This window comes from Pipistrellus kuhlii, unplaced genomic scaffold, assembly GCF_014108245.1.
Source record: "Pipistrellus kuhlii isolate mPipKuh1 unplaced genomic scaffold, mPipKuh1.p scaffold_m20_p_3, whole genome shotgun sequence".
Classification (NCBI taxonomy): Eukaryota; Metazoa; Chordata; class Mammalia; order Chiroptera; family Vespertilionidae; genus Pipistrellus; species Pipistrellus kuhlii.
The window spans coordinates 98,422,799-98,951,108 of record NW_023425529.1 but is presented as its reverse complement, the minus strand read 5'-3'; the positions used below and the strand labels follow the sequence as shown (position 1 = coordinate 98,951,108).

Sequence of the window (528,310 nt, the reverse complement as noted above, 5' to 3'; positions counted from 1 at the left end):
AGTGAACTTGGGTGAGTTATTTATTTTTACTGCTTCAGTCAGTGAAAGGGAAACTACTGAGGGCCCAGGGCCATAGGATTCAGGCAGGAGGCCACTCTCTGGTAGAAGAGGTGGTAGAAGGGCCTTGTTTTACCTTCTTGGGTTACTGTTTGTTGGTGTGGCCACACCTTGCAGCAGTTGACAGCATGGATATAGGAGGGCATAACACTTGTGGCAGATCATCCTGTCACAATTGAGTTGGCAAAGAGATGATGTCCCTGCAGACAAAGTGCCAAGTGTAGGGTGAACACTTTCTGGAATATTGTAGGGAAGGCAGCCATCTTCCAAATGTTTACCAGCAAAACTCAGATGCTAATGGTCAGGCAGGAAGTCCTTGTCTTAGATTTTCACTCTGACCTGAATGGTGTCACTGGGCTCAACCTCAAGGGTAATGGTCTTGCCCATCAGTGTCTTTTATAGACACTGCATCTGCCAGGGAGGCTGCAAGCCTGGGTTGTTGAAAAAGAGGATGAGTTATTAAAGAATTCAGGACCTCCCCTTTGCTTGTGGTAGAGGGTCTGACTTTATTTGAACTGTTCTTAGAAAATGCAAAGTGGCACTATAGGATAGAAGTTGAAATAGGCAGTTGGTTTTAATTTTGGCTTTCAACCTGATCTACCTACTATGAGTCTGAGCAAAAACGTTTTGCTCTATAAATGAGTCTGAATTTAATCAACTACAAATATAAGGGGCATTTATCCCCTCCAGCTTGGATTTTGTGTATTCTCAGGTAGCTAAGAATCTTTGTGGAGGAATTTGAAAGTATCCCTTAAAACGAGCAGTGGCCCCATAGAGAATCCCAACAACTATAATTAAACAATTGTCCGTTCTGGGGCATGCACTTAAAGACACAGTGGAATTGGCTGGGGAGAGAAACCAAGACATTAAGAAGGTTGAAGTGACTAGAGGTGACAGCAGTATACTTTATCACACAATATCCCTAGAAGTTTGTTCAGACTGTAGATCTTCATAGAAAACTGAAATTAACATGGGAAGTTGTATCTCTATGATTAATGAATTCCAAGAACCCCAGCTCTCCTGCAGCCAATAGTGTATAATTTGTATGAAACGTCTATATTCTTTGCTTTCTGAGTTTCCTTGTTCAGATTTGCCCTTCCCTTTCTCCACCTTCATTTTTCTTCAACACCACTCCATGCTTACCTAGGGGAAACAATTAAAAGCCAGACCAAGATACACTAGAAAACTCAGAAATTCTGGCAGCTTCCTTTAATGAAAAGCCAGTTTTCAGCAAAGGGAAAGCAGTAATTGTATACATTCCTTGGACTAGAACAGAATTAAGGAATCTAAGGTTTTCTATTACAGTGTTCATGACCCTGATGGCTTTGCCACCTCATATTACTGTTAGAACATATAATCCTGACAATTCTGACCCATCCATATTAATACACTAGTTTCTGAGAACATGGCAACAGAATAGCTAAATAAGGTTCACTGGGAAACTTCTGTAGAAGACAGCCCAGGAAAAATGCAGGAAATTAGCCTACTGGTTTTACCAAGCCATACCTGAGATTTTTACCAAGAAAAGTGGACTGGACCAAGATCCAGTAATGTAAAAGAAACCCAATGAACCAATGCTTGGTGGAGAACAACTTTTAAATAATACTCAAATCTGTCTTTAGACCGTTTTAAAGATTATCAAAATGACCCATTACTAAACTTGGCATTTTTTTGAAAAGAACTAAGTGTAAAGCTTGTAACTGATTAAACAACATAAATTAAGTTGGCCAACCGACTTACTAAGCATACAAATTATGTAGATCTGAGAATGTTCCTTGCTCCTTTTTAAATAAATGAAGGACTTATTAAGTTAAAAAGATTGATAAGTTAGTAACTGATTTATTTTTATAGTGCATCCCCCAGAAATAAAGATTTCAAAGACTTTGGCTTACAACCAGAAGGTTTTTGTCTATTGGAAGATATCAATTAAAAGATTATCTTTAACCTCATTGAAAGAAAGCTTATTAGGTATTACCAACTTATCAAACAAAGTGCAGGCAAATTTTGTAGAATTCAAAATGGATTCAGATTTCTCATTTTAAAAAGGTGCCTAACCAGAAATGGACATCTATCCCTGCCTCTGACATGTGCCTTTGCCTGCAGCAGACTAGGAAGACTTAAAGGATGAAAAGCCACAGGCATCAAAGGCAGACCTCTATCACAAACCATTAACAAGGACTATATGCCCATAAATTGATGTTGAACTAAGGAAAATTTGTTTAGTCTTTTTTTTTTTTTTGTCTGTTAATAACAGTAATAAATTTGTTCTTTGATTTTTCTCAAAATGTACTTATAGCATCTAATTGTTAATGATTGATAAAAATATATAAAATAATTTTTATATTATAATTCTTATAGTTTTTTTTTAATGGAAACAATATCTGTCTCCCCGGACCCTCTCCCTTATTGGTATAAAAAATTTAATGTGTTCCTTCTAATCTTTCCCATCTATTAGACAATGGATATTTTGATAATCAGTTATTATAATGAAACTAATGCCTTGTTAGCCACACATTGGTTTTCTTATATTACTAGTTTAATTACATTTTTCTCCACATATACTTATTATAAAGAACCCATCTTGGGCAAATACTTTCAAGAACACCTCTCTGGTAATTCTCCTGGTAAAGTTACATATAAATCTAATTTAGATGAACATTGTATTGATATATAAATGGATGATAAAAATTTTAAGAAAAATACCTGGATATGATGGGAAAAGGCAGCCTGCTTCATCTGTCATGGTACGTCTTGTCCTCAGACTCCTCAGCCATTTTCATGTGGTTGTAAGTCTCTAAAAGTGGGGGAAAATGGGTACCCATCTCAGAAATTACTATGATTACTTGGTGAGTAAATAGGTCTGCAGCTACCTCAGCCTCCTTGTTTCAGACATTTGTGTAATACTATGAAATACTCAAACTCTAGCTCATTGTGTGGTTACCTCTCTACCTTTATTCCATGAGAAACTCAAAATTTTGTGGTCCATTTGGTTTACCCCAATCACTTTCTGACCATAGCTATTCAATAGCAAGAAAATTTCTGGTGGCTTCGATATTGGCCCTCATTAATAAGAGAGGAATACTTGAAGAATTAGGGTCTGGCCTTGGTATTTTGAAATAAGTTGAATTTGAAGTTAATAAATCATTTGTTAGAAAGGAAATGTTATTTTAAAAACAAGGGAAATAATTCCAAGTCAAAGAATGGGGGTAGGGGAGGTGAAACATTAGTTTGGAGGGTTGTAGTAAAAATTTTAAGAAATTTAGAAAAATCCAGGATCCAGTTCAGTTTAGTTCATACGTGAAAAATAAAAACCTTGGTGAACTAGAGTCTAATATCCACAAAAAGTAATCAATTAGTATTGTTTAGATTGGCAAATACATTTTATAACTTCTAAAAGCAGGAACTTATACCGGCAAACACACTCTTTTATGGACATACTTCTAATAAAATGTAAGACATTCATTAACAACTCCAAATTTATTTTTCTAGCTTCTCTGTATTCAAAGGTGAACCAAATTAGGTGATATTTTCTTATCCATTTAGTTATTTTGTCTTTTGATTGGATAATTTAATCTAAATACATTTAAGGTTATTAATGATAGGCACTTGTTTGTTACCATTTTTGTTCTTTATGCCTGTGTTCCTCTTTTTCCATTTCCTCTTCTTATAATAGTCCCTTTAGCCTTTCTTGCATTGCTGGTTTGGTGGTAATAAGCTCCTTTAACATTTTTTGTTTGTTTTGTTTTTGTTTGTGAAGCTCCTAATTTCACCTTCATTTTGAATGATAGTCTTGCTGGATAGAACAGTTTTGGATTCAGTCCCTTACTTTTCATTACTTTGTATACTTCGTGCCACTCACTTCTGCCCTAAAATGTTTCTATTGAGTCTAATGGGAGTTCCCTTGTAGGTAACTTTCTGTCTGTCTGTCTGTCTGTCTGTCTGTCTGTCTCTCTCTCTCTCTCTCTCTCTCTCTCTCTCTCTCTCTCTCTCTCTCTCTCTCGCAGTTAAGATTCTTTCTTTGTCCTTAACATCTGACATTTTAATTATGATGGGTCTTGGTGTGGGTCTTCTTGGGTTCATCTTGATTGGGACTCCCTATGCTTCCCGGACACGTGTGACTTTTATCTTCATCAGGTCAGGAAAGTTTTCTGTCATTATTTCTTCAGACTCTCTATTCCTTGTTCACCTTCTCCTGGCACCCCTATTATCTTGATGTTTCGTTTCATGTTGTCCCAAAGCTCCCATAAGCTCTCCTGCTTGTTAGCTTTTTTTTTTTAAATCCAATTGCTGCTCTGCTTGGGTGTTTTTATCTACCTTGTCTTCTAACTCAAAGATTCTGTCCTAAGCTCCCTGTCTTCTGTTGAATCCCTCCAAGTTGTTCTTTATTATAGCTATGTCACACTTCCTTTCCTCTTGATTCTTTTTTTTTAATTGATTGCAAAGAAGGAATGGAAGAGTGATAGAGACATTAATAATTAGAGAGAATTATTGATTTGCTGCCTCCTGTACAAGCCCCCGCTGGGGATGGAGCATGCAACCCAGGCATGTTCCCTGACTAGGAATCTAATCATGACCTCCTGGTTCATAGGTCAATGCTCAACCACTAAGTCATGCTGGCCAGGCTCCTCTTGATTCTTATTCATGTTAGTGTTTTTCTCATTCAACTCCTTATAATTTTCATTAAGTTGCCTGTAATTCTCACTGAGATGTTTGAGCATCTTTATAAACATTACTTAAATTCTTTATCCAAAAAATTATTTGCTTCCATTTCATTGAGCTCCTTTTCTGAGAATTCCTCCTTTTCTTTCATTTTTGAGTTTCTTTGTCTTCCATTTTAGCAGCCTGGTAATCTGAGAGCCTGGTGAGGTGGGCGGGTTTGTAGTGGAGGGTCTGTGTGTTCAGAAATTACTGACTGGTCACACCAGGTCACAGTGGTGATGCTGATCTGGTAGCTGATCTGACTGGTTAGGTGCATTCAGTCTCTATGGCAGGTCTTTGAGTCCAGGTAGTGTCAGGTCATATCTCAGCTGAGGGGCTGTGAGCATCTGTTAGTGGCCTATGGGAGCTGGGGCAGGGTTGCTCTCCACAGCTTCCTCCCCAAGAGGACCCAGTGGCTCCCTCAAAATGGTGTGCTCTTCCCTGAAGTGGAGAGAAATACCTGGTCAAGTAGCAATCCACAGTGGCAGTTCCTCTATTTGGAGCACCCCAGCAATCCCCCTAAGCTTCCTCTCCCACAGATGTCCTCCCCCTCTCCCTCTCATACTCTCACTCACTCACTCACTCACTCACACAACCTCACTCCCAACCTGCCCATACCATGTTCTGCTTTCTGCCCATTTTAAAAATTGGATTGCTTATTTAGTGTTGAATCGTTTGAGTTTTTTGTATGTTTTGGATACTGTTGTTTGGAGCTGTTGTTTGCAAATATATTCTCCCAGTCAGATAGTTGCCTTATTTTGTTATTGGTTTCTTTTGCTATTCAGAAGTCATCAAAATTCCAATGACATCTTTTAAATATGAAGAAAAAAATCATTAGATTTGTATGGAATCATAAAAAAACCTTGAATAGCTAAAGCAACCCTGAGAAAAATAGAATAAAGCTGGAGATATCACAGTCCCTGACTTCAAATTATACCACAAAGAGACCGTAATCAAAACAACATGGTATTGGCAGAAAAACAGACACACACCAATGGACATAATTGAAAGTCTAGAGATAAACACACATTTTTATGGGTAAATAAAAGCCTCTTCAGTAAATGGTGCTGATGACAAGGGAAAGCCACATGCAAGAGGATGAAACTAGAATATAGTTTGTCCCCCATGTACAAAAATTAATTCAAATGGATCAAATATCCTATATAATAAAAGCCTAATATGCTAAGTGTCCAGTCGACCAGTTGGCTGTTCAACCAAAGCGTAATAATCTAATGACATGCTAATGCAACTGCTCGCTATGATGTGCATTGACCACCCGGGGGCAGAAAGTCGACTGGTTGACCAGCCGCTATGCTGTGCACTGACCACCACGGGGCAGACACTCCAACTGGTATGTTAGCTTGCTGCTGGGTTCTGGCTGATCAGGACTGAGTGAGATGGGCCGGACATGCCCTGGAGCCCTCCCACAGTCCCTCTCCAGCTGGCCAACCTCCTGCATCTCTCCCTGGCCCTAATCATGCACCACAATCCGGGACCCCTCGGGGGATGTCAGAGAGCCGGTTTCAGCCCAATCCCACAGGCCAGGCTGAGGAACCCCACTGGTGCACGAATTTGTGCACTTGGGCTCTAGAATAAATATAAAACCTGAAACAATAAATTACATAGAAGAAAATATAGGCACTAAATTTATGGGCCTTGATCTTAAGAGAAGATTTTATTAATTTGACTCTAAAGGCAAGGGAAGTAAAAAAAAAAATAAAAATAAGTAAATGGAACTATATAATAGGGATTGATTCACTATTTTTAAATATATTTGCCTTTACAAATGATATTTTGAAATATATTTTCTTATTTCTGAGTATAACATTTTTTTCTGCATAAAAAAAGACCCTTTAACATTTCTTATAAAGCCAGTTTAGTAGAGGTGAACTCCTTTAGTATGTTTTTCTGAGAAGTTTCATTTCTCCTTTAATTCTGAATAATAATCTTACCAGGTATAGTATTATAAGTTGTGGGTTCCTTCATTTCAGTACTTAAGTATTTTCTTCCACTTTCTTTTGACCAATAAAACTGCTGCTGGGAAGTACTGTAATCTGATATCCTTACGAGGTGTCCATTCTATGTGACTTTTTGTTTCCTTCTTACTATTTTCAGTATTTCTCTTTAACTGTTACCATTTAATTATGAAATGCCTTAATGTAGTATTCTTTGGTTTTACTGGGTTTCCCCGAAAATAAAACATCCTTCGAAAATAAGACCTACTTACGGGTTTCCTTCTGAGTGAAATATAAGGCATCCTCCCCCCCCCCCCCCCCCCCCGAAAATAAGGGCCCCCCTAGGCTCTGTCTCAGAATGAAAATTAATTTACCGTAAACTGGTCGCTAGGGCCGCCCTGACTGGTGTCTAGCAACCAGTAACGTTACTCGGAGTCCTGACATCACTGCTGTGTGTAGGCGGAGTGGAGGTCGGAGTGAGCAGTGAGTGCGGAGCGGGAGAGAGGAGGAGACTTTCGCAGATGCCTGTAGAAGAACAGGAGGATTAGAGTGGACAGGACATGGTGAAGGTGGTGAGTGCTGGTCTGTCTCTGGTGACACTACCTGATGCTCACGGCCACCCTCATGATGACTGAAGGTTCTCAGTCAGTGGCAGACCCTGCTTCAGCCCAGATCCAGGCCCCAGCAAGCCCAGTGACAGTCCCCAGGCAGGCCCCAAGGGGTAAATGTCTGATAAAGGGGTAGGAGGGATGTCTGGTGAAGGTGTTCAGTGGCACAGGGGTAGGGGGAGGGGGATCACTTAAAATGACACAGGAGGATCAGAGGGGGCAATCAAAATGACACAGGAGGATCAAAAGGGGTTACTATTGTAAAATGGTAATCCTCCCTCTGATTCTCTTGTGCCATTTTGATTCCCACCTCTGATCCCCCCTGTGTCATTTTAAGTGATCCTTTTCCCCTCACCTTGATATCGCAATTCCCTTTTTTTATCCCTAGAAATGAGCCAAAAAGAAAAAGCTACTCTGTGGAGTACAAGAAAGGAATCGTGGAAGACTCTTGGGGCCAAAATCTTACTGCTTTCTGCAAAGAGAAGATGTTGAGTATCCGATTGGTCTGAAAATGGCGAGCAGAGTATGGTAACCTCATTGAACAAGTGGACAAGGGAAATGCTAAAAAGCGCAAGTGTGGATCAGGTCGGCAACCATTATTTTCTGAGCTGGAAGACCTGATCTGTGAATGGGTTGTTGACATGAGAGCAAAGGCTTTGGTTGTGAACAGGGCTCAGATTCAAGAATTTGCCCTTGCAATGGCACCACAGTTTGACACAGCCCCTGAAGACTTCAAAGCATCACAACACTGGCTGGATAATTTCCTTCAGTGAAGTGAACTGTCTTTAAGAAGATCTACAACATTGTTTAGGTTGGAAGATACTCAAGTTATTAAGCGAGCACTTGCATTCAAGTCCTTTATTGATGATGCTGACTTCTCTAAATACAATCTTTCCAACATGATTGCTATGGATGAAACTGCAGTGTTTATGGGCCAATCATCTCAAACAACAATTGAACAGCAGGGTGCCTCCTTAGTGTACATTCCCTCCACTGCTTACGAAAGTACACGTGTTTCCTGTATTTTGGCAATTCATATGGATGGCACTAAAATCCAACCTTTAATCATTTCTAAGGGCAAGAAGGAAAAGATTGAACATATTTTTGGCGTTTTTATTCTTGAAACTGAAAAAGCCTGGGCCACTCAAGCAGTTATAAGGAAGTGGGTCGATTTAATGCTGCCGCTTGTTATGCGAGGGAGCCAAAGAGGTCTGCTAGTCTGGGATGCAGCCAGCACTCACCGCACTAAAGACATGAAGACATTTCTTCACGAAAGAAAAATAGATCAGATAATGATTTCCACAGGAATGACAGCCTATCTCCAGACTCTTGATATTGCAATAAGCAAGCCATTCAAAGACAATTTGCGCATGGAAATTAATGACTACATTGAAAATAGAATGGAGAGAAATCAGTGTGGAAACTTTGTGAAACCTAAACTGCAAGAAGTTGTGACTTGGGTGAAGAATTCATGGGAGAAAAATTGCAAATGCACTGCGAGCAGGCTACCTTGACAAGAAATACTCATTTAAAGACAGTGCTATTACTAAACATGAGAGATTTGGTCCACTGATTCTGAAAGAAATGGAGTCACAAGAAATTCACTGGGAAATTCAGAAATTGGATTGTTATGATGATGTTCCAGAAGATGATGACATGATTGTCATTGAATAAATGAGTAAATTCTTGATACTATAGGATTCAGTTTGTCTGGTTTGTGTTGACAACTACCGTACTTCCGTACCATATATAGGTAATAAATTTCCTTTATTTTCATTTAACAATAAATGTGTACCGTATTCTTCTTCATGGAAAAATAAGGCATCCCCTGAAAATAACACCTAGAAATAAGACCTAGAGCATCTTTGGGAGCAAAAATTAATATAAGACACTGTCTTATTTTCGGGGAAACAGGGTATCTTCTATGGAATTCTCTGTCCTTTCTGGACCTGGATGTCTGTTTCCTTTCCCAGCTTACAAAGGTTTCCAGCCATTATTTATTCAACTACCTGTTTTACCCATTTCACTCTTTCTCATTTTCTTCTGGAATCCCTATAAGTTTGTTTTCTCAGAAGTCCCTTATATAATATTATCTTCATTCCTAAAAATTATTATTTTCATTTTATTTTGCTCTTCTGAAACAGTAATTTTTTACTATATTGTCTTTGAGTTGGTTAATTGGTTGTACTAATCTTCTGTCAATTACTTGTAATATAGACTACATTTTAGTTATTGTACTTTTATCTCTGGTTAGTTCTTTAGTATATGTTCTCTTTCTTGAAATATTCTCTGAATTTCTCTATTTATTCTAAAATTTGATGAGCATCCTTATGACCATTTATTTTATCTCTGTTTCATTGGGGTTTTTCTTTAGGATGTCTTCTCTTTCCTTCCTTTGGGGCGTATTCTTCTGCACTCCCATTTTGTTTGATTTTCTGTGTGTGTTTCCATGACATATTAGATAGCTATCTCTCTCAATGTTAAAATCACTGTGGTCTTGTGAAGCAGTGGCCTTTGTTTGAATTGTGTGTCAGGTGGTTTGGGGAGGCAGATTGGTGGTGGGGTTGGCCTAGGGTTCCACCTGGAAAGAAGGAATGGGTTGGAACAGGGAAGCCTGATGTGTAAGAGCTTCTATGAACTCTGGTGGAGGGTGGACAGCCCTCTGGGTGTCCATATTAGATCCCTGATGATTCTTCTCTTGATTATGTGCTAAGGGAGAGATATGCTCTGCTGTTTAAATAGACAGCTACCAGTACAGGCTGGGAAACCTGTAAATTCATGTGCCTCAGCACTATTTCATCTCCCTCTTACTCTGGGCAAGGCTTTCTTTTGTGTGAATGAATCTCCAAACTGTTTTCCTCAGAGGATGCAAGGTACCAGCATTCCATTTTCTCCATGTCCTCACCAACACTTGTTTGTTGATGATAGCCATGGTAGCAAGTGTGAGGTGGTACCTCATTGTTGTTTTAATTTGCATCTCTCGAATGATGAGTGACTTTGAGCATTTTTTTCATATCCTTTTGGCTTTCTGTATGTCCATATTGGAGAAGTGTCTATTTAAGTTATTTGCCCATTTTTAAATTGGACTATCTTCCTTTTGTTAAGTTGTATGAGTTCCCTATAGATTTTGAAGGTTAACCCCTTATTAGATATTTCATTGGCAAATATGTTCTCCCATGGAGTGGGCTCTCCTATTATTTTATTGATGGTTTCTTTTGCTGTGTAGAAGCTTTTTATTTTATTTTAATTGTCCTAGGAGATGTAGCCATAAACATATTGCTAGGAGAGATGTCTGAGAGTTTGCAGCCAATGGTTTCTTCTAGGATTTTTATGGTTTCACAACTTACATTTAAGTCTTTTATCCATTTTGAGTTTATTTTTGTGTGTGGTGTAATTTGGTAGTATAATTTCATTTTTTTGCATATTTCTGTCCTATTTTTCCAATACCATTTATTGAATAGCCTGTCTTGACACCATTGTGTGCTCTTGCCTCCTTTGTCAAATATTAATTGAGCATAGTGGTTTGGGTTGATTTCTGTGTTCTGTGTTCTGTTCCATTGGTCTATATGCCTGTTCTTGTGCCACTGCCTGAATGTTTTGAGTACAGTGGCTTTTTAGTATAACTTGGCATCTGTTATTATGATCTCTCTATCTTTGTTCTTCTTTCTTAAGATTGCTGCAGTTATTCCAGGTCTTTTTTGATTCCATACAAATTTTTGATATATTTGTTCTAAGACTGTGAAATAAGCCATGGTATTTTGATAGGGATTGAATTGAATCTATAGATTGCTTTGGGTACTATGGCAATTTAATGATGTGAGTCTACCAATCCATAAACACAGTATATTCTTCCACTTGCATATATCTATCTCCATCTCTTTTTCCAATGTCCTGTAGCTTTCCAAGTACAAGTGTTTACCTTCTTAAGTTTATTCCTAAGTATCTAAATTTTTTATTGTAATGGTAAATGGGGTCATTGGTTTCCCTTTCTGAGAGTTCAGTATTGGTGTATAAATATGCCATAGATTTGCCCTGACCGGTTTGGCTCAGTGGATAGAGCATCAGCTTTCGGACTCAAGGGTCCCAGGTTCTATTCCGATCAAGGGAACATACCTTAGTTGCAGGCACCCTAGTAGTGCATGTGCAGGAGGTAGCTAATCAATGTTTCTCTCTCATGGGTGTTTCTAACTCGCTATCCCTCTACCTTTCTTTCTGTAAAAAAAAAAAAAAAAAAAAAAAAAAAAAAAAAAAAAAAATCAATAAAAAATATATTTTTTAAAATGTCATAGATTTCAGGATATTAATTTTATTATTTATTTATTTTTATTGTTTAAAATATTACATATATTAGTTTATATATCTCCTTTCCCTCCCCCCTGACTTTCCCCAGCCTCCTCTACCCCATGTCACATGTGCTCATCCCATCTCCCCACCCCAGTGTCTTGTGTCCATTTGTGTGCTTATATACATGCATACAAGTCCTTTGGTTGATCTATTTCTCTCCCTTTTTGACATTCCTCAGCCTTCCTGCTGTAATTTGACAGTCTTTTTGGTGCTTTATTGCCTCTGTATCTATCTTTTTATACATCAGGTTATAATTTCTTTATCCTATCTAATAAAAGAGTAATATGCAGATTGACCATCACTCCAACACACAAGATGGCTGTCCCCATGTGGTCAAAGATCCTGCCCCCATGTGGACACTGGATGGCCACCACAGATGGCCAGCAGGGGAGGGAAGTTGGGAGGGAACAGGCATGCAAGGGAGGGCAGTTGAAGGCAATCAACCCTGCAGGAAGGGCAGTTAGGGGTGACCAGGCCAGCAGAGGAGGGAAGTTGGGGGCAAACGGGCTGTCAGGGGAACAGTTAGACATCAATCAGACTGGCATGGGAGTGGTTAGGGGTGATCAAGTTGGCAGGCAGAAGCGGTTAGGGGAAATCAGGAAGGCAGGCAGGCAAGAGTTGGGAGCCAACAGGCCTGGATTGTGAGAGGGATGTCCCAGATTGGAGAGGGTGCAGGCTGAGCTGAGGGACAACCCCCTCTCCCCTGCCCTCGTTCACGAATTTCATGTACCAGGCCTCTAGTTTTCTATAAATGAGTGAGATAATGTGGTATTTTTCTTTCACTGACTGGCTTATTTCACTTAGCATAATGTTCTCCAGTTCCATCCATGCTGCTACAAATGTTAAGAATTCCTTCTTTTTTTATAGCAGCATAGTATTCCACTGTGTAGATGTACCATAGTTTTCTAATCCACTCATCTGCTGATGGGCATTTAGCCTGTTTCCAAATCTTAGCTATGGTGAATTGTGATGCTATGAACATAGGGGTGCATATATCCTTTCTGATTGGTATTTCTAGTTTCTTGGGATATAATCCTAGAAGTGGGATTACTGAGTCAAATGGGAGCTCCATTTTTAGTTTTTTGAAGAAACTTCATCCTGTTCTCCACAGTGGCTACACTAGTCTGCATTCCCACCAGAAATGCACGAGGGTTCCTTTTTCTCCACAAACTTGTCATTTCTTGATTTGTTGATGATAGCCATTCTAACAGGTGTGAGATGGTACCATATTGCCATATTGATTTGCATCTCTTGGATGATTAGTGACTTTGAGCATGTTTTCATAGGTCTCTTGGTCTTCCTTCTGTCCAATTTCAAAAAAATCTATTTATATCCCTTGTCCATTTTTTTTATTGGGTCATTTATTTTCCTATTATTAAGTTGTATAAGGTGCCTGTAGATGTTGGAGATTAAATCTTTTTCAGTGATAGCATTTGCAAATATATTCTCCCATACAAAGGGCTTCCTTGTTGTTTTGTTAATGGGGTTTTTTTTGTTTTTTTTTGTTTGTTTTTGTTTTTGTTTTTTTTTTGCTGTCCAAAATCTTTTTATTTTGATGTAGGCCCTTTTGTTTATTTTTTCTTTAGCTTCCATTGCCTTAGGAGCGGTATTAATGAAGAAGTTCTTTTGGCATATGTCTGAGATTTTGCTGCCTGTGGATTCCTCTAGTATTTTTATGGTTTCCCATCATATGTTTAAGTCCTGTATCCATTTTGAGTTAATTTTTGTGTATGATGTAAGTTGGTGATCTAGTTTCATACTTTTGTGTGTATGTGTCCAATTTTCCCAACACCATTTATTGAAGAGACTGTCTTGACTCCATTGTATGTTCATGCCTCCTTTGTCAATGACTAATTGAACATCGTGGTTTCAGTCGATATCTGGATTCTCTATTCTATTCCATTGATCTATATGTCTGTTCTTGTGCCAGTACTAGGCAGTTTTGAGAATCAGTGGCTTTGTAATATAGCTTGAAATTTGATGTTGAGATCCCTCCTACTTTATTCTTTTTTCTCAGGATTGCTGTGGCTATTTGGGGTCTTTTTTTATTCCAGACTAGAAGCCTGATGCACAAAATTTGTGCATGGAGTTGGGGCATCCCTCAGCCCAGCCTGCACCCTTTCCAATCTGGGATATCCCTCCCACAATCCAGGCCTGCTGGCTCCCAACTGCTCGCCTGCCTGCTGTCCTGATTGCTCCTAATCACTTTTTCCGGCCAGACTGATCACCCCTTAACAACTCTGCTGCCAGCCTGATTGATGCCTAACTGCTCCCCTGCCAGCCTGTTTGCCCCTAACTACCTTCCCCTTCAGTCCTGATCATCCCTTACTTCCCTCCCTTGCAGGGGTTGATCACTCCCAACTTCCTTCCCTTGCAGGCATGGTGCCTCCCAACTGCCCTCCCTTGCTTGCCTGATCACCCACAACTGCCCTCCCTTGCAGGCCTGGTGACTCCCAACTGCCATCCCCTGTTGGCCATCTTGTAGTGGCCATCTTGTGTCCACATAGTTACAGGATCTTTGACCACATGGGGGCAGCCATCTTGTGTGTTGGAGTGATGGTCAATCTGAATATTACTCTTTTATTAGATAAGATAGAGGCCTGGTGCATAGGTGGGGGCCAGCTGGTTTGTCCTGAAGGGTGTCCCGGATCAGGGTGGGGTTCCCTTGGGGCATAGGGTGCCCTGAATGTGGGGCCTGTGGTGGTTTGCAGGCCAGCCAGGTCCCCAGTGACCCAAGCAGAGGCCCTGGTATCTGGAATTTATTTACTTTCTACAATACAATTGAAACTTTGTAGCCTGGAGCAGAGCCTCCCTCCATGGCTGCCACCATTTCTGTTTGTATTTGTTTACCTTCTATAATGGAAACTTTGTAGCCCTGAGAGGAGGCTTAGGCTAGCAAGGGCAGGCAGAAAGTGTAGGCAGAAAACTTGTTTTTTTTCCATTGCCTGGGAAACCCAAGCCTCCCTCCTGCTCTCTGTGGCTGCAGCCATTTTGGTTGGGATTAATTTTCATACTCACTGATTGGCTGGTGGGTGTGAGTTGTGTATATTCTTTAGCTTTGGGGCGGAATGTTCTGAAGATGATAAGTCCAACTGATCTAGTGAGCCATTTAAGATTGCTATTTCTTTGGTGATTTTTTTGTCTAGAGATTTATCCAGTGTTATCAGTGGGGTATTAAAATCTCCTACTATGATTGTATTGCTGTCGATCTCTTCTTTAATATCACCCAGAAGATTTTTTTATGTATTTGGGTGCTCCTGCACTCGGTGCATATATGTTTACTAGAGTTTTCTCCTCTTGGTGTATTGATCCCTTTAGAATCATGAAGTAGCGTTCCTGGTCTCTTGTTATGGCCTTCACTTTGAAGTCTATTTTGTCAGATATGAATATTACTTTGTTTTTCATTTCCATTTGCCTGAAAGTTATTTTTTCTTTTTTAGTCTGTTTGAGTCCCTTGTTCTGAGGTGTGTCTTTTATAGACAGCATATATATGGGTCATGTTTACTTATCCATTTAGTCGATCATTGTCTTTTTATTGGGACATTTAGGTCATTTATGTTTAATATTATTATTGATAGGTACTTGTTTGTAACCATTTATATTCTTTATGCCTGTCTTCCTTCTTCCCTTTCTATTATTTATTTATTTATTTATTTATTTATTTATTTATTTATTTATTTATTATTCTTTTACAGCATTCCCTTTAGCATTTCTTGCTTCACTGGCTTGGTAGTGATAAACTCCCTTATCCTTCTTTCTTTCTTTCTTTCTTTCTTTCTTTCTTTCTTTCTTTCTTTCTTTCTTTCTTTTTTTTTTTTTTTGTTGTTGTCTGTGAAGCTCCTGATTTTCCCTTCAATTTTGATTTATAGCCTTGCAGGATAGTGTATTCTTGGATTTAGTTCTTTGCTTTGCATCACTTAGTATACTTCATTCCATTCCCTTTTGTCTACATTGCCGAATTAATTCATTGCCAAGGGAGACAATACCAGCCTGATTCTAAGGACAATGGGAGGTGAATTTTGGAAGTCCATGTAGCTATAAGGCTCTGTGGTTATGTTTCTTTGTCTGATGTGTTTCTGTTGAGAATTCATTTGATAATCTGATGGGAGATCCTTTGTAGGTAACTCTTTGTGTCTCTCTTGCAGCCTTTAAGAGTCTTTGTTGTTAACATTTGCCATTGTAATTAAGACATATCCCGGTGTGGTTCTTTTAGGTTCATCTTGTTTGGGACTCTCTGTACTTGGAGAAGGATAAGTTTTAAATTTTTAAACATTTTGTAGAATTCACTGGTGAAGCCATCTGGTACTGAGAGGTTTTTGACGATTGTTTTAATTTCCTTACTGCTGATCAGTCTATTTAGGTTTTTTAATCCTTCAAGATTTAGTCTAGGAAGGTTATATATTTCTAGGAACTTATTTTCTTCTATGATATTAAATTTGGTGGCATATATTCTTTCATTATATTTTAGTATAATCCTTTGTATATCTGTGATGTCTGTGGTGACTTTTCCTCTCTCATTTTTAATTGTGTTAATGTGGATCTTCTCCTTTTATTCTTTAGTGAGTCTAGCCAGGGTTTGTCAACTGTATTAATCTTTTCAACAAACCAGCTCTTTGTTTTATTTTTTGTATAGACTTTTTGTTCTCTATTACGTTCAAATGTACTCTAATTTTTATTCTTTCCTTTCTTCTGCTGACTTTGGGCTGCTTTTATTTTTCTTTCTGTAGCTCTTTAAAATGTGACATTAGGTAGTTTACCTGAGCTTTCTCTTATTTCTTGAGATAGGCCTGTAATGTTATAAACTTCCCTTTTATTGCTGCTTGTGCTGCATCCCAGAAGTTTGATATGTTATATTGTCATTCTCATTTGCTTTTTTTATGTCATCTCTTATTGTTTCTTTGATGCAGTTATTTTTAAATACTACGTTGTTGAGTATTCATGTATTTGTGGGTTTCTTTACTTCCTTTTTGCAGTTGATTTCTAATTTCAAGGCATTATGGTCAGAATATAATTGGAATAATTTCAGTCCTATTGAATTTGTTGATGCTAGTTTTGTGATCCAACATATAAACTATCTGTGAGAATGGTTTATGTACACTGGAGAAGAATGCATAATCTGATGTTCAATTAATGTGTCAATTATGTCTATTTGGTCTAGTGTTTCATTTAAGGTCAATATTTGTTTATTGATTTTCTGTTTGTTTGAGCTGTCTGGACCTCTCAGTGGAGTATTAAGATCCCAACTATGATTGTGTTTTGATGTTTCTCCCTTTATTTCTGTGAGTAGTTGTTTTATATATTTTAGTGCTCCCTGGTTGGGTGCGTATACATAAGGAATAATGTATAGTTTAACATTATTAAGTGTTTATAGTTGTCTCTTGTTATCTTTAGATCTATTTTGTCAGATATAGGTATAGTCACACCTGCTTTTCTATGGATGTTATTTGCTTGTAGAATCATTTATCATCATTTTAGTTTGAATTTACATTTGTCTTTGCAGCTTAGGTGTATCTCTTGTAGGCAGCATATGGGTGGATTTTTTGTTTTGTTTGTTTTTTATCTACTCTGTTACTTATGCCTATAACCATTTTATCTTTTGTCTTGTGGTAGCTCTGGGTCTCCATTGGTTCTTTTACCTTGTGTTCCTGTCTGTTGTTTTTGTTTGGTGCTATGCCATACTTCTTTCCCCTTTTTTAAAAACTATGAGTCTGGTTAATGTTTTTTTTTTTTTGCTAAAAAGAACCTTTATTATACATCTGTAGTAGCCCCTCATGTTCTCATGCTTTCTTGCCAGATGCCTTGGGAGCAGCGGGTGCTTTCTGGCCTTGGGCTTTCGGACCCTTTTGAGCTTTTGGAGGCGCTGTCTTCTGGCCTGCGGGTTTCTGAGCGGGAACCTTCTGGGCTGGAGCCTTCTTGCCTGCAGCAGACACCTTTTTTGCTGGAACTTTTGCGGCAGCTGCTGCAGCTGCAGCGGCACCTTTAGCAGCAGCAGGTGCTTTTTTGGTTGAAGCTTTCAGGAGAGCTGCCTTTTGAAGCTTCTTAACTTCAAGCTTGATTATTTGATTCCTCATTTTCTTTGCCTTCATTACTTTGTAACAATCAAAATCTGTCATCTTGGCTTTCTTTTCTCTGGCTTCGATCTTCTTGGCCCATCTTGTGGCTGCCCACTTTGTATTGATATCGGCCTTCTCCCAGGCTTGTCGGACATACTTCTGGCGGGCACTGTGTGGGAACTTCAGGATGAAGTCAGTGAGCTGCATGCATTTGAAAGGCAGAGCCTGTCTCCTTACTTGAGTGCAAGGTCCATCAACCAAAGCCCTGTTCTGATCGATGACATCTACGATCGCGACCAGCTTCCCCGCATGAGGCCCAAAGGAGACGTAGGCCACCCGGCCAACCTCCACGAAGCGCCTGAACACCATGTTGGCGGCGCTCGGCGAGAAGGAAAATGGTTAATGTTTTTTTTTGTGTGTGTGTGTTTACTATTAGATTTATCCTATCTGATAAAAGAGTAATATGCAAATTGACCATACCTCCACTACACCCACAAGCCATGCCCACCAGCCAATCAGGAGAAAGTATGCAAATTAACCCAACCAAGATGGCTGTGGCCACGAAGTGAGCAGGAGGCTTGGGTTTCCCCATAAATGGAGGAAGCCACGCTTTCCTTCTGCCCCTGCCTTCCTTGGCCTCTGCTTAAGACTACAAAGTTTCAATTATAGAAGATAAATAAATCTTAACAAAAATGGCTCTGGCCATGGAGCAAGCAGGAGGCTTGGCTCTGCTCAAAGCTACAAAGTTTCAATTATAAAAGATAAATAAATACCATATACCAGGGCCTTTGCTTGGATCGCTGGGGGGTGTGGCCAACCTGAAAACTATCACAGGCCCCTCACCCAGGCTGCCCAATGCCCCAAGGGAACCCCCACCTGATTCAGGACACTCATCATGGCAAACCACCCAGCTCTATCCTATAACTCCAGGTTTCTATCCTATCTAATTCTCCTATCTAATAAGAGAATAATATGCAAATTGACCATCACTGTAACACCCAAGATGGCTGCCCCCATGTGCTCAAAGATTACTGACTCCTTGCCGGGACTGGTTTGGCTCAGTGGATAGAGCGTTGGCCTGCAGACTGAAAGGTCCCTGGTTCGATTCCGGTCAAGGGCATGTACCTTGGTTGCGGGCACATCCCCAGTAGGGGGTGTCCAAGAGGCAGCTGGTCGATGTTTCTCTCTCATCGACGTTTCTAACTCTCTGTCCCTCTCAATTCCTCTCTGTGTAAAATCAATAAAAAAAAAAAAAAAAAAAAAAAAAAAAAAAGATGACTGACTCCATATGGACATAGATGGCCACCACAAGGTGGCCAGGAGGGAAAGGTAGTTGGGAAGGACCAGGTCTGCAAGGGAAGACAGTTGTGGGTGATCAGGTCAGCAGGGGCGGGCAGTTGGGAGGGACCAGGCCTGCAAGGGAAGGCAGTTGGGGTGAACAAGCCTGCAGGGGAGAGCAGTTAGGGGTGACCAGTCCGGCAGGGGAGGGAAGTTGGGGGTGACTGGGCCTGCAGAGAAGGGCAGTTGGGGGGGGGGGGACCAGGCCTGCAGTGAAGAGCAGTTGAGGAACCAGGCCTGCAGGGCAGGGAAGTTAGGGGTGACCAGGCCTGCAGAGGAGGGCAGTTAGGAACAATTGGTCTGGCAGGGGAGCAGTTAGGCATCAACCAGGCTGGCAAGGGAGTGGTTAGGGGGTGATCAGGCTGATAGGCAGAAGCAGTTAGGAGCAATCAAGAAGGCAAGTAAGTGAGCAGTTGGGAGCCAGCAGGCCTGGATTGTGAGAAGGATGTCCAACTGCCTGTTTAGGACTGATCCTACCTGGGCTTAAATGGGCAGTCAGATATCCTTGAGGGGTCCCTAATTTGAGAGGGTTCAGGCTGAGCTGAGGGACACACCGCCCATGCATGAATTTTGTGCACTGGGCCTCTGGTAAAAAAATAAATAAATAAAGTCACATATACACAGGGTTTTTTTGTTTGTTTGTTTGTTTGTTTGTTTTTTGAATGCATCTGATCTTCATCTTTTTTGCCAGTTCAAAACTTTACCTCCTCTCCTTTTATGTCTTATGTCTTTATTGTCCCAAACATTTATGCTGTAAGTTTTTTTGTGATCTTATTTGTAGTGTTGTGACCTTGTGTTATTTGTTTCAGGTAGAATATTACTCTTTTGAGTATTTCCTGCAAGAGTTTTTCTGGTGATAAAATCCCTCAGTTTCTGTATGTCTGGAGACATCTTTGTTTCTCCTTCATATTTCAAGGATAATTTTGCTTGATATATTATTCATGGTTGGTATTGTCTCCTTTCAGATATTAGAATATTTAGTTTCAATTTCTTCTGGCTTCTGGAGTTTCTGCTGCGTTTTCCTCTGTAGGTAACTTCTGTCCTTTTCCTTTGCAGGTAACTACTGTCCTTTTCCTGGTTGCTTTGAGAATTTTTTCTTTGTCATTAATTTTGACAGTATTAATACAAAGTGCCTTGAAAGGGCCTATTTGGATTGAGGTTATTAGGTGTTCTGTTTGTTTCTTGGGTTTGTAGATCTCGTTCTTTCCATAGGTTTGGGAAATTCTCATCCACTACTGGTTTGAATAGGCTCTCCATTTCCTGTTCTATTTCTTCCTCTTCTACACTGTCTATATTTCTAATATTGCTTTTTCTGAGGGAGTCAGATGGTTTTCTTAGAATCCTTTCAGTGTTGTTGTGTATGTTTTTATGCTCAGGTCTCACTCTTCTCTCTGCTTTATTTCTACATTCCTATTGTTACTATCACTAATTATTTCATCCATTTGGTTGGCTCTATTGTCTATGCTAGTAGTTCCCTCTTTTTTAAAAAATATATTTTATTGATTTTGTACAGAGAGGAAGGGAGAGAGATAGAGAGTTAGAAACATCGATGAGAGAGAGTCATCGATCAGCTGCCTCTTGCACACCCCCTATTGGGGATATGCCCACAACCAAGGTACATATCCTTGACCGGAATCGAACATAGGTCCCTTCAGTCCCCAAGCCGATGCTCTATCCATTGAGCCAAACTGGTTTTGGCAGTAGTTCCCTCTTAACCTACTCAATTGCATGATTCATTTCCAGAATTTCTGAGTGTTTTTTTTTTTTAAAGGTTTCAATATTTTTTATAAAGTACTCATTTTGTTCATTGATTTATTTTCTGAGTGCATTGAATTACCTGTTTGTGTTTTCTTGCATTTTGTTGAGTATTTTCAGAATGGCAATGTTGAAATCTCTGTCATTTATATCACATATTTCCATGTGTTCTTTTTCTAGCTTGCTTTCGGGGGATTTTTCATTTTCTTCATGATCATCCTCATTACTGTGGTTATTCATGGTACGTGCTCTTGTCCTTTGCCTAGGCATTTATATCTGTCTATATAAATGCTAATATAACCTTTCTTTGAAGAAATCTTTCTACTAATTTTCAATAGATAGTGATGAATTTCAAGAGTTCTTCTGTAATTCAATACAGTCATGCTGTTTGGGAGTAGGGTTTCTTTTGCCCTCACAGTAATGATGACCCCGGACCTCAATGGAGTCCCACTCCAAGCATCCAACCTGGGGATCAGTCCCAGAGGAAAACAATGGTTCTATTTTTTTTTTTAAGATTTTTTAAATTTAATAAATCTTTATTGTTCAAATTATTACAATTGTTCCTCTTTTTCCCCCCATATCTCCCCTTTACCAGATTCCTACTCCACCCTTTGCCCTTACCTCCCCCCCACTGTCCTCATCCATAGGTGTACACTTTTTGTCCAGTCTCTTCCCACACCCTCCTCTCCCCTTTTCCACCTGAGAATTGTCAGTCCACTCTCTTTTGTATTCCCCTGATTCTATTATATTCACCAGTTTATTCTGTTCATCAGATTTTTTATTCCCTTGATTTTTAAATTCACTTGTTGATAGATACGTATTTGTTGTTCATAATTTTTATCTTTATCTTCTTATTCTTCCTCTTCTTCTTAAAGAATACCTTTCAGCATTTCATATAATTCTGTTTGGCAGTAATGAACTCCTTTTGCTTTTTCTTATCTGTGAAGCTCTTTATCTGACCTTCAATTCTGAATGATAGCTTTGCTGGGTAGAGTAATCTTGGTTGTAGGTTCTTGCTATTCATCACTTTGAATATATCTTGCTACTGCAATCTGGCCTGCATAGTTTCTGTTGAAAAATCAGATGACAATCATATGGGTGCTTCCTTGTAGATAACTAACTGTTTTTCTCTTGCTGCTTTTAAGATTCTCTCTTTGTCTTTTGCTGTTGATGTTTCTTGGCGTGGTCCTCTTTGGATTCCTTTTGTTTGGGGTTCTATGCATCCTGGACTTGTAAGTCTATTACTTTCACCAGATGGGGGAAATTTTCAGTAACTATTTCTTCAAATAGGTTTTCAGTATCTTGCTCTCTCTCTTCTTCTGGGACCCTTATAATTCTGATGTTGGTATGCTTGAAGTTGCCCTTGAGACTTTTTACATTGTCTTCAACATTTTGGATTCTTTTTTCTTCTTGCTTTTCTGGTTGAGTGTTTTTTGCTTCTTTGTATTTCAAACCTTTGACTTGGTTCTTACAACCCTCTAGTCTGCTTTTATGTCTCTGTATAATATTTTTATCAGTCAGTGTATGCTTAATTTCTAGTTGATTCTTTTGAGGGTCTCATCTGCCTGCCCTTTTCATGCATGGGTCTCCGCAACTCTGTCCTCCACAGCTCCTTTGAGTCTCGGTGTCCTTTTCTCTTTCCTTCTAGTTGTAGAGTTTCCACTCAGCCAGCTTTCCAGTGGTTCTGGATGATGTATGCTCTGTCTTCCAGTTGCAGTTTTGAAATTGTTGTGCAAGGCTGCAGTATAGGTATTTACCTATGCCACCATCTTGGTTTCTCCCTACAACAATGGTTCTATTGCAATACATCCTGGTTTACAGATAACATGCTCCTTGACCTGACTCCAAGGGCAATTGGAAGTGACTTTTAGGAGTCCATGTAGCTGCATGGCTCTGTGGTTATGATTCTTTGTCTGAAATATCACTGCCTTCTCTGACAGTTGAAAGCCCACATGGCAGAACCTCATGCGCTCTCAGGCTTCTGTTGGCTCAGTCTCTGTTTTCTTTGCTCACCCTGCTGGATTGCCCCACATAGTGCTCTGTTCCTCCTGGCTGAAGGAAATACCTGCTACCTCCAGCTTTCTCTGCTGTCCAGGCCAAGCCACAAACTTCAGGTTGCAGGGTTGTGTCTGAGAACCATTTGCTTTTTCCTTTCTTCCTGTATCCCTGTTTGTTCCCTGTTGCCTACCTTAGTTGTTTAAATGCATGGATCTTTCACACATGTCTCTGTATTGAGCAGGGATTTTTAAAATATATATATTTTTACTAGAGGCCCAGGATAGGAAATTTGTGGATGAAGGAGAAGGTATCCTTTAGCCTTTCCTGTACCTTTTCCAATTCGGGACTACTAGAGAGAGATCAGACTTCCGGTTTAGGCCTGATTTGGGAAGGGCTAAGCAGGGATGCTTTATTGAATTATAGTTAGGGTTAAGTTGTAATTTCAGGGAGAGAGATCAAGGAGACCTCTCACACAACCATTCCTCCATCCAAGCTCTTTTTATGAGGCAAATATTATACTAATTCAAAAAACAAATAAAGACACTACAAAGAAAGAGAATTATAGGACAATATCCCCAAAGAACAAAGATGCTAAAGTCCTCAATTAAATATTAGCAAATGAGATCTAACAATATGTTAAAAAGTTCATATGCTATGAACAAGTGGTATTTATGTGAGGGATACAACATTTGCATAATATTTACAAATCAATAAATGTGAAATATCACATAAACAAATCAAAAGACAAAAATCACATATTCATATCAATAGGTGCAAAAAGCATTTGACAAAATTCAACACCCCTTTTTGATAAAAATTCTCAGCAAAGTTGGAATAGAAGGAGCATATCTCCACATAATAAAAACCATATATGACAAATCTTCAGGCAACATTATAGTCAATGTAGAAAAAATAAAACCATTTCCTGTAAGAAGTGGAATAACACAGGACTGTCCACTTGCACCATTTTTATTTAACATTGTACTGGAAGTCTTAGCCATACTGATCAATAAACAAAATATTCAAGGCATTCAAATTGGAAAGGAGAAAGAAAAACTGTCATTAATCATAGATTACATGATGTTGTATATAGAAAACCCTAAACTCTCCATCAAAACACTGCTAGATTTAATCAATGAATTTGAGAATGTAGCAGGATACAAAATTAATACCAGAAAGCCATGACATTTCTATACCAAAATAATAAACTCTGTGAAAGAGAAAATAATAAAAAAAAATATTCCATTTACCATTGCAACACAAAATTAAGATACTTTGGAATAAATTTAATCAAGGAGGTAAAACTCTTGTATTAAAAAATGTATAGAATGTTGAAAAAAAGAGATAGAGGAATATATGAATAAGCAGAAGTATATATGGTACTCATGGATTGGCAGAATTAACACCATTAAAATGTCCATACTACCCAAAGCATTCTAAATATTCAATGCAATCTCTGTTAAAATATCAATGGCATATTTTACATGTCTAGAAAAAAATACTCCAAAATTTACGTGGAACAAAACAAAACAAAAAACAAACAAACAAATAAATCAATAGCCACAGTAATCTTGAAAAAAAAAAAAAGAACAAAGTTAGACGGATCACAAGACCTGATATCAAGTTATACCACAAAGCCACAGTAATCAAAACAGCTTGGTATTTGCACAAGAAGAGACATATTGATCAATGGAACAGAATAGAGAACCATGAAATCAACATAAGCCAATACGCTCAATTAATTTTTTACAAAGGTAGAGCATAAAATGGAATAAAGACAGTCTCTTCAATAAATGGTGTTGGGACAATTGAACAGATAACATGCAAAAAAGTGAAACTAGATCACTTACACCATACACAAGAATAAAATCAAAATGGATAAAAATACTTAAATGTAAATTGTGAAACTATTAAAATCCTAGAAGAAAACGGACAGTAAAATATCAGACATCTGGAGGATCCAAGATGGCTGCACAGGTAAACATCTATCCGCAGCCGCACACAACAATTTCAATAAAATATAACTAAAATACATAATGGACATTACCCAGAACTACAGGAAAGTCTACTGACTGGAAATTCTACAATAAGAAGGAAAAAGAAAACCAGAAGGAAAAGCAGAGGAGCTGTAAAAGCCTAAGGTATGGAAACATGTTGCGCGTGGAGAGGACGGAGCCAGAGAGGAGGGGGAGGCTGAGTGCCTGGCTGGCGTTCCCTAGCGGGAAGGAGATAAAAGCTCCGGACTGTGCTGAACTCCAGATCTGACAGCACTGAAACCCAGTTCTAGGCCAGACCCTGGGGACCCAGGCTCATACAGAGGGAGCCTGGGCTGTAAGGCGGAATCTCAGGGGAGCGACAAAAGGCAGTCCCAGAGGTGCTCACATTGTGCGCAGAGAACAGACAGTTAACTGTGCTGCTGATTGTCCTGGCGGGAAGGAGACAAAAGCTCCAGACTGCACTGAATGCCACCTTCAACTTCACTTCCAACTGAACTAAACCCCAGTTCCGGGCTCATTGGGGGAGAGCCTAGACTGTTTGGTAGCCGGCGATACTCAAGGGCACCTTTCTCTCAGAGGTGCTTGTAGTGAGTACCGAAGGACTCTGAGGAATACTAAGACTCAGGAACCTCATAGGGCATGGCTGACAGAGGCCAAGTTTGTAGGCTCCAACCTGAAACTCTGCCCCATCCAAGCTGAACACAGAGACTTTTAAGGCTACCAACTCAGGGAAGTTGCAAAAATTCTGAGACAAGGAAACAGATCACAAACGAAAGAAATAAAGGACAAAAAGTGACTGGATGTAGAGTTCAAAACCACACTTATAATGTTTTTCAAGAATTTCCTAGAAAAGGCCAATAAGACTTATGAGGATATGAAAAGGGATCAACTAGAAATAATAAGGGATCAACAAGAAATAATAAGGGATCAACAAGAAATAAAGAATACATTGTCTGAAATAAAAAATATTACACAGAGTCCTAAAAACAGAATGGAAGATCACAAGAATCAAGTCAAAGATTTGGAAAAGAAAGAGCCAGAAGACACTCCTCCGCAGAAAAAAGAAGGCAAGAGAATCCAGAAAGTTGAAGATAATGTAAGAAACCTCTGGGACAACTTCAAGTGAACAAATATCAGAATTATGGGGGTCCCCGAAGATGAGAGAGAGCAAGATATCAAAAACATACTGAAAGAAATAGTGACAGAAAACTTCCCCCTCCTGGTGAAAGAATTAGACTTACAAGTCCAGGAAGCACACAGAACCCCAAACAAAAGGAATCCAAAGAAGACCACACCAAGACAAATCATAATTAAAATTCCAAGAGCAAAAGACAAAGAGAGAATATTAAAAGCAGCAAGAGCAAAGCAGGTAGTTACATATAAAGGAACACCCATACGATTGTCAACTGATTTCTCAACAGAAACCATGCAGGCCAGACAGGGATGGCAAGAAATATTCAAGGTGATGAATAGCAAGAACCTACAGCCAAAGATAATCTATCCAGCAAAGCTATCACTCAGAATTGAAGGCCAGAAAAAGAGCTTCACTAATAAAAAAAAGCTAACGGAGTTCATCACCACCAAACCAGAATTATATGAATTGCTGAAGGGGGTTCTTTCGGAAGAGAAAGTAAATAAAGATAAAAAACTATGAACAACAAATACGTAACTATCAACAAGTGAATCTAAAAACCAAGGGAATTAAAAAAAAAATCTGATGAGCAATATTAACTGTTGAATATAATAGAATCAGAGGTATGGAAGGGGAGTGAACTGACGATTCTCGGGGAAAAGGGGAGAGGGGGATGTGGGAAGAGACTGAACATAAACTGTGAACCTATGGATGAGGACGATGGGAGGTGGGGAAGGGCAGAGGGTGGGGTGGGAACCTGCTGGAGGGGAGCAATGGAGGGGGGAAAAATGAGGAACATTTGTAATAATATGAACAATAAAGATTAAAAAAAATATCAGACATCTCACACAGCAAAATTTTCACAGTTAAATATCCCAGGGAAAGGGAAACCAAGAAAAAAATAAACAAATGGGATTACATCAAACAGTCTCTTCAATAAAAACCTTCTGCATAGGAAAATAAACCACATCAAAATGAAAAGGGAATGTACTGTATAGAACACATTTGCCAATTATACATCTGATAAGGGGTTGATTTCCAAAACATATAGTAAACTCATTCAACTCAAGAAAACAAAGAAAAACATTTAATTAAAAAATGGGTAAAACACCTTAATAGATACTTCTCCAAAGAGGATTCACAAATGGCCAAGAGACATTAAAAAAAAAAGGCTCAACATCACTAATCATCAGAGAGATACAAATTAAAATGACCTTATACCTGCCAAAATAGCTACCATCAATAAATCAATAAAAAGTTCTGGCAAGGATGTAGATAAAAAGGAACCCTAGAATACTGTTGGTAGGAATGCACACTCCTTTAGTAACTATAGAAAACTGTGGAGATTCCTAAAAAAATAATAATAATAATAACTGCCTTCTGACTCAGTGATCCAACTTTTAGTAATATATACCAAGAAGCCTGAAACACCAATCAGAAAGAATATATGCACTCCTATGTTCATAGCAAGGTTATTTACAATAACTAAGATCTGATTACAGCTCAAGTGCTCATCAGTAGATGAGTGGATAAAAAAGAAGCGGTACATTTATGTAATGGAGATCTATGCAGCTGTAAAAAAGAAGCATCTCTAATACTTTGAGAGAACATGGAGGGACCTGGAGAGTATTATACTAAAAGAAAGGAGCCAGTTTGAGAAAGAAAATATCAAATGATCTCACTCATATGTAGAATCTAATGAACAAAATAATCTGACAAACAAAATATATCCAGAGAAATGGAAGCATGCAACAGTCTTATGATTCTCAGAGGGAAGTGTTGGGGAGTGGGGACAGGAAGAGATTTGATAGATCCTCCCTTTCTCAGTTGATGGACAGACATAAACCCACCTGCGGCCAGACATTCCTGAGCTCTGAACCACCAATCAGCACCTGCCAAATACCTTAAGCCCCCATTCCAGAGTCCCTAGGTCCCTAATCAATCAGCGTGTGCTGAGTGCCCTAAGCCCTGCCCCCTATCCTTAAAGGTGCTTGTAAGCCCCTCGCTCGCTCTCTTCCGCTCCTCTCCGTGGAAGCAGCTGGCAGGGGTACCCTTCCCTCCAATAAAGCCTGTGTCCTGCCAGCCCGGTCTCCGGTCTACCTTCTCTATTTAATCTATCAAGATTAACCAAAGAATGGTTATGCATATATGCATAGTCACAGACAATAGTGCAGTTAAGGCATAGGGAGGGGGAGGGAGTGAAGAGGAGTAGGTCAATGAGGAAATAAGGAGTATCAGTAAGACTTTTAACAATAAAGATAAATTTAAAATATAAAAGATAACCTGTTAATTTACTAGAAAATTTGACAAGAGAACCTCCCTTGTGTATTGATCTGTAGACTGACCAGCAGACCCTGAGGAATACATGAATGATTACTCTGACATACAATTGCTGTGAAAGGGAGGGCTAAGGAACTGCCTAGCTATAGGAACCAGACAGCCTCATTTGCCTGTCTCTTCAGGGTTTTATTGTTACAGCAGTTTGGGATAAAGTTTATCTTTTAGATACAATCAGGATAAGTAATCTTGGGAGGACATATGTGTCTGCAGTGTCCTTTAAGCAATGACATATAAAGATTAAACATAAAGATACAGGTAAACACCCAAGGGTCTGCACATACACAGACTTGTTTGGAAAGTCAAGGAACAATTAGGGGTAGCTGAGCTTCAGCCAACTCACCTAGGTCGGAATTTCCTTCTTACAAACTTTACAACCAAATCCTGTGCTTACCTACATTTTCCCCTTTTTCTTTTGCTGGGTATAGATGACAGAGGGCTGTGGTGGACTTGTGGCCTGCGAATGTTGGGTTCACTGCTTGAGTTCCTATTTTACAGATTATAAGAAAAACAAAAGAATTACAATGATAGCAATAGTCTGATTAGGCGCCAGTTGATTCTAGGAAACCACTTGGTGGGGTCTATCCAGTTTAAATGTTTTTGGCACATGTGTCAAACACAAGGCCCGCGGGCCAAATCTGTCCCGCCAGGCCTTGCAATGTGGCCCGCACCGTGCTGTCATCACTGCACTCCGCTGCGTTTCCATCACAATGACAGTTTATGACTGTTCAGTAAACCATTCGGCCCGCGATTTAAGCTGGATTTTAGATTTTGGCCCCTTCTCTGATTGAGTTCGACACTCCTATGTAGAGCATTTACTTCTTCAGTAAGATTGTCATGAAGTACGCCCCACAAGTGCTTCTTAACATCAGTCCATTGATGGTGACTACTGTTCCAACACATATGTGTGATAAATCCTTCCTTGCTCCAACTGATGGACAGATGTAAACTCCACCTGCAGCCAGACATTCCTGAGCACTGAACCACCAATCAGCACCTGCCAAATACCCTAAGCCCCCAATTCCTAAGTCCCTAAGTCCCTAATCATAGGCCTTACATGAAACAACCAATCAGCATGTGCTGAGTGCCCTAAGCCCTGTCCCTTCTCTTTCCTCCCCTTAAAGGTGCTTGTACCCCGGCCCTTGCTCTCTTCCTCTCTCTGAAAGCAGCTGGCAGTACTCTTCTCTTCAATAAAGCCTATGTCCTGGCATCCCAATCTCCAGCCCACTCTATTTCATCTTTCAATGTGGTCATGTTCCCAATCACAATTAAACTTTGTTTGCATGCTATGGCATTCTGTCTTTCTTCCAAATATCTCATGGCTGCTTCTTCAGCCAGTAACCTAGCCAAAATTTTTTTTTTTAATCTATGTGCTATTGCATGGTAAATTCCTTAGTTACATTTTTGGCCATACTGTCTATAAATATGGCAGTCTGCACAAACTCAGAAAGGTTTGCCATGGCTACGCTGGCAGTAGTAAGAATAGTAATAGCTGAGATTATGGTTATAATGAGCATCCTCCCAAAATCTTTTAGATCACAATTTACTCAATGCTCTTTTTCACATTTCAGTGGCTGATTATCCTTGCTACTGCCTCATAAGGTTAACAGGTATTAAGACATCAGCCTATGAGAGAATGGTATAATCAAGGATCTGGGCAGGAGAGTCTGCCAGACCTCTGAGCCCAGAGGGTCAGAGGGAAACCGCAAAGCACAGAGCCATGTCTCTTGGGACAGGCACAGTATATGACTGTGGAAAGAAGGTCTGCAGGACTGGTGGTGGCAGGGGATTCTAGATTTGGGCCCACAGTCACAAAAGACAGCCCACAGGAGGCAGCCTAAAGGGTTGACCAGACTTCACAGTGCTGGTAGGAGAGGATCTCGCAGAGGGACAGTATTTCCCCTCTCTGTGGCCTGTGCTTTTCTTCACTGAACCTAGTTCATAGGACCTTTTGGATATAGAAACATACCTGTGGCTGAGGTGCAGGAGAAGGTGTGGACTTGTGGAGTCTGGAGAGGCTGGGGAGAGGAAGGGGTCCAGGAGAAGTGACAGTGAGTCTGATGCTGAGTCATACCTGAGCCTGGGACCTGGGCAGCCATTTTCTCCTGAAGAGATAGCCCCTCCCTCTAGTCTCCAGGCAACCAATACACCCACACCCAGATCCCACCCTAAATGGTAGAAAGGATTAAAAAAAATATGAATATCCCTGAGAGTCCACAGTAGTGGCCAAAAGAGAGGTCTTCAGTCCCAGCAACTTGAAACTGAGAAACTACAAACAGTACAGAATATTGGGATCTTAAGCCAGCAAAGGAATGACACTGCACTTTTTCATTTTTAAATGAAATCTTTAAATCAGTTTTTAAATAAAATTATTATTATTATTATTATTGTTATTATATTGTTACTTTCTTCTTGTTCTCTTTCTTTTTATCCACTCATCCCCTTTTTACTTCCTCTATACTGAATTGAGGTCCTCCCCATCCAATTCTTAATCTTATTTTCTGTATTTAAGCTCAGCCTTTACAGATTCTGCCCCCACCTTCTTTGCTGGGTGTTTGGTGTTTGTATTTTGTTGGTTCTGAGGTATTTTCTCCTTTTTCTTCCTTTTCCTTTTCTCTCTTATTTTTTTCCCCCCTCTCTTCGATATCCTTTGTGCTCTCTTTTGTCTCTCCTAATTTTCTTTTCTCAGGTGGTCACTTATATTGGGGTTATGGGTGTTGTGAGTACATTCATGCTTTATTCCTTAGTGTTTTGTTTTATCAAGATGAATTTTATCCTGTATGGCCAATGTGGTAGAGAGCGAGCCTCATAGCCAGACACCTGGAGAGGAAACTACATCCACGAATGGATCAATAACACCCCAGGACCAACTAAAAAGGCAGGAAGAAGGTGGCAGTGAGGGAGAGAGTGTGAGTGAGGGAGGGAGCAAAAGAGAGGAGTTTGTGGTTTGTTGTGTGTGTATGTGTGAGAGAGAGAGAGAGAGACAGAGAGAGAGAGAGAGAGAGAGAGAGAGAGAGAGAGAGAGAGAGAGAGAGAGAGAGAGAGAGAGAGAGAGAGAGAGAGAGGATTGAGAGAGAGGATTGAGAGAGATCCCACAGGACCTTTGGGGGCAGGCTAACTGGGCGCGCCGTACCTGGAGGTCGGCTCGCATTTTTGAAGGGGAGAGCTGCTGTAACTGGGAGCCCAGCCTCATCCAGGGTGCCCTCAGATAACGTTTGGGACTCTACAGCCACCCCTGCCAGGGACCTGCTACTGTGGTTGTAGTCCCATGGCCACTGAGTCTCCAGCCACCCCAGCAACAGGCTCCTGTGAGTTCTGAAGTGAGCTCCCCTCTGTCTGGCCCAATGCTTTAGCCCAGGGCACTGTGATAACATGAGCAGCAGAGATGTCAGCAGCCATTCCTATTCAAGGAGCAGCAGCCATGCAAGCATCCTGCCCCAGGCCTAAGAGCAGCAGCCTCATAGGACCTATCCTGTCCAAGGAACAGCAGCTGTGTGAGTGGGCTGCTCCCCTATTTGAGGAGCAGCAGCCACATGCAGACTGCAACCTGCACCTGTCCAAGGAGCAGCAACTGCATGAGCAACCTGCCCCCATTCGAGGAGCAGCAGCTATTCAAGCAGCTCACCCCTGTCTGAGGAGCAGCAGCCACATGAGCAGACCTCCCACATCCGAGGAGCAGCAGCCCTGCACAAACCACACTAGTCCAAGGAGCAGCAGCAACACGCAGCCTGCACCCACTGATGAGTGGCAGCAGGGTGAGAAGCCCATCCCTGTCCAAGGAGCAACAGCTGCACATGCAGCTCACTCTGTCCAAGGAGCAGTAGCTGCACAAGCAGCCTGCCCCCATATGAGGAGGAGCAGCTTTGCAAGCAACCTGCACCTGTCCAAGAAGCAGCAGCCTCAAGAGCAGCCCATGCCATCTGAGGAATAGCAGCAGCACAAGGCCACCCCCCATTCAAGGAGCAGCAGCCATGTGAGCAATCTGCCCCCATCCAAAGATCAGCAGCAGTGTACAGCTTACTCCCATCCAAGGAGCATGATCAGCTGCATGAAAAGCCTCCCTCCACTAGCCACAGGAGCCACCACTGCTGTGAACAGCACCTACCATAGGAGCCACTACCAATGGAGTAGCAGCTGCTTCTGTGACTGCCCAAGGAGCAACTGCAAGCTGAGGATCAGTGGCATCTGTGTGACTTGACATCTAAATCCATTGGTGAGATGAAAAATGGGTAGACAAAGAAACCCCAAAGGAAGGAAAAGGAGGAATTGCCTGAAGAGCAGCTAAGTGAAACAGAGGCATGCAATATGTTAGAAAAATAATTCAGAATAAAGGTCATACGTTTCATACACTGTATGGATGAAAAAAATCAACAACCTATGCAAGAATCAAGAAGAAATGAAGAATGATATAGTTGCAAAACACCATGGAAAGGTTCAACAGTAGACTAGGAGAGGTGGAAGACTAAATTAGTGAATTATTATAGAAGACAGGGAAACAAAACACACCCAAACTGAACTGCAAATTGGAGAAAAAAATTAAAAGACAGGAAGAGAGCCTAAGGGAGCTATGGGACAACATGAAATGAAGCAACATATGACTAATAGGGGTCCCGGAAAACAAGAAGAGGAACAAGAGTTAGAAACCCTATTTGAAGAAATAATGTCAGGAAACTTCCCTGATGTGGGGAAGAAAAAAGTCACACAAGCACAGAGAGTCCGAAAAAAGATGAATCCAAAAAGACCCACACCAAGATGCATCATAATTATGATGGCAAATGTTCAGGACAAAGAGGGAATTTTAAAGGCTGCAAGAGAGAGTGAGAGAAAGTTACATACAAGGGATCTCCCATTAGATTATCAAATGATTTCTCAACAGAAACACATCAGGCCAGGAAAGAATGGGAGGAAATTTACAAAGTGATTCAAAGCAAGGGACTGAATCCAAGAATACTTTATCCAACAAGGCTATCATTGAAAATTGAAGGGAAAATAAGGATCTTCACAGAAAAAAAAAGGCTAAGGAGGTGTATCACTACCAAGCCAGCAATGCAGTAAATGATAAATGGACTGGTGTAAAAAGAAGAAATAAAAAGGTAAGAAGAACACAGGCACAAAAAATAAAAATGGCTACAAACAAGTACCTTTCAAAAAAAACTTGAAATGTAAATGGACTAAATGCTCCAATCAAAAGTCATCGAGTGGCTGAATAGATAAAAAACAAAAAACAAACAAAAACAAACAAACAAACAAACAAACAAAAAACTTGACTGATATATGTGCTGTTTACAAGAGAGCCACCTCAGCACAAGGAACTCACACAGACTGAAAGTGAATGGATGGAAAAATATATTTCAGGCAAATGGAAATGAAAAAAAAAAGATGGGGTAGTAATACTCATATTTGATAAAATAGACCTCAAAGTGAAGGTCATAATAAGAGATAAGGGAAGCCACTTATAATACTAAAGGGATTGATACAACAAGAGGATATAACCCTGATAAACATGTATGTACCCATTGCAGGAGCACCCAAATACATTTTTTAAAATTCCTGGAAGATATCAAGGGAGAAATTGACAATGATACAGTCATAATAGGGGACTTTAATACACCACTGACATCACTGGATAAATCCTCTAGACAAGAAATCAGTTAAGAAATAGAAATCCTACGAAACACACTAGATCAGATCGACTTAATCGACATCTTCAGAACATTTCATCCCAAAACCACAAAATATACGTTATTCTCAAGTTCACATAGGACATTTTCAAAAATAAACAACATATTGGGTCACAATCAAAGTCTCCCTAAGTTCAAGAAGATTGAAACCATATCAAGCATCTTCTCAGACCACAATGGCATAATATGAGAAATATACTACAATAAAAACAATCCAAAAAATTCTAACACTTGGAAGCTGAATAGCATGCTGTGAAGGAACACAGGCACAAAAAAATTAAAATGGCTACAAACAAGTAGAAATAAAAAACAAAGATATCAAAGCAGAAATTAAAAAAAAACACCTGAAAATTAATGACAATGAAAATACAAAAATACAAAATCTATGTGGTACAATGAAGACAATTCTGAGAGGGATGTTTTTAGCTCTTCAGGCCTACCTCAAAAACAAAAAAACAAAAACAAACAAACAAACAAAAACAAGAAACAAATGATAATAAATTATCTAACTCTACAACTTTAAGAATTAGAAAAAATGCCAAAACCGGTTTGGCTCAGTGGATAGAGTGTTGGTCTGTGGACTGGAAGGTCCCAGGTTCGATTCTGGTCAAGGGCATGTACATTGGTTGCAGGCACATCCCCTGTAGGGGGCGTGCAGGAGGCAGCTGATCGATGTTTCTCTCTCATCAATTTTTCTAGCTCTCTATCCCTCTCCCTTCCTCAATAAAATAAAATAAAATAAAGAATTAGAAAAAGAGCAACAAAAAAGCCCAGAGTGTGCAGAAGGAAGGAGATTATAAAGATAAGAGCAGAAATAAATGACATAGATACCATAAAAATAATACAAAAAAATCAATGAAATCAAGAGCTGGCTCTTTGAAGGGATAAACAAGATTGATGAACCTCTAGCCAGGCTCACCAAGAAGCAAAGAGATGACCCAAAAAAACAGAATCAGAAATTAAAGATGTTAAATAACAACAGACCCCAGAGAAATACAAAGTATTGTTTAAAAACACTATGAACAGCTCTATTCCAACAAACTAGACGACCTGTAGGAAATAAACATATTCCTAGAAAAATACAACCTTTCAAAGCTCAATCAGGAAGAATCTAAAAATCTCAATAGGCCTATAACTATGGAAGAAATTGAAGCAGTCATCAAAAAGCCCCCAGCAGAGAGAGAAACCAAGATGGCTACATAGGTAAACACCTGAACTTGCTGCCTCACACCACTATTTCAAACTACTACTAAAGGACAAATCGAGTATCATCCAGAACCATGGGAAGGCTGGCTAAGTAGAAATTGTACAACTATAAGGAAAGAGAAAAGCACACTGAGACTCTGAGGAGGAGCAGAGGTGTAGAAGTGAAGTGCAGAGATATGGAGGCACATGCAGAAAGGACTAGCAGCTGAGTACGCTATTGACTTTTTCAATTGGGAGGGAGACACAAGCTCCTGACTGCTCTGAATTCCAGTTCTGAGCAGGACTCTGGGGACCAAGACTCATACAGGGAGAACCTGAACTGTCTGGCAATGGGCAGAACTCAAGGGCGGCTATCCCTCAGATGTGCTTGTAGCTATCATTGTTCCTACATGGTGCCATGGGACACACAGACATGGAACATCTTCCAGGTAGGGCTGACAGTCAGCCCTTGCTGTTTGCTTCCTGAGACCCTGCCCCACCCATTTTGTGCACAGAGGCTTTTGCATATGAAAGGCCTGGCAATCTGAAAACCTATGTACTTCAGATGGGTCAAAGAGCCAAGAGCCTCCAAAAGAAGACCCAAAGCTCAGCAGCAGCTTGCATTGCTTCACAGCTGGGCCTCATCTGGGGCTTCCAAACTCCAAACAAATAGAAGGAATCTGCACATCTCTCTGTATTTCCTGGGTGGCCTCTCTTTTTGGAGATCCAAGAAGCAATATACCCAGTGGTCAGAGAGAGACCATCCAGACTACAATCCTTCAGATTCATAACAGATACACTCAAGGGGAAGACTCAGTGAGTGCCAAAACCCCACTGAAGCAAGTCTTGCCCAAAAGGGTGTCTCCAGCACAGAAGTTCTCCCATCATAGACACAACTGATCCTCACAGCCAATTGGCTTGAAGGTCAGTTCCTCCCAGTGATATCAACAACAATGAAGGCTTAACTACAACAAGACTATGCACGCAGCCCACAAAAATGAGAACTAAGAGTTTCCACCTCAGGTAATTAGCGAGACTGAGCCACTAGGTCCTATAGGACACCTACCACACAAAGCCAAGTTATCAACACAGGGAAGCAGCCAAAATGCAGGAAAAAAGAAACAGGTCACAAATGAAAGAAATGAAGGAAAGCAAATAACTGGGTATAGAGTTTAAAACCACAGTTATAAGGTTACTCAAGAATCTTCTAGGAACCACCAATAAATTTAGTGAGACCCTCATGGATATGAAAAAGGACCAATTAGAAATTAAGCATACACTGACTGAAGTAAAAAATAATAATATACAGAGATCCAACAGCAGACTAGAGGATCCCAAAAATCAAGTCAAATATTTGAAATACCAAGAAGCAAAAAACACCCAAATGGAAAAGCAAAAAGAAAAAGCAAACCAAAAATATGAATATAGTGTTAGGAGCCTTTGAAACAATTTCAAGGAACCAACATCCAAATTATGGGGGTACCAGAATAAGAAAGAGAGCAAGATACTGAAAACCTATTAGGAGAAATAATGACAGAAATTTCCCCTACCTGGTGAAAGAAATAGATTTACAGGTCCAGGAAGTGCAAAGAACCTCAAACAAAAGGAATCCGGAGGACCACATCAAGATACATAATTAAAACGCCCAGGGCAAAAGACAAAAAGATAATATTAAAAGCAACAAGAGAAAAACAGTTACTTGCAAGGGAGCACCCATATGACTGTCAGCTTATTTCTCAACAGGAACTATGCAGGCCAGAAGGAGTGGCAAGAAATATTCAAAGTCATGAATAGCAAGAGCCTCCAACCAAGATTACTCTACCCAGCAAAGCTATCATTCAGAATTGAAGGCCAGATAAAGAGCTTCTCAGATAAGAAAAAGCTAAAGAAGTTCATCACTGCCAAACCAGTATTATATGAAATGCTGAAAGGTACTCTTTAAGAAGAGGAAGAAGAAGAAAAAGGTAAAGATAAAAATTATAAAGAGACTGGACAAAAATTGTACACCTATGGGTGGTAAGGGCAGAGGGTGGGGTGGGAACTGGGTGGAGGGGAGCTGTGGGGGGAAGAGGAACAATTGTAATAATCTACACTAATAAAAGAGAAACATGCAAATTAACATCATTCCACTATGCCCACCAGCCAATCAGAGCAAGTATGCAAATTAACCCAACAAAGATGTTGGTTAATTTGCGTATGAAGACAGGGACTGAAGACTAAAGATAGCATAGCAGGAAGAGGAAGGGAAAATGGAAAGTGCAGCAGCAGTGGTGGTGGGAGGGAAAGTGCATGCAGGGGCGGCAGTTGTGGGAGAGAAAACGGGGTGGGGGAGTGGGAAGCACAGGGCAGCAGCAACAGCAGCAGCAGGAGGGAAAGCATGGGGTGAGGGGCAGTTGTGGTGGGAGGGAAGGGGAAGCAGCATGGGTAGTTGGGAGGGAAAGTGGGGGAGGAGGAGGATGGCGGGAGGAAAGGGAAAGAAGGGGGGGGAGGTCAGGAAGGGTGGTGATGGTGAGAGGGAAGCTTGCAGGAAGCCCTTTTCTTGCAGGAATCTTCCTTCAATGGTCCTCTACTCTGAACAGTAAAGATTTATTTTAAAAAACAAAAATGAATTGCCATTTATTAAGAACTAGAGGCCTGGTGCATGAAAATTCATGCACTCAGAGGTCCCACAGCCTGGCCTGCCTGGGAGCCCTCAGGGGAGGTTCTACTTCCTAAGCCATGGTCTGGCCTCCCTCGTGGGAGGTAACAAGGCCGTCTGATCAGGAGTTGGTGCTGTACCCATCACCCCACTGCTGCTGTTGCTGGTGGTCTCTTTCTGCAGAAAGCGACTGGGGGAACTGCACTGGCCAGCAAGTGGCCAGCACTTCCCCCTTCCCATTGCCCCTCCACTCCAGGTGGTCACCACTGCCCCCCATTGCCATCTACTCTGTCTGTCTGCTGGCATGTGCCTTAGCTTGCATGGTGCCACCTGCTCGCTGGCCTGGCCCCCTCACCAACTGGTCATTCTGCTGTTTGGTTGATTTGCATATTACACTTCTATTATATAGGATTATTATATAGGATTGCTAAATTCTGAAGGGGCAGGTAGTGAGAGAAATATATAATTTACTAAATTGCTTTAAAAATGCTTCCTTATATCTGAAAAACAAAAAGTTTAAGAATCAGCAGTACCTTCAACAAAAGTTATAAAAATTATATAATTATTTCCCATTCATTCATCCCCATAATAAAATTTTTGCTTCTCCTGATTTTTCCTGCCAGTACTTCTATAAATCCAGATAGTTTATAAAGTAATGTAAATTACATGGAATCTTGTCTTTTCTGCAAAACACAATATTCCAGAAAAACAATTAGATTTATAAATGAAAGCATAATTTAGTTATTATTTTTTGACAAAGTTTCCCATGCACCTTAAGCAGAAAATTTTCTTTCATGAGAGAGAATACAAACACTTGAGGCATTCCAGAGCCTATTTGGATGACCTAAAGCCAATTCTAGGTCAAGAAAAAGTTTCTTAAAATTCAAACCCTTGAAGGACTCTCAAATTTATTTTACCAAAAGATCATAGATCAAAGTGTATTAGACACAAACACAGGCTAGCAAACTTCAGTTCCCATGATTAAAATATGGCTTAAAAAAACAAAAAACACCTGATTAATATAACATATTAATAATTAATATAACATTTTAATAATTTGTAGAATGTTTGTTCCTGAGTAGAAAAACAGGAAAGATCTTTTTTCTATTTAATAGACTAGAAAAGCACTAATCAAAATAAATTTTATTCTCTAAATTCATTTGTCCTTGGTTGTGGTCAGCAAATGACACTAACTGGATTTCTGCTGTCTGTCTCCCTGAGTAGGTTGATATCAGCTATTTATCCTCTGGTTAGGAAGGTAAAATGCAAATCATTTACTCCTAAGTGTCTTTGGTTTAGGAGAGATAGGATTTACTAGATGGCTCCAAATTGCTATTTAACCATATCAATTTCTCTATTCTACTTATCCTGGCTTACTGGCCTGTGTCATTTATATAACTTCCTTTCAACATTTCTCTTTACAAATATTCTACAACTTTCACAAACCTTCTTCAGAACCAGCTTTAGAATCCACTTTCTTTTTCCTTCAAAATGCATCTCTATGCCTCATGCCTTCTATTACACCAGAACCATAATTTCTTTCCAATTAGTTAGAATTCTTAACCCTCAGAAACCTTAATTTTTAGGTGACATGTAACCAATTAACATTTCTCAGATTGGCAGTATATTCACATCTTAAGAGATATTTCAAATAAAATACAAGACTTTTTCATCAACAGATTCAAATCCATCCTCTAGATTCTCCATATGGGTCACATTCAGATTAATATATTTCAGTATCCTGTTATTTAAAAATACCTATATATTTAACAATTTTTTATTATTTAATTCAGCAAACTCCAAAGTTTTAAGTTATCAAAGACTTTGGAAAACTATGTTTAGGCATATATAGTTACCACTGAAAAGGCTTTATCATATATCCTTCATTTTAGTTATATTTATTTTGCCTTAACAATTTTGAGGTTTTTAAATCCAATTATTATTACCCAAGGCATTTTTCTTGCAAATTTTTGTAACAGGAATATCTCACCAGCCTTCGGTGGCTTTAATGTGAAAGCACTATTTTATTTTATTTTCCTTGCAAAAGTGGAGTGGCCCCCACTGGTATTTCTGCAGTCTGCTGGAGGGCACTTCCATAGGTCTGATTCTCCTAGGAAAATACTTGAGGTGGGGAGTAGAAAATTTTATTTCCCATATTTTTCTCTCTGAGTAGACTAACAATATGAAATTTTGTATATAAGAACAAATCTTAAAAACAGAAACAAACAAAAAAAACCCTATAGTAAATAAATGAGTACTCGTAAAAGGGTGGTCTGGGACATTAGCTTTAAAATCTTTTCTCACACTAACCCAGCACAGCAAATGGGTTCTGAGTGTCATGAAGCTCATACAGCAGAGCCTAAGGCCTCACCACTAAAGAACCCTTTCCCAATCCTCTGCCTCTGGTGTGGATTCATCAACTAGATCCTCAGTTATGGGATCATGTCTTAGGCAAGCTATGTTAGAAGGAGAGCTTTTGGCTTGCCCAGTTATGCAAGGCCAGCAAGATAATTGGATACATGAACTACTCTCCTTTAATACCTTTAAAGAAATAAGGAAAAGTATTAGAGAAAATGAGGCTAACAGTTTGTTTACAAAAGGACTCCTTAATGCCTTGTCTGAAAATTACCATTTGATGCCTTGGGACTGGCATATTTTGGCTACAATGACTTTAGATGCCAGTCAATATTTGCTATGGAGTGCAGAATATGATGAGATCTATGAACAACAGACTATTAGTGAATGTTTATTGGTGACCCCACCTAGCAGCCCTCTGGACTGCATTCTGGCTGTAAGTCCTGGGCATTATAAGACATCTTCTGAAAGATACATGAAAAGGACTCTGATTTATGTCTTGTCTGTAGGTTATGTGTGCCTGTAAATATAATATATGAGTGTCTGTTGATTTTTGTTTTATGTCTCTTTGTTGTTTTGTTTCTAGTGAGAGTTTTTGTTTATCTGTAATGTAACTTGATCACTGATGTTCTTTGCTTGCTTTCTTATGTTTGGAGGACTTTGCTCTTCACTGTTTTATGACCTGTGGCCTTGTCATACCCGAATAAAACCTACATTTAAAAACGTCAAGCCCTGGTTTCTGCTCTCCACATAGGGAATGCTTTTTTTCTAATTCACTTACACAGAGCCTACACCTATTTTAATGTGCACAAAGTGCCCTTGGAAATCATATACTATGTGGGCCACACCAACAGAATATATATTATTCATCATACACAAAGCTTTGAGGTTGTCTTTTATGATACTTGGGTATGACCATTGCTATTTTTACAATTCAATTCAAATGGTAGTGATGCTTTGGAGGGGATTGGTTTTGTCATCATCAAAAATGACAGAAGCACATCAGGCTGCAGCTATTGTGTGTTCTAATGTAGTTTATGTGTTTCTGATTTATTGTGTCCTAAATTATTTAAGCTCTAAGGACAGCCTTGGGAAATATATTGACCTCTTTTTGCATATACCCTTCTCCAAATATTCTCTTCCTGATTTGCACCCTGCCTGCATCTCTGACCGGCCCCACATCCTTTGGATATAATGTTGCTCATTCAATAGCCTTCTCTACAACCTTTTCCACATTGCAAATAGTCACATTTAAGTTCTAAGTATGCAATCTTAACACCCTGCAATGCTCTTTGGCCTGTTGGGAATATAATTTTCAAAGATTACTGTCAAACTTCTTTGGGACAGTAGAGAGGTACCAGTACAGTGTAGTCCCAGATTGCCCTTACACTGTTACTGATTATTTTTCTTCCCTTAGGCAGGTGCACCTTGACTAATTTGATTTGGATGGGATTTTTTTCCTATTTGGGTACTTTGGGAGTGACTGATTTTATGTAAGGGAGATTTTGTCTTCCACTATCAATATCTTGGTGGGGCTGGATCATGAATCAAACAAGATTACTGTATCCAACAAGGATATCCTTCAAAATAGCTTCCCAGACAAAAAAGGCTAAAGGAGTATACCATCACCAAGCCAGCATTGCAAGAAATGCTAAAGAGACTGCTGTAATGAGAAGAAGAAAAAGAGAGAGAAACCTAGGAATGCAGAAAAAGATGGCAATAAATAACTACCTATCAATAATAACCATAAATGTAAATGGATTAAATGCTCCAATCAAAAGGCATAGGGTAGCTGAATAGATACAAAAGCATGACTCAACTATATGCTGTCTACAAGAGACCCATCTTAGAACAAAAGATGCACACAGGATGAGAGTGAAGGGATGGAGAAAAAATTCCATGCAAATGAAAAGAGAAAAAAATGTTGGGTAGAATACTCATCTGAAAAAAGAGAGTTCAAAATGAAGTCCATCACAAGATACAAAAAAGGTCACTACGCAATACCAAAGTGATCGATATGACAAGAGGATATAACCTTGGTAAACATAACATATATGCACCTAATATAGGAACACCTAAAGAAAAAACAAACAAACAAACAAAAAAACTTCTAGAGGACTTCAAGGGAGAGCTCAACAACAATATAATCATACTAGGGAACTTTAACAACCTGCTAAGTTCACTGAATAGATCTTTCAGATAAAAACTTAACAAGGAAACAGTGACTCTAAAGGTCACACTGGATCAGATGGATTTATTTGACATTTATAGAACATTTCACCCCAAAGCTTCAGAATACACATTCTTCTCAAGTGCACATGGATCACTCACAAAGACAGATCACATGTTAGCACACAAACCAAGTCTCTACAAGTTCAAGAAGGTTGAAATAATATCAAGCATCTTCTCAGATCACAATGTAATGAAATTATAACTCAACTACAGTAAAACACCCCAAAACATTCGAATAAATGGAGACTAAATAGCTTGTTCTTTAAATAGTGAATGGGTTACCATTGAGATCAAGAAAGAAAAAAACTTCCTGAAAACAAATGAAAATGAACACAAAACAACACAAAATCTATGGGACACAGCAAAAGCAATTCTGAGAGGGAAGTTCATAGCACTACAGGCATTACTAAAAAAAAAAATAAATAAATAAAAAAAATAAATCAGCAATAAACTATTTAACAGTACAACTTAAAAGACTAGAAAGAGAACAACAAGGATTACCCAGAGTAAGTATAAGGAAGGAAATAATAAAAATTAGAGCAGAAATAAATAACTTAGAGACTAAAAAAATAGAAGAAAATAAAACCAAGAGCTGCTTCATTGAAAGGATAAAAATGGTTGAAGAACTGTTAGCCAGATTCATCAAGACACAAATAGAAAGGACCCAAATAAATAAAATTAGAAACAAAAGTGCAGAAGTAACCAGGGACACCACAGAAATACAAAGGATTGTAAGAAAATACTATGAACAAGTATATACCAACAAGCTGGATAATATGAATGAAATGGAAAAATTCTTAGAATAATACAACCTAACACAGATCAGGAAAAAATCAGAAAACCTGAATAGATCCATAACAAATGATGAAATAGGAGCAATAATAGTGATAATAATCCTATTTAATAAAAGGGCAATATGCAAATGAACCATCACTGTATCACAAAGATAGTGGTGCCCATAGCCACAAGATGGCGGTGCTCAGTCTTCTCAGCTCCACCAGAGTCTCCCAGTTGTATTCCACCCTGTGCCCGCTGTGTTCCCAGTTGTACTCCTCTCTGTGTCTACTGCTCAGAGGAGGGCCTCTGAGCAGCGGGCACAGAGAGGCTGGGAAGGGGGTGGAACACTTGCGTTGTCACCCTTGTGATGAGGCAAGCATTCCGCGCCTCTTGGTGGATGGGCCTATGGGCCTCAAAGCAGCTAAGCCCCACAGAGAGCTACTGGCACATGGATTCATGTGCAGGACTACTAGTAATAATCATAATCAAAATCATAATAATAACTTCCAATAAAAGCCCTGGTCTGGACAGCTTCACAGGGGAGTTTTAGCAAACATTCAAAGAACTAACACCTATATTTCTCAAACTATTTCAGAAAACATAAGAGGAAGGAACACTTTCAAGCTCTTTTTATGAGGCCAGCATTATCCTAATTCCAAAACCAGATAAAGACACTACAAAGAAAGAATTGCAGGACAATATCCCTGATGAACATAGATGCTAAAATCCACAACAAACATTAGCCAATCGAATTCAGCAATATATTAAAAAGATCATACACCATGATCAAGTAGGATTTATTCCAGGGGTGCAAGTCTGGCACACTATTTGCATATCAATAAACATAATACATTACATTAATAAATTAAAAGACAATGATCATATCATATGATCAAAATGACATGATCATATCAATAGATGTAGAAAAAACATTCAACAAAATCCAACTCCCATTTTTTTTTTAAGGTAAACCATCCAAGCAGTTTTTATTCATTAATATTCATAAATACACACAGCAGCTTCATTAGAGATTTCAATTTTCCTCTTCAGTTTGAATGTGGAGTATTAGGAGAGCCTTTTGCATGTCAAGGTACAGGAAGCAGAGGTCGCCCCTGCACTGCTACCTACATTTACCTGCTAGAAGTAAAAATTAGTTAAGTGGAAATGATTATCATATATATTTTCTCTCTTTCTTTTGAATGTACACAATGTAACAAGAGTGACAGACCTGAAATTACAATCACCAAACAAACCCAAGATAGTTGTTGTCCACTTTCATTGGCAAATACAGCACAGAGGACATTGTCTGGGAATTGGGATGTCATCAAAGAGGAGGTGGTGGAGGCTCATTTCCTTTATTACTCTCTTTTAAATTTAGGTTTTCTAAAGCAACATCTAAAGGCATAATATCTACACAGCCCATAGCACCAAAATCTGCCATCTCCCCCGGTCATTCTCTTCCGAGGAGGAGCTCTCCTCCTACACTAAGGTGGACAGAAGGAGCTCTTGTCTACGGGCTCACTTTCCATGGACTGGCACTCTGCTTCAGACATTTTAGGATCATTCAATCTGCACATGATCCGCCATTTTGCTCCATTCATGATCCTCTCCGGCCCCTCCCGCGCAACCGCACCTCGGCCGGGCTGCCGCCGTCCCCAACTCCCATTTTTGATAAAAACTCTCAGCAAAGTAGGAATAGAGGGAGTATATTTCAACATAATAAAGGTCATATGTGACAAATCTAGAGCCAATAACGGAGTCACTGGACAAAAACTAAAACCATTTCTGCTAAGAATAGGAACAAGACTGGGATGTCCACTTTCACCACTCTCCCCCCCCCCCCATTTTTTTATTGTCTAAAGTTCTATATATGTCAACTCCCCCCCCCCCCCCCCAATTGACTTTTTTCCATATCCCTTCCCAGCCTGGGCAAGACTCCAGTGTCTGTATCCGTTAGTTATGCTAATATGCATGAAGTCCTTTGGCTGCTCTCTAACCCCCACTCCCCTACCATTTGTTTCTAGATTGATCTATTCTTGTTCATCAAATTATATTGATCATTAAACCTGACATATGAGTGAGATCATGTGATATTTATCTTTCTCCGACTGGCTTCTTTCTCTTAGCATAATGGTGTCCAATTCCATCCATGCTGTAGCAAATAGTAAAAGTGCCTTTTTAATAGCTGTGTAGTATTCCATTATGTATATTTACCACAATTTTTTAATCCACTCATCTGCTGATGGGCATTTAGGCTGTTTCCAAATCTTGGCTTTTGTAAATTGTGCTGCTATGAACATAGAGGTGCAAAAACCCTTTTTGATTGGTGTTTCTGGTTTCTTAGGATATAGTCTTAGAAGTGGAATTACTGGGTCAAATGGCAGTTCATTTTTAACTTTTTGAGGGAATTCCATACTGTTCTTCACAGTGGCTGCACCAGTCTGAATTTCCACCAGCAGTGCAAGAAGGTTCTGTTTTTTCCACAGCCATGCCAGCACTTGTTAATGATAGCCATTCTGACAGGTGTGAGATATTACCTCATTGTCGTTTTGATTTGCATCTCTTGGATGATTAGTGACTTTGAATATGTTTTCTTTGTCTCTAGGCCTTCTGTATGTTCTCTTTCGAAAAGGGTCTATTTGGTTCCTTTGACCATTTTTTGATTGGATCATTTATCTTCCTTTTATTAAGTTATATGAGTTTCTGTAAATTTTGGAGATTAAACCCTTATCGGAAATATTATGGCAAATACGTTCTCCCTTTTTTGTTGTTCTATTGATGGTTTCCTTTCCTGTGCAGAAGATTTTTATTTTGATGTAGTCCCATTTGTTTATTTTCTCTTTAGTCTCTCTTACCCTAGGATCTGTATCTGTAAAGATATTGCTATGACATATGTTTGCTATTTTGCTGCCTAGGACTCTTATAGAGTTTTTATGGTTTTCTATTTTACATTCAAGTCCGTTAGCCATTTTGAGTTTGTTTTGTGTATGGTGTAAGTTGGTGATCTAGTTTCATTTTTTTTTTTTTGCCTGAATCTGACCAAATTTCCCAGAACCATTCATTAAAGAGGCTGTTTTGACTCCATGGTAGCTCTTGCCTCTTTTGTCAAATATTAATTGAGTATAATGGGTTGGGTCGATATCTGGGTTCTTTATTCTGCTCCATTGATATATATGTCTGTTCTTTTGCCAGTACCAGGCAGTTTTGAGAACCATGACTTGGTAATATAGCTTGATGTCTAGTATTGTGATCCCTCCAATTTTGTTCTTCTTTCTCAGGATAACTGTGGCTATTCGGGGTCTTTTTTTTTATTCCAGATGAATTTTTGAAGAGTGTGTTCTAGATCTTTAAAATATGCCATTGGTATTTTAATAGGTATTACATTAAATCTATAGAAGGCTTTAGGTAGTATGGAAATTTTAATGATGTTGATTCTATCAATCCATGAACATGGTATATTCTTCCATTTGTTTATGTCTTCCTCTATCTCTTTTTTCAATGTCTTGTAGTTTTCCAAGTACAGGTCTTTTATGTCCTTTGTTAAGTTTATTTCTAGGTATCTTAATTTTTGTGTGTGTGTGCAATGGTAAATGCAATTGTTTTTTTCATTCTCATTCTGTGAGTTCATTATTGGTATATAAAAAGGTCATGGATTTCTGGGTGAAATTTTGTATCCTGCTATATTGCCAAATTCATTTAATAGATTTAGTAGTTTTGTGATGGAGTCTTTGGGGTTTTCTATGCATAGTATCATGTCATCTACTAATAAGGATAATTTTACTTCTTCTTTTCCAATTTGGATGCTTTTTATTTCTTCTTGTTGTCTGATTGCTATGGCTAGTACTTCTAGTACTATGTCAAACAGGAGTGGTGAAAGTGGGCATCCTTGTCTTGTTCCTGTTCTTAGGGGAAATTAATTTAGTTTTTGCCCATTGATGTCAGTGTAGGTTTGTGATATAGGGATTTTATTATGTTGAGGTATGATCCCTATTTTCCCACTTTTCTTTGAGTTTTTATCAAGAAAGGGTGTTGTATTTTGTCCAATGCTTTTTCTGCATCAGCTGGTATAATTATGTGATTTTTGTCTCTCAGTTTGTTTGTGATGTACACATTTATTGATTTACGGATATTGTACCATCCTTGTATCCTGGAATAAATTCCACTTGGTCATGGTGTATGATCTTTGTAATGCATTACTGAATTCAATTTGCTAGAATTTTGTTAAGGATTTTGGCATCTATATTCATCAAGGATAATGCCCTATAGTTCTCTTTTTTTGTGGTGTCTTTTTGGGTTTAGGGTAATGCAGTCCTCATAGAAAAAGTTTGAAAGTGTGCCTTCCTCTTGAATTTTTTGGAATAGTCTGAGGGGAGGATATGTTTTAGTTCCTCTTTGAATGCTGGGTATAACTCCCCTGTAAAGTCATCTGGACCAGTGATGTCCTTTTGTATTGTCCCAAAGTTCTTTTAGGCTCTCCATTTGTTTTATAAGCTTTTTTTTTTTTTCTTTTTTTTTTCTAGATGCTGCTCTGCTTGGGTACTTTTTCCTGCCTTGTCTTCTAGCTCACTGAGGTAGTCCTTTGCTTCTTTTAGTCTACTGTTGATGTTTTCTATTGAGTTCTTTATGTCAGTGATGTCATTTTTAATTTCTTTTTGGTTCTTCATTTCTTCTTGTTTCTTCATTTCCTCTTGGTTCTTACACATATTGTTGAATTTGTCTTCCAACCTTTGTAGTGACCTTATGAGCATTTCTCTGAATTCTTTCTCTAATTGCTTGACTCCATTTTATTTACTTCCTTTTCTGGTGATGCCTCCTTTTCTTTTGTATGTGGGCTGTTTTCTTTGACTCCCCATGATCTCTCCTCTCTGGGTGTCTGATTTTGTAATTCTCTCTCTCCTGCATTGACTTAAAGATACAAAATACAACACAACAAGGCACCGTGTAGAAGGCATCTGAACACGTATGTATTCATGATACTAATAACCATAAATAAAGGTGACCATCAGAGAAAAGAGAATTAGGGATTTAAAAAAAGAGTGCAAAAATGATTCTGAGAAAAGGAAAAAAATCAAGAGAGTAAAGGAAGAATAAAAAAGAAGGGGAAAAACTATTTATATGGGTATAAATCTCCAATAGAACAACTAATCCAAAAAGATGCAAACAACTAATACCAACATATGAATGCAAAGCACAAACAACAACTAATGACAAGTGAAGATAGGAAAAACAGAACCAAAATAATGAGAAACAATCATACAAACAAACAAAAATTGAATCTAATCAGCAAACTAACAACAATAGGATAGAGAGAAAGAAGTGCCAAATAAAACAAATAACAAATTAAAAAAATAAACAACAACAAAAAAAGAAAACAGGGAAGAGAGAAAATTTGGATAATGAAGAAAGAGAAGAGAGAGAAGTGTGTACAGACTTGGAGCAGGGGATTGAAAATTAGATATATGAGTAGGATGAATTTTTAATAGGGGGTAAAAGAAGTAATAGGGAAAATCTAAAGCAGGAATAGGATAAGAAAAACAGGACAATAAAGGGAAAAATGAGCAAGATAGTGTTGGCATAAATGTAATATTGAGATAGAGTAAAATGATGTTAAGGGAAAAATGAAAATAGAATGTAGAACATAAAATAAAATAAAGAGAAAATAAAATGAAACTTTTCAAAAAGGTAAAATAGTAGTAATAATATTGATTAAAAATAAAAATATAATAATTAAAAATGTAAAATCAAGTGAGAAAAAAAGAAAAATATTTAATTCCTTAGGTAAAAATAAAAATGTGCAGTAGTGAAGGTCATTCACTTCCCCTACTTTTTTCTGTTTGGCACACCTGTTTCTTTTCAGGTAATCAGGACAGTATTGAAGTTCTCTGCATTCGTCAGCTCCTCTGTGTCATACACCATAATCTTGTTTTCAAGCAGGCAGTATTTCTTTGTTATTCAGCCTGCCTGAGGTTATATTTATATAAGAGTCAATTTGCGATTCAATTCCTGGGTGGCAGTGTTTCTGTATTGACATCCAGAGCTATAAGTCCTCTTAATCCACTATTTAGAATTTATTTTCCCTGCTGCACTTAATACTGGTTTGGGGATATGGACTGCCCCAGAGCTAGTTTTCTGATTGTTTCTCCCACTCTGATCCCCAGGTTCCACAAAAACAACTTTCCCCTGCAGTCTCTGAGAGTGTTTATAATTGGGTGATTCTATGTATTGTGCTCAGTAATCAAAAGGAAGGATTTAAAGAGAGAGAAAAAAGAGCCAGAGTAAGTACTCTCATGACTTTTTCTCCCAGGCATGACTCTGGTCACGTCATTTTCCCCTGGCACAGCGCAGCCAGTTTACTGGTAAAGTTTCAGACTGCCTTTTTGTGCCCAGCCCAGCTATGGGTTGATTTCTAAGATTTCCCTACAGTCAGAAGCTATGTGGACCCCCTTCCACATTTACAGGCTCTGCTGGCCCCAACATCCACGGATTTTGTGGGGTGCAGACTTCCTCCATACTTCTAGATCCCTCTGTGCACATTTCTCCCTTCAGACTGATCGCAGACCTCACCTTTTTCCAGGCGAAATCTGACCTTTTCATGAGAAGGTACAGAGCTGCTTGAGACCCATTGTTTGGGGGTTTGCTGCCATTCCCTGGGTGTCGTAGTTGTAGGGTTCCATTAGGTATCTGATTCTTCTTGGTTGAAAGTAAGGCTAGGCTCTCGATCACAGCCACTCTCCCCTTCAAGATGGTGTGGTCTCTGTGGCAGAACCGGTCACTCCAGGAGAGATTTCAGAAGCAGTGGAGGCTGCCTATCAGGGGAGCCTGGTCTGACAGTCCCCAACAGTCCCTTGGAATATAGCTGTCCCTCACTCACAAATAGACACTCCCTTGTATACTACCCTTTCATTCTCTCACTCACACACTATCTTGCAGCCTGACTTTCCATCAGCAGCCATCTTCCTATCTCCCATCTGGAGTTATTTTAACACTTAGCATTGACTTCTATGAGGAAATGCTCACTGTGATTTTCAAATAGTTACATTTCAATTTTTAAAGTTGACCTTAGAGTTGGTATTGTGGAAAAGAAATGATAGATAAGAGAACTTTATAAAGAAGCTCTTTTGCTGCTGAAAGAACTATTGGGAGTAAATATCTTTGCATTGAGCTTTTTTATTTTTATTTTTTGTTTAAATTTCTTTATTGATTAAGGTATATATATTTGTCCTCATCACCCCATTCCCATCCCACACCCCTCCCCACGCATGCCCCCACCCTCCTCTTGTTCTTGACCACTGGTTGGGCTCATATGCATGCACACAGTCCTTTGGTTGATCTCTCCCCTTTATTCCCACCCTCTCCCACCCTCCCTCTGAGGTCCGCGACAGTCTGATCATCGCCTCCTTGTCTCTGGGTCTGTTCTTGTTCATCAGTCAATGTTGTTCACCATTTCCCCTAGATGAGTGAACTCATATTATACTAATAATACACTTATAAGAACCAAAAACGAGACAAGCAAAGCAATAATGGTTATGCTGAAAGGCAAATGAACCAGTCTGTAGTGAGTTTCTTTCTGGGCCAACAGTTCTTTTCAGACATAATTTCAATGTCAAACAGATCATTATGTGTACATGTCTGCAATGATATTGATATTTCAGTTTTGGATGGTAGACAAATGGTGGTAATGCAGGTCTGACCATCTCTGGTTTGGTCCTGGGCAACCTGCAGTGATGCACAGATACAAAGATATTGACTGCTAGTATGGCAAGGTGACATCAGAGTCTTCCAACTCTGGACTGCTTCTCTTCTGTCTTCATGGCTGGGGCAGTCCTGTCAATTCATCTCTGCTGCAGGAATCCACATGGCCTCAGAGTTGTTTTCTGAGAATATACAAACATATTCTCAACCAAAAGTTAATAAAGGAATATTTTCTATAAATTTGACTTGGGATCCTTTTTCATTTTTTGTCCAAATGATTTTCTTCTGGCTTGTTTTGACATGTGTGTTTTTCATGGGTGTCATGCTGATAGCATTACAATTAATTTTCTAAAGTACAAATTTTCTAGATGTAATTTACTTACAGGATATTTTTCCTTACATGATATTCTTCTATTATCCCACCTTTTTTATTTAAATATTAGGAGGCTTTTGATAATTTCATAATGCAGTCTTAATAGCTTTTAAATTTTATTTTTTTGCACTAAAATATGACCGCTTTATGTTATTACATGTTATGCAATTTTATCATGAAATGAACTACCAATAAAAATTTTAGTTAACACTTTAGGAATTGTTTTTTGTCCAGTACAATTAATTTTTTAAAGAATATTTGCTTATTTCAATTAGTCAATTTAAATTAGCCTGAATACTTGATTACTATTTTACTGTCAAATGTATTACTCTAACAACAATCTTATTTTACCCTGTAAATATTAGTGGAAAGGATCATTTGCCTTCTTGACTAGGCCCTGAGAATTCCTGGTGATAGACTGGATTTAGATATCAAAAACCCACTTCTCCACACCATGGGTACAAGACAACTCAAACAAGTCTTGTTGCAGTGAGAAGGCAACTGCTGTCGGCCAAGTCTCTGTTATCTGGGTCCCGAGTTGAGCTGGGCATGGGAAGCTAAGCAGCCATGGTGGCAGGAGACTTCCCTCAGAAGGGGTGAGGGTTCAGGCCCCTGAAAAGTTGGGGAGGTGAGGGTCTGTGCCACCCAAGTTCTCTCCTGCTGGCCCCTCTGCAACCGTGCCTGTCTTAGGTTGTTCCTTCCCTGAGGAATCTTCCCATCTCTGGCTAACCAGCCATCCTCCAGGGCCAAGCAAGGTGATGTGAGATTCAATTATGTCTCCTTGGTAGCTTATGACTCCATGACCTCCACGCCCAGCACCTTCCTTTGCATCCCCTTTCCTACTGATGGGGCCCCAGCACTGATCATATATCTTGGGGAACCCAGGTTTATTCTCAAGGGAGGGCCCATCTCACCACACTGGGCGAGAGACAGATCCATGGTACCAGCCATCATGAGGCTTCAACCTCTGCATGAACAGAAAGGTCAGGCAACAGCTGTGGGCAATTGGATTGTGAGAAGAGGGTCCCTCTTGGCTAAAAGGGTCCAATATAGAATGATCTTGTGCCTTCCCAGGAGGCTTTCTACACAATGGAAGGGATTAAATCCTTTCATATCCTTTTTAAATTTCTTCCAGACATTGAAAGAGTTAGTTTGTAAGTTTGCTTGGGATAATTGTATATTATGCTGTTGTAATTCTAAAATATCAAGAGATGTGTTACCTTTGTTTCCAAACACCAAAAAGATGATTTTTTATTGATCCCCAAGGGTTCGAGGTACTATTATAAGTAATGGGGACTGTGGTTGGGACCTCTCCCCGAGCTATGGGTTCAGAGGGAAAACTGCTCCATCTTGCAAGGGAAAGTGAATCTTATCGGAGTCCTGGATACCCATGACCACTGAACAGCTGTGAGTCTCTATTTGGCACAAACATTTGGATTCAAGAGAGCTCTTCACTCCACTACAGAAAAGTCAGATTTCGCTAGGGACAAAGTGAGATATCTGGGTCCTGGTGGCAGTGGCAGAGAGAAGTGTGTGTGCTACGGGACCTGGAGGACCAGGACAGTCATTGCCTAAAAAAGTCCTTTGCTGTTGGGTCTGGTGTCATCTGTGAATGTGAAAGGGGGTTCTCAAAGCTGCTCACAGAGGGATCTCTAACAAGCAACCCATCCTGATCTGACACAGAGGAAGAGCATAAGAATTTGAAAGGTATACAAGCTCCTTTCAAAGACCCATCATTAGCACTCCTGGGCTTTTCCCTCTTCATTTTCTTGCTTCTGATTACTAAGCAAGGGCCACCCACTTTGGCATACCCTGGGATACTGCAGGGGGAAGTTGGTTTTCTGGAAACTGAGGATTGAAGCGGGAAGAGAACATCGGAGAGCCAGCTCTGAGTCAGCCCATCTCCACAAAGCAGTAGTGAGGGCCACAGAAAAAGAAGGCTAGCGCAGCCAAAGAGACTTGGAAGTCAATCCAGAAACACTGCCACCTAAGGGCTGAATTACAAATGGACTTTTTAAATTGTTTTTTTTATTTAATAAAAAATATGAATACAAGAAATTAAGACACCACCTACTTAAAAATAAGGACTAGCTTATAACACTGAGGAGCAGTGGAACGCAGGGAACTACAATACTGTCCGGACTGAGAAACAGGTGTGCCAAACAGAATAATAGAGGAAGTGAATGACCTTCACTACTGCACATTTTTTAAAAATTATATTTATTTATTTATTTGTTTGTTTATTTATTTATTTATTTTCATTTTTTGCATCTTTTACTTAAGAAACACTTCTTTCTCCTCATTTGATTTTACCTTTTTAGTTATTACATTTTTATTTTTAATCAGCATTATTACTACTGCTATTTACCTGTTTTCTTTTTCTTTCTTTTTCTTTTAAACTGTCATTTTATTTTTTCTTTATTTTACATTGGGATTAGTGTTCTACATTCTATTTTCATCTTTTCTTTAGCATAGTTATACCCTATCTCAACACGAGCAAGGCAACAGAATTACTAAATGAGGTCTGCTGTGAAACTTTAGAGGAATCTTTTGCTGTAAAAATCCAGGATATCAAAAGAAAGACTAGTGACTCAGTGCACAGATTCATGCTCATTGAAAGAAAATTAATTATAAGGAGGACAGTGGGGCAGGACCAGGTGAGATGGACTGAACATACCCTGGAGTCAAACTCCTGTGGTCCTTCCTTGGCATCTGCAGAGTGAGTGGGGTCCCTCAACCTAGCCTGCGTGGATTGGCTTGAAACCATCTCTATGACATTCCCTGAGAGGTCCCGGAGTGCAAGAGGGCACTCTGAAAAGTTGCTATTGTACAGGGTGTAGAACACAAACTCAATTGTGCAGTAAATGAGATTCGGGGCCTACAGTGCCCCAGCAACAACATAACCAATGGCCAAAGGTGGAATCATGCAGTCCTGCAAGTAATCAGGTTCTTTTCTCTATGGTTTCAGGGTGTGTTACCCAAGAACCACTGCTGCCAAGTTACTGTAGCTCTCAGAAGCTCCTGTATTGAGCATCTGCTTTCTGTTGGTCAGTGTGCAACATAGCAACTGGTTGGAAGGTCAGACACTTAGCATATTAGCCTTTTATATACTAGAGACCCAGTGCCCAAAAATTCCTGCACTTGGGGGCATTCCTCAGTTTGGCCTGCACCTTCTGGCAGTCCAAAAGGCCTTGGGGGATGTTCACCTGCTAGCTTAGGCACACTTCCTAGGGTATAGGTCCTAAACTGGCAGTCAGACATCCCTCTGGTAGCCCAGGAACTCTTAGAGGATGTCTGACACACAGGGAACAGGCCTAAGCCATTAGTCAAACATCCTTAGTGCTGCTGTAGAAGCTGGAGAGGTTCCCTCCACCACTGCTATGCTGGCCAGCCATGAGCCAGCTTCTGACTGAGCAGCATTACTCTGTGGAAGCACACTGACCACCAGGGGGCAGCTCCTGGATTGAATGTCTGACCCCTGAGGGTCAGAGTACATCATAGCAACTGGTGGTTCCAGGTTGTTCTGCTATTAGGGTCAATTTGCATATTATCCTTTTATTATATGGAATACTAGAGGCCTAGTGCATGAAATTTGTGCACGGGGGGCAGGTGTCCCTCACTCTGGCCTGAACCCTCTCTAATCTGGGACCTCTCAGGGGATGTCCAACTGCCGCTTTAGGGTGCAGCACCCTAAACTGGCAGTCATACATCCCTCTCACAATCTGGAACCACTGGCTCCTAACCATTTGCCTGCCTGCCTGCTTGATTGCCCCTAACGGCTTCTGCCTGCTAGCATGATTGCCACCCAACCCTCCCCTTTCAGCCAATCTCCCCCAACTGCCATCCCCTGACAGCCCGATCACCCACAACTAACCTCCCCTACAGTCCTGATTGTCCACAACTGCCCTCCTCCGCTGGGACTCCCTCCTCCATGCCACAAGGAGCAGCAGGACCCCCGGGCCTCATGGTGTGGAGTGGCCACTGGGCCCCACCTTTGTTGTGCTTGCAGCCATCTTGTGTCGGCCATCTTGTAGCGAAGTCTTTAGGCCACCTAGACTTTTATTAGTATAGATAAATTGTTTAAAAATAAAACCTAAAGTGTGATTTACAAAGAGAAAACATAAGCAAACATAGTGCTACTCAAGGACTATGGAAGGTTATTTCCCCTTTTCCTTACTAATACTTTAGGAGAAATTGAAATTATCATAAAAGGGAAAGTTACTAAGGTCCTTATAGATACTGGGGCTACTTTATTAATCCTACCCATCTAAGCTTCCCTCTCCCTCAGAGTAAAGCTTCTGTACAAACAGGAGAGGTGTCTAAGCAACCAATGGCTGTATTAAAATCAGTACCTGTTCCCTTTTAGTCAGGGCATGTTAAGGGGCAACATATTTTACTGGTCAGTTCAGTCTCAATTCACCTGATAAAGATTTTTAAAATTAGTGCTATCCATTATAATATGGACAATGAGGAAATTTAGCCAATTAATGGCACCAGTAAGAGCAGTGCTACCTTGCAGCTAAACTTGTTTTCACATTCAAAGGGAAGTAAATGAAAATGAGGCTTTCTTAGATCAAGGTATCTTTTCCATATATGTAAGCCATTATGAGCCAGTAATGGCACTCAGCTATATGCTAAATATAAACTAATCTCTCTGTAATTGCTACAGAGCCTAAGAGAAAAATATACTCAAATAGAAACATTTCAAAATGGATTATTTACTTAGTCCTTTTGCCAACATTTGCCAATACTTGAGGAATTAAAGTACTTTCCTTGTTTTACTATACAGTCTTTGCAAGGTCAGAGGTGTAGCTACATAACATCAAAGCCCAGTAAATCCTTTTACATTCCCCCAAACCTCCCCTATTCAGCTTAAAATGCTATAATTGGCTTTCCAAAACCAAAGTCCAAGGACCTCTGAAATGCAAATACCAGGAACTCTGATCTGGGACATTTTATAAATATAAATCTCTGGATGATAGCCACTTAAAAAATCACCTTAAACTTATTTCAACTATTCCTTTATAAATTAGTAAATTTATTTAAGGTTACTGAATTTCTAGATATTTTGAAATAACATGAAATACTGAAACATTCACTGCTAAATAAGGCTTTAAATTTGCCTGCTTTTCTCTTTATAGCCGAAAATCTGTAAAATGGATTTAAATTTTGATAGAACGTCTGGTACTTGAAGGTGTGTTTCTTAAAAGTGAGTGTGTGTTTAAAATGTGTTCATAAGGAATCAATATAAGGAATACTGGTCACTCATTTTATTTAGGTTATTATTGGAAATTGAGGCTTCTGAGAGTTAAAAGTTCAAATTAAATTGGGAGACATTATATGGTTGTGATAATAGAATGCATCAGGTATGAAAACTAATTTTTGAGGGAAAAATTCTATGTTTTCTTTGCAAAAATTAGCAGTTCAAATTATGTTAAGGTCTTTATGTGTATGGTCTTTATGTGGTATTCGTTTGTCTGTGTACTACATGTGATAAATTTTTAGACTCCAAGTGGCATCACTAGGATATAATCTCTTTTTTTATTGTTTAAAGCATTACATATAGTAATACATATATATCCTTCCCCCCCCCCATTGACCTTCTCTCAGCCTCCCCTACCCTGTTGTATGCCCGCATCCCAGCCCCTCAGTGTCTTGTGTCCATTGGTTGTATTTATATGCATTCATACAAGTCCTTCAGTTGATCTCTTTCCTCTGCTCCCCAACACTCCCAAGCCTTCCTGCTGTAATTTGATAGTCTGTTTGATGCTTTACTGCCTCTGTATTTATCTTTTTGTTCATCAGGTTAAAATGTTCCTTATTTTCCATAAATGAGTGAGATCATGTAGTTAGGATATAATCTCTTATTGGCCTAATTTAAAAAATGAGTAAATACTTATATAAATTAAGCAGAATTCTATGATCTGATAAAATTTTTAATATTAAGCCTGATTTAAGTTTGATTTATGTCTTTTAGAGTTATTACCATAAATTATATGTTTTTTCCTAGATTTACAAAGAGTTTATAATATAATCTTTTGGTTAATCATATTTGACAATCTTTCCAAAGTTTAAATTTTAAGACTAATGGAGAGATGACTTTGTCATTCCAATGGGCCCTGGAATAACTCAAAGATTTATTCTCTATTCTTACAAGATATATTTTTGAACTAAATTAGGCCAATTTAAGAAATTACATGGGAAGCTTTGTCAAATAAAATTAATAATAACTGCCGAAACCAGTTTGGTTCAGTGGACAGAGCATTGGTCTGCGGACTGAAAGGTCCCAAGTTCAATTCTTGTGAAGGGCATGTACATTGGTAGGGGGGTGTGCAGAGGTAGCTGGTCAATGTTTCTCTCTCATTGATGTTTCTAGCTCTCTATCCCTCTGCTTTCCTCTCTGTAAAAAAAAAACACCAATAAAATATATTTAAAAAATTAATAATAACTATGTTCTATTTATATACATACTAAACGCCCTATGCACAAAGATTTGTGCAGAATAGGCCTTCCTTACCCTTGCTGCCGGCACAGCCTTTGCTCCGGCCTTGAGCAGCCTTTCTGCCTTTGCTCTACCTGGAGCCGCTTTTCTGCCTTCCCATGCTGCCCAGAGGCCCGGAGCAGCTGGGACAGTGCAGGAGTCCCACCCCTCCAGCCACTGGGCACCTGTGTATGAAAATTAACTGGCCATCTTTATTGGATTAATTTGCATACTCACTCCTGTTTGGCTGGTGGGCATTAAGGTATGGTCAATTGGCATCTTTCTCTTTTGTTACTGTAGATATTTTGATAAAATTAATGTTATAGAAATTTTAGTCTGCTTCAGAAAGGAACTTGCAAAGATTCAGAGCCAAGTTCAAACAGGAAACTCTCATGGGTAGCATGTTTCCAGTCAGGGACACCAGGCAAGCCAAAAGTGATGTTTCCCTGTGATACTCTGGATATTTATGTCTCACATATTGGGAGTTTATAAAATATTTTCAATGCTCAATACACCACTTGCAATAAGCCATGCCCCACGTTTTAAAATCTTATATATGATTTATTCTTTTTATGCTGAAATTACCTATTGCATCTAAAAGTATACAAATTTTATATTATTCTCTATGTCATTTTACAGTAATTAGTATTTAGCAAGAAATTGTTGTTTTGGAATTTTATATCTTATAGAAAAGCATCATTTTTTAAAATCAATTGCATTATAATTAAATTTATAACAATGCAAGTTTTAAATTTTGTCATTCATGGACAGCTGCTACTTTACTCTGTTGCATTTGTAGGTATATTATGTCTTTAGAAAAATACTTGAAAAGGACTCTGACCTACTCTAACTTGCAGGCTTCTAAGCAGGTAATATCTTTGAACTGGATGAAGATTTATAGACTTCAAGGAATAACTGCCAAAACTGGTTTGGCTCAGTGGTAGAGCGTCAGTCTGTGGACTGAGAGGCTTCAGGTTCGATTCCGGTCAAGGGCATGTACATTGGTTGCGGGCACATCCCCGGTAAGGGGTGTGCAAGAGGCAGCTGGTCGATGTTTCTCTCTCATCGACATTTCTAGCTCTCTATCTCTCTCCCTTCCTTTCTGTAAAAAAATCAATAAAATATATTTTTTTAAAAAGGAATAACTGAATTAAAAAAAACTACTGGAAAATAATCAGGATGAACAAAAATAACTATGGGACTAAATGAATTGAGAATAATTATACTTATGATTCTGTTTAAAATCTTGTTGATTTTTAAATCTTTAGTTTCCCAAATATAAGGAAAACTAAAAAGCAGACATTCTGCATTGTAGGAACTAACAAATCAGTAATATTCATTCACACAAGACAAAGACTCAAAGACTACGAAAACCTGGAGACTTTTGGGAAATAAATAAGGAAAGACTCTCTCCAAGAATGTTAAAGGAATCTTACCTTATCAGGTACAAATGGACATTTTCCCTGTCTATGACACTCACCTTCATCCCAAGGATGAGAAGTCGCCAACTACAGAGGAGGCAGGCAGCCATCCCAAGATATCAACAATACCTAATAAATTGATGCTGCTCAAACATTATTCTTATATCACCTGTTATTGATTTAATGAATGTAAAATGATTTTTATATTGTTGCTAGAGGCCCGGTGAACAAAATTCATGCACTGGGTCCCTTAGCCCAGCCTGCACCCTGTCCAATCTGGAACCCTCACAGGATTGGACCTAAACCAGAAGTTGGACATCCCTCTCAAAATCTGGGACTGCTGGCTCCTAACCACTTACTTGCCTGCCTTCCTGATTGCCCCTAACTGCTTCTGCCTGCCAGTTTGATCACCCCATAACCACTCCCCTGCCAGCCTGATAGATGCTCCCCTGCCAGGCTGATCACCCACAACTGCCCTCCCCTGCAAGCCTGGTCACTCCAACTGCCCTTCCCTGCTAGCCTGGTTGCCCCTAACTGGCCTCCCCTACCTGACGTCTTGTGACAATGTGGGGCAACCATCTTGTGATGCCCTGGGGGTGACCATCTTGTGATGACATGAGGGTGGGAGGGCCACCTAGGTTTTTATTAGTATAGATTATATTCCTCATGGCTTCATAGTGGAAACAATATCTGTCTCTCTAGATCCCTTTCCCTATTAAAAATGAAAATTTTAACTTCGGTACCTGCTAATCTTTTCCACCTACTAGGCAACGATATTCTGATTATCAGCTATAATCATGAAGTTGATGTTTTGTTGGCTACACTGATGGTCTTCTACTATCAATATAAGCTTTGGTACATTTTGTTCAGGCTATCCTATCTAATGAAAGAATAATTTACTGTCACTCTAAGACACAAGATGGCCACCCTCATGTGGTCAAAGATGGCTGCCCCCGGTGGACACAAGATGGCTGCCACAGATTGGCTGGCAGGGAAAGGCAGTTGCGGGCAGTTGGGGGGACCCAGGCCTGCAGTGGAGGACAGTTGGGGGGAGACCCAGGCCTGCAGGGGAGGGCAGTTTGTGGGGGGACCAGGCCTTCAGGGGAGGGCAGATGGGGGGACCAGGCCTGCAGGGGAAGGCAGTTGTGGGCAATCAGGCCAGTAAGGATGACAGTTAGAGGTGACCAGGCCTGCAGAGGAGGAGACCAGGTCTACAGGAAGGGCAGTTGAAGGGGAGGGGGGACCAGGCCTGCAGGGGAGGACAGTTGGGGGGACCCAGGCCTGCAGAGGAGGGCGGTTGGAGAAGACGGGGAAGGGCAGTTGGGGGGGATCAGACCTGCAGGGAAGGACAGTTGGGGGCAATCAGGCCATCAGTGAGGGCAGTTAGGGGTGACCAGGCAGTAGAGGAAGGCAGTTGAGGGAGACTAGATCTGCAGAGGAGGGCAATTGTGGATTATCAGGCCAACAGAAAGGGCAGTTGGGGATGACCAAGCCAGCAGGGAAGGTCAATTAGGGGTGACCAGACTAGCAGGGGAGGGCAGTTAGGGGCAATTAGGCCAGCTGGGGAGCAGTTAGGCATTGATCAGGCTGGCATAGGAGTGCTTAGGGGGTAATCAGGCTTGCAGGAAGCAATTAGGCAGAAGCAGGTGAGCGGTTGGTAGCCAGCAGTCCTAAACAGGTGGTCACACATTCCTCAAAGAGTTCCAGATTGAAGAGGTTGCAGGCTGGGCTGAGGGACACCCTCCCCCATGCACAAATTTTATGCACTGGACTATAATAGCCTAAGCAACCGTTCCAATGGAATGACCAGAAAGACCAGTCCCTGTGATGCACACTGGCCACCAGAGGGTAGATATTTGACACAAGAGCTTCCCCCAGCCCATAGGCCCCATTTGCCTATGGTGCCTGCCAGTTAACCTCTCAGTCTCTTCCCCTTCCTGCCCCTGGCTGGCAGGCCGGCCCTGATTGCTTGATCAGGGCTGGCCCCCCCAGGCTGGGACAGAGAAATGGGGGTGTTGGCAGCTGAAATGGCCCATTTCCCAGGGGGCTGATGGCTGACTCCCTCTTTAGGGCCAGCAGGCCAACCTCCCGGGTCCCTCCCTCAGTCCTTCCCCCTAGCCAGCAGGTCCTGATTGCCCAATGGACCCAGGCTGGGACAGAGAACCAGGTGGATAGCAAGGGAAGGACGATGTGGGGAGGCAGGGTCTAGTCTCTGCAGATCTAGTCTCCCTCAACTGCCTTTCTCTACTGCCTGGTCACCCCTAACTGCCCTCACTGATTGCCTGCCAGGGTAGGAAACCCAACTGCCTTCCTCTACTGCCTGGTCACCCCTAACTGCCCTCACTGATTGCCTGCCAGGGTAGGAAACCCACCCTTGTATGAATTTTGTGCACTGGGCCTCTAGTATTTCTTATAAAGGACCTACTTTGAACAAATATTTCCAAGAACATCACCTTAATAATTCCCCTGATAGAATTATATATAGATCTAATCTAGGTGAGTATTTTAGATAAATATTGTGTAAACATAGGAATAGATGAAATTAACTGTCCAGAAGAAAAATGAGAACTTCTGTATAATAATAGATATTTGTTACCCCTCAGATCCTTCCTTGTCTAATATTAAACATTTTCTGTTCCAAATCAGTGTTACCAGTTTAATGTTGTTACTGTTGTTTATGATACGTAAATGTCATATTAGATGCAACAAACAAATAAACAAATAACACAAAACTTAAGACAAACAGCAAAAAAGACTCGGATCATGATGGCTCAAAAATTAGGAATGATCTAGAGTACCTTTTAACAAGGGCATATAGGATCTGACTGCCTCCCATTTACCTGTGTTTTATTTTGAATAATAATTAGACTTTGAATGCCATCTAAGCTTATGGTCTTGCCCCATCCACAGTGGTCTACCCTGTTCAGTAAGATAAATGCTGACATTGAGACATCCTAGGAATTTCAAGCTTTCCTAGCACTGTGGATTCCAGACTCCATTATCCAATCAAAAGGTTGGTCATCTATGCATCCTTTGGATTAATTTATGATCAAAGGGGATGTGTAGACAAAAGGAACCACATGCTAATCTGACAATCTCAGGGAAGGCCTGCATAGCAATTTTCAAACTCAAAGAGCTTATGTAACCACAAAGGATGGTCTGAAATTAAACTTTAACTAAAAGTATTTATGGTGGGCAGTCATCTCCAAGGATGGTATTTTCCCTGGCAAGGTCAATTTTTACCTTAACCAATCTTACTGTCTTTTTACATCTATAATAATGCATCATTGAAATATCAGGATAACTGATATTTCAATGATACAATGTAACTTCCCTTTTGCTGGACCTCTCAGGGAACAACCAAATGCCCCTGGGCACCAGGATAGATACCATAAATTCCTTCCTTTTTATTGTTATCATGTTATTGTTGACTGTTAACTATTTTATACCACCTAAGTAAAAGAAGTATGTGTCTACCATTTTACTTTTCATCCAATCCCAGAGGTTTCCCCACTTTGCTTTCTCCCACCTTGTAACCCATTTATGTCTTCTCCTTTGATTATCCTATCTAATAAAGATAAAATATGCTAATTGACCCTCATGCCATTGCAAAGATGGTGGCACCCATAGCCAATAAGGAGGGAATATGCTAATTAACTGCCAAACCCTCAAAGATGATGGTACCCAGTTCCCTCAGCCCTGCTGGGGCAGCAGGCATCCAGCAAGGCCAGGCTTGCTCCTAGCTGCTTCATGCACCTGCTTCCAGAGTCCCCAGTTGCTCAGGGCCAGCCCAAGGCACAGGCAAGCCTTGGATTGTGGCTGTCCAGCCACCCAGGGCTGCCCGAGGCTCAGGTAACCGGGTCTGGCTGAAGCTTGTGCTGACAGCAGTGGTAGCAGCAGAGGTGTGATGGGGGTGTCACCTTCCCCTGATCGCTGGGTCACCTCCTAACCCTGAGGGCTCCAGACTGTGAGAGGAGGCAGGCCAAGCTGAGAACCTTCCCTCCAGTGCATGAATTTTGTACTGGGCCTCTAGTAATGTATAAAAATAGATGAAAAACCACCATTCTCTGGAGCATTATCCTAATCCATTGATATTCTGCTTCCTGGCAATTGTTGACAGTTTGGCTCAAATAAACTCACAAAAATTATTTACAGGTTTGAATGTTTTTATGTTAACAGTTCATATACTAGGAGAGTCACTGAAGTTTAATATTTAATTTTGAGTTTACTGTGCACTATCAATAATACCTAGTTTTAACTAGGGTCAGAAGCTACTGAGTATCTAAGAATCTGTTATTGTTTAAATCCTGTTCTCTATGAGAAATTATTCTTTGTGTATGTTGTGATAATGTCACAATAATTAAAAATAAGGGTCTGTGTATATAAATACAGCATATATAGTTAACTAGAGGTCTAGTGCATGACCTCTAGTTAACTATATATGCTGTATTTATATACACAGCTCAGCCTGCCACCCTCTCCTCCCTCAGCTCAGCCTGCCACCCTCTCCAATCTGGGACTTTTCAGGGGATGTCTGACTGCCGGTTTTGGCCTGATACCACAGGGCATCCCTCTCACAATCTGGGTCTGCTGGCTCCCAACTGCTTGCCTGCCTAATAGCCTGATCACCCTCTAACCCCTCCCCTGCCAATTGATCAATAATGCCTAACTGCTCCCCTGCTGGCCCGAATATCCCCTACTGCCCTTCCCTGCTATCCTGGTTACCCCTAACTGCCCTCCCCTGAAAGCCTGGTTGCCCCCAACTGTCCTACCCTGCAGGCCTGGACCCCCTCCCCCCAAGTGCCCTTCTTCCCCTGAAGGCCCAGTCACCCCTAACTGCCCTCCCCTCCAGGCCTGGTCACCCCTAACTTCCCTTCCTGCCAGCCTGGTCATCCCCAACTGCCCTCCCCTGCTGGCCATCTTGTGGCGGCCATCTTTGACCACGTGGGGGTGGCCATCTTGTGCTATGGCATGAGGGTCAATTTACATATTACATCTTTATTATATAGGACTAGAGGCCTGGTGCATGAAATTCATGCACTGGGGAGGGTGTCCCTCAGCCCAGCCTGCACCCTCTTCAATCTGGGACCCCTTGAAGGATGTCCAATTGCAGGTTTAGGCCTGATCCCTGTGGGGCAGCAGGCACATGGCAAGGCTGGGCTTGCCCCTAGCCCCTCCATGCGCCTGCTTCAGCCCAGCCTGCCTAGTGTAAGGGTCAATCGGAGAGCCCTCTCACAATCTGGAACTATTGGCTCCTAACCACTAGCCTACCTGCCTGATTGCCCCCTAACTGCTCCTCTGCTGGCCTGATTGCTCCCAACTACCCTCCCCTGCTGGCCTGTTCTCCCCCCAAGGCCTTTATTTGTATATGACCCTTCACAGAAAATTTTACTAACTCTGCTTTACAATAGGGTTTGATGATTGAATCATTGGGACCAGACACCAAGATTTCCTTTCTTTTAATAGTGGAGGGAACAATTATCTTGTCTTTAGGTTGCCCTGAAATTAAAATAATTACTTAGAAAAGTATAAAAGCACCATATAAAGACAACTGTCTTTTTCATGTACTGAAAAGATAATGAAATGGTAAAACGAAAAACACTATTTTTATTCTTTTCCCTCCTTCCTTTACAGCCTTTATTTAAACTTTGAAATTTATAAAAATTTCACTCCAATTTTCATTTCTTTACTTTCATATTATTTTGTATAGGTTTCAGGTTTTATTATACATTAGTTACAGAATAGTGGTTAGACAATCATATACTTTACAAAGTGTTCCCGGATATTTCCAATACCCACCTGGCATCATACCATCATTACAACACATTGACTATATTCCCTATTTAAGTGACAATGGGTTTACAGGTTCCTCCCAGTCTTTCTTTTGTGTTTTTCACCTTTCCTTTTCTTTTTCACTTCTTCCCTCATTTTCTTTATATAGTATCTCAATTGGCCATCAAAACTCAATGAAGGCACTGGAATTTGACTCAGTGCACAGGGAGCCCGCAGAGCCTTGCTCTCTGTCCTTCCTAAGGGGCAGCCGCGGGGCAAACAGAACAAACCTTCCAGTCAGGCTTCCGAGCCTCTTTCTCAAGCACCTCTTCATTGCGGACACTCCACATTCTTTTCTCTTCCCGGTGTCCTGCCCCCATTCTTTACTCCCTTTTCCTCCCTCCCCCCTCCCCCTGTCTCCGGAGCAGGTGGATGGCTAAGCACTCACCGCCTGGGCGTGCTCTGCCCTGGGGCAGGGCACCACGGGCTTGCTTTTGGGTCAAGGCAGGAATAGGAGTCACCGCCTCTGAAGTGTGAAGGCCGCCTGGGAGAGGCTGGTTAGCACTGGGAGCTTCTCTGAATCATGTCAGTTAGTCTGGTACCCTGCAGTGCAGCACCCCTCCACTGAGGTGGCACCACCTCTCAACCTCTGCCTCAGGGCTGTGGTCCTTGCCCCTCCGCCCGGTGTCCTTCCATGCCCCTTGATCCCTGGCCCAGCTCACCCGAATCTTAGGGCCTCTGCAGAACCTCTCTCTGCAGGCGAGGCAGATCCCTGTCTGCTGGTCCCCTGCCCCAGCCCGAGCCCCCTCTGGTGCACCCTGCTTGATCTATGGCATTGGTGACAGCACACTCCTAGCAAGCCTGGTACCCAGAAGGGCACAGGGTCAGTTCTTTGCCCAGAATGTTAGAGGTTGCAGTAGCATTTGCAGATATTGCTCAGAACCTGCTGGCGAAGGCAGCACCTGTGTGGAGTGTCCTCATAGAGGGATAGTGAGGTGCTGCTCATCGCTCCTTGGAATGCCCCCCTCTTGGCAAGGCGCTTTGCACTCGCCCTGGAGAGGCCCTCAGGCAGCCCCGCAGTTGGACTTCGGGCCTCTTCCACATTCATCCATCCCTCTCTCCTGCAGTGCTTGGGCTCCGAAAGAAAAGGACCAAGACCAAGAAGGACAAAGCCCAAAGGAAATGAGTCTTGAACCCCCACATCTAATTCTTTGGATTTCCTCCTGCACCTCCTCTCTGTGTCACTTCTTGAACGGGCACCCTGTGGCCCAGCCACATGGCCTCTGTGCGAGCTGGTATAGTTGGTCTCCATGAAGCTGTGAATCTATGTCCAGAGGCCCGGTCTGGGTCTCAGCAACCCCATGCCTGTGATATTTCCAGAGCCCATCGATATGGCTAAGCAGGCCCAGCCCTGCCTCCCTGGGGCAACAATGTTCCCGATGTTCCAGGTGCCCCACAGGAGTGGCTAAGCATGTTCCTCCCAGGGCCTGCAATGTGGGTGGTGTCTGGCACTGCCCACCCCCGATGGACTGGTACCTTGCTGGTGGTTTCTGGTTCTGCCTGCCTGTAGAGAGCCGCCTGAGAAGGCACATGGACATTCTTTAATTCTTATCAGCTGAGCCCAAGGGCACTGGCAGAATCCTGTTATCAGTACTGATTTCTTAATCCATGTGCTTGGAATGAGGAACAAATAGGACCTTGACTCACCCAGGTCTTGATATGCTAAATCTTGTACCAAAAAATAAGGAGCTTACCCAGATCTTGATGAATAAGATCTGGGCACACCCGAAACTCCTTTTCACCTTAAACTGCCCTTTGGAAGCCAATAAATATGCTGTGTTGTCTGTGGTGAGTGTGACTGTCTCTCCATCAGAGAGATGGCACCCACCTAGCTCCCAGCTTTATGAATCTATTTCTGCCTCTTGTCTCTTTCTTTCTCTTTCTCTTATTTCTTAATCCCCAGCTCCTCCCCTCAGGAACCTGTAATTTTTCCGTGTGAGACACGGAAAAAAGAGAAACACCACACCTGCCTGGCCTCCTCTGGCCCCTGATGGAATTAGACCCCCATATTTGATGGGTTAATGTGCATATTCACTCTGATTGACTGGTGGATGTAGCAGAGTGATGGTTAATTTGCATGTTTCTCTTTTATTAGTGTAGAGAATCTATATAAAAGCCTAAGTGACCATTACGACTGAACAACCAGAATGACCAGAATGATTACTATGACATGCACTGATCACCAGGGGACAAAAGCTCAATGCAGGAGCTGCCCCCTGATTGTCAGTGCGCCCCCACAGCAGAAGTGCTGCTCAGCCAGAAGCCAGGCTCATGGCTGGAGAGTGCAGCTGTGGCAGGGGAAGCCTCTCCCACCTTCAGAGCAGTGTTACCAGATGGCTGTGGCAGGTGCAGTGGGGCCAGGATGAGTGGCAGCAGAGTTATGTCTGGCTCGGCTAGGGTTCCTCCCAAAGCCGTCTGTGCTTCAGCACTGCTATATCCCTCAGGGGTTGGCCTGCAAGGATCGGGCCAAAACTGGCAGTCCAGTATCCCCCTGAGGGGTCCCTGATTGCAATAGTGTGCAGGCCAGGTTGAGGGACCCCACCCAAGCATAAATTCATGCACTGGGTCTCTAGTATTGTAATGACTAAGTATGGTGCCAGGTGTGTGTACTGGAAATGTCTGAGAAACACTTTGTAAAGATTGTCTAATCACTATGCTATAGTTTAAAACTCATATAAAATATTGAGTGTATACTGTAATTGAAAAATAAAGTTTAAAAAAGAAAAGTCTGATTTATTGAGTCATGAAGCATTTTGTCTGATACTTTTTTCCACTAAAAAGAGCTTTTTATGATTAATGTATGTTAAGTCACACATTAAGTAAATAGATATTAAGAAAATAATGCAGAGAAACAGGTTCTCTTTGTAAAGCATAGACACATTCTGTATTTTATAAGCTCTCCAATTCATATACAGTAGTCTCATTAGAACAACTCGTTGTAGAGTGAAATTTGGTATAAAAGTAACCTGGCCCAAAAGTTCAAAATCGACTTCTTTTAGTGATGCTTCACTGATTACTATATTTAGTGACAGAGACCCCTCTCCCCCAGGATTGCATGGTAGTCAGATCCTGACCATCTTAATTACTAAAATAACAAGTTAATTGAGAGCACTTGCCCTAACAGTCTACATAAATTGAACCCAGTGCTAAGTAGTACCAAGTCCATGAACTATTGTATTTGAAACTGCTTAACCCAAACATTCCTATACAAGCTATAATATAACCAAAGTGGTAGATAATCATCTGTCAAAAGGCAAAGCAAAAAAAAAAAATGGATAATAAAGAAATTATTAATATTTGATGAGTGAGCTCCTGAGCTGTATAGTACTTTCTATTTACCAAAGTCCTTCAGGAGATAGTTGAGTGGTAGATGATATTTGTAAATTACCCAATGGAAGGAGACTATACACTACTCAAGCAATTATCAAGCTTTTTCATTTCATGGCACATATAAACTAATACTAAAATTCTTTAGCACACTAAAAAATATACTTTTTCTATTTTGACAAAAAATAAGTATATAATTTAGATTTATTTCCACTGGATGGCTATTGTTGTGTTAGCTGTTGTTATTTTTCTATTTGATAATCTAAGGGGAAAGAGGTCAGTGCCCATGACTAAATGGTCAGATATTTAATGCTTTTAAAATTCGTGCAATCCACAAGTGTGCTTGCTGTAGCACACTGGTTGAAAATCTATTTTTTAAAAAGACTTTGAATGTGAAGGTTAGAACTTCCCAAAAGAAGATAGGCAAGTATTAGATACTTTTTACCTCTCTCCCAGTACCACTGTAGCTTCTTTCTCTTTCAAGCAAGAGATGTTTGATGCGTTCACAGACATCAGACAAATGCACCTCTATAACCTAAAGAAAGGTTGGTCTTCTAATAATCTTCCTTCCACTAGGATGTCCACTGTGGCCAGGTTATGGCTGCAAGTGGAAAGGTATTCCAGACAAAACCTAAAGGTTAGTTTTTAGGTATGGTTCTTCCCCCCCACACCCGGGCCTTACTTTTGCTTGCAATACATTTACTAGCTTATCAAAGATTAGTGATAAAACTACTGACATTTTTCATTTAAAACCAAGATTTTTGCCATTTGGTGAAAGCACATTTCCTAGGAAGGCAATGGGAGGCTTGCCAAGTAAGCTCATTTAATCAAGTTCTCTGGTTTTTAACACTCTAAGTAGTGCTACAAGTTATATTTTTAGGTACAGAGAGAGACCACTATGTGATTATTCAACTAGAGATATTAAAGAATGATACTTTCCTTTTGGATATAAGAAGAATATGATGGATGATGCTGGCCACCACCAAGACTTCTGGAGTGACAATTGCAGAGATTCCCATGGTTTAGAGCAGATGTTGATTAGAAGCTAATACAATATCCTATGGCCAATTCAAGTTCTGGACATGGTTATGTGATTATGCTACTCTGAGGTTTAAACTAATGTACTATTATCATCTATTACATTTTTTTAATTCTATTAAGTATGTATAAGAAGCACTTTTGTTAAACATATGATGTTAAAAAACACCACTTTCTTCCTCTAGATAACGATGTTCCTCATCACTTGTGGGTTCAATACTGAAAACATCTAGGCTCAGTTCTTAGAGAATATTGTCTTGTTAATGTGAATGTAACTCTATGGCACTTCTTTGCTGTCAAAATGTCACCAAACCTCTCATTTTCTACAAATATTGAGCACCAATAAGGTATATGATCATGCAAGAACTCTACTATTTCTCACTTTCTACCAAAACAGAGCAGTCTCTCTTCAACAATTCCTTTTAGACTCAACATATTCTTCAGTTTAACTGAAAATTAAATAAGCAAATTAAACAAGGGGAGGTCTGATGAGGATGAGAAACAATTCAAATACAAATTAGTGATTTACTTTCCTTTTATTTTTCCTTTTATTCCCTCCCAAGTAGTAGAAAAGATGATTTGTGGGTTGAGTTACCCCTGGTCATAATTCTATGCTGTCTTCACCTACTAGAAAACTTGTCATAATAAACAATGTGCATTATCTTCTCAGACTACCAATTACAATCTAGTGATAAAATGTTATACAAATAAGAAACAATGTGATACTTGCACCTAGAAAGTTAATACAATACAATAGATGCCTCTGAAACTTCTCAGAGAGTCTATTAGCACCTTTGAATAAGTTCATCTCCATTGCGTAGCGAAAATGCCTAAAATGAGAAGTACATTCTTTGCTGTCCATTGATAGCTCTGTGTTTGTGTGAAAACATTGTTGCTGCTTTCTGGGAAAGAGGAAAGAGGTGGTATATGGTCTGATTTTTTCCTTTTATGCATGACAGAGTAGACAAATTCAAATCAAAGTTTATTAGTCAGGTCCTCTAAGCAGCTTCATCACAGAAGTTCCCATTTCTCTGCCATTTATAGAAGCATTTGGATTTCTGTTAAGTCTGAGGCACTTGAAGGAAATGTTGAATTTCACCCATGGTCCTCAAACCTCCGAGCTATCGGTGTGGTAGCTATGTGGGGACATCATGGGCTCACTGCTGCCTGAGCCCTTGGGGGCATCCTTCCTCCTGGCACTCCTCTTGCTCTTGCATATCACTGCCACAAGGGCAACGAGGCCAAGGGTGAGTAATCCCACGGTGACGCCTCCCATGACCATGACCAGACTGACCTCAAAGATGGGGCTGTTGTGCTCCCAGGGGAGGATGCTGTCAAGAGGAACTCTTTCTTTGGGGTCCTGCTTCTTTTTGGTTCGGTCCAGGGAAATGTGCTGGATGTTTGTTCCCCGGCTGTTTTTAGCCCCAATAGCCCATACCAGTGGGGGTGTGCTCCTGACCTTCCTTTTCTTCCTGCTCTTGATAGTTGGCTGCGGCTTTTGTGGACTCACTACAGAGTGGTACTGGTACTCCACACTTCTTTTACCAATGCCTCTGTTGGTGTTGTCTTTTGATTTTACTGTGTAGATCGTGTGTATGTACCATTCTCGGCCCAGAGCGACCTAAAAAACACAACACTGTTAGAAAATGGTAACTATGTCAACATAATTCATGACTATTTGCAAGAGAAATTATGGCTGTGATAATAAATGCTAATTTAATTTAGGGTGCAAAATTAATATACTTAATATTGTTGCATGTGTAGTATGTGTAAGGCTTTCTGTAACACTCTAAATTATTTGTTTAAACAATTAAGGGAGCATGTGTTGGTAAATATTTGGTAATCTATAACTTGTAGTCATAGGATGTCAGAACTATAAAGAACTTTAGATATCAGTCTAACTTACTAAAAATACATGGCAGTTAAGTAACTTGCCCAATGTTATTCAACTAGTAAGTAGAAGAGGCAGGACTAGGATTCAGATCTTTTGGACCTCTTCTCTAGTATGTCCTGCTACATATCCTATATAATAAAAAGGTAATATGCAAATTGACTGTCACTCCACTCCAACACACAAGATGGCTGCCCTCATGTGGTCAAAGATGGCCACCCCCATGTGAACACAAGATGATCACCACAAGATGGCGAGCAGGGGAGGGCAGTTGTGGGAGATCAGGCCATCAGGATAGGGCAGGTGGGAGTGATCAGGCCTCATGGGGAGGGAAGTTGTAGGGGATCAGGCCTGCAGGGAAGGGTAAATGGGAGGGAAAAAGTCTGCAGGGAAAGGCAGTTGGGGGAGACCCAGGCCAGCAAGGGAGGACAGTTAGGGACAACAAGGCCTGCAGGGGAGGACAGTTGAGGGGACCAGGCTGCAGGGGAGGACAATTGGGGGTGACTGGGCTTTCAAGGGAGTGAGGGTAGTTGGAGGGGATGAGGCCAGCAGGGGAGGGCAGTTGGGGGTGACCTGGCCATCAGGAAATGGCAGTTGGGGGCAACCAGGTTGGCAGAGGAGGGCAGTTAGGGGCAACCAGGATGGCAGAGGAGGGCAGTTAGGGGTGACTGGGCCATCAGGGGAAGGCAGATGGAGATGACCAAGCCTGCAGGGGAGGACAGTTAGAGGAAATTGTGCTGGCAGGGGAGCATTTATATGTCAATCAAGCTAGCAGGGGAGTGGTTAGGGGGTGATCAGGCATACAGGCAGGTGAGCAGTTGGAAGTCAGCAGTCCTGGATACTGAGAGGGATGTCTGAATACCTGATTAGGCCTGATCCCACTGGGACATCCCTCGAGGGGTCCCAGATTGGGGAGGGTGCAAGCTGGGCTGAGGGAACTCCCCATGCATAAATTTCATGCACTGGGCCTCTAGTTTATATATAAAACTATAGAAAAGTTTTCTGCTTTTTCAGAGCTTGAAAAGAAGAGATTTTTTGAAGGTCCATTGGAGCCTTTAGGATTTAGAAGTGTTCAAATGCTTCCAGAGTTAACAGTAATAACAGAAACCAAAATATATACTTCTACTTCAGAATAACAAAATGTGTTTCCTTAAGATTCTCTCTTTAGTTTGAATAAGGATAACACATTTCTCTGACCCATTCTGTCTGAACAATTTTTAGTAAATATCCTAAAAGTCCTAAGGATTCAAAATGTGAACACATCTCTGAATTTGTCTTACTTATTTGCTTGATATAGTTATGGTCACCTGTGTCTGTTTTTACTGTCTATCTGTAGGTTACAATTCTCGATCTTGATTTATTAAGTCTTTGAGAGTAGAGATTTATGTGCTGTGTACATTGTTTGTCTGAGTCCAGCAGTTCACACAAAAATGGTCATGAAAAGTCAACAGGAAGAAAATTTTGCATAAGGAAAGCAGAGTTCCCACCCATCAGATTTAGATTTCTTTTGGGCTGAATAAGAATCTTTATTAAATATTGACTTAAAAATGATACATTAATAAAATAATAATAGCTAGTGTTAATTAAATGCTCACCATGTGTGCAGTATGGTTGGTTGTGGTTTACATGCATTACTCAATGTTCATATAAACCAAATGACATATTATTATTACTGTATTACAAATGAGACATCTGAGGCATTTAAATATTAAGTAACTTGCATGTGGTTACATAGCTATTATAAGAGAGCTTGGTATTGGCCCACCTGAAAGAGTGGTGTTGAGTCCACTTTAAATCCATCAGATCCAGGCTGATTTACTAAAGGAGTAGCTTCAGGGTCATCTGCTGCCAGTTTGGCATTAAACAGAATATTTCCAAAACTGGTGGCTTGTGTCTCTGGCTGAGCTTTGTCCTTTAAGAAATAATAAAAATAAGAATTGCTGTAGAAAATGCCAAATCATGAAAGCTTAGAATGTTTTCCTATTAATTTTGTACAAGTACAAATTACCATAAAATGTCACATTTTAGTTTCATTTGAAACTATGCTATTATATTAAAACATAAGACAAAAATGCTTAACTTTTAATATGTACCTAGTTCATTTGGGATCAAAGCACTTACCCTAAGTAAGAAAATGTAGTTTTGGCAGAGACTGTGCCCTTTTGAAGGGGAGAGCAGCTGTGTTCAGAAGCCCAGCCTTACCTCCAACCAGGGCGACTTCGGATATATCCTGAGACCCTATAACACAATGCTACAAGACCAGTGCCTTCTCACAGAGCAGATAGAAGGAACAGCTGAATCAAACAACACCCACCTGGAATTGGTGAATTAAACACAGCTGGTGAGGCAATCCATGGACAGAAAGTCAGATATCGCTTAGAGCAGTGGTTCTCAACCTTTTTAATGCTGCAACCCTTTAATACAGTTCCTCATGTTGTGATGACCCCCAACTATAAAATAGTTTTCATTACCACTTCATAACTATAATTTTGCTACTGTTAATGAATCATAATGTAAATATCAGTTTTTCCCCGATGGTCTTAGGTGACCTTGCTAGCACATAACACCATCAGAAAACACAGATATTTACGTTACAATTCATAACAGTAGCAAAATTACAGTTATGAAGTAGCAAAATAATTTTATGGTTGGGGGCACCACAATATAAGGAATTGTATTAAAGGGTTGCAGCATTAAAAAGGTTGAGAAACACTGCTGTAGAGCTATGAATTTCCCTCTCAGAACTGCTTTCACTGTTTGCCATAGTTTTTGGATTGTTGTGTCATTTGCTGCCATATGCTTTTTATTTCTTCTTAGATCTCTCTGGTAGTCCAGTCACCCTATCGAGTAAAGAGGGAATATGCTAATTGACCTTTATGCTATCTCAAAGATGGTGGCACCACAGCCAATAAGGAGGGAATATGCTAACTGTCTGCCCTGACCACAAAGATATCCTCGCCCACAGCCAATGAGGGAATATGCTAATTGGCAGCCACATCCTCAAAGATGGTGGCTCACACAGCCACAAGATGGCAGTGCCCAGTTTCCTCAGCTCTGCCCCAGGGGATGGGTAGGGGACAGGCACATGGTAAGACCCCTGGAGCCCCCAGGCATCTTAGCCCCCCAGATGCCCAGAGACGGTCCAAGGTACAGAAAAGCCTCAGATGGTGGCTCCCCAAGCTGCCCAGGGCCACCCGTGGCTCAAATAACCATGGCCGGCCAAGGATTGTGCTGCCAGCAGTGGTAGCAGCAGAGGTGTGATGGGGCATCCACTTCCTCTGATTGCTGGGTCACTTCCAACTCTTGAGGCCTCCTGGACTGTGAGAGGGGGCAGGCCAGGCTGAGGGAGTCCCCCTCCAGTGCATGAATTTTCATGCACCAGGCCTCTAGTTGTTTAATATCATGGTATTTAGTATCCAGATGTTTGATTTTTAATTGTTTTTTATTGTAGTTGATTTCTAGCTTATGCCACTGTGATCTAAGAAGATACTTAATACAATTTCAATCTTTTTGAATTTGAGGAGACTTTGCCTGTGTCCCAACATATGGTTTATCTTTGAAAATGATCTATGTGCATTTGAGAAGAATGTATATTCTGTGTCTTTGGGGTGAAATGTTCTGAAGATGTCAATTAATTCCATCTGATCTAATGTGTCATTTAGGATTGATATTTCTTGTGTTTTTTTTGTTGTTGTTTGTTTTTGTGTGTTTTTTTTGTTTGTTTTTTTAGAGGATTTGTCCAGGGGTGTTAGTGAGGTATTAAAGTCCCCTACTATGACTGTATTGCTGTCAATCTCTCCCTTGATATCCTCCAGAAGTTTATTTGCATATTTGGTTGCTTCTGTATTGGATACATATATAATTACCAGAGTTATATCATCTTGTTGGGTTGCTCCCTTTAGTATTATGAAGTGACCTTCCTTATCTCTTGTTATGTCCTTCACTTTGAGATCTAATCTTTTATTTTTTAATTTATTTTTTCATTTTTTTATTGTTCATATTATTACAAATGTTCCTTTCCCCCCTCCCCCCCCCCCCCCACCATTGCTCTCCTCCACCAGGTTCCCCCCCCACCCTCTGCCCTTTCCCCACCCCCCATTGTCCTCATCCATAGGTGCACAGTTTATGTTCAGTCTCTTCCCACATCCCCCTCTCCCCTTTTTCCCAAGAATCGACAGTTCACTCCCCTTCCATACCTCTGATTCTATTATATTCAACAGTTAATATTGTTCATCAGATTTTTTTTTAATTCCCTTGGTTTTTAGATTCACTTGTTGATAGTTACCTATTTGTTGTTAATAATTTTTATCTTTATTTACTTTCTCTTCTGAAAGAACCCCCTTCAGCAATTCATATAATTCTGGTTTGGCGGTGATGAACTCCTTTAGCTTTTTTTTTATTAGTGAAGCTCTTTATCTGACCTTTGATTCTGAGTGATAGCTTTGCTGGATAGATTATCTTTGGCTGTAGGTTCTTGCTATTCATCACCTTGAATATTTCTTGCCATTCCCATCTGGCCTGCATGGTTTCTGTTGAGAAATCAGCTGACAATCGTATAGGTGCTCCTTTATAGGTAACTACCTTCTTTGCTCTTGCTGCTTTTAATATTCTCTCTTTGTCTTTTGCTCTTGGAATTTTAATTATGATGTGTCTAGGTGTGGTCCTCTTTGGATTTCTTTTGTTTGGAGTTCTGTGCGCTTCCTGGACTTGTAAGTCTAATTCTTTCACCAGGTGGGGGAAGTTTTCTGTCACTATTTCTTTCAGTATGTTTTCGATATCTTGCTCTCTCTCATCTTCTGGGACCCCCATAATTCTGATGTTGGTTCACTTGAAGTTGTCCCAGAGGTTTCTTACATGATCTTCAATTTTCTGGATTCTCTTGCCTTCTAGCTTCTACGGAGGAGTGTCTTATGGCTCTTTATGTTCCAACTCTTTGACTTGATTCTTGCGATCTTTCATTCTGTTTTTAGGACTCTGTATAATATTTTTTATTTCAGTCAATGTATTCTTTATTTCTTGTTGATCCCTTATTATTTCTTGTTGATCCCTTATCATTTCTTATTGATTCCTTATTAATTCCAGTTGATCCCTTTTCATATCCTCATAGGTCTTATCCATCTTTTCTAGGAAATTCTTGAAAAACCTTAGAAGCGTAGATTTGAACTCTATATCCAGTCGCTTTTTGTCCTCCATTTCTTTCGTTTGTGATCTATTTCATCTCCATATTTTCACAGCTTTCCTGAGTTGGTAGCCTTAAAAGTCTCTGTGTTCTGCTTGGATGGGGCAGGGTTTCAGGGTGGAGTCTGCAGCTTTGGCTTCCGTCAGCCCCGCCCTATGCAGCTCCTGGGTCTCAGGGTCCTTCAGTACTAGTTGCAAGCGCCTCTGAGAGAAAGGTGCCCTTGATTTTCGCCTGCTGCCAAACAGTCTATGCTCTCCCCCAATGAGCCAGGTATTGGGGTTCAGTTCAGTTGGAAGTGGAGTTGGAGGTGGCGTTCAGAGCAGTCTGGAGCCCCTGTCTCCTTCCTGCCACGGCAATCCCGCGGCACAGCCAACCCTCCCTTCTCTGCTTTCAATGTGCCACCGGGACCTCCTTTCACTGGTTCCCCGGGGTTCCGCCTTGCAGCCCAGCACCCTCTGTGTGAGCCTGGGTCCCCAGGGTCTGGCCTAGAACTGGGGTTCAGAGCAGTCAGAACTGGGGCTCAGCACAGTCGGAGTTTTATCTCCTTCCCACTTGGGAAAGCTAGCCAGGCACTCAGCCTCCCTCCTCTCTGGCTCCGTCCTCTCCGCGTGCGCCGTGCGTCTCCGTACCTTAGGCCAGGGGTGTCGAACTCAATCAGAGAAGGGGCCAAAATCTAAAATCCAGCCTAAATCGTGGGCTGAATGGTTTACTGAACAGTCATAAACTGACAATGTTAACCAGAAATGTGAATTTAAAATGAGTGGAACAATCTTTTCCTTAACAGTGCTGTTAACCAACTCACATGCTATCAAGCAAAATAGTAATATTGGTATCAAGCAAAACAGTAATATTGGAATGTACCTAAAATGCTCATTGTTTTGTTTTCTGGCTAGATGTCTGACACTGTTTTCCCCGGATCAATGAGTCAATGTTCGGTTTTATTTCTTGGGCTGTAGCAACCCGCAAAACAGCATGGAGGTTGTCATCGGTAATGCGTGATCTGTGCTTGTTTTTGTTCAGATTCATTATTGAAAACATCTGTTCACAAAGATAGGTGCTCCTGAACATGGATAGAATACGGGCAGCATGAAGTCGGAGCTCTGGCATTGAATCAGGGGGCAGTAGAGGGTAGAAGTCCTCAATTTCAACATCCTGAAACCTTGATTTCAGGCCACTGTCAGACTGAAGCTCGATTATCTCCATCTGAAGGTGATGGGGCACATTGTTGACATCAACTGTAAAAGGATTGGCAAAGATGTCAAAGCCTGAGTGCTGTGTTCTAAAGTCAGAGAAGCGCCGCTCAAATTCACTTAGTAAACGGCTAACTTTGGTAGCCAGCCGACTGCAAGGAAAAGTACCAGAAATAGTGGTTGAGAAACTCAAACAAACGGGAAAGTGGGCAAGATTGTCCTGTTCCAGTTGGGACTTCCATAGTTGAAGTTTACGCTGGAATGCTGTGATCATGTCAGACACCTTCGTGATGACTTGTTTGCGTCCCTGCAGCTTCAGATTCAGTTGGGTGAGATGCTCGCATATGTCACACATCATAGCAAAATCACATAGCCAGGCAGGATCCAACAGTTCAGGCAAGGGCTTTCCTTTACTTTCCATGAAAAGAGCAATTTGTTCTCTGAGCTCAAAAAATCTTTTGAGGACTGCGCTCTTGCTCAGCCATCTTACTTCTGTGTGGTATGGCACGTCTCCATGCTCTGCACCCACCTCCTGTAAAAACTGCTGAAACTGGCGATGATTCAGGCCACGTGCCCATATAAAGTTAATAGTTTTAATGACTGTGGTCATTATGTCATTCATGTCCAGAACTTTTCCACACATAGCCTCTTGGTGGATAATGCAATGATAAGTAATCAAGGGTGTGTGGCAGTGACTTTTTTGCATTCTTTCCTTCATTAGTCTAACCAAGCCTTTCTTTTCTCTGCACATTGAAGGTGCGCCATCGGTAGTTAGCCCCACCAACTTTTCCCAGGGTAATTTAAAATTATTTATAGATTTCTCCACAGCCTCAAATATATCTCTACCAGTCATTGTCCCATGCATGGAAGCTACATCCAAAAGTTCCTCAGTGACAGAGAGGTCGGTCTTCGTAGCACGTATAAAGATGGACAGCTGCGCTGTATCAGTGTTGTCTGTGCTTTCATCGATAGCAAGTGAAAAAGCGGGATAACTGCATGCCTGTTCGGCCAGCTGTGATGATAGATTTCCTGAGAGTTCTTGAACTCTATCTGCAATGGTGTTTCTTGACAAACTGACATTTTGAAAACTCTGTATCTGGTCTGGGCATACTTGCTCACACACTTTTAGCATGCATTGCTTCAAAAAGGCACCCTCTGAAAAATACCTTGAAGTACGGGCAATTTCTTCAGCCACTATAAAGCTTGCTTTCACTGCAGCATCATTTTTCGCTGTAGCCTTTGTAAACATTTGCTGCTGTGATTGTAGTTTGCCTTTTAGTTCTTTAACAATTTTATGCTTTTCTTCCAAAGTATATTTGCCATACTTAACATTATGTTTGGTGTCAAAATGACGACGTATATTGTACTCTTTCATCACCGACACTGTCTCATAACACAATATACACACTGGTTTGCCCTCTCTAAGCACAAACATGTATTCATTTTCCCATTTGTCATTAAATTGTCTGCCTTCACCGTCAACTTTTCTTTTCCTGGACATTTTGGGATCAATATTGGCAGTAAAAGATGTAGTTTATTGGAAATCTGCGTTAGAAGGAAAAAGTTGAAAACTGCACAGGGATAGCTTGATTTGGCAGATGGAGTGGAGAAAAAAAAAGTCAGTCAATAAATGCCTGGCTGGGTACAGATAGCAGATTCTGTTGCGATTTTTATGCCTGCACTTTATGCCAGGAACTGGCAGCTTCTGCTGTGTATTTTTTATGCCCGCACACTCACTCTCTCCTCTGCTCTGCCACCGGCACAACCACATCGGATGCCGGACTATAGGTCACGCCTCCTGAATCTCGTGTGACTTGTTATCTATGCGCATGCGTAATAGATAGCAAGTACTGCGGCCGGCAAGGCGGCCGGCGAGATCACAAGCCTCCTATGTCACCACGCGTCATTGTGATGGAACGCAGCGGAGTGCAGTGATGACAGCGCGGTGCAGGCCACATTGCAAGGCCTGGTGGGCCGGATTTGGCCCGCGGGCCTTGTGTTTGACATGTGTGCCTTAGGCTTTTACAACTCCTCTGTGCTTCCTTCTGGTTTTCTCCTTGCTTCTTGTTGTAGAATTTCCAGTCAGTCGACTTTCCTATAGTTCTGGGTAAAGTCCATTTTATATTTTAGTCGTATTTTATTGAAATGTTGTGTGCTGCTGCGGCTAGGTATTTACCTGTCAGCTATCTTGGAACACTCAAGATCTAATTTTTTAGATATAAGTATTGCTACCCCAGCTTTTTTTTCATTTCCATTCACCTGAAATACCTTTTTGCATTCCTTCACCACCAGTCTCTTTGAATCCTTTGTTTGAGGTGAGTTTCCTGTAGACATCAGATAGATGGGTCATGATTTCTTATCCACTCAGCTCCACTATGTCTTTTGATTGTGGCATTTAATCCATTTACATTTATAGTTATTATTGAATGGTGACTTGATAGTCACCATTATTCTTTATGCCTGTGTTCCTTCTCTTCCTATTTCTTCTAGTTCATGAAGGATATTGGCCTGTAATTCTCTTTTTATTGTGTTGTCTTTATCTGGTTTTAGTATTAAGTTGATGTTGGCTTCATAGAATGAGATTGGAAGTGTTCCTTCCTCTTGAATTTTTTGGAATAGTCTGAGGAAGATAGGTTTTCATTTCCCTTGATTGTTTGGTAAAATTCCCCTGTAAAGCCATCTGGCCCTGTGCTTTTGTTTGCTGGAATCTTCACATGACTTCTTCAATTTCTCCCATAGTTATTGCATATTGAGATTTTTGAATCTTCCTGATTGAGTTTTGGAAGGTTGTATTTTCCTAGGAATATGTCCATTTCCTCCAGGTTGTTTAGTATGTTGGAATAGAGTTGTTCATAGTATTTTTTTTTAAACAATCCTTTGTATTTCTGTGGGGTCTATTGTTATTTCGCCTCTTTCATTTCTGATTTGTTTATTTTGGTCTTCTCTCTTTGCTTCTTGGTGAGCCTGGCTAAAGGTTCATCAATCTTGTTTATCCTTTCAAAGAACCAGCTCTTGGTTTCATTATCTTTTGTATAGTTGTTTTTTTAATTTTTATTTTATTATTATTATTTTTAATCTTTATGTCATTTATTTCTGCTCTGATCTCTATATCTCCTTCCTTCTGCTCAGTCTGGGCTTTTCTTGTTGCTCTCTTTCTAGTTCTTTGAGTTTTTGAGTTAGATGATTTCTTACCATTTTTCTAGTTTTTTGAGGTAGGCCTGTAAGCGCTATAAACTTCCTTCTCAAGACTGCTTTCATTGTGTCCCATAGATTTTGGATTTTTTTTTTGTCATTAGTTTCCAGGATGTTTTAAATTTCTTCTTTGATCTCTTTGGTGACTCAATCACTGTTTAATAGCATGATATTTAGCTTCCAAGTGTTTGAGTCTTTTGGATTGTTTTTATTGTAGTTTATTTTTAATATTATGCCATTGTGGTCTGAGAAGATGCTTGATATGATTTCAATCTTCTTGAATTTGGGGAGACTTTGCTTGTGACCCAATATGTTGTCTATTTTAAAAAATGTCCCATGTACACTTGAGAAGAACTTATATTCCATGACTTTGGGGTAAACTGTTCTGAAGATGTCAATTAAGTCCATCTGATCTCATCTTTAATATTTTTTGAATAATTTGAGAGGAATGTGTGCTAATTGTACATGATCTTCCTACTTTTCCTTTTAACCTTTGGAATAGCTTTATGGTGGATCAATTCACTGCTTTTATTATGATATGCTTTTATCAGTGAAAATATTTTTTTTTGGCTCTATTTTCTTCCTCATATTTTTAATTTTTTTCTTCTTAAAGAAGTCCCTTAACATCCCATCTAATAAAGAGGGAATATGCTAATTGACCCTCACGCCATCACAAAAGATGGTGGTGCCCACAGCCAATAAGGTGGGAATATGCTAATTGACTGCCGCACTTTCAAAGATGGTGGCGCCCATATCCAATGAGGAGTGAATATGATAATGGGCTGGCCGCCCTCAAATATGATGGTGCAAATAGCCACAAGATGGCAGCACCCATTCCCCTTAGCCCTGCCAAAGTGGCAAGCATGTAGCAAGCCTCCCTCAGCCCCCCAGCCACCCAAGGCCAGCTGGAGGCACTGCAAGCCTTGGATGGCAGCTGCCCAGGCTCAGGGCCAACTGAAGCTTGTGCTGCTGGCAGTGGCAGCAACAGTGGTGTGATGGAGCATCGCCTTCCCCTGATTGCTGGGTCACCTCTTGCCTGAGGGCTCCCAGACTCTAAGAGGGGGCAGCCTGGGCTGAGGAACCCCCCTCTAGTACGTGAATTTTCATGCATGAGGCCTCTGCTTGTGGTGAAAAACTCTTAACAACAACAACAACAAAAAAAAAATAGAAAAAGAAAAAGAAAAACTCTTTTAGCCTTTATGGGTAATCTTGATATAGATCTTTGCTTTTCATCACACTGAATATTTTTGGCTCTTCCTTCTGGCCTGTAAAGTTTCTTTTAAAAATTCAGTTGATGGTCGTATGGGAGTTACTTTTCTCTTGCTGCTTTTAAGACTCTTTTTGCCTTTAGTCTTTGCATATTAATTATGATGTATCTTGGTTTTCCTATGTAGGTTATTTTGTTTGGAACTCTCTGCTCTTTCTGAACTTGTATGCCTATTTAATTTGCTAGATTAGAATTTTCGATCTTTATTTCTTCAAGTATTTTTTTCAATCCCTTGCTTTTCTAGTTCTTCTCTAATTACTTTTGGCACATCAGTGGGTTAGTACACTTTATGTTGTTCCTGAGGCTCATAAAACTATCCTGTTTTTTGATTATTATTTTCTTTTTCTGTTCCAATTGAGTGTTTTCCACTATTTTTTCCCTCAGATTGCTAATTCAATCCTCTGCTTCTTCTGTTTTGCTGTTGATTCTATCTACTGTATTCTTCATTTCAGTTATTATATTCTTTATTTCTGACTGGTTCCATCTTATATAAGTTTTCACTGAGTTCATTATTCTTTCCTAAGTTCATTGAGCATTCTTATAATTGGTGTTTTGAATTTTCTATCTAGTCTCCATTTTCTTGTCTCCATTTTCTTTCTTTCTCTCTCTCTCTCTCTCTCTCTCTCTCTCTCTCTCTCTCTCTCTCTCTTTCTTTCTTTGTGTGGAATTTTCCCCTATTCTTTCATTTGGGAAATGTTTCTTTTTCTTTTTCCAGCTGCTTTACCTGTGTTTGTTTCTCTGTATTAGGTAAATCTGCTATATCTCCCATTTTTGGCCGAGTGCCCTTATGCAGTAGGTATCCTGTGGCACAATCAGTCTGGTCACCTGAGCTGGGTGCATCAGGATCTCTCTTTGTGAGTTGTGTATGCTCTCCTATTGTAATTGAGTTTTTATTCCTATTGGCATATCAGTAGGTTAGATAGACCCTTAGGCTGACTGACTGTAAGACTACCCATGAATACAGTGGATGATTTGTTGTGCAGGGGTTTGCCCCACATAATGATATTTGCATTAGCAGGGCTCTGGTACCGGTGTAGTTCACCCTTTCTGTATGTCATTTGTGAAGTTAATTGTATTGTGCTCTGATATGACATGAAGCAAGCTATTGTGTTGCTTCTGCGAACCCTGTTGATTTTCATAGCCATATGTCATGGGGACTTCAACTGTCAAAATTGGGGGTCTGGGCTGGTGACCCCAGTGTGGGGTTAGCATCTCTTGCTCCTCTGGAGGAACCTATACAACCAAGATATCCTTCCCTATTCTTAACAGCCACACATGAGTGTGGGATTATGCCATTTTGCTTTTCCATCCTTCCTACCAGTCTCAATGTGACTTATTTACAATATGTTCTTGGTTATAGTAATTTCATTAAGCTAGTCTCCAGGTGGTTCTCAAGAGTGGTTGTTCTGTAATTTAAGTTTAATTTTGATGTGGTTATGGGAGGAGGTAAGTACAGCATTCATTTACTTCATCTTGACTGAAGTCCACACTTACCACAATTTTAAATCTATGTAAGAGTGAAGTAGAATCAGCTAAGCAGCCATATTCTGCATTCTTTGGACTGTACTTGGGAACATAGCCATCAGCTCCAGTGCACAGAAACACCTTCTCAATACTGCAGTAAAAGGAATCACCTAGATTCTGGACAGGATCTACCATAACACGACCATAAATAATATCACCTGAAACAGAGATGCAGAAATGTTATTTCTATTATGTAACACTGCAAACAATTTGTGACAATAATGACACCAGAGAGAATTTCTTTCTCAATATGGCATCAAATGCAGAAGACCTTTTTGTATTAGCTTCAGGATCTGTTTTACTCCTATGCCTTATATATGACCACTTTGCAGAATGACTACAAATGACTGAATATGTATTGGCCTTCAAATAGTCAGCCAGTAGTGGAATAGCCTCAAGTCTTGGCCTATAATTTAGCCTCCATAATATCACATGTGGTTAAAATCCAGATTACATAAATTAGTTGATACGATGCAGAATAATACTTTAGGGAACAGCACTAAAAACATCAATAAAAAGCTGAATTAACTTTATATGATTGTGAAAGAGGGCTTAAGGAAATTCCCTGGTATTCACATCAATACTAAACTCTTACTACATGTTCTAGATATTTGGCAAGAAAATCACAATGCTGGCCCATGAAGCATTTACAATCCCATGAAGCTATAGTATTTGAGTTTGTAAAACTTGAAAAAACATTCAAGAAAAAATAATTCACTTAGGTAAGGAAAAATACCCTTAACAGGTTAAATATCCAAAAATGAAATCATTCAGTAACATAAACCCAATTCCAGTGACACCTCCTCTCCCAGCCCTACCATACAAAGATCCCATTATATTCTCAAAACCATAGAAGAGGTTATAATTTTTCCCTTAAACACAATTCTAATAAAATAGATACAAAAACAGGCTCCTCATTTGTAAAGTGGTACCTTCTGCAAAAGCAACATCACTCTCATGCCCAAATCCCATGGATCCATCAGACAACCAAAGACTCTTCTTGGAGAGTAGGTACATTTGGGTGTTCAAGCTAAACTCAGTCGCCACTGGATCACTGACCTAAAACCGAGTGTAAAACTTCTGTTATATGTTGTTGATTATTCTGATGGTACACAAACACAATCTTCACAGATATACACATTTACTGTACACTGATATGTAAAATATTAAACATAGTATTGTAATTTTCAGGTCCAACCAAATAAATTTAGGGAATTTTAATATTGGTTTTGTCCTTTTGGAGAAGGCTAAACTTGTAAGGTTAAATCATTTTTTTGAATGAGACTAAATAGCTTTGTTTGGCCCATTTCCATTAGTTTATTGAGATATATAAGGGACTTGTAAACATCATGGTCAGTGGCAGGCAAACATTTAGCATCAATTCATATTTCTTCTAATATATGGCAAATAGGTACTTTGAAGTGGCATGAACTACAGAATATTTATTCTTAAAGGTCAAAAACAAGATGAAGAAATGCAGAAGAATGAGGGAAACTTCTCAAATCTCTAATCTAAGGCAGCAAACTCCAGGAAGAGATAATTAAAAATAACCCTTGCATACTCTTAGATTATGGATTTTATATACTGAACTAACAACTTGTAAATGGCAATTCTCTCCCTAATTTCTATATGTTTGACTTCCTTTTTTCCACCTAGGAGACAAGAATTAAAGTCACTGTGTGAATTTTTTAATTGGTTAAAGTAAACCAAACAAATAACAAAGTAGGATTCTAAAAGCCATATGAAAATAATCCTATGAGACATACCTGCTGGAATCGGATGTCAAGGTCAAAGGTGACAGGTTCTCTGGGGTTGCAAGTGACAGGCAGGTGATACTTCTGATGCAATAGGGTGGTGCATGGCAGCAGTTTTACAGTATAGGTTCCTGAGTAATCACGTACCTTTGAGGAAAAGAGAAGGTACTTAAAAATCTGAGGTGCAATCAGAGGTAACAGAAAAGAAAAATTAAGTAAGAGCCTTAGTCACTTACTGCAAAGTCAGAGACAAAGCTCCATTGCTGGACTGGCTGGTTATAGGTTGGTTCACTCCTTATTAGGTGCAGGGAAAAAGTCAGTCCTGGATGATCAGCTGACATGATCATTGATCTTGTGAAGGATCCTAGAAAAGTGCCAATAACAAAAATGCCATGGTGGTTTAAAGGGTACATAACAGTTTAGAGTTTTCAAGCATTTTATAATACATTGTGTGCTTTTGTTCTTATAACAAGCCTACAAAATAGCAGGATTCATATTCTCAGTTTTCAGATAGAAAAACTGTGTGATTCTCCCAAGATCACACAGCTAGGTTTTATACCTTCTGATTCTTAATTCAGTGTTTTTCCCACTGTATAATTCTGTCAAAAGATACTTGTGCAGAAATGCTCAAATAGTTCAAGGATACTTTCAAGGGAGCAACACAGTACAACAAAGCCTCATGTGAATGCATTTATTGTGCACCCAAACTATTAGCTGAACTTCTCAGTCTACTAGCATCTGCATAGCTGGGCAAACCCAACTTATATATGGAATAAAATTGTAATTAGATTGGCTGCAATAATGTCTAAACAAAGATTCAGTTTATTAGAAAGGTAGACATGTGGATGGAAATTGTAAAGGCTAGGAAATCCTTATTTTCCAGAACTGTCAATTACAATAAGATAAATTATTTTGTTGTTCTGTACTTCTGGTAGTTCAATATTATAAAAATAAATGAACACGTTTTCTATTACTGAATTTTCAGGCCTACTTTCTCTTTTGTTTAGAGCTCCCACCTAGAAAAAGAAGGACATAGAAGAAAGTGAGTGGATTCTTTTCCATTACCAACCTAGCATCACTTGGCATAACATTAAAATATGCAATCCATTTTAGTAATATGAAGAGTCAAATAAAAAATGTTTAATGAAATGTCCTTTGTATTAAAAAAGCTTTGACATAGGACTTTAGTGACTGCTGCCTTCTTGATATTCAAATCATAGTCCATCAATTAGTAAAATTACATAGCCAATAATTAAAGGTAACATGTCTAAAACTTAAGTACAACAGTGAAGTGATACTTCTGGCTCAATATAAAGGTTTCTGACTATACCTATAAAACAGTTATGAACAGAGAAATCCTTTCTGAACAAATAAATTATAATTCAATTATTTTTGTACAATGGAATTGAAGTAAAATGGAGGTTGTTGTTATTATGCTCTTTAAGGAAAGTTTCATTTAAATAAACTCAATAGAGTTTTACATTTATTTAATCATTTTGTATTTTCTCTAAAAGTCTACATAGATAATGATGATTTTGTAGATTATGATATGTAGCCAAAAAATTATCAAGCCTTCATGTAGATAATTGCATCCATGCAATTCATTTGAAATTAAGGACTTAAAATCCCACAAGGAAGTATGGAAATATGTGTGAATATGGAAAAGTCCACCCTTGTGATATTGAGAGTGGCTATTAATAACTTACCAGGATGTGACAGCACAAACAAGCCATGGAATTTAGCTTCTGTCTTGAAGTTTACAACCAAGCACCCCTCTTCACCAATGCGCATGCTAGCTGGATACAGAGAACCTACAATGGGATAGCATACAAGAGTAGCAATATTAATGATCAGGCATGCTAATGTACAGGATTTCTTCCAAAAATGAATTAAGATTCACTTCATCTTTTTAAAAAATATGTTTTTATTTATTTCAGAGAGAGGGAGAGAGAGAAACACTGATGAAGGAAGAACATCAATCTGCTGCCTCCTGCATATCCCATATTGAGGATCAAGCCTACAACTTGGGCATGTGCCCCAACCAGGAAATGAACTGGAGACTTCCTGGTGCATGGAATGAGACTCAACCAAATGAGTTACACTGGCCAGATAGATTCCCTCATCTTTAAGCATTCTAGCCAAAGTGTAAACACCTTTTGAGTGGTAAGAGAGGCAGGAGAAAAAAACATGAAATTAAAATATATCAAATAACCTAGAATAATTGTTTAGGATGAACATATTACCTTACACATGGCTTTTAGGCAATTTTAATTTATTTAAGACAGAAGATTTTGAGATGTATTATCAACAGTATTTTCCCTTTGACTCATAAAAAGTAATTCAGGCACGAGACTCAGACACATATGAAACTAGAACAGTGGCATATGTTTAAAGAGAAACAACACTAATTCTACTAATGGATTAATTAGCTTTATGCTTATGGATTTTGAATTATGATTCTGACATGGAGATTGAAATAAAATTTTGTAGTTGTTTATGGGCCCAATAATTATTGGCACTTACCACCATTATTCCAAATATTCTGCTAAGGTATCAAAGAATAATAGAATCTATAATAATAAAAGCACAATATGCAAATTGACTGAACGACCATCCGGATGTCCTTCCAGATGACCTTCCAAATGAAGCTGGGGCTGCAGCGTCAAGATTGAGGCAGCTGCTGCAGCTGGGATGGAGGAATTGAGGCAGCTGCAGCTGTGAAGGCCTACTCTTGCACAGATTTTGTGCATCAGGACTCTAGTTTTAAAATAAAAAGAATATTAGAAGTCTAGTCTATCTTTGAGAAGAAACTGAGTGCCATAAAGGTTAAACAATATGTTCAAGATCACACCATTAATTAGCTATAGAGACAAAATTAGAACCCAGGACTTTAAAACGTACCATAACTCCAATTTTCATGTAACTCTTTTTCTATTGGGTTAATTCTTTATTTTCAATTGATACTACTCTTTTTTGATACATACATTTTTCTGGAATCTAGGGACATATACAGATTGTGTGTGTAACATATAAATAATTCATCACCTAGAATGGACTATGGGAGTTAAATATCCATGAAATATAGATACTACATTTAATAGTTACATATTACACAAAACTTGAGGCACTGATAAGATTTATTTAAAATAAACCTTTTTCATGATAAAAATAAAATTATCAGAAAATGTTGAATATAAAAATAAATTTACTAAAAGTTGGCTTTTATTACTTTTAGCTACTATAAAAAGTCCTCTTAAGTAATTCAAATCGGTACATTTCCCAAGTCTTTATTGACCTACCTTGGAGTTCAGCTTCTGGTGGGCTGCCAATTCCATCATTCCACAAGATGGCAGTGTCATACACAAAAGTTAGTCGAAGTTCTGACTTCAAGTCAAAATGCTGCCAACCTCCTACTCCAACAGGGGAATGGTACACGTAGGAAACATACAGAGGGACTCGAAGAGTCACATATGACTGCACTAGGTTTAAGACCTAAAACAATGAAATTATATTTATCAACACAATTCAGCATTGTTAACTAAATGAGTTTAATTTTGTACAAAGTCATTTTCTTCTTTTACTAACTGAACATTTTGAATAATTATTGAGGAAAAGAAATAACAGCATTTACAACACTTAATTTTAAAGCAATTAAATAGTTGTTACTATACTACCTTCCTTTGCAACAAAGGATATGTAGCAGAAATCCTTAAGCATACTATATCTTTAGCATACTATACTTACACAGTCCTTTTAGTTTTATAGCATCTTTAAGATACAGTTCACATACCATATAATTCACCAGCTTAAAGTGGACAAATCAATGGTATTTAATATATTCATGGAGTTATGCAAATTTCACCATAGTCAATTTTAGAATATTTTCATCACCTTCAATAGGAATTCCATACCCATTTAGCAGCCAATCCCTTAATTCCTCCTTTCCCCCCCACAGTCCCTGGTAACCCTTAGCTTAGTTTTAATCTATATGTATTTGCCTATTTTGGACATTTTACATAAATGGAATCATATAATATGTGGTCTTTTGTGATAGCTTCTGTCACTTAGCATACTGTTTTTAATGTGCATCCATGTTGTAGTATGTTTCAGTACTTTTATTACTGAATAGCATCCCACCGAATGAATATACCATATTTTATTAAACCATTCATCAGTTAATGAGTATTTGGACATTTTCCAGTATTTGAATAATACTCTTATAAGATACTTTAAAAAAATGTTTTTTATTATTGTCTAAAGTTTTACATATGTCTTCTTTTTTCCCAATTGACTCCCCAGCCTTCAGCCATTCCCACCCCAGGCAAGCCCCACCGCCCCAGTGTCTGTGTCCATTGCTTATGTAATATGCATGCATACAAGTCCTTTGGTTGCTCTCTAACCTCCCCCCACATTTGTCTAAGATACTTTTTAATTATTCTCTAGATAAAGAGGAAATAAAGCAGGAAAGATCTGAAAACAAATATAATTAGTTGAAATGAAGTATCTTGCTTAACATTTATACTTTCCCCTTTTAGGTATTTTGCAGATGGATTGGGGGTCAGGTAGAATAAAACAGTATTTGTTTACTGAGCACAACATTTTAGACATTGTGTTATGCTCACAATGAAAGTTATTCAATATTTTAACTCTTTCTTATAACTATATTTATATGTATATGTGATTGGGTGGATAGATGATGAATAGAAAAAGAGAGAGTGGAAACTTAGGACAGAGAAATAAAGCCAATTTTCCAAAAAATTCTCTAAGCCTATAAATGACGTTGCCAATATTAAAACCCAGCATTTAGCCCATCCATTTTCTCTCTACCATACTTCATTGCATTCCAAACAAAGCTGACAGCAGTCTTAAGATCACCTAACATATTCGCAGATGACATGTTATTGTACATTGAAAACGCTAAGGACTCCATAAAAACAAACTACTAGATTTAATAAATGAATTCAGTAATGTAGCAGAATACAAAATTAACATCTGGAAATACATCGCTTTTTTTAATATACACTGAGAAAGAGAAAGAACAAAAACACTCCCATTTACCATTTCAACAACAACACCAAAAATTAAGATAACTAGGAAAAAAAGCTTTTGTTATTAGTTGATTTATTGATGATAAATTTTTACAGGTGTGAGGTGATATTTCATTGTAGTTTTAATTACTTTTTCATGTCTATTGACCATACATATCCTATTTGAAAAATTTTCTATTCAAATCCATTGTCTATTTTTACGCTATATTGTGTTTATTTTTTTTTATGTCAAATTGTATAAATTCTTGTTGTAGTTAAGTCTTGATTGTTGTTGGTGTCACTGAGAGGAACTGACCTCCAGGCCAATTGTCTGTGGGGACCTCTTCCATTATTGTCTATAATGGAAGAATTGCTGTGCTGGAGACACGTTTATGGGGGAGGACTTATTCCAGTGGGGCTTTGGTGCTCACTGAGTCTGTCTCTTGAACATGTCCCTTATGAGAGTAGTTGAAATCCGGTGTTGTCTCACACCAACCACTAGATACACTAGTTTCTGGATCTCCAATGGGGTGCAGTTCAGCTACTGTCTGAGGCCACCCAGCAGTAGCTACCGAAAGAATACAGTTTTCTCCCCTTTGCTTGGGATTTGGCAGTTTTGTTGCTGGAGCTGCAATTTCTTTCCTTAAGCTGCCACAATATAGGCCATTTATATGCAAAAGCATCTGTGTGGTGCCTGGGCAGGTCTGTAGAATGTGCCGGGCAGATCTTCAGGGCAGGGTGGGGTCTCAGGACTAGGCTAGGCTGGGGCGTGGCAAACAGCGATGGCTGCTGTCAGCCTTCTCTGCCCTTCTGTGCAACCCAGCGCAGTAAACAATGATTGCTGCGTGCACCTCTGCAAGAGAGTCACCCTCACTTTCGGATCCAATGGCTGACAGACCCAGATGCCCCCCGTGTGACCCCAGAAACTGGATTTCAAAGTGATCGGGAACTTGTTTCCCTTCAGGTTGAGAAAAAGCCTTGCGCCCAGTTGCCCACCACCAGCTCAATTCGTGTTCCTCTATACCTAGGCTCTTTAGTTTTTCAGTGCTTGTGCTCCTTTCTCTTTCAGTCAGCCTTCCCGGGTTTTTGGGTGATAGATGTTCTGTATATTAGTTGTAGTTTTGAAATTGTTGTACGAGTTGGCAGACCACTTGTTTACCTACACCACCATCTTGGTTTCTCCAAGTTGTATAAATTCTTTATAAAATTTGGATATTAGCCCCTTATCAGATATATCATTGGCAAATATATTCTTCCTATATGTGTTTTTTAGTTTTGTTGTGTAAAAAGTTTTTACTTTGTTGTAGTCTCATTTGTCTATTTTTTCTTTTGTTTCCCTTGCCTGAGGAGAAATATCTTAAAATATATTTCTAAGAGTAATGTCAAAGAATTTATGGCCCATGTTTTCTTCTAGAAGTTTTATGGTTTTAGGTCTTACATTTAAATCTTTAATGCATTTTGAGTTTATTCTATATGGCGTAAGAATGTGGTCTAGTTTCTTTTTCTTTCACATATATCTGTCCAGGTTTCCCAACACTTTATTTAAGAGATCCTTTTTACACCATTGTATATTCTTGCCTTCGTTGTCATAGATTAATTGACCATATAAGCATGGGTTTATTTCTAGATTCTTTATTCTAGGTTCTTTATTCTGATATATTTTTTAATTTTATTACAGGACCATGCTGTTTTGATTTCTCTAGACCACATGTGTCAAACACAAGGCCCGCGGGCCAAATCCGTCCCGCCAGGCCTTGCAATGTGGCCCGCACCGCGCTGTCATCACTGCACTCCGCTGCGTTTCCATCACAATGACAGTTTATGACTGTTCAGTAAACCATTCGGCCCGCGATTTAGGCTGGATTTTAGATTTTGGCCCCTTCTCTGATTGAGTTCGACACCCCTACTCTAGACTTTTGATTTTGGTAGCATGGTTAGATATCAGGTAGCATACTATAACTCTAATTTTCTTCTCTTTTTTTAAATCTTTATTGTAGAGAGTATTATAGATGCCACCCCCCTTTTCCTCTCATTGCCCCCCTTCACCCCAGGAAATCACCACCATATTTGTCTATGTCCATAGGTAATGCATATAAAATTATTGGTTAATTTCTCCCACTCTTCCCTCTGAGATTTGTCAGTCTGCTCCATGTTTCCATGCCTCAGATCTTATTTTATTCATCAGTTTATTTGGATTTACTGTTTGTTTATTTTAATTTTTAGACTAAATTTTTGATAGATATGTATTTATTGCCATTTTATTGTTCATACTAGAGGCCCTGTGCACAAAATTTGTGCACCTGGGGGAGGGGGCTCAGCCTGTCCTGCATGCTTTCACAGTCTGGGAGCCTTTGGGGGATGTCCAACTGACAGTCTGTTCTCCATTGGGGAGGATCCTAAGCCATCAGTCAGACATCCTTAGTGTTACTGTGAAGTGTGGGAGAGGCTTCTGCCACCACCACTGGGCTTGCCAGCTGTGAGCTTGACTTCTGGCTGAGCGGAGCTCCTTCTATGGGATCAGGCTGAAACCAGCTCTCTGACATTCCCCAAGGGATCCAGGATTGCGAGAGGATGCAGGTCAAGCCGAGGGAGCCCACTGGTGCACAGTTGGGGCTGGGGAGAGATGTAGGAGGTTGGACAGTTGGGGAGGGACTTTGGGAGGGCTCCAGGGTGTATCCAACCCTTCTCACTCAGTCCCGATTGGCCAGACCCCAGCACCAAGGTAACCTACTGGTCAGAGCATCTACCCCCTGGTGGACAGTGCACATCATAGCAACGGGTCAACTGTATGCCCCCTGATGGTCAGTGCATGCTATAGTGACTGGTTGACTAGTCATCTGTCCCCGGGTGGTTAGTGCACGCCATAGAGAGCGTTGAACAGCCTTAACATATCATTAGCATATTACATTTTGATTGGTTGAATGGCCAACTGGTCCAGGGGGCACTTAGCAAATTAGGCTTTTATTATATAGAATTTTTATCTGTCTTTTCTTCTTCCTCTTCTTTAAGAATACCCTTCAATATTTCATATAATCCTGGTTTGGTGGTGATGAGCTCCTTTAGCTTTTTCTTTATCTGACCTTCAATTCTAAATGATAGCTTTGCTGTATAGAGTAATCTTGGTTTTAGGTCCTTGCTATTCATCACTTTGAATATTTCTTGCCATTCTCTTCTGGCCTGCAAACTTTTTGTTGAGAAATCAGCTGACAGTGAAGCTTACCAACATTTTTATTATGGAGGTTCCAGAAGAACAAGAGAGAGAGACCCAGAAAGGCTATCAGCCAAAATGGAGGGTAAAATCAGGAGCTTCACAGACAAAAAAAGGACTAAGGGAGTTTCTTACCATCAAACCAGCAATGCAAGAAATGCTAAAGGGTCTGCTGTAAAAAGAAGAAATAGGAAGCGAAGAAGGAACACCGGGGTAAAGAATAAAAATGTTTTTTTTTTTTCTTTTTAGTCTTGTCTTCATTTTTTTTTATTTTTTATTTTTTTTATTAAATTATTATCTGTGTACATATTTTACCATTGCCCCCCATCATACATACCCTCCCTCCCCAGAGTTTTGTGTCCATTGGTTGTACTTATATGCATGTATATAAGTCCTTTGGTTGATCTCTTATCTCCCCCAGATCTCCCTACCTTTTCTGCTATTATTTGACAGTCTACTTGTTGCTTTATTGTCTCTGTATCTATCTTTTGGTTCATCAGTTTATAATGTTCTTTATTATTCATAAATGAGTGAGGTCATATGGTGTTTCTCTTTCATTGACTGGCTTATTTCACTTAGTGTGATGTTCTCCAATTCCATCCAGGTTGCTGCAAATGATGAGAATTCCTTCTTTTTTTTTATGGCAGCATAGTATTCAATTGTGTAGATATACCATATTTTTTTTTATCCAATCATCTGCTGACGGGCACCTAGGCTGTTTCCAGATTCTAGCTATTGTAGATTGTGCTGCTAAGAACATAGGGTTGCATATATTGTTTCTGATTAGTGTTTCTAGTTTCTTGGGATATAATCCTAGGAGTGGGATTACTGGGTCAAATGGGAGTTCTATTTTCAGTTTTTTGAGGAAACTCCATACAAGAATAAAAATGTTGACAAACAAGTACCTATCAATAATTTTAAATGTAAATGGATTAAATGCCCCAATCAAAAGGCATAGGGTAACAGAACAGATAACTAAACATGATTCATATATCTGCGGTCTACAGAAAACCCACCTTAAAACAAAGGACTCACACAGATTGATGTCAAAGGGATGGAAAAAGGTATTATAGGCAAATGGAAATGAAAAAAAAAAAAAAAAGCTGGGGTAGCAATAATCATATCTGGAAAATTAGATCTCAAAGTGAAGGACATAATAAGATATAAGGAAGGCCACTTCATAATACTAAAGGGAGCAATCCAACAAGAAGAAAGAACTTTGGTAAACATATAAACATCCAATACAGGAGTACCCAAATACATAAGAAAAATCCTGGAGAATACCAAGGTCAGAGACTTTAATACCCCATTATCACCATTGGACGAATGCTCTAAACAAAAAATCAGCAAAGAAACATCAATCTTAAATGAGTCACTAGATCAGATGGAATTAATTGACATCTTCAGAACATTTCATCCCAAAGCCATGGAATATACATTATTCTTAAGTGCACATGGATTATTTTCAAAGATAGACCATATATTGGGTCACAGGCAAAGTCTCTTCAAATTCAAGAAAATAGAAATCATATCAAGCATCTTCTCAGATCACAATGACATAAAACTGGAAATCAACTACAGTAAAAACAATCCAAAAAAGTCAAACTCCTGGAGACTAAATAGCATACTATTAAACAATGACTGGGTTATCAGAGAGATCAAAGAAGAAATAAAAAAACATCATGACAATAAATGACAATGAAAACACAACAATCCAAAATCTATGGTACACAGTGAAAGCAGCCTTGAGAGGGAAGTTCATAGCTCTACAAGTCTACTGCAAAAAACAAGAAACAATGGTAATAAATTACCTAACCCTACAGCTCAAATAGTTAGAAAGAGAGCAAAAAGAAAAGCTCAGTGTAAGCAGAAGGAAGGAAATAATAAAGATCAGAATGAAGATAAACAACATAGAGACAAGACAAGATAAAAAAAAAAAAAAAAAAAGGATACCAATATAAATGATCAAAAAATCCAAGAGCTGGTACTTTGAAAGGATAAACAAGATTGATGAACCTGTAGCCAAGCTTACCGAGAAGCAAAGGAATAGGACCCAAATGAACAAAATCAGAAATGAAATAGGAGAAATCACAACAGACCCCATAGAAATACAAAGAATTGTTAAAAAATGCGATGAACAACTCTATTCCAACAAACTGGACAGCCTGGAGGAAATGGACATATTCCTAGAAAAATACAACCTTCCAAAACTCCATCTGGAAGAATCTAAAAATCTCAATAGGCTGATAACTATGGAAGAAATTGAAGCAGTCTTCAAAAAGCTTCCAGCAAACAAAAGCTTGGGGCCAGATGGCTTCACAGGAGAGTTTTACCAAACATTCAAGGAAGAACAAAAACCTATCCTCCTTAAGCTATTTCAAAAAATTCAAGAAGGAATGAACACTTCCAATCTCATTCTATGAAGCCAGAATCACCCTAATACCAAAACCAGATAAAGACAACCCAATGAAAGAGAATTATAGGCTAATATCCTCATGAACATAGATGCCAAAATCCTCAACAAAATTCTAGCAAATTGGATCCAGCAGTACATCAGAAAGATCATACATCATGACCAAGTAGGATTTATCTCAGGGATGCAAGGATGGTACAATATCTGCAAATCAATAAATTTGATACATCACACAAACAAATTGAAAGATAAAAATTACATAGTCATACCAATTGATGCAGAAAAAGCATTTGATAAATCCAACACCCATTTTTGATAAAAACTCTCAGCAAGGTGGGAATAGAAACATCATACCTCATCAGAAAAAAAGCCATATATAACAAAGACACAGCAACATCATACTAAACGAGCAAAATAAAACAATTTCCCCGAAGAACAGGAGCAAAATAAGGATGCTCACTCTCACCACTCCTGTTCGACATAGTACTAGAAGTATTAGCCATTGAGATCAGACAAGAAGTAAAAGGCATCCAAATTGGAAAAGAAAACGTAAAACTGTCCTTATTTGCAGATGACATGGTATTGTACATAAAAAACCTAAAAGACTTCATCAAAAAACTATTAGACTTGCCGAAACCGGTTTGGCTCAGTGGTAGAGCGTCGGTCTGCGGACTGAAAGGTTTGATTCCGGTCAGGGGCATGTACGTTGACTGCGGGCACATCCCGGTAGGGGGTGTGCAAGAGGCAGCTGGTCGATGTTTCTCTCTCATTAATGTTTCTAGCTCTCTATCTCTCTCTCTTCCTCTCTGTAAAAAATCAATAAAATATATTTAAAAAAATAAAATATATTTAAAAACACACACAAACTATTAGACTTAATAAATGAATTCAGGAATGTAGTAGGATACAAAACTAATGCCAAAAAATCTATGGCATTTCTATACACCAATAATGAACTTACAGAAAGAGAGACTAAAAAAGCAATCCCATTTACCATCACATCAAAAAAAATTAAGATACCTAAGAATAAACTTAACTAAGGAGGTAGAAGACTTATACGAGGAAAACTACAGGACACTGAAAAAAGAGATAGATTCTACAGCAGTAGTTCTCAACCCGTGGGTCATGACCCACGGGTTGAGAATCACTAGCAGCATCACCTAAGACCATCAGAAAACACAGATATTTACATTATTATTCATAACAGTAGCAAAATTACAGTTATGAAGTAGCAACAAAAATAATTTTATGGTTGGGAGGTCACCACAACATGAGGAACTGTATTAAAGGGTCGAGGCATTAGAAGGGTTGAGAATCACTTAGATAGAGGAAGACATAAACAGATGGAAGAACATAGCATGTTTATGGATTGGTAGAATCAACATTGTTAAAATGTCCACACTACCCAAAGCAATCTATAGATTCCATGCACTCCCCATTAAAATACTAAGGCTACATTTCTCAAATCTGGTATAAACTTTCCAAAAATGCATCTAGATTTAAAAATACCCCAAAATAGCTGCAGCATTCCTGAGAAAGAACAAAGTAGGTGGGACCTCAATACCAGAAATCAAGCTGTACTACAAGCCACTGTTCTCAAAACAGCCAGACATATAAATCAATGGAATAGAATAGAAAACCCAGAAATGGACTCAAGCCACTATGCACAATTAATATTTGACATAGGAGGCATGAACATACAATGGAGTCAAGACTGTCCCTTCATTAAAAGGTGTTGGGAAAATTGGACAGATACATGCAAAAAAAAATAAAAATAAATAAATAAATAAAGCCACCAGCTTAGACCATACACAAAAATAAACTCAAAATAGATAAAGGACTTCAACATATTATAAGACAAGAAACCATAACAATACTATAGGAATCCACAGGCAGCGAAATCTCAGACATGCTGAAGTAATTTCTTCACTGATACTGCTCCTAAGGCAATGGAAACTAAAGAGAAAATAAACAAATGGGATTACATCAAAATAAAAAGCTTTTTTACAGCAACAAACAAACAAACAAACAAAAAACCATCAATAAAACAACATGAATGCCCACTGTAGGGGAGAACATATTTACAAATGTTATCACTGATAAAAGTTTATTCTCCAATATTTAGAGGGAACTCATACAACTTAATAAAATGAAGATAAATGATCCAATAAAAAAAAAAGGGCAATGGACCTATTAATAAATAGATATTTTTTAAAAGAACACAGAAGGAAGGCCAAGAGACATATGAAAACATCCTCAAAGTCACTAATTATTGAGAGATGCAAATCAAAATTATATTGCAGTATCATCTCACAGCTGTCAGAATGGCAATCATCAACAAATCAACAAATGACAAGTGGTGGAGAGGATGTGGAGAAAAAGGAACCCTCATGTACTGATGGTGGGAATGCAGACTGGTTCAACCACTGTGGAGAACAGTATGGAGTTTCTTCAAAAAAGTAAAACTGAGACTCCCTTTTGACCCAGTAGTCCCAATTCTAGGAATATATCCCAAGAAACTAGAAACACCAATCAGAAAGTATGTTTGCACCCCTATGTTCAGAGCAGCACGATTCACTATAGCTAAGATTTGGAAACAGTCTAAGTGCCCATCAGCAGATGAGTGGATTAGAAAACTATGGTTTAGCTATACAATGGAATACATAATGATATAAAAAAGAAGGAATTCTTACCATTTGCAGCAGCATGGATGGAACTGGAGAGCATTATGCTAAGTGAAATAAGCCAGGCAATAAAAGTAAGATACCACATGATCTCACTCATTTATGAAAAATAAAGAACATTATAACCTGATGAACAAAAAGATAGATACAGAGACAGTAAAGCATCGAACAGACTGTCAAATTACAGTGGGAAAGCTGGGGTGTGTGTGGGAGAAGAGATCAACTGAAGGACTTGTATATGTGCATATAAGCACAACCAATGGACTCAAAACACTGGGGTGGGATGAGGGCATATGACAGGGTTTAGGCGAGGCTGGGGAAACTCAATGGGGGAGAAAAAGGAGATATATGTACTACTATGTATAATCCTTTAAACAATAAAATAAATTAAAAAAATAAAATACAACAGTTATGTTAATCAGGAACTGGATAACTTTAATAGATTTTAAAATACCATTTAATAATAATAATAATAATAATGACATATAATCTTTTAGTGTAATGTATTTGAGTACCTCCCAGGGTTTGAGTTCTAAGAAACTTTTCTTGACCTATAATTGGCTTTAGGTCATTCCAATGGGCCCTGGAATGCTTCAAGGATTTGCTTTCTCTCCTTATGAAGGAAAATGTTATACTTAAGGTGAATGGGAAGCTATGTCTAATAAGAAAATAATAATTATATTCTATTTATATATGCATATTAAATTCTGATATGCTTTAATTTATACCTAGTTGTTATTTATATATCTATATAAAAGGTCAAGTGACCCTCTGATCATCTGACCAATATCTATGATGCACAATGACCACCAGGGGGCAGATGCTCCAACTGGTAGCTATGATGTGTACTGACCACCAGGGGGAGAAGCTCAATGCAGGACTTGGTTACACATCCCAGAACCAAAGAGGGGGGAGCCAGATTCCAGGATGCGTCACCCAAGAACAGCCCTCTCACAGCCCTCTCACAATCCAGGACCCCCATAGGTGATGTCAGAGAGCTGGTTTTGGCCCAATCCTCACAGGCCAGCCCGAGGGACCACACCTATCAGAGGAACCCCACTCACTCTGCAGATGTCCCAGGTGCAGGGCCAGCTGGGGAGGGACCACGGGAGATTGGTTCCAGGGTGTGTCTGGCCCATCTCACCCAGTCCCACCCTGCTGGCCAACGTTTAATTAATTTCCTTTCAATGTGCACAAATTCGTGCATAGGAGCACTAATTAGTTATAATATTGTGGAATATTGTGTTTTGCAGGACAAGATTCCATGTCATTTGCATTATAATCAAGTCAATAATGGTTACATTTTAAATTTCTTGTCATTTGGAAATAATCACTGTTTTGTTATAATACATTTGGAAAATGTTACCGCATCTGAGGGACCCATAGAAAGGACTCTAATTTATTTTAAGCTACATATCTCTGCGAATAAACTTTTAGATCATCCCCTTGAATTGCATGAAAATTATTAGAACTCTTTAGAATTCTGGATTTATAGAAAAACTAGCAAGAAAAAACAGAATTTGATTATAGAACTGAATGAGCTAAAAATAACAGTATAGTTTTTGCAACTTTTATTGAAAGTACTGCTGATTTTTTTTTCCAGACAGAGGAAACTTAAATTTTAAAGCAGCCTAGTAAATTGTACCTTGATAAGCAATGTTACAGCATTTATATTTTTCTCTGTATCTAATCCTTTCAGAATCTATAAACTTTTAATGAGTTAGTATTGTTGTTCTCATAGCAATGTGTTTGTGTGTTTGCATAAATCCAATAAGAATCTGTTTTCTTCAGGACACAGGCCAGTTTACAATTGTGATTTTATTAACCAAAACTTTATTGGAATGTCATGTTTAAAAGAGACATGCCAGGACTCTAGATGTTACCAGAAAGCTCTAAGGAATGAAGACTGAGTTTGAAGCCAATAAGCCCCATTGGATAAAAAGCCTGATACCTTGCTTGGTCACATGGTTCATGGCAGGCTTTCCAGGTAAAGAACGAAGGTTACTTTCTGAAAGATAGCATAAAAGGAACCTCAAGACACCTGTGGAGACTTCAAGTTGAGGAATGCACCCCAATTCTATAGGCATTGCAGGCAAAGCTTAATGTCAACTGTGTGGCCTGGCTTCTTTGTCCTGGGGGTAAACTTTCTCATGAGATTCCAGCAAAGCATTTTTTTTTTTAATAGCCTATGGCAGTGGTCGGCAACCTCATTAGTCAACAGAGCCAAATATTAGCAGTACAATGATTGAAATTTATTTTGAGAGTCAAATTTTTTAAACTTAAACTTCTAATGCCAATTCTTCAAAATATACTCTCTCAGGCCAGGTATTTTGTGGAAGAGTCACAGTCAAGGGGCCAAAGAGCTGCAAGTGGCTAGCGAGCCGCAGTTTGCTGACCATGGGCCTATGTGATCAACTGTTACTCTTGTTGTATTTATGCAAATAATCAGGCCAAACTGGAACTTTACTTAATACAGTAAATAAGTTGGTCTTAATTGGGCTTTTTGATGAAAATGAGGGTGATTTTAGGGAAAGAAATCAACAGGAAATTATTAGAACTATTTTTTTCCCCTTCCACCAGATGATTTGTCATAATTCTTAGTGTTCTAACTTATGCCCAATAATACTAAATTTTTAATACACAGTCTGTCTCCACCAGGTTACAAGCCCTACTTGCACCTAAGGAATACTACTTCTAGGCATCATTGCCACTTCCATGTCCAGATCTCATTGTCCCTCTGACAGAAAGCAAGGATCTCTTGGCTCAGAAAGAAACATTTGACCTCTCATCGGCAGGAAGCAGTTTCAGAAAAAACCTGCATATCCTTTCCCTGAAAGAATTCAGAGCCAAGATCCTTGAGGGGAATGTAGTAGGCAGTTAGACATACATAAGCAGAGCAAGGACAATGGGCCAACTGGAGGAGAAATGGAACCTGAGACATTCTTCTCACCACTCCAACTATTCTAAAGCTGGCAGTAGAAGAGCCTGGGTAGAAGTGACCTTTAATTCTAAGTAATTAGAAATAATATATAATTTTAGTATAACAGAAAGCATGAGGCATAGAAATACATTTTTAAAGAAAAGAAAGTAGGTTCTAAAGCTAGTTGTTTCTAAAAGTTGCAGTTTGTAAAAAAATGTTTGTAAAAGTTATAGAAGGGTGATAAAGAGAAATCTTAAAAGGAAAGTATAGATATACTAAATAATAAATCTAATTAGATAAATAAATCTAAAGTGAACTAATACAGATTTTTTTTTGGTTCTTTTCCAGTCTGTTAAAAGGGAAAACTTCTTTACAAAAGAATTTATTATTATAGTAATAAATTATTATAGGTTAATAGATATCAAGTAATTTACCTAATCAAAAGGGGGAACAATTGGGGAAACCTATAGCCTAATAGATAGAACACCTAAATTAATTTAAAATAATATTTAAATCTTAGACTACATATACTTATCTGTATAGGGGGTTAAGTTTCTTATATGTGAAATGGAGGCATGATGCATGAAATCTGTGCAAGAGTAGGCTTTCCTTTGCCTGGCTATTGGTACTGGCTTCCCTCCAACAGCCCTGGGAGACCTGGGCTGGCTTCCCTAGGGCCACTCGCAGGTACCCAGGACCCAGGCTGGCTTCCCTCCAGTCCTGGCTTTGTCTGGAAGAATGTCTGGAATGATGTTTGGAAGGACGTCTGGTCTAATTACCATACTACCTTTTTATTATTATAGACAGAGGGTTAAGTTTTTCATAAAGTTTCCTTTTCAAGGCATGTACAAAATGATTAAGGAGGTGATCTAGCAAGCAGAATCAATAAGTATGGTCAGACTAATCCAGCAGAAGTAAAAACATCATCTCATCAATATCATCTCATTGCCTGATGACTAATTACAATAGCTGATGTCTGCAGACCCCTACACCTACACATAGTTGCATTCCTTCCCCTAGTTCCTTCCCCTTTATAATTCTGCCCCCTAAACTTTATTAGAAGGTAGGACTTGATACTTGTAAGCACCTATCTTCTTGATTGGACTAACCATTGCTGTCATTGTAATTCTTTTTATTTTTCTTATAATCTATAAAATCAGAACTTGAGCAGTAAATGCACTTCGTGGACCCCAACATTCCAAAGCAGAATGTTTTCTGCAGCCAGCAAAACAAAATATGGGGAGGTGTGGGGAAGCACAAGACATGGTTGGAAAGTTTGTAAGGAGGAAATTCCAAAAGGTCAGAACTTCCAGAGGAAGCTGGCTACCCCTGCCTTGACTTTTCCAAACAAGTCTGAATCCCTGGTGTTTGCTGGAATCTTTATGCTCAGTATTTATATGTCCTTGCTTAAATGACACTGAAGATGCATGTATCTTTTCAAGGATGCTTACCCTGCTGACAGTATCTAAAAGTTAATTTAGTTTAAACTGTTATTAAAATAAAAGCCTAAGAAGGTAGGCTAATGAAGCTATTTAGTTCCTATAGCCAAGCAGTCCCTAGTCCTCTCTTTCACAGAAATGTGTGTCAGAATAATCATTCATCCAATACTCACGTTTTTCTGGTCAGCCTTGGCAGAAACTATATTCAGGAGTATGTTTAGAAGTTCATATACCACTAGAGCCCGGTGCATGAAAATTCATGCATTGGAGCAGGGGTTTCCTTCAGCCTGGCCTGCCCCCTCTCACAGTCCAGGAGCCCTCAGGGGTGGGAGGGGACCCAGCAATCAGGAAAAGGTGATGCCCCATCACACCTCCGCTGCTGCCACTGCTGGCAGAGCAAGCCTTGGCTGGTCCTGATTACCTGAGCCTTGGGCAGCCTTGGGCAGCCTTGGGCAGCCTTGGGCAGCCTTGGGCAGCCTTGGGCAGCCTTGGGCAGCCTTGGGCAGCTTGGCAACTGCTATATGAGTCTTGCCTTCACTTTTGCATTAGCTTGGCAGCCACCATCAAAGGCTTGCCTGCACCTTGGGGGCTGAGGGAACTGGGTGCTGCCATCTTGTGGCTGTGGGCACTGCCATCATTGAGGGCGTGACAGTCAATTAGCATATTCCCTCCTTATTGGCTGTCTACCACCATCTTTGCAATGGCATGAGGGTCAATTAGCATGCTCTTCTCTATTAGAATGATTAAATAAAAATTATTTGTGAGATGAAAGGTTGGTTCAATTTCTGCAAATCAATTAATGGTATATACCACATAAACAAATGGGAAGGTAAAATTCATATGACCATATCAATAGCTGTAAAAATAGCATCTGACAAAAAAATATAATTTATTTGTAAAAAAAACTCCCGGTAAGAAGAGACAAAATGGTGGAAGAATAGATAGGTGGATTCTGAGCCTTGTCCCGAAGCAGAGAGAGAAGCTGAGGGTCGTGCTGGGAGTGTTTAGTAGCAAGCCAAGAAATAGCTGAACACCAGGAGAAACTGGGGGTCTGCTGATCAGGGTGCCCCTGACAGGGAAGCACCTCCAGGAGCTACCTATGGGCTTAAACGGGGAAATCTCACCATCTTGAAAGGAAGATTGGATCATGTCAGAGACCTGAATTTCCATAACTGCAGCAACCACCAAGCAGCTGTGAGCCCCAGAATGCTGATCCCAGGCAGCGCAAACACTTGGACTCAAAGGAGGGCCCCACTGCATGGTGAAAAGGTCAGATTTTGTGGGAGAGGGCGGTGTTTACAAGTAGAAGCCCCAGGCTGTTGGGTGGGTGTCACCCTTGAATGTGGACAGGGCTCCTATGGTAATAGGGGAGATATCTAAAGAGCAACATGTTTGAATCTGACTCGGAGGGATATCGGATAATTACAGGGGAGAGCAGTTGGCTCGGACCCCTCCCCCCCCCCCCCCACACACATAGTTCAGTGCCACAGAGAGTGGGAAAAAGAAAAACAAACTAGAGAGGCTTTAGAGCCCTGGAAGTCAACCCAGACACTGCCAACCAGAGGCTAAATCACAAATTGACACTAGTGTAATAAAAAATCAAAGCAAGACCTGCTTAAAAACCAGAACCAGATTACAACCCTGAGGAGCAGTGAAACACAGGGAATTGCAATACTGCCTGAACTGGGAAACAGGCGTGCCAAACAGAACAATAGAGGAAGTGAATGACCTTCATTACTGCAAATTTTATTTAATTTTTTAATTTTTTTAATTGTTTAATTTTTGTTTTTTATTTTTTTCATTATTTGCAACATTTATTCAAGAAATTATTTTTTTCTTTTTTCCTCACTTGATTTTACCTTATTAATTATTACATTTTATATGTAATCAACATTATTACTACTACTATTTTACCTTTTTTTAAATCATATTTTATTTTGTTTATTTTTATTATTTTTTTAAGTGTCATATTATTTGCTTTCTCCCCTCCTCCCCCTTCGGGATTAGTGTTCTACAGTCTATATTTATCTTTCCTTCTCCAACACTTTATTCTATCTCAAACCTACCTTTATACCATCACTCTCTTCCTAACCTTTTCCCTTTGGTGCACCTCCTGTTTATCTTAACCCCTTCCTGCTCTAGATTTTCCCTATTTTTTCTGTTTACCCTCTCCTAAAATTTCACCCTACTTGTATATATCTAATTTCCAACCCCGTGCTCCAAGCCCATTCACATCTCCCTTGTCGCTGTCAAAAAACACACACAAACAAACAAAAAAAACCCACAAAAAAAAAAACACAGTTTTTCTCTCTATCCCTTTGTAGCTGTATGTTGAATGTTAACTATATGAAGTTTTATGCTTTTTTGTAAGATTGGTTTGCTTATTCTTTTTGTGTGATTGTATGTTTTTGTTAGCGGGATCTAGTCACCTTTATTGGAGGTTATTAATATCGCAAACACATTTCTGTTCAGTGCCTTGTGTGTTGTACCTGGTTGTGTTGTATTTTGTGCCTTTAAATCAAAGCAGGAGAGAGAGAACAACATAACCAGACATCCTGAAAAGAGAGATCATGGGGAGACAAAGAAACAGCCGGCATATGAAAGAAAAGCAGGCATCACCAGAAAAGGAAGTAAACGAGTAAGAGGCAAGCAACCTACCAGAGCAAGAATTCAGAGTAATGATCATAAAATGGCTAAAAAGAATGAAAGACAAATTGGACAAGAGGAAATGAAGAAGAACCAAGAAGAAATGAAAAATGACATCACAACTGTAAAGAACTCAATAGAAAGCATCAAGAGTAGACTAGAAGAAGCAGAGGATTGCATCAGTGAGCTAGAAGACAAGATGGAAAAAAATACCCAACTAGAGCAGCTTCTGAAAAAAATAAATAAATAAAAAGCAGGAGGAGAGCCTATCCTCCTCAGACTATTACAAAATATTCAAGAGGAAGGAACACTTCCAAACTCTTTCTATGAAGCCAGCATTACCCTAATACCAAAACCAGATAAAGACAACTCAATGAAAGAGAATTACAGGCCAATATCCCTCATGAACATAGATGCCAAAATCCTCAACAAAATTCTAGCAAATCGACTCCAGCAGAACATCAGAAAGTTCATACACCATGAACAAGTAGGATTTATTCCAGGAATGCAAGGATGATACAATATCCTCAAATCAACAAATGTTATACATCACATAAACAAATTGAAAGATAAAAATCATATAGTCATATCAATTGATACAGAAAAAGCATTTGATAAAATCCAACACCCTTTCCTGATAAAAACTCTCAACAAGGTGGGAGTACAAGGATCATACCTCAACAAAATAAAAGCTATATATGATAAACTCACAGCCAACATCATATTCAATGGGCAAAAACTAAAACCATTCCCTCTAAGAACAGGAACAAGACAGGGATGCACACTCTCACCACTCCTGTTTGACACAGTACTGGAAGTACTAGCCATTGCAATCAGAGAAGAAGAGGAAATAAAAGGCATCCAAATTGGAAAAGAAGAAGTAAAGTTATCCTTATTTGCAGATGACATGATATTGTACATAAAAAAACCAAAAGACTCCATTGAAAAACTAATAGACTTAATAAATTAATTTGGCAATGTATCAGGATACAAAATTAATCCCAAGAAATCTATGGCATTTCTATACACCAACAGTGAACTTACAGAAACAGAGACTAAAATATCAATCCCATTTACCATCGCACCAAAAAAACTAAGATACCTAGGAATAAACTTAAGTAAGGAGATAAAAGACCTATATGCGGAAAACTTCATGACACCGAAAAAAGAGATAGAGGAAGATGTAAGGAGATGGAAGAACATACCATGTTCATGGATTGGTAGAATCAATATCATCAAAATGTCCATACTTCCCAAAGCAATCTATTGTTCAATGCACTCCCCATTAAATTACCAACAGCATATTTCACTGACCTAGAAAGAATTCTCCAAAAGTTCATTTGGAACAACAAAAGACCCCAAATATCACAGCAATCCTCAGAAAGAAGAGTAAAGTAGGAGGGATCTCAATACCAGACTTCAAGCTGTATTATAAAGCCACTGTTCTCAAAACAGCCTGGTACTGGCACAAGAACAGACATATAGACCAATGGAATAGAAGAGAGAATCTGGATATCGACCAAACCACTATACTCAATTAATATTTGATAAAGGAAGTATGAACATACAATGGAGTCAAGACAGTCTTCAATAAATGGTGTTGGAAAAATTGGACTGATACATGCAAAAAAATGAAACTAGACCACCAACTTACACTATATACACAAAATAAACTTAAAATGGATAAAGTACTTAAACATAAGATGGGAAACCATAAAAATACTAGAGGAATCCACAGGCAGCAAAATCTCAGATGTACACTGAAGTAAATTCTTCATGGATATTGCTCCTAGGGCAATGGAAACTGAGGAGAAAATAAACAAATTGGAACTACATCAAAATAAAAAGAAACCATCAACAAAACAATGCGGAAAGCCCACAGCATGGGAGAATATATTTGCCAACGTTATCAATGATCAGAGTTTAATCTCCAACATTTACAGGGAACTCATACAACTTAACAAAAGGAAGATAAACAATCCAACCAAATGGGCAACCAACCTAAATAGATTCTTTTTGAAAGAAGACAGAAGGAAGGCCAGGAGACATATGAAAACATGTTCAAAGTCACTAATTATGTGAGAGATGCAAATCAAAACGACAATGAGGTACCATCTCACACCTGTCAGAATGGCTATCATCAACAAATCAACAAACAAGTGTTGGTAAGGATATGGAGAAAAAGGAACCTTATGCACTGCTGGTGGGAATGCAGACTGGTGCAGCCACTGTGGAGAACAGTATGGAGTTTCCTTAAAAAACTAAAAATGGAACTCTACGAATATATACCAAGAAGCTGAAAACACCAATTGGAAAGTATATATGAGCAGCACAATTCACCATAGCTAAGGTTTGGAAACAGCCTAAGTACCCATCAGCAGATGAGTGGATTAAAAAACTGTGTTACATCTATATAATAGAATACTATGCTAGGGTAGAAAAGAAGGAATTCTTACCATTTGCAATAGCATGGATGGAACTGAAGAGCATTATGCTAAGTGAAATAAGTCAGTCAGAGAAAGATAAACATCACATGATCTCACTCATTTATGGAATATAATGAACAACATAAACTGATAAAAAAAAGAAAAAGAAAAAAAAAACAGATCCAGAGACAGAGAAGCTTTGATCCCATCTTTGGGACGAAGTCAAACCTCAGAGGGAAGGTAGGGGAGGGTGGGGATAAGGGGGAGAGATTAACCAAAAGACTTGTATGCATGCTTATAAGCCTAACCAAATGGACACAGACAACAGGGGAATGAGGGCATGAGTTGGTTGGGGGAGGGGGGAGTGTTAAGGGTGTAATAGAGGGATGAGGACACATATGTAATACCTTAATCAATCAAGAAACTTAAAATAAATAAAAGAAAAAAGAGAGGACCCAAATAAATCAGAAGTGAAAGAGGAGAACAACTGTCACTAATCATCAAAGATATGTAAATTAAAGCCACAATGAGATATCACCTCACACCTGTCAGAATGGCTATCATCAACAAATCAACAAACAACTATTAGTGAGGATGTGGATAAAAGGCAACCCTTACGCACTGTTGGTGGGGATGCAGATTGTTGCAGCCACTGTGAAGAGAAGTATGTAAATACTTCAAAACTAAAGAATGGAACTCCTTATGACTCAGTGAATCTACTTTGGGCAATTTATCCAAAGAAACATGAAACACTAATTTCAAATAATATATACACCCCTATATTCATTAGCGTTATTTACAAAAACCAAGATTTGGAATAGCCCAAGTGCCAATCAATAGATGAGCGGACAAAAAAGCTGTTGTACATTTACACAATGAAATACTACTCAGACTTAAAAAGGTAGAAAATATTACGCTTTAGGGACAGCATGGATGGACCTGGAAAACATTATGATAAATGAAATAAGCCAGTCAGAGAAAGCCAAATACCATATGGTTCCACTCATATGAAGAATTTAATGAACAAACTGAACTACCCAGCAAAATAGAGACAGACTCATAGAGAGCAGGCCAAAAGCTCTGGTAAGGGGAGTGGAGTTTGTGAGGTGAAAGGACTGTACAAAAACAAAACAAAACAGAGAGATAACTCATGGACATGGACAACAGTATGGTGATTGTGATGGGGGTGGGGGTGGAGGTGGAAGAGGGCATAGATGGGACAAATAATGATGGGGCAAAAAAGAAAATAAGAAGAAATATGAGAGATCAACCAAAGGACTTGTGTGCATACATATGAGCCTAACCAGTAATCAAGGACAATAGGGGGGTGGGGGCATGAGTGGGGCGGGGTGGAGGATTGGAATGGGGGATTGAGAACAAATATGTGATACCTTAATCAATAAAGAAAATAAAAAAAGAAGTACAAATTGGTGGTTAGAAAATAGTAATACCCTGTTTCCCTGAAAATAAGACAGTGTCTTATATTAATTTTTTCTCCGAAAGTTGCGCTACATCTTATTTTCAGGGGATGTCTTATCTTTCCATGCGCTAGGTCTTATTTTCAGAGGATGTCTTATTTTCGGGGAAACATGGTAGTCATGGGATATAAAGTACAGCATAGCAAATATAATCAATAATATTATGATATGTATGATACTTGGTGGGTACAAGAATTTTGGGGAGATGACTGTAAATTATATAAATGTCTAACTACTGCTCTGTAAAAATGAAATTAATAAAAAATATTGAATATCAACTATAATTGAAAAATGAAGAAATCAAACAGCTAAATAAAAAGGAAATATAACTACAATTTTTTTAATTTTTAATTTTATTGATTTTTTACAGAGAGGAAGAGAGAGGGATAGAGAGTTAGAAACATCGATGAGAGAGAATCATTGATCAGCTGCCTCCTGCACACCCCCCGCTGGGGATGTGCCCACAACCAAGGTACATGCCCTTGACTAAATCGAACCTGGGACCTTTCAGTCCACAGACCGATGCTCTATCCATTGAGCCAAACCGGTTTCAGCTACAAAAATTATTTTAATATTAAATATTATTAGAGAGTTCCACATTTCTTTTTTTCTTTGCAAGTAAAATCCTGAAGTTTTGTAAGAGTAATGCTTTGAGTCTACTGGGTCAAATGGGAGTTTCATTTTCAACTTTTGTGAGGAAGCTTCACACTGTTCTCCACAGTGGATGCACCAGTCTTCATTCTCACCAGCAGTGCACGAGGGTTCCTTTTTCTCCTCATCCTCTCCAGCACTTGTTGTTTGTTGATTTGTGGATGATAGCCATTTTGACAGGTGTGAGGTGGTACCTCATTGTCACTTTTAAAATAAATCTTTATTGTTCAGTTTATTACAGATGTTCCTCCCCCCCTCCATATCTCGCCTCTACCCGATTCCCACTCCACCCCATACCCTTACCTCCCCTCCCCCACTGTCCTCATCCATGGTTGTAAGATCTTTGTCCAATCATTCCCATGCTCTCACATCTCTTTTCCCACCTGAGAATTGTCACTCTACTCCATTTCTATGCCCCTGATTCTATTATATTCATCAGTTTATTCTGTTCATCAGATTTCTTATTCACTTGATTTTTAGATTCACTTGTTGATAGATATGTATTTGTTGTCACTTTGTGATTCATAACTTTTGTGTTTACCATTTTCTTCTTCTTCCTCTTTTTAAAGAATACCCTTTAGCAATTCATATAATTCTGGTTTGGCAGTGATGAACTCCTTTAGCTTTTTCTTATCTGTGAAGCTCTTTATCTGCCCTTCAATTCTAAATGATAGTTTTGCTGGGTAGAGTAATCTTGGTTGTAGGTACTTGCTATTTATAACTTTGAGTATTTCTTGCCACTCCCATCTGGCCTGCATAGTTTCTGTTGAGAAATCAGCTGACAGTCGTATGGGTACTCCTTTGTAGGTAACTGTTTTTCTCTTGCTGCTTTTAATATTCTCTCTTTGTCTTTTGCCCTGGGCATTTTAATTATGATGTGTCTTGGTGTGGTCCTTTTGGGATTCCTCTTGTTTGGGATCTCTGCACTTCCTGGACTTGTAAGTCTATTTCTTTCACCAGGTAAGGGAAGTTTTCTGTTATTATTTCTTTAAATATGTTTTTAATATCTTGCTCTCTCTCTTCTGGCATCCCCATAATTTGAATGTTGCTATGCTTGAAGTTGTCCCAGAGGCTCCTTACACCATCTTCATATTTTTGGATTCTTTTTTCATTTTGCTTTACTGGTTGGGTGTTTTTTGCTTCTTTGTAATTCAAATCTTTGATTTGATTCTTGGGATCCTCTAATCTGCTGTTGGATCTTTGTATATTATCCTTTATTTCAGTCAGTGTATGCTCAATTTCTGATTTGTCCTTTTCATATTCCTGAGGGTTTCACTATATTTCTCAGAGGTTTCTAGAAGATTCTTGAGTAACCTTATAACCATTATTTTGAATTCTATATCTAGTGGTTTGCCTTCCTCCATTTCTTTCATTTGTGACATGTTTCTTTATCTACACGTTTTGGCTGCTTTTCTGTGTTGATAAGAGTGGCTTTGTATGCTAGGTGTTTTATAGGGCCCAGAGGCTCAGCCTCCCCAATTACCTGAGGTGGACACTCTTGGTGCACCCCTTTGTGGGCTGTGTACACAGTCTTGTTGTAGTTAAGCCTTGATTGCTGTTGGTATCACTGGGAGAACTGACCTCCAGGCCAATCGCTGTGAGGACCAGCTGTGTCTACAATGGGAGAACTGCTGTGCTGGAGACACCCTTATGGGTCCAGACTTGCTTCATTGGAACTTTGATTCTCACTGAATCTGCCCTTTGAGTATGTCCCTTATGGATGTGAAGAGTTGTAATCTGGCATGGCCTCACACTGACCACTGGGTACACTGGCTCTTGGATCTCCAGTAGGAACTATGGAAAGATTCCTCTTCTTTGTTTGGGGTTTGGAAGTGCCCAGATGAGGCCCAGCTGTGAAGCAATGCAGGCTGCTGATGTAGGGCCTAAGGCCTTCTTTTGGAAGCTTTGGAGCTCTCTGACCCAGCTGTAGTTTGTTAGGTTTTAGGTTGCAAGAGAACAGGCCATTCATATGCAAAAGCCTCTGTGGACAGCTTGGGTAGGGTTGTAAATTAGGTCAGGCATGGTCTCAGGGAATCACCAGGGCAGAGCAAAAAGCAATGGCTGCCATTTGGCCCTGACCTGGAGAGTTCTTCGGGTCTGTGTGTCCCGTAGCCCCATGTAGGAACAATGATCACCATGAGCACCTCTGAGAGAAAGCTACCTTCGCATTCTAGCTCAATGCCAGACAGTGCAGTTTCTCCCCAGAGTCTTGCCCAGAACTAGAGTTCAGAGCAATCAGGAGCTTGTATCTCCCTCCCAGTAGAAAAAAAACAACAGCACACCCAGTTGCCAGCACGGTTCAACACACCTCCATACCCCTGCACCTCCGCACCTCCTACCAGTCTCAATGTGCTCTTTTCTTTCCTTCTAGTTGTAGAACTTTCACTCAGCCAGTTTTCCCATGGTTCTGGATAATATTTGTTTTATCTCTTACTTGTAGTTTAGATGTGGTTGTGAGAGGCAGCAAGTACAGGTGTTTACCTATACTGCCATCTTGGTTGTTCTCATTGTCATTTTGATTTGCATCTCTCAGATGATTAGTGATTTTGAGAATATTTTTTATATATGTCTTGGCTTTCTTTATGTCCTCTTTCAAAAAGTGTCTAGGTCCTCTGCCCACTTTTTGATTGGACTATTTTCCTTTTGTTAAGTTGTGAGTTCCCTGTAAATTTTGGAGATTAAACCCTAGGATTATATCCCATGAAATAAGGAACACCAATCAGAAAGGACATATGCACCCCTATGTACATAGCAACACAATTTACAATAGCTAAGATTTGGAAACAGCCTAAGTGACCATCAGCAGATGAGTGGATTACATTGACACAATGGACTATGCTACTAAAAAAAGAAGGAACTGTTACCATTTGCAACAGTTTGGATGGAACGGAGAGCATTATGCTAAGTGAAATAAGCCAGTCAGAGAAAGATAAATATCACATGATCTAACTCATTTATGGAGTATAATGAACAACATAAACTGATGAACAAAAACAGATTCAGAGAAAGATAAGCATCGATGAGACCATCAAACATCAGAGGGAAGATAGGGGATGGTGGGGGTAAGGGGAAGAGATCAGCCAAAAGACTTGTATGCATGTATAGAAGCCTAATCAAATGGACAGAGACACAAGAGGGGTGAGGGCATGAGTGGGGGGGTATGGGGTAATAGAAGAATAAGAACACATATGCAATATCTTAATCAATTAAAAAATAAAACATATCACATAGTCTAGCCAAAAAACAAAACAAAATCTCTGGTACAGCTACACAATGCACTACTATGCTACTATAAAAAAGAAGGAACTTTTATCATTTGCAACAGCATGGATCGACCTGGAGAACATTATGCTAAGTGAAATAAGCCAGTCAGAAAAAGATAAATATCACATGATCTCAATTATTTGTGGAATATAGAAAACAATATAAACTGATGAACAAAAATAGATCCAGAGATAGAGAAACATCAAAGGGTCTGTCAAATCTCAGAGGGAAGGCAGGGGAGACTAGGAGGGGGGTGTAAGAGGTCAACCAAAGGACTTGATTGCATTCATATTAGCATAACCATTGGACAGGGACACTGGGGCAGTGGAGGCCTGTCCTGGGGTGTGGGAGTGGCTGGGGAAGGGTCAATGGGGGAAAAAGGAGACATATATAATACTTTAAACAAAAACAACAACAACAGCAAAAGAATAACAATTTGACTTTTAAAAAAACTCTATATTGTTTAAATGTAAGCTTTGTATTTGATGTCCTCAATAGGTACTTCTTATGATCTCAGGCATAGAGTAGGTTTTCAGGGAATATAGCTTTAATTTATGAATTTACAGTAAATCAGATGGCTAAAACAGAAATAGTCAGTTAAAACTAGCTATAGCCAAATTGCATAAAACTTAATATTTCATTTGTTGTTAACAGATAATCATCCTGGACATTTCAGGAGATTCCTTCAGTTTGCTAACTCTTCTAAGTTAAAAAAATCTGAATGTGGGCAATTGGGTAAGTCAGGAAACCCTTTCAAAGGATTTTAGAAACAGCTTTTAATAACAAAGAAAAACACAGGAACTTGGCAACATGACATGGCAGTAGCTTTAACTACAAATAACACATTTAAAAAAATCAGTTTTACATCCTGTTGTCCCTGGCAGAAGTAATTACCAGTTAGTAAAATTTGTGTGCACAGTGATTACCTTGATCCAAGTGCCAAGTCTAATGAAGGACTAGAAGAAGTAAATTAACATCTACTAGATGCTTGGCCAGGGCTCTGTGGAATTGTTAGAGAAAAATAAGCCCGAGTCAGCATTGGCTTCTTTAAGGTGTTGTCCAATGGAGTGGGCAAAAATTTAAAGCTACTATGAAGCACATTTACCTATGTTAAAGACTGACTTTTATTTTTGTCCATTTTCCCCATTCTAAATGCAGAAATGTAAAAGTTTGTAAAAGTCATAAAATTCTAAAGTAAAATGTGTTCACCAAGTAATTAGTCTGTCCTCTTTCAGATGTGTTCCAATCTGATTGGCCAGTGCTCAAATGAAACTATAGTCTATGTTATAAAGACATGTATTTGCATAATTTTACCAACAGTGGGTGTGGATATAATCTTGCACATGTTTATATGACTGTTATTGGGCAGCATTCTTGTACTCAGCACAGAAGGTACAAGTACCTGTGACCATAGCAGTTCCTCACATCCACCCAATTAAATGAGCTTTTAATTTACTCAATTAAATGCTTGATAAGTACCAAAATATGGTTAAGAGCACAGGCTTACAAGTGACTTGCCCAAGAAGCCATTTGAAATCTCTTTGTTTCAACTTTCTCATTTCTAAACAAGAGACAAAATAGCCCCAGCTGTTTGGCTCAGTGTATAGAGCATTGGCCTGTGGACTGAATGGTTCCAGGTAAAATTTCGGTCAAGGGCATGTACCTTGGCTGCAGGCTCAATACCTTCCTTGGCTGGGTTACATGCAGAAGGCAACCAATCAATGTATCTCTCTCACATTGATGTTTTTCTCTCTCTGTTTCTCACCCTCCTTTCACTCTCTCTAAAAAAAAAAAAAAAGCAATAAAAAACAAAACAAAACAAAACAAAAACAATGAAAAATATCCTTGGGTGAGGATTAACAAACAAAACAAAAATCTATATTAATAAAAGCCTAGGTGACACTCACGGGAGACATTGTCAGAAGATGGCTACCACAAGATGGCAGCATGCACAGAGGAGGTAGGGCCTGGTGGCTGCTCTGCACATTACATTGAGGCCTGGGGGTCCCGCAGCTCCACGTGGCATGAAGGAGGCGGGTCCCAGCATCTCCACTGTCTCATGCAGAGGAGAGTGGTCTGGTCAGAGGAGGCAGGTCGAGGCAGGGGAGGGCAGTTGGGGACAATCAGGCTGGCAGGAGAGGGAAATTGGGGGCAATCTGGCTGGCAGGCAGAAGCAGTTAGGGGAATCAGGTAGACAGGCAGGCAAGCGGTTAGGAACCAGCGGTCCCAGATTGAGAGAGGGATGTCTGATTGCTGAGTAAGACCTGATCCCTGTGGGGTCCCAGATTAGAGAGGGTTCAGGCCAGGCTGAGGGACCCACTCCCCCACATGAATTTTGTGCACTGGGCCACTAGTAAATAAACAAAAAGACAAAATTGGTATTTGTTGAAAGAGTGTTGTTGTGAGGACAGATTTAGTGAAAATATGTAAAATGCTTAGAAGAATGTCAGGCACATAGTAAACATTAAGTAAATGTTATTACCATCATTATTGTTATTGCTAGTACAATTATTAGGTATTTTTTTCTCTCTAAACACCCAAACTAATGGAAACAATTAGACAAATATTTCAAAGGGTTAGATATCTTCTTCCTTAATTTATATTTTCTTCTCCCTCACCTCTATTTAAAAATGAGTGTTGGTGGGTGGTGGGGACCAGAGGGTGGGATGTATAAAAACATCAATAGCTGGGGTATAAGTTTAAGCCCAAGGAAGAAAGTAGGGGGAAATGAGATGGTGTTTTCTCTAGAGACATGGTTTCACTCTAAGAGAGTAAGCAATATGTTTTATTAGGTTGTTTTGCCATTCAGCTGAGGCTTTTAGAATTTTATAATAAGGTCCTAACATTTTAGTGATTTACACTGAATCTAGTCTTTTCTATGACGGTTATGCTTCTCTATCATGGTTATGCTATTTTAAATTTTTATTTTAAACTATAGGGCCTGTGCATGAAATTTGTGCACAGATGGAGAGAGTGTCCTTCAGCCCTGCCTGCACCCTTTCGCAATCTGGGACTGCTGGCTCCTAACTGCTTACATGCCTGCTTTCCTGATCTCCACTAACCACTCTGCTTGCCTTCCTGCTCACCCCTAACCATTTACCTGCCTTCTTGATCACCCCTAACACCTATGGCTGCCTGCCTGATCACCCCTAACTGATCACCTAACTGCCTGATCACCTTTAACCACTCTGCATGCCTGTCTGATCTCTTCTAATCACTCTCATGCCTGCCTGATAGCCCCTAACCCCTCTGGCTGCCTGCCTGATTACTCCTAACCACTCTCCTGCCTGCCCCATTGCCCCTAACACTTCTGCCTGCTGGCCAAATCTCCCCTAACTGTTTTTCTTCCTGCCCGATCACCCATAACCTTTTGCCTGCCTGCCTCATTGCCCTTTACTGCTCACCTGCCTTCCTAGTCACCCCTAACAATTCATCTGACTGCCTGGTTGCCCCTAACCACTCTGCCTGCCTACCTAATCGCCCTTAACCACTTGCCTGTCTGCCTGATTGTCTCTAACCACTCTGCTTGCCTGCCTGCCTGATTGCCCCATACCACTTCTGCCTTGGCACCCACTGCTGCAGCTTCATCCAGAAAGACATTGGAATGATGTCCAGAAAGTCGTTTTGCTATCTGGTATAATTAGCATGTTACACTTTTATTACTGTAGACTAGAGGCCCAGAGCACGAAATTCATGTACAAGAGGTGGGCAGGGTTTATTCAGCCCAGCCTGCACCCTCTCCAATCTGTGACATTCCTGTCACAATCATGGACCACTGGCTCCTAACTGCTCACCAGCTGCCTGCCTGATCACCCCTAAATGCCCTCCCCTGCTGGCCTGATCTTGTTCCTAACTGCCCTCCCTTCCTGGCCTGGTTTTCCCCAACTGTCCTCCCCTTCTGGCCTTGTCTCCTCAAACTTCCCTCCTCTGCTGGCCAATTTGGTTTTGATTGGTCAGTTTCTATATCAGTCAGTGTCACAAGCTCTGCCTCCTAGGCAGCCATTGGTTCCCCACAGCACACAGATTCTGTTCTGATTGGTCAGTTCTTGTGCCAATCAACATAAAAAACTCTGCCTCCTAGGCATCCATTGGTTCTTCACAGCACCCACATTTGGTTCTGATTAGTCAGTTCCTATGCCAGTCAGTGTGTCTCAGCCAATCAATGGGACCTGATCAGAAAGATGGGGCTGATCAGCAGACCCAGTGGAGGCCTGGAGAGAAATGGAGGTGCAGCTGTTGGCCAGACTGGGAGAACTGCCTGCAGTGGAAGCAGTCAGCTGCTGGCCAGACTGGGAGAACTGCCTGCAGTGAAATGCAGTTAGGGGCATCAAGCAGGCAGGCAGGCAGAGTGGTTAGGGACAATCAGGCAGACAGGCAAGTGGTTAGGGGCGATTAGGCAGGCAGGAAGAGTAGTTAGGGTCACCTATGCAGTCAGATGAATGGTTAGGGGTGAATAGGAAGGCAGGTGAGCGGTAAAGGGCAATGAGGCAGCCAGACAACCCAGTGCTGACTGCTTCCACTGCAGGACTGACTTCCGGTTAGTCAAGCCTTGGTCTTACTGGTCCTCATGACACAAGGTTTTTATATATTAGGATTATATAACTTAATCATCTCAGACAGACAAAACTTAACTGAAACCTGCAAGTTGCCAGTTTTCACCTAATTCAGAGTAGAACCTTAGGGAACTTAACTTCAAATCATAACAATGAGTTTTCTAGCTTGTAGTGGTAATAAAAAGAAAAAAATACTGAACTTAAAAATTAAATAGTGAAATTATGATTTTTAAAAAAGACGCCAGCAAGGGATAGTAAATTTAGTTGATCCTTTTATGGTAAGATTTAGCTGGAAGATGAATATAGTAGAGGGCAACATTTGCATTAAAAATGTCCTTGATACATTGGAGAAGTGGCCAGATATAGGATAAGGCTTAAGCAGGTAAGTGCAGGACTTCACTAGAGAAATTATCTGGGTTGTATATATAAAACATAGAAAAGTGTGTCAGAGAATATATATTTTAAAAACTAATTAATATTTGGATTTTTATTGTATCATAGCAGGTTTAGAATGTTGTTAAAAATAGATATATTTTGACATATTGTTCCAGAAATAGACATGGCTTTTCACATCATTCATGCCAATTATTTGGTCCCTCTTATACTTAATGAATTATATCACCAAGATGGAAAACTGGATTTGGGATTTAGTCCAAATCTATGTAACTGAACAAGCCAACTGGTTTATAGTGTCCAAAATTTAGATGTTAAAAATTTGTACCTGTCCATCTGTTCCAACAGCGCCTCCACAGTCGGTGAGTAGTTCTGACATGTCATAGTAGCTAACAAACTCCCACAAACAGGCCTCAAGGTTCAGATTTCGGTAGAAGCGTAAGGTACTGGAACCTCTGATAGATGAGCTGTACTGGTAAGGATATATCTCTCCAACTATTTCTGGATTTTTTCTAGCATCAGTCAAAAAGCCGTGATGAGTCTTTACTTCCGTGTAATCCAGGAGATTCGAGCACTTGTGGTTTCCAATTCTTGTGCCATCAGGGCTGAGAGTGAGCTCGAAGTTGGAAAGTTCTTTAGTGGAGATCACAGGGAGCATGCCTATGAGGAATTGTAATCATTGTTACCATTCTTTTTAAAAATAATGGTCTTTATATTTGAAAGTATTACAGATGTCCTCTTTCTTTCTCCTACGATTACCTCCTCTTCCCTCCTCTCCTCCCTTCCCTTGCCCCTGCCCGCCCAGGCCTTCACCGCACTATTGTTAAGTGTTTATGGCTATGCATTATATGCATATAAATTCTTTGGTCAATCTGTTCCTGCCTCTCCCCCGGCCCTCTCTACTTTCATCCCTTTCCCTCTGTCTGAGACTCTCCAGTCTGTTGCATGTGTCCATGTCTCTGGATCTATTTTGTTTGCTAACAGCAAAGGGCTTAGAACACTTTCTAATTTCTTTATTGTTTGAGAAGACAAGTCATGAAATACTATAGAGCAGTGATTATCTAAGTAGTTTCTCAATACTCCTTGGGGTCCTGGGAATTTTTTTCAGGAGATTTATAACATAAAAGCTATTTTTGTAATAATACTAAAATATTATTGGACTCTTCCACTTTATTCTCTCACTGTGGTAGGTCCGTTTTTGCCTGATAGGTTTCTCCTCCATCCTTTGCACCCCTGAGTCACATATCCAAAATGAACCTATGGAGAGAGTGATCCAATGTGGGACCAATGTTATGTTGTAAAGAGATACAGATTCCTGTAAATCTAATCTGCCTGCTTAAAACAAATTTGGGTTTGTAAAAAAAAAAAGACAAAACATTTTATAAGGATGGGAGAGTTTACTTTATAGCTTCTGATAGTACCTAACATTTCACCTCTCATAGCTACTTAAAATATAACTAGCAACCGAGTAATAACAAATAATTTACTTCAGGTATAAAATGAATTGAGTGGAATTCAACTTGAAAATGTCTTCTGTATATAGAAAAATATTCATAAAGTATAAGTAAAATTATTGACTCACAAATTCTGGCCATACTTCCCTACCAAGAGAAAATGAAAAAAAAAAACCCCACAATAATCCTAGTTGCATTCTTAATTTTATTTCAGTACCTAAGAAATGTCTTAGTTATTGCAATAAATATTGGGAGGGATTTCTAAAACTACAGCTATGAAATAGCAAATACATTTTGAAGGCAAACATTTGAGATATCAAAATGCTTTACTATAAGTCCAAGATAAAAAGTTTTGAAGATGTAATTTGTGCTATTTCATAATAGCTAGCATGTTAACCAACATTTTACTCCATTGTGTTTTGACATGTGTTAAATTTATCTAATGTTAGAGAATGCTTAAAATGCCAGAATGTTAAATGGGTGGGGGGAGCAGAAACATTTGAAAGAAACAGAAAAAACTTGAAGCTCAAGTTGCAAATTGAGCACTTATTGTCTGCTTAGTTAAATAGAGTATTCAGTAAAATAAACATGGAAGTAAACTTTTTACAACTTTGTTTACCCAAGTCACCTACCATCTGTGTGTGGCATCATCACCGTGAGCCTGATAAGGTTTGTGTACTCTGGGTCCTCGGGGCCCATGTAACGCAACTTAGCTGAAAATGGCTCTGCTCCCACAATCCCCGGCACTCGAGGCTGACAAAGTCCTAAAAATGAACACATTTATGCTAAAAGTAGGTAACAATGTCTAAAGTATATATTAAAAATAGGCACTATGATTTTTCCATGTATTTTAATATTCTCTTTGAACTCAAGGCATTGCTGAGAATAGAAAGCAGAAGACCATAGTGTGAGAAGTAATTACAACAAAAAGCTTACTGGCTACTTTCTAACATTTGGGGTATTTTTATAGAGTTTGAGAAAAATATAGTTGTTCATTGCGATTAAATATGTGCTGAATATTCTAGATTATGAGAATATAGTCACAAAATTATCCATAATAATAAAAGTGTAATATGCTAATTACACTGGACAGCCAAATGACCTTCTGGACGTCATTCTGGATGTCTTTCTGGACAAAGCCACTGTGGCAGGGGTTGAGGCAGAGGTGGTTAGGAGCAATTAGGCAGACAGGCAGAAGGGTTAGGGGCAATTAGGTAGGCAGGCAAGCAGTTAGGGGTAATCAGGCAGGGAAGTGGTTAGGGTAAATGAGGCAGGCAGGCAGGCAGAATGGTTAATGGTGATCAGTCAGGCATGCAGGTGAGTGGTTAGGAGCCAGCAGTCCCAGATTGTGAGAGGGATGTCCAAGTGCTGGTTTAGGCCGAATACTTCTGCCTAAACAGTCAGTCGGACATCCCAGAGGGATCCTGGATTGTGAGAGGGTACAGGCTGGGGCTGGGATTATCCCTCCTCTCTCATGCATGAATTTCATGCACCAGACCTCTAATCCTGTATAATAAAAGCCTAATATGCAAATCAACCAAACAGCAGAACAACAGTCGCTATGATGTGCACTGACCACCAATGGGCAGATGCTCAATGCAGGAGCTGCTCCTAGCCTGCAGGCTCCAGGCCAGCCAAAGTGGGTGCCAGTGGGGGATCCCTGACTGCCCCACTGGTCACCCCACATATTGGCCCTGCTTGTTGGCCAGGCTTAGAGACCCTACCTGTGCACAAATTTCATTCACCAGGCCTCTAGTCCTAATATATAAAAACCCTGGGTCCATCACATCCAGAGCAACTGGGAGGCTCAACTGTTTTGTTCTTCAGGCTGCATGCGTAACAGGTGAGTGGGCTGAACTGCTGACCTCCCGGGGAGAGAGAGAGAGAGGCAGGGCTGATCAGCAGTGGCAGCCTCACCAGCAGCCAAGCCTTTCTCTCCCAGAGATCAGTTCAGCTGCTTACCAGCAGCCTGGGGTGGCTGCTGATCAGCCCCACCTCTATGCTCAGGCCTGGAGATAGGCCTGGAGATGCCGACTGGCATAGAAACCGACTTATCAGAACCAAATCTGGGTGAATTGTAAGGAGCCAATGGCTGCCTAGGAGCAGAGATTTGATACTGACTGCCATAGAAACCAGCCAATCAGAACCAAATCTGGGTGAATTGTGAAGAGCCAATGGCTGCCTAGGAGGTGGGGCTTTTCACATTGACTGGCATAGAAACTGACCAATCAGAACCAAATTGGCCAGTAGAGAGGGCAGTTGGGGTCAAGATCAGGCCAGCAGGAGAGGGCAGTTAGGGGTGATTAGGCAGGCAGAGAAGCAGTTAGTTGTTAATCAGGCTGGCAGGGGAGTGGTTAAGGGGTGATCAGGCCGGCAGGCAGAAGCAGTAGGGGCAATCAGGCAGGCAGAAAGGCAAGTGGTTAGGAGCCAGCAGTCCGGGATTGTGATAGGGATGTCTGACTGCCTGTGGGATTGAATATCCAGCAGTTGGACATCCCCCGAGGGGGTCTCAGATTGGAGCGGGTGAAGGCTGGGCTGAAGGACACCCCCAAGCCCCAGTGCATGAAATTCATGCACAGGGCCTTTAGTTTTAATATAAAGTATGAACAGACACAGTATGAATAATTGAAAAACCAATGGGAAAAAAGTAAGTGTAATTTAATTAAGTGATTTGATGTTTACTGTAGAATAATATACCATATTTTTCGGACCATAAGACGCACTTTTTTTCCCCCAGAAGTGGGGGGAAAAAGTCCCTGCGTCTTATGGTCCAAATATAGCCTACACATATACTTTAAAAAAAAAGTTTTTTTACTTGCCCGGCTCTGTGTGGTCTCTGTGTGCTTGCCCGGCTCTAAAATGGTTCTAAATGCTGCTGTTTACTTTGCAGGGTTGATTACATGTGTTTATGACTGTGATGTTGGGTTTTAATGCACATAAAATATTTTAGGACACTATTTGTTTCAGAATCTTTTTTTCTTCATTTCCCTTCTCTAAAAACTGGTGTGTCTTATGGTCCGGAGCGTCTTATGGTCCGAAAAATACGGTACTTATTGCTAGTTATAAAATATACATTATTTATAAGCTAATAAAACTAAAAAATACACTTATTTTTAAAACAAAAACTATGTGTCTTTGAAATAAGAGAATGAAATGTTTAGTTTTCTTTATATATGTAATTTCTTACAGAATGTGTATTATAAATGATAGCTCATTATTTTTCTTCTCTCTCTCTGCCTTTCTCCCTCCCTCCCTCTCTCTGACATTCATAAGTTTTGACATAAAAATCTTTCTCCAATATTTGCTTTAAGGTAATTTTGATGTTTTCATTTTAATATAATGAAACAAAATTACAATTTGAAGATATCTAGGAAATAAGATTTCCTACTTGTACAAACTGGGGTATTTATTAGGGCAGGAATAAAATCAGCAGGCAGGCCTCAGTACCTGGGTTGTCTGTTTTATTAGTAGGACATTTTAAGGTATTTCTTATTTTTTCTATTTTTGGTACCAACTCAAAATTTTGGTTTTAAGAGAAACTTAAACACCATATGTTTTAATCCCAATAAAAGAGCATATTTACTATACATTATATTAAAAAATATTGATCCTTACTATATAATGGGGAAGTGGTACATATTCATTTCTTTATGCAGCAAGTATACTTCTAAAGTCTTGTATGCAAATACAAGTTTTAGAAATAGAATCTTATAAATAAACAGGTATTTTGAAATCTAATTTAAATGGTTTCTAAAGAGTGAAGGATTGGTTTATAAAGTGGATTTCCTGTCTTTTAATTATTATCTTTAACCATATCCTATTCTCCACCAAAGTGTCAAGCTCCAGTTCTGAACACAGTCTCCCTTGTATTAACAAGGTCAGGGCACTAGTACATACTTCTCTACCTGGACGACACTTCCTCTTCTGACCCCAGCAAACTCCTACTCATGCAACAACGAACTTGGAGTCTTTTAACATATATGAGCCAAATTTTCTAGGCCTGAACCTTGTATTTCATCTGCTTCATTTCCTGATTCTCTCACATGTCTTCCATTTCTCTACTTTTAGTTCCCAGAATATTCCATGTTTTTTCATGTTTCTTTGAGTCATTACTGATGCCTTTTCCCCTCTGTTTTCAAGATTCAGATTGAGAATCTCCTGCTGAAACCGGTTTGGCTCAGTGGATAGAGCGTCGGTCTGCGGACTGAAAGGTCCCAAGTTCGATTTCGGTTAAGGGAATGTATAATATATTGGTTGTGGGCACATCCCCAGTAGGGGGTGTGCAAGAGGCAGCTGGTCGATGTTTTTCTCTCATTGATGTTTCTAGCTCTGTATCCCTCTCCCTTCCTCTCTGTAAAAAAAATCAATAAAATATATTTAAAAAAAAAGAATCTCCTGACCCATTCTGGGTAGAACTAATAAAACCTTTCCTGACCCATTCTGGGTAAAACTAATCACTACCACTTTTTCACTTCTGTGCCCTGTCCAGATTAAACTTTGTGTCCTCAATTTGAGTTTAAATTCCTTGAGGACAATAATCTTGTTGTATTTATTTATTTTTTAAATTATGAGCATAAAGCACTTATATGCCAACAAAAAGTCTGGTTTATGATAGGTGATTTTAAAATGTGAAATGAACCAATATTTTTTAAAATAAATATTTTAAAACGGATTCTCATTTTTAAGTACTTATTAGTATAGCATATTATAAAATACATGGGGCATTTGTAAATTTAATAACCAGAAATTAAACATTTCCAAAATGCCATGGTATCCCAGTGATCTTCATATGAAAATAACAATATGTTACCTTCTTTACTGATGGTTACAACAGGGCTCATCAGCTCCAAGCCTTCATTGCCATTAGTATTGACAGCACGAGCTGCACACTGTACCCTGGAGCCAGGTTGAAAGTATATGGAGTCTAAAGTGATCATCTTCGATGATGTAAAATAGGTGTCAAAGTCCACTTCTTTCATGGGGCTGGTCACACCATCAGTGCCTGTGGGTGCACTAATCAGCCATCGGTACAGAGTCAAAGTGTCATTGATGTTCTCACTTGTACAAATAGAACCTGTTTTGTCATAGTTTGAATATTTAGGATTGCAAGCCTATGGGGAACACAGAACTATGTTAGGGTCACAGTATAGAATAATGTGTTAACTATTAATCTCAAGTTCCATCATAGTGCTTTCACTAATGCTTTTCCTCCCCTTCCTACATGCTAATTGCACAACCCTCAAATTTTTATTCCTAGCCATGATAGCTTTTATGAACTCTCTTCTTGCATTTTAAACAGTTATTGGATGTTTCTACTTCTAACTGATACAAGTAAAAGTGTTATTCATTTCCTCATCTCTTGAATCCTCACAGTTGTCCATTTAATAGTGGGATAGAGAAACTTTGTTCCTTCTCTGTTCTCCTTCCCTTTTCCCTTCTTTTCTCTCTTCTTGCCCCCCACATCCAGTGGGTCAGTGAACTTGGTTGATTCTTTTTTTGTAGTATTTCTTAAATTGTTCCCTTCCCATTCTCAGCACCACCTCCCTAACTGAGGGCCACACTGTTGCCATGGTAACACTCAAACAACTTTTCCTCTCATGAAATTCTAGCAAGAACTCCCTGCTACCCAACAAATGAAATTCACATTCTTTTAATGTAACATTTAAAGACCTTTATAACTTGACACCAAATAATTATTTTTGCCTTATTAATTCAATAAATATTTATTGTGAACCAATTTTATGTAGGTCAGGGCTGTTTTGATATAAAAATAGGCCCCAGTTTTTACTCACAATGAGCTTATAATTTAGATTCAAGAGTAAGCAAATAAAAGTGTAATAATAACAATATACCATTCTTTGACCTGGTTGGTATGGCTCAGTTGGTTGGAGCATTGTCCCATACACCAAAAGGTCACCAGTTCATTTCCAGGTCATGGCACTTATCCCAATTGTGGGTTCGACCCCGGGTTGGGTTACATGCAGGAAGCAACTGATTGATGTTTCTCTCTCATATTGATGTTTCTCCCCCTCTCCTTCTCTTTTCCTCTCTCTTTAAAAGCAGTAAAAGATAATATGCCACTTTTTTTTTTCTATTCTTCTAGATGTAGCTTATGTTGCAATTACTTCTTCCTGAAATGATTTCTCCTTATCTGACTCCTCTTTTAAACTGAAATTCCTAAGGCTTTCGTTATACATAGAACTGCATTATTCTTGTGAATATGTTCATATTTTGTCCCGTAGGAACTAATTTTCACATGTTTTTCTCTTTTATTTTTTTTTTAATTTCCTTGAGTTCAGAATTCAACCTTTATTTATTTTCCTATTAGTGATAGACAATGAGATAACATGAAATAACAATCTATGTACACTTCATTTAATTAAGTTTTGTTGGATAAAGGAAGAAAAATGAGAATTTTATTTGATTAATGCTATATTTTTCTTTCCAAAGTTCAAAGTTTAAACCTTGTAGTATTTTCCCACTTTTATTTCTTCACGTCAAAGATAATACCATATTAATTAAGCTAGAATTATTTTAAGGAATTATTTTACAATTTTCCTCAATTTCCTACTCACTGTGATACAGATGACAGGATAGCCAGCCACAGGTCCAGCATTCTCTTTAACTCTAGAAATATCATCATACATCAATAAGGACACAATTTGAGGGACAGAAGGAAAAGTGACATCTGCCATGCTGTTCATTTCTTCTATATACACAATGGCTTTTGTCGCCTAGTAGGAAAAGATAATTATCTGTGATTATTAAAATATTTGACTCTTAGCAGTTCTATTGCACATAATAATGCCATGATGTTTGGCAAGTCCCTGGCTTCATCATGATAAAATTGTCACATGCAGATACCTTTCAGAGTGACAGATCCTGTATGGTTTATTCTACGTGACTCTGGCACCTTGGCCACATCTTAAGGTATTAGGGGAGGTTACCTGAGTCCAGGGCAGTTTGTGTTGGCCAAAGGCCCATGAGGCATTTGGGCTCTAATTTTTTTCTATAAATTTTGATGAAAGTAGCTAAATCTGTCTTGGAGTTGTAATGTAGAAGATAAAAAAAAAAAAAAAAGGCAATTAGTTGATAGTGGGAGAAAAGCTAAAAAAACATCCTGAGAGAAGGTAGATCCTAGGGTTATGCTGAAGTGAGTGACAGTAATAAAGCAAAGCCTTAAATGGTCAGAGGTTGAAGGAGCCTGAAGCACAGGCAGAGGGGGAAGTTGAGTCATGACAGGAGAGGAACCTGTGAAATGTACTGCGGGTAAGGTAATCAGAACACCTTGCTGATAAGCTTGCTTTAGCTCCTGAATAATCTTCCAATATCTAACTACCATAGTTTCCAAATCTATATTTATAAGTGTATTCTTTATAAAAGCCTTTATAGCCGAAACCGGTTTGGCTCAATGGATAGAGCGTTGGCTTGGGGACTGAAGGGTCCCGGGTTCGATTCCGGTCAAGGGCATGTACCTTGGTTGCGGGCATATCCCCAGTGGGGGGTGTGCAAGAGGCAGCTGATCAATGACTCTCTCTCATCGATGTTTCTAACTTTATATCTCTCTCCCTTCCTCTCTGTACAAAATCAATAAAATATATTTTAAAAAATAAAAATAAGCTTTTATAACTTGAAGTGAATCTCTGTTTCTTTCACTTAAAAAGTTTAATATTATGCTCCATAAAAATAACAAAAGACTAATTTTTATGTGATCAAGGCTTAAAAAAAGATTTTTTGCCCATACTTCTTCAATTTTAAAATACATTTTTTTGTTGATTTTTTTTACAGAGAGGAAAGGAGAGAGATAGAGAGTTAGAAACATTGATCAGCTGCCTCCTGCACACCTCCTACAGGGGATGTGCCCACAACCAAGGAACATACCCTTGACAGGTATCAAACCTGGGACCCTTCAGTCCGCAGGCCAATGTGCTATCCACTGAGCCAAACTGGTTAGGGCACTTCTTCAATTTTAAATATGCCTTTAAGAAAAGCAAGGCACTGTAGCAGAAATATCACCAAGAAGTAAAAATTATAAAATGGTAACCCATACTTAAGGAAGAAAATATCTTAATTTGATCTTATACAAATAGTAAAACAAATAATAAAAGAAATAAAGTACATTTAAGTATAGATATTATAAATATTGATGTATCTCTAAATCATTTAGCTTTAAAAAACTGTTTTAGGCCCTGGCCGGTGTGGCTCAGTTAGTTAAGCATTGTCCCATGCACCGAGAGATCACTGGTTTGATTCCCAATTCAGGACACTTACAGGAGGTAACTGATCAATGTTTCTCTCTCTCTTCCTCTCACTTTCTCTTTCTCTCTTTTTAAAACCAATAAAAAATTATTAAAACATTGTTTTAGGTTTAAAGGTAAAAAATGTGTAAATTTGTTCATCTTAAAAAAATTGGTTGCTTATGAAACATAAATTAAATAAAAAGAAAAGAAGTATTAAAACTAACATTTTGGGCTATGTTATATTTACTCTAGACATCAATTTAATTAGCAAACTATTTTGTGAATTAAAATGTGTGTTTTAATGAGTTGTGCACTGAATTAATGGTCTCATCTTTGTGCTGAGATGATGCTTTCTCTCTGGAGATTAATTCTAAATTCAGTTGTTACTATACATGGGCAGATGTAGGGCTCAATGACTCTAGTCCTTGAGTTTGTACAAACATGATTTTTCAAACAAAGACACAAATCTCTTGATTATAATCTAACAAGTGGCCTGGTGCATGGATTCATGCACATTGAAAGGAAACTAATTTGAAGAAATATTTTAATATCACTATTCACTCTTTCTCTTTAATAGAAGTGTCAACCAAATTCACAATTGACAATGACAGATCAAAACATATTGGTGCTAGCAAGAGCTTTATGTGTATCACACATGTGCAAGTCAACATTTATTTTTAAATTGCCAGCACCCATCATATGTACCAGATGGCTGGTTGGTCAGATGGTCAGACAGATGGATGGTTGGTCACTTAGCCTTTTATATATGTAGACAGGAACAAAATTTATTTAGGAGTTGAAAGGGATAATGTACATCTCTTTTAAATAAGGCTTGTACAGAGTCCTATTACTTTATTGTACCTTATGAGATGCTTATATGCAATTTCCCTCATAAAACGCTGGTTATAATTTTGTATCTGTATTTATTACTTACCTGTGTCTCTGCTATCATATTTTCATCAGGTTTTAGGTGAACAGTGAAGGCTTCTCTCATTTCTCTAACCCCATCTTGGATTACTTCAATTTCAACAATGTGCTGGGTTTCTCCCTCCTTAAATTCAATTTCTATAAGTACAAAACCACAGATTTAAATCTTTTACATATGAATATGAGTTTTGTTAAGCTTTTTTTTGTGAACAATTCACAATGTGAAATACATTTTACAATATGTGCGTGTTTGTGTGTGTGTGAATGAAATGGAATAAAAATTATTTTAAAATTACCTATTTCTACTATATTCATTACACTCTAATATTTTCTATTCTATTCGATTCCATCCTGAAAAAAAAATAATCAAAAGCTATTAAATTTATTTGTTGGACCTGAGTTTGAAAAAAATGCTGAATTATGGAAAGGATAACCAACAGTTCTAATACCAGGACATAACCTGACAAACTTGCATCTTATTTCCAAAAATTTCTAAACCAACATGACATAAGTCAAATGAAAATGATCACAGTTATTATTGAATGTGAACAGTATTTACCTTATGTATATACGTGGAAAAGATGAATGCAAAATTAAGATTTTATCAACATATCAAATTATATCTTAAACTAGAGGTCTGGTGCACGAAATTTGTGTATGGGTGGGGGTGGGGGGGTGTGTCCTTCAGCCCAGCCTGCACCCTCTCCAATCTGGGACCCCTTGAAGGATGCCCTACTGCCCGTTTAGGCCCAATCCTGGTGGGATCGGGCCTAAATGGGCAGTTAGGCATCCCTCTCACAATCAAGGACTGCTGGCTCCCAACTGCTCACCTGCCTGCCTTTCTGATTACCCCTAACCGCTTCTGTCTACCAGCCTGATCACCCCCTAACCACAACCCTGCCAGCCTGATTGATGCCTAACTTTCCTCTCCTGCAGGCCAAGTCCTACCCCCCCAACTGCCCTCCTCTGCAGACCCAGTCCCCCCAACTTCCCTCCTCTGCCCTGCTTGCTTGCCCCCAACTGCCCTCCCTTATAGACCTGGTCCCTCCCAACTGCCCTCCCCGCTGGCCTGATCACCCATAATTGCTCTCCATTGCAGGACTGGCCCCTCTCAACTTCCCTTCCCTGCTGGCCATCTTGTGTCCACATGGGGCAGCCATCTTTGACCACATGGGGGCAGCCATCTTGTGTGTTGGAGTAATGGTCAATCTGCATATTACTCTTTTATTTGATAAGATAAAGGCCTGGTGCATGGGTGGGGTCCAGCTGGTTTGCCCTGAAGGGTGTCCCGGATCAGGGTGGGAATTCCTTGGGGCATGGGGCGGCCTGGGCAAAGGGTCTGTGATGGTTTGCAGGTCAGCCACACCCTCTGGAGACCCAAGCCGAAGCCCTGGTATCTGGGATTTATTTATCTTCTACAATTGAAACATTGTAGCCTTGAGTGGAGACCAAGGCAGGCCAGACTGCAGAAATTTGGCTTCCTCCATCGCCGAGGAAACCCTAGCCTCCTGCTCTTTGTAGCTCTGTGGCTGCTGCCATTTCTGTTGGAATTTATTTATCTTCTATAATTGACACTTTGTATCCTTGAATGGAGGCCTGGACTGAGAGACCCACAGCCTGGCCTGTGCCCTCTTGAAGTCCCGGACCCTTCAGGGGATGTCTGCCTGATGACATAGGCCCACTCTTTAAGGGGAGTGGGCCTACCCTGGCAGACAGACATGCCTCTCACAGTCCAGGACCCTCAGTCCTTACTGCCTGCCTGCTTGCTGCTTTCTACCACTCATCTCATTGCTCCTTAGTGCTGCTGCAGAGGCCCCACCAGCACTGATGTGCTCTCTAGCCATGAGCCCAGCTTCTTGCTGAGTGGCACTCTTCCTGTGGGAGCATACTGACCACCAGGAAGCAGCTCCTATATTGAGCGTCTGCCCCCTGGTGGTCAGTTTAGAGCAACCGGTAACTCCACTGTTCTGTCAATTTGCATGTTAGGGCTTTATTATATATAATAGGAAATTGAATATAAATTTTAAATGAAAAATAAAATTTTAAAAAGAATCAAATAAAATTTTAGATCTGAAAATTTTTTAATATATATATATATATATGTATTTTTATTCTCACCTGAGGATGTTTTTTAAGTTGCTTTTTAGAGAGAGAAACATCCATGTGATAAAGAAATACTGGTAGGCTACCTCTGTACCTACTGACCCACTGGGATCTAACCTAAACCTAAGTATGTCCCCTACCCTAAAATACAACAGGAAATCCTTTTGGTGTACAGGTTGAGACTCCAACCAATTGAGCCACCTGGGCAGATCTGAAAAAATTTTTTTTAAATGTACCTCCAGGGCCTGGTTGGTGTGGGTCAATAGTTAGAGTGTCCTCCATGCACCAAAGGGTCATAAGTTTGATTCCAGATGAAGGCACATACTCAAAATATGGGTTCCATCCCTGTCAGATTGCTTGGGCAACTGATCAATGTTTCTCTTTCTCTTTTCCTCTCCCTTCCTCTATCTCTAGAATGAATTAAAAACTATACGTCCTTAGAGGAGGACTTAAAGAAATGCTGGTTTGGTTGAGAGGATAGTGCTTCCTCGGGTGGACTGAGGGTACTCGGCTGGATTCCAATCAAGGGCATGTACTTGGGTTGCAGGCTCAATTGGGGGCCCTGGTTGGGGATTCAGCAAGAGACAATCAATTGATGTATCTCACATTAGTTTCTGACTTTCTCCCTCCCTTCCACTCTCTCAAAAAAAAAAAAAAAAAAAAAATCAATGGAAAAATGTCCTCAGGTGAGGATTCACTAAAACAAACAAACAAACACCCAGTGTGATTATTGAAGGAACATATGAAGTATTTGTTGAATGAATGGGAAGGGATGGGACTTTGCTTTCTAACTGTTTTAGCAACTCTTCGAGGTAGGGGGTTTATCTTTTATTTTAATTTTTATTGATTGATTATTTTAGAGAGAGGAAGGGAGCGAGAGAAACACCAGTGCGTTGTCCACTTATTATGCTCTTTTTGGTTGTTTCTTGTCTGTACCCTGACGAGGGATCCAACCCTCAAGCTTGCTGTATCTAACCCACTGCGCTTCGGGCTGCCTGTCAGGGCCCCTCAACAAACCCCCTGGCTGCCCTGGCCCTGCTGTGGGCTGAAGCTCCTCTGCCACAGCAAAGGTTTGGTTCCATTCTGTCAGGGCACCTGCTTAGGTTTTGAGTTTGATCCCGGTCGGGGACTGCTGCTCAGAAGTGACCGAGGACCATTGAGGTCTGTGTGCTCTAGTCATTGGCGGGGAGCTGGGGTTCCATTGCGGACATGGCTGACCCTGATTCCCGCTACCCCCGGTCCTCCACCGGGGGCGACTTCAACTATGGCAGCTGCGTGGCCGCTATCAGCTGCACATCCTCATGGGTGGGTCGCCCTCTCTGCGGCTCGCCAGGCCCGGCTACTGCACAGTCGCCCCGGGAGGCGGGTTTCCAGGTTCCCAGGTTCCCAGGGAGAGCGGTCCGGAGGGAAAGCACTTCACTCCGCCTCCCCTCCGGGCTCCTGGGCCGGAGCCCGTCCTGTGCGGGCTCAGCGGGGAGAGCCGCCCAGGGAGGCCGCCGAGCTGGGTGCTGAGAAAACGAAGCTGGAGCCCTTCCTCCTAGAACCGTCATCTTCTGTATAGAAAGGGATAGATGAAAGCCTCAGCAGCCTTACGGGGGCATCTTTAAATGAAAAGATACCAGAGGTGGTGGTGCTGGTTGTTGTTGTTGTTGTTATTATTATTATTATTTTGGTGAAATTAAATTTATTGTGCAATTAATATTGTGTAATCATTGTGGTTTATTGTGTAATCATTGTGATTACACAATAACCTGCATTGAATTATCTGCTGGGATGTTTGTGCTTTAGGGCATGTGAATGAATTTTATTTCATTTGATGCAGCCTGCTGGGCACCAACAGCCTCCTGCTGACCAGTCATTACTGTGACAGTGTCCTGACCAATTTGAATATTACCCTATTATAAGTATACATTATTGTATCATTTTCCACATGAACTGTAAACCTACTTGTTGGAGTACTTACTGCTGAACCTTGCTCCCTGCTCACTATGGAGCTTGTGGGAGCAAGTTCCTCCTTGATCCTACTCGACTACACCAACTGTGGGGCCTTAGTTCCCCTACTAGGAACAAGACTTCCATGGATGCCAGGTACTAGATGGAGAAGACTGGAGAAGTCATAAGCATAGAAGAGAGACCTTATTGCAGACAAAGTAGCCATGGCTACCACGTAGCCATTAGAGATAACGGTTCTTCAAGTAGCATTACAAAGTAGCCACATAAAGCAGCCCTTGCTAATACAGTGGCAAACACAGGAGCCATATCCAGCAGCTGCGCACCTGCTGGTCAACAATGCATCTTTATACCAACTTAGACAAAAGAGGCTTCTTGCCAAATAGTGACATCAGTATTTGGGTTATAAAAAAGTACACCAGTGCAGTGCATACAGTATAATCTCTGTATCCTTGCTTTTGCACCTGTGTAAGGCAATTTGGCTTGCACATCTGGCATAATCTGGACAGGGCCCTTACACTCAAATTAGCCTTGAACATCCAGCATACTTTTATTAGGTTCCCACACTACTTTTGTCCCAAATTATATGCATAAAAAGTAACAAATTCCTCTCCAGAAAATGCTTTTTTTTTTCTTTCTCTTTTCTATTCTACCATTACCTTTATAACTGATTTGGTAATAACAGTCTTTTTCTAAATTGTGCATGCAAGTTAGGAGATAAAGATGAATGCTTTGGAGAACTAAGATGGCTCCATAGGTATTTACCTGTACTTGCTGCCTCCCACAACCACATCAAAATTACAATCAAAATACAGAACCACCATCGTTCAGAACTGCCTGAAAGCTGGCTGAATAGAAGTCCTACAACTAGAGAAGTAAAGAAGAAAGCACATTGAGACTGGTAAGAGGGGTAGAGGTGCGGAATGGTCCAACACCCATTTGTGACTTTTTTTTTTTTTAATTGGGAGGGAGATCATCTCTGTGGAGGCTACCCCTGAGGAGCAAGGGGTCCCAGCCCACAGCTCAGGGACTCATAACTGGGAAGAGAAGTCCCCATAACTATGGGCTATAAAAAACCAGCAGGGATTGGGGCTGAGAGTCAGGGAGGCTGCTGAAGACCCAGGTGTTCTTTTTAAAAGGCTGGCACACGAACTTACATGGTCCTCTTCATCTGAGATTCAGCACTGGGCACAGGGCAGCTGCTTTGGGGGACCTAAACACATTCTGGGAGGAACTGGATTGTCTGGCATTGGGTCAGGAATTTGAGGGCAGTTTTCTCCCAGTCAAGAGTACTCACAGGGGTAGCTGTTCCTGTGTGGGGACCTCCCCTGTGGCAGAGCTGACTGGCAGCCATATCTGTTGGCTCCATCCTGATGATTCCCTGAAACCCTACTCCATTCAGTTTGCAGCCCCACCAAACCTGTTTGCAGCAGCTTACCCATATGTCCTTGTTCAAACTTCAGATTTTGCTAAAATCTCTCAAACAAGCTGAAGGTAGTGATAGCATGCCCGAAACCTATTAATAAAAGGTGGGGATCTTACCAATCCCCACCCCACCCACTCTCAAACATGCCCTCCCTCCCTCCCTAGAGTTTTTCGTCCATTGGTTATGTTTATATGCATGTATACAAGTCCTTCGGTTGATCTCTTATCTCCCCCATATCTCCTTACCCTCCCCGCTGTAATTTGACAGTCTGTTTGTTTCTTTACTTTTTGATTGGAGCATTTAATCCATTTACATTTAAAGTTATTATTGATAGATACTTACTTGTTACCATTTTTATTCTATACACCTATGTTCCTTCTTCTCTTCCTATTTCTTTATTTTTACAGCAGACCCTTTAGCATTTCTTGCATTGCTGGTTTGGTGGTGATAAATTCCCTTAGTCTGTTTTTGTCTTTGAAGCTTCTGATTTCACCTTCAATTTTGATTGATAGCCTTGGGTACAGTATTCTTGAATTCAGACCCTTCCTTTGCATGACTTTGTATATTTCATTCCATTCCCTTCTGGCCTAATGAGTTTTTGTTAAGAAATCAGTTGCTAGTCTGAAGGGGGTTCCTTTATATATAACTTTCTGTCTCTCTCTGGCTGCTTTTAAGATTCTTATTTTGTCGTTGGTGTTTGCCAGCTTAATTACCGTATTTTCCGGCATATAAGACGACCCCCTAATTTTACAATTAAAACATAGGTTTGGGCCTATATTCGCTGTATAAGACTACCCCCCACTTCAAAGAAAAGACTTACTTTGCTGTCAAGATCTGCAGGTAATTTTTGTGCAATTTTGGTCTTTTGCCCCCAATTTTCGGTTGACTTTTTTTCTTTTCAAAAGTCGTCTTATATGCCGGAAAATACGGTATAATGTGCCCTGGTGTCAGTCTTTTGGGATTCATTTTGCTTGGGACTCTGAAAGCTTCTTGGATTTGTGTGGGTTTTTTCTGCTCTATCTCGGGAAAGTTTTCTGACATTATTTCTTCAAACATTTTTTCTATGCCTTCCTCAGTTTCCTTTCCTTGTGGAACCCCAATTATTCTAATATTGTTTTGTTTTGTATTGTCCCAAAATTCCCTTAGGCTCTCCTCCTGCTTTTTAATTTTTTTTTCCAGAAGCTGCTCTAATTGGGTATTTTTTTCCATCTTGTCTTCTAGCTCACTGATGCGGTCCTCTGCTTCTTCTAGTCTACTCTTGATGCTTTCTATTGAGTTCTTTACAGTTGCGATGTCATTTTCATTTCTTCTTGGTTCTTCTTCATTTCCTCTTGTCCAATTTGTCTTTCATTCTTTTTAGCCATTTTATGATCATTACTCTGAATTCTTGCTCTGGTAGGTTGCTTGCCTCTTACTCATTTACTTCCTTTTCTGGTGATGCCTGCTTTTCTTTCATATGCGGGCTGTTTCTTTGTTTCCCCAGGATCTCCCTTTTCAGGATGTCTGGTTATGTAGTTCTCTCTCTCCTGGGTTGATTTAAAGGCACAAAATACACCACAACCAGGTACAACACACAAGGCACTGAACAGAAATGTGTTTGCGATATTAATAACCTCCAATAAAGCTGACCATTAGAGAAAGGCAAATTAGGGGGTAGGAGAGATAGAAGAGAAAGAAAAAAGAGTGGCAAGTGAAATTGGGAGAAGGAGAAAGAAGAAAAAAAAAGAGGGAGAAACTAGAACGATACTAAGAAAGAAACAAGGAACTAACTATATATATATATATATATATATATATATATATTGGAGGAAACTCCAATAGAGCAACCCTTAATCACAGCAAATGTCAGCAACAAGTATCTGGAGATTAATACAACTTACAATACCAACTAATATCAAGTGAGGAAAGGGAAAGCAGAAGTAAAAACTAACTAAAACACAGCTAACCAAAACATACAATCAAACAAAAAGAATATGCAAAACGATCTCACAACAAAGCATAAAACTTTGAAATAGTTAACATTCAACATACAAGTACAAAAGGATAGAGAGAAAGACTTTCTTTTTTTGACAGTGAAAAGGGAGGTGTGTATGGGCTTGGAGCAGGGGGTTGGAAATTAGATATACACAAGTAGGGTGAAATTTTAGCAGGGGGTAAACAGAAAGAATAGGGAAAATTTAGAGCAGGAAAGGGTTAAAATAATCAGGACACCAAAGTGGGAAAGGTTAGGAAGAGAGTGATGGCATACAGGTAGGGTTGAGCTAGAATAAAGCATTGATGAAGGAGGGGTAAAAATAGACTGTAGAACGCTAATCCCAAAGTAAAATAAAGAGCAAATAATATGACAATTAAAAAATATAATAAAAATAAACAAAAGTAAATAAGATAAAAAGGTAAAATAGTGGTAGTAATAATGCTGATTACAAATATATATATATATATATTAATTAAAAAGGTAAAATCAAGTGAGGAAAAAAAATAATTTCTTGAGTAAATGTTGCAAATAATGAAAATAAAAACAAAAATTAAAAAAATAAAAAATAAAAATTAAAAAATTAAATAAAATGTGCAGTAGTAAAGCTCATTCACTTTATCTATCATTCTGTTTGGCACACCTGTTTCCCAGTCCGGACAGTATTGCAGTTCCCTGCCTTTCACTGCTCCTCAGTGTTGTAATCCATCCTGAGTTTTAAGCGGGCCTTGCTTTGATTTTATTACACTAGGGTCAATTTGTGATTTAGCCTCTGGTTGGCAGTGTTTCTGAGTTGACTTCTAGGGCTCTAAAGCCTCTCTAACTTTTTTTTTTTTTTCTCTATGACACTCCACTGATCTGTGGGAGTTGGTGGGCAAGTCCGAGTGGATGCACTGCCCTGAAGCTCCTGGCTATCCTTCCGCGTCAGATCAAAACGGGTTGATATCTTTAGATATCCCCCCCTATTAGAAGTCCTGTCCACAATCATGGGTAACACCAGCCCTACAGCCCAGGGCTAATCCTTGTAAACACCGCCCGGGTCCTTCTTTCTTCCACGTGGACTCACCCTATCTCCTCGAAATCTGACCTTTTCGTCCTGCGGTGTAGTGCTCCTTTGGACTGCCTGGGACCAGTGTTCTGGGGCTCACAGCTGCTTGGTGGTTGCTGCGGCTGTAGATATTCCCCCTTTCCTTTAAAGATGGTGAGATCTCCCGGTCGAAGCCCATAGGTAGCTCTGGGAGGGGACCCAGCCCTGCCGTGGGTGCTTCCTTGTCAGGGCTCCCTAATTAGTAGCCCCCCCACCTTCTCCTAGAGTTTGCCTGTCTCTTAGCTTGCTAACAAACTCTCCTAGCATGACCCTTAGCTGCTCTCTCTTTCTGCTTTGGGACAAGGCTCAGAACCCATCCATCTATTCTTCCACCATTTTGTCAATATCTCAAGGGTCTTCATGAGAGTCTCTAGGCTCCCTAAATTTTAATTTAATTTTAATGAGACTTTCAAGGATCTTAGTGAGAATTTCAAAGACATGGAAAAGAACCCATCAGAAATTAAGTGTACACTAACTGAAATAAAGAATAATTTATAGGGATTCAACAGTAGAGAATTCCAAGAATCAAATCAATGATTTAGAATATGAAGAAGCAAAAAACACCAAATCAAAATAAAAAAAAAGCAAAAAGAATCCAAAAATATGAAGATTTTTTTAAGGAGCAACTTCAAGTGTACTAACATTTATATTTTGGGGGTGCCAGAAGAAGAAGATAGAGAGCAAGATATTGAATATCTATTTGAAGAAATAATGACAGAAAACTACCTGGTGAAAGAAATAGACTTATAGGTCCAGGAAGCATTGATAGTCCCAAACAAGAGGAACTAAAAGAGGCTCACACCAAAACACATCATAGTCAAAGTGCCAAGTGTTAATGACAAACAGAGAACCCTAAAAGCAGCAAAAGAAAAGTAGTTAGTTACCCACAAGGGAGCACCATACTATTGTCAGCTGATTTCTCAACAGAAACTTTACAGGCCAGAAGGGAGTGGAAGGAAATATTTAAAGTGATGAATAGCAAGTTTGAGAGTGGGAAGTTTGTAGCATACTTCCTCCTAGTCAACTTGGCCTTGAATCCAAGCTGAAGACTATCCCCATTCTAGAGAGGCCGTGAACTATGCCCCAGATAGAGTTGTCAGTGCTGACACAAGGCCAGGCCTTGGTCTCATGGCCCCTTTCCAGCATGCACGCCTTCTTTCATAGACAACTGTCAGCTTTCTTGGGAACAGGATGACCCTGTAAATAACATGGCCATCAATAACAGGACCATGACATTACTTGAGAAAAACTGTTTTGTCTTAAATTACTTATTCTGCAAAAACAAGATGTGGTAAATGGGTTTAAAAGCAGTCCTGCACAAAGGTTTGGGGCTGCTCTCTGGACTCCCTGTGTGGAGAAAGGCAGAGCAGTTGCCAGCAGGCTAATAAAGGCTCCCTAAATTTTAATTTGGTTTGGACTCCAGTGGTCATTCACTAGCCTTGGCTCCACAACATTTGGAGGCCCCTGCAAGATAATCAGCCTTTGGCTGGTCCTGTGACCAGAGTCCACCGGGGTCCCTGGACTCTCAGACCCAGGGGGGGATCTCTGAGAGACTTTCCTCAGCCCTGGGACTGGTAGAAGTCATCAACCCTGCCTGCTAAATTTCCTGATTGACTCTGATCAGAGTCACCTGGATCTGGTTCTTACTAGTAAGAAACTTATTTTTGGTTCTGTTGGTACCCATCTAGGGTCTCTGGAAGGCTGGACACAGCGCTACTTCCGAGACCAGATCCCGGTGCATGACTGTGCCTGGTTATCCTGTTTGGTTGTCATCGTCTTCATTATTCTGTGTTATTGTGGTTTAATTGTCTCTATCATTAGAATGGGTCAGTCAGCTCCATATTCTGTCTGAATTCCCCTGCAATGTTTTTTTAAAATATATTTTATTGATTTTTTTACAGAGAGGAAAGGAGAGGGATAGAGAGCTAGAAACATCGATGAGAGAGAAACACTGACCAGCTGCCTCCTGCACACCCCCACCGGGGATATGCCCACAACCAAGGTACATGCCCTTGACCAGAATCGAACCTGGGACCCTTGAGTCCACAGGCTGACGCTCTATTCACTGAGCCACGCTGGTTTCGGCTGTTTTTTGAAAAATTTTCAGGAATTCAAGTGGTGAGCAGATGACTATGAAGCCTCTGTTAATACTTTGGTTTTATATAAATTTTATGAGTGGGAATGGCCAACTTTTCCATATCCCAGTGAGTGGAAAGGGGAACTTGATCACCTCCCCAGAAGTAAAAACTCAGATTGTCTGGTGTATAAATATAAGTGTGAAAGTCTGTGTGAAGTGAAAGCTACTTTGTGCTATCTGGTTATACACATGAGAGTATTTGTTATCTCTTTCTGTTGTTTAATTTGTTTAAAGATAGTGCAAACCCTGCTTTAGAGGGAAAACAGTATAGAACCTTTAATTGCTTTTTCTTGATTTATAATTTTGCTATGTTAGTTTAAAATTTTGGAATTCTAGGGTTAATTTAATGGTATAAAATTTGTGAAGGTTGCAAATCCAGAGAAGTTTAAACAAAGGCTTGTTGGGTTACGATTAGTCATAATTAACTACTTTGTAGGCTGCCTTTTCCAGCCCTGCTAGAAAACAGAGAATCATGTGGACCTGCGACCTGCCTGCCCTTCCTGATAGATTTACAGTGGGTCTCTGGGGAAGGAAGAGAGCAAAAAACTGCTCTGGAGCATATGTGAGAAAGGGTAAAGGCAGGGAAATTCACTCTCAGTTCGCTGAGATAGAGGAGCCCTAGGGTGGAGGACAGGGGAATGGTTGGAGATAGCAAAAATGGTGAAGATTGAAATCTTCTGAGGCCTTGGAGTAAATAAGGAAAATCTGGGAGGAAGAGCAGCTGTTCCTTAAGTGTAAAAAGCCTGGATCTCAGACGACTTGCCTTATTTCCCCTGCTAAGGACAGAGTAAATGGTTAATATGGAAAGGGCTGGGGGGCATTGGCGGAGAGAGCAGGGAGAGATAGGTTTTTGTTGCTTTTACTGGCTACAACCCGTCTGCTGGTTTCAAGGCTTTCTGCAAAATTCAGTGGATCTTCCTCTGCCCCGTTTTTTTTGTTTTTGTTTTTTGTTTGTTTGTTTGTTTTTTTACCCTTCCAATACACATAAAAAAAAATCTCATTGTCTGAGCCTGGCAGGGGGGAGTTACTGGGTACTTCTTGGATGGTGGTAGAATATTCAGCAAAGGAACTTTAAGATATATCTTTAATGTTACAACTAGTTTAAGTTTTAAAAATCTCTGTCTCTAAGAAAGAAATGTTTTTACCTATTCTTAGTTTTATCACAGAAGGTCTAAGTCATAAATGTTAATCTAAGAAATTCTGGCTGTTTACTTTTTAGGAATCATTAAAGAATAAGGAATACCGAGTAGAAGGTCTGAGGTTATGTATTTTTAAAGGACATAGAAAGAAGGTTTGAAGGCTAATTTGGAAGTGTAAAATTTATAAAGGTTGTGTACGTAATAATAATAACAAAATCAAATAATACAGGCCAATAAGCCAGAAATAGTAAATAATTTATATTCTGCATCCATAAACAGAGGGTAAATAGTTATTACAAAGTACTTAGGGAGGTACTAATAAAAGAAATCTAACAGTTACTGTTTGTTATAATACATTCAGAAAATATTACTTTATAAAGCCATACAAAAGACTGGCAAGGAAAATTCTATCTTAAAGCAGGTCAGTATATTTTTCTCCTTATACAATTCCTCCTAAATTTGGCAATACTTAATAAATAAATCATGGTAATACATTTATTTGCATAAATTCAATAAGACCAGTTTCCAATAGTGGTTTTATTAACCAGAAACTTTGGCTCGAGTATCATGTTTAAAGAGCCCTGCCTGAACTCTGAAGACTTGAAGCCAATAAGAGTGCTATGGAGAAAGCATGGTATCCTGCTTGGTAGTCCCTGAACACAGCTGGTGCTGGAGCATCAAGCCTATGCCCTATCATCACTGGTGGTTGGTCAGAGTAGAAGAGGAGCAATAAGGGCGCCTCTGTGTCCCTGCAGAACTCCCACTCACTCTGAGCTGCAACGAGTAGGAGGGCTGAGATGGGCCTTGAAGCCTAGGGCATAGGCCCAGGTAGAGCCACTACAGGTGAGGAATTCACCTAACTCAGCAGGTACTACAGATAGGTCTGATGGCAGCTGGATGGCTTGGCTTCCTGGCTCTACAGTGCACATTAAGATTCAATCATGAAATTCCGGCAAAGGTAGTCAATTAACATTTTTATTATGTTTATGCAAACAATCAGTTCAAATTGAATACAATAGACAAATTAGTCTTGATTTGGCTCTTTTGATAAACTGAGGGTAATTTTGAGGAGAAAAATTCCATTTCAATAGAACTTATTAAAACTGAAAAGTATTCTTTCCCTTCCACTAGAAGGAAAAGAAAACAGTTTGTCTCTGTCAGGTCAGAAGCCCATCTCCTTCTGTGCCCAGGCCTCATTGTCCATCTGACAGACAGCAAGGTTCTCTTGGCTCTGAGAGAAACCTCTGAAACCTCCTCAGAAGGAAGTAGCTAGAAGAATCCACCTACATCCATTTTCCCTAAAAGAATTCAGAGGCAGGATTCTTAAGGTAATATCAGGCAGTTAGACAGATATGAGCAGAGCAAGGACAATGGGCCAACTAGCACTACCAGATGTAATTAAGTCTTTCCATTTCTATGTATGTGAGACAAGGGGACTCCCCAGAAGCAAGAGAAAACGAAGCAGATGAAGCTGCCCTAAAACCAGTGGGATCTCTACAGATTCTAGTAACTCTTCCAAACTCTGACCTACCCACCTCACCAGCTTACATGGAAACACAATCTAGAAAAGCTGGAATCCATAACTAATCTTTACTCAAGTTCTTATAGGCTTTACAGTTCACCCAGAAAGCAGTCCATATCTATGTCCAAGGTATTCTGCCTATACCAATTCTGATGCAGTCCACCAGTCCGCCCTGGTGACTCTGTTTGGATAAAGAAATTTGCCACACAAGGACTGACCACCTCCACAGCAGTCAAGATTGATGGGATCCCATTGTGGCTCCATTACCCCTGGCTAAAGATAGCACAGGCAAAATAGAGTGTCCAGGATTCTACGGACCCTCTAAAGATTAGTCCTGGCCCTCATTCCAGGCCTTATAAACAGGCCCACTGACTTTATTCAGCAGAGAATTAATTCTATCAGGCTTATAGTCCTCAGGGGTCAATATAACTCCCTAGCCAACAATGATCCAAAAGAGTCAATGATTTGACTCATGTACATAAAACTAGTGGGGAATGTCAACAGTGGGAATTTTTGAGTATGCTTCCTCCTAGTCAACTTGGCCTTGAATCCAAGCTGAAGACTATCCCCATTCTAGAGAGGCCGTGAACTATGCCCCAGATAGAGTTGTCAGTGCTGACACAAGGCCAGGCCTTGGTCTCATGGCCCCTTTCCAGCATGCACGCCTTCTTTCATAGACAACTGTCAGCTTTCTTGGGAACAGGATGACCCTGTAAATAACATGGCCATCAATAACAGGACCATGACATTACTTGAGAAAAACTGTTTTGTCTTAAATTACTTATTCTGCAAAAACAAGATGTGGTAAATGGGTTTAAAAGCAGTCCTGCACAAAGGTTTGGGGCTGCTCTCTGGACTCCCTGTGTGGAGAAAGGCAGAGCAGTTGCCAGCAGGCTAATAAAGGCTCCCTAAATTTAAATTTGGTTTGGACTCCAGTGGTCATTCACTAGCCTTCACTCCACAACACTATAACTAAGATTATTCTACCCAGCAAAGCTGTCATTTAGAATTGAAGGTCAGATAAAGAGCTTCACAGATAAGGAAAAGCTAAAGAAGTTCATCACCATGAGCCCAGAATTACATGACATGTTGAAGGGTATTCTTTAAAAGTGGAAGAAGAAGAATAAAAAGAAAAAAATATAAACACTAAAATGGAAATAAATACATATCTATCAACAATTGAATCTAAAAATCAAAATAAATCAACAAAAAATCTAATGAACAAAATAAACTGATGAATAAAATAGAATCAGAGGCATGGAAACATTGAACAGACTGATCAGTTTCAGAGGGAAGGGGTCTGGGTAGTGTGAAGAGATTAACCAAAGATCTTACCTATAGACACAGACAATTGGGTGGTGAAGGTCTGTGGTGGGGTGATAACTGGATGGAGGGGAGCATTAGGAGGGAAAAGGAGGATATCTATAATACTCTCAAGAATAAAGATTTAAAAAAAAATATTTTATTGATTTTTTACAGAGAGGAAAGAAGAGGGATAGAGAATTAGAAATGTTGATGAGAGGGAATCATTGACCAGCTGCCTCCTGCACACCCACCACTGGGGATGTGCCTGTAACCAATGTACATGCCCTTGACCGGAATCGAACCTGAGACCCCTCAGTCTGCAGACCAACACTCTATCCATTGAGCCAAACCGGTTTCGGCAATAAAGATTTTTTAAAAGGCAAATGCCTAAAGCTCTATGATCATTAGGAACTAGTGATTGTTTGTAGTAAGAGATAGGAAACTAGAAACAAAATGGATAAAAAGAATTCTAAATAATTAATATACTAAATTTGGGACATCAATTTATATTTATTTTGTTAGCAAACAAATCTGAGAGACAAAAAGGGAGAGGCAGAAGTATGTACTGAATGATTTGTCTTAATTATTTAAAAAAGTAAATGGTGAAATGATCCATAAATTTGAAGAAATAGAGAGGCAGATGAAAAGCACCAATAATGGGTCTTTGAGGCCCAAAGACTTTATAGTCTCGTGTAGTTGATATTTTATCACTTTTTAAAAAAAAAAAAATATATTTTTATTGATTTTTACAGAGAGGAAGAGAGAGAGATAGAGAGCCAGAAACGTCGATGAGAGAGAAACATCGACCAACTGCCTCCTGCACACCCCCTACCAGGGATGTGCCCGCAACCAACGTACATGCTCCCAACCGGAATCGAACCCGGGACCCTTCAGTCCACAGATCAACACTCTACCACCACCAAACCGGTTTCGGCTATTTTATCACTTTTTTTTTGCCCTTCATAAACACAAAATTTTATAGCTTGAAGTTTTAGATTGTGGGTGTTCTATAAATTAAAATAAATGACTATCTCTGCTATTATTCATGTTCAATGCAATAGAATACTTCAGAAGAATTATTATTTAATATCTGATTACCATTGTGAAGGTGAATGTAGACTCAAAACAGAAAGTCGTCTAGCATGTCTACTCAAAATTTTCCTAAGTCCTAACACATAAACTCTCTAAGTCAAAAGACAAAATCCTGGAAATAAATTCCATTGTTTTTATTTTTCTGAATATTAATTTACAGGTATATGTATATTTTTATTTCAATTGGATATTTTCTTACTTTTTTCATAGTCACTTGAGTACACCTCCCATGGACACAGAGCTGGGAGCACCCTTACCTTCTGACACAGGATGGTAGTCTTCTCCAGAGGTGGCAGAGCCGTCTTTGGTGTGCACTCTCACGATGGAAACCTTTGAAGTGTCTCCTTGGCGAATCACTGGAATCTTTATAACCACTGATTGTCCTGGTTCTTTAGGTTCATTTACGCTAAATTTGGTTTCTCCAAATTTAATAATAGTCTCTAAAATTGTGGGAAACAGGAATAATTTAAATTGTAAAAGGAATTTTTCTCCATTTCTAATGTTTCTTTCCCCGTGTGAAGAGCTTATCCTGGCTTCTTTCTGTTTCCTTACCTAATATTATTATTGAGTGTGTTAGAAACAACTGAGCACACATAACATAGTCTAGCCCCTTCCTTGGGAATTAACCAGTCCCCAAAGAGCATATGCTCTAGGCAGTCTATATGTGACAAAAATTTATGGGAGCAGACCACTGAGAGTGGGAAGAAAGGAGGAAATTGTTGGCCCAGAACTACCTGCACCCAAAGATATATCAGTGAAAGAGGCTCCCCTTTCACTGAATGTTAGGGATTTAGTATTTAGATATAAGTCATATTCTTCAACACCGTCATATTTTTCAATACCAACTTTCAGTTTTAATGGTTTATTTTATTCCTTATTTTACTCTCTCTCTCTTTTTAAATTTATCATTTATTTTAAAAGCCTAGTAAAAAACTGTGGGTTGGTTTCTAATCTACCTGAAACTTTAACATAGATGAATTTCAGTTCCCAATTGAAAGTTGTGCATAATAAATGACTTCTTACTATCAGCATCATCTCGGATTCTTATCAGAGTTTCATTTTGTTCACCAATTGCAGCCCCAAAGGGAGAGTTGCTTTGTGGAGTACCAAGAACTAGACGGAGCTCCTCTATTTCCTCATAGAGTCTGTCATCCATGAGCTCAAGGATACAAGGCTTCTCAGCCTCACCTAGAAATATAATAACAGCAGGTCAATCACATACGATAGGCCCCCCAAAATACATCTGAAACTAAAATATAAGCACCACAATGGCAAGCATATTGCCTTTTCTTTGCTTTATCAACAGTGCAAATAATAGTGTCTGGCATATATTAAGCCTTCAATAAATATTTGTTGAATGAACAAGTAATTGTTCACTCACTGCAATGACAAGCCACTATTTGAACAGGGGATTTCTTTAACATCTTTAAGTCTTTAAGTCCTATCACTCATTTTAGAAAACAAGGAAAAAGAGAAAATGCCAATTTTTGTTTATAAATTGCTAACATTATAACCAAGAAGCAAATTTAGCAGCCTAGTTCAGGTTGATCATTATTAATTTGACCACAGTACCAGTTTCTATAACAATTACTAGATCAAACTGATTAAATATTTTAAGGATCTGGATACATATTAAAAATCAGACATCAATTCCTTTTAATTTCTGTCATTTGAACATCAAGTATCTCCTAGCATTGTGAAATCTACATATATGTTCCTATCACTGAATAAATTTTGAATAAACAATATAATAAATAACTGAAAATTAATCAATAAATTGATACAGAAATCAAAAAGGGCATTCACTCAACCTGTTACAATCTACCTCACTGTATTATCATTTAGTGTACATGTTATTATGTCATAAGATTGTTGAAATCAAGAACTTATATGTTCCCGATATATATTACTCACAAAAATTCCAAATAAACATTTCAAGCTTAAACTTACCTGGCAGGAATGAAACGATGGAGAGATCAGTGTTTGGGCGTTCTTCAAAGTCCATCATCACTTGTGCAGATCCCTGTCGTGTGTAGCATCTTACTGTGGACCTGTACTGGAGATCTCCACTCCTGTGGATTATTGCAACTATCTGCCTGTCATTTTCATTGACAGTATATATTCGTTCTTTGAATTGCATTTTAGGTACTGCAGAAACAGATAAACATATAGGTGAAACTGGACAAAAATTTTCTTAATGAAGTGACATTTCAGAAAACATGGTTTTAGTGGAAAGGAAAGTGAAACAGTTGTGAGAAAACAGTTGTGACCCATTCTCCAGTCATTTGTCATTGTTCTGGCCTTGAGAAAATGACTAAACTTTAAATGTTCTGAATTCCTTATCTTTGCAATTTGCTCTGCCAACTGGTGGACTAGGGAGATACAATGAAATGGTAAAAAGTGAATAAACTATATCCCTGTATGTGTTACTTACTCATGAGCTAATCAGAATTTCTTGATATGAATACCACTAAATATTGTGCACTTTATTACAAACATATTTACTTATATCATGTTGGAAAAGTTGACAATCCTATCTAATAAAGAGGTAATATGCAAATTGACCATCACTCCACCACACAAGGTGGCCACCCCTATGTGGTCAAAGATGGCCACCCCCAAGTGAACATAGATGGCTGTCACAAGATGGCTAGCAGTGGAGGGCAGTTGTGGGAGATCAGGCCAGCAGGGAAGGGCAGTTGGGAGGAACCAGGTCTGAAATGGAGGGTAGTTGGGGATGACCAGGCCTGAAGGGGAGGGCAGTTAGGGGCAATCAGGCTGTCAGTGGAGCAGTTAGGCATCAATCAGGCTGACAGGGGAGTGGTTAGGAGGTGATCAAGGTGGTGGGCAGAAGCAGTTAGGGATAATCAGGTAGGCAGGCAGGCAAGTGGTTGGGAGCCAGCAGTCCTGGATTGTGAGAGGGATGTCCAACTGCCTGTTTAGGCTCAATCCTGGTAATGGGCAGTCAGACATCCCTTAAGGGTTCCCAGATTGGAGAGGATGCAGGCTGGGTTGAGGGACATACACCCCCTGTGCATGAATTTTATGCACCGGGCTTCTAGTTTATTTGTCTATATGTACAACTTTTTTTTTTTTAAATCCAATTGTCTATCAATTAAGACATAGATGGTTTTCATATCATGGCTATACTGCTGTTAATGAGCATAGGAATGCATATAAATTTTCAAATTAGTGTTTTAAATTTCTATACTCAGATGTGGAATTGCTAAGTCATAAGGTAGTTCTATTTTTATTTCACTGAAGAACCTCCATTCTGTTTTCCATAGTAGCTATACCAATTTCAATCCCATTAATAGTGCATGGGTATTTTCTTTTTTCTAATAATTAAACATGTTATTAATTGATTTATTGATGATGGACAATATGACAGGTGTGAGATATCTCATTTTTTATTTAATTTGCACTTCTCTAATAATTAGTCACATTGTTCATCTTTTCATATCTATGGGGCATCTGTATGTATTCTTTGGATAAATGTCTATTCAGGTACCCTTCCCATTTTTCAATTGGATTTTTTGTTTTTTGGTGTAAAGTTGTATGTATTCTCTATGTATTTTGAACATTAACCCCTTACAGGTGTATCGTTGGTGAATATATTCTCCCATTCAATAGGTTGTTTTTATTTTTTAGATGTTTTTCTCCATTTTAGTTTGATATACTCCCATTTATTTCTTTTATCTTTTTACTAGAGGCCTGTTGCAGGAAGATTCTTGCAATAGGGCTTCCTGCTGTAGTCTTTGCTGCCCCGCCTGCTTCTTTCCCTTCTCTCTGCCCTGTCTGCTTCTCTCCCTTCTCCCGCACCCTGCTTGCTTGCTTCTCCAAAGCTTTGCTTCCTTCTGCAGTGCTTGTCATCTTTCTATGCTGTGAGCCTTGCAAATTAACCGCCATCTTGGTTGGGTTTATTTGCATACTCTCCCTGATTGGCTGGTGGGTATGGCTTATGGGCATAGTGAAGGTATGGTCAATTTGCATGTTTTTCTTTTATTAAATAGGATTCTCTTGCCACAGGAAACATATTCAAAAAATATTACTAAGAATGACGACGTCAAAGAGTTTACTACCAATATTTTCTCTTAGCAGTTTTATGGTTTCAAGTCTTACATTTAAGTCTTAAATCAATTTCGAGTTTCTTTTTGTATATGTGTAAGAAGATGGTCTAGTTTCATTTCTTTTAAATGCATTTATCTAATTTTTACAACATCATTTATTGAATAGACTTTTTTTACCCCACTGTATGTACTTGCCTCCTTTGTCATGTTTGAATTAAACATATAGGTGTGAGTTTATTTCTGGACTCTCCATACTATTCCATTAATTTTTGTGTCTGTTTTTATGCCAGTACCATGCTGTTTTGATTACTATAGTACAGTTTTACACAAGGCGGTGTAATACACCAACTTTGTTCTTCTTTCTCAAGATGACCGTGGCTCTTTGGAATTTTTCGTGGTTCCATATAAATTTTTGGATTATTTGCTCTATTTCTGTGGAAGTACTCCATTGTATTTTAATAGAAATTACATTGAATCTATAGATTGTTTTGAGTATTATGGACATTTTTAATAATGTCAAGCCTTCCTATTCAGAAGCACAGTATATGCCTTCATTAATTTGTGTTTTCAACTTCTTTCTTTTGTGTTTTATAATTTTGCAAGTATAGGTTTTTACCTCCTTTGTTATAATTATTCCTAAGTACTTTTTTGAGGCAATTCTAAATGGAAATGTTTTCTTAGTTTCTCTTTCTGATGTTTCCCTATTGGTGTATAAAACTGCAACCAATTTCTGAATATTTATTTTATATCCTCCTATTTTACTGAATTCATTGATCAGTTCTAGTAATTTTTGGATGAAATCCTTAGGGTTTTCTATTTATAGGGTCTGAAAATAGTGAGAGTTTTATTTTTTCTTTCGATTTGGAAGCCTATTATTTCTTCTTGTCTGAGTGCTGTGGGTAAGAATTCGAGTACTATGTTGAATAAGAAGGGAGAGAGTGGATATCCCTGTTTTATTCCTCATTTTAAGGGAAATTATTTTAGTTTTTTTTTTTGTTGAGTATATTAGTTGTGGGTTTGGCATGTGGCTCTTATTATGTTGAGATATGGTCCCCCTGTTCCCACTTCGGGTGTGTTATTTAGGGAGCTAATTGGGTGGTGCTCTGATATGATTTGAAGCCAACCACAAGCATATTGGTTGTGGTCCTCTTTGGAAAAGCTTGGTTTAGGCCAGATCAACAATATCACTTTTTTTTTTTTTTTGAATGTGAGAGGAAGACTAAATTTTGTGTGTGACAGTATGCTTCTATTCTAATAATTGGTAGAAGAAAGGGTATTAGTATGTGTTGAACTCTGTTCCCCCAAAATTCATTGTTTTAAGTCCTAATCTCTAGTACCTGAGAATGTGACTATATGGAGTCAGGGTCTTTACAAAGGTAAGCAAGTAACACTGAAGTAATTAGGGTAAATCCTATTCAGTATAACTTGTGTCCTTATGAAAAGGAAAAAAAAATCCTCACTGTAGGACATGCTTAGAGAAAAGAAAAATGGGGGGGAGGGGGGAGGAGAAAGAGAGAGAGGAGAGAGAGAGAGAGAGAGAGAGAGAGAGAGAGAGAGAGAGAGAGAGAAAGAGAGAGAGAGAGAGAGAGAGAGAGAGAGAGAAAGAGAGAGAGAGAGAGAGAGAGAGAAAGAGAGAGAGAGAGAGAGAGAGAGAGAGAGAGAGAGAGAGAGAGAGAGAGAGAGAGAGATGTGAGAGAGGAACACTGATTGTACAGCCACTCTGTCTGGGCCCTAACAAAGGAAAATTTTGACACAGAGACACACATAGAAGGTGATATGAAGACACATAAGAAGAAGATGGTCATCTACAAGCCAAGGAGGAAGGCCTGGAACAGATATTTCCCTTACAGCCCTCTGAATAAATCAATCCTGTCAACACCTTGATCTTGGACTTCTAATCACAAGAATTGTGACATAAGATATACTTATGAGTCTACTAGAGGCCCAGTGTATAAAATTCATGCACAGGGTGTGTGTCTCTCAGCCCAGCTGCACCCTCTTCAATCTGGGAACCCTTGAGGGATGTCCAACTGCCCATTTAGACCCAATACTGGAATCGGGCCTAAATGGGCAGTTGGGCATCCCTTTCACAATCCAGGACTGCTGGCTCCCAACTGCTCACCTGCCTGCCTTCCTGATTACCCCTAACCACTTCTGTTTGCTAGCCTGATCACCCTCTAACCTCTCCCCTGCCAGCCTGATTGATACCTAACTGCTCCCTTGCCATCTGTTTGTCCCTAACTGCCCTCCCCTGCAGGCTTGGTCACCCACAACTACTTTCCTCTGTAGGCCCAGTTGCCCCCAACTTCCCTCCACTGCTGGTCACTCCTGACTGCCCTCCCCTGCAGACCTGGGCCCTCCCAACTGCCCTCCCTTGCTGGCCATCTTGTGTTCACATGAGGCAGCCATCTTTGACCACATAAAAGCAGCCATCTTGTATGTTGGAGTGATGATCAATCTGCATATTACTCTTTTATTAGATAGGATAGAGGCCTGGTGCACAGGTGGGGTCCAGCTGATTTGCCCTGAAGGATGTCTCGAATCAGGGTGGGGGTTCCCTTGGGGCATGCGGTTGCCTGGGTGAGGGGCTTGTGGTGGTTTGCAGGCTGGCCATGCCCCCCAGTGACCCAAGTGGAGGCACTGGTATATGGGATTTATTTATCTTCTATCATTGAAACTTTGTAGCCTTGAGCAGAGGCCCGGGTGGGCCAGGGTGTGCAGGAAGCTTGGCTTCCTCCATCGCCAGGGAAACCCAAGCCTCATGTTCACTCAGTAGCTGCAGTCATTTTTCTTGGTATTTATTTAACTTCTATAATTGAAACTTTGTAGCCTTGAGTGGAGGCCTGAGCCAGCCAAAGTGTTTGGGAAGTTTGGCTTCCTCCATTGTCTGGGAAACTCAAGCCTCCTGCTTGCTCTGTGGCTGTAGCCATCTTGGTTGAGTTTATTTGCATACTCACTCCTGATTGGGCATGGCTTGTGGGTGTAGTATAGGTACAGTCAATTTGCATATTACTCTTTTATTTGATATATGAAATAAAAGAGTACTTTGTTATGGCAGCTCTAGCAAATGAATACAGGTATATAAACCTTAGATTATTCTTTATTTAATATTTATATAAACTCTAGCTTATTATTTCACTTATAAATTAATAAACACTCACAATCTGAGATAGAGTCGTTTATTGTCACTGTAGCTTTGCTGGGCTCCCCAACGGCAGCATTCATAGGCATACGAAGCACCAGTTCAAGTTTCTCAATTCCCTCCAACACTGGTTGTCCAAGATCATCCAGAATAATGACACGGACAGTCTGCATGTTGACTCCAGGTGCAAAATCTAAATTACGACTAATTCCCACGTAGTCTGTTCCAGCTAGGATAGTAACAAAAGAATTATTCAGTTGGGTACTGACTACATTTAAACAAAATTATGATAAGTAAACCATGTAGTATATTTACAATTGTTTTAAAATGTAGATTAGCATAACATTACAGAAAAGTACATTTAATGAAATATAAAAGATTAGTATCTACATTGGTTAAGATGATAAATCAAATATCAGATTCTGAACTTTGTTAAATCTAAATCTAATGTGTTATTTTAACTTTAGTTATTTTAGCTTCATGTCTTATAGTTAGTTTTTCAATTTTTATTTTGGAATTCTAAAATGGAGCCAATAAAAATAAGGTCTAAAATCAGTATATTGATCAAACATGATTATTATTAATTATATATGAAATAAATATAATCATTTAAATTTTGTTACTTAAGTATATATATTTATTTTTGTGAGATACTAGAGAACATCTTATTTAGGTGTGTGGATGCCAGCTGGTCAAAGCAACACATTTCAGATATAAACTTTGGAGAATGTCTCCACTCACATTCACCCCATTTAAGTAGAACAATCCATAATTTTCAAGATATATTTGGTCCATGATTTTCGTTTATTATATTTCAGATAATTGGATACATATCTAGTGTGGACATCTCCATTTATGTCTAATGTAGTTAAAAATAAAACTTTTTTATTTTTTAAAAAATTCTTTATTGTTTAAAGTTTTACATAAGTCTCCCTTTTCTCACATTGACCTCTTCCCAGCCACTTCCATGGCCCCCCAACATATGTCCCCAAACCCCCATCTTTGTCCATTGTTTATGCTCATATGCATGCATACCTGTCCTTTGGTTAATCTCTTATCCTCTCACCCCCTACCTTCCCTCATAGGTTGGACAGTCTGCTTGATGCTTCTATGACTCTGGTTCTATTTTTGTTCATCAGTTTATGTTGTTCATTATATTACACAAATGAGTGAGATCATGTGATATTTATCTTTCTTTGACTGGCTTATTTTGCTTAGCATAATGCTATTCAGTTCTATCCATGCTGTTGCAAATGGTTAAGAATTCCTTTTTTTTTTTTCCAACAGGTAGTATTCCATTGTGTAGATGTACCACAGTTTTCTAAAATAAAACTTTCATTGAATGTCTATAAAGACTAAGAGTGGGGGGTTGATATTAAATGTCATTGCTTTTCTGTTTTTATAACTTCTCTTACTTTGTATCTACTTTACCTCTGAATATGCCATCATATTTGAATGTTATGTCTATAATTCATTTAAAATATTTGTATCTGAATCCATTTGTATTTTTTTCTCTGTTTCTTTACATTTATTATAATTTATATCTCTTCTTTTATTTGAATTTTCTCTTACAAAATAACTAATTGGGCTAAACAAATTTTTATTGGACATTGACTATATGAAAAGCACTATGCTGGTTCTACTACATTAAAATAGTTAAAACTTAAAGGTGGTTTTTGTAATTGTATGGCCCTTGCTTGCTTTGTGTGATGAATGTGTAATGTATGTATGATGCACATGTACACATGTATGTGTGTGCATGTGAGTAAAAATGAGTTCATATTTTTGGTAATTTAGAAGGAAAACAAAAAGGAAATTTCTAATCCTATGCTTGCCATAAACTCTATGATCAACTTTTTGGGTATGTAGATTCCAGGATAAATGTACCAGCAAGGGCAGCTCAAATAATAAAGTGGGGAGAGCCTTTTGAATCTGAAGTATATATGGGGACATTTGTTTAAACTGAGGCAGAAGCCAATTGGAGATGCATGCTTGTATGACACTTACCTGTCATTAGATTTTTGCGAAGGTGGTCAGCATGATTATTCTTGTCCATATGAAGTCATACTATTCAATAATGTTAGATTTGCCAAGTGTAGAGAACAAATTCATGCAAATATAGGCATAAGACTTTAGTCTTTTACAAATGTGTTTTAACTTAGCCTCTGATCCATGGCTCTTAAGTGCATTTTCTCACAGTAGTACATCAAGGTTTGATTTACCTACCATATAGTAATAATTTCAGAAAAAAATCCATTTAGATGACATTAATAGTGCTTAAATAGGAGTAAATATATTAGCTTTAAAGTCTTTTGTGTCATGGTAAGTTGAAAATTGTAGAACATAGTTATCATAGAAAACTGCTCACCATTGGCAGATGGAGGATTTGTTTTTTGAGACCTCAAGGTGACACTAGAAGACCTGGACAGGTCAGTGCCTGTTCTCCATACCTGCACTTCCACATAGCCAGCACTCTCATCCACAGAGTATTCAACATCACCAAAGTAAAGGATGGGTTCTGTTAAATTCAAAACAAAAACCACTTCTGTTACTTTTATTTTTGTACACCAAACTCTACTGATGTAATTCCAAAGAAGAGTTAACTTCATTATCTTGACTTCTTTATATCATTATAAGATTTCCTTTTAGCCGAGACCAGTTTGGCTCAATGGATAGAGCGTCGGCTTGAGGACTGAAGGGTCCCGGGTTCGATTCCGATCAAGGGCATGTACCTTAGTTGCGGGCACATCCCCAGTAGGGGGTGTGCAAGAGGCAGCTGATCGATGACTCTCTCTCATCGACGTTTCTAACTCTCTATCTCTCTCCCTTCCTCTCTGTACAAAAAAAAAAAAAAAAAAAAAAAGAAAAAAAAAAAAAAGATAACAATTAAGGACCTTAAATTAAAAAAAAAAGATTTTCTTTTAGTAAGATAACATCTCTAATCTGTAAATTTATATAGTTTTCAGGTCAAAATGCTTCTGTTGAAAAGCAAAATACTTATTGTAAAATGCCTAATGGAACTTTCTCATCTTGAATTACTTTGTCTTTCATATAGATTGCTTCACAATGAACTTCCTGGAAGTTTAGCTGGTAAAATAGCACCAAAATGAAACAAAACACATAAGGCTAAAATTTTGAGTTTAGTCCTACTGTTGTTCATTTTACCATCTCCTACCAAGTTTTTACAATGGAGACTATTTGCATTGTGACATATTCTATTTCATTAGATTTGGCCTTAATTTAATGTATTTGGATCTTTTATAACTAATCCAGAGCTAGCAACTATTAGTGTGAGTAGACTGAATATACTATACGACAGAGGCCCATTACATAAAATGTGGGCATGGGTAGGGTCCATAGGCCTGGCTGGTGAACATGGCTGATCAGGGCCTTCCAGCTGCCAGCCAGGGCCTTCCTTCCCCAACTTCTGGTTGCCAGCAGAGTCTTCCTTCTCTGGCTGCCAGATGCTGGGCAGGGTCTTCCTTCCCCAGCTGTCAGCTGCCAGCCAGGGCTTTCCTTTATTCCACACCACCCCCTAGTGGTCAGCGCATGTCAGAGTGAGCAATCGAACTCCCAGTCTCTCAGTCGAACTCCCAAGAGGACACTTTGCATATTAGCCTTTTATATATATAAACTAGGGGCCCAGTGCATGAATCTGTGCACCTTGAAAGAAACTGTGGGCTGAATGGCTTCAGTGGGCTCAGAGACAGGTCTCAGCCCATCCTCCATGCCCCTGCCTGGCCCCTCCCTCCACAGCCCAGAGTCCCCTGTCTGCCAGCAGCCCCACTCCACTCCCAACACCGCCACTCCCACGTGCTGACAGCACTGGCCCCACTCGCACCTGCTTATGACATGGAGCAATTGGAGCCAGTGCCAGCAGTGGGTGCAAGCAGGGATGCACATAGGGGCAATTGGAGCTGGCAACCACTGCTTGCAGCCACTGATGGTGCCAAGAGATCAGGACTAGCGCTGGGCACCAGCAGTGGGTACAAGCGGTGGCTCCAGCACCAGCAGTAGGTGTGAGCAGTGGCTCCGAAACTAGCAGTGGGTGTGAGCAGGGCCGGTGCAGCAGTTGTAAGCACTAGGCAGGACCATGGAGTGCAGGAGCAAAGAATTTTCAGTAACCTTTAGAGGCTTTCCCCGATGACAGCAATCGGTGCCCTGCCTTGGTCTGATGCCCCTGCTCATCTGCTCCACCATCCTGGCAAGACCACCATGTTTCCTGCGCACTCTCCCTGGTGGTCAGCGTATGCTATAGCGACTGGTTGGTTGGTTGTTCTGTTGTTCAATCTATTTGCCAATTAGCCTTTTATTATATAGAGTGATTACCAGGCTGAGATATTTTAGGGAGATCAGGACATAACTGTAGGCTACCTACAGAATTTCGGGGGTGTCCTATACCAGCTGAGGTTCCAATAGATGAATAATCTCACACCAAGGGTTTTACATTTATCTTAAAAATTAATGAAAATAATTTACTTAGGTCATTAAAGTAAAACACCTGTTTCAGAGACTTCATTCTCCCCCCCCCCCCCACACACACACACAATTTTGGTGACGAATTGATCTAATAATCATTTTCTGTCTGATTCCACTGGTGACCAACAGTTTACCTAATGAGACAGCTGCCAGAAATCTGGGGTAAAGCAGCCAGCTAACTAATAAAGAAAACTGAGAGATTATTTGTGAGATCACTTGAAAAAACATACTTTGAAATATTTATAGCCTCATAGGAAATCACAAAAATAGTTCATCATATACACTCCATTAGGAGCTTAATTTATAAGTAACTATTAAAGAAGATAAATTAATTGAGTATATATCGGGTCTAGTAATAATTAATGTCGTTTTTAAACATTCGTTTAAAATCTTGCTTGGCGTTGACTTGTATTGACATAACCTTCAAACACGTGGTATCTACAGAACGTGTGAAGTGCAATTAACAAGTTTTGCCTGAAAAAGTTTGTGTTTGGTTTGGTTTTTGTTGCAAAACTAGGGCTAAGAAGATGGCGGATGAAGAGCATATTCGGCACTGCATGCTTTACGAATTCCAATTAGGAAGAAAAGCAAGTGAGGCTGCAAAAACATCTGTAGTGCTCTTGGTCAAGATGCAGTTAGCGCCAGAAAATGCCAGCATTGGTTTGAGAAATTTCGTGAGGGAAATTTTTCGTTAGATGACAAGCGTGGTCGAGGCCGTGTGTCCAATTTTGATCAAGAAGCTCTTCAAGCTCTTTTGGTGCAAAATCCTCAAATTACCCAACAAGATCTTGTGACAACTTTAAATTGTTCACAAAAAACAATTTCCAATCAATTGCGTGCACTTGGCAAAGCCCAAAAGTTTGGAAAATGGGTTCCTCATGAGTTGACCGACAACAACCGTAATCAAAGAGTCACAATTTGCAGTTCACTCCTCTCTCGTCAAAACCGTTTGCCGCTTTTAGAGCAAATTGTTACTGGAGATGAAAAATGGGTGCTGTATGTTAATTTGAAAAGGCGGCCTCAATGGTTGGACAAAAATGAGGCTCTGCAGCCCACGCCAAAACCTGACTTGCATGAGAAAAAAGTGATGTTGTGTGTTTGGTGGAATTTTAAAGGAATTCTTCATTATGAACTTTTACCATCTAACCAAACCATTACAAGTGCAGTGTATAGTGCCCAATTGGAAAGGTTAGCCCAAGCTTTAAGAGAAAAAGAACCCGCGCTAATTAATCGGAAGGGCGTAATTCTTCACCACGATAACGCACGACTGCATACTGCAAGAATCACTGCTGAAAAACTGTGCCAGTTGGAATGGGAAGTTCTCCCTCAACCTGCATATTCTCCTGATATTGCCGCTTCCAATTACCATTTGTTTCGTTCTTTGCAAAACTTTCTTCTTGGAAAAAAATTTAATAATGAAGAATGCCTCAAAAATGCATTGACCGAATTTTTTGCATCAAAATCACAAGAATTTTACAACAGAGGGATTAAAATGCTTCCTGATCGTTGGGCACAAGTAGTAGAAAACAACGCCAACTATATTGTTGATTAAATTTTGTTGTATTGTTTAAATAAATTCAATTTAAAAAAGTATTAGAAAACGACATTAATTATTACTAGACCTAATACACAATGTGGTGAACAGCTCTTTGTCTTGAGACATTTTATTCATCTGTGTCTTGTTTTAAAAGACTCAAAAAGACTGAGTTTAAAAGGCTACACAACTCACATCAATGTTCTTTGAAACACAAAGCCATTAAGGAGATTTACCAAACACACAAAATCTTACAATCATGGCCCACAATTAAAGGAAATCCATTTTGTGCACTGTTCAAGTTGAGTAAGAATTCTTTACTTTCCTGTCCCAAATAAATTACCTTCATTAAAACTGGAAAATTGTATTTTCTTTCTTTCTTTTTTTTTTTTATATATGAGGGGCATAATAAAAAGCATATAACTCCCCTAGACACTTGAATAATACAAAACACAGCTTGGAAATTTTGCTTGTTATATATTGTTCACAGGGTGATAAATTTGCCTATAGCTATTTTACCTTCTCATCCCTCATTTTTTGAACTTGGATGGTGCTAGGACATGTGACTCTATTTAGGTAGATTAAGATGCTATTCTATCAAACTCAGTCAATGCACACCTTAAACACAAGCCAATAAATGGTGTACATTTCTCACTCCTAAGAGAGGGCAAAGGTGAAGATAGGGCTCTGAAAATTCTTGTTGTGACCAGATGGCCAAACCAGGCACATCTGTATGTCTGTTAAAAGGCTCTTATAATTATTACTGAAGCCTGATTATCTGCATACAATATATGTTCTCTTTGTTTCTTCACATTCCTGGCAAAATATATAATCATATAAATTAGATTTCTGAGTTTATGGGAGAGAGCTGTGAAATGCAGTAAGGGGGCACCTTCTGACTAATAATGATACCTCCCATCTTCTCACCTTTCTACTCCTTCAGATACATTCTAGAAGTGGGACAGAAAACATTATGTAGTGAATACGATCCATTAAACACCAAGTTGGACTACATATCAGAGCAAAATTGAGTTCTGCGTGTATGTGTGTTCAGACTCATTCTGCCAAATATAGATAAAGTGTTTTTATGTTATAGCTTAATAAAGGCTAATGATAATAATTTCCATGTAGAGAACATTCACTATCTGACTTACACATGTTCTCTGTATGTGCGTGCACGTGCCTGTGCTTGTGTATGTGTGTGTCTAAGATAGAGACTGGGAGAGATGGAGAGAGAGGTGGGGGTAATGGCACAGGTAACAATGCAACAAATAATAGGAGTAAACAATATTATTATATTACCAAATTAATTAATATATTTTATAAGAAAAACAATTTTTCTAACTGCCTAGTTTCTTTGCCATAAATAAAAGAAATGGCTAGAAATTAGCATCTTTATATCTTCTCAGGGTAGTTGAATGAGAATGGAAAAACATAATTATTGCTATTTAAATTTCAACACATTTTCCAAAAATCCCTATAGTTTAAATATTGTTCATAATTGTTACCTTTTGTACAGAATCTTTTGTATATGAATGTTAAAAATCCTTCAAGCAGTGAATGGAGTTACATATATCTTTCAAGATAAATGGTAGGCTATTTTGGAACCTTTTCATTAGTACTAAGCAAATACTGGGCAAAAAAGAATACTGATGCAAAAGCCATAAGAATCACTTGTTCTGGCAAATTATTATAAGAAAAAGGAATCCTCTTGCACTGCTGGTGGGAATGCAGACTGGTGCAGCCACTGTGGAAAACAGTATGCAGTTTCCTCAAAAAATTAAAAATGGAACTTCCATTTGACCCAGTCATCCCACTTCTAAGAATATATCTCACGAAACCAAAAACACCAATCAATAAATATATTGCACCCTTCTGTTCATAGCAGCACAATTTGCAATAGCTAAGGTGTGGAAACAGCCTAAAAACCATCAGCAGATAAATGGATTATAAAACTGTGGTACCTCTATACAATGGAATAATACGCTACTATAAAAAATATATTATTACCATTTGCAACAGCATGATGGAACTGGAGAGCATTATGCTAAGTGAAATAAGTCAGTCAGAGAAAAATAAATATCACATGATCTCATTCATTTGTGGAAAATAATGAACATCATACACTGATGAAGAAAAATAGATACAGAGACAAAGAAGCATTGAACAGACTGTCAAACTTCAGCATAATGGCAGGAGAGATTTGGGGGTTGGGGATTTAGTAACCAATCAAAGGAATTGTATGCCTGCATATAAGCATAACCAAAGGACAAAGACACTATGGGGATGAGGGTGTATACCTGAAGGCAAGGGAGGCCATGGGGAGGTCATTGGGGGGAAAAGGAGACTCATGTATTACTATTTGTAAATACTTTAAACAATAAAAACAAACAAACATAAAATGAAGCCATATCACCACTAAGAGTGAAAGAAGCAGCTGTGAGATAAGGCTGAGAGATGGTTGTGGTTGAGCTAAGTGGTTAAAAAGTAGCTCAGAGAGAAGATTGGTAACCAAATTGGCTTGTATGAGAAGACTTAAAAGCCAATTCAAGGCTAGTACTGTTAAGGTAGCTACAATGTCACAAAGAAGCTGTTTAGTATCTACATCTCATAGCTGAATCTAGTATCTAATAAGCTAGACCTAGGAAAATTCAAGTAGGCTAAAAGGCACATATTTTATTCTTAAAAGTTTTAGCATTTTGTAAACACACTAAATATATTTTCTAAATAAAGTGAGCTTTATATTTTTATCTAAAAATTTTTGTATTATAAAATTAGAAAGTAATATAAAGACTATTAAGAAAGGTACTCCTGGACAACCTGGCCATTTTCATGCATTAGTCCATCCACTATTACATATATTTATTGAACATTTGTTATGAGCCAAACACTATGCTCCATGTTGGACACACTGATAAGAACATAACCCCTGTCTTTGAAGAGTTTCTAGTCTAGTTGAAATATAGAGTAATCCTACAATTGCACTGTTGTTTTAGCAATAATAACAATGGTAGCAAAACTTTTGTGCTCTAAGTGCTTTACATATATTAACTTATTTATTCTTCATAACAACCCTATGAGGTGAGTGCTATTACCCAAATCTTATAAGATGAAGTCAATAATAGACACCAGGTAATATGGCTTCCTAAGCATGTCCTGTCTCTGAAAGCTTAAAGTAATTCCAATTTTCTGGATTGTGCTATCCAATTTAATTACATTATTGATGTTACAGAATTGTATCTATCCATTCTTTCTTCTCAACTTAAAATCATCATAACATTTCTTTAAATACTACCACATGTTAGGCCAGTACCACAAGCACCACTATTTAATCTTAAAATTTCTCAGTTTTTCCTTTTTCTTGAATAAAAACTTGAAAGGTTATTCATTATCTTCACTATTTTTATTTTATTTTTATTTTTTAAGCTCCCATTAACTCTGAAAATTATTGGTACATAGCTTCATCCTCCAAAACACTCTACAAATATTCTCTCTAAGTTTACTGGTGCCCGTCTTTTTGCAATATATATATCTAATAAAAGAGTAATATGCAAATTGTCTGCATATCACTCTAACACACAAGATGGCTGCCCCCATGTGGTCAAAGATCCTGCCCCCATGTGGACACAAGATGGCCACTAGAAGATGGCCGGCAGGGGAGGGCAGTTGGGAGGGACCAGGCCTGCAGGGGAGGACAGTTGGAGGCAACCAGGCCAGCAGGGGAGGGCAATTACGGATGACCAGGCTGACAAGGAAGGGCAGTTAGGGGTTACAGGGCCAGCAGGGGAGCAGTTAGGTGTTGATCAGGCTGGCAGGGGAGTAATTAGGGGGCAATCAGGCAGGCAGACAGGTGAGCGATTGGAACCCAACAGTTCTGGATTGTGAGAGATATTTCTGACTGCCTGTTTAACTGACAGTCAGACATCCCCCAAGGGGTTCCAGATTGGAGAGGGTACAGGCTGGGCTGAGGGACACCCCTCCAGTGCACAAGTTTCATGCACTAGGTCTCTAGTGTGTGTGTGTGTGTGTGTGTGTACTTCAGAATTCAATACTGTGAACTGCATCTCTTATCCTAAATCTCTTTTTCCTTTTCTTTCTGTGAGACTACTCTCTTATGGTTATTCTCTTTCCTGTTTCATAATTATAGGTGTGTTTTTTTTTTTAAGGACAAAATAAGAAGGTGTCCATACCTAGCACATTACCAGTAAATAGTAAGTGCTCAGTTTGTATAAGTTATTAACTTTTGGATTTTGAGACCCTCATATGAATTAACCAGGATAAGTATGAGAAGGAGGAGTGGGAGAACTTCCCAAACAGAAGAAGCAGCATAGAACTAGAACAGAGGATAGATGTACAGCATTACATGTTTGTGGACTATAGAGAATTTGGCATGGTGTTAAAGGGGGAACAAGAAAAACAGAAGCCAAATGACCAGGTCATGCAGGACTTTGTGTGCTAAGCATTGGAACCTTATACTAGAATTATCAGGTGAGAGGTGTGCATAGTTTTAAGAAAGGAAGAAATGTGATAAAATGTGCATTTGAGAGGTCTGGAAGATGAATGGGCTGTAGGATAGGCAAACTGGGATTAGAGAGACTGGTTAAACAGCAACTGTAGGAATCTAGAGAAAATATGAAGCTGATTTGGTCAAGGTGGTGGCAGCTCAGAAGGGAAGACAGTAAGGACATAATATTTAGAGATATAAAGGAGATAGAATCAAGGATTTGGGGTGGGAGTGAGAGAGAAAAAGTCTAGTACTGGTAGAACAACTATTCACCAATATTAGAAATACATGAGAAAAGCCAAGTTAGAGCAAGAACCCACCACTCTCCTCAATTTTGTTTGTTTTTTCCTGATTTCCTTTTATTTCTTCCAAAAGCTAGGGCACTAGGCTCATGGTAAGTTGTATGCCTATTTTATTTTTCTTTTACTGTTTAAAAAGGAAAAAGAAGAAACAAACTCTCTATATAAGTAAATATTGGCTCTTACATAATTATAACATAGTTTCATGGAGTTTGTCTCTTCACAGCAATGTCAAAGAATGCAATGTTTTGAACAAGGCAATGAAGTTTTCCTCAGAAACTCATCAAATATCTTCTGCTAATATGTTATTTGTCCCCTTGGTATACTGGATCAGATCTAATACACATTATTATTTACATATATGGATGTCTTAAAGAACTTCAAAATAATTATTTTGGACAAATGTCAGTTAAAACATGCAAGGTAGTGTCACTGGGAGGATAGTGATCCTCTGGAAAGTGGGTATAAAACTCTGCACATTGATCAACCCTGTTGTGTAGTATGTGTAGAGTATATGTTATTTTATTTTACCAGTTTGCTGGTATTTATAGGATCAATTGCAGCAAGAAGAATGCAAAAAATCCCATGGCTTTGACTTTTTAAAGCTTTCCCTGGCAGTCACTGTGGCCCTGAAAATTATCCCTGTGAATAAGTATGATTCTGAAAAGGAAGAAGAGGACGAGGAGAAGACGAAAGAAGAAGAGGAAGAGGGAGGAGGTGGAGGAGGAGGAGGTAAAGGAATATTCCTGCAAGACTTCCGGCGGGGCTTCCCTCCCACCACCCTCCCCATCTCTCCCGCTGCAGCTGGCGAGGCAGGGCGGGGCGGGCAGGATGGGCGTCCCACCTGCCCCACTGCGCCCATGGCCACTTCCACCAGTGTCTCTGTGGCTGCAAGGCGAGTGCTGCTGCCCCCCCCCCGCCCCCCCCGCCCCCCCCGCCCCCCCCCGCCCCCCCCGCCCCCCCCCGCCCCCCCCCCCCCCCCCCCCCCCCGCTGCTGCTGCCTCCATGGCCGTGCGGCCTCTACACACCTCACCCCACCCAGCCTTGCACACACTGCTAGTGCTTTCCCTCCAGCAGCACAGCCGCCTTGCTTTCCGCTTTCCCTTCCTCTTCTTTCTATGCTATCTTCAGTCTTCACTCTTCCTTCCCTCTGTGTATGCAAATTAGCTCCCATCTTTGTTGGGTTAATTTGCATACTCATTCTGATTGGCCGGTGGGCGTGGTTTGTGTAGCAGAGTGATGGTTAATTTGCACATTACTCTATTATTAGGTTAGGTGTTCTTTGGGTAATCCCTTCACTTTCTTTCATCTGTTCTTCCACTTCCCCCCTGTGAGAGCTGTCGGTCTGTTCCATGTATCCATGTTTCTATTTTATCAGTTTATTTTTGTTCATTAGATTTCACATATACCAATAAGTCACAGCACATAGTATTTGTCTTTCTCTGACTGGCTTATTTCACTTAGCATAATAATCTCTTGGTCCATCCAGGCTATTGCAAAAGGTAAGATGTCCTTCTTTTTATGTCCACATAGTATTCCATTGTGTATATGTATCACATCTTATTTATCCATTCATCTACTGATGGTCACTTGGACTGTTTCCAGGTCTTGGCTCTTATAAATAACACAGCAATGAACTTATGTGTGTGCTTTATGATTTCAATAAAATATATATGGAGGAGAACAAAGATAATAGCATACATAAACACCAGTATTCCCCACTTTCCACAGCCATATCAAAATTTCAATTAAATACAGAACAATCATCATTCTGAACCACTGAAATCTAGCTGAATGGGAGTTCTACAAATAAAGAAGTAAAGAAAAAAGCACAAATATAATGGCATATTTTACAGACCAAGAACAGACTCTCCAAAAATTTATATGGAACAACAACAACATCAAAAGACCCCAATTACACCACACACAAATAAACTCAAAATGGATAAGTGACTTAAACATAAGATGGAAAACTATAAAAATCTTAGAAGAATCCATAGGAAGGAAAGTATTAGACAGATCTTGTAGCAATGTGTTAACTGATATGTCTCCTAGGACAATGGAAACTAAGGAGAAAATAAATAAATGGGACTACATCAAAATACACATGAAAGGAAACCATCAACAGAACAGCAAGAGAGCCCATTGCATGGGAGAACGTATTTGTCAATGTTACATCTGATAAGGGTTTAATCTTCAAAATTTATAGGAAACTCATTAAACTTAACAAAAGGAAGATAAATAATCCAATTTAAATATGGGCAAAGGATCTAAATAGACACTTCTCAAAAGTGGACATACAGAAGGAGCAAGAGGCTTATGAAAATATGCTCAAAGTCACTAGTCATTGGAGAGATGCAAATCAAAATGACAATGAGCTACCACCTCTCACCTTTCAGAATGGTTAGCATCAAAAATCAACCACAAGTGCTGTTGAAGATGTGGAGAAAAAGGAACCTCATACACTGCTGATGAAATGCAGACTGGTGCAGCCACTGTGGAAGACAGTATGGAGTTTCCTCAAAAAATTAAATATGGAACTCCCATTTGACCTAGTCATCCCAGTTCTAGAAATATATCCCAAGAAATCAGAAACACCAATCAGAAAGAATATATGCATCTTTATATTCATAGCAGCATAATTTACCATAGCTGAGATTTGGAAACCGCCTAAGTGCCCATCAGCAGATGAATAGATTAAAAAAAACCTGGTACATCTAAATACTATGCTTCTGTAAAATAAAAATCAAACAAACAAACAAAACTGTTACCATTTGAAACATCATGGATGGATCTAGAGGGCATTATGCTAAGTGAAATAAGCCAGTTGGAGAAATGTAAGTATCACATAATACCACTCATTTGTGAAATATAATGAACAACATAAACTGATGAACAAATATACATTTAGAGACATAGAAGCATAGAACAGACCATCGAATCTCAGAGGTAAGGCAGGAGCAGATGGATTAAAAAATCAACCAAAGGATTTGTATGCATGCATATAGGCACAACCAATGGACACAGATAATAGGGGGATGAAGGCCTGTGCTGGAGGTGTGAGGGCAGGCTGGTAGAGGTCAATAGGGGGAAAGGGAGCATATGTAATACTTTTAATAAAGAATTAAAAACATTTTTTTTTTAATAAGAAAGCGCATTGAAACTGGCAAGAGGACCAGAGGCATGGAACACTCTGGTCTGACACTCAAATGTTGTGTTTCCTAATCCAGAGGGATATCTCCACTGCAGAAGCCTCCCATGAGGAGTAAGGGGCCGAACCCCAGAACCGAAGCCCAGGGTTTCAGAGCTAAGAAGAGGTGGTCCCATAACTTCAATCTTGGTGATTGTGGTTGAGTGATATGGAGATGCAGGAGTCCCAGACAGTTCCTCTTAAAGAGCTGGTACATGAATTACATGATTCCACTCCCTCTGAGCTCCAGTGCTGGGTGGTGGCCCTAGGGGACCCAAGGATATATGGGGAGGAACTGGATTGTCTGTCATCAGGGCAGGAACTGGGAAAGGCTTTCTCCCATACTAGGATGCTTGCTGGGGGTCATTGTTCTGTTCTGGGACCTCCCCTGTCACAGAGCTGACTGGCTACCATATCTGAGTTTCCATTATCATGGTTCACATTGTCTGCTCCACTCTTGTGATTCCCTTAGACCCTACCCCATTCAATTTGCAGTTGCACCCAAACTGTTTGCAGCAGTTTTCCCATATAAATGATCTGTCTTGGCTCAGGCTTCAGACTTCTGACTATCCTAAAATCTCTCAAGCAAGCAGCAGCTGGTGTCAGCATGTCGCCTACCTATCAATAAGAGGCACAAGACCTGATATTAGCACCAACATGCTTTGCTTCAGAGCTTAGCCTCACCTGGGCACTTCCAAGCCCAAATGCAAGTAGCAGCAATCTGTAGATTTCTCTGTAGCTCCTGCCAGGTGGCCCAAGGCAGTAGATAACTGCAGCTCTTAAGAGGCCCAGAGTCATTGCACCTGGTGGACAGCTTCAGACCATACCAGATTACAACTCTACATATCCACAAGTAACACATTCAAGGAGCACTCTCACTGAGTACCCAAGCACCACTGATACAAGTCCTGCTCCCTAGAGGTATCTCCTGCATAGCAGCTCTTCCCCTGCAGTTGCACCTGGTCCTCACAGCCAATTTATCTGGAGGTTAATTCTCCCAATGACACCAACAGAAATCAAGGATCAACTACAACAAGACTGTACACACAGCCCACAAAGGCTCATCTAGAGTGCCCAGCTTGGGTGAAAGGGGAGGCAGAGCCATTGGGCCCTACAGTATACTTACTACACAAGGCCAGTCTACCAATTTCAGAGGATCTAACAACTATACATAATATATACTATAGAAACAAATACAGGGAAGCAGCCAGAATTCGGAGACAAAGAAACATGTTACAAATGAAAGAACAGAAGAAATCTCCAGAAAATGAAGTGAATAAGATGGAAGAAAGCAAACAAATGGATACAGAGTTCAAAGCAATGGTTATAAGGTTGCTCACGGGTCTTATCGAAAGCTTCAACAAACTTAGTGAGATTTTCAAGAATCTTAGAATTTCAAAGACATGAAAAAGGACATCAAAATTAGGCATACACTAATTAAAATAAAGAATAATTTATAGGCATTAAACAGTAGAGTATTCAGAGAATCAAATCAATTATTTGGAATATGAAAAAAAAAAATCAGAAAAGCAAAAATAAAAAAAGCATCCAAAAATCTGAAGATAGTGTAAGAAGCCTCTGGGACAACTTCAATAGTACCAACATTCACCTCATGATAGTGCTTGAAAGATAAAAGAGAGAGTAATATATTGAAAACCTATTTGAAGACATAATGAAGAAAACTTCCAATACCCTGTGAAAGAAATAGACTTACAAGTCCAGAAAGCAGAGTCCCAAACAAGAGGAATCCACAGAGTCTCAAACAAAGGAACCCAAAGAGGCTCATACCAAGACACATCATATTTAAAATGCTAATGATTAAAGACAAAGAGAGAATCTTTAAAGCAGCAAGGGAAAAGCAGTTAGTTACCTATAAGGTAGCAACCATATGACTATCAACTGATTTTTCAACAGAGACTTTTCAGGCCTGAAGGGAGTTGCAAAAAAAAAAAAATATTCAAAGTGATGAATAGCAAGGGCCTACAACCAAGATTACTCTACCCAGAAAAGCTATCATTTAGAATTGAAGATTAGGTAGAGCTTCACAGATAAGAAAAAGTTAAAGGAGTTTATCACCTCCAAACTAATATCACATGAAATGTTGAAGGGTATTCTTTAAGAAGAGGGAGAGAGAAGAAAAGGAAGAAAAAGAGGGACAACAACAAGAAGAAACAATAAAATGGCAATAACTATATATCTATTAATAATCAAATAAAAATCAAAATAAATGAAAAAGGAATCTAGTAAACAACAACAAAAACCTGATGAATAAAAGAGGACCAGAGGCATGGAAACATGGAACAGATTGATGAATCTCAGAGGGAAGGAGTGAGGGAGGGTGGGAAGAGATTAACCAAAGATCTTATAAGTATATATGCATTACCTGTGGACATGGACAATAGGGTGGTGAAGGCCTGGGGTGGGGTAGAAACCAGGTTATAAATGGGAATGTGTGTAATACTCTCAACAATAAAGATTTTAAAAATTAAAAAAAATAAAAGAATATACTATGCCTGTCCAGTGTGCTTCAGTAGCTGAGCATTGACTTATGAACCAGGAGGTCTTAGTACTATTCTAGGTCAGAGCATATGCCTGGGTGTGGGCTTGATCCCCAGTAGGGGGTATGCAGGAGGCAGGCAGCCAATAAATGATTATCTCTTATCATAGATGTTTCATCTCTCCCTCCTCTCTTAAATCAATAAAAAAATCTATCTATCTACCGTGTTTCCCCGAAAATAAGACATCCTCCGAAAATAAGACCTACTTACAGGTTTCCTTCTGAGTGAAATATAAGGCATCCTCCTGAAAATAAGGCCCCCCTCCCCCAGGCTAAACATGAGAGATTTGGCCCACTGATTCTGAAAGAAATGGAGTCACAAGAAATTCACCAGGAAATTCAGGAATTGGATTGTTATGATGATGTTCCAGAAGATGATGACATGATTGTCATTGAATAAATGAGTAAATTCTTGATACTGTAGGATTCACAGTTTGTCTGGTTTGTGATGACAACTACCGTACTACTGTACCGTATACAGGTAATAAATTTCCTTTATTTTCATTTAACAATAAATGTGTACTGTATTCTTCTTCATGGAAAAATAAGACATCCCCTGAAAATAAGATCTAGCGCATCTTTGGGAGCAAAAATGAATATAAGACACTTTCTTATTTTCGGGGAAACAGGGTATCTATCTATCTATCTATTTATCTATCTATTATCTATCTACCTACCTATCTATCTACCTATCTATCTATCTATCTATCTATCTATCTATCTATCTATCATCTATCTATATTGCCTAAATGACTGAATGACCCTTTGATGGGTTGCTATGATGCACACTGACCACCAGGGGGCAGACATTCAACACAGGAGATGCCACCTGGTGGTCAGTGTGCTCCCAGAATGGGAGTGTCACTCAGCTGATTGATGGGTGTTCAGGGCTGGTGAGCACAGTTGCAGCAGTGCAAACCTCTCCCACCTCCACGGAAGTGTTACCAATTGGAAGTGGCAGCAGCAGGTGCAATGGAGCCAGAATGAGCAGTGCCTGGCTTGGGCTTGGGCTCTTTCCCAACCACCTGCCTCTTTGCACACTACTAAATCCCTTGGGGCATGTCAGAATGCTGGTTTTGGCTTGGTCCCCACAAGCAGGGCCAGGCCTGTGGGTATTGGGCTGAAACTGGCAGTCTGACATCCCCCAAGGGGATCTGGGATCCAGACTGAGGGAACTCTACCGGTGCATGATTTCTTGCATTGGGCTTCTAATATCCTATATAATAAAAGCATAGTATGCAAATTTTCTTCTAGACCGGGAATTGTCTGGGAGACCAGGGGGCAGATGGGGAAAGTGTCGGAGGCCCCAGCCAGTGGCCACAGGCAACCAGGAGAAGAGAAGGAGACCCTACCTGGCAACCAGCAGCTGCTAGGGACCTTACCAGTACACAAATTTCATGCACTGAGCATCTAGTGTGTGTGTGTGTGGGGGGGGGGGGTGATTTAAAAAGGATATACTAGACCTCTGTTGCTGGCAAATATTTAAGAATGTATGATGCTAACATTAATATTTATTAAGAGATCTTTTCAAATTATTCAATCTTGTATGTATTTTATTTTTATTGTTGTATATCTTTGAATAATTTTAAGCTTACAAATTCTGAGATCTAGCATCTTACCTCAGAATGGAATTTTTGACTGAGTTCTTGAAGTTCCCGTAAAAGTTCAGTGATCTGCTTTCATGGTTTTAGTAATAAAAGTTAGCAATGTTTATCCTTTGACATCTACAAGATGATATTACATGACCAGCATTACCCAAGAGTCGGGTAGTTAGAATTATCACGAAAAAGATAAAACAAACACAAGATAGTATCTATCTATACTATAATAATAAAAGGGTAATATGCAAGTTGGTCTGGACACCCTCACAGTAATGACCGAACAGTAGGCTGTGTGGGGCAACAAGGCTGACAGGGGGGCTAGTGAGGTACAACTAAACAATTGAACAGTAGGCTGTGTTGGGTGACCAAGATGGAATGGGGAATTGAGAGGTGACCAGATCAGCAGGGTGGGGGGGCAGTTGGGGAAAACCAGGCTGGCAGGGGGAGCAGTTAGGGGTGATCAGGTAGGCAGGCAGGTGAGCAGTTAGGAGCCAGCAGGCCCGAATTGTGAGAGGGATGCCCAACTGCTGGTTTAGGCCTGATCTCCGGGATTGGGCCTAATCTGGTAGTTGGACATCCCCTGAGTGATCCAGGATAGGACTGGGCTGAGAGGATCTCCCCCTCCCCCCTCATGCACAAATTTCATGCACTGGGCCTCTGGTATTATATAATATGAAAAGCTTAAGCGACCAAGTGACCAAACGACTGAATGACCAACCAACTGAACATCTGGTCAACTGGTTGCTATGATGCTCACTGACCACCAGGGGGCAGATGCTCAATGCAGAAGCTGCCCCTTGATGGTCAGTGTGCTCCCACAGAGGGAGTGTTGCTCAGCTGACTGACCCATCCTGGTGACCCACCCATCTGGTGGCAGCCACTCACTCCCTCAGTAGTCCTGCAGGTCCAATCTCTGGAGAATAGACAAGGCACTGATGGGCTGATGATACTGACACCATCCTGACAGCACCCCTGGCCTCCTGGAAATTGGCCTTGGGCACATGGATGCTTCCCCTCCCTAGACACTCCACAAGGAAGAAAAGATATAAAAGCAGCCGCCAGGTGGCTCCTGACAACTTGCATGAATGTCAATGGGATGGATCCAGATCATGGGCTGGCAAGGACATCCCACTGCCCACTGAGAGGGCTGATCATGTTCAGCCTCTCCCCCATCCCTTGGGACAGGCACCAGATGCAGGGCTCATGGCTGGTGAGCACTGCTGTGGTGGTGTGAGCCTCTCCCAATCAGGACTGACTGGGTGTGAGCCTGCAGCAGATGCAGCAGGGCAGAGATGAGCGGGAGTGGCAGGTAGGAACAGCATGTGGCATCAGACGGCTGGTTTCAACCCAATTCTTGAAGGCCATTCTGAGGGACCCCACCTATACACAAATTTGTGCACTGAGCCTCTAGTTTACTCATAAGAATTTGACAAGAGAGCTTAAACCCAATGCTTCACAGGGCAGCCCCTTCCACTGGTTAGTTTGCTGAATGATGTGGGAAAAGCAATGCTATTATTTGTCCAAATGAAGCACCTAAAAGACTACAATAATATGTGCTTTTTTTAAACAAATATTTATTGTTCAGTTTATTACAATTGTTTCTCCTCAGCTCCCCTCCACCCAGTCCCCACCCCACCCTCTGCCTTTACACCCCCCGCCCCCGCCCCACTGTCCTCATCCTTAGGTATATGATTTTTGTCCAGTCTCTTCCTGTACCCCCCACACAGACACCCGTTTCCCCTGAGAATTATAAATCCCCTCCCATTCTATGTCCCAGATTCTATTATATTCACCAGTTTATTCTGTTCAGATTTTTAATTCACTTGATTTTTAGATTCACTTGTTGATGGGTATGTATTTGTTGTTCATAATTTTTATCTTTACTTTTTTCTTCTTTTTCGTCTTTTTAAAGAATACATTTTAGCATTTCATATAATACTGGTTTGGTGGTGATGTACTCCTTTAGCTTTTCCTGATCTGTGAAGCTCTTTATCTGCCCTTCAATTCTGAATGATAACTTTGCTGGATAGAGTAATCTTGGTTGTATTATAGGTTCTTGCTATTCATCACTTTGAATATTTCTTGCCACTCCTGTCTGGCCTGCATAGTTTCTGTTGAGAAATCAGCTGATAATCGTATGGGTGCTCCCTTGTAGGTAACTAACTTTTTTTCTCTTGCTGCTTATAAGATTCTCTCTTTGTCTTTTGCTCTTAGAATTTTAATTATGATGTGTCTTGGTGTGGTCCTCTTTGGATTCCTTTTGTTTGGGGTTCTGTGTGCTTCCTGGACTTGTAAGTTTCTTTCTTTCACCAGGTGAGGGAACGTTTCTGTCATTATTTCTTTAAATAGATTTTCAGTGTCTTGCTTCTGGCACCCCCATAATTCTGATGTTGGTATGCTTGAAGTTGTCCCAGAGGCTTCTTACATTATCTTCAACTTTCTGGATTGTCTTCTCTTCTTTTCCAGAGGAGTGTCCTTTGCCTCTTTGTATTCCAAATCTGTGACTTCATTCTTGTGTTCTTCTAGTCTGCTGTTGGGTCTCTGTATATTTTTTATTTCAATCAGTGTATGTTTAATTTCTAGTTGGTCCTTTTTCATATCTTTGAGGGTCTCAATAAATTTATCGGCCTTTTCTAGGAAATTCTTGAAAAACTTTATAAACATGGTTTTGAATTCTATATCTAATCTTTTGTTCTCCATTTCTTTTGTTTGAGATCTATTTCCTTTTCTCAGCATTTTTGCTGCTTCCCTGAGTTGGTAGGGTAGCTTTGTGGGCCTGGTGTTCTATATGGTTCAATGGGTCTGCCTCCCAGTTGCCTGATGTGGACACTCTTGGTGCACCCCTTTGTGGACTGTGTGTACAGCCTCGTTGTAGTTAGGTCTTGATGGTTGTTGGTGTCACTGGGAGGAATTGACCTCCAGGCCAATTGTCTGTGAGGACCCTCTGTGTCTATAATGGAAGAATTGCTCTGTGCTGGAGACACGTTTATGGGGCAGGACTTGTTCCAGTGGGGCTTTGGTGCTCACTGAGTCTGTCTCTTGAATGTGTCCCTTATGAGAGTAGTTGAAATCTGGTGTCGTCTCACACTGACCACTAGATACACTAGTTTCTGGACTTCCAATGGGGTGCAGTTCAGCTACTTTCTGAGCTATAGCAAGAACTACAGTTTTCTATTCTTTGCTTGGGATTTGGTGGTTTTGGAGCTGGAGCTGCAGTTTATTTCGTTAAGCTGCCACAATACAGGCCATTTATATGCAAAAGCAGCTGTGTGGAGCCTGGGCAGGTCTGTAGAATGTGTGGGGCAGGGCAGGATCTCAGGATGTCACTAGGCTGGGGCGAGGCAAACAGATATGGCTGCCATCTCTGATTTTCCAAGTTTCCAAGTCCCAGCGTTTCCAAGTTTCCGCGCTCCAGGGCAGTAAACAATGATTGTTGTGTGCTCCTCTGCAAAAAAAAAGTCACCCTCACTTTTGGACCCGATGGCCAACAGACCAACTTCTCCCCGTAGGCATCTGGGTCATCCGTATGACTCCAGAAACTGGATATCAAAGTGATTGGGAGCTTACCACCAGCCCGATTCATTTGCCTCCATACCTAGGCTTTTCAGCTTTTCAGTTTTTCAGCACTTGTGCTTCTTTTCTTTCAGCTGGCTTTCCCGTGGTTCTGGGTGATAGACGTTTTGTCATTTAGTTGTAATTTTGAAATTGCTGTGCGAGGTGGCAGATTAGCGTAGGCTGCCATCTTGTTCCCCCTCCTCCCCCCAATAATATGCTCTTTTAATGATATTTAAGGAATCATAAATGATAAATGGTAAACCAGAATAATTCATGTTTAAGTTAGCCTAATATCTATAACTGTTAACATTTTAATTATTCTAGGTTCCTTGAGTACTGTGTGCAAATAAAAGACTGTAACTTATTTCTAGTTGATACCTTTTCATCATACAAAGTTCTTTATTAAGATATCTCATACTATCTTAGAGTATTATAGTGTACAATCAGAAGGCAGCTGTGTATATTACATATGCACACTGCTAGTATAATATGAATAGAGGCCTAGTGCATGAAATTCATGCATGGGGCAGGGGATGTCCTTTGCCCAGCCTGTACCCTCTCCAATCTGGATCCCTCTCACAATTCAAAACTGCTGACTCCCAAACACTCGCCTGCCTGCCTGCCTGATGGCCCCTAATGCTTCTGTCTGACAGCTTGATAACCCAATAACTACTCTCCTGCCAGCCTGATTGATGCCTAACTGCTCCCCTGCTGGCCTGGACATTCCTAACTGCCTTTTCCTGATGGCCTGGTTTCCCTTAACTACCCTCCCCTGCAGGCCTGATTCCCTCCAACTGCCCTCTTCTGCCGGCGGTCACCCCTAACTGCCCTCCCCTGCAGGCCTGGCTCCTCCCAACTGCCCTACCCTGTTATCCTGGTCACTCACAACTTCCCTCCCCTACTGGCCATCTTGTGGTGGCATCTTGTATCCACATGGGGGTGGCCATCTTTGACCACATGGGGCGGCAATCTTGTGTGTTGGAGTGATGGTCAATTTGCATATTACCTTTTTATTAGATAGGACTGCATAGTGGTTACTGACATGGACTTTCTAGGAAGCCTGGCTAAATGCTTACCACCTTGAACAGTTTCCTAAACACTCACAGATAATGAAAGTAAGGTGTAATACAACCTTGCTCACAGTTTGTGTATCTCTCTGTGTTAAATAAATAATTCAAGAAAAGGTTTACCACACTTAATAAAGTGCTCATATTAGTTATTATTATGATGACATAAATGATATTTATGAAGCTCTGAAAAATAAAGACTAGTTAATTTAATATTGTGAACAGTATGTTCCTAATACCTTAAAGCTGCACTAGCAGACTGTATGGCTGCAAATATATATTCCATGAATTTGAGAATTTATTTGTAAGTGAACTGGCCTTATGTCCTGGCATAATGCCCTGTACCCCTTTCTTGGTAAAGTCATTCTTCAATGTAAATTATACAAAACAACTAGAGGCCCGGTACACAAAACTCGTGCATGAGGGGAGGGGTGTCCCTTAGCCCAGCCTGCACCCTTTCCAATCTGAGACCCCTCGAAGGATGTCCTACTGCCAGTTTACAGAGATCAAGCCTAAACCGGCAGTTGGACATCCATCTCGCAATCCGGGACTGCTGGCTCCTAACTGCTCACCTGCCTGCCAGCCTGATTGCCACTAACCACTCTGCCTGCTGGCCTTCTCATCCCTAACTGCCGTCCACTGCCAGCCTGTTCACCTCCAAATGCCCCCCTGCCAGCTTGCTCACCCTCAACTGCCCCCCTCCCCTGCTGGCTGGCTCACTCCAAACTGCCCCCATGCTGTTCTGATCACTTCCAATTGACACCCACTGATGGCCTGCTTGCCCCCAATTGGCCACCCTGCTGGCCTGCTTACTCTCAACAGCCCCTCCTCCCTCCACCCTGATCACCCACTACTGCTGTCGCATCCTGGCCTGATCACCCACAACTGCCTTCCCCTCGTGGCCTCTAACTGCCTCTACTTCGGCGCCACCACTATGGCTTTGTCCAGAAGAAGGTCTGGAAGGTCTTCCAGTCCAATTAGCATATTAACCTTTTATTAGTATAGATAGAGGCCTGGTGCATGGGTGGGAGCCAGCTGGTTTGCCCTGAAGGGTATCCTGGATCAGGGTGCGGGTTTCCTGGAGAATGGGGAGGCCTGGGAGAGGGGCCTGTGATGGTTTGCAGGCCAGCCATGCCCCCCTGGGGTGAGGGTCCCTGCCAGGGTGTGTGGCCAGACTGGGTGTGGGGCTGAGGGCTGTTTTCAAGCTGGCCACAGCCCCTTCAGGGTGGGGGGGTTCCACTGGGGTGCCTGGCCAGCTTGGGTGGGGAACTGATGGCTGTTTGCAGGCTGGCCATGCTCCCCAGCAGGAATTCTTACTCCATGGGGGCATGGCCAACCTGGGTGAGGAGTTGAGGGCTGTTTTCAGGCTGGACATGCCCCCAGGCGATCCAGAAACCCAGCCCTTCTTTTTTTCTTTTTTTCTTTTTTCAGTGCCTCCTTGAGCAGAGGCCAGAGCCAGCTGGAAGCAGGTATCTGAGATTTATTTATCTTCTATAATTGAAACTTTGTAGCCTTGAGTGGAGGCCAGGACCGGCCAGGGCAGACATGAAGCTTGGCTTCCTCCATTGCTGGAGGCAACCCAAGCCTCCTGCTCATTCCAGCTCCATGGTCATCACTTGTGATTGGCTGGTGGGCATAGCAGAATGATGGTCAATTTTCATGTTTCTCTTTTATTAGTGTAGATAATCTGTTGTCATAAAGAACTGTGGAGCCTTCCCCTTTTCTGGTAACCATGGTAAATGGTTTTATATGGCTAGCCTGAGAGTCAAGTGGCAATTGCCAAGTTGGCATTTGTGCAGTGGAAATGTGTTGTGGGGAGAAACCAAGATGGTGGCATAGGGTAGACAACTGAATGCAGCCTACCACAACAAATTTGAATTTAGAACTGGAAAACAGGGGAAATATCGCCCCGAAGCTCTGGACGGCTGGCTGAAAGGAGGCTCTACCATCTGGGAAGGAGAAAGAAGGCACGCTGAACCTCAGGAACTGTGAAGGTGTGGAGAACTGTGCGCACGAAAACGCGGCCGCCAGACTTCCCTGCTGGCTTGCTTGTGGAGTGCGGAGTGGGTGGAGAGGGCGGGCAGAGTTTGCTACTGGCTCACTCCCTGCACACAGCTAATGCGCAGCTAGCTTTCTTGTTCAGGAGGAAAACAGAACCATCCTATTGCTCTGATAGATGGCCCCAGTCAGGGAGAGGCCAGACTGTCAGGCAGTGGGCAGAGATCATTTGGAGGTGTGTGAAGCCAGTGGCCATTATTACAGGACTCAGAAATCAGACCCTCGTAGGGAGAGGCTGACCAAAGCTTGTCTGCACTACCCAGAGACTCTGTCCCATCCAAGCGGAGCACAGAAGCCCTTCCAGTGGCTGGCTTTCTTGTTTGCCAAGAATAGGACTCTCCTAGGGAGGGACAGACAGGAATCCAAAGCTTGTCTGCGCTTATACCAAAGGTGCACGCGCCTGCAACCAATCTTGCAGGATTCACCAAAGCTTGTCTGAGCCACTCAGAGACTCCACCCCTTTCAAGCGGAATACAGAAACCCTCCTAGCTGAGACACTTCTGATCCTCATAGACAATTGGCTTGGAGATCAATGCTTTCCAGTGATACCAACAACAAGCAAGGCTTAACAACACAGCCCACAAAGGGCTACACCAAGACTGTCCACCTCAGGTAACTGGGAGGCTGACCCACTGAACCATATAGGACACCTTAGCACACAAAGCCACCCTACCAACTCAGGGAAGCTGTGAAAATGCCGAGATAAGGAAACAGATCACAAACAAAAGAAATGGAGGACAAGAAGCGACTGGATATAGAGTTCAAAACGATGCTTATAAGGTTTTTCAAGAATTTCCTAGAAAAGGCTGATAAAATAAATGAGACCTATGAGGATATGAAAAGGTATCAACTAGAAATAAAGAATACATTGTCTGAAATAAAAAATATACAGAGTCCTAAAAACAGAATGGAAGATTGCAAGAATCAAGTCAAAGATTTGGAACACAAAGAGCCAGAGGACACTCCTCCACAGAAGCAAGAATATAAGAGAATCCAGAAAGTTGAAGATAGTGTAAGAAACCTCTGGGACAATTTCAAATGAACCAACATCAGAATGATGGGGGTCTCAGAAGAAGAGAGAGAGCAAGATACCGAAAGAATACTGGAAGAAATAGTGACAGAAAACTTCCCCCACCTGGGGAAAGAAATAGACTTACAAGTCCAAGAAGCTCACAGAACCTCAAACAAAAAGAATCCAAAGAGGACCACACCAAGACACATCCTAATTAAAATTCCAAGAGCAAAAGACAAAGAGAGAATATTAAAAGCAGCAAGAGAAAAGCAGGTAGTTACCTATAAAGGAGCACCCATACTATTGTCAGCTGATTTCTCAACAGAAACCATGCAGGCCAGACGGAAATGGCAAGAAATATTCAAGGTGATGAATAGCAAGAACCTATAGCCAAAAATACTCTACCCAGCAAAGTTATCATTCAGAATTGAAGGCCAGATAAAGAGTTTCACAAATAAAAATAAGCTAAAGGAGTTCATCACTGCCAAACCAGAATTATATGAGTTGCTGAAGGGGGTTCTTTAGGAAGAGGAAGAAGATATAGATAAAAATTATGATCAACAAATACGTAACTATCAACAAGTGAAACTAAAAGCCAAGAGAATTAAAAAATCTGATGAACAATATTAACTGTTGAATATAATAGAATCAGAGGTATGGAAGGGGAGTGGAGTGATGATTCTTGGGGAAAAGGGGAGTGGGGGATGCAGGAAGAGCCTGAACAAAAACTGTGCACCTATGGATGAGGACAATGGGGGGTGGGGAAAGGGCAGAGGGTGGGGTGGGAACCTGGTGGAGGGGAGCAATGGGGGGGGGATGAGGAACATTTGTAATAATTTGAACAATAAAAATTTATTTAAATAAATAAATAAAAATGGGCAGAAGAAAAAAAAAAAGAAAATGAGTTGTGTCAACAGTTTCAAAGAGACCAAGGATATACATAACAGTATAGGATCAAGGTTTTTTAGAAGTATCCTACCTAATAAAAACGTAATATACAAATTAACCATAACTCTGCTCAAGCCATGCCCACCAGTCATGCTCACCAGCCTATCAGAGCAAATATGGAAATTAACCCCAACCAAGATGGCTGCAGCCACAGAGAGCAGTTGAGAGGTTTGGGTTTCTCCGGCAATAGAGGAAGCCAAGCTTTCCACACACCCTGGCTGGCCTAGGCCTCCACTCCAGGCTATAAAGTTTCAATTGTAGAAGGTAAATAAATTCCAGATACCAGGACCTCTGCTTGGGTTGCCAGGGGGCATGGCTGGCCTGCAAACCACCACAGGCCCCTCACCCAGGCCTCCCAACACCCCAAGGGAATCTCCACCCTGATCCGGGACACCATTCAGGGCAAACCAGCTGGCCCCCACCCATGCACTAGGCCTCTATCCTATCTAATAAAAGAGTAATATGCAGATTGACCATCACTCCAACACACAAGATCAAGATAGCTGCTCCCAGGTGATCAAATATCCTGCCCCCATGTGGACACTAGATGGCCACCACAAGATGGCCAGCAGTAGAGGGCAATTGGGAGGTACCAGGCCTGCAAGGGAGAGCAGTTGGGGGCAATCAAGCCTTCAGGGGAGGGCAGTTAGGGGTGACCAGGCTGGCAGAGGAGGGAAGTTGGGGGCAAACAGGCTGTCAGGGGAGCAGTTAGACATCAATCAGGCTGTCAGGGCAGTGGTTAGGGGATGGTCAGGCTGGCAGGCAGAAGTGGTTAGGGGCAATTAGGAAGGCAGGCAGGCGAGCAGTTGGGAGCCAGCAGTCTTAGATTGTGAGAGGGATGTCCAACTGTCCATTTAGGCCCTATTCCACCAGGCAGTCAGACATCTCTTGAGGAGTCCCAGATTGGAGAGGGTGCAGGCTGGGCTGAATGACACTCCCACCCCATGCACGAATTTTGGGCACCGGGCCCCTAGTTGACCATAACAGGTTGATTCATATATACTCTCATTGCTAATAAATCTACTCCAGCAGCCTAGGACCCTTGCTCATTTGCCTTATTTTAATATGTGCACCTGCACTCTACCCTTATATGAGCTGATTCCTGTTAACAGTTAGCCTGCTGGGCTCTGAGTCCAACCAGATCCAGAATTAAGTAGAGAGGACTGGAGATTGGGATTCTGTGGGTCCTCTCAAAAGCCAAGCCTGAAAAGTCTCACTTCTCTGGACCCACTTACTCATATTTAATGAATAACTTACTCATTAACATTCACAAATGCTCAGTTTCTTTCTATCCTCTCCCACTTTTGAGTTTCTGGAAAAAAATATTGGTTCTTTCTTCTAAAATCATCATGATCCTATATAATAAAGAAGTAATGTGCAAATTGACTGTCACTCCAACACACAATATGGCCGCTTCCATGTGGACACAAGATGGCCACCACAAGATGGCGGGCAGGAGAGGGCAGTTGTGGGCGATCAGGCCAGTGGGGGAGGGCAGTTGGGAGGGACAAGGAATGCAGGAGTGTGCAGTAGGGGGGAACCAGGCCTGCAGAGGAGGACAGTTCAGGGTGAACAAGCTGGCAGGGAAGGGCAGTTAAAGGCAATCAGGTTTGGCAGGGGAGCAATTAGGTGTCAATGAGACTGGCAGGGGAATGGTTAGGTGGTGATCAGGCAGGCAGTCAGAAGCAGTCAGGGGCAATTAGGCAGACAGGCACAAAAGCAGTTGGGAGCCAGAAGTCCTGAATTTTGAGAAGGATGTCTGACTGCCCGTTTAAACGGGCAGTTGGACATCACTCGAGGCATCCCAGATGGAAGAGGGTGCAGAATGGGCTGAGGGACACACACAGGCACACACCCCATGTGTGAATTTCATGCACTGGGCCTCTAGTAAAAAATAATGATGTGAAATGACTATCATAAAATAGTTTAAATTAACTCAAAGAATGAACAAAATTAGGGAACTTGTAGTTCCTGATATCATTGTAATTAGCTAGTTATTAATAATAGGAAAGGAGAAAAGGAAAGAACAGATATTATGAACATGTCATTTGGGCAGTTTCACCAGGAAGTTATAACTCTATTCCTCAAGGAAAAAAAGGGATCTAACAAAGGGAAGATAAACTCATGTAAAGTTGGGGAGCCTAGGAAAGATGCTTGATGTGTCACACCTGGGAACAGAGGTCATTGGCCATAATGGGCATGACCACTGCAAGGATGTAAAGATTTTAGAATATATAATCCCCTCTCGCTGGCCAGCTGGGAGCCCGGGTGACAGAAATGGAGATACAGTGAGAATGTGGGGTGTCTGCCAAGTTCACTCTCACTCCTCCTGCTACCCTTCCCCAGGACACCAGGGCTTTTGCACCGGGGAAGCCCCCACACTCAGCTGCCGGGTACCCATGAGGAGCCCACGCTGCACCTGTGTGACGCCTCCAGGTGAGCCAGGCTACAGCAACTGGGATTCATGCAGGAACTGGTCTGTGAGATCAGCAAAGAGAAAGCATGCAGCCTGCCTGGCTTCTGTGCAGTGCCACTGGGTGGCCCAGAGCCTCATACTGCACCCCAGCCCACTGTGTTCAGCTGTGCTCACCACATCTCCCCAGGGGATTTGGGTGTTATGATTCAGGCAGAGGGAGGCATGCAGGTGCTGGGGGCCCAGGTTCTGCTCAGGGCCCAGAGGTTAGCTCTTCGATGCCAGACACTTGCTCTTTGATCACAGGCTAGGCCTAGGGACTGTACCCATGTGCAAATTTTGAGTACTGGACTTCTAGTAAAAAAATAAAGTAAATGAATAAAAAAACAGAATCAAATTCATAGATACAAAAAGGATGGAAGGATGTTGGGGTGAAAAAGAGATTAATACATACAAACTAGTAGCCCTGCACATGAATTCGTGCACCAGTAGCTCTCTGCGGGGCCTGGCCACACTGAGCCCGCTGTCCAGAGGCTCTCCACGGCCCAGAGGCCCATCTGTGGCCAGGTGTAGAATGCTTGCCTTGTTGCCAGGGCGATTATGCAAGTGTTCTCCCCTCCCCCTGGTTGCTTTGTGCCTGCTGCACAGAAACCCTCTGCAGCCAGGGTGGAATGCTTGCCTTGTCACTGTGGCAATGAAGCTGGCATTCTGCCAAGCCTCTCATGCTACCCGCTCTCAGCGGCCATCCCCCGGGACTGGGAGACTCTGGTGGGGCTGAGAGGACTAGGCACTGCCATTTTGTGGCTATGGGCCCCAGCATATTTGTGACAAAGTGATGGTTAATTTGATTATTACCCTTTTATTAGGTAGAATTGCCAGTTATAAAAACAGTTACAGGATGTAATATAAAACATTAGGAATTTATACTAATAATAGCTGAGGGCTGTCATGACCAGATGGATGACTGGTCACCAAGAAGTGCATGGAGCACCTCTGGGTCCAACCCCCATAGCCCACAGACTCCTATCACAGCAAGGCTGGTGGCATGCTGGATGGGGTGAGGCAGGTGCAGAGAGCAGGGCACCTGTCAACAGACAACAGGGCCCGGATGCCAGGTGCCGTGGCAAGCAAGCAGGCCTGTAGACAGATAGCTGGGCCTGGCTGCCAGGCACTAGGGCCTGTAGTCAGACAGCAGTGTTCTTAGTAACTTGGGTAATAAGAATCCAAGAAGGTGATCTAGGGTTTTTCCACCTCACTCCTGGAGGAAAAAATGAAGATCTGCTGCTAGAGGGGCTAAGAAATGTCATATACTGCCCTGGCTGGTTTGGCTCAGTGGATAGAGCATCAGTTTGCCGACTGCATGGTCCAGGTTTGATTCTGATCTAGGGCATGTACCTAGGTTGCAGGCTCCTCCCTGGCTGAGGCCCAGGTCAGGGCTCATGCAGGAGGCAATCAACAAAGTGTCCCTCTCACATTGATGAGTATCTCTGTCTTTCACTCACTTCCACACTCTCTAAAAATCAATGGAAAAATATCCTGAGGTGAGGAGAGGAGATAAAAAAAAAGGAAAGAAGGAAGGAAGGAAGGAAGGAAGGAAGGAAGGAAGGAAGGAAGGAAGGAAGGAAGGAAGGAAGAAAGAAAGAAGGAAAGAAGGAAGGAAGGAGAAAGATAAAAAAAGAAAGATGAAAGAAAGAAACAAACAAAGAAATGTCATATCTTATGAAAGAGATATCTAGTAAATGCCTACAGAAAGTTGTCATTCTTTTTTTTTGTGGTGAAGGGACTGGATTTCATGTTGATGAAAACACCTTGGTGGCTGCAGCAGCTGGCAGTGGCAGCAGCAGTGGGATGATGGGGGCAGCACTTTCCCCTGATCAGCCTGGTCACCCCCTGCAGAGGGAGGCCTGACTGTGGCTTAGGCCCGCTGGGGCCTAAGCTGTCAGTAGGACATCTCCTGAGGGCTCCCAGATTGGAGAGGGTTCAGCAGGTCAGGTTGAGGGACCCCCATCCTGTGCACAAATATCATGCAGCAGGCCTCTAGTATAGTTAATAATATTGTAATGTTTCTGTATGGTGTCTAGTGAGTACTAGACTTATTGTGGTGATCACTTAGTAAGCTATATAAATACCTAATCACTATGTTGTAAACCTGAAATTAATATAATATTATATGTCTATCATAATTAAAAATGATAAAATATTTATAAATTAAGTAAACTTGAAAAAATTATATTTAATTTGCAATTGTATAACAAAAAAATAAAATACCTAGGAATAAATTTAACCAAGCAAATAAAAGACCAATCCACTGAAACTATAAGACATTAATGAAAGAGATTAAAAAGGATATAAACAAATGAAAAGATATTCTATTGCCATACATTGAAATAATTTATATCACTAGTTGATAAAATCTACAGGTTCAATTCAATTCCTATTGACATTCTAATGGTATTTTTTCACAGCAATAGAACAAACAATTCTAAAATTTGTATGGTATTTATTACAAAAGACATCAAATTGCAAAGCTATCTTGAAATAGAACAAAACTAGAGGTGTCATGGTGACTGAAAACTATGCTGTGAAACTATTGTAACCAAAACAATATAGTACTGGCATAAAAACAGACACATAGGCCAATAGGACAGAGTGGAATACTCTGAAATAAACCCACCCATATATGGTAAATTATTTTACAATAAAATAGCCAAGGATATAGAGTGGGAAAAGGACAATCTCTTCTATAAATGCTGGTGGAAAAACTGGAGAGCTACATGCAAGATAAGGAAACTGGACAATTCTTACAGATACACAAGAATGAAGTAAAAATGGATTCATGGCTTGCTTCAGCATGGATGGACCTGGAGAATATTATGTTAAATGAAATGATCCAGTTGGAAAAAGGCAAATATCATATTATTTCACTTGTATGTTGAATCCAATGAACAGAGAAAAATACCAAATCACCCAAACTAACAAACAAAGCAGAGACAAACTCATGGATAGAGAAAACAACTGACAGCTGTCACCAGGGAGGGGATTGGAGACTAGGTGAGAAGGGTAAAGGGATTATGCAAAAGAAAAAGAAAAAAAGACTCATGGGCACAGAGTCTTTGGTGATTGCCAAAGGGCAGGAGATTAAGGGAGGTTAGAAAAAGGTACAGGGGATAAACTGTGATGGAAACAGAATGATGAGGTGGTAAACACATAATACAATATACAGATGTTGTATTGTAAATTGTATACCTGAAACTTCTCTAATTTTATTAATCAATGTCACCTCAATAAATTCAATATAAATAAAAACAAAATTAGGAAAAAGAGACTTAAATGTAAGCCTAAAACTGTAAAATCAAGAAGAAAACAGGCAGTAAGCCCTTTGTCATGGCTTGGCAGTGATTTTTTTAATATGACTCCAAATGTGAAGGTAACAAAAAGTTAAATTTAAAGTGGGATTACATTAAACTAAAACTGCACAGCAAAGGATACTATCAACAAAATAACAGGGCAACCTATGAAATGGAAGAAAATATTTGCAAGTCATAGATCTGATAAGAAGTTAATATTAAAAAATATAAAAATAACTCATAACACAATAGCAAAAAAATACAAACAATCTGTTTTTAAAAAATGGGCAGAAGATCTGAATAGATATTTTATAAAGAGGGCATACAAATATCACTAATAATCAGGGTAATGGAAATCAAAACCACCATAAGATATCTCACACATGTTAGAATGTATATTGTCAAAAAGACAAGAAATAGCAGGTACTAGTGAGGATGTGGAGAAGAGAACCTGGTACACTGTTGATGGGAATGTAAATTGGTGGAACCACTATGGAAAACAGTATGAAGCTTATTCAGAAAATAAAAATTGGAACTACCATAAGATTCAGCAATTCTACTTCTTGGTATTTATTTAAAGAAACAAAACTAACTTGACAAGATGTATGTATCCTATGAACACACACTGCAACATACTTATTAATTTAGTTATTTATTTACTGAGGTCCAGTGCACAAAATTTGTGCATGGGGAGGCGGGAGGTGGTGTCCCTTAGCTCGGCCTGCACCCTTTCCAATTTGGGGATGTCCAACTGCCAGTTTAGGATCATTAATTCCAGCCATTAGGAAAATCACACAGAATGTCCTTGACATACAAACAGTGTGGTTTTACGAGTAGTTTTAATAATAATGGCCATTCTTTTTAAATAATATCTACTTGCATACAATACAGCTGGTACTATGTGAATTCAGAATGTTAATATCACAATATTATAGAAGGTTATAGTGGAAATAATCTTGAATTGTCTAGTCCAAATTTTTATAAATATTGGAATTCCCTTTTCAAAGATTTTTGAATGCTTTTTGTCCTAAGAAGCTTAACTAAATTTTGAGTCAACCCATTTTCTGTGAAAGGACTGGGGGACTCTGGCAGCACCGTGCACCTGCCACCCCTGCTGAAGGCTGAAAGGACAGGGAGACTCTGACACCACATGGCTGCTGCTCCCGAGACAGGGGGACAGGGACTCTGATAGGGTTCAGGGGACTAGGAGCCACCATCTTGTAGCTATGGGCAGTGCCATATTTGTGATGGTGTGATGGTCAATTTAAATGTTTCTTCTTTAATAGATAGGATTTTTTTATTTTTTTATTTCAGAGATGAAGGGAGAGGGAGAGAGAGGAAAAAAACCAAATCAATGATGGGAGAGAATCATTGATTGGCTGCCTCCTGCACACTCAACACTGCTGATCAAGTCCTCAGCCCAGGAATATGCCGTGACTGGGAATAGGACTGTGACCTCCTGGTTCATAAGTCAATGCTCAGCCACTGAGCCATGCTGGCTGGGCTGCAGCATTCTTTACAATAGTCAAGACATGGAAAAAACCCAAGTGTTGATAGATTTTTAAAAAATGAAGCATAGTCTGAGAAAGATAAGTATCACATGATCTTACTCATATGTGGAATCTCAAGAACAAAATAAACTGGTAAACAAAATAGATTCAGAGACACAGAAACAATGAACAGAATGACAAATCTCAGAGGGAAGAGGGGAGGGTGGGAGGGAAGGGATACTATAAAACTTTTAGCAATAAAGAAAAAAATGTGGCATATATATACAACACAATATTATTCATTCTAAAAAGTAAAAAGGAATCTTGCCAATTGCAGCAACATGCATGGCCCTTGAGGGCATTATGCTACATGAAATAAGACAGAGAAAGAGAAATACCAAATAATCTCACTTGTGTGTGGAATCTAAAGAGAAAATAAAGCTCATCCTAATATATAAAGAGTCAGGGTCCATCACAACCTAAATGACGGGATGGACAACTGAACACGAGGCTGGGTTTTCGGCCCGCGTGGCGGAAGTCAGTCCGGGGTCCCGGCTGCCTGTGCTGTGACGGTGGGAGGGAGCTGTGGGAATGAAGCCACGCTACCATTGGACTGGCCTCTAGATCCCTCCCACACCTGCAGGCTCTGGGGAACCATACCCATACTGCGAATCATACTGGGAATCTTGGTCTCTCCCCCTCCTGCAGGCTCCAGGGAACTGGAGCCATGCTGTAATTAGACTGGCCTCTTGGTCCCTCCCCTGCCAGCCTGCAGGCCTGAGGAACCAGAGCCATGCTGCAATGGGACTGGACCCTACCCGTGTGGTCCCAGATTGTGAGAACATATAGGCTAGGCTGAAAGACCTGCAAGTGCACTAATTTTCATGCACCAGGCCTCTAGTAAATACAGAAAAGAGATTTATGGTTACCAGAGGCAGGAGGTAGAGGGTGGGCAAAATGGGTAAACAAGTTAAAAGACACAACTTCCAGTTATAAAATAAATTAGTAATGGAGATGTACTATACATCATGGTGACTATAGTTATTAATACTGTTTTACATATTTGAAAGCTGCTAATAGTTGCAAATTATTTATTACTTACTAAATCTTAAAAGTTCTCTTCAGGGAGAAAAATTTTCAACTATATATGTTGATGGACATTACCTACACTTATTTGTGATGATTATTTCCCAATACATATAAATATTGAATAATTATGTTGTACATCTGCAACTAATATAATGTCATGTCAATTAATACGTCAATAAAATATTTTTCTGTACTTTTATTTCCCCCCATATGCATTCTAGAGCAATCCTATGGGAAAGAATTTTTTGCAACAAAACAAACTGAAATAAAGTAATTGTTAATTCTATTTTAAACTTTAAAAATTAAATCAATCCATACTTTCTTTTGACATTAATAGAAATAGAGGGAGAGGGAAAGGGAGAATGCAGATAAGCATTTACAGTGGATTATTATTAGTTCTGTTTTTTATTTTATTTATTTTATTTTTAAAAAATATTTTTATTGATTTTTTACAGAGAGGAAGGGAGAGAGATAGAGAGCTAGAAACGTTGATGAGAGAGAAACATCGACCAGCTTCCCCCTGCACACCCCCTACCGGGAATGTGCCCGCAACCAAGGTACATGCCCTTGACCAGAATCGAACCCGGGACCTTTCAGTCCGCAGACCGAAGCTCTACCACTGAGCCAAACCGGTTTCGGCTATTAGTTTTGTTTTGACTGACATTCAAAATATTAGCTTCCTTTATAAGAGCAATCAAATTTAAAATAAAACTTCTGTATTTATTTAAATATATATATAATAATAAAAGCATAATATGCAAATTGACTTAACGACCAAAGATCAGAACAACTATCCAGATGACCTTCTGGATGACCACCCCATGACATACACTGGTGCCAGGCCAGTCAAGGCGGGTGCAATGTGATTGGTCGAGGGCCCCACCACTGCCCCATTATCACCCCACAGAGGGAGGCTCAGCTGTGGTGTTGTGGCAGGTGGGCAGGGTTTTCCTTTCTGGGGTGACTGATCTGGGGGCCTCATGATTAAATGCCTCACAAAGAGAGGCTCAGGCCAGCCAAGTAATTACACTCCACTCCTGTCGCCTATAGAGTGAGACAACAGGTGATAGGGGAGAGGGAACAGCACCACACAGATGGCAAGCAGTGGCAGTGGCAGAGCCAGCTGCCAACAGACAAGGGAAGGAAAGCCCCGATAGGCCCTGATTGCTGGCCAGGCCTAGGGACCCTACCTGAGGGGTCTCAGATTGTGAGAGGATGTGAGCCAGGGTGAGGGACAACCCCACCCTCCTGCATGAATTTTGTGCACTGGGCCTCTAGTACAATATAATTGTTTGTTAAACTAAAAACCAAAGCAACATTTAAATATATAAGAATAGCTTATACATGCAGGATATTATCTAAGTTTAAGGTAAAAACATCCTGAGTTTCAGATTAAAGTGTTTTGACTCTTACCCAGCCTTTCCTGAACCAAAAGATTCAGCATACCAACTTCTTTCTCTTTCATCTACCATGAGGAAAAATTCAGGAGGGAAAAGGAAAATATTCAAGTACTGGAAGTCTTATTTCTTAGTTTATTGCTCTCATTTTACTCACTAAATTAATCAGAATTTCTTCTTGTTCTCTCTTTCCTCAAAGGAAAAAACAAATTATTCTTGAAAGGAAACATTAGACCCTTTAGGTCCTTTTTCTATTCAGAAGGAAGGATTACCTTTCAAAAACTTATTTTCCTCAAGAAGAGTAGTCTAGGATGCCCCCTCCTCTGGAGAGGGTGCACCTCTAGGGAGGGGGTGCACAGAGATACCTGTAGAACTTAATTTTCCATGTATGTATACCTTTATAATTATTCATTTGCCTGGTTGGTTTCTTTGAAAAGTGAGTTTGAACACTGAGATTAATGTTATAAAACATAACCTTTAAAAGCAACACAAAACAAACCAAAAAAGGAAATTAAATTTATTAAAATGGCTTCAATTCTTTATCATAATATTTAAAAATTTAATCAACTAATGGTAGGTGGCAAGGTAAGAGAAACTGCACTGAGGGAGAAACCACACAGGTGTAATTTCTGCTCTTTAAAAATATTAAATTGAGGACATCAGGAATGGTGGCATGAGAGCACCTTGTCTTCTCTCCCTGAAATTTCAACAAGTTAACCAACTACAACTCAACAAGAAATCATTGCTTGACACAGTTACACACTTGAGAGACCCTTGCATCGAAAGATTTAAAGGTGGATAACCAAGTTTAAAGGGCGAAGGTGGGAGCAAAAGGGAGGAAAGTGCAGATAGCCCACAGATTCAGCCCTGCAGCTGGAAGCTCATGGCTTGGCTGGGGGAGGGGAGAAAATCAGTGTAGCAGGCACTTCCTTCAGCTAAGAGTGACAGCAGGACAGGGGCCGTAGGGTCATGCTGCCAGCCACTGTCCGGCTTACAGTGATGTTTCAGACAAAGAAATGGACACAGAGCTCTGCCAGTGCTTGGACTACAAAAACTTGCCTCCCATTGCCCTCATAATCATGTCCAGGAGTCTATTAACTGTAAACCAAGAAATGTTTCCCTCTGTGATTGATCCCCGAGAGGGGTCCTTGGAGGGGGATCCCACAGAGGCCTTGGTGGTCAAGTTGGGAGATCCCAGAGGTCAACAATCTTGAGATTCTGCAACATCTCCTGGCAAATGGTAGAAAAACTGATTCAGCAAAAGCTACATGCCTAGTCAAAGGAGAATAGCATATACCATAAATAACCATGGTAATGAGGATGATCAGAAAGAAAATTAAAATCTCCAGAAAGCAAGCTGGAATACATGGAAATATGTGATATAAATGACTGAAATTTCAAGTTTGCAGTTCTGAAAATACTCAATGAGATGCAAGAAAATAAAGAAAGGCAATTCAATGCACGCAGAAAATAAATCAATGAACAAAAGGAGTACTTTATCAAAGAGATTGAAACTTTAAAAAAGATTCAATCAGAAATTCTGGAAATGAAGCATGCCCTAAAGGAAATTACGAGTGAACTACTGAGCATAGAAAACAACCAACCAGCTGGAGGAAAGAATTAGTGATATCAAAGATAGGAATCAAGAAATTACATGGCAGGAGGTGGGAGGGGAGAAATGATACAGAGGGAAGAATAGAGAGATCTGATAATAAAGAAAAATGAAAGAGCTCTATGAGAATTAGCTGACTCTATCAGAAAAAGCAATATTAGAATTATAGGTATTGTGGAGGAGGAAGAAAAGGAGAAGGGAATGGAGAGAACTAGATCCTCAAATCCGAGAAGCAAACAAAAACACTTAGTTACCTCAATCCACATTCACAGAGGATAGAGAAATGTTACAAGATAAGGGGGGAGAAAGGCATATTTTACAGAGAGTAGAGGAATGTCGCAAGATAAGGGGAAGAGGAAGAGGGAGCACCAGGTAGGCTTTGACCTTTGAAACTGATATTCTGCAAAAGAATGACCAATTAGGAAAGCACAGGGTCATAAATTAAGGAAGAGTCCAATTAGAAAGGATCATGTTCAGACAAAGAGCTTATAAATCCGGAGACAAAAAACGAGAGAGAGAGAGAGAGAGAGAGAGAGAGAGAGAGAGAGAGCGAGAGAGCGAGCGAGAGAGCATGTTTTCCCCATTTGGGGTCCCCTGCCTCCCTTCCTAAGGGGAGTTTGTATATGCTTCCAACAAATTTCCAAATTTTTATTTAAAATCTTTTAGTCCACGAATTTATTCTTCAAATTTCACGGGATAAGGACCCACAGAAAGAGATGGGAGATTTGACTTTGGGTAGTGGGCACACAGTGCAATATACAGATCTTGTAATAGAAACCCACACCTGAAACATATATTTATGTTAACCAATGTCAGCCCAATAAACTTAATAAAAATAATAAATTAAGAAAGACAAATAGTTTGTGATAGATCCTCCCTTTCTCCAGTTGATGGACAGACAAACCCCACCTGTGGACAGACATTCCTGAACTCTGAACCACCAATCAGCAACTGCCAAATACACTAAGCCCCATTCCTAAGTCCCTAATCAATCAGCATGTGCTGAGTGCCCTAAGCCCCGCCCTCTATCCTTAAAGGTGCTTGTAAGCCCCTCGCTCGCTCTCTTCAGCTCCTCTCCGTGGAAGCAGCTGGCAGGGGTACCCTTCCCTCCAATAAAGCCTGTGTCCTGCCATCCTGGTCTCATCTCCGGTCTAACTTCTCTATTTAATCTATCAGTTTGATACAGCCAACTTGAAACTTAATCACACCATAAAATCAAGAGTAAAATTAATGTCATGTGGTATTTTTTACACTGTCATTTTTTTATTTTTATTTTTTTGTCTAGAAATCTATGCTTTATGTTCATCTGCCTGGAAAGAAGAATACTTTTCAGGTGTATTAGTACTTACCATCATTTTTGTCAGGGATGATTGTAACCCAAGCCCCTGGGAATTCTGATCCAATTCTACCACCCATAGGCATGCTCAGAAGAACATGGAATATCTCTTCCTCTTCATACAAGGAGTCATCAATCACAACAATCCGACACATTTTCTCACTCTCGTGTTTGTTAAATCGGATGACACTGGTGTGGTCCTCAGGCCTGGATATGTAATCAGAATAGGACAGCACAGATGTTGGAACAGTTCCGCTTGCTGTTCCTTGAGGCAGAGAAAATACAAAACATGTTTTATGTAGAATATATCTCAAGGATATTTCAAAAAATAATTTTCACACACAGCATTTCAATGGTCAATTAATATGTATTAACACCCTTAGAAAGTACAACAGCAATTATATGTTCTAGTATCACACATTAACTTCACAATGGTCTCAAACATATGATAAATATTAAGTTTCAAATGTTTTCTCTACTTTCTTCTAGTGGTCTTTTAGAACAACACAATATTACAAAACAATAGCTTCTATTATACAACTGCTTACTGTGTGCAAATAAAGTATTAAGTTCATTGCCTCATTGATCCTCTCAACCATTCTATTCTATTGAGTTTTATGCATTTGGTAATCTAGGCTTATTGGTTAAACTGTATAACCCAGAGCTGAAGGCTGATTCTGAAGGCAATAATTTTAATCATTATTCTCTACTACCTGTCAATGCATATTCATTAATAGAAATTTTAAAGATCAACTCAGATATCAATAGCATATATGACTTTTCCTGTTGCACCTTTAGAAAGTCTACTTATTTTCTAAATATATTAATGAATATTAAGTTATAGTATGAATATTTTAATAAATATTATGTATTAATTTTAATTACATAAATTATATAAAATCACCTTTCAGAGGATACTTAACCATGAGCAAAATAAATATTCTGAAATTTGATTGCAATGAGTTTCAATCTAGTATGAAATTAGTTTTCTTCCATAGGTATGATTTCTTTGCTTTTTGTTTTGTTTTGTTTTCTATTTTAATAATTACTACCTTCTACTTCAGCAGCCTTGTGGTGGGGGGCGGCGGGGAGATTGGTGGGGTGGAGAATGTGGGATCTTCAATTTCTTATAACCCACAAAGCATTGAAAAGTAGAGTAAGCAAACCAAGTAAAAAAAATATTTTTGTGTAAGAGGCAGCAGAGTCCTTCAGGTGCTCTTGGAGCAGTTCTCAAAAGTGCAATGGTGAAGGAATATTTCTGGATAAATGCTTTTTTTCCTATGGAAATTATAATTATAAAGTTTACCTCTCTTAACATGATGTTATGTTGCCAACATGTTAAAGACACTTATTTTTATCTTGGGGGGGGGTATTTCCAGCTACCTTGTTGTGTATAACAGATCACTATCAACTCCTGGCTCACATCTCCACTTCTCCTGATGGGAATGAATAGTTCACCAACATCTTCCTCAGTGGAGTATTCAGACTGGGGAATAAATACAGTTGGTTCTAAGAAGAAAACACAATCATAGTCACTGTTTCTCATTTCTGAAACAATCCTATGCAAATTAAAATTTCTCTAATGATTGATTTCCCCCCTTGGATATTCTTTTAGAAAAATACAGTGTGAGGGGAAGGAAGGAGAGGGGACAAGTTGTTATACAGTATGGAGGTCTTGGATTAGTGAATTCTTAACTTAGAAATAAAAGCCAACATTGTTTTTATCTACAGTGATTATTTTTTCTCAATTAATAAGTGCTGGTGATATGTTTCCTTTAAAATCCAACTTAATCAATACCTTTCAATTAAGTAGTAAAATTTTAGATTTGGAAGAGACCTATGATGGCATTTTGTCTCCCCTTTTACTTTATATATGAGGAAACTCAGACTTGTAGAGTTGAATTTTTTTGTCAAGGACTCTTTCTGGTAAGACTGGATTAAAACTCAAATCTTTTTTTTATGGAAGCATGCTGAGTGAAATAAGCCAATCAATGAAAGAGAAACACCACATGACCTCACTCATTTATAGATAATAAAGAACATTATAAACTGATGAACCAAAAGATAGATATAGAGTCAGTAAAACAACAACCAGACTGTCAAATTACAGCGGGGAGGGGAGGGAGATTTGGGAGAGATAATAGATCAACCGAAGGACTTGTGTACATGCATATAAGTACAACCAATGGACATAAAACTCTGGGGAGAGAAGGTATGTAAGGGAGGGAGGGGGGCAAAAAAAATCAATAAAATATATTGAACAAAACAAAACAAAACAAAAAACCTCAAATCTTGCTAAGTATACTATATTTGTTTTTCTAACCCCAAATGTGTTCCTTTTAAATAACTAAAAAATAACAATCCACTCTTCAATACTTGTTTTCTTGGTTTGTTTGTTATTTTTAAAATAGTAGTTCCACCAATCTGAAAGATTACATACACCCCTATGTTCATACCAGCATTATTTTCAACTAAGATCTGGAAACAGCCTAAGTACCTATTAGTAGATAAGTGGACAAAAAAGCTGTGGGATCGCCGAGGCCGGTGTGGCTCAGTGAATAGAGTGTCAGCCTTCGGACTGAAAGGTCCCGGGTTCAATTCTGGTCAAGGGCATGTACTTTGGTTGCGGGCACATCCCCAGTGGGGGGGTGTACAAGAGGCAGCTGGTCGATGTTTCTCTCTCATCGACGTTTCTAGCTCTCTATCTCTCTCCCTTCCTCTCTGTAAAAAAAAAAAAAAATAAAATAAAATAAATAAAATATATATATATAAAAAAGCTGTGGCACATTTACATAATAGAATACTATGCAGCTGTAAAAAAGGATCTCTTACCTTTTGAGATAGCATGGATGAACCTGGAGAATATTATGCTAAGCAAAATAAACCACTTGGATAAAGACAAGTATCATAAGATATCACTCATATGTGGAATCTAATGAACAAAATAAACTGATGAGAAAGATAGGTCCAGAGATATAGAAGCATGGATTAGGCTGACAGATCTCAGAGGCAAGTGGGGAAGAGGGTGGAAAGAGATTAAACAAATAACTTATATACATATATGAATAGCCTATGGGCACACACAGTAGTGAAATGTAGGCTGGTGTGGGTGGGAGCTAGGTAAATGGGGGATAAGGGGTGAAAATAGGGGACATCTGTAATACTCCCAACAATAAAAATAAATTTAAAAATAAAGACAATGAAGTTTGCCTCAAAAAACTATAGCATTTCCTTTAGAATTTATTAATGTATTCATCTGGTACAATAAACAAGTTTGTGGTTTATTTCTTCCCCTGGAATAACAATAATACAGGGTATACAACATTATATTTATTCTAGTGACTTGGTGCACATTTAAAGGAAATTAATTAGAAGGTGGCAGCTGGGCAGAACTGGGTGAGATGGGCTGGACATGCCCTGGAGCCAACCTCCCGCTGTCGTTCCCCAGCCAGGTGCATCTGTGGAATTAGCAGGGTCCCTCTGGCAGGTGGGGTCCTTCAGCCTGGCCTGTGGGGATTGAGATGAAACTGGCTTGCCAACAGCCCCTGAGGGGTCCTGGATGGGAGAGGGCACTCTGAAAAGTTGCTATATTGAGTGTCTGCCCCCTGGTGGGCAGCATGTGTCATATCTACTGATCAGTCAGCTAGTTGGCCGTTTGCTTAGCCTTTTATATATATACTAGAGGCCTTTTATATATATACTTGTGCACAGGGGCAGGTAGGTGTCCCTCAGCCCAGCCTGCACCCTCTACAATCTGGGACCCCTCGAGCTATGTCTGACTGCCCATTTAAATGGGCAGTTGGACATCCCTCTCACAATCCAGGACTGCTGGCTCCCAGCTGTTCATCTGCCTGCCTTCCTGATTTCCCCTAACTGCTTCTGCCTGCCAGCCTGATCACCCCCTAACCACTGCCCTGCCAGCCTGATTGATGTCTAACTGCTCCCCTGCCAGCTTTTTTGCCCCCAACTTCCCTCCTCTGCCAGCCTGGTCACCCCTAACTGGCCTCCCCTGCAGGGTTGATCGCCTCCAACTGCCCTCCCTTGCAGGCTTGGTCCCTCCCAACTGCCCTCCCCTGCTGGTCATCTTGTGTCCACATGGGGGCAGCTATCTTAATCTTGTGTGTTGGAGTGATGGTCAATCTGCATATTACTCTTTTATTAGATAGGATAGAGGCCTGGTGCAAGGGTGGGGACCAGCTGGTTTGCCCTGAAGGGTGTCCTGGATCAGGGTGGGGTTCCCTTGGGGCATGGGGCAGCCTGGGTGAGGGGCCTGTGATGGTTTGCAGGCTAGCCATGACCCCTGGGGACCCAAGAAGAGGCCCTAGTATCTGGAATTTATTTACCTTCTAAAATTGAAACTTTGTAGCCTGGAGCTGAGCCAAGCCTCCTGCTCCATCCATGGCTGCCGCCATTTCTATAATTGAAACTTTGTATTCTTGAGTGGAGACCTGGACTCGCTAGAGTGTGTGGAAAGCTTGGCTTCCTCTGTTGCTGGGGAAACCTTCTGGTAGCCATCTTGGTTGGGTTTATTTGCATACTCGCTCTGATTGGCTGGTGGGCGTGGCTGGTGGGCATGGCTTGTGGGTGTAGCGGAGTGGTGGTTAATTTGCATATTACTCTTTTATTAGGTAGGATATATAGATAATAAAATTCAATAATTCATTTTAAGGTATATGAAAGCTATACTAAATAATAAAAATGGCATAAATTGTTGAAAACAAAAACCATTGCTCCATATAAAACTACTTTTAGTTCAACAACACATTTAGTTCAATAGTTTGACATGATAAACCTCAAACAGATTATGTTGGTATTTGCCAGGGAATCTGTTTCACTGGCATATATACACAGAAAATGGTTTGTGTTTTAAAAAAGTAAGCCACATGGTTCTGATATTACAAAAAAGAACACTGGAATTGTGAACACAGGCCCTTGAGGTCCGCATTCCATCCTTCTCCACCCTTCCTTGTGCCCCTGGAACTGACTAATGAGAACCACATCAAAGTTTCCCTTGTGCTCTGGCTTTTGGTTTGGTCAGCCAAAGGGGAACATAGCAGAATTCAGAGGACCGTGCAAAAGCAAAGAGAGGTTGGCATTCATTCTTCTGGTTCCCCTCAGGATTCCTCTGTGGGAGGCAACTGATTGGGTGATGGGGGAGGGGAGGTGGCCCAGACCTGCTCGCTAGCCAGGCCCATCCCCAACTGCCGTCGGTGGCCTCCCTCTGTGGGACAATGTGGGGCCATGGGGGAGGGGGGTAAAGGGGGACACTGGCACCCACCTTGGCTGGCCTGGTGCCTGAGGGCTGGGGGAAGCTCCTGGATTGAGTATCTGCCCCCTGGTGGTCAGTGTGTGTCATAGCGACTGGTCATTCCACTTGCTTTGCTGTTCAGACGATTTGCATATTTGGCTTTTATAAATGAATCCTTTTATATAGGATTCATTTATCAAACATTGATTGGGTGACTTCTACTTGCCAGACACTGTATTAAAAATAGGGGATATTGAAGAAAACAAAATCCCTAGTCTCATTCACATACTAGTTGGGGATGGAGAGGAGAAAGAAAATAAACAAACATACAAGAAAATATGTATTATTTCAGGAGGTGACAAATGATATAAAGAATATAGAATATGCTGAGGGGAAAAAAGAGAGGGCTGAGCAGGGTATATTCATGAGTTGTCTGTGTTATTTAGGAAAGGCATGGAAAGTATCTCTGATAGAGGAGTCACATTTGAACTGAGATTGCAAGGTAGTAATGAGAAACTTTCTGTGAATAACTTAGAGAATTCCAGGCAAAGGGCTGAATAAGTAAAAAGGGCCTCAGGCTCGGTTGTGTCAGGTGTGTACAAGGAATAGGCAGGAGTAAATTGAGTGTTCAGAATAACCTAGGCAAGAAGGAGAGGGTAGGTCATGGGGACAGAGAAGGAATGATGGGCTGGGTGGTAAGCAGATTACCTGGAGCTTTCAGGACAATTGGAAGGACTTTGTAATTTACTTAGAGAAAGATATTGTGGAAATAAAGACCAACCAATGAGATTACAACAAGTGAACTATTTATTCAGTTACTATAGCAAATGAGTCAGCCACCATTAATCTTGTATTTGGCAGAAACTCAAAAGTAGACAGAAGAATGAGAAAGCTTTAGAGTGAATTAAATAAAGAGAAGGCTTTAAGTGTGCCCTGAGTATAGGCTATTAGCACAGGGAAATTGTAAGAGGACTAACTAGGAAGCAAACATTCTTTGTAACTAGTTGGTCTTAAGTTGAAAATAGGGACAAAAACAAACAAAGCTGTCAGTAATTGATCAAGTCCTGACCATTTTGGGCTACAGAGGTTGTCGTTTGGTTCCCTAGTTTCTGTAGGTCGTGAGTCAAAATTATATTTAATATGTGGTCCCTCCAATGTTTGTAAATCCAGTGTCTCTATACAAAAGCGTAGGAAGACTTTGAACATGGGGGTGCTATAAAATGACATATTTTAAGAGCATAATTTTTGGCTTTTGTGACATAGACCTTAGGGCCCAGGAGTTGAAGCAGAGTCGTTAGGAAGCTTTACAAATATCCAGGAAAGAGAACAGAATATTGGAGTAGGTGATGGCAGTGGATGTGATATAATGTGGTTATCTGCAGGTCATATAAAGGAAGAGCCAAAAGAGTTTTCTGATAGATTGGATGTCATACATGAGTAAACAGATGAATCCAAGTTTTGCTGTCTTGACCAACTGAAAAGATAAAATTGCATTAAAGAGATGTGGAAAAGACTGTGGAGGATCAAATTTAGAGCTGGAAATAAAAAGTTTTGGGCATATTAAAATTGAGGTACATTTTACATATCCAAGCTATGATATCAAATTAGCCAAGTGGGTATATAATTCTGGATTTCAATGGAAAGGTTTAGATTGTAAATATAATTGGGAGTCACTGAGATGCTGATGATTTGTAAATCCACGAGTCAGAATAAAAGAAGACAATGAATCCAGTGACTAAACGGGGCATTTGGAGATCAGGGCTATAAAGAAAACTGAGCAAAGAAGGTTGAGAAGGGTTTCAGTGATGATACTGGAGTCAAGTGCAAAAGCATTTAAAAAAATAAAAATAGAAAGGGATGACCAGTTGTCTCAAATGCTGCTGACAAGTTAAAGTAAAAACCAAGATCATTAGATTTGGCAAAGAGGAGCCACCAATTTTCTTCAAAAGAACTGTTTCAGTGAAGTAAAGGAAATAAAGATCTGATGGAGTGTTAGGAGAAAACTGGAAAACAATAGATGTAGACATTAGTTTCAAGTTTTGCTTTAAATGGGAACAAAGTGGTATCTAGAGAAATATGTTTTCTTATTTATTTTTAAGATGAATTTTAGTAAGGGTAAAAATGATTCCTACTATTATAAAGTAGTATTTGAGCAAATATAAAATTTCAACATAGAAATCGTCATAAAACTCCAGTAAAAAACTGCACAAAATGCCAAGAAATATTCAAATCAAATATACAAAAAAATCTCTGTGACTTACAGAAATTAACTCTGGTATCACCTTGAAGTTGTCAGTTCTCAGGTTTCTGTATGACATTAGTATGAAATATTGCATAAAGTTTCATTTCTTTATTTAAGTTTCTTGTGGACTGAATGTTTTATCCCTCAAAATTCATGTGTTGAAGTCCAAACCTCTAACATGATGGTATTTGGAGGTGGGGCCTTTGGGAAATAATTAGGTTTAGATGAGATAAAAGTGATAGAGCCCTCATGATGAGATTAATGTCCTTTAAAAAAGAGGAAGAGTGAGTTCTTTCTTTCTCCAAGCACATGCACCATAAAAAGGCCATGTGAGCATATAGCAAGAAGATGGCTGACTACAAGCCAGGAAGAAGCCAATCATTAATAACTTGGTCATGGACTTTCAGCGTCCAGAACTGTAAGAAGTAAATGTCTGTCTCAGTTTGTGGTATTTTTTTTAACAGCTCGTGCTGACCAAGACTGAATTGATCACATATAATATTTATTTTATATTGTTAATCTATAGTGGTCATTTTTTTTTTTTCAAATTAGTTACTCAGAAAAGTCCCATGAATGGGATTTTAATATAATACCTTGAATACCTGAATATTGGTTTCTCCTACACCATATGACTCACGCAAGTTTAATTAAACCAGCCAGGACTTCTTATTTGTGTCAACAGATTTAATTATAAATAAAGAAGAAATCTGGGTGCTAGAGGTTGCTGTTAGCTCTGGAATCTACTCCTCTACTTGGTCTAATAGGGAGTACATAGATCTAGCAGCAATTTTAGGTCTTCTGTTGACTAATTTCTGGCAGAAATGTATGGTCTGTGGGAGAAAAACTAGAAAAGGAGAGATGAAGGAAGACTTCCCTGGTAGACTTTCTAATTAACATAATTTTTCAAACTCACTATATCTATATATCTATATATCTATATACCTATATATCTATATGTCTATAGGCCTGGTGTGCACATTGAAAGGAAATTAATTAGAAGGTGGCTGGTGGGGCAGGACTAGGTGAGAGCCTGGAGCCGACCTCCTGAGATTCCTCCCTGACCAGCTGCACTTGGGGCAGCTCCAGGGCTTGAAGGAGATCTGCAGAATGAGTAGGGTCCCTCCAGCAGGTGGGATTCCTCAGCCCGGCCTGTGGGAATCGGGTCAAAACGGGAAGTCTGACTTCCCCTGAGGGACGTAGGAGTGTGAGAGGGCACTCTGAAAAATTGCTGTGACTCAGCAGCTCCTGAATTGAGTGTCTGCCTCCTGGTGGTCAATGCGAGTCATATATACAGGCTGGACTTTTATATATTTAACTAGATGCCCAGTGCACAAATTCGTGCATCAGTGGGGCCCCTCAGCCTGGCCTGCAGGATCAGGCTGAAACCAGCTCTCTGACAATCCCCAAGTAGTCCTGGATTGAGAAAGGGTGCAGGCTAGGAGAAGGACCCCACCAGTGCACAATCAAGGCAAGGGAGGGATATGGGAGGTTGGTCAGCTGGGGAGGGACAATGGAAGGGCTCCAGGGCATATCTGGCCCATTTCACCCAGTCCTGATCAGCAGGACCCTAGCAGCAAGCTAACCTACCAGTGGGAGCATCTGCCCTCTGGTGGTCGAGTGTACGTCGTAGCAACTAGTCGTCCAGATGACTGTCTGCCTCTTGGTGGCCAGTGCACATTATAGTGTGCAGTTGAGTGGCCTTAGCATATCATTAGCATGTTACATTTTGATTGGTTGAATAGATAACTGGACAACTGGACACTGCATTTTAAGCTTTTATTATATAGAATTATAGAACCTTGCAGAGTGCTTCAATTAAGCATAGCTTTTTATGTCAAAGATGATTGCCCCCATGTGGACACAAAATGACCACAACAAGATGGCCAGCATGATAGGGCAGTTAGGAAGGATCAGGTCTGCAAGAGAGGGCAGTTGTGGGTGATAAGGCCAGCAGGGGAGGGCAATAGAGAGGGACAAGGCCTTCAAGGGAGGGCAGTTGTGGGTAATCAAGTCTGCAGAAGAGGGCAGTTAGGGGTGACCTGGAAAGTAGCATTCTTGTATTATTTTAAAAAATGATTAGCTAATATGTATGGGGTTTGTATTATTTGCTAAGCCCTATTCTAAACACATTACATATATCAGCTAGTTATATCATTATCTTCACAACAATGCTTTCAGGTAAGAACTATTATGATTGTCAATTTACCTCTGAGATCATGAGGCAGACAAGAAAGTTAGGCTGGTAGGTGGTAGTGCTGAGATTTAAAGCCAGAAAATCTGTCTTAGAGCTCAAGCTCATAATCACTATGTTCTACTTCTAAAATAACACTCAGAGTATCAGGGAGTATTACTCATGCCAGAGAAAAATAAAAGGTAAATTGAAATTATAAAAGAGAGATCTAAAGTACTGATAAAACAGAAATGGCAGGTATAGTAGAAGAAAAAAGAAAGCTAGAAACAAAAGATTTGAGAATTCTTTTAAAGACCCAATGTATTTAAAATAACTGTACATATGTTCACATAATTTTATCCACATAAATTACAAAAGTATTATGCAAGAGTACATATATAGATACATTGATATGTATACATACATAACACCTACATAATTCTATCTAATAAAATAGCAATATGCAAATTGACTGTACCTCTGCTATACTCACAAGCTATGCCCACCAGCCAATCAGGAGCAAGTATGCAAATTAACCTAACCAAGATGGCTGCAGCCACTGAGTGAGCAGGAGACTTGAGTTTCCAGGCAATGGAGGAAGCCAAGCTTCCCACAGCCCTGGTGGGCCAAGCCTCCACTCAAGGCTACAAAGTTTCATAAATCCCAACAAAAAATGCTGGCAACCACAGAGCTGGAGAGAGCAGGAGGCTTGAGTTGCCCTTAGCAAAGGAGAAAGCCAAGCTTCGCAGCCCTGGCAGGTCTTGGCCTCCACTCAAGGCTACAAAGTTTCAATTATAGAAGATAAATAAATCCCAGATACAAGGGCCTCCACTTGGGTCACCAGGGGGCAAGGCTGGCCTGCAAACCACCATAGGTCCCTCACTCAGAACATCCCACACCCCAAGGGAACCCCCACCCTGATCCAGGATACCCTTTAGGGCAAACCAACCTGCCCCTAATCATGCACCAGGCCTCTATCCTATCTAATAAAAGAATCATATGCAAATTGACCATCATTCCAACACACAAGTTAACTGCCCCTATGTGGACACAAGATGGTCACCACAAATGGCCAACAAGAGATGGCAGTTGGGAAGGATCAGGTCTGCAAGGGAGGGCAGTTGTGGGTGATAAGGCCAGCAGGAGTGGGCAGTTGGGGGGAGGTGACCAGCCTGGCAGAAGAGGGAAGTTGGGGGTGACCGAGTCTGCAGGAAAGGGCAGTTGGGGGGAGGAGGGCGCATGCCTGCAGGGGAGAGCAGTTAGGGGTGACAAGGCCAGCAGGGGAGGGAAGTTAGGGGCAATCAGGCTGGCAGGGGAGCAGTTAGGCATCAATCAGGCTGGCAGGGGAGTGGTTAGGGGTAATCAGGCTAGCAGGCAGAAGTAGTTTGAGGCAATCAGGAAGGCAGGCAGTAGAACAGTTTGGAGCCAGGATTCCTGGATTGTAGAGGGATGCCCAACTGCCTATTTAGGCCAGATCCTAGTAGGATCTGCACCCTCTCAAATCTAGTAGGATCTGGCCTAAATAGGCAGTTGGACATCCTTCAAGAAGTCCTAGATTGGAGAGGGTGCAGGCTGGGCTGAGGGTCACACTCCCCATGCATAATGTATAATATAAAAAACTATGCCAAATCCTATTAGCATATTAGATTGAAACTGCAGCAGTCTCTAGAAAGGTGTTCATGAGAAAGCAAGGGTTGTAGTATAAAAAATAATATACTCCACAGTAATAGAAACATATGGGGAAAAAATGACAGCAGGGTCATCCTCTCAAACACTAATAGTGGTCATTTCCACTTGTTAGAACTACAAATGACAGCTATTTCTTTAAATTTTTAACTTTTTGAAAATGAACCTGTATTACTTTTATATTTTCAAATTGGGCTCCTTATTCTTTATTATGAAAGATACAGATGAATAAAGTTAATGTGTTTTTTTAGTTAGTTATTGTGACTATATAGTAATGAATACTTGGATTTACAACTGCTGTTTTTACCTTTAGGTTTAACTGTGCTATAATTAGATAAAGAAAAAAAGACTTCTATTATCAGAAATAAAGTAGTTGTAGCTACATTTGAAAGGAATATTCAAACTGAACTTTTTTAAATTATACTGAACAAATTAAAAAAACTGCTAAAAATCTAATAGAATAAAATATTTTTAATTTTTTCTTTAACAGAAAAAAGGAAGAAAAGAAAATGTAGTGAATGGATAAAGGCACTGAGTGTTTGTTGTTTTTAAAACATTTGCTGCATTCAAAAACAACTGGAAGATATTCCAGTACCTTCAGGCTACTATGGTGCCATTAGACTGACTGTCCAACAAGTGTTACTGAATACAGACTCTGTCACTGATAGTTTGGAACTTGGACAGTTCTCTTATGCCTCTGAAATAGACATAGTAGAATTGGCTAATTTCAACAGGGGCTTGAAAAAGAAACAGATCAAAGTGATGAAAACATATCTAAATAACATGTGTTACAAATTCACGTCAATGTACTATGAATTCCAAAGATTACTCTTTAGTACTAAGCAAACATGTTAGTTAGAGTGAATCTATGAGTAATTTTTGTATCATTAAATGTTTTTCTTTTGTAAATGTAGAAACTTTCAGAAAGTTTTAAGTCATTAAAAGAGTTTTATTTTATGCCCCCCCTCCCTTTTTTTGTATCAATCTCATGGTGCCAGAAACTGTGTGTGATATTTTTAACAAGTGTTTTGTTTGTGTGCTTGTTTTCAACAAAGGATTTTTGTTTCTCATAGGATGATGACTCATGCTTTACAATAATAGACTTAAAAAAGAAATAAGTGCTGACACTCAACGAAATTGAAGCTCTTGCATACTGTTTTATAATTATTTATTTCTGTGTCATGAGCTGCAGTTGGCTATCATTAATTCTCGACCTTAGTTTTGGCAGGCTCATCTCAAAATATCAGTTAGCCAGTGATTTCCTTTGTCAACACTACCAATGGTACAAAAATTTTAAAACAATAATTAATGTTTGGATTTCATAAAATAGCCTATGTCTTCTGAATTCCAACTCATAAAATAGGTTTGGCTCACTCAGCAAATAAAAGTCTGTCTTTTCTTTGTATCAAAAGGTTAGGGTTCATGAGATATAAGTTCTACTTTTTGCCAGAATACTATATTTATTCTCTACTAAATATTATTAACCCAATCTGAGCCCACAAAAAATACTACAGAGATCAAATATTTAATTCACTAGTTCATAGCTATAATTTTATACCATCAAGATAGCAGAATAAGAGCATTTTAATCAGAAGTTTGTAAGTATACAAACTAAATAATTGCATAAAATACTTTAAGGCTTTGAAAACTATGCTAGGCATCTGTACTCAAATATCTATATTTGAGGTTGTGTTCTCTTAATAATGTACATAATATTCAATTTACTCTGCCTAGAAATCACACAAAATAAAAAAAGGAATGGGATTTTTATATCAAATAAGTTTTAGCTCTCAGATATTTTATTTTTAAAGGAATGAAAATGTTTAATATTAATTAACTAGAGGCCAAGTGCACGAAATTCATGCATGGGGGAGGGTCCCTTACCCAGGCCTTTACTTTCTCCAATCCAGGACCCCTTGGGGTTGTCCAATTGCCTCTTACAGTTTGGGACTACTGGCTCCTAACTGCTCACCTGCCTGTCTACCTGATTACCCCTAACCCCTCTGCCCGCCTGCCTGATTGCCTCCAACTGCTCCTCTACTGGCCTAATCACCCCTAACTGCTCCCCTGCTGGCCTGATCGCCTCTAACTGACTCTGACTTGCCCTGCACCTGGGACCCAGGATTCTCTCTTCCAGCCAGTTGCAGTCACCCAAGGGCATGGGCTTTCTTCCCTCTAGCTTGTCGCAAGCACCCAGGACCTGAGCCGGCTTTGCCTGGGCTGTCCACAGGTGCAGGTGCCCGGGACTGCAGGTTGGGCAGCTTGTCCCCTCTCCTGAGCTGCAGCCCCAGGCACTGGCCCCTAGGACCACAGGGTGGGTAGCTTTTCCCTCTCCCAGGTGGCAGGTGCAGCCAAAGTTGCTGGCGCCCAGTACTACAAGGTGGGCAGCTTGTCCCTCTCCCAGGCCGCAGCTTGGCTGATCCCCATTCCTCTCTTGCAAGCTCATTTGTGCCCAGCTGGTCCTCATTCCTCTATCCCCAGTTGACTGTCTGAGCAGTTCTGGCATGAGGACGTGATGATCATTTGCATATTAGCTCTTTATTATAAAGGATATCTATACGCTTCCAAGACTAAAGAGAGGTGACATAATTTCTGACAGTTGGGGGACCTAATATATAGAAATTTAAGAATCTTTATTCTAGGTTAGATACTTCTCACATGGGTGCACTTTAGTCCCTTATCATCATACATTTCATTTTGTATTGTTAATTGTACAATTAGTAAAATGTAATCATCTAATTATATAACCCTTCATGGTTAGTGTGCTTTCTTCCCCTAGCACCTGTATCCCTTGTTTTTAGAATTCCTGGCATATAGCAGGTACTCAATAGACATTTGTTGAACATACATTTCTTGATTATTTTCCTAGAACACTTTTTTCACCTATATTAATATCTTTGAGGCCTGATATATAAAAAGAAAACATAACAGAATAAAAAAGAGAAGAAATTACTTTGTTCTTAGATTTTTGTTTTGCATATACAAGAATCCTATATTTACAAGATGGCCGTGCGCACAGTGGAGGCAGGGCCCGGCAGCTGCTCTGTGCAGTGAGGGTCCTGCGGCTCTGTGCGGCATGGAGGAAGCTGGTCCCGGCATTTCCACTGCCCACTTGGAGGAGGCGGGTTACGGTGGAGGAAGTGGGTCACATCAGGGTAGGGGAGTTGTGGGTGATCAGACCAGCAGTTGAGGGCCATTAGGCCAGCAGGGGAGAGCAGTTTGGGGCAATCAGGCCAGCAGGGGAATAGTTAGGGCGTGATCAGGCTGGCAGGCAGAAGCAGTTATGGGCGGGCAATCAGGCAGGCAAGCGGTTAGAAGCCAGTGGTCCCAGATTGTGAGAAGGATGTCCTATTGTTGGTTTAGACCCAATCCTGCAGGCAGTCAGACAACCCCCAAGGGGTCCTAGATTGGAGAGGGTGCAGAATGGGTTGAGGGACACACCCCTCCATGCATGGATTTTGTGCACTGGGCCTCTAGAAGGTAAATAATGCAGCCGTGGCAAAGTATACTGTTTATGATTTGGCTCTGGCACTTATCAGCTGGGGGACTTTAAAGAAGTAAATTTTGTGAGTCTAAGAGATCCTATTTGAAAGTTGATATGGAAATTGCACAGTTCTAAACATAAGACTTCAGTGAGATAAGTTGTAAAGTTTCTGGCTCAGAATGGATATTCATACATGACCAGACATTAGCATTATGACTATATTATCCTTGACCTATAGAATAACCTATTTGAACTTCATGGTGTGAACAAAAAAGGTAATCTGTAATAAATCTAACCAACAGTAAATTCATAGAGTGATGAAATTATAAATTCTTTACTGGGCAGGTCATAAAGTTATATACCTATAGTCACAACCCAGGTATATAACTTCTTTAGTAAAAAAATTATCTTTTTTAAGTGAGCCCTGTCCATTGTTTCTGTGCATCTGTGTTAACATACTTTTGAAATGCCTTATTTCAGACCCCTCAGAAACTTCAGTTCACATACTCTTGTTAATTACCCTGTAATCCAATTCCTACATTGCTTTTTCCCACCTTCATGTAAACTTCCATTCCTTCTGTAATTTCAAATGTATAAAGGAAACTGCAAAACTGTTATTCTCTGTAGCATTTGAAATCTTGCTTTTGCAAGTTTAAACATTTACTTAAAGTAGCTGACAGGATTCTGAAGAAGCCCATCCAGGACCACTTCACAGCCCAGACCCTGTGTTAGTATGAGCAGGAGCCCACTGTGCCCCACCAACTCCCTGCTTCATATTAGGTGAATTTGGTAGAGTTTTTCCTGACTCTCAAACCTCCTTGCTTTAAGTAGCAGGTCCTAACTTTATTTGAGCTGTTCTTAGAAAGTTTTTGAGATGCATAAGGGTTAAGATAACTAAGGAAAAGGAGGGGGAAATGGGGTGCAGTTTTAATTTCAATTTTTTATTGAATTGCTTATTGAGAGTCTGAACAAAATCTTTGCTGGTTAAATGAGGCTCAAAGAGGAAGGAAACTTGTTTCCACAACCCAAATTTCAAGTATTCTTGAGTAATTCAGAATCTTTGTGGGGTTGGCTGAGAAAACATGTCCTCTAGGACATAAAACAGAGATATCCAACACTTTTGACTCATCTGGAGAAATGCATATAAGGATTGGTTTCCCAAGAAGTTTCTTCAGATGCTGCAGATTTTAAAGAAAAAAAACTAAAATTAACACAGGAAATGTGCCTCTAAGGCTGACAAGCCTCCCATTGATAGTACTGCAAGATGGCCATGAAGAGAATCCTTTGGCACTTCTAAATTATTCTTTTGTGTGCATGATTAGAAAAAGCTGGTTATAAAATTAGGCAGAAAAATGGAAAACATATTTAGTGGGTCTCTTGAGGCTTCAAAAACAGGATTTAGATGTCAACCCAATTCTCTGAGGTGTTAAAAAAAAACTGCCCTTATTTCAATAGGGGGAAGATCATTCGACACTTGACTTGTGAAGGACAAATTTAAGTTGTAAATGCCTCCAAAACAAAATTTGGATCCAATTGTTCTTTTATAAACTAGTGAGTTTTCTCATGGTTAAAAGGTCCCTATTTTTGTCTGTCTGTGTATTTCTACATGTGTATGTTGTAACTGTGAATATATATATATATATTTTTTTTTCACACCTCTGTATGGTATTGTTAAATTTAATTTAAAGGTGAGTGTTTGTAAGGATTGGGTATTTTAAAATTTATTTAGAAATAAATTTAGGGGGGAAAAAGACATATGCAATACTTCAACAATAAAGAATTTAAATTAAAAAAATAAGAAATTAATTCAAATTCTTTTCAAGTTCATGTGATCGAAATTTTACCTTTAGTATATAAAAGCTTTTTTAAGTTTATTGGTATAAGTAGAACATACATATCTTTTAAGTTATCAATATTAAATATAATGTTATATTTTACCCATTTAACAAAAATAAATCCATGCTAGTAGTGCAATTTTATGCTAATTGTTTACTTCTTAGTTTTTATTAGATATTTTGGTTTTAAGGGTTAGAATTGCAATATATGTAGGAATAAATTTGCAGTGTTTCAGAAAGGTCCCTGAAACCCCTCAAAAATATTTTGATATTGATTTTAGAAAGAAAGGAAGGGAGAGGGAGAGAAAGAGAAACATTGATGTGAGAGAGATACATCTATTAGTTGCCTCCTGAAATCACCCCTGCCAGGTATCAAACCCACAACCTGGGTGTGTGCTCTGACCTGGAAACAAACCCTTAACCCTTTGGTGTAAGTAAAGATGCTCCAATCAATTGAGCCACACTGGCCAGGGCTCAAAATATATCTGTTTTTAATGTTAAATTGCATGGAAGACATTGTAAAATAAGTGATAAACAACTCCTAGGGTATATTGTATGTTGAATGAATAGTTGGGGTAATGGGAAACCCAAGATGGCTACTTGGTTCTTTCAGGTTCCCTGGCAAACCCCACTTCCCCCCCCACCCCCATTCCATCATGAATAATAGTGCATTTAAGCCAGATTTAAATTAGATAAAGGAACTCATACAATGTCATTATTGAAAGGAGACATCTTTAAGAAAATGCTGAATAGGTAATTGCTTCTTTTCACTGTGAGCTCCCAGGAGACAAAGTTTTTAAAAATCATTGACTGCCACCTGGAGCTTTGTTTATTGAAATTGACATAAAATAAAATAAAAAGCACTCTTTCTGACCTCATTCAAAGGGACTTTATCAGATATTTCTAATCAATCCATGTGCAGCTAAACTTCAAGGGGTTAAATTATGCATCCATATTTTTCATTTATAAAAGGTGCCTAACCAGGTATGGATATCTATCTACTCCATCTCTGACACTCACCTCAACCTACAGTGAACATGAAGAATTCCTTAGGATGAGAAGCCACTGACATCAGAGGTAGACCACTATCCCAAGACATCAACAAGGCCTATATATCTATGGATTGATAATTAATTCAGAAGCTATTTTATTTGATTATAATACCTTTACCTATCTGCTAATGATATGAGTAATAATAATAGTTAGTATACTTGTTTTTTGAAATTTTCTATATAATTCAACTGTTAATGATTATTGAAGATGCATAAAATAACTGTTAATACTCTTTTTTATGACTTATGTAAATGTTATACTAGATACAAATACAGAAAAATAATACTGATGGCAAAACTCAGATCATGATATTTCACAGGATAAAAATGATCCAGTCTTTTTTGTTATGAAAGCTAGAGGACCTGACTACCTTCCATTTCTCTTTTGGGGAAAATTTGGCCTTAATTTGCAATCCATGGTTATGGTATTGCCCTTCCACAGTGGTCCACCATTTCAACAAGACAATGTTGATACTGATAATTCCTAGGAATGAGCCTTCCTAGCACTGTGAAACCACACTATTCAATCAGAAAGTTGGTCATCAATTCATCCTATGAATTTATTTATGATTAAAAGCAGAAACTAGAAATGAAAATATGACTCTATAATAAATCTTGCCAAAAAAGTAACCTCACAGGCAGATCTGATCATAAATTCCTACCTGGGCAGGTCATGGTGGGCAGTCACATCACAGGCACATAACTTCTTTAGTACAATGATTATCTTTTCCTTAAGCCAGCCCTGTGCATTGTTTCTGTGCATTTGGGTTAACACACCTTTGAAATGCTTCTTTTTCAGACCTTTCAGAAACTTAATGACCATCAAGAGAGAACATAAACTTGTAACTATCTTGTAATCCAATGCTCACTTGTTTTCTCCCACCTTCATGCAATTTTCCTCACATTTCCTTCTTAATTTTAAATGTAAAAATAAACTGAAAAACTCATTCTCTATAGCACATGAGATCTTGCTTCCTAGTATTGTGTGTCATCAGTTTAGCTAAATAAGTTAATATAAAAATTCTCCACAGGTTTGGTGTTTTTTATGTTAATCCTGGATTTCAGTTTAAAAGAAAAGTAAAAGGAACAGCAACCTAAAATTTCTCATGAAAATCTATTGTCTGCTTTTGATCCCAGTCCAGCCTAGCTATAGAGGAATTTTTAATGGAAGACAATTATTACACTTAATGGAATTTCATAGAGGATTGCCCACTGCCTCAAATGAAGTGCAATTTTACCCATATCTGCCAATATTAAAGAAAATCAAATAAAACTAAACTTGTCTTTGGCAGAGACTACAGGATGGATCTATTTCTTAGGTTCCACATACAGAAAAAGAGTTAAATACTTAAGCTCTTTAAAGCCCCTCCAAACTGGAACTTTTCTATGTGCACATGTAAAGGATGGAAATTTTGGAATCAAACTGAAACAAGGGAGGATAGAACCCCATAGCGAAAGGCAAAAGAATGAGATCATGATAGCAAATAGCAGATTTTCTACAAGTGTGAACCTGGAGGCCACAAACATCCTGAGGCATGGGAAGTATGACAAAGAGAAGTTAATATCTCTGCTCAGCAATCTGTTCTCTTCTTATTCTAGTTTTTCCACTTTGTACTACATATAGTCTTTTATTTATGATGGAACTGAATTTATTGATTTACTCAATAAATGACTACTGTATTTTCCGGCGTATAAGATGACACTGTGTTCTAGTAAAAAGCCTGCTAAGATTGGCCAGAGTCAGAGAGGCGGTCTATTAAAAAAAGAACTGGTGTTGCCTCGGAAGTGGGGGGTAGTCTTATACAGCGAATATAGGCCTAAACCTATGTTTTAACTGTAAAATTAGGGGGTCGTCTTATACACCGGAAAATATGGTAAACCCATTTTTCTATGAAGTTATTGATATTCATGATCATGGAAGAATGGTCCATTCCATCTTCAGGGACACCACAGCCTTTTGATGAATAATAGGAAAAGCCTCTTCTCAGTCCTCTATTTTGATGCAACAAAATATGTCTATTCTAGAAAAAATAATGTGGGTTTCTCAGCCCTTCCAACAGTTGGCCTGTGTCTGGAAGATCCATCCTTGATTGGGAGGGGCAAGTATTAGAATGACTGTGATAGCTGCATGTGGCTGTTCAGGAGATTTAGCTCTACTCAATTAATGGCTCCCAAGGCAGTCAGGGATGTGGATTAATGTACCAGGCTCTCGTTAGTGTCTGTTCCTTGAGGTATGCTGTGTGTGCTGTTGCACAAATGATACAGGAAAACATGATAACTGGACCCAGTCTTTAAAGATGGGTGGACTCTATTGATTATAGAGCCATGGTTTCCAGTTAGAGAATCACAAATATCTGGAGGCATGAGAGGTATTACAGAACATTCATATGAACATCGAGTGTTGCCTCAGACTAAATAAGCCCCCAAGTATATTATTATTTGTGCAGTAAATATAGAAAGTTATGTATTAAGCCGAGGCCGGTTTGGCTCAATGGATAGAGCATCGGCTTGGGGACTGAAAGGTCCCGGGTTCGATTCCGGTCAAGGGCATGTACCTTGGTTGCGGGCATATCCCCAGTAGGGGTGTGAAAGAGGCAGCTGATCGATGACTCTCTCTCATCGACGTTTCTAACTCTCTATCTCTCTCCCTTCCTCTCTGTAAAAAATCAATAAAATATATTAAAAAAAAGAAAGTTATGTATTAAATAAAATTCATAGTCACTGAAAATTTTAACTAAATCACAAATATGTAATTTAAATAATATAAATGGATAGATAGAATTATAGGAGTATAATTATGAGCATGTGAGACTCCAGGACATATGCATGTCTGTATATGTTTCTGTGTATGTGTAGAGGGTGTGTGTAAAGTAATTTTTTGGTTTTAAATTTGTGAACCAATATTCTAAAACTTGTCACATATGACTTCAGAGCACCCTATAAACATAAAATAAAATGTCTAAATGTTTTTAATATCCCACTTCTCAGACCTATTATTGATATAGGGTGTTGCTCTGCCCTTATAAACAGGAAGGCACAGATGAGTTTAAGTGTCTTATTCCTTATAGTAAAGTATGACAATTATACCAATTGAAAAATAAAATATCAAGAAATGACTTTAAACGAACTAACAAATAAGCCAGTTTATATGAATTAAAGCTGTCATGGGCTTTTTAAAAAGACAGAAGCTCTATTAAGCAAGGACTTAACCAAAACTCAGAAACAGAAGAAAATTTAATTATTTATTACTAGTTAACACAGGTAAAATTAATGCTAAATGTTTCTTAATGAAAATTATAAATGAATTGAACTTCATATTTACTAAAGGCAGAAATGTTAAAGAGATAGAGCCAGAGAGCTTCAGTTCTCTTATTTTTTCTCTTTAATTATTCAGTCTTTTAACCCAGAGATTTCCACATACGTCTCCATTTCATGTATTCAGTAAATTTTTTCTTCATAGAACATTTACTAATAAGAGTTTTCTGACTGATTAAATAAAGTAAGCTGGCAGTTTAAAAGAAAGTCACATCTGGTGTCTGACAGGAGTTCAGCTCTAGAAGAGTCTTTCCAAGCTTTTTATAAATGCCAGCCTTCAAAAAGCCATTCTACCTTTTTTTTTTTCTTTTTCTTTTTTTTTTTTTTTCTGACTGAATTGAGGCAAGTTAAGACTGTAGACATATAGCAGGAGGAGGGAAAAGGTCAAATTAAACATAAGAGCAATGGTGCTTATTTCTACCAACATTAGCCAAGGGTGTGCATTGACAAGAAACATAATCTATTAAAGATTAAGAACAATGATGTAAAACACCAAGAGGTTGGAGTGGGTTGAGTGGGTATTATGTAATAAATCTAGAAATGTATAGCCAAATAAAAATTTTTGGCTGGTGAATATATGAAAGAAACTTGAAAAAATTAAGTTCAATATGGAGAACAAATCAATTTAAAAATGGTCTAATTCTTAAACTAATTATTTAAAAGATATTTTAAGACATTTAAAAAACTTAAAAATTAATGAATTAACTTAAGAAAAATGAGATAAATAATGTGGGCTCTAAAGGATAAAATTATAGCATGTTGACAATCCTATAATTATTTTTTAGTATTTTCTTTTTAAAAAATCTTTATTGTTGAAAGTATTACATATGTCCACCTTTTCCCCTCATCGGCCCCCTCCAATCCATTCCTAACCCCATTTACTTGAAAATATATAGCTTCCCTTCATTAATTTTTGCATTCCCTCTTTCATCAGCATATCTAAGACTATTAAAACATTAATCTAAAAAATTCTCTCTACAGAAAGCCCAAACATTGAATTTAAAACTTTCTTTATAAAGTATTTTATCATAAAAACTCAACTAACAGCAGGAACACAAGTTGACAACAGCTCTTACCATCTCCTGGGTCAATGATCTCCACTGTGGTCACCGTGGGAAATTCCAGAGCTGCCAGCACTGGTTCTGAGAGAACCACCTGGAAGGTCTCAGACTGTTCATGTTGCTCATCACTCATGATGTGCACTTTCCATGTGGCCTTGGTCTGGCCTGGGTTGAACTGCACTTGTTTCTGTGCTTTACCTTTGAAATCTTTGTCTTTTTCTGCAGTCCCATCTCTTGTGCCAATACCTTCACAGAATCATAAAATCACTATCTTAGTTTCATTTTTCAGTTGAATTATTAAAGTTTTCCATGTTAATTTTTTGTACATCACTTGATTGTGTACTGTAAAGTAGACCCCATTCTTATTCCATGAAATGGATAATTGGGTGTGGCTCCTACAATGGAAATATTCCACTGGAGGTGTTTATGATTCTATTCTACTCTTGCCCCATTGTGGGGTGTGTGTGTGTGTGTGTGTGTGTGTGTGTGTGTGTGTATATGTATATATATATATATATATATATATATGTTAATCCTCACCCAAGGTTTTTCCATTGATTTTGAGAGAGAGTGGAAGGGAGGGATGAAGAGGGAATAGAGAGAAACATCAATGTGAGAGAGGCACATTGACTGGTTGCCTCCTGCATGAGTCCCAACTGGCTCAGTAACCAATCTGCAACTCAGGTACATGCCCTTGACCAGGAATCAAACCTGGACCTGCCAGTACTCAGGCCAATGCTCTAATCAAAGCATGTCAAACTCACCACCTGCAGGCCCAATGCCTCATTTATTTGGCCCGTGTTAGCCTTTGAGTTTGACATGCTTGCTCTAATAGCTGACTCACACCAGCCTAGGGCTTACTAAATAGTAGTATTCTTTAAGCTAAATTTGTATTAGAATTTCTATGATCGAATGCTAAATTTGCTTTGGGTGAAAAATAAAGATTCCCTTTTTATAATAACACATAGTATTTACTATGAGGGCAGTGCTAGTCTATCTTGTTACTTAAAGTATGGTCCATGGACCAGCAGCATGAGCAACATCTTGGAGATTGTTAGTAATGCAGTTTCAGCCCTACCCCAGACATACTGAGTCAGAATCAACATTTTAGCAAGATCCCCAGGTAAATCTATGTGCATTAAAATCTAAGGATGGGTAGACACATACTACATACCTCATATCTCCACAAGATTCTATGTAAAATAGGTGCCCCATTTTAATAAAGGATGAAGAAATGATGTATAGATTCTGGAGGAAATGTATTAGTCCATACTTTAATCTACTGTGGTAGATGAGACAGTCAAGCATACTCAATGTCAAAACAATGCCTTTCCTTGTCCATAAAACATATTTAGCGGGTAAACCATATATATAGTAAATTATATTATTAGATGGGGCAAAAAAACTCTGGAAATTAAAAAGCTTATAAATTGTTTAAATGTATGCTTTTAAGAATTCTAGTATTAATAATAAAACAAAACATATTACTTTATATACTAAGTGATGCTAACACTCAGTCTTTTTGTCTGGTCTGAAAAAAAATGGCATGGAGGTTATGTAAGATACATTTGGAATGAATTGATTTTTTATCATACGTTGGCCACATGGAGGCTTTGGGATCATAGGCAAATTATTAACTACCTCATTGTAGACAATTTAAGAGCACGATATGTCATAGTTGAGAGAGTCAGCTCTGGAGCCAACCTCAGTTCTGCCCCTTAGTAGCTGTGCCGGTCTCCCTGAAGGTTTCCCAGTCTAATTAGCATATTACCCTTTTATAAGTATAAATGTTCTATAACTGGTGACAATAAAATTCTTGATGCAAATCATTTTGTGAATAATGGGCATAAAACCTTTCTATTTCCTTATCTGTGTGATAAGGGATATAAAGACATTCTTCTCATGAGGTTACCTATGTAAGTTATTGAGAATTATGTGCCTGACCTATAATAAGAACCCAATAAATGTTAACAATCATTATTATCACTTCATAGTGCATAACTTAATAAAGTTTCAGGCATTTAATAAGCACTCAATAAAACATTAATTGTTTTAATGAATAGAGGGCTGTTATAAGGAGTAAAAAAATAAAAGTATTCAATGTGCTTAATGAAATACCTTTTATTAGCAAACTAGTGGCCTGGTGCATGAAATTCATGCATAGGGGGGTGTCCCTCAGCCTGGCCTGCACCTTCTCTAATCTAGAACCCTTCAGGGGATGTCCAACTGCCTGTTTAGGCCTGATTCCCTGTGGGCCTAAACAGGCAGTCGAACATCCCTCTCGCAATCCTGGACCACTGGCTCCTAACTGCTCACCTGCCTGCCTGTCTGATCATCCCTAACCACTCTGCCTTCTGGCCTGCTTGCCTGCAGCTGTTCACCCATGCCGGCCTCACCCTACTGCCTTCTTGCCCCCTGCTGCCCTCCCCAGCTAGCCTCCCGGCCCCCAATTGCCGGTCTTCCTGAAGGTCTCCCGGTCTAATTAGCATATTACCTTTTTATAAGTATAAATGTTCTATAACTGTTGGCAATAAAATTCTTGATGCAAATCATTTTTGTGAAATGAATTATACATTTATTAATGGCTAATAAATGTATACTCACTTATGAAAAAATACATGTATAAATTTCATGTAATTTATAATTTACTGTGTTCCTGAAAATAAGTGATATTTTGCTTTTAGCTATAATGCAAAATATCTACTTCTAAAAGTCCATAAGTAAAAGTGGAGGTCACAGAACAGTAACATAAAACATACTCATTGTAGAGCTCCTACAAGATTACCCTTCACTTTAATTTGACTTTCATTTCCAGTTCTAGCAACAATCTATTACTATCTCCCAGGATTCATGGGTATGGGCTGCACATAAAAGTCTTTCCAACTTTCTATCTCCTTAGGTTACTAATTAACATGTAAGGTTAACCAAGCAGAGTTATAAAACCTTTGTAAAATTGCTGGTGTTGATCTCACATAGAAAATATTAGTGCATTAGAAAAATAACTTTACAAGAAAAAAAAGACTCCTGTTTGACATTTTAACATTCAGCTTTTAAAAAAAAGCAATGGAGAGAAAAAATCTGAAAATATTGCTTAAAAATATTTTTCAACTATTAACATTCCCATTGCTACAATGAGCTACTTGTGAGTGAATAAGTAAATAAACTCAGGAGTGGGAATTCAAGTAAAATGCAAATAACTGAAGGAATTATAAAGAATTCTTAAGTAAGGCAGCATTCTAGTTATTCCTTTGATTTTGCTCTGATTTATTTCTAAGCACAAAGCACAGTGAAGATTAATTTCTCATTGACAAAAAGAAAGACAGGACCATATTCTTGTTCTGCAGAACATGTGTGTGTGTGTATAGAGAGAACATGCTTCTAAAAAAGAGAGCAATAAAGCATTCACTATGCTCTAGGAAGGTTAAACACAGAGTATAAATGACAACTTAAGAAGAGGCACATGCAATAAAGAAGATGGAAGCAAAGTTGCCTTTGCTGCAGAATAATAGCACTGCAGGCAGACCAACCCCACCTAGATTCAGAGTAACCTTAAATAAAAGGTCAGCAGACCCCAGCTGATATGACTAAGTGGTTCAGCATTGACCCACGGACCAGGAGGTTACGGTTTGATTCATGGTCAGGGAATATGCCTGGGGTTGCAGGCTTACTCCCTGGCTGGGTGCATGCAGGAGGCAGACAATCAATGATTCTCTCTTATCATTGATGTTTCTATCTCTCTCTCCCTGTCCCTTTCTCTTTGAAAAGAAGTAAATTAGATGAGCATAGTGTGAAAACCCCTCTTCTAAAACTATAAAACAAAGAGTATATTTTAAATTACAGGATATTATCCAGCATGTAAACATCAGGGGAAATTATGGGGAGCAGGTGAGAACTATGACTGTGGCAAGGATGTATGTATGTGTGTGCTCATGTGTGTGGATGGGGATCTACTATTTAAAGCACATGTGTCAAACACAAGGCCCGCGGGCCAAATCCGTCCTGCCAGGCCTTGCAATGTGGCCCACACCGCGCTGTCATCACTGCACTCTGCTGCGTTTCCATCACAATGACAGTTTATGACTGTTCAGTAAACCATTCGGCCCGAGATTTAGGCTGGATTTTAGATTTTGGCCCCTTCTCTGATTGAGTTCAACACCCCTAATTTAAAGCATTTTAACTTATAGACCATTAAAATGTTCAAATAGCGTTTTGAAGACATAAACACAATTACAACTTTTTATTCTGCCAAAATTTTTCTAGATTCGTATCTTAGTTGATACTTTCACTCAATAAAAGTTCTTTTGTCTATGAACATTCTATCAGTCTATATATATATCTAGACTGAAAATATATATAATATGGTACAGAAAATACATAATTACTTGGGTGCTATTATTTTTTTTTATCAATATACCAAATATTTTGTGCCAACTATATTACTGCCTAAAATTACCAATATACTTATTGGTTAAAATACCTACTTTACACTTACATGAAATTGAATGTGAGCTTGAAGTGGAGTTTTAGAAAATTGCTTTTGACTCTGCTTCATTCCAAAGGGCAATGCAGCAAATGATTAGTATTTAAAACTTTTCTGTTGGTATATATTTTAACTCATATTTCTTATTTTTACAGTCTTTGTCTTGATGATTTAGCCTTGACATAAAACTTTTGGCATTGTCAAAACCGGTTTGGCTCAGTGGATAGAGCGTCAGCCTGCGGACTGAAGAGTCCCAGGATTGGTTTCGGTCAAGGGCATGTACCTTGGTTGCGGGCACGTCCCCAGTGGGGGGTGTGCAAGAGGCAGCTGATCAATGATTCTCTCTCATTGATGTTTCTAGCTCTCTATCCCTCTCTCTTCCTCTGTAAAAAATCAATAAAATATATTTTTTTTAAAAACTTTTGGCATGTTTTTCTTTAGCAGTTAAAGGACATTTAAATGTCAACATCTCCCTAATCTTTAAAACTAGAGCAGTAAACAAAAAATATTTTAATCATTATAAAATTTTGAACTTTTGCTAGAACACTGGGATTTTGTGACAGAAGTGGAAATTAAACTTACTTATAAATGAAGTATCTCCCAAGTAACCTCTACGTTTAATAATAACATCTATAAATTTGGAGTCCTCATTGATCAGGTAATATTCCTTTTCAAAGGAGATCCATGCCCAATTCAGGTGAAAATGCTGCTTGGTTAACTTGTTTCCACCTAGAAAACAAAAATTTAAAGCACCAAATTTGTGAATGAATGACCTTAAAAATTCCAAGACTACTTTAATAATGCAACATGATGAACCTCTAGCCAGACTCACCAAGAAACAAAGAGAGAGGACCCAAACAAGCAAAATTAGAAACTAAAGAGATGCAGTAACATCGGACTCCATAGAAATGCAAAGGAACATAAAAAATACTAAGTACAAATTTATTCCAACAAATTGGACATCCTGGACAAAGTGGACATATTCCTAGAAAAATACAACCTTCCAAAACTCAATCAGAAAGAATCATAAAACATGAATAGGCCAGTAACTACTGATGAAATTGAAGCAGTAATAAAACACACACACACACACACACACACACACACACACACTCACAACTCCTAGCAAACAAAAGCCATGGTTCTGATGAATTCACAGGGTAGTTTTACCAAATATTCAAAGAATAACTAATTCATATTCTCCTCAAGCTATTCCAAAAAATGTAAGAGGAAGGATCACTTCAAAACTATGTGTATGAGGCCAGCATTACCCTAATTCCAAAACCAGACAAAGATATGACAAAGAAAGAGCACATAGATGCTAAAATCAACAAAATTTTTAGCAAATCAAATCCAGCAATGCATTAAGAAGGTCATACATTATGATCACATTGGATTTATTTCAGGAATGCAAGGATGGTATAATATTCTCAAATCAATAAATGTGATATTGCACATAAAAAGATTGCAAGACAAAATCACATGATCATATCAATTGATACAGAAGAAGCATTTGACAGAATCCAATACCCTTTTTGATAAAAACTTTTAGCAAAGTGGGAATAGAGGGATAATACCTCAACATACTAAAGGCCATATATGACAAACCTATAGCCAACATCATACTCAATGGGCAAAAACTAAAACAATTTCCCCTAAGAACAGGAACAAGACAGGGATGCCCTCTATCACAACTCTTGTCCAACATAGCTTTGGAACTCCTGGCCATAGCAATCAGACGAGAAAAAAAAAGAAAAGAAAAAAAAAAGGCATCCAAATAGGAAAGGAGGAAGTAAAAGTCTTATTATTCATAGATGACATGACATATTGTATATAGAAAACCCTAAAGACCCCATAAAAACCCCCACCAGATTTAACAAATGAATTTGGAAATGTAGAAGACTACCAAATTACCATGCAAAAATCCATGGCATTATATATACCAACTAGTGGCCCAGTGCACAAATTCATGCACATTGAAAGGGAATTAATTAGGATAAATACTTTAATATCACTATTCACCCTTTCTCTGTAATTGAAATGTCAGAGATTAAAGAAAATTAGTAAAATGTATATGAAAATAATATATAAATTTATTAATCAATACACAATGACAACATAACAACATCAAAAGCATAATACAAAAACATGATATAAAAACATTGATACAAAAATGACCGATAAATTTATTAAACTTATTCTAATATCTCCCTGTATACCATATTAATAGTAAAAACAATTTCAGAGTGCTTGACTAATTTCCCTTGTAATGAAGTATTTACAACTTTAACATTACACACTCTTCAAACTTGAGATAAAGCAACATATAAATGACCATGTCCAAAAATGGGTTTAGGTAGGGATATTCCTACTCTGTCTAGAGTTTGTCCTTGTGATATTGTAATTGTCATGGCAAATGCTGACATCACATTTTGGAATTAATTTAAATGGGAGGCCAGTGTCAGACAGGTACAAATCAATTCTTGGAATCAGAATAACCTCTCCTCTGTGGATTCTGTTAATAATTCAGCTTCAGTTATGTTAGGTCACAATCTATGTATATAAAACCTTAATATGCAAATAGACTGAATGGCAGAACAACCGAACAACCAGTCACTATGACATGTGCTGTCAACCAGGGGGAGCACGGGGAACATGACAGATGTAAGACACCGCAGGATGGTGGAGTAGGTCAGCAGGGGCGCCAGACTGGACACCAGTCGCTGTCATCAGGCTGAGCCTCAGGTGGTTACTGAAAATTCTTTGCTCCCACACACCACAGTCCCACCTGGCACTCACACCTGCTGCCAGCACTGGAGCTGCAGCTCCCACTGGCTACCAGCGCCTGGCACCAGCCAAGATCACTTGGCACCATCAGCAGGCACAAGTGGTAGCTCCTGGCCCCAAATGCCCCTCAGGGCTTTTCCACCTCCCCCCACTCCTGAGGAGTGATTAGGGCTGGCAGCTGCTCTAACACCCACTTCTGGTGCCAGCCCACTCACACCCACAGCTGGCCGGAGCAACTGCTCTCACCTGCTACTGGCTCCCAGTGCCAGTCCCAACCACTCTGTGCCATCAGTGGGTTTGAGCAGTGGCTGCCAGCCCTGATCACCCCTGAGGGCTTCTCCACCTTCCCAAGATCCTGAGGGGCAATTGGAGCAGCAGCCGCCACTCTGATGGCACTGGCCCCAATTGCTCAGCACCTTCATCACATGGGAGTGGTGGAGACTGGAGCAGGGCTGTCAGCAGACAGGGGACATGGGACTGTGAGGGGAGGGGTGAACAGGGGTTTGGAGATGATCTGAGACCCACCCTTGTGCCCTCCTCAACCTCATGCCCACAGTTCCTCCAAAGGTGCACAAATTCATGCACTGGGCCCCTTGTCTTTTGATAATAAATCTAGTGCCATTACAAAGACCCCATTTACTATTAAGATTTCTCAGTTGTATGATGATTGCACCTACTTTCAATTTTAATTTATGACACAGCATTCCCGAAGGAGTAATACTATTAAAAATTTTGATGGGAAAATTTTCCTTTTCGACATCATCTATTGGAATCATCACTCAAATAGGTGTGAAAATCTCCCTCAAGTATATCCAAAATCTCATCATTTAATTTATGAATGTGCTCATTTTTTGGACAAAAAATTGCATGTTTAGATATATTTTTAATATTACCTATAGATATACTATTTCCAAAGGTAGCTTCAATAATAGATCCGTTACAAATCATTTCATGTGTTATTTCAATAATATCCATTTCTAAAATGAAAACTGTTACCAAGTATGTAATCTCCAAGTTTTACTAACCATTTGCTATAACTAGAATCATCTGATCTCCTATTTGTTTTAAGAAACAACTTTCTGCCGAAACCGGTTTGGCTCAGTGGTAGAGCGTCGGTCTGTGGACTGAAAGGTCCCGGGTTAGATTCCGGTCAAGGGCATGTACCTTGGTTGCGGGCACATCCCCAGTACGGGGTGTGCAAGAGGCAACTGGTCGATGTTTCTCTCTCATCGATGTTTCTAGCTCTCTATCTCTCTCCCTTCCTCTCTGTAAAAAATCAATAAAATATATTAAAAAAAAAAAAAAGAAACAACTTTCTGAAATATCTCCAAACATTACAATACTTTAAACTCATTTGTACTATGGCTGATTGCATAGCATGTGGCACAATACTGAGACATTGTCAAAAATCATCTCCAATAAGGAGAACTTTCTCACCATATGCAATATTCAAATTCGTAATTTCTCTTAGTAATCTGCCTAAGTCATGTTTATAGCATAACTGGATCCTATTGTGCACTCATCAATAATGAGAAGTTGGACCTTTTTAATGGTTTTAGCAACTTCACTCTTGTATATCAAGTCTAGACATTGAAGTTTCATTTAATGGAATTGGTAATTTATATTGGGAATGAAAGGTTCTTCCATCGAGAAATAAATTTGCAGCAATTTCTGTAGATGCTACAAGACTCATGATCAACATCAACAATCCATGGGTAAAACCTCTAATATAATCTATTAAAACTTTATAAAGATATGTTTTTCACTACTACCTAGACCATCCAAGAAAAAGCATTTGGGGTGTACAGTTTGAGCCTCGGTGATGTAAATTATAATCTGAAAGGCTGCCAACTGTTCATTCAGAGAATTTATCAAAACCTCTGCCTGTTGTCATAGGATTCATCACATGTAATTGTATTCATTAATATAGTTTGAAAATTTGAAATGCGAACATTTCATTCCATGCAATGTGAATACTTCTTGAATTTCATTAACATGCATTTTACAGTTCACTCAGGCACCTTCTCTTCAGTGTAATTTCCAATAAAAATCTTCAATAAAATGAGGTTTATTTTCATCCCATAATTTGTCAGAAGGATATTATATATATGCAAAAAGTTGCCACAATTGTTTTGGCATAGTAAGAAAGATTTCATCATCAATCGTATCTTTCCCGATAGTGTTGTCAATTAATGATTCTGTTAGCAGCTTCATTAAATGTATAATAAATTACACCTCCTACAGTTCACAGATCAGCAAAACTTATCGTATCTTTTACATGAAGAAGCAAAAGTCCAAGATAATATTGTTCTGGTTCTTTAAAGCTCACAGTGAACAGTCTACCTAATACTTTATCCCTGTCCTTTTGGCATTTTCTCTACAAAGAATTATTAAACACATAATGTGGAATCTCTCAATAATAATAATTACATATGTCAGAATCTTCTCTATTCAATAAGAACAAAGCCATCAAAGTCGAGTTATGCTTTTTAGCCCTATCTATTACTTCAGCAAAATCATCAGTATAAAAATACAAATTCTGATCATTTTTCAAATGAATAACTAATTTTTTGATTGTGTGAGATTAGTCATACATTTGCATTGCAAAAAATCTCCAAACAGCCTTAGGAGCGCTCACATATCTGGAGTAAATGAAGTCCTGTACTTTGTTATGATTGATAATATTTTTTTCAAAAACTTGAATATTTGCACAATTGTGCCCTTTATAAATGTATTTAAATAAATATTTGGCACTTTTAATGGATGCACAAACTTCAACTTTTATATGACTGTTATATTTAAGGCATAAATATGGGTCATAAGGGACACTCCGAGTGTTATAGACAACTTTATTTTTAATAGACATCATGCTACCAGATCTTCATTTGTATTTGGGATATCCATCAATATTTCCAAAGGTTGATTTTGAAATTCTTTTGAACATTTTCCATGTTCCATACATGGATTATTTGGATTTTGTATTCCACATGGTCCATGTATCATATTTGATTTTACAATTTGAAAAAGTCGAGGATACTTGTCTTCACCTGAAATTTCTGCCTTAACTATGCGGTAAATGTCATCTTCTGCTCATAATTTGAATTCACAATGTAATATCAATAATATGTGAGCATGAAGCAGTCCATGTTTCTGAAATTCAATGACATGAATTTTAGCTGTAACTTTGCTAAATAAATCAAATTTACATATATCATTTAAAAGAGCATTCAGCTTAATATTAAAAACTCTGACTACCAAGTCAAATCTGTTTTCAACTTTTTGCCAGTGTTGTAAATTGTTTGTAATATCTGATCATTTTGGATTGAAATTGGGCTTGACACACTTCATTACAATTGCTGTAGCATCCTGATATTGCTGTAGCATATTTCTGGGACTACCCTCAAAAGATGACAGAAGTATTTTTTTTTTTACCAATTGGCACATTGTCATTTTTAGATCTAATTGTGAGATAACCCATCAAACCACTATATTTTTAAACTCTCAACTTAGATTGGTTTGCTTTAATGAAATTTATCTAGTTGGCTTCAATTTTTTAATATGAATTGACAATATACTATTGAGTTAATTTTCCTGCATTTAAAATAGGATTGCATGTGTCCCAGAAAGAGAGATGAAATCCATAATATTGCATTTGTGTGACTCGTGTTCTTACATTTTGTCTAGGATTATTATCAATTACACTGTCATCTCTGAGTCTTTTTTTTAAATATATATATATATATTTTATTGATTTTTAACAGAGAGAAAGGGAGAGAGATAAAGAGCTAGAAATGTCGATAAGAGAGAAACATCGACCAGCTGCCTCTTGCACACTCCTACCGGGGATGTGCCCGCAACCAAGGTACATGCCCTTGACCAGAATCGAACCTGGGACCTTTCAGTCCACAGGCCGACGCTCTATCCACTGAGCCAAACCGGCTTTGGCATCTCTGAGTCTTAATGCAATATCCATTCCCAAGTCGTTTTCACCATGTGGAAAAAGAATAGAATACATTATTGTATCTAATGTGGCATTCAGATTGTTGGGTTCTGGTTTACAATGAATGAGCAACTCCCTTTCAGAAGGAGGTTCTGATCTTCATTTCTGAATATGACAGCGACTTCAGTTATATGGGGAGATTTATATCTACCTGGGTCACTGTTACAATTGAATTTAATTGACAGTTACTTCCGTGGTAGCAATACCTGTCCCTGCTACTTCAGATTTGGCTTCCTTTTCTACCTCATGTAGCATCTTGTATGATTTTGTTAATTCATTTATTTCACACATGAGATTGTTGATGTTGATCATGAGTCTTTCTGAGTAACCTTGGTTTTCTGGCATTGCTAATCTTTTACTCATCACTTCAGCCATATCTAAAATATAGAGTTGAGCAAATGTCTGAGAAACATCATCCAAAGGATATAAAGTTCCAGTATGGTGATACACTTGTCCGTGTATTCTAAAACAGCATGTCCCATATCCTGATTGTGATGCAATATTTGCACCCATTAAAACAAAAGCAAAAGTATTGAACAAATATTTTCCATGAATTTTTTACTGTTAGAATCTTTGTTTATAATTAATTTTTAAAAATATGCCAGGTATTCTGGAAAATGTATATCATTTGGACAATATTTATCTTTGCTACAACATCGAGTAAATTTTCCATCAAATGGTTTTTCATTGGAGAAATTTAGTGATAGGCAAAATTGACTTGTAACAGTCATTCCACCACAATTATGTTTGATAATTGCATCCTCATTTACTCCATTTTTGCTGTTACAGCAGTTCCTACCACTATTGGTTGTACTTGTTGATGACTGTTCTTTAGATATATTCTAACAACGTCACAGGCTTCTTTCGGCTTCAAATGTACATTGTCTCAATAGTTGATCTTCAGATATAGTCTGTCAATAATGTTGGTTTCAGAGGTATGTTGTGCCAATAGTTTGTCTTCAGATACATTCTACTGACAACAATGCTTTCTTTCAGCTTCAGAGGTACATTGTGCCAATCGTTGGTCTTCAGACATTTTCTGTTGATAACACCACTTCCTTTTGTCTGCAGAGGTATGTTGTACCAATTGTTGGTCTTCAGATACATTCTGTCTCCAACACTGGTTTATTTGGCTTTATAGGTATTTTGTGCCATATTTCCTTTAGACATATTCCCTCTTCCCTGCTGTCAGGGAGCCAACAACAAGGTCTAGGTCAGTGCTCGTAATAGCTACTGGTTGGTCGTTGGTCATTCTGCAGTTTCAGTCACTGGGCTTTTATTATATATGATAGTGCACTCTCAGAAAAAAAAAAAAAAAAAAACTAAAAAACAATACCACTTACCATTGCAATAAAATATTAAGATATTTAGGAATAAACTTAATCAAGGAGGTAAAAGACCTGTACTATGAAACTACAGGACATTGAAGAAAGAGAAAGAGTAAGATATAAGCAAGTAGAAGAATGTTTATGGATTGGTAGAATTAACATCATTATAATGTCCATATCACTCAAAGCAACCTATAGATTCAATGCAATCCCTACTAAAATAACAAGGGAATATTTCACAGACCTACAACAAACATTCCAAAAATTTATATGAAACCAAAAATGCCCTGAATAGCTGCACCAATCTTGAAGAAGAACAAAGTTGGGGGGATTACAGTACCATATATCATGTTATACTTCAAAACCACTGTTCTCAAAACTGCCTGATACTAGAACATATAGATCAATGGAACAGAAAAGAGAATTTGAAAATTGACCAAAGCCATTATTCTCAATTAATATTTGACAAAGGAGATAAGAGCACACATTGGAGTAGAGGTGGTCTCTTCAATATATGGTGTTGGAAAAATTGAACAGGCATATGAAAAAAAAAATGAAACTAGACCACCAACTTACACCATACATAAGAATAAACTCAAAATGGGTACAAAACTTAAATGTGAGACATGAAACAATAAAAGTCCTAGAATAGTGCTGCTCTGTTGACTAATGAGTTTGCTGACCACTCCTAAGGCATTACCCTTACCCAGAAGTTTTGACCTCAGGTTAAAGACGTTAGTACATTATTAAAATGTTTTTAAGTGTTTTTCCCTAGCAGTGGTCGGCAAACTCATTAGTCAAAAGAACAGCAAACCACGGCTTCAAGCTGCATGTGGCTCACGAGCTGCAGTTTCCTGACCACTGTCCTAGAAGAACTATAGGCATGAAACTCTCAGACATCTCTTGTATAAATATATTTACCAATACATCACCCAGGACAAGGGATATTAAGGAGAAAGTAAACAAATGGGTCTACATTAAAATAAAAAGGTTCTGTATTTCCAAAGAAACAATCAACAAAACAACAAGATAGCCCATTACATGTGAGGACATATTTGCCAATGATACATCTGATGATGGATTAATCTCCAAAATATATAGGAAACTCATACAACTTAACAAAAGTAAGACAAATAATCCAATTTAAAAAATCGGTTAAGGACCTAAATCAGCACCTCTCCAAAGTGGACACACAGGAGGCCAAGAGGCATAGGAAAAAATCATGAAAGTCACTAGTCATGAGATGCATATCAAAATGAGATATCACCTCACACATGTCAGAATGGCTATCACAAACAAATCAACAAATGCCAAATGTGGAGAAAAAGGGAACCTTAGTACACTGCTTGTGAAGTCACTGGAAAACATTATGGGGTTTTCTCAAAAAATTAAAAATGGAGCCGAAACTGGTTTGGCTCAGTGGATAGAGCATCGGTCTGCAGACTGAAAGGTCCAAGTTCAATTCTGGTCAAGGGCATGTACATTGGTTGTGGGCACATCCCCAGTAGGGGTGTGTGCAAGAGGCAGCTGGTGGATGTTTCTTTCTCATCAACGTTTCTAGCTCTCTATCCCTCGCTCCTCCTCTCTGTAAAAAAAAAAAAAAATCAATAAAATATATATTTTAAAAAATTAAAAATGGAACTGCCATTTGACCCAGTGATCTCACTTCTGGGAATATATCCTAAGAACCCCAAAACATTAATCAAAAAGAACATATGCACCCCTATGTTCATAGCAGTGCAATTTACAATAGCTAAGATTTGGAAACAGCCTAATTGCCCATCAGCAGGTGAGTGGATAAAAAAATTATGGTACATTTAAACAATGGAATACTATGTGACACTAAAAATAAGAACTCTTACCATTTGCAACAGCATGGATGGTCCTGGAGAATATTATGCTGAGCAAAATTAGTTAGTTAGAGAAAGGTAAGTATCACATGATCTCACACGTATGTGGAATCTAATGAACCAAATAAACCAATGATAAAAAAAAATAGACCCAGAGACATGGAAGCATGAACAGACTGTTGAACTTCAGAGGGAAGGCAGGGGAGAGGGAAGGAGAGAGAGATCAATCAATGAATTTATATGTATATACTAGAGTCCTATTGCATGATTTTTGTGCAAGAATAGGCCTTTTTCCCCCTGGCTTCACTGCCAGCCCCCCAGGAGCCAGCAAGTCCCTGTTCCCCAGCCTCCCTGGAGCTGGCACATCCCTGCTCCCAGTCAACCCGGGAGATGGAAGTTCTCGCTTCTGACTGGAGCACCACGCCAGTAGCTCCCTCCACTGCCCCCCTTCCCCTCATAACAGGCTTCATGCTCCTCCTGCAGCTCCTGGCCTGCATATGCAAATTAACCTCCATCTTTGTTTGCATACTCACTCTGATTGGCTGTGGGCATAGTGGAGTAATGGATAATTTGCATGTTTCTCTTTTATTAGGTAAGATATATAACCCGTGGACACAGATAATAGGGTAAGGAGGGCCTGGAGGGTTGGGGGACCAGAGCAGGCTGAAAGAGGTTAATGGGGGGGGGGGGGGAGGGGAGGAGAACATATGTAATACTTTCAATAAAGATTTTTTAAAGAAAGAATCACTATAGTTACTTCATTTGATACACAACTCTAGAATATGATACGTCTTATGGAGATACTGCTTATGTTCAATAACTGTTATACAGATATAGAATAGCTGACATAATTCTTCATAAAATCCCTTGATATTTAGAAGAAATTGGCAAGAGGGAAGGAAGCAATTTAGTTTATTAAAAAAGTCAAGTACCCAAGTTGCAGGATAACATGTCTCACAAGAGGGAAGGGGAGAGAGATCAATCTCCCCTTCCCTCTTGTGAAGGGGAGAGAGAAGGTTACAAGGCTTATTTGTGATGTTAAAAACACATAGAATTTCACAAATTAACTTTTTCTGGTTGACTGAGCAATTGTGTGAAAGGCTTTAATTATAACCACTTAAGAAAAAACAGATATCCCAGTCTGCCTCCCTTCTCCATTATATTCCACTCCATTTCTTACAACAAAGAGCTTTTTTCATCAATTCCATTCTACTGTGAAGATAAAACTTTCTCCTCTAACTTTTCTACCAAAATGGAGCTGGCTGCCTATCAAGAGAAAATAAATCTTGCTTGTGATCTTTCCAACAAGAAAGCTGCCCTTCTAGGTGAATGAAAGGAGAAATGCTTATCAGCTGATCACTTTGCACATATCGTTCTATTTCCTTTGATCTACACCAATTATTTTAGAGAAAGGTGAGATTCACAAATGAAGATAGTAATTTCTTTTAAGTCTTTCTGTAAAAGGGTGGGGGAAAAAGTTCAAATAAACATAGCTACAAGCCCAATTTTAATTTGTTTCTTCTCTTCTGAATTCACACTGAGAGAGCTACACTAGAGAAGAAATGAAGACAGGAAAACATCAAGACTAATAAACTGATGGCAAAATAAATCTGCACAAAGGGAAGCATAGTGAAGGCATGAAGAAGTGAAAAAGTGTTCATCTTTGCTAGAAATTTTGAAAATAAAAACTGCAATGATTTTGAATTATCAATTGACCTGTTCTAAAGATTAAAGAGAATTCCCACTACAGTTAAGATTCTGTAGGAAAATTGGTTTTCTTGTTTTGTGTATTTCTATATCTCCAATCAGAGTAAATTCTTTATCTATATGCAAGTGTGTCTGCATCTAACTGCCTGAGCACACCAGGATTTGCATGGTTGAATTTATCTTTCTAGTCTCCAAGACTCATGCAGCTCCTGGGACAAAACAAAATCTACTTATTTTTTGACAGAAGAAATCTATAGAAGTACTAGAGGCCTGGTGAATGAAAATTTATGCACTGGAGGGGGTGTTCCTCAGCCCGGCCTGCCCCTTTTCACAGTCTGGGAGCCCTCAGGGGTGAGAGGTGACCCAGCTATCAGGGGAAGGACTTGGCTGGCCCTGGTTACCTGAGCCTCGGGCAGCCTTGGGCAGCTGGGCAGCTAGGCAGCCGCCATCTGAGGCTTGCCTGTGCCTCAGGGCCAACCCTACGCACTACCATCTTTGTGGGTGGGGCAGTCAATTAGCATATTCCCTCCTTATTGGCTGTGAGTGCCACCATCTTTGCAATGGTGTTAGGATCAATTACCATATTCCCTTTTATTAGATAGGATAATTATTTGCAGTAAAGTGGCTATTTTGTAACTCCTGCTTGTTTTATTCCTTTTTCATAACAATTTCAGCTTACAAAAAAGCAAAGCAATTTTATTTGTCTTGTGCCCAATAACTTCTGACCTAATCAGTAACTCTCATGATCAACAAATAATGTTTTATACTATTGTGAATTTTATTCCTATTTCCTTTCCCCTATATCAAATAGTAAGTGATTACTGACCATATAGTTTCTCTACTTCTCTAAATTTTAACACTTTGTAGAAAATTATAAAATTTATTCTAACCCTTTCCTGAAATAATCCAGAAATTGTATCACCTTTCTTTGAGATATTACATGTTTTAAGAATATTGAGTCCTGAGGCCTTCTTTCCTTGACACTAACTGAAACAGAAAGACCCAATGCAAAACTCAGCACCAACTAGCTCCTTTATTCTGATTAATTTTTCTCTACAGTGCTTCCCATAACCTCATATACTATATATGTTTACTTTGTTCACTCTGTCTACTCCTATTGTAACACATGATCCAGGAGTGCAGACTTACTGGTAGAAAAATGCCTAATAAGTGATTTAAGGAGTCTAATGTATTGGTTAAAAAATACTCAGTAGTGCTTCATTTTTCTGGTGCAGTAAAAGAGTTATAGATTTGTGTAACATAACTCTTTAAATACTGAGTCTTTTTTTAATGTAATTTTAAATGACCCTTTTATAAAATGTATTGCATACTTCTATTCTTGAAGATTGAATAAATAATTTAAGTAATTAAAAATAAATGTGAGCTAGTAGAGGTTATTGATGACTAAATACATATTTAGCCCTTCTGTTAGGCAGGATTGACAGCTGCTAGGGCAGGAGAATGGGAAGAGGGGGAAAAAGAGAGTTTATCTCAGCCACGGAACAAAGAAGTCAGCAGTTTTGGGACCTGCCAAGTTAAAATCACAGGATATTATAATAAATTCTGGGAAAAGCCAACCAATGTAAAAGGGGGACCTTGAAATGTAGTTTACCTGGCAGGAGAACCTTGAAACCCATAGGGGGAAAAGTATAAAACTCTTAAACCCCCAGCAGGTGAGGTGCTCAGACTAGTGGAATTGCCTGCTTGTGCTGTATGACCAGTGCATCCCTTAATACATTCACTTGCTTTGCTTCAACACTGCTTTCTGTTACTCATCTGAATTCTTTCTCATGAATATGACAAGAGCCAAATAGGGAAGTGCCCCCTCTGACTTGGGAGGCTCTCCAATAGCATCTTTCTGTTGCCATGACTTGGATCGCCGAGTCACCTGCTATCACTTTAACGGTGACACAGAAGCACAAAAAGTTTTGTTCTCAATTAACTCTTTATGCATGTGTGCTAGTTTTCTTCAGGAAAATAGGGAGGAACAATTGAATAAGGAATTTGGCAGTTGGAATAAGGTTATGTCTGCTGACAGACATGAATGAAAAAAATAAGTACCTAGGCTTGCCTAGGTCCAAAGAGAAAAGGCAATTACTCATTCTGGTTGGAGTCTTGAATGCCCTTAAGTAAGGGCATTGTAAAACTTGAAGGGGCCTCATAGAGAATTCCATTTCACTTAGAATAAACTGACTGGTTCCTCTGGGAATGTACATATAAGGGTTGGTAACCCAGTGCTCCGAGCCTCCTGGTTATTTTAAATGGCTGGGAGAGAAACTGAGAGAGATATAAGTGTTTGGGATGACTAGAGGTTAATGCCACTCAGAAACAGCATACAGAGACCCACTGCATCTAATCACTAGCCCATCTGTTTGCAGACATGAGTGCTAAAATAATAACTTTAAGCTACTGTTCAGCCACTAAACTGCCAAACCTCTCTGCCTCATCAGGCTTTTGGCCTCTCTATCAGCATTTATACTCTTTTTGTAGGGCTTTCAGGGGAGGAACTTGCTAGGTATGCAGGGTTGTACAATATAGGTCTAATTGGGGACCCCACAAGTTTGCAAGATATTACCCTAGGTAGGGAGTAATATCTTGTTTACTTAAAAATTCAAAGAAAGACACTGGCCAGAAGCTATTAGCCAACAGCTATTATTGTTGTGTAAGCAGAGGCAAATGCAAGACACCTTGGTCAAACAATTTGAAACTGAGATGTTAAGGTTATTGCCAAGCTTATCAGGCACCTTTACTCCACCTCATTAATTAGGGTCCTGGTTCTGTGCCAATTATGAAATAAATGGGATAAAGGGACCTTCTTAATGTATATACTCTGAGCTCTAATACCTAACATTGAGAACCAAAGACAATTTGTTAAATATCTTGAGAAGTCTGACAGGCACAGCAAGGAATGTTGGCGTTGTCCTACTGAACTTTACCCAAAGTTGGGGGATATCATTAAATTTCCTGCTTGGATATGACAAAGCTAGGGTTACCCACTCTATTCAGGCAACTGTTATGCATGGCTCTGCAGGACCCATGAAACTGGGGGAGTCTGCAGAAATGGCAGGTATTCAGACACTCCAGTAGACAAATATATTGAAAAGCCATGTATTTATTTATTTACTTTTTTAGGTAATGAAAATATTAGGCAATGAATTAGAAGGGTCCTGTCTTTACAATGGCTGGTGGGACTAGAAATACTACAAATTTTGTTCTAGCAGGGTCTTTGGCAGAAAAAAAATGGATCATTAACTGGTGGCACTGTCACCTAAAGAGGATAGGAGTGCTCTTGGAAGGTATAAGACCTCCTTCCATGGTATAGGGAGGAAGGGGTTTGAGGCAAAGGAGATTTAAAAATAAATGGGAATAGAGACATTAGGAGGGGATCAGGTGACTGTCATGGAGTTGAGTCCTTTGTGTGAGTCGGATAAAATCCATTCCCAGGGCATCTAGCTAGTGCTTCAGTCATTGGTAAGGCCACTCTCAGGGCATGGGATCAACACATCCTCAGGTAAATCCTAGCCAGGAAATTGAGTTATAAGTAAGACTAGTTAATTCTGGAAGCCCATGCCTGAGAAGGAATGCCTTCTGCAGTCAGTGGAAATGACATAGGAGAAGAAATGGGGATGACCTATGATCTCTATTCTATTTCAGGTGGAAAACCAAAATTCAATTATCACAAGGTTCACCTCTGCGATGCATCTTAAAGAATTGAGAAAAATTTGACCCTCAGATGTTAAAAAGAAAAAGATTAATTTTTCTTTTGTATTATAATACAGCTTGGCACCAATACAAATGTGGGGAGAGGGAAGTCTGACTAGCAAACGGATTATAATGCTATTTGTTTTGCATAAAGAAGCAAATGGAATGAAATACCTTATATCAAATGTTTATAAATCTTTACCAAGATATATATTTAAGGAAAATTTGTAGAATGTGTATTGCCACAATGTCAGATGAATTAGAAGATACCCTCTTCACAGCCCTGGCAAAATGCAGGCCTCCAAATAGGCCTCTCCCAAAAAACAGCTGCCTGTTTAATCCTTCTTCTGCTGCAGAACAAGGCACATGCTTAAAGTCCTGCCTCTATCAGGAGCAGAACTCTTAACATGTTACCTCTGAGGGAAGTCTCAAATGGAGGGCCTAGTGAAGGAGCTAGGGCCTAGTGAATGATCCCTTTTGTATGTCTAACCTTGCCCTTTGCAAAAATAAACTTGGTCATTTTTCTGAAGACCCTAGTAAATTTATTTACAACTTAACTTGAAATAATTTACAATTTTTTCTGGAACTGCAAGAGCTTATGCTGATGAATTAGTTGATCATCATGCTTAACATCACATATACTGATCAGAGGGAGACACAATCCCAGATCAGAACCTTAATTAGATTTATCAAACTGGGATAAACAGGGAAGGACCTACTGAACCCAAATTGTTAAGTTGTCTTATAGGAGGAATGAAAAAAATGTATTATTAATCCTGTTAGTTATGACAAAGAAAGAATGAAAACCTCACCTGATTTTCAAGGGCAATTAATATAAGCCTTACAAAAATATACAAACATCAACCCTCATCTGTTGAGGGCTGAGCACTTCTGGGGTTGCATTTTATCCAGCAGGCACCCAAAACATCAGGAGAAAGCTACCAAAAACTAGCTTGGAATCCCAGATCCCCACTGAACAACTGGTAAAAATTGCTTTCAGTATTTTTAACAATTAAGACAGGGCAGAGGAAGAGCAAAAAGCCACCAAATGGAAATAAAGGCTCACTTATTAGCTGAATGACCTCAGGTTACCCAGGCCCTGGACTACAACAAGCATTAGAAGGGCAATGGTATTTCCGTGGCGAAGTAGCATACTGGAAAAGAGAGTGCCCTGGGAATGGAGACTCCTCAAAAAACATGCACCCTCTGCTGCAAGTTCATCCACTGGAAGGACTGTTCCTGGGCCAGAGGGTCACTGGACCCAAACCTACCCACACAATGGCCTTGAACTGAAGGGGTTCTATGCTCTAGCCAGCACCCCCTAAGAACATCATCATTGAAGGAATGGAGCCACAGTTAATCCTTGATGTAGCAGGTAAACCATTACATTTTTATTACATACTCGAGACTCAATGCACAAATTCATGCAAGAGGCTTGGCCCTCACAACCCCGGCTGCCATGGCCCTTACAGCCCCAGCTTCATCCGGAAGGTCATCCGGAGAATTATTCCACTGTTCAGCTGTCTGGTCTAATGAGCATATTCTACTTTTATTATTATAGACTAGTGGCATAGTGCACAAAATTCATGCACTGGGGTGGGGGTGTTCTTCAGCCCTGCCTGCACCCTCTCCAATCTGGGACTCCTCAAAGGATGTCCTATTGCCAGTTTACAGGGATTGGGCCTAAAATGGCAGTCGGACATCCCTCTCACAATCCAAGACTGCTGGCTCCAGCCACGTATCTGTCTGCCTGCCTGCCTGATTGCCCCTAACCACTCTGCCTGCAGGCCTGCTCATCCCCAACTGGCCTGCTTGCCCCTAACTCCCCACCCCACCCCACTGGCCTGCTTGTCCCCACTTTCCCTCCCAACTGGCCTGCTCACCCCAACTCACCCCCCCCCCCCCCCGGCCTGCTTGCCCCAACTCCTCCCCACCCCACCCCCTGCTTGTCCCCAGTTTTGCTCCCCACTGGCCTGCTTACCCCCAACTGCCCTCCTGCTGGTCTGCTCACTCCAAACTCCACCCCCTCCCTGTCCTGATCACCTCCAACTAACCCCCATTGTCTGCCTGCTCACCCCCAACTGAGGTCCCAGTTTCTCCTTTTTTTCTTTTTCTTTTTTTTCAGCGCCTCTTTGAGCAGAGGCCAGGGCCAGTTGAAAGCGAATATCTAGGATTTATTTATCTCCTATAATTGAAACTTTGTAGCTTTGAGCAGAGGCCAGCAACAGCCAGGGCAAGTGGGAAGCTTGGCTTCCTTCATCACAGGGGGCAATCCAAGCCTCCTGCTTGCTCCAAGCTTCGTGCTGGCTGCTATCTTGGTTGGGTTAATTTGCATACTTGCTCCTGATTGGCTGGTGGGCATGGCTTGGCATAGTGGAGTGATGGTTTATTTGCATGTTTCTCTTTTATTAGTGTAGATGGGGGCTGCTTGTTCTGATCTGACCCACTCACCAAGGTCACTTTCTTCCAAAGCCTGTTTGCTCACTGGGGTGAATGGCATCCACAGTGCTACCATTCCACTCTACCTCTAGGCTGCAGCCTCAGGAATCTCACTTTAATCATGCCCCATTCTTTTATTTGGGAGTAACATCTTGTCTAGTCCAGGAACTACCATAACCCCCAAAGACACTTCCATCCTCTTCCCTTCTAAATGCCAATAAACATAGGGGCATATACGCTGGGGAGCATTAGCAAATTAACTTCACCTAGATGCCCCCTAAAGCTAGAGTTAAATATTTAGTAGTATTTATAAATATTTTCACCAAATAAAGTAAAGCATTTCCTACCAGAACAGAAAAAGACTATTGTGATGGCCAAGTACTAAAAAAACAAAAGACAAATAAAAAACAAAAAACAAATAAAAAACAAAAAACAAACAAAAGAAACAACTTACCTGGGTTTGAAAATGACAGAGTGACAATAGACCTTCTTTTATAGGCAAATTTACACAAGAACTGACTCCAACTTTAGAAATCAACTATTATACTCATCATGAAAACTTCAACCCACAGGTATAGTAAAAAAAAATAATAATAAATTTTTAAAAAATCAAACCCTCAAGAGGACTCTAGCCAAGCTATACAAAAAAACAAAACAAAAACAAAAAACAAACAAAAAACAACAAAACACACACACACAAAAACAAAAAACAAACAAAAAACACAAAAAAACAAAACAAAACCGAGTCCTGGGTGTCTGTTACCCAGAGGTCTCATGAGATAAGAAAGGCACCTAAAGAAAAATGACAAGTAAGCCCCTTTGAACTCATCTATGGCAAGCCTTTTCTCAAATCTGACCTGCTATTAGATGAGGAATTTTTCAGCTGTTATATTACACCATGAATCTAAAACAAGTACAAAAAGCATTACAAGGAATATGGAAACAAAATTCTACCTACCCCCAATAATGACTACCAATGCATACAAGTTAAACCAAGAGACATAGTTTATTTAAAAACCTGGAGGGACAACTGGCCTGAATCCCAACTGCAACCCAGATGGAAGGGTCCACATCAAGTTCTAGTAAGCAACCCAACTGCAATAAAGCTCACAGGGATAGCCAGTGGAGTTCACTTATCTTGAATTAAAACTATTTCTTATGAGTCTCCACAGGAATCACAGCCTGAGATCTACTCTTATAAACCTGTTGAGGACCTCAAGCTCCTCTTAAAACACACACACACACACACACACACACACACACACACACACACGCACAAAAAAACAACACCCTAAACCTGTTACAGATAAGTAATAACTGGGCCCTAATATAATTGTCTTTCTCATATTTCTGATACTTTTTCTACTAAGTCCCAGGTCCTCCCCTCCAATAACCTCCTTGGCAAATTTGTCACTTTAGGATACAGAAATTCCATGTTGAGATGATGACTTTTTGAGAATTCCTGCCCTATCATACTTTAGGAGAATCAGCCAATGGCCTCTCTATTACAAGTTCAGATCCCATTTCTCTGCCTTCCTTAGATCGGGTAGAGAGAGACTTCACACCTTACACAGGCAGGGACCACAGTCAATGTTAGCAGGAAACAGTTACAGAAAAAATGGCCATCTTCCTTCATCAAGCCTAAACATGTTTTAGGGATGAAGTCTCTGTGGAGGGGAAAGCAGCAATATAGTAAAAAGCTATGAAAATTCCAGGGCAAGTGGAATGGGGAAATTGAGACAAGAAAATTAAACAAGGCCAAACAATTTCAGCAGCTTGCAGCCAGCTTATAAATTGCAAGACCTTCCCTTCCCTACTAAGGACATTTGAGAGCAAATGATTTATATCTCTCCTCCCTAACCAGAGAATGAACATATTGCTTAAATCACCATGGACTGTTAAAATATAGAACAAAGACCAAATTAATGCCATTTGTGCCCACTAAACCCAAGGACAGATGAAGTCTGGGGGACAAATAAGCATTCTGATGGTATCACTTGAGGGGTAAATGCTGGTAGGATAGATAGCTGCTAAGGCAAGAACTCACTGAACTCACTGAACAAAGAGGTCAGCAATCTTGGGACTTGCCAATATAAAATTGCTAGGTGTTCTTGAAAATTCTGAGAAAAGCCACAATGTAAAAGGGGGACCTTGAAACTTATAGGGGAAAATATAAAACCCTCGAACCTCCAGCAGGTGGGATACTCAGACTAGCTGAGTTGCCTGCTTGTGTTTTATGCCAAGTGTGTTTCTTAATACATTTGCTTGCTTTGCTTCCTTAGTAGATTCACTTGCTTTGCTTCAATACCACTTTCTGTCACTCACCTGAATTATTTCTTGTAAACATGACAAGAGCCAAAGAGGGGAGAGCCCCCTTTGACTTGGGTAGTTCTCTAGTACTAGATGGTTTTAAGGATAGCTAATTTTATCTCTACTTAGAGATTTAAAAAACTTATTTTCTAGTTGGAACTTATTTTTTGGAAGAATTAGGGTGCCAGGTTATTGCTTAATCAGGGGTTTCAAATGGCACACAGATAAATAAATATGCCAGAAATTCATATGTCCTTCAGTGTGAGATTAAAAAAAAAAAATTCATTGAGAAATTTTGCTTTGTGAGACAGTGACCTGCTCCAAGGTATTGTTTTAGATGCTTACATTCACTCTAAGTCAAAAAAATTTAAGTATATATTTTACTAGAGAATATAATGGTAAGTGTATAAAGCTTAAGTAGAAATATAATTAAATACTGCCTAATGTCCGATTTACATTCATCTGAATCCTATCGTGTTTCAGAATTTTTAAAACTATTAAGTAATACTTATTATGTAAGAGTGATATGGAGATTTAAAGAATGAAGATGTAGTTTTTGGTAACTCTTAGTAAAACTTACCTTGCACAACTGAACTCTTCATTTTATTTGAAGAACGGGAAGACACATTATTTATTCATTTATTACATACTATGTAAACTCCTCTAAAACCTTAATTATGGGAATAATATGTATTCATACTTAAATAACAGAAATTATTGAATGTGAATTTTTAGGTAAAGTTAAATAACTTTAAAAAATTTTACTAAGGGTGATTCTTTGCCTTTCTAAAGTAGATTCTGTCATCTATGGTATATAATGTCCCACTGCAAACAAATTAAAGTCTGTAAATTGTGTCATAAAACTATACAACAGGTGCCTGACAGCTGAAAAATCACACTCTCAAATTTTTTGTCTCTAAACCCTGTCGACTAAATCCATTAAGGTTTTTATGGAAAGACCTCTTTTGAACTTTTCTAGCTGCCCTTTCAGCTTCTTCATTTTCCTTTTCAATGGGAATGAAACAGGTTTGGGTATTTTTTTAGAACAACAAAGAATCACAACCTTAAATTGGCTTTCCTCAAGAACATATGGCTCCCTGATTTCTTTGAAAACAAAGTATACTTTTTCAGTATGAAACTCTTGTTATAACTTTGACTTATGCTTGATAAAGGGTAATTTCTGGGTGCCCATTGAGCTTTGACATTTCCCCCCCCCAACATTTTTATGACAATTTTTTTAAAGTTGATTAACAATAGAACTTTCTAGCTTGCTAAAATTCCATTAGCCTAGAATAAAGTTCAGCCTGGAAATTAAAAACACAGCTCTCTTAAGAGCTTTATATCATCCTTTAAATCAGCAATAGAAAAATACATTTGAATGAAAAAAAGATTAAGATATCAATATTACCTAATTTATTGGTAAAATTACATAATTTGATTTTAAGCAGTTTTGTTCTCTTAGAAGGCAAGGATAGTGGTTAGCAACCATGCAATTACCATTAGCACCATTACTAATTGTGGTGAGAATCAAAAATTCAAGTTAAAATAAGGTATTTATTTTCTTGCCATTTCTGTGCTAAGATGATCTTTTAAAGTTTGCTTTGCCTCATAATCTTCCATATGAGAATCTCTGAAAGCTCCTGGTATACTGTCCTCTGGCACTTAAAGTCAGGTGAATTTTACAGTTTATTGAAAACCACTGGGTGCTAAGCTAAAGCCAACTTTACCCTTAAACATACCTCCTTCTGCCTCTGAGAGTTGACATCAAACTGTGAGATATAGATAATGTGCATAGGTTAGAGACTGACAAATACTATGCAGAGAGGCACTGATAATGAGTTGTGGGAATTCACAAGAGTGGAAAATTACTTTAACTTGAAGGTATCAAAGACACATTCATGGAGGAGATAGTGTTTCAATGGGGCCTTAAGTACAGGGTGGTATTTAGACATTCAGCAAGATGCTATTCCTGGAAGATTAAGTATAAGAGTAGAGAAAAGAAATCCAGTGAAAAAGAAACAACAAAGAATTCAATTTAACAGGAGCTCAAGACATTTACTAAATATTTAATTCCTTCTCTTTCTATTTTGACCTAAGGGTAGCCTTACTGTGACTGATAGAGCGAGCTCCTGAAGAACTGGAAAACAGACCCAGAAAAACTCAGAATACATTTTTTTAACTTTTTAGACTACTTAATAATTCCAATGATTGTCTTAATCTAATATTAAGCTATTGAAAAACTGCTGACAACTTTCAAGAATCTTATCTAATAAAAGAGTAATATGCAAATTAACCATCATTCTGCTATACTCATCAGCCATGCCCACCAGCCACTCCCACCAGACAATCAGGAGCAATTATGCAAATTAACCCAAACAAGATGGCTGCAAACATGGAGAAAGCAGGAGGGAGGCTTGTATTTCCCTAGCTGGTCCAGTCCTCTGCTTAAAGCTACAGTTTTAATTATAGAAGATAAATCCTAACAAAAATGGTGGCAGCCATGGAGCTGGAGAGAGCAGGCTAGGGTTGCTCCTGGCGATGGAGTAAGGCAAGCTTTCCATCTGCCCTGGCTGGCCTAGGCCTCCACTCTAGGCTACAAAGTTTCAATTATAGAAGATACATAAATTCCAACAGAAATGGCTGCTGCCACAGAGTCAGCAGGAGGTTTGGCTCAGCTCCAGGCTACAAAGTTTCGATTGTAAAAGGTAAATATATCTCAGATACCAGGGCTTCCACTTGGGCAACCAGGGGGTGCGGCCGGCCTGCAAACCACCACAGGCCCCTTGCCCAGGCCGCTCCAAGCCCCAAGGGAACCTCTACCCTGATCCAGGACATCCTTCAGGGCAAACCAGCTGGCCTCCACCCATGCACCAGGCCTCTATCATATAAAATAAAAGAATAATATGCAGATTGACCATCACTCCGACACACAAGATCAAGATAGCTGCCCCCATTTGGTCAAAGATCCTGCCCCCATGTGGACACAAGATGGCCACCACAAGATGACCAGTAGGGAAGGGCCACTGGGAGGGACCAGGCCTGCAAGGGAGGGCAGTTTAGGGGTAAACAGGCTGGCAGGGGAGCGGTTAGACATCAATCAGGCTGGAAGGGGAATGGTTAGGGGGTGATCAGGCTGGGAGAATGGTTAGGGGGTGATCAGAAGCGGTTAGGGGCAATCAGGAAGGCAGGCAAGTGAGCAGTTGGGAGCTAGCAGTCCTGTATTGTGAGAGGGATCCCAGATTGGAGAGGGTGCATGTTGGCTTAAAGGACTCCCCTCCCCCCTGCACAAATTTTATGCACCGGGACTCTAGTCCTATCTAGTAAAAGAGAAACATGCAAATTGACCATACTTTTGCTACTCCCACAAGCCACGCCCACAAGCCAATCAGGAGCAGGCATGCAAATTAACCCAACAAACATGGGGTTAATTTGCATATGCAGGCACTGAGTGGCCTGGGTCCCGAGATGTTCCTAGCTTGTAGCCCCGCAAGTTAGGCCCTGAGCAGCAGGGTTCCCAGAACACCCCCAGCCACTCTGGGACTTGCACATGCTCTTGCACCAAGCAGAGGTTTGGATCCACACCCCTAGCCCAGCACCTATGACAGGAGGCTGGCTGCTGGCTTCTGGAATGTGCAGAAACCTCAGTGGTGGCTGGCCTAGGGGTCCCTGCATGTCCCCCAGCTCAGTGCCCATGACAGGGGGTGGGGGGTGGACTGGCTGCTGGTCTCTGGGATGTGTGTAGACACCAGCAGTCACCACCAGGTGGCATGGACACCCCCCTAGCCCAGTGGATACAATGCAGGGGCTGCATGAGCCGCAGAGGAAACATTTAAAAAAAAAAGTCATATTCTTCCTTCGCTGGTTTGGTTCAGTGGATAGAGCCTCAGCCTGCAGACCACAAGGTCCAGGTTTGATTCTGATCAAAGGCATGTACCTAAGTTACAGGCTCCTCCCTGACCAGGGCCCAGGGAGAAGGCTTATGCAGGAGGCAACCAATCAAAGTGTCCCTCTCACAATGATATATCTTTCAGCCTCCCTCCCTCTTCCACACTCTCTAAAAATCAGGTAAGGATAAAAAGAAAAGAAAGAAATGTCATATCCTATGAAAGACACATCTTGAAAATGCCTAAAGAAAGTGTCATTTTTTCACAGTGAAGGTACTAGAGTCTGTGTTGATGAAAACACTTTGGCAGCTGCACTGGTTGGCAGTGGCACAGCAGCATGGTAAGGGGACTGGTGCCTTCCCTTGATCAGCTCAGTCACCTCCTATGTGAGTGAGCCTAAGCCATCAGTAGAACATCTCCTGAGGGCTCCCAGTCTGTAAGAGGGGCACACTGGGCTGAAGGAACGCCCCACCATGCAGGAATTTTGTGCACCAGGTCACTAGTCTATAAAATAAAGAGGTAATATGCTAATTGGTCCTAATGGTGTCAGAGTAACAACCAGGCTGAGCTGAGTGTGCACAGGAGCTGGTGGGTGGGGACAGGAGCGGGGGCTTGCACCACTAGGACATGAGGCTGTCACAGGGGGTGTCCCCCTCCTCAGCAGGGGTGTGCACAGGTCCATAGTGCTACCAGGCCCAGAGGGGGGTCATCAGGACGAGCTGTGGTGGCATCCCCAGCAGAAGCATGCAGACCTGCGGCACTGCCTGGCCTGGAGAGGGGCATAAGGATGAGAGCGGGGCCTTGGCAGAGAGCTTTCAGCACTCCTGCACCAGGGTCTGAAGGTGTGGAAAGGAAGGGAGAACACATAGGCAATTAGAAGGTTTAGGCCAGGAGGGAAGAGCAGATACGCAGTTAGGGGGATCAGTCCAGGAGGGGAGAGCAGTTAGAGCCATCAGGCCAGCAGGTAGCAGTTAGGGGCATTAGGCAGGCAGGAGAGCAGTTAGGGCATCAGGTAGCCAGGAGAGTAGTTAGGGGCATCAGGTAGCCAGGTGAGCACTTAGGAGCCAGTGGTTCTGGATTGTGAGAGGGGTCCCAGTTTGGAGAGGGTGCACGCCAGGCTGAGGGACCTTCCCCACCCCATGTACTAATTATGTGCACTGGGCCACTAGTTGATATATAATTTTCTTTCTTCATTCTATACATGTTCACTCTTGCCATTTCCACTGCTATGTACATTCTAAAAGAGGTAGCACAACACATCCACAAAGAAATACAGAGGAGATATATATATATATATATATATATATATATATATATATATATATATATTCATAGAAAGAGAAATGATATAAAATTTAGCAGTGGAGAGAAGTGGGCACAACACAAATTGAATATGTTGAATATATAATTGCATGTGGTGCTCTTTTAGGCTATTCTCAGGAAAGGCACCTATAAGCACATCCTTCCTAACCAAAAGCATAAATGGGGCTATGAAATCTTGGTAATGGAATGGAACTAAAGTATTGATTAATTCACACTCTACCCTCTATTTTTTTGTAGGCTCTAAAGATAAAGTTACCAGATAATATGAGGGAGAGCTGATAAAGACACCAATGTTCACCTTAGAAGTCAAGAGTATAGCATTTCACTTTATTATATGTACTTTTGTTGCTTAGGGACATTACTTGATCACATAAATACCCACAGACGATATATATGGATATTTGTACACGGGATTCCAGAGGTTGATATACAATTTCATTATTCCCAGATTCTTTACTTACAAATTTGTCTACTTGCTAAAATGTACTTGTAGCTTAAAATTAATACTTGCGGTGCTTTTGTATTCATTTGTGGACTCTGGCAAAGCACTTTTGAAAAATATGCATCACCTAATGCTCTACCTTCATGTTTAAGCTATCATACTCTAGACAAGTGTCCTATTAAGAGTCTATTTAGTTTCACATTGTTATTTTTGTGTGCTTTTGCTGATTAACATATTTGCCAATCTTAGTGCGTGCTGTCCAGTGTTCCTAAACACAAGAAGGCTGTGACATGCTTCACAAGGGATATATATGTATTAGATAAGGCATAAGGGATGGTGATGTTGGCTGTGAGTTCAAAATTAATTAATCAATAACATATCAAATAAAGTATTTTTAAACAGAATCACACATGAAACAATGTTATATATTAATTGGTTCATAAAATATTGTAACCAAAAGCCTGCAGGGAACCTGATTCAGTATTTCCCCTAGGAGCAGTTAATATAAGCAGCCATTTTCTACAGCATAACTACTATAAATAAGGAAAATCAATCACATTTATTCAATAAAAGTAAAAATAAGTTAATCTTTAGGGACAAGACAAAATGGAGCACAGGAAGTAGAAATGTGTTCTTCCTCCATACACATTTTGCCTTCTTCTTCTTTTTTTTTTTATCAACCTATCCCTAGCACATAGCCAGGAGTGTTAATGAAAGGAACCTTACTGCATTCATAGATGGCCCACCCTGACCTCCAGCTCCACTCATCTGTCCCTGGACATGAAGCACTATGTCCAGACACAGTTGTGGGTGCAGATTGTCCTGTCTCCTGCATAGCTATCTGCCATAATTTGAAAATACACAAAGAAAATTTATAGGATTATTTTTAACCTACAGGAAAATAATATACATGGGATGAACTCTGATGCAGAATAATGCCTAATCCTGCTGGAGAATCTTGGGATAATTTGTTGTAGGATCTCAGTTGAAGCAATATTCCACATCTAGGACTAATGCCTTTTCATGCTTTTGTTGGAAACTGGAGTAACAGACCTCATGGAGGTGATCTTTTGAGGTTGTAAGGGTCCACCAGAAAGAGAGCTCATCTATTAATATATATATATATATATATATATATATATATATATATATATGTATAAATTTTATATATATATATATATATATATATATATATATATATATATATATATATATATATATATATAAATGGATAATATGCAAAGTGTCCCCTTGGGAGTTTGACTGGGAGACCAGGAGTTCGATTGCTTACTATGATGTGTGCTGACCACCAGGGGTGGCACAGAACATGGCAGGCAATCAGCGGCGAGGGTAGTGAGGATGGCAAAGGAAGAAGGAGGGGGGAGGGGGTATCTGATTGGCCCTGATCACTGCCAGTCCAAATTTCATGCACTGGGCCTCTAGTTATCATATAAATGGATTTGTTAGGCAACAATAATATAGACTCTGTATGAACATCAGAGCAAAGTAGAGATTCAGAGTGTAGTATAAGGGTGTTACTCATCTCTAACTTGTGCCCAGTCTCCTAGATGAATGTTTGGGACCCAAAAAGAGAAAACCATAAGTAAAAATGTAAAGGCATTCTTAATCAATATATTTTTCATACATGATATCAACCAGCACTCTTCTGAATATCCTTTTCCTTTAATACAGAATAACAGAAAAAAACCACCACATTCCTGGTGGCTCTTAGGGCAGGCCCCTTCTATGGGTGAATTGAAGCTAATGACTGGGTATCCTGGCAGAGCTTTGGTAATACTATGGGACTGGGCTGATTGTGGAGAACACTTACACTTGGGTAATAGCATGGGCTTTGACCAACCAGAATTAATACAATGCAGATATTAAACAATCAATTATAAGAGTCCCTGACCAAAACAAACAAACAAAAACCCATAAAACACTCCAAGAAACTCACAACTCACTGTAGTACAGGTATAAATAGTTGCATATGCTTAGAGAGAAGGACTGGACATGTGGGGGCAATGGTCATATTGATAACCTGTATATTATTTCAATGTATCTCACAATAATTAATCTCTGCCTGTTAGGCATTTCCACATTCTATGGAACTGTCAGGTTAAATTTCTCATTTTAAATCCTTAAGTATGTGATAGATTTAGAATTCAAATGCAGCCTGCTGGTATTCTTTTTATACTTCCTCTAAATTATCATATTACTTAAGTTACACTTACTGGTGATTCTATGTACAGGTGATTCTAAGTTAATGTTAATTTGCTTTAACTTAGTTTATAAATGAGTGTTATTGAATAGAAGCAAACATGTTCTGAGTTCATTTCCCTCTCCCAATTGCAAACACTACTGAATAGTGAGACTGATAAATGGTAAGAATTAAGAGGAAAAACAAAGGATACAGGGTCATTTTCTAAATATTTAAGACTAAATTGAAGCATCCATCTTATATAAAAACTATTGTTTGAAATTTTAACCCTGCTATTTGGCTTCTGTAAATTTTTGCTTGCTAAGACTACTCCCACTTCAGAGAGGCCATTAAATCTTCCCCCACAAGGTTATTGTGCTGGTGCCAGGCCAGGCCTCTGGTTAAGGTCTCAAGGCCCCAGTATATACAGGCTCTTTAAAAACTTGCAAAAGGGGCCGGAAACACTACAAATTTTGGAGACAAAGAAGGTAAAAATATATAAATAGGGAAAATTCCTGCATGTTGGGGCCCAGAATTTGAAATACATTTTTCTCTGGACCCGCACGTAATAAATGTAACTCCATCTCTCTAAGTATTGCTTGTTCTTCTTCAGTTTTCTATAACAAAATCATAGAAAAATTCACACAAACTAAGAGTAAGACCCAATTGCTTTGTGAATGAATTTAGGGCTATACCAAAAATCAGGGAATCTGAAAGGAAAATGCTTCTTCAAGACTGAATGGTTGCTTCATCAGGCCACAGCTGGGTCAGAATCAGTAAGTCTTACTTGCAGGACCCCCCCGCCCCCCACCTTTTCTTAAGCACGAGCCCCTCCCCCAAACCCACTTCTTAAAAAAAGACTCCTCGCCCCCCCAAGAAAAAGGAAGAAAAAGGATATGCGTATTTTCAGACCCTACTTAAGAAGGATAGAAGAGGAGAACCAAGATTTTATATATTCTAACCTAGAGCTTAAAAATATTTTCTTGATTGAACCTGATTTAATTGTGCAATACTTTGCTTACTGAATTAGAAGTTTAATAACAGTGGAATGAATGCCTTCCCTATCGGTATGCACTCCTAGGATGAGGAATTCAGGTTTATATACAGAGGACAAAGGACAAAGCAAACAAATAATTGCAAGGTGAATTCTCATTTATAATGTGCACATTACTGGAATGTGCAGTCTAAATTAAAAGCTAACTTAGTCACTGGAATGCTGTAAAATGAGTGGCTAAGGAAACTTTTTTCTTGAAAATGGAAGTGTGGTACTGTGAGTGAAAATCTCTGGGAATGTATTTAAAAACAAACACACAAACTAATTTAAGAAATAATTATGTTGTCCTTGCTGTTGCAGACCAAAGAGTGGGCCACAGAGAAAATTGACCTCAGGTTTATTGACACCACCTCCAAGTGTAGCCCTGGTAGCTTCCAGACTGTAGAAGAGAAAAAAAATCATGGGACCACTTAAAAATGAACAAATTGAAAACCACTTAAAAGATTGTGATCTCAAATATTTTTCTTAAGCACAAGATCATAAAAATTGTGTTATAAATAATATGAAATTAAACAGTAGGGGGATTCACTTCAGAGATTTAATATGGCTCAAGCAATAACGGCATCTGGGAAATGTTGAATTCTTTCTGTTTAACCTTCTGTGACTGTTTAACTCTCTGTAGCCTCAGGTTTAGCTGACTCCCCAGAAAGCTGGAATGTCACCCAAAGATAAATGTCAGGTCACAGGAAGGAGGTTAATGAATCTATAGAGTGTGGATAACTGCCTGATGTTATCTGTTAACTTAGAGATATATTGTTCTTTCTGGTGGTCTATGTGACTATTCACCATATGTTTTTTATTATTAACTTCCTATAAAAGGAGGGGTGCAAAATCCCCCCCCTCTCTCCCCACCAGCAGGAGCTTCTTTGCCCATGTATGTAAGTTTCTCCTGTTAAAGGCCTTTAAACCTGTCAGTTTCTCAGAATTAATCCTGAATTTAGACTTTTGGGGATTTCCCCCAACAATATATGTGTAATAATTTAGGAAATACTTAATTGTCTCTCTTTAAAGCAGCCCAGAAGTAATTTTCTATTATCTTTTTCCCATTAACAAATAGAAGTAAAACAAAACAACCCTGTACTTTCATAGAAACAGTAATTACTTTACCAAAAGCTGAGTTAAGTTTGTCAAGATCCACACCTTCTCCTGCCTCTGGGGGAAAAGAAAAAAATACAAAGCAAAACACCTGGTGCAGCAAGTCTTCATGCATGCATTGCCTGAAGCAACACATAACTTTGTTAGATCTCTGGAAACACATTCTTAAAATAAACTTAATAGCCTTCTGGTCTCTCTTCAAACCAGAGCCTAATTCTTTTTGTGGCGCCAGACAGCTCCTCCCATTCCTAGAGACTCTGCAGGGAAATAAAAGCAATGGTTCTCTGAGCACCTTTAAGATTAACCGGTTTAGCACCATTTAGTTAATTCTCTGTGAAGTGAGGTTGTTTTCTAATTTCTATTTGTATAACAGCAGCATGCACATTACTATAAGACACAGCCGTTACAATTAACAAGGGCTACAGTTTGAACTATATTTTGGATTCTCTTTTAAAAATGTGTTATAGCCACATTGAGACAAAATATAAAAGAGAAAACACACACACACACACACACACACACACACACAGGACCTTAATCTGATTGTTGAAATAGAAACCACCTTTACCCTATCTTGTTTCTATTTTTACCAAAGTTAAATAGTTAAATTTGATGGCTGCGGTAGAGAGATTAAGGTTACATGGAAGCACAAAACCTATTCAATGAATTAAAATATTGTGAGTGAATTGTAACTTGGAATTCTGGAATGTGAAAATTAAATGAAAACTCCCTAATATTTTTAGATCTCCTTCTCCTCCTTCTCCTTCTCCTCCTCCTCCTCCTCCCGCTTCTCCTCCTCCTCCTCCTCCTCCTCCTCCTCTTCCTCCTTCTTCTTTTTCACTTTTGAGGCAGGGATACCCTGAGGCAGTAACATGTTCATAGGTATATTTGTTCTCAGCAGCAAAATCAAGATTTGGAAGTTTTAGATTTCTAGACTTAAAAATTAAAGATAAATATGCAAATCTTATCTAGTTTCCTGGCTATTACTTCAAAAGCATTTTCATCCATGTTTGTCAAGGAAGAAAGGAGAGTGGGAAGGAGGTAAGAAGGAAAATAGAAAAAAAAAAGAGAGAGAGAGAAATTTATGTTAGTGAATAACACAAATGTAAACGCTAAGCATTTTAGAGGAAGAATAAATACCAGATTGCATCTTTTATCATTGCCTCATTAAAGCTGTGATTTGAATAAGATTACACAGCAGCTATTTGCAGAAGAGGAATACATTCCCAGAGATTTTCACTCTTAGCCCAGTGGTATTGCCATTTAAAAGATTGTGATCTCAAATATTTTTCTTAAGCACAAGATCATAAAAGTTGTGTGTTTTAAATAATATGAAATTAAATGGTAGGGGGATTCACTTCAGAGATTTAATATGGCTCCAGCCATAAAGGCATCTGGAAAATGTTGAATTCTTTCTATTTAATCTTCTGTGACTGTTTAACTCTCTGTAGCCTCAGGTTTAGCTGACTCCCCAGAAAGCTGGAATGTCACCCAAAGATAAATATCAGGTCACAGGAAGGAGAAAAAGAAAGGGGAAGAGAGAGAAAGAGAGAGAGAGAGAGAATGGAGTAGGATACCATCAGTTTGTTTTTCACATTTTATTTTCATTTATTTCAGATTAGTTTCACAATGGTAGCTTTTATACTTGACTTGTGTATTGTTTCATTAGTCAAATCCTTTGGTGACTGCTGTGTTACCTTTAAAATTATGCCAGAGCTACACATACAGCCTTCCTTGGTGATTTTACTGTCTCTGGTTAATATAAAAGCCCTTCATTTATGCATTTAACTGCCAAAAGGAAAGAAAAAAGACACAATAAGTATAAAGTAAAGTTAGTATGGTCTTAGAGCTCCAGAAATTGTAGGAAAAACATTTAGACAACATACAACATCGTGGTTTTTTTTAATGGAACTCAGAGCACATGATATAAAGAATAATGATGGTTCACATATAGCCTTTCTATAAGATTCAGAATCTAGTAAGGAGGGTAAACCAGCTATTCTACATAAATTATAATATAAACATGTAAGGTAAAATAATGAACATCCATTATATGGGGCTCAGAGGAGGGGCAAGAGGACATTAGCCTGGGGAGACCACTAAAGTCTTGGCATAATGGGCACTGTGAAGGGACACTGAAGATGGCATCACTTCTAGGGGAAGGAATCACACACACAAACACACACAAACACACAAACAAAAAACAGGTGCAGGAGGTCAGGTGGCAGACTCAGCTGGGGTCTCAGGTCGGCAGGGCCACGCATTCCTGGGGGGCGATCTTCAGGCCAGCGGCAGCAGCCTGGGCTGGGGCTGCGCACCAGCACTGTGCTATCCCTGGGTCAAGGAGACAGCTAGAGCTGGGGTCTCAGACCAGCAGGGCCTGGCATGCAAGCTTCTCAATCCCCTGGCCCAGGTGGCAGCCTGGGCTGGGATCTCAGCGTGGCCAGAGCATGATCCCCTTCAGTGGTGGCAGGTTGGGGTCACACCAGTTTTCTCGCTACATAGCTTCTTTGCTTTGGTTTACTTTCCTATTTGGACCTAAATATGTAGGAATTTTATTCATTTATTTTTTAAATATATTTTATTTATTTTTTACAGAGAGGAAGGGAGAAAGATAGAGCTAGAAACATTGATCGAGAAACATCGATCAGCTGCTTCCTGCACACCCCCTACTGGGGATGTGCTTGCAACCAATGTACATGCCCTTGACCAGAATCGAACCTGGGACCTTTCAGTCTGCAGATTGACGCTCTATCCACTGAGCCAAACTGGTTTAGGCAATATATAGGACTTTTAAATGTTTCTTTTTTAAAATATACATTTTATTGATTGTTTACAGAGAGGAAGGGAAAGGAATAGAGAGCTAGAAACATCTATGAGAGAGAAACATCAATCAGCTGCCTCCTGTACACTCCCCACTGGGTATGTGCCTCCAACCAAGGTTCATGACCTTGACCAGAATCAAACCTGGGACCCTTGAGTCTGCAGGCCAATGCTCCATCCACTGAGCCAAAAATGGTTAGGACTGTCCAATATGCTAAAGAAAATACCCTATCTAATAAAGAGATAGTATGATAGATCCTCCCTTCCTCCAGTTGATGGACAGACGTAAACCTCACCTGCAGCCAGACATTCCTGAGCACTGAACCACCAATCAGCACCTGCCAAATACCCTAAGCCCCCCATTCCTAAGTCCCTAGGTCCCTAATCAGAAGCCTTACATGAAACCACCAATCAGCGTGTGCTGAGTGCCCTAAGCCCCATCCCCTATCCTCCCCTTACAAGTACATGGACCCTGGCCCTCAGTCTCTTCCACTCCTCTCACTGAAAGTAGCTGGCAGTGGTACTCTTCTCTTCAATAAAGCCTGTGTCCTGGCATCCTGATCTCCAGCCCTTCTCTATTTCATCTTTTATACTGGTGCCTTAGACCCCAGCGAACATGGAAAATCCTCTGGCCCTGCTTGGTGGCAGGTCCTGAGTTGATTGGCCCGTTCAGAACACCTCTCGAACCAGGTCACGTGGGAATCTTGTCGCTTTCTTACCGGTAGGCCTCAGGGATCTTCCTGATCTCCCATCCCCCTGCCCCCTGGTTCCCTTTATCTGGAAGGGCCTCAGAGTTTTCCCATCTACTCGGCTACGTTCTATGAAAGCCCAGGTGCCTGGCCAGGAAAACTCTGTTCTACTCCATGGGAAGGTTTTGGGGTGACGACCTTGGGACCTTTTCTTGTCTCCTCTACAGGTTGGTAAGGGAAAAGGAGGATGCTTCTTATTCCCTCTCCAACTTTTCGGTGGTCCTTCCCCTCCGGACTTGGGAACTTCTCAATCCAAACCCCCTCGAAAATACGGCACTTTTGATTCCAATCTGGCTACTTCAAACCAAAAAAGCTCATTTAAAATGGCACTTTTGATTCCAATATCCTCTGCCAAACCACCTCATAAACTGGCATTCCAATATCCTCCGAGATCTAGATAATTTTGCCACCAGACAAGAAAGCTTCAGAGATTCCTACGAACTGGCTTCCCCTCCCCTCTCACCCCTGCTCTCCTCCCTCACTTTACTCCTCACATACCTCCCTCAGATCCTCCTCTGGAAGTCCTCTTAGCTCTCAAACCCCTTTCTCTGTTTTCAGACGCTTTCGACCCAGCGGATCATTCCTCTCCATGTGTCTCACTCCCTCCACCTCCTTATGGCCCTAACCTGTCCCTCTCTGACTATGCACTCTTTCGCCCAGGTCAGCACCGGAGTGCAGGAGTCCTTGGTGCAAACTCCAGGAGTACTTTTTCCGGATTTTTTTTTTTTCCTTAACACACACTGGTCCTGCCCACTGACCTAGGCATCAGAGCTTGAACACCCCTCCCTGCGCAGCTCTTCCTGGTTCCGCCCTTGTAGGATGGGGCATTCCTACCTCTGAGAATTCTAACTGCCTGCCATCCCATCAGCCACTCCAAACAGCTAAATGTGATTTCTGTTTTGAGTTGCTCTTCCCTTGTACATTGTGAGCAGCTTGCCACCACGCTGGCCACTTGTCCCACCCCTCTCCAATCACGTGTTCTCCCGTGGTGGCTGCCATTTTAAACCAGTAAGTTCTGCCTCCATAGGCTCTGGTGTGGCCACCCACAACTACCACCCTCTCCCTCCTCCTCTTCTTCCTCCTCTACCCCTGAGGAAGGCAGCAGTTACTGAGGGTATAGTCTGAGTCTACATTCCATTCTTTATGTCCAGCCTTACAGATTGAGAGGCATCTCGGGTTTCTTTTTCCACTGACCTTTACTCTCGCAACATTTGCCACAACTTCAAAAATAGATGCAGGTCCACAAAGCCCTCAAAAAAACCTCGTTAACCTGACCTTTAAGGTCTTTAATAATAGAGACAAGGAGACCAAAATCCAACAACAAGGCGAGATCAGGTCAAGGCTGAGACCCATTAGGAGGTTTTCCAGCTCCTAGCCACCACTCTCAGCAACCCCAAACTAAGTGCCAGTCCTCCCGTGGTTAAGTCTGGGCCCATGCCTCACATACAGCAAGGAAGGACACTGAGCCAAGTCCTGCTCAAACCCGACACCTGTGCCGGGGCCCTGTCCAAGGTGCGGAGGGAAGGCCACTGGAAATCAAACTGTTGTCTGGCCCTCCAGTCTGGCCTCAGCCAGTCCAGCATGGCTGCCCTTGGGATCCGGTTTGGAGCTCCCAGACTTCCTGAGACTGGCCACCTAAGAAGCTGCCCAGGCCCTGTCAGAGTCCCACAGACTTACATCACCAGGACAGAACCTTGGGTAATGACTGTGGTGGCAGGTAAGCCTAGCTCCTTTTTAATTGACACTGGGGCCACTTGTTCTTCCCTCTTTGAATTCGCTGGGACCCTGTCCACGACTCAGTCTCTATTATGGGGGTTGATGGATCTGTCTCACAGCCATTAGCCACCTCAGATTTCCCCATTCACTCTTTTCTCATTCTACCTCGGTGCCCCTCCATGTATCCCCTCATAAAACCCAGTTGTCCCAAACCACAGTCACCTACCTCAGTTTCACTATCGGGACTCACAAGGCCAAGCCATTCCTGGGACTGTAAATGCCTTATCTCCTCTATCTCTAGGAAGAATGTGGGCAGTTTGGGACTCAAGCGGCTAGAGGCCTGGCTAGCCTGGGAATAGTCTGCAGAGCCTGCTCCCCCACCCCCATAAGAAGTTACTCTAGGCAAGAAAGTGAGGTTTCAGTCTCCAAGCCTGGTAGGACAAGGTTGCTGGATACTTCTTAAGCTAAACCAGAATATGAAGTGTCTAACCTCTTATCCAACCATCCAGGTCCATGGATTTCACTACTCCTTTCCTTCCTTTTCCCTCCAACTTTAACTCAGTACAATCTCAATCACTCATTTGTCACCTCTTATTGGTAGAGCCATGGTGACTACTCTCTCAGCTTGGAGTGCGGAACTAGAAAAAGGAATCTCATACCCTTTAGTCCACCTCTTCTCCCTACACCTTTCAGCTTGTCTCTATGTTGGGGACATTTCTTCCTCTGTGGGGAAAACACATACATCTGTCTCCGCATCAGCTGGACAGGAACCTGTACTCTCATTTATCTCTCACCCAATGTAGATGCAGCCTCAATAATCAGTCTTTACCTGTCCCCGTATCCATCATATCTGACAAAAGAGGAGTCCAGATCATCCCTCTCTTTCTAACCCTCAGCATCACAGCAGGGGTTGAAACTGCCACTTTGAAGTGGTTAACCACTTTGAAACCCTATCTTAGGACCTACAAGAAACATGTGGATTCCCAGCAAGGGGCAAAACTGGGAAAACAAGAACCTCACTCCCAGGGTAACCTATTCTCCCCTTTCATATCACTAGTGAAGCAACTGAGACCCCTATTCTTTTCCCCCTAATAATAACATCTAGGTCTCAGTTGTCTTTCAGCTCCAGCCTCAGAAAAGCAACAAAACCAGACAAGTGACACTGTGGCAGCCTCAGGATGAGCTTTTACCTCCCAAGTGACTCAACAGGATCATTCCCAAAACTTCACCAACCAGTCTCTTGGAGAAATCATGCCACTGCACCCTTCGTCCAGCATGGAAAAAACTATGCCATTCTTGGATCACTTACTCCATGGCTTCTCCCACTATTAGGCCCACTGGTATTTATTCTTTTAAGTTTGCTCTTTGACCCCTGTCTCATGCACTGTTTTACTAGTCTCTTGCAGAACAGAATGCAGGCGTTTGCCAACCAGAAGATGGGAGAGATCAATCTGGCACTGAATTCAGAACTGAATACCAGAATCTTTGAGACTCTGAGTAGATGCCCCCAAATGATGCCCCCTCTTATCTATGGAAGATTGACCTTCACCCCCTGACCTTGCCCAGACTCTCAATTTTTTTATTTTATTTTATTTTTTAGTAATACCAGAAGCCTGGAATGATAGACCCTCCATTTCTTCAGTTGATGGACGGATGTAAACCCCACCTGAAGCCAGACATTCCTGAGTACTGAACATCACCAATCAGCACCTGCCAAATACCCTAAGCCCCCCATTCCTAAGTCCCTAGGTCCCTAATTATGAAAGCACCAATCAGCGTGTGTTGAGTGCCCTAAGCCCCGTCCCTTATCCTCCCCTTACAAGTACATGGACCCCAGCCCTCAGTCTCTTCTGCTCTTCTCTCTGGAAACAGCTGGCAGTGGTACTCTTCTCTTCAATAAAGCCTGTGTCCTGGCATCCCGGTTTCCGGCCCCTCTCTATTTCATTTTTTGGAATATACAAGGGAGGGCATTTGGGGGTGACCAGGATATCAGGAGAGGGCAGTTGGGGATGATCAGGTTGGCAGGGGAGCAGTTAGGCATCTATTAGGCTGGCAGGGAAGCAGTTGGGGGGTGATCAGGCTGGCAAGCAAAAGCAGTTAGGGGCAATCAAGAAGGCAAGCAGGTGAGCAGTTGGGAGACAGCAGTCCTAGATTGTGAAAGGGATGTCCGACTGTCTGTTTAGGATTGGGCCTAAACAGGCAGTTGGACAACCCTCAAGAGATCCCAGATTGGAGAGGGTACAGATTGGGCTGAGGAACACTCACCCCCCTCCCATGCATGAATTTCGTGCACCAGGCCTCTAGTATATAACAAATCAGGGTAAGAAACTAAAACCTTTATTTAAAGATCCTAATTTAGGCATTCTATGTACTCATGTACTCAAGGGTTTGAAAATCTGGCCTTATTAAAATGTAAATGAATTTTGAAGTTCAGTCTGTTTTTCTTTTTCTTTTTCTTTTCTTTTCTTCTTCTTTTTAAAAAAATATATTTTATTGATTTTACACAGAGAGGAATTGAGAGGGACAGAGAGTTAGAAACATCGATGAGAGAAACATCGACCAGCTGCCTCTTGCATGCCCCCCACTGGGGATGTGCCCGCAACCAAGGTACATGCCCTTGACTGGAATCGAACACAGGACCTTTTAGTCCACAGGCCAATGCTCTATCCACTGAGCCAAACCGGTCCTGGCAAGATTGTTTTTCTTGTCCTTAAGAAAGTGGTATAAAAAAAGTACTCCAAGAGATCATTTATTTTAAGCAGTAAAAAAAACAAAAAACAATGACTAGATTTCTTGGTGAAGTTTTATACTTAAGTGTCTATTTGGTATAAATCCAAATGCATACCACAGATAAAAGTTTCTCTCTCTCTCCATCCCTGCCAGCCTCTTCACTTAAGGAAAAAAGGATCAGTGTGACAAAATTTTTTTTAGGCCAAGATAAACTACATGTTTCTTCATTTGGTTAATATACAGTGCTGATGAAACTTTATGAATATTCTTGGAATTGGAAACAATGATTACTACAGAGAATTCATAGGTGTAGAAATACATTCAGAGGCATATTTAGAAGCCAAGACATTGATTTTGCAACTCATAACATGGTCTAAATCAGTGGATCTTGTGTGTGTGTGTGTGTGTGTGTGTGTTAGGAGTATACCGTATTTTCCGGCGTATAATATGACTTTTTTTTATTTTTTTAATTTAAATCAATCTTTATTGTTCATATTATTACAAAGGTTCCTCATTTCTTCCCCTCTCCACCAGGTTCCCACTCCACCCTCTGCCCCCTCTCCACCCCCATTGTCCTCATCCATAGGTGCACAGTTTATGTTCAGTCTCTTCCTGAATCCACCATTCTCCCTTTCCCCGATAACTGTCAGTCCACTCCCCTCCCGTATCTCCGACTCTACTACAATCAACAGCTAATATTGTTCATCAGGTTTCTCAATCTCCTTTTTTGTTGTTGTTGTTGTTGTTTTAATTAATAAACTTTTACACTTCTAAGAATAAATTTTAAAATCTAATAATTTTAAACCTTGTTTTTCTGCCCTGGGAATTGAGAAGCAAACTTGTTTACTGTAAACTTGCCCTTAGGCTATCAAAAGGTGCAGCCATTCAAATGTAAATGAACCCATTGTTTAAAGATAGCTGCTGGTTGGACTTGGATTACCTGTTCTGGGTGGGAAGGGCTTGTCCTCCCCTTTCTCCATTAAAATTAAGGTGTTAGCTTTAAAACCTCTTTTTGGCAAGAGACCTTAAACTTTCAGAACTTTAAATTTTTCAGAAAGTAAATCAGTTACTTAGCATTTTCTCACATCAATAATACCTCCACATGCCCAAGGATACACTTCACACAAAAGGTATTTCCAAATAGATCAACCAACCTCATCCAGATAAGACGACTTTTGAAACGAAAAAAAGTCAACCAAAAATCGGGGGCAAAAGACCAAAATTGCACAAAAATTACCTGCAGATCTTGACGGCAAAGTAAGTCTTTTCTTTGAAGTGGGGGGTAGTTTATACAGCGAATATAGGCCTAAACCTATGTTTTAACTGTAAAAATAGGGGTTCGTCTTATACGCCGGAAAATACGGGTAAATAATTTTGACCTCGTGAGAACATTTGGCAATGTTGAGAGACATTTTTGGTTGTCACAATGGGGAAGAAGGAGGGAGTAGTCTAGTGGGTAGAGGCCAGGAAGACCAGGGACCCTAGAATGCACATGGTAGTCAGTCCCCTACCCCCAACAAAGAATTATCGATAGAATTATCTTGGCCAAAATGTCAATCATGCTACTGAGAAACCCTGGTCTAAACTGCCGTATCAATATATACAACTAAATGTGAACATATTATTTGACTTTTCTCAATGAATTCCATGTTTTCTCATGAATTATTTACACATGTGGTTAAATGATAAAAATACTTCCTCTTCTTATAAATATGCAGAATTTTTCAAATCTATAATTAATGTAGAAAAGCTTCCTTTACAAGGGGTTTATTACCTTATTATAGAAAACCAGAGGCCCAGTGCATGATATTTGTGCATGGGGTGGGGAGTCCCTCATCCCAGCCCGCACCCTCTCCAATCTGGCACCCCTTGAGGGATGTCCAAGTGCCCTCTCACAATTCAGGACTGCTAGCTCCCAGCCACTCTCCTGCTTCTGCCTGATTGCCTCTAACTGCTTCTGCCTGCCAGCGTCATCAACCCCTAACCACTCCCCTGACAGCCTGATCAATGCCAAAATGCTCCTGGATGGCCTGATTGCCCCTAACTGCCCTCGCCTGCTAATCTAGTCACCCTAACTGTCCTACCCTGCAGGCCTGGTACCCCCCACCCCAAACTGCCCTTCCCTGTAGTCCTTGTTCCCTCAACTGCATCCCCTGCAGGCTTCATCCTCCCCCCCACCCCCCCCCTCCCGCCAAGTGCCCTCCCCTGCAGGCCTGGTCCCCCCAACTGCTCTCTGGTCTCCCCCAACTGCCCTCATCTGCCAGCCTGGTACTCCCTAACTGCCCACAACTGCCCTCCTGTGCAGGCCAACTTGTGGTGGCCATCTTGTGTCCTCATGGGGGCAGCAATCTTTGACTACATGGGGACGGCCATCTTATGTCTTGGGGTGATGGTCAATTTGCATATTACTGTATAGGATAGTTGAGTCAGTAGTTTTCTTACTTCATCAAAATTTATGAATAATTTTTTTAGGAATTTAGGAGTGAGAATCTTGAAAAATGCACCAAACTGTATCAAAGTGATAGTGTATGCATGATTTAGATTTTAATATGTAATCAACCACATGGGGCATGATTTCTATTTTAGAGCTTTTCAGCAGATTTGGCTTTACCAGAACACCTAAGAATTGAGAAAAAAAGTAGAGGGGCTTCCCAAAGTCATTATAGGAAGAGAAAACTGGGCACAAACACAGGTTGTCCAGTTTTTTATGGCTTTTTATAGCTAAAAAGAAAAACACTACATATTCAAATGCACATATGTGCCTTTACACACACACACACACACACACACACACACACACATCTTAATTTTGTTTTTATAAAGAATGAAAATAGTGTTCAAAATATCCTCCAAAAATATAGAACACAGTCTTTTATCTGGTTTTCCACTAACAACTTTGTAAAGCATTTCTCAGCATATGTTTTTCCAAACCTTATTTTCCTGTCTTTAAATAGGTATTACGTTAAAAGTCACTCTAAGTCAACTATGCTGGGATTAAGATAAGTAATAGAATGCTTTAAGGCAATAATTCTTATGGCCTTACTAGTAAATATGGCAATGTATACTTAGCAAGTACAAGGAAGAGATAGAGCATTTCCCAATCTCATTTCACCAGGGAACCCATTATCATGCAAGGCTCTGTTCTTTGTGACCAGTTGAAAATCCAGTTATGAGCAGGGAGTCTTGTGTAGTATCAATCACATCTAAGTAACATAATTTTCGGAGGAGGTAAGATGGCGGAAGAATAGATGGGCAGATTCTGAGCCCTCTCCCGAAGCAAAAAGAGAGAGCAACTGAGGGTTTTGTGCTGTGAGTGTTTATTAGCAAGCTGGGAGACAGCGAACACCAGAAGAAACTGCTGGGGGGCCGCAGACAGGGGTACCCCTCACAGGGAAGCACCCATGCGGGGCTACGTCCCTGCCCGGAGCTACCTACCGGCTTGGACGGGAAACCTCGCCATCTTGAGAGGAAGATAGGATCGTGTCAGAGGCCTGAATATCCACAGCCGCAGTGACCACCAAGCATCTGTGACCCCCAGAACGCGGATCCCAGGCGGCACGAACACCTGGCTGCACTGGAGTGCCCCACTGCTCGGCGAAAAGGTCAGATTTCGCGGGGAGAGGGTGGAGAGTGCTTGCGGCAAAGACAAAAGCCTGCGCGCACAGAGCGCAAGGAAGCTGGAGGACAAGGGCGGTGATTACAAGTAGAAGCCCCAGCTGTTGGGCGGTTGTCACCTGTGAAAGTGGACGGGGCTCCTAACAGGGGAGATATCTAAAGAGCAACACATTTGGATCTGCCTTGGAGGGATATCGGAGAGTTGCGGGAGATTGCAGTTGCTCGGACCTGCCCCCTTGCCCCCTCCATAGTTCCTGCTTCAGAGAGGACGAGAAAAAAAAAAAAAAAAAAAAAAAAAAAAAGCTGGAGAGGGTCTAGAGTAGGGGTGTCGAACTCAATCAGAGAAGTGGCCAAAATCTAAAATCCAGCCTAAATTGCGGGCCGAATGCTTTACTGAACAGTCATAAACTGTCATTGTGATGGAAACGCAGTGGAGTGCAGTGATGACAGCGCGGTTCGGGCCACATTGCAAGGCCTGGCGGGACGGATTTGGCCCGAGGGCCTTGTGTTTGACACATGTGCTCTAGAGTCTGGGAAGTCAACCTAGAAACACTGCCCCCAGAGGCTAATCCACAAATTGACTCTAGTGTAATAAAAACAAAGCAAAACCTGCCTAAAAATCAGGACTGGATCATAACAATAGAGGAAGCGAATGACCTTCATTACTGCAAATTTTATTTAAATTTTTGAAAAAAATTTTTTTTTAATTTTTAAATTTTTGTTTTTTATTTTTGTTTTCATTATTTGCAACGTTTACTAAGAAACTATTTTTTTTCTTTTTCCTCACTTGATTTTATCTTGATAATTATTACACTGTATATGTAATCAACATTATTACTACTACTAATTTACCTTTTTCATCTTATTTTCTTTTGTTTATTTTTATTATTTTTACTTCATTTGACTATATATATATATATATATATATATATATATATATATATTTTAATTTCAGGATTACTGTTCTACAATCTTTATCTATCTTTCCTTCTCCAATCCTTTATTCTATCTTAACCCTTCCTTTATGCCTTCACCTTCTTTCCGATCTTTTCCTTTGGTACCCCGTTTATCTTAACCCTTTCCTGCTCTAGATTTTCCCCATTTCTTCTGTCTACCCCCTCCTAAAATTTCACCCTACTTGTATATATCTAATTTCCAACTACCTGCTCCAAACCCATTCACACCTCCCTCGCAGTTGTCCTAAAAAAACAAAACAAAACAAAACAAAACAAAAAACAGTCTGTCTCTCTAACTCTTTGAAGTTGTATGTTGAATGTTAACTATACTGAAGTTGTATGCTTTTTGTTATAAGATTGATGTGCCTATGCTTGATTTGTATGTCTTTGTTATTTGATTGTTTGATTGTATGTCTTTGTTATTCTGGGTTCTAGTCAACACAACCACCCCTATTGATGGTTATTAATATCGCAAACACATTTCTATTCAGTGCCTTGTGTGTTGTACCTGGTTGTGTTGTATTTTGTGCCTTTAAATCAAAGCAGGAGAGAGAGAACTACACAACCAGACATCCTAGATCATGGGGAGACCAAAAAACACCCCGCATATGAAAGAAAAGCAGGCTTCACCAGAAAAGGAAGTAAACGAGATAGAGGCAAGCAACCTACCTGAGCAAGAATTCAGAGTAATGATCATAAGATGGCTAAAAAGAATGGAAGACAAATTTGACAATATGAGTAAGAACCAAGAGGAAATGAAGAAAAACCAAGAAGAAATGAAAAATGACATTGCTACTGTAAAGAACTCAATAGAAAGCATCAAGAATAGATTAGAAGAAGCAGATGACCGCAACAGAGAGCTAGAAGACAAGATGGAAAAAAATACCCAATTAGAACAACTTCTGGGAAAAAAAATTAAAAAACAGGAGGAAAATCTAAGGGAACTTTGAGACAACACAAAACAAAACAATATTAGAATAATAGGGGTTCCAGAAGGAAAGGGAATTGAGGAAGACATGGAAAACGTATTTCAAGAAATAATGACAGAAAACTTTCCTGAGATAGAGAAGAAAAAACCCACACAAATCCAAGATGCTCGCAGTCCCAAGCAAAATGAACCCCAGAAAATCAACCCCTAGGCACATTATAATTAAGCTGGTAAACACCAACGACAAAAAAAGAATTTTAAAAGCAGCCAGAGAGAGACAGAAAGTTACATATAAAGGATCCCCCATCAGACTAGCAACTGATTTCTCCACAGAAACTAATCAGGCCAGAAGGGAATGGGATGAAATATAAAAAGTCATGCAAAGGAAGGGTCTGAATCCAAGAATACTATACCCAGCAAGGCTATCAATCAAAAGTGAAGGTGAAATCAGGAGCTTCACAGACAAAAACAGACTAAGGAAATTTATCTCCAACAAACCAGCAATGCAAGAAATGCTAAAGAGTCTACTGTAAAATTGAAGAAATAGAAAGCAAAGAAGGAACACAGGGGTATAGAATAAAAATGGCTTCAAATAAGTATCCATCAATAATAACTTTAAATGTAAATGGACTAAATGCTCCAATCAAAAGACATAGGGTGTCTGACTGGATAAGAAAACAAGACCCATACATCTGTTGTCTACAAGAAACCCACCTCAGAAAGAAAGATGCACACAGACTGAGGGTGAAGGGATGGAAAAAGGTTTTCCAAGCGAATGGAAATGAAAAAAAAGCTGGGGTAGCAATACTTATATCTGACAAATTAGATCTCAGAGTGAAGGACATAACAAGAGATAATGAAGGCCACTTCATAATACTAAAGGGAGCAATCCAACAAGAAGAAATAACCCTGGTAAATATATATGCACCCAACACGGGAGCACCACAATATATAAAAAAACTGCTGGAGGACATTAAGGGAGAGATTAATAGCAATACAATTATAGTAGGAGATTTTAATACCCCACTATCACCCTTTGACAAATCATCTAAACAAAAAATCAGCAAAGAAATATCAATCCTAAATGACTCACTAGACCAGATGGAATTAATCGACATCTTCAGAACATTCCACCCCAAAGCCACAGAATATACATTCTTCTCAAGTGCACATGGGACATTCCAAAGATAGACCACATTTTGGGACATAGGCAAAGTCTCTTCAAATTCAAGAAGATAGAAATCATATCAAGCATCTTCTCTGATCATAGTGGCATAAAACTGGAAATTAACTACAATGAAAAAAAAAATCCAAAGAAATCAAACACATGGAGACTAAACAGCATGCTATTAAACAAGGACTGGGTTACCAAAGAAATCAAGGAAGAAATTAAAAACATCCTGGAAACAAATGACAATGACAACTATCCAAAATCTATGGGACACAGAAAAAGCAGTTTTGAGAGGGAAGTTCATATCCCTACAAGCCTATTGCAAAAAACTAGAAAAAATGGTAACAAATGATCTAACTCTACAACTAAAAGAGTTAGAAAAAGACAACAAGAAAAGCCCAGTGTAAGCAGAAGGAAGGAAATAACAAAAATCAGAGCACAGATAAACGACATAGAGACCAAAGAAACAATACATAAGATCAACAAAACCAAGAGCTGGTTCTTTGAAAGGATAAACAAGATAGATGGACCTCTAGCCAGGCTAACCAAGAAACAAAGAGAGAGGACCCAAATAAAAAAAATCAGAAATGAAAGAGGTGAAATAACAACAGATCCCGCTGAAATACAAAGGATTGTTACAAAATACTACGAACAACTCTATTCCAACAAACAGAACAACCTGGAGAAATTGGACATATTCCTAGAAAAATACAAACTTCCAAAACTCAATCAGGAAGAATCTAAAAAGCTCAATAGAGCAGTGACTTGGGAAGAAATTGAAACAGTCATCAAAAAGCTTCCAGCAGCCGGGACCGGTTTGGCTCAATGGATAGAGCTTCGGCTTGGGGACTGAAGGGCCCCGGGTTCGATTCCGGTCAAGGGCATATACCTTGGTTGCGGGAATATCCCCAGTAGGGGGTGTGTTAGAGGCAGCTGATCGATGACTCTCTCTCATCGATGTTTCTAACTCTCTATCTCTCTCCCTTCCTCTCTGTACAAAAATCAATAAAATATATTTTAAAAAAAAAAGCTTCCAGCAAACAAAACCCAGGGCCAGATGGCTTCACAGGAGAGTTTTACCAAACATTCAAGGAAGAATTAAAACCTAGCCTCCTCAGACTATTCCAAAAAATTCAAGAGGAAGGAACACTTCCAAACTCCTTCTATGAAGCCAGCATCACTCTAATACCAAAACCTGATAAAGACAACTCAATGAAAGAGAATTACAGGCCAATATCTCTCATGAACATAGATGCCAAAATCCTCAACTAAATTCTAGCAAATCGGCTCCAGCAGAGCATCACAAAGATCATACTCCATGACCAAGTAGGATTTATTCCAGGAATACAAGGTTGGTACAATATCCGCAAATCAATAAACGTGATACATCACATAAACAAATTGAAAGATAAAAATCATATAGTCATATCAATTGATGCAGAAAAAGCATTTGATAAAATCCAACACCCTTTCCTGATAAAAACTCTCAACAAGGTGGGAGTACAAGGATCATACCTCAACATAATAAAAGCTATATATGATAAACCCAAAGCCAACATCATACTCAATGGGCAAAAACTAAAACCATTCCCTCTAAGAACAGGAACAAGACAGGGATGCCCACTCTCGCCACTCCTGTTTGACATAGTACTGGAAGTACTAGCCATTGCAATCAGACAAGAGGAGGAAATAAAAGGCATCCAAATTGGAAAAGAAGAAGTAAAGTTATCCTTATTTGCAGACGACATGATATTGTATATAAAAAACCCAAAAGACTCCATTAAAAAACTAATTGACTTAATAAATGAATTTGGCAATGTAGCAGGATACAAAATTAACGCCAAGAAATCTATGGCATTTCTATACACCAACAGCGAATTCATAGAAACACAGACTAAAAAAGCAATTCCATTTACCATCGCACCAAAAAAATTAAGATACCTAGGAATAAACTTAACTAAGGAAGTAAAGGACCTATACGCAGAAAACTACATGACACTGAAAAAAGAGATAGTGGAAGATGTAAACAGATGGAAGAACATACCATGTTCGTGGATTGGTAGAATCAACATCATCAAAATGTCCATTCTTCCTAAAGCAATCTATAGGTTTAATGCACTCCCTATTAAAATACCAACGGCATATTTCACTGACCTAGAAAGAACTCTCCAAAAGTTCATTTGGAACAATAAAAGACCCCGAATAGCCACAGCAATCCTGAGAAAGATGAGTAAAGTAGGAGGGATCTCAATACCAGACTTCAAACTGTATTATAAAGCCACTGTTCTCAAAACAGCCTGGTACTGGCACAAAAACAGACATATAGATCAATGGAATCGAATCAAGAACCCAGATATCAATCCAAATCACTATGCTCAATTAATATTTGACAAAGGAGGCACGAATATACAATGGAATCAAGACAGCCTCTTCAATAAATGGTGTTGGGAAAATTGGTCAGATACATGCAAAAGAATGAAACTAGATCACCAACTTACACCATGCACAAAAATAAACTCAAAATGGATACAGGACTTAAACATCAGACGGGAAACCATAAAAATACTAGAAGCATCCACAGGCAACAAAATCTCAGACGTATGCCAAAAGAACTTCTTCACTGATACTGCCCCTAGGGAAATGGAAGCTAAAGAGAAAATAAACAAATGGGACTACATAAAAATAAAAAGCTTTTTTACAGCAAAAGAAACCATCAACAAAACAACAAGAAAGCCCACTGTGTGGGAGAACATATTTGCAAATGTTACCACTGATAAAGGTTTAATCTCCAACATCTACAAACAGCTCATACAACTAAATAAAAGGAAGATGAATGATCCAATTAAAAAATGGGCAATGGATCTAAATAGAATATTTTCAAAAGAAGACAGAAGGAAAGCCAAAAGGCACATGAAAACATGCTCAAGGTCACTAATTATCTGAGAGATGCAAATCAAAACAACAATGTGGTACCATCTCACACCTGTCAGAATTGCCAACATCAACAAATCAACAAATGACAAGTGTTGGCGAGGTTGTGGAGAAAAAGGAACCCTCGTGCACTGCTGGTGGGAATGCAGACTGGTGCAACCATTGTGGAGAACAGTGTGGAGTTTCCTCAAAAAACTGAAAATGGAACTCCCATTTGACCCAGTAATCCCACTCCCAGGAATATATCCCAAGAAACTAAAAACACCAATCAGAAAGGATATATCCACCCCTATGTTCATAGCAGCACAATCTACAATAGCTAGAATCTGGAAACAGTCTAGGTGCCCGTCAGCAGATGATTGGATCAAAAAACTATGGTACATCTACACAATGGAATACTATGCTGCCATAAAAAAGAAGGAATTCTCATCATTTGCAGCAACCTGGATAGAACTAGAGAACATTATGCTGAGTGAAATAAGCCAGTCGATAAAAGAGAAATACCACATGGTCTCACTCATTTATGGACATTAAAAACATTATAAACTGACAAACCAAAAGATAGATATAAAGACAGTAAAGCAACAAGCAGACTGTAAAATTACACCAGGGAGAGTAAGGAGATCTGGGGGAGATAAGAGATCAACTGAAGGACTTGTATACATGTATATAAGTACAACTAATGGACACAAAACTCTGGGGAGGGAGGGTATGTGGGGGGGGCAATGTTAAAATATTTACACAGATATTAATTTAATAAAAAAAAATAAGTAACATAATTTTCAATTTAATACCATATATTGGAAATGCACTTTATAATCTTGAGAAACAAATGCCAATAAAAGTAAAGAATTTTCCGCTCTTATCGGCTATACACATTCTGATTCAAAACACTGCCTAATCTAAATGGCAAAGCAAATATGTAAACTTGTAGAATACCAAGAAAAAGAAATTAAGTTTAGGAAAACACACTGATTACTAGTATATCTGTTCCCTAGATATCATGTGTATTGTTGTTGGAGACACATAAAAGTGTGTGTGGGAGGAGGAGAGGAGCTTAGCAGTATAGTCTCCAGTCCTGTTTTTTTTTTTTTTGTTTGTTTTGTTTTTTTTTGGGGGGGAGGGGGGAACACAGGCCCATAAAGCTTTATTGAAAGACATTCAGATCTAATAAATCAATGGAAATACCACATTCCTGACTAGGAGGAATCCAAATCAATAAGATATAAATTCTCCCCCAGAATTTTTCCTTAAATTCAATGCAATTTCAATCAAATCTGAACAATTTGCTTTTAGGAATTCAACAGAGTGATGCTAAAATTTATGTTAAAAGAATATTCCTGGAGAAGAAGAATAAGGTAAGACGACTTGCCCTACCAGATATAAAGACTTATTATATATATATTATATATGTATTAATTAGGGTGATGTGGTGCTGGCACAGAAATAGATTCTGCTATCACTTTGCTGTTACCACCTATTTCGCAGCCCGGTTTTTTAATTAGTCAAATGCGGGATCAAATGTACAAAGAGAGACAAAGATTAGGATTTTGGCCAGCTCCCAAAAACACAGCTAAAATCACTAACAGTATACAATGAACCATGTCAACCTCTGTTTTCAGTTGAATATTACTCCCTGTGGATATTTGAACACTATGATACACCCAACTCTGATAAGCGATTTGAAACCTTACCAAGAAGAATGCTTCTGAAGCTATTGAAACTACAGAGCGAAACTGGGATTTGGCTAGAGAACAATGATGCAACAAAAACTTTTAAGGCTAACAGATAAAAAATCTAAAAGTACATTGTTACCTAGTCTGTACTTCACCCTGTGTAGTAACTACTTCCCACTAGAATATAAAAAAAAACACACCACAGCTTTAATACAACAGCTTTGTACTGATCAATTTTAGAAGAAAACAGAAAGACATCTTTGAATCATCAATTCATATCTCAACTGGTTATTAAACCAAAAAAGATATTTCATTCACTGAAGACCTAAATGAAAATGAACACTGTTAATTAACTCTACTTCTCACCACCCACATTTGTATATACATGTCTATGCATATACATGCAGGTGCTCTGAGAACATAGATATGAAAGGCAAGATCATGTTGTAGTATGATAATAAAAAAGACAAAGAAATACATGTTTTCTGTTCTGTTTGCGAAGAAATTAGATGTTGGAGAGTAAAGGGTCCTAAAATGGTTAAGAGGAAGGACATAAACAGGTGTGAAGGGAGACTCTGGAACACAATTATGAACAACTACTATTACACTGCTCTATAATGAAGTGAAATTGGCAAGTAAGAGACTTTCTGTATTATAATAAACTAGAGGCCCAGGGCATGGATTTATGCATTAGTGGGCTCCCTCAGCCTGGCCTGTGGGATCAGGACCAAATCTGCTCTCCAACAACCCCCAAGGGGTCCCAGATTGCAAGAAGGCACAGGCCAGGCTGAGGGACCCCATCAGTGCACAATCGAGACTGGGGAGGGATATGGGAAGTTGGCCAGCTGGGGAGGGACTGCAGGAGGGCTTCAGGGCATGTCTGGCCCATCTTGCTCAGTTTCGATTGGCCAGACCCCAGCAGCAAGCTAACCTACTGGTTGGAGTGTCTGCCCCCTGGCGGTCAGTGCATATCAAAGCGACTGGTCAACTGGTTGGCTGTCTGCCCTCTAATGGTCAGTGCATGTCATAGCAAGTAGTTGGGCAGCCTTAGCATATCATTAGCATATTACACTTTATTGGTTGAAAAGTCAACCAGACAACCAGATACTTAGGCTTTGATTTTACAGGACAGAATCCATTGTGCCATATGAGGTTCTGAACTTGTTTTAAAATAAATTTGTCTCTTTTGTTCATAATTATAAGTTGTTTACTGTCACTTATGTTATTAATGTTTGCTTTTTTTTAGTAGACTCTTTTTCCCCATTTTAATGTCATCTTTGAAATCTGCCAGCCTGGTTGCCCCTAACTGCCCTCCCCTGATGGCCTGGTCACCCCTAACTGCCCTCCCCTGCTGGTCTGATTACCCACAACTGCCAGCCATCTTGTGCAAGGGAATGACAGTCAATTTGCATATTATCTCTTTATTATATAGGATTATATTCCACATATAGAAAGTTTGCTTTTCTCTGACTGGCTTATTTATCTTAGCAAAATAATCTCTAGGTCAATCTATGCTGTTCCAAACATAAGATTTTCTTATTTTTTTTTTACAGCTGCATAGTATTACATTGTATAAATGTACCACAGCTTTTTTATCCCCTCATTTACTGATGGCCATGTAGGCTGTTTCCAGATCCTTGATATTGTAAATAATACTGCAATGAATATAGAGGTACATATGTCCTTTTGAAATAGTGTTTTTGGATTATTAAGATGTATTCCCAGAAGTGGAATCACTAGTCAAAAGACAGTTCCATTTTTATTTTTTTTAGAAAACTGCATACTGTTTTCAACAGCGGCTGCACAAGTCTGTGTTCCACCAACAGTGCAAAAGAAGTCCCTTTTCTCTACATACTTGCCAGCAAGTGGTTGTTTGTTGATTTATTGATGATAACCATTTTGACAGGAGTGAGGTGATATCTCATTATGGTTTTAGTTTCCATCTCTGTGATGATTAGTAATGTTGAACATCTTTTCTTATATCTATTTGCCATCTATATGTCTTGTTTGAAAAAGTGGCCAATCAGGTTTTATGCCCATTTTAAAAATTGGATTGTTTTTCTGGTGTCGAGTTGCATAAGTACTTTATATAATTTGGAAATTAAGCCATTTCAGATGTATCATTGGCAAATACGTTCTCCCACAGAGTGGATTCCCTTCACATTTTGTTGATGGTTTCTTTTTCTGTTCAAAAGCTTTATAATTTGATATAGTTACATTATTTTTTCCTTTGTTTTACTTGTTTGATAAGATATAATGACAAAAATATTGCTATGAGAGATGTCTGATATTTTACTCCCTACATTTTCTTTTAAAATTTTTATGGTTCTATGTCTTACATTTAAGTATTTTATCCATTTTGACTTTATTCTTGTGTATGGTATAAATTAATGGTCTATTTTTTTTCCATGTATCTGTCCAACTATCCCAATACCACTTATTGAAAGGACTGTCTTTATTGTATGTTCTTCTCTTTTTTGTAAATCACAACCGGATGGATTGATTTCTAGCCTCTCTGTTCTGTTTCATTGATCTATATACCTATTCCTCTGCCACTACCAGGCTGTTTTGATAATAATGGCCTTGTTTCATATTAGGTATTATTAATTTAACTCTGATCTTTCTCAAGATTGCCGAGGCTATTCGGGGTCTTTTGTGGTTTCATATACATGTTTGGAGTATTTGTTTTAGATTTGTGAAATTTGCCATGATATTTTAACAAAAATTGCATTGAATCTGTAAATTGCTATGGAAAGTATGGACATTATAATTATGTTATTTTTTCCCTATCCATAAACAGGATATGTGCTTACTCTTATTTGTATCTTCTTCAATTTTTATCTTCAATACCTATAATATTCCAAGTACAAGTCTTTTACCTCCTTGATTAAATTTATTCCTAGGTATCTTATTTTTGTTGTTATTATTGCATTGATAAGTCAGATTTTTCTCTTAATTTCATTTTCTGATCATTTATTATTGGTGTAAAAATGCGACAGAGTTCTGAATATTAATTTTCTATTATGGTACTTTGCCAAATTCATTATTATATTTAGTAGTTTTTGATGGAGTCTTTAGGGTTTTCTATGTACAATATCATGTCAACTGCAAATAATGAGAGTTTTATTTCTTCCTTCTTTCCAATTTGGATGTCTTTCATTCTTCTTCTTATATGATCACTGTGGTTAAGACTTCCAGTACTTTATTGAATAAGAGTTGTGAAAACAAGCACTCATGTCTTGTTCTTGATCTTAAGGAAACACTTTTAGCTTTTGTCCATTGAGTGTAAAATTAGCTGCAGTTTTTTCATATAGGGCCTTTATTATGTTGAAGTATGATACCTCTATTCCCACTCTGCTGAGAGTTTCTTATCACAAATAGGTACTAGATTTTTAAAATACCTTTTCTCTATCTATTAATATGATCATGTGATTTCATCCTCCATTTTGTTTATGTGATGTTTCACATTTATTGATTTGCAAATATGGTACCAACCTTGCATTCCTGGAATAAATACTACTTGATCATGGTGTATGATTTTTTTAATGTATTTCTGGATCCACTTTGCTAATATTTACTTGAGGATATTAGTATTTATGTTCATCAGGGATAATGGACTATAATTTTCTTTCTTTGTAGTTCTTTAACAGTTTTTCAAATTAGGATAATGTTCTTCTCTTAAAAAAAAAGCTTGGATGTCTTCTCTACTTTTGAATTTTGGGAATGGTTTTAGAAGGAATGTTTCATAAAATTCACCTATGAAGTCATCTGGTCCAATAAATTTGTTTGCATTCGAGGTTTTTTTATTATTGCTTTAATTTCATTCGTTGTTATCCATCTACTCAGGTTTTCTGATTTGTCCTGACTGTATGTTTCTAGGAATTTACCCATTTTACCCAATTTGTTGGCAAATAATTGTTCAGAGTATTCTATCTAATAAAAGAGTAAAGTGCAAATTAACCATCATTCCTCTATACTCAACAAGCCACGCTCACCAGCCATTCAGAGTGAGTATGCAAATTAACCCAACCAAGACGGCTATGACCACAGAGCAGGAGGGAGGCTTGGATTTCTATGGCAATGGAGGAAGCCAAGCTTTCCCCACACTCTGGCCAGCCGAGGCCTCCATTCAAAGGTACAAAGTTTCAATATAGAAGGTAAATAAATTCCAATAGAAATGGCAGCAGCCACTGAGTTGGAAGAGCAGGAGGCTAGGGTTTCCCCGGGCGATGGAGGAAGCAAAGTAAATAAATTCCAACAGAAATGGTTGTCACCACAAAGCAAGCAGGAGGCTTGTCTCCACTCCTGGCTACAAAGTTTCAATTGTAGAAGATAAATTCCAGATTCCAGGGCCTCCACTTGGGTCACTGGGGGGCGTGGCTGGCTTGCAAACCACTACAGGCCCCCTACCCAGGCCTCCCCACACCCCAAGGGAACCCTCACCCTGATCTGGGACACCCTTCAGGGCAAACCAGCTGGCCCCACCCATATACAAGGCCTCTATCCTATCTAATAAAAGAATAATATGCAGATTGACTATCACTCCAACACACAATATGGCTGCCCCTATGTGGTCAAAGATCCTGCCCCACGTGGACATAAGATGGCCACCACAAGTTGGTGACCAGCAGGGGAGGGCAGTTGGGAGGGACAAGGCCTGCAGGGGAGGGTAGTTAGGGGTGATCAGGCCAGCAGAGGAGGGAAGTTGGGGCCAAACAGTCTGGCAGGGGAGCAGTTAGACATCAATAAGGCTGGCCTAGGAGTGGTTAGAGGGTGATCAGGCTGGCAGGCAGAAGCACTTAGGGGCAATCAGTCAGGTGAGCAGTTGGGAGCCAGCAGTCCTGGATTGTGAGAGGGATGTCCAACTGCCCATTTAGGCCTGATTCTGTGCAGTTCTGGATTGTTAGAGGGATGTCCAACTGCCCAACAGGATTAGGCCTAAATGGGCAGTTGGACATCCCTCTCACAATCCAGGACTGTCTAAATGGGCAGTTGGACATCCCTGGAGAGTCCCAGATTGGAAAGGGAGCAGGCTGGGTTGAGGGACAGCTCCTCCCAGCCCCCATGCATGAATTTTGTGTACCAGGCTTCTATCAATAGTTTTCTAATAATCCTTTGTATTTCTGTGATGTCATTTCTTACTTTATCTCATCTCTAACTTTATTTATTTGGGTTACCTCTCTTTTTTCTTGATGAGTCTTGTTAAAGGTTTGCCAATCTTTTTATTTTTTTTTTATTTTTTGTTGATTTCAGAGAGGGAGAGGAAGAGATAGAAACTTTAATGATGAGAGAAAATCATTGATAAGTTGCTTCCTGCATCCCCCCACCCCAAGCCCCCACTAGGGATTGAGCACTGCAACCTGAGCATGTGCTTTTAGCTGGAATCGAACCTGGGACTCTATCCACTGAGCCAAACTAGCTAGGGAAAGGTTTACCTATCTTGTTTATCTTTTCAATAACTAAGTCTTGGTTTCATTGATCTTTTCTATTTTTATTTTTTTTTAGTCTCTATGTTATTTATTTCCACTGTGATCTTTATTATTATTTTTTTGCATACTTTGGGCTTCTCTTGTTATTCTTTTTCAAATTATTCTAGATTTAGGGTTAGACTGTTTATTTGAGACTTTTTGTGCTTCTTGAGTAGGCTTGTAATGCTATGAACTTTTCTCTCAGAACTGCTTTTGCTGTATTCCATATATCGTAGGCCTTTGTATGTTCATTCTCTTTATCTTCCTGATAATTTTCATTGTTCCATTAATCTCATTGTTTACCCATTTACTGCTTAATAACATGATACTTATCCTTCACATGTTTGCATATTTTCTGTTTTTTCATTGTAGTAGATTTCTAGATTCATAATATTGTGATTAGAGAAGTTACTTGAAATGATTTCAATCTTTTTGGATTTTTAACACTTATTTTGTGTACTAACATGTTCCAATTTTGAAAATGTTCAATGTGCACTTGAGAAAAATGTATATCTGCTGCTTTGAGATGAAATGTTGTATAAATATCAACTAAATAAATCTGATCCAGTGTGTCTTTCTTTGGAAAAACTATTAATAATTTTCATTATATTTATTGGATTATTTTAATTTACCTTTATAGTTGAAAGTGATACAGGTGTCCACTTTTTCTACCATTTACCCTTGTAGCCCACACCTGCTCCCCACACCAAGCCTTCACTATACTATTGTCTGTGTCCATGGGCTATGCATAAAAAGTTCTTTGGTTAATCTTTCCCCATCCACCCAGTTGACTCCTGCCTTTCCTCTAAGATTCAATAGTCTCTTTGTATCTTGCTTCTATGTATCTGGCTTTATTTTATTCATTATGTTCCACACATGAGTGAGATCAGTGATATTTGTCTTTCTCTGACTGGCTTACTTCACTTATTTCTTCAGGTCCCTCCATGCTGTCTAAAAGAGTAAGGGATCCTTCTTTTTTACAGTGCATAGTATTCCATGGTATAAATGTACAACAGCCTTTTATCCATTCTTCTACTGAAGAGCACTTGGACTGTTAACTGATATTCGCTATTGTAAACTGCACTGCTATTAACATAGGGGTGCATAAATTCTTTATGATTGGTGCTTGGGTTTCTTAAGATATATTGCTAGAAGTAGGATCACTGGGTAAAATGGCAGTTCCATATTTAATTTTTTGAGGAAACTCCATAATGTTTTCCATAGTGGCTGCAATAGTCTGCATTCCCAGCAGCAGTGTACTAGGGTTCCCTTTTCTCCACATACTTGTCATCACATGTCATTTGTTGATTTGTTGATGATAGCCATTGTGACAGGTGTGAGGTGATACCTCATTGTCATTTTAATTTCTCTGATGGTTAGTGACTTAGAGCATTTTTTCCATATGTGTGTTTGGCCATCAGTATGTCCACTTGTGACAAGTGTATATGTAAATCCTTTGCCCTATCTAGTCCCTGTTTGGGGAGAAATTGTTTCGGTTTTTGCCTATTGAGAATGATGTTTGCTGTAAGTTTGTCATATATGGCCTTTATTATGTTGAGATGTGATCCCTCTGTTCCCTCTTTGCTGAGTTTTCAGGAAAAAAAACATAAAAGGGGTGTTGGACCTAGTTAGTGTGCTCAATGTTTGAGCATCAACCTATGAATTGGTAGGCCACAGTTTGATTCCAATCAAGGCACATGCCCAAGATGCAGGATTTATACACAGGTTGCGAAGTGCAGGAGGAAGCCAAATGATGGTTCTCTCTTATCGTTGGTGTTTCTAACTCATTCTTCTTCTATCATCCTCTGTGAAAACTATAAAAAAAAAATATTTTTAAATAAGGGTATTGGATTTTGTCAAATGCCTTTTCTGCTTCTATTGATATGATCATGTGATTTTTGTTTTTCTACTTCTTTATGTGACACATCACATTTATTGATTTGAGAATAATATTGTACCAGCTTTGGACCCTTGGAATAAATCTCACTTGGTCATGGTGTGTGATTTAAAAAAATATATATTATGTTGCAGCATTCAATGAGCTAATATTCTGTTGAGGATTTTAGCAACTATGTTCATATGGGATATTGGCCTATAATTCTCTTTTTTGGTAGTGTCTTTATCTGATGTTGGAATTATTATAATGCTTGCCTCATAGAAAGAGAGTAGAATTCTTTCTTTCTCTTGAATATATTGGGATAGTTTGAGGAGGATAAGTGTTCTTCTTTGAATGTTTGATAAAATTCCCCTGTGAAACAGTTCAGACCAGGGTTTCATTTGCTGGATTTTGTTTTTTACTGCTCAGTTTCATCAGTTGCTATAGGCCTATTCAGAGGTTTCTTGTTTTTCCTAATTCAGTAGTTTTGGAAGATTGTAGTTTTCATCCACATTTTCCAGTTTGTTGACCTTTAGTTATTTTCTTATAATCATTTGCATTTCTGTGGTGTCAGTTCTTATTTCAGAGAACCAGCTCTTGGTTTCATAGATCTTTTGTATTTTTTTTTTTTAGTCTCCTTGTCATTTATTTCTGCTCTTACCTTTATTGTTTCCTTCCTTCTACTTACTCTGGGCTTCTCTCTCTCTCTCTCTCTCTCTCTCTCTCTCTCTCTCTCTCTCTCTCTCTCTCTCTCTCCATAGGGTTAGGTCAATTATTCATAATTTTTATTTGAAATAGGCCTTTTATTTTTAAATTTCTCACTCAGGAATGCTTTTGCTGTGTCTCATAGACATTGTGTTTTTGAGTATTCAAACTCATTTGTTTCCAGGAAGTTTTTATGTCTTTCTTGGTCTCATTGGTAACACATTCATTGTTTAATAACATGCTATCTAGCCTCCATGTGTTTTGATTTTTACTGTAGTTGATTTCTAATTTCATGCCATTGTAATTCAAGAAGATAACTTAAATGATTTCAAATTTCTTTAACTTGTAGAGACTTATTTTATATCTAAATATGTGCTGGAAGCTACCTATTGTCTGTACTACCAGGAAAGTATAAACAAGGAACCCAGAAGGCTGATGGACCTTGAGCTTTGGCAAGGGCCTAAGCTACGTACCGATTGTTTAGTTGAGATAATGGTGGCTCAAGCAATTCCCTAACCTAAACGTCTCAAAGTGAATCTTTGCTAATATTTACTGACCTTTAAGATAGTCTATATGCTACCAGAATTTCCTGCCTTACTAAGGGCAAGATGTATATCTAAAATGGAATAAAAGGCTAGCAGGGCCTAGGCACCAAGCCCTTCCACTGGAGTTGGGTTCTCTGCCTGGTCCCCTGTGATTTTCAAATTCATATTTCTGTCTAGTCTTGTCATTTGTTTGTGGCCCTTCTTCAAGCCCTGAATCCTAGCCACACAGGTCACAGCTTCACATCTTTCACAAATATATGGTTTATCTTTGAGAATGATGCATGTGTATATGAGAAGAATGTATATTTTGCAACTCAATGTATATATGAGTGATCTGGAGCAACCAGAGCACACCCCATTCAGACCAACTGGGTCTGAATATCACGTGAAATGTTCTGTAAATATTAGTTAAATTCATCTGATCTTTGGAAAAATGGCAGCTGATGAAGTGGAAGCTACCCTCATATAATCCCAGTAACAAACTGGAATTACTCTAAAATATATTTAAAACTCCTAAATAATCAACTGAAATCTAGCTGGAGAGAACCCTGATATCCAAGGACTGCAGGTGGAAACCTCATAGAGGCAGTTAGAAAGTGACAAGTCAGGTGAGGAAACAGTGATTCTAAATGACACAATGGATCGGATGGATTCAATTGACATTTACAAAATATTTCACCCCAATGTTATAGAATATACGTTCTTCTCAAGTGTACATGGGTTACTCTCAAAGATAGACCACATCTTTGGACACAAAACAAGTCACTGCAAGTTCAAAAAGATTGAAATCATGTCAAGCATCTTCTCGGATGATAAAGGTATGATATAGAAATCAACTAAATGGCAGGAAGAAAATGGTGGCCAAATAGGCAGCAGTGTCATCCATTTCCTCCTACGACCAGGCCAGAAAAGCAACTAAATCAGAGAACATCCACCCTGATGTTCTAAAAATGATGAACACTTAACAAATTAGACACAGTTGAGGAGACAATCCTAGCTAATAAAGAGGGAATATGCTAATTGACCATCACTCCATCACAAAGATGGCTGTACCCACTGCTGAGGCCAAGTTCCCATAATGAGCCTTAGCAAGCAATCAGCAAGGACCTGAGGCTATGTCCTCCCCTGTCCCCAGGGGACCTCAGGCCACGCCCCCCACCAGGTGGAGCATGACAGTGGACTTCAGGCTGTACTCCAAACTCTGGCATCAGGCCAGGGGACCTCAGGCTGCATCCCCTACACCAGCATTAGGCCAGGGGACCTGAGGCTGCTCCCCCCTGCCTGGCTGGGCTTGACAGAGAACTTCAGGCCATGCCCCCCACCCAGCAGGACTTGACAGGGGACTTCAGTCCATGTGCCCAACCAGCGGGATTTGACAGGGGACCTCAGGCCATGCTCCCTACCCAATGGAACTTGACAGGGGACCTTAAGGTGCACCCCCAAGTGCTAGGTTGGAGGAATTCAGGCCATGGCCCCTACTCAGTGGGGCTTGATGGGGGACCTGACGCTGTACCTCCCTCTCAGTGCTGGGCCAGGGGACCTGAGGCTGCACCCCCCTGTCTGGCAGGGCTTGATCGAGGACCTCAGGCCATGCCCCCCCACCCAATGGGGCTTGATGGAGGACTTCAAGACACACCCTCACCCTCGTCTGGGCTGGGGGACTTCAGGCCACACCCTCCATCCTGGCACCAGGCTAGTGGACAAGAGGCTAAGCCCCCCTGCCCAGTGAGGCTTGACAAGGTTAGGATTGACTGGGTCTGGATCTAGCCTAATATGGCCAATAAGGGGAAGGAACAGCTGGGACTGAATATCACGTGATTTTGAGGTGCATGTGGGTGGGCAGGATCTTGACTCTGGATCCTGTAGTGCACCCAAAACTCTAATAGGAGGAAGATTTTCATATACATTTTACTAATTTTCTTTCATCTCTGATACTTCTATTATAGAGAAAGGAAAAATAGCAATATTAAATCATTTCTTCTAATTAATCCCATTTTATGTGCATGAATTTCATTCAGTAGGCCTCTAGTTTTCAATAAGGAAGGACAGAGGACTCCTAGAGAACGTGACTTGCCAGCCATAATCCAGTTGGAACTATCACCAGGCCCTGCAGTACGTGGTGCAGTACCTCCCAGGAGCCTACAAGAAGTATGCATGGAGTTCTGCCCCCAGAGTGAGCTCCCACACCAGGATTCTTTACCAGCCTGCTGGGACCGAGCATTCTAGGATCTGGCTCCAAGGCACTGTAGTGAGTGCAAGCCAGGGGGAACCCTGTGCCCCACCCCCTTCTTGGACTCCAGAACCATGCTTTGAGCTGGACCCAGAGCCACCCAGTGTTTGCTTCACCCTCAGCATTGGGATCTGCTGTTGAGTGATCTGGAGTAACCAGAGCACACCCCATTCTGGGCAATAGGGGAACTCTGACTGTGTAACAGGGTAGAGCAACACAGCCCCACTCTACCCTGGCCCCTGGGACAGTCATGCCAGGGCCATCTGGGTCAACCCAACATGTACCTCACCTCAGGCAACAGGAGAGAGTGTATTAATTGACCTGCCCCAGTTCTACACTGAGGAGGGGCAAACTAGAGCATCCCAGTGCACATCTCACTCAGGCCTATAAGAAAACAGGTACTGTGTCCACTCGACCCCAAACCCAGGTGCTTGCTGTCAGAACAACCTGCAGAAATCCAGTGTGAGTCCCTCTCAGGTCACAGGGGAGCTCTGACCCAGAGCAAGCCACAGATGCTTCTCCCTGAACACTGGGACAGTCTTGCAAAAGCTATCTGAAGATATATAGCACACACCTCACTCTGGGTCACAGAAAAGCACTGCCAGGGTGCAATTTGGTGTGCCCTGCAGGGGCTACATGACTACGCTGTAAGGCACTGCCAGAGGGACATAGGCTGCCACCATGCCACAGGTTCCAGGGCCGCCCAGGAAATTGCATGCCAGAGGACTCTGGGAACTCACAGGGAGTTGCACATCAGAGAAGCTATGCACATGTTCCCACCACCCAAAGCATCTGAAACAGACAACTAAGGCACTAGATCCCTGGGATAGAGGTATACAATTCAGAGCAGAAACAATAAAGAGATGAAATCCAAGGCAGACCTGGCCTCTGGATAAATGATTTCTGGACTATTGACCTGAAAGGGTCTTCAAGCTCTCAAACTCCAAGCAAGGTGCCCAGAACCAGAAAGAGTCAGCAAAAATGGGGATACAAAGAAACAATCCCCAAAGAAAGAAAAGAAGGAATCACCAGAAAAGGAATTGAATGAAACAGAGGCATGAAATATGTTTTTTAAAAAAAGAAAAAGAATTTAGACTAAGGGTCATACTGATCATAAACTAAATGGATGAGAATATCAAAAACTTGTGTAAGGATCAAGAGAAAATAAAAAATGATATAGCTACAATAGAAAATAGGAAGGTAGGCTTCAACAGTAGACTAGAAAAAGCTAAGGACCAAATAAGTAAGTTAGAAGATAGGGCAGGAAAACACACCCAATCTGTACAGCAACTTGAGAAAAAAATTAAAAAGCAGGAGGAGAGCCATAGGGATCTTTGGGACAATACGAAATGAAGTAACATACATATAATAGGGGAGCCAAAAGGACAAGAATAGGAGCAAGGATTAGAAAACATATTTGAAGAGACAATGACAGAAACCATCCCTGATTTGTGGAAGAAAAAAGTCACACAAGCACAGACAATCCCAAACAAGATAAACTTAAAAAGACCCACACCAAAACACATCATAATTATAATGGCAAACATTAACAACAAATATAGAACATTAAAGGCTAAAATAGAGAGAGTTGCCTACTAAGAATCTCCCATTATATTATCAAATGATTTCTCAAAAGAAACACATATGGCCGAAGAAAATGGGATGAAGCATGCAAAATGATACAAAACAAGAGAATGAATCCAAGGATACTCTATCCAGCAAGGTTATCATTGAAAGTTGAAGGGGAAATCAGGAGCTTTGCAGATTAAAAAAAAAAAAAGCTAAGGGAGTTTATCACTAACAAGCTAGCAATAAAAGAAATGCTAAAGGGACTGTTGTGAAAAGAAGAAACAGAAAGAGAAGAAGGGACACAGGCATTTATAATAATAAAAGTGTAATATGCAAATTGACCGAATGGCCAAACAGTAGAACAACCATCTAGACCACCATGCTATGACAGTCACTAGCATCAAGCCAGTCCAGAGGCCGCAATGCAATTGGTTGTGGGCCCAGTCATTGCCCCATAATTGCCCTGCAGAGGGAGGCCCAGGCCACCAGTGGGTGGGGCAATCAACCAGGGGGCCCCATTATTGTCCCAAAAAGAAGGCCCAGGCTTCTCGGTAGTGGCACTGTGGCAGCTGGGTGAGACCTCCCTCTGCAGAGGTGATCCACCGTGGAGCCATGGCCAGGTGGGCAGAGACTACCACTTTGGCGCAATCTATCGAGGAGCCACAGTATCATGGGCATGGCCTACCTCTTTGGGACAATCAATCAGGGGCTCGTGGACTGTGTGAGGGCGCAGGCTGGCTGAGGAACTTTCCAATGCACGAATTTCATGCACCAGGCCTCTAGTCCTACATAATAAAAAGCTAATATGCAAATAGAACAGACAGCAGAATGACTGGTCACTATGATGTATGCTGACCATCATCAGGGGGCAGACACTCAATGCATGAGCTTCCCTCTAGTGGTCAGTTGGCTTCCACAGGGGAAGTGCTGCTCAGCCAGAAGCCCTGAGCCAGATATATGGCTGGTGAGTGCAGCTAGACCCACGACTGGCAGTGCTAAGAAGTCTGATACCAGTTTAGGCCTGCTCCCCATGAGGACCAGGCCTAAGCAAGCAGGTCAGAATGAGGAACACCCCTGCTCTCATCCAAGTGCCTTAATTTTATGCACTGGGCTTCTAGTAAAGAATAAAAATAGTTACAAACAATTACCTATCAATAATAACCTTAAATGTAAAATTTAGTTCATTTACATTTAAGGTTATTATTGATAGGTAATTGTTTGTAACTATTTTTATTCTCCAATCAAAAGACATAGAGTGGCTGAATGAATAAGAAAACATGACCCATATATTTGCTGTCTACAAGAGAACCAACTCAGCACAAGGGACTCACACAAAGTTAAAGTGAAGGGATGAAAATAAAAACAAAGTTGGGATAGCAGTACTTATATCTGACAAAATAGACCTCAAACTAAAGGCCATAACAAGAAATAAGGAAGGCTACTTCATAATACTAAAGGGATGAATACAACATGAGGATATAATTCTGATAAACATATATGGACCCAATGTAGGGGCACCCAAAAAATCTACTGGAAGGTATCAAGGGAGAGGCTGACAACAATAAAATCATAATAGGGGATTTTAATAACCCATTGACATCACTGGATAAATCCTCTAGACAAAAATCAGCAAAGAAACAGCAATCCTAAAAGATTCATGGGATCAGATGGGATTAATCAACATCTTCAGAACATTTCACTGCAAAACTACAGAATATACATTCTTCTCAAGTGTATAGGGGACATTTTTAAAGATAGACCATATCCTGTGACATTGGCAACATCTCTTCAAATTCAAGAAGATTGCAATTGTGTCAAGCATCTTCTCAGATCACAATAGCATAATATTTCAAATAAACTACATCAAATACAATCTAAAAAATTCAAACACTTGGAGGCTAAATAGCATGTTATTAAACAATGATTGGGTTACCAAAGAGATCAAAGATGAAATAAAAAACATCCTGTAAACAAATGACAATGAAAACACAACAATCCAAAATCTAAAGGACACAGTGAAAGCAGTCTTGAGAGGGAAGCTCGTGGCACTATAGGCTTACCTAAAAAACAAACAAACAAACAAACAAACAAAAACAAAAAAAACTGGTAATAAATTATCTAAACAACTTAAAGAATTAAGAAGAGAGCAACAAGAAAAGCTCAGAGGGAGCAGAATGAAGGAAATAATGCTAAGAGTGGAAATAAATAACATAGAGATGAAAAAAACAAAACAAAACAATAAACAGTCAATGAAACCAAAAGTTGGTTCTTTGAAAGGATAAACAAGATTGTTGAACCTCTACCACTCTCACCAAGAAGCAAAGCGAGAGGACCCAAATAAACAAAATCAGAAAAGAGAGATGAAATTAACAACAGACTCACAGAAATACGAAGTATCATATACAAAATATTAATTGGGGTGGGGGAGGACACAAAAAACTATGAACAACTCTGTGAACAAACTGGAATCTAGAAGAAATAGACATATTCCTAGAAAAATACAATCATCCAAAACTCAATCAAGAAGATTCAAAAAATCTGAATAGGCTAATAACTATGGAGGAAATTTAAGAAGTAATAAAAAACTTCCAGCAAACAAAAGCCCTGGACTAGACAGCTTCACAAGGGACTTTTGCCAAACATTCAAAGACGAACTAATACTTACCCTCCTCCAAAATTATTCCAAAAATTAAAGAGGATGGCACACTTCCAAACTCTTTTTATGAAGTCCTAATCCCAAAGACACAACAAAGAAAGAGAATTACAGGCCAATATCTCCGATGAACATAGATGCTAAAATCCTCAATAAAATCCTAGCAAACCTGAACTAGTATTACATTAGAAAGATCATACACCATGACCAAGTGGGATTTATTTTGGGAATGCAAGGATGGTACAATATCCACAAATCAATAAATTTGATACATTCCATAAACTGAGAGTTCAAAATCACATAATCATATCAATTGATGCAGAAAAAGCATTTGGCAAAATCCAACAATCTTTCTTGATAAAAATCCTCAGCACAAAGATGGAATAGAGGGGTTATAACTCAACATAATAAAAGCCTTATAAGACAAACCTACAGCAAATATATTCAGTGGGCAAAAAAACAAACAAACAAACAAAAACAACAACAGACCAAAACTATTTTCCCTAACAACAGGAACAAAATAGAGATACTCACTCTCACAACTTCTGTTCAACATAGTACTGAAATGGTTTGCCATAGCGATCTGACAAGAAGAAATAAAAGGCATCCAAATAGGGAAAGAATAAATTAAAACTGTCCTTATTTGCAGATGACATGATATTGTACATAGAAAACCCTAAATATTCCATAAAAGCTACTATAATTTATAAATGAATTTGGCAATGTAGCAGCATACAAAATTAACCCCCAGAAATCTACGACTTTTTATATATTAATAATGAACTCACAGAAGGCGAAACTAAAGAACAAAAACCAAAAAACAACCCCATTTACCACTGCAACAACAACAAATAAAATTAAGATACCTAGGAATAAATTTAACAAAGGAGGTAAAATACCTGTACTCAAAAAACTGAAGGATGTTGAAAAAAGAGACAGAGGAAGATCTGAACAAATGGAAGAATATACCAATTTCATGGATTGGTAGAATCAACATCATTAAAATGTCCATGCTACCTAAAGCAATCTATAGATCCAATGCAATCCCCATTAAAATACCAATGGTAAATTTTTAAGACCTAGAGCAAACTATTCAAAAATTCATTTGGAATTAAAAATAACCCTGAATAGCTGCAGCAGCCTTGAGAAAGAGGAACAAAGTTGGGGGGATCACAATACCAGATATTAAGCTATACTGCAAAGCCTTGTTCTCAAAAGTGCCTAGTACTGGCAAAAGAACAGCCATATAAACCAATGGAAGAGAACAGAAAACTCAGTAATCCACCCCCCCCCCCCAAGCCATTATGCTCAATTAATATTTGACAAAGGAGAGCATACTATGGAGTCAAGAATTCTCTTTAATAAATGGTGTTGGAAAACTTGGACAGATTCATGAAAAAAAAAAAAAAAAAAAGAAAGAAAGAAAGAAAAGAAACCAGACCACTAACTTACACCATACATAAAAATTAACTCAAAGTGGATAAAGGATTAAACATAAGATGGGAAACTATAAAAATCTTAGAAGAATCTATAGGCAGCAAAATAGCAGACATATGTCATAGCAATATCTTAACCAATTCAGCTCCTAGGCCATGGAAACTAAGGAGAAAATAAACAAATGGATTACATCAAAATAAAAAGCTTCTGCACAGCAAAAGAACCATCAACAAAACAAGAAAGCCCATTGCACAGGAGAACATGTTGGCCAATATAACCAATTAGGGCCTATTCTCCAAAGTTTATATGGAACTAATACATCGTAACAAAAGGAAAATAAGCAATCCAATAAAAAAAAATAGGCAAAGAACTTAAATAGACAGTTTTTGAAAATGGACATACAGAAGGCCAAGAGACATATGAAAACATGCTCAAAGTCACTCACTAATCACCCGAGAGATGCAAACCAAAATAACAATGAGGTACTATCTTACACCTGTCACAATGGCTATCATCAACAAATCAACAAACAACATGTGCTGCAGAGGATGTGGAGAAAAAGGCACCCTCCTTTGCTGCTGATGGGAATGCAGACTGGTGCAGCCACTGTGGAAAACAGTATAGAGTTCCCTCAAAAAGCTAAAAATAGCACTGTCATTTGACCCAGTAATCCCACCTTTAGGAATAATATCCCAAGATATCAGAAACACTGATCGCAAAGGACATATGCACCCCAATGTTCACAGCAGCACTATTTACAATAGCTAAGATGTGGAAACAGCCTAAGTGCCCATAAGCAGTTGAGTGGATTAAAAAACTGTGGTACATCTACAGAATGGAATTCTATGCTGCTGTAAAAAAGCAGGAACTCTTCTCATTCACAACAGCATGGATGGACATGGAGACCATTATGGTAAGCAAAATAAGCCAGCTGGAGAAAGATAAACATCACATGATCTCATTCATATGTGGAATGTAATGAACAACATAAACTGATGAAGAAAAAATAGATCCAGAGACAGAGAAGCATGGAATAGACCGTTAAACTTCAGAGTGAAGGCAGGGGGTAGGGAGGGTAAGAAATCAACCAAGGTACTTTTATGCATGCATATATGCATAACCAATAGTCACAGACACTAGAGCATTGAGGGCATGTGCTAAGGTGTGACTGGGAGAGGTCTATGGGGGAAAAAGGAGATGTATGTAATACTGTATGTAATTCTTGAAAGAATGAAGTATTTACAACAAAAAGGAAGAGAAAAAGAAATCAACTACAGTAAAAGCATTAAAAAATATCCAAAGATTCAGAGGCTAAATAAAATACAAAATACAAATAACAACATCATCATTAGCTTCACCTACTGATTCTAATTTATCATATCATCAACTGCTGTATTTTCTTTCTTTTCTTTTTTTAAAATATATTTTATTGATTTTTTACAGGGAGGAAGTGAGAGGGATAGTTAGAAACATCGATGAGAGAGAAACATCGATCAGCTGCTTCCTGTACTCCTCCTATTGGGGATGTGCCTGCAACTAAGGTACATGCCCTTGACCAGAATCAAACCTGGGACCTTTCAGTCTGTAGGCCGATGTTCTATTCACTGAACCAAATCAGTTAGGACAACTGCTGTATTTTCAAGTTCATTTGAAAAGCCATTGCTCCTAATAGTGCACACATTAGTAAAGACCTATTTCAAATAGTGTATGTTTAAAATATTACTCTGCTTACTCTCTCTTATTTTTTACTTTTCTACCATTTTTAACATTTATAAATCAAAATAATATATTTCTATAACATGAATTTGCAGTATGTAAAAAAAGTCATCCTGTATAATAAAAGGGTAATTGCAAATTGACCTAACAGCAGACTAACCAGGAACAATGGGTCCCTATAACACACACTGACCACTAGGGGGCAGATGATTAATGCAGGAGCTGCCCCCTGGTGGTCAGGGCACTTTCCACAGTGGGAGCCCAGCTCTGCCAGAACAGAAGCTGTTTCATGGCTGGCCAGTGCAGTGGTGATGGTGGGAGCTTCTCCAGCCTCCACAACAGCACTAAGGACGGAGCAGGCCTAAATCATTAATTGGACATCCCCCGATGGCTCCTGGTCTGCCAGAGATGAGCAGGCCTAAGCTGGCAGGTGGTTATTTCCCAAAGTGCCTGGAATGCAAGAGGATGCAAGCCAGGCTGAGGGACTGCTCCCTCTGAGTGCATGAATTTTTGTGCACTGGGCCTCTAGTTTAAAAATACTTGGTATGTATAGTTTATTAAGTATTTGAGCTATCTTACTTTAATACTTACATTTCAACCCATTACTTGTCTACACTAATAGACAAATATGTAAATTGACCATACCTCTGTGACAGCCAATCAGGGGCAAGTATGCAAATTAACCTGACAAAAGTGGCGGGCTTGTGGGTGTCACGAAGGTATGCAGGCACTGAGTGGCCAGGGGTGGAGTGGGGTAGGCTGCAAACACCAAGTGGCCAAGGGCTAGGTGGGCATCCCCAGGACCCCAACAACTTGGAGCTTGTGGCCAGCCTGTAAGACAACACAGAGCACCTGGGGTCCTGAGGATGCCACTGGAAGTGTCCGGTCCTGTCAGCCCAGCCTGGGGGCGGCTGCAGTTCATAGTCCTTTCTTTTTGTGCAGCCCCTGGACCAGAAGTAGGGACCAAGAGTGCAGGAAGCACCAGGAATTCTAGGAATTGTAATTCTGGTGGCAGCCCCTAGAACAGAAAGGGAAGCCCAGAGTGTTGGGAGCACCAGGAATGCCTGGAATCGTAGCTCTGGTGGCAGACGCATTGCGGGATCTCCTAGACACTAGAGCAAAGAGAGCCTGGAGCAAGTTACTGTTGTGGGTGGGGGGTGGAGGGAAAGCAAAGGTGAGAGATTAAGTAAAGTCACAGTGTTGTGGAAAAATTAAAGGGAAGATTTCCTGAAACTTCTAGGAAATCTCCAGCAATGGAGCAAAGAAAAAAAAAAGAGAGAGAGAGAGAGACTTCTATTATTCTGTGAGCACCAAACCAAACTGGGTTGAGGTCTCAGACAATTCTTGCATATGATTGCAAAGACAGACAGAAACTCCTGGATTGGAAAGGGCTCCCCAGAGGGCTTCCAGATTGGAGAGGGTGTAGGTCAGGCTGAGGGACCCACCTGCCATGCATGAATCTTAATGCACCGGGCCCCTAGTTTATTTATAAAAAAATCATGGAATGCTAAAATTGATTATTACAACCAAAAGTTACCTTAGAGTTTATAAAACACATTAAAAAGTTATTGTAAAAGTATAGTACTTTTGGCTTTAAAATGCCAAAAATTCAAATAGACAAATTATAAGAGTGGAAAGAATAGTTGAAGAACTATGATCCATCTTGTTATTTTAAACACACTTAAATGTATGCCATTTTAAACTACAGAATAAGATTGTGTTGGCCTCAGTAGGTCATATACTTCTCTGAATGCTCTCAGACCTTAACTATGCATTTAAATGTGAGGTTCTGATCTCGATATCACCTTGTCAAAACTAATGACAAAAACAACTTAAAATTATGTTATAATGTGTTTTATCATTATCAATAAAACAAGTTAAAGCCATGCATTGCATAACCTAATAAGACCCAGAATCTCTGCTCTTAGAGGCATTTGATAGAATCTCTTTGGGAAATAGACCAATAGCATTAAGGAAATCCATCCTAGGTGTTATGGGAATGATGCATGTTATACAAGCTAAAGTAGTGAACCCAGAAGAGCTACTAAAAGTGAGGAGATTAGAAGACATTCTTGGTAAAGTTGGAAGTTTTGTTGAGTCTCAAAGAGAGGAATGATCAGAGCAGACTCAGGCTTTTTAGGAAGGAAAACAGTATGAGCAAAAAAAGGCAACTATAGAATTTCATGAAGGGACAGGTTGGACAGGCCAGAGAGGATATACATAACTGTTGCTCTGTTTATCTCCTTTTCCAATCATATAGGACTCTATATAATGAACCTCAGTTTCTTCACTTTTCATTAACACTTTATCCATATTGCAATAGGTCTTCTGGTCCCATTAAAATCATGTTTAGCAAAGTCACCAATCAAGTCTGTTACCAAATCCACTAAGCAGTATGTAGCACTTATCCTCCTTTGTCTTTTTCCAGTATTTGCCAATTTAAAAAATCTCCATATATATAAAAGCCTAAGCAACCATTACAACCAAATGGACAACTGAACAGGCTGCATGGGGCGACTAGGCAGGCTGGGGGTTAATGAGGGGCAATCACACGACTGAGCAGCAGGCTGCATGGGGCAACCAGGCCAGCAGGGTGATTAAGGAGGGGCGACCAAATGACTGAACAGCAGGCTGCATGAAGTGACCAGGCCTACAAGAGAGGCAGTTTGGGGCAACCAGGCCAGCAAGGGGGAGAGCAGGCAGTGAGGGGTGACCAGGCCAGTGGGGGGAGCAGTTGGGGGCAACCAGGCTGGCAGTGGAGGGCAGTAAGGGGTGACCAAGCAAGTGGGGGCAACTAGGCTGGCAGAGGGGAGTTGTTGGGGGTGACTAGGCCAGCAGTGGGGGCAATTAGGGGCAATCAGGCAGGCAGGCAGGCAGGCAGGTGCGCAGTTAGGAGCCAGTGGTTCTGGATTGTGAGAGGGACGTTCAATTATTGGTTTAGGCCTTATCCCTAGGATTTGAGAGGGTTCAGGCTGGGCTGAGGGGACTGCCCACCCTGTGCACAAATTATGTGCATCCAGCCTCTAGTATTCAATAAACATCATATTCAATTGTTTTTGAAATTATCTTAATAAGTGATGATAATCATTACTACAACTATCACTACTTCATAATTTCTATTACTCCTAATACTCCAACTAACAACAGCAATTATTGTATACTTACTTTTGTGGGTTAGATACTGCCAAATGCTCTCCATCTATTACAGTACTTAATTCTCACATAAATTCTATGAGATAGACACTGTTAGCATACTCATTTTCAAATCAGGAAGGTAGAAAAGCTTAGATAGGTTAGTTACCTTATCTATAATAGTGTGATGTAGCTCATATTTCTGGAAGTGAAGTTCAAAATTGAGATCACTTTCTTTGGTTTTATTTTTAACTCTGGAAGTCTCATCTCAGTTTTTTTCATGAGCTTCTCTTTCTCAACGGACTCCTTAACTGTTGCTGCTCTCCAGGGTTTTATCTTTAGCAATCTGCTGGTCTTACACTCTGTCTCTGACTGATATTTATTTATTTTCATGGCTCCAGCTCCTATTTCTACTTCAAAATCTGAGATTTCATCCAAAACAATATCATCAGCTCTAGACCAAGATCATGTTCCATTGCACATGTTTGTCTCAATGTCTCACAGGCACCTAGAACTCACATAGTCCAAAGTTGACTCATTCTTTCCCCCACTCCCAAATCTGCTTCTCTTCTTGTGATCCATATTGTAGGAAATAGTTATTTCTTTTCTTTATCTTCCAAAAACCGTACAAGAGAAGTCATTCCAGTTTTTCCCATTTACTGATCTCCATATCTAATCAGCCACTTTAAACATCTCTGGAATTCATCCTCCTTTTTCTTTGCCATGGCAACCTCACATTATGTCAACTCCACATACCTGCCATGGGTGTCTCCCTTGTGAAATGCTGCCCATTTCGCACTCTTGTACTCCCCTCTATCTTCCACTTGGGAAGTGATCTTCCCAAGATGTTAGTCTATAGCATATAATTTCAACTTGAAAATTCTTCACTAGCTTCCTTTTAAATATATATAATTGATTTCAGGGAGGAAGGGAGAGGGAGAGACATAGAAACATTAATGATGACAGAAAGTCATTGATCAGCTGCCTACTGCACACCCCATACTGGGGATCAAGCTTGAAACCATATGCCCTCACCAGGAATTGAACTGTGACCTCTTCGTTCATAGGTCAATGATCAACTATTGAGCCATGCTGGCCAGGAACTACCGTGTTTCCCCGAAAATAAGACATCCTCCGAAAATAAGACCTACTTACAGGTTTCCTTCTGAGTGAAATATAAGGCATCCCCCTGAAAATAAGGCCCCCCTAGGTTAAACATGAGAGATTTGGCCCACTGATTCTGAAAGAAATGGAGTCACAAGAAATTCACCAGGAAATTCAGCAATTGGATTGTTATGATGATGTCCCAGAAGATGATGACATGATTGTCATTGAATAAATGAGTAAATTCTTGATACTGTAGGATTCACAGTTTGTCTGGTTTGTGTTGACAACTACCATACTACCGTACCGTATACAGGCAATAAATTTCCTTTATTTTCATTTAACAATAAATGTGTACCGTATTCTTTTTCATGGAAAAATAAGACATCCCCTGGAAATAAGATCTAATGCATCTTTGGGAGCAAAAATTAATATAAGACACTGTTTTATTTTTGGGGAAACAGGGTAGCTCTCTTTTTGACTTGAGGATAAAATACAAAACCTTACAAAAACATTATCTGTCCTTTCTATATTGCTCCAGTCTCATTCTCCTGGTTCCTTCATGCCAACCAAACTGTCTATGAATCCAGGAACATGATGTATTCAGCACTAACAAATATTTAGTGAGCATCTGTTATATATAAAGCACTGATCTAGACCATTTTTACTGTTATATTTTGTTTTTTTAGAAAATTCTTGAGAATCACTTCGTTTTAATTTACTATTAGTCCCAATTTTCAAATTATAGTTTACAACTGTTATATATTCCTCAAATCAAAACCAAGTTTCCCTGTAATTTTAAGGGTGCTAACTAATTTCAAATTGCACTTTCCAGAGATATTTCTGCAATGGTTCACAACCTTTTTTTTTTTTTGCCATACCCCACCTAAACGTTTGTCCCTAAAATCTTGATGCAACCCACCCCCCTGACATATAATTCTTATTATTCAAAAAGTAAATTCCTATTCATGTGGAGAAAGCCTAAAAGGCCATTAATGTAACCTGAACAAGCTTCCAAGGAACATGGCATCCATGAAAGAGAAAAATAAAGGAAGAAAAGGACAGTTGAAGTACTGAGGAAGAAATCACTAAGAAATTGTTAAAGTCCTAGCTGGCTTGGCTCAGTGGATAGATATGGCCTGTAGACTAAAGCATCCTGTGTTCAATTCCAGTCAAGGGCACATGCCTGGACTGTGGAACTGATCCCCAGTAGGCGGCATGGAGGAGGTAGAACTGATCAGTGATTCTCTCTCATCATCTCCTTTCCTCTCTGAAATCAATAAAAAAAATATTTCTTTAAATTGTTAAAAAAATAATATTGATATGAAAAAAGAGCAAATAAAGTTTCAAAACATATAGTAGAGGGCTGAAATGCATAAATATGTCATAATGTAAACCATAAGAAATGCAAAAAATTCACTGTTAATAACTCATTCTCAAATTGCCCCCTTAAAATCAAATTGTCCCCCCCCCAAGTGGGGCATGTGCCCCATGTTGGGAACCACATATTAGAGAGAAATATGCTAACATTGTTTTATTAAGATTTGTCTTGGATACTGTTTTTAATTTTAAAAAATCCTAAATAATAAAAGATGTACATTCTATCTATCTAGTGTTAAAGGCAACAAATGTTTAGATGCCTTCTTGTGCTCCTATTTGCTAAAAAAACTGAATTTGTTCATTATTTTATTCAACAAATTCTGAAAATTGTGTGTTGTACCAAGGGCTGTGTTAGGGGTAAAGAATATGAGAGGGAGACATATCCCTCAAGGGGAGCTGGACAGGAATACTAATTACTGAAATGCCCATATATGGCATACACATGCAAAGGACTCTTGTGGGTAGGTGGCACAAAGAAGTTGCTTCAGATTAGTCACTAGTGGTTTCCAAGAGGAGATGATGCTGAAGCTGAATCTTCAAAGACAGTGGTCGGCGAACTCATTAGTCAACAGAGCCAAATATCAACAGCACAATGATTAAAATTTCTTTTGAGAGCCAAATTTTTTAAACTTAAGCTTCTTCTAATGCCACTTCTTCAAAATAGACTTGGGCAGGCCATGGTATTTTGTGGAAGAGCCACACTCAAGGGCCAAAGAGCCACATGGGGCTCACGAGCTGCAGTTTGCTGACCATGGTTCAAAGACAAAGAAAACTTAATAGAGAAGGGAAAAGAGAATAGAAAACATTTGAGCCACAGAGAGTAACAAATGAAGAGGCCACTAAAAGTAAGCTATAAAAGCTAAAACAAATTTTAAAAAAATTAAGGAACCAGGAACAAAAATAAACAGTTCATATGTGAGTTACATATCTGAATCTCCTCTGCTATAAAATTTCCATGAAAAGGAAATGTGGGGGATAAGGACACATATGTAATACCTTAATCAATAAAAAAATTTGTTTTAAAAGGAAATGTATTGGGTTTTAGCATTATCATACATTTCTTTCTATGGTGGTATTTCATTAACTACTTGAACTAGGAATACCCATTTATTCTTTGCTTCTTCCATAAGCTACATGCTCAAGAGTCTTTCTACATAATATGTAACATACATAACAATGGATAGAGATAACATAAATAAACACTTGAGGGGAGGGTAGAAAGATGAAAACATTTCATTGTAAATCATAAAAAAAGATTTCACAGGGTAAAATAACATAAAAAGTATAAAAATTATAATTATCTTTTCTGAAGTTTTTAAAAAATGATGCTCTGGTTACAGAGAGCAGTTTTAATGATGTACCAGTTAATAAGTTCCGAATACTTCGGAACAAGTTCCAGTCACATATCAGTCTCTCAATACCTATTTTTGATCACAAATTTGATGCCCATTTGTCTCCTTTAAAAACAATTTTTTAGCACCCTAAGGCCAGAAAATGTAAACCAGTTAGAACCACTTGCTAAAAATCATTCTTATAAATAGGTTACTTTCTAGTTAAATATTATCTTTCAAGTTCTGTGATATCTTGTATCATTAAGTGAACCTCTGAGGCAAAGAAAAGCTTGATTGAACAAACAGTGCAACCTAGTCTAGTTCTGAAAGCTTGTGGCTGGGACTGTTTCTTGTAGCAAAGTGAACCATATTCTCTGCACCCTCCATTCTGCCATTGACTGCTCCTCTCTATTCCCTGGAGAATTGGAGAATTCCAATTTACACACCAACAACACACCTCTGTGTGCTTAAGTGGGAGAGGTGAAATAAGTCCCACTCTCCTATCCTCATTACTTGAAAATATGGCAGGAGATTGCTGCTCAGATGAGGAGGCAGAAAAATGCAGGAAGTGTTACCTAATTGTGCTCCTGCTCTCAGCTCCCTCACATGCTCACCTGTCTAAAGCAGTGTTTCCCATAAATATAAACTCAGCTTCTGGGTCCACTCTAAAAGCTGCTCCATTCTCTGACTAACCCAAACATTTTATACATTTGGACTCTTCATTATTTATTGTGGTAAGCTGATAGCAGGAACTATTTAAGTTTTCCTAAGTAGTTCCCAAGTAAGCATTTATTTCTACTTTTAAATTTTGTATCCTGAAATATTAATTTATTAGTTTTAATTATTTAGTTGTTTTTAAATTTTGTTTTCTAATTATAGTTTATATTAAATATTATTTCATATATTAGTTTCAGATGTATGGCACAGTGATTAGACAATGATATAGCTTATGAAGTGGTCACTCCAATATTTCAAGTGCCACGTGGCACTGTTCATACCGTGTTTCCCCGAAAATAAGACATCCTCCGAAAATAAGACCTACTTATAGGTTTCCTTCTGAGTGAAATATAAGGCATCCCTCAAAAATTGGCCTCCCCCCCAAGGCTAAACATGAGAGATTTGGTCCACTGATTCTGAAAGAAATGGAGTCACAAGAAATTCACTAGGAAATTCAGGAATTGGATTGTTATGATGATGTCCCAGAAGACGATGACATGATTGTCATTGAACAAATGAGTAAATTCTTGATACTGTAGGATTCACAGTTTGTCTGGTTTGTGTTGACAACTACTGTACTATTGTACCGTATACAGGTAATAAATTTCCTTTATTTTCATTTAACAATAAATGTGTACCGTATTCTTTTTCATGGAAAAATAAGATATCCTCTGAAAATAAGACCTAGCACATCTTTGGGAGCAAAAATTAATATAAGACACTGTTTTATTTCCGGGGAAACAGGGTAGTTATTAGAATACTAGAGGCAAGGTGCATGAAATTTGTGTGTGGGGTGAGGGGGTCCTTCAGCCTGACCTGTATCCTCTCCAATGTGGGAGCCCTCAGGGGCAATCTGGAATCTCTGGCTCCTCACTGGTCATCTGCATGCCTGCCTTAACCACTCTGCCTGCCAGCCTGATCCCCCTAACTGCCCTCCCCTGCCAGCCTGGTCACCCCTAACTGCCCTCCCCTGCAAATCTGGCCACCCCTATTAAATATATATTTTTTTAAATCATGCCAAGACTGGTTTGGCTCAATGGATAGAGCGTCAGCTTGGGGACTGAAGGGACCCGGGTTAGATTCCGATCAAGGGCATGTACCTTGGTTGCGGGCATATCCCCAGTAGTGGGTGTGCAAGAGGCAGCTAGTGATCGATGACTCTCTCCCATCGATGTTTCTAGCTTTCTATCTCTCTCCCTTCCTCTCTGTACAAAATCAATAAAATATATTTAAAAAAAAAAATCTTACCCCTTCACACATAATTGTATTTGACTTCCTTATTGGCTTCTCCCTCTCACACAAGTTTTCTCTCTCCTTTATGTAACACTTTTTCCTACTGACTCATCATTTATAAACTTTTCTTTCCTCCTTATTTCCTACTTCAGTCCCATCATCCTTCTTCTCATCTTTCTCCTATCCTCCCTCCCTCCCCACATTCCTTCTTTCCTTTTTCACCCTTGCCTTCCCTCCCCTTTTCCTTCCTTCCCACTTTAATTTTTTTCTTCACTTCCTCCCTTAGACCTGCTTTGCTCCCTGACCCATTTCTTCCTTCTTCCCATTCTCCTTTTAAGCTCTACTAGTTCCCTTTTAAAACTCTTATTCCCTCCCTCTTTCTCTCTCATCCTACCTTTCCCATACATTCTTCTCTACTTATTTCCACTGTTTTAATATCTATCTACCTACCTCCTAATTATTCATTATCATTTATCTTTTTTTTCTTTTTTTATTCCTACTTTTAAAATCTGTCCCAGATCACAACTATACTTGATTTTCATTACAGCTCCTAGAGTTCATTCATACTTTTTTCCTTCTTTAACTCTGCTCTCTGCTGACTCCTTTATAAAGTTCTTCCCTCCCCCCTTCCCTTCTTCCCTATCTTCTTCATCTTCCCTCCTCCTACCTCACTCTTTTACTCTTTTTACAGGCTACTAAAAATTCTATGCTTTTTGTCCTTCGTACTGACTGCTTTCCTTCCTGGGACCTGCAGCCACCTGTTTGGGCACTCGGGCCCCTCTAGAACCGGCTTTGAGGGGCCTGGTGACCAAACAGCTATGTCTTGCCTATCTTGGCTAAGGCTTCCCTTCTACTAGTTGGAGGAGGGTCCAGCCAGTTGGCAGGAACCTCTGCACTATGTGCATGTGTGAGGCTTTTCTCCCATTGAGTGCTGAAGGGGGTGGGGGATGTGGAGGCCTTTCCTACCACCTGGCTCCCACACCTAGAGAGGCTCTCCATGCTTGCAAAGACACAGTTGGCCGGCTTGTCCTGGGGTTTTGGCTTTCTGCCCAGGATGCCAGCCCCCATTTGAATGAATGGACTGCTGGAGAAAGCAGAGGCAGCCTCCCTGTGGTGTGAAGGTTGCCTGTGCACTCTGTTGTAATGCCCAGGCCCTTTTTTCCTGGTGTTGGGTCCACACCTTCTGGATTTGCCTGCTGACCACTCCTGCCGAGAACCTGCCTTCTGTTGTGTGGGTGGTGCCCCTCTGCTCCCCCCACCTCAAGGGGGGGAGGTTTGGTGGCATCCCTGGGCAGAGTGCTCTTGGACAGGGCACAGTGTTGCAAGGGTATTTGTAGGGCGTGTGCACCCAGGAGAAAAAGAGGACACTGGCACCAGGGGCAGGGAAGCAAGCCTCATGCAAGACCCCCTGCCTCACGTGCACCTGTCAATATGCAAAATGGTCATTACTGAAACACCATAATGGTCAATTAGCACATTACCTCTTTATATGTATAGATTATTGACTATATTTCCTTTGCTATATTTTACATTCCTGTGACTATTTTATTAATTACCAATTTGTACTTTTAATCTTTTAATCTTTTAATCTAGCACCAAAAAACCCCTTCCCTTTGACAACTATTAATCTGTTCTCTGTATCTATGAGTCTGTTTCTGAGTTGTTTATTTATTTTGTTTTTTAGATTCCACATATAAGTGAAATCATATAATACTTACCTTTCTCTGACTTATTTCACTTAGCATAATACACTGTAATCTATCCACGCTGTTGAAAATGGTAAGATTTCATTTTTTTTATGGACGAGTAATATTCCATTATACATATGTACCACTTCTTTCATATTTACTCATCCATTTATGGGCACTTGCATTGCTTCAACATTTTGAATACTGTAAATAGTCTACGGCCATACCATCCTGAACGCGCCCGATCTCGTCTGAATACTCTAAATAATGTTGCAATGAACATAGGTGTACAGATAGTCTTCTGAATTACTGTTTTAAGGTTTTCTTTTGTTTTTGTTTTTGTTTTTTGGGTGTTTTTTTTTTTTTTTTAATACATATCCAGAAGTGGAATGGCTGGATAATAAGGCAGTTTCATTTTTATATTTTAAGAAACCGCCATGTTGTTTTTCATAGAGGACCCACCAATCTGCATTCTAGTTTCTCCCAAACCTCACCAACACTATTAATGATAGCCATTGTGACAGGTGTGAACTAGTATCTCATTTTGGTTTTAATTTGCGTTTCTCTGATGATTAGTAACATTGAACATCTTTTCAGTCTATTGGTCATCCTATATAATAAAAAGGTGATATGCAAATTGACCATCACTTCAACATACAAGATGGCCATCCCCATGTGGTCAAAGATGGCTGCCCCGATGTGGACACAAGTTGGCCACCACAAGGTGGCCAGCAGGGGATGGCAATTGTGGGCAATTAGGCATGCAGAGGAGGGCAGTTGGGGAGACCAGGCCTGCAGGGGAGAGCAGCTGGGACGGGGGGGGGGAAACAGGCCTGCAGGGGAGGGCACTTGGGAGCAACCAGGCCTGCAGGAAAGGGCAGTTAGGAGCGACCAGGCTGACAAGGTAAGGCAGTTAGGGGTAACCAGGCCAACAGGAGAGGGCAGTTGGGGATGATCAGGCCTGAGGGGGAGGACAGTTAGGGGCAACCAGGCCAACAGGGAAAGCAGTTAGGGGTGACTAGGTGGCAGGGGAGGGTAGTTAAGGGCAATTGGGCCAGCAGGGGAGCAGTTAGGCATTGATCAGGCTGACATGGGAATGGTTAGGGGGCAATCAGGCAGGCAGGCAGGTGAGTGGTTGGGAGCCACAGTCCTGGATTGTGAGAGGGATGTCTGACTGCCCATTTAGGCCCAATCCCACTGGACAGTTGGACATCCCTTGAGGGGGTCTCAGAATGGAGACATTGCAGGCTGGGATGAGGGACACCTCCAACACCCTGTGCACAAATTTTGTGCACCGGGCCTGTAGTCTTTGAAGAAGTGTCTATTTAGGTCCTCTGCCCGTTTTTAAATTTATTTTTAGTTTTAGTGTTGTTGAGTTGTGTGAGTTCTTCATAAATTTTGGATATTAACCCATTATCATAAATGTTCTCCCATTCAGCACCTTGTGTTTTTGTTTAGTTGATGGGTTTTCTTTGCTGTGCAAAACCTTTTTTTTAGTCTGATGTTTCATTTGTTTATTTTTTCTTTTTTTTCCTTTGCTAGGATAAATGTCAGTAATTTTACTGCCTATGTTTTCTTTTAAGAGTTTTATGATTTTGAATCTTACATTTTAGTTTTTAATCCATTTCAGTTTATTTTTGTATATGATGTAAGAAGGTGGTTTACTTTAATTTTATTGCATGTATATATCCCATTTTCCTAACACAATTTATTAAATAGACTTTCTTTACCCCATTGTATGTTCTTGCCCCCTTTGTTATGTTTTAATTGACCATAAAGGCATGAGTTTATTTCTGGGCTTTCTATTCTATCTCTATGTCTGTTTTTTTATGTTGGTAGCATGCTGTTTGATTACTAAAGCCTTGTGATATAGTTTTTGACAACAGGTAGTATGGTACCCCCAACTTTATTCTTTTTCACCATTGCTGTGGCTATTGGTGGCCTTTTACATTTCCAGATAAACTTTTGAAATATTTGTTCTAGATCTGTGAGATATGTCATTGATATTTTAGAAAGAATTGCATTGGATTTGTAGATTGTTTGGGATAGTTTTATGTTAATTCTTCCTATACATAATCAGTGTATTTTTTCCATTTATTTGTATTTTTTTCAATTTATTCAATGTCCAATAATTTTCTGGTTAAATATTTGCCTAGGTATCATATTTATTTTTAGGTTGTAATTGTAAGTGGGTTTGTTTTCCTAGTTTTCCCTTCTGATAATTCATGATTGGTGTATAGAATACAACCAGTTTCTGAATATTTATTTAGTATATTGGTACTTTACTAAATTCGCATATTAGTTCATTTATCAGGCATTTGTGTGGACTCTTTAGGGTTCTCTTTATACTGTATCGTATCATTAGCAAATAATGAAAGTTTACTTATTTCTTTCCAATTTGGATGCCTTTTATTTGTTCCCTTTTTTTAATTGCTGTGGCTTGGGCATTCAATACTATCCTATTTTATAAAGAGGGAATATGCTAATTGACCATCATACCCTCAACAGAGATAGAGGCACCCACAGCCAATAAGGAGGGAATATGCTAATTAACTGCCACACCCTCAAAGATGGTGATGCCCATAGACCCAAGATGGTGGCACCCAATCCCCTCAGCCCAGCCAGGGCCACTCTGCATGCTTGCCTCTGGAGTCCCCAGTCCCCTCAGCCCCCTAGCCACCCAGGGCAGGCCCAAGGTGCAGGCAAGCCTCGGATGTCGACTGCCCAGCTGCCCAGGGTGGGCCGATGGTGCAGGCAAGCCTCAGATGTTGGCTGCCCAACTGCCAAGGGCCACCTGAGACTCAAATAACCAGGATAGGCCAAGGCTTGCGCTGCTGGCAGTGGCAGCAGCAGAGGTGTGATGGGAGCATCACCTTCCCCAGGTTGCCTCCTGCCCCTGAGGACTCCTGGACTGTGAGAGGGGGCAGGCTGGGCCTCTGTTTAATAAGAGTACCTAACATGGACATCCCTGTTTGGCTCCTGATCTTAAGAGAAGTGCTTTTATATTTCCCCAATGAGAATATTAGCTGTGGATATATCATATATAGTCTTTATCGTGTTGAAGTATGTTCCATTTCCACTTTGCTGAAAGTTTTTATCATAAATGGGTGTTAGATTTTATCTAATGCATTTTCTGCATCTATTAATATGATCATATAACATTATCCTTTATTTTGTTCACATATTTTATCATATTAAATTGATTTATGGATATTTTACCAACTTTGCATCCTAGTAATAAATTCCACTTGATCATGGTGTATGACCTTTTTAATGTATTAATGCATTTGGTTTTTAACTATTTTATTGGTGATTTTTGTATCTGTGTTCATCAGACATATTGGCCTATAATTTTCATTCTCTTTAGTGTCTTTATCTTATTTTGGAATTAGGGTAATACTGGCCTTCTAAAATGAACTTGAAAGTCTTTCTTACTCTTGAATTTGTTGGAATAGATTGAAAAGTACAGTTTTTATTTCTTATTAGAGTGCTCAGAAAAATTTACCTGTGAAGCCATTTGGACCAGGATATTGTCTGTTGAGAGGTTTTTTAAAAATTATTATTATTATTTCAATTTATTTGGTTATAATTGATTTGTTCAGATTTTCTGTTTCTTTTTGATTCAGAATTTGAAGATTGCTTGTTCAAAGAAATATGTCCATTTCTTCTAGACTGTCCAATTTGTGGATAAGCATTTTTTTAAAGCTCTTACTATAATTTCCTGAAGTGATAACCAGCAATTGTTATGATACATTAGATGGAATTTATTTACTAAAAAACAAACCCTGACAATTGAATGACAAATATATAGTATATTTTTCACAGATATAATCAGAGAAAAACCACAAAGAGAACAAGTAATTCCTTTCTTTAATGAACTTCATTTTCAAACACAGCCATTCTTAGATGTGTGTATTGCTGTCACAGGTCTTTGCTTATTTAAATTCAACTAAAGATTCACCAAGATGGCAGCATAGGTAAACATGGTACTTGTGGCCTCCCACAATCACATCAAAATTATAACTAGACTAGAGAACAACCATCACTCAGAACCACCTGAAATCTGGCTTAATAGAAATTCTACAAATAGAGAAGTAAAGAAGAAAGCACATTGAGACTGCCAGGAAGGGCGGATGCACAGAATGGGCTGGTCCGACACACCCATGTGTGGTGTTCTTTTTTATCAGGAGGGAGATCCCAGCTGCAGAGATCTCCCTTGAGAAGCAAAGGGCCCCAGACCCACATCAGACCTCTCAGCCAAGGGTTCAAGTGCTGTGAAGAGAAGCTTCCAAAACTTCCGACTATAAAAACCAGTGTGGTGTGGCTGAGTAATATGGAGGCTGCCGTAGTCCCAGCAGTTCCTCCTAAAGGACAGCAGATGAACTTATTTGGACTTACTCCCTCTGAGCTTTAGCAATAGGGTGGCAGCTTGGGGGATCCATGGAAATATAGGAAGAAACTGGATTGTCTAGCACTGGGAAGAACTCACTGGTGGCTTTCTCCCAGACAGGGATGCTCACAGGGTTCATTGTTCTTATACTGAGACCCTTTCCCCCAAGCCCAATTGCAGACCTGACTGGCAGGTGCCATCTCTGATTTTCCATCAACCTGGCTCACACACTTCACTGCAATTTGATGATACCTTGAGAACCTGTCCACCCAATTTATAGCCTCATCCAGGATGTTTGCAGCAGCTTTTCCATATGAATGGCCTGGCCTGGCTCAGACTTCAGACTTTCCTAAAATCTCTCAAACAAGTATCATCTAGCCTCACTGTGCTTCATACTTCTCCATAAAAGGCTCAAAGCCTGTCACTAGCAGCAGCCAGCCTTGGTTCACAGTTTGGCCTTTCCTGAGCACCTCCAAGCCCAACATAAGTAACAGCCATGTGCACCTGGTAGACAGCTTCATATCATGCCAGTTTACACTATGGATCCATGGACAACACACTCAAAAGGCAGACTCAAAACCCCACTGAAGCAAGTCCTGCTCCATAGGGGTGTCTCCTGTAGCTCTTTCACTGTAGACACAGCTAGTCCTCACAGTCAATCGGACTGGAGGTCAATTTCTCCAAGTGAGTCAACAGCAATGAAAGCTCAACTACAAAAAGACTGCACACACATCCCACAGAGGGGTGCATTGAGAGTGCCCAGCTCAGATAAAGGGGGAGGCTGAGCCACTGGGTCCAGGATACATAATATACAAGGCCACTCTACCAATTCCAGGAGACATAGCATCTCTACCTAATACCTAGAAGAAGAAGAAAACAAAAACAAAACAAAACAGGGAAGCAGCCAAAATGCAGAGACAAAGAAACATTTTACAAATGGAAGAATAGATTAAATCTCCAGAAAAAAAACCAAATGAAATAGAAGTAAAACAAACTACTAGATACAGAGTTCAAGACAATGGTTATAAAGACTCTCAAAAATCTTAATGAGAACTTCACAGAACTTAGTGAGACTCTTAAAGATCTTATTTAAAATTTTAAGACATGAAAAGGACCAGTCAGAAATTAAGCATACACTAACTGAAATAAAAAATAATTTATAGAAATTCAATAGTAGAATAGAGGATGATGAGAATAAAATCAGCAATTTGGACTATGTGGAAGCAAAAAACACCCAATCAGAAGAACAAAAATAAAAAGAATCCAAAAATATGAAGATAGTATAAGGAGCCTCTGGGACAATTTCAAGCATACCAACATTCACATGCTGGTAAGGAGAAAAAAGAGAGAGCAAGATACTGAAAACCTTTTTGAAGAAATAATTACAGAAAATATGCCCTTCTTGCTAAAAGAAACAGACTCACAAGACCAGAAAACACAGAGAGAATCAAATAAGAGGAACTCAAAGGACCCCACACCAAGACATCATAATAAAAATGGTAAAGATTAAAGACAGAGAATCCTAAAAGCAGCAAGAGGACAAGTTAGCTACCAACAAGGAAGCACCCATACAACTTTCAGCTGATTTCTGAAAAGAAACTTTGCAAGCCAGAATGGAGTGGCAAGAAATATTCAGAGTGATGAATAGCAAGGACCTATAACAAAGATTATTGAGTCTACCCAACAAAGCTATTATTTAGGATTGAAGGTCAGATAAAGAGCTTCACAGACAAGAAAAAGCTAAAGGAGTTCATCACCACAAACCAATACTACATGAAATCTTGAAGGGCATTATTAAAGAAGAGAAAGGAAGAAAGAGAGGGGAGGAAGAAGAGGAGGAGAAGGTGGGGAGGGAGGGGGGGAAAAGATAAAATATTGTAGAACCAAAGGCATGGAAATATGGAACAGACTACGAATATCAGAGGGAAGGTAGGGGGAGGAAAGAGATGAACCAAATAATTTATATGGATATATATATGCATTACCTATGGACACAGACAATAGGGTGATGAAGGCCTGGGGTAGGGTGGGAACTGGGTGGAGGAGGGGTGTAATGGACATGTGTAATAATCTCAATAATAAAGATTAAGTAAATAAATAAAAATTAACTACATAATTTCTAAATAAGAGGCAAATTTATAATTTGGATTAAAGTTATTATTGTTGAGATAATTATAGCATTATATATATAATGGTGAGTCTCAATTTCTAATAATCATCTAGTATGAAAATATTAGAATTCTTCATATAAGAAAAAATTTTAGTGAGGTTGAGTTTTTCTAATATTCTTTAACCAAAATGACATATCACCACAGATTGAAAGAATCAAATATATTAATCCAGCTATCTTCTATTATGCCAAACATTAAAGAGCATTCTAAAAATATTTAGAAATACCTCTCTTCTAAGATTTCTATTTAGAAACACAGTTACTTTTTTAAAGAATATTTAATATGTTGTTTTTTATTATTGTGTTTAAATGAATTAATATATAAATACTTTAAAGTATTCTCAGTTTAAATATTATATATATATATATATATATATATATAATATTTAAACATATATATATATATATATATATATATATATATATATATATTCCAAACAAATCTCTCTCAGGTCCTTTAGAACCTTTTAAAAGTGAAAAATATTCTAGGTTTAAAAATTTTGAGAACTACTACACAATATGCACAATAATTTAATCACAAGAGGATCCATTGTTAAGAGAAACCTTATAACTTGTATATATACATGAACTACTTCATAGATGAAAAATAAATACATTCCTCCCTATAGATTATACAGCTCATTCTGTCTCCTATTACTCTATTCTTCTTTCAGGCTTACAAATGTGTGTTGAACATTTAATGCTCAATAAACACATGGAATTTTAAAAAAATAATTGGGGTAGCATTATATATTTTACAAATCAAAACTCTTTAGGACTCATATATTTTATTTTACTTATTAACTTGAAAAGAACATAAAGATATAATCATAAGATTATGACTTGAATAATGTAAAATATTGCTTTCCTTGCATTAAAGTATACAACCTATTTTTAGGGTTTTTTAAACATCTGTTGTTTCTGTTTTTTATTTTTGTTTTTTATCTTGAAACAAGAATATTTACTTTTATCATTAACTGAGCATTAAAGACAGTTCTATATGAGATATTATGTCACATATAGGGAGCTTATGTTTCCATAAGATAAACATCAGAGGTTTTTGTCCAATAATATTTTAAAACATATTAAAACAAAACAAAGAAAATAAATTTGAACTGAAGAATATTATGTCTGTTTCAATCATTATGACATTTTTTGTAGATACAGACTAAAGATTCTTAAAAGTTATTCTTTTTTTATTACAAGAAAAACCAGTTGTATTTTCCTAACACATTGCAGTAATGTTTAGTAAAATAATTTTAGTGGGTAGATTGTAACTAATATTTTAACAAAAGACTAGGATAGAATTAACAGATTATGGAATTTTTTGGTCAAGATGTCATAGTAGATAATTGCTGTGCTCACCTCCTCCCGGAACCACATCAAAATTACGGCTAAATTACAGGCCAGCCATCACTGAGGTCCAACTAAAGACTAGCTAAACAGAATTCCTATAACTAAGGATATAAAGAAGACATGTTAAGACTGGTAGGAAGGGAAGAGATGCACCAGGCAGGTCCATACTTACCATAACACAATTAAGAATTAGAAGTGAGATACCTCAGCTGTGGCAGTCACTTCTGAGGAGTAAGAGATCCTGATCTTATATGAAACTCCCCAGCGTGGGGCACCATTATGGGGGGAAAAGAGACACCATAATGTTTGGCTCTAAAAATCAGCAAGAACTGTGTTCAAGGGAGACAATGGCTATAAGAAAGGGCCCACACACAAACTTACATACTCATTCTCTCTAAACTCCAGCAAAGGGGCAGCAACCTGAAAAGCACCAGTGACATACCAGGAGGAGCTAAATTGATAACTTCAGGGTGAAGGCTGAAAGGGCATGAGTTGGTGCAACTCTAACAAGAGATGGAAGGACGGGCAAGCATCATCGTTTCTTTGTTGAGTCCTCCCACTCTACAGATAGGTGCAGGTGGGCACCAAATCTTGGCTCTCCATTAACCTGGCTAACACTATGTCTCCCACACTGGTATTCTCTGAGACCTCACCCACATTGCTTACACTGTCCAAGCGTCTTCTAATGGCTCCTTTACAAAAGTAGTCTGCCTAGGGTCATGCTGTGGAGTTTCCCATAACTCCTCAAATCTCAAAGGAGTGGTGGCTGCCCTAGACTTATACTGCAAACTTGAACAAAGGTCAAAATATTCCACAAAAGTGGTGTCCATTCTAGTTTGCACTATAGACTCTCTCAAAGGTCCACAGACCTGACATAACCAGCAGCCTGCTTTGGCTTGCATCAAAGCTCATAAGTAGCTCCAATCCCAGAACAAGTGACAACCAATCTCAACTTACACTGACTTCCATAAGGTGACTCCAAGTTCAGCAAAAGTGGCAGCCAGACTTTCCTTTTTTTTTTTTTTTTTTTAATATATTTTATTGATTTTTTTACAGAGAAGAAGGGAGAGGGATAGAGAGATAGAAACATCGATGAGAGAGAGACATCAATCAGTTGCCTTTTGCACACACCCCACTGGGGATGTGCCCGCAACCAACGTACATGCCATTGACCGGAATTGAACCTGGGACTTTTCAGTCCACAGGCTGACGCTCTATCCACTGAGCCAAACCAGTTTTGGCCAGACTTTCCTTGTAACATAGCTTTAACTAGGTATCCATAAGCCAGGCACAAGTGATGGCTGGCCTCAGCTCACATTATATGGTCTACCAAATGATCTCAATCATGGCACAAGAGGCAGCTAGCCTTAGTTCTAAGTGTAGCCTTTCTGAAGTGGCTCAAAACACAACAAAGTGGCAGTCAAACACAGATCACTTTCTAATTCTACCAAGTGGCTCCAAGCCAAGCACAAGTGAAGGCTGATTTTGGCTTGCACTGGAGCCATTCCAAAGAGGCTCTAGACTCCAAAAATCTGGTGGTCATCTTTAGACTTCAAAAGAACCCCACAAAATAGGCCCACAATTTACATACATGGTGGGTAGCCAAAGCTGATACCAGAACCCCATTAAAGTGAATCTGACTCCATGGGGTCAGCCCTCATACAATAGCACACCCAGTATAATCATGGCTAACTCTCAGAGTCAGTCAGCCTGAGGGCCAACCTCACACACTGATGTGCCAGCAGCAATCAAGGCTCAAGTAAACCAAGAGGGCACACACAACTCATACAGGGGACACTCCTAGATTATCTTCTGGAGACCAGGTAGATTGTGCTGAGGGATATACCACAGGACACCATCTATATAAGGCAACTCTGTCAATACTGTGAGACATAGTTTTACTTAACATATAGAAACAAACAGAGTCAACCAAAATAAGGAGAAAAAGAGATATGTCCCAAGTAAAAGAAAAGAACAAAAATCCAGAAAAAGATACTAGGTAGACAGAGGCAAGCAATCGATTAGATACAGAATTCAAATTGTGGTTATCAGAATGCTCAATGAGCATGGGAAAAGAAAAGATAAATTCAACAAAAAGATAGAAAACATAAAAGAGAACCAATTTGAATTGGAGAAAAAAAACTAAAATGAAGATTACATTGATCAACAGGAAATCAAACAGAGAATCAAGTTAGTGGTCTGGAAGATAAGATAGCAGGAAACACTGAGATGTAACAGCAAATAGAAAAACTAATTTTAAAAAAATATGGCTAGTTTAAGGGACCTCTGGAACATCAGGTATACCAACATTCACATCATAAGGGTAGCAGAAAGAGAAGAGAGAGTAAAGAATTGAAAACCTATTTGAAAAAAAAAAAACATATAATGAAAAATTTTCTTAACCTGGCAAAAAATAAATATATAAGTCCACAATGAACAGAGTCCCAAAACAAGATAAATTCAAGAAAACATATTATAATTAAATAGTGAGTCAAAGACAAAGAATCTTGAAAGTACTGAGAGAAAAAGCAGATAGTTATATAAAAGGTAGCTTCCATAAGACTATCAGCTGACTTCTTTTTTTTAAAATATATTTTATTGTTTTTTTTTTTACAGAGAGGAAGAGAGAGGGATAGAGAGTTAGAAACATTGACGAGAGAGAATCATTGATCAGCTGCCTCCTGCACACCCCCCACGGGGGATGTGCCCACAACCAAGGTACATGCCCTTGACCGGAATCCAACCTCTATCCACTGAGCCAAACCGGTTTCGGCTATCAGCTGACTTCTTAACAGAAACTTTTTAGGCCAGAAGGGACTGACATGTAATATTCAAGTGATTAAAGACAAATGCCTACTATACTCAGCAAGGCTATCACTTAAAATTGAAGTAAAGATAAAGAGTTCCCCAGACAAGACTACATTGAAGGGGTCCTTCACCATTAAATCAGTATTACAGTATGGTAAAAACAAAAGAAAACCTTCTTTAAATTTGATATATGTGATGTCAAAGATATAGTGACATAGAGATCTCCTTGATATTTCAACAAGTTGAACAGCAATAACTAAATAAAAAATTCCTTGGTCAACATACAGGCATGCCTGAGAGAGCCACACATTGAAGCATCTAAAGGTGAGCAAATAGGAAACAAATGAGGGAGTCCAGAAGAAGAATTCAGACTGGAGATGAACACAACCCTGCAGCTTGTAGCTCCTGGCAGGCTCAGCGCAGACTGTAGCTGGCACTTCCTTTAGCCAGGAGGGGCAGAGAGACTTGGTGGGCACTCTTGCAAATATGAGCAGTGGAAACTGCAGCTGAGCCAAGAGAGCTGGGCAAGGACACCAAACAAGGGATGCTGCCATGGCTGTCAACAGTTGGCATTTCAACTGAGGAAAGAATGCCTCAAGCCCTGCTGCTCCATAGACTCCCAAAACATGCCTCCTGCTGCTCTTGATATAGGGTTGCAGAGCACATTCTCTGCAAACCAAGAACTACAATATTACTATAGAATCATTATTTCTCCTGAGCAAACATTGCATTTGGTAACTGATTCCCATGGCAGGGGTATTCTGTGGAGGTCTAAGTTTGCCATTACCAAGAGGGCAAAATAAACCCTATCCCCAAGCATATTGACTATATTGATAGCAGCCTAGGAGGTCAGCTTTGGGATTTCACAGAAGTGCATAAAAAACTTGTGATTCATGCCTTCATTAGGAAATAATACAAAAACCACTTCATAGTAATCTGCTGGAGAAATGGTACAAATACAAAGATGTCTAGACAGGGAAGAAACCCATTAAATACCATGAATAACCAAAGTAGCAAGGCAGCTCAGAAAGAAAATAAATAATCTCCAGAAAGCAAACTGGAACACAAAAATATCTGATATAAATGACAGAAAATTCAAGACTGAAGCTATAAAAATACTCAATGAGATGTGAGAAAAGACAGACAGAAAACAAATTAATTAACAAAATGAGTACTTTACCAAAGAGATTGAAACTTTAAAAAAGTACCAAACAGAAATTTTGGAGTTGAAGAATTCAATAAATGAGATCAGGAATTAACTAGAAACATAGTCAATAGAGCCAACCATATAGAGGAAATAATTAGTGATATCAAAGATAGGAATCTAGAAATGACACAGAGGGAGAAAGAGAAAGACCTGAGCATTAAAAAAGGAGATCTATGAAAACTATATGACTCTATCAGAAAAAGCAATATAAAAATAATAGGTGTCTTGGCAAGGTGACTCAATTGGTTGGAGAACCATCTCTGTAACAAAAGGTTGGTTTGATCTTGGGTCAGGGCACAAGCCTAGAACTCAGTTGGGGTACATATGAGAGGCAACTGATCAATGTTTCTCTCTCACATTGATCTCTCTCTGTCTCTATCTCTAGAAACCAGTAAAAACATATCCTTGGATGAGGATTAATAAAAAAGAATAATAGGCGAAAGAGAGAGAGAGAGAGAGAGAGAGAGAGAGAGAGAGAGAGAGAGAGAGAGAACAGATAGTCTACTCAAACTAATAGTGAATGAGAAATTCCCAAACTTATGCAAAGAACTGGATAGTCAAAACCAAAAAGCCAACAGAACACGTACTAGTTACCTCAATTCAAAGAGGCCCTCTCCAAGGCACATTATATTAAAACTATCAAAATTAATGACAAAAAAATTATACAAGAAGCCAATGAAAAGAAGGAAGTGACATACAAAAAGAGCAAAAACTCTACAAGCCAGATTGAAATTACTGAAAAAAGACAAATTACCAGCCAAGAATGACATAGCCAGCAAGTTTATACTTTAAATATAAAAGAGACATGAAGACATACAGAAGCTGAGGGAATTCATTGCCAGAAGACCTCCATTGCATGAAATAATCAAGGGGTTGTTCTAATTGAAATAAAGGGAAATGGTCACAACACTATGAGTAAAATCATGAACAGGAATAATTTGTGACAACAAAAACATGAATGGGGATGGGGCAAAGATTTGAATTTGCAAAGTAGAATAAAGATCAGGTGCATTCAAAAGAAAAAAGTACTGTTTATATGAAACTTTCTTTTTAATAAACCTAATATAGCACACACACACACACACACACACACACACACACACACACACACCACTGCCACCACCACCAATAACAAAACAACTTACAAAATTAAGATACACAGCATAAAAAATGAGAAAACAGAGGAAAGAAGAATGAATACCACCAAACAAAAACAAATGGAAAAACAAAGGAAAAGAACCAATGGAGGCACAGAGCTATCAGAAAACAAAGGGAATCCTAATACATCATTAAATACCCTATATGTAAATGGACTGACTTCACCAATAGAGAGAGGCATAGAGTAGCACACTGAATTAAAAAAGAAAACCCAACTACTTACTGCCTTCAGGAGACACATCTGAGTTGCAAGGACAAAGGTAGATTCAAAGGGAAAGAGTAGAAAATCATTTCCAAGCAAATAACAGGTGTACCAGTTAATAAGGCATTTTTTTTTCAGTAGATAGGAGTTACACATATATGTTGATATATAGGCAATTTGATATGTATGCTATTTTGTTGTATTGACACCATGCTTCAAAACTTCATATGTCAAATTTTCTGAACGTGTTAACATTATAGATATTTTTGCACTTAAAACTGTCAAATTTTGTGCCAAAAAAAGATCAGTTGTAAGAAGTTTTGATTCATTACTTTATTTTGAAGAAAAGTGCTGCTGAAAGTTATCATATACCTTGGGAAGCTTATGGTGAACATACTCTGACTGAAGATATTAGTGAACACTGGTTTAAACACTTTAAAAGTGATGATTTCAATGTGAAAGACAAAGAATGTCCAAGTCAACTGAAAAAGTTTGAAGACAACAATTATAAGCATTATTGGATGAAAATATGTATCAAACTCAAAAACAACTTGCAGAAAGATTAAACATTGCTCAGCAAACAGTTTCTGAATGTTTACAAGCAATAGGAAAGATTTTAAAGGAAGGAAAATGGGTGTCACATCAACTGAACAAAAGACAAATGAAAAACTAAAGTAACATCTGTAAAATGTTACTTTAACGGCATGAAAGAAAGTCTTTTTTTGCATCAACTTGTGTCTGGTGATGAAAAGTGGATTTATTTTGAGAATTCCAAATGCACAAAATCATGGGTAGATCTAAGTCAACCATCAACATCAACTATAAGGCCAAATCACTTTGGAAAGAAGACAATGCTCTGCATTTGGTGGGACATGAAGGTGTGGTGTATTCTGAGCTTCTAAAATATAGTGAAACTGTTATTACTGATTGCTACCAACAACAAATAATCAATTTGAACCACGCTTTGCTCGTGAAACAACCAGAATGGGCCAGAAGACATGGCAAAGTAAGTTTGTTTCATGATAACGCACCATCACATTGTTCAAAATCAGTTATAGACACGTTAAAATATCTTTCCTGGGAAGTATTAACCCACCTGCCTATTCATCAGACCCTTCTCCTTCAGATTACCACTTGCTCCAACCCATGTCACATGCACTTGCTGAGCAGCACTTCAAAACATATGACTAAGTGGAAAATTGGGTGTCTGAATGGTTTGCCTCAAAACAAGAAAAGTTCTATTGGGACGCTATCCACAAATTACCTGAAAGATGGGGAAATGTGTAGCTAGTGATAGAGATTACTTTGAATAAAACACTTTTGATGTTTCTCTTGAAATTATTGTGTTTTCTTTGATTACAAAATCCACAATATTAACCAGTACACCTGAAAACATCTACAGAAAAGCAGGTGTAGCCATACTTATATCTGATAAAATATATTTCAAGATAATAAATATAATGAGACAAAAATGTACATTTATAATTATAAAAGGGAAACTATATCAACAAGACATAACACTTTTTAATATATATGCACCAAACCAGGGAATACCAAACTATATGAACCAACTTACTCACAGAGCTAAAGGAAAAAAACTGATAAAAACACAAATTGTATTTGGGAAACTTACACCATTGACAGCTCTAGATAAATCATCCAAAGAGAAAACCAATAAAGAAATACCAGCCTTAAATGGCACATTAAACCAAATAGACATAATTGACATTTACAGAGTGTTTTATCCCAGAACATGAGATTATACATTCTTTTCTAATGCACATGGAACATTCTCAAGGATATTCCCAACATATGTTGGGTCACAAAATTAACCTCAATAAATTAAAAAATATTGAAATTAGCTGAAACCGGTTTGGCTCAGTGGATAGAGTGCCAGCCTGTGGATGAAAGGTCCCAGGTTCGGTTCCAGTCAAGGGCATGTACCTTGGTTGGGGGCACATCCCCAGTAGGGAGCGTGCAAGAGGCAGCTGATCCATGATTCTCTCTCATTGATGTTTCTAAATTTCTATCACTTTTTCTTTTTTTCTGTAAAAAAAATCGATAATATATATATATATATTTTTTTAAGTATGTGTTAAAATTTTAAAAATATATTGAAATTACACCAACCATATTCTTTGACCACAATGCCTTGAAATTAGAAATCAATTACAAAAAAGAAGTAAAGAAACCCATAAATATGTGGAGATTAAACAAAATACTACTAAAAATGATTGAGTCAAAGAAGAAATAAATGGTGAGATAAAAAAATATATATACAGACAAATGAGAATGATTATATGACATATCAAAACTTTTGGAATGCAGCAACAAGAGTCATCAGAGGGAAGTTTATATAATTACAGGTCTTTCACATAAAACAAATAAACAAGTAAACAATCTACAATTATATCTTAAAGAACTAGAAAAAGAAAAAGAAAAGCAACCCAAAGCCAGCAGAAGAAAGGAAACAATAAAAAACTGAGTGGAATTGAATGAAATAGAGAACAAAAACACTATTAAAAAAATTAATGCAACAAAGAGCTCATTCTTTGAAAAGATTAATAAAATTGACAAACTCATGGCTATACTCACTAAGGGCAAAAGAAAAAAGATCCATATAAACAAAATCAGAAATCAAAGAGAAATTACCACAGACATCACAAATATATCAGATATACTAGAAGCGTATAAAATACTATATACCACTAAAGTCAATAACTTAGAACAAGTTATATATTTCCTAGAAATATATAATCTTCCTAGACTAAGTCATGAATATTGGAAAATCTAAATAGACTGATCATCAGTGAGGAAGTTGAAACAACTATAAAAAAAAATTCCAAAAAATAAAAGTCCAGCACCTGATAGTTTCACCAGTGAAATCTACCAAACATTGAAAGAAGATGTGAAAACTATCCTTCTCAAACTCTTTCAAAAATTTGAAGACAGGGAAATGCTTCCTAATACATTTTTTTAAAGGACAACATAATTCTGATACCAAAATCTGGCAAGGATAACATAAAAATGAAAAGTACAGACCAATATTTCTGATGAATACAGATGCAAAAATCCTAAACAAAATAATAGCAAATTGAATATAGCAATATTTTAAAATAATACATCATAACCATGTGGAAAACTTTCCAGGGGCACAAGGATTGTTCAACATATACAAATTCATCAATGTAATACACAACATCAACAAAAGAAAGAATAAAATCATGTTGAGCCCTAGCTGATTTGGCTCAGTGAATAAGAGCATCAGCCTGTGGACTGAAGGGTCCCGAGTTCAATTTCAGTCAAGGGCACATGCCTGGGTTGCGGGCTTGATCCCAACTAGGGGGCATGCAAGAGGCAGCAGATCAAGGATTCTCTCTCATCATTGTGGTCTCTATCTCTCTCTCCCTCTCCCTTCCTCTCTGAAATCAATAAAAATATATTTTAAAAAATAAATAAAATTATGCGATCTTATTAGTAAATGCAGAAACAGCATTTGACAAGATACAACACCCATTTATGATTAAAAAAAAAAACACTGAATAAAATAGGTATGGAAGGAAAGTACCTTAATATAATAAAGGCCATCTATGAAAAATTATCAGCCAATTATCAAACTCAATGGTGAAAAATAGAAAGCTTTCTTCTAAAATAAGGGAGAAGGCAGAATATCCATTCTCACCACTTTAAATCATTGAATATAGTTCTAGAAGTCCTAGTCAGAGCAATCAGACACAAGAAAGAAATAAAAACCTTCCAAATTAAAAATTAAGAAGTAAAAATATTACTTTTTGTAGATGACATAATTCTGTACATAGAAATCCCCCAAAGACTCCGCCAAAAAAACTATTAGAAACAATAAATAAATGCTGTAAAGTTGCAGGAATCAAAAATCAATGTATAAAAACACATGGCTTTTTTATATACTAACAACAAAACTTAAGAAGAAATGGGAAAAAAAAAGCCTTCAATTGCAGCCAAAAGAATAAACTACCTAGAAATAAATTTAACAAAAAACATGAATGACCTATATACTTAAAAATATAAAGCTTTGATAAAAGATATTGAAGATGACACAATGAAGAAATCAAGATATTCTGTGTTCATGGATTAGAAGAATCAACATAGCTAAAATGGTCATACTACCCAAAGCAATATACAGATTTAATGCAATCTCCATCAAAATCCCAATGTTATATTTTTACAGAAATAGAACAAAAATTTTTATCAGAACCACAAAAAGATGCCAAATAGGCCAAAAAAAAAAAAAAAAAAAAAGGCCAATTAACCTATGTCAAAAAAGGTAAGAATATATAATGTGGCAAAGACAGTTTCTTCAATAAATGGCATTGGTAAAATTGGATAAATACATGGAAAATAAAGTTAGACTGCTTCTTTATACCATATATATAAGAATATACTAAAAATAAATTATAGACTTAACTATAAGACCCAAAACCATGAAAATCCTAAAAGAAAATGTAGGCAATTAATTCTTTAACATTACTGTTAGCAATATATATCTTACCTAATAATAAATATGTAAATTGACTAAGGTGACCAGAAGTCCCGCTTTTGGCGGGACAGTCCCGATTTTTAACAATTTGTCCAGCATCCCACGACATTTTAAAAAAGTCCCAATTTTCCCAAAAGTTGTCATTTTCCAAAAATTGGGACTTTTTTAAAACGCTGTGGGACACAGGACAAATTGTTAAAATCAGGACTGTCCCGCCAAAAGCGGGATGTCTAGTCACCTTAAAATTGACCATACCTCTGCTATACCCACAGCCAATCAGAGTGAGTACTCAAATTAACCCAACAAATATGTCAGTTAATTTGCATACACATCTGGGTCCTGGGGACCTCCTCAGCACCCAGGTCACAGCTGGCCATTGGAAGGAAGGGGCTGAGCCTGTGACCGGAGGGGAGAGGCTTTAAGCATGGGAAGGGGCTGAGCCTGCGATCGGAGGTACCAGGGATTCCCCTTCCCAAGCCTAAAACCTGGGGCAGAGGCCGAGCCTGGGATCAGAGAGAAGGGGAAAAAAAATCAATGGGAATATATTGTCTGACGGGGATAAAAAGAAAAATAAAGAAAGAAATGTCATATCCTCCGAAAACCGGTTTGGCTCAGTGGATAGAGCGTTGGCCTTCGGACTGAAAGGTCCCAGGTTCGATTCCGGTCAAGGACATGTATCTTGGTTGTAGGCACATCTTCAGTGGGGGGCGTGCAAGAGGCAGCTGATTGATGATTCTTTCTCATCGATGTTTCTGACACTCTATCTCTCTCTCTTCCTAAACTTCAGAACAACCCTTAGTGAGGACCACTGAAGTGTAGCTTAAAGGATGTCCTATAACTAAGAATATACAGAAAACACAAGTTGGATTCACACTAAAGAGAGGTGGATAAAAATAATAAGGAATATATCCACTGTAGAGGATATCACTGAAGATAAAGATTTTCTAGCCCCACACTAGACTCCACAGTCTAGAGTCCCAGTGCTTAAAAGTCTTCATAACTCTTACAAGTCCAGGAAGCGCACAGAACTCCAAACAAAAGGAATCCAAAGAGGACCACACCAAGACACATCATAATTAAAATTCCAAGAGCAAAAGACAAAGAGAGAATATTAAAAGCAGCAAGAGCAAAGAAGGTAGTTAGCTATAAAGGAGCACCTATATGATTGTCAGCTGACTTCTCAACAGAAACCATGCAGGCCAGACGGGAATGGCAAGAAATATTCAAGGTGATGAATAGTAAGAACCTACAGCCAAAGATAATCTATCCAGCAAAGCTATCACTCAGAATCGAAGGTCAGATAAAGAGCTTCACTAATAAAAAAAAGCTAAAGGAGTTCATCAACACCAAACCAGAATTATATGAATTGCTGAAGGGGGTTCTTTCAGAAGATAATGTAAATAAAGATAAAAATTATGAACAACAAATACGTAACTATCAACAAGTGAATCTAAAAACCAAGGAAATTAAAAAAATCTGATGAACAATATTAACTGTTGAATATAATAGAATCAGAGGTATGGAAGGGGAGTGAACTGACGATTCTTGGGGAAAAGGGGAGAGGGGGATGTGGGAAGAGACTGAACATAAACTGTGCACCTATAGATGAGGACAATGGGGAGTGGGGAAAGGGCAGAGGGTGGGGTGGGAACCTGGTGGAGGAGAGCAATGGTGGGGGGAAAAAAGGAACATTTGTAATAATATGAACAATAAAAACTTATTAAAAAAAAAAAAGTCTTCATAACTTCTGTCTGTGAAAACCAATGGGGATTATAGCTGATTGAGACAAAGGGTTTCTGGAGCCCAAGGTCCCTCTTGACAGATGTGCACAGGGATTTACTTGTACTAACTTGCTCTGAGCTATAGTGCTGAGGCAGCACCTTGAAAGGTGCCAGGGATATATAGAGATTAACTGAATTGTCTGGCTTTGGGGCGAGGACTATAGGGGCTGCTTTCTTCTAGACAAAAGTACTGGAAGAAGCCATTGTTCTTTTGCTAAATCCTCCCCATGCAAGTACAGGATGGGGCACCATATCTGAGTCTCCATCAATCTGGCTAACAATTTAACTCCCTGACCCCACCAGTGATTCCGTGAGACCCCAGCCAAGATTCAGGCCCGCACAAGTCACTTTTAGTGTCTTTTTCCATACGAACTGCCTGTTTTGGTTCTTACTTTGAACTTTCCTAAAATCTCTCAAAGATTCACAAACCCAAAACAAGAAGCATTTGGCATTGGCATGTAGTGTACCTCTTGCTAAGTGGCTCCAAGATCAACACTAATGGCACCTGGACTTTGTGTGCAGCTTACCATCCCAAAGGCTCTTTCAAGACCAGCAAAAATAGCAGCCATCTGGAAATTGCATTGTAGCTCATGCCAAGTGGCCTCAGGCAAGGCAGAGATAGCAGCTTACTTTGGCTTGCACTTCCCAGTAGGTCCCACTGACATCTCACCCAGTGAAGAGTTTCAGACCATGTTGGAGTAGCACCTCCACCAGTCATGCACTCAAGGGGTACAAACAGCACACACAAGAGCCTTGCTGAAATAAGTTTTGCTTTGTGGTTTTTATACCTGCACAGCATTTGATTTATCATTTGATTTATCAGTAATGGTAGCTGGTCCTTATAGCTGATTCACCTGGAGGTCATTCTGTCTCACTGATGTACAAATGGTAATCAAAGTGCAACTATAATAGGAGGTTGCTCATAGTTCATATGAAGGGTACACCTGAAGCACCTGGTCTGGGTTACCAAAGAGGCTGAGTCACTAGGCTCTATAGGACACATACTACATAAGGCCACTCTACCAAGATGAGGAGACACAGCAGCTCTCCCTAATAGATATGAACAAACACATGAGAAAAGCTGACCTATGAGACTAAACTGAGCTGACAAAGAAATATGTCCCAACTAAATGAACAGAACAAACTCGAGAAAAAGAACTGAACAAAATGGAGACAAACAATCTACCAGATTCAAAGTTCAAAATTCTGGTTATAAGGATGAACTGAGAGGAAGAGTAGATGAACTCAATGAGAACCTTAACAAAGAAATAGGAAACATAAAAATGGAGATAGAGAGCATAAATAGAACCAATCATAAATGAAGAATAGAATAACTGAAATGAAGAATTTATTAGAGGAAATGAACAGTAGATTAGATAAAGCAGATGATCTAATCAACATTTTGAACAATATGGTAGCAGAAAACACCCAATCAAAACAGCAAATAGAAAAACATCTATGAGAATAGTTTAAGGGAAATCTGGGACAACTTTTAGCATACCAACATTCATATCATGGGGGTCAGAGATAAAAGAGTAAGGAATTGAAAACCTATTTTAAAAAATTATAATAGAAAACTCTATAACCTGGTGAATGAAATAGACATAAAAGTCCGGAAAGATAGAGCGTTCCAAATAAGATAAACTGAAAGAGGTCCAGACAAAGACACATCATAATTAAAACTCCAAAGGTTAAAAACAAAGAAAGAATCTTAAAAGCAACAAGAGAAAAGCCATTAGCTATGTGCAAGATAGCTCCTACAAGATTGTCAGCTGATTTCTTAATAAAAACAGTCCAGGCTATAAGGGATTACCATGATATATTCAAAGTGGTGAAAAGCAAGGACCAATAAAACTTTTATTTCTCAGTAAAGCTATCATTTACAAGAAAAATCTAAAGGAATTTACCACAACCATTTTATAAGAAATGTTAAAGGATAAGAATAAGGAAAAACAAGAAAAAATATAAAAATAAAAATGGTAATAAAACATATTTATTAACAATTACTTTGAATGCAAAAGAAACAAAAATATAGATGGCTGAACGGTTCTCAAAACTGCTTGGCACTGGCACAAAAACAGACTATAGTCCAATGGAACAGAATAGAGAACCCAGAAATTGAACCAAGCTATTATATTCAATTAATATTTGACAAAGGAGGCAAGAACATACAATGGAGTTGAAATAGTCTCTTTAATAAATGGTACTGAGAAATTTGGTCAGATACCTGCACACACAAAAAATAAAATAAAATAAAATAAATGAAACTAAATCACCAATTTATACCATATACAAAAATAAACTCAAAATAGCTAAAGTAGTTGAATGTAAGACAGGAAACTATAAAAATCCTACAAGACTTCCCAACACCATTTATTGAAGAGACTATCTTGACTCCATTGAATGTTCTTGTCTCCTTTGTCTAAAATTAATTGAGCATAGTGGTTGGTGTCCATTTCTTGGTTCTCTATTCTATTCCATTGATCTGTATGTCTGTTCTTGTGTCAGTACCAGGTTGTTTTGAGAACAGTGGCTTTCAGAGAAAGATAAATATCACATGATCTCACTCATTTATGGAATATAATGACGAACATAAACTGATGAACAAAAATAAATCCAGAGACAGAGAAACATCGATCAAACCAACAAACCTCAGTGGGAAAGTAGGGGAGGGTGGGCTTAAGATGATCAAACAAAGGACTTGTGTGCATGCATATAAGCCTAACCAACAGACACAGACAACAGGGGGGGTGAGGGCATAGGGCATGAGTGGGGGGAGGGTTGGGGGGTGATGGGGGGAGGGTAAGATCACATATGTAATACCTTAATCAATAAAGAAATTCAAAATGAAACAAAACAAAAAATCCTACAAGACTCCGAAGGCAGCAAAATTGTAAACATATGTCATAGCAATATCTTTACAGACACAGATCCTAAGGTAAGAGAGACTAAGAACAAAATAAACAAATGGGACTACATCAAAATAAAAAGCTTCTGCAAAGCAAAAGAAACCATCAAAAAAAGACACAAGAAAGTCCACCTCATGGGAGAACATATTTGCCAATGTTATCTCCAATAAGGGTTTAATCTCTAACATTTACAGAGAACTCATACAGCTTAACTAAATGAAGATAAACAGGAAAATAGACATCATGGAGGCAAAAATGACTGCAGAATAGACAGATGTGTTCTGATCCTAGTCCCGGAGCAGATGGAAAGAGCGCTCTTTCTATGTGCTCCGGGACTAGGATCAGAACAAGGGGATAGCAGAACTCTAAGAGAAGGTGGAGGACTGCTGGACGGGTTCCCTGACCAAGCAGCCCACACTTCAACTGAGACCTCTCCCGGAGCTACGGACTCAGGGAAAACTACTCCATCTTGCAAGGAAAAGTGGATCTTATCTGAGGCTTGAAAAACCCACAACTGTAGAGACCACTGAACAGCTGTGAGGCCCCAATGAGCACAAACATGGGGAATAAAGGGAGCTCACCACTCCACTACAGAAAGGTCAGATTTTGCCAGGGATAACGTGAGGTATCTGGGTCCTGGTGGCGGCAGTGGCTGCTGCAGCAGTGGTAACAGCTGCGGTGGAGGCAGCAGTGGCGGCAGAGAGAAAAGCCGCGCTGCAAGATCCTGAGGACCAGGGAAGTCTGTGTCCGCAAAAGTCCCCAGCTGTTGGGTCTGGTGTGATCCGTGAATGTAGAAGGGGGTCCTCAAGGTTGCTAATAGAAGGGATCTCTAAAAAGCAACCCATTCTGACCTGACACAGAGGGAGAGCATAAGAATTTGAAAGGTGTGTAGTCTGCTTAAACTTGCGTACAGACCCATCTTTCACACACCTGGGCTTTTCCCTCTTTATCCCTTTGCTTCTGATTACCAAGCAAAGACCACCTAGTTTGGAATGCCCTGGGAGTCTGCAGGGGTAAATTGCTTTTCTGGAAATTGGGGGTCAGAGAGGAGAGAGACTGTCTGGGAGCCAGCTCTGGGGCAGCCCACCTCCACAAACTGGTATTGAGTACCATAGAGAAAGAAGGCTAGAGCAGCCAAAAAGACGGGTAAGTCAATATACAAATGCTTCCACCTAGGGACGGAATTAGAAACTGACTTTTTTATTATTAGTGTTATTTAATCAAAAATAAAGGAACACAAGAAATCAAGAAATGGCCTACTTAAAAATAAGGACTAGCTTACAAAACTGAGGTGCAGTGGAATGCAGGGAACTTCAATACTGTCTGGACTGATAAACAGGCCTGCCAAACAGAATAACAGAGGAAGTGAATGACCTTCACTACTGCACATTTTTTATGCTAATTTTTTAATTTTTGATTTTTTTATCTTTTATTTAAGAAAAATTTTTTTTCTTTTGTCCTCACTGACTTTACCTTTTTAATTATTACATTTTTAATTTCAATCATCATTATTACTACTGCTATTTTAACTTTTTTGTTTCCTTTTTCTTTTTTTTAAGTGCCATGTTATTTCCTTTTTATTTTACATTGTGATTAGTGTTCTTCATTCTATTTTCTTCTTTCCTTTAGCATCCTTTAACCCTATCTCAACACAACCTTTAAATCATCATTCTCTTCCTAACCTTTCCCCTTTTGGTGTCCTGTTTATCTTAACCCTTTCCTGCTTTAGATTTTTCCTATTTTTTCTGTCTGTCCCCTGCTAAAATATTCACCCTATTATATATCTAATTGCCAATTCCCTGCTCCAAGTTCATACACACTATATTCTCTTCACTGTCTTAACTATTTTTTTAAAAATTGTTTTTCTTGCATTGTTTTTGTTGTTATTTGTGTGAATGTTGATTATATTGAATTTTTATGCTTTTTAGTGAGGTTGTTTTGCTTATTTTGTTGTTGTTGTTGTTCCTTTGTATTTTTTATTTGCTTTGCTTTTGTTTGTTTTTTATTTCTGTTTTACCTTGCTTTACTTGATATTAGTGGGAGTTGTAGTTTGTATTAATCTCCAAGTACTGTTGCTGGAATTTGCTGGGATTAGTGGTTGTTCTATTGGAATTTTCTCCCCATATATAGTTTGTACCCCTTTTCTCTATTAGTATCATTCTTGTTCTCTTATTTTTTCCCTGTTCTCTTATTTTTTCCCTGTTCCCCAATTTAATCTTGACACTCCTTTTTTTTTCTTCTTTCTCTCTTCTCTTTTTACTCTCCTTCTTTCTCTCCCATCCCCTAATTTGCCTTTCTCCAGTGGTCACCTTTATTAGAGGTTATTAATATCACAAACACATTTCTGTTAAGTGCCTTGAGTGTTGTACCTAGTTGTGTTGTATTTTGTGCCTTTAAATCAATGCAGGAGAGAGAGAACTACATAAACAGACATGCTAAAAAGAGAGACCATGGGGAGACAAAGAAACAGCCTGCATATGAAAGAAAAGCAGGCATCACCAGAAAAAGGAGTAAACGAACTAGAGGCAAGCAATCTATCAGAGCAAGAATTCAGAGAAATGATCTTAAGATGGCTACAAAGAATGGAGGACAAATTTGACAATATGAATAAGAACTGAGAGGAAATGAGGAAGAACTAAGAGGAAATGAAAAATGACATTGCTACTATAGAGAACTCAATAGAAAGCATCAAGAGTAGACTAGAAGAAGTAGAGGACCACATCAGTGAGCTAGAAGACAAGATGGGAAAAAAAATACCCAATTAGAGCAGCTTCTAGAAAAAAAAAATTAGAAAGCAGGAGGAGAGCCTAAGGGAACTTTGGGACGATACAAAACAAAACAATATTAGATTAATACAGGTTCCAGAAGGAAAGGAAACTGAGGAAACATAGAAAACCTGTTTCAAGAAATAATGACAGAAAACGTTCCTGAGGTAAAGAAGAAAAAAACCCACACTAATCCAAGAAACTCACAGAGTCCCGAGCAAAATGAATCCCAAAAGACCAACACCAAAGCACATTATAATTAAATTGGCAAACACCAACGACAAAGTAGGAATCTTAAAAGCAGCCAGAGAGAGACAGAAAGTTTCATATAAAGGAACCCCCATCAGACTAGCAACTGATTTCTCAACAGAGACTCATCAGGCCAGAAGAGAATGGGATGAAATATACAAAGTCATGCAAAGGAAGATCTGAATCCAAGAACACTGTACCCAGCAAGGCTATCAATCAAAATTGAAGGTGAAATCAGGAGCTTCACAGACAAAAAAAGTCTAAGGGAATTTATTACAACCAAGTCAGCAATACAAGAAATGCAAAAAGGTCTCCTGTAAAAATAAATAAGAAATAGGAAGGAAAAAAGGAACACAGGGGTATAGAATAAAAATAATGACAAATAAGTACCTATCAATAATAACTTTAAATGTAAAAGGAGTAAGAGCCCCAATCAAAAGAAATAGGGTAACAGATTGGATAAGAACACAAGACCCATCTATCTGCTGTCTACAAGAAACCTATTTCAGAAAAAAAGATGCACACAGACTGAGGGTGAACAGATATAAAAAGTTTTTTTGGGAGAATGAAATGATGAAGAAAAAAAGCTGGGATAGCAATACTTATATCTGACAAATTAGATCTCAATGTGAAGGACATAACAGGAGATTAAGAAGGCCACTTCATAATACTAAAGTAAGCAATCCAACAAGAAGAAATAACTCTGGTAAGCATATATGCACCCAATACAGGAGCACACAAATACATTAAAAAACAACAACAACAACAACAACAAAAAAACCAAACAAACAAACAAAAAAACTCCTGGAGGACATTAAGGGAGAGATTAATAACAATACAATCATACTAGGATATTTTAATACCCCGCTTTCACCTTTGGATACATTATCTAAACAAAAAACCAGCAAAGAAACATCAATCCTAAATGACTCACTAGACCAGAGGGAATTGACATCTTCATAACATTTCACCCCAAAGCCACAGAATATACATTCTTCTCAAGTACACATAAGTCATATTCAAAGATAGACCACAAGCAGGGATATAGGCAAAGTCTCTCCAAATTCAAGAAGATAGAAATCATATGAAGCATCTTCTTAGATGATAGTGGCATAAAACTGGAAATCAACTACAATAAAAATAATCCAAAGAAATCAAACACTTGGAGACTAAACAGCATGCTATTAAACAATGACTGGGTTACTAGAGAAATCAAGGAAGAAATACAAAACATCCTGGCAACAAATGACAATGAAAACACAACATTCCAAAATCTATGAGACACACTAAAAGCAGTCTTGAGAGGGACATTCATAGCTCTACAAGCCTACTGCAAAAAAAAAAAAAAAAAAAAAAAAAAAAAACCACACAAGAAAAAATGGTAACAAATTATCTAAATCTACAACTCAAAGAGTTAGAAAAAGAGCAACAAGAAAAGCCCAGTGTAAGCAAAAGGAAGGAAATAATAAGATAAACGATATAGAGACCAAAGAAACAATACAAAACATCAACAAAACCAAGAGCTGGTTCTTTGAAAGGATAAAAAGATTGATGAACCAATAGCCAGGCTAACTAAGAAACAAAGAGAGAAGACCCAAATAAACAATATCAGAAATAAAAGAAGTGAAATACCAACACACCCCACAGAAATACAAAAGATTGTTACAAAATACTACAAACAACTCTATTCCAACAAACTGGACAACCTTGAGGAAATAGACATATTCCTAAAAAAATATAACCTTCCAAAACTCAAATCAGAAAGAATCTATACAGTTCAATAGGCTAATAACTATGGAAGAAATTGAAGCAATCATCAAAAAGTTTCCAGCAAACAAAAGCCCAGGGCCAGACGGCTTCACAGGAGAGTTTTACCAAACATTCGAGGAAGAACTAAAACCTATCCTCCTCAGACTATTCCAAAAAATTCAAGAGGAAGGAACACTTCCAAGCTCCTTCTATGAAGCCAGTTTTACCTTAATACCAAAAACAAATAAAAATAAGAATAACACAATGAAAGAGAATTACAGGCCAATATCTCTCATGAACATATATGCCAAAATCCTCAACTAAATTCTAGCAAATTGGCTCCATCAGTACATCAGAAAGATCATACACCCTGACCAAGTATGATTTATCCTGGGAATGCAAGGATGGTACAATATCTGCAAATCAATAAACACAATACATCACATAAACAATTTGAGAGTCAAAAATCGTATAGTCATATCACTTGATGCAGAAAAAGCATTTGATAAAATCCAACATCCTTTCCTGATAAAAACTCTCAACAAGGTGGGAATAGAAGGATCATACCTCATCATAATAAAAGCTATATATGATAAACCCACAGACAACATCATACTAATTGGGCAAACTAAAACCATTCCCTCTAAGAACAGGAACAAGACAGGGATGCACACTCTCACCACTCATGTTTGACACAGTACTGGAAGTACTAGCCATTGCAATTAGAGAACAAGAAGAAATAAAAGGCATCCAAATTGGAAAAGAAGAAGTAAAATTTTTCTTATTTGCAGATGACATGATATTGTACATAAAAAAACCAAAAGACTCCTTCAAAAAACTAATAGACTTAATAAATGAATTCAGCAATGTAGTAGGATACAAAATTGATGCCAAGAAATCTATGGCCTTTATATACACCAATAGTGCACTTACAGAAACAGAGACTAAAAATTCAATCCCATTTACCATTGCACCAAAAAAATTAAGATACCTACGAATAAACTTAACTGAGGAGATAAAAGATTTATACTTGGAAAACTACAAGACACTGGAAAAAGAGACAGAAGAAAATGTAAACAGATGGAAGAAATGTACCATGTTCATGGATTGGTAGAATCAACATCATCAAAATGTCCATACTTCCCAAAACAATTTATAGGTTCAATGCAATCTCCATTAAAATACCAACAGCATATTTCATAGACCTAGAAAGAACTCTCCAAAAATTCATCTGGAGCAAAAAAAGACCCTGAATAGCCACAGCAATCCTGAGAAATAAGAATAAAATAGGAGGGATCTCAATACCAGATTTCAAGCTGTATTACACAGCCACTGTTCTCAAAACAGCCTGGTACTGGCACAAGAACAGACATATAGATCAATGAAATAGAATAGAGAATCTGGATGTCAACCCAAACCTCTATACTCAATTAATATTTGATGAAAAAGGCACAACCATATAATGGAGTCAAGACAGTCTCTTAATAAATGGTGTTTGGAAAATTGGACAGATACATGCAAAAAAATAAAACAAGATCACCAATTTATACCATATACAAAAATGAACTCAAAATGGATACAGGACTTAAAACATAAGATGGGAAACCATAAAAATAGAGGAATCCACAGGCAGCAAAATCTCAGACATATGCCGAAACAACTTCTTCACTGATACTGCCCTTAGGGCAATGGAAGCTAAAGAGAAAATAAACAAATGGGACTACATCAAAATAAAAAGCTTTTTTTTTTTTTTTTTTTTTTTTTTTTTTATTAAAAAAAAAAAAACCACCAAAAAAAAAAAACAAAAACAAAAAGAAAAAAAAAGTCCACTGTATGCAAGAACATTTACAAATTTTATCACTGATAAAGTTTTAATTTCTAAAATCTACAGGCAACTTATACAACTTAATAAAAGAAAATATAAGAGCCAAAAAAAAAAAAATGGGAAAAGGACCTAAATAGAATCTTTTCAAAAGAAGACAGAAGGAAGGCCAAGAAACACATGAAAACATGCTCAAAGTCACTAATTATCCGAGAAATGCAAATCAAAATGACTATGCGGTACCATCATACATCTGTCAGAATGGTTATCATCAACAAATCACCAAAGACAAGTGCTGGCGAGGATGTGGAGAAAAAGGAACCCTTGTGCACTGCTGGTTGGAATGCATACTGGTACAGCCACTGTGGAGAACTGTGGAGTTTCCTCAATAAACTAAAATGGAACTCACATTTGACCCAATAATTCCACTCCTGGGAATATATCCTAAGAAACTAGAAACACCAATCAAAAAGGATATATGCACCCCTATGTTCATAGCAGCACAATTTAAAATAGGTAAGATTTGGAAACAGTTTAGGTGCCCATCAGCAGTTGTCTGGATTAGAAAACTATGGTACATCTACACTATTCTGCCATAAAAAAGAAGGAATTCTCACCATTTGCAGCAACCTGGATGGAACTGGAGAGTACTATGCTAAGTGAAATAAGCCACTCAGTGAAGAAAAAGTAGCACATGATCTCACTCATTTGTGGATAATAAAGAACATTTTAAACTAATGAACAAAAAGATAGATACAAAGGTAGTAAAACATCAAACAGACTGTCAAGAGGGAAACCAAAATGGTGGCATAGGGTAGACACCCAAATGCAGCCTACTACAACTAATTTAAATTTAGAACTGAAAAACAGGGGAAACATCACCCTGAAGCGCCAGACAGCTGGGTGAGAGGAGGTTCTACCATTTGGGAAGGAGAAAGAAGGCGCGCTGAACCTCAGGAACTGTGAAGGTATGGTGAATTGCACTGTTGAAAAGGCTGCTGCCAGACTTCGCTGCTGGCTTGCTTGCGGAGCGTGGAGATGGTGGGCCGAGTTCACTGCCAGTTTACTCCCGGCGCACGGAGAGGGCAGACAGTTAATGTGCAGCAGCTGGTTTTCTTGTTCGGGAGGAAAACAGAACCACCCTATTGCACTGATAGATGGCCCCAGACAGGGAGAGGCCAGACTGTCAGGCAGTGGGCAGAGATCTCTCGGAGGTGTGTGAAGCCAGCGGCCATTACTGCGGGACTCAGAAACCAGACCCTCGTATGAAGGGGTTGAATAAAGCTTGTCTGCACCACCTGAGACTCCTCCCCATCCAAGCGGAACACAGAAGCTCTTCCAGTGGCTAGTTTTCTCATTTGTAGTGAAATGGACTCTCCTAGGGAGTGACAGACAGGAATCTAAAGCTTGTCTGCACCTTACCAAAGAGGTGTGCATGCCTGCAACCAATTGTGCAGGATTCAACAAAGCTTGTCTGTGCCACCCTGAGACTCCACCCCATTCAAGAGGAATACAGAAACCCTCCTAGCTGAGACACTTCTGATCCTCATAGCCAATTGGCTTGGAAATCAATGCTTCCCAGTGATACCAATAACAAGCAAGGCTTAACAACAAGACTGCACACACAGCCCACAAAAGTCTACACCAAGACTGTCCACCTCCCAGTTACCTTGGGAGGCTGACTCACAGAACCATATAGGACATCTTAGCACACAAAGCCACCCTACCAACTCAGGGAAGCTGTGAAAATGCCGAGACAAAGAAACAGAACACAAACAAAAGAAATGGAGGAAAAGAAGTGACTGGATATAGAGTTCAAAAACACGCTTATAAGGTTTTTCAAGAATTTCCTAAAAAAGGTCGGTAAAACCTATACATATGAAAAGGGATCAACTAGAAATAAAAAGGGATCAACAAGAAATAAAGAATACATTGTCTGAAATAAAAAAATATTATACAGAGTTCTAAAAACAGAATGGAAGATCTCAAGAATCAAGTCAAAGATTTGGAACATAAAGAGCCAGAAGACACTTCTATGCAGAAGCAAGAAGACAATGACAACTTATACAACTACAATAAAAATCAACTACAATAAAATCTGGAATCCAGAAAGTTGAAGATAATGTAAGAAACCTCTGGGACAACTTCAAGCAAACCAACATCTGAATTATGGGGGTCCTAGAAGAAGAGAGAGAGCAAGATATCAAAAACATACTGAAAGAAATAGTGACAGAAAACTTCCCCCATCTGGTGAAAGAATTAGATTTACAAGTCTAGGAAGTGCACAGAACTCCAAACAAAAGGAATACAGAGAAGACCACACCAAGACAAATCATAATTAAAATTCTAAGAGCAAAAGACAAAGAAAGAATATTAAAAGCAGCAAGAGAAAAGCAGGTAGTTACCTATAAAGAAACACCCATATGATTGTCAGCTGATTTCTCAACAGAAACCATGCAGGTCAGACGGGAATGGAAAGAAATATTCAAGGTGATGAATAGCAAGAACCTACAGCCAAAAATAATCTACCCAGCAAAGCTATCACTCAGAATCGAAGGCCAGATAAAGAGTTTCACTAATAAAAAAAAAGCTAAAGGAGTTCATCACTACCAAACCAGAATTATATGAATTGCTCAAGGGGGGTTCTTTCAGAAGAGAAAGTAAATAAAGATAAAAACTATGAACAACAAATACGTAACTATCAGCAAGTGAATCTAAAAACCAAGAGAATTTAAAAAAAATGTGATGAACAATATTAACTGGTGAATATAATAGAATCAGAAGTATGGAAGGGGAGTGAACTGACGATTCTCGGGAAAAAGAGGAGAGGGGGGTGTGGGAAGAGACTGAACATAAACTGTGCACCTATGGATGAGGATAATGGGGGGTGGGGAAAGGGCAGAGGATGGGGTGGGAACCTGGTGGAGGGGAGCAATGGGGGGGGGATGAGGAACATTTTAATAATATGAACAATGAAGATTTATTTTTTTTAAAAAGGTAAAAACTTACAATTATAAGTTCTGGGGATGAAATTATAGCATGATAACTATAGTTAGTAATACTGTATTGAATATTTAAGAGAGACCTTTAAAATTATTGTCATAAAAAGAAGTAACTGTGTAACCACTTGTGGTCATCATTTCACAATTTATATTGTATGTTTATCAAATTATTATATTGTGCAGTTTGGACTAATACAATATTATATGTCAATTATATCTCAATAAAACTAAATAAAAAAAAACAGACTGTCAAATTACAGCAGGAAGGTTAGGGATAGGTGATTGAGATAAGAGATCAACCAAAGGACTTATATGCATGCATATAAACATAACCAATGGATGCAAGACACTGGGGAGAGAGGGCATGTACGGTAGTGAGGGGTCAATGGGAAGATATGTACATGTGTAATATCTTTTAAAAATTGAATAAATAAAAACATTTTTAAAGAAAAAATATAAACAGAATTAAGGGGAAAAAATAAACAAATAAATTATGGAGTTTGTCCCTAGTAGTCTGATACCAATGCCATTCTTCCTTCATTTCTACATCACTTCCTGGTAGTGGGTATTTCTTAGAGATCTTTAAATGACCATACAGAGACTAATATAAGACATTAGACACAACAAAATTTCAATACAGTCTTGCCTAGTTGACATATAGTAAATTTTGAAAAGAATGTTTTAGATAGGAGAAAACAAGATGGTGGCATAAGTAAACACCTAACTGCTGCCTCACACAACAATTTCAAAAGTACAACTAAAAGACAGAATGAACATCATCCAGAATCACAGTAAATCTGGCTGAGTGGAAATTCTACAACTAGAAGGAAATAAAAAAGTACATGGAAAATCAGAGGAGCTGCAAAGGACTGAAGTACAGAGACATGCACACAGAGAGGTAGGGCCGCTGAGTGCCTGGCTGGCTTTCTCTGGTGGGAGAGGGAATCAAGCCCCCAACTGTACTGAAACCCAGTTCTGATTGCACTGAATCCAAGTTCTGGGAAAAACCCGTGGACCCAGGCTCATATGGGGGGAGTCTGTACTGTCAAGTAGAAAGGCACACCTGAGACTCGGAGACTCGGGTAAACCTTGGGGGCCGGGTCTGGAGGTGCGTACATGCAGAGAAGACTGGCTGCTGTGGTTGAAATTAGCTCTCCTTAGCGGAAAGGAGTCAGAAGCCCCTGACTGCACTGAACTTCAGTTCTAACAGCACTGAACCTCAGTTCTAACTGCAGTGAACCCCAGTTCCAGGTGAGCCTGGGGGAATCTGGACTGTCAGGTAGAAAGTCAGGGGAGCTGTGGAAGGCATAGGTCTGGAGGTACATGCACACACGCAAGAGCAGGGCTGATGGGAAGCCAAGACTGTCTGCTCAGCCCTGAGACTTGGCCCTATCCAAGCTGAACACAGAGGCTTTTGCAATTTTGCAAGTCTGGTTCTATAAGGCTGTATCCAGCACAGGTATCCCAGTGTAGTCACAGCTAATACACATAACAAATTGGCCTGGAGGTCAATTCCTCCCAGTGATACCAACAACAATCAAGACTTAACTATAATACAACAAGGTTGTATTCACAGAGGACAAAGAGGTACACCAATACTGTCCAATTCAGGTGACTGGGAGGCCAACCCACTGGGCCATATAGGAAACCCAGCACACAAAGCTACCCTACCAACTCAGGGAAGCAGTGAAAATGTGTAGACAATGTAACAGAAAGAAATGGAGGGAAAAAATGACTGGATATAGAATTCATAACCACAGTTATAAGGTTTTTCAAGCATTTCCTAGAAAAGGCCAAAAAATTTAGCCAGACCCTGGAGAATATGAAAAAGGACTAACTAGAAATTAAACATACACTAACTGAAATTAAAAAATATTATACAGAAATCCAACAACAACTATAGGAACGCAAGAATCAAGTCAAAGATTTAAAATATAAAGAAGCAAAATCACTCAACTGGAAAAGCAAAGAGAAAAGAATCCAAAAAGTTGAAGATAGTGTACGAAGCCTCTGGGACAACTTCAAATCAGAATTATGGGGGTGCCAGAAAAAGAGAGAGAGAAAGATACTGAAAACCTATTTTAAGAAATAATGACTGAAAACTTCCCCCACCTGGTAAAAGAAATAGACTTACAAGTCCAGGAAGCGCACAGAACCCCAAACAAAAGGAATCCAAAGAAGACCACACCAAGGCACATCATAATTAAAATTCCAAGAGCAAAAGACAAAGAGAGAATCTTACAAGCAGCAAGAGAAAAAAAGTTAGTTACCTACAAGGAAGCACCCATATGATTATCAACTGATTTCTCAACAGAAACTATTTAGGCCAGATGGGAGTGACAAGAAATATTCAAAGTGATGAATAGCAAGAATCTACAACCAAAATTACTCTATCCAGCAAAGTAATCATTCAGATTGAAAGGTCAGATAAAGAGTTTCACAGATAAGAAAAAGTTAAAGAAGTTCATCATCACCAAACCAGTATTATATGAAATGCTGAAAGGTATTCTTTAAGAAGAAGAAGAAGAAAAAAGTAAAGAGAAAAATTATGAACAACAAATACATACCTATCAAGTGAGTCTAAAAATCAAGTGAATTAAAAATCTGAGGAACAGAATAAACTGGTGAATATAATAAAATCAGGGGCATAGAAAGGGATTTGACTGATAATTCTCAGGGGGAGAGGGATATAGGGGGTTCAGGAAGAGACCAGACAAAAATTGTACACTTATGGATGAGGACAGTAAGGGGGAAGGTAAGGGCAGAGGGTGAGTGGGAACTGGGTGGAGGGGAGCTATGGGGGGAAAAAAGAGAAACTATTGTAATAATCTGAACAATAAAGATTTATATAAATTTTCAAAAAAGAATGTCTTTGATAAACTATTTTATTGCATGAAAATAACTCACAAATTTTAATGACTACACAGTACTTATGTTTTATTATTATGGATTAGCAAAGCCTAATAAGGAACTTGGCACAATCTGATAGGGAACATAAATTGATGTTTTGATCTATATGTATTCTTAATATCAAAAAATCTTAGAGCAAATGTTAAAATTTTCCATTTCAAAAGACTACTATGACATACAATTTTTCTTCAATTAGTTGCATTCTTTTAAGAGGATTTTAATGAAGCTTAGATTTTAATCACTTTTAATATTATGGGCTTCAAAATAGAAAGGGATAATGCACACTTATATATTCCATATTTCTTTTGCACTTACCAGTTTAACTGAATATAAAGTAAATGGTGGTTAAAAAATATGTTAACATTTCAAAGTCCTATATGACAGATTTAAATATGAAAATTTAGAATCATCTACTTTACACCAGTTATCAAATGTTAATTTATGTCATTGCTTTTTACTTCCATTGTAATTATGTGTTTAGTTTCTTCTATACACTTAAAGGTAGATATTTTTTCTTATTATTTTTTATGGACATAAAAGTAGCTGCTTGATGGTGGTAATCTATTTGTGAATCATTGTATTCTAAGCAAATATTTTATTTTACAGCTCATAATATAGGTAAACTTCATGAAGGCAAGACTGTCTGTCCATTTCAAAGTTGTTGTTTTCCAGTATCTTGAATACAATGCATAATGATGAAATGTAGTTATTAAAGAATATTATTTTCTCTCTGTGAGAATCTGTAATCTGTAGGTTGACAATTTTTTCCTTTGCTCAAGACTATTGTGGTTTATATTGGTTATTTTGGCTTCCAGTATGGTTAGTGCCCCTTTTCTCTCTCAGAAGTATTTTGGCTAGATAATAAATTACAATATCATCCAACTGCTCACTCAAGTAATGACTTAAAGGCCTATTTGTCGAGACAATTAATCCAACAGAGGACTTGCTGCTTGGCTAATTTTCATTGGCATCTTATAATTTCTGGGACCACATACAAACACCTGTATGCTGTTTTTAAGCCAATTTAAGAATAATATTTAATTGTTTATTTTTATGACTTAGTCATTACAATTTCCTTGTTTTAATATTTAAAGTAGTTATAGGTAAAATAAATTCATTTAAACAGAAATTCTTTATTTTGTCAGTGTCTAATTTTCTAGTAGCTAACAAAGATTTCTCAAAAATTTCTTTAGGTATTTTTCTTGCTATCCTTCTGAAGAGTTCATCAATATAAAATATTGAATAAAGCCCTGTTATTTTTTAAAAAGGTAAACAGAAACTGAACACTAAGAATTAAGCTTTGTGTTTACATTTACATTTAAAAAGAGGATTATAGATTATTTCATTTAGACAATATTAATAAGAGCATTAGTATTTCTCAGCAAAGACAGATGAGAACAGTAGAGAAGAGAAACATAAAAAAAACTAAGTTGCATAAAAATATTTTTATATTTTGGTGTATTTGAATAAGATTTTATACTTTTAAAACATGAAGAAAAATATTGTTTTTGATCTTTCTCTCCTTTAATGTACAAATGTTATTTTTTTCCAGGTATTTCTCTCATCTTATCTGCACCTATAAAATGAAAGCAAGGAGTCTTCTTTTTTTCATCCCTGAGGATATTTTTCCCATGATTTTTAGATGGTATAGAAGGGAAGGGGTAAGGAAGAAGAGCTGAGAGAGGGAGAGAGAGAGATCAGTTACTTTCCCAACATGCCCCAACTGAGTCTGGGGTTGATCCTGAATCCCGGGTATAGACCTTTGACTGGGAATCAAAACCACAACCCTTTCGTGTGTGTGGGTTGGTGCTCCAACCAATGAGCAACACCAGCCAGAGCAAGGAGTCTTATCTAGATGACAAATCACAGTGCAAAAAAAATGTTTTAGTCTTATAAGAAAAAGCTATGAATATACTTGAAACATGTAGCTGTAAAAAATAGGTTTGGGAAGTAAATTGCATGAGGAACAGCTAAAATACAATTCTTTTACTTTCTTCTTGCAACTCTTTCCAAGAAAGTGCCACATCTTAATGAGAATCTCCAGCAACCAACATTCCTTTTTCACATAATGGGATGCTGATTCACACTGATAGAAAAGCAAAGCTCACAAAAACCCCTCTATTATGCATACAAGTGCCTTTATTAATTGCCAAGGTGCCTTTCATGTGTGTATATTCCATACATTAAGTTCTCAGATTCCACCTGCATTTTCACCATTGGCTAATATTTAACAGAAAGAATAATTTTACAAACAAAAAGAAATAATTTATAAAGAAATTAAATGTATAATAAATACCCAAAGTAGAGGGGCGGGGGAAGCCCATAAACATACTAGGAGAATCAAAGAGAAAATAAGAAAATTCCAGTTACAACAAAGACCTCTTTGCATTGCTAATAAGTGCAGGGCTACTATGACATGTGCAGGACAACAGAATCTTGGTTTATTTAACACTAGGCAAAGGTAAAGTTCTAATTCTATTTTAACATTCTCAGTCATCTTTATCACTCTTGAACAACTATTTTTTTTAAATTTTCATTTGCATGATATATCCTTTTTTCATCCCTTTACTTTCAGTCTGTGCGTATCTTTAATTCCAAGATAGATCTCCTATAGATATCATATATATGGGTTTTGTTTCCTTATCCATTCAGTTACCCCATTGATTTCAGAGAGAGGGAGAGAGAGAGAAAGATAGAAACATCAATGATGAGAGAAAATTATCACCTGCCTCCTGCATGCCTGACAGTGGGAATTGAACTCACAAGCCAGGTATATTTTTTGACAGAGAATTCAACCATGACTTACTGGTTCATAGATCGACAACCACTGTGCAAAAATAGTTGGGCTAAGGTGATTATTGGTAGGTATGAATTTATTGACATTTTATTCTTTATAATTGTGTTCCTCTTTTTTTTTTCTTTTTTTTTTTCTTCCTCTTCTTAAAAAACAAAACAAAATAAAACACTTTAACATTAGTTTTAATACTGCTTTGGTGGTAATGAATTCCTTTAGTTTTTTCTTATCTGAGAAACTTTATATTTCTCCTTCAATTTGAAATGTTAGCCTTGCTGGGTAGAGTAATCTTAGTTGAAGGTGCCTGCTTTATATCACTTTGAATATTTCATGGTACTCCTTCTGCCCTAAAATGTCCTATTGAGAAATCAGCAGACAATCTTATGGGAGTTTCCTTGTAGATGACTGTCTTTTTATTGCTGCTTTAAAATTTTCTCTTTGTCTTCAACCTTTGCATTTTAATTATGATGTGGCTTGATATGAGTCTTTTGGGTTAATCTTTTACGAGGTTCTCTATGCTTCCTGGACTTGTGTGTCTTTTTCCATCAACAGGCTAGAGAAGTTTTTAGTCATTATTTATTCAGTTAGATTCCTTGCTGTCTTTCTTCTTCTTTTGGTGTTCATGTGATGCAGATGTTGTTTTGCTTAATACTGTCCCAGAGGCATTTAGCTCTTTTCTTTTTATTTTATTTTCCCAGGTTATAGTTGTTTATTTAAATTTAAATTCTTTATTGATTAAAGTATTACATAGCCTCCTATTTACCACATTGACCTCTCCCTGGTGACTCTGACTCTCCAGCACATGCCTTCACACCCCAACTGTCCGTGTCCATTGGTTATGCTTATATGCATGCATACAAATACTTTGGTTGATCTTTTACCTTGCACCTCCCACCCCCCTCTGATTTTCCTCTGAGGTTTGACAGCCTGTTTGATACTTCCATGTCTCTGGATCTATTTTTGTTCATCAGTTTATGTTATTCATTATATTTCTCGAATGAGTGAGATCATGTGATTCTTTCTCTAACTGATTTATTTCACTTAGTATAATGCTGTCCAGGTCCAACCAAGATGTTGCAAATGGTAACAGTTCTTTCTTTTTTACAGAAGCATAATATTCCATGGTGTCAATGTACCACAATTTTTTAATCAACTCATCTGCTGATGGGCACTTAGACTGCTTCCAAATCTTAATTACTGTCAATTGTGCTGCTATGAACATAGGGGTGCATACATTCTTTCTGATTGATGTTTCTGAGTTCTTGGGATATGTTCCTAGAAGTGAAATTAGTGGGTCAAATGGAAGTTCCATTTTTAATTTTTTGAGGAAACACCATACAGTTTTCTTTTTTTTCTTTTCTTTTTTTTTTTAATATGTTTTATATATTTTTTACCGAGAGGAATGGAGAGAGATAGAGAGCTAGAAACATCGATGAGAGAGAAACATCGACCAGCTGCCTCTTGCACACCCCCTACTGGGGATGTGCCCGCAACCAATATACATGCCCTTGACCGGAATCGAAACTGGGACCTTTTCCGCAGACCGACGCTCTACCACTGAGCCAAACCGGTTTCGGCCACCATACTGTTTTCCACAATGGCTAAACCAGTCTGTATTTCCACCAGCAGTGCACCAGGATTCCTTTTTCTTCACATCTTTGGCAGCACTCTTCATTTGTTAATTTGTTGATCATAGCCATTCTGACAGTGGTGAGATGGTACCTCACTGTTGTTTTGATTGTCATCTCTCGGATGACTAATGTCTTTGAGCATCTTTTCATATGCTCTTGGCTTTCTGTATGTCCACTTTTGAAAAGTGTCAATTTTTGATTGGATTGTTTGTATTCCTTTTGTTAAGTTGTATAAGTTCCCTAAAAATTTTGGAGACTAAACACTTATCATTGATAACATTGGCAAATATATTCTCCCATGTTTTGTTGATAGTTGCTTTTTCTGTGCAGAAGCTTTTTATTTTGATGTAATCCATTTGTTTTCTTCTTAGTTTCCATTGTACTAGGAGCTGTATTAGTAGAGATACTGCTATGACATCTATCTAATATTTTGCTGCCTATGGATTCTTCTAAGATTTTCATAGTTTTATAGTTTTCCCTCTTATGTTTAAATCCTTTATCTATTTTTTAGTTTATTTTGGTGCATGGTGTAGCTGCATTTTTTTCCCCATGTATCTGTCCAATTTTCCCAACACCATTTATTGACAAGACTGTCTTAACTCCATTATATGCTCTTGCCTCTTTTGTCAAATATTAATTGAGCTTAATGGCTTGGGTTGATTTCTGGGGTCTCTGATTTCTTCCAATGGTCTATATGTCTGTTTGTGTGCCACTGCCAGGCAGTTGTGAGAACAGTAGCTTTGTAATATAGCTTGATGTCTGGTATTGAGATACCTCCAACTTTGTTCTTCTTAGGATTATTGCAGCTATTTAAGATATTTTTTATTCCATATGAATTTTTAGAGAGTTTCTTCTAGGTCTGTGAATTTTGCTGGTGTTATTTTAGGGAATTGCATTTAATCTATAGATTGCTTTGAGTGTTATAGGCATTTTAATTATGTTGATACTACCAATCCATGAACATGGTATATTCTTCCATTTGTTTTTGTCTTCCTTTATCTCTTGTTTTCAACATCCTGTAGTTTTCTGAATATAGGTCTTTTATCTCCTTAGATAAGTTTATTCCTAGGTATCTTAATTTTTTTTTGTTACAATGACAAATGAGATTTTTTTTTTTTTCCTTTCTGTGAGTTCATTATTGGTGTATAAAAAAGCTTTAGATTTGTGTGTTAAATCTGCATCCTGCAACACTGCCAAATTCATTTATTAAGTCTAGTGGTTTATTGTTGGAGTTTTTAGGGTTTTCTATGTACAAAATTATGTCATCTGTTAATGATTGTTTTCTTTCTTCATTTCCAATTTGGATGCCTTGTATTTCTTTTTCTTGTTTGATCACTATGGATAACAGTTCCAGTACTATGGTGATCAGGAGTGGTGAGAGTGGCATCCCTGCTTTGTTCCTGTTCCTAGGGAAAATGGCTTTAGTTTTTGCCCATTGAGTAGGATGTTTGCTGTAGGTTTGTCATATGTGGCCTTTATTTTGTTGAAGTATGATCCCTCTATTCCCACTTTACTGAGAATTTTTATCACAGAAGGGTATTAGATTTTAAAAACTGATTTTTTGCATCAGTTGATATAATCATATGATTTTTTTATCTCAATATGTTTATGTGATGTGTGATGGTTATTAATTTGTGGATATTGTACCAGCCTTGCATTCCCAGAATAAATCCCACTTGTCATGATATATGGTCTTTCTAATGTAATGCTGGATCTGATTTGCTAGAATTTTCTTGAGCATTTTACCATCTATGTTCATCAGAGATATTGGCCTATAATTCTTTTTCTTTGTAGTAGTTTTGTCTGGTTTTGGAAATTGGGTAATAATGGCTTCATATAGAGCTTGGAAGTGTGCCATCCTCTTGAATTTTTTTAAACAATCTGAGGAGGGTAGTTTTTAATTTTTCTTTGAATGTTTGGTAAAACTCCCCTGTGAAGCCATCTGGACCAGGGATTTTGTTTGCTGGAAGTTTTTTGATTACGGCTTCAATTTCATCAGTAGTTATCTATTGAATATTAATTTTTTTCTACTCTTCCTGATTGAGACTTGAAAATTTTTATTTTTCTAGGGATATGTCCATTTCATCTAGGTTGTTCAATTTGTTGGAGTTGAGTTATTCATAGTAATTTTTTACAACCCTTTGTATGTCTGTGGGGTATATTGTTATTTAATCTCTTTCATTTTTTATTTTCTCTATATGGGTCCTCTCTCTTTGCTTCTTGGTGAGCCTGGGTATAGGTTATAAATCTTGTTTATCCTTTCAATAAACCAGCCCTTGGTTTTATTGATGTTTTGTATTTTTTCTTTTTCTTTTCTTTTTCTTTTTTTAAAATTTTTGTCTCTTTGTCATGTTTTTCCACTCTGATCATTATTTCCTTTGTTTACCTATTCTGGGCTTTTCATGCTGCTCTCTTTCTAATATTTTAAATTGTAGTGTTAGGTAATTTATTACCAGTTTTTCTTGTTGTTTGGTTTGGTTTTGAGTTAGGCCTGTAGAACTATGAACTTCCCTCTCAGGACTGTGTCCCATAGATTTTGGATTCTGTTTTCATTGACATTTGTTTCCAGGATGTTTTTTATTTCTTCTTTGATCTCTTTGGTAACCCAAGCATTGTTTAATAATGTGTTATTTAGCCTCCAAGTGTTTGACTTTTTTATTGTTTTTTTTTTATTATAGTTGATTTCTAGTTTTATGCCATTGTGATCGAGAAGATGTTGATATGATCTCAATCTTCTTGCATTTTTAGAGACTTAGCCTGTGTCCTAATATGTGGTCTATTTTTAAAATGTCCCATGTGCACTTGAGAAAAATGTATATTATGTAGATTTGGGGTGAAATGCTCTGAATGTGACAATTAATTCCATCTTATCTTGTGAGTCATTAGTTTTTCTGTTCCTTTGTTGATTTATTTTTGTCTAAAAGATTTATTCAGTGATGTCAATGGAGTATTAAAATCTCCTACTATGATTGTTTTGCTCTCCCTTGATGTTTTTCAGAAGATTTTTAAATGTATTTATGTGCTCCTGCATTGGGGGCATATATGTTTATCAGAGTTATATCCTCTTGTTGTATGAAGTGCCCTTCATTATCTCTTGTTATGGGCTTCACTTTGAGGTATGTTTTTTTAGTTATAAGAATTTCTACCCCAGCTTTTTTTCATTTCTATGTTCCTGAAAAACTTTTTTCCATCCTTTCACTTTCAGTCTGTGTGAGTCCCTTGTTTTGAGTTGGGTCTCTTGTAGACAGTATATATAAAGGTCATGTTTTCTTAACCATTCATCCACCTGATGTATTTTGATTGAAGCATTTAATCCCTTTACATTTAAGGTTATTATTGTAAGTAGTTTTTTTGCAGCTCTTTTCATTCTTTATGCCTGTGTTCTTTCTTCCCTTTCTATTTCTTTTTCTTTCTTCCTTCCTTCCTTCTTTCTATTTTCCTCCCTCCCTTCCTCCCTCCCTCCCTCCCTCCCTTCCTTCCTGCTTTCTCCAGCAGTCCCTTGAGCATTTCTTGCAATGCTGGCTTGGTAGTAATAAACTCCCTTTGCCTGTTTTTGTCTGTGAAGCTCCTGATTTTCCCTTTAATTTTGAATGATAGCCTTTCCAGATAAATTATTCTTGGATTCAATCCCTTGATTTTTACCCCTTTGTATACTTCATTCCATTCCCTCTGGCAATATGTGTTTCTGTTGAAAAATATTTGACAATCTGATGGGAGATCATTTGTAGGTAACTCTCTCTCTGTTGTAGCCTTTAATATTCTATCTTTGATGCTAATGTTTGCCATTGTAATTACGATGAGTCTTGGTGTGGCTCTTTTTGGGTTCATCTTGTTTGGGATTTTGTGTTTGTATAACTTTTTTTGTCCCCAGATCAGGGAAGTTTTATGTTATTATTTCTTCAAGCAGGTTTTCTTATCTTTGTTTCTCTTCTTATTCTTCTGGCAGCCCTATTGTATGAATGTTGCTTCATTTTGTGTTGTCCAAAAGCTCCCTTAAGCTCTCATTCTGTTTTCTAATTTTTATCTCTAATTGCTGTTCAGATTGGGTGTGTTTTACTACCCTGTCTGATTTGGTAGATTGCTGATTTGGTCCTCCATTTCTTATAGTTTACTGTTGAAACCATCCATCGTGTTTTTTATTGTAGTTATATCCTTCTTCATTTCCTGTTGTTTCTTACATATGTTGATTTTCTCATCTAGCCTGTTTATGAACTTTTTGACTCTCACTCTGAATTCTTTCATGACATATTGCTTGCCTCAAATTTATTTAGTTCCTTTCCTATTGAGTCCTCCTTTTTTTCTTCCTTTGGGGGTTTGTTTCATTGTCTCACCATTTTTGCTGTCTGTTTCTGGCTTTGGGCACCCTGCTTTGGGTTTGAGAGTTTGAAGACCCCACATGGCCAATGGTCCAGAAATCGTTAGCCCAGAGGCTGGGTCTGTCTTGAGTCTCAGGCTTTTACTGCCTCTGCTCTGAGTTGTATCCCCTTCACTCATGGATCTGGTCCCTCAGTAGTTCACTTCAGATGCATGGGATGGTGGATGGGCATGCATGTTTCCTGTGGTGTGCAACTCCCTGTGAGAACCTAGAGCCCTCTGGTATGTAATTTTCTGTGGGGCCCCAGCACCTATGGCTGGGTAACTCCCTAAGTCCCTCTATGAGCACACTTGCAGTGTGGTACTGTGTCCTCTGGCTGGGCACAACAGATTGCTCTGGGTAACCCAAGCAGCAATCTCCTGTGGCCTGAGTGGGGCATGTGCTTAGTTGTTCTGGGTCATCCTGGCAGGATTGTATCAGCGGCCAGGGTGGGTTGCTCTGGGTCACACAGTCAGAGCCTCTTATGGCTTGGATGGTGTGCACACTGGATTTCCCTGGCAATAGGTCCCAGGACATGGGGTGGAGCAGGCACCAGGTAGTTCTGGGTCAAACTGGCAGTACAATTCTAGGGCCTAGGGTGGGGACAGAGCTGGGGTGAGGCATAGGGGTCTCCCTGGCTTGCACTCAATGCAGAGTCCTGGAGCTGGATCCTGGGCTAGTGAGGAGGACTGGTGAGGGAGGTCATTCTAGTGAGTGCTCACTGCACACTTCTGGTAGCCTGCCAAGCGATACAATGCTGCTCATTACCAGGGCATGGTGGTGGTTCCACATGGGTTATGGCTGGTAAGCAGCATTCCTCTATCCTTCCTTATTGAAAACTATCTCCTCAGCTGTGTCTAATTTGTTTATGTTAGGTGGATGTTCTCCGATTTAGTTGCTTTTCCAGCCTGGCCCCAGAAGAAAGTATGCAACACTTCTGCTTATTTGGCTGCAATTTTTCTATCTTTTTCCTTTTTTTTAAATTCCATTTTTATTTTGCTGTTCTGATTGGGTGTTTTCTACTACCTTCTGTTCAAAATACTGATTTCATCCTCTGTTTCATCTAACTGGTGTTGATTCCTTCTAGTGTAGTGATTCTCAACCTTTCTAATGCTGCAACCCTTTAATACAGTTCCTCATGTTGTGGTGACCCGTGAAAATAATTTTATGGCTAGGGGTCACCACAACATGAGGAACTGTATTAAAGGGTCACAACATTAGAAAGGTTGAGAACCACTGTTCTAGTATTCTTCATATCTGATATTATAATTTTAGTTTATGACTGGTTCTTTTTTATGATTTCTATGTCATGTTTCAAGCTGTTGACATTCTCATTAAGTTCCTTGAACATCCTTACAACCACTGTCTTGAACTCTGTGTCTGCTTGCCTCTATTTCACTTAGTTCTTTTCCTGGGGATTTCTCCTGCTCTTTCCTTTGGGGCCTTTCCCCCCTATATTTTGGCTATCTCTTTGTATCTGTTTCTGTGTACTATGTAGATCTTCTATACCTTAGTATGGCAGCCTTATGTAGTAGGTCTCTTGTGGGTCAGAGGCATAGTCTTCTTAATCACTTGAGCAAGGCACTCCAGGAATGTCCCTTGTGTGGGTTATGTGAGCCCTCCTGTTGTAGTTGAGTTTTGATTGTTATTGGCCCATCTATGGGTAGAGTTGATTCTCCATTTGGCTCTGAGGATCAATACCATGTGCATTCTATGAATTATTGTGTGGGAGGTGGCTCCAGGAAGCTAAATTTACCCAAATTGGAATCTGCCAAGATCTCCCTTTGTGTGTGCCACTCTTGGAGCTACTTAAGTCATGCAATGATGTGGTCTGTACCATTAGTGTTGTTTCTGGGGCTTCATGATGAGATCCTGCTGGTTGATGTTAGGCCCTGCCAATTCCAGACCCAGGGCTTCCTGTTTCGAGTTATAAAGTGGTTCACCATTTTTGGTTGTCTCTGTTGGGCCTGGGTGAATGAGAGAGGCTTAGCTGTGCACCATGGCCAGTTCCTACAAGCATAGAGTCACAGGGGTTCAAGACTTCCCAAGTTCTGCCTTCTCCCATTAGTTGGCTATTTGCCACAGTTACTGACAGTATCTAGAGGTGGATGAGTTGTTTGAAGAAGGCTCTGAGTCACAAAGTAGGGGTAAGTAGCATTTACCGAATTGATAAAGATTCAAAGGTGGCACCAGTGCTGGTTTAAGGCCACTAAGCAATAGTCTCAGGGCATATCAATGTCAGTTGTCACTTGCTATGTGTTTTCAGACCTTTGTGGTGGTGCTGGATCTTAGAGGTTCATCAGGGTGAGGCCAGCAGTGTTCATAAGGCTCACAAAGACCAAGATTTAGCCTTGTGCAAGGAGGGCTCTGAACAGGAACACTGGTCTGGTCTCTACAGGAGAGAAAAATGTCCCTGCCTAAGAGCTATACAATTTGTCTTCCTATAGCCTCCCAGGACCTACTAGATAGTCTTCTGGATGGGAGAAGGAGTGGTTGGAGACCAGGCTGGATACAGCAGGTTGACAGTACTGCAGAGCACAACCTCAGCTGGGCCTTAAACAACTATGCTAAAAATTATACCAAAAAAAAGAGAAATTACTGCTCTCTTCATAGACTTATAGCTTTATTCTGACATTTGTTTCTGTTTTATCTTTAATAAATGGAGATAAAACTATAGTAAGCCAACATAAGATATTTTTTTACTGCCAGACCAAAGATACAATTATACTTTCTCCTGATATTGCTAAGCCTATGTAATAAAAGCCTAATATGCAAATTGTCCCCTTGACCAGGAGTTTGACTGGGAGTTTGACCACTCACTATGATGTGTGCTGACTACCAGGGGGTAACACAGAACATGCAGAGGGCAGCACGGAAACTGCAGATGTGGCACTGGCAGCATCTGGCAATGGAGGTACTGCCGGCCCTGATGGGTCCTGATGATAGCAGGACCATGGCCGGATCGTGGAACAGGTGAGAGGGCAGCACCAGGCCAACGCGGGTGTGAGGGGGGTCCAATTGTGCTGCTGATTGTCCCACAGATGGCAACCAGTGGTGGTGGCAGGGGTGAGGTCACCACACAGCTCCAAAGTGCTGAGGGAGCCATGCGAATGGCCTGGCTCCAGCTGATCACTGCACAGACAGCGACCAGCACAAATCCATGTGTACAAATCTGTGCACTGGGCCACTAGTTCATTACATAAACAAAAACTTGAATACTCTAATTATGCAAATTTGAAAGAAACACATTAACCATAGTTTGACCACAAATATTAAACTTTATAACACAGGCCACATTTAATACTTTTACAAAGATCTAAAGAAAGCAACCAAAGCTGAAACAAGTCTGGCTCAGTGGATAGAGCGTCGGCCTGCGGACTGAAAGGTCCCAGGTTCTATTCCAGTCAAAGGCAAGTACATTGGTTGCAGGCACATCCCCTGTAGGGGGTGTGCAGGAGGCAGCTGGTCAATGTTTCTCTCTCATCGACATTTCTAGCTCTATCTCTCTCCCTTCCTCTCTGTAAAAAATAAATAAAATATATTTTTTAAAAAAGAAAGCATCCATATTTATACAAGCTCTATTTGTTGTAATACATCAGTCACAAATAGTAATAGAGTTTTTAAAAAAGTGTTCTTTGGCAAAAAAAAAAAAAAAATTAATGAAATGAATGAATGAGAATTAAATCTACGTCCTTTAGTAAGACTGAATTGAAGATGCCAGAAATAGAAGTAATCTAAATTCCTAGTTTGGCCAAGAACTTACTGATAACTGTTAAAATAAAATGATATTACAATCCTGGTGTTCTTGCAATAATATAAATTATAAGCTATTATCTTTTTGAATAATTTGTGGCAACAAATTCCATGAGTGACATGCAAGTTCTTAATATTATCTCAAAAATAAAATAATCTAGCAGAAGAAAAATGTCATATGCACAAAAAATTTATCTTTCTATCATGAAGCATCATGCATCATAAGCTATTTTCTTTGAAAGACAATTTCCATAGTATATTAATTGATGTTACTTGAAAAAAAATGTGTGTGATCAAATGAGTATGGGAAACAAATAAATTCAGAGTATATTTTCAGCGGAACTCTCACACTATTGTGACTCTCTAGGAAAGGGATGAAGTAGGCAGCCTTTCCCAAATGTATTTCACAAAGAAACTCTTTCTTCATGGACTAGCTCATGAACTTAGTATTTTATAGAAATTATTAAAAAAGAATGGGATCAGGAGTCCTAATTTATGTTTCTTCTCAAATATAAAGTTGAGTGGCCTTAGCATATCATTAGCATTTTCTGCTTTGATTGCTGAACAGCCTACCTGATGACTGGACACTTAGCATATTAGGCTTTTATTATATAGGAATATTGGCAGAAGCAAAACATGTCTGAAGAAAGATATTGAAGGTTATACAGTGCAAAAAACATAAGGATATGGCAATATTTTACATAGATAATAATTGCTGCCACTTTAGTTTTTTTTATTGATTTTTAGCAAAAGAGGAAGTGATAGGAATAGAGAGAGAGAAACATCAATGAGAGAGAAACATCATTGATTGGCTGCCTCTTGCACACTGCCTAATGAGGATCAAACCAGCAACCCTGGCATATGCCCTGACCAGGAATAGGACCAGTGACCTCTTTTTGGCTCATAGGTTGATGCTCAACCACACCAGTTGGGCTACAATTTTAATTTATTTGAAGTCATTAATTTATTCACTAGTTTTATTGATATCACACTCTGGCCAAGGGCTATGCTAGGTATCAGATATAATGATGAATAAACATGGTATCTACCCTCTGGCATCCTACCATATATATATATATGGTATCTACCCTTTGGAATGCTACTATATATATATATATATATATATATATATATATATATATATATATATATATATATTGCTTAAGCAACCTAAAAACCAGTCAACTGGTTGTGATGCTGCACAGTGACCACCAAGGGACAGATGCTCAATGCAAGAGCTGGCCCCTGGTGATGAGTGTGCTCCCAAAGCCAACCTCCTGCCATGCAGCCAGCCAGTCAACCTTCCACAGTCCCTCCTCCTAGCTGACCAGCCCTCCCATCAGCCTTGATTGGGGGTACCTGCTTCCAACCTCCCTGCCAGCTGGCCCCCTGATCAGCCCCAATCGCTGGCCAGGCCAAGTGACCCCACCTGTGCATGAATTCCTGCACTGGGCCTCTCGTCTATATACATAAAAGCCTAAACAACTGAATGACTAAACAACTGGTTGACCAGTCACTATGACACACACTGATCACAAGAGGGCATACACTCAATGCAGGAGCTGCCAACTGGTGGTCCATGCACTCTTATAAACCAATCTCCCGCTGGCCATGATCAGCCCCAACAGGGCTAGCTGGCTAACCTCCTGCGGCCCCTCCTTTCAGCTAGCCAGCATTAATGGCCTCAATGGGAATCTCCCACAGCCTCTCCTACAGCTAAGCTCTCGTGGCCTCAATCAGCCCCAATTGCCAGCCAGGTTGAGGGACTCTACCTGTGCATGAATTTGTGCACCAGGCCTATAGTTTTATGTATAAAAGAAAGGTTTTCACATTCATTTGTAGAATAGAATGTTGATTTGCATTTTTACAGCATTTTAAACAAATGAATAAAAAATACATTACCCACAAAGAATCTTTCTAAATAACTTATATTGAAGGTATAGTAAAGATTTCTAGGCTTTAGGTTGAAATCTAAAACTCAAAATACCAATGATTTGGAAGTATTTTCATGCAATAGATAAGAAATTTTGGTTAAGTACAGCTGAAATTGTATCTATGGCTTAAAAAACACCTCCAATAAGCTTTGGGGAATTGAAACAATACTTTCTTTGCACTTTAATTAAATCAGTAAAGAATCTTACTTTGTCAGGTCTGAGAATCACATTACCTGTCATTCCAAAGAATTTCAATTAAAATATCTAGCAACTTGGCAGAGGTTTTACTGATTAACTGAACTAGAACAACTCTTAGAAACATGTCAAATTCCAAATTAAGGTACAGCAACCTCTGTAAGTCTATTATATACATATTTCCTCCACCCACAATCATAAATCTATGCTTAGATATCACATGAGGACAATTTGGACAACAGGTTGGTGTGGGGCAAGTAGATATAGTTTCTTTGTCTAAGCTCTCTATGGCTAGAATCTTTATGAGTGGAGGGGGAGAGTGAAAATAATATTTTACAAACTCTTTTTTTAAATGTATTTTTATTGATTGCAGAGAGAAAGGGAGTGGGAAAGAGAGACAGAAACATTAATATGAGAGAATCATTGATTGGTTGCCTTCTGCATGTCCCCTACTTGTGATTAAGTCCATAACTGGGGCATGTGCCCTGTCTAGAATCAAACTGTGACTTCCTGTTTCTTAGGTCAACACTCAACTACTGAGCCACGCTAGCTAAGCACCTCTTTTCTTAAAAATATATTTATTGATTTTTAGAGAGAGAGGAAAAGGGTGGGAGAGAAACACTGATTTGAGTGGACCATCGCTCAACTGCCTTCTGCACGTATCCTGATGGGAATTGAACCAGCAAATTTTTGGTGCATGGGACAACTAAGCTACACTGGTCAGGATCCCAAACTGTTTTTTAGATGCATTTCCTTTCTTTTACCAAGGGTATCTGAATTAGTGAATAGTTCTCGACTTTTCTCTATCCTCCCACCATTCATGCACACATAACAGATGCCATTTACATACTTATACCCTCAACTCTGTGTTACCTGTATTTTTTTTCTGTATTCTTGTATTATAGCTTTTGGGCCCTTGCTGACTGGGGAGAGACTCCTCCCATGGCTAGCTAATTTCTATATGTTACAGAAAATATGCCCCTGGCATTATGCCTTTCTTAAGCAAACTGACCAATCCAGAGCATGTTATTCTGAACCACTTCCTATATCAGGCTCGTGTATTCCAGGAGATAATAATCCTCTGCCCTACTAATTCCAGATATAAGTGCCAGACAACTAGAGACAGCCTCTATATCCCAGAACCTGCTGAAAATTTTCAAACCAGCTAATCATAAACCCATTTACCCTGACTTGTCTTGCCTATGAGAACCACAATAAAGTCTTCTACCTGTGATATCCCCTTGTTCCCTATGAATCCTGGTCAACCCTGTTGCTTTCCTCTATGGCCCAGTGCAGTGTGGCATATACCCTCTCCTCTTGGGAAGTGTGACCAACAAATTATCTTCTCAATGGCAGTTGTATCTTAACTTGTTGGCCTCACCATACTGGAGTAATAATAAAATCTACATTTAAAAATAGCCTCAGAGGACTTCTGGTCAAGATGGCGGTGAAAGTAAATGCACTACTTACTTCCTCCCTTAACTACATCAAAATTACAAGTAAACTACAGAATAACTATCATTCAGATCCACCTGAAATCTGGCTGAATAGAAGTCATACAACAGGGAATTAAAGAAGAAGCCATCTAGACTGGTAGAAGTGGTGGAAACTCAAGGCAGAGTTGCAGAACTGGCTGGTTCCACACCAATGTATGGTGGTGTGAATTGGGAGGGAAATCTTGGCTGTGGAGGGTTCCAGTGCCAAGAGAAAAGCCCCCATATTTTTAGGCTGTAAAAACCAGCAGGAGTAGTAGTTGAGTGACACAGAAGTTGTTGTAGTCCCAGGCAGTTCCTCTTAAAGGACCTGCACACAGATTTACTCAGACTCACTCCCTGTGAGCTCCAATGTTAGGGTAGCAGCTTGAAAGGAATTGGGAACATTCTAGCAGGAATTATTTTTTCTAAAATCAGGATGAGAACTAGAGGAGCAGTTTTCTCCCAGCAGAAGTGCTGATAGAAGCCTTCCCTGCTATAGAACTGACAGTCAAGCACCATATCTGAATTTCCATCAACCCTGCTCACAATATATGTCCCACCCTGGTGACTTACTGAGACCGTACCCCTCCCTAATTGCAGGCTCATCCAAGCCATGTCTAGTGGCATCTCCATATAGTTGACCTCTCTTGTCTCACACGTTGGACTTTCCTAAAAACTCTCAAATAAGCATCAGCTGGCATTAGCATTCCCTTCTCAATAAATGGCCCAAGGCCTGGCTGACAGCTTAGTTCACAGCTTGGTCTCTTCTAGGCAACTCTAAGCCCAACATAAGTAGCAGCCACCTGCAAATTTCTTTGTAGCTCATGCTGGGTGGCCCCAGGCAGGGCACAGGCAATAGCTGACTTTGCACCTCCCATGAGGCCCCAGAGACAGTGTACCCAATGGTAAGTCTCAGACCATGCCATATTACAACTCTACCACCTCCCTAGCTAACACACTCAAAGAGTGGACTCAGGGAGCATCATAGCCCCACTGAAGCAAGTCCTGCTCCAAAAGGTTGGCTCCTGCACAGAAGCTCTTCTGTGGTAGTCACAGCTGATCCTCACAACCAATTGGCCTGTGGTTAAATCCCACCCAGTGATGCCAACATCAATCAAGGTTCAACTACAATAGGACAGTTCACAAAGTTCACACAGGGGCATACCTGGGGTGCCCAGCTCAGGTGACTGGAGAGGCCAGGCCACTGGGCCCTATAGGGCACCTACTACACAGGCCACTCTACCAAGTTCACGAGACATAGTTTTTATAATACAGGGAAGCAACCAAAAGGCTAAGACAAAGAATCATATCACAAATGAAAGAATAGATGAAATCTACAGAAAAATAACTAAATGAAATGGAAGCAAGAAAAGTACTAGATGCAGAGTTCAAAACAATGGCTATAAGGATGCTGAAGGAACTTACTGAGAACTTCAAGGCACTTAGTGAGAACTTCAAGGAACTTAGAACATCAACAATATAAAAAAGGACAAGTCAGAAATAAAGGATACACTAACTGAAATGAAGAATTTATAGGGAATCAATAGTAGAGTAGAACACACTAAGAATCGAATCAACCACTCGGAATATAAGGAAGCAAAAAACACCCTATCAGAACAACAAAAAGAAAAAAGAATAAAAAAATATGGAGATAGTATATGGAATCTCTGTGACAACTTCAAGCATCCCAACATTTTCATCATGGGGTTTAAGGAAGAGAAGAGAGGAAGAAAAAAATTGAAAACATATTTGAAAAAAATGACAGAAAACTTCCCTTATCTGGTGAAAGAAATAGATATACAAGCTCAGGAAGCATAGTGTCCCAAACAAGATGAACTCCAAAGAGGCCCACAATAAGACACATCATAGTTGAAAGAAAGAATCTTAAAAGCAGGAAGAGAAAAGCACTTGTTATATGTACAAGGTACCTCCAACAACACTGTCAACTGATTTCTCAACAGAAACTTTGCAGGCCAGAAGAAATTGGCAAGAAATATTCAAAATTATGAAACCTATAATAAAGATTATTCTATCCTGCAAAGCTATAATTTAGAATTGAAGTTCAGATAAATAGCATCCATGACAAGAAACAGCTAAAGGAGTTTATCACAACCAAGCCAGTATTACATAAAATGTTAAAGGGCCTTCTTTAAGAAGAAGAACAAAAACAACAACAAAAAAGATGAAAAATGTGAACAATAAAATGCCAGTAAATATATAGCTGTTAACAATTGAAACTAAAAATAAATGAACAAACAGAACAGAAAAACTTATAGAAACAGAAAGCATTTTGATGGTTGACAGATGGGAGAAGGAGTAGGAGGATGGATGAAGAAGATGAAGGGATTTACAGTAGAAGTACAAAGTAATAGTTATAATGTAGTAATGAGGGCACAGTATAGGAAATAGTCAATAACATTATAAAAACTATGTATGTATGTATGTATGGTATCATATGAGTATGAGATCACTTAATAAATTTTATAATGTCTAATCACTGGGTTGTACACTTGAAACTAATATAATAATGTATGTCAACTGTAATTGAAAAATTAGAAAATTATTAAAAAATAAAAATAGCCCCAGATTTTTATGAGATCTATCTTTCAACCTAAAATTGCACACTTGAAATTTCATTGATTGACAGACGTCTCAATCTTGACACATCTAAGCAGAACTTTTCATTTTTTCAAATCATGTTCCCTCTGAAATATTATAAAAAGCACTGTCATTTACCCAATTGTTTGTACCTGAAAAATCCCCATGTTTAAAAACCTTACACAATATCCAATGCATTTGAAATGAACTCCCTGGTTCTTAAGAGGGTAAATGACTCTGAATGATCAGGCTTCTGCTCAGTGCCCCCATTTTCCCTGTAGTTCACTTGGCATTGTTCTAAAGAAGTAAAACTCTTTTCTACCTCAGACCTTTGCCAAAGCTACCTGCATTGTTTCTTTTACTAGTAAGAGCTCACTTGTCTTTTAAGTTTTTCCAGGGTTAACTTCTTACCTATTAGGCTTGAGCATAAAAATAGCTCAACTAGGGTCTTCTTTAGCCATGCTTTAAAAAGGTTAAATTCCCCCACATCTTATCCACTTATTTTTTTAAATTTTAGACTATACATCATCCTATCTAATAAAAGAGTAATACGCAAATTGACTATCATTCCAAGACACAAGATGGCCACCACCATGTGGTCAAAGATGGATGGCCCTATGATCTGCCACAAGATGGTCTGCAGGGGAGGGCAGTTATGGGTAGTTGGGGGTGACCAGGCCAGCATATGAGGGCAGTTGGGGATGCTCAGGCCAGCATATGAGGGCATATGGAGGAGACCAGGCCAGCAAGAGAGGGCAGTTGCAGGTGACCCAGGCCTGCAGGGGAGGGCAGCTGGGGGGGACCATTTGACAATATCCAGCACCCTTTCCTGATAAAAACTCTCAGCAAAGTAGGAATAGAAGGATCATACCTCAACATAATAAGTCTTATATGACAAACCTACAGCCAACATCATACTCAATGGGCAAAAACTAAACTCATTTCCCCTAAGAGCAAGAACAAGACAGGAATGCCCTCTCTCACCACTTCTGTTCTATATGGTACTGGAAATGCTAGCCATGTGTGGTACACTGTGGCAGGATACAATATTATCACACAGAAATCTATGGCCTTTCTATACACCAATAATGAACTCACAGAGAGAGAAGTGAAAAAAAAATCCCATTTATCATTGCACCAAAAAAATTAAGATACCTAGGAAATAACTAAGAATATAAAAGACCTGTCCTTAGAAAAATTCAGGACATTGATAAAATAGAGAGAGGAAGACATAAACAAATGGAAGAACATACTATGTTCATGGATTGGTAGGATCAACATCATTAAAATATTCATGCTACCAAAAGCAATCTACAGATTCAATACAACCCCCATTAAAATACCAATGGCATATTTCACAGATATAGAAAAAACTCTTTAAAAATTCATCTGGAATTTTAAAAAAGAACCCAATTAGTGACAGCAATCCTGAGAAAAAAGAACAAATTTGGAGGGATCACATTACCAGATGATATCAAGCCATATTACCAAGCCATGGTTTTCAAAACTGCCTGATACTTGCACAAGAACAGACATACAGACCAATGGAACAGAATAGAGGACTCAGAAATAGACCCAATCCATTATGCTCAATTAATATTTGACAAAGGAGGCAATATATATATTATTGGAACAGCCTAAGTGCCCATCAGCAGATGAGTGGATTAAAAAACATTATATTTCATCCATTATAAATATAATGGATGAAACTAGATCACCAACTTACACCATACACAAAAATAAACTCAAAATGGATTAAGGACTTGAATATTCGTAAGATGAGAAACTATAAAAATCTTAGAAGACTCCATAGGCAGCAAAATAGTAGACATATGTTGTAGCACTTATCTTTACAGACACAGATCATATGGCAATGGAGACTAAGGAGAGAATAAACAAATGGGACTACATCAAAATAAAAAGCTTCTGCAAAGCAAAAGAAACCATCAACAAAACAACCAGAAAGCCCACTGCTTGGGAGAACATATTTGCCAATGATATTTTCAATAAGGGTTTAATCTCCAAAATTTACAGAGAACTCATACAACTTAACAAAAAGAACATAAATGATCCAATCAAAAAATGGGCAAAGGACACTTTTTGAAAGAGTATATTCAGAGGGCCCAGAGATATATGAAAACATGCTCAAAGTCTCTAATCATCTGAGAGATGCAAATCAAAACAAGGAGATACTATCTCACACCTGTCAGAATGGTTATCATCAACAAATCAACAAAAAAGTACTGGAGAGCAAGTGGAGAAAAAGGAACCCTCAAGCACTGCTGATGGGAGTGCAGACTGGTGGAACCACTGTGGAGAACAGTATGGCATTTCCTCAAAAAACTAAAAATTGAAGTCCCATTTGACCCAGTAAACCCACTTCTAGGAATATATCCCAAGAAGTCAGAAACACCAATCACAAAGGACATATGCACTCCTATGTTCATAGCAGCACAATTTACAATAGCTAAGATTTGGAACAGCCTAAGTGCCCATCAGCAGATGAGTGGATTAAAAAACTGTGGTACATCTAAACAATGGAATACTATGCTGCTATAAAAAAGGAGGAACTTTTACCATTTGCAACAGATAGATGGAAATAGAGAGCATTATGCTAAACAAAATAAGATAAGATAGATATCAAAGAAAGATAAATATCACATGATATCCCTCATATATAATCAACATAAAGTGATGAACAAAAATAGATCCAGAGACAAGGTAGCACTGAACAGATGATTCAACCTCAGAGAGAAGGCAGGGCCGGGGCTGGGGGTTAGGATCAACCAAAGTACTTGTATGCATGCATATTAACATAACCAATGGACACAGACACTGGGGCAGTGGGGGCTTATGTAACCCTCAGGGGTGGAAGGGATGGGGGTTGTCAATTGGGGGGGAAAGGAGACATATGTAATACTTTGAACAATACAAAAAAATATAACTATAAAAACTTAAATAAACAAGAAAAAAAATTCATAGTCATTGAAAGATCTTGCAAGAAAAGTTTCTTTTAAACCAAAGCCAATAAAAATAGTATATTTATACAAGAGGCCCAATGAAAAATAAATTCCTGCAAGAATGGGCCTTCCTTCCCCTGGTTGCCAGCACTGCCTTCACTCTGGCTGGAGCCACCTTTCTGCCTTTGCTCTGGCCTGATGCCTCCTTTTAGCTGCCCACACTACCCAGAGGCCTGGAGTGGCTGGGGCAGTGCAGAATGCCTGTGTCATCACCACGACAATGATGCAAGCATCCTGCCACAGGCCACTCAGTTCCTGTATATACAAATTAACCCACCATATTTGTTGGGCTAATTTGCATCCTCACTCTTGATTGGCTTGTGGGCATCATGAAGGTACAGTCAATTTGTATCTTTCTCTTTTATTAGTGTAGACTATATAGGATTTTGAAATGAACCAAAAGAATAATAAATAATTATCTTTAGTTTATACTTTTCTATTTAAAAGGTATATCTTCTTTAATGGACATTACAGGTGCCTTATAAAGTGATACTTTTTAAAAATATATATTTTATTGATTTTTAACAGAGAGAAAGGGAGAGAGATAGAGAGCTAGAAACGTTGATGAGAGAGAAACATCAACCAGCTGCCTCCTGCACACCTGCTACGGGGGCTGTGCCCGCAACCAAGGTACATGCCCTTGACTGGAATCGAACCTGGGACCTTTCAGTCCGCAGACCGATGCTCTACCACTGAGCCAAACCGGCTTCGGCTAAAGTGATACTTTTAAAGGCAGAAACCTGATATAGAAAATCCTTGATAACCTAAACAGTTTTGCTCAATGGAAAAAGCAAGGTTTATAAATACTTTGTCATAATAGCCAACACTACATTCCAGGGTCTTTATTTTAATAGATCTTATGCTCTCTTACAAAGTAAAAATATTTGTATCAGTGCCTGACATTACTTCACAGTCTTATTATAACTCTCTAAGGCATTATCTTTCCTTTGGTTCTCATTTTACAAGCAATTGATTTTATTGCCAAGAACATTTGTTTTTTTTCCCTCTGAGCTGAATATGTCTGTATGATCTTATTCAGGCCTTCTTTTCTTACTATGGCACTTATATTTTCTGACCCTTACTTTAAATTAAGGTTAATTGTCAATAATGGCTTTTCTTAAAACCCTAAATTTACTGGTCACCTTTAAGCAAAAACTAGAATGAAAACTTCCAGTCTCTTTGTATCTGGATATTCAGTTGTCAAATATAAAATAAAATCTGAAAGCCTTGACTTTAGCAGACATTTCATTTACAGAAATTAGTTTGCAGCTTCTTCAACTATGTCAAGTTGCTTTTTATTTCAATAGCATATAAATTAAGGATCTTGGTGGATGGAAGATTGGTCACCAAAAGGCATAATCAAAGACAGCAGCAGCAGAAAGTGTCTGGCTATGAAAGATATTAGTTATAATGGCCAACACAGATATAATGTCTGATACCCCAGTTTCAGTGCCAAAACCTGAGAACAGAATTCTCTTCAACTGCATGCCCATGCCATATAAGAATTCAAACAAGAAAGCAGCAAACCAATTTTCATAAGGCTCTTTCTACTCACTATATGAAACCAGATGGTCACATAAACTAATTATTTCTTATCCCTAAAAATAAACTTATGGGATATAATGGTGGGGCCTTGAGACTGAAAACAAGCAAAGGAACCAGAAAGTAATACAAAATTACATAATGACTCTTTAATAAGGACTAATGCTAATATAGCTTTCTACTCTCTACCTGTCATAATGTTGTCTCACATCACATGAGGCAAAAATATGGGTTAATTAAAAATACTTAAGATTTCAGAGGTGCATAAAAAATGTTTATTTCCTTTTTAAATAGTATAAATCTAATCTAATAATAGAGGAATATGCAAATTTTCCATTGAGCATTGTCCGTTACAGCATCACAGGTCATGACCGGATCAGCAGGCTGGGTCCCCGCCCTCTGCTAAGGCAGCTGCAAGATCTGGGGTAGGATAGGATACAACAGGAGGGGAAGGAAATTGCTCACAGAAGGGGGTGCCTACCATGGGGGGCAGAGCAAGTGCACCCAGTGGAGGAAGGCAGTGCAGCTATTGGCTGGGAGGCACCCACAGGTCCAGAACAGAGGCCTTCTGGGCAGAGGCTTCCTGCTTTATGGCAGCAGCACCCACGCCACATGGGCCTTGGCTGTGCTCGCTCTGCCACGCATCCCAGACAGGGAATGGGACTAGGAAAGTGGTAGAGAGGCTGGGAAAGGGGAAGGGGGGGGAACACCTGGCTGGGGCTGAGCCCTAGGCTGGGGGTTAATGCCCCCCTTCAATGCAAGCTTTAAGAAGGGAAGTAGGGAGGAGAAAACTTTATAAAGGAGTCAGTAGAGAGAAGAGTTAAAGAAAGAAAGAGAATATGTGAGTGAACTGTAGGAGCTATAATAAAAATCAAGTATAATTATGTACTGGGGACAGATTCTAAAAGTAAGAGTCAGGAAAGAAAAAAAGATAAATGATAGTGATAATCAGGCAAGTAGATAGATATTAAAACAGTGAAAATAAGTAGAGAAGGTGGAGAGAGAAAGAGAGAGGGAAGAAGAGTTTTAAAGGGGAGCCGGTAGAGCTTAAAAGGAGAATGGGAAGAAGGAAGAAATGGGTCAGGGAACAAAGCAGGTCTGAGGGAGGAAGTGAAGAAAAAGTTAAGGTGGGAAGGAAAGAAAAGGAGAGAGAGGGCAGGGGTAAAGATAAAGGAAAGAAGGAATGTGGGGAGGGAGGGAGGGTAGGACAAAGATGGGAAGAAGAGTGATAGAACAGAGTAGGAAATAAGGAGGAAAGAGAAGTTTATAAATGATGAGTCAGTAGGAAAAACTGTTACAAAAGAAGAGAGAAAAATTATGTGACAGGGAAAAGTCAATAAGGAAGATAAATACAATTGTGTGTGAAGAGTATAAGATTAAAAAAAAAAAAAAGTTAACAAGGTGACCAGGCAGGCAGGAGAGGGCATTTAGGGGGATCAGGCCATCAGGGGAGGGCAAATTATGGGAATCAGGTCAGCAGGGCAGGGCAGTTAGGGGGATCAGGCAGGCAGGCAAGTGAGTTGTTAGAAGCCAGAGGTCCTGGATTATAAGAGGGTGCAGGTCAGGATGAGGGACACCCCCTCCTGTGCACGAATTTCATGCACCAGGCCTCTAGTGTTTATATTATAAATTGACAACTTTTTTCTTCTGAAATGAATTTTTCACAATAACATCAGCTTTGGATTTACAGTTACTGTGAATCTATTCAATCTTAGGTGTATTTTAACAAAGGTTTCAAAGAAATTTTCAGTGTTCAATTTCATGTGTTTAAAAAATGGGATAGGGAGGGTGGATGGAAAGGGATCAATCCACAAACTTGTATACATATATGCGTAATCTGTGGACACAGACAATGAATGGGATGGTGAGGGCCTGGGAGAGAAGGGGCCTAGAGCAGTCTTGAAGAGATTAATGGGGTGAAAAGGAGGACCTATGTAATACCTTCAACAATAAAGATTGAAAAATAATAACGATAAGAAAATTTAAAAATGTGAAAGCTTGCCCTGGCTGGTTTGGCTCTATGAAGAGCATTGACTGAAGGACCACAGGTTGGATTCTGGTCAAGGGTACATATTTCAGTTGCAGGCTTTATCCCAGACCCCAGTTGGGGCACATAAGGGAGGCAACCAATTGATGTGCTTCTCTCACATCAATGTTTCTCTTGATCTCTTCCCCTCCGTTACACTCTCTCTAAAAATCTATGGAAAAAATATCCGGGGTGAAGATTAACAACAAAATGTAAAAGCTTTACTAAAAATGTTTCTTTGTGTGACAGGGATTTAAATTAATGCCAGGATAAGAGATTGTTCTAAATGAATGTAAAAGGTACAATGGGAATTATGTTATTTGTTAGAATACTATTTAATTGATCCTTATATTTTAAAAGAGCTTCTTTTCCCCATTTATCTATACATTCATTTTAATATTTGTTAAATATTTACCATGTGTTCAACCCTGCGTTAAGTTCTACAATACAAGGATCTATGAAACCTTTTTGATCCTTCTGTACTAATGAAGGTCTTCACATTCCCACATAATAAGAATGCAACCATTTGGGTTATAAATAAAAGTAGGAATAGAAGCACACAAAAAAGGGTGTGACTAACTTTGGAGGGGAAATGACATTTGGGCCTGGTGTTGAAGAGTGATTAATAGTCATTAGGGTTGAGAGTGGAACATATCTGGAATAATTATGTGAGACTGGCTTTCATATCATAATAAAGAGCTAGAAGAGTTCCTTGTAGACAAAACTAAAAAGAGACAGAAGTACTTTCATGTTAGAATACTTTGTAGGAAAATTACAGAGTTTAATGCTGAGAGCAAATCAGCTAAAAATACCATATTTGGTTATAAAGGGGATAAAATAATACATGCTTATTTCTTTCCACAAAATTCTGGAGTACTAGATCTGAAATTAGATTTCAAAGAGGCAATTATCAAAGGAGAATGTATTTTTCATGTCTGTGGTTATTATTATGAGTTATCCTTAGGAAGACATCATCAAGACATAAAGGGTAAAAACAAAATAGAAGATGGCTTAGCTAATCCATAGGTAATTGCTACATACACTCATTTTTCACAAGCTCCTTAAATGAAGCCTCAGATAATGGGAGCATATTTCCTGACTTCAGAGTTTGACCTTATAAATAGTAACAATGAGTTTGCATATGTTGACAGACCCCAGAATACCTGGATATATTTTGATATAATATTTTCATATTCTAAACTAATTTTCCAATAAACACATTTCATTACTAAGTGATCACTTTAACATTACTCTATGATAGACTTTATAATTATAAATTTAAGAGCTGAATATTTTGTTATGTTGATGCCATTACTAAAAAGCTTTTTTCTATTTTTATTGGGAATTTAATTTCTAGAGTTTTTTGTTTTTACTTGGTTACATACATATTTTCCTTCTGTTGAGCTCTGTTTCAAGTGGAATAGAATATTAGAGCCTTCATGATTCCAACTATATACTCACAGATTTTCCTTCAAAAGCTTTTTCTCAGTTTACAATTTTACAGACTGCATTCAGTGTACTTGTTTCATCATAATCCCCATATTAAGTGACCTTTTAAAGGATATTTTAAAAAATGTATTTTTTTTTTTTTACTGATATTTAGAGAGAAAGAAATGGAAACATAATTGAGAGAGAAACATATATCAGCTGCCTCCTGCATGTTGCCTACTGGGGATGGAGCCCAGAACTCTGGCAGTACCCTGACCAGGAATTGAACCAGTGACCTCTTGACTGATGCTCAACCACTGAGCTACCCTGACTGGACTGTGTATTAAGTGATTTTTTAAAAAGAGTTTTTTGTAATTTAATTTATAAAATAGGTGTAAAAATGATACCTTAAGATTGATTTGATTTGTGTTTATTTGAACTTTGAAAGAATAAATATTTTTATGTGTAGCCTTAAAAAAATAAAATAGTATGATGCCAAGAAAGAATATTACAAATTTTAGGACACAGTGACTTTTAAAGTGTTCTAAAGCAAAAATTTACACTCCAGAGGACACAGAACTTTTTCTTCATTAGCAAATCCTATCCTGACTTCATTCTTATCTATTAAACTTTCCTAAAAACTAGAACTGGAGAACCCAAAAAAGTTCGAATTACCATCCTCCTGCTCTTGCCCCACACCTATCCTGAGTAAGTATTGAAGTTATTTTTTGAGGAAAGAAATATGAGATTTCAATTGGCCACTAGCTGCCTAGTTATACAATTTAAGGAAGGTCAGTTACCTATTTCTGTGACTCAGTCTCCCAAATAGGAATATTTTATTTTATTGTTTATTTGTTTTTACCAAGCTCTCAGGGATGCTATGAAGGCAAAATTTAATCCTACCTACTAAAAAGTAATATGTAAATTGACTGTCACTCCAACACACAAGCTGGCTGCCCCCATGTGGTCAAAGATAGCTACCCTTATGTGGACACAAGATGACTACCACAAGATGGCCAGCAGGAAAGGGCAGTTGTGGGCGATCAGGCCAGCAGGGGAGGGCAGTTGAGAGGGGCCAGGCCTGCAGAGGAGGGTAGTTGGGGGGGGGGGGACGATGACTGCAGAGGAGGGCAGTTTGGGGGTACCAGACCTGCAGGGAGGGCAGTTGGAAGGGAGGGGACCAGGCCTGCAGGGAGGAAAGTTGGAGGGGACAAGACCTGCAGGGGAGGGCAGTTGGGGGGACCAGGCCTGCAGAAGAGGACAGTTGGGGATGATCAGGTCTTTTTGAGAGGGAAGTTGGGGAGAACCAGGCCAACAGGGGAGAGAAGTTAGGGGTGACCAGGCTGGCAGGGGAGGGCAGTTAGGGGTCATGGGGCTAGAAGGGTAGGGCAGTTGGGAAGGACCAGGTCTGCAGGGGAGAGCAGTTGCGGGGGGACCAGACCTGCAGGGGAGAACAGTTAGGGGCAATCAGGCCTCCAAGGGAGGGCAGTTGGGGGGCAACTATACTGGCAGGGAAGGGAAGATAGGGGTGATTGGGCTGGCAGGGCAGCAGTTAGGCATCAATCAGGCTGGCAGGGAAGTGATTAGGGGCTGATCAGGCTGGCAGGCAGAAGCGGTTAGGGGCAATCAGTCAGGCAGGTAGGTGCGTGGTTGGGAGTCAGCAGTCCTGGTTTGTGATCGATCGGGCTTAAACATGCAGTCTGACATCTGTGAGGGATCCCAGATTGGAGAGGTTGCAGGCTGGGCTGAGTAACACACATCCCAACCCCGTGCACAAATTTCATGTACTGGGCCTCCAGTGAATAATAATAAACCAAATATAATACTAAGTAGCCTAGTTGGAAGAACCCTAAGATATAAGAATCTTTGTGTTTGTGTGTGTATATGCTATATTAACCAACATTTATCAAATCTAAACTCTCTAAGTGAAAATCTTGACATTATCTGTTCTTCAAATAGCATACTCTTTAGACCTGTCATTTGGTCATTGGCTCCAAAAATAAAAAGTAATAACTCTGTTCTAAGCACCATTTCATTAATGATAGGTGGTCCTAATCAATTTTTACATCATAACAGAAGAATTCTACAGCTATTGGGTTCTTATGATAATACTAGAGGCTTGGCACACAAAATTCGTCCCTAGGCCTGGCCTGAAATCAGGGCCATCTTCCCCGCCCTGCCCCCCACTGCCACCCACCTTAGGTTCCCTGTTTGCCATCAGGAATTGGAGCCTAATGGCCGGAGAAAGGGACTGAGAGGTGGTCAGTGTGCTTCATGGTGACTGGCTGAATGGTCATTCTGGTCATTCCACCATTAGGGTCAATTTTCATAATACCCTTTTATTATATAGGATTATTATATAGGATAATTAAATCTGAAACAAAATATTTTTAGCTTTCTGTTCTCAATCTTTTGTCTCATTCTTGACTCCTAAAATTAAAAGTTATGTTTTATTTTTAAGGTTATTTGATGATTATATTTGTCCCAATAATTTCTTTGTTTAGTTATTATCCTAAAATTAATCTTGATGACTTAAAGAGATAGAGTTAGTTGATTGAAAGAAAATTTGGCATAGAAAACTCCTAATTTTATTCCATGGTATCTTGACTTGCTTCCCAGATATAAAATACTGAAATTCATGAGCATGTTTATGAATATGCTTAGTATCATGATATGAAGTAGATGATCATAAATCACTACAACTAAGTTCTGCAGACCCACTGGTTCAGTAGTCTACCACTACCTAGATGGGAAGAATAAGTACCCTTGAGAGAGCTCTTTTTTTTCCTGGGTAGACGAACACATTTGGAGAAGTCACCTGGCTTCTCTGAAATCTAAATCTCTCCAAAACAAGAATACTCATCCATTTAAGTACCTCCCATAGTTCCTGAGACATACATTTCTTTGAGAAGTGTCAAAAATATCAAATATGTAAGTAATGCCATGTCAGTAGGGAGAATAAAGGTAAACCCATCTGTGGAATTTTTCTCTCACACATGAAAACCCTAGTTTTGAAAAGCTCCTGAAATGATTTAGTTCTTATTTCCTTAAAAACAATCTTTATAAGCTCAGCCACATTTTCAACAAATCCAAAAATAAAACCAGTCTCTTCAGCTAATCATTCCTAACTTAAAATTTTTCCAAAAATTTGAATATAGACACAAATTTTAAAGTAACTGCAACCATTCCATCTAGGTAAGGGGGGGAAAATACAGAGTTATAGAGTATGTATATATACAGGTTGAGAAAAAAGTAGGTTTATAGTTGTATGTAAAATAAAGTTTATTCTTATATTATTATTTATTAATTGTTGTATTATTTTCCATATGAACTACTATAAACATGCTTTTGCTTCAGTCTTTAAATATGAGGGGACAAAATATATAATGAAGCAAAACATATAAGTAAGTATAAGCTACGTCTTAGAATCATAGCCATTGAATTTCAAATAGGTTTTTAGGTTTGGGTTTTTTGTGTGTGTTTTTTTTGTTTTTTTTTTGCAATTTTAAAGAAAATCATAATTTTATTATTGAGGTTTACTCAGTCATTACTTAAAATAAACATGGAATCTTGAACCAATAATTTAGTCTTTAAATGTTAATGAGCTACACTAATTTAGATAATATTAGCATCTCACTATAAAGTTTACTGACTAGAATTTCTCATTTGAACAGTAGATTATTCTTTTATGAGTTGGCTTCCTTTTTAACATTTTATTTTATTCTAAAATTTGCTTACCAACAAATCAAATACTTAAATATGATTTGGTTACTATAAAAACAAAGCATTAACTTTCTTAAATATCTGACTTATGGTAGAAACAAACTAGTTAAACCCAAGTTAACACTTTTTTGCCTCACTGGCACAGTCCCAGCAGATTTCATTTTTCGGTGTTGTGATCATGTTACATCCAAAGATATTTTAATATAGTTTATTGATTTTTTTTTTTTACAGAGAGGAAGGGAAAGAGATAGAGAGTTAGAAACATCAATGAGAGAGAAACCTTGCTCAGCTGCCTCCTGCACAGTCCCTACTAGGGACATGCCTGCAACCAAGGTACATTCCCTTGGGAATCAAACCTAGGATCCTTCAGTCTGTATGTAGACACTCTACCCACTGAGCCAAACCAGTAGGGCCACGGATATTTTAAATAAATATTATTTACTGTTTCAAAACATGTGAAGAGTAAGCATGTAATCTTTTTGAGATAGATGACATAATAGCATGCCATTTTAAAAACATCTCATGAGAACAGATGAATCAATCTGAATTATTTCTTTTCTCCTCTTTTCTCTCTTACACATATTCTCTGACTTCTTATGTCCTATTCATACAATACACATTCTTCCTGATGTTCTATTGCTTCTCTTAAGATCAGGTGAGAACAGAAACATCCTTTTAAATCAACCTGGAAGCAGCCTTTTTCTCTCCTCGTTTTACAGGGTTAGGAAGAGAACTGAAAAGAAAAGAGTCTGAGCAGCAGTCAAAGCTTTGAAGGAGAAATGAAAATAATATTGCAAAAGGGACTTAGATTACAGATAATATCCTGTTCTCTACAGTGTCCTTCTGTCATCACCAAGGAAAATTTTATCTAGACTAAGTCACAAAATCCCCCAAATAAGATAGTCATCAGACATCCTGAGATTGGTGAGATTTAAACACATTTATTTAGCACAAATTCCTTGGTGAAAGCAACATATTTTTCAGCAGCACTAAACCACACAGTACTCTTGTGCAAATTAGAAAAAGGCAACTTGTTCTAATTTGTACATGAGTAGACATACCCTGTTAGGGACACCCAGGTAAGCAAATGGCTTGCAAGTAGAGCTGGGCTAAATTCCAGTACCCTCTTGTCACCTCAAGCAAGCAGCCTTATACAGAGCATAATCTGAACAAATGAAAATGGAAATCCTATTTATACAGATATTTACTTTTAGTACTTTATAGATCATAAAACAAAAATAACATAATTAGAACATTTATCTAAAATTATTGCAGATAATGTGGGAATAAGGACACATATGTAACACCTTAATCAATAAAGAAATAAAATAAAATTATTGCAGAGTAGCACTGTATCAGATTGTAAATATAATATAGCAAATACCAAATTTACTTAGTATAAAATCAGGTGAGCATAAAATAACACTTGATACAAATTCCTTATAATATCAAAGAGCTACCAATGAAAATCATTCTCCTTGTTTATATTAAAGGAGAGTGACAAACTTACCACTATCTTCAACTGTAAATTGAAATATATCACTTGTGGCATTAGCCCCTTCTCTTAAAACATAGCATATTTTCATATCATCAATGTCAGCTAGAAAATAACCAAAGAACAAGATGATTAGTCACTAGGGCAAAGTTGATGACTTATGAAATTATATTGATTGTAACTATCCCCATCCCCTTCTTTTCCTAAGGGAAACAGTGCTATCTTATTTCTGGATTTCAGCTATCACATAGAAATCTGATCCCTTAAACAGAATATAAGAATTAAGTTATAATAATAGCAAGGTGTTGCACCTCTCAATGGCATTTGCATGTTCATGCACCAAAGAAGTCACTGCCTAAATATGGACTGTCAGGCTCCATGATAGGTAGAAAGAAAGATATTTGGAAGCATGACAGATTTCCTGGGACTACTGAAATCACACTCACTGTCTCTCTATAGGACTGGCCCTAAGAGGAAAGAGGAAAGAGCCCTCCCTCAAGCTAACTTTTTTACCACTTGTAGGTTAACAGACTTCTGGTGTTAAACAGTCCAAATTTTGAAGGAAAAAAATCAGAATTTTTTTTTAAGATCCCAGATTGAAATAACTAACATAAGAGAACATAAAAGAAAAAACATCTAATAATAGCTAAAAACTTTATTCATAGGAAAAAAATTATTCTGTCTCAGAAATATTCTTTCTGTTCCTTCCTACATTAGCTATCAAATTCCCTGGCATTATTTGTTTTTAATATTGACTAAAATACAATTCTTACAACTTATTCATTCATTTTACCAGTTCCTTTCCTTAATGGTGCAACACAGAAAACAATAAAAAAAAAAATACTCAAAATAAACCATTGTTTGATTGATTTTAAGCAGTAAGTAGTTATTTCCAAGGCTGTGTAAAGTCAATAACATAACTAAAAATTCATCAACAATGATATGTAATATTTATTTGTCTCACATATTTTCTATTGTTTTTCCATCTCTTAAGAACTCTATTAAAAGAGTAGGATCCAAGATGGCAGAGTAGGTGGAAGCTATACTCACAAAATTGGAATTACAACTAAATTATAGAACAATCATCCTGAATAACCAACTGCACAGTAGCTAAAGAGAAGTCTTTAACATTAATTTGCAGAGGAAGTCACATTGAGACTGATGGAAAAGGCAGAGATACAAAAAAGGTATCTTGAGTAACTTTACTTAGATCACCTGCCCTTCCTGTCTAACATTATGTCTACATACAAACAAAAAAATTGATTAGAAAAATACTTTAGCCTCAAGAATGCAAATGAATGTAGATGCAACCAGTGTTGGTTATTGAGTTTGAAATAGGGCAGAAAAAAGTTTTGAAATAAAAATAATAATTTTTGCCTGGTCAGTGTGGCTCAATCATTGAGTGTCAACCCATGAAACAAGAGATCCCCACTTCAATTCTGGGTCAGGGTAACATGCTCAAGTTGTGGGTTTGATCCTTGTAGGGGACATGCAAGAAGCAGCTGATTGGTGTTTCTCCCTCATGGATGTTTCGTTCTCTCTAACCCTTTCCCTTACTCTCTAAAAATTCAATAAAAATATATTTTAAAATAACAATAATAATTTTTCTCCTTATACTATTACTTTTATTAACATACTAGAGACCCAGTGCATGAAATTCATGCATGGGAGGAGAGAGGTATGTGTCCCTCAGCCCAGCCTGCAGCCTCTCCAACCTGGAACCCCTTGAGGGATGTTTGACTGCCCAAATAGGCCCAATCCAACAGGTGGGATTGGGCCTGAATGGGCAGTCAGACATCTCTCTCACAATCCAGGACTGCTGGCTCCCAACTGCTCGCCTATCTGCCTGATTGCTCCTAACCGCTTCTGTCTGCCAGCCTGATCACACCCTAACCACTCCCCTAATAAGCCTGATCAATGCCAAAATACACCCCTGATGGCCCAATTGCCCCTCTCTACCTTCCCCTGCTGGCCTGGTCACCTAACTGCCCTCCCTTGCCAACCTGGTCACCCCCAACTGCCCTTCTCTGCAGGCCTAGTCACCCCCAACTGCCCTCCCCTGCAGGCCTGGTCACCCTTCACTGCCCTCCCCTGCTGGCCGGGTCCCTCCCCACTGCCCTCCCCTACTGGCCATCTTGTGGTGGCCATCTTGTGTGTTGTAGTGATGGACAATTTGCATATTACCCTTTTATTAGATAGGATCTTCAAGTTCTTAATAAGGAACTGAATGCATTTTGGTGACAGAAATACTATCTTCTTATACATCATGTCTTCTTATACCCTCTTACTTTGTGTGTACCATAGTAACATGCCTTGTACATCCTAACTAATAAAATATATTATTTTTATTAAATTGTATATTAGTAATGTGCAAATAGAATGAATGGTGGAAGAACTGGTTGCTATGAAGTGCACTGACCTCCAGTGGGCAGATGTTCAAAGCAGGAGCTGCCCCAGGTGGTCAGTGTACCCCCACAGCGGGAGCAGGTGTAATCAATCAGTCAGACATCACCGGAGAGCTCCCAGGCTGCTAAAGGGTGCAGGCCGGGCTGAAGGCCCACCCCACTCCGAGTTCATGAATGTCATGCACTGGGCCTATAGTATTTTTATAAATCTAGGTAGGTGTTTACTTCTTATGTCTTTGGACAGGTATTTGTCTTTAAATATTAAAATTATAAAATCTACAAAGTATAAATACATATTTTGTTACAAAGTTTCTATCAGCTATAACAGTATTATAACAGTGTTCTAAAAATTAATCAAAGTAATATTAATTTAGAGGCTTTATTTGAATGATATTTAATAATAATAGTAATCTAAATACACAATTTAGAAAGCACATCTCTCTATGGTATTAAAATGCTTCATAAACTATTTGCAGCATACAAATCAGGCTGCTCAGGAGACAGTTGTTGGCAAATAGTGCGGAACTGAAAAGCTTGCTTCAATTTTAATTCATCAACATCTGGCTCCTGTTTTGGCAGCAAACCTTGCTGCTATAAAAAATATATATCAATACTCTTTCTAATGAAGGTCACTGCAGTGGAACACATGGCAAGAAAGGAGCTGTTCTCCCAGGAAAGAAGGTCCCTGAATTCTCCCTTCCCCTTTATGTCCCTTTTCTTCCTTCTCTTGGAATATAATTTGAGCCTCTATTTAATAACATTTACAGTGACAGCCATATCCTTAGGAAAAAAGACTTAAACTGCCCACTGGTTATAAAGAAAGAAAAAGGAACCATACCTTGTGTAAACTGAGTGACACTGTGGTTGCCTTTGCCCAAGTTGAGGATATATCCATGTCGAGGGACCTCTGTAACAATAAACCTAAGAGAAAAACACAGGCTGTCTCTGTCCTCAACTTTTAGTATTTTGTTTGTGATCATGAATCCCAAGTGGCCAGTGGCCAGAGTGCGAAGTGTAGAAGCTCCTTTGTTCACTACAATTTGGGGGACACTATTGTCAACAGCTAAGACCTGGATCTTCATCACTTGTGGTCTTCTTGTTTCAAATACTGTATCGGGAAAAACATAGAACTCTGTATGGGAGCCATCAGTTACCGTGAAGGAGAAGCTGTCTTCACTTGTCTCAGTGCCATCATGCCTATAGCTGATTAAGTTTTCATTTAAGTCTTGCTTGGTAAAAACCATGGCAGGCCTGGTATTGTTAAGTAGAAGTTGACCATGAACAGGCATCTGAGTGATAGTGAATTTTAAGAGTTTATCAGGAGTATCTCTGTCTTCAACAGTGAGTTCAAAGGGAGTAATCAGTTTGGTTCCACCTTCACTGACAATCAGATTATGGATGGTGACAACTGGCTTTTTGTTGTCCACATCACTAATGGAGATACGGAATGTCCGGAAGACAGGGTTACGTCCATCAGTGACTTGAAACTCAAAACTGTCCATCTTCACCTCATCATCAGCTGTGTGCATGTAGTAGATTTTGTTTCCAGCCAGTTGAAGCTGAGTGAAAGATGTGATGGACACTCCAGATTGATCTGTGCATTCTAAGAGACCTCTCAGGGGAGCCTTAGTGATGGTAAACACTAAGTTTTCATCAGGACTGTTCAAATCACTAGTGCTTAAGAGGTCTGTTGTGAGGATGACTTTACCACCTTCTTTCAAGGATACTCCCTTACTTATCACATCAGGGAAGACAATGTCAATGCTCCCAATAGATACATAAAAGTAGCAATCTATGAGGGTGTTTGTTCCATCAGTCACATCAAATTTAATTAGGTCCCGAATGCTCTCTCGCCCAGAATGGACATATTGAATTAAGTTCCTATCCACTTCATCCTGCGTAAAATTCATGCCCAGTGTAATATTTTCAAAGGCATGCATAGGTTTTTGTCTCTGTAATAATCCATGTTCTGGCCCATAACGAATTATAAAAACCAATGATTTGTCTTCAGAATCTAAATCAGTTGCCATTAATATTTTATTGTTCATAATTTTGGTTTCCCCAATTTCTATTTCTAATCCATTATTAATGGCCATTCTGGGGGTTTCATCATCAACAGGGATAACCATAATGAGAATCATCTTTTCCACAGAGTGCTTACCATCTGTTAGTTTAATCACAAAACTATCTTCCTGGGTCTCAGAGTCATCATGCTCATAAATAATGCTGGAACTCTCTATGATCTGGTCTAAGGTAAAGCTTTTGATCAAAACTGTGCTGTTTATCAGCTGGTTCACTATGCGACCATGAGAAGGAAATTGGGTAAGAGTGAAAGTTAAATCATCCAGGGGAATGTCAGCATCAGCAGCATTGAGGATGGGTGTATCAATCACCAGACTCATGCCTTCCATCACCATAAATTCCCTCATAAATATTTCTGGCTGTTCATCATTGGTGGGAATTATTACAATGGGGAAAAAATGTCTCTCTGAAAAGTTAATGCCATCAGAACAACGAAATATAAATCTATCTTCCACAGGTTCCACTCCTTTATGTATGCTTTGGACATAGTTAATATGATTATACCTGAGATCTTTCAGTGTGAAGGCACTTATGGCAATCCCTGCTCTTGATTTTTCAGAGCCTGGTGCTGGAGAAATATTTTCGACATAACCTGAGGTAGGCTGAATAACTATAGTGCACAAGATATCATCATTTAGGGAATCAATATCTTCAGCACTTATATGCATTGAGGTTATGACACTTTTATCGCCTTCCATTACTATAAACTGTTCGCCTATAGAAATTTCTGGGGCCTGGCTGTCAACAGGAAGGATGGTCACCCACACAGTAAGTCTTTGGATAGTATTGCCGTTTATTCTCCATTTTTGAGAGATAGATGACAGACTCAGGTTAAAAGAGTCCTGTTTGGGCAATAGGCCTATCTCACCACTGGTATGGGCATAGACAACAGAACCCTCAAGGATGTCCCTTTGGGTAAACTGCTCTGCTGGAACTCCATTGAGCAGGATTTCTCCATATAAGGGCGGATCTTCCAAGAGGAAAGTCAATACCAAATCATCAGTGTCTTCATCGGTCCCCTTGATAACACTGGCAGTGATTTCAGTAGCCCCATTTTCTAAAACATCTAGATAGGACCCCAGAGTGCCAGCAGGAAGGCTCAGCATGGGTACCTCATCATCCACTGGCTGGACATTCACTCTAAGAGTGATGGGCACCACATGATGTCTGTCACTGACCTCCAAGGAGCAGTTATCAGTAAGGGAGTCATCCCCACTATGGTCATAGGAAATCTGACCCTGTTTTATGTCCTCCAGATGGAAAACCCCACCTACAGGTAGTATCTGTCCAGAAACCCTTAGGTGACCATGTTTGGGTGCCTGTGTTAGAGTAAAAGAGATGTGGGCTATATCTGTGTCTATATCACTCACATGCAACTCAGATTCACTCAGGATGTGGTGTCCTTTCTCCTTAGTAGTAAAGCCAGTATTGAGGATCTCAGGTGGCTGGTTGTCCTCTGGCTTCAAGTAAAGGGTGAAGATGTCTGAAGCTACATTCCCAGCTCGGTCCTCCACCTGGAACTGGAACTGGGCCACTCGGGCAGCCACTCCCAGTTCTTGATCTGGAGGTCTGTAAGCAATTTTATGGTGATTGATCTGGGCTTGGGTAAAATGGGCTACCACAATAGAAGGGTTGTCAGTCAGGACCAAGGTTCCTAATGGGGCTGGTGAGTGGTTTTTATCTGTGTCCATTGGAGGCTGAGTCACTGTGTAATGTAGTTCTCGGTCATCTGTGTCCAGGTCAGTGTATTGCAGCCACTTCTTCCTCAGCGGTGTAAGCTTGGATTCTTGCACCACCATCCGAAGAGGACAGCCACTGCTCAACTCTGGAGGGAGGCGATCCACAGGATGGATGCGGATCACAAACTTCTGTAGCCCAGATTGATTAGGGGGGTCATGGTTATCCTGAACTCGAAATGTGAACTGATCCATCACTGGTCTAGGATTATGGGCTCCAGAGTGCATATAGAACAGCCTCCCTTTCATTATGTCCTGCTGCTGCCACTTTGTCACTATTTTCTCATAAAATGTTCCTTGTTTCTTCCAAGGACTCCCAATAAGCTGCTCTTGTGGAGGATGAGGTTGGCGGATAATCAGATGGCCTATAGTTGGGGGAGACTCCAGCACAAAAAGCAGCAGAGAGTCATCTGAGTCCATGTCAGTTGCACTGAGAGCAAAGGGCTGTATGGGCATTGTTTCCCCCTCTGCCAGTGTCAGTCCTGTGTTGGCACTGAGAACTGGTGGCTGGTCATCCACAGGTACTAAAGTGATAGGGAATAAGAATTGCACCTGGTGCCTGTGTCCTCCATCTACCATTCGAAGCACCAGGTTGTCACTCAGTGAGCCATCTTTGTCATCATGATGGTAGACCACCTGACCAGCTGTTAGCTGAGCTACTGTAAAGGCCTTATTGACAGAGTTGCCACTGGAGCCAACCAGAAGGATGAGGTGACCATGTTGGAGCCCAGCCACCACCTCTAGCTGCACTGCCTCTAGATCATCTTCATCGCTGATGACCAAGTTTTGTGGTCCACTGCCTGTAGGGCCAGTGAGGGGCCGAGACTGGCCCTCGTAGAGAATGAGACCAGTGTTGCGGGTAACCACTGGAGCCAGTGTATTCATGGGCTTCACCACCACCATGAAGGCAAAGGGATCTGAGGCTGCTCCTTCTGGGTCTACTACCTCCAGCTCAAATTCAAAGGTACGCTCCTGGTCAGAGTCTTCAGAGGGTGGCTGGTAGGCAATTTTCAGGAGGCGCAGATCTCTCTGAGTAAAGGAGGAGAGCGGCAGGTTGCGATCATCAGTGCTTACCAGGTATCCCTGGCCAGGCTGGAATGGTGAGGTGAGGTTGAAGATCAACAAGTCAGGGGTAGATTCAGCATCCTCAGCTGCCAACATGTCTGGGGTCAGGGCGGTCAGTACAAACTGGTCCACCTCCATCATCATCATGGCCACAAAACTGGGCTTGGGTGCAGTGTTCTCAACCCCTCCTCGAATTCTCACCAGCACCTGGAAGTGCTCACGTTTCAAAGCAGGGCTGCCCACAGGAGCCCCTCGCATGTGCAGCTCCACCACCATGGGCACCCAGTCTCTGTTTGGTGAGTGACTGGAGGCTGTGTGGCGGTAGCACACTCCTAGCTCCTGGAAAGCTTTGCAGTCCATGAGAAGAGGCTCCTGAATGTCCCCCTCGCTGGCTAGTCCTGGAACCGGCGGGTAATGTAGGAGTTCCCCATAGCGAGGCAGCGTGCCCACGCCGGACAGGATGCCCACACGACACTCCTCTGTCTCGGACTGGTAGGTGAACTCCAAGCTCTGCCTGTCCAGAGCATTGCTGGTCCCCAGCAGCTCCTCCACGACCAGAGGCAAGTTCCGAGTCACAACTTCCAGCTGAGTAAAGACCACAACCACCTCCAGTACCAAGGGAAGCACTGCAGTCCCTCCCTGAGCGTCATAGCGCAGCTGCAGCGGAATGCGATCTCGCGAGGGGCTGCGCGCACCCAGGTGAGAGTAGCTCACCTCCCTAGGACCGAAGTCGCAGGGGAAGCGCTTGGGATTCAGGCGGCCGGGCCGCTGGGCCAAAGCGTCATTGTCTAGTACGGTCACTGCGCAATGGTCCCCGGGCTGCACCTGCAGCACCAGGTCCTGAAGTGGATCCAGCCAGACCTTACGGCCAAAAGGCACCCGGAGCCCACGGTTCGCCATTACTATAGCCTCCTTGTTGGGGACCCCTGAGGCCCCCGGGAGATCCGAGAACAGCAACGCCCGGCCGGGGCCATCGGGCTGTGCTGTAATGCAGCTTACCAGTGGCAGGAGAAGCAGCAGCAGCAGCAGCAGCAGCAGCAGCAGCAGGGTCCGTGGCGGAGGCCGAGGCATTGGCTGAAAACTGGTGGCGTTGGTTACCCGGCGTGCGTGGGAGGCTATCCTGGGGGTCCTGGATAAGTGCATGGTCCAGGTGTTAGTGCTCGGACAGGTTAAGTCCGAGAGCGTGCAGTCTCTGGTCAGGGAGCAATAGACCCCTTCGGAAAGTGCCAGGAACTCCGCGCCCTGCGCGCGGGTCCTGCTCGTCGCCGAGGCTGGGCGAGAGGGATGAGAAAATTGCTTGGCGCGCTCTGGCCTGGAACTAGAGCAAGGTAAGTCCTCCAAGCCTCTCGCGGCTCAGTCGGGGAAACTAAGTCTCTCTACTCCTCCTTCCCAGGTCCCAGGACCTAGCTAGAGCTTTAAGGGAAATCCCTCCCCTTGCACCCCCTCATTCCAGTCCTTCTTGTAGGCCAATCCTAGGTCCCGGAGGAGGCCCAGTGTCTAGGGTTGGATAGTGATTTCTGCCAATCAGTTCTTAGGGACGGAGGCGGGCAAAGCGCAGGGAGGGTAGGAGAGAGAAGATTCAACAAGTTGTCTTGCAAGTGAAGGACCTGGAGCTGCCTGCCCAGCCCTCTTCGCTCTCCAATCCGGCAGCTGAGCTCAACTCTGGCGGCTACCTTTTGGGCTAGATTCACTTCTTCAAGTACCTGCGATCCAGAATTACCATGTTCACTCCCATCCCCCAAATTAAATGGAATCCCGCGCAGGAATGCTTATTTCTCAAGGGAACTTGCAAACTCGTGAGAAGTTATAGCAATGCCGCTTGAATTTGAATAGAAACCCAAGATGGCTTGCAGTTTGGGGGGAAGGGGTGTGGAGAGTGAGGGGCGCGGGGGGGGGGGGGGGGGCTGGGGAGGGGAAAGAGGGTGGGGATCTGAAGCATATTTGCCAAAGAACAGCTGAAACTAAAAGCCAATGCTAGAATTAGTTGAGCTTCCCCCCCCCCCCGCCCCCCACTCGCCTCCCTATTGCCTCCTCATAAAATAAACAGCCCTTAGGTTGGTGAGTTTTTAATATGTCTCTCCTTTGCAAAGAAAGTTGTTGTTGTTTTTTTTTTTTTTTTTTTTTTTTTTTTTAAAAAAAAGGACATTTAGAATGCGTGTGTAACACAGTTTGATCAAAATTGGGAGACTAGAACTAAAGTGTAAATTTTAGGGAATGTAACCCCAAGCTCTTCCGAAGCCATAGCTATTCTAGCTGACATCAGAGAGGTTCCAGCTGTCCTCACAGCAATTAAACCAAGTGCAAACTAAACCACTTGTCAGCCTCACGTTTCTTTGCCTGCCAAGGGAACTGATAAATATCCCAAGGGTAAACTAAAATAGGTTAGCTCTCATTCAATTAGCCAGTTTTGAAATCAGAGCTTGAGCTCTAACTGCCCCCTTGTGTCTGTCTAGTTTTAGAAGGGTGTAGATTCCCTTGCTGGGAGGTTTTCTAACTACCCTCCATTTGCCCAACCCCATGCCCCAAGTCCTCACAATGAAAACCCAGCCATCATGAAAATTTGGGGTGTGTTCCTTGAGCAGTCTTGCTTATACTAATGTTTCATTTTGGATAATGTTCTTTTCTCTCCAATAATAATAATAATCAGATGATTAATTGGAATATAGAATTGGAATAAGGTCATTCTGCCCTTTTCTTGCTTAAAGATATTTTAGACTGGGAAAGAAAGCAGTATAAGAAACTGTTCTGCCCTTTTAAATTTCAGTCTAAATTGAATATATAGGATGCCTATATGGGCATATTTCAGTAAGAAGCATTTATCTTTTTAACCCTTTTTTTGTGACTTTAGCCTGAGTTCCTCCAATTTGGGATTTTTGATCACCTCCAGACACATTGAGTTCTATTTTCCAGGCCACAGCACAATCTTTGTAGTAAGTGTTGCTGGAAGGTGTCAGATTCTGCTCGAAGAAGCCCACTGGGCAGTGTATGTCCCTAAGGTCAAGAGATGGAAAGTTTTGAAATCTTTCAAAGAGAGAGAGAAAAAAAAGAGAGGTATCAAAAAAGAAGCACTCATCCAAACAAATATTTAGCTCATTAAATCAAGACGGTTTATTCTCTATATTTCATACTTTTGGGGAGCTATTAACTTCCCTTACAATTGATGAATACATTTCAAGATTTAGTACAAAATGAACATTTAGAAACTTTGTGGCGAGTATTTTCAACATACAAGAAAATCCCCATCTAACTGTTCACCAATTTTCAATTTGCTTCAGCATTATTTTTTCCCCCTTATGCTTCTTTATTATTGCATACAGAATTCAAATTTCAGTGACATGGAAAAGTCTATTATTTCCTTTTCACCAATAAGACAAATAGGAAGATGCTAAGTGAAATAGAACATTAATCTCACAATATTGTTCTTTATATATTACTAGGGGCCTGGTGCAGAAATTCGTGCACTGGGGAGGGGTCCCTCAGCCCAGCCTGCCCCCTCTCACATACTGGGAGTCCTCAAAAAATGTTCTATGGATGGCTTAAGCCCACTCTCCATTGGGAGCAGACCTAAGCCACAGTCTGGCCTCCCTTTGCTTGAGGCAACCTGGCTGATCAGGGGAAGGTGCCAACCCCATCACCCCGCTGCTGCAGCCACTGCCAGTCACCAAGGTATTTTCATCAAAATGGACTCCAGTCCCTTCACCATGAAAAAATGACAACTTTCTTTAAGCATTTTCAAGATGTGTCTTTCATAGGATATGACATCTCTTTCTTTATTTTTATTTTTATTCTCACCTGAGGATATGTTTCCACTGATATTATCCCCTTCCCTCTGATCCCAGGCTCAGCCCTTTTCCAAGCCAAAAGTCTAACTCTGTTTCACTTTCAAGGAGTGACAAATAATATTAGCATTTGAAGTACAATAGTATGTCTGAAGGGCAGAGTTTAGTATTTTGTTTCATGGTAAAAAGAATTAATTTTTAAGGAATTAATAGACTACATTTTTTTTTAACTTGAATTAGCCTGTCTTGATTGAGGTGATAGAGTAAACTTTAGGACTTATTATTGAGGGGGTGGAGGGTGAAATAAATGTTTTAGTTCTTATTTTATTAACATAGAAGGTAACACATACTGTTACCGTGTTTCCCCGAAAATAAGACATCCTCCGAAAATAAGACCTAGCGCATGGAAAGATAAGACATCCCCTGAAAATAAGATGTAGTGCAATTTTGGGAGAAAAAAATAATATAAGACACTGTCTTATTTTGGGGGAAACAGGGTATTTACTTAAATATATATTGCATTATGCTTATAGATAAAATATCAAAATATTAAATTCTCCTTTAAAGGAAATATTATTGATGATGATGAGCTTTCTTTTGGATAAATACACCAGTGTTAAGAGTTTCTATACTTAAATTAGCAAAGAAATATTATTTTACAAACAACAGTATCAAAATCATAAGAGGTAAAATAAATTTACAAACTTGTAATTTTTTAAAAAGTCTCAGCTTAAATCTTCAGTTTTTACTTTCTTAAGCCTATTAACTTCCTAAATAAACTCTGGGCAAAATATCCTTTTAAATGCATTCTTAAATTTGTTTAGTATATGATAAATTTACTAAATGTCTCCTTAAATCAACTTAAAGCAAAACTTTTAACTTAAAGTTTAAACTTGAATGATTTGTGACCTAAGATTTTGCATCAGAAATTTTGTCTCCTAAAATAAAAGAAGGAATTAATTTAAGATACAGGCAAGACATTCTTTTAGAAACTGGATGGCAGGTCTGGGACTCTACAATCAGACTGTAATAAAGATATATCTGGTTAATTTTGAATGTTACAGTGTCATTACAGAATTTCACTTTTTTTTAAATTTCTTTGTTGATTAAGGTGTTACATATGTGTCCTTATTCCTCTATTACCCCCCTCCCCCCAACCACCACCACCATTCCCCTCACTCATGCCCTCAAATCCTTGTTGTCTGTGTCCATTGGTTAGGCTTATAGGCATACAGTCCTTTGGTTGATCTCTCCCTGTGACCCCCACCCTCTACTAACTTACTTCTGAGGTTTGATGGTCTGATCCATGTTTCTCTGTCTCTGGGTCTGTTTTTGTTCATCAGTTGTTCATTATATTCCATAAATGAGTGAGATCATGTGATATTTATCTTTCTCTGACTGGCTTATTTCACTTAGCATAATGCTCTCCAGTTCCATCCAGGCTGTTGCATATGGTAAGAACTCCTTCTTTTTTACTGTAGCATAGTATTCCATTGTGTAGATGTACCACAGTTTTTTAATCCACTCATTTGCTGATGGGCACTTAGGCTGTTTCCCAAATCTTAGCTATGGTGAATTGTGCTGCTATGAACGTAGGGGTGCATACATCTTTTCTGATTCATGTTTCTAGTTTCTTGAAATATATTTCTAGAAATGGGGTCACTGGGTCAGATGGAAGTTCCATTTCTGTTTTTTTGAGGAAACTCCATACTGTTCTCCACAGTGACTGCACCAGTCTGCATTCCCATCAGCAGTACACAAGAATCCCTTTTTCTCCGCATCCTTACCAGCACTTGTCGTTTGTTGATTTGTTGATGATAGCCATTCTGAAAGGTGTGAGATGGTATCTGATTGTCATTTTGATTTGCATCACTCAGATGATTAGTGACCTTGAGTATGTTTTCATATGTCTCTTGGCCTTCCTTCTGTTTTCTTTTGAAAAGTATCTATTTAGGTCCATTGCCCATTTATTTTTTTATTTTTTTATCTTATTGATTTTCCACAGAGAGGAAGGAACAGGGATAGAGAGCTAGAAATGTCAATGAGAGAGAAACATCGACCAGCTGCCTCCTGCACACCCCGTACCGGGGATGTGCCCGCAACCAATGTACATGCCCTTGACCGGAATCGAACCTGGGACCTTTCAGTCTGCAGACCAATGCTCTACCACTGAGCCAAACCAGTTTTGGCTGTTGCCCTTTTTTTTTTTTATTGGGTTGTTTATCTTCCTTTTGTTAAGTTGTATGAGTTCCCTGTAAATGTCTGACATTATACCTTTATCAGTGATAACATTGGCAAATAAGTTCACCCATGCAGTAAGCTTACTTGTTGTTTTGTTGATGGCTTCTTTGGTGTGCAAAAGCTTTTTATTTTGTTGTAGTCCCATTTGTTTATTTTCTCTTTCGTTTCCATTGCCCTAGGAGCAGTATCAGTGAAGAAATTATTTTCTCTGCCTGTGGATTCCACCAGTATTTTATGGTTTCCTGTCTTATGTTTAAGTCCTATATCCATTTTGAGTTTATTTTTGTGTATGGTGTAAGTTGTTAGTCTAGTTTCTTTCTTTTTTTTTTCTTTTTTTCTTTTTTTTTTTTTTTTTTTTTTTTTTTTGCATGTATCAGTTTAATTTTCCCAACAGCATTTATTGAAAAGACTGTCTTGACTCCATTGTATGTTCATGCCTTCTTTGTCAATATTAATTGAGCATAGTAGCTTGGGTTCTCTTATTTTATTCCATTGATCTATATCTCTGTTCTAGTGCCAATACCAGGCTGTTTTGAGAACAGTGGATTTATAATACAGCTTGATATCTGGTATTGATATCCCACTTACTTTGTTCCTCTTTCTCATGATTGCTGCAGCAATTCGGGTTTGTTTTTTTTTTATTTCTGATGAATTTTTGTGAAGTTCATTCTAGGTTTGCAAAACATGCTGTTGATATTTTGATGGGGGAGTGCATTGAATCTATAAATTGCTTTGAATGATATGGACATGTTAATGATGCTGATTCTACCAATCCATGAAAATGGTATGTTCTTCCATCTGTTTATCTCTTCCTCTATCTCTCTCTCTTTTTTTTTTTTTTTTCCAGTGTTCAGTATTTTACTGCATATAGGTCTTTTACCTCCTTAGTTAAGTTTAATCCTAGGTTGTTGTTTTTTTTGTTTTTGTTTTTGTTTTTGGTGCAATAGTAAATGGGATTGCTTCTTTAGTCTCTCTTTATGTAAGTTCATTATTGGTGTATAGAAATGCCATAGATTTCTTGGCATTAATTTTGTATCCTGAGACATTGCTGAACTCAATTATTAAATCTAATAATTTTTGATGGGGTCTTTAGTGTTTTCTATGTACAGTATCATATCATCTGTGAATAAGGACAGTTTTTTATTTTCCAATTTGGATACCTTTTATTTCTTCTTGTCTGATCACAATGTCTAGTACTTCCAGTGCTATGTCAAACAGGAGTGGTGAGAGTGGGCATCCCTGTCCTGTTCCTGTTTTAGTTTTTGCTCCTTGAGTTGATGTTGGCTGTGGATTTCTCATAAAAGGTTTTTATTTTGTTGAGGTATAATCCTTCTGTTCCCACCTTGCTGAGAATTTTTATCAAGAAAGGGTATTGGATTTTGTCAAATGCTTTTTCTGCATCAATTGATCTGACTATGATTTTTAATCTCCCTATTTGTTTGTGTGATGTGTCACATTTATTGATTTGCAGATATTGTACCATTCTTCCATCCCTGGGATAAATCCTACTTGGTCATAGTATATGACCATTCTAATGTATTGCTGTATCCAATTTGCTAGAATTTTGTTAGGGATTTCGGCATCTATTGTAGAATTCTCAGGGAAAGCACATGAGCATTCTATATTGGTCCCTCTTGCCCTCTTCTCACAATCCAATTGTCCATAGCTGTTGCCTGAGCTTTCTGTTCATGCCAAGGTTGAAGCCTTGGAATATTGGCCTATAAATCTCTTTCATTGTGTTGTCTTTATCTGGTTTTGGTATTAGGGTGATGCTGGCTTCATAGAATCAGCTTGGAAGTGTTCCTTCCACTTGAAATTTTTTAATAGTCTTAGGAGGATAGGTTTTAGTTCTTCCTTGAGTGTTTGGTAAAACTCCCATGTGAAGCCATCTGGCCCTGGGATTTTATTTACTGGAAGCTTTTTGATGACTGCTTCAATTTCTTCCATAGTTATCGGCCTATTGAAATTTTTAGGTTCTTCCTGGTTGAATTTGGAAGGTTGTATTTTTATAGCAATATGTCCATTTCCTCTAGGTTGACTAGTTTGTTAGAATAGAGTTATTGTTAATTTTTTTTTTTTTAACAATCCTTTGTATTTCTGAGGGGTCTTTTGTTATTTCATCTCTTTCATTTCTGATTTTGTTTATTTGGGTCCTCTCTCTGCTTCTCAGTTAGCCTGGCTAGTTCATTAATCTTTTCTATCCTTTTAAAGAACCAGATTTTGGTTTCATTGATCTTTTGCTTTTTGTTTTGTTTTGTTTTTGTTTGTATGTTTATTTGTTTTTGTCTCTATGTCATTTATTTCTGCTTTGATCTTTATTATCTCCTTCCTTTTGCTCACTCTGGGCTTTTCTTAATGCTCTTTTTCTAATTCTTTGACTTGGAGTGTTCGATGATTTGCTACCATTTTTTTTTTTTTTTTTTCAGTTAGGCCTGTAGTGCTATAAACTTCCCTCTCAGCTCAGGACTCCTTTCATTGTGTTCCATAGATTTTGGATTGTTGTGTTTTTATTTTCATTAGTTTCCAGAATGTTTTTAATTTCTTCCTTTATCTCTTTGGTAACTCAGTCACTGTAATAGAATGTTATTCAGCTTCCAAGCATTTGGATGTTTTGGGCTATTTTTATTGTACTTTATTTCTAATATTATACCATTGTGGTCTGAGAAAATGCTTGATATAATTTCAATCTTCTTGAATTTGGAGAGACATTGCTTGTGACCCAATATGTGGTCTGATTTTTAAAATGTTTCATGTGCACTTGAGAAAAATGTATATTCTGTGGCTTTGGGGTGAAATGTTCTGAAAATGTCAGTTAAGACCATCTGATCTAGGGAGTCATTTAGGATTGCTGTTTCTTTGTTGATTTTTTGTCTAGAGGATTTATCCAGTGATTTCAGTGGTGTATTAAAGTTCCCTACTATGATTATATTGTTGTCAATCTCTCCCTTGATATCTTCCAAGAATTTTGTTATATATTTGGATGCTCCTGCATTTGGCACATATATGTTTATCAGGGTTATATTCTCTTGTTTTATCAATCCCTTTAGTATCATGAAATGGCCTTCTATATCTCTTGTTATGCCTTCACTTTGAGGTCTATTTTGTCAGATGTAAGTATTTCTACCCCAGAATTTTTTTTTTTTTCATTTCAATTTGCCTGAAAGATATTTTTCCATCACTTCTCTTTCAGTCTGTGTGAGTTCCTTGTTCTGAGGTGGGTCTCTTGTAGACAGCATTTATATGGGCCATGTTTTTTTTTTTATCCATTCAGCCACTCGATGTCTTTTGATTGGAGCATTCAGTCATTTCAATTTAAAGTCATTACTGAAAGGTACTTGTTTGTAGTCAATTCTATTTTTATGCCTATGCTCCTTCTTACCTTTTTATTTCTTCTTTTCACATCATTCCCTTTAGCACTTCCTGCATTGCTCATTTGGTGATGATAAACTCCCTTAGCCTTTTTTTTTTTTCAGTGAAGCTCCTTATTTCCCCTTCAATTTTGAATGATAGCCTTGCTGAATTGAGTATTCTTAGATTCATTCCCTTGCTTTGCATCACTTTATAAATTTCCTTTATTTTCTGGCCTGATGTGTTTCTGTTGAGCAATCATTTGATAATATAATCAGAGACCCCTTGCATGTAACTTTCTGTCTCTCTCTTGTAGCCTTTAAGATTTTCTCTTTGTCCTGAACATTTGTCATCGAAATTATGATGTGTCTTGGTGTGGGTCTTTTCGGGTTCATCTTGTTTGGGACTCTCTGTGCTTAAGTGACTTTTTTCTTCCCCACATCAGGGAAGTTTTCTGGCATTATTTCTTCAAATAGATTTTTTAACTCTTGTTCCTCTTCCTATTGTTCTGCCACCCCTATTCTTTGTATGTTGCTTTGTTTCATGTTGTCTTATGGCTCCCTTAGGCTCTTCATCTATTAATTTTTTTCTCCAGTTTCAGTTCAGTTTGGGTGTGTTTTGCTTTCTTGTCTTCTAATTTGTTAATTTGATCTTTCACTTCCCCTAGTCTACTATTGAAACTTTCCATGGTGTTGTTTATTATTATTATTATTATTATTATTATTATTATTATTATTGCAGCTATATCATTATTCATTTCTTCTCATTTTTTACATGTTATTAATTTTATCATCCATTTCTTCTTTTTTTTAAAATATATTTTATTGATTTTTTACAGAGAGGATGAGCGGAATAGAGAGTTAGAAACATTGATGAGAGAGAATCATCGATCAGCTGCCTCTTGCACACCCCCACTGGGGATGTGCCTGCAACCAAGGTACATGCCCTTGATCGGAATCGAACCTGGGACCCTTCAGTCCTCAGGCTGATGCTCTATCCACTGAGCCAAACCGGTTTCAGCATCATCCATTTCTTCTTGATTCATACATAAGTTGTTGATTTTTTCCTCCATCTGATTATGAACTGTATGACCCTTATTCTGAATTATTTTTATGACATATTGCTTGCTTCTGTTTCACTTAGATGCTTTTCTGGTGATTCCTCCTTTTCTTTCCATTGGGGATTTCTTTTTCTACCCATTATTCATCTCACTGGCTGATTTATATGTTGAGTCTTTCAGGGGCTGCTCCTTGGGTGGACAGTGGCTTCTTGGGCTGTGGTTGCTCCTCAGGAAATCCCTGAAATGGCTGCTCCTCTGTTGGCAGCAGCTCTTCTGGTAGATACTGTTCACCACAGTGGTGTCTCCTCTGGCTGGTGGAGGAGGATGTTTGCACAGCTGCAGTTCTTTGGACAGGGGCAGACTGCTCACATGGTTGCTGCTTCTTGGATCAGAGCTGGCTGCACAGTGCTGCTGTTCCTTGGATGGGGCAGGCTGCTCATGAAGCTGCCACTTCTTAGACAGGGGCAGGTTGCTTGCCAGGCTGGTGCTCCTCATACAGATGCAGGCTCCTCACGTAGCTGCTGTCCCTCGGATAGGGGTCGGGCTGCTTGCATGGCTGCTGATCCTTAGGCAGGAGTGAGCTGCACATGCAGCTGCTGCTTCTCAGACTGTGGTGGGCCGCTCACCCAGCTGCTGCTTGTCAGACAGGTGCAGTCTACATGTGGCTGCTGCTCATCAGACCAGAGTGGGCTGTGCAAAACTGCTGCTCCTCAGACATGGGGGGTCTGCTTATATGGCTGTTCCTCCTCAGTCTGGGGTAGGCTACTTGGGTGGCTGCTCTTCCTCAAATGGGGGTGGGCTGTTCACAGTGCTGGTGTTCCTTGTATGGGGGTGGGCTGCTATACAGCTGCTGCTCCTTGGACAGGGGGTGGGCTGCTTGCACAGCTTCTGCTCCTCTGGTGGGAGGGAGCTGCACGTGTGGCTGATGCTCCTTGGATGGGGGCAGACTGCTCACCCAGCTTCTGCTCATTGGACAGGTACAGGCTGCATGTGGCTGCTGCTCTTTGGACCAGTGTGGGCTGCAGAGGGCTGCCGCTCTGCTCATGTGGCTGCTGTTCCTCATATGGGGGCAGGCTGCTCACACATCTGCTGCTCCTCGGATGGGGGCATGCTGCTCGTGTGGATGCTGATCCTTTGGTGGGAGCAGGTTGCTCGCACAACTGTTGCTCCTCAGATAGCTGTAGGGTATGGGCTGCATGCAGCTGCTGCTCCTTCGATGGGGACATACTGTGTGGGGCTGCCACTCCTCAATCGTGGGTGGCCTAATCTTGCAACTGTTGCTCCTTGGATGGGGCAGGCTGCTTGTGTCATTGCTGCTGCTTCTTGGACAGGGGAGTGGGACACATATACAACTGATGCTCCTTGGACAAGGGCAGACCTCATGAGGCTGCTGCTCTTAAGCCTGGGGCAGGCTACTTATGGGGCTGCTGCTCCTTGGACATGAGCAGTCTGCTCATGTGTCTGCTGCTCACATGGTTGTAGTGCTCTGGGCTAAAGCATTGGGCCAGTCAGAGAAGCATGCTTCAGAATTCACAGAAATCTGTGCCTAGGGTGGCTGGAGACTCATTGACCATAGGACCATAGTTGAGGTAGTAGGTCCCTGGCAGGGATAGCTTTAGAGTCCCAGGTGTTCTCTGAGGACACAGTGGGTGGAGGTGAGGCTGGGCTCCAAGATATAGCAGCTCTCCCCTTCAAAAAGGCTAGGCCTCCTGATACTTTTTTCAATGGTAGCAGAAGATGTCTAGTTAGGCAAGCCTGGTTGGCCTGGCCCCGAAGGTACTGTGAGATCTAACTGTGACAAACACACATACACACACTCTCACACACACACATATCACATGATCACATACTCTTTTGCTCCCTCCCTCACTGCCACCTTCTTCCTGCCTCTGGAGTGTTATTGACACATTCATGAATGGAGTTTCCTCTCCAGATGTCTGGTTAATGTGGCTTGCTCTCTAGCTCCTGGCCATACAGGATAAAATTCACCTTGACAAGACATAACATGAAGGGAACAAAGCATGAATATACTCACAAGATCAATAACCCCATTATAAGTAACCACCTGAGCAAAGAGAATTAGGGGAGAAAAAAGAGAGCACAAATGATATCAAAGAGAGAGAAAAAGATAAGAGAGAAAAGAAAAAGGAAGAAAAAGGAGAAAATACCCCAGAACCAATAAAATACAAACACCAAACACCCAGCAAAGAGGATGGGGGCAGAATATGTAAAGGCTGAGCTTATATACAGAAAATTAGATTAAGAATTGTATGAATATGGGAGATCCTTAGTTCAGTATAGAGAAAATAGAAAGGGGATGGGTGGATAAGAAGGAAAAGAATGAGAAAATAATAATAATATAATAATAATAATAATAATAATAAATTTACAAAAAATTGATTTTAAAAATGGTATAAAATAAAAATAAAGAGGCTACAGGCTTGGGTTACAACCTTGATCCCCACCCCAGTGTGGGATGTGCAGGAAGCAGCTGATCAATGATTCTCTCTCATCATTGATGTTTCTATCTCTTTCTCCCTCTCCCTTACTCTCTGAAATCAATAAAAAATATATAAAATTTGTTTAAAAGAAAGAAGCTCTGAAAAGATATAGAGAGAACTTAAGCTTTAAAATTAGAGAGAACAAGAGAAAAAGCTATTCCATCTTGCAAAGAAAAGTGGATCTTATCTAAGACCTGAAAAACCCACAACAGTGGAGACCACCGAACAGCTGTGATGCCCCAATCGGCACAAATATGTGGATTCAAGGGAGTTCTTCACTCACCCATGAAAAGGTAAGAGTTTGCTGGGGATAACTTGAGGGATCTGGGTCCTGGCAGCAGTGGCTGCGTGGCTAAGGTGGCTCCGAAAGTGGCAGCAGCTGCAAAAAGAATTGTGGGACAAATTATTAAAAATCGGGACTGTCCCGCCAAAAGCAGAATGTCTGGTCACCTTAGCACAAACCTGTCCTGCGCACACCTAGTCCTGTACCCCTTCATCCCCTTGCTTCTGAGTACTAAGCACAGACTAGCCAGTTTGGCATATCCTGGAAGACTGCAGGGGAAAATTGCCTTCCTGGAAACAGGGGATCAGAGCAGGAAGAGACCATCTGGGAGCCAGCACCAAGTCATCCCACCTCCACAAACCAGTATTGAGTGCCATAGAAGAAGAAGGCTAGAGCAGCCAAAAAGACAAGGAAGTCAATCCAGAAACACTGCCACCTCGGGGCTGAATTACAAACTGATTTATTTTATTATTATTTTTAATTAATCAAAAATAAAGGGACACAAGTAACTAAGAAACAGCCTACTTAAAAATAAGGACTAGCTTACGAAACTGAGGTGCAGTGGAATGCAGGGAACTGCAATACTGTCTGAACTGAGAAACAGGCATGCCAAATAGAATTACAAGGAAGTGAATGACCTTCACTACAGCACATTTTTATGCTAATTTTTTAATTTTTAATTTTATTTTCATTTTTTACATCTTTTACTTAAGAAACAATTTTTTTCTTTTTTCCTCACTTGATTTTACCTTTTTAGTTATTACATTTTTTAGTTTAAATCATCATTATTACTACGTTATTTTGCATTTTTGTTTCCTTTTTTTTAAGTGCCATTTTATTTTCTCTTTATTTTACATTGGGATTAGTGTTCTTCATTCTAATTTTATCTTTCCTATAGCATCGTTCAACCCTATCTCAACTTGACCTTTATGCTATCACTCTCTTCCTAACCTTTCCCTTTTTTGTGTCCTGTTTATCTTAACTCTTTCCTGCTTTAGAATTTCCCTATTCTTTTTGTCTACTCACTGCTAAAATTTTCACCCTACTTATATACCTAATTTCCAATCCCCTCCTCCAAGTGCATACATACAACTCTCTCCTCTATCTTAACTATAAAAAGAAAAATTGTTTTCTTCTCTGTCCTTTTGTTGTTGTTTGCGTGAATGTTGATTATATTGAATTTTTATGCTTTTTAGTGAGATTGATTTGCTGAATCTTTTGTTGTTATTGTTGCTTGGTATTTTTTATTTGCTTTGTTTTTGTTTGTTTTTTTTTACTTCTGTTTCTCCTTGCCTTGCTTGATATTAGTGGGTGGTGTAGTTTGTATTAATCTCCAAATACTGTTGCTGACATTTGCTGGGAAATGTGGTTTTCCTATTGGAATTTTCTTCATAGTTTGTTCCCCTTTTCTCTCTTAGTCTCTTTCTTATCTCTCTCTTTCTCTCTCTCTCTTTTTTCCTGTTTCCCAATTTCATTTCGACACTGCTTTCCCCCCCCTCTTTCTTTTCTTTCTTTCTTTTTCTCTCTTCTTTTTTTTTTACGTTTCTTTCTCTCCTATCCCCTAATTTGCCCTTCTCCAGTGGTTACCTTTATTAGAGGTTATTAATATCACAAATACATTTCTGTTCAGTGCCTTGTGTATTATACCAGGTTGCGTTGTATTTTGTGCCTTTAAATCAGGCGTCTTCAAACTACGGCCCGCGGGCCACATGTGGCCCACAGAGGAGTCTGATCTGGCCTGCCAGGTTTTTTGGGCAGTGAGCGCAGCCGAGGTGTTACAGTAGGAATTAGTAGTTCATATAGTCCGGCCCTCCAGCTCTCTGAGGGACCGTGATCTGGCCCCCACTTTAAAAAGTTTGAGGACCCCTGCTTTAAATCAATACAGGAGAGAGAGAACTACATAACCAGACATCCTGAAAAGAGAGACCAGGGGGAGACAAAGAAATAGCCCACACATGAAAGAAAAGCAGGCATCATCAGAAAAGGAAGTAAATGAATTAGAGACAAGCAACTTATCAGAGCAAGAATTCAGAGAAATGACATAAGATTGCTAAAAAAAAATGGAAGACAAATTTGACAATATGAATAAGAACCAAGAGGAAATGAAGAAGAACCAAGAGGAAATAAAGATGAACCAAGAAGAAGTGAAAAAATGACATCGCTACTGTAAAAAACTCAATAGAAAGCATCAAGAATAGACTAGAAGAAGTAGAGAACTACATCAGTGAGCTAGAAGACAAGATGAAAAACAATACCCAATTAGAGCAGCTTCTAGAAAAAAAAAATAAAAAGCAGGAGGAGAGGCCAAGGGAACTTTAGGACAGTACAAAACAAAGCAATACTAGAATAATAGGGGTTCCAGAAGGAAACTGAGGAAGCATAGAAAACCTGTTTCAAGAAATAATGACAAAAAACTTTCCTGAGATGAAGAAGAAAAAACCCACACAAATCCAAGATGCTTGCAGAGTCCCAAGCAAAATGAATCCCAAAAGACTGACACAAAGACACATTATAATTAAATTGGCAAACACCAGTGACAAAGTAAGAATCTTAAAAGCAGCCAGAGAGAGACAGAAAGTTTCATATAAAGGAACCCCCATCAGACTAGCAACTGATTTCTCAACAGAAACTCATCAGGCCAGAAGAGAATGGGATGAAATATACAGAGTCATGCAAAGGAAGGGTCTGAATCCAAGAATACTGTACCCAGCAAGGCTATCAATCAAAACTGAAGGTGAAATCAGAAGCTTCACAGACACAAAATGTCTAGGGGAACTTATTACCACCAAACCAGCAATGCAAGTAATGTGAAAGAGTCCACTGTAAAATAAAAAAGAAATAGGAAGCAAAGAAGGAACACAGGGGTATAGAATAAAAATGGCGACAAATAAGTACCTATCAATTATAACTGTAAATGTAAATGGATTAAATGCTCCAATAAAAAGACATAGGGTAAGGGATTGGATGAGAAAAAAAGACCCATATACCTGCTGTCTACAAGAAACCCACTTCAGAAAAAAAGACACACACAGACTGAGGATGAAGAGATGGAAAAAGGTTTTGTAAGCGAATGGAAATGAAAAAAAAAGCTGGGGTAGCAATGCTTACACCTGACAAATTAGATCTCAAAGCGAAAGACATAACAAGAGATAAGGAAGGCCACTTCATAATACTAAAGGGAGCAATCCGAAAAGAAGAAATAACTCTGGTAAACATATATGCACCCAATACAGGAGCACCCAAATACATTTAAAAAAAAAAAAAAAAAAAAAAAAAAAAAAAACTGCTGCGGACATTAAGGGAGAGAATAATAGCAATACAATCATAGTAGGAGATTTTAATACCCCACTGTCACCTTTGGACAAATCATCTAAACAAAAACTCAGCAAAGAAACATCAATCCTAAATGACTCACTAGACAAGATGGAATTAATTGAAATCTTCAGAACATTTCATCTAATAATATACATTCTTCTCAAGTGCCACATAATATACATTCTTCTCAAGTGCATATGGGTCAGACTCAAAGATAAACCACATGTTGGAACATAGGCAAAGTCTCTCCAAATTCAAGAAGATAGAAATCATATCAAGCATCTTCTCAGATCATAGTGGCATAAAACTGGAAAATAATTACAATAAAAATAATCCAAAGAAATCAAACACATGGAGACTAAACAGCATGCTATTAAGCAAAGGCTGGGTTACCAGAGAAATCAAGGAAGAAATTAAAAACATCCTGGCAACAAATGACAATGAAAACACAACTATCCAAAATCCCAAAATCTATGGGATACAGCAAAAGCAGTTTCAAGAGGGAAGTTCATAGCTCTACAAACCTACTGCAAAAAAAAAAAAAAAAAAAAAAAAAAAAAAAAAAAAAGTAATAAATTATCTAAATCTACAACTCAAAGAGTTAGAAAAAGAGCAACAAGAAAAGCCCAGTGTAAGCAGAAGGAAGGAAATAATAAAAATCAGAGCAGAGGTAAATGACATAGAGACCAAAGAAATAATACATAAGATCAACAAAACAAGAGCTGGTTCTTTGAAAGGATAAACAAGATTGATGAACCTCTAGCCAGGCTCACCAAGAAACAAAGAGAGAGGACCCAAATAAACAAAATTAGAAATGAAAGAGATGAAATGACAATAGACCCTATGAAATACGAAGGATTGTTACAAAATACCACAAACAACACTACTCCAACAAACTAAAAAACCTGGAGGAAATGGACATATCCCTGGAAAAACATATCCTTCCAAAACTTAATCAGGAAGAATCTAAAAATCTCAATAGGCCAGTAACTTTGTAAGAAATTGAAGCACTCATCAAAAAGCTTCCAGCAAACAAAAGCCCAGGGGCAGATGGCTTCACAGGAGAGTTTTACCAAACATTCAAGGAAGAACTAAAACCTATCCTCCTCAGACTACTCCAAAAAATTCAAGAGGAAGGAACACTTCCAAACTCCTCCTATGAAGCCAGCTTTACCTTGATGCCAAAACCAGATAAAGACAACACAATGAAAGATAAATACATGCCAATATCTCTCATAAACATAGATGCCAAAATCCTCAACTAAATTCTAGCAAATCGGCTCCAGCAACACATCAGAAAGATCATACATCATGACCATGTAGGATTTATTCCAGGAATGCAAGGCTGGTACAATATCCACAAATCAATAAATGTGATACATTACATTAACAAATTGAGAGATAAAAACCATATAGTCATCTCAATTGATGCAGAAAAAGCATTTGATAAAATCCAACACCCTTTCCTTATAAAAACTCTCAATAAGGAATAATAGAAGAATCATACCTCAACATAATAAAAGCTATATATGATAAGCCCACAGCAAACATACTCAATGGGCAAAAACTAAAACCATTCCCTCTAAAAACAGGAACAAGACAGGAATGCGCACTCTCACCACTCCTGTTTGACATAGTACTGGAAGTACTAGCCATTGCAATTAGACTACAAGAAGAAATAAAAGGTATCCAATTTGGAAAAGAAGAAGTAAAATTTTTCTTATTTGCAGATGACATGATATTGTACATAAAAAAACCAAAAGACTCCATCAAAAAACTAATAGACTTGATAAATGAATTTGGCAATGTAGCAGTATACAAAATTACCACCAAGAAATCTATGGCATTTCTATATACCAATAGTGAACTTACAGAAACAGAGACTGAAAAAGCAATCCCATTTACCATTGCACAAAAAAATCCAAATCTAAGATACCTAGGAATAAACTTAACTAAGGAGGTAAAAGACCTAAATGCGTAAAACTACAAGACTCTGAAAAAAGAGAGAGAGGAAGATGTAAACAGATGGAAGAACATACCATGTTCATGGATTGGTAGAATCAACATCATCAAAATGTCCATACTTCCCAATGCACTCCCCATTAAAATACCAATGGCATACTTCACAGACCTAGAAAGAACTCTTCAAAAATTCGTCTGGAAAAAAAAAAAAAAAGACCCTGGATAGCCACAGCAATCCTGAGAAAGAAGAATAAAGTAAGAGGGATCTCAATACCAGATTTCAAGCTGTATTACACAGCCACTGTTCTCAAAACAGCCTGGTACTGGCACGAGAACAGACATATAGATCAATGGAATAGAATAGAATCAGAATATTGACCTAAACCTCCATACTCAATTAATATTTGACAAAGGAGGCACAAACATACAATGGAGTCAAGAGAGTCTCTTCAATAAATGGTGTTGGAAAAATTGGACAGACACTTGCAAAAAAATGAAACTAGATCACCAACTTACACCATACATAAAAATAAACTCAAAATGGATACAGGACTTAAACATAAGACAGGAAATCATAAAAATACTAGAGGTATCCACAGATAGTAAAATCTCTGATACATGCCAAAAGAACTTCTTCACTGATACTGCCCCTAGGGCAATGGAAGCTAAAGAGAAAATAAACAAATGGGACTACATAAAAATAAAAAGCTTTTTTTTTTTTTTTTTTTTTTTTAACAGCAAAAGAAACCATCAACAAAACAACAAGAAAGCCCACTGTATGGGAGAACATATTTGCAAATGTTATCACTGATAAAGGTTTAATCTCCAACATCTACAGTCAGCTTATACAACTAAATAAAAGGAAGATAAATGATCCAATTTAGGCAATGGACCTAAATAGATACTTTTCAAAAGAAGACAGAAGGAAGGCCAAAAGGCACATGAAAACATGCTCAAAGTCACTAATTATCTGAGAGATGCACATCAAAACAACAATGCGGTACCATCTCACACCTGTCAGAATAGCCAACATCAACAAATCAACAAATGACAAGTGTTGGCGAGGTTGTGGAGAAAAAGGAACCCTCGTGCACTGCTGGTGGGAATGCAGACTGGTGCAACCACTGTGGAGAACAGTATGGAGTTTCCTCAAAAAACTGAAAATGGAACTCCCATTTGACCCAGTAATCCCACTCCTAGGAATATATCCTAAGAAACTAGAAACACCAATCAAAAAGGATATATGCACCTTATGTTCATAGCAGCACAATTTACAATAGCTAGGATTTGGAAACAGCCTAGGTGCCCGTCAGCAGGTGACTGGATCAAAAAACAATGGTATATCTACACAATGGAATACTATGCTGCCACGAAAAAAGAAAATTTTATCATTTGCAGCAACTTGGATGGAATTGGAAAACATTATGCTGAGTGAAACAAGCCAGTCAATGAAAGAACAACACAACATGATCTCACTCATTTATGGATAATAAAGAACATTATAAACTGATGAACCAAAAAGTAGATACAGTGACAGTAAAGCAACAAGCAGACTGTCAAATTATAGCAGGGAGGTTAGGGAGATCTGGGGAAGATAAGAGATCAACGGAAGAACTTGTATGCATGCATATAAGCATAACCAATGAATGCAAAACTCTGGGGAGGGAGGGCATGCATAGTAGTGGGGGGGGGGGCAGTGGTATAATACCTTAATACAAAAATGAAAAAATAAATTAATAAAAATAAAAATAAAATAAATTAGAGTGATGGAAAAGTAATGTGAAAAGAAAGAAAAAGAGCAACAAATAAAAACAGGGAAACAAATTTTAAAAAGAGGTAAAATAACAATAAAATAAAATAAATGAAAAAGTGAAGCATCTTTCCTTTGGCTGGCTTAAGATCCCAGTCCTCTGTATTATCTTTAGGCCAGTTCCTGTGGACTCTCAGGAACTATTCAGATTTTTAAAAATTCTTTGTACCATTCAGGGTGGAATCTGGGTGTGGTTATATTGGTTGCCTGGAGATTGGAGGGAGGAGCTATCTCTTCAGGACAAAATGGCTGCCCAGGTCCTGGGCTCAGGTGTGACTCAGCACCAGACTCACTGCCACTTCTTCTGGAACATTACTCTCCCCAGATTCTAAGAGTCCGTACCTTTTTCCTCACCTCAGCCGAAAGGTCCTATGAACTAGGTGCAGGGAAGGTCCTATATCCAAAAGGTCTTATGAACTAGGTTCCAGGAAGAAAGGCTCAGGGCACAGAGAAAGGAAAGACTGGGCCTCTGTGTGCTCCTCTCTGCCAATGCTGCACCCTCTGGGTTCAGCCTTTTGTGACTGTGGATTCAGTTCTTGGCCCTTCTTTCCACAGTCAAATGCGGTGCCTATTCCCAGGGACATGGCTTGGTGCTGTGCGGGTTCCCTCTGACCCTCTGGGCTCAGAGGTCTGGCAAACACTCCTGCCCAGATCCTTAATTTTACCTATTTCCAGGGATCCTATGCTCTTCCTAGCTTCAAACTGTCTCACCCGCTGAGTCTCCTTTACCAATTCAGGTTGGATGTTATTAGTTTTAGCTATTCATTCTATGTGCTCCAGGATAAGGCTCAGGACATGCCCATCAATTACTGCTTTAAAAAATATATATGAAACAGCATTTACATTCATTGATATGGACAGCTTACATCAACATCATTAAAAAATATTTTTAACCAAAAGAAAATTAAAAACCTAGCAATATAAAATAAAATTAAGTTCTCTATGAGATAGGAGAATTTTCAAGATTAATTAAGTTTTGGGTGATACACATAGCACCACAGACACCTTTATTTTATAGACAAAGTTAAGTTTAGATAGGCATCTATTAAGGGGAAGAAGAGAAGATACTGGATTAAGAGCCAGTTGTTTTGAAGCTGACTTCCCACTTGCCTGCTTAAGTTACAAGTCCCTGACTGTATCTCTAAAATTATGATTGGAAAACAGTAGAAAATATGAAAATATTTCCTCAACCACCCTCATAAAGTTATTGAAAGATAAAATGTGTACACACATATCCTATATAATAAAGAGTTGATATGCAAATTGACCCTCATGCCGTCGCACAAGATGGCCACACCCATGTGGTCAAAGATGGCCTCCACAAGATGGCAAGCAGAAGAGGGTAGTTGTGAGTGATCAGGCCAGCAGAGGAGGGCATTTGGGTGACCATGCTGGCAGGGGAGAGTAGTTGGGGAGAGAACCAGGTCTGCAGGGAAGGCAGTTGGGGGCAATCAGGCTGGCAGGGGAGCAGTTAGGTGTCGATCAGACAGGCAGGGGAGTAGTTAAGGGGCAATCAGCCTGGCAGGCAAGTGAGCCATTGGAAGCCAGCAGTCCCAGATTGTGAGAGGGATGTTTGACTGCCAGTTTAGGGATGTCTGACTGAGGGGTCCCAGATTGGAGAGGGTACAGGCTGGGCCGAGGGACATCCTCCCCTACCACAGCCACCAATGTGTTTTCATCAATATGGACTCCAGTCCCTTCACCACAAAAAACAAACAAAAAAAAACAAAAACAAAAACTTTCTTTAGGCATTTTTAAGATGTGTCTTTCATAGGATGACATTTCTTTCATTTATTTATTTATTTATTTATTTATTTATTTAATCCTCACCTCAAGATATGTTTCCATTTATTTTTAAAGATCTTGGAAGAGAGATCTTGGATAGAGAGAAACATCAATGTGAGAGGGACACTTCGATTGGTTGCCTCCTGCATGAGTCCTGACCTGGGCCCCAGCCAGGGAGGAGCCTGCAACCTAGGTACATGCGCTTGATCAGAATCGAATCTGGACGTGCAGTCGGCAGACTGAGGCTCTATCCATTGAGCCAAACTAGTTAGGACAGGATATGACATTTCTTAGCCCCTCCAGCAGTGGACCTTAGTTTTTTCCTCCAGGAGTGTGGTGGAAAAACCCTAGATCACCTTGTTGGATTCTTATTATCCAAGTTACCAAGAACACTGTGATTTGAGGCATACAGGGAGCTTAGCCAATGAGTGGTCAGAAAAGGTGTTTCTTTTACAGCTCACGCTCAGAGGCCCTCCTACATTGTGTCTGCTAAAGTGGGGCCATGCTCCGAGCTGCACAGGGAGCTCTCTCCCAGCCCTGCATTGTGTCCTGCATTGTGTCTGCTGGGCTGAAGGGGTGCTGCCTGCCTAGATGCCTTCCCTCCCTCTGTGGCAGGGGCACCGCCATCTTAGTGATGGCGTGAAGGTTAATTTGCATATTACTGTTTAATTAGATTAGATGCTATATTCTGCTTTAGGATTGAATTTGCTATCTTGCTTCTAAATCTTTGTTCATTTAACGTTTTTACTTTTTTAGTTCACCACGCTTCTTTTATCTGCAGTGTTCTCCCTATATGCCCATGGGAATCAATCAGCAATTTAAGAACTATAAATACTTTATAGACCATTTACTATACACAAGTGAATTACGGAGTTTGAGACCTAAGAGTGCAGCTTGAAAGGAAAATTTCTTCCTGATTCCAACTATAAGGCCCATGTTTATATCCTACCTTAAGCTCCAATTCAACTTTAAAGGGTGATGGATAATATTTTTTCCCTATGGACTCTATTCATCTACTCACCTTAGTTCAAGTTATGCATCTGTTGAATCTTTCACTCTACCTTCTTCCTCCTGCATCTTACACTTTTGCTTGTATTTCTCTTATGAGACCACTCTTACTATATGTAGTGTTATAGTAATCTATTGTTCTCATACCCTTAACCATTCTGAAAACATCTTGAGCACACATCCTGCTCAAGTTCACCCCTTACCTCCATAAAGATCTTAATAAGCACTCATTACATGAAACTAGATCATATTTTATCCTTTCCTACAGAATTTTCCTGGAATCAACTCAGCCAGCTTTTACAACAGCATTGTAAGGTATCCAGTTGTAATATTGCATTTTCTTAGTATCTAGTAAAGAACAGAAACTGACTTTGGCTGAATTAAACAAAAAGGAAATAAAAAAATGTTGTATAGCTACCATTATTTCTAAAAAAGGGGTACCATAAAGCTTAGAATGTGAACATGAGCCAAAGAGCCCAAGCTTACAGAAACAAAGCTTCTCTTTAGTAATGGTCTGGTGGGCATGACAGTACAACCACTGCTGGACACTGGACTCTGCAGGTGTCATATCCACTATGGCCAACACAGGTGGGAGTCAGCAGCCCTGCAACTTCTACCTTTGCTGCTCTTAGACTTGGTATATCACTGGAGCTACTGACAAAATGAATTCTCTCTGTTACGGTAACTTCAAAGCTTCAGGTAGAACTGGATTATCCAAATTTAAATTGTGGGCCTACACCCTAGCTGCTAAGGGCACTGGTAAAGTATGTGTCTGGTCTTTTTGGCTTCCTGGTATTGACTGACTAGTTTGCAACTAATAGAAGAAAGAAGTTCACATTTGAGGAAGCCAAATATAATTACTGTTCAGCATAACAGTCTAAGTAGCAATATAACTATTTGAGAAAACTGATACACAGTAGGGGTCAGTGATTTTTTTCAAGTTCATAATTAACAAAAACAGAATTAAATAAATTAGATAAAATAAATTTAAATAAAATAAATTAGAATTCAAGTAGAGTAGTGCAGTTTGCTGTTACTTTTACATTCTGAAATATGTTGTGTGTATGAGTGTTTGTTGTTTGTTTGTTTATTTATTTACTTTAAAGAACACTTGGCAACCCAGCCAGCATTGCTCAGTGGTTGAGTGTCAACCTGGAGGTCAGGGTTTGATACCCTGTTGGGACACATGCCCAGGTTGCAAGCTCAATCCCCAGTGTGGGGTGTGCAGGACGCAGCCTATCAATGATTCTCTCTCATCACTGATGTTTCTATCTCTCTCTCCCTCTCCTGCTCCCTTTCTCTCTGAAACCAATATATATATATTTAAAAGAACATTTGGCAAACTCTTCTGCTTTTTTTTTTATAGGATTACTGAGCATTGCAGAGGGGGAGAAGTGGTTGATGACAGCCTTATCTTCTGATAAGCTTTGATAATGTTGAATGTACACTCTTGGGAACCTGTTCAATCCACACAGTTATGAAAATCCTTCTTGCTGAGGAAAGGGGGAAAATGGAGAAGGAGAAGGAGTAATGCCAAGTCACTGTGGCTGCAGAAGCTTGAGCTGAGCTATGAACTAAGCACGGCCCAAGATTCAGCATAAAAGCCAAAACTTGACAATTTTTAATATAGTTTCCCAAAATATTTGGCTGTGTCTGGTAGGATCTTTTTTTTAAAGCCAGAGATCTTGGGCATTAATATCAGTGGATTTTTCACCTGTAAGTCTTTAAAAAGAATGAAGTATAATTTATACACTGCTTAGACAAGGGACCACTACTCAGCTGAACTTAGAAAAATTAAACAAAGAACAAGTAAAAAAAAACAAACTCTTCTCTTATTGGGACTTAAATTTTGATAAATTTATTATGTGATGACTTATATAAGTTTCTTAGAGCAATCCTATTTTTTGACTTTGTTAATAGGCCTCTAATGAAGTACTTATGGTGTCCTTGGAATATACAATGTGAGATTTAACAAGAGCACCTTCTTCTAATTAGGTAGCCAAAGTAATGTTTTGGGAACAGTTATACTTATTCTTTTTAATGCCTCAAGTTTCCTGCATGTTAACATCTGTCTGGCCATATATTTGACTTCCAGTGTGGGTAGATGTTTTTTGTAAAAATATAAAGTTAAGCTAGTCTTAACTCAGGGGGAAAAAGTATACATGGTTTACTTTCCATTGCCTGCAGTCAACTATGGTCTGAAAACATTAAATGGAAAATTCTATATATGAACAATTCATAAGTTTTAGATTGTATGCTATTCTGAGTAGCATGATGACATCTCATACCATTCCTGTCTGACAAGATGTGAGAAAATGGAGGAAGGGGGAGAGAGAGAGAGGCCATATTCAATAACTTTTATAATGGTGTGGTGTTATAATGGTTCTATTTTATTACTAGTTATTGTTGTTAAACTCTTACTGTGCCTTATGCCTAATTTATAAATTAAACTTTATTATAGGTATTATAGATATGTATGATTAGGACCAAATATAGTAAATACTATGGGGTTTTTACTATTGACAGTTTCAGGCATCCACTGTGGATCTTGGAATGTATTCCCTGTGAATAAGGGCAGACTTTTATCTAGAAACATATTGTTTTCATATATATATATATATAGATAGATAGATAGATAGATAATATTACAGATGATTATGTGTGTGGGTTTTTTGCCTTAGACTATGATAGAATATCTGACTCTAACTGCTTACTGTTTGTGTTCACCATAGCTTTTAGCCTTCTGTAGGGACCCTGACCAGAGTACATTGGATGTTTAAGGGTTACAGGGCCATTTGCCATATACATGTGCAAAGGCAATGACACAGTATTTTCTCTGCATACGTACACCTTTCTGGTATGTAACTAATTCATATAAATCTGATGTAATTATTTGACAAGAAGCCTCTTTTGCCTAAGTTGCTATAAAATGTGCTACTGAACAGCCAGTAACAGGTTGCTTTGGCAGGCTGCTATGTATGCAATGGCTGCTTTGACTACAATAAAGCATGTCCCATGTACCTGTGGCAGTTCATGTCTTCTTCCAATTCCCAACATCCAATGAGGTCCCATCCCTGGCAGAGGGGCTCTAACCCAACACCTACAATACTCACAGCATTATTGTACTCCCAGACATGTTTCTGTGGGTTCTTAAAACTAATGTCTTAGCTGCTAAATCTGTTGTGTTGGCCCATGACTGTGGGAAATATATTGAAGGAATAATAGAAATACATGCATACATATATAATATATAAACATATATAGTATGTGACATAAAAATATTAAATGTTTATAAAATATATCTTATTTTTATATAGTATTAATATTATGTCATTTGGGAAATAATATTATATAGGGGAAAACTAGGCTATTAAACAATGCCTCCAAATAAAAATATTATGACTATGGTTTCTTCCTTTTTTTACACAGTAAAAGAATTTTGGGAAGTAAAATTCCATCTAAATTTATTATAGTTGTGTATTTTTCCAGTTCATATTTTTATTGTTAACATTATTACCAATGTCTACCATTACCCCCTTTGTATACCTCAACCACCAACCACCGCATATATGATTGTGCATATATGTTTTTTGGATAATCTCTATGCATTCTTTTATGAAGTCCCTACCAACACTCACCCCTCTGAGATCTGCCAATCTATTATATGTATTCATGACAATGAATCTATTTTATTCATCTGTTTTTTTTTCATTAGATTTCACATGTAAGTCTCTATCATACTGGTGTATGTCATTTAGCATAATAATATCCAGTTCCATTCTGTCATAACGGGAATATTCCATGGTGTAAATTTACCACAGCTTGTTTGTCCACTTATCTATTGATGAGCACTGGAGCTATTTTCAGAACTTGGATATTGTAAATAATCTGATATGAACATAGGGGTGGATATGTTCTTTCTGATTGATGATTTGGGATTTTTAGAATATATTTCCATAAGTAGAATTGTTGGGTCAAAAGGAAATTCTGTTTGTAATTCTTTGAGGAAACTCCATAATGTTTTCCAAAGCACTTGTTGATTGATTTATTTGATGGTTGCCATTCCAGGGTGAGGTAATATCTCAATGAAGTTTCAATTTGCATCTTTCTTATAATTACTCATGTTGAGCATTATTTTATATATCTACTACTGGCCCAGTGAATGAAATTCGTGCACAGCGGCGGGGGTGTTCCTCAGCCCAGCCTGCACCCTCTCTAATCTCAGACCCCTCAAAGGATGTCCTACTGCCTGTTACAGGGATTGGGCCTAAACCAGGAGTCAGACATCCCTCTCACAACCAGGACTGCTGGCTCCTAACTGCTCATCGGTCTGCCTGCCTGCCTGATTGCCCCTAACCACTCTGCCTGCTGGCCTGCTTGCCCTCAAATACCCCACCACCACCAGCCTGATCACCCCAAACTGCCCCCCTCCTTCCCGGGCCAGTGTGCTTACTCCCAACTTCCCCCCACTGCTGGCCTGCTCGCTCCCACCTTCCTTTCCCACTGGCCTGATCACCTCCAACTGACCCCCACTGATTGCCTGCTTGCCCCCAAATGGCCCCCCTGCTGGTCTGCTTACTCCCAATGCCCCACCACCACCACCAGCCTGATCACTCACAACTGCTCTCCCCTCTTGGCTTCTAACCACCTCTACCTTGGCCCCACCACCATGGCTTTGTCCAGAAGAATGTCTGGAAGAGCTTCTGGAAGTCACCCAAGCTAATTAGCATATTAGCCTTTTATTAATATAGATTGTATAGATTGGCCATCTATGTGTCCTCTTTGAAAAAGTATCCATTTAGGACTGTAGGGCCCCGGGTTCGATTCCAGTCAAGGGCATGAACCTTGGTTGCAGGCATATCCCCAGTAGGGGGTGTGCAAGAGGCAGCTGATCGATGACTCTCTCTCATTGATGTTTCAAACTCTCTATCTCTCTCCCTTCCATTCTGTACAAAAATCAATAAAATATATTAAAAAAAGAAAAACTATCCATTTAGCTTCCTTCCCCATTTTTCAATTGGATTATTTGTCTTGCTTGTGTTAAGCTGTATAAGTTCTTTATATATTTTGGAGATTAACTCTTTATCAGATGTATCATTGAAGAATATGTTCTACCATAGAATGGTTTGTTTTTTCATTTTGTAGATTGTTTCCTTTGCTTTGCAGAAGCTTTTAGGTTGATGTAGTCCCTGGTGTGTGTGTGTGTGTGTGTGTGTGTGTGTGTGTGTGTGTTGTTGTTGTTGTTGTTGTTATTAACCTTACCTAAAGAGATATATTGGCAAAAAAATTGCTACACAAGATGTCTTAGATTTTACTACCTATGTTTTCTTCCAGGGTTTTATGTTTTTATGACTGATATTTAAATCTGTTATTCATTTTGAGTTTATTCTTGTGTATGGTATAAGTTGGTGGTCTAATTTCATTTTTTTGCATGTATCTGTCCAATTTTCCCAACACCATTTATTGAAGAAGCTGCCTTGACTCCATTATATACTCTTGAGACCTTTATCAAGTATTAAGTGAGTGTGATAGCTTGGGTCAATTTCTGAGGTCCCTATTCTATTCCATTGATCTATATGCCTGTTCTTTTACCAGTACCAGTCTATTTTGATTATAGTAGCTTTGTAGTATAACTTGATATCTGGTATTGTAATCCCTCCAACTTTGTTCTTTCTCAAGACTGCTGCAATTTGAAATATATTTTGGTTCTATATAAAATTTTGGAGTATTTGTTCTAGATCTGTAATATATGCTGTTGGCATTTTAATAGGGATTGCATTGAATCTGTAGAATCCTTTGGGTAGTATGGACATTTTAATGATCCATGAACACAGTATATTCTTCCACTTGTTAATATCTTCCATTATCGCTTTTTCCTGTCCTTTTCTGGTTTTACCTCCTTGGTTAAGTTTATTCATACATATCTTAATTTTTGTTGTTGTTGCATTGGTAAATGGATTTATTTGTTTAATTTCTCTTTCTGATAATTTATTATTTACCTATATAAAAGGCTAATATGCTAAGTGTCCAACCTTCTGGGTAATTAGGTCAAGTAGCAACACCTGGCTTCCCCTCCCTAGTGATAACTAGCCTCAGGTGGAAACACTTTACACTGTAACCAAATGTCTGTGAATTGTTTTCCTGTACCTCATCTCATTTTATCCTCACAGAAGTCCTGGGGAAACTTTGTGGAATCCTGTTTTCTCTCATTAGCTGGAAAACGGAGATTTAGAAAGCTTAGAAACTTGACCCGACTGAAAAGAAGTAAGAAGTGGTGGACCTTGAAAATGACTTCAAGTAGAGGAGAGGTTTTTCTGATTCCAAAAATTGATTTATCCCTGTCTGACACTGGTCTCAGTGTTAGAATAAGTTTAACCAATTTATCAATCATTATTTTATTGTTTTTATCATTGTTGTTTTTGTTGTTTTATATCATGTCTTTGTTGTTTATATCATATTGTTATTGTTTATTTATTAATCAACTTATACATTGTTTTCATATACATTTTACTAATTTTCTTTCATCTCTGACACTTCTTCCTATTATAGAAAAGGGTGAATAGTGATACTAAAATATTTTTTTCTAATTAATTTCCTTTCAGTGTGCACAAATCCATGCACCAGGCCACTAGTTAGAGTATAAAAATGTAGGGATTTCTGGGTGTAAATTTTATATCCTGCTACATTGCCATTCATTTTTTAAATCTAGTGGAGTTTTGGTGGAGACTTTATGGTTTCTCTATGTACATTATCATATCATCTGCAAATAATGAGAGTTTTAGTTTCTTCTTTTTAATTTGGATGTCTTTTATTTCTTCTTGTCTGATTGCTATGGCTAGGACTTCCAGTACTATGCTGAATAAGAATGGTGAAAGCATATATTCCTTGTCTTGTTTCTGTTCTTATGGGGTATGGTTTTAGTTTTCACCCATTGAGTATGATGTTCACTGTAGGTTTGTCATATGTGGCCTTTATTATGCTGAGATATGATCACTCTATTCCAATTTTGCTAACAGTTTTGTTTTGTTTTGTTTTGTTTTTAATCAAAGATGGGTGTTGTATTTTGTCAAATGTTTTCTTCTGCATCAATTGCTATGATCATGTGATTTTTGTGCTTCAATTTGTTTATGTGATGTATCACATTTATTGGTTTGTGAAATTATACCAACCTTGCATCCCTGGAATCATTCCTACTTGATCATGGTATATTATTTTTTTAATATATTGCTGGATCTGATTTACTAATATTTTGTTGAGGATTTTGGCATCTATGTTCATCAGGGATTTTGGCCTATAATTCTCTTTCTTGACCACATAGAAAAAGAATGAGCCTAACCGAATAGTTAGACATCCCTATCACAATCTGGGACTGCTGACTCCCAACTCCTCGCCTGCCTGCTTTCCTGATTGCCAATAACTGCTTCTGCCTGCCAGCCTGATCACCCCCTAACCACTTTCCTGCCAGCCTGATTGATGCCTCACTGCTCCCCTGACAGCCTGTTTGCCCCTAACTTCCCTCCTCTGCAGGCTTGATCACCCCAACTGCTCTCCCTTGCAGGCCTGGAACCTCCCAACTGCCCTCCCCTGCTGGCCATCTTGTGGTGGCCATCTTGTGTCCACCTGGGGACAGGATCTTTGACCACATGGGGGCAGCCATCTCGTGTGTTGGAGTAATGATCAATCTGCATATTACTCTTTTATTAGATAGGATAGAGGCCTAATGCTGGTTTGCCCTGAAGGGTGTCCTGGTTCAGGGTGGGTGTTCCCTTGAGGTGTGGGGTGGCCTTGGTGAGGGGCCTATGGTGGTTTGCAGGCTGGCCAAGTCTCCCAGTGACCCAAGTAGAGGCCCTGGTATCTGGGATTTATTTATCATCTACAACTGAAACTTTGTAGCCTAGAGTGGAACCAAGCCTCTGGCTTGCTCTGTGGTGGCAGCCATTTCTGTTGGGATTTGTGTGTCTTCTATAATTGAAACTTTGTAGCCTGAAGCGGAGGCCAAGGAAGGCCAGGGCTTCAGAAACTTGGCTTCCTCCATAGCCTCTCATTTTTTCCAGCTTTGTGGCTGCTGCCATTTCTGTTTGGATTTATCTTCTATCATTGAAACATTGTAGCTTTGAGTGGAGGCCTAGGCCAGCAAGGGCAGGTGGAAAGCTTGGCTTCGGCTTCCTCCATTGCCAGGGAAACCCAAGCCTCCCTCCGGCTCTCTGTGGCTGCAGCCATCTTGGTTGGTTTACTTGCATATTCATTCCTGATTGGCTGGTGGTTATGGCTTGTGGGTGTAGTGGAAGTATGGTCAATTTGCATATTACTCTTTATTAGATAGTAGGATTACATAGGATAGAGGCCTGGTGCATGGGTAGGGGCTAGCTGGTTTTCCCTGAAGGGTGTCCCTGATCATGGTGGGGGTTCCCTTGGGATGTGGGGCGGCCTGGGCGAGGGGCATGTGGTTGTTTGCAGGCCAGCCATGCCTCCTGGTGCCCCAAGTGGAGACCCTGGTATCTGGGATTTATTTATCTTCTACAATTGAAACTTTGTAGCCAAAACTGGTTTTGCTCAGTGGATAGAGCGAAGGTCTGCGAACTGGAAGGTCCCAGGTTTGATTTCGGTCAAGGGCATGTACATTGGTTACAGGCACATCCCCAGCAGGAGGCATGCAGGAGGCAACTGGTCGATGTTTCTCTCTCATCAATGTTTCTAACTCTCTATCCCTCTCCCTTCCTCTCTGTGAAAAATCAATAAAATATATATTTTTTTAAAAAAGAAAAAAGAAAACACTTTGTAGCCTTGAGAGGAGCCAAGCCTCCTGATCGCTCAGTGGCAGAAGCCATTTATGTTGGGATTTATTTATCTTCTATAATTGAAACTTTGTAGCCTTGAGTGGAGGCCTGGGTCCACCAGGATTTGTGGAAAGCTCAGCTTCCTCCATTGCCAGCGAAACCCAAGCCTCCCTCCTGCTTGCTCATGGTCCCAGCCATTTTTGGTTGGATTTAATTTGCATACCCAGTCCTGATTGGCTGGTGAGAGTGGCTGGTGGGCATGGCTGGTGGGTGTAGCGGTGTGATGATTAATTTGCATATTCCTCTTTTATTAGATAGGATGGCTTACATTTAAGTATTTTATCCATTTTGAATTTATTCTTGTGTATGGTGTAAGTTGATAGTTTAATTTAGTATAGTTTAATATTTTTTTGCATGCACATGTCCCGTTTTCAGAGCACTATTTATTGGAGAGACTATCATTACTCCATTGTATGTTCTTACCTCCTTTGGAAGATATTAATTGGCTATATTGGCATAGGCCAATTTCTGGGATCTCTGTTCTGTTCCTTTGGTTTATATGTCTATTTTTGTGCTAGTACCAGGCTGTATTGATTACAATAGCTTTGTAATATAGGTTGATATTTGGTATTGTGATCTCCCAACTTTATTATTTTTTCTTCAGATTTCTATGGCTATTCAGGGTCTTTTTTAAAATTATTATTCCATTTAAATTTTTGGAATATTTGTTTTAGAACTGTGAAATGTCATTGGTATTTTAATAAGAATTGCACTGAATCTGTAGATTGCTCTGGTATGGATATTTAATGATGTTAATTCTTCCAATCCATAATCACAGTATATACCTCCACTTTATTTTGCCTCTTCCTCTATTTCCTTTTTTAATGTCCTATAGTTTTTCAAGTACAGGTCTTTTACCTCCTTGTTTAAGTTTATTGTTAGGTATTTTATATTTTTGTAATAATGGTAAATAGGATTTTTTCTAAGTTTCTCTTTCTGAAGATTCATTATTGGTGTATAAAAATAACATTGATTTCCATGTGTTAATTTTGTATTTTGCAACATATTGAATTTATTTATTAAATCTAGCCATTTGGGTAGATTCTTTAGGATTTTCTATGTACAATATCATGTCTGTGAATAACAATTTTACTTCCTCCTTTCCAATTTGAATAACTTTTTAAAAATATATTTTATTGATTTTTGAATAACTTTTATTTGTTTTTGTTTGATCATTGTGAGTAGGACTTACAGTACTATGTAGAATAAAAGTAGTGATAGCAGACTTTCCTATCTTATTTCCAATATTAAGCAAAATGCTTTCAGTTTTCACTCCTTCAGTATGATTTTGGCTGTAGGTTTGTCATATATAGTTTTTATTACATTGAGGAATGTTCCTCTAGTCTCACTTTGCTGAGAGCTTTTATCATAAATAGGTTCTGGATTTTGTTGAATGTTTTTTTCTGCATCTATTGATATGATAATATGATTTGTATCCTTAATTTTGTTTTTGTGGTGTATCACTTTTACTGATTTGTGAATATTGTACCAGCTTTGCATCTCTGGAATAAATACCAGTTGATCATGGTATATGATTTTTAAAAAAATATCATTTGCCTCTCAGCATAACCATTATGGCTTGTTGAAGTTTAGGTTCTTACAAGGGTATTTCTTGGATCACAGGATCTAACACATCTAGAGGAAATAATGAACAACATAAACAGACCTAGAGAAAGAGAACCAGTGATCAGACTCTCAAACCACAGAGGGAAAGTAAGGGAGGATGGGGATAAGGGGAAGAGATCAACCAAAGGACGTGTCTACATACATATGGGCCTAGCCAGTGGCCATGGACAACGAGGGTTGGAGGGGGCATATTTAGGGAGGGGTTTGGGATGGGAATGGGGGAATAAGGACAATTATGTGAGACCATAATCAATAAAAAAGACTAATATATATATAATTGAGTTTTCACAGAGAGGAAGAGAGGGATAGAGAGTTAGAAACATTAAAGAGAGAGAATCATCTATCAGCTGCCTCTTGCACACCCCCTTCTGGGGATGTGCCCACAACCAAGGTACATGCCCTTGACCAAAATCGAACCTGGGACCTTTCAGTCCACAGGCCAACGTTCTATCCACTGAGCTAAACCAATTTTTAATGTATTGCTGGATTCTATTTGCTAATATTTGGTTGAGGATTTTAGCATTATGCTCATCTGGTGTATTGACCTATAATTTTCTTTCTTTGTAGTGTCTTTATCTGGTTTGGAATTAGGATAATGCTGGCCATGTTAAAAAAAAAAAAAAAAAAAAAAAAGCTTAGAAGTCTTCCCTCCTCTTAATTTTTTTGAATACTTTGAGGATTGGTATTAATTCTTCATTGAATGCTGGGTAAAACTCACCTATAAACTCATCTAGTCCATTTAGTTTCATAGAGAGAGTGGAAGGGAGGGGGAGAGACAGGGAGAGAGAAATATGGATGTGAGAGAGACATATCAATTTATTGCCTTACACACATGCCCTGACCAGTGCCTGGGATTGAGCCTACAACTGAAATGTATGTCCTTGGCTGGAATAGGACCTGTGATCCTTCAGTCATTGCTCCAACCACTGATCCAAACTGGTGAGAGTGATTTTCTTTATTTTAGTTGTAATTCCAGCTTGGTCAGGGGAAGAGGTAAGTGTACCTTCTACCTACCCTACCATCATCTTGGATTTTTGCATTGGTATATCTATTAGTGGTAAGCATGATTGTTTTTGTCAGTGGTAAGAATATTCCAGGGGCAGAAGATCAAAATAGTAACCTACAACCAGTGTCAGCTAGCCATATTACAAAAGTCAGGACAAAAATCTTCTAAACCAATGGCACTTGTACCACAATACATTTGAAATCTATGTGTTTCAGGGATTTTAGAAATTCATTACATTCTTACTTAGTAGTCACTCAATGGAAATTATGCTCTAGTATAATTTATGTAAACATTAAGTTTATTAAGCAATTAATAATGTCCATGTTCTACAAATAACACTTTGTACCCTCTTTAATTTGGCCCTAGCACACAAAAACAAACACATACACACACAAGTACATACATATATACATGCAGATGATCCATATATATGCTTTTCCCTCCATATTTCCAAATGTCTTCCTAAATTTCTTTTATTTTCTTCTTTATTTAAGACTGCTGAAATCTCATTTCTTCTATGTTGCACTTATAAAGACTGTGATAGCATTGCTTTATTATATAGAATTCTGATTTGGTGTTAATTTTAATTTTGAGTTGTGCTTAATTTATATCTAGTTATGTGTATTCTTTCTCTGATAAAAATTTTTAATAAATGCTTTTAGTGATAATGATATTTTAGTACATATTTCATGATAAAATTGCTACTGTATTTACAGATAAACTGTTATTACAGAATTTAAAGTATTATCTCATGTATTGCTTGTATATGTATGTATTTATTTATTTTTATTTTTAAAATATACTTTTATTGATTTCAGAGAAGGAAAGGGAGAGAGAAAGATAAAAACATCAATGATGAAAGAGAATAATTAATCAACTGCCTTCTGCACACCCAACTCGGGCATCGAGCCCAAAGCTCAGGCTTGTGCCTTTCTTGGGAATCGAATAGTGAACTCCTGGTCCATAGATCAATGCTCAACCACTCAGTCATGCCAGCTGGGTGCTTGTTTATGCATTTAAATACTATTCTCTTTGAGCAGAGAAAATGTCCTGTATACTTGGTATTACAGGTTACAAAATTAATGTATATAACTAAAGACATTGATAATGATGAATAACAATTTTTATATATAGAGAGAAGAGGGAACTTTTCAGGTGACATAAATATTGATATGTTTAGAGTATGAGTTATATGGATGTAAAATTTTTTAACAACTTATCAAACATTCTACTTGTATTTTACATTTCAACATGTGAAATTGCAACTTAATATACGTAGAAGAGTGGGATCCTAAAAGATTTAAACTGAAAAAAAAGAATGGAAAAAAAAATCTTATTCAAATGTATTCTATTGAGATGTTGCTAACCTTACCATGGACCAAATTTAGAAAAACATTGGAAAGGAATTTTAGATTAAAGTGGTATGAATTGTCAGTCTCCTATGATATGTACCAAATTAGGAACACACACACACACACACACACACACACACACACACACTTTAAGGCAGAGATTGAAAGCAATACAGTTATAGCAAGGGACTTTAACACTCCACTCACATCACTGGATACATCTTCCATACAAAAAATCAACAAGGTAAAAGCAACCCTAAATGACACACTAGATCAGATTAATTTAATTGATATTTAAAGAGCATTTCTTTTTTAAAAAATTCTTTATTGATTAAGGTATTACATATTTGTCCTCTTCCCCTCATTCCCAACCCAAACTCCTCCCCATGCATGCCCCTACCCCCCCCCCCCAGGTGTCCGTGATCACTGGTTAGGCTTATATGCATGTATACAAGTCCTTTGGTTAATCTCTCCCCTTTACCCCCATCCTCTCCTACCTTCCCTCTGAGGTTGACAGTCTGATAGATGCTTTCCTATCTCTGGGTCTATTTTTGTTCATCAGTTTATGTTGTTCATTATTTCCCCAAGATGAGTGAGATAATGTAATACTAGAAATCCTACCTAATAAAAAAGTATTATGCAAATTAACCATCACTACGCTACACCCACAAGTCATGCCCACAAGCCAATCAGAGTGAGTATGCAAATTAACCCCAACCAAGATGGCTGCAGCCACAGAGAGCAGTTGAGAGGCTTGGGTTTCTCTGGCAATGGAAGAAGCCAAGCTTTCTGCCTTCCCTTGCCAGCCTAGGTGACCACTCAAGAATACAAAGTTTCAATTATAGAAGGTAAACAATACCAAACAGAAATGGTGGCAGCCATGGAGCAAGCAGAAAGCCTGGCTCTGCTCCAGGCTACAAAGTTTCAATTGTAGAAGGTAAATAAATTCCAGATACCAGGGCCCCTGCTTGGATCACCAGGGGGCATGGCTGGCCTGCAAACCACAACAGGCCCCTCACCCAGGCCACCCCATTGCCCAAGGGAACCCCCACCCTGATCCGGGACAACCTTCAGGGCAAACCAGCTAGCCCCCACCTGTGCACCAGGCATCTAACCTATCTAATAAAAGAGTAGTATGCAGATTGACCATCAATCCAACACACAAGATCAAGATAGCTGCCCCCATGTGGTCAAAGTTCCTGCCTCTATGTGGACACAAGATGGCCACCACAAGATGGCCAGCAGAGGAGGGCAGTTGGGAGGCAGCAGGCCTGCAAGGGAGGGCAGTTGTGGGTGATCAGGCAAGCAAGGAAGGGCAGTTGGGAGGCACCAGGGCTGCAAGAGAGGGCAGTTGAGGGTGATCAACCCTGCAGGGGAGGGCAGTTAGGGGTGACCAGGCCAGCAGAGGAGAGAAGTTGGGGGCAAACAGGCTGGCAGGGGAGCAGTTAGACATCAATAAGACTGGCATGGGAGTGGCTAGGGGTGATCAGGCTGGCAGGCAGAAGTGGTTAGGGGCATTAGGATGGCAGGCAGGCAAGCAATTGGGAGCCAGCAGTCCTAGATCATGAGAGGGATGCCCGTTCAGGTCCGATCCCACTGGGTATTTGGAAATCCCTCGAGGGGTCCCAGATTGGAGAGGGTGCAGGCTGGGCTGAGGGATACCACCACCCCTTCTTCCCTCCCCCTCTTCTGGTCAAGAATTTCGTGCACCAGGCTTCTAGTACACTTATAAGAACTGAAAATGAGACAAGCAATAATGGTTATGCTGAGAGGAAAATGAATCAGTTTGTAGTGAGTTTCTTTCTGGACCAACAGTTCTTTTGAGTCCCAATTTCAATGCCAAACAGTTCCTTATGTGTATATGTCAGCAATGATATTTCAATTCTGGATGGTGGACAAATGGTGGTAATGCAGGTCTGACCCTCTCTGGTTTGGTCCTGGACAACCTGCAGTGTAGCATAGTTGCTGACTGCTATTATGACAAGGCCTTGTCAGCCTCTTTCATCTTTGGACTGTTTCTCTTCTGTCTTCATGGCTTGAGCAGACCTGTCTATTCCTCTCTGTTGCAAGAATCCACATACACATAGTCTTGGAGTTGTTTTCTGAAAATACACAAACATATTCTTGACCAAAAGTTAATAAAGGAATCTTTTCTATAAATTTGATTTGGTATCATTTTTCATTTTTTGCCCAAATAATTTTTCTTTGGCTTGTTTTGACATCATGTGTGTTTTTTATGAGTGTCTTGCTATTCGCATTATAAATGAAAGTTAATTTTCTAAAGTGAAAATTTTTAAATGTAATTTATTTACAGAATATTTTTCTTTACATAATATTCTTCTACTATCTCTCTTTTTTTATTTTTTTAAAAAAGAGCATTCCATCCCAAATCTAAATAATACACATTTTTCTGAAGTGCACATGGAACATTCTCAAAGATACACCACACTTTGGGATACAAAATAAGCTTCAACAAATTCAATAAGCTTGAATCATATCACACATCATCATTGGTCACAATGGCATGAAACTAGAAATCAAGTACAATAAAATAAATTAAACTAAACACCAATAACTTTCAAACTCATAGAAGCTAAATAGCATGTTATTAAACAATGAATGAGTTATCAAAGAGATAAGGAATAAATAAAAGGTTAACTGGAAGCAAATGAAAATCAACATTCAGCAACCCAAAACTTAAGGCACACAGTGAAAGTACTCCTTAGAAGAAAGTTCACAGCATTATAGGCCTACATCAAAAAATAGAAAAATCTCTAATAAACAATCTGACACTATACCTAAGATAACTAGAAATAGAACAATAAAAGCAGAGTAAGTAAAGGAAGGAAATAATGAATAACAGAGATGAAATAAATTACATAAACACTAAAAACAAAAACAAACAAACAAACAAAAAAAAGAAAAATTCAATGAAGCCAAGAGCTGATTGTTTGAAAAGGTAAAAAAAGATTGATTGACATTTAGCCAGGCTCATCAAGAAACAAAGAAACACCAGAATAAATAAATTAGAAATGAAAGAGGTGAAGTAAGAACTGACATCACAGAAATACAAAGACTTGTAAGAAAATACTATGAACAACTCTTTCCAAACAAATTGAATAACCTCAGTGAAATGTATAAATTCCTAAAAATATCTAATCCTTCAAAACACAGGAAGAATAAGAAAACCTGAATAGATTGATAGCAACTAATAAAACTGAAGCAGTAATCAAAAGAAAGCTCTCATTAAATAAGTAAAAAATTCTAGTCCAGATGGTTTCACCACTGACATTCATAAAACATTCAAAACAGAACTAATACTACCGTCCTCAGACTGTTCTAATATGTTCAGAAGATGGAAGAAACCCAAGCTCTTTTTATGAGGCCAGAATTTTTCTAATTACAAAGCAGATAAAGATACTAAAAAGAAAGAAAATTATAGGTCAATATTCCTGGGAATATAAATGTTAAAATCCTTTACAAAATATTACATCTAGCAGTACATTGAAAAGGTCATACACCATGGCCAACTGGAATTTATCCCAGGGATGGAAGATTTGTACACTATATTTGTAAATCAATGAATGTGGTACATCACATAAACAAAATGAAAAATAAAAATCACATTATCATAGCATTAGGTGCAGAAAGGTATTGATAAATCTAGCCCCAATTTATGATGAATATTCTCAGCAAACTAGGAATAGAAGGATCATACCTCAATATAATAAATGCCATATACGAACAACCTACAGCCAACATCATACTCAATGAGCAAAAACTAAAAGCATTCCCCTTATGATCAGGGACAAGAGAGAGATGTTTGCTTTCACCACTTTTACTAGTATTCAACATAATACTGGAAGTCCTAGCAATAGCAATAAGAAGAAATAAAGGGCATCCAAATTGGAAAGGAGGAAGTAAAACTGTCATTATTTGCAGATGAGATGATACTGTACAGATAAAACCTGAAAAGCACTCTCAAAAAATTGCTAGATCTAATAAATGAATTCAGCAAATTAACAAGATACAAAATTAATATCCAGAAATTGGGGGCACTCTTTTGCATCAATAATGAGCTATCAGAAAGAGAAACTAAGAAAATAATCCAGTTTATTATTGCAATATAAAAAAGGTAACTAGGAATAAATTTAACCAAAACAGTAAAAGACCTCAACTCAGAAAAATATAGGAAACTGAAGAAAAACACAGATAGATAGATATAAGTGGTAGCATATTCCATGTTCACAGATTGGAAGAATTAACATTATTAAAATGTCCATACTACCCAACACAATCTATAGATTCAATCCATTGAAACTAAAATATCAATGACATATTTCACAAATCTAGAAAAATATTTCAAAATTTGTATGGAATGAAAAAAAGGCCCTGCATAGCATCAGCAATCTTGAGAAAGAAGAATAAAGTTGAAGAAATCACAATTCCAGATATCAAATTATACTACAAAGCCACCATAATAAAAAGAGTCTGGTACTGGCACAAGAGCAGTCATATAGATCAATGGAACAGAACAGAGACCCCAAAAATTGACCCAAGACATTATACTCCATTAATATTTGACAAAGGAGGCAAGAACATCCAATGGACAATCTCTTCAGTAAATGGTGTTGGAAAAATTGGACAAATACATGCAAAAAAAAAAAAAAAAAAAAGAAAGAAAGAAAGAAACTAGACCACCAACTTATAACATACACAATAATAAACTGAAAATTGATAAAAGATAAATATGTCATGAAACCATAAAAATGCTGGAAGAAGACATAAATAGCAAAATCTCAGACATCTTTTGTAAGAATATGTTTATGGATACATCTCCTGAGGCAATGGAAAGTAAGGAGAAAATAAACAAATGGGACTACATGAAAATAAAAAGCTTCTGCACAGCAAAAACAACCATCTACAAGTCAAAAAGGGAGCCCACTGTTTGGGAGGACATATTTGGCAATGATACATCTGATAAAGTGTTAATATCCAAAATATATAAGGAACTCATACAACTTAACAAAAGTAATTCAAATAATCCAATTAAAAATGGGCAAAGTACCTAAATAGACATTTCTCCAAAGTGGACATACAGATGGCCAAGGGACATATGAAAAAATGCTCAGTCAATTATCATCAGGGAAATGCAAGTTAAAATGACAATGAAGTATCATCTCACACCTGTCAGAATGGCTACCAGCAACAAATGACAAGTGCTGGTGAGGATGTGGGAGAAAAGGGAACCCTAGTTAATACACTTCTGGTGGGAATGCAGACTGGTGCAGACAGTGTGGAAAATAGTATGGACTTTCCTAAAAAAATGAAATATGGAACTGCCATTTTACTCAGTGATTCCACTTCTAGGAATATACCCTAAGAAACCCTAAATACCAATCAGAAAGAATATGTACACCCCTATGTTTGCACAATTAACAATAGCTAAAATTTGGATACAGCCAAGTGCCCATCAATGAATGAGTGGATAGAAAAGCTTTTGTAAATTTATACCACGGAATATTATGCAGCAGTAAAAAAGAAGGATCTTAACTTTTGACACAGCACAGAGAGTATTATGCTAAGGGAAATAAATCAGTCTGAAAAAGACAAATATTTCACTCATATGGAATTTAATGAACAAAATAAACTGATGAATAAAATAGATCCAGAGACATAGAGGCAGAGAACAGAATGTGGAATTTCAGAAGGTAGGAGGGGGATGGTGGGTAGGTGGGAATTGATCAACCAAAGAACTTGTATGCATATATGCATAACCTATAAACATAGACAATAGGGTGGTGAAGGTCTGGGGAAGTGTGCAGAGGCAGGCTAGAAGAGGTCAATGGGAGAAAAAAGGGAACACATGTAATACTTTCAACAATAAAAATTTAAAAATTAAAAGGAAGAATAAAAAATCTTGGAGAGATATTGGACTATGAGACCTGGGCACAATATTTAAACTCTCTGAACTTATTCCCTCATCTGGTCTACAGCATCACACACACACATCATAGTTGTGAATATTATATGTTTGTGAAAGTACATTACAAGTTATATATCATTATGTAAATAAAATACAATGTAAAATACAAATTTCATAATCATCTATTATAATAAAATTTAGGTGGTCTCCGTGCCCTCTCCTGTGACATTGTCACAAGGTGGCAGCCACAAGAAGGTCATGCACACAGCAGAGGCAGAGCCCAGAGTCCACTCAGCTCTGCACGGTGAGGCCTGGGGGTCCCACAGCTCCGCACAGCATGGAGAAGGTGGGTCTCAGCAGAGGAGGCAGATCGTAGTAGGGGAGGGCAATTGTAGGCAATCAAACTGGTGGGAGAGGGCAATTTGGGACAATCAAGCCAGCAGGGGAGGGCAGTTGTGGGTGATCAGACTAGCAGGGGAGCAGTTAGTTGTCAACATGCCAGTAGATGAGTGTTTAGAGGGGATGATCAGGCAGGCAGGCAGAGAGGTTAGGGGTGATCAGGCAGGCAGGTGAACAGTTAGGAGCCAGTTGTCCTGTTACGAGAGGGATGTCCGACTGCTGATTTGGGCCCAACCCCCCAAGGGATCCCAGATTAGAGAGGGTGCAGGTTGGACTGAGGGACAGCCCCCTCCTCCCATGAAATAGCTATAAATATTTTAAATAGGCAAACCTTTTTTCTGCCAAGTTCCATATGTATATTTATAACATCATTCATGGGCCATCCAGACTTATCAACTTAAAAATTATCCTGTTATATTTCATGAAACATTTAATTAACTCATCGCTAATGCCTTGGTAGGATCAGACCAAACAATTTTGCAGGCCTTATACAATCTACAGGCCTGACGTTCCCCAACCCTGATTTAAAAGAATAAATGAATAATTATAACCAGAGACATATTGTAAGGCTCAAGAGAAGTTGAACTTGAAGTATTAAATACTTCTTTGATAGAGGATAAGGTTATCAAAGATACATGAGCATGGTAGGGTAGGACATCTATAATAAAAAAAAAGCATAATATATTAATTAGATCAGACAGCTGAATGACCTTCTGGATGTCATTCCTGATGTCCTTCCAGATGAAGCCATGGGGGCCAATGCAGAGGTGGTTAGGGACGATCTATCAGGCAGGCAAGCAGGAGTGATTAGGCAGGCAGAGTAGTCAGAGCAGGATTGTGAAAGAGTGCAGGCTGGACTGAGGGGACCGCCCCTCCCACCCCCCCGTGCACAAATTTCATGCACCAGGCCTCCGGCCTCTTATAATTGGCATACAATTCAAAAACATTTCCAGAAATTTAAGGCTTTGCCACAAATTTGTTCTCTAGGTGTTATTGCTCATTGATCTGAAAATTTAGAATTAGGGAAAAAAATGACCCATAAAATTCAAGTAAAAAATTGTTTTCTGCAAAAAGCTAGAGTGAACTAGCTTGGTCTGGAGAGAAGGCAAAATTTTAGTGCGTTACACATGAATATAAGCAATATAGAAAGACGCATTTGCACTGCTAATGATGAGAGTTCCTTTCAATGAAACAGTAATGCACCAGAGCTCAATGCTTTCCCTTTTACCTGTTTCTGAGTCTATTTTGAAACATGTTTGATTTCCTTATGATTAGAAACTGATTCCAAGCACCAGAAATTGTGCACTTATCAGACAAGAAGAATCCAGAATTTACCTATATCTGACTGAAGTTTTTGAGGGTTATGGACAAAAAATTGGTAAGTATGCAATGAAGTTGGTTGCTTTCCTTAAGGTTTTAAGAAGTAAAAGGGAAAAAGAAAAGGAAAATTGAGAAAAACTGGCTAGGTTAAGTAAAAGGGGATTTATAAGATCTAAAAATATTAAAGCCACAAATAAACTAGTAATGTGTTTGTTATAGTGGAAAGGGAATTAGATTCTTGAGTTCAAATCTTAGCTGTGATTCTTTCCAAGCATAAAATTTTGAAAATATTGTATAACTTCTCTGTGCTTCAGTTTCTTCAATCTGTGAATTAGGCATAATGTTATTAAATAAATAGGGTAATCAAAGATGAACGCAAAAACCTTAGATAAAGAGTCTAGTGCAATGCCTGACAAACTAGAGGGGCTTGGGTATAGTTTATTTTCCTCCAGGGATGTTTTAAGATCATTGAAAGGGCACCAACTGCTTACTAACAACTAGGCAGCTGCTATTTTTAACTATTATTCTGATTTTTATTAAACTCGATCAATTTTCTGTTAAGAAATACCATTGATACTTATGACATTAGATATAGTACACTTGATAAGTTACTTCCATTTTTGGATATGGGATATACAGGCTATAGTGGTTGGAATTGATTCCACCCATGCTGTGTGACTGATAACAGATGGAACTGAAGGCCAAGCCAAAGTGCTTTGCTTTCTCATTCTGCCACTACCTTGATTAGTAAGTGATCATTCTTGCCAATCTCTGTGGAGATCTGAATTACATATTGTTTGCTAAACTTGATACTTGGCCAAAGAGGTACTTATTGGCACTTGTGAAAGAAGTAATGATCAAATGACACAGCCTTGTCAAAGCATTATTATGTTTCTGTTGAGTGATATTTTAAGCCTCCCTGTGCTTCTGGTTTCTTTAAAGAGTGGATTCTCCAAGTAGAGCTCACCCAAGATGTGTTGAAGACTATAAATAATGGCAGGAAAGCAGGAAGTTGCTGCACCTTTCAACCTTCCAATAGAAGATAAGGGGGTTTACTTTGAAGTTGGAAACAAGTGCTCCTTATTGACACTAAACCTCTGCACATCGAGTGTTTCAATAAAATCCTACTTCAGATTCCAGTTTTTAAAGTGTCACTGAATCACTTATTCTTTGTTTTATTTATTTTATATGTAGAAAAATTAAGCATATCTATTTAAACCTCAGAGAAAGGAAAAATAATTAGGTAATTTGTAATTTTTCACTTAGCCATTTTTATATTAAAATTCTAGACCACATAGAAATTACAACTTAACTACCAAACAACAATAATTCAGAAATGCTAGAAATATGGCTGAATGAAAGTCCTAGAACTGGGAAATTAAAGAAGAGTCTGGAGACTGGTAGGAGGGGTGGAGATGCTAAACAGGCTGGTCCCAAACCCGTATGAGGAAGATAAAAACCAGGAAGGATGTCTCAGCTGCAGAGGATTCCCCTGAGCAGCAAGAGGTCCCAGCCACACACCAGTTTTAACGTAAAAACAACAACAACAACAAACAACAACATTGAAACGTGTAAAGAATTTTTGTGAGTTTATTTGAGCCAAACTGTTGACATATGCCGGAAAGCAGAACCTCAGTGAATTGAGATAATGCTTCAGAGAATGGAGGGTTATATCTGTATTTGTACATAGCAATCAAAGGAAAGACATAGGTGGGTTATATGAAATTCATTGGTGATAAATTAAGGATGTGGGATAAAGCAAAGCAGGGGAAACCTCTGGGATAGGGTAAAAGGTAAAATGATGGGCATGTGCTTCTTTTACAGAGATGGATACAGGATACTTTTTTTTTTTTTTAATAAGTTTTTATTGTTCATATTATTACAAATGTTCCTTTCCCCCCACCCACCATTGCTCTCCTCCACCAGGTTCCCATCCCACCCTCTGCCCTTTCCCCTCTCCCCATTGTCCTCATCCATAGGTGCACAGTTTATGTTCAGTCTCTTCCCACGCCCCCCTCTCCCCTTTACCCCAAGAATCGTCAGTTCACTCCCCTTCCATACCTCTGATTCTATTATATTCAACAGTTAATATTGTTCATCAGATTTTTTTAATTTCCTTGGTTTTTAGATTCACTTGTTGATAGTTATGTATTTGTTGTTCATAATTTTTATCTTTGTTTACTTTCTCTTCTGAAAGAACCCCCTTCAGCAATTCATATAATTCTGGTTTGGTGGTGATGAACTCCTTTAGCTTTTTTTTATTAGTGAAGCTCTTTATCTGGCCTTCGATTCTGAGTGATAGCTTTGCTGGGTAGATTATTTTTGGCTGTAGGTTCTTGCTATTCATCACCTTGAATATTTCTTGCCATTCCCTTCTGGCCTGCATGGTTTCTGTTGAGAAGTCAGCTGACAATCGTATAGGTGCTCCTTTGTAGGTTACTACCTTCTTTGCTCTTGCTTCTTTTAATATTCTCTCTTTGTCTTTTGCTCTTGGAATTTTAATAATGATGTGTCTCGGTGTGGTCCTCTTTGGATTCCTTTTGTTTGGAGTTCTGTGCGCTTCCTGGACTTGTAAGTCTAATTCTTTCACCAGATAGGGGAAGTTTTCTGTCACTATTTCTTTCAGTATGTTTTCCATATCTTGCTCTCTCTCATCTTCTGGGACCCCCATAATTCTGATGTTGGTTCGCTTGAAGTTGTCCCAGAGGTTTCTTACATTATCTTCAATTTTCTGGATTCTCTTGCCTTCTAGCTTCTGTGGAGGAGTGTCTTCTGGCTCTTTATGTTCCAAATCTTTGACTTGATTCTTGCGATCTTCCCTTCTGTTTTTAGGACTCAGTAAAATATTTTTTATTTCAGACAATGTATTCTTTATTTCTTGTTGATCCCTTATCATTTCTTGTTGACTCCTTATTAATTCTAGTTGATCTCTTTTCATATCCTCGTAGCCCTTATCCATCTTTTCTAAGAAATTCTTGAAAAAACTTATAAGCGTAGATTTGAACTCTATATCCAGACGCTTTTTGTCCTCCATTTCTTTCGTTTGTGATCTATTTTGTTGTCGCATTTCGCAGTTACAGATGGGACGGGGTTTCAGGGTGGAGCCTGCAGCTTTGGCTTCTGGATACAGGATACTTTAATGTAATTATCAGCTGACAATTAACTTGATAACAATAACAATGAGGGAATGTCTAGGTACCATTTGTTGTGTGTGAGGGGTCCAGGGAAAAAAGGAAGTTACAAGTTACCCAGACATCTTACAGATATGTTATCTTAGAGGCAAAAGGTAAGTGGGCTCAGTAAAGATTTAAGTTGATCTTTGTCAGGGAAAATATCAGCCTAGGACATGAATACCCACTATAACCTGTTGGTAGTTAACTATTTAATTTTCAGACCATCTTTTGTGGTTATTTTAGGTCCCTGAGTTTGCAAGACTGCCACACAGGCATCCCATAAGCTTGTCAGCTCAGCATGTGGTCCCTTTCGTCCACATCAGGAGGAGAAGGTCCATAATTTCTGTCTGTAAAAATTAGAGGAGAGAGAAAATTGTGGCCAAATAGGCAGACATTTCTTGCATTTTTTCCCAGGACTAGACTGGAAAAAGAAAACTAAAGTGGGGAGCATATACCTAAAATTACCAACTGAGGTCCAGGTGAGGAAGAGATCTATATCATGGAAGAATATGGAGATCACTAGGAAGGGTGAGGTTGCACCCTTCCATAGGCAGCAGGTAAAGACTGAGGAGGGCTCTACACAGTTTGTCTCAGTGGATAGTGTTGGCCTGCATTGATTCTGCTCAAGGACACATGCCCAGGTTGCGGGCTCCATCCCCAGTAGGGGGCATGTAGGAGGCAGCCAGTCAATGATTCTTTCTCATCATTGATGTTTCTATTAATATCTCTATCTACCTATCCCTTCCTCTCTGAAATCAATAAAAATATATATATTTTTTAAATGAAGAGTAAGGAGGGATCACTATGAGGGGGTCTTTTTCATTAGAAGATAGAATTTGGACTCCGCAGCCCAGAACACCAGAGTAAGGACCCAGCCATGAAAGGCAGCAAGGCTTGCAGGTGCCAGATAGCCTGGAGCAGGTAGATAAGAGCCTGCTGGAAAGAAAGCCTCAGTTTCTGTTTTTGTCGTTTTTTTTAATCACCAAACATGGGATTTTCATTTGTAACTATTCACTGGAGGTTTTGGTACAGAGAGGATTATGCAGATTTGAGGTGCCTAAGGAGAGGCTGGGGTGGGAAGAATTCGGGGGAGATGTGGGAAAACAGCAGCCGGGAGTTCTGGATTTGGTCTTACCTCCCCCAAATCAAAATGGTCCTTTTTCCTGAGAGAATTGAGCCACTCCCAGTAGCCTCAGTGAAGAAAAAGAATAAAAATCCACCCTAGGACCCTAGCTGGTTTTGCTTAGTGGATACAGCATTGGCCTGTGGACTCAAGGGTCCCAGGTTTGATTTCAGTCAAGGGCACCTGTGGAAATTTTGGGCTCAATCCCCTGTAAGGAATGTGCAGGTCAATGATTCTCTCATCATTGATGTTTCTATCTCTCTTTCCCTTTGCCTTCCTCTCTGAAATCAATAAAAAGATATTTAAAAAGAAAACAAAAACAAAAAACACCACCCTAGGTAATATAGCCTGCCCACCCTCAGAAGCTCTGTTTACCACAGCCTGCAAAAGAGATACCCACAGAGGCCAAGCCTGAGAGTTTAAACAGTCTTAGGGAGCATCTGGGACTGGGTTGGGTTGGGGCCATTCACCCCACTATCTTGGGAACTTGACTGGTGCCTCCTCCCCTGAACAGGAGAGCTTATAGCAACTCCAGTATTGTAGTTGATCCCATATGAGGATCTGAGGGCATAGTAATATTCTGGGTCCCTCTCAGATGAGTAGCTCTGGGACAGGGAAACACACCCACCACTTTCCGTGAAATATGAACAGCTCCTCCCCTAACAGGAGACCCAGAGGTCTAGACTCCAGATTGTATCTGAAGCCCTGTCAGAAACAGACTTTTTAGTGATTAAGATTGTTAACGAAAAAACCATTGAGACCTGTAAAAAAGTTTTTTGTGAGTTTATTTGAGCCTTACTGTCGACATATACCGGGAAGCAGAACCTCAAGGGATTGAAATAATGCTCCGGAGAATGGTGGGTTACATTTCTATATTTATACATTGCAATGAAAGGAAAGGGACATAGGTTAGTTACATGAAATTCATTGGTGATAGATTAGGGAGGTGGGACAAAGCGGAGCGGGGAAACCTCTGGGATAGGGTAAAAGGTTAAATGATGGACATGAGCTTCTTTCACAGAGATGGACACAGGATACTCTAACATAATTAACAGCTGACAATTAGCTTGATAACAATAACAATGAGGAATGTCTCTAGGCCAATTGTTGTGCCCTGAGGGGTCCGGGGTATAAAGGAAGTTACAAATTACCCAGACACTCACAGATATGTTATCTCAGATTCAGGAAGGCAGAGGGGCTCAGTAAAAGATCAAAGTTGATCTTTGTCAGGTGAAATATCTGGAACATGACTACCTACTATAACCTGTTAGATATTTAATTTTCAAACCATCTTTTGTGGTTATCTTAGTTCTCTGGGTTTGCAAGACTGCCACACAGGCCTTCCCTGAGCTTGTCAGGATAGCATGTGGCTCTTTTCTTTCACAAGATAGACAGCTGGTTAGCAAGCAAAGGTAGGTGGAGGTGGCACCCAGAAAATCTGAGAAAGTCCTGGGTCCCATGCTGCTAACAAATCTACTTTAGAGGGCAGCTTGGCCCCTCCCATGTGCAGCCAAGTCCTGTGGAGATAGATACAAACTCTGGATCGCTTGGCATTTCCAAGCAGATTGCTGATGTCAAAGAATAGTTTCTGACAGTGGTTAACACCTAAGTATCTCCTGGGAGGCCCAGAATTGGCAGACAGAACTGTCAGCCACAGTCATCAAAGGGAGCTCCCAGGAGGCACTAAATTCAGTGGAGATTAATACCACTTCACTTTTTTCTCTTACCTTTCTTTTTCAATTGTTTTTATCTTATCTATCTGCTTTATTGATTTGTTATTACTTTAGTCTCTATTATTTTGTTTTCTCTTCTCCTTTCCTACTAAATATTTTTCTTCTTTTTCTCCTGCTTTTTTATATTTATTTCCTTTTCTTATTTTGGGTCTATCTACTTTCTCCTATATTTTTCTCTTCAAAAATTTTTCTCTTTTATTTTAAACATTTTTTCTTTCTTACTTCCTTATTCCTTATTCTTATTTTCTTTATTTCATCTCTGCCTCTTCATATTCCTTCCCCCCCCCCATACACACACACACACACACACACACACACACACACACACTTTTTTTCCCTCACTTTTTCCCCCCTTTCTTTCCTTCTATCATTCATGCTCTCCTTTCTCTTTCCTAATTCTCTGGTGGTTGCTTTTGTTGTTATAGACTCTTCTGTGTATTTTTGTTTTATTTATTTTCTTTCATGTTTTGTGGTGGTGTATTTTGTTCTGTTCTGTCAGCACCTCTGATAACTGAAATGGTGAGCTGAAAATTTTCCCTGGGGTCGTGTCTCAAAGAATGAGCTCTGAGGACCAGAAGATTTAAACAAAAGTGTGAAAAATGTATTACAAGCATATCCATAATCCCCTCATAGGGAGTGGGTGCAATAATGGAATGCCCCTCCTTAAGCCTTGTAATCCAGGGGTACATATTTGCTACAAGCCTGCTTCTATATCCATCTATGTCATTACCGATTGATTCCTTCATTTGTTTTTGCCAAGTAATGGACCTGAGCTTTCCCTGCTTTTATATGTTCTTTCTCTGTTCTTGTGCTGAACTTTTTATGTGTCTGTGCCTTTGTACACCGTGTTGCTGCAGGCCCTCCCTTCCACTTTGAGCCCAGAAACATTTTACAGTATTATTTCTGCATGGTTGATTCCTGTGATTAGGATGGCTCAAATTGCCATATCTGCCCCTGTCTGTGTTCCACCTGCCTTTGTTTTCCACTGTACACATGCCCTGTCTGCCTGCATTTCAAGTTAACCCTCTCACCTACACAACAGTTTGCATGACGTTTTCAGGGGTGAGCTTCATAAATCAGCCAGCCTAAGAGGAGATTCCACCCATGAATAGGACAACAACATTTAAGACCAGATTACAACAGGAGAACCCAAACAACTCAAACAAGGGGCTTTCTTAGAGTACATAGCTCAAGAAATCTGAGATTATACCACTGGGTCCCACAGAAAACCTACTACATAAGATGACCCCACAAAGTCTGGGAAGCATAGCAGTTTGATTAATACATAGAAACAATCCCCTAACAAAAGAAAAGGAAGAATCAACAGAAAATAAACTAAATAAACTGAAGGCAATCAATTTGTTAGATAAAGAATTTAAAGTAATGACTACGAGGGTGTTCAAAAAACTCAGTGAAAATTATAGACAACTTAATGTGAACTACAACAGCATAAGAAGAGAGGTAGAAACCATAAACAAGAATCAAAAGAGGGGTTTCTCTGAGTGGAAATGTGTACAGGGGAAGATTTCTTCATGGTCAAGAGAAACATGTTCTCTCTACTGTAAATATGTGCACAGCCTCCCCACTTATTTTAGAAGAAATTGACACTGAGGTTACCCTACTTAAAATTATTATGAACTCTTTTGTTTGTTTGTTTGTTTGTTTATTTATTTAGTAATGAATTAGGACAATTTCTAGGTGAAGAACTAATTCTTTACTCCATTTCCTTAGAAATATATATTTTTAGCTTTATCTTGATGATTAGAAAATATAAAGGATATGTTGTGGGTATATATATATATATATATATATATATATATATATGATATTGCTGGTGCAGTGTTATAGTCATATAAATGCTAAATTAACATTTTTTGTATTATTTATAAGTATTTATACACTGTTATCTCTTTCAACCACAATTTACAGCAAAAAAATAATTAAACTTTATTTATTACAGCCTATTCAAAAATTTGTTTAGAGGACTTCCTGGAAGATGGCTGCAAGGTAAATGCTGCCTCTCACAACCACATCAGTGCTGCAACTGGGGATCTTATCTGAGAACTATTCAAAAATTTGTTTAGAGGACTTCCTGGAAGATGGCTGCAAGGTACATGCTGCCTCTCACAACCACATCAGTGCTGCAACTGGGGATCTTATCTGAGAACTGAAAAAACCACAACTGTGGGGGCCCTGACCAGTGCGGACACGCGGATTCCACAGGAAGGTTGGATTTTGCTGGGGATAACGTGGGGTGTCTGTGTCCCAACAGCGAAAGCGGCAGCTGCAGAAGCTGTGGCCTCTGTGGCAGCAGAGGCAAAAGCACGTGTGCTGGGACTGTGAAAATCTGTGTCCACAAAAGCCCCCCTCCAACTGTTGGGTCTGGCGTGATTGGAGAGAGTGGATGGGGATCCCCAACGTGGCTAATAGTGGGGTTCTTTAGGGAACAACCCATTCTGATCAGACACCGAAGGAGAACATAGGAGTTGGAAAGCAGTCTGTTTGTAAGTGCGCGCAGACTGGTCCATCTCGCACCTAGGCTGGTTCCCCTGCAAACCTTCGCTTCTGATTACAAAGGAGAGATCACCCAGATTGGCTGGCCCTAAGAGACAGCAGGGGGAAACTACTTTTTTGGAAGCTGAGAAGCAGAGCAGGGAGAAATCATCCGGGATTCAGCTCTGAGGCAAAAAAACAAAACAAAACAAAAAACAGTATTGAGTGCCATAGAAAAAGAAGGCTAGAGCAGCCAAAAAGACAGGGACATCAACCCAGAAACACTGCCACCTAGTGGCTGGAGTACAAACTGTGTTTATTATTAGTTTTATTTGATCAAAAACCAAGAAACTAAGGAATCGCCATCTCAGTTTACAACACTGAGGTGCAGCAGAATGCAGGGAACTGCAATACTATCTGGATTGAGAAACAGGCATGCCAAACAGAATAACAGAAGAAGAGAATGGCCTTCACAAGTGCACACTTTTTTTGCTAATTTTTTATTTTATTTTCATTTTTTGCATCTTTTATTTAAGAAATGATTTTTTTCCTTTTTTCCTCACTTGATTTTAACTTTTTAATTATTATATTTTTAGGTTCAATCGGCATTATTACTACTGCAATTTTAATTTTTTAAGTGCCATTTTATTTTTTTTATTTTACATTGGAATTAGTATTCTTCATTTTATTTTCATTTCTCCTTTAACATTGTTTAACCCTATCTCAACACGACCTTTACACCATCACTCTCTTCCTAACCTTTCCCCTTTTACTATCCTGTTTATCTTAACTTTTTCCTGCTTTAGATTTTTCCTATTCTTTGTCTCCCCCCTGCTAAAATTTTTACCCTACTTATATATCTAATTTCTAATCCCCTGTGTCAAGTGCATACACACCCCTCTCTGAGCTGTATTAACTAGCAAAAAAAAAAAAAATTGTTTTCCTCTATGTCCTTTTGATGCTGCTTATGGGAATGTTGATTACATTGCATTTTTATGCTTTTTAGTGAGAGTTTTTTGCTTATTCTTTTGTTGTTGCTGTTGCTTGGTATTTTCTTATTTGATTTATTTATTTATTTATTTATTTAATTTCTTTTTTTTTTTCTTCTGTTTTCCCTTCCTTTGCTGGATGTCAGTGGGTGTTGTAGATTGTATAATTCTCCAGATACTGCTGCCAGCAATTGCTGGGGTTAGTGGTTGTTCTATTGAATTATCTCCCCATATATATATATAGTTTATTCTCCTTTTATCTCTTAGTCTCTTTCTTCTCTCTCTCTCTCTCTCTCTCTCTCTCTCTCTCTCTCTCTCTCTCTCTCTCTCTCTCTCTCTCTCTCTCTCTTTCTCTTTCCCTTTTTTCTTCTCCCTGTTTCCCAATTTCATTTTGACACACCATATCTTCCCCCCCCTATCTTTTTCTTTTGCTCCCTCCCTCTTCTCTTTTTACTTTTCCTCTTTCTCTGCTATCCCCTAATTTGCCTTTCCCTAGTGGTCACCTTTCTTGGAGGTTATTAATATCGCAAATACATTTCTGTTCAGTGCCTTGTGTGTTGTACCTGGTTGTGTTGTATTTTGTGCCTTTAAATCAACACAGGAGAGAGAGATCTACATAACCAGACATCCTGAAAAGAGAGACCATGGGGAGACAAAGAAACAGCCCACAAATGAAAGAAAATCAGGCATAACCAGAAAAGTAAGTAAACAAGTTAGAGGCAAGCAATACAAAGGATTGTAACAAAATACTATGAAAAACTCTATTCCAACAAACTGAACAACCTGGAGGAAATGGACATATTCCTAGAAAAATACACACTTCCAAAACTCAATCAGGAAGAATCTAAAAATCACAATAGAAAAGTAACTTGGGAAGAAATTGAAACAGTCATCAAAAAGCTTCCAGCAAACAAAAGCCCAGGGCCAGATGACTTCACAGGAGAGTTTTACCAAACATTCAAGGAAGAATTAAAACCTATCCTCCTCAGACTATTCCAAAAAATCCAAGAGGAAGGAACACTTCCAAACTCCTTCTATGTAGCCAGCATCACCCAAAAACCAAAACCAGATAAAGACAACTCAATGAAAGAGAATTACAGGCCAATATCCCTCACGAACATAGATGCCAAAGTCCTCAACAAAATTCTAGCAAATCAGCTCCAGCAGAGCATCACAAAGATCATACACCATGACCAAGTAGGATTTATTCCAGGAATACAAGGATGGTACAACATCCTCAAATCAATAAACATGATACATCACATGAACAAACTGAATGATAAAAATTATATAGTCATATCAATTGATGCAGAAAAAACATTTGATAAAATCCAACACCCTTTCCTGATAAAAACTCTCAACAAGGTGGGAGTAAAAGGATCATATCTCAACATAATAAAAGCTATATATGATAAACCCACAGCCAACATCATACTCAATGGGCAAAAGCTAAAACCATTCCCTCTAAGAACAGGAACAAGACAGGGATGCCCACTATCGCCACTCCTCTTTGACATAGTACTGGAAATACTAGGCATTGCAATTAGACAAGAAGAGGAAAAAAAGGCATCAAAATTGGAAAAGAAGTAAAGTTATCCTTATTTGTAGATGACACGATATTGTACATAAAAAAACCAAAAGACTCCATTAAAAAACTAATTGACTTAATAAATGAATTTGGCAATGTATCAAGATACAAAATTAACGCCAAGAAACCAATGGCATTTCTATACACCAACAGTGAAACTTCAGAAACAGAGATTAAAAAAGCAATTCCAACCATTGCACCAAAAAAATTAAGTACCTTAGAATAAATTTTACTAAGGAAGTAAAGGACCTATTTGCAGAAAACTGAAAAAAGAGATAGAGGATGATGTAAGGAGATGGAAGAACATACCATGTTCATGGATTGGTAGAATCAACATCATCAAAATGTCCATACTTCCTAAAGCAGTCTATAGGTTCAATGCACTCCCCATTAAAATATCAATGCCATATTTCACTGACCTAGAAAAAACTCTCCAAAAGTTCATTTGGAACAATAAAAGACCCCGAATAGCCACAGCAATCCTGAGAAAGAAGAGTAAAGTAGGATGAATCTCAATACCAAATTTCAAGCTGTATTACAAAGCCACTATTCTCAAAACAGTCTGGTACTGGCACAAGAACAGACATATAGATCAATGGAGTCAAGACAGTCTCTTCAATAAATGTTGTTGGAAAAATTGGACAGATACATGCAAAAGAATGAAACTAGATCACCAACTTACACCATATACAAAAATAAACTCAAGGTGGATACAGGATTTAAACATAAGACAGGAAATCATAAAAATACTAGAGGGATCCACAGGCAGCACAATCTCAGACATATGCCGAAAGAACTTCTTCAATAATACTGCCCCTAGGGCAATGGAAGCTAAAGAGAAAGTAAACAAATGGGACTACATCAAAATAAAAGGGTTTTTTACAGCAAAAGAAACCATTAACAAAACAACAATAAAGCCCACTGTATGGGAGAACATATTTGCAAATGTTCTTACTGATAAAGGTTTAATCTCCAACATCTATAGACAGTTTATACAACTTAACAAAAGGAAAATGAATGATGCAATTAAAAAATGGGCAATGCACCTAAATAGAATATTTTCAAAAGAAGACAGAAGGAAGGCCAAGAGGCACATGAAAAAATGCTCAAAGTCACTATTTATCAGAAAGATTCAAATCAAAAAACAATGTGGTACCATCTCACACCTGTCAGAATAGCCAACATCAACAAATCAACAAATGACAAGTGTTGGCAAGGTTGTGGAGAAAAAGGAACCCTCATGCACTGCTAGTGGGAATGCAGACTGATGCAACCACTGTGAAGGACAGTATGGAGCTTCCTCAAAAAACTGAAAATAGAACTCCCATTTGACCCTGTAATCCCACTTCTAGGAATATATCCCAAGAAACTAGAAACACCAATCAGAAAGGATATATGCACCGCTATGCTCATAGCAGCACAATTTACAATAGCTAGAATTTGGGAATAGTCTACGTGCCCATCAGCAGATGATTGGATCAAAAACCATGGTACATCTACTCAATGGAATATTATGCTACCATAAAAAAGAAGAAATTCTCATCATTTGCAGCAACCTGGATGGAATTGGAGAACATCCTGTTGAGTGAAATAAGCCAGTCAATGAAAGAGAAATATGGCATGACCTCACTCATATATAAACTGATGAACCAAAAGACAGATATAAAGACAGTAAAGCAACAAGCATACTGTCAAATTACAGCGGGGAGGGTAGGGAGATCTGGGGGAGAAAATAGATCAACCAAAGGACTTGTATACATGCATATAAGTACAACCAATGGACACAAAACTCTGGGGAGGGAGAGTATGTATGGGGGGGGGGCAATGTTAAAATATGTACACAGATAATAATTTAATAAAAAAAGAATGTAAAAAAATAAGTAAAACAAGTAAAACTAAAACTAAACTAAACTAAAATACCAACGGCATATTTCACTGACCTAGAAAAAAATCTCCAAAAGTTCATTTGGAACAATAAAAGACCCCGAATAGCCACAGCAATCCTGAGAAAGAAGAGTAAAGTAGGAGGGATCTCAATACCAGACTTCAAGCTGTATGACAAAGCCACTATTCTCAAAACAGTCTGGTACTGGCACAAGAACAGACATATAGATCAATGGAATAGAATTGAGAATCCAGATATCAACCCAAATCACTATGCTCAATTAATATTTGACAAAGGAGGCATGAATATACAATGGAGTCAAGACAGTCTCAAAATGGATACAGGACTTAAACATAAGACAGGAAACTATAAAAATACTAGAGGCATCCACAGGCAGCAAAACCTCAGACATATGCCGAAAGAACTTCTTCAATAATACTGCCCCAAGGGCAATGGAAGCTAAAGAGAAAGTAAACAAATGGGACTACATCAAAATAAAAAGGTTTTTTTACAGCAAAAAAAACCATCAACAAAACAACAATAAAGCCCACTGTATGGGAGAACATATTTGCAAATGTTCTTACTGTTAAAGGTTTAATCTCCAACATCTACAGACAGCTTATACAACTTAATAAAATGAAGGTAAATGACCCAATTAAAAAATGGGTAATGCACCTAAATAGAATCTTCTCAAAAGAAGACAGAAGGAAGGCCAAGAAACACTTTAAAACATGCTCAAAGTCACTAATTATCAGAAAGATGCAAATCAAAACAACAATGCGGTACCACCTCACACCTGTCAGAATGGCCAACATCAACACATCAACAAATGACAAGCGTTGGCGAGGTTGCAGAGAAAAAGGAACCCTGTGGACTGCTGGTGGGAATGTAGACTGGTACAACCACTGTGGAGAACAGTATGGAGCTTTCTCAAAAAACTGATAATGGAATTCCAATTTGACCCTGTAATCCCATTTCTAGGAATATATCCCAACAAATTAGAAACACCAATCAGAAAGGATATATTCACCCTTATATTCAAAGCAGCACAATCTACAATAGCTAGAATTTGGGAACAGTCTATGTGCCCGTCAGCAGATGATTGGATCCAAAAACTATGGTACATCTACACAATGGAATATTATGCTACCATAAAAAAGAAGAAATTCTCATCATTTGCAGCAACCTGGATGGAATTGGAGAACATCCTGCTGAGTGAAATAAGCCAGTCAATGAAAGAGAAACACCACATGACCTCACTCATTGGTGGATAATAAAGATCGTTATAAACTGATGAACCAAAAGATAGATATAGAGACAGTAAAGCAATAAGCAGACTGTCAAATTACAGCGGGGAGGGTAGGGAGATCTGAGGTAGATAAGAGATCAACCGAAGGACTTGTATACATGCATATAAGTACAACCAATGGACACAAAACTTTGGGGGGGAGGGTATGTCCAGGAGGGGGCAATGGTATATGTACACAGATAATAATTTAATAAAAATAAATAAATAAATAAACAAAAACAAAAATTTGTTTAAAATTTTATGCAATATCTAATTCAAACCTCATTATCCTCTGATTTTCAAATTATTATTATATTACTATACATCATATATTATTACCGTTTTCCCCGAAAATAAGACCTACTTACAGGTTTCCTTCTGAGTGAATTAAAAGGCATCCCCTGAAAATAAGGCCCCTCTATGCTAAACATGAGAGATTTGGTCCACTGATTCTGAAAGAAATGGAGTCACAAGAAATTCACCAGGAAATTCAGCAATTGGATTGTTATGATGATGTTCCAGAAGATGATGACATGAATGTCATTTAATAAATGAGTAAATTCTTGATACTATAGGATTCACAGTTTGTCTGGTTTGTGTTGACAACTACCGTACTACCGTACCATATACAGGTAATAAATTTCCTTTATTTTCATTTAACAATAAATGTGTACCGTATTCTTCTTCATGGAAAATAAGACATCCCCTGAAAATAAGACCTAGGGCATCTTTGGGAGCAAAAATTAATATAAGACACTGTCTTATTTTGGGGGAAACGGGGTACTTGGAAAATGGGGGAAATTGCAGCATAGACAGATTGAGTGTATTCCTAATGTCATACAATCGGTATGTTGCACAGATGAGATTAGAACCCAACTTTTTCTATCTCCTGGATCCATATTATCTCCATTAAGCAGTATGTGATTTTATTGTCATTTCTGGATACAAAAATAAGTATAAGACTTGATGATCTCACTCATTTATAGATAATAAAAAACATTATAAATCGGTGAACAAAAAATGGATACAGAGGCAGAGCAGCATCAAGCAGGCCGTCAAACTACAGTGAAAAGGCTGGGAGAGGAGGTTTGGGCAGGGTAGGGGTAAGAGATCAACTGAAGGACTTGTATGCATGCATATAAGCATAACCAATGGACGCAAGGCACTTGGAGGGGGGTGAAGGCATGTGTTGTGTAGGTAGGGGAGGCTGGGGGAAGGTCAATTAGGGAAAAAAGGAAGACATATATACTTCTATTTGTAATACTTTAAACAATAAAATAAAGTAAAAATAAAATAAAATAAAGACTTGAATTGTTTTCAATTACAATACCATAATTAGTGTGCAAGGTTAGAATTTACTTCAGGATGTCTGGTTCCTAATACCATGCTCTCTACATGGCATATCTTAAAATGCATGAACAACACAAGGAATTAACAAATCCACAATGAAATGAAATTCCCATATACTCAATGCTTATTTATTTTATTCTGAGTTCTAGCAAGTAATGGACCTAGTTACAAATAAATTCTAATAAACAAATTCTAACATAATTAGATAATGATGTTCTTTATGAATAATATAATGCTAAAGTTACACATAACATCTTTTGATTTGCAATTTAGTATCTTTATTCTCAATAGTTTAAAAATATTCAGTTATATTATTATTTAGACAATTTATAAGATGAAAACACAAAAGTAAATCTTTCCTGCAGATACCAGACATAAAAATTATACATTTAAAAATCAGGCAATTTACTAGTATATTTTTTCTTAATGATTTTGACAATATCAGAATAAAGATATCTAGCCCTGACCAGTGTTGCTCAGTTGGTTGGAGGATCATGGTTTGATTCCCTCACGGCACATCCTAGGCTGCTTGTTTGGTCCCCATGTGGTGCATGTAAGAGAGGCAACCAATTGATGTTTCTCACATCTCTCTCTCTTTCTCTCATCTTTCCATGCTCCCAGGAACAAGCTGGAATTACAGCTGAAATATGGAAAGGCTTCCTCATCAATGGAAAACTCACCAGGAGAGAACCCTGATACTCAAGGACCAAAGGTAGAGACCACATAGGACTGGTAGGAGGGGCAGAGGTGTGAAAGGGTTGGCCGGGCACCTACAGATAGGGAACTGAGATACAGAGCACCACATAACATCTAGCTGTGAAAAGCAGTGGAGTGCTGTCTGCCAGGGAGTTGTAGCTGAATGTTTAGGCACCGTCTTAAAGGTCCAATGCACAAAATTTCCCTGTGGAGCCTCTGGCAGAGGGAGGGTGAAGTGCACTGGAGTTGTGAGAGCAGAACCCAGGACTGGGGTCTCTGGGGATAGAGTTCAGAAAGCAGACACCCAAAGTTTCCTGGGCTGAGTAATTCCCTCACACAGTGGAGGACATCTTTCCCACATAGACATCTGCCTTGCCTAGGGGGTAAGACAGTGGGTACACCCTATTGGAAAATACCTTGCCTTGAGGCTATGTAAGAGATTTAAAATAACAATTAGCCTCCACACAGAAGCAACTGCCCCACCATGTTGAAAAAACTCTTGCCATACCTGAGTACAATTGCCTGGGGGCAATTCAAATCAGAATCCTAATATTTCGGTAGTCTAAGGCAGTCTCTGAAGGCTTTGAATCTTTGCCTGATACAATTATTCAGAAACAGCCTTTAACACAGTCTTGCACTAGAGAGTGAGAAGTATAGGAGATCTACCTAAAACACAGTCACAAACCAAAATAGACAACCAAAATGAGGCAAGAAACAACCCTCAAATGAAAGAACTAGCAAATTCTTCAGAAGAGATAAATGAAACAGAGATAAGAAATATATCTGAAACAGAGTTCAGAATAATGATGGTAAAAATGCTCAACAGTATGAAAGAGATCTAGTAACTGTGAAAAAATAACAGTTTGAGATTAAAAAATGACATAATACAAATAAAGAAAAAATTGGAAGGAATACATAGCAGATTAGAAGAAATTGAGGATTGAATCAGTGAATTGGAAGACAGAGTTAAAATTATCACTCAACTAGAGAACCAAAAAGAAAAAATAAATTAAAAAACATGTGGACAGCTTAAGGGAGCTGTGGGGCAATATGAAACATCACAATATTAGAGTAGTAGGTGTGTCAGAAGACACAGAAAGAGAGGAATGCATAGAGAAGGTGTTTGAAGAAATAATGGTAGACAACTTCCCTAACCTGGTAAAGGAAAGTCACACAAGTTCAGGAGGCACAGAGAACCCCAAACAAGAAGAACCCAAACAGATCTATGCCCAGACACATCATAATTAAAATGCCAAAAATTAAAGAGAGAATCTTAAGGCAGCAAGAGAAAAGAAAACTGTTACCTACAAAGGAGCTCCCATAAGACTGACACCTGATTTCTCATCAGAAACTCTGCAGGCCAGAGGAAATGGCATGAAGTACTCAGGTAGTGGAAAGCAAGGATCTGAGACCAAGATTTCTATATCCACCAAGGTTATCATTCAAAATAGATGGTAAAATAAAGAGCTTCCCAGACAAAAAATGGCTGAAGGAGTTCATCAACACCAAGCCAGCATTACAAGAAATGCTAAAGGAATTGCTGAGAAGAAGAAATAGAGAGAGAAACCTAGCCATCCAGAATTAAAATTGCTATGAATAAACACCTCTTGGTAATAACCCTAAATGTAAATGGATTAAATGCTCCAATCAAAAGGTGTAGGGTAGCTGAATGGATACAAAAACATGACCCAATTATATGCTATCTACAAAAGACCTTCCTTAAAACAAAAGACACATCTAGAATAAAAATGAAGGTATGAAAAATTTTTCCATGCAAATGGAAAAGAACAAAAAACCTGGAGGAGCAATACTCATATCCAACAAAATAGGCTATAAAAGCATCATGCTAAGTGAAATAAGCAAGTCGGAGAAAGATAAATATCATATGATCTCACTCATTTGTGGAATATAATCTATACTAGTAATAGAGGAATATGTAAATTGTCTGGGATGCTATCACAGTAATAGCAATGATGAAACAGTAGGCTGCATAGGGCAACAAGGCCAGCAGGGGGGTTAGTGAGGGACAACTAAATGACTGAACAGAAGGCTATGTGGGACAACCAGGCCGGCAGGGAGGAAGTTGGGAGCAACCAGGCTGGCTGAGGGGGTCAGTTGGGGCAATCAGGCAGGCAGGCAGGCAGAAAAGCAGTTAGGAGCCAGCGTTCCCAGATTGTGTGAGGGATATCGGACTGCTGGTTTAGGCCCAATCCTCGGGATGGGGCCTACACTATCAGTTGGACATCCCCCGAGGGGTCCTGGATTGGAAAGGGTGCAGGCTGGGCTGAGACCTCCTGTGCAAGAATTTTGTGCACCAGGCCTCTTGTGAATAGCATAAACTGATAAAAATAGAGCCTGGGGGTGGGGGATATTCTAGAATATAATAGAAATAGTCCTGTTATTTGCAGATTTTTAATATTTCCTACAACTTTTTTGACATCATACTATGTTAGTACAGTATTGGTAATACTATTATACTTAAAATCCTTTTATTCTTGAAATATTAATGTATATTGCATGTAATGTTATTACATGTAAGAACATTTTTCTTGAATAATTGGTGTTTATTGCATGTAACAGTATCATATTTAAAATAGTTTTTCTTGAGATATTATTTATTGCATGTAACATTATTATATTTAAAATCATTTTTCTTGAAATTAAAAAATAGGAAAAAATTAAAAATATGTAAAGTAAAATAAATAAATAAATAAATAAATAAATAAAATACATCCTCAGGTGAGGATTAAAAAAAATAAATGAATGAAAAAGAAAGCTATGTAAACTTTTAATATAGAGAAAACCAAAAGATAAAGAATGCTGGTATATTAAATCATATTTAGAGGCTTATAGATTAAATTAGATTAAAAAATAGATTATTGTTCTACAGAGCTGATTTAGTAAGATTGCATTGATTGCATTGATCTTTGGTGATTATACCTGTCATTGAAGATCCCAATCTGCTTCTGTCTTACAAAGGGCCTTTATGAATAAGACAGTATAAAAGGTACATTAAGCGTAGTGTAACTGTAAATCACTGTTTTACACATTGACAGAACTTAGGGATATTTAGACATTTTTATGGCTTTTGGGGCACTTCCTTTCAACACTTCCTCCATTTAGCATTCCAAGAAGTACTACCTTGCTTAATTTTTTCTTTGAAGCATTTAATATACCCATTAAAATATTTATTTGTAATTCATGTCCTTCCACCAAAATATAAGTTTCATGATGTCAAAGTTGTCTTCTAGCTTAGAACAGTGCCTTACAGATAATTGTTAAATGATTGGCTGAAGAAATTAATGAAAGGCAAATAAATAATTGAAACAAAGCATGGAGATTAAAAGGATCAAATAAATTCTCCAGCTGAGATATTTCATGATAGCGTGATCTGTAGCACTTCTATAGAAAATATTTAACTCTTCCCTTTAAAACCTTGTCTTTACCAAAAAACTAATAATTGATAGTTAAGAAATGACATTTTACCTCTATTTTCCTACCAGCCTTTGCCTTTTCACAGCATCCTTCTGTGATTAGTGGGGACACCATACTTTGCATCTTTCCTCTGAATTTTTTTCTTCCACCAGATGGCACTATGCCTTCAAAAAATAAACCTACTAGATTTCTTTTGTCAAGTGTGAACCTTCATGCTTAATGAATGGTCTCTAGTTGCAAGATATACAAATGTAAATGACATGTGCTGAATTAATGTCCTAAATACTACTAATGTGAAAAAGCAGCTAAATTTTATAAAATACTAGAGGCCTGGTGCATGAAATTTGTGCATGGGGATGGGAGGTTGTCCCTCAGCTCAGCCTACACCCTCTTCAATCTGGGACCCCTTGAGGGATGTCCGACTGCCTGTTTAGGCCCAATCCCACTGGTGGGAGTGGCTGGTGGGCATTTCTTGTGGGATCCCACTGGGATCAGGTATAAACTGGCTGTCTGACATCCCTCTCACGATCTAGAACTGCTGGCTCCCAAGTGCTCATTTGCCTGCCTTCCTAATTGCCCCTAACCTCTTCTGCCTGCCAGCCTGATCACTCCCTGACCACTCCCATACCAGCCTGATTGATATTTAACTGCTCCCCTGCCAGCTTGTTTGCCCCAAAATTCCCTTCTCTGCTGGCCTGGTCACCCCTAACTGTTCTACCCTGCCAAGTTGATCACCCCCAACTGCCCTCCTTTGCAGGCCTGGTGTCTCCCAACTGCCTTCCCCTGCTGGCCATCTTGTGGTGGCCATCTTGTGTCCACATAGAGGCAGGATCTTTGACCACGTGGGGGCAACCATCTTGTGTATTGGAGTCATGGTCAATCTGCATATTACTCTTTCATTAGATAGGATAGAGGCCTGGTGCACAGGTGGGGGCCAGCTGGTTTGCCCTGAAGGGTGTCCTGGATCATGGTGGGGGTTTTTTGGGGGTGTGGGGCAGCCTGAGCCAGGAGCCTGTGGTGGTTTGCAGGCCAGCCACACCCCCTGGCAACCCAAATGGAAGCGCTGGTATCTGGAGTTTATTTATCTTCTACAATTGAAACTTTGTAACCTGGAGCAGAACCAAGCCTCCTGCTCACTCTGTGGCTGGCAGCCATTTCTGTTGGAATTTATGTATCTTCTATAATTGAAACTTTGAAGCCTAGAGTGGAGACCTGGGTCAGCCAGAGTGTGTGTAAAGTTTTGCTTCCTCCATTGCCAGGGGAAACCCTAGCCTCCCGCTCTTTCCAGCTCTGAGGCTGCTGTCATTTCTGTTTGTATTTGTTTACCTTCTATAATTGAAACTTTGTAGCCTTGAGTGGAGGTTTAGGCTGGCAAGGGCAGGCGGAGAGCTTGGCTTCCTCCATTGTCTGAGAAAACCAAGCCTCCCTCCTGCTCTTTGTGGTTGTAGCCATCTTGGTTGGGTTTATTTGCATACTCACTCTGACTGGCTGGTGGGAGTGGCTAGTGGGCATTGCTTGTGGGTATAGTGGAGTGATGGTTAATTTGTAAATTACAATTTTATTATGTAGGACTAGAGGCCCAGTGCACAAAATTCATGCATGGGAGTGGGGGTGTCTCCTCAGCCCAGACTGCACCCTCTCCTATCTGGGACCCCTTGAGAGATGTCCAACTGCCAGGTTAGGCCCGATCCAGCTGGCAGTCAGATATCCCTCTCACAATCCAGGACCACTGGCTCTTAATTGCTCACCTGCCAAATATAAAAGTGTTTGACAGAGCAGTAAAGAAACTTGATTTACATAAAGACTGAAATACAATATGTTACCATATCCTCACAATGCAAAACTAACCAGTACAGAGATGCTAAAAAAATCATGTGTGATGTGAAATCCTATATAATAAAGAGGTAATATGCAAATTGATCCTCATGCACTTGCACAAGAATGCCACCCCCATGTGGTCAAAGATAGCCGCCACAAGATGACCAGCAGGGGAGGGTAGTTGGGGGCAACTGGGCCTGCAAGGGAGAGAGGGCAGTTGGAGAGGAACAGGCCTTCAGAGGAGGGAAGTTGGGGGGGACCAGGCCTACAGGGTAGGCAGGGCAGTTGGGGGAGACCAAGCCTTCAGGGGAGGGAAGTTGAGGCAGAGACCATGCCTGCAGGGGAGGGCAACTGGGGGCAACCAGGTTTGCAGGGGATGGAAGTTTGGGGTGAGCAATCCTGCTAAAGAAGGCAGTGGTGGGGGACCAGGCCTGCAGGGGAGGGCAGTTAGGGGCAACCAGGCCTACAGGAAAGGGCAGTTAGGAAAGTCCAGGCCAGCAGGGGAAGGAAGTTATGGGTGACTGGGCCAGCAGGGGAGGGCAATTAGGGGTGAACCAGACTGGCAGGGGAGGGCAGTTAGGGGTGACCAGACTGGCAGGGGAGGGAAGTTAGGGATGACCGGGCTGACAGGAGAGGCCAGTTTGGGGTTACCAGGCCAGCAGGGGAGGACAATTGGGTCAATCGGGCTGGGAGAGGAGAGCAGTTGGGGTTAATTGGGCTGGCAAGGGATCAGTTAGGTGTCAGTCAGGCTGGTTGGGAGTGGTTAGGGGCAATCAGGCAGGCAGTCAGGTGAGTGTTGGGAGTCAGCAGTCCTAAATTGTGAGAAGGATGTCTGACTGTTTCTATGTGATAGGGTCTAAACTGGCAGTCAGATATCCCTCAAGGGATCCCAGATTGCAGAGAGTGCAGAAAGGGCTGAGGGACACCCCCCACCCAGTGTACGAATTTCATCCACCGGGCCTCTAGTATATGTATAAATATATACTACACAATTTATTTGTTTTAATGTACCAGCTAAATTTGCAAGAAAGTTAATAAAGTGGGATTTGATAAAATTGTTTTCTATAACATTCTCTGTGGTAAAAGCTCAACCTCTGTGACATTTCATGGAAGTTCTATATTCTTTGAAAAGAAATTTGCCATTATTGCTTTTACATTAAAAGAGAGTCATAATAGGTGTTTAGCCTGTGATATTCAGTTCCAAGATAACACAGTTATACAGCAAAATACAGAAATCACATGTTTGCTCCCTAAGTTGCATGGACATTTAAATAATATTGATAGCATACTTTCAAAATATTAGATTTATTTCACAGATCTAGAACAAATATTCCAAAAATTTATATGGAACAAAAAAAAAAAAAAAAAAAAATAGAGCCAAAATACCCACAGCAAGAAGAACAAAGTTGGAAAAATCACAATACCAGATATCAATTTATACTACAAAGCCATTGTACTCAAAATAGCCTGGTGTTGACACAGGAGTAGGCATATAGATCAATGGAACAGAAGAGAGAACCCAGAGATTGACCTAAGTCATTATATTCAATAAATATTTGACAAAAGAGGCAAGAACATACAATAAAGACACTCTCTTCAATAAATGGTATTGGAAAAATTGGACAGATACATACAAAAAAATGACTAGACCACCAACTTACACAATATTCAAGAATAAACTCAAAATGGAAAAAAAAAACTTAAGTGTAAATGGAAAAAAAAAACATAAAAATCCTAGGAGAAACCATAGGCAGCAATAAATCAGACTTCTCTTGCAGCAATATGTTTATCAATACATCTCCCAGTGCAAAGGAAACTATGGGGGAAATAAACAAAAGGGACTACATGAAAGTAAAAAGTTTCTGCAAAGCAAAAGAAACCATTTACAAAACAAAAAGGAAGCCCACTCCACAGGAGAACACATTTTGCAATGACATATCTGATAAAGGGTCAATATCCAAAATAAATAAGGAACTCATGCAACTTAACAAAAGGAAGACAAACAACCCAATTTAAATATTGGCAAAGGACCTAAATAGACACTTCTCCAAAGTAGACATTCAGATGACCAAGAGATATATGAAAAAATGCTCAAAGTCACTGATCATCAGAGAGATGCAAATTAAAATGGTAAGGAGATATCACCTCACACCTGTCAAAATATCTACCATCAACAAATCAACAAATGTAAAGTGTTGGTGAGAATGTGGAGTAAAGGGAACCCTAGTACACTGCTGGTAGAAATGCAGACTGGTGGAGTTACTGTGGAAAGCAGTATGGACTTTCCTCAAAATATTAAACATGGAACTGCCATTTGAGCCAGTGATATCACTTCTAGGGATATATTCTAACAAACTCAAAACACCAATCATAAATAATATAATATATGCACTCCTTTGTTCAGCACAATTTACAATAGCTAAGATCTGGAAACAGCCCAAGTGCTCATCAGTAGATGAGTAGATGTAGTAATGTGGAATATTATGCAGCAGTTAAAATAAAAAGAATCTCTTATCCTTTCAGGCATCATGAAGAGACCTGGAGAGTATTATGCTAAGCAAAATAAAATCAGTTAGAGTAAAATAAGTATCACATTATCTCACTCATATATGAAATCTAATGAACAAAATAAACTGATGAACAAAATAGATCCAAAGACATAGAATCATAGAACAGACTGCAGAAACTCAGAGGGAAGGCTGGGCAGTGTGTGCAGGTGGGGGGCTAGTGTGGGGAGTGATCAACCAAAAACCTTGTGTGTGTGTGTGTGTGTGTGTGTGTGTATATATATATATATATATATATATATATATATATATATATAGACACTGACAATAGGCTGTTGAAGGCCTAAGGTAGGGGTGGGGCAAGCTGGAATGGGTCAGTGTGTGGGAAAAGGGGGACATATGTAATATTTTCAACAATAAATATTTAAAAATTAAAAAAAGAATATGTTTGGCCAGATTAGCTGGCAGCCAAGTTAAACTTTTCATATCTAATAACTAGGGAGACAGACATTATTTCCACTAGGAAGCCAAAGGAAGATAATCTACACTAATAAAAGAGAAAAATGTTAATTGTGCCTTTGCTATACCCATAGCTAATCAAGAGTGATATGCAAATTAAGCAAACAAATTTGCATATGCAGGAAGTCAGGATGCAGCCATGGGGTAAAGGCAGCCAGGGGGTCAGGCTGGGCAGGTGTGGGTGGGGGTGGGGGGCAGTGACGGAAGCCACCTGTGGGGTCCAGGCAGCCATCGGGGTTGGGTAGGCCTGTGGGGCAGTGCCTGACTCCTCCCGATGGGTTGAGGCCATCATCGGAGACCTGTGTAGGCAGGTGACCAGGATCTCTGGGATCTCTGTCTGCCCCCTGGCTGCCTGTGGACACAGGTGTAGCAAGCTGGGGTCAAACATTTTAATGAAAATGGGATGCCTGAACCCCAGCGCACCCTGCCCAGTCCCTGGTGAGGAGAGGGCAGTGGGCAGTTAGCAGGCACCAAGGATTGGAGGGATTGGGAGCAAGCTGCAGGCATGCTACCAGGGACAGGTGCTGAACCATGATGACACAGAGAGCTGGCCGATGGAGGAGAGCAAAGGTGCAGATGAGGGAGCTCTCGCTGGTGCTGAACTTGAAAAGCGAATGGACAGCCTGATGGACTAAATTGCCTTTCCAAAGAAGGTGCATGAATAGGAGATCACCGAGCTGCAGGCGCAGATCCAGTATGCTCAGATCTCTGTGGAGATGGACATGTTCTCCAAGTCCAATCTCTGTCATGCTCAAGGACATCAGCACCCCATAGGAGAAGCTGGTTTCCAAGGACATACAGAATGCAGAAGAATGCAGAAGAATGGTACAAGAGCTGCTCACCATGCTGACCAAGAACACTGCCAAGAATATCTATGGGGTGCATGCCGCCAAGGATGAGGTGTCTGAAAGCCACTGCCTACTCAAGACCAAGACCCTGGAGATCAAAGCATGCTGCAACATGAACTAAGCTCTGGGAAAGCAGCTGCAAGAGCTGAAGGATAAGCAGAACTCCGACATTAGTGCGATGCAGGACACAAACAACAAATTAGAAAATGAGTTGAGAACCACAAAGAGTGAAATGGTACAATATTTATAAGAATACCAAGACCTCCTTGATGTGGCTTTAGACATTGACATTGCAGCTTACAGGAAACTCTTGGAAGGTGAAGAGACCTGACTCAGTTTCACCAGTGTGGGAAGCATTGCCAGTGGCTACTCCCAGAGTTCCCAGATCTTTGGTCGATCTGCCTAAGGTGGTTTACAGACTAGCTCTTACCTGATGTTCACTCGCTCCTTCCCTTCTTAATACACCAGCCATGTCCAGAAGGAACAGATCGAGATGGAGGAGATCATTAGGAAGCTAAGGATGAACACCCCCTTTGAAGGAGAAGCTGAAGAGGAGGAGAAGGAGAAGGGAGTGGCTGACAAGGAAGAGGAAGAAGGGGCCAAGGAAAAATTTGAGCATACAAAAGAGGAAGAAAAAGGGGATGAAGGTGAAGGAGAATATGCCCAAGAAGCTGAGGATGAGAAGAAAGATGAAGGTGCTGGGGAGGAGCAAGCAACCAAGAAAAGACTGAGCCCCCCTTTCCTTAATTATTTCAGGAATAATCCTGAAACCAGGTCAATCCTATCATCAACCAAGCATTTGAGTTCCCAATACTATATGAATTAAGAAGTCAATATATATAACATTCTAGGTGACTCAGGTTGGACATTATATGTTGTGCTATGACTTTTCTCCTTATGCAGAGTATCTGTTTGCTTGCATAATGGCTTCCTGGTTTGCTGCCAGCCTGTGCATGGTCCATGATTATGAGTTCAGGAACTATTACAATGTGAATAATTCAGATGTTTACAATAAAAACACATGAATACACAAATTCACTGATGTTAAACTTCATGGAAAAAATAATCCTTTGAATCTGTGGTGGTTAGAAATTAAAGACCTCAAATCATGTGCAATAAACAGTAAATAAAGTCACACTGAATGATAAAAACAAAAACAAAAAAGCAAAAAACATTAGGGGTCAGGAAACGTTCAAAGAACTGGGGAACCATTCCCAAATCAGAAGGGAAGTCATGGGGTGTATGTTATTGCTATGAATACAGTATTTTCTACTACTTACAACATATATAATGTAATGTATTAGATGCCTTCCTGTCACATGAAGTATGTATTCTCATAGAGTAATATTGGTGCTTATGTTATAGTTATGGCAGTATGTCATAACCTATCTATATTAATAAAAGGGCAATATGCTAATTAGACCATGAGACCTTCCAGAAGTCCTTCAGCACAAAGCCATGGTGTCGAGGCCAAGGCAGAGGTGGTTAGGGGTAATCAGGCCAGGAGGGGAAGGCAGTCGAGGATGATCAGGCCAGGAGGGGAGAGCAGATAGTGGTATCAGGCTGGTGGGGGAAGGGGCAATTGGGGTGAGCAGGCCAGCAGAGGGGACCAGTTGGGGGTGAGCAGGCCAGCAGGAGGGTGTAGTTGGGGGCAATCAGGCCAGCAGGCAGAGTGGATAGGGTCATCAAGCAGGCAGGCAGGTGAGCGGTTAAGAGCCAGCAGTCCTGGATTGCGAGGGGATTGTCTGACTGCCAATTTAGGACCAATCCCACAGGGGTCTCAGATTGTAGAGGATGCAGGCCGGACTGAGAGACACACTCCACTGTGCACAAATTTCATGTACTGGGCCATTAGTCCTATATAACATAAGCCAAGTGACCAAAATGGCAGAATGACCAGAATGACGAGAGAACAGAATGATGGTGGCCCCTTGCCCCAGCCTGGCCTGCCCCCCATTGGAGACTTCCACCCCTATCAGGAGTGTGGCCAGCCTGTAAACCATCTTTGGCCCCTTTCCCAGGCCAACCCTGCCCTGTAGCAGGGATCCTACCCTGATTGGAGGAGTGGCCAGTCTGCAAACCACCCATCACCCCTCGCCCAGGCTGGGCCCACCCCTCAGCAGGGACCCCACCCCTATCCAGGGACCCATCAGGGTAGGCCATCCAGCTCCCACCCATGCAGCAGGCCTCTGTCCTATATAATAAAAGGGAATTATGCAAATTGATCCTAATGGGAGAATGACCAGAACTACCACTGGACTAATCAGTATGAGGCACACTGACCACCTCTTGGTCCCTTTCCTCAGCCGTCAGGCTTTGATCACCTGATGGTGAATGGGGAACCGGGGTTTGGTGGCAGGGGATACAGGCAGCACCAGGCCAAGGCCCCTACCCTGCCAGTTTCCCCACACACAGAGCACAACCCGTGGCAGGGATAGGGCTAGTGAACAGGCAGGAACAGCTGACTTGACCTCTCAGTCCCTTTCCCAACTGTCAGGTGCTGATCACCCAATGGTGACTTGGGAACTGGGGGTGGATGGCAGCAGGAGATGGGACCAGCAGTAGGCAGCTGGGGAAGATGGCCCTGATCACAGCCAGGCCTAGGGACTGTATTGGCAAATGAATTTTGTGCACTGGGCCTCAAGTAACAATATAAAAAATATTTTATATACATTCAATCAATAATAATAGGGTGATATAAGAACAAGGTTTGAACAGCATCAATCGGTGAGGATACAGTCCATGTTGTCATTTTGGGATAGTCATCTGCCTCTATGGTTTGCAGCTTCTCATCCCAAAAAAATCTTTGATTTCCATTGTACATGGAAGGTTGTGTCAGAGACAGGTAGTGTTCATTCATTGTTAGGTACCTAGCTAAGTAAGGTTCCTTTTAACACAGTTGAAGAGAATCTTTCCCAATGGATACAAATCCCCTGGTTATAAGTTATGATCTTTGAAATCTTTGTCTCATTGGAGTACTGTGAAATGAATATCACTAGTTTATTAGTTTATAATGCAGAATATCTTATTTTTAGTTTTCCTTATATTTGGAAAACAAAAGGATTTAAAAACCAAGAATGTTTTAAATAATCATAGGAATAATAGTTATGTTCATTTATTTCCATAATCATTGGTGTTTATCTTGATTGTTTGCCAGAATTTTTTATGCATCCAGTTATTCATTAGAGTTCTATAAATCTTCATCCAGTTCAAAGATATGACCTGCTTAAAAATCTGTAATTTAAAGTTAGAATCCTTTTCATGGACTTTTCTAAAGATATAGCATATCTGCAATTGCATCAGAGTAAAATGATGACTGCCTGTAAATGACAAACTTAAAGTGGCTCAGTTTTATAGATTTTATTATAATGCAACTGATAAAAAATTTTGCTTTTTTATAAGTTATAACATTTCAAAACAACAATTATTGGTAAATAATAATTATGTAAAATGACATATAAAATAACATAAAGTCTATATATAGATTCAATATATAATTTCAACATAAAAAGAACAAATAATATGTAAAATTTTAAAGTATTGCACATAGCTTATTTGAAGTGTGCATTGAGCATTGGAAATAATTCATAGACTCCCAATGTCTTAAGTACTAGTGCTAGGTGCCTCCACAGGTAACCATCACTCTTGGCTTACTCTGTATCACTGACTGGACACCTGTTAATACTGAGAATTTTCTGTTTGAACCTGACTCTGAATCTTTATAAGTTCCTTTCTGGAGCAGAGTGAAATTTCTAGAACATCCATTTTAATAAATTATATGTATACAAATATAACATAGATATTATTAGAAATTTTTATTTGACAAAGCTTCCCATGTAATTTCAAGTTTATCAAATCATCCTAATTTATTGTAAAAACTAGAGGCAAAAAATTTGTGCATTTTGGGGGTGGGGGGCTCTGCTTCTAAAGGAGGTGACCAGGGGATGGTGCTGGCTGGCAAGTGGATGGCCGCAACCATCATCACCCCACTGCTGCTGGTTGTCACCCCCTGATTGCTGTCCCCTCTCTCTGCCCGCTGGCACCCACTTTTGCTGGCCTGGTGCCACCTGCTCAATGACCACACCTCCTGCCAACCTATCATTCTACAATTTGGACGATTTGCATATTAGGCTTTTATTATTTAGGACATTTATTTTATAAAAAGAGAAAACAAATCCTTGAGGTATTCCTGGGCCCAATGGAATGACTCAAAGACATTTCTCAGTTTAAAAAAACTTTTTAAAATTTATACTTTGAAAGTTTGTCTATTATTACTTAACCAAAATATTATATCATAGAGGGAAATGGAAGATGACAACCAGCAGAAAGGTAGGGAGGAAGAGAGTGTGAGAGAGTGAGGGGACAATAGAGTGTGTGGATGTGGTGTGTGTGTGTGTGTGTGTGTGTGTGTGTGTGTGTGTGTGAGCTAGGGACAGTTAGAATCTGCAGATCTTCCAAGGGGCTGCCAAACTGAGCAGTCTTAGACAGCGGAGTCACATGTACAACGTGGACACTTCTGGGCTGCCAGTGTAGGCACAGAGACCATGCCATCTTAAGAAACAGAGCTGCTTGAGACTAGGATCCTGGCCTCAGCACCACCCAGTATGGTCTCAGACACAATCCAGGACTCTGCAGCCACTGGAGACAGAGACCTGAGACCACAAGTGCAGACCCACAAACAACAAGAGAGTTACCTACAAAGGATCCCTCATCAGATTATCAAATGATTTCTCAACAGAAACACATCAAGCTAGAAGAGAATGGAAAGAGGTATGCAAAGCAAAGGACTGAATCTCAGAATACTTTATCCAGCAAGACTAACAATCAAAATTGAAGGGGAAATCAGGAGCTTTGCAGACAGAAAAAAGCTAAGGGAGTTTATCACCACCAAATGAGCAATGCAGGAAATGCTAAGGGGAATGATGTGAAAAGAAGAAATAAAATGGTAAGAAGGAACAAAGGCATAAAAATAGAATTGACTACAAACAAGTACCTTTCAGTAATGACTTTAAATTGAAATGGACTGAATGCTCCAATCAAAAGACATCGAGTGGCTGAATGGATAAAAAAACATGGCCCATATATATGCTGTCTACAAGAGACCCACCTCAGAACAAGGGACTCACACAGACTGAAAGAGAAGTGATGGAAAAATATCTTTCAGGTAAATGGAAATTGTAAAAAACAAAAAACTGGGGTAGCAATACTTATATCTGACAAAATAGACCTCAAAGTGAAGTCCATAACAAGAGATGAGGAAGGCCACTTCATAATACTAAAGGGATTGATACAACCACTGAATATAACCCTGATAAACATATATGCACCCAATGCAGAAGCACCCAAGTACATAACAAAACTCCTGGAAGAAATCAAGGGAGAGATCAACAACAGTATAATCATAGTGGGGGACTTTAATATACCACTGACATCACTGGATAAATCCTCTAGACAAAAAAAATAAGCTAATAAACAGCAATCCTAAATAACTCACTAGATCAGATGGTCTTAACTGACATCTTCAGAACATTTCACCCAAAGCCATAGAATATAAGTTCTTCTCAAGTACACATGGGACATTTTCAAAAACAGACCACATATTGGGTCACCAGCAAAGTCTCCCCAAATTAAAAAAAGATTGATATCATACCAAGCATCTTCTCAGACCACAATGACATAAAATTAGAAATAAACCACAATGAAAACAATCCAAAACACTCGAACACTTGGAAGCTGAATAGCATGCTATTAAATAATGATTGGGTTACCAATGAGATCAAAGAAGAAATTAAAAATGTCATGGAAACTAATGACAATAAAAACACAACAACCTAAAATCTATGGGACACAATGAAAGGAGTACTGAGAAGGAAGTTTACAGCTCTACAGGCCTACCTCAAACAAAAAGAAAAAATAGTAGTAAATCATGTAACTCTACAACTCAAAGAATTAGAAAGAGAGTAACAAGAAAAGCCCAGAGTGAGTGGAAGAAAGGAGATAATTAAGATCATAGCAGAAATAAATGACATTGAGACCCCCCCCCCAAAAAATACGAAATATCAATGAAACCAAGAGTTGGTTCTTTGAAATTATAAACAAGATTGATGAACCTCTAGCCAGGCTCACCAAGGAACAAAGAGAGAGGACCCAAATAAACAAAATCAGAAATGAGAGAGATGAAATAACAACAGACCACACAGAAATATAAAGGATTGTTAAAAAATACTATGAACAACTCTACTCCAACTAACTAAACAACCTGGAGGAAATGGACATATTCTTAGAAAAATAAAACCTTCCAAAACTGAATCAGGAAGATACTAAAAACTTCAATGGGCCAATAACTATGTAAGAAAATAAAGCAGGCATCAACAAACTCCCAGTAAACAAAAGCCCTGGGCCAGATTGCTTCACAGGAGAGTTATACCAAACATTCAAGGAAAAACTAAAACCTATTCTCCTCAGACTATTCCAAAAAATTCAAGAGGAAGAAACACTTTCAAGCTCATTCTATGAAGCCAGCATTATCCTAATACCAAAACCAGATAAAGACAACACACTGAAATAAAATTATAGGCAAATATCCCTCAGGAACATAGATGACAAAATTCTCAACAAAATTCTAGCAAATTTGAACCAGCAATATATCAAAAAGATCATACACTATGACAAAGTAGGATTTATCCCAGGGAGACAAGAATGGTACAATATCCACAAATCAATGAGTATGATACATCAAATAACTAAATAGGGAGATTAAAATCACATAGTCATTTCAATTGATGCAGGAAAAGCATTAAACAAAATTCAACACCCTTTCTTGATAAAAAAACAAACAAACAAACAAACAAAAACCCCTCTTAACAAGGTGGGAATAGAAGGATCATACCTCAACATGATTAAAGCCATATACAACAAACCCACAGCTGCCATCACACTCAGTGGAAAAAATAAAACAATTTCCACTAAGAACAGGATCAAAACAAGAATGCCCACTCCCACCACTACTGTTTGACATAGTACTGGAAATACTAGCAATTGTGAACAGATAAGAAGAAGAAATAAAAGGTACCCAAATTGGAAAAGAAGAAGTAAAACTGTCCTTATTCACTGATGACATGATATTGTACATAGAAGTCCCTAAAGACTCCATCAAAAAAGTATTAGACATAATAAATGAATTTGGCAATGTAGCAGGATACAAAATTAATGCCAAGGAATCTATGGTATTTCTATACACCAATAGTGAACTTACAGAAAGAGAAACTAAAAAAGCAATCCCACACCGAAGCCGGTTTGGCTCAGTGGTAGAGCATCGGTCTGCGGACTGAGGGGTCCCAAGTTCGATTCCGGTCAAGGGCATGTACATTGGTTGCAGACACATCCCTGGTAGTGGGTGTGCAAGAGGCAGCTGGTCGATGTTTCTCTCTCATTGACATTTCTAGCTCTCTATCTCTCTTCCTTCCTCTCTGTAAAAAATCAATAAAATATATTTTAAAAAAATAAATAAAAATAAATAAAAAAGCAATCCCATTAACATTGTATCAAAAAAATTAAGATACCTAGTAATAAACTTAACTAAGGAGGTAAAAGACCTATATGTGGAAAACTACAGGGCACTGACAAAGAGATAGAGGAAGATATAAATAGATCAAAGAACATACTGTGTTCATGGGTTGATGGAATCAACATCATCAAAATGTCCATACTACCCAAGCAATCTATAGATTCAATGCAATCCCCATTAGAATACCAATGGCATATTTCACAAACCTTGAACAAACTTTCCAAAAATTTATCTGGCATTAAAAAAAGAGCGTGAATAACCATAGCAATACTGAGAAAGAAGAACAAAGTTGGTGGGATTTCAATACCAGATTTCAAGGTGTATTACAAAGCCACTGTTCTTAAAACAGCCTGGTAGTGGCATAAGAACAGATATCTAGATCAATGGAATGGTGTAGAGAACCCAGAAATCTAGGCCCAATTAATATTTGACAAAGGAGGCATGAACATACAATGGAGTCAAGACAGTCTCTTCAATAAATGGTGTTCGGAAAATTGGACAGATACATGCAAAAGAAATGAAACTAGATCACCAACTTATACTATACACAAAAATAAACTCAAAATGGATCAAGGACTAAAACATAAGATGGGAAACCCATAAAAATACTAGAGGCATCCACAGGCAGCAAAATCTCAGACATATGCCAAAAGAACTTCTTCACTGATACTGCCCCTAGGGCAATGGAAGCTAAAGAGAAAGTAAACAAATGGGACTACATCAAAATAAAAAGCTTTTGCACAGCAAAGGAAACTGTCAACAAAACAACAAGAAAGCCCACTGTATGGGAGAACATATTTGCAAATGTTACCACAGATAAACGTTTAATCTCCAACATCTATAGACAGTTTATACAACTAAATAAAAGGAAAATGAATGATCCAATTAAAAAATGGGCAATGGACCTAAATAGATACTTTTCAAAAGAAGACAGAAGGAAGGCCAAAAGGCACATGAAAACATGCTCAAAGTCACTAATTATCTGAGAGATGCAAATCAAAACAACAATGTGGTACCATCTCACACCTGTCAGAATAGCCAACATGAACAAATCAACAAAAGACAAGTGTTGGCGAGGTTGCGGAGAAAAAAGAACCCTTGTGCTCTGCTGGTGGGAATGCAGACTGGTGCAACCACTGTGGAGAACAGTGTGGAGTTTCCTCAAAAAACTGAAAATGGAACTCCCATTTGACTCAGTAATCCCACTCCTAGGAATATATCCCAAGAAACTAGAAACATCAATCAGAAAGGATATATGCACCCCTATATTCATAGCAGCACAATCTACAATAGCTAGAATTTGCAAACAGCCTAGGTGCCCGTCAGCAGATGATTGGATCCAAAAACCATGGTACATGTACACAATGGAATATTATGCTGCCATAAAAAAGAAGGAATTCTCATAATTTGCAGCAACCTGGATGGAATTGGAGAACATCATGCTGAGTGAAATAAGCCAGTCAATGAAAGAGAAACACCACATGACCTCACTCATTTATGGATAATAAAGAACATTATAAACTCATGAACCAAAAGATAGATATAGAGATAGTAAAGCAACAAGCAGACTGTCAAATTACAGCATGGAGTGTAGGGAGATCTGGGATAGATAGTAGATCAACCGAAGGACTTGTTTACATGCATATAAGTACAACGAATGGACACAAAACTCTGGGGATGGAGGGTATGTATGGGGGGTGGCAATGTTAAAATTTGTACACAGATAATAATTTAATTAAAAATGTAATAGGAAATAAAATCAAAAACATGTTTATGCTTAGAAATGTTGTACAAAATTTCTAAATAGTTCAAAAAAATATTAGCAAATAAGATCCAACAATATATTGAAAATATGATATACCATGACCAAGTAGGATTGATTCCAGATATGTAAGGCTGGTAAGATATTCACAAATCAATAAATGTGATACACCACATAAACAAATTGAAAGGCAAAAATCACATGATCATATCAATGGACTCACAAAAAGCATTTGACAAAATTCAACACCCATTTTTGACAAAAACTTTCAGCAATGTGTAAATAAAGGGAGCATGTCTCACCTCGATAAAGGCCATATATGACAAAACTATAGTGAACATCATACTCAATGGGCAAAAACTAAAACTATTTCTCCTAAGAATAGGAACAAGATAGGGATGTCTGCTTTCACTGATCTTATTCAACATAATCCTGGAAGTCCTAGCCACAGTGGTCAAAAAAATAAATAAATAAATGAATAAATGAATAAATAAATAAATAAATAAATAAATAAATAAATGGTATCAGAATTGGAAAGGAGGAAGAGAAACTCTGATTTACAGATGACATGATATTGTACATAGAACCCTATAAATTCCACCAAAAAATTGCTAGATTTAATGAGTGAATTTGGCAATGTAACAGGATACAAAAACAACACTCAAAAATTAATGGCTTTTTTATACACCAACTAGAGGCTTGTTGCATAATGATTTGTACAATAGGCCTTCCTAGCCCTGGCTGGCAACACCAGTTTTCCTCTGGCACCCGGGACCCAGGCCTTTACTCCAGCTGCAGTGGAGAAGCCAAGCCTCTTCAGTCTTTAGTTGTCTTTAGTCTTTGGTCTTCAGTCTTCAGTCTTCACTCAGGCCAGAACCTTCAATCTTTACTCCATGCCTGCATATGCAAATTAAGTCATATTTGTTGGGTTGATTTACATACTCACTCCTGATTGGTGCGTACCACAGGTCAATTTGCAAATTTTCTTTTATTAGTGTAGATAATGAATTCTCAGAAAGAGAAACTAAACAAGCAACCCCATTTATCATTGCAACAACAAAAAAATTAAAATACTTAGAAATTAACTTAACCAAAGAGGCAAAAGACCTCAGAAAAACACAAGACACTGAAAAAATATATAGAAAAAATATAAACCAGTGGAAGAATATAACATGTTCATGGGTTGGTAGAATAAACAGCATTAAAATGTCCATACCAATCAAAGTAATCCCTATTAAAATACCAATAGCATATTTCACCAATATAGAACAAAAAATCCAAAAATTTATATGGAAACAAAAGACCCTGAATAGACACAGCAATCTTGAGAAAGTAGAACAAAGTTGGAATAATCACAATACCAGATTAAGTTATATACACAGCCACCATAATCAAACAGCTTGATACTAGCACAAAAATAGGCATACAAATCAATGGAATAGAATAGAGAATACAGAAATCAACCCAAGCTATTATGCTCAATTAATATTTGACAAGGGAGGCAAGAGCATACAATGGAGACCAGACAGTCTCTTCAATAAATGGTGCTGGGAAAATGGGGCAGACTACAAACTTACACCATACACAAGAATAAACTCAAAATAGATAAAAGACCTATATATAAGGAACAAAACCATAAAAATCCTATAAGAAACTATAGACAGCAAAATCTCAGACATCTTTCATAGCAATATGTTTAGGAATACATCTGCTAGGGCAAAAGAAATGGAGGAGAAAATAAACAAATGGGGGTACATCAAAATAAAAAGTTTCTGAACACAAAAGAAACCATCAACAAAACAAAAAGGGAGCTCACTGTATGAGGGAACATATTTGACAATGATACATCTGAAAAGGGGTTAATATCCAAAATATATAAGGAACTCATACAACTTAACAGAAGGAAGGCAAACAATCAAATTTAAAAATGGGCAAAGGACCTAAATAGGCATTTCTCCAAATTGGACACAGATGGCCAAGACACATATGAAAAAACTAGAGGCAATATGTATGAAATTCATGCAAGAGTAGGTCTTTCAGCCCCAGCTGCCTCAGACCTCACAGCTCTGGCTTTGTCCGGAAGGTTGTCTGGAAGATCCTCAGGATGGTCGTTCCTCTGTCGACCATTTGGTTGATTTGCATATTATGATTATTATCATAAGATGATCAAAGTCAATGATCACCAGAAAGATGCAAATTAAAATGACAATGAGTTATCACCTCACACCTGTCAGAATGTCTACTAACAACAAATCAACAAATGACAAGTGCCGGTGAGGATGTAGAGAAAAAGGGAATCCTTGTAACATTACTGGTGGAAATGCAGACTGTAGTAGCCATTATGGAAAACAGTATGGAGTTTCCTAAAAAAAAAATAAATAAATAAATAAATAAATAAATATGGAACTGCCTTTTGATTCAGTGATCCCACTTCTAGGAATATATCCTGAGATACCAATTAAAAAGAATGTAGGCATTTTTTTATTCATAGCAGCATAATTTACAGTAGCCAAGATCTGGAAATAGCCCAAGTGTCCTTCAGTAGATGAGTGGATAAAAAAGCTGGCATTCATTTCAGCAGTTTAGTGCCCCGTGGGGGCTTCCTTTGTATCCATTTCTTTTGTCCTATCTGCCAATTCCAGGATTCCTGTGGTACTTAGTGCTAACTACTATCAGAAACTGTTCCCCTTTGGCTTTCAGCAACCTGCTTGAAAAAGCTCTAAGTGATCCATTGATCCACTGTTTGTCTATCTCATCAGAACTTGGCTGCAAGAAGGAGGGGCTGATCTGCCCTCTAAAGTAAGTTTCTTAGCAACATTGGACCCTGGGCTGGGTCATCAAACGGATTTCCTTCATTCCCTAGGATCTGCTTCTGCCCATCTTTGCTTGCTAGCCAGCTGTCAATCTTAAACACTCAAAAGTCTCTTTCTGAAAGGGCTTTAGACAGGGGAGGTGCTGTTTAGCTTTTAGGGAATGTTGGGGGAGGGGGGGGTTCCCAGTTCTATAGCTACTCCTTGGTGAGTAGCCCTAAATTTTACTCTTTCCTCAGCTGGACTGAGATCCTTGTATGGAGACCAGTGGGATTATTCGGAAACCTGGAGGTTTTATCAGTTCTCCCTGGGAAAGTACAAGTCTGGATCCCAGGATAGTGAGGTAGATGGCCCCTTCCGTAATCCAGTCACTGACACTCCAAAGACTGTTAAAAACTGTAGACTTGGCCTCTTCCACTTTTGTTTCCTCTGAAAAGCTCACAATGCAAGGTGTGGTATGCAAGTCTCCTGAGGGTGGGACAGGTTGCATCACGTAGGGTGTTTTTGTTGTTGTTGTTGTTGTTATTGTTGTCATTTTATTTTTATTTTCCTGTCTGGGGCTACTGAAGGCTGCTAATTCCTTTCAGGAAAAATGGTCATAAATGTTTGGGGGCCTACCACTAAATTCTCCTGGCTGCTGCTTTTCTATGTATCCCTGCAATGCTTCCTACCACAACCTCTCCTTAAGAACCTCTAGTTTATGTCTCCCTCTCTGCACCAACAAGAGAAATTAGCTTGACACACAGGCAGACAGGGCAGGGTTCAAATGGAAAACAAAGGCAGCTGGAACATAGGCAGAGGCAGACAAGGCAATTTGAGCCAACCTAATCACAGGAACCAACCATGCAGAAATAACAAAATGTTTTTAGACTCAGAATGGGAGGTATGTGAAACTAGGGAGGAGCTGCAAAAATAATGTGAACTAACACATAGGAACAGGTCCCTTGCTGGGCAAGAACAATTGAAGGAATCAATCAGGTAGAAACATGGGTAGATATAGAACGGGCTTGCAGCAAATATAAATCTTTAGACTGATTAGCCTCAGTGGCAACCCATTATTGGGCCCTCTCCCCATGTGGGGATTTTGAATCTGCTTCCAGTAAGTTTTCATGCTTTTTCATAAATCTTCTGGTCTGTGATTTCATTCTTTAACTTCATAAGACGGACTTTGGCTTGCCATTCCAGGTATCACCAAATCCTCTGCTGAGTAGCTGCAAATGAAAACTCCTATTCTCTGGGTTTTAAAAAAGTAAACTTCCAGCTTTCTCTTTGGATCTGGTCTACTGGCTCCATACTGCTGTGGCCAACCAACCCTGCTGCCTTTCACCAATGAATGTTACATGTGCTGCTGGTGTCAGGTCTGGTGTTCTGGGCTTTGGAGCCCAGCCTGGGTTCCAGACATCTATCTTCTGAGGGAACAGACCCTCCCACAGCCAGAAGCTCCCTCCTCACCCATAGCCTGCTGGGCTGCCACTCCTGGAAGCTGGATCAGCTCCTCTCATAACCTCACCCTTCCTACTAGTCTCCAGGTGTTTGCTCTACTTCCTTGATAAGTATTTTCCTTAGGTGGACTTCAGTTGGTAATTTATACATTACAATCAAAAGAGAATATGTAAGTAGGCCCTGGGATGAGGTGCATGACAAGTCTGCCTATTTGGCCACCATTTTTTCTCCTTCTATGCAATTAAATGATGAGAGAGAATCAATGACCACTGCCTTCTGCATACCCCTACAGGGGATTGAGCCTGCAACTTGGGCATGTGCCCTGGTCAGGAATCAAACCATGACCTCCTGGTCACAGGTTGACTCTCAATCACTGAGCCATACCAGCTGGGCAGAAATTAAAACTTTTTAACTAAAAGTGTTATATCTCAAATCAGTGAGTTAGACAAGATGCCTTAATGAGCCAATTAATTAGAACTCAATTAATTAGAACACCTTAATGAGCCAATTAATTAGAACTCATTTTTATTTCATGCAAGTTCAGAGCAGATTACCTCTGTCAAATTCTGAACACCCAAAGCAGGAAGCATTCTCTTTTTATATCTTTTCAGGTCCTTGTGTAAGTTATTTTTACAGACAATTTGTAACCTTTAGTATATGTCTAACAAACACCTCTCATATCTATACAGACAACTTGTAACCTTGAGTACATATCATATCTATACAGGCACCTGTAATCTTTAGTACATATCTCTACAGACACCTGGCATTAGTATCAGTGTATCAGCCCCTTATGTTAGATGGCAAGCTTGCAAGGTCAGACAGTTAAGTTTATCTTTTCTATTATTCAAGCTAAAAAAAAACAAAGGTATATTTTACAGAGTAAGAGGTTATCTAAAAATAACGTATCGTAGTTGACTTACAGAGCAAGGGACTATCTAAAAATAGCAGAGAATGTCAAAACAGCAGGGTTGTTTTTGTTTTTTTTCCAAAGGAGGGATTATTGTGCTTCAAAAGCAGTTTATGGCAGGTAGACATGTCCTAGGCTAGAATTTTCCCTGACAAAAGTAGATCATTGCCTAAGCTAAGCCTGTATATTGTCTTTTGTATCTACAATAGCATACCTTTGTGATGTCAGGGTAACTTCCCTTTTTTTGGACTCCTCAGGGTACAACCAATGCACCAAAGACTACAAATATTCGTATTGTTATTTTTATCAGGTTAATTGTTGACTATTAACTATCCTATATGTGTAAAAGATATATCACTTTACTTTTTATTTAATCCCATAGGTTTCTATAGCCTCCCTAATCTATCACCAAGGAATTTAATATAACCTAATTACATCTCTTTTGATTGTAATGTATAAAATAAGGTTAAAAACTGTCATTCTCTAGAGCATTATCTCAATGCCTTTAGATTTGGCTCAAGTAAACTCACAAAATTCTCTATAGTTTTCAATGTTTCTTATGTTGACAATTATCTATGCAGAAAACTCCAAATAATCAAGAAAAACTCCTGAAATAAATAAATAATTTTAACAAGGTTGTATAATGTATAGCAGCAATAAATATTAAAAATTAAAAACAATACATTATTCCCAAGTAATGAAACACTTATGTGTAAATCTCAACCCATTTATACCCAGCTTTTAAGACCCGTGAAATCAAAGATCCTAGCATACTCTCCCTCCAGGGTGTATGCCATTGCCATCCCCTATCCCTTCACCCTCCTGAACCTATTCCCTAAACTCTATGGGACCCCATGAGACTTGCAACCAGGGGAACAATGGGCAGCAGCAGTTCATCCTGAACTATCCCCCCTGAATCTGTATCCAAGGCCCCCTTTTCTCTGACTTTCTCATAAGCCAAAGCAGCCCAACCTAGGATTTCCTGTTGCTTCTCCTAGGCCCTTCCTTGTTTCACTTTCCTAAGTATATATTTGCTGCCATCAATAAAATATTGCTTGCTTTCCTATACTTTGTCTTTTTATCTTAAAATCTATTCTGCATTGACGAGAAGAACCAAGGTCCCAGTTAGTAACCCCAATCGACAACAGATATAGTCATCTGATCTTGAGAAAGCAAAGGCAATTAAATGGAGATAGGTTAGTCTTTTCAACAAGTGGTTCCTGGGGGGAAAAATGGCTCAAGACACAGCTCTTACATCTTTAAAAAAAAATAATTCAAAATGGATCATAGATCCCAATGTAAAATATAAAGCTTCTGGAAGACAGCATAGGATAAAATGTAGATAAACTGAGTCTTTAGAAACAACAACAAAATGATAATCCTTGAAAGAAAAATTTGATAAATTGGATTTTAAAATTCTTTTTTATTGATTTCAGTGAGGAAGGGAGAGGGAAACAGAAATAGAAACATTAATGACAAGGGGGAATCATTGATTGGCTGCCTCATGCACATGCTGCACTGGGGATTGAGCCTGCTATCCAGGCATGTGCACTTACCAGGAATCATACCATGATCTCCTGGTTAATAGGTCAATGCTCAACCACTGAGCCACGTTGGCCCGGAAAATTGGACTTCTTTAAAGTTCTGCTCTGTGAAAGACACTGTTAAGAGAATGAAAATACAAGTCACAAACTTGAGAAAAATAATATTTGTAAAACATACATCAAATAAAAGCTTGTATCCAGGTATACAAAGAAATCTTAAAACTTAACAATAAAACAATACCCAATTAAAAATGGACAAAAAAACTCAAACAGATATTTTATTAAAGAATATATGCAGATGGCAAATTATCATATAAAAAAGATCTTCAGCCCCAGCTGGGTGGCTCCGGTGGATGGAGCATTGTCCCATACACCAAAAAGTTGAGGATTCATTTTCAGGTCAGGGCCCTTACCCAGGTTGCAGGTTAGATCTCCAGCCAGGACACATATGGGAAGCAACCTACTGATATTTCTCTCTCACATTGATGTTTCTCTCTCTCACACATACATTCTCTCTCTCCCTTCCTCACTCTCTAAAATCAATAAACATATCCTCAAGTGAGGATTAAATATATATATATATATATATATATATATATATATATATATATATATATATATATATATATATATAAAGGTTCACCCTAATCTGTTTGGCTGAGTGGATAGAGTGTTGGCCTGAGGACTCAAGGGTCCCAGGTTCAATTCTGGTCAAGGGCATGTACCTTGGTTGTGGGCACATCCCCAGTAGGGAGTGTGCAGGAGGCAGCTGATTGATGTTTCTCGCTCATCTATGTTTCTAACTCTCTCTTTCCCTCTCCCTTCCTCTCTGTAAAAAACCAATCCTATCTAATAAAAGAGTAATATGCAAAATAGCCATCACTCTGTTACAAATATGGTGGTGCCCATAGCACCAAGACAGGATGCCCCTGGCCCAGCGGACAGAAGCACAGTGGACGGAAGCCCAGCAGACAGAAGTACAGCTGACAGAAAGTGGGCGCTGGGCAGGCAGTGAGTTCAGAGCTGCCATTGCATGACTTGGGACATGCCCCTGGCCCAGTGGACACAGAAAGTGGGCACTGGGCTGTGGGGTGAGCTCAGAACTGCCATTGCAGGGCTCCAGGCATGCCCCTGGACCAGCAGACAGAAGCCCAGCTGACTGAAAATAGGGCCGCTGGGCTGGGGGTGTGCCCCTGTCAGGCCCCCACAGTGTGGCTAGGGGAATGCCCCCAGCCCAACGGACAGAACCCCTGCAGACACAATGTAGGGGGTCCTTTGCACATTAGCTGCAGAGGAAACACTTTTTCTGAAGGCTCATTGGCTAAGCTCCCCATAAGCTACCTCTCACAGTGTTCTTGGTAACTTGAGTTACAAGATTCCAAGAAGGTGACCTAGGGTTTTTCCACTATACTCCTGGAGGAAAAACTAAGGTCCACTGCTGGAGGGGCTAAGAAATGTCATATCTTATGTCAAAATGCCTTAGCCAGTTTGGATCAGTGGATAGAGCCTCAGTCTGCCGACCGTAGGGTCTGGGTTCGATTCTTATCAAGGGCATGTACCTAGGTTGAAGGCTCCTCCCTGGCCAGGGCCCAGGTCAGGGCTCATGCAGGAGGCAACCAATCAAAGTGCCCCTCTCACATTGATGTTTCTGTCTATCTTTTCCTCTCTCTTCCAAGCTCTCTACAAACCAATGGAAACATATCCTCAGGTGAGGATAAAAAAGAAAGAAAGAAAAGAAATGTTATATCCTATGAAAGACATCCTGAAAAAGCCTAAAGAAGGTTGTCATTTTTCATGGTGAAGGGACTGGAGTCCATGTTGATGAAAACAAGGTGGCTGTGACAGTGGCAGCAGCAGCAGGGTGATGGGGTTGGTGCCTTCTCCTGATCAACCCAGTCACCTCCCCCAGAAGAAGGCCCAATTGTGGCTTAGGCCTGCTCCCTGTCAGTAGGACATCTCCTGAGAGCTCCCAGTCTGTGAGAGGGGACAGGCTTGGCTGAGGTACTCCCTCTCCCCCCCACACATACAGCACACACATTTCATGCACCGGGCCTCTAGTAAAATATATTTTAAAAAAGGTTCAAAATCATATGTCATTAGGAAACTGAACTGCATATTTAAGAAATGAGGTACCACTACATGATTATTACAATGACTTAAAAAAAATCAAACAAACTCCTGACAATACCAAATTCTGTAGAGAATGTGGAGCAACAGAAAGAAACTCAACTTTATTATGATGGTGGCTATGCAAAATGCTACTTTGGACAAGTTTGGCTGTTTCTGACAAGGCTAAGCAGTTATATTGTACTATTCAGTAATCTTGTTTCTAGATTTTTACCCAGTTGAGTTGAAAACATGCCAAAACTGGTTTGGCTCAGTGAATAGAGTGTTGGTCTGAGGACTCAAGGGTCCCAGGTTCGATTCTGGTCAAGGGCATGTATGTTGGTTGTGCAGGAGGCAGCTGATCAATGATTCTCTCTCATCGATGTTTCTAACTCTCTATCCCTCTCTCTTCCTCTCTGTAAAAATCAATAAAATATATTAAAACAAAAAAAAAATCAAAAACAAAAAAACTTATGTCCACATAAAAACTGGCACACACGTTTATAGCAGCTTTGTTCCTAATTGCCCAAACTGGCAGCAACCAAGATGTCCTTTGATACATGAATGGATAAACAAACTATGATAATATGCAGTGATTAAAAAGAAAGAAAGAAATGATCTATCAAACAATGAAACAAAATAAAGAAACTTTACAAGCAAATTGGTAGGTGAATGACACCAGACTGAAAAGTCTAATTACTATATGACATTCTAAAAAAAAAAAAAGAAAAGAAAGAAAAAACTACAAAAACAGTAAGAGTTTGACAGTTGCCAGAGATCCTGGGGAGTAGGGTTGGTGGGGGATAGGTGCATATGTGAAACACAGAATATGTTTAGGGGAGGAAAATTAGTTGGCATGACACTATAATGGTGAATATATGTAATTATACATTTATTAAAGTCCATAGAAATGTATATCACAAAGAGTAAGTCTTAATATAAACTATGGACTTTGGTTAATTATAATGTATTTTTTAAATGTATTTTTTATTGATTCCACAGAGGAAGGGAGAGGGAAAGAGAGAGATACAAAAATCAATGATGAAAAATAATTATTGATTGGCTGCCTCCTGCACACACACCACTGGGGTTTGAGCCTACACCCTGGGCATGTGCCCTTGACCAGAATCGAACCCGGGACACTTCAGTCCATAAGCTGACACTATCCACTGTGCCAAACCAACTAGAATGACAATAATGCATTAATATGCCACATTAGTTGTTAATAGATGTACCACAATTATGCATGATCATAATAATAGGGGAAGCTATGTGTGGGATATGAGAGCTCAGGACTGTCCGCTCACTTTTTAAATAAATATAAAGTTGTTAAGAATAAAGTCTAATCAAGGGGCAGGGAGAGGGGTTAGAGATCAACCAAAGGACTTGATGGATGCATATTAGCATAACCAATAGACACAGACACTGGGGTGGTGGGATCTTGCCCTTGGGGATGGGAGTGGAGGGGTGTCAATGGAGGAAGAGGAGACATATGTAATATTTTAAACAATAAAAAAAAGAATGAAATCTATTAACTTACAAATATAAACAAATGAAACTAAACAGAATCTGAACATTTCTTTCAGATAATTTTTTATCTCATAAAAATAATTTATTTTTTATTTTTAATGATTTTTTACACTTATTAATTTAAATTTTATGTTTTTATAGCTTCAGTCTCCCTCCCCCCTTCTTTTCCCTCATTGTCCCTTTCTAGCTGCCTCCAACCTCTATCCCAGGCCTTCACCACCATATTGCCTATGTCCATGGGTTATGCATATATGCATACAAGTTCTTTGGTTGATCTCTTCCCACCCACCTAATCTCCCCTGCCTTCCCTTTGAGATTCTGCTGTCTGTTCTATACTTTAATGTCTCTGGATCTATTTTGTTCATCACTTTATTTTTCTCATTAGATTCCTCATATGAGTGAGATTATGTGATACTTGACTTTCTCTGGCTTATTTTGTTTAGTATAATACTCTCCAGGTCGCCCCATGCTGTCTCAAAGTGTAAGAGATCCTTCTGTTTTACTGCTGCATAGTATTCCATTACAGTAAATGTACTATAGGTTTTCATCCACTCATCTACTTGGGTTGTTTCCAGATCTTAGCTATTGTAAATTGAGCTGCTATGAACATAGGAGTGCATACATTCTTCATAAAAAAAACTTCTAAATAAACTTTAAGAAACGAATGTTTCTTAAATTTTGTTATAGTGCCAAAGAAGAATAACCACTATTATTCAAGAAGGCTGTTAAAATATCATTTTATTTTTCAACTGCCTATCAGCTTAAGGCTAAATTTTCTTTATGTAGTTAACCAAAACAACATGTCATATCTGAATAAAAGCAGAGCAGAAGCAGCTGTCTTTCATGAATCCAAATATCATTTGCCAAAAATTAAGCAATAGAATTCTTACTATTTTTTTTTTAACAGAGAGGAAGAGAGAGGGATAGAGAGTTAGAAACATCGATGAGAGAGAATCATCGATCGGCTGCCTCTTGCATGCTCCCTACTGGGGATGTGCCTGCAACCAAGGTACGTGCCCTTGACCGGAATCGAACCTGGGACCTTTCAGTCCACAGACCGATGCTCTACCACTGAGCCAAACCGGTTTTGGCAGAATTCTTACTAATTTTTTAAATGATTTTAGAGAGAGAAAGGAAGATGAAAGAGAGAGAGACAGAGAGAAAAACAACAATGTGTGAGAGAAAAATCAATTGGTTGCCTCCCACAAATGCTCAGACTTACAACTTGGGTATATGCCCTGATCAGGAATTAAACCTGCCACCTTTTGGTGTATGGGTCAACATTCCAACCAACTGAGCCACACCAGCCAGGATTCTTCTCACTAATTTTTGAAAAAAGTATTTTTATTAGAAAGTTTTTGGTTATGTATTGACCAAAATATTATGTATGTAATACATAATTAATATTATGTATTAATTTAAAAATAACTATATATATATATTTAACTATATGGGCATTACTTTGAGATAAGGTAAATATTCATATCTCATTCAACTTTTATTCATTTTTAAAATATTGATTATTCTTTCCTGAATCAACTTTTATTGTAGTAGTTATCAAAAGATGATATTCTAAATTCATCATTTTCTACATTTGATTGTCATTTCACAATGATGTAGAGCAAACATTAAAAACATTTTTTCACTGACTTATTCACATTAATTTGTGTATTTACTTCAGCCTGGACTCACACATTTTTATTTCATTCAATGGGTTATAATTTATTATTATTACTATTATTATTTATTTTGTTTTTCAAATTGTCTCGAGTTTGGAGAGTAAGGGCCATTTTAGAATGATTCCTTTGCTCTTTTGACATGTCCAAAATATGTTTTTATTCCTTCTTTTCTTTTTGGTATTATATAAAATTCCACTTTTACTGTATACTTTTCTTGCTCTGGAATCATTTCACAAAGATTACTGGCTTTGTTAGTAAAGAATAGTATTTAGAAACCAAAACTGTGATGCTAGGTGTTTACTGCTACTGGACATTCAGATCTTGTCAGCAGGCAAAACTATAAATATATATATACATATATGCTATGTTCATGCCACTTAGATATATAAATTTTTCTATACCCATCTAGCTGTATATATTAAAAACCATACATTAATAATTCCAATCCAACACTTCAGAATTTAGTCTTATCTTTACTATTTACATATATATTTGTATTTTTTCAAACAGTGAAAAGTCAGGCTTTAACCATTCTCAATATATTCACTTAGTTTTTGTATGCTTTTCTTTTTAAAAAATACTTTTATGAATTTTATTGATTTCAGAAAGAGGAAGAAAGAGAGAGATACAAACATCAATGAAGAGAGAAAATCAATTGGTTCCTGCACACCCCATACTGGGTTTTGAGCCCACAATCTGTGTATGTGCCCTGACAAGAAATTGAACTGTGGTCTACTACTTCATAGGTCAACACTCAACCACTGAGTCATCCTGGCTAGGATCCTATGCCTTTCTATAACAAATTTTCTAATCTTGTGAACCATCTCTCCTGCTTCAACCACTACTTGCATGGAGGTTCTTTTAGGCCAAGGAAGGCCATATCCCAAGAAATAGCCCCTCTGATGCTATGCTATTGAAGTCTTGCTCTTTCATTGTGCTCTATCTTATTAAAGGGAACAACAGAATTAGAATAAGTTATTTTCCTTCTGATCAGTTTAACACCCAGTAAATATTACATACTTATTCAGGATCAGCTACATAATTTGGGGCCTCAGTGTAAAACAAAAATGCAGGGAAGTCACAATCCACAGGTGACACCCAAGAAAAACTCTAAACACAGTACCTGGATTAGGTGTGTAAGAGAGGCTTGCTCCCATCACATATGCTATGACACTGCCAGCTCAAGGATGGGGTGAACATCACCATGTGTCTCCTCTAGATACCACAGGGTACACATAAGTGACTCTAACCTTCCCCATGACCCTTTCTATGCCTCCAATGGAAGTGAAGGTCAACAAGAGGAATGTAGGCTTCTCCCATGAACACGGCCATTTGCTGCCCTGAATGGAGGGTGGTAGAGGTCAGGAAGTAAAGTCAAGGAGAACTTCAAGACATGGCTTCTTGATTAGGTATCAAGTAGTGGGAGTTGGCTGCTCATAACTCTTCCCATGGAGCCAGGGAGGTGGCAGGAGGGGGGAACATGTGTGGATTTAGACTCTAAGTCCCAGTGTATGCTCCACTGTACCACTGGATTTCATTTTAAAACAAATTTAAACACCCCATTCATTGGCTCCTGTGTGTGTGTGTGTGTGTGTGTGTGTGTGTGTGTGTGTGTTTTGGTGATTTCTTTTTCTATACAGAAACTTTTTAGTTTAATATAATACCATTCATTTATTTTTGCCATTACTTCCCTTGTCTTTGGGGTAAAATTCATTAAATCTTTTATGAGATTAAGGTCTATAAGTTTGGTATCTATATTTAATTTTTGAGGAACCTCCATACTGTTTTTCCAAAATGGCTGCATCAATTTACATTCCCGTCAGTAGTGTATGAGGGGTCCTTTTTCTCTACAACTTCTCCAACACGGTGTCTTAATAATAGTCATTCAAAAAGTCGCCGAGACCAGTTTAGCTCAATGGATAGAGCGTCAGCTTGGGGACTGAAGGGACCCAGGTTCGATTCTGGTCAAGGGCATGTACCTTGGTTGCGGGCATATCCCCAGTAGGGGGTGTGCAAGAGGCAACTGATCGATGACTCTCTCTCATCGATGTTTCTAACTCTCTATCTCTCTCCCTTCCTCTCTGTACAAAATCAATAAAATATTTTTTAAAAAAATACATCATGACTTCCAACAATCCTGTGTCAGAATGTTACCAAGCATTCTCATGCAACTCAAAGGTATTTAAAGCAAAAAAAAAAAAAAAAAAAAAAAAAAAAAAAAAGTTGTGAGGTGATACCTCGTTGGTCTCTAATAGTGAAGTCAAGCACCTTTTCATATATTTATTGAACATTTGTATGTTTTTTGAAAGAATTATCTGTTCATGATCTCTGCCCATTTTTTAATAGAATTGTTTTGTTGTTGAGATGTAAGAGTTCTTTTTTTTAAATATATTTTATTGATTTTTACAGAGAGGAAGGGAGAGGAATAGTTAGAAACATTGATTAGCTGCCTCCTGCACACCCTCTACTGGGGATGTGCCCACAACCAAGGTACATGCCCTTGACTGGAATCGAACCTGGGACCTTTAAGTCCGCAGGCTGACGCCGGTTTCGGGGAGATGTATGAGCTCCTATTTGGTTTCTTGCTTTTTTTTTTTTTTTTTTTTTTTTTTTTTTTTTTTTTGTGTGTGTGTGTGTGTGTGTGTGTGTGTGTGTGTTTTGGTGATTTCTTTTTCTATACGAAACTTTTTAGTTTAATATAATACCATTCATTTATTTTTGCCATTACTTCCCTTGTCTTTGGGGTAAAATTCATTAAATCTTTTATGAGATTAAGGTCTATAAGTTTGGTATCTATATTTTCTTCTATGTAACTTGTTGTTTCAGGTCTTATATTTAGGTCTCTGATTCATTTTGAGTTAATTTTTTTTTTTTTAATATGGGGACAAACAGCAATCTAGTTTCTTTTTCTTTTTTTTTTCTTCTTTTTTTTTTTTTTTAATGTGGCTCTCCAATTTTTCCAGCATCATTTATTGAAGACACTTTATATTCTCCATTGTATATTTTTGACTCCCTTTGCCCATATACATCCAGGTTTATGTCTGGCTCTCAATTCTATACCATTAGTCTGTCTGTTTTCCTGACAATACCATGCTCTTTTGAACATTGTTGCTTTGTAGTATGATTTGAAGTTAGGGAATGTTATATTCACTTTTTGGTTTTGAGGATCTAGCTATTTTAATTGGTTTGAGAAGTTCTTATCACTTCTTTGTTTGAATAGGCTCTCTGTTCCCTTCTTTTCTTTTGCTGTGCCTATTATTTTTGTATTGCTCTTTCTGATGGAGTCAGTTCTTATAGAATTATTTTATTTTATTTTTTATGCTGAAATCACTCTTCTTCACTTTGCATCATTTCTAGAGTTCTATTATCAGTATTACTAATTCTTTTCTCCACGTTGTTAATTATACTTCTTTTCCTTAGTAATTCATTCTTTATCTCTTTCATTGGGTTCTTCATCTCCAGAATTCTTTTTTATTTTAAAAAGTTTCTTTCTTTTTAAAAAAATATATTTTATTGATTTCTTACAGAGAGGAAGGAAGAGAGATAGAGAGCTAGAAATGTCAATGAGAGAGAAACATCGACCAGCTGCCTCTTGCACACCCCCGACCAGGGATGTGCCTGCAACCAACGTACATGCCCTTGACCGGAATCGAATCCGGGACCTTTCAGTCTACAGACCAACGCTCTACCACTGAGCCAAACCGGTTTCGGCAAAAAGTTTCTTTTTTAAAAAATAAAGTATTCATTTTGTTTATTGATTTTATTTTTGAGTTTATTAAACTGCCTATTTGAGATTTTTTCCATCTTGTTGATTTTTTTCAGAACAAGAATATTAAATTATCTGTCACTATAATTATGTATTTCTAAGACTTTTAGTTTATTTTCTGAAGATTTTTAATTTCTTTTTGAGCTGCCTTATTACCTTAATTATGTTACCATAGATAGTTGGTCAGAGCATTAGGGAGTCTCCCTCATTGGCCAAAATAGTAACAGGCAGGTTTTTCAACTGAGTGTACCTAAAGCTGGGAATATGAATGTTAGAGCCAGAGCTTGCCAAAAGCTAAAGAGATGAATGGACAGGACTCCAACAGTCCAAAAATAAGGAAGGTAAATGGATAGGGCCCCAAGTATTCAAAAGTCAGCAAGATGATTGGATAGAAGCTCGGCTTCAATTGAGGCCTCTCGCGACGGCTCAAGGTTTGGGGCTCTCGGCTCAGGCAGAGCTTTGACTGGTGCAGGCATAGAAAGTGGAGAGCGACCTTCTGTGGAGGAGCAGAATGAGCGTCTCTGATCTTCTTTGGGGCTTGCTCTTTTTATGTGTCTTCAGTGCTCATATGTGTCTTCAGTGTGTCTTCTCAGCGGGTTCTTGGAGCCTTGCTATCTGGTCTTACATATGGGATACAGATCACTTTTTCTATTTTCTACATACAGGCCACTCAAGGGTGCTTATCAGTTTGTTTACATTACATTCCGTACTTTCAGATATCACACTTCAATTCCACACTTTAATACTTATTCAATATTGTATTTTTTCCTTATTATATAACAAGAGTGTGTCTATTGTTCGGGGGGGTGGGGGAGTGCTTTTGTAGTACCAGTCCTTGTGCTCTTGCAAATAGTGTGCGCCACACCCCAACATGAAGGGTGAAGGGAGGTGAGCTCTGTGAGGGAGAACATGGCCAGGTTTGGTTGCTTTGTTTCTCTGTCTTAAATACTTTTGTGCTTTGTCCCTGCCCAGATCACTGGGCTCAGGGCTAGCTAGTACTGCCCACCCATGCAGGAATGTTCACTGTATATCTTTACTCCCACAGGCTGACAGGAGAACCAACGTATCTGATTTCTTTCCTCTCCAGGCTGAGTCCCACAGTGAACTCCATGGTTTGAGCTGTGAGCTTTAGGCCACAGGGCCGTGTCTATGACCCTTCCTAGGTCTTCTCCCTTCCCACCATCCCAGTTCTTTACCACTTGCCCACCTTTCAATGTTTCAATGTTGTACATTGAGCAGGGAAACCTCTGTTGAATTATACCTATTCAAATTGTCGAAACTTTAAAGGGAGAGAACAAGGGGATCTCCTATGCTTATTCCTCTAGTATCATCAATATTTTATTATTTGAGGATTAGTTATAACTGAAGTTGCTCTAACTTCTCTAAAAGAAGTTATCAGTTCTTAAAACAGTAAGAAAAGTATTTAGTGTAACGAACTTGATATTTCATGGCATAAAATGCTAACAAATCATACATTTGCTGGGAATTAGTTTTCTATTATTTTTTTAAAAGGTTGTGTTCACTAGCTCATATGTGAGGTTAGGGTTATTTTTACAGAGACTGGGGGATTCTTTGTTTTCTCAGAATAATAGGTGGAAATATAAGTACATGTACATGTACATTGAATAATGCCTTTGTTTAAAAGAGATTAATAGGTTTACTTTGAAGGTTGTCATTGCTGTTTTTATGTATCATTGTTGAAAAGAGTCCATGGATATTTTAGTTCCATTTTGAGGGTATATTAAGATACTATGAATACAGGAAAATAACTACCTTCTAATGATTTTGCAGGTGAAAAATAGCTTCATTGAATTTTATAAAAGTTAGGCAAAAAAAATTTATTAATTACCTAAATCTGAAAAGTTTAAACATACATGTGGCATTCTTCTATCTTTTTTCTGACATTGAAACTCATTAGATAGCTTTTTATTTTTATTTTTTTAATATATTTTATTGATTTTTTTTACAGAGAGGAAGAGAGAGGGACAGAGAGTTAGAAACTTCAATCAGCTGCTTCCTGCACAATCCCTACTGGGGATGTGCCTGCAATCCAGGTCCATGCCCTTGACTGGAATTGAACCTAGGACCTTTCAGGCCAACACTCTATCCAATGGGCCAAACCGGTTTCTGCTAGATTGCTTTTTAACTAATACATAACAGTTACAAAGAAGAACCACATTTTACCTTTCAACCACATGTAAAATCATTTCCATTTCCTCTTTGGTCTTTAAGGAGTGACTAAAAGCAATAGATATTTCTTTCCTTGTTATCTTAGAACTGGTAGCCCTGCACATGAATCTGTGCACCAGTAGCTTGCCAGTAGCTCGCTGCTGCCCTCCAGTAGCTCTCTGCCTACTGCCCTGTCCACTCTTGTAGCTCTCTGTGGCCTGCTTGTAGCTGGCTGCCCATCCTCCTGCTGATCTATGATGCAGTTGTTACTGGGTCAGTTGTTACACTGTGAAGTTGTTACCACTTGCCCACCTTCCAATGTTTCAATGTATATGTCTCCCATATGTATTTGTGCATTGAGCAGGAAAACCTCTGTTGTTGAATTATACCTATTCAAATTGTTGAAACTTCAAAGGGAGGTCAAAGGGGATCTCCTATGCTATTATTCCTCTGGTATTATTAATATTTTCTGATTTATGGCTTAGTTACATCTTTCTTATATAGGATGTGTTTCTGTTTAACTTTAATCTTCAATGTGAAAATCATTGCTTCTGTGTCATTGGAAACTCTAGCTAGAAATATAATTTGACAAAATGCTGGACTGAAAATTAACCAGAAAATAGCAGTTGAAGTCACTTTTATTAAGTCTAAGTTTGGTGAGAATGAAAATATGCAATGATATATTTTATGTATCTTAAATATTTCTTTCATCTTAAGTCCAAGATGGAGTATGCTTTTCTGCTTTATATATGTTTAATTTTTAAGTTTAATTCAGTTTTTTAAAAACAACTTTAATGAATGTTTTCTTTGCCTAAAAGAGCATACAACAATCTCACTATCATTTTGACCCAACAAAACTAATAGATATAAGGTGCTACTTATAATTTTTAAAAAATAAAGAATTAGTATACTATAGTCTGATAAATGAAGTGATGCAGTTATGATAGAAAATTGTATATATTTATATGTTATAGTGCAATATGCTGTAAATAAAATTAACCTCCTTTGGTATTATGACAGTCAAATGATTAAATACCTCCAAAAATATCAGGAATAAAGTAAAAATGCAATACATTTTAATTTATTTTTTACCTTCTTTTTACATTCTTTAAATTCCAAAACCATAGAAAAGTAGAAAAGCAACTTAGATTAAAAATAACTTCTAAAAAAGGGCAATATTATGAAAATGTTAGAACTACAAGAGTAATCCAAAACAATTTCTGTTTGCTCATTAATTTGACAAGTATTTGTTTAATACCTACTATGTGTCTGACATCAATATAAGCACTTCACAAATATTAATTTACTTAATCTACTTAACAACTTTTTGAGATGGGTACAATTATTGCTCCCCATTTTATGAATGAGGAAAGTGAAGCACAGAGAGGTTAAATAACATGCCCAAGTGTACACAGTTGAAAAGTGCCTTATTAGAGGGGGGGGGGGGGGGGGGAAGCCTAGGCATTCTGTTTCCAGAGTTTATGCTTTTATGCTTTTTTGGATGATGATGATGATGCTAACATTTACATTTTAACATGTGTCATGCACTTTTAAAGCACCATATGTTATAATCCTATCTAATAATAGAGTGATATGCAAATTAACCATCACTCCATGATAAAAATGGCGGCCCCCATATCCACAAGATGGCAGCTCACCTTTCTGCTCCACCACTGCTGCAGTGTCTGGGCCTATCAGCTCTGCTGGGGTTGGGGGGGGGGCAAACAGAGAGGTTTGATCTGCCCCCAGACGTGGCAGACAGAGCCCGGACAGCAGGGCATGGAGCCTTCCTGAACACAATGGAGACTGGAGCACCCCTGGCCTGACAGTCAGAGCCCAGACAGCAGGGCTTGGGAGCTTCCTTAGCCCGGGGGCAGCAGGGAAGCCCCAGGCCCCACAGACAGAGCCCAGACAGCAGGGCATGGAGGCTTCCTTAGCGTGGTGGCGGTGGGAACACCCCCAGGTCACACAGACAGAGCCCGGACAGCAGGGCATGGGGCTTCCTTAGTGTGTCAGTGTTGGCAAAGCCCCCAGGCCTGGCAGACAGAGCACACTGCAGGGCATTGGGGCTTCCTCACATGGCTCATGATGGAGGCAGGCAGAGAGCGGACAGCAGGGAATGGGGGCTTCATATCCATGGCTGCAGCAAAACCTCCAGGCCCCGCAGAGAGCAGAGAACCACAGAGAGTGGGCCTACACCATCAGTAGGACATCCCCTGAGAGCTCCTGGATTGTGGGGGGTGCAGGTTGGGCTGAGGGACCCCTGTGCACGAATTTCATTCTTCGGACCTCTAGTCTATATGTATATAAAAGGCTAATATGCAAAATGTCCCCTTGGGAGTTTGAACCATTGGGAGTTTGATATCTCTCTATGACATACACTGACCACCAGGGAGCACATGGAATGAAGGAAGGTTCCAGCCAGCAGCCAGCAGCTGCTAGAAAAAAAATCTATGCACAAATTTTGTGCATGGATAGGGTCCCTAGACCTGGCCAGCGATCAGGGCTGATTGGGGCTTTCTGGCTGCCAGCAGGGCCTTCCTTCTGGCTGTCCGCTAGGACTTTCCTTCCCTGACTACTAGCTGCTGGCTGGAGCCTGCCTTTTTTCCACATTGCCCCCTGGTGGAAAGCACACTTAATGGCAAGCAATCTAACTCCCAGTCTCTCGGTTAAACTCCCAAGGGAATACTTTGCATATTAGCCTTTTATATATATAGACGAGAAAGGTACAATTATTATTCTGTCTTACAAATGAAGAATATGAAGCACAGAGATGTTAAGCAATTATATTTCCTTAGAGTAGAAGGGTAAAGGAGTGTACTTTTATATAAATCTTTTTTCAGTATCATAAGCATTTGATTAAATGGGGCACCGTTTTGGTTCAAAATTAACTATGTTTAACCACAAAAAAGACCAGTAGGTTCAGGATGATAATATGTTTTCAATCTTCTGAAGAGCTATATTGTCAATGGCAGAGACAATGGATTCCATTTGCACTTTACATAACCCTGTTGCTATAGAAACCTGCTACTCAGAGAAACCTATGCCATTTTGTCCTTAAAATTCCATTTTTAACCTAAGTAAGTACATCAGGAGTGCACCACTTTATCTGATAATTTTATATGTGCCTGTTGACTCAATTTGTTTATAAACAAGTCCCATTTAACTCATTATGCTCTTCTATTTGTTTATTCTATTCCTATACAATCTGTTCCTGTCCTGATGATTTATATTATAACTGATCTCTTTGCCTTTTAATCTCTTTTACTTGCTTCCTAATTAATCTTTCTACTGCTACCAGCATTTTCTTTCCAAAATTTAGGTTGGAATTTTTCTAGTTTCTCTATGTTTTCAAATATTATTATGGAATTATGCCCAAATCTCTTTTGTTTACTGGAAGTTTTGTTTTGTTTTGTTTCTCTTTTATTAAAATCTTTATTGTTGAGAATATTACAGACATTACCCCTTTTTTCCTTGGCCCACCACCTCTTGGTTCCCCCATCCCAGGCCTTAACCACCCTAGGTCTGTGTTCGTGGGCAACACATATATGCACGTAAATTATTTGGTTACTCTCTTCCTAGCCCCACCCTCTTCCCTTCCATCTGAGATTCGTCAATCATTCCATGTTTTCATGTGTCTGGATCTATTTTATTCATCAGTCCATTGTGATCACTGGATTCCACGTATAAGCATGGTTATGTTATTATTTGTCTTTCTCTGACTGGCTTATTTTGCTAAGCATAATCATCTTCAGGTCCTTCCATGCTGTCTCAAAGAGTAATAGATCCTTCTTTTTTAAAGCTGCATAGTATTCCATAGTTTTTTATTTTATTTTTTAAATTTCTTTATTGGTTATGGTATTGCACAATTGTCCTCATCCCCCCATTCCTATCCCAAACCCCTTCCCACATATGCCCTCCCCCCTGTTGTTTATGACCACTGGTTAGGCTTATATGCATGCACACATAATGGTTGATCTCTCCCTCTTACCCCCACCCTCCCCTACCTTCCCTCTGAGGTTTGACAGTCTGATCGCAGCTTCTCTGTCTCTGGATATGTTTCTGTTCATAAATTTATGTTGTTCATTATCTCCCCTAGATGAGTTAGATCATGTGATACTGGGAATTCCCTTATAAGAACCAAAACTGAGACACGCCATAATGGTTATGCAGAGAGGCAAATGAATCAGTCTATAGTGAGTTCCTTTCTGGGCCAACAGTTCTTTTTTTAAAATATATTTTATTGATTTTGTACAGAGAGGAAGGGAGAGAGATAGAGAGTTAGAAACATCAATGAGAGAGGGTCATTGATCAGCTGCCTCTTGCACACCCGCTACTGGGGATATGCCTGCAACCAACGTACATGCCCTTGACCGGAATCGAACCCGGGACCTTTCAGTCCCCAAGCTGAAGCTCTATCCATTGAGCCAAACCGGTTTCAGCCCAACAGTTCTTTTGAGTCCCAATTTCAATGTCAAACAGTTCTTTATGTGCACATGTCAGCCATGGTATTTCAGATCTGGTTGGTGAAATACCACAGTTTGTTTGTTTGTTTGTTTATTTATTTATTTTAATTTTAAAACCACAGCTTTTTTTTAAATCCATTCAGCTACTGATGAGTGCTTGGGCAGTTTTTAGATCTTAGCTATTGTAAATAATGCCCTTGTGGACATAGGGATACATACATTCTTTCTGTTGATTTTTCTGGATTCTTAGGATATATTCCAAGAAGTGGGATCACTATGTCAAATGGCAATTCCATTTTTAATTTTTTGAGGAAACTCCAGTGCTTTTCAGTGTCTACACCAGTCTGCATTCCCACCAACAGTGTACTAGGGTTTATTGCTGGAAGCTTTTTGTATTACTGTTTCAATTTCATTACTTGTAATTGGTCTATTCCGGTTTTCTGATTCTTCCTGATTCAGATTTGGAAGATTGTATGTTTCTAGAAATTTTCTCATTTTGCACATAAGTTGTCTAATTTGTGGGCATATAATTGTCCATAGTATTTTCTTATAATCCTTTGTATTTCCGTGTTGTTACTTCTCTTTTTTTATTTCTGATTTTATATATTTTGGTTCTCTTTTTTTCTTGTTGAGTCTGGATAAATTTTTGTTAACTTTTTTATTTCTTGAAAATAGCAGCTCTTGTTCTATTAATCTATCATATTGTTTTTGGAGTCTATAGTATTTATTTCTGCTCTAATATTTATTATTTCCTTCATTTTACTTAATCTGTGCTTGCTTGTTGTTGTTTTATTCTAGTTCTTTTAGGTGTAGGCTTATATTTTTTATTTGAGATTTTTCTTGCATTTTGAGGTAGGCATGTAATGCTATGAATTTTCCTCTTGAGATTGCTTTTGCTGTGTCCCATAGATTTTGGGTTGTGTGCTCATTCTCATTTGTGTTTCCAGGTGGCTTTTGATTTTTTTCTTGTTATCATTGTTAAGCTATTCATTATTTAATAACATGTTATTTATACTTTAGTGTTACTCAGTTTTTTTCTTGTGAGTGATTTCTGGTTTCATAGCATTATGATCAGAAAATATGCTTGATATTATTTCAGTCTTCTTAAATTTATTGAGACTTGTTTTGTGTCCTAACTTGTAGTCTATCATAGAAAATTTTCTATATGCACTTGCAAAGGATTTATATTATGCTGCTTTGATAAAGTAATGTAAAATAAATTTATAGGTGCAGAGATGATATGCCAGAAAATAATCAGGGATATCTCTAATCTCTTATATAAAAGGCCCATGGCCACCACACCATAACACCATCACGACCAAACTAGCAGTGGCTCTCATGGAAGGCAGGGCAGAGTACAAGCTACTAGTGGCGGAGAGCTATGTGCGGTGAAGAGCCACTAGCAGCGGGAAGCTACAAGTGGAGGAGGGTGGAGCACGAGTGGTGATGGGTGGGGCGGCCAGCTGAGGTAAGCAGAAGAGAGCTACTCGTGCATCATTTTGTTTGCCCTAGGCCTCTAGTATAATATATTAAAATTGAACCATAGCATGATTTATTTGATATTATAGATATTACCAATCCAAAGGAAACTGAAATTATGACCTTTGCATAAATTACTTATCTAGGGTAGGAAATAAGTAACCAAGTGCCTAACTATAAATTATTCCTATCAAAGAGTTTACACAAGATAATAACTTTTGTAAATATTTATCTTGAAGTAAAAATAGACTGCCAAATTTTATTACTTAATTTTTTGGTAAAATTAATTATGAGCGAGTAATACTATATAATAAAGAGGTAATATGCAAATTGACCATCACTCCAACACACAAGATGGACGACCCCATGTGGTCAGAGAAGGCTGCCCCCATGTAGACACAAGATGGGTAACACAAGATAGCCAGTAGGGAAGAGCAGTAGGATGCTTCCAGGCCTGTAGTAGGCAACCAAACCCACAGGGAAGAGCAGTAAGAGGTGACCAGTCTAACAGGGGTGGGCAGTTAGGGGCAATTGGGTCCCCAGGGGAGAAGTTAGGTGTTGATCAGGCTAGGAGGCAGAACTGGTTAGGGGCAATCAGGTAGGCAGAAAGGTGAGTGGTTGGGAGCCAGCAGTCCTGGATTGTGAGAGGGATGTCCGACTGCCCAGTTAAGCCCAACCCCATCGGAATCAGGCCAAAATGGGCAGTTGGACATCCCTTGAAGGGTCCTAGATTGGAGAGGGTGCAGGCTAGGCTGAGGGACACAACCCCCTATGCATGAATTTTGTGCACTAGGCCTCTAGTACAATATAAATAGTGAGTTGATAATAAATAGAATTTTATTAGTCACAAAAATAATTTAAACAATTGATGTTTTTAAATATCACTTAAATTAAAAATTATAATTAGTTACCAGGAAAGAGGTTTTTTTATATCTTTTAAAAGTTGCTTCTACAACTTTATACAACCCACACTCCAACCATGATTGTGAAATTGTTGCTCAGTGTTAATTCAAAATCCATAGACTAAGTCATGATAATATAAAAAACAAACAAACAAACAAACAAACAAAAATGAACCATCATGTTCTTAATAAAACTACGTAGCATAAATTCATGCTACAGGGTTCCAAATCATCTAAGCTATTTCAGAGCAACAGTATCTATTTTTAAATTTGAATTACTGTAATTTCAGTAGCATCTGAAAATTATAATGGTCAACATATAATCAGCACAATGTTTTTTCCTCTCCATCAGTCTATCAACTTTAGTTAGCCATTAGTAATTTTAAAAAGCCTCATTGGAATCTGGCACTATCTGCTGATCTCTTATTATTTTCTAAGGCTGTCTAATATGTAATCTAGGATCTATTTCAGCAGTTTCCATACACCAGCCATACATTGCTTTCCCTTAGACTTTTCAAGTCTAGAAAATCATCTGTTTTTCCTCTACTCTGTACAAACACTGTCTCTTTGACATCAAACCTAGTCTCACCTCTTCAAGAAAATTTCATTTGTTTATGCTAACTTAGCTTTGTCTGATTTTCCCACCTCTAGTGTTCTGTAAATTTCTCATCTTTCTCCCTTAATTAAAAAGTTTTTACTGGTCTTGTTTCCCTAACCTTATAGCAGACCTAAAAAGCAAGAATTGTATTTTATTTTTCTAATTTATTTAAAGTACACAACAGTGTCTCTATACAAGAAATATCTTGGTATGCCATTGTGTGCTAGTAGGCAAAAATTCATTTCTTTTGTTTTCTGAGTTTTAATAATGTCATATACAATCAGTGTTTTATTTTCAGAGTCTAGACAAATACTAAAACACTAACATTTTTGTATATGTCTCAGCCTTCTGTAAGCAACTTGAGTTTATTTAATCATTACAATCATTCTTTGAGAATCTACTCTTTAGTAGTAGGCTTTGTGCTAGCTACTAAATAAAATAAAATAAGAAAACCTCTGCTGTCATAGAGATAACAGTCTAGTGACCTGGGGATGGGAAAGATGGTCATATGAGGTAGGATCGGATTATAGCAAATTTGTAGAAAAAGCTGAGAGAGCTCAGAGGAAAGAACCACTGTAATTGTTCAGTATAGGAAAGACATAATAACTGAACTGGATATTAAAATAAGAGCAAGACTTTACCAGTAAAAAAAAAAAAATGTCAATGTAAGAAACGTTCAAACCTGTGAATAATTTTTTGTAAATTTATTTGAGCCTAACTTTCAACAATTACCAGGAAGCAAAATCTCAACAGATTGAGATAATGCTCCCAAGAATGGAAGTTTTGCACTTTATTTTATACACTAGAGGCCCAATGCATGAAATTTGTGCAAGAGTAGGCCTTCCTTCCCCCTGGCTGCCAGCACCGACTTCCCTCTGGCACCCGGGGCCAGGGCTTCCCCCCAGCCACTAGCAGGTACCCAGGACCTGAGCTTTTCTTGGCAGCCCCAGCTTCATTCAGAAGGTCATCTGGAAGGATGTGCAGTCTAATTAGCATATTAGGCTTTTATTATTATAGATTAAAATCAAAAGTGGAGATGTATATTGGTTACATGAAAACCTTTAATGATAGATTAGAGAGGTGAGAGAAAGCAAACTGGGAAACCTCTGAGCTCAGATAAAAAGTGAAATGATAGACACATACTTCTTTTACGTAAGTGGGTGTAAAATAGTTAACAGTCAATTAACTCAATGAAAATAAGGGAATCTGTGATCTCAGCAGAATGGTCCTTATGCTTTGAGGAGTCCAGAAAAAGAAAAATTATTTTGACATTCCAATGATACGTTATCATAGATGCAAAAGACAATAGACAGGCTCAGTTAAGGTAAAGATTGACCTTTGTCAGGGAAGATGCTGACCTATGACATGACTAACCACCATAACCTGTTTTTAGTTTAAAAAGTTTTAATTTCAGACCATCCTTTGTGGTTCCATCTCTAAGTTTGCAAATTCACCATGAAGGCTTTCCCTGAGCTAGTCAGGTAGCATGTAGCCCCTTTTCATCCACACATCTCCTTTTTTATCATAAATCGATCCAAAGGATGCACTGATGAACTATGTTTTGGTTGGATAATGGTCCCATGCTGATAGGAAGGCTCATTCCTAGGAACTCTCATTCTTAGCATTTGTCTTACTGAACAGGGTAGACCACTGGGGATGGGAAAGGCCTTAACCTTGGATGGTATTCAAGGTTGAATTATTATTATTTAAAATAAAAAAGCAGGTGAATGGGAGGCAGTTAGATTCTGTATGACCTTATTACAAAATAATTTGGATTATTTTTACTTTTTGAACCACCTTGATCTAAGTCATTTGTTGCTTAAGTCTTGTTTTTTTTCTGCTTCTTGTATTCATTTACATGCCAGGAACAAAAGCAAAAATATTAAACAAATAACATTGATAAGGAGCAAAAAAATGTCTAAAATTAGACAAGGAAGGGTCTGAGTGGAATAAGTGTCCTAACGAACTGAAAAACTCTTCACATGTATTGTCATATTTTTTTTTATTAAGCTAATTATGTGTTTCTTTCCTTTCCTTTTTAAAAAAGATTCTCACCTTCCCATTGATTTTTTTAGAGAATGGAAGGAAGGGAGAGGAGGAGGGTAGAGAGAAACATCAGTTGTTCTCCCACTCACTCCAACTCTGGTAAGAAATCAAACTGGTGAACCTTTGGTCTGTGGGCTGACACTATAACCACTGAACAAACAAGCCAGGGCTATGTTTTTCTTTTTTATCCACTGTCATTTGTACTTTATGTTTGGGCAAATGAATCAAACTCTATACTATTTTTTTAACCAATAATTAGAATATCATTGTCTAGTAGGTGGGAAAGATTAACAGATACCCAAGTTAAATTTTTCATATTTAATAAGGGAGGGGGTCTGAGAAGACAGATATTGTTTCCACCAGAAAGCCATAAGGATAATCCTAATAAATAAATAAAAAGCCAGGGGCCATTATGACTGAAATAACCAGACAGACAACCCAACACAGGCTGGGTGAGGCGACAAGGCTGGCAGGGAGGTTAGTGAGGGATGACCAAACAACTGAATAGCAGGCTGCATGGGGCAACCAGACTGGTGGGGGGTTAGTGATGGATGACCAAACAACTGAGCAGCAGGCTGCGTGGGGTGACCAGGCCAGCAGGGGGAGACAGTTGGGGGCAGCCAAGCTGGCAGGGGAGGGCAGTTAGGGGCAAACAGGCTGGCAAGGAAATAGGCATCAATCAGACTGGCAGGGGAGTGGTTAGGGGGTGATCAGGCCAGCAGGCAGAAGCAATTAGGGACAATCAGGAAGGGAGGCAGGCGAGCAGTCCTAGATTTGAGAGGGTTTTCTGACTGCCCATTTAGGCCCTATCCCACTAGGATCCCAAGAGGGGTCCCAGATTGAAGAGGGTACAGGGTGGGCTGAAGGACACACACCTCGTGCATGAATTTCATGTACTGGGTCTCTAGTATAAAGTATAAATATTGAATTTAAATATATATTTAGACTGAATACACAATTTCAATATATAAAGAACAAATAATATGTAAGATTTTAAAACATTGTATATGGCTTATTGAAAGTGTGTACTGAATATTGGAAATAGTTCATAAACTCCCAGTCTGTGGGCCACAAATATCTGGAGTACCACTGCTAGATACCGCCACAGGGAACCATCACTATTGGCTTGGGCTTTGAATCTTTGTACCTTTTTTTTTTTCTCTAGGGAGGTTAAAATCTTTAGAACATCCATTTTATATATATATATATATATATATATATATATATATATATATATATATATATATTGTCAAAGCTTTCCATCTAATTTTAAGTATATTAAATAAGCCTAATTTATTATTATTACGTTTACATTAAATGTATTGGGGTGACATTGGTCATCATGAACATACTAGAGGCCTTGTGTATAAATTTGTGCATCTTGAAAGGAACTGTGGGCCGGGGAACTGCAGTGAGTACAGCAGCAGGTCTGGGCCCATTCTCCATGCCTCTGTGCAGCCCCTCCCACCATGGCCCCCAGTCTCCTGTCTTCTGACAGCTTCCACACACTGACAGTGCTGGCCCGCTCACATCTGTTGACAGCATGGAGCCATTGGGGCTGGCGCCAGCAGTGGGTGTGATCAGCAGCTGCTGTCCTGATTGCCCTTCAGGAGCAGAGGGAGGTGCAGAAGCCCTCAGAGCGATTGGGGCCAGCAGCCGCTGCTTGCACCCACTGACAAAGCCAAGCGATCAGGACTGGCACCAGGCACCAGCAGCGGGTACAAGTGGTGGCTCTGGCACTGGCAGCAGGTGCAAATACTGGGCAGGACCACAGTGTGCAGGAACAAAAAATTTTCAGTAACCACCAGAGGCTCGGCCTGATGACAGTGACTGGTGCCCCACCTTGGTCTGGTGCCCCCACTCACCTGCTCCACCATCCCACCTTGGCCAATGTCCGCCATGCTCAGCTCTACTGCCTGCCTCCAATGCCCACCATGTTCTGCGCACACCCTCTGCTGGTCAGATGGCAAAAGGTCTTAAATACTAAGCAAGAAAACCTATTGAGACTTGCAATGAAAGCTTCAAGGGCTGTGAATGAGCAGTGGAAATAAAGTTTCCACTCTCAATAAAAGGATTTAAGCAATAAGAGAGAGCCTGGTCAGGCCCCTGAAAAAGTCGGAAACCTAGTAACAAGATAAATGCTTCAGATAGAAGATTGGGAATTATAGTATGAGTAGCTTGTTCATACTAGCAGAGAAATAGAAAGAAAAGACATATTTATGGATGTTTACCCATGCCCTGAGGATGGTCTTACCAAGGACCAGGACATTGGTTAGATGCCTTGGTGGTGGATTTACCTCATTCAGACAAGGGACTCAATAACATACTGGCAAAGAAGGAAAGCCATTTAACCTATGGATGTGTTTAACCCATGACCAAGGCACCAGCCAGATGCCCTGGGAATGAATTTAACCCAACTCCACATTGACCCAACAAAGGGGAGAGAAGAGATCCTTTCAGATATGAGGGGCGATTGGGTCCTGATTCACCAGACCCATCACTCAGATGTTGCCTTAGGATGGATGTGTGGGCAAGTGAGTCTGAGCCCAGAGAAAGCAGCCTTACCTTCCATCTCAGCATTGATGAAACATATTTTGCTGAAGGATTTACTCCACAGCTGACAGGTAGGTTTCCCTCACACAGATGAAGGCAAGAAAAAAGTGTAATTAAAACAACTCTAGGTCCCATCAGAGTCATAAAAGAATGTTACCAAAAAGAAATTAGGTGGAGGAAGGGGGACTGGAGCTTGACTGGGGATTTTTTCTTTAAAAATTTAAAAATTCCACAAACTTCCACAACCTCCAATAACAGTCTTACCCATTCAGGAATTACTATCTTTAGAACAAACTCAATTTACATTTTTGTCCTGTAAAAATGTATCTTCATATTGAGAGGGGTTAGGTTGACATTCAGGCAGACAGGGCAGAAGTCCCCTGGAAACCAAAGGCAGGTGAAACATAGGCAGGGCAGACGTGGCAGTTTGAGCCAGCCTAATCACAAAAGCAAACCATGCAAAAATAATAGAATGCTTTTGGATTCAGAGCAGGAGGCATGTGAAACTAGGGAAGCGCTATAACAATAAGGTGAACTGACACATAGGGACAGGGAAAGTCCAGGTCAGAATAGTTGAGGGATCAATCAGGTGGTAACAGGAATAGATATAAAGCAGGATTGTAGCAAATATATATATCTAGACTGCAAGGCTTCACTGGAAACTCATTATTTGGGCCTCCTCCCTCTGTTGAGAGTCTGAATCTGCTTGCAATAAATTTTCCATGCTCTTGTTTAAATCTTCTGGTTGGTGGTGCTCATTCTTCAACATCACAATACACAATCCCAGGAATAGAACCTCATCTCACAATTCCAATTATTAATATTACATATCTTCTTTTACCAAAACTGTACAATATCTTTTCATCTTAATTTGAATTTATAACTTTTAAAAACTTGAATCTATAATGATAATAATGAAAAAAAAGCTGGGGTAGCAATACTTATATCTGACAAATTAGATCTCAGAGTGAAGGACATAATAAGAGATAATGAAGGCCACTTCATAATACTAAAGGGAACAATCCAACAAGAAGAAATAACCCTGGAAAATATATATGCACCCAATACAGGAGCAACCAAATACATAAAAAAACTGCTGGAGGACATTAAGAGAGAGATTAATAGCAATACAATCATAGTAGGAGATTTTAATACCCCACTGTCACCCTTCGACAAATCATCTAAACAAAAAAACAGCAAAGAAATATCAATCCTAAGTGACTCACTAGACCAGATGGAATTAATTGATATCTTCAGAACACTCCACCCCAAAGCCACAGAATATACATTCTTCTCAAGTGCACATGGGACATTCTCAAAGATAGACCACATTTTGGGTCATAGGCAAAGTCTCTTCAAATTCAAGAAGATAGAAATCATATCAAGCATCTTCTCAGACCATAGTGGCATAAAACTGGAAATTAACTACAATAAAAATAATCCAAAGAAATCAAACACATGGAGACTAAACAGCACGCTATTAAACAAGGACTGGGTTACCAGAGAAATCAAGGAAGAAATTAAAAACATCCTGGAAACAAATGACAATGAAATAACAACAATCCAAAATCTATGGAACACAGCAAAAGCAGTCTTGAGAGGGAAGTTCATATCCTTACAAGCCTATTGCAAAAAACTAGAAAAAAAGGGTAACAGATGATCTAACTCTACAACTCAAAGAGTTAGAAAAGGAGCAACAAGAAAAGCCCAGTGTAAGCAGAAGGAAGGAAATAACAAAAATCAGAGCACAGATAAACGACATAGAGACCAAAAAAACAATACATAAGATCAACAAAACCAAGAGCTGGTTCTTTGAAAGAATAAACAAGATTGATGAACCTCTAGCCAGGCTAACTAAGAAACAAAGAGAGAGGACCCAAATAAACAAAATCAGAAATGAAAGAGGTGAAATAACAACAGACCCCAACGAAATACAACGGATTGTTACAAAATATTACGAACAACTCTATTCCAACAAACTGAACAACCTGGAGGAAATGGACATATTCCAAAACTCGATCAGGAAGAATCTAAAAATCTCAATAGACCAGTGACGTGGGAAGAAATTGAAACAGTCATCAGAAAGCTTCCAGCAAACAAAAGCCCAGGGCCAGATGGCTTCACAGGAGAGTTTTACCAAACATTCAAGGAAGAACTAAAACCTATCCTCCTCAGACTTTTCCAAAAAATTCAAGAGGAAGGAACACTTCCAACTCCTTCTATGAAGCCAGCATCACCCTAATACCAAAACCAGATAAAGACAACTCAATGAAAGAGAATTACAGGCCAATATCCCTCATGAACATAGATGCCAAAATCCTCAACAAAATCCTAGCAAATCGGCTCCAGCAGAGCATCACAAAGATCATACACCATGACCAAGTAGGATTTATTCCAGGAATGCAAGGATGGTACAATATCCGCAAATCAATAAACGTGATACATCACATAAACAAATTGAAAGATAAAAATCATATAGTCATATCAATTGATGCAGAAAAAGCATTCGATAAAATCCAACACCCTTTCCTGATAAAAACTCTCAACAAGGTGGGAGTACAAGGATCATACCTCAACATAATAAAAGCTATATATGATAAACCCACAGCCAACATTATACTCAATGGGCAAAAACTAAAACCATTCCCTCTAAGAACAGGAACAAGACAGGGATGCCCACTTTCGCCAATCCTGTTTGACATAGTACTGGAAGTACTAGCCATTGCAATTAGACAAGAGGAGGAAATAAAAGGCATCCAAATTGGAAAAGAAGAAGTAAAGTTATCCTTATTTGCAGATGACATGATATTGTACATAAAGAACCCAAAAGACTCCATTAAGAAACTAATTGACTTAATAAATGAATTTGGCAATGTAGCAGGATACAAAATTAACGCCAAGAAATCCATGGCATTTCTATACACCAACAGTGAAACTACAGAAACAGAGGCTAAAAAAGCAATTCCATTTACCATCGCACCAAAAAAATTAAGATACCTAGGAATAAATTTAACTAAGGAAGTAAAGGATCTATATGCAGAAAATTACACGACATTGAAAAAAGAGATAGAGGATGATGTAAGGAGATGGAAGAACATACCATGTTCATGGATTGGTAGAATCAACATCATCAAAATGTCCATACTTCCTAAAGCAATCTATAGGTTCAATGCACTCCCTATTAAAATACCAAGGGCATATTTCACTGACCTAGAAAGAACTCTCCAACAGTTCATTTAGAACAATAAAAGACCCCGAATAGCCACAGCAATCCTGAGAAAGAAGGGTAAAGTAGGAGGGATCTCAATACCGGACTTCAAACTGTATTACAAAGCCACTGTTCTCAAAACAGCCTGGTACTGGCACAAGAACAGACATATAGATCAATGGAATAGAATCGAGAACCCAGATATCAACCCAAATCAATATGCTCAATTAATATTTGACAAAGGAGGCACGAATATACAATGGAGTCAAGACAGTTTCTTCAATAAATGGTGTTGGGAAAATTGGGTAGACATATGCAAAATAATGAAACTAGATCACCAACTTACACCATACACAAAAATAAACTCAAAATGGATACAGGACTTAAACATCAGACGGGAAACCATAAAAATACTAGAAGCATCCTCAGGCAGCAAAATCTCAGACGTATGCCAAAAGAACTTCTTCACTGATACTGCCCCTAGGGCAATGAAAGCTAAAGAGAAAATAAACAAATGGGACTACATCAAAATAAAAAGCTTTTTTACAGCAAAAGAAACCATCAACAAAACAACAAGAAAGCCCATGGTGTGGGAGAACATATTTGCAAATAACACCACTGATAAAGGTTTAATCTCTAACATCTACAGACAGCTGATACAACTAAATAAAAGGAAGATGAATGATCCAATTAAGAAATGGGCAAGGGACTTAAATAGAATATTTTCAAAAAAAGACAGAAGGAAGGCCAAAAGGCACATGAAAACATGCTCAAAGTCACTAATTATACGAGAGATGCAAATCAAAACAACAATGCGGTACCATCTCACACCTGTCAGAATGGCCAACATCAACAAATCGACAAACGACAAGTGTTGGCGAGGTTGGGGAGAAAAAGGAACCCTCGTGCACTGCTGGTGGGAATGCAGACTGGTGCAACCACTGTGGAGAACAGTGTGGAGTTTCCTCAAAAAACTGAAAATGGAACTCCCATTTGACCCAGTAATCCCACTCCTAGGAATATATCCCAAGAAACTAGAAACACCAATCAGAAAGGATATATGCACCCCTGTGTTCATAGCAGCACAATCTACAATAGCCAGAATTTGGAAACAGCCTAGTTGCCTGTCAGCAGATGATTGGATCCAAAAACTATGGTACATCTACACAATGGAATACTATGCTGCCATAAAGAAGAAGGAATTCTCATCATTTGCAGCAACCTGGATGGAATTGGAGAACATCATGCTGAGTGAAATAAGCCAATCAATGAAAGAGAAAAACCACATGACCTCACTCATTTGTGGATAATAAAGAGCATTATAAACTGATGAACCAAAAGATAGCTATAGAGACAGTAAAGCAACAAGCAGATTGTCAAACTACAGCGGGGAGGGGAGGAGGATCTGGGGGAGATAATAGATCAACTGAAGGACTTGTATACATGCATATAAGTATAACCAATGGACATAAAACTATGGGGAGGGAGGGGATATGGGGGAGGGAGGGAGGGGGGCAAAAAAAATCATTAAAATATGTAAAAAATAAATAAATAAATAAATTTAAAAAAAATTAACCAGCATTTCTTAAATTGACATTGCCATGAACATATCTTATAACATTTAGAAACATAGGTTCCTCTATTGGCAAACACACTCTTACTTTCAAGAAACACATCTCCAACAAAGCATGAGACATTCATCAACAGCTCCAAATACACTTAATAGCCTTTATGCAACAAATAGCCAAAGACAGACAAATTTAAGACATGACTAGCAATTAATATTTCAGTATCTCATGTCATTTCAAAATATGAAGATATTCAATAACTTTCATTAAAATTTATTAATTTAGAAAGGAATAGCTGAAATAAGTTAAATTGATTTTCTCAGATGTAGCTAAATTTGTATTTTTAATCCTTTGTGATAAGATCTATCTTTTAAGTATTTGCATTTCAAAGGTGTAGGGAAAGAAAAGCATGCTCTCCTTAGAAGAATTTTGTTTCATAAAGTCAATTATCTATGTCTTTTTTTTTTCAGATAACAAGATTTGAAGGGCTTTGATGTTCTAGAGCCACATCTCTAGTCTTGAAAAGACTTCATTTGTAAACAAAGACAGTTGTTTTTAATATCTCAACAGTAGTCACCACTCAGATGTTTGTAAAGGGCTAACAAATCCATTCACCAATTTTTTTTTAAATAAATCTTTATTGTTCAGATTATTACAAATGTGATCCTCTTCCCCCCCTCAATTGCTCCCCTTCACCAGGTTCCCACCCCACCCTCTGTCCTTTCCCCATCCCCCATTGTCCTCATCCATAGGTGCACAGTTTTTGTTCAGTCTCTTCCCGCACCCCCACTCCCCTTTTCCCTGAGAATCGTCAGTCCACTCCCCTTCCATACCTCTGATTCTATTATATTCACCAGTTAATATTGTTCATCAGATTTTTAAATTCCCTTGGTTTTTAGATTCACTTGTTGATAGCTACGTATTTGTTTATCATAATTTTTATCTTTATCTTCTTCCTCTTCCTAAATAACCTCCTTCAGCAATTCATATAATTCTGGTTTGGTGGTGATGAACTCTTTTAGCTTTTTTTTATTTGTGAAGCTCTTTATCTGTCCTTTGATTCTGAGTGATAGCTTTGCTGGATAGAATATTTTTTGCTGTAGGTTCTTGTTATTCATCACCTTGAATATTTCTTGCCATTCCCATCAGGCCTGCATGGTTTCTGTTGAGAAATCAGCTAACAAGCGTATGGGTGCTCCTTTATAGGTCACTACCTGCTTTTCTCTTGCTGCTTTTAATATTCTCTCTTTGTCTTTTGCTCTTGGAATTTTAATTCTGATGTGTCTTGGTGTGGTCCTCCTTCGGTTCCTTTTGTTTGGGGTTCTGCGGGCTTCCTGGACTTGTAAGTCTATTTCTTTCCCCAGGTGGGGGAAGTTTTCTGTCACTATTTCTTCTAGTACTCTTTCAGTATCTTGCTCTCTCTCTTCTGGAATCCCCATAATTCTGATATTGGTTTGCTTAAAATTGTCCCAGAGGTTTCTTACACTATCTTCAACTTTCTGGATTCTCTTATCTTCTCCCTTCTGCAGAGGAGTGTCCTCTGGCTCTTTGTGTTCTAAATCTTTGTCTTGATTCTTGCGATCTTCCAGTCTGTTTTTAGGACTTTGTATAATATTTTTTATTTCAGACAATGTTTTCTTCATTTCTTGTTGATCCCTTATTATTTCTAGTTGCTCCCTTTTCATATCCTCATAGGTCTCATTTATTTTATCGGCCTTTTTTAGGATATTGTTGAATAACCTTATAACTGTAGTTTTGAACTCAATGTCCAATCTTTTCTTTTCCTCCATCTCCTTCCTTTGTGTCCTTCTTCTTGTCTGCATTTTACAATAGTTGTTTCCCTGATTTGATGGAATAGCTTTTTGTGCTAGGTGTTCTGGTAGAGCCCAGTAGCACAGCCTTCCCAGTTACCTGCAGTGGACAGTCTTGGTGTAGCCCTTTGTGGGCTGTGTGTGCAGTCTTGTTGTTAAGCCTTGCTTATTGTTGGTATCACTGGGAAGTGTTGATCTCCAAGCCAATTGGCTGTGAGGATCAGCAGTGTCTCAGCTAGGAGGGTTTCCATACTCTGCTTGAATAGGGCGGGGTCTCGGGGTGGGGCAGACAATCTTTGGTTCCCTGTCAGTCTCGCCTTAGAAAAGTCCTGTTTGTGGAGAGTTTTGGAAGATTGGTTGCAGGCGCGCGTGCACCTCTTTGGTAAAGGCACAGACAAGCTTTGGATTCCTGCAAGTCCCTCCTTAGAGAAAGCCAGCCTCTGGGAGAGCTTCTGTGCTCAGCCACAGGTAGGGCGGAGTCTCGGGTTGGTGCAGACAAACTTTGTTTTCCCTTCGGCTCCTCCCCAAGTCCCGAAGTAATGGCCTCTGGCTTCACACACCTCCAAGAGATTTCTGCCCACTGCCTGACAGTCTGGCCCCTCCCTGTCTGGGGCCATTTATCAGAGCAATAGGCTGATTCTGTTTTCCTCTCGGACAAGAAAGCCAGCCGCGTTAGCTGTTCGCCCTCTACATGCCAGGAGTAAGCCAGTAGCGAACTCAGCCCGGCCCGCCCTCTCTGCGTGCAGGGAGTAAGCCAGCAGCAATCTCGGTCTGGCCCTTCCTCTCCGCACCGGGATTAAGCCAGTGCCTTTTCGCGCACACAGTTCTCCGTACCTTCACAGTTCCTGAGGTTCAGTGTGCCTTCTCTCTCCTTCCCAGATGGCAGAGCCTCCTCTCAGCCAGCCGTCTGGCTCTTCAGGGCAATGCCTCCCCTGTTTTTCAGTTCTAAATTCAAATTTGTTGTGGTAGGCTGCATTTGGGTGTCTACCCTATGCCGCCATTTTGGTTTCTCTCTTCCCATTCACCAATTTTTGAAAAACTTTTTTTTTCCCCCTTTGAGTACATATTTCTAAATACATTTCACCCTCTGGAAAAAATATTTGGACATAATTGGTTTCAAAAAATATGTATGTACTAGAGGCCCAGTGGATGACATTTGTGTACTGGGGGAGTGGTCCCTCAGCCAGGCCTGTGCCATCTCACAGTTGACATCCCCCAAGAGTCTACCGCTGAAGCAAAAGAGGCTCCCACCATGCCACTGCTCACCAGCCATGAGCCCCAACTTCTGGCTGAGCAGCACTTTCTCTTCCTGTGGGAGCACACTGACCACCAGGGGGAAGTTTCTGAATTGAACGTCTGCCCCATGGTGGTCAGTGCACATCATAGTGACCAGTAGTTCTGCAGTTTGGTTGATTTCCATATTAGCCTATTATTATATAGGATTATTATATAGGATGTATTTTTCCCATAACCTTCTAGAGTTGGAAGGAAACATGTTCTGATTAAAATACTCACATGAATTAGATATGCCTATTATTTGTACAGAAGCTTAATCTGAGGGAGGGTGACTGCATTGGGTAGAGTTAAGAACTGATAAAATAAAACAAACAAACAAAATAAAATAAACTCATAAATACAGAGATCAAATTGATAATTGTCAGAGGAAAAGGGGGTGGGTTCTTAGGAGGCTAGGTACGATGAAGGGATCAACAATTTCAAATTACAAAATAGTCACAAGGATATAAAATGCAGTGTAAGGAATATAGTCAATCTATAAATATAAAAGCCTGATAGCTATGATGCACACTGACTACCAGAGAGCAGATGCTCAATGCAGCAGCTTCCCCTGGTGGTCAGTGCACTCCCACAGTAGGAGCACTGCTCACCTGACCAATGGGTGCCAGATACTGGGCTTACAGCTGGAGAATGCAGCTGTGGCAGTGCAAGCCTCTCCTATGGACATTCCCCCTGCTTGTCTTTCCCCAATCCTGACCAGGACTGGGATCGAGACCTGCCTTGGGACTGACTGGGCAGGAGCTGTGGCTGCTTCTCATTCATAGCTGTGCTGGCATTGCCCTAGGACGAGCATGTGGAGACCACAGCAGAGTGACAGTGAACCTCCTGAATGGTGGTGACAACAGGCACAGCAAGGGATGAGTGAGAGCAGTATGGTGCTTGGCTGTTCTCAGATTCCTCCCAGACCGCTGCCACTTCACACACTACTACATTCCTCAGGGGATGTTGGACTGCCAGTTTCGGCCCAATCTCTGTAAGCCATTCCGAGGGACCCCACTGTTGCAGGAATCCGTGCACCAGGCCTCTGGTAATATTTTAATATCCATGTAATATTGTGGGGATTAGTTTATTAACTATATTGATAGGGGCAGAAAAAGCGTACTGGGGACTAGCTATAAATGTAAGAAATATTAATCATGTTTTGTTAACCAAGATTGTTTTGTTCTGATTAAAGAAGGCACAATTACACAAGGGACCTGAGAGCTCACCTGGAAATACAGCCCATACTCCCCATCTGGAGTTGCCTATTATCATGGAAAGATTAACAACCTTGTAGAAACCAGAGCTGCTAGCCCTCTGAAGACCCCCAGCCTTTGCATACCCACATGCCTTTGCAATTCTCCAGCCCACATTACTTGTAAATTGCCCGTTTGGCCTAACTTTTACCTACTTCCCAGGTAATCTTTGTACTTCTACCCAATAGCTGGCTATAGAAGGGGCAGAGCAGATTTTTATAGATGACCTCTGCTTTCCCATAGTGTTTGCAGTATTGGAATAAATGTTTGATTATATGATTCAACCCTGTTTCTGCTTAATTGTCTCAAGTAGTGACATTGGATTGTCTAGTTACAATATGACGACTATCTAACCACTATGCTGCACACCTGAAACTAATCTACACTAATAAAAGGGTAATATGCTAATTAGGCTGGGTAGACCAGACATCTGACTTCCTTACGAACAGTTAGGGGGCAACCAGGCTGGCAGAGGGACAGTTAGGGGGTGATCAGGCCAGAAAGCAGAGGCAGTTAGGAGCAATCAGGCAGGCAGGCAGGTGAGCAGTTAGGAGCCAGTGGTCCTGAATTGTGAGAGGGATGTCAACTGCCTCCCTCGGGGGGTGTTGGACTGCTGGTTTTGACCCAATATCTGCAGGCCATGCCAAGGGACCCCACTGGTGCACAAATTATTAAGAGGTTCCAGATTGGAGAGGGGGACCAGACTGAGGGACCCTCCCACCCTCGTGCACAAATTTCATGCACTGGGTCTCTAGTACAAAATAATATTGAATGTAAACTGTAATTTTAGAAGAACAAATAAAGTATCTATAAGGACCTTAGTAGTTTCTCTTTTTATAATTTCAACCTTTCCCAAAGTATTTGTAAGGGGAAAAAATGCCCTCAGAACAACCTTGTGTTTGCTTTTGTTTCTTTATTTTATTCCCATTTTCATTTTCTCATTAAGGTGACCTGGCTTTCTGACCAGACTCTTCCACAGGAGTTTCCCAGCAAACCCATTTAGAAATTATGCTGCTTTGCTCCCTGAAACTGTTACCAGGAAACCCTTTGATGGGCTCAGGCTGCCTGTAGCAATGTCCAATAATGAAGGCAGGGTTGAATCATATAAAGTGTATATTAAGAAAGCCAGCTAACCAAGAAGACTAGGAACTTACTGTTGGGGAGCTCAAGAAATTTGGTTGGTAAGTTGTAAGGAGAACACTATGATAAAAAGGAAGTGTGTGGAAGGCTCTGTTTATCAGAATTCTGACTTAAGGGTGACAGGGGAGTGTTAAAGGCAGCACTAATTATTTCTTGACCTTTTCAAACAAGTCTGTACATGTTCAGGCCCCCAGGTGTTTACTGAAATCCTTATGCTTAATCCTTGGATGCCCTTGCCTAGAGGACAATGTAAACATGTGTATCCTCCCAAGATTACTCACCCTACTGTTTGTATCTAAAGATAAAGAATTCCAATAAAAACTCTGGGGAGGGAGGGGATATGTGGGAGGGAGAGAGGGGGGCAAAAAAAAATCAATAAAATATATTTTAAAAAAATTACAATAAAAGCTTAACAAGGCAGGCAATAGAGGTTGCCTGGCTTCTTCCTTCAGCCAGGCTTTCCCGCAGCCCTCTCCCCTACAGTGAAACTGTGTCAGAGTAATCTGTTCATCATTGTTCAGGGTCTGCTGGTCAGCCCCAGCAAGGTGGTGACCCATGTGAGGAGCCCTGGCAGTTTACAATCATCCAAAACCTGTCTTGCAGCAAGGTGCAGGGGACTGGATTATAAAGGAGAATAGGCTAGGAAGAGGCTGGGAGTTCTGGAAGTATGCAGAATTCAGCTATTGTTCTTGGTCATCAGGCAATGAGATGATGCCTTGACTCTTAGTGGGGTAGGCCTAACCATGCTTAATGGTTCTGCTTGCTTGCTGGGTACATTGTACATTGTCCATATTGAGTCACCTTCTCAATCACTTTGTTCAGGATCAAAGGGAGTATGCAGGTGCACCAGCCTAAGAAATGAAACTCTGAAAAACTTAATCCTCTGTTCATATAAGTATATGTATTTTTTAAAATATATTTTATTGGTTATTTTACAGAGAGGAAGGGAGGGAGATAGAGAGCTAGAAACATCGATGAGAGATAAACATCAGCTGCCTCCTGCACACCCCTTACTGGGGATGTGCCTGCAACCAAGATACATGCCCTTGACCCTTGAACCTGGGACTCTTTAGTCCACTCTATCCACTGAGCCAAACCGATCAGGACTAAGTATATGTATTCTAGGATATAAAATTAATGTGATTAATTTTAGATTAATTTTAGATTAATTCAGCTGCTTTATATATCAGATTATAAGTCCCTTTACCCATCAAAACCAGCAGTTATGTTAATTGAAATAGATTAGAATAGCCAGCACTATATTTTTTAATTACATTCCTTTGTAATCCATCAGAGACCTAGAAAAAGGAATGTATATGATATTTGTTCCCCTCTGGCCTGGAACTGCTCTTTCTGGTTTTCTATGTAATTTATCTGAGCTCCTCCTAAGAGTTTCTAATTTGCAATCAAGATAAGCTTCCAATTTATTCAGTTTAATTTAGAGATGGTATTTTCTAATATTTATGTAAAAATAGATTTAGGTATCAAAAGAGCTACATTTGAGCCACATTACTAGTAATTCTGGAAACCCAAGCATGAGAAGTATGCCCTTTTTTGTGTGGTAGAGGGGCTCAGAAGACCAACGTGGAGTTAAGTCCTCTGCTGAGTGAGGTAAAATAAATTCCTAGGACATCTGACCTCTATTCTTTTTAAGATGTAGGAGGCTAAGGAGATTTTTAAGTCAAATGAGAATTGAGATATAAGGAGATGGGGTCTCAAAGACCAGGGTGGAGTTGAATCCCCTGTCTCAGTGGGTAAAAATCCATTCCCAAATGTTGGGTCTGAGTTCCTCTGCTAGGGACTGGAACTTCTTGGACACTGGGAATTGGAAGAAGGTGTGAGCAGCTGCAGGAATATAAGGTATCCTTATCAACTCTAAAAGACTTTATGGAGACAGAGAAGCATCGATCAGACCTCAGAGGGAAGGTAGGGGGAGTGGAGGTAAGGGGTAAAAATTAACTAAAAGATTGTATTTATACATATAAGCCTAACCAATGGACACAGACAACAGGGGGTGAGGGCATGAGTGGGGATGTGGGGGTGGGGGAAATGGGGGAATAAGGACACATATGTAATACCTTAATCAATAAATAAAAATTTTAAAAAAAGACTTGATGGCTGGAAGTCCCTGAGAGGATATGTAACAGGATAGCAAGAAGCTAAGAAAATTTCTGGCAAGTGATACAGGGAGACAAGAAAATTAAAGAAGGCCAAACAGTTTGAGCAGCTTGCAGCCAGCTTATGAATCACAAGACTTCATATTTCCCAACCAAGGACACTTGAGAGCAAATGATTAATACCTCTCCTCTCTAACCAGAGATGCATAACTTAAATCACCTTGGAACTGCTAAAGCAGAAAAGGGTTGGGGGTGGGGAGGATGAAAGATGAGGGGAGTTTTTTCTCACTCACTAAACAATGAAGTCAGCCATCATTGAAAAGAGGGGAAGGGGAAGTTAATCTCAATCACTAATCATAGAAGTTAGCAATCTTAGGACTTGCCATATGTTGGCATAAATTCTGGAAAAGCCACAACAAAGTAAAAGGGGGATCTTGAAATCTATTCTGTGCCCAAGATATTTGTCAGAGAAAACTTGAAACCTGAAGGCAGAAAGTTATGTCCTCATATTAGCTGAGTGTCCACCTGTGCTTTATGCCAGGTGGATTTAGATAGATTTGCCTGCCTTACTTATTTAATAAATTTGCTTGCTTTCTTAGTAAATTTGATTGCTTTATCACAATGCTGTTGTCTGGTGTCTCTCATTTGAAATCTCCCCTTTGGGCTGACAAAAATGATGAGGTAGAATAGCCCTCTCCCTTTGATTCAGGAGGCTAATAACATCTTTTCTGGTATTTCTCAAGTCCTATAATACAGGCAATATTTATTAAGATGCCCATTTTGTCCAGGGATGACTATTTTGTTATAAAATGTGAAACAATAAGACATCAACAGTTTCATAAGAGTGCTTTTTAACCAAAATAGATAAATAGGGAAATTTAATTAGTAATCTAAAGACCTATTCCTCTGCTCCCTTATATATCAGCAAGTTGATTACTTTATGGAGATACTTGTTACTTCATTTCAAAACCTGTTAATATCTGGGTCATAGGAATCTCATTGGAAAATAGTGATCCTGAATTTACAGTGGGACTAGAAAAAGGGATGCACAATTGAACATATAATTCATTAATTTTGTCAGTTCATCAACCTTTATTTGATAAATAATAATTCAAAGAAATGTGCCTCAGTTAAGAAGGCAGAAAATAAGCTTCATATGTGCAACACTCATTGTTCTTTTACAAAATAGCTCTGTTCTGACTGAAAACAAACAAGATTTTCAAAATCAATTTAACTTAAAAATTATATTTATACTTTGGGGTACTTCTTGGTAATATGGTATTGGTTCTTCGTTTATCAATGATAAGTACAGTGAACAAATTAATTGCTAACATGAAATAGCTCTAATTTCTCATAATTTTACTGAATTTAAAAGTCCATGTGGGTGGGAGTTATTATGTATCGGTACAATCTGTTCTGAGTAGGTGGCAGTTCTATGCCTGATGTGTCAGGAAACATGACTAGATCCAAAAGAATGAAAGAAACATTATTTTTATTTTAAAATTTAGGGAAATTAGCTGCATTGTCATACTTTAAGGTAGGGGTGTCGAACTCAATCAGAGAAGGGGCCAAAATCTAAAATCCAGCCTAAATCGCGGGCCGAATGGTTTACTGAACAGTCATAAACTGTCATTGTGATGGAAACGCAGTGGAGTGCAGTGATGACAGCGCGGTGCGGGCCACATTGCAAGGCCTGGCGGGACGGATTTGGCCCACGGGCCTTGTGTTTGACACATGTGCTTTAAGGGAAAAAAATCTAATTCTTTAGCACATGGAGGAAAAAAGCCTGTTATGATCTCATGTTTGTCTACTCTAATGTCAGCCCTGATTGCCTCTCAGCTGTATTAACTCACCATTCTGTGGCTCCACTTTCCCAGACTTAATTAATTGTAAAACTTTCTACTTAGCCAGAACAACTCCCTATTTCATTCTTCCAATCTCTAAAGAGACTATCCCACTGTTGTTCCCAGATTCATTTTCAGTGTTATCTTTCTAAGAAGCCTTCCTGAATGTTTTCAATGTCCTTCTGTTTTCCCATGGTGCACTGTATAGATTAGCATCTTAATAATTACCATTTTTTTTTAGTACAGTTGGTACACCATTATCCTTGGAGCATACATTCCAAGACCCCCAATGGATATCTGAACCCACTGGTAGTAATGAACCCTTTGTCTACTATGTTTTTGTATGTGCATACATACTTATGATAATTTTCGATTTATAAATTGAGTACAATAAAAAATTTAATAAGTAATAATAAAATATAACAATTATAACAACATACTATAATAAAAGTTATGTGAATATGGTCTTTCTGTCTCTCTCTGTCTGTGTCTGTCTCTCTCTCTCTCTTTTTCTGATAACTGGGTTAATTACTAAGTGACTAATGGGTGAGAGAGTATATAGTATGGATACAATGGACAAAGGGATGATTCCCATCTAGGATGGGACAAAGCAAGATGGCAGATCTATTTATGCTACTCAGAATGTTGCACAATTTAACATTTGTGAATTATTCATTTTTGAAAATTTTTATTTAATGTTTATGGGCCACCATTGAATGAAAGTAATTTAAACCACAGAAAATCAAACTGTGGATAAGGGAGTCTGCTGCACTGGCTTTCTTGTTTGCCTCCCTAACTGGGCTGCAAGATCCTTAAGTTCAAGAACATTATCTCATTTATATTTCTGCCCTTTTAACAAATAATTTAACTAATGAATTAAAATGAATGAATAAATCTATATTAATTATTTAATTAATTTATCTAATCCAGATAGAATCTAATTTTAAATAAGATAAATAATGTCTGCCTAATTTTAATGAACTTAAATATGTATATTGATATATTTTGGATCTTTTTCAGTTGGAATTAGGATGGGTGCAGATATTTGTCTATCCATGATTATCAAACAGTGTTATTCATAATAGCCAAAATCTCCAATAAATGGATAAACTAAATGTGATGTATACATACAAATGAATATTATTCAGTTTTTAAAATAAAGAAAAAATTCTGATATGTTACATAGATAAACTTTGGGACATTATTTAAGTAAAATAAATCAGACACAAAAAACAAATATTACATTTATATCGGAAGTGGTACAATTCATAAAGATAGAATAATGGTTAGACGGCTGAAAAATGGGAGCACTAATGAGTTATTATTTAAAGGATCCAGAGTTTCCTTTTGGGATGATGAGAAAGTTCTTAACATGGATAGTGAATGTACTTAATACCACTGGATATTATACTTTAAAAGGGTTAAAATAATACATTTTTTATATTTATTTAATACAATAAAAACTAATGGATTTTAACATTTTACACACACATTTAAAGTCTGTAGATGAGGACAAGATGGCGACTGAACAGACGGACTTGTTCTGACCTTGGCCCCAGAACAGATAAAAGCAGCATCTGAGTCACTCAGGGAATATTGATTGGCAGTAATTAATAATTGGCAGTGGAACTCTAAAGGAAGGTGAGGAAGGGTCAGCTGGACAGGATTTCCTGACCAAGCAGCCAGCACTGCGGCGGTGGTGACCTCTCCCGGAGCTACGGGCTCAGAGGGAAGTCTGCGCCATCTTACCAGGAAAGGAGGATCTTCTCTGAGGCCTGGAAAACCACAACACAGGAGTCCATCGAGCAGCTGTGATGCCCCAATTGGTGAAAACACGTGGCTTCAAGGGAGTTCTTCAATCACCCATGGAAAGGTCAGAGTTTGCGGGGATAGCATGGGGGTTCTGGGTCCCCACTGCGCCAGCAGCGACTGTAGCCACGGAGCTCCAGAGAGGCCCCGCTTCCACTGTAGCCGCCTGGTGACACCCAGTGCTGGGTTTGGTGTAATCTTCCCCAGAAGCGGGACTTTTTTAAAACACCAAGGAACAAGGGACAGATTGTTAAGAATTGGGGCTGTCCCGCCAAGGGCCGAACATCTGGACACCTTGGCACCTGATCCCCTTCACCTCCTTGCTTCTGAATTTAGGGAAGGACTGCCCAGTTGGGCATATCTGGGGAAATTGCAGGGGTAAATTGCCTTCCTGGAAACAAGGGATTGGAGCCAAAAGAGATAGTCTGGGAGCCAGTAGGCACTCTGCCAACATAGAGTAGACACCATAGAGTGCCAGAGCAACCAAAAAGATTGGGAGGTCAAACAGAAACACTGCCACCTAGGAGCTGAATTACAAACTGCCTCTTTTTTTGTTTTCTTTTTTCTTTTTTTTTCTTTTTTTAACTTTTAACTACTGGTAATCAAAAATAAATGGACACAAATAACTGAGGTGCAGTGGAACACTGAGAACTGCAAGACTATCTGGTCCGAGAATCAGGCATGTGAAATACAATAACAGAGGAAGTGAATGACCACTACTGGACATTTTTATGCTAATTTTACTGTTCTTTATTTTATTTCCATTTTTTACATCTTTTATTTTATTTTCATTTTTTCTTTTACTTAAGAAATGAATTTTTTTCTCTTTTCCTTACTTGATTTTACCTTTTCAATTATTACCTCTTTCAATCTCAATCATCACTATTACTACTGCTATTTTGCGTTTTTTGTTCCCTTTTTCTTCTTTTTTTTATTTCTCCAGTACCATTTTATTTTCTCTTTATTTTACATTGGGATTCTATTTTAATCTCCACTATAGCATCATTCAACCCTATCTCAACTCGACCTTTACACCATCATTCTCTTACTAATCCTGTTTATCCTATCCCTTTCCAGATTCAGTTTTTCCTCTATTCTTTCTGTGTACTCCCTGCTAAAGCTCCCACCATACCTATAGATATAATTTCCAACCCCTGATCCAACTGTATAAATACCACTCTCTTCACTATATTAACTAGTTAAAAACAAAATAAAACAAAACAAAAAAACCTGTTCTCCTCTCTATCCTTTTGTCATTGTTTGTGTGAATGTTGATTATAATGAATTTTTATGCTTTTTAGTGAAATTGCTATGCTTATTCTTGTGCTGTTATTGTTGTTTTGCATTTTTTAAAAATCATTTGTTTTTGTTTGTTTTTTACTTCTGTACATCATAGCCTTACTTAATAATAGTGGATGTTGTAGTTTGTATTAATCTCCAAGTATTGTTGCTGACATTGGCTGGGATTAGTGGTTGTTCAATGGGAATTTTCTCCACATATAAATATAGTTTGTTTCCCCTTTCTCTCTTAGTCTGCTTCTTCTCTCTCTCTCTCTCTCTCTCTCTCTCTCTCTCTCTCTCTCTCTGTTTTCCTTTTTCCCCCTGTTTTCCAATGTCATTTCATCATTACTTTTTTTTCCTCCTTTTTCTATCTCTTTATTTATCCCTCTTTATTTTATTTTTTATTTTATTTTATTTTTACCTTTCTTCCTTCTCTCCTATCCCCTAATTTGCTTTCTCTAGTGGTCACCTTTATTAGAGGTTATTAATATTGTAAATACATTCCTGTTAAGTGCCTTTTGTGTTGTACCTGGTACTGTTGTATTTTGTGCCTTTAAATCAATGCAGGAAAAGGAACACCACATAACCAGATACCCTGAAAAGAGAGACCATGGGGAGACAAAGAAATAGCCTGCACATGAAAGAAAAGCAGGCATCATCAGAAAAGGAAGTAAACGACTTAGAGGCAAGCAATCTATCAGAGCAAGAATTCAGAGTAATGATCATAGGATGGCTAAAAAGAATGGAAGAGAAATTTGATGATATGAATAAGAAACAAGAAGAAATGAAGAAGAACCAAGAGGAATTGAAGAAGAACCAAAAGGAGTTAAAGAAGAACCAAGAGGAAATGAAGATGAACTAAGAAGAAATGAAAAATGACATCGCTACTATGAAGAACTCAATAGAAAGCATCAAGAACAGACTAGAGAAGCAGGGGACCACATCAGCGAACTAGAAGACAAGATGGAAAAAAATACCCAATTAGAGCAGCTTCTGGGAAAAAAATTAAAAATCAGGAGGAGAGCTTAAGGGAACTTTGGGACAATGCAAAACAAAACAATATTAGAATAAAAGGAGTTCCAGAAGGAAAGGAAAATGAGGAAGACATGGAAAAAGTATTTCAAGAAATAATGACAGAAAACTTCCTGAGATAGAGAAAAAAAACCCACACAAATCCAAGATTCTTGCAGAGTCCCAAGCAAAAGGAATCCCAGAAGACTGACACAAAGACACATTATAATTAAATTGGCAAACACCAGTGACAAAGTAAGAATCTTAAAAGCAGCCAGAGAGAGACAGAAAGTTTCATATAAAGGAACCCCCATCAGACTAGCAACTGATTTCTCAACAGAAACTCATCAGGCCAGAAGGGAATAGGATGAAATATACAAAGTCATGCAAAAAAAAGGTCTGAATCCAAGAATAATGTACCCAGCAAGGCTATCAATCATAATTGAAGGTGTAAACAGGAGCTTCACAGATAAAAAAAAAGTCTAAAGGAATTTATCTCCACCAAACCAGCAATGCAAGAAATGCTAAAGGGTCTACTGTAAAAATAAAGAAATAGGAAGTGAAGAAGGAACACTGGAGTATAGAATAAAAATGGCATCAAATAAGTACCTATCAATAATATCTTTAAATGTAAATGGATTAAATGCTCCAATCAAAAGACATATGGTAACAGATTGGATAAGAAAACAAGACCCATATATCTGTTGACTACAAGAAACCCACTTCAGAAAAAAAGACGCAACAGACTGAGGGTGAAGAGATGAAAAAAGGTTTTCCAGGCGAATGGAATTGAAAAAAAAGGGGGTAGCAATACGTATATTTGACAAATTAGATCTCAGAGTGAAGGACATAACAAGAGATAATGAAGGCCAGTTCATAATACTAAAGGGAGCAATCCAACAAGAAGAAACAATTCTAGTAAATATATATGCACCCACTATGGGAGCACACAAATACATTAAAAAAAAAAAAAAAAACTACTGGAGGACATTAAGGGATAGATTAATAGCAATACAATCATAGTAGGAGATTTTAATACCCCACTGTCACCCTTCGACAAATCATCTAAACAAAATATCAGCAAAGAAATATCAATCCTAAATGACTCATTAGACCAGATGAAATTAATCGACATCTTCAGAACATTTCACCCCAAAGCCACAGAATATACATTCTTCTCAAGTGCACATGGGACATTCTTCAAGATAGACCACATTTTGGGACATAGGCAACGTCTCTTCAAGTTCAAGAAGATAGAAATCATTTCAAGCATCTTCTCAGATCATAGTGGCATAAAACTGGAAATTAAATACAATAAAAATGGACCTAAGAAATCAAACACATGGAGACTAAACAGCATGTTATTAAACAAGGAATGGGTTACCAGAGAAATCAAGGAAGAAATTAAAAACTTCCTAGAAACAAATGACAATGAAAACACAACAATCCAAAATCTAAGGGACATAGCAAAAGCAGTATTGAGAGAGAAGTTTATATCCCTACAAGCCTATAGCAAAAAACAAGAAAAAATGGTAACAAATTATTTATCTCTACAATTCAACGAGTTAGAAAAAAAGCAACAAGAAAAGCCCAGTGTAAGCAGAAGGAAGGAAATAACAAAAATCAGAGTGGAGATAAACGACATAGAGACCAAAGAAACAATACATAAGATCAACAAAACCAAGAGCTTGTTCTTTGAAAGGATAAACAAGATTGATGAACCTCTAGCCAGGCTAACCAAGAAACAAAGAGAGAGGACTCAAATAAACAAAATCAGAAACGGAAGAGGTGAAATAACAACAGACCCTGCCAAAATACAAAGGATTGTTACAAAATACTACAAACAACTCTATTCCAACAAACTGAAAAACCTAGAGGAAATAGACATATTCCTAGAAAAATACAAACTTCCAAAATTCAATCAGGAAGAATCTAAAAATCTCAATAGACCAGTGACTTGGGAAGAAATTGAAACAGTCATCAAAAAGCTTCCAGCAAACAAAAGCCCAGTGCCAGATGACTTCTCAGGAGAGTTTTACCAAACATTCAAGGAAGAACTAAAACCTATCCACCTAAGACTATTCCAAAAAATTTAAGAGGAAGGAACACTTCCAAACTCCTTCTATGAAGCCAGCAACACCCTAATATCAAAACCAGATAAAGACAACTCAATGAATGAGAATTACAGGCCAATATCCCTCATGAACATAGATGCCAAAATCCTCAACAAAATTCTAGTAAATCGGCTCCAGCAGAGATCATATACCATGACCAAGTAGGATTTATTCCAGGAATGCAAGGATGGTACAATATCCACAAATCAATAAATGTGATACATACACAAATTGAAAGATAAAAGTCATATAGTCATATCAATTGATGCAGAAAAAGCATTTGATAAAATCCAACACCCTTTCCTGATAAAAACTCTCAACAAGGTGGGAGTACAAGGATCATACCTCAACATAATAAAAGCTATATATGATAAACCCACAGCCAACATTATACTCAATGGGCAAAAACTAAAACCATTCCCTCTAAGAACAGGACCAAGACAGGGATGCCCACTTTTGCGACTCCTGTTTGACATAGTACTGGAAGTACTAGCCATTGCAATTAGACAAGAGGAGGAAATAAAAGGCATCCAAATTGGAAAAGAAGAAGTAAAGTTATCCTTATTTGTAGATGACACGATATTGTACATGAAAAAAAAACAAAAGACTCCATTAAAAAACTAATTGACTTAATAAATGAATTTGGCAATGTAGCTGGATACAAAATTAACGCCAAGAAATCCATAGCATTCCTATACACCAACAGTGAAATTACAGAAACAGAGACTAAAAAAGCAATTCCATTTACCATCGCACCAAAAAAATTAAGTACCTTGGAATAAATTTAACTAAGGAAGTAAAGGACCTATTTGCGGAAAACTACACGACACTGAAAAAAGAGATAGAGGAAGATGTAAGGAGATGGAAGAACATACCATGTTCATGGATTGGTAGAATCAACATCATCAAAATGTCCATACTTCCTAAAGCAATCTATAGGTTCAATGCACTCCCCATTAAAATACCAATGGCATATTTCACTGACCTAGAAAAAACTCTCAAAAGTTCATTTGGAACAATAAAAGACCCCGAATAGCCACAGCAATCCTGAGAAAGAAGAGTAAAGTAGGAGGGATCTCAATACCAGACTTCCAGCTGTATTACAAAGCCACTGTTCTCAAGACAGTCTGGTACTGAAACAAGAACAGATATATAGATCAATGGAATCGAATTGAGAACCCAGATATCAACGCAAATCACTATGCTCAATTAATATTTGACAAAGGAGGCACGAATACACAATGGAGTCAAGACAGTCTCTTCAATAAATGTTGTTGGGAAAATTGGACAGATAAATGAAAAAGAATGAAACTAGATCGCCAACTTACACCATACACAAAAATAAACTCAAAATGGATATAGGACTTAAACATCAGACGGGAAACCATAAAAATACTAGAAGCATCCATAGGCAGCAAAATCTCAGACATATGCCAAAAGAACTTCTTCACAGATACTGCCCCTAGGGCAATGGAAGCTAAAGAGAAAATAAACAAATGGGACTACATCAAAATAAAAAGCTTTTTTACAGCAAAAGAAACCATCAACAAAACAACAAGAAAGCCCACTGTGTGGGATAACATATTTGCAAATGTTACCACTTATAAAGATTTAATCTCCAACATCTACAAACAGCTTATACAACTAAATAAAAGGAAAATGAATGATCCAATTAAAAAATGGGCAATAGACCTAAATAGAATATTCTCAAAAGAAGACAGAAGGAAGGCCAAAAGGCACATGAAAACATGCTCAAAGTCACTAATTATCCTAGAGATTGAAATCAAAACAACAATGCGGTACCATCTCACACCTGTCAGAACAGCCAACATCAACAAATCAACAAAAGACAAGTGTTGGCGAGGTTGTTGAGAAAAAGAAACCCTCGTGCACAGCTGGTGGGAATGCAGACTGGTGCAACCACTGTGGAGAACAGTGTGGAGTTTCCTCAAAAAACTGAAAATGGAACTCCCATTTGACCCAGTAATCCCACTCCTAGGAATATATCCCAAGAAACTAGAAACACCAATTAAAAAGAATATATGCACCCCTATGTTCATAGCAGCACAATCTACAATAGCTAGGATTTGGAAACAGCCTAGGTGCCCGTCAGTAGATGATTGGATCCAAACACCATGGTACATCTACACAATGGAATACTATGCTGCCATAAAAAAGAAGGAATTCTCATTATTTTCAGCAACCTGGATGGAATTAGAGAACATCATGCTGAGTGAAATTAGCCAGTCAATGAAAGAGAAACACCACATGATCTCACTCATTTATGGATAATAAAGAACATTATAAACTGATGAACCAAAAGATAGATATAGAGACAATAAAACAACAAGTAGACTGTCAAATTACAGCAGGTAGGGTAGGGAGATCTGGGGGAGATAATAGATCAATTGAAGGACTGTATACATGCAAAGAAGTACAACCAATGGACACAAAACTCTAGGTGGGGGGGGGATGTATAGGCGGGGCAGCAATGCTAAATTTGTTCACAGATAATAAATGAATAAAAAATGGGAAAAAAATAAAATAAAATAAAATGTTCTGGGTGTCACATCACTTGAAGAAACAGCAATGGGTGGATACAATAAGACTTCAGTTTAAATTCCAACTTACATGTAATTAAATTGTATAATTTAGAATATAATAATACTGCTGTATTAGCAAGATAGACACACTTCATGATGCTTACAACTGAACACAAAAGAGCCATTTAATTTAAACTAGATAATTCAAATATTTACTTTGCCTAAAGCTCATAAAATGCCCTTTTATTAAATCATGTTTTCATTTATGTAAGATGATTGTCATATCAGAGCTATTTTATTGTTACAGAAGTTAGGACAGCATAAAATATTGTTATTAAATTATTAACACATAAAAAAAATAAAGTCTGTAGATGATATAGATACATGTGCATTAAAGATTTTTGGCCAGTAATGTTAGAGTGCAGGCTAGAGAATGGCATTCTCTTGGAGGTCCTTCATTTATTCTAGGAAAACTTGCTTCTATTTGTCACAGGATATTTGGGAGACTGAGATATAAAGCTGAGACACTTCTTAATTTACATAGAGCTCAAGGAACTCATGGACACACACACACACACAGACACACACACACACACAAAACAAAACAAAAAAAACACCTTATTTCTAGTCTATAATTGGGATAAATAAAGATATTTTTATAGAAATAAGACACAGAAAAAACAATGGAGCTTCTGGCAAAAAAAGCATCATAAGTCCAGAAGTATGTCTTATTTTCAACTATAAAAAATGTAAATATTATTTGAATTACCATCCCTATCAATTTTAGAATTAATTTTACTTAGAGTTAAATGTATATGTCAGTATAAGTCCAGCCAAGGGTGGGAATTATGAAAATAGGCATTAAAATTGGCAGGTGCAGTGAAATATTATACTTTGCCATCTCTTTTCCCTTTCCAAGAATCTTTGTGGACTGTGATATAAATGAAAAAATAAAGTATCACAAGGGAGTCAACATTTCTCTGAGAGTCAACCTAAATGCACTTGTCATGAAAAGTGAAAAGAACTCTCCTACTGAAAGGAGAAGGATATGAGTATCAGAAGTCAATGGACTGATGAAATATAGACGATCCATATTGGTATCAGTGGCCAGAGGCATTTGGGATAGAAGGAAGCCCAGCTAGCAATATAAAGGTAGCAAGAAGCAGCAGAACAAGGGTAATCAAAAATATCGAGAAGAATGAATTTCATGATGCAGAAATCGGAGAGCTGCTAGCTATAGCTCAGATTATGTGTAAGAACCAAGAAAAGTGTGGTCATCTTCTAATTGTGGGATCTCAGAGCATTGAGATATGGGGTATTGCTGTAAATGTGAGCTATTTGAACCTACCAGTGGATTTTATATGGCATGATTATGTTCAAATTATTAAGGTTAGTTTCCATAAACTGAGATTTCTATATAAATACTAATAGCATATTATTTTTTGTTATCTTATTACTACTTAAAATAATAATTTCTATCCCAGTATCACCAACCTCAAAGCCCAAGATTCTCACAAAAAGCTCTAAGGCTTAAGATTAAGCAATAATTATAGAAATTATATATAGGATGTCTTATTTTCAACTATAAAAATGGAAACATCTATTTGAATTACCATCCCTATCAATTTTAGAACTAATTTTCCTTTGAGTTAAATGAATATATCAGTATAAACCCAGCCAACAGTGGGAATTATGGAAAAAAAATTCTTACACAAAATGGTCTTTAGGTACAGCAATTTCCCTCAGAATGTTTTCCATTCTATACCACAATTGAAAATGTTTAAAGAGAAAAACAACATTTCTGAAATAAAGAATCTTTTAAATATTATCTTCTGGTACATTCCACTGGAATACTGCACAAGAGAGAAAATAACTAACCCTTTCTATCCACAACAAGAGGAAACCCAACAATTTTTGTTCAGAACAAAGATATTTCACCCAGAGGGCAATGCCTGGTTGTCCTAAGGCAGAAAGAAAGAAGAAAAGACAAATACATATAGTAGCAGAAGGAAAATAAATAATGTAGAGTTCAAAACATAGCTAGAATAGATATCTCTTAGATTGGCTTCTCAACAATTCCTTATTTTATACTTTGGTTTTGTGATTAATCAGTCTGATGATAGACACCACATCTAAAGTGGATTAAACAGATGCTTCTTCCCTGGATTAAAACATGGGCCAGAAAATGCAGACTAATAGTCATTGAAGCCAAGTCTATTGAATGATTACACTGAGTGGCCAGATTATTATAATCTCTGAATGCATAATAATCTGGCCACTCAGTATATATCTTATATAATAAAAGGCTAATATGCAAACTGTCCCCTCGACCAGGAATTTGACCAGCAAGTAGGCCAGCCAACTGCCCATATTCCCTCTTCCTGGCCAGGCTGGCCAGATCCTACCTATGCATGAATTCATACACTGGACCTCCAAAATATATATACTGAGTGGCTAGATTATTATGCATTTTTAAAAATATATATTTTATTGATTTTGTACAGAGAGGAATGGAGAGAGATAAAGAGTTAGAAACATCGATGAGAGAGAGTCATCGATCAGCTGCCTCTTGCACACCCCCTACTGGGGATATGCCCACAACCAAGGTACATGCCCTTGACCGGAATCGAACCCGGGACCCTTGAGTCCCCAAGCCGACGCTCTATCCATTGAGCCAAACCGGTCTCGGCAGATTATTATGCATTTAGAGATCATAATAATTTGACCACTCAGTGTATATTCTAGAAACAAAAATGCTTGCTCTTGGTTTGGGATGGGAGAAACCAAGGTGGTGGCATAGGTAAACAGCTGAACTTGCTGCCGTCCACAACCACTTCAAATGTACAACTAAAAGACAAAGTGGATATCATCCATAACCACAGGAAGGCTGGCTGAGTGGAAATTATACAACTAGAAGGAAAGAGAAAAGCACACTGAGACTGGGAGGAGATATAGAGGTGTGGAAGCGAACTGCAGAAGTACGGAGGCACTCATGCAGAAAGGAGTTGGCAACTGAGTACACTGTTGTCTTTTTCAATTGGGAGGGAGACACACGCTCCCCACTGCTCTGAACCCCAGTTCCAGGCAGAACTCTGAGAAACCAGACTCATATGGGAAGAAACTGGACAGTCTGGCATTGGGCTGGAACATGAGGGTGGCATTCTCTCAGAGTTGCTTGCAGCAATCATTGTCCTGCATGGTGCCGTGGGACACAGACACATGGGGGTCTCTTTGGGGCAAGGATATCAGTCAGCAATTGCTGTTTGCTTCACCCAGGAGATTTTCTGAGACCCTGCCCCACCCAATTTATAACCCCACCCAAGCTATGCACAGATGCTTTTGCATATGAATGGCCTGGCCCTTTGTATCTAAAACATACTATACCACAGCTAGGTCAGAGAGCCCCTGAGGCTCCAAAACAAGGCCCAAGGCTCCACAGCAACTTGCACTGCTTCACAGCTGGGCTTCATGTAGGCACCTCTAAACCCCTGAAAAAGGAGAGGAATCTGAAGATTTCTCCATAGCTCCTGCTGAGTGGCCTCAGGCAGAGGCTAAATTTGCACCTCCTTGGAGATCCAAGAGCCAGTGTACCCTGTAGTCAGAGTGAGACCATCGAGATTACAACTCCTCAGATCCATAAGGGACACACTCAGGGGGCAGACTCAGTGAGCACCAAAGCCCCACTGAAGCAAGTCTTGCCCCATAAGAGTGTCTCCAGCACAGAAATTCTCCCATTGTAGACACAACTGATCCTCAGAGCCAATTCCTCCCAATGATAGCAACAACAAAAATCAAGGTTTAACTACAATAAGACTATGCACACAGCCCACCTCAGGCTGAGCCACTGGATCCTATAGGACACCTAGCACACAAAGCCACTCTATCAACACAGGGAAGCAGCCAAAATGTGGCAACAAAGAAACAGATCACAAATGAAAGAAATGGAGGAAAGTAAACTACTGTATATAGAGTTCAAAACCATGGTTATAAGGTTACTCAAGAATCTTTTAGAAACCTCCAATAAATTTAGTGAGACCCTCAAGGATTTGAAAAAAGACCAATTAGAAATTAAACATACACTGACTGAAATAAAAAATAATATACAGAGATCCAACATCAGACTAGAGGATCTCAAGAATAAAACTACATTTGAAATATGAAGAAACAAAAAACACCCAACCAGAAAAGAAAAAAAGAAAAAAAATCCAAAAATATAAAGATAGTGTAAGGAGCCTCTGGGATAATTTCAAGTGTAACAGCATCCAAATTATGGGGTGCCAGAAGAAGAGAGACAGTGCAATATATTGAATACATATTTGGAGAAATAATGACAGAAAACTTCCCTTACCTGGTGAAAGAAATAGACTTACAAGTCAAGGAAGCACAGAGAACACCAAACAAGAATAATCCAAAGAGGACCACACCAAGACACATCATAATTAAAATCCCAAGAACAAAAGACAAAGACAGGATCTTAAAAGCAGCAAGAGAAAAAGAATTAGTTACCTACAAGGCAGTCCCCATACAACTGTCAGCTGATTTCTCAACAGAAACTATGCAGGCCAGAGGAGAGAAACCAAGATGGCAGCATAGGTAAACACCTAACTGCAGCCTCACACAACAATTTCAAAAATACAACTAAAATACAAAATGGACATTATCCAGAACTACTGGAAAGTTGACTGACTGGAAATTCTACAACTAGAAGGAAAGAGAAAACCAGAAGGAAAATCAGAGGAGCTGTAAAAGCCCAAAGTATGGAGACACAGTGCGCACATGTGGAGAGGAGGGCGGCTGAGTGTCTGGTTGGTGTTCCCTAGTGGGATGAAGATAAAAGCTCCAGGCTTCACTGAATCTCAGTTCCAACTGCACTGAACCCCAGTTCTGGGTGAGACCCTGGGGACCCAGGCTCATACAGAGGGATTCTAAGCTGTAAGGTGGAAACTCAGGGGAGCAATGAAAGGCAGAGCCCCAGAGGTGCACATGTGAATGCGCACAGAGGACGGACTATTGACTGTGCTGCTAGATAGCCCTAGCAGGAAGGAGACAAAAGCTCTGGACTGTGCTGAGCCCCAGTTCTGACTGCACTGAACCCAAGTTCTTGGCCAGACCCTTGGGACCCAAGCTCATACAGAGGGAATCTGGGCTGTTAGGGGGAAACTCAGGGGAGCCGTGAAAGGCAGAGCTCTGGAGGCATGCACATGAATGCGCGCAGAAGATGGACTGTGCCACTGGATTGCCCTAGCGGGAAGTAGACAAAAGCTCTGGACTGCACTGAATTCCACTTCCAACTGCACTGAAACTCAGTTCCAGGCTCATTGGGGGAGAGACTAGACTGTCTAATAGTGGGTGAAACTCAAGGGCACCTTTCTCTGAGAGGTGCTTGCAGTGAGTACAGAAGGACACTGAGGAACACTGAGACTCAGGAACCTCATAGGGCATGGCTGAAGGGAAGTCAAGGTTGTGGGCTCCACCCTGAAACTCTGCCCCATCCAAGCTGAGTACAGAAGCTTTTGCAATTTTGCAAGTCTAGCCGAATAAGGCTGTCTCCTGGCATAGACACAGCTGATCCTCACAACCAAAACTGGAGTTCAGTTCTTTCCAGTAATACCAACAACAATCAAGACTTAACCAAAACAAGGCTGTACACACAGTCCACAAAGGGGTGCACCAAGAATGTCCACCTCAGGTAACTGGGAGGCTGATCCACTGAACCATATAGGACACCTTAGCACACAAAGCCACCCTACCAACTCAGGGAAGCAGTGAAAATGCTGAGATAAGGAAACAAATTACAAATGAAAGAAATGGAGGACAACAAGCAACTGGATATAGAGTTCAAAACCATGGTTATAATGTTTTTCAAGAATTTCCTAGAAAAGGCCGATAAAGTTAGCAAGACCCTCGAGCATCTGAGAAAGACCCTTGAGGATGTGGAAAAGGACCAAGTAGAAATTAAACGCACACTGACTGAAATATATATATATATATATATATATATATATATATATATATATATATATATATATATATATATATATATATATATATATATATATTATACAGACACTCAACAGCAAGCTAGAGGAACTCAAGAATCAAGTCAAAGATTTGGAACACAAAGAGCCAGAGGACACTCCTCCACAGAAGCAAGAGCAGATAATCCAGAAAGTTGAAGATAGTGTAAGAAATCTCTGGGACAACTTCAAGCAAACCAACATCTGAATTATGGTGGTCCCAGAAGAAGAGAGAAGCAAGATACCGAAAACCTATTGGAAGAAATAGTGACAGAAAACTTCCCCTACCTGGGGAAAGAAATAGACTTACAAGTCCAGAAAGTGCACAGAACCCCAAACAAAAGGAATCCAAAGAGGACCACACCAAGACACATCATAATTAAAATTCTAAGAGCAAAAGACAAAGAGAAAATTTTAAAAGCAGCAAGAGAAAAGCAGGTAGTTACCTATAAAGGAGCACCCATACGATTGTCAGCTGATTTCTCAACAGAAACCACGCAGGCCAGATGGGAATGGCAAGAAATATTCAAGGTTATGAATAACAAGAACCTACAGCCAAAATGACTCTACCCAGTAAAGCTATCACTCAGAATCGAAGGCCAGTTAAAGAGCTTCACAAATAAATAAATAAAAAAAGCTAAAGGAGTTCATCACTGCCAAAACAGAATTATATAAATTGCTGAAGGGGGTTCTTTAGGAAGAGGAAGAAAATAAAGATAAAAATAATTAACAACAAATAGGTAACTATTAATAAGTGAATCTAAAAACCAAGGGAATTAAAAAATCTGATGAACAATATTAACTGGTGAATATAATAGAATCAGAGGTATGGAAGGGGAGTAAACTGACAATTCTTGGGGAAAAGGGTAGTGGGGGGTCCGGGAAGAGCCTGAACATAAACTTTGTACCTATGGATGAGAACAATGTGGGGGTGGGGAAAGGGTATAGTGTGGGGTGAGAACCTGATGGAAGGGAGCAATGAAGTGGGGGAAGAGGAACATTTGTAATAATATGAACAATAAAGATTTATTTAAAAAAATAATAAAAGAAACTATGCAGGCCAGAAGGGAGTGGTAAGAAATATTCAAAGTGGTGAATAGCAAGAACCTACAACCAAGATTTCTCTACCCAGCGAAACTATCATTTAGAATTGAAGGTCAGATAAAGAGCTTCACAGATGAGAAAGAGCTAAAGGAGTTCATCACCGACAAACCAGTATTATATGAAATACTGAAAGGTATTATTTAAGAAGAGAAAGAAGAAGAAATCTTAAAGATGAAAATTATAAACAACAAAGTGACAACAAATACATATCTACCAACAAGTGAATCTAAAAATCAAGTGAATAAAAAATCTGATGGAAAAATTAACTGGTTAATATAATAGAATCAGAGGCATATAAAGGGAGTGGTCTGAGAATTCTGAGGTGGGGAGGGGGAGATGGGGTGTGGGGGATGCGGGAAGAGACTGGACAAAAATTGTACACCTATGAATGAGGACAGTGGCGGGTAGTAAAGGCAGAGGGTGGGGTGAGAACCATGTGGATGGGAGCTATGGTGGGGGTGGGGTGGGATTGTTTGCTCTTTCTGTACTTAAGTCCAGAGGACAGTCTTGACCCTTTTCCTTTTCATATCTTTGTTCTTTAGCCTTTTCTGATTCATTGCGATATATCAGTATCCTTCAAATAAATCTATTTTCTTCTCCTCCTTCTCCTCCTCTTTCATATAAAGCATTCATTTCTTCCAGTTTATTGTAAAGGATGAAAGAACTCACACTGAACAGAAGCCCTGTAATGTAAAGTGTGTAGAAGAGCCTTTGGCCATCCTATTTCTTTACAAAATCATGATGGGACTAGCTGGGGCTGGCCAGTATCTCTGAATGAATGATGGATAAACAGATTACTCTGACACACATTTCTGTGAAAGAGAGGGCTAAGGCGCTCCTTGGCTGTCATGGCCAAGTTACCCTGTTCCTGCCTCCTTTGGCTTTTATTGTTATAACTGCTTGAACTAAAATTAACTTCTAGATACAATTAGCAGGGTAATTATTCTTGAGAAAGCACATGCTTCACAAGGCTGGGTCTAAAAGACTAAGTATAGAGATTCTAATAAAACACCCTGAGAGATCAGACTTGTTTGAAAAAGTCAAGATAGGGGCTGCCTCCTTTGGCAAGGTCCCCTTAGAGGCCCCTGACCTTTTGGAGAATCCTTTTTACAGATATTTCAACCAAGTACTGCGCTTCCCCACAGGGACTAATACCCAAGAATAAGTCTATGAATATAAGTAATGTTGGAGAGCCTTTTTTAAACATGTAAGAATGCACTTGGAGAAATAGTATATGCACATAGAGAATGTAGAAAAGCCTTCAGCTGTCCCTTTTCTTTGGAAAAGTAAAAACAAACAAACAAACAAACAAAAAACTCAAAGTGGAGAGTTGTATTGAATGTAAAAACGTAGGAAAACCTTAATATTGTCTCATATTCCTACAATACCTTATGAGAATGTACACTGCATAATTGACAATTAAAGTAAACTTAAAAATTTTAACAAATACTTTCAAAATAGCTTGAAAACTGTATTAAAAAGAAATTCTATTAGTGTAACTAACTGGTACACATGTGTCTATTGCAAATTAACTCATATACTCCCCCAAACTCACAGCTTTAAAGAAGTTCTACAAACTTTTGACATATTTCATCATTATCCAAACACATTGTTTTTTTGTTAGTTTTTTAAATTGCTTTTTTGGAGAGAGGTAGGGATAAAGAGAGTAGTAGAGAGAAACATCAATGTGAGAGAGAAATAAAAAAGAGTTGTCTTCTTATATGCCTGACCAGGGATCGACGCTGCTACCCAGTAATGTGCCCTGACAGATATTGAATGAATAGGCCTTACTGACATATATATTCTTTTTTAATTTTTCAATTGCACTTGAAATTCAGTATTATTTTAGTCAATAAACATTTGCCATATATTTCTATGTACTCACTGCTCACTGTAGAGTCCTTTGTGTGTTATTTTCATGTTTGGTTTTATGTTGCTTTTGGCTGAGAATTGTTCAAGAAGTTTACATTAAGAAGATAATATTTTAGTTTGTTTTTCTCAATCTTTGCCTTGCCAGCCAAGAACATCCTCAAACTTCTAGCCACTGATTTACTTCCATTTATGTTGGTTGTAAGCTTTACAGTTGTTCAGAATTCAACATTAAAGATTCAGCATAGGTTGGCTTTTCCTGCAAGCCCATAGGTGTCCACGAGGCAATAAATGTAGACTGTCATGGTTGGGGCTATTTTCTGAAGGGTGCACACTGTTCTCCAGATTGCATTTGCATTAGGTCTAACTTGTCTAGTAATCATCTTGTCCTGTTGATACTATTACTGACTGTGATTCAGATCTTACTGTGACAGCTACAATAGTGCAGTACAAAGGAGCCATGTGTCAGTTAATTCTACCATTCTCTGCAGTGAGTTCTCTGAGCCAGTCCTTCCATGTGAGAATCAGCGCTTTCCTCATTTCATGCAGACCCTGGATGTTTGCTGTCAGTCAGAATTTAGCCCAATCTCTCAATATTTTTAATTATCTTTGGTTGTATGTGATTAAAATTATGTGCCTTTTTCCATAATAACTGTTTCTGTAATTTTAATGAAATTTTAACTGTTTCCTAAGCACTAAGTCAAAAATCATTATTGTGTTTTTCATTTCCTCAGGATATATTTAAGTATTCCATTGTATTAATGTAATTTCAGATCAACTTATAATTTTTTCATGTAATCATTATACATTCTGAGTCATAATTTTCATATGTGTACAAAGTCAGATGTTTTCCTCAAATTACATTTTTAATTTTTTTATATTTATTTTAAAAGAAATTATTTTAGTATTAATATTACCTCAAATATATGAAATTTTAAAAATTATAATTTCCAAGTGGAACTAAGGGGTAATAAGTGTGTATATAGATTAAACTCAAGGAAGAATTGTGTGTTTTTTCTTTAATCCTCACCAGAGGATTTCAGAGAAGTAGAAAGGGAAAGAAAAAGAGAGGAAGAGAAAAGAGAGAGAGAAACATTGATATCAGAGAAACATCCATTGGTTGCCTCCTCTATGTTCCCAAGTGGAAATCAAACCCATAACCTCATTTTTGGTGTATGGTTAGATGCCCCAACTAACTAAGCAACCTAGCCAGGGAAATCAATGGTGTTTTGATTTGCCATGGGTAAAATTAAGGAAGAAGAAATATATTCCGTTCTATTTGTACCTTCTATACAGTCTTGAATAAAGACTTTCAAATAGCTGTCAGTCAACAATAAAAGTATATTAAGTGAATACAAGTGGTTTTATAAATCTTATTTTAATTGTATTTTCAACACTGAAATGTTCAAAAAGTGGCAATTATTTCTATCTTGGAACAAACACCCATCTACAACTAAAGTTTTTGTTTTAAAAGCTCCATACACAGTCATCATGGATTCTCAACTTGGCAATTTTTTTAAAGATTAGCATCATAAAATAAAGATATTCTTGACTAAAAAGTGCTTTATTTTATTTTTTAGATTTTTCTAATGACTGACATAATGAGAAGTCTGATTTTGTGTAAAGCAATATAATGGATGAAGTTATTTTTTAAAGTCAATTTAGGGTTTTAATATAGCATTAATGTTGTGAAAAAAAGTCATTTTTATTTAAATATTTAAAACTGCATTACCAATTTTTTTAAATGTAAACAAATTTTATGTTTCATAATTTAAATGTAATTAAATATAACTAAGACTGTATATTTAGATATTTAAGTAATACTGTACTTAAAACTGTACTCTAGTATATAATTGAAAATGCAATCCTACATAATAAAAGAGTAATATGCAAATTAACCATCACTCCACTACACCCACCAGCCATGCCCACCAGCCAATCAGAGCAAGTATGCAAATTAACCCCAACCAAGATGGCTGCAGCCACAGAGAGCAGTTGAGGGGCTTGGGTTTTCCTGGCAATAGAGGAAGCCAAGCTTTCTACACACCTTGTCAGCCTAGGCCTCCACTCAAGGATACAAAATTTCAATTATAGAAGATAAATCCCAAGAAAAATAGCAGCAGCCACAGAGCTGGAGAGAATAGGCTAGAGTTGCCCCAGGCAACGGAGGAAGTCAAGCTTTTCATCTGCCCTGGCCAGCCTAGGCCTCCACTCAAGGATATGAAGTTTCAATTATAGAAGGTAAACAAATCCAAACAGAAATGGCAGCAACCACGGAGCAAGCAAAAGGCTTGGCTCCACTCCAAGCTATAAAGTTTTAATTGTAGAAGGTAAATAAATTCCAGATACCAGGGCCTTCACTTGTGTTGCTGGGGGGTGTGGCTGACCTGCAAACAACCACAGGCTCCTCGGCCACCACACGTCCCAAGGGAATCCCCACCCTGATCTGGGAAACCCTTCAGGGCAAAGCAGCTGGTCCCCACCTGTGCACCAGGCCTCTATCCTTTCTAATAAAAGAGTAATATGCAGATTGACCATCACTCCAACACACCAGATGGCTGCCCCCATGACGTCAAAGATCCTTCCCCTATGTGGACACAAGATGGCCACCACAAGATGGCCAGCAGAGGAGGGTAGTTAGGAGGCACCAGGCCTGTAAGGGAGGGCAGTTGGAGGTGATCAACCCTATAGGGGAGGGCAGTTAGGGTGACCAGGCTGGCAGAGGAGAGAAGTTAGGCACAAATAGGCTGGCAGGGGAGCAGTTGGGCATCAGTCAGACTGGCATGGGAGTGGTTAGAGGGTGATCAAACTGGCAGGCAGAAGCGGTTAGGGGCAATCAGGAAGGCAGGTAGGTTAGCAGTTGGGAGCCAGCAGTCCTGGATTGTGAGAGGGATGTCCGACTGCCTGTTTATACTAGATCCCAGTGGGATCGGGTCTAAACAAGCAGTTGAACATCCCTCAAGGGGTCCCAGATTGGAGAGGGTGCAGGATGGGCTGAGGGACACCCACCTACCCCATGCACAAATTTTGTGCACTGGGCCTCTAGTGTTTTGATAAAATAAAAGGAGAAGGAGATGGCAGGGGAACGACCTTTCTTGTACTTCCTCTCGGGGCCAGACTGGAAATAAAATTAAATTGGGGAACATTCACCCAGAATTACCAACTAAAGTTCAGCTGATTAGGAGACTTTTAACAAACAAGAGCAGAAATTACCTAGAGACTGATCTTACTGGACTGCCTAGATGGATCTCCACCCAGCTGAAGACAGGGCAATATTTTAGGACATTCTCAGAAGAGTATTTCTGGGATGATAAAACACACCCACTATTTTTCCTGAAATCTGTATCCATTAGGGGAGATACAGAGATCTTATACTCCAGATTCTGCCAAAAGCCATTTCAAAAACAAACTTTTCAATGTATAAGACTGGCAGCTGGCCAGCAGGCAAAGGTGGACAGATACACAGCTCATGGAACCTGGGGGAAGTTGGCTAACCCATCCTTGGGCCCTGTATTGCTAACAAACCAGCCTCAGAGTGCAGCTTGGCACCTCTCATATGCAGTCTCCCATGGAGACATATGGAGGATAGCTTGAAGCTTCTAACACAGAGGTGGGAAATGTCTGGCCTACAAAATCACTTGGTCTGGTACTGCCAAATCATTAGGGATGAGATAATTAAATGTTTGATCAAATATAGCAGGCTAATTTTTAAGAAAATAAATCTGTATGGTTTATGAATGATGTTACAAATATTCAAATGGCCCTTGGCAGAGTAAAAGTTCCCTATCCCTGTTCTAGAAGATTTATAAATGAGAGCAGAAAAAAAAAAAAAAGAAAAAAAAATATATATATATATATATATATATATATATATATATGGTGTGTGTGTGTGTGTGTGTGTGTGTGTGCAAAATGAACTACTCAAGTTGTACAATGTCAATAATGCAGTAAAATTAGTTGTCCCTTCATATTGGTTTGGGATATGGATTTACATAATTTATGAGGCCAAAATAAGCCAAACTGAGAAATTCACTTTAAACTTGTCCTGGGTTATTAGTATTTCAGGGAGCACTATAGAAGCAAAATCCATTCCTCTCTGAAGGGAAGCATCCTTATTTCAAGTTTCACATGAGTCTACTAACAAAAATATGTCACCATGAGCACACACTTCAAGATTACAAAAGCACATAGGAAAAAACTCCCACTGAAGTCAGCAAGAACAATACACTACAAAATTAAAGCTCCAGGATAATTATATAATAAATTTACCATATATTTAACTTATAAAATGTCAGGGGGAAAAATCAAAATTAAAATAAAGAAACAAGGTATTATTCATAGTTGATAGATTTCATAAATAATCAAACAGTGCTATAAGAAATTTAAAAATATAATCAATGTAATTAATGTTTAGTTAATGAGTTAAACATCAGATTAAATATAGGTGAATTGAAAGATAAAGATAAAGATAAATTAACAAAAATATAAATTACTAAAAATAAGTGTAGACAGATGGGGAACAGAATATAAAATTTTAAATAATACAGTATATTATAATTGTAGATGAGATTTAAAATAGTAAAGCAGAAGTAACATTTGAAGAGTTAGAATCTGAGAGGACTACAACATAGAAAAAAGAAATAAAAACTCATGGTTAATTCAAAAACAAGAACAATACAAGATAAATAAAATATCAACTACTACATTCAGGGTGGTAAAGTTGCAGAACACCAACAGATTATAAAAATAGTCAGAGAGAAGAGAAAGGCAAATGTCTGTGGGTTACCAGAATTAAAATTATTTTTTACATAGTTCAAATGACATTGTTTTTAATTTTTAAAAACCTTCTTTTAAATTTTTTAATCTTCATAGTTGCAAGTATAACAGATGTCTCTCCTTTTCAACTCATTTACATCCTCCATAAACTTTCTGATTAAGGTTAACATTCAATATTATACTAGTTTGAGGTGTACAGCATAATGTTTTGACATTTAATAATTTAGCAAGGAGTCCATCCAATAGAGTACTCACCTGGAACCATACATAGTTATTACAATATTATCAAATATATTCCCTATGTTGTATTTTACATCCCTATTATTTTGTAATTGCTAATTTGTACCTCTTTATCCCATTACTTTTTTCACACACCCTCCAAACCTTCTCTCATCTGGAAACCATCAGTTTGTTCTCTGTATCTATGATTCTGTTTCTGTTTTGTATGAATGTTTATTCTGTTTTTTAGATTCCACATATAAAGGGAATCATATGGTATTTGTCTTTATGTATCATTATTTTTTAAGACTAATATTCCATTGTATACATGTTCTACTTTTTATCTAATTAGCTATCAATAGACAGTTAGATTGCATTCATATCTGATTATTGTAAAACTAGTGGCCCAGTACCTAAAACTATGCACAGAGGGGAGGCTTCCCTCAGCCAAGCCTGCACCGTCTCCAATTGGACATCTCCCTCGCAACATGGGACTGCTGGCTCCTAAGGGCTCACCTGCCTGTCTGCCTGATTACACTTAACTGCCCTCCCCTGCTTGCCTCATCTCTCTCCCAACTGCTCTCCCTTGCTTGCCTTGTCACCTCCAACTGCCTTCTCCTGCTGGCCTGATCTTGCCCCAATGGTCCTCCCATGAGAGCCTGATCTTTCCCCTAACTGCTCTCCCCTGCCAGCCTGATTGCCCCTAACTTCCTCTGCCTATCTGATCACCTCCAGCTGCCCTCCCCTGCTGACCTCATCGCCCCCAAATGCCCTCTCCTGTCAGCTTGATCTCACTCCCAACTGCACTCCCCGGCTGGCTTGGTCACTCCCAACTGATCTCCTCTGTCTGCTTGATCAACACTATCTTTCTCCCCTGCCGGCCTGATCTCGCCCCCAATTGCTCTCCTCTGCTGGCCAATTTGGTTCTGATTGGTTGGTTTATATGCCAGTTAGCCTCAAAAGCTCTGTCTCCTAGGCAGCCATTGGCTCCTCACAGTCCACCCAGATTTGGTTCTGATTGGTAAGTTTATATACCAGTCAGTGTTTCCGGGCCTATCTCTGGGCCTTATCAGAGAGGTGGGGTTTATAAGCAGCCCCCACGGAGGACCAAAGAGAAAGAGAGAGGCAACAGCTGATCAACAGCTGCCATGGAGGCTGTGGATCAGACCCTGCCTCTCTCTTCAGGCCTCTCTCCAGGCCTGATCCATAGCCCACACCAGTGGCAGTCAGTGTTGGGTTGCCATAGAGACTTCCATTGTTTCCTTGAGCCTTTGGTGGTTGTTATGGACCCTAGGTTTTTATATATTAGGATAATACTGCAATGAATATTAGAATGCACTTCATTTTTATTTGGTATTTTGGATTTCTTTGGTTAAACACATAGAAGTGGGATTGCTGGTTAATATGGCAGTACTCTTTAATTTTTAAAGAATCTGCAGCCTATTTTTCATAGTGGATGCAGCAACTTGGAATCTTACTAACAGTGTACAAGGGGTGTGTGTGTTTTTTCTTTTTTTTTTTGTGTGTGTGTGTGTGTGTGTGTGTTTCTCTCATCCTTGTCAACACTTGTCATTTGTGCATTCATCGATGATAGCCATTCTAACTGGCGTGTTTTCATATTTCATTTTGGTTTTAATTTGAATTTTTCTGATGGTTAGTGACACTAAGTATTTTTTTATTTGTCTATTGGCCTTCTGTCTCTTTGGAGAAATATCTATTCAGGTCCTGTACCCATTTTTAAATTAGACTGTTTTATTTGTGTGTGGTGTGTTAAGTTGTATAAGTTCTTTATATATTTATGTTAAATATTAACTCATTTTAAGTCAAATTTTTTAGTTTAATGTAGTTCTATTTTTTTTTCTTTTGTTTCCCTTGACCAAAGAGCGATATCCAAGAAAAAGATAATTAAAAACAATGTTAAAGAATTTACTGCCTATTTTTCTTTTAGAAGTATATCATTTTAGATCTTATTATTCAGTTTTTAATCCATTTTGAGTTTAGTTTTGCATATGTTGTAAGACATATCTAGTTTCATTGTTTATATGAATCTGTCCAAATATTCTAACATCACTTGTTATATGGTCTGTCTTTACCCCTTTCTATAGTCTTACATACTTTCTCATAAGTTAATTGATCATATACTTGTGGCTTTATCTGTGCTCTCTATTCTGTTAACATTGATTTATATTGTCAGTTTCAATGCCCACTCCTATGCTGTTTTGATTACTATAGCTTTGTCATCTTGGTGCACAGGACACATTTAACAAACAGCCACACCATCAAGGGCAGGATCATATGAACATTTTAACAATGATCTAATTCATTTTATTTATACTGTATGCTTCCATTCAATTTTATCGTTTTCAATTTCTTCAGTATTCTATAATTTTCTGAGTACAGTATAGTTCATTTTTATTTCCACGATTGATTTAATTTTGTGGGTTTTGGATGAAATTTTAAGTGGGATTGTTTCCTTTATAATTCTTTCTGATAGTTTATTGGTGTATAAAATTACCGTATTTTTCAGACCATAAGACGCACCGGACCATAAGATGCAGCAGTTTTTAGAGAAGGGAAATGAAGAAAAAAAGATTCTGAAACAAATAGTGTCCTAAAATATTTTATGTGCATTAAAACCCAACATCACAGTCATAAACACATGTAATCAACCCTGTAAAGTAAATAGCAGCATTTAGAACCATTTTAGAGCTGGGCAAGCACACAGAGACCACACAGAGCTGAGCAAGTAAAAAAACTTTTTTTTTAAAGTATATGTGTAGGCTATATTTGGACCATAAGACGCAGGGACTTTTTCCCCCCACTTCTGGGGGAAAAATGTGCTTCTTATGGTCCGAAAAATACGGTAAACCAGTTTTTGAATATTAATTTTGTATCCAGCAACATTACTGATAATAGTTATTTGCTAAAATCTTTAGGATTCTCCATATAGTATTATGTCACCTGCAAATAATCACAGTTGAACTTTTTTCTTTCACTTTGAATGCCTTTACCTAGTTTTTATTTTACTGATTGATATGATAAGAATTCCAATAATTTTGAATATATTTAAATGAGGACTTCTTGCCTTGCTGTGATCATAAAGATGTTAATTGATATGTATAGAACATTTCACCCCAAAGCTACGGAAGATACATTCTTCTCAAGTGCACTTGGGTCATACTAAAAGATAGACCTTATGTTAGGACACAAACAAGTCTTTACAAGTTTAAGAAGATTGAAATAATTTTCTCAGAATGAAATGAAATGAAATTAGTAATCAACTAGAGTAAAAACACTCAAAACCAGTCAAACACATGGAGGCTAAATAGCATATTAAACAACTAGAGACCCGGTGCACAAAATTCGTGCACCTGGGGGAAGAGAGGTGTCCCTCAGCCAAGCTTGAACCTTCTCCAATCTGGGACATCCCTCTCACAATCCAAGACTTCTGGCTCCCAACAGCTCACCTGCCTGCCTTCCTGATTGCCCCTAATTGCTTCTGCCTGTCAGCCTGATCATTCCCTAACCACTTCCATGCCAGCTGGATTGATGTATAACTGCTCCCCTGCCAGCCTGATTGCCCCTAAATTCCCTCCCCTGCCAGCCTGGTCACCCCTAACTACCCTTCCCTGCCAGCCTGTTTCCCCTAACTGCCATACCCTGCTGGCCTGTTCCCCACTGCCAGCTGCCCTCCCCTGCCAACCTGGTCACCTCCAACTGCCCTCCCCTGCCAGCCTCATCACCCCTGACTGCTCTTACTTGCTGGTCTGGTCCCCCCAACTTCCCTCCCCTGCAGGCCTGGTCCCCCCAACTGCTCTCCTCTCAGGCCTGATAACCCCTAACTGCCCTCCCCTGCTGGCTTGGTCCCTCCAGATTCCCTCCCCTGCAGGCCTGGTTCTCCCCAACTGCTCTCCCCTACAGACCTGGGTCTTCCCTAAACTACATTTCCCTGCATGCCCAGTCATCCCAACTTCCCTCCTTTGCCAGCCTGGTCACCCCTAATTGCCCTACACTGCAAGCTTGATCACCCCCAACTGCCCTCCCTTGCAGGCCTGGTCCCTCTCAACTGCCCTCCCCTGCTTGCCATTTTGTGGTGGCCATCTTGAATCCACATGGGGGCAGCCATCTTTGACCACATGTAGGTAGCCATCTTGTGTGTTGGAGTGACAGTCAATTTGCATATTACTCTTTTATTAGATAGAATAAATGGGTTACCAATGAGGTCAAGAAAGAAGTAAAGTAAACCTAAGATGGCAGCCACTAAGTTACTGAACATACATTCTCCAAAGTACACATGGATCATTTTCAAAGATAGACCATTTGTTGGGACAGAGCCAAGTCTCTTCAAATTCAAGAAGATAGAAATCATATTAAGCATCTTCTCAGATCACAATGGCATAAAACTAGAAATCAACTACAATAAAAAAATAGCTAAATATTATAGTATGCTATTAAACAATGATTGGGTTGCCAAAGAGATCAAAGGAGAAATAAAAAGCATCATGGTAACAAATGACAACAAAAAAAACAACAATACAAAATTTATGGAACACAGTAAAAGCAGTCTTAGGAAGGAAGTTCATAGCTCTTCAGGCCTAACTAAAAAATTTTTGAATGCTTATAAATTATCTAACCTTACAACTCAAAGAGTTAGAAAGAAAACCAGGTAAAGGCTGAGAACAGCCTGCAGGTAGTTTCCAGTCACATCCTGCTGGACATTGGAATGTGGCTCTATCTTGTGATAGCCAATAATACAGAAGCAGAGCTCAGCAGTTAGTCTCTAAAGGTTATCTATAGTTTCTACCCCTGAAGCTACTGAGTCAACTGGAATCAATTTCCTGTAGTCCTGGTCCTAGGCATGAGAAAATTGCCTTAGCCTCCAGGTCTCCACCTGGAAGCTGAGTAACTATCCTCTGTTTAATCAAGTGCAGGAGCCAGACTAGAAGGGTTAAAATTCAAGCAGCAGTTTTTACCCAAGTATGGTTGCTACCATATTTCACTACAATTTTCCAAAATCCTAATGATTCAGATTTCTATTCTTAGGTTTTCACAATGATCATTTTACTTTTATGTATAAACACATTAAGGGAAGTGGGGGTGGCACACATTACTTCAAAACAGCCTTTGGAGGTAGCTACAACAGAGAGTTTCTTTCCAATGTCATTTCAAAAATGAAAAAGCCAACGCTAAGAAATTGAATCTCACCAAGATCATATGGCTAAAGCCCAACCGTTTCCTTACAGAACTCTGTTGACATGGTGAAGAGGAGCTCAGGGAGGATCTATTTGTGTATGTTTTTGTCACAATGTCTATGATTGACATCAGACACCTACTATGCAGATGTACTTCCATGAAGGTCTTTCCCAGCCTTCCTGGAGAAAGAAGGGGAGGAAATAAAAAATAAAAATAAAAAAAGAAACAAAGCCAGGTATAAGCAAAAGAAAGTAAATAATAAAGATAAGAGAAGAAATAAATGACATACAGAGAAAAACAAACAATAGAAAAGATCAACAAAATCAAGAGCTGGTTCTTTGAAAGGATAAACAAGATTAATGAATCTCTAGCCAGGCTCAGAAGAAGCAAAGAGAGAGGACCTAAATTAAAAAGAAGAAATAAAAGAGGTGAAGAAACAGTGGACCCCTCAGAAATAAAACAGATAGCAAAAAAGATACTATGAAAAACTCTATTCTAACAAAATGGACAACCTAGATGAAATGGACATATTCTTAGAAAAATACAAGCTCCCAAAACTCAATCAGGAAGAATAATAAAACACATACATACACACACACACACACACACACACACACACACACACACAAACTAAAACGAAATAGGCTGAAAAACACCAAAGAAATTGAAGCAGTGATAAAAAAAATATTCTAGCAAACAAAAGTTCTGGTCCAGACAGCTTTACAGGGGCATTCTACCAAGATTCAAAGAATAAATAAAATCTATTTTCCTCAGATTATTTTTTTAAAAATGCAAGAGGAAGGCATACTTCTAAGCTCTTTCTATAAAGTCAGCATTACCCCAAATCCAAAACCAGATAAAAACTCCACAAAAAAGAGAACTACAGGCCAATATCCTTGATGAACATAGATGATAAAATACTCAACAAAATTCTAGCAAATTGGATCTAGGATTGCATAAGGAAGATCTTACACCATTACCAAGTGGAATTTATTTGGGGGATGCAAGGATGGTACAATATCTGCAAATAAATAAATGTGATATGTCACATAAACAAATTGAGAGACATAAATTAATAATCAGCTCAGCCGGGTGTAGCTCAGTGGTTGAGCATCAACCCAGGAACCAAGAGGTTACCAGTTCTATCCCCCGTCAGGGCATATGCCCAGGTTTTGGGCTCAATCCCCAGTGGGGGGAATGCAGGAGGCAGCCAGTCAATGATTCTCTCCCATCATTGATGTTTCTATCTTTCTCTCCCTCTCCCTTCCTCTCTGAAATCAACAAAAAAATATTTTAAAAAAATCAATAATCATATCAATTGATGCAGAAAAAGCATTTTAAAAAATACAAGATCCTTTCTTGATAAAAACTCTCAGTAAAGCGGGAATAGAGGAATCATACTTCAACATAATAAAAGCTATAGAAGACAAAACTACAGCCAATACCATACTCAATGGGCAAAACCTAAAATAATTTCCCCTAATAACAGGAACAAGACAGGGATGCCCACTTTCACCATTCCTGTTTGATACAGTACTGGAAGTGCTAGACATAGCAATCAGACATGAATCAGAAATAAAAGGTATCCAAATTAGAAAAGAAGAAGTAAAAATGTCATTATTTAAAGATGAGATGATACTGTACATAGAAAAACCCAAATACTCCATCAAAACTGCTACAGCTTTGAAGTAAATTTGGCAATGTATCAGGATACAAAATTAATACCCAGAAATCTATGGCCTTTTTATACATCAATAATGAACTCACAGAAAGAGAAATGAAAAAAAAAATAATCCCATTTACCATTGCACCAAAAATTAAGATACCTAGGAATAGGGAGAAACCAAGATGGCAGCAAAGCTAAACACCTGAACTTGCTGCCTTGCACAACCACTTCAAAACTACAACTAAAAGACAAAACGGACAACATCCAGAACTACAGGAAGGCTGGCTGAGTGAAAATTATAGAACTAGAAGAAAACAGAAAAGCACATTGAGACTCAGAGGAGCTGCAGAAGTAAAGTGTAGATGTATGGAGGAGCTGGCAACTCAGTACCTGGCTATCTTTTTTAATTGGGAGAGAGACACAAGACTCAGACTGCTCTTAACCCCAGTTCTGGGCAAGACTTTGGGGACTTAGACTCATACAGGGCAGGGTGGAGGGCAGGTAGGGGAGAAAACTGGACTGTGTCTTCATTTAAGAACACAAAGGCAGCTTTCTCTCAGAGGTCTTTGCAGCAATTACAGTGGGACACTGATACCCACGGTCCTCATAGTGAAGGGCTAAAGGTCAGCCATTGATGTTTGTTCTGCCCTGTTGATTCCCTGAGACCTCACCCCACTCAATTCACAACCCCACCCACTTTATACAGAGACATTTGCATATGAATGGCCTGGCCTTTTGCAATCTAAGATTACCTAAAAAACTGCAGATGGGTAAGAGCGCTCAAGAACTTGAATAGAAGGCCCAAGGCTCCACAGCAACTTGCATTGCTTCATGTAGGCACCGCCAAACCCCTGAAAAAGGAGAGGAATCTGAAGATCTCTCCATAGCTTCTGCTGGGTGGCCTCAGGCAGAGGCTAAATTTGCACCTCCTTGGAGATCCAAAAGCTAGTGTACCCCGTAGTCAGAGTGAGACCATCGAGATTACAACTCCTCATATCCATAAGGGGCACACTCAGGGGGCAGACTCAGTGAGCACCAAAGCCCCACTGAAGCAAGTCTTGCCCCATAAGAGTGTCTCCAGCACAGAAGTTCTCCCATTGTAGACACAACTGATCCTCAGAGCCAATTGACCTGGAGGTCAATTCCTCCCAATGATAGCAAAACAATCAAGGCTTAACTACAATAAGACTATGCACACAACCCACTAAGAGGTGCACTAAGAGAGTCCACTACAGGTAATTAGGGAGGCTGAGCCACTAGATCCTATAGGACACCTAGCACACAAAGCCACTCTATCAACACAGGGAAGCAGACAAAATGTGGAGACAAAGAAACAGGTCACAAATGAAAGAAATGGAGGAAAGCAAACTATTGGATATAGAGTTCAATATCCACAAATCAATAAACGTGAAACATCACAAAAACAAATTGAAGACAAAAAAACACATGATCATATCAGTTGATGCCGAGAAAGCATTTGACAAAATCCAATGCCCTTTTTGGATAAAAACTTTCAACAAAGTGGGAATAGAGGGATCATAACTCAACATAATAAAAATCCTATATGACATACCTCCAACCAACAGCATACTCAGTGGGCAAATACTAAAACCACTTTCATTATGAACAGGAATAAAACAGGAATGTCTACTTTCACCACCTCTGTTGGATATAGTATTGGAAATGCTTGCCATAGTGATCAGACAATAAGAAGAAACAGGATGTCCAAATTTGAAAAGAAATAAAAGTGTCACAGATAACATGATATTGTACATATAAAACTCTAAATACTCCATTAAATCTTTTAGATTTAATAAATGAATTTTAAAATGTTGTAGCATACAAAATTAACACCTGGAAATTTATGGCATTTTTATACACCAATAATGAACTCACAGAAAGAGAAACTAAAAAAAAAAAAAATCATCTATTTAACATTGCAACAAAAAAAAATTAAGACACCTTGGAATAAATTTAACTAAGGAGGTAAAATGTCTGTACACAGAAAACTACAGGACATTGAAAAAGAGAAAAAAAATATAAAGAAGCGAAAAAATATACCATGTTCATGGATTGGTAGACTCAACATTATTAAAATGTCCATACTATCCAAACCAATCTATAGATTCAATGACCCCCATGAAAATACCAAAGGTATTAATATATTTCACAGACCTAGAACAAATTCTCAAAGTTTGAATAGAAGTAAAAAAGACTCTGAATAGCTATAGCATTCCTGAGAAAGAAGAACAAAGTTGAAGGGATCAAGTACCAGATATCAAGTTATATCACAAAGCTACTGTTTTCAAAACTGACTGGTATTGTCACAAGAATACTCATATAGACTAAAGCAACAGAACAGAGAACCCAGAAATGGACCCAAGCCATTATGTTCAATTAATCTTTGACAAAGGAAACAAGAGCATATAGTGGAGTCAAGAAAGTTTCTTCAATAAATGGTGTTGGGAAAATGGGAGAGATACATGCAAAAAAATTAAACTGGACCACCAACTTACACCACACACAAAAATAAACTCAAAATGGATGAGACGCTTAAAGATTAAGCTGGGAAACCATAAAAATCTTAGAGAAATGCTTATGCCTTGAAATATCAGACATATCTCATAGCAATATGTTTATTGATACATCTCCTATAACAATGGAAACTAAGGAGAAAATAAACAAATGAGACTACGTTAAAATATAAAGCTTTGGTTGGATCCAAGATGGCAGTTGACAGGATGGCAGTCATCAAGATAGTGCGAGTGAGAGAGAAATGAGAGTGCGTGGACATGAGGGGAGTGTGTGTATTTGTGAGAGAGGGACGGTCATATTCCACAGAACTGTTGGGCACTGGAGGACCAGACTCCCCTGTCCAGGAAGCCTCTACAACCACTCAAATCTCTCCCAGGGCAGCTGACTCTGCCAGAGAGACTGCACCATCTTGAAGGAGAAAATGGCTGTGATAAGAAACTCAGCCTTACCTTCACCTGTGGAGACCTTGGATACCTTCTGGGACCCCACAGCCACATCACCCACAAACCAGCTGCCTAGTCTCTGAACCCACAAACACCACCACTCCAGTCCCACTGGTTGCGGGTAACTAAAATGTTTTTCCAGGGTGTGTAAAGGTGGTGGTCGAATATACAGATGGGTCCTGCACCTTATCACAGAGCAGATAGAAGAAACAGCTGAATCAACTAACATCCACCAGAATTGAACATCCAGTGGATTAAACAAGCTGGTGAGACAATCTGAGGATGGTAAGGTTAGATATTGCCTGGAGAGAGGTGGAATCTGGGATCTGGGTTGGAGGGAGAAAAATGCACAGTGGCATCTAGCATCTCAGAGAGAGACTGCACTGCACTAAATCTGAGGCCTTTGGGGTCACTGTAGCCCTCAAATGTGGTAGGGGGTTTACATAGCTGCTGGCAGCAGGGGACTCTAGATCTAAGCTCAGAGACATGGGAGACTACACCCAGAAAGACATCCTGAAGTGCTATACTGGCTGTGCAGTGCAAGGGGAGCGTGGTAGCTTTGTCTATATAACTTCCTTGCTTTAGTTGCTAAACCCAGTGCATAGGATCTTCCAATTAAAAACACTCACTAAGACTGCAGGGGGAAAGATCTCCAAAATGGCAGAAGAATAGGCAGACGGGTTCTGAACCTTGTCCCAAAGCAGAAAGAGAGAGCAGCTGAGAGTGGCGCTGGGAGTGCTTGTCAGCAAGCTGAGGGACAGACAAACTCCAGGAGAACTTTTTCACTGATACTGCTCCTAGAGGCAATGGGACTACATCAAAATAAAAAGCTTCCCCCCCCCCCCCCAGCAAAAGAAACCATCAACAAAACAACAAGAAAGCCCACTGTGTGGGAGAACATATTTTAAATGTTATCACTGATAAAGGTTTAATCTCCAACATCTACAAGACAGCTTATATAACTTAATAAAAGGAAGATAAATGATCCAATTAAAAAATGGGTAATGGACCTAAATAGAATCTTTTCAAAAGAAGACAGATGGAAGACCAAGAGGCACATGAAAACATGCTCAAAGTCACTAATTATCTGAGAGATTCAAATCAAAATGACAATGTGGTACTGTCTCACACCTGTCAGACTAGCTGACAAGTGTTGGTGAGGATGTGAAGAAAAAGGAACCCTCTTGCACTGCTGCTGGGAATGCAGACTGGTGCAACCCCTTTGGAGAACAGTATGGAGTTTCCTCAAAAAACTGAAAATGGAACTTCCATTTGACCTAATAATCCCTCTCCTAGAAATATATCCTAAGAAACTAGAAACACAAATTAAAAGGGATAAGTGCAGTACAATTTACAATAGCTAGGATTAGAAAACAGCCTAGGTGCCCATCAGCATATGATTGGATCAAAAAACTATGGTACATCTACACAATGGAATACTATGCTGCCATAAAAAAGAAGGAATTCTTATCATTTGCAGCAACCTGGATGGAATTTGAGAACATTATGCTAAGTGAAATAAGCCAGTCAATGAAAGAAAAACACCACATGAACTCACTCATTTATGTATAATATGGAGTATTATAAACTGATGAACAAAAAGATAGATAGAGACAGTAGCAACAGACTGTCAAATTGCAGTGGGAAAGGTAGGGAGATCTGGGAGAGATAAGAGATCAACCGAAGGACTTGTATGCATGCATATAAGCATAACCAATGGATGCAAAACTCTGGGGAGGGAGGGCATGTATGGGGGTGGGGAGACAATTGGTAAGATATGTACACATATAATACCTTAATTTAAAAAATGAAAGAAAAAAAAAGACTGCAGGGGAAGGTAGTGTTTCTTTGTTTGTCTTTTGAAACTGGGGAGCAGAATAGGTTGATGAGCAGGAAACCAGCTCAAGGAATAGTCTGTCCCTCCAACCCTGAACAGACTTTTTTCCTGAAGACTAGATACCTCTTAGCAGCACAGCTGCACCCAGTCTTTAGTGTGTCAGTGAAAGGAAGATTCTAAATACCCCCAGAAATCCCTGATGGACTGGGTTGAGGGGTCACCTGGTCCCAGAAATTAATACAGAAACATCACCACTCAAGGGCTGTGTCAGAAATAGACATTTGTGTAAATACTAATTGTGAAAAGGAAGCAAAAAAACAAGAGGGCAGAAAGATCCTACATGCTTGAAACCAAGGTTGTGGATTATGACACAGAGGAGTGTTGGGTTACTACAGTGTTTCCCCAAAAATAAAACATCCTCTGAAAATAAGACCTATTTACAGGTTTCCTTATGAGTGAAATATAAGGCATACCCCCGAAAATAAGGCCCCCCCAGGCTCTGTCTCAGAATGAAAATTAATTTACCTTAAACTGGTCCCTAGGGCCATCCCGACTGGCGTCTAGCAACCAGTGATGTTATGCGGAGTCCGATGTCACTGCTGTGTGGAGGCGGAGCGGAGGTCGGAGTGAGCAGTGAGTGTGAGGTGGGAGAGAGGAGGATTAGAGAAGACGGCACACGGCAAAGGTGGTGAGTGCTGGTCTGTCTCTGGTGACAACTACCTGATGCTCGCGGCCACCCTCATGATGACTGAAGGTTCTCAGTCAGTGGCAGACCCTGCTCCAGCCCAGATCCAGGCCCCAGCAAGCCCAGTGACAGTCCCCAGGCAGGCCCCAGGGGGTAAATGTCTGATAAAAGGGTAG

General features: G+C 39.2%; 2 protein-coding genes and 1 pseudogene across 3 annotated transcripts; 1 reads left to right on the top strand and 2 right to left on the bottom strand.

The window, feature by feature from the left end:
* Positions 1-17,420: 17,420 nt before the first annotated feature.
* LOC118728724 (60S ribosomal protein L14) lies at positions 17,421-18,113 on the bottom strand. The gene has a single exon (XM_036455559.2). The coding sequence runs from the start codon at positions 18,082-18,084 to the stop codon at positions 17,440-17,442; it is 645 nt and encodes a 214-aa protein (XP_036311452.1). The 5' UTR covers positions 18,085-18,113; the 3' UTR covers positions 17,421-17,439.
* Positions 18,114-70,365: 52,252 nt separating this feature from the next.
* Positions 70,366-371,878, bottom strand: FREM2 (FRAS1 related extracellular matrix 2). Of its 2 annotated transcripts, XM_036454946.1 has the most exons (25): positions 366,436-371,878; positions 363,208-363,297; positions 218,613-218,759; positions 213,566-213,796; positions 192,841-192,966; positions 191,471-191,722; positions 154,338-154,487; positions 151,989-152,198; positions 146,708-146,905; positions 145,781-145,945; positions 145,015-145,197; positions 129,032-129,162; positions 126,433-126,591; positions 124,668-124,968; positions 120,960-120,962; positions 120,490-120,621; positions 118,732-119,063; positions 88,601-88,793; positions 87,008-87,112; positions 85,538-85,665; positions 85,314-85,448; positions 84,480-84,606; positions 83,518-83,705; positions 72,961-73,107; positions 70,366-70,925 (listed from the first exon to the last, which is right to left on the bottom strand). In XM_036454946.1, the coding sequence occupies exons 1-25, from the start codon at positions 371,621-371,623 to the stop codon at positions 70,413-70,415; spliced, it is 9,534 nt and encodes a 3,177-aa protein (XP_036310839.1). In that variant the 5' UTR covers positions 371,624-371,878; the 3' UTR covers positions 70,366-70,412. The 2 variants fall into 2 exon arrangements, with proteins under 2 accessions (XP_036310839.1, XP_045444548.1); XM_045588592.1 differs by lacking the exon at positions 120,960-120,962.
* Positions 371,879-438,774: 66,896 nt separating this feature from the next.
* Positions 438,775-440,309, top strand: LOC118729595 (annotated as a pseudogene).
* The last annotated feature ends 88,001 nt before the right edge of the window (positions 440,310-528,310 follow it).

Excerpts from the sequence above, each read along its gene's own strand:
- LOC118728724 (XM_036455559.2), bottom strand. The coding sequence starts at position 18,084 with ATGGTGTTCAGGCGCTTCGTGGAGGTTGGCCGGGTGGCCTACGTCTCC.
- FREM2 (XM_036454946.1), bottom strand. The coding sequence starts at position 371,623 with ATGCACTTATCCAGGACCCCCAGGATAGCCTCCCACGCACGCCGGGTA. Across the intron at positions 85,449-85,537 it reads GCTTTGTCTCTGACTTTGCA|GTACGTGATTACTCAGGAAC; the intron begins GTAAGTGACTAA and ends TTTTCCTCAAAG. Across the intron at positions 83,706-84,479 it reads TGATGTTGCTTTTGCAGAAG|GTGATATTATTTATGGTCGT; the intron begins GTACCACTTTAC and ends TCTCTGTTTCAG.